Genomic DNA, 576,716 nt, shown 5'->3' with positions numbered 1-576,716 from the left:
AGACTCAGCCAGGCCAGAGAACAAGGGATCCACCACCCGTCGTTGAAGTTACTTCCCACTGTTTGTCAGTACCACCTCTAGGGAGCCATGAACTAATAGTGTATGAGCCCCATAATTATCTGATTTTAGTGCAAACATGTTGCTTTAAAAATACAGCATTATTGGGACTTCCCTGGTGGCTAAGAGTCTGCCTTGCAGTGCATTGGGTGCAGGTTTGATCCCTGCTCAGGGAACTATGGGCTTCCCTGGTGGCTCAGACAGTAAAGCATCTGCCTGCAATGCAGGAGACCTGGGTTCAGTCCCTGGGTTGGGAAGATCCCCTGGAAAAGGAAATGGCAACCCACTCCAGTATTCTTGTCTGGAAAATCCCATGGACGGAGGAGCCTAGCAGGCTACAGTCCATGGGCTCGCAAAGAGTCGGACACAACTGAGTGACTTCATTTTCTTTCTTTCTTTCAGGGAACTAAGATCCCACATACCACAGAGCAACTAAGCTTGTGCACTCCGGAGTCCACGTGCCACAGCTGGAGAGTCCGTGGGTCACACTGAAAGGTTTTGCAGCCAAACAAATGCTTAAAAAAAAAAAAAAAAAGCAGCACCATTTTTGTTATCTTTTCCTGATATAGCTGTATTTTTAAATCTAGTCACCAACTAAAAAATGGAGTGGCCTCTCTCTTGATCTTGAAAGGCCATGCTCCTTTTTCACTAGTCTGCAAGGGGCACGAAAGGGGGGAGCCTGCCTGGAGCAGCTCTGATGCTCAGCTCCCCAAGGCTTTGAAGTCAGTATGGCTACACCACTGGCTGAAGGAGATCCAAAACCTAGGGACTGAGAAGCTGCATGGAACAGAGCACATCTGTCTAGAGGTTTCCTGAACTTTGAAGGGTGTGTAAGGAGGTCTTCAGGTCCAGACTGATGGGGGGAATCATTGCCACATTAAGGTGCATGGTCTTTAATTCAGTGGTTCTTATCTGGGGCAGTTTTGATCCTCTTCCCAGGGGACATCTGGCAAGGTCTGGAAACTTTTTAAAAAATTTTATTTTATTGAGGGAATTCCCTGGCACTCCAGAGATTAGGATTCTGAACTCTCACACCCAGGTTTAATCCCTGCTGGGGAACTAAAAATCCCATAAGTTAATTAGCAAGGCCAAAAAACATTGTTTTAAAATTTTATTTTATTGAAGTATAGTTGATTTACAATGTGTTAATTTCTGCTGTATAGCAAAGTGATTCAGTTATACATTTATATACATACTTTTTCATATTCTTTTCTGTTGTGGTTTTCACAAAAAATTGAATATAGTTCCCTGTGCTATTCAGTAGGATCTTGTTATATATCCATTCTGTATATGCTGTTAATAAAGCTAGTGGATGCAATGGAATTCCAGTAGAGCTATTCAAAACCCTGAAGGATGATGCTATCAAAGTGTTGCACTCAGTAGGTCAGCAAATCTGGAAGACACCAGCAGCGGCCATAGGACTAGAAAAGGTCAATCCTCATCCCAATTCCCAAGAATGGTAGTACTAAAGAATGTTCTAACCATTAGGCAATTGCACTCATCTCCCATGCTAGTAAGAGCACGCTTAAAATCTTATATGATAGGTTTCAGCATTATACAAACCAAGAACATCCAGAAATCCAAGCTGGGTTTAGAAAGGGCAGAGGAACCAGAGATCAAATTGCCAACATTCGTTGGATTATAGAGAAGGCAAGGGAATTTCAGAAAAACATCTATCTCTGTTTCATCAGCTACGCTAAAGCCTTTGACTGTATGGATCATAACAAACTGTGGAAAGCTCTTAAAGAGATAGGAATACCAGACCATCTTACCTGTCCCCTGAGAAACCTGTAGGTGGGCCAACAAACAACAGTTAGAATAAGAACAGTTAGAACAGTATGGAACAACTGATTGATTCAGGACTGAGAAAGAGGATGACAGAGCTGTCTGCTGTCACCCTGTTTATTTAACCTATACGCTGAGCACATCATGAAAAACGCAGGACTGGATGAGCTACAAGCTGGAATTAAGATAGGCAGGAGAAACATCAACAATCTCAGATATGTGGATGTGAACTGAGGTGAAGTGAAAGTTGCTCAGTCATGCTTGTACTCTTTTCAACCCCATGAACTGTATATAGTCCATGGGATTCTCCAGGCCAGAATACTGGAGTGGGTAGCCTTTCCCTTCTCCAGGGGATCCCAGGGATCGAACCCAGGTTCCCTTTATTGCAGGCAGATTCTTTACCAGCTGAGCCACAAGGGAAGCCCCAGATATGCCAATGATACCACTCTAATGGCAGAAAGTGAAGAGGAACTAAAGTCTCTTGATGAGGGTGAAAGAGGAGAGTGAAGAGCCAGCTTAAAACTAAATATAAAAAAAACTAAGATCATGGCATCCAGTCCCATTACTTCATGATAAATAAAAGGAGAAAAGGTGGAAGTAGTGACAGATTTCCTCTTCTTGAGCTCTGAAATCACTGCAGACGGTGACTACAGTGAAATCAGAAGATGACTGCTTCTTGGCAGGAAATTTGTAGCAAACATAGACACTGTGTTGAAAAGCAAAGACATTACTCTGCCAACAAAGGTCCATATAGTCAAGGCTATGGTCTTCCCAGTGGTCACATACGGTTGTGAGACCTGGACCATAAAGAAGGCAGAGCACCAAAAAACTGATGCCTTCGAACTGTGCTGGAGAAGACTCCTGAGAGTCCCTTGGATAGCAAGGAGATCAAACAAGTCAATCGTAAGGGAAATCAACCCTGAATACTCATTGGAATGACTGATGCTGAAGCTCCAGTATTTTGGATACCTGATGCAAACAGCTGACTCATTGGAAAAGTCCCTGATGCTGGGAAAGATAGAGGGCAGAAGGAGAAGAGGGTGTCAAAGGATGAGATGGCTGGATGGAATCACCAATGCAGCGGACATGAACTTGGGCAAACTTCAGGAGATGGTGAGGGACAGGGAGGCCTAGCATGCTGCAGTCCATGGGGTAGCAAAGAGTCAGACATGACTGGACAACTGAACATATAATAGTTTACATCTGCTTAGCAAGATCTGCCAGCAAATTTGGAAAACTCAGCAGTAGCCACAGGACTGGAAAATGTCAGTTTTCATTCCAATCCCCAAAAAAGGCAATGCCAAAGAATGCTCAAACTACCGCACAATTGCACTCATCTCACATGCTAGTAAAGTAATGCTCAAAATTCTCCAAGCCAGCCTTCAGCAATATGTGAACTGTGAACTTCCAGATGTTCAAGCTGGTTCTAGAAAAGGCAGAGGAACCAGAGGTCAAATTGCCAACATCCACTGGATCATCGAAAAAGCAAGAGAGTTCCAAAAAAAACATCTAGTTTTGCCTTATTGACTTTGCCAAAGCCTTCGACTGTGTGGATCACAATAAACTGTGGAAAATTCTTCAAGAGATGGGAATACCAGACCACCTGACCTGCCTCTTGAGAAGCCTGTATGCAGGTCAGGAAGCAATAGTTAGAACTGGGCATGGAACAACAGACTGGTTCCAAATAGGAAAAGGAGTACACCAAGGTTGTATATTGTCACCCTGCTTATTTAACTTATGTGCAGAGTACATCGTGAGAAATGCTGGGCTGGAAGAAGCACAAGCTGGAATCAAGATTGTCAGGAGAAATATCAATAACCTCAGATATGCAGATGATACCACCCTTATGGCGGAAAGTGAAGAAGAACTAACGAGCCTTTTGATGAAAGTGAAAGAGGAGAGTGACAAAGTTGGCTTAAAGCTCAACATTCAGAAAACTAAGATCATGGCATCCGGTCCCATCACTGCATGGCAAATAGATGGGGAAACAGTGGAAACAATGGCTGACTTTATTTTTTGGGACTCCAAAATCCCTGCAGATAGTGATTGCAGCCATGAAATTAAAAGACACTTGCTCCTTGGAAGGAAAGTTATGACCAACCTAGATAGCATATTAAAAAGCAGAGACATTACTTTGCCAACAAAGGTCTGTCTAGTCAAGGCTATGGTTTTTCCAGTAGTCATTTATGGATCTGAGAGTTGGACTATAAAGAAGCTGAGTGCAGAAGAATTGATGCTTTTGAACTGTGGTGTTAGAGAAGACTCTTGAGAGTCCCTTGGACTGCAAGGAGATCCAACCAGTCCATCCTAAAGGAGATCAGTTCTGGGTGTTCTTTGGAGGGATTGATGTTGAAGCTGAAAATCAAATACTTTGGCCACCTGATGGGGGGAGCTGACTCATTTGAAAAGACCCTGATGCTGGGAAAGATTGGGGGCAGGAGGAGAAGGGGATGACAGAGGATGAGATTGCTGGATGGCATCACCGACTCAATGGACATGGGTTTGGGTGGACTCCGGGAGTTGATGATGGGCAGGGAGGCCTGGTGTGCTTTGGTTCATGGGGTCGCAGAGAGTCAGACATGACTGAGTAACTGAACTGAACTGAAGCAACATCTGGAAACATTTTCGGTTTTCATAACTGGGGAATTTTATTGGCATCTAATGCATAGGGATCAGAGATGCAGCTAAACAGCCTACAATAGCCCCCTACAGAAAAGATTAATCTGTCCAAATGTCAAAATATGAGAGTTAAGAAATTCGATTTAACCCTTTGGGGCCGACACATTCAGGGCGGCCACTGCCTCCTAAGAGACTTCCTACAAAGCCCAGATAAGAAGAGGGTTGGACTACAGGCCCTGCCCATGCCTTCAGGGGGAATTTCCCTACCATCACCTGGCCACCCACTCTGGCCCCTTTGTTGGAGTGCTCTGCCTTCAGGTAAATATTTTCCCTGCTTGTTTGGGAAACTTTGAGAAAAATCCCCTTTAGCCATCTTGTGAGCATTGAAGATGCACCATACTGTGCTTTGCGCTTCACCATTAAAAAAAAAAAAATTTTTTTTAATAAGGCAGCTAGGGGATTTTTATTATTTTTACTCAAATAGCTAACAAGCAGCCGTCAGCTCTTAAGATTTCAAAGGTGGTACATCCAGCAAGGTGCTCAGAGAGAGCTCGGAAAAAAAGAGTGGGTTTTTGGTGTCAGTGTGTTCATGGTCTAGATGGGAGGGGTGATAACCCAGGAATTCTGACCTGGGTCGGGGTGGCCTGCAAGGGTGGGCAGCAGCTGACGAGAAGGCCTCCCGCCTAACCGCCACCAGTGAGGAGCCCTTGGGGACCTGGGGGACATTTGCCTGCCCTCGCAGAAGAGTCTTCTCTCCTCTTCCTGGGTTTCGTCTTTACTAACCAGACAGGGGGCTATCAGGGAACGTGAGGCAGAGAGCTCTAGGAATGTGAAACTCCTCTCAGAGGAAAAGGCACAGGGGCCTGAAAGTGCAGCCAGTGGCCCCAGGTGCTCACTGATGCCTCTTGAGCACCTGGTTTCTCCTAACATTCCCTGACTTTCATCCCCCTCTAGGGCCAACAACGCCCGCCACCTCCCCCCCCCCCTCCCCCCCCCCCCCCCGCCCCGCACCAACCCTTCTGCCTAACCTGCTTCGGTGGACCGGACCCTGGGGCTCACACATACAGGCCCTGTGTCAGCTCAAATCAGGTGAGGAAAGTAGATTTGGAGCCGATTAACCCCAGGGCGTGGAGGCCTTTGTGTCCAGGGCAGGTGAGAGAGGATGAATAGAGATGAGAGAATTGGGCGGAGAAGCTTAACTGGACTCTGAGACCATGATGGAACCCCTCCTGGAGAAATGGGCTCCACAATTTCCCCTGCATCCAGTGGCTTCATGTTAGAACCACCTGGGGAGCTTTTTAAAAATTACCCAAGCTCAGACCAGTTATATCAGAATAACTGAGGGGGGTCCCAAGCAAGTATTTCCTTCCTTTTTTTCGACTTTGGGAGATTTTGTACCTCCTCCCAGGTAGGGAAGCTTGATTTCTGAAATGACTATCCTGAAGGAAAAGTACCTAGTTCTTTGTTCAGCCCCCGACTCCCACCCCCAACACCTGGGGGCACACCACCGACACTCAGGAAGTTTCTGCTTTGCTAGGTTCCGCAGTTTCAACCCATTTTCTCAACAATTTGGTCAGAGCATCTCAGCTTTCGTAAAACAGCAGTCTTGGAAATGAACTGATTCAGTAGGAGTTGAACTGAAGTCTATATTTGTGCTGGCACTGAAAACAGCAAAGGAATAGGAGAAGTAGATTGGTGTGAATATAGCAAGCTTATGGCACTTAAAAAATATCGATTTTCAATTACTGTAAGAAGCCCATTTGCTTACAACATATCCTGCTAATTTTAAACAAGGCTCATCCGATAGGCACATGCGTTATGATTCTAGTTATTTACGCACTGAAATAAATACATATTGGCAAATGGCTGCTGCCCTAAATTCTGAGTTACCTCTTTTCCTGCTTCTCCCATCCCCTCCCTCAGCACTACCCCCTCTCCCACCTCGGTGATCCCACTACTCAAAAGTTATTTGCTTTAAAAAAATTATGCTACTTTATATTATCCAGTACTCTTGCCTGGAAAATCCCATGGATGGAGGAGCCCGGTGGGCTGCAGTCCATGGGTTTGCTAGGAGTCGGATAGGACTGAGCGACCTCACTTTCACTTTTCACTTTCATGCATTGGAGAAGGAAACGACAACCCACTCCAGTATTCTTGCCTGGAGAATCCCAGGGACAGGGGAGCCTGGTGGACTGCCGTCTATGGGGTCGCACAGAGTCAGACACAACTGCTGGAGAAGTGGCCAATCAGCCTATCAACATAGGTTTAAAAAAGTAACAATGTCTCTCATACTGCATTATAAATATAACTGTAATACAGTATACCTTAAAAATTTTGTAATAATTCACTCACTCGTTAGAGTATAAGCTGCTGCTATAAGCTAGGCTACCATAAAACAGTCATATTGCTTGTTTGTTCATTATCTGTGCATGAATCATTATACCTGTAATAGATATGAATTTCTTTTTCACATGGTCTTTGCATTTTTGATGTCCAGTATTAGTTACATGTGTAACATCTTTGTATCACATAAAGCAATATTGAGGTAGGTACTGACAGACGATTCATCTTATAAACAGATGATGTAAACTTACAGTATTGATAAATGAAATACAGTCCTAGAAATGAATTTTCTCTTCCTTATGATTTTCTTAATAACATTTTCTTTCTTCTAGCTTACTTTATTATAAGAATACAGTATATAACACATATTACATACAAAATATGTGTTAATCATCTGTTTAGATTATCAGTAAGTTTTCCAGTCAACAGTAGGCTATTAAGTCAAAGATTTGGGAGAGCTGAAAGTTATATGTGGATTTTTGACTATGCAGGGGTCAGCACCCCTAACCCCTGAGTTGTTCAAAGGTCACCTCTACTTAGCTTCTGTGTCTGTTGTGAGGATTAAATGAGTCATTTTATGTGCCCAACACATAGGAACTGAGACATAGCAAGGGTATGGACTGTTTACTGCTCAAGAGCCCTGACGGTAAGTCAAACAGGGGTTCACCAGTCCACGCCTTTTGGCCTGGGATTGCCTACCAAGAGGTGGCACTGTTTTCTAATTTGTACCAGGACCATGAAAGAACCAGCAAATGTTCTGACTGACAGATGTTAGTTGTCAGCATAAGGGATTTAAGTGCCTTGCAAATGCTTTGTTGCTGTTCAGTCACTAAGTCATGTCCAACTCTTTTGTGACCCCATGGACTGTAGCCTGCCAGGCCTCTCTGTCCATAGGATTTCTCAGGCAAAATACTGGAGTGGGGTGCGATTTCCTTCTTCAGTGGGTCATCCCAACCCAGGGACTGAGCCTGCGTCTCCTGCATTGCAGGCAGATTCTTTACCACTGAGCCAGCAAGAAAGCTACCTTTTAGCATTATCCTTAGGCTCTGGGCTGATGTTGACTGAGCTGACCAGTCACTTGGTGGCTTTGTAGTGTTCTCCAGAATAACCTCAGTGGGAATGCCAATATTCCAAGTCTTGCTGTGACCATTCAGATACTGTGTAATAAAAACTAGAAATTAAATGTAAAAATACTGACAATGTAAGAAGTTAAAAATAATGCATGGCAGCACTATGTATTACTTAGGTATACATACAGATATGGTTCAAATAAAGAGAAACATGTAAGAATGATAAGAACAACATTCTGGATAACCGTTACCTGGGTGGAGAGGGAACAGGATTAGGGAAGGATTTATAGGGGCCTTCAGTTCTATTCATCTTATTTATTATTAAGCTTAATGGTGGATATCAAGTGTTTATTATTCCTTAATCTTAAATATTTAAAAATAATTAATAATCATTACTATTGAAGGAGATCATCTTTCTACATGAGAGCTAATTTTTCATTTCTGTCCTCATTAATCTCTGTTGAATATCAAAGCAGTATATTGATTTGGAACTGTAGAATAAAGCAGTCATTTATATAACAAGTGTTTACTGTTGAATGGTAGAAAGTTTAAAGGGTTAAGAACTTCACCTGAACATTATTACAGTTATTACATTATTATTACACTTCTGATAGCCTTTTTGGTTATTGGACTTCTTTCCCTTCTTACTGTGGGGCTGGGGGTCTCTGCCTTACTCAGACTTCCTATTTCTGCCATATAATAGGCACTGTGTGTGTGCGCTTAGTCACTCAGTCATGTCTGACTCTGCGACCCCATGGACTGTAGTCCACCAGGCTGCTCTATCAATGGGGATTCTCCATTCAAGAATACTGCAGTGGGTTGCTGTGCCTTCTTCCAGGGGATCTTCTAAACCCAGGGATAGAACCCCGGTCTCCTGCATCGCAGGCGGAGTCTTTACCATCTGAGTCACCAGGAAAGCCCCATAAGTGGCATTAATCAATGTTAAATTAAACTGAATGAAACACAAACATGACAGCTTTTATCCTTACAGAGCTTTCAGTACACTAACGGTGAGAAAAGATACAGGACAAGGTGGTCATGATAAGAGCCAGAAGTTATAGGCAAAGTTCTCTGGGAATTTATTCAGACATTAATTTCATTGACAGCTATTTCTTAGGCATCTACTATGCCCTGGGCATGGGCTTCCCAGTTAGCACAATGGTAAAGAATCCATTTGCCAATGCAGGAGACGTGGGTTCAATCCCTGAGTCGGGAAGATCCCCTGGAGAAGGAAATGGCAACCCACTGCTGTATTCTTGCTGGGAAATCCCAAGGACAGAGGAGCCTGGTGGGCTACAGTCCATGGGGTCATGAAAGAGTTGGACAAGACTGACCCAGTGGCATCCTGGGTATATAATTGTAAGTAAGAGAGACGCAGTCCTTGGTTATTACTTGGCCCACTTCTCACCACCTTCATCACTACTTCACTGGTCACTTCACCAATATTTCTTATTTGGATTCTTGCACTAATCCAATGCTGACATCCTACCTGGCCTCCCTACTTCCATTTGTTCCTCTACACTAAATCTCAACTGCTTCCAGAAAAATCCTGTTAAAACTCAAATTAGGGACTTCCCTGGTGGTTCAGTGGTTAAGAATCCATCTGCTAATGCAGGGGTCACGGGTTCAATCCCTGGTCTGGGAAGATCCCACACGCCTCGGGGCAACTAATCCCGTGTGTCACAACTACTGAGCCTGCACTCTACAGCCCATGAGCTACAACTAGAGGAAGCCTGTGCGTAGCAATGAAGACCCAATGCAGCCAGAACTAAATAAATAAATTAAAAAAAAAAACCCTAAAAACCCTAAATTAGAACTCCTCACTCCTGCTCTAAAACCTCATCTGTGGGAGACCACAGACATGGCCACAATTCTTTAAATTCTTCCCATCAAGAGATGAAGTCTCTTTCTCAACCCAGAGCATCTGACCTGGCCTTGTAACTGTCTTTGTCCAATAGAATGTGGCAGAAGGACCATGGTGGGAAATCTGGGCCCCGGGAGGCTTTGAATGCTTCTAGCCTTCCTCTTGGAATCTGAACGGCTGTGTTAACAAGCCTGGGATAGCCTGTTGAGGGATGAGAAGCCACGTGGAGCAGAACTGTCCTGGACAAGTTTGTCCTAGACCAGCCGATGATCAGCCAACCTACTGGGTATATGAGGGCACAGGATGTGGAACTGTCCTGGGCAAGATGGTCCTAGACCAGCCAATGATCAACCAACCTACAGGTATATGAGGACGCATGACAAGGTCCTGCTGAGACCCCCCAGCTCCCGGGGGGAATATTCCAGATGATCCTCTCACTCGAAAGCTGACTAAATGGATGTTGTTTTAAGCCACTGAGATTTCTTTCTTTCTTTTTTTTTTTTTTTTGTGGTTTATCATGCAGCAAAACAAACGGATTCATCACCTCATTCAGAGAAACAGTCAAAATACTGACTATATCCTTACTTAGAACTGGGGACAACGTAGGTGCTCAATAAATACTTGCTGAATAAAACTCACAAATAGCACTCACCTTCCAAAGAGGGAACACCCGGAGAAACAAAGTAAATAATTACTAAGTTAGATGAGTGCTGGGAACAGACAGTGGCTGAGGTAGAGAATCACAGCATCCAAGCGGGAGGGCAGGTCCTCTGGGAACTCCCCATCTCTTTCAGAACAAAAACCAAAATCCTTACAGTGGCCTCCGAGGCTGATGTAAACGCCTGGTACCTCGCTGACTTCACCTCCTGCCACTCACAGCTTTTCACTCCAGCTCCCCTGGCCTCCCTGCTGTTCCTCTCCCACCTCAGGTCCTTGCTGGAATGTTCTTCCCCTAGACACCCACACCATTCACTCCGTCCTTCCCTTCAGGGCTCTGCTTACTTGTCTCCCTTTCGGGAAGGCCTTTTCCAACCACCCTGCAAAAACAGCAACCCACTGACCCCCAGAATTCCCCACCCCTTGCCCGCTTTATTTTCTTCCATGCCCCTTGTCACCTTCTGCTGTGTTAAATATTAACTCTTGTTTACTGTCTGCTTCTCCCACTCAAATACAACTTCCACGGGGGAAGGGATTTTGTTTTGCTCAAATTACCTCTAGGACAGTATTGTCTTAGGGCAGAAATTCAGCCAGTGGACAAAACATCCCTCAGGGGCCATACTTCCTTTCAGTGAGGACTAAGCAAGGCAAATATTTAGCTTGGAGCCAAATGGGGAATAAGACAAGACATTTTTTGAAAGCCCAAATGCCTAGGTGTGTGGGGGAGTGCTTACCGAGAACTTATCAAACATGCATGTAACAGGACAAGTGGCACTACAGCCAACGATTGTCTTCATGGCATAGATTACAGTCTGCTGGGGCTTTGTAGTCCACTTTTATTTGCTTCTTGAAACAGCCCTGAGAGGTAGGCAGAGAAGATTTTATCACCCTTCATTTACAGATAAATGAGTGAGCTATCCAAGGCCGCAGACATACTAAGGGATAGAGGGAGATTTCAAATCCTGATTATTTCAACTCCAAGTACAGTGCTCATTTCTGTGTCTGTGTGTGTTCAACTGTTCCTACACTCTGGGCTCTGACCTTGGGAGCTTCATGAATCATTAAGATTCCAGGCTGACCCGGATCCCCTGAAAGATCTTCAACACAGGAAGCATCTTTCCTCTAGAGAGAGCACTTTCCAAGAGGCATAGGCTAGCCCCTGTGGCTTTCAGACCTACCACCACCCCTTCTGTCTGTCTGGAAAGGTCTGAGCCCTTGGGTCCCTTCACCCCAGCCCACCCCAAGGCAGGAGAGACAGAGAAGGCCCCCCCCACCCCACCCCCAGCAAGACAGGACAGTCAGCCACTTTGGTGAAAAACCAGAAAGAAATCCCAGCCCGTTGCTTTCATTTCGGTTTAAAAATCAAGTCGGGTGACAATGGAAACTCTTTCCTTGCTGTCCTCTTCTTTCTGCCCGTGTTGACAGAAGATGGACTTGCTAATTCTGGCTGGGGTTTTTCCCTCCCTGGGCTGTTTTTCTCTTTTTATCTTCATCAATTGAAGTGAGCTGTTCTGCCTTTCAAACTGTCGGAAGGCCTCTGGGGTTTTGTGTATCTTTTTTTTTTTTTTTTTCTTTTCTTTCTTTCACATAATTCGGTGAGTCTTTTCCCAGATATGTATTTTCTCTCAATTTAACTTCTAACTTAAATTTCCGCCCATGTGACTTCCAGCGCGACTTACCAGAAACCACAAGAGAGAGAGAGGGCGCGAGCCCCAAGGCAAGCGACATGTCCCTGTGGGGAGCAGAGCCTCTGCACCCCGGAGCGAGGAGGACGCAGGGGTCAGGGGCGGTGGCAAGGCGGGCAGAGGAGGGCCCTGCGGAGGGGGGTGGGCTGCTGGCCCGGGGGGAGCAGTCAGGAAGGGAGGCCGGCTGGTGACAGGGGAGCCCCGAGGCGCCTGGGGCTGCGTGGAGAGCCCGGAAGACGGTGGCCATGCCTCACAGCTCCGACAGCAGCGACTCCAGCTTCAGCCGCTCTCCACCCCCTGGCAAACAGGTAGGGTCCTGCCTTTCCCTCCTCTTCCCTCCTGATTCTCTGGGGCAGCAGGAAGAGGGCCAGGCTTCCTGGGCCTCTGCCCAGGGACGCTGAGGGGCCAGGAGATGGCCGGAGCATCCCGTGAGACTCAAGGGCTGCAGGGAAGCCGTGCATCTCGGGCGGAGACCCTCATCCTTCCGCCCCTCCTGCCAGAGGTTGCTCTCCGCGTCCCCTGATGGTACCCATCGCCTTCACCTCACCTGGGGTCCCATCCCAGGAAGCTTTCTAGGAAGCCGAGAGGGGAATGGGCACCAAATAACTCTGGTCTCTCAGAAGAGAGTCTACTTCTCTCCAAGGCGGTAGCAGAGTGAGTGGGGAGGAGCGTTGATGCGGGCTGAGGGCACGCACGCCCTGAAAGCTACATGGTTGCCCAGGAGACAGCCGGCAGAAGAGGAGAGGAAAGGGATGGGGTGGGGGGAGGCAAGTTAGAAGGAGGAGGACCCCAGGCCAGCTCAGAAGGATCTATCTTACCTCCTAGCACAGAACCTGTTGCTGGCACAGGAGGGGGCGAGGGGGGCTGGAGGAGGAAGGAAATGAATCAGGAGATGGTTCTGGGCACTTGAAATTATTCCCTTGTAGCTCAGCTCTGGGGAAACTAGAGAGGTGAGGGTGGAGATTCTGGGTGTCTAAGATTGTAACTTCCAACTCAAAAATTTTCAGCTTGAGGGTTGCTAAAAGAAAAAAAGAAAAAGCACCAGAGCATACTGACTGCTTCCCATCTCCCGGGGCTTTCTCCTTATCGCATTCCTTGATAGCCCTCTCCACAGGAAGCCCTCTCCCTGCTCCTCCAGTACCATGGTGGAGGACAAAGTCTTCTCCAACTCGGGGTTTAAAAACTGCCTTCTTTCCTTCGCACGGGTGTCCGAGAGGGCCTTGAAAACGCTGCCGCCCGAATAAAAGCATACAAACATATACTACAGCTTCTGTCATCAATGCCTGACAGCAGAGGGGCAGGTAGGAAGGGGTCCTAGTGGAGGCCTCTAGAGGACAGACACTGCAGCCCTGGCTCGACCGCCTGGACGTCTGCGCTCTTCTTAGGAAGGAAATTACTCACGGCTTTCGTGCTGACCCGGCTCCCCAGCCTCCTGAGAGGAAGAGCACTTCCTTCCTACCTAACCCACTGCCCTCTGACTGCAATGGCCTGGAAGTACTGGGCCCGTTGGTGAGACATATGCTTGGGAGGGCAGACTCTTGTCCTGGGAACTGTGTCCCTCCAGCCTGCAGGGATGCGAGATGGCACACAGCTGGGGGTGTAGGAGGGTTTTGGTCAAACTTCTACACTTACCCTGTAGCGTCTGGGCAAAGCCAGAGCTAACCTAGCACACGCCCATCTGTGGGAGGCACTCAGATGACACCAAAGGTCCCCGGGTCCTCCTAAGCACCCGTCTCCTACCTGCCAGGGCCAGGTCATCTCCGTCGTTAAAACTGTTCCTAGTCTCCACTTTGTACTAGGCCTTGTGCTCAGGGTGCCCTGGGGGATGTCAGGGTCACTGAGTGTAAGGAAGGGAATGCAGGGGGCAAAGAGGCAGATCTGGGATGGGGACCTCAGACTGGGGCGGGGCAGGGGTTTAGGCAACAGAAGCCCCAAGGGGTCACACCAGGGAAGAAGCAGTTGGTAGTGGATGAGGGAGTGGCTTGGAGAGGCATCAGACTCAGCACTGGAGGATGCATCTTGCCAGAGTACTGTGAGCCCCTGGGCAAGCTCTTTGAGCCTTTGTTCCCCCATGTAAGATGCAGATACTCACATCAACTTCATCAAACCAGGGGATTCAACAAGAGCACCTCAGGGAAAAACACTTGCACAGAAGCAAGCACATAGTGAGTGCTCAACAACATTTTAGAAAAAAACAAAACAAAACAAGAAGGTTCTAGGCCAGAAGTAACAGGGTAAGGGTGGAGCAGCCCTGAAGAGGAGAGGTGATGAAACATACTTCATCGCCTTAACCATCTTTTTCCAAATTCAGCCCTCCTGAGGCCTCAAGCTCTTTTGCAGTCTTCCTGTATCTTCTGGCCAAAGCTACAGAGACACAAGAGAGTTTCACAGAGTGTGGGGAAGGGTTCCCTTTTGGGTTCAGCCTTTTGGTCACCAGGGTGTGGACAGGCAAATAACGATGAAGAAATGGAAGAGTGGATGGCAGGATACCAAACACCATGAGAGGCGGCTTCAGCTAGAAGAGAGTAGACTCCCCTAATTCTCATCATCTCTGCTCCCCAGGACTCATCTGATGATGTGAGAAAGGTTCAGAGAAGGGAGAAAAATCGCATCGCTGCCCAGAAGAGCCGGCAGAGGCAGACACAGAAAGCCGACACCCTCCACCTGGTGAGTGTTCAGACCTCTCTTCATCTTCTTGGACTGTAGGCTTTACTCCCCACCAACCTGTGGACGCCGGGACGGAGCCTTGAGTCTGCCTGTGGGGAGATGTGTGTGTGTGTGTGGGGGGGGGTGTCAGTGGAGGGTGAGGGATGCAGGTGGAGTGGGTGCATGGAGAAGATTCTGTCGCAGGAAATGGGCCAGGAGGCTGAAAGAGAAATGAGCCCCAGGATGGCATGTGGAGGAAAGGAGCTGAGTGTGGGCAGCCCAGAGTCTGGTGGAAGGGACCCACCTGCTCAGGGATGGGACAACCTCAGCTCCATCCCGCGTGGACCCAGACAGCAGAAGTCACGACTGCCTTTGGGAGCAATTCAGAAGGTGTCATGTGCTTTGGGGGAGTCTGTCATCTCACAGTGCTAGGAGCACATATATATAGTCCCATCCCCTGGGAGGCCAGCAGGGCGGCCACTCCCAGCCCTGCATTTGGGACAATGAGGTCCACAGGCTGCTGCACCTCACAACTTCTTTTCTGAAGATTATTAAGGTTTGATTTCAAAATTTCTATTTTGATGATACCCCGAGATGGTCTGTGAATGATACAGTTGCGAGGGCACGTATCTGGCACAGTCATCATCCTGACTGAGTTGCCTCCAGTCTTGCACTTTCTAGGGAAGCCCTGACCCCTGGCTTGAGCAGGGCTCTTGGGCGATCAGAACTGCATTTCCTCCAGCGGCGCAAGATCCTGGTCAGTGTTCACAAATCGTGGCTGTGTGCTTGTTACAGAAAAGTCTTCTCCTCATCTCCCTCACCTTACCACCTTACTCTCTTCACCCTGCCCTTTAATTTGCTCCTTTTCAATCAACCCTTATTCCACTAGCTCCTTTCTCTTCTATCCCTTCAGCCCCTTCCTCTAGCAACACTGTCCTTTCTCATCCTTCCCCACACTGCCCCCCACCCCGAACCATTCCCAGACCCCTAGCACCCCAGGAATTCATTCCAATGATAAAAAGGGGAATTGGCATAAAAAATGAATATACTTACGTTTACTTGAAAGATTAGCCTGGTAACTGGTCAGTTAAAGAATAACTGTGTTAATCCCATCAAGGAAAAGTAAGATGCAGTTTTAGGTAAAAAGATACCATTTTTAACTTTGTAAGGAAGCAGAGAGCAGATAGTGTGAAGATCTCTGATTGGTTGCTCATGTTTTATTTGAAATGTATTCAACATGTCTTCCAATGCATACTAATGTAGTTTTATACTCATGAATATTTGTTGAAAGAAAGAATGGATGAACACTAAGTCTGTTCTCTTTGGTAATTGTGATCAGTAGTGTAAACGTTAAGCTGGTGGTGGCCCTGCTGCTGATAAGTTTTCCATGATTTCACCATGGCTTAGGGGCTCACGACACTCCAATTTACTCTTTTAGGCTTGAAAAATCTATGATTGCTCACTTTGCCTGCATCAGCATCTGATTCTTATTCAGTATTCTTTAGAACAAGCAAATAAATAAAATTAGTAAGGATAAAGTCTATCTTTTGGTATAAGTAGACAATGTTCTGAAACTGGAAATCTGCTATAGGCTTTATAAGTTTGAAATATTTTTAAAAGAGGAAATTATGTATTGCTCAGCAGTGCCACCATCATAAGGACATGGTGTGAGTCCCAGCTCTGCCATTCACTGTCTGTATGACCCACCTTAGACTGTGGAGATGTTCTTTACCCCCCTTAGTTGTAGTTCCCTTATCAGGAAAATGGGACAATGAGTACCTCATAGATAGAGTGCGTATGAACAGCTCAAGCTCAGTCCTCCTAGGCATAGCATAACTATTCAAAATTTTTAAGTATAATAAGAGTAATATTAAAGATAGTTATCATTATAAGAAATAAGATGACTATAACTAAGGTTTTATGCATCTGAATTTATATTTATATATAAATCACAGGATCTCAGGGCTGAAAGATTTCTTAAAGGCTGGAAAGTTCAGACACACTTTTGGTGCTCAAGAATCTCTACAACACTCTCTGGACATGATCCCCAAAGTATGCCTATCACGCCTAGTGATGGAGAGCCCCCTGCCTCCCAGTAGGAGCAGAGGAGTCTTCCCTAACTCGAGCTGTGCCTCTGTCTCCCTGGGAACTCAACCCCCTGGTCTTTCTTCAACTTGTGGGGACATATCAGTGAGGGTGACATGCATGCTTCCTTGCTAAGGCAAGGTTTTCAACACTGACTCTGCTGCCTCTCTTTGCAAAAAAAGAGTTTGAGCCAGAAGATGTAGCCCATCTGATTATACTAGTCAAGACTATACCAAGACACGCTCTGGGGTTTGGGAGGTCCATGGAGACCCAAGTCATGTAGTCACTATGTCCACACTCAAACCCCTGCCCTCAGTCTCTAGAATGTTCTCATCGTTGCCATACCTGGACAGACTCCTCCCCACTCCTTTCTTCTGAGCACCATAGCATTCACGTTCACTTTTTGACCAGTGAGTAGAACACCTCAGAGTTTATACAGCAAGCCTGTGTGTTGCAACCAATGTGGCTTATGTTTCTTGACTTTGGGTAGAAGCTTTTGGTAGCAACATATAAATCTGCCACCATTAAGCAGAGGGTTTGGCTGTGATCTGAAATTTGGCGGCAACATACAAATCTGCCACCATCAAACAGAGAGCTTGATTGTGATCTGAAACGTTCATTTCCTCTCAGACAATAATCACCTATCTTCTGTATCCATTATCCTCTTAATCATGTTTGTGATTCAGGTAGAAGGCCTTCTATTTACCACCAGCATTCTTAGGGTTGGGTGCCTGGTGCACCCTTGACTCCTTTCCATGCTTGTCTCCACATGTTGAGGCTCTGGAACCATTCTCTGGCCCAAAGACACAGCCATAGGGCTCACCTAACAAGATGTAAAAGACCAGGGTTTAGAAAGTACTGTGGTCCTAAATAAGGACCACCTTTGTATTAGTATGCTAGCCTCTTAGATGCTGGGGTAACAACTGATTTCTCGGTTTCAACTTTGTCACTATTATTTCTCTTAAAATAGCAAAAAAATTATTCTGTTTCTCCAGTGAGAGAGAGGAATACCTATTATTTAGCATTTTCAGTATCTATCCTATAAGTGATTTTCATCAACACACTGTATGTAGATTGCTTTTAAAAGAGCGGAGTAGGGAAGCTGGTGCTTTCAACAAGCGGTTTAACCTCATGCCAGTGTGATAACATCTCTGGCCTTGACTACCACTCACATTAACCAAATCAGGAGGAGCTCCTTTTCATAATCGTAATATCAACAGTGTCCACATTATGTCTGTTTTGCTGCACCTCATGGCATGTGGGATTCTAGTTCCCAGATCAGGGATCGAACCTGTGCCCCCTGCAGTGGAAACTCAGAGTTCTAACCCCTGGACCACCAAGGAATTTCCCCACATTCTGTTTTTTAATTCTCATTTGGTTGGTGTCTCACACAGCACTCAGCACACTCAGTTCATTTTCTCCCGCGGTCAAGTGTAGAGTCCGTTAGGTATAGTAAAGGTATTGATTAAAAAGGAGAAAGTCATATTTTGAGCCATTCACTTTCAAAAGGTATTAGTCACTAATAAGTGAATCCAAGATAATCAGCTAAAAACTATTAAAAATAATAAGAACCCAGTCAGCTTTCAAAGTTAACACAAAAAGTAATAACTTTTCTTATGCAAACTAGATTTAAAAATTTAATAGGAAGAAAGATTCTATTTACAATACCAAGAACAGCAAATGGAAAGAAGGAATAAATTTAACAAAAAAAATACAGGGTTTAATTGTTTTAAGCTTCAAAATTATTCTAGGTGATTTTTAAAATTTCAAATAATTGAAAAAATATGTCTTATATAAAGATAGCAATTTTCCTTAAATTAATTTAGAAATTTATCTAATTTAATGTGATCTCAATAAAAAAGGATTTTCTGGGTATTAGAGGAAATTAAATTAGATATTCTAAATACCTTGTGAAAAATAACCATGTGAGAATTTCTAGAAAAATTCTAAAAAAAGAGGGTAATTAGAGACAATTCGTTGAATAAGATATTAAAGTGAATTATAAATATAGAAATCAAAACAATGTAGAAAAGATAGAATATTGGACAGAATAGAACATAGAAGTAGACCTCCAAACAAACTCAAACAAATAGACTCAAAAACAAATAGACTCAAATTTGTGTTAGTTCCTAAGACACAAGTAAAAATGCAAAATGTCTAAGATAGCATTTGAAACGAGAAAAAAATGAAGTACTCAATAAATTGTGTTGGGAAAACTGGTTGGTCATCTAAAAAAAAAAAAACTAGAGTCTTCACTTCTTTTACAATGCATATAGATTACATACAGAAAAAATTGAAGACATTTGAAAAATAAGCATTAAAAACATTTATCTTGGAATGAAGTCTTCCAGATAAAATGAAAAACCCTGAAGCCATAAAGGGAAAGATTGATACACATTTATCAATAAAAACTGTATTTTATACATAAGTGAAAATGTCTATACAGTTCAAAGTACCTAATATGTAAAATCAAAAGCAAGTGAAGACTGGGAAAAATACCTGCAACATATATGACCAAAAAAGGACATATTAGCTTAATATATGAGAGCCCTTATGAATAAGAAAATGATCTACAAACAAAAGAAAAAATGAATAATAATAAGAATAGGCAATTTAAAGAAAGAGAAAAATAAATGGCAAATAAATACAGAAAAGCTGCTAGACCTCAGTTAGGAAAATGACAGTTAAAGCAACAGTTACATTCTCTGCCAGACTGACAAAGACAGAAAATGTTGCTAAAAGACCATGTTGCCAAGATGATGGTGAAGCAGGTACCACCACCTACCACTGGAAGTATAATTAGGTGCAACTCCATTAGGGAGCAGTTTGACCATGTCCAAAGTTACTAGTGCGCATACACGGTAACTTGGCAATTTTACATCTAAGAATCTGTTTACAAACATTCACTGATTACACAATTATGTATATGTAGATATAACCCTTGGTGCATTGCTTGTCATAGCAAAGACAGGAAACAAGCTCAATGGTCATCAGTAAGAGACTCATTCGATAAACTAGAGTTGGTTTATTCAGTGGAATACCACGAAGGTATTAAAATTACAAGTTAAATCTGAATGTGCTACTCTGAAAAGATTATCAAGCTTCTATACTCTTCAGTGAATAAGTATGAGTCTGGAGTATAGTTTTCTTCCATGCATATCTTTAACGTAAATAAAAACACATATGTGCATATGCATATAAGCTTAAAAAATTTCAAGTAGGTTTTCCCCCCAAATTGCTAATGATACATATTTCTGAAAGTAGGACAAAAGGTCTAACGCAGAAGAGAGATACTTTGCATTTTTGTACTTTTTAATATAGTTTGGATGCTTTTATTATGTGCTTTTATTTATATAATATAGATATTAAATTCCCAATATAGATCATTATTACATGTGCATTAGAATGACTTCTTTTCTAATTTGATCTCAAACATTGAATAGTCTTCCACTGTGATGTTTTATCCCTTGAACATCGTGCATAAATATCTCAGTCCTTTGGGACAACAGTCAGTTGGGATTTCTAATGAGTAATCTTAAGGTCTCCAGCACTAAACAAGCCACTGTAAGGGACAGCGAATCAGTTTCATTTGTGTGGTTATCTTGGTAATTGTAGGATACTCTGGTGCCTTGTAGCAGGAAGGATTTTGAGTCTGTGTCCCAGGTCAGTGGGAAAGAGAACTGAGATCAATTGAGAAGCTGTGTTCATGAAAAGGCTAAAAGTGGAGGAGGCGATGGAAAGGCAGTAATATTAGCCCAGAGCTATGATGTTGACAAGTCAGATCTGGCCTTGAGGATGGAACTGGAAGCAAAGCAGAGTTACAGGGTCAGATCTGGAAGCTGGAACTTCAGATACTTAGATTGGAGGAGGAATGGGTGTTTGCCTGGGGCTGCCTCTAGTGTGAAAGATCTCATACTAATTTAAAAAAAAAGAGAAAGATTTAAAGGTTCAGGGTAGATCTTTAATGTCATATATAGCAAATTTCAGGAGGGTAAATTATGTCTGGAATTAAGCTGATGCTGTGAGAAATGAAGTTTTTATAACTGGAGGAAAATTAAGTAATGGAAGAAGCAAAGCTCAGCAAAGATGCTCACTTCTCAGGCCTCCTTAGAAGAAGAGTGTTGTTCTTGGACTTCTGGTAAGGCCTGGGCAAGAAGACTGTTTACGGTTCTTTCTCATTCTATCAGGTTTTTTTTTTCCTCCCTCTCGGAGATTATACCTTAAGTTTTATTGGTATAGAGAAGTCATAGGTAAAAAAAAATAAAGCAAAATGAAAACCACAGAAAGAATGAATGTTCTTACTAGTTCCAGCCTAAAGAAGTTCAGTGTAAAATCAGTGAACTATCCATGGAAGGACATTTCTCTTGTGCCTCTGCTGCCCTGAACTTCTTTATATTAAAAACATTAATTGAACACACAACTATATACCAGGCACTGTGTGTGTGTGCTCTACCTGCCGTTATCTCGTTTAATCTGCACAAAAACCTTATTTTGTCATTCTTGTATTAGGTTAAGTAACTTGTCCAAGGTCACACAGTTTGTAACTGGGTCTGTCTGACTTCAGAACCCATCTTCCTAACCACTAGGCAACACAGCCTCATCCTTTGGACTCTCGTGAAGACTCATCTTCCTTGAACCCCTTCCTGAATTTTTTTCTTTTGTTCTTTAAGCAGCATCCTTCAGAGCTGACACTTTCTCTCCATTAGGCCCAGCTGAGAAAATTGAGACCATTTTCGAAGAAAGTTGTGTAGCAATAAATATTAACATCCTGCTCTTTGGTGGAGCAATTCCACCTACAGGAGTTTGAAGAAAAAATGATACACAAAGATGGCCAATTCATTATTTGTGAACAGTATCCACTGTATCTGGAGAAGGCAATGGTACCCCACTCCAGCACTCTTGCCTGGAAAATCCCATGGACGGAGGAGCCTGATGGGCCGCAGTCCGTGGGGTCGCTAAGAGTCAGACATGACTGAGCGACTTCACTTTCACTTTTCACTTTCATGCATTGGAGAAGGAAATGGCAACCCACTCCGGTGTTCTTGTCTGGAGAATCCCAGGGACGGGGAAGCCTGGTGGGCTGCCGTCTTGGGGTCGCACAGAGTCGGACACGACTGAAGCGACTCAGCAGTAGCAGCAGCATACACTTTATCACTACTCTAAAATTCGACATATGCCCAGCTATGGAGATAAGTATATTATGACACATTCATACACTAGAATTCTGTACTATCACTAAAAATGAGTAAGTGGATCCGTGTTTATCAACACAGAAAGATGCTAATGACATAGCATTGAGTGGCAAAGCAAGTGACAAAGAATATGCAGAGTATAATCCTCTTGATGTAAAATCTGTGGTTTGGGGCATGTTTGCATGCATAAGAGATGTCTGGAAGAACAGTCTTCAGAATGCTAACTGTGGCTACTTCTATGTGGTTGAGATTTGAATAAGTCACCTTACTCCTGGTACTTTTCTGTAATTCTTTTTATTATAATAAATGTGTACCGTTTTAAAAATCAGAATAAAAATTTGACGATTCTCATTTGGGAAGGAAAAACACACAGAGGAATTCACCCCCCACCAACTGCTTGTCCTACTAATGAGGGGTCAGCGTGGTTACGGTCAGCAGGCGTATTCGGCAGTATAAGGAATTTCTGTCTGAATGTGATTACATGTCCCGGTTAGAGATTGGTGGCACTCACTCAGCTGAAGTCTTCATGAAGCTGTTTTCAGTGGCTACCAGACTACTTTCTCTTGGAAAGCATGAGGGAGTCTCACCAAACCCCAAGCTGGTCTGGGGTAGACTCAGTTTCCTCTGTAGGACTCAGTCAGGCCCCCCGAGTCCTAGGGGGATTCCATAGATTGGTTCCACAGGACAAAGCCCCCTTCAGACTGCGGAGTACCTGTAGGGGACCCTGCCATGGGTCCATACGGGAGTTCGTAGAGGGACTAACCATAACTGTGGTCATGCCCCCTTCTTGATGGAATCGCAGAATTAAAAAGAAACTCAGAGATGCTCCAGGTCACCCTGCTGTATGTATTACTGGTGAGGACGCTGCTGTCTTCCTCAAGGACACCCAAGAAACGAAACCTCCTGCCTTCCCACCACTTGCTTTTGTTTTTGTGCCCCTTTGCTGAGCAGGACTTTGCTCTGCAGATGGTGTTCTCACACGTCCTTTTGCAAAGGGTGAGTTAAGAAGTAGGCCATTAACCAGGACATGTGAATAGTCCAGACACTGTTCAGCAACAGAGCACAAGCACATAGTAAGAGACCAGAAAGGCAGAGAGTCCCAGGTTGAAAGGAGCTAAATTTAAAAGTTCCTTTATTTACTTATTTGGCTGTGCTGGGTCTTAGGGATCTAGTTCCCTGACCAGGGACTGGACACCAGTCTCCTGCATTGGGAGCTCGGAGTCTTAGCCAGTCGACCACAAGGGAAGTCAAAGTTCCTTTATTTTAAAAAAGATCTTAAAGGTGTAATCCAAAATCAAAAGGACAATGACATACTAGGGGAATATTTCTGTCAAATTAAATAAACTCAGATTTAATACAGTATAGAAAGAACAGCCTTTTTAAGAAAAACCTCAAGATGCCAATAGGTAAGTGGGCAAAGGCTATGAACAGAAAGCTTACGTAACCTTTTTTTCCTACTGAAATGAATATAACCCAATTTTCTATTCTGATTGTGAAAACAATACACACCATGGGTTTCCCAGCCTCGGCAATATTGACATTTTGAGTTGGACAATTCTTTGTTGTGTGTGTGGGAGGGGGTTGGTCTCCAGCTTTGTAAAATCTAAAATCTACCCACTAGATGCCAGTAGCACCACCTCACCCCTCTGGTTTTGAAAATCAGAAATATTTCTAAATCTTCCCAAATGTTCCCTGGGGGGTCAAAATTGTCCTTGGTTGAGAATGCTATACTAGGGAATACATTTATAGAAATTTATTTCTTCTTAGTAATCAATAACTTGTAACATTAAAATGAAATTAAGAAACTTTCCAAAAGTTTGTTAGCCAAATAAATTATTTAAAATTACAACACTTGGGACTTTCTTGGTAGTCCAGTGGTTAAGACTCTGACCTTTCACTGCCCAGGGGGCATGGGTTTGATCCCTGATTGGGGAACTAAGATCCCCAGTGCCATACTGAAAGGCCAAAAAAAAAAAAAAAAAAAACCCACCTAAAATTATAACACCTAAATCCCAACAAGGTTGTTGTAATAATTAATTTATACATTCATGGCCGATGACACTGTATATCTTACACAACCCTTTATAAAAGTACTAACCAAGGACTGCAAGATGTTCACTATACCATTATTTATAACAGTAACCAAAATGTTCAGCATTAGAAAGCCACTTAAGGTAAACTGTGGATCATCCGTTTGTTGATGTAGCCATTAAAATAATAATTATATGGTGATTTTGTAAGTATACTCTAAGTATATATACAAATTTGTATTTTCTTTTCTGTCATCATTTTGTCACACTTACAGAAATCACCATAATTATTATTGTAATGGTTGTATCAACAAACAGATGACCAACTGTTTGCCTTACATGGCTTTCTAATGCTGGACATTTTGGTTGCTATTCTTTGTTAAAAAGGACAAGATGGCAACACGTACAAATGAAAAGGGTTGTGTTTAGAGGACTAGAATCATGGGTGGGTATATTTTTTAAAAATATATCTTTAATGTACTTATATTATATTTTTTTATTAAAAAAATTAGAAAATGGTCAAATAGACCCTGAGTGAATTCTGGTGGACACTGAGGATGAGAACAGCGAAGGCATCCCTGAGTCAGAATTTAGGAGAAAGGCTTTGGTAGGAGATCTCATAATTTATCTTCCAAACAGGGACATTTTTGAGAGTGAAAAGAGGCGCTAGTAAAAAATTACACGAGGACCATACTATGAACTGGGAGTGTCCCAGTAAACATCTGGTCACACTAGATTGAGGGGAACCAAGGAGGATGACCTAAGGCTCTTAGGAAACTCACGAGTAAAGATTAAGTTCAGAGCCAACTAGAGGGGGCTAGATTCCTGGTGCTAGAAGGCAATTTCCTGCACGGGATGACCCTGTCACTAAAATATTTTCCAGTTACTCAGCTGACACAGAAATATGCCATTGCTAAGAGGGTGCGGTAGTCCAGAAAATGACAAAAGCAAAGGCCATATTCCGAGTACCGGAGCTTATGTTGACAGAAATGATTCTTTCTGCTGTACGAGTGTACATGAAATGCCTCCTATGGGTATTTTTTTTTCCCTAGGTGCTGAGAGTTCAGCAGGGGCAAGACAGACTGAGTCCCTGATTTCAGGGACATTCAATCAGAAGTCACACTGGAAGATCAACCGACCAATTGTTATTTACTAAGGAAACGGCAACCCACTCCAGTGTTCTTGCCTGGAGAATCCAGGGACGGGGGAGCCTGGTGGGCTGCCGTCTATGGGGTCGCACAGAGTCGGACACGACTGAAGTGACTTAGCAGCAGCATTTCACTAATCACACAAAGTGAGGAGGGCTTTAAAGGAAACCAAATGGTGCAGTGTTAACAGTGACTTAAGGACAGGGCTGGGAATGGTGTCAAGGAAGGTCCTTCTGAGGGCCTGACATCTGAAATCGAAGAAGAGTCATGGGAAGGAGCCTGGGAAGATCCCGGGAGAGAGTGCTATCTGCAGAGCCTTCAGGCCAAACTCTGTGGGGCCTGTCAAGGGTCAGAAAAATGCCTTGTGGGGCCCAGGACTGTGAGCTCAAGAAGAGGAACTGGGGGTGGGTGGGGGAGTGGGGGGGGGGAGGCCATTGTGCCCCAGGGAGCAGGAACCAGATGGGGTGGGGGTGGGGGCCTCAGTAAAATGAATTCAAATCCAGTGGGGACAGGGAGAGGGCAGATATCTGAACCTAAATTCTGACCTACGAAATGTAAAGCAATTACACCTCACTGGGCTGTTTGCGAAATAATTCGAGAGCAAACGTCAAAAGAAAGCAACAAGGCATTTGTCAGTTTTGCATTGGAGAGAAGATTTTATTTGTTTAATGCAGAGAGGCCAGTATTTTCCTATAAATCAATCACATGAAGATATCAGAAGTACTATCATATATGAAAATGTATGCCCTTCTTTCCAGTTGCTTATACAAACTTTAAGAACACTGTTTGCCTGGCTGTGTTTTTCACTACAGTTGGGCAGGTCTCCTTTGCTTCATTTGGTTGGGACAGGTTAAGTTGAGGCCAGGGAAATTGCATGCAGGGTTCTGACAGTGCTGTAATTCAGCTGCCTCCACTCCACAGCTTCAGTCTGGGGAAGAAAAATGTTGCTAAGCAGGCCTTAAAAAAAAAAAAATCTCTCACACTCATTTGTGGGCTTCCCTGATGGTTCAGTTGATAAAGAATCCACCTGCAATGTAGGATACCAGAGTTCGATCCCTGGGTCGGGAAGATTCCCTGGAGAAGGAAATGGCAATCCACTCCAGCATTCTTGCTTGGGAAATCCAATGGACAGAGGAGCCTGGCGGGCTACAGTCCATGGGTCACAAGAGTCAGAAATAACTCGGCGACTAAACCACCACCAAACACTCATTTGTAACTAACTCTTCTAGAGTTAAAAGTAGAAGCAATAAATGTACTTAAATGCTTGGTTAAACACTCCCTGGGAAATTTCATGGATATCACAAATTTAGCAGACTCTTCCAATGCAGGTCTCAGATTTTGGTAAATTATTACAGACTCCAAGTTGGCAATCAAGAAACATGATTTTACTGATCTCTTCACTGTATGCCAGGCACAGTCCCAGGATAAAGCACTCTCTTTCACTCCAGACCGTGTTTTGTCCTTCACTGAGGATGAAACAGTGAAGACAAGGATGGCTCCTGTCCTCACCGAGCTTAACAATCCATAGGACAAATAATTTGATGAAGTTATCATTAATGAGATTCTGATAAGTCCTCTACCTCTTGCCTTTCTATAAGAGTGAACTATTCTGGGCCACTTGAAATTTTCACCAACTATAAGACTCTTTGCCTTAAATAGCCATTTACTTTTAGAAGAAATTTTGACTTAGAAATGTCCTCTTCCTTCTTTAAAGTTCTTTATATTTATTTTATTTATACTATGTTACACAATAAATACATTTAATAAAACAAAATATAAGTAAATATATAAATATGATATCATAAATTTAACAAAGTCAAACTGTACATATTTATATTGTTTTACTATTTTCAAGAAGAACCTACTATGAACATACTTCTCAAGCTGGTGTTCATTAAGCTCACCTGGCAAGTACTTTTTTAATCTTGATGCCTGAACCCAGTCTGGAACAATTAAATTGGAACATTTCAGTGGTAAAATCCAGGAATCAAGTTTGTTTTTTTTTTTTAAAAAAAAAGCTCTCCAGGAAACTGCAGTGTGCAGCTAGGGCTGAGAACTGGGGAGCTGTGACATTTAGAAGCCTGTCCGATGCATGTGGTACAATGTGTGGAGTGAATCTGGGGCAATTTTGTGAGTAGATACCCAGACACTCTGTTCCAGAGACCTGGAGCTTAAAACAAAACCAAAGAAAACAGTTCAGACCTTGATGTTGATGGAAATTATTAGTTTGTTTTTCAAAACTGGACGATATCCTTTCTAACCTGAGGTATCAGTCAGGAGTTATAGAAAAACTATCCAACAGAGGCATCAACAAGTCACCTTTTGTATTTTAGATTTTTCTCAAATAAGAAGTTCAGAAGTAGACAGACCAGGGATAGTACAAGAATGTCATCAAAGAACCAAGCTCCTTCTCTCTTTTGGGCAGTCATTCTCAGGATGGGGGGTTTCATCCTCAAGGCTGCAAGATGGCTCCTGAATCTCCAGGCATCAATCTGTGTCCAGAGAGGGTAGCCTTTGTCTGGTGAGGCTTTCCCTTTTATCCCTGGGGAAGCGAAACTTCATCCTCTCCCTCCCGGTATTTCTGCTTATGTCTCATTGGTCAGAATCTGTCACATGGTCCTATCTAGCTGCAGGGGAAGCTGGGTAATTGAGGAATTCTTTTCCTAGCCTCTCTAGAGGAAAACAGGGGTAAGGAGTTCGGGATAGACGTTGAGTGAGCTATCTTACAGTGTTTCTCATATATGAGGTCAATGCAGTCCTGGTCCTGAAAGCGAAGGAACAGAAGAGAGGACCCCAGGCAGGGCCCTAGGGGCGTGGCCGATGCAGTTAAGTGTCAGCAGATGGCCAGGTGCTGACAGTCCTGGAGCTTCAGCTTTAAGGCTCCGAAGTGTAGATTTCTCCAGAATTCAGTGCAAAGACCTGTGGTTTAGTGATTCTTCTCTTCTCCTCAGGTGAGGAACAGGAGTGGGGCTATTTCCCCAGGATTGGTGGGGGCATAGCATAGATCCCACTATGGCTTGGGACAGGCCCTACCTCTTGGTTCACGGACTTCTCCGGGAATGGTGGGCTGCAGCCTCGTTCCGCCTGGGAGGGCAGGGAGGTGGGGTGGTGGGTTGCAGACTGCTGGGAATTGAACCAAGAGCTGGGTGTGAGCTTCACACACCACTCTCGTATTGAAGTGTGGGTGGGAGCTGAAAGGTCACCCTACCAATAACTGCAGATTCTGTTGAGGAGAAAAACACAGGGACTATTTTCACCCTTCTGGAAAGTGTGATTAGAAAACTCAAAGAGAAGGTCAAGGCATGAAACCAGACCTGGCAGGAAGACGCTCCAAGCCCTGCGAAGGAGGCCTGGAGAGTCCCCACTAGAGCCTTGGGTTAGAGTTTGTCCTTAGCCTTGGTCCCAACTGGCTTCCCTCTGGGGAAGGGACCTGCCTGGGGATTCCCCGTCATTCAAGAGCTCTACAGTGACCCCCTGCTTGGCCCCTCCACTAGGGAATTTCCCAGAATGTTCCCACACCCCCAAGAAACCTCCTCCTTAGCCACCCCCAAACTGTTTGTGGTTCATGGTAAGGGCGGCACCAAGTAACCTCACAGGTGAGGGTGAATTGTGAATATTAGCATCTCAATTTGCATGAGGCGGGAAGAGAGGGAAGATGAAATAGGAAAGTCAACCAGGCTGAGGCCTCAGAGGAGATAATTACCAGATATCATAAGATTTAAGCAGACTTCAAAGGCAAGAGAAGATGGTGGGCACAGGCTCTGAAGGCAGACAGTCTCAGTTCAAGTACTGGTGCTACAACTGACAAGCTGTGTGACCTTGAACAAGTTACCTAACTTCTCTCTACCTTGGATTTTCCTCTTCTCTACAATGTGGCTAGTAATATTATCTGCCACATAGGGTTCTTGCAAAGATTAAATGTAATGGTAACTGTAATGTACTTGGCACATGGTATCGCCCAAGAAATGTTAGTCATTATTAATTCAAACTCGATTATTTGTTTAAATTTTTGGTTTCTGCTATCTATCTCATATACATTGAGTCTACATACCTCTGCTTCCAACACACAAATACCCTTTCCAAACAGAGGCTCTAGTTGGCTAATACATACAGGTAGTCCATTTAAAATCTGAAATATTTGAGAGTTAGAGAGGGCTTAGACTTCTAATCCTGTGGTTTTCAACATTCACTGCACATTAGACTTCCCTGGGGAGCCCTTAACAACTCAATGCCCAGGTGCACCCCAGCCTGATTAAATCAGAATCAGGCATCAGTAAAACTTTCCAGGGATCCCACTGATCCTAGTGTGTGCCAAGGTTGAGAATCAATGTGTTGGTCCAGTCTTCCTGGTTTAAAGTGAGGCAACTGCGGCTCAGAGAGGAAAAGGATGTCACCAAGGGTCACCCAGCCAGAGCCAGGACCAAGACCCCTGTCCACTGCTACCTGATGGAGCCCCCCCAGCTCCCCAGCCCTGTTGCCATGTATTCCAGACCATGCTGTGGTCTGGGGATGGTCTGGCCCCAAGTCAACCCTCTCACAGAGTAGCTGCACATTAGACTCCATCCCAGCTCAGGGCGGGAGGTGATGATTAGCTCTGTTGGAAGAGTATGACCAAGAGTAACTCATTGGAAGACTATGACCAACTCAGGGTTTTTGCGTTGTCTTGAAGGATCACCAAACCAAGACCCAGTTTTCTCTTAGAAGGCTAGTGATCTTAGTGACTCCAGAGACCCTGAGTCATCAAATCTCTCAAGAGAAGCAGTGGGTGGGCTAAAAGGAGCACAGGACTGAAGCTGGAGAAGCCGAGAGCCCAGCCCTGCTCTGTATCTACCTGGTTCTGGGCCTTTGGATCAGTCACCCACTCAAACTTTCTGGACCTCCGAGAAAATGCGTCTTTTTATTTGTTTTTGTTTTTTACTTTTTAGTTTGTATTGGACTAGAGCTGATAAATAATGCTTAGTTGACAGTTTCAGGTGGACAGCAAAGGGACTCAGCCATACATATACATGTATCCATTCAACTCTCCTCCCATCCAGGCTGCCTCATAACGCTTATCCGAGTTCCTTGTGCTATATGGTAGGGTCTTGTTGGTTATCCATTTTAAATATAGCAGTGTGTACACGTCGATGATACAAATGAACTTATGTACAAACAGAAACAGATTCACAGACTTTGAGAACGAATTTATGGGTGTGGGGGGTCAGGGGTGGGGTGGGGGAAGGGATAGTTAGAAAATAAGTGTCTCTAGGTGAATCTATAGCTCTTTGTTTCAGCAGCTGCTGCCACCAGCTTGTACTCCTTTAGGGATGGGAGTGGGGGGTTTGCACAGTAGGTTTCTCCCAGGGTCTCAGTTGGCCTCATCTGTAAAATGGAGATAATGATAAGGGCTGGCCGTACATAGCCACCTCAGAGGGTTATTGCAAGGAGCCTAAAGGATCTAAATGAATCCCCAAAAGTAAAAAGCAGGTTATGTGGAAGCCCAAGGGCAGCCCCGCCCCCCCCCACCCCCCACCTTAGGAGAAGACACATACATTAGAAGCTAAAATTTACTTTCTAAATGTTACTTTCCTTTTCCCTTGCTGAGTTCTCGGTTTCCAGGCCCTATAGGGAATTCAGGGGGAAGTTAGGGGGGCTGTGATCATGCTACTTCTGGGTAGAGAGCTGCTCCCAGGTGTCCCTAAGCCAGGTGTCCCTGTGTGAACCCTTTGCAGGGCATGCTGGGCCCCAGGGAGGGTCGGAGTGGACTTAGGCCGGGCAGGGGCAGGTTGGGATGAGAGCCCTAGATCAGCCGCTTGCTTCTGCGCGGGAAGTCAGGCTCTTCCTCTGCGAAGCGTCTGGCTGGCTGCAGGGCCCCTGGGCTGGCAGTGCAGGTTTCTCTGGGGCCCTGGCAGGAAGCAGTCTTGCTTCCCAAGGTAAAGACAAGTTTCTTGTCACAGCTGGTTGTTTTCTAGTTAGAGGCCATGGTGGTTTTGAACACTCCCCTAGAGCTCCGGGATCTCCCAGGGGCAGGGAGAAGGAGAGGACAAAGCTGGAGCTCAGCAGGGCTGGCTTAGGGAGGAAGAGCCCGCTGTCACTTCCCGAAAGCCGGCCGGCCTCTGGGTGGAGAGAAGGTCAGAGCGGTTGGTCCCTGTGGCCCGCCTACTCGCCCCTCCCTTCTGCCTCGGGGTTTGCCCAGGCTCTTCGGAGCACAGAACTTACAGTAAATGTTGTCACCAGTGGAAACTCTCAGAGGGGGCGAGGAAAAGGGCTAGAGGAAGGGGCCAGGACTCCCGGCCCCCAGTTCCCGTCTTGCCAACGCCCCCCAGTCTCATTTGTTGCTTTATCTTACCTTTTGGTAAAGAGAGGGGATGCCCTGTCTCTGGGATGTGCCCGGAAATAATCAAATGGTGAGATGAATGGGCTGGTCACACCTTGCAGAAGCAGCAGCCAGTGCCCCTGTCTCTACCATCCTGGCTCTTGGTATCCCAACTCCCCATCCTGCTTTAGAGATGGAGTTTTCCTTTGTATTGACCTGGACGCATTTTCTAGCCCCGGGCCACACACAGGAAATACCAGGCTGAGGTTGAGCATGCTAGCATCTGTCCTGTATAAACTGCCGGAAGCTGCCTTGATGGATAAGGCCACGTTCTCCTTACCACTTCAAAAGAACTCCCATTTGCAGGGGTTAGGGCAGTCAGCAGTGTAACTAACTCTCTCATTAACCTGAAGCTGGTTTTCTAAAGCAAATTTTAAATGTCAAGTTATCACACATATGCTCACTGCCTACTGTAATTCTGAGTCAACTTCTGATCCATCGGTTGATGCCATCAACAAGCACTTGAGTTCATACTCCATGCCAGGCACTTAATAAGTGCTTGGATAGTTAGAACACATTTATTATCACATTTAACATTACTAGCTATTGTTTTCAAACTTGTCTGGTGGTTAGAATAATCTGGGGCATTTGTTAAAAATTCAGATTCCCAGAATTCAAATCCCAAGTTCTGAACTCACTGAGTTCAAACCTCTAGATTTCAGGAAGTGTCTGGAACTATATTTTTATCAGGCCCTCAGATTAGTTCTAATGTCATGGCAAGCTTGGAAAACACTAACCTAAGTGAAACAGAACAAGAAAAATAAGACCCGGAATCCAAATAGCAGGTCACTTTTTGAACAGAAATGTAATTTATTTGCATCTCCAGTGCCATTTTTTCTTCCTCTGTGGGTACCAATGATTAGCAAAGATGGTCTATCTGAGTCAAGGAATGTGAACATTAAAATCACATTGGAAATGCAGTTCCCCTGGTTTTCTGAAGGTGGGATTATTTTCCAGTAAATGCTAATTACCAGGGTGTAATTGTTGACTAATTAATGATGTGATCGGTAGTCAGAGCTCTTTACCCTGAGCCTTTCTTTTTAAAATCTCTTTGGCTGTGCTGAGTCTTTGTTTTGGCACATGTGCGCTCCTCTCTAGGTGCAGCGCACAGGCTTCTCCGGTTGTGGCATGCAGACTTAGGGGTTCTGCAGCATCTTAGTTTTCCAACCAGGGACTGAATTCACATCCCCTGTATTGGAAGGCGGATTCTTAACCACTGGACCACCAGGGGTGTCCTGAGGTTTTCTGATTAGCATGTATCTGATAGTTCCCTGAAGCAAGGGGGTAAAGGTGTTTCTGGAAAAAAAGAAAGCACAGGTGCTGGGCCACACCCAGAGTTCTACAGGACAAGCTGCTGGGAGAGAGAACTCAGCTGGAGTTTGACCGTTTATCATTTAGAAGACCCCAAATGTTCTAGAATTTGGGTGACGTAGACAGTTAACCAAGGACTCCATTCATAAGACTAAATGCAAATGCTGGGAACGTTAGGCGAACACACCAGTGTAACAGAGCAGAAAAGAGTGAAATTAGTATAAGTCAGTCTCACAAACTCTATTCCATTTTTCCACCTCTGGCTGGTCATGCACTGGCCTGGACATGCACTTGCCACTCTCAACTCTCATATACACTTATGGAGACCTATGCATATACCTGCACGCAAAGGAGCACACTCATGCAGTTCACACATGCCTTCACACACACACACATATCTCTGTTAGTTGGGACCGAATGCAACTGCCATTTTCCGAGGTCAAAATAAATATCAGCAATTTCATATGGTTTGATCTAAACAGCTATGCACATACATGTACAAATATACATGTATTTATGCAAATGCACGGGCTTCCCTGGTGGCTCAGATGGTATAAAGAATCTGCCTGCAACGCGGGAGACCTGGGTTCGATCCCTGGGTTGGGAGATCCCCTGGAGCAGGGCATGGTAACCCACTCCAGTATTCTCGCCTGGAGAATCTCCATGGGCAGAGGAGCCTGACGGGCTGCAGTCCATGGGTCGCCAAGAGTCGGGCGCGACTGAGCACAGGACAGGACTAAGCACAGCACACAGCACCGCACCCATCCACATACATGACACGTACAAATACACACGCACGCGTGCACACGCTCGCATGTGCAGAAGAAGTCACCGATGCCCTTGCCTGGCCGTGCTAGTGGAAATCTAATGCGGAACTCCCACTGCCTCCTCCACGCCCCGCAATCTTCCCCTGAGCCCTGATAGTAACCTGCAGTGTCCATCCTTTCCGCTCACAGGAGAGTGAAGACTTGGAGAAGCAGAACGCGGCGCTGCGGAAGGAGATCAAGCAGCTCACGGAAGAGATGAAGTACTTCACGTCGGTGCTGAACAGCCACGAGCCCTTGTGCTCTGTGCTGGCCCCCGGCGCGCCCTCGCCCCCCGAAGTGGTGTACAGCGCCCATGCCTTCCACCAGACTCACGTCAGCTCCCCGCGCTTCCAGCCCTGAGCTCCCCCGAGGGAGGGCGAGCAGAGAGCAGAGCCTCTGTCTCCAGCTGCTCCCAGGGTCTTGGGAGGGGCGCACAGACTGTATGTAGCCCGGCAGCCCTCCTCCGTCAGCGCCCTCTCTCCACGCAGAGAGCCAGAGGCCGAGGCCGGACTCCAGGATCAAGAGCCCGGGGATGGGAACGCACGGCAACTGGAAATGTGTGCAGCTGCCCGCAGCGTGGCCACCCGCCGCCAGGGGCCTGGACCTTCAACTGGGTGGGAGGCCTGACCCAAAGCTAGGTCAAGCATGATGCCCAAGTCCGGTGACCCAGAGGGAGGAGGGTAGGGCAGGGTTATTTTTCTAAATAAATGAGTTAAAAGAAACCAATCTGGCAAGGGCTTGAAACCTAAAGTTCTGTGGGGTTTGGGTCATGTTTTTGGTCCTTGGGCTCAGGAGCCCTGAAAGGTCTGGCGACTCTGCTCATACGGTTCTTTCCCACAGCTTGTTCATCTACTTGGGAAGCTGGGTTTTCTCAAAGCGTCTTCAGTTCTTCCTCTAGGCATCTCCATCATTTCCCTCCCCACATTGCCTCTATGCGACCTCCCACTTTCCATGCCTCATTGCGTGATACTTTCTAGATTGTCAGCTTGAGACGGTTCTAGGGTCATTCTCCGCAGGAGAGAAGGGCTGGTGCAGTGGAGTGGGATGGTCATTCAGGCTGGTACTCACCTCTCACAGGACTGCGCTGACTCAGCCCAGTCCAGATGGCCAGCCCTGGGGGCTGCTGCATGCCTGGCCCCACGCCAGGAGCACTGCTAACTCAAGGAGCACCTCACATGAAGGCAAGGCTTTCCTCTCTGGTGGGGCAACCCGGCTTCAGAGACAGGCACCAGTGTCCTGCTGAGGACTCCACCTCCCCTGGGAAGCCGGGATAGCACACACACAGCTTCGCTGTCTCCTCAAGGCTCCACAGCTTGAGAGCAGCAGTGGCTCAGATCAGTTCAGTCACTCAGTCGTGTCCAACTCTTTGCGGCCCCATGGACTGCAGCACGCCAGGCTTCCCTGCCCATCACCAACTCCTGGAACTCACTCAAACTCACGTCCATCGAGTTGGTGATGCCATCCAACCATCTCATCCTCTATCATCCCCTTCTCCTCCCGCCTTCGATCTTTCCTAGCATCAGGATCTTTTCCAATGAGTCGGTTCTTTGTATCAGTTGGCCAAAGTATTGGAGCTTCCGCTTCAGCATCAGTCCTGTTATGTGGCTCAGATAACACAGGATTATCTTCAGGGCTTCGAACCCACAAATTTTGGCAGAGCTGAAACCAGTGTGCTCTGGTTTTCCTGCTTGGACATCCACCTGCTCCTCAGAAATCCCCAGACCAAGCGCCCTCTGGCCTCACCCACACCACTGCCCAAGAGCCATGGCAGGGCCTGTCCCCTCCCCCACCCCACCCCAGACATACACATGGCCCCTGATGAGCCAGCTGGGGCCCAAAATGACAGGGACTGGCATGGAAGGTGTCGGATGCAGCCCCTTAGCAGCCTCCACAGCCCACCCTGTGGCCCTTCAGAGCCGCTGCCTGTGGCCACCCTGCTGGTGGCCATCTTGGGCTGCAGCAAGCATGGGGGGAAGGGAGGAACAAGCTTGCTCCCCTTTGCCAGCATCTCCTGGGCCTGCCTGCTGCCAGCTCTGGTTGACTTGAGGCAAGGTTTCAGGGACCGCTTGCCCAAGTCTCTCCTACCCCCTGGGATTATGCCAGTGCTGGACTAGTGTGACTACTAAACTCTGCAGAGGCCTGGAAGTGTCACATGGCCACCTGACCTCCCTGCGGCCTAACTATGGGAGTTGTGCAGCCCAAGGGCCTCTGAAGGCGCATTGCCACCATAGAGCTCTCATCCCTGAAGTCGATTCCCTGTGGAGGCCCAGTGTTCGGAAGGGAGCTCGGAGCTTTTTGGAGACAGGCCGGAAGACCTCTTCCAAGGATCAGCATTGCTTGCAGAATCCTGCATTTTAACCTTTGGTGTCCCAACAAAACTTGGTAAATGAGACTCCCCTTCCAGTGCACGAACTTGCTGTAGCCTGGGATGAGGGGCTATGGCAAGAAGAAGCTGTCCTCCATTTCCTTCAGGGCCTGGTTTCTGGTAGCTGATGCTCTGGGTAGCTCCTTCCCACACCTGTGTTAACAGACAAAGCAAAGCCGCCATGGCCCCTTGAGATATGGCCTGCGTTGACTAGAATTTGATTTTTCTCTCTCAGTCTCAGGAAGCAGAACTTTCCAGCTTGCCCTTCCTGGACCAGACCTCTCTTGGGCCTCCCTCCAATCAGAGATGTTGTCCCCTCCCCTGCTCTAGCTCTGTGATTTCCCCCCAGAAACCCCCCGCAGAAGGCACATGACCAGTGCCGGGCACCTTCCGAATGACACCCGGAGCCATGACCAGAAATGTAGGGCTCACGTGTGCCGCTCCTGTCTCTCGGCAAGGACTTCTCTTCCCCTTTCATTCGCTACTTTCTAATGAGCCTGGGAAGTTCCACTTCTCCTTTCTGATCAGTCCGACAGAGACTGCAGAAGGCTAGGGTGAGTGTCAAAGCTGACTTCATTGCCACACAGGGAAACTGGAGGGGCAGCTACAGACAGGCCTCAACTTCCAGTGCGCTGACTTCGGATGTCCCACCATCCAGGCTCTGTCTCAGCCTCCTGCCCATGACAGAGGTAGTCCCTCAGGTGGGTGGACCAGTCACATATAAATCCCTCCAGGGCCCAGGGAGGCACTGTAAATACAAGAAACTCACTGGACGCCGGACAATTGGGAGTGGCTGGGAGTGTGGCAAACTGAACAATGAGCGCTTACCTGCTGAAAGCAAACAGCTGCCCCTCGGTCCCATTCCACGCTGCCCTGGAATTCAGGACCAGCGTGGCCAGAGCTTCCAATTTTCCAAGAAAAGCCCCCAATCAGAATTTCTACATGAATTCCTCCAGTTTTTAAAACCCTCTGCACACCAAACAAAATGCCTCTCATATTTGCAGGGCTTGTAGCAAGAGTCCAGAGGCCACGTACCCTATGGCTAAATATTTACTCATATCAAACTTATAAAATATGTTAACTGTGTTAGACAAAGTATGCTCTTTTCTCTTGCCTTGATAAATAGACTTTCCTCACAACCTGGAAGGTGGGGTTTGAATATAAAGTGCTGCGATGCTTTAGAACTTCGTATTAGCACAAGGCACCGCAGGGAGAAACAGCCGAGACTGCGGCCTGTCCTCTTCTCGTCTCTCCTCCCGCTCCTCCAGAGGCCTCACGCGGATGTCAGTGGACATAACCAGCCTACAAGACCAGTCCACCCACACCCCTCCTCCACATAAGCCATCCCTGGGCCACTCCCTCAGGTCTAGGGGCGCAACTACCAGGGTCTGACCTACTCTGGTGAAGAGTTATACGGGGAAAAAGTTTCCAGCTGCTGGAAGACAGCTAGGGACACTGACAGGGGATTCCAGCGTGCTGGGAATATGGAGCATGGTCTAAAGGGACAGAGGGCTCTGGGTAGGCACATCCCTTCAGTCCCCAGGACTCAGGGCCCCATCAGAAGGGGTACAGCAGGAGGAGGGGAGTTCCCATAATGGGGGGGAGTCCAGAGCAGGGACCTCTTTTGCCCGGGTGTGAGGGTGGCCCTGCAGAGGCCTGCCAACGTGTCATTCTGATCTGGGTTAGCCATGTCTCCGCGGAACGCCCCGGCGAGGTGAACGCCCTGTGCAGCAAGAAACGGGCGCATCGTTCATCTGTCGGTCTGACAGAGGCTCCTGTTGTCCTCAGTGTTCGCCTCTCGCTTGCAGCGTTCTTCCCTGAGATAGTGTCAAAACACATTACAGGAAAGCCAGAATTTTGGTCTTCGGGCTGAGAAGCGTGGGTGGGGAGAGAGAGGGAGGTAAAGTCAGCTCAGAGGTCACGGGGTTGCCATCTGCTGGACCCAAACTTCCCAGCAGTGTTTATTCATACCTCCAGTCAATGTCCCAGCTGCAGCTGCAGCCTCGCATGCAGCTTCCCCAGCCAGCTGGGGACCCCATTTCTTCCTGGGACAGACAGGCCGGCTCTCTGTGCTGCCCCGGCCTCCTTCCGCCTCACTGGAGTCGGTGCTCCCAAGTGGCCCAGAAATTCCAAGGGGGACAACGATGGCTACATGAACTAAGACCAACACTAAGGTGGGACAGACGAAATTATCTTTACCTCCGTCACAGAGGATTAGCATTTTAAGAGGTACCCAAGGTTCCTGGCCTGAGGGAATGATGCCCAATGGTGCATTTTACACTTGGTGGCCAGTGTGTATGTAATGGACTCCTCACCGTGTGGATGACTGTCTACTATTGTGTGTACCAGGGGACTTGGGAGCTCGAAAGGAATAGAGACATATTCCTCTTGAAAATCTTTTTTTTTTTTTTAATATGTTTTTGATGTGGACTGTTTTTAAAATCTTTATTGAATTTGTTTCTATATTGCTTCTGTTTTGTGTTTTGTTTTTTTTGGCTGCGAGGCTTGTGGGATCTTAGCCCCCTGACTAGGGATTGAACCCTCACTCTCTGCTTTGGAAGGCGAAGTCTTAACCAATGGACTGCCAGAGAAGTCCCTTCCTCCTGAAAATGTTGTTTCTCAACTGCTTGATATATGATTTGAGTTAACCTACTTCCAGGAAAATGGAATAAAAAGTTGATTCTGGTTTAAAGAATCTACCAGCAAGCAAAGCTAAAGAGCCCCCTCTTGAGAGGAGAAATTTACAGAGACAGATTTCACTGATGCTTAGGAGGTTTGTCTGGCTTCTTCTGGAGGATTCCTGATGAAAGACCAAGGTTAGGAACAGTGGCAGAGACTTATGATTGGCCTCTCAAGGCCATTCCCCTCTTTCGCCTAACTGCAGAACCCTCGTTCTGTCCAGGACGGCCTAACTAACCCGCCCTGGAACTCGTGTCCACCTCTCGTCTCTTGGAAGCAAATCCTGTGAACTGGCCAGGCTGTTCACAGTCCTTGTTCATGTCCTTGACCACATCTCGAACTTTCCTTTCATCAAGCCTTTGCTCATCTAGCTGTTATCTCTTCAGTAAGTCTGGAAGTGGGACCCAGGAATCCTCATTTTTAATAAGATTCCGTGTCATTTCTGATTTAAGTAGCACGAGGTGAATCTGATCTAAATGGCATAGATGCCTCACTTTATTACGCCACCTTAGCTGTTTAAAATTCTGTCCATTTTTCAAAGTTCCACTCAATTGCCACAGTGCCTGCCTAGAATGCAGGATGATTTTAGATGATACTCAAGTAGAACTTATTTAGTCAGTGTATATTTATTTCAATAAATTTAGTGGTTTTCCGTTTTTTGTGATGATCTACATCTTCCTTTACAAATTAATATACTTTCATAAAAAGTGAAATGATCTAAAGAAATACGCTAAAAACTACAGTCAATTAAGAATCACGACTCATTAATGTACATGTTGTGATTGTCGCTCAGTCTTGTCCGACTCTTTGTGACCCCATGGACTGTAGCCCACCAGGTTCCTCTGTCCATAGGATTTTCCAGGCAAGAGTACTGGAATGGGTTGCCATTTCCTTCTCCAGGGGATCTTCCCAACCCAGGGACTGAACCCAGGTCTCCTGCATTGCAGGCAGACCCTTTACCGTCTGATCCACCAGGAAGGTTGGGATGTATTGTTATGTATGTGTTATGTATTAATAAATATTTGCTCTGTTTTCTATGTTGTTGCTTTTTAATATGCATTGAACACAAGAATAAAGGGGTAAGAGAGAGACGAATAAAACTTCTATGCTGGCCAAAACTGAATATATATATTTATATAAAATCAATAGATTTAAATTTTCAAGACCAGCAAATATATAGTATAAATACTAAAGTTGAGAGGCCCAGTAGCATTTCTGAAATTTTCCCTTTCTACTTTCTCTAGAGATGCATCCAAGTCTGAAAAGTGAAAAGCGACATATCTCATTTCCCCATCTCGAGGTATATTAAGATACTGACGCCAAACTTTCCGAACCATCTTGCTACGTGCAGTCAGCAATCAGCTTTGGAGATCGGCTGTTCATAGCTGTGCTGTTGGAACAGTGAAATTAGGTTGTCTCATCAGCAGCAGGTCCTGCCCATCCCTATTGGTGCATCTTCTCTCAGTAAAGTCAGCATTATTCGCATAAATTGCTTATCAACTGCCCACTGGCACAGGGCAGGATTAGAGGGTAAAAGTTATTCCAGATAACTATTAAGGTGAAGACTCAAATCTTTGACGTGACCCTGGACGCCTTACATCCTCTACCCCTCACACAGTGCCTGCCTTTTAGGAGTGTATAATCCAAGACATTGAAGGCAGAAGGAGAAGGGGATGACAAAGGATGAGATGGTTGGATGGCATCACCGACTAGATGGACATGAGTTTGAGTAAGCTCCGGGAGTTGGTGATGGACAGGGAGTCCTGGGGTGCTGCAGTTCATGGGGTCACAAAGAGTTGGACACGAGTGAGTGACTAAACTGAACTGAGTCCAAGACAATTCTTATTCTGACAATAGAATGCAAGCAACAAAAGTCCATTCAAGCCACATATGGAGAGTGAGCACAAGTCAGGTCTTTAAAGAAAAGGAATCAAGAGAAGGGACTCATTCCTTTAGAATCGGTAGAAACTGGGGACAGGAGCCCCAGACGGGGCCACAGGAAGCATAGGTGAGCTGTGTCTCTTGAGGCACACCGCTGTCTAGCTCTCAGTCTTGTATTTAGATGTCATCCGTCAGACATAGCCAAGGACCAAGATCAAAGCAAAAGCAAGCTGGCCTCCTGAGCAGGACTCTCTAAAAGGACATTTGCCCCTGTCGACCCTCCTCAGTTTCTGTTTTGCTCCTCAAAGTCCATGATAATATACAGTGGAAGTCGGCCTGCCTCCCTGCTCAGCTGGCTTTCCATGCCCTCAACCCCCTACACAGGCATACACACACACACACACACACACACACACACACACACACACACACACACACACACACACACACCCTCTCTATAAACTAGTCCTCTGACAGAAAGAAAGAGGACACATCCCTAGGCAGCATCTTCCACTGGAGCCTCAAACATGATAGCCACGTCGGTGTCTCCCGAGAGAGAATGACAAAGACAAGCCCATATCATGGACAAGGCCACCAGTGGTGACTAATGGTGGACAGGCGAATGGCTGTCTACATAGGCCATTCAGAGCCCATAAGCAAAAGCAGAGACTGTCTGTCCTAGTTTCTTCCGTGTCCCTAGTACCCAGCACAGGAGACCCTTATTATTTGTTTGATAAATGAAGGAAGGGAAAAAGGAAAGAGGGAAGGAAGGATGGAGTTGGTAAAAATTCCTTATGGCCCCCTCAGATGCTGGCCTATTGTTTATCCCCAGGCGGGTAGGAAGAACAAGGCTGTAGGAACCCAGGTTAGATCTGCCTGGATCTAACCCCTGGGAGCTGAAGACAGGGTGTCGCTTGAACTGTGACATAGAATGGAGATGCAAGTGATTAGCAGGATCATTTTTCACCACCCAGAATCTCCATGCCTCCTTCCTTTGGTAAATTACCCTAATTTCCTTTTAAAGCATAGCTTCTTTCCCATGTGTAGAGCTATCAGTCAGGCGGCTTGCTTTATTTGGCCAAGGTGCAATGGTGTGACCCAGGTTGGACCAATCAGACTGTGTCCTGGGAATGACTTTTGAGTAGAGCAAAAGTGAAAGAAAGTGAAATCGTTCAGTCGTGTCCGACTCTTTGTGACCCCAAGGACTGTAGCCCACCAGGCTCCTCCCACCAGGCTCCTCCGTCCATGGGATTCTCCAGGCAAGAATACTGGAGTGGGTTGCCGTTTCCTTCTCCAGGGGATCTTCCCGACCCAGGGATCGAACCCAGGTCTCCTGCATTGCAGGCAGATGCTTTAACCTCTGAGCCACCAAGGAAGAAGACCCAAAAGATAGTGAGTGGTTAGCTCTCCACTTCCACTGTGAACCCTGACTAGAGAATTCTGTGTTGGAGAACTGACCTGAATCCTGCTTTATTCTGAGTCTTTTCTTCAGCCTTCCTTTGGATTTTATGAGCCACACAATCTCCTTTCAACAAATTCACTTTCCCCTAAAATTCAGCTAGTGCATGCATGCTAAGTCGCTTCAGTTGTGCCTCTTTTGTGACCCTATGGACTGTAGCCCACCAGGCTCCTCTGTCTATGGGATTCTCCAGGTAAGAATACAGGAGTGGGTAGCCATACCCTCCTCTAGGGAGTCTTTCCCACCCAGGAATCAAACCCAGGTCTCCTGAATTGCAGGTGAATTCTTTATCATCCAAGCTCCTAAATCAGCTAAAGTCAGCTTCTATTAAGGAACCCTAAACTCAGGAATGATGTCTCATACCTGGGTTTCCCAGGAAGGCAGCAGGTATTGGATCCTAATTCTCAGGGGCCAATAGGAATAGATTGTTTTCTGAGAGGGTTCTGGGATGCCCCGTGCTCCATGAGAACTGGGCGTTCAGCCAGCACTGCACCAGCCTCTGGTGTGCCTGACCTGAATTCAGACCCATCACTCCCTCTGGTGAGAACCCCAGGCTCTGATTTTGAAACTGTCACTGGGATGGGACTTGGCAGCTCAGCCTCCAGGCTGCATTCTCCATCCTCCGTAGTTCATTCTATGTGGAGTCCAACCAACCTGCTCAGGGGCAATATTCAAAATTCAGGCCAGGCACTGGCCAATCAGCGTGGACGTTGGTGCTGGAGCAGAGTGGAGCCTTCTCTGCACTGCAGCAAGGAACGTCACTAGGGCAGGGATTACTGACTTGCAACGATGTAAACATTTTAATACTTATTTCAGCTGCGCTGGGTGCCCACCACCTAGCGATTGGTTCAGTGCCTACAGGACTGGGAACGCTTCTGAAGGAGGACTGTCTTCAGTGTATATAATTCTGCTCCCATCCAGGACTGCCCTGGCGATCCAGTGGCTAGGACTCCATGCTTCCATGGCAGGGGGACATGGGTTTGATCCCCAGTCAGGCAACTAAGATCCTGCATGCTTTGAGAAGTAGTCAAAAAAAAAAAAAAAAAATTGTCCTCTCTGCTCCCTTTACACACCCCACCCCTACCTGTACCACCTAGCCCAGGGCTTTACAGTTGCCCAGAGCAAGTGGTTAACATACATTTGTAAGTAAACTATAAAAATCCCAAGGTAGAAGAAAGGTAATGAAGAGAAGGGGTAGAGGGAAGGAAGGGGAAAAGCTGAGTCTGTTCTAGGAAAGTCACAGTGGACCTTGCCCTGTCTTCCCCCAGCCCAATGTTTATCTACGTGTTCATTTGAAATAAGCAGCAGTGGTGCTCTTGAAAGAGGGAGAAAAAAAGCACAAAATAAGAGTGATAAAAGAATAAGGGAACTATGCTGTTTAACCTTCTCACCGAGGGCAGGGACATCAGTATCTGCCACTTATCAAACATTTACCTTATTGTAGGGGCTATTATTACAGATAAAGAAACAGACTCAAAAGAGGTTAAATTGTTTGCTCAAGGTCACACAGACAAGGGCAGATATGGGACTCAAACTTGCCCTCTGTTGCCTCCAAAGCTGGAGCAGTTTATCAAGCTTGAGTTTCTTAAGCTGGAATTTCTCAAGTCCCAGCTTTCGGAATGGGGGCAGCAGTCCTGTGTTGGTGCTGCCACCTAGTGACAAGACAGAGAACTGTGGCGACAACCACCCCCCCTCCCCCCGCCACCCTCCCCCCACTTCCTTCCCTTTCCTGGATCCATTCCCACTTCCCAGTTTAGGAGAGACCCAGACAATTTGCATTCTACCTCTGGCAGCCAACCATTTCTGTGTTCCCGGGATATGCAGAAGTGACTCCTAGATGCAAGCTGGTGCCTCACTGGGCTTCAGCATAGCTCTGTGGAAACATCTGTAGAATAAATGAATGGTTAGGGATGCAAATCTCTACAGATCAGGCAACCAACCTGGTTTCCATAAGACAAGCTATGAAGACACTCCTGTGAGGAACCAGGAGGATCATAGCCTGGTCTAGGGCCAAGAATTCTGCCTCAGTGAGGTCCTGCACAATCCATCTCACTGAGCACCTTCCACTTCCTGGGAAGTTCATTCACCGTGTCTTGTGTTATCTAATTGCATCCTACAGCCAAAGAGATCAACGTGGCTGGTCCACCCAAGTTCACAGGGCAGGGGCTGGAGCCCAGATCTTTGGACTCCAAGTGTTAGGGGAAGCACCCGGATTGAAACCACCCACCCTGGCCAGGCACCATAGTAACCTATTGCATGAGTTGTTTTATGACAGGAGATCCTGATAAGGAATACGGAACTAATAAGCCACCACCAACCGGAAGAGTTCGGGAAAGGTCTAAAGGAGACACCGTGTGTCCGTCCATTTCCCAGAATCCCTCTCGCTAGCATCGTCTTGGCTGAGCGATGCGTGCGCCACCAGGAAAGACTCTGAATTAGAATGATTGGCTAGAGACCACCCGGAAACTAATCCCATCACCATAAAGCCCGAGACTGCGAGCCACACGGCAGAGCAGTTCTCCCGGGTTCCCTTACCCTACTGCTCTCCACCCGGGTGCCGTTTCCTAATAAAATCTCTTGCTTTGTCAGCAGATGTGTCTCCTTGGACAACTCATTTCGGAGTGTTAGACAAGAGCCCAGTTTCGGGCCCTGGAAGGGGTCCGCCTTCCTGCAACACAAGGACAGTGCTTTCCTGCTCCGTCACGGCCCTATCACCCTGCTTCCCACCAATTCGACTCAGCCCCTGAAACCTTGTTTTTGTCAGCCTAGTCATCCAGACGTGATGACTCAAGAGCTGTGGGGTAGACTGCCAGGGGGAGGAGGCCTCTGTCAGCACCGCGGCTGTCCTGACCTTTAAGGTAGAGGGGAGTTACCTCAATTTGAAACGTGTGGCTGCTGAGCGATTTCGGTCTTAACCGTAGTAAGACATCTTAGCTGGGTAGGTAAGCAGGAGCAGTTCCCACTTCCTGCACTACCCATGGCTCTTTCTGGGTCTTCTCCCAAACCCAAAGTCACCTGCAACATGGAAGCCAGAATCCACATTCTCCTTTTAGACCTGGTTCTTGGAATCTTGGTGCAAAGTGGAGCAAGAATAAAAGGGTCACCTTCTAGAAGGCAGGAATGGCTTCACGAAACATGTGCTTCACCCTGCCCAGAATTAATCCAGCTTAGTCCTTCTCTGTTTAGTCCTCAAAGGTTACCTCCAAAGTGCATCATTTGTGTTAAGAAATTCACTTAATATTTGGGCTACATGATCCGGTTGCCCATAGCGACGAAAAAAATGTAACAGAAGGATGAGGCCTGAACACGGTGTATCTAGTGAGGGCAGATATTAGGTGGCATACTCAAAAGTTGACTGTTTTTGTTTTTTCACCTGAAATATCTGAGTACCCATCTAAACTGGTGATTTTGATTTCAGAGAGACAACGGTGAACGGTCCTAAAGAGAGATCTTAGTTCCCTGCCCAGGAATTGAATCTGGGTCAGTCAGTTAGTTCAGTCACTCAGTCGTGCCCGACTCTTTGCAACCCCATGGACTGCAGCACACCAGGCTTCCCTGTCCTTCACCAACTCCAGGAGCTTGCTCAAACTCATGTTCATCAAGTTGGTGATGTCATCCAACCATCTCATCCTGGATGATGGGAATGGCAAACCACTTCAGTATGCTTTGAGAACCCCATGAACAGTATGAATCTGGGTAGCTTGGATGAAAATCAGGAATCCTAGCTACTAGACCAGCAGGGGCTGGAGTCTAGAAGCAAATTTCCCATGACCCTTACCTCCATGGAAAGCAAGAATGTTTCAAGGAGGCAAACACTGTAAAAACAGATACAAAGTTTACTGTTAGAGATCCAGCATAACATGAGGGAGAGCACACAGAGAAGCAGTTTGTTTATTTAAGACAGAAGCAAAGCAGAAATACATACCCCGAGGGAAAGGGTCTGGGTGTCCCTCCCTAATAAGGAGGTGGGTAATAAGGAGGTGATTTAAACCACTTGTTTTGTAGGACAGCTCTTCTGGGGCTTCGTTTACCTTCGGCCAGTTATCTTATTTCTTTTTTCACTCTTGACTGTTCCTAGGACCCTCCCCAAGACGCGTATTCAACTTTTTGCTAAGATGGATCCCACTGTTGAGGCCTGTGAGGGTATGTCTGCACTTATTATGCCTTGGCACCCCTCCTTATCTGACCCCCAAGGAGCCTTCCTGCATGTGTGCAGACAGGGAAGTCTTCCTTGACCTCAGGAGTGGGCACCTTATCTCTTTACTTCAACAGAGCTCAGCTTCTGCCACTAGCTTTGTCCTTGGTGGAGTGTCTGGATGAGAACAAACTTCAGTTTTACTTCACTTGACAAACACCAGCTGTCCATCCCATGGGCCCATCTGTCTGCTAATTTCTCACATTTGGTGGCCATTGGATTGCTTTGCTTCCCTTTGTATTTATGTACTCACCAAATCTAGATTATATGATTTCACAGACTCTTGAAACCTATTTGTAGACCCTCTCCAAGGTAAAAACAACTCATCAGTTGACATAGCAAGTACCCAAGCCTCAAGAAACGGCTACTGGTAGACAGGTGGTCAAGGGCAGGGAGCATCCCATTGGCAGTCACAAGTTGTCATCAGTCATCACTATGTAGTGAGCCAGAACAGCCTCATACTTGCAAGTCAACCGACTTGAAGTAAAGCAGAATGTTTGACTCAAGGGCCATTTTGACCTGGCAAATCTGATACAATGGATCATAAATGGACTGAAGGAAAGAATGGGGGATGAGGATGGGAAGAGGTTCAAGGATGCAATGAAGATGCACATTAAGTTTTTAACGTGAGAATTTTAAAACAGATAGAAGCTTAATGGGTTTTAAAGTAATATATAAAAAATATCCTTTCGGAAAAAAAAATATCCCTTTGACAAAATGCTCTTGTGCTTAAACAGTCATGTCAAGTGTCTTCCAACTATGGTGAATGAAAGATTAGAACAACTTTTATGAGACAGGTGGCTGTTGATAGAATATAATCACAAAGGCAGACGAACACCAGACTTTGTTCCTGTGGCTTAAGGCATTTATTACATCCAAAGTGCAAATGTTCCCAGTATGAGCAACACTTTGTCTTATCAGTCATTTACACTGTAGACAGAATTTTTGCCTCTTCCTTCTCTGAAGGTCTTTTTTGATTGACAGGAGGGTAGGAAGGGATAAGAATACTAGAGATTGGAGGACGGGTTATGGCAGGCGCTAGAGGCATTGAAACCAAATTCAGCATGCCACGCTGCCTATCAGGATTGATTCTGGCTTCAACTGTTTCTCTGAAGATTGAGTTGATTGAATCATTTGCCTCAAGAACAAATTGTGGCCATCTAAATGCTAGTCTCTGTTTTTGCTTCAATTTGAGTAAATGTCCTAGATGGAGATTTTATATTATCAGTGTATCTTTAGGCTTCATAACGAGAGACTCTGCTGTTACTGCTGTGTGTATGTGTGAGTATATATGTGTGTGTGTGTGTATATGTTTATGTGTGTGCATATATCTGTGTGTGTATATGTGTGTGTGTTTGTGGCTTGAGACACCCAAATAGCTGAAGACATGACTCTTCTGTGCTGAGTTACATTTTCACAGAGGGAATCCCCCATTTTGACAGTTGGTGCCATGACCCACTCAGCCCGCCATCAATACCTCTTACCCCAAAGCACATATATCTACCTGCCTCCTTCATCCCTTGCCAGCATTCCCCACTGCTCCCTTGCTTCTTCTTTTGGTCCCCTGACTACTCAACACTGCAGCCAGAATGATCCTTTTACAGTGCAGATCAATCACATCACTCCTCCACTTAAAACCCTCTCTAGCTTCTTACCTCAACCAAAATCCTCACCAGAGCCCACAAGACCCCATGCAAGGCAGCCCCTGCCTGCATGAACATCTGTCCCCCACTCTCTCTTTTCTCTCTCTCTCTGCTTCAGCCACACGACCTCCTTGCTGGGCCTTGAATGGACCAACCCGGTTCCCAACACAGGACCTTTGCACCTGCCAACTCCTGGGTCTGAGTTTGCTCGAGACAGATGTCGAGCCTGTGGCTTGCTTCCTCACTTCTGCTGAAACATCACCTCCTCAGACAGGCCTTCCCTACCCACCACCTCACTCTGTCTTGCTGTCTTCTGTGGTGTTATACTCATTGTTTATCCACTGAGTGTCTTCCCCACAGGACTGTAAGCCTCAGCAGTTTGAAGAACTTGTCACTGTGTTCACCATCTCTTCCTCTGTGCTTGGACCAGTGCGTGGCATGTAGTCAGGGTTCTAAATGCACTTGTTGGAGGAAGACATTAACGAGTGGATATTACCAGCCCCAGATCACCCTCCATCCCTGCCTCCTCCCACCTCTCACTGACTTTCACGAAGGAGAGGAAAAGATCACTGGATCTCTAGACCCCACAGAGTCCTTGTGATGTCTCAGACTTTCCCAGGATCCTGGCTGGGTGCTGGGTTTTGATGACTGCGGAGATGCTGGGGACATGTCAGATTCCAAGGGAGTGAGTGTCTGGGAGACAGAGGGAAGCAAGCTCCATGACGGGGCTTGGGGCCAGGCTCTGAGGGGACGCTGAGTCCTGGCTCATGTACCATGAAGGCCGTGGGGGATGGAAGCAGGGTGCGTCAGTTGTTCAACGTGTGGTTACCTGATTCACAGAGGGGAGGTGTGCCAGCACGGAAACGACACGACGCGGCGCTGTCACTGTGTGCGTCCCCTGGATGCTTGCCATCTGAGTCTGTGCCCATTCCTCTCCCTTGCTATTCCCCACACTGCAGTCACCAAGGCACCGTGAGCAGCACCCCATTTCTGCAGGGACCTCACCCAGCTGTCGACTTGGGAGAACAGCAGGGAATCCATAAATCCTTGGGTTTCATCTTGGACTCGATTGTTTCTTTCTAATTATTCATTTACTCACAGAATTAAAGTGAACCTGAGCCAAGCGTCCCACCCTGAAGCCTTGAGGGCTTGTGACACTAAAGAGTGAAAAAGGAGAGGATTTACTTTCCATAAAATTTGATTATTGGCTTTTCATGGGAATTATACCCTGAACTTAGAGCAGCTGCAGAAAGGAGTGGGAGGCCCAGTAGGGAAGCAGGAGAAACAGGAGGCCGGGGTGTGTGTGGGAGGGGGCAGGCAGGGTATAATGCAGGCGCTTTTCCTGTACAACTTGTCTCTGCAAGATTTCCAGAAGGCGGCCGTTCCCCTGCCTCCAGGGGCATCATCCTGAGTCCTCCCCGTGCCTCTCCTTCCCCATCCAATCCCGTCCAGCCCTCGCTCTCACTGCGCACTGCTCCCCACCCTCCTGCCGTTGCCTGTGCTCAGTTCACAAACTCCATTCTCACCTGCGTGGACACAGCGGCCTCATGAGCCATCTCTCTGTCCCTTTGCTCACTCCCCCACACCCCAACTGGCTTCTCCAGGAAGCAGCCAGAGCAGCCTCTCCCAGTGACGAATCTGACCCTCCTCTGCTTGAATCCTCTCGGGGGCTCCCTTCTGCTCTCAGGATAAAATGAAAAGCCTGTGATGGATCCTGCAGCACTAACTGCTGCCTCTCTCTCCAGTCTTATCTTCACCCTCTCTCTGCTCCAGACACACAGACTTTGTGTAACTCCTTGAAAGGCCCTGCTCCTTCCTGCCTTAGGGCCTCTGCATGTACTGTTCCCTCTGCCTGGAATGCCTTTCCTCTCTCTTTCTCTTATTTAGCCCCCACTCTTTCTTAAGACCTGTTTTAAGATCTAGCTCATCCATTCTTTATAAATTCTTACAAATAACCCTCATAGTACTTATCCTGGTTTTACTTACAGGCGTGACTGTTTGACTGATGGCTGTCCTCCCGACTAGACCGTCAACTCTGTGCAGGGAGGGAGGGAACACATGTGTTTTGCTCATTACTGAACCCCAACTCTGCTACAGAGTCCGGCCAAGTCCTACCTGCCCCTCGAGATTCTGTTGGAACATCTCTCCGAGAAGCCCCCTTCTGGCTCCCTGCTTTGCCAGCTGTGACCCAGCATGGATCTCCACCACGTATTCACTGCATTGCTCTGCAATGATGGGTTCTCAGATTTGTCTCGTGAGTCTGTGGATTCCCTGAGGGTAACTACTACAGTCTTTTTGTTGTTGTTCATTTGTTTTGTTTTCTTTAAAGACTTTTTTTGGGTGAGAACCATTTTTAAAGTCCTGTCCGACTCTTCGCAACCCCATGGACTGGAGTTCTCCAGGCCAGAATACTGGAGTGGGTAGATTTCTCCCTTCTCCAGCAGACCTTCCCAACCCTGGAGAAGGGATAGGCTAACCGCTCCAGTATTCTTGGGCTTCCCTTGTGGCTCAGCTGGTAAAGAATCCATCTGCAATGCAGGAGACCTGGGTTTGATCCCTAGGTTGGGAAGATCCCCTGGAGAAGGGAAAGGCTATCCACTCTGGTATTCTGGCCTGGAGGGGCGCAAAGAGTCGGACACGACTGAGCGATGTAATCATCACTTTTAAAGTCTTTATTGAATTTATTACCATATTGCTTCTGCTTCAGGTTTTAGTTTCTTGGCTGTGAGGCATGTGGGATCTTCACTCCCTGACCAGGGATTGAACCCGCACCCCCTGCATTGGAAGGCGAAATCTTAACTACTGGGCCCCCTGGGAAGTCCCCTAGAACCATGGTCTTTGTTGTGCTGGTTTCCCTGACACCCAGCACAGCACTGGGTCTGTGGTGGTGACTGTGAAAACAAGCCAGAGAGGATCTCTACACAGCACGGGGCTGGACCAGATGATTCTATCTCTCGTCTGCACTGCGGTTCCAACATCACATAACCCTGCCGGGTCAGCGCCCCTCTGCTTTGTCCCCACGGGCTGGTAACGGTTGCCAGGCAGCAACAACTCTCACTGCTAATGCAGTTCCTCTATCTCATTATGCAAAGAAAGCTTCACACCTCTGGGCTTTCTATAGATTATGCAAAAAAAAGAAGAAGCCATGTTAATATCTCCTTCCTCTTTGACTCGTGTTTTTTTAGTTAGGGCTTTCCATGTTTGTGGAGTAACTTTTTTTTTGGTTTTCTAATTATTAAGAAGCACTCAAGACATAAAGAGGGATGAAGAACAACAGTGGATGCCCATGGACACAGTCCAGTTGGTACAGCTGAATATAAAGTGGGCACAAGGGCCTTCCCTTAAAGAAGGGCTGATACCATTTGCAGCCCCTCTGTTTGCAGGCTTGTGTTTCCAAGGAACTGAAAAACCGATTTCAAACCTTGCGCCCCGGGCAGAGCCTGCTAACTCCACATCCAGACACGAAGCTCTCATGCCCTCCTTGTCTAAGGAGAAGGCATCTCCCTCCTGCCTGGGGCCTCAGCAGGCTCTGCCTACACCCCCTTGGAGGATGGACTTGGAGACTCTCTGAAAGGAAGGAAGAGGGGAAGGAATTCAGATTCCCCTCGGCGTAGGCGTGCCCGCCCCCCACCCCCACCGCCAATCATCCTGACCATGGGCTCCATGAGATTTGGGTGCAGGATGGACAACACCCATAGGGGAGGTGCTTTAGGAAAGAAATGAGCAAATGAAGCGAACAGAGATGGGATGATTCAGAACCCCTGGACCTGCTTTCATTCATGCCAAGGCCTCTGGAGGGAGATTCATCAGGAACTGCCTCTCAGAAGTCACTTCAGTTATGCTGTCATGCCCCTTTTAGGTCAGGACAGCAAGCCAGAGGTTGCGGTTTGAACACGAATAGGCAAGATCTTATTGAGGGACTTGAGGGACTCACGTAAGTGGATGACTTACTGAAGAAAATAAACATTCATGCTACAGTAAGACAGGAGCTATCATAAAGGGGGAACATACAGGATGTAAGGGAAGCCTCTAAATCATACTTAGGCGCTGAGGAAGGCTTCCTGGAGGAGGTGACAATTGTCCTGCAGTGAGGCAAGTCACATGCTAGGCATGATGAGTTCATAATGCTCACTGGGAGCTACAAGTGGGCCCACCCTCCTGGAGCGAAAGGTAGGAGTGGGCGGTGGTGGGCGAGGTGGCCAGAGCGACATCACAAGACCTGTGTGCTAAGCCAAGGAGTGAGAACCTTCTGCAGGCTAGGGGCAGCCACTGGAGGACTCAAGGCAGACCCGAGGCAGGGCAGAGGCCTGGAGAGAAGTGGAGAGCCCTGTGGAACTGCGGGGTGGGGACTGAAGGCATAAGAACAATGAGGAGGGCATCACAGGACCAAGGTGAGAAGCCATGAGATCTTAACTAAGAAGGAGAGGAGGTCTGTACCCAGTGGCCAGAGTGATGGTGCCTCTCAGGGCTTGGGTCTGGCTGACTGCGAGCTGGCAGAGCTCCTCATTGACACAAGGATTCACGGAAGAAGCAGCCCTGGGTCTGCCTTTGGATGCTGGGGCAGCAGGTGAGTCACAAATATTATAGAAGGCATCAGACCCCCACAGAGGCTACAAGCCTGAGAGCCACTAGAAGCAGATGAAAAGGCAGAGAAGGGTGAAGACTTGAGTGCAGGTAACAGGGCCTCTGAACACACACCTACTTTTCTGAAGAGACACCCAGCATAGGCTTCCCTGAGTCTCCAGGGCTGCGGCCTACGTATTCATTTTAGCTCCAACATGATAAAGTCCAGGATGGAATTGACCTCACCCCTGGACACACCTGTGGGCCTCAGTGAAGCAGCTCAATCTCTATTTAATTTGGTTCTATTTTAAACTTCTGCATTTTTTTATATATATACATGGTTTAAAAATCAGTTATGTATCAAAAATACCACTGCTTACCCTGCTTTCCTGGTCCTCTGAGTCAACTATTTTCAGCCATTAGCAGATGATTTTTTTTGTTTGTTTGATATTTACCTTCCCAGCTCTAAACAACATGGGTGTATAGATACTTCCTGGTTTTGTCCACATTAGGCATCATCCATTGACTTTCCGATACGGTGCACAGGGATTCAGCTCTGCTCACCCCACCCTCGCCTCCACCACATATGTTTGCCCGCTTCCTGTTCCTCCATCCTCCCAATACAGTTGTCATATTTGGTTATATCAGTTTTCAGTCTTTACATTATTATGGTTGTGTTCATGCTGTTCACAACTGAGTCACTCCAAGTAACTATGATTTTATTCCCCTTTCCTCCATAGCTTTTTATGTTCCACCAGAGTTCAAAATTGTGGCACTTAACTTGTGCTCATCACTACTCAAATCCCCCAGTTCTCTCCCAATTATGTAAACCCTTCTCAGTGTTTTCAGACACAGTCCTATCAATGTCATCTTTAGGACCAATCTTTCCTGGAGTCTTTGATCAGCTTGCATCAGAACAGGCTGTTTCTCTGCCTGGCTCATAGCTGTCCACCCGGGATGTTCCTTCACCACAACGTTGGTGAATTCCATCACTTGCCGTCATGTCCCGGTTTCCTGGATCTTATGTCTTACTCTCTAGGTTTCCTGTCTTGTTTTGGTGGAGCACTTCCCTTAGCAGCTTCCTGAGGAAGAAGGCTGAGCGCCAAAGAGTTGATGCGTTTGAACTGTGGTGTTGGAGAAGACTCTTGAGAGTCCCTTGGACTGCAACGAGATCCAACCAGTCCATTCTAAAGGAGAACAGTCCTGGATGTTCTTTGGAAGGAACGATGCTAAAGCTGAAACTCCAGTACTTTGGCCACCTCATGCAAAGAGTTGACTCATCGGAAAAGACTCTCATGCTGGGAGGGATTGGGGGCAGGAGGAAAAGGGGATGACAGAAGATGAGATGGCTTGATGGGATCACCGACCTGATGGACGTGAGTCTAAGTGAACTCCAGGAGTTGGTGATGGACGGGGAGGCCTGGCGTGCTGCGATTCATGGGGTCGCAAAGAGTTGGACACGACTGAGTGACTGAACTGAACTGAGCTGAGAAAGAGGATATGCAACTACCTTTTAAAAAACTATTCATGTATGAAAATGTTTGATTTTTTTCCAATATTTCTTTTTTGATAGTTGTGAGTATAGGATTCGCGGCTGGAAATGACTCTCCAGAGGGCATTGTTCTACTGACCTCTAGTTTTCCAGGCTTGAGAATAACCTGATGACATTCTATACCTGTTTTCTTTAAAATGTTTTAAGTAATCTGTTCTTGCTCTGAAAACTCCTTGGATCTCCTCTTTGTCCCAGTTTTCTGAAATTCTGTGGTGATGTGGAATTCAACTCAACTCCACACATAGATATCAAGACAGTCCTGTGCGGTGGAACTTCCTTCACTCAGGGTTTCAGGCTGAACAGAGACGTGCCCAAGAGTATAGAGCTGGAATATACGGGAACTGAGAGAGGTGAGGCAGACAGGTGTGGGTGAGTGTGCTGTGTTACACTCATACGTTACTCATACAAGATATGTAAGGGCAACATTTTTAAAATTCCATGTGTCAGTACTTTTTAAGGGAGACTCATCCAGGGTCGACTTTGCCCTTGCGGCACAGTGGTAAAAAATCTGCCTGCATGCAGGAGGCCTGGGTTCGATTCCTGGGTCGGGAAGATCCCCTGGAGAAGGGCATGGCAACCCACTTCACTATTTTTGCCTGGAGAATCCCATGGACAGAGGATCCTGGTGGGCTACAGTCCATGGGGTTGCAAAGAGTTGGATACGACTGAAGTGACTTAGCGTGCACGCAGAGGGATCGGATATTGCTAGTTTTCTGTAGAGAGCCAGGAAGGCTTGAGTTCCGGGTCAGTGGGTTCCAAAGCTCCCAGGGGTGTCAGCTGAAATAGAACCAGGACCCAGGCCCCTTTTCAGGAAGCAATCCCTAAAATGTACTTCTCCTTCACCCTGAAGGTGTACCTATTGATACTGATAGGTAGATATACTGATAACTAGATAGAACGTATGGTAAGCTGCTCAGTAAATGTCTCCCCAATGGATACACACAGAATAGTTCAATGTAAAATCTACCTGTCCCCTCCCTGGTGGGAATCAGCCAAGAGACAGCACTACCCTGGAGGCTGCCAGAACATCATTATTGAAAACCATTGATATACTATCTTAATTAAATCTCATAACAACCCTATGAGGCAAGTAGTTTTAATCCTTATTTTACACATTCAGACACTTAAGGCTAAAGAAGTAAAATAACTTGCCCAGGATCCCAAAGCTCATTGTTGTTATTCAGTCACTCAGTCGTGTCCGATTCTTTGCGACCCCAATAGCTGTGGCACGCCAGGCTTCCCTGTCCTTCACCATCTCCCAGAGCTTGTTCAAACTCATGTCCATTGAGCTGGTGATGCCATCTAGCCATCTCGTCCTCTTGCTGTCCCCAGCTCCTCCTGCCTTCAGTCTTTCCCAACATCAGGATCTTTTCTAATGAGTAGGCTCTTTGCATGTTTCACTTCAGCATCAGTCCTTCCAATGAGTATTCAAGGTTGATTTCATTTCAGATTGACTGGTTTGATCTTCTTGCAGTCCAAGGGACTCTCAAGAGTAACTTGATAATAACAACTCTCAAGTTGTTACTCTCTAACACCACAGTTCAAAAGATTGATTCTTTGGCACTCAGACTTTCTTATGATCCAACATTCACATCCACGTGTGGCTATTGGAAATAACATAGCTTTGACTATACAGACCTTTATTGAAAAGTTATGTCTCTTCTTTTTAATATGTTGTCTAGGTTGGTCATAGCTTTTCTTCCAAGAAGCAAGCATCTTTTAAAGCTCATAATGCAGAATAAATATTGAGTACACTGAATCCAGAGCTCACAGTAGATCTGATTTCTTCCACACAAAAAGCAACCCCAATTATCACTTGAATCCCGGGTGAGAGCCCCTGGGAATTCTCAGCAAACTGAAGCATTGCCCCAGGGAGCATGTGGGAGAGACATGTGGAAATGAACACAGGAAACCTATCTCGTTATTACTGGTTCTGATGCTAAATCAGCTATGGGACTGTGACAAAACTTTCTGACTCTGGGCTTCAGTTTCCAGATCTGTTAAATGAAGTTAAGAATGTATCTGTGGAGTTTGGGGAGAGGACCATGATAACCTAGGGCAAGGAACAGAGATCTCAGAAGGGTTTCCAAGAAAACAGAAGTTCTGTGTTCCCTGGAGAAAGATGGGAAACACTATCGGAAAACTGAGAATAGTGAAAGTGAATTTAATGTAGTAATACAAATTCTTAAATGGGTATGAGTTCTCCTTTCAAATACTCCATTGTAATCCAAGACTCCATGATTTCTACCCCCAAAATTGGGTGCCTCCAATGAGAACCAGTGGTTCTAAAAAACCACAAGGGTGCTCAAACTTGGCTGTACATTGAGACCACCTGGGCATCTTCAATCATATGGATGCTTAGGTTCCCTCTCACAGATCCTATGGAGAAGGAAATGGCAACCCACTCCAGTATTTTTACCTGGAGAATCCCAGGGACAGGGGAGCCTGGTGGGCTGCCATCTATGGGGTCACACAGAGTCGGACACGCCTGAAGTAACTTAGCAGCAGCAGCAGCAACACAGATCCTAACCTGAGATGTGGTTCAGGCTTTGGGAATGTGGAGAGTTCCCCATGGGATTTTAATGTGCAGACCAAGCTGAGAATCTCAGCCCCAGAGCTTTGAATTCTTCATTTTGGGGTGAAGATTAAAAGAGAAAACGAGGAAGCACAGGCACCCAATGACTGTTTAATGTGCAAACAAGTCACCTAGATGTCTTTTAAAATGCAGCCTCTAGTTCAGTTGGTCCAGGGTGAGCCTGGGCTTTTAACAAGCTCCCAGGGCTTGCCCACGCACTGTCCCCAGACTCTGCCTGAGGAGCCAGGCTGCAGCTTGCATGAATATGAGATGAGAATTATGGCTCTTTAGGTCAGCTGAGTCTTTATTTCTATGAGGGTCAGTTTTCCGATCTATAAAACACGGACAAGCAGTAGCACTTACACCACAGAATTCTTGGATGCTTAAATGACAGAATGTGGTCCACTGGAGAAGGGAATGGCAAGCCACTTCAGTATTCTTGCCTTGAGAACCCCATGAACACTATGAAAAGGCAAAATGATAGGATACCGAAAGAGGAACTCCCCAGGTCATTAGGTGCCCAATATGCTACTGGAGATCAGTGGAGAAATAACTCCAGAAAGAATGAAGGGATGGAGCCAAAGCAAAAACAATACCCAGTTGTGGATGTGACTGGTGATAGAAGCAAGATCCGATGCTGTAAAGAGCAATATTGCACAGGAACCTGGAATGTCAGGTCCATGAATCAAGGCAAATTGGAAGTTGTCAAACAAGAGATGGCAAGGGTGAATGTCGACATTCTAGGAATCAGTGAACTAAAATGGACTGGAATGGGTGAATTTAACTCAGATGACCATTTTATCTACTACTGCGGGCAGGAATCCCTCAGAAGAAATGGAGTAGCCATCATGGTCAACAAAAGAGTCTGAAACGCAGTACTTGGATGCAATCTCAAAAACAACAGAATGATCTCTGTTCGTCTCCAAGGCAAACCATTCAATATCAGGTTATCCAAGTCTATGCCCCAACCAGTAACACTGAAGAAACTGAAGTTGAATGGTTTTATGAAGACCTACAAGACCTTTTAGAATTAATACCCCCAAAAGATGTCCTTTTCATTAGAGGGGACTGGAATGCAAAAGTAGGAAGTCAAGAAACACCTGGGGTAACAGGCAAATTTGGCCTTGGAATGTGGAATGAAGCAGGGCAAAGACTAATAGAGTTTTGCCAAGAAAATGCACTGGTCATAGCAAACACCCTCTTCCAACAACACAAGAGAAGAACAACACATGTCTACACATGGACATCACCAGATGGTCAACACTGAAATCAGATTGATTATATTCTTTGCAGCCAAAGATGGAGAAGCTCTATACAGTCAACAAAAACAAGACCAGGAGCTGACTGTGGCTCAGATCATGAACTCCTCATTACCAAATTCAGACTCAAACTGAAGAAAGTAGGGAAAACCGCTAGACCATTCAGGTATGACCTAAATCAAATCCCTTATGATTATACAGTGGAAGTGAGAAACAGATTTAAGGGCCTAGATCTGATAGATAGAGTGCCTGATGAACTATGGAATGAGGTTCGTGACATTGTACAGGAGACAGGGATCAAGACCATCCCTATGGAAAAGAAATGCAAAAAAGCAAAATGGCTGTCTGGCGAGGCCTTACAAATAGCTGTGAAAAGAAGAGAGGCGAAAAGCAAAGGAGAAAAGGAAAGATATAAGCATCTGAATGCAGAGTTCCAAAGAATAGCAAGAAGAGATTAGAAAGTGTTCTTCAGCGATCAATGCAAAGAAATAGAGGAAAACAACAGAGTGGGAAAGACTAGAGATCTCTTCAAGAAAATTAGAGATACCAAGGGGACATTTCATGCAAAGATGGGCTCGATAAAGGACAGAAGTGGTATGGACCTAACAGAAGCAGAAGATATTAAGAAGAGGTGGCAAGAATACACAAAAGAACTGTACAAAAAAGATCTTCACAACCCAGATAATCATGATGATGTGATCACTAATCTAGAGCCAGACATCCTGGAATGTGAAGTCAAGTGGGCCTTAGAAAGCATCACTATGAACAAAGCTAGTGGAGGTGATGGAATTCCAGTTGAGCTGTTTCAAATCCTGGAAGATGATACTGTGAAAGTGCTGCACTCAATATGCCAGCAAATTTGGAAAACTCAGCAGTGGCCACAGGACTGGAAAAGGTCCGTTTTCATTCCAATTCTTAAGAAAGGCAATGCCAAAGAATGCTCAAACTACCACACAATTGCACTCATCTCACACGCTAGTAAGGTAATGCTCAAAATTCTCCAAGCCGGGCTTCAGCAATATGTGAACCGTGAACTTCCTGATGTTCAAGCTGGTTTTAGAAAAGGCAGAGGAACCAGAGATCAAATTGCCAACATCTGCTGGATCATGGAAAAAGCAAGGGAGTTCCAGAAAAACATCTATTTCTGCTTTATTGACTATGCCAAAGCCTTTGACTGTGTGGATCACAATAAACTGTGGAAAATCCTTCAAGAGATGGGAATACCAGACCACCTGACCTGCCTCTTGAGAAATCTGTATGCAGGTCAGGAAGCAACAGTTAGAACTGGACATGGAACAACAGACTGTTTCCAAATAGGAAAAGGAGTACGTCAAGGCTGTATATTGTCACCCTGCTTATTTAACTTCTATGCAGAGTACATCATGAGAAACGCTGGACTGGAAGAAACACAAGCTGGAATCAAGATTGCTGGGAGAAATATCAACAACCTCAGATACGTAGATGACACCACCCTTATGGCAGAAAGTGAAGAGGAGCTAAAAAGCCTCTTGATGAAAGTGAAAGAGGAGAGCGAAAAAGTTTGCCTAAAGCTCAACATTCAGAAAATGAAAATCATGGCATCCGGTCCCATCACTTCATGGGAAATAGATGGGGAAACAGTGGAAACAGTGGCAGACTTTATTTGTTTGGGCTCCAAAATCACTGCAGATGGTGACTGCAGCCATGAAATTAAAAGACACTTACTCCTTGGAAGAAAAGTTATGACCAACCTAGATAGTATATTCAAAAGCAGAGACATTACTTTGCTGACTAAGGGCCATCTAGTCAAGGCTATGGTTGTTCCTGTGGTCATGTATGGATGTGAGAGTTGGACTGTGAAGTAGGCTGAGCGCTGAAGAATTGATGCTTTTGAACTGTGGTGTTGGAGAAGACTCTTGAGAGTCCCTTGGACTGCAAGGAGATCCAACCAGTCCATTCTGAAGGAGTGCAACCCTGTGATTTCTTTGGAAGGAATGATGCTAAAGCTGAAGCTCCAGTACTTTGGCCACCTCATGTGAAGAGTTGACTCATTGGAAAAGACTCTGATGCTGGGAGGGATTGGGGGCAGGAGGAGAAGGGGACGTCCGAGGATGAGATGGCTGGATGGCATCACGGACTCGATGGACGTGAGTCTGAGTGAACTCCGGGAGATGGTGATGGACAGGGAGGCCTGGCGTGCTGGGGTTCATGGGGTCGCAAAGAGTCGGACACGACTGAGCAACTGAACTGAACTGAACTAAATGAGGTAACTAAGTATACATTCGTAGCACAATAGAAATGTTCAATTTTTAATTGTTAGGATATCTGACACTCCGAGAAGGCTTATCATCTGCCAGGAATGTTTCAAGTGCTTTCAAGCCTTAACTCATCCAAGCCTCAAAACAACACTGTGAGGTAGGTACTATTATTTCATCATCCCTGTTTTACTGATTTTCCAAGCTACTGAGGCACAGAGAGGTGGGGTATCTTAATTTACTAAGCAGGCCTGGGAGCAGCTAAGTCGGTGTTTGAACCCAGGGAAGATCTGGGCCCTTGTTCCTCCCCAGGGCTGCAATCACCGCAGGCTTGACCTAGAGGCCCTGACTTGAGGGCTTCTCTGCAGAATGGGCTGTGCACCAGCAGGGGGCAGCATAGGGCTACATGCGTGCAGAAGCCACTTATCGTGCGTTGTGCTGGACACCTCACCACGAAACCCGCGCTGGGTCTTCAGCGTCTTAGAACTCCCCTCTCTTTTCCGCCCTCAACTTGTCGCCTAGGAGGCCGCCCAGGGATCCATGAAGAAAGAAGAGTCCTACAGAACAGGTTCAAATCTGAGTTCCTCAATGTAAGACCAAGTTCGCAGGGAAAGCAAAGAGGGGAAGTGAGTTTGCGCTTCTCGCCTTTACCCCAGGAGCGCAACCAGCCCGGAAAATCTACAAATCTGTCTTTATTCCGAAAGTCCAACAAGGGCTGAGGAGCTCAGCCAAGTGGGCAAAAGTCGAGAATCCCTCTTGGATACCACAGAGCCGTTTGGAGGCGCCGGGCATCCGTGTGGGCGCTCAGGGAATGCGGGCTGACAGGGAGGAGACTCTCTTTAGAGGATTACCTTCGCAAAGGCGGAGGGCATTTTCTTGCAGAGTGCCCCGGGAGGGGGCAAATGAATTTGAGAAAGCAGTGCCAGGGTAGGGGGATTAACCGGGCGGTTTCCATGGTGCCTGGGGCGTGGGGGGGAGGAATGCACCCGCAAGCGGTGGCGAAACAACTGTACTGTCCCGCCAGCTAGAGAAGGCTGGAGGCTGTGGGGCGGGGTGGGTGGGGTGGGGTGGGAGTGGGGGTGGGGGGTTCGTGGGGGGGTGGAAGCCGCGCACGGCGGGGGCGGGGCGGTCACGTGTGCGGAGGGGCGAGGCCGCAAGCTGCCCGAGGAGCAATCCGAGTCCCAGCCGAGTGGCTGCGCCGCCGGGAGAAAACTGACCAGGACCGAGGGGCTGAAGGTGGGCAGGACGCCTCCGAGGCACTCAAGGCTCCAGCGGCCGGGACCTGGCTCAGGCCTGCCTGCAGCCGGTCTGGGGGACAGCTGTCAGGGACGGAGGACGCCAAGGAAAAGTGAGAGCCGAAGCTTGGGGCTGAGCGGAAGAGCCCCACTCGCTGGCTTTTACGGAGGCTGGGGACTCAGTTTATTCCTCCGGGGCAGGTTGGGCAAGTGCCACGTCAGCTCTAGCTGACCAGCCGACACCACTGTCCTTTAAGCCGACTCGAGTTGTCAGCACCTGCTTAGGGCGCCAGGAGAGGCTGCGGTCATGGTGAGTGAAGACCCTAACCAACAGGACCACGATGGCACCCCTTCGCAAACTTCGGCGCTCCAGGAGCACCCCAATCTCTCAGTCCACCCCAGCGTCTCGATCCACCCCAGCGTCTCGATCCACCCCAGCGTCTCGGCCCACCCCAGCGTCTCGGCCCACCCCAGCGTCTCGATCCACCCCAGTGTCTCTGTATACCCTAGTAGTTCAGCCCACCCAAGTACCTTGGCTCAACCCAGTGGCTTGATCCAGCCCAGTAGCTCGGGCCCTGAAGATCTTAGCGTGATCAAGGTGAGCAGGCGCCGGTGGGCGGTGGTCCTGGTGTTCAGCTGCTACTCCATGTGCAACGCCTTCCAGTGGATCCAGTACGGCGCCATCAATAACATCTTCATGCACTTCTACGGGGTCAGTGCCTTCGCCATCGACTGGCTGTCCATGTGCTACATGGTGACCTACATCCCTCTGCTCCTGCCGGTGGCCTGGCTCTTGGAGAAATTTGGCCTGCGTACCATCGCCCTCACTGGCTCCGCTCTCAACTCGCTGGGGGCCTGGGTGAAGCTGGGCAGCCTGCAGCCACATCTCTTCCCAGTCACCATGCTGGGCCAGGTCATCTGCTCCGTGGCCCAGGTCTTCATCCTGGGTATGCCCTCCCGCATTGCTTCCGTCTGGTTCGGGGCTAATGAGGTGTCAACCGCCTGCTCCATAGCTGTCTTTGGCAATCAGGTGGGTAGAGGAGTGGGTGGCCTTCACTGTGGGACTGAGGGTGTTCGTTGTACCGAACTGCTTCACTTCGTGAAGCCTAGCTTTCTGACTTCAGCAGTGTTTGTGACTCTGGCTGACCGTGGCTGGGTGTGACTGAGTGAGTGGATGATTGTGACCGAGTGGGTGTGTAAGAGAAGTGGGGAAACGAAAGGAAGGGCCTTTGCCGTCACCCGCAGTTTCTCTTCCTCCAGCAGAAAGCGTGCTTCTGGAACACATGTTGTCTTTATGATCTCATTCCTGAACTTCCTTCACCAGCTTGAACAGGATAGCTCTTCTTTCTCAGGGAATAGCCCCTGGCCGTCAGACTATTCTGTGTCACTGGAGGTTAAGTTAGTTAAAGTGAAGTCACTCAGTGGTGTCCGACTCTTTGTGACCCCATGGACTGTAGCCTACCAGGCCCCTCCCTCCATGGGATTCTCCAGGCAAGAGTACTGGAGTGGGTTGCCATTTCCTTCTCCAGGGGATCTTCCCGACCCAGGGATCGAACCCGGGTCTCCTGCATTCCAGGCAGACTCTTTAACCTCTGAGCCACCAGGAAAGCCCCACTGGGGGTTGGCGGGTGTTCTTTGCCTGTCCAGCCAGCTTTCCCAGAGGGCAGCATCTCCTGCGCCACGTGGAAAGGCAGAGCAGTGCTGGAGCTGCGCTCACCTTCTTTATACCCAGCTGGAGCCAGGACAGTGGGAGCAGTGCTTGGTGGCAAATGCCTACCCTGAGAGTTATAGTCAAGTCCAGGAGGAGGGAATCAAGCTCTTGCTCTGAATTTCCAAGGCCTAGAAGCCATGGGAAGGCCTGGAAAGTTCATCTCTTAATCCTTTGTCTTTCCTCCTTAGGGGAAGGAGAATATCAAGTTCTTTGCATCTCGGTCTGGACATGGCCCAGAAAGGTGGGCTTGTGTGAGTCTGATCACTGTGTCCGAAAGGGTGAGGCAGCTGTTTACGGGGTCCTTCTTTATCTGGACCACTGCCTGGGGTGGGGGGTGGGTCTCACTTCTTCCAAAGCACATGCAGTTGTGGCTACACATCTAACAAATGACCAGGAGCCCTTGGTTCTTGAAGGCTTGTTTCCTCTTCCCTGTTTGTTACATTTAGAACAGGGGTCCCAAGTTTTGGGCCATGGACAGGTACCTCCTGTCAGATCAGCGGTGGCATTAGATGAGAAATAAAGTGCACAATAAATGTCATGTGCTTGAATCATCCCCAAACCATCCACCCCTTCCCAGTCTGTGCAAAAATTGTCTTTCACGAAACCTGTCGTTGGTGCCAAAAGGTTGGGAACCGCTGATTTAAAATGTTTAAGCTTTCATTTAGAAAGTTCTTATTCGGGTCAGAAATTTCCAAACTTCTCTAAAGGTAAATTGTCATTCTGCTCATCTTTACCACCAGAAAAGTAACTTGAGCTAAATTTTTTCAGGCCAGTAAGTCCTGCCACTTGGGTAATAGTGTAAGCAATCAGTGGAAACAACAGACGGGCCTTCTCAGCACAAGCAGGAACAGAAAAGCCTCTACCCAGTTTTCTTTAACCTGTGGGTTTGACCATTCAGAAGATTGAATGGATTTGAGGGTTGGGGAAGAAACCAGTTGGATCTTTTTGTTCAGGGCAATTAAAAAATAGGTACTGAGGGTGACATTCACAACACCCTGTACTCAAAGGTGGTGTGACCACAGGTTTGGACATCTCCATTGCAGCATTGTTGGTGGGGTTGGCGTTACTGGATGCTTTCTTTATCCGAGGGTGAAGCTGGGGAGTCGAGGGGCAGGATCTTTCGTGTCTCCAGAGGGTTAAAGCTGTCTATTTGCAGCCCCAATGGGATTCAGACAAGGTCACTGCAGTCCCAAACCCATTGTTTGGGGAGGCCAGGAGAGAGATGCACCCTCAGGTGGCCTGGGCGATCAGAGAACCAAACACTTTCTTTGTTAACCATGGAGCAAAAGCTAATTGCTTTTCAGTCTTCTCCACTCACACCTGTGCGGGAAAAGTTTCAGTGTTAGTCACTCAGTCATGTCTGACTCTTTGCAACCCCATGGACTGTAGCCCACCAGGCTCCTCTGTCCATGGGATTCTCTAGGCAAGAATACTGGAGTGGGTAGCCATTCCCTTCTCCAGAGGATCATGCAGACCCAGGGATCAAACCCAGGTCTCCTGCATTGCAGGCAGATTCTTTACCATCTGAGCCACGAGGGAAGCCCAAACTTAAAGCCAAATATATCTTTAAAATTTAGTAAGAATAGTTAGCCATTTCCTACCCCTACTCCCCACCAAGGTCAGAAAATGCTAAGAATTTCACATTGAAAGACACCCTAATAGCAGATATTCTTGTCATGGTGCCATCAATTTAGCCTTAACCGTTTAGCCTTAACTCACCGTGCTAAGTTAAAAAAAAAATTATGAAAAGCTGAATTGCTTATGCTTCCTCACGTAGAGGTGACTTTGTTTGGCTCTTGGCATGTGTTTTAACCTTTTTTGCTAAGTAAAGCGTGATGGAATGGTGGAGAAATATTAATAGAACACCTTGAGCTCTTTTTTTAGGGAAAAAGAAAAAAAGATTCCATGAAGCTGCCTAAACAGACTATAAGCGTCTTTTCAGAGAGTTACTCTGCGTGGCTGCAGACTTCACACTGATCAGCCAGACTCCTGTTCCCTGGAAATTCTGACCTCATTTGTTCCTTGACTCAACAGGCGTTTACCCAGAAGCTGCAGTGGCTCAGTGGTAGAGAATCTGCCTGTAATGCAGGAGACCCGCCTTTGGTCCCTGGGTGGGGAAGACCTCCTGGAAGAGGAAATGGTGACCCACTCTAGTATCATTGCCTAGGAAATCCCAAGGACAGAGGAGCCTGGCGGGCTACAGTCCCTGGGGTGGCAAGAGTTGGAATCGACTTAGCGACTAAACCGTTACCACCAGGTTTGGTGTATTAGCACAGAAATGGATGCCTTGGCAGGTGCTGTGCTGGGGCTACACAGAGACTCCCTTGCCTTCAGAGTTCTCCTCCTAGGCTTTTAAACTGTACCAGGCACCAACATCCAGATTTTTAAAAAAACATACAAGCAACCAGATGAGAGTATAGAGGATTTGTTTTCAGTTCTTTGCGAGGTTTTTACTATCTTCTTGTCATTGCTAAGGGAAGATTGAAGGAGAAAGAAGCTAATATCTATCAACACCTATGATAATACAAGGCACTTTTTCATCCGTATGCTTTTTTTGTTTTAGCCTCTGAGGTGGGTGGGATTGTCTCTGTTGTTACAGGTGAGAAACTTCAGATGCAGATAAATGGAGCAACCTTTTCCGGGGTCCTACAGGCCCTGAGTGATAAAAAGGAGGTTTGAAGCCAGTTCCTCTTCCACAGCCCCTGTCGGTGGGCCATTATTGGGTCTTCATGGGGACAAACCATAGATTTAGAAATTAAAAGGCAAGATTCCGAGTCTCAGGCTCTGGGCCTGCATCTCGAGGCGTGTTGGTGGTGGCACCGTGTCTAGCAGCTTGTCTGGAGTTTGTAAGCCAGCCCCTGCCTTCTATTCTGGATCTCCAGGCATTAGTATTGCCTCCTCACCTGACGGATTTCCCAGGCAGCTCAGTGTAAAAGAATCCGCTTGCCAAAGCAGGAGACACAGGAGATGTGGGTTCAGTCCCTGGGTCAGGAAGATCCCCGGAAGAGGAAATGGCAACCCACTCCAGTATTCTTGCTTGGGGGATTCCATGGACAGAGGAGCCCCGCGGGCTGCAGTCCGTGGGGCTGCAAAGAGCTGGGCGTGACTGAGCAGGCACACATCACCTGCTGCCTGTGGAGGGGCTGTTCCTACCTCCCTGAGCCTCAGGAAGTGGGGGCTCCAGGCTCCAGGGCGAGGAAACCTGTGGATCTGAGCTGGGGTGGCAGTGGACAGGGAGACGTGGCCCGCAGCTGAGGCACTTGCCTGTGACCCTCGCTCAGGTGGTAGCAGTCCCACAGGGTTCCCAACACTGGTTCCATTGTTTCCAGGGAGAACCGTCTGTGTGGGGTTTTGAGTGATGTGGACACATTGTTATTGAGCCAGGCAGGGAGGAAAGCCTTGTGTGAGATCTGGTGACCGCTTGGTGGCATGGGGGCGAGGGACATGTGGGAGCAGGATTAGATCTTCAAGGCGGCCCCGGCCCCAGTGAGGAGCCGCCAGCGCTGAGACCAGAAGGGATTTCCTCCAGGGCCCCAGGGCAGCTCCCAGCATAGCGCCACCCAGAAAAAGACTAGAGAGAATCAGTTTGCTTTTCAAAGTGAAGAAAATATAGTCACCTTAGAGTTCTACAGCAGCCTTGGCTGTGGGCTATGGAGAATAGCCCTGTCCAAAAGAAATACAATGAAAGCCACAAACACAAGCCACATACATGACCAAATTTTCTAGGAGCCACTTGAAAAAAGGTAAAATGTAAATTTGTTTACGAAAGTAAACAGAACAGTGAAATTAGGTTTAGAACGATACTTTATTTAACTCGGCATATCCAACATAGTATTTTGATATGTAATCAATGTAATAAAATTACTGAGAGGCTGTTTTACATTCTTTTTCTGTGGTGAGTCTTTAGAAGTTGGCATGTATTTTAGACCTACAGACTAGCAACATTTTCCACTATGTCTGGGATGATGATGCTAATTGTAGGGGAGGAAAAAGTTTTCCTTAACTGTCTTAGAGTCCCCAGCTAAAAATTAAATGGACAAAGTCAAGATTAATAAAAGCAAATTATGCATAATGATTTACTATAAATATTAGGTGACGCGGGAGTGTTTGTGAGGAAATGAAGCAATAGTTGGACCTATGCACTTCTTTTTTTTAAGAAAAATGATTTTCCTTATTTTTGGTTGTGCTGGGTCTTTGTTGTTGCATGGACTCTTCTCTAGTTGCCGCAAGCAGGGGCTGTTCTCTATTTGTGTGCGGGCTTCTCATTGCGGAGGTTTCCCTTATTGCAGAGCACGTGCTCTAGGGTGTGTGGGCTTCAGCAGTTGTGGCGCACGGGCTTACTTGCTCTGCCATATGTGGGATCTTCCTGGATCAGGGATTGTCTCCTGCCCTGGCAGGCTAATTCTTTACCACTGAGTCACAAGGGAAGTGCAGACTTGTGCACTTCTGTGCCAGGTTTGATAAGAGTGGACACTCAGAGGAGTGTGATAGGATAGGTCTGAGATCATTGTAGATCGGGAGCACTGTCAAGGCCTGTTTGTCAGGATTCTTTTCTGCAGTGTCCCTTTATCTTCAGAGACAAGGATGCTCCCTTCCTCTGGGCGCCAGGAGGGTACCTCCCACAGGAGGGTTTTAAGGCTTGTTTGGGGGAAGAATGGGGAGGAGAGGGGAGGAGGTCACAGTGACCTTCCTGCTTTGCAGTTCTCAAACTCCTTCAGCTTAAAATATTCGCTATGCCAGGGTCCCAAATTCGGGGGCATTGGGTCCTGAATCTCATCATATTTCAAGCATTTGGAAATCAGGCTCTCGTGGATAAATGCAGGCTCTAGGAAAGGCAGTCCCGTCTTGAGGGGGTGATGTTTGCTGGACTGGCTGGTCCTCTGTTGCCCAGGGAGACTGGGTGTTCCTGAGGCCGACTCAGGAGTCAAGGTCAGGAGAGGTGGCTGGCCGGCCTTGTCTTGTTCCAGACTTCCGAGCACGTGGGTGGGTGAAAGTTCAGGCTTATCAGTCTGGCTGTTGCCATGTCAGAGAAGCTCTCGAGGTCTGAGTGATGTCTGGGGGGAGGTGAAGGCCAGTGCTCATGTGCTTTTGCTTGTGGTCATTGTCAAGCCACGTGAAGCAGCTGCCCCCGTGGCTGGCTACTTGCTGACCTCCCCTTCTAGTTGGGAGAGAGGACCAGGCAGGGATTGGGAGAGCCAGGGCAAGGCTGGTGGAGACTGGCATGAGAAGGGGTGGGGCCGGCACCAACCCTCTAATGCTCATAGGGGCAGCCAGGTCGTGGAAGGAAAAGTGAAACAGGAGGGGGGTCATGGCATCGTGAGAGCACGCATCCCAGCTGAACTGACAGCTGCTTCAGCCTCTGCCACCCGCTCATATACACAGCATGACGATCTCATGTTATCAGACCATCTCATTTGTTGGTGCCTTTAAAGAAGCTAGAAACCAGATTTTTACTTAAAAATTTTTAAATTGTGCTAAAATTATAACTCATTCATAATTTTAACCATTCATAAGTATACAGTTCAATGGCATTAAGTAGTTTCACAATATTGTTTAAGAACTACTAGTATCTATACCCCAATTTTTTTTTTTATTATTCCCAACAACTCTGTACTCATTAAACAGCAACTCCTCTGTAATCTCTATTCTATCGCTACTCTATTCTACTTTCTGTCTCCATTAATTTGCCTATTCTAGGTCCTGCATATAACCAAAATCATGCAATATTTTGTCTTTGGAGTCTGGCTTATGAAATCTGTTTTTATTTTTTAATTCTGATAAAACTCAAAAATTATCCTGTCGTTGTTACCGTCCATGTTTTGAGATTGTGGGTCATATAAGACTTCTAGGGTGAGACTTCTAGGGAAGGTAAAGAGGAACTGAATGCCAGTTCTGGTTTCTCCTTCATGCAAAGCGCTCACCAAAGATACAGGCAGGTGGGTGAGCTCAGAGGCTGGCCACTCCAGGAAGGAAACTAGACCAGTGCTCCCTCAAATGGTGCCCATTTACCTCACCTGTGGGTCCAGGACAGACTACAGATGCCTGGGCCCTCACCTGGACTTCCGAATCAGATCCTCCAGGGAAGAGGCCAGGCGCCTGTGTTTCCACCTGGCTGCCCAGGCGAGGTTTGTGATCAGACGTGAACTCACCAGGAGAGAGGAGCCCGGTGCCCTGGGGAGGCGCCCTCCGGCCTGGAGCTGGCTTCCTGTCAGGGCTGCCCTGTCTTTGCTGCTGTAGACGGGTCCAGTTCCCAGGTGGAAGAGCTGGGATCTCAGTCACTCTCCAGAGTGAGATGGGAGGGTGGGCTTGGGTGGGGCTCATAATTCTGATTCACTTAAAGTTCTGAAAATAAACAAAGCCCTGGGAGTTTGGGGGGATGGGGAGGCCCTGCAGGCCTGTGAGGTGGAACCATAGCAGAAGCTCCTAATCCTGCTCCTTTGACCTTCAGCTCAGTGCACTGCAGGGGAGGAGGCTCTGGTGGCCTGGCCTGACTCCTGACTTGGCCGTGTTGTGTTGGCAGGCAGTCTTGAGGGTCTGATAATTCTGTGGGATCAGGTCTACATCTTCAGTTTAGCATCCAGGGCCCCTCCTTCCTTGGCTTTCCTGGCTAGCCTGTCTCTTGTTCCCTCCCAGTTTTTCCCCTGCTCTGACCAGTTTGGCTTCTTAGTTCTGTCCTTGAAGATACATTGCTTAGAGATTAAGCCTAAAGCCTTGGAGAGTGACATCAGTAGATGGAGGACCAGGAATCTCCACACATATACACTTCTCCCACAGAAACATTAAATAAATGAGACACTGGCTAAAATAACCTTCCCTATGGGATTTCTGTACATCAAAGATCTACAGCAACCAAGGAAACACCCAACTGAAGAAAAAGTCACATTCAAAATGGTAGAAAGTTTCATGGCCATTTTGCCCAAGTCTGCCTCTCCCCTCTCCCTTCTCCTGTCCCTCCCTGCAAACCTGAGAGCACAAAGCAGACCAAACATGCAACATTTTCCATCAGTTGTTTCTATACACTAACAATGAACAATCCCCAAAGGAAAGTGAAACAATTCCAATTACTGTAGCATTGAAGAAAACACTTGAGTCATTTAACCAACAAAATGAAAGACTTCTGCACTGAAAACTGTAAAATGTTACTGAAAAAAATTAAAGAAGTCAGAAATAAATGTAAAAACATCCTGTGTTCATGGATTGGAAGATCTTAATATTGTTAAGATGTCAATACGACACAAAGCATTAGTATAAATCTATAAATTCAGCACAATCACTATCAAAATCCTGATTTTGTAAGGAAAAAAAAAGATGAAGGAAAATAATCTTTTCCTTCTTCTTTTCCTTCATCTTTTCCCCAGATGAAGGGAAAAAAATGCATCCTAAAATTCATATGCAGAAGTTTAAGGGACACTGAGTCGTCAAAGCAATCTTGGAAAAGAATCAGTTGGAGATCTGACATTTCTTAATGTGTCTAATAAAACTAACACAACTAATAACAAAGCTGTAGTAATCATGACAGCGTAGGATCAGCATAAAGACAGACTTACAGACCAAAGGAGTACAGAGTCCAGAAATAAACCCCCACATCAGGTCAGTTCAGTTCAGTCACTCAGTCGTGTCCAACTCTCTGCAACCCCATGAATCGCAGCATGCCAGGCCTCCCTGACTCCATCGAGTCAGTGATGCCATCCAGCCATCTCATCCTCTGTTGTCCCTTCTCCTCCTGCCCCCAATCCCTCCCAGCATCGAGTCTTTTCCAACAAGTCAACTCTTCACATGAGGTGGCCAAAGTATTGGAGTTTCAGCTTTATCATCATTCCTTCCAATGAACACCCAGGACTGATCTCCTTTAGAATGGACTGGCTGGATCTCCTTGCAGTCCAAGGGACTCTCAAGAGTCTTCTCCAACACCACAGCTCAAAAGCATCAATTCTTCGGAGCTCAGCTTTTTTCACAGTCCAGCTCTCACATCCATGCATGACCACTTTATATGGTCAAATGATTTTCAACAAGAGTGTCGAGACCATTTAAGAGGAAAAGGACAGCCTTCTTTTTTTTAATAGACTTTGTTTTCTTGAGCAGTTCTAGGGTCACAGCAAAGTCAAGGGGAAGGTGGAGATTTCCCAAATATTCCCCACACGTGTTTCTTGTGTAGCCTCACACTGTCAACCACCCCCACCAGAGCGGTGCATGGGTTACAGCTGATGAACCTACAAGGACACATGAGCACCACCAGTCTTTCCAACAGATGGTAGTGTGCAAAGCTATAACACTCTTAGAAGAAAATGTAGGGGGAAATCTTCATGATCCTGGATTTGGTAATGACGGCAGTGATTTCTTGGATGTGAGACTAGAAGCATCTATAGCAACAATAGCATAAATTGGACCACATCAAAGTGGAGAACTTTCATGTAAAAAGGACTCTCTCAACAGAATGAAAAGGCAAACCGTGGAATGGAAGAAAATATCTGCAAATCATGTATCTGATATGCAGTTCATAGCCAGCATGCATAAAGAACTCCTGCAGTTGAACAACATCAAACACACAACCCAATTTAAAAATGAGCCAAAGACTTGAATAGAAATTTCTCTCCCCAAAAAGATGCATGGATGGTCAATAAGTATATGAAAAAAAGCTCAGCATTAGGGAAATACAAATCAAAACTGCAATGAGATGCCACTTCATTACCCCTTAAGATGATTGTCCAAAAGAAAAAAAGTAATAAACGTAGGCCAAAATGTGGAGAAATTGGAACCCTTGTGCATTGCTGATGGAAATGTAAAATGGTGCAGTCACGTGGAAGACAGTATGGCACTTCCTCAAAAAATTAAGAATAGAATTACCATAGGATTTGGCAATTCTACTTCCGGGTATATACCCAAAAGAATTCAAAGCAGGACCTTGAACAGATATTTGTACCCGTGTTTATGGCATCATTCTTCACAGTCGCTGAAAGGTGGAAGCAACCCAAGTGTTCATCTATGGCTGATTGTTAAAATATGAAAAATGCACATGGTGAAATATTATTCATTCTTAGAAAGAAAGGAAATTCTGACATGCTACATATGGATGGACCTTAAAGACGTTGTGGCTGAGTTAAATACGGTAGTCACAGAAATAGATATTCTGGAAATCTACTTATGTGAGGTATTGAGCTGTCTTTTCCTTCTGACACCAACCAATTCTGACTTTCTCCGATACCAACTGGATGTTCCACAATTCAGTTCAACTCGGACACTAACTACTTGGAGTTAGTGCAGACCCCAGAAGTTAAGGGCTTGGACCCACAAGACTGTCTCCATTTGCAAGTCCTAGGGACCTCCTGTATTTCTGACTGACTAGCTATAAGGTGGGGTTCCTGTGAGCCCTGCTCAGGATCTGTAATTTGCTAAAATGGCTCAGGGAACTCAGATAAACAGTTTCCTTAACTGTTTTTCCTGGTTTATTATAAAGGGTACAAGTCAGGAAAAGCCAAGTGGAGGAGATTCCAGAGCCTCTGTGGGGTGCCGCCCTCTTAGCACTTTGATGTCACATGTTTACCAGCCTCAGGGAAGTTTCCTTGTACAAGGGTTTTTCTAGAGCTCAATTCCCTGCTGCCCTCCTATTCTCGAGGAGGGGGAGGGGAGTTTGCTGCTGCTGCTGCGTCACATCAGTCCTGTCCGACTCTGTGCGACCCCATAGACGGCAGCCCACCAGGCTCCCCCGTCCCTGGGATTCTCCAGGCAAGAACACTGGAGTGGGTTGTCATTTTCTTCTCCAGCGCTCGAAAGTGAAAAGTGAAAGTGCACTCATTCAGTCGTGTCTGACTCTTCTTGACCCATGGACTGCAGCCTACCAGGCTCCTCCGTCCATGGGATTTCCCAGGCAAGAGTACTGGAGTGGGCTGCCATTGCCTTCTCCAGGGGTTTGCTGAAAGTTCCCAAACTCTAATCACTTGAGCTTCTGGAGACCAGCTCCATCCCAAGGCTCTAGAAAGGTCCCAGTCTGAGTCACCTCATAGCATAAGCTCTGGTGTGATGGAAACAGGATCCCTGTGAATCACAAAGGATACTCCTATCACTCATAAAAGCCCAGGATTTAGAGCTCTGTGCCAGGAACCAGAGAGAGAGAGACTAAATAAATTTATATTATACCACAGGCACTGTGAGTAATCAAATTCATAGAGGCAAAATGTAAAATGGTGGTTTAGGGGGGCTGGGGCAGGAGGGTGGCAGGAGCTCATGTTTAATGGATACAGAGATTCAGTTTGGAAAGCTGAAAAGTGGTGCTGGATGGAGGCGATGGTTGCACAGTAATAGAATGCACTTAATGCCGCTGAACTGCACAGTTAGAAACAATGAAAATAGTGAAGCTTAGGCCATACGTGTGCGTGCGTGTGTGTGTGTGTGTGTGTGTGTGTGCGCGCGCTCTACTACCAAAGAAACAGGACACACACTGCTTGGGAGGTGGCTCCTGTGGTTGGGGTCCCGATACCTGCTCCCCCCGCCGCCCCTCAGTCTCTGTGTCGGCAGAAGGTGATCCTTGCCCTTCTGTGTAACTGCTGAGTTTCCATGGATACTGGCCTTTGTTTTCCCCATGGTTTGAGTTTCCCTGCTTCCTTAACTTTTCTCCTGTCCTCTTCCCCTGTTCCTCCACCTCCTGTAAATGGGAAACTTGCCAAAGGACTGGAACCTTGACTAATACATGTCTCCCATGTCTCAGGGTTCTGGGCATAACAGGAGCCTGTGACCGGTCAGACTTATTAGTAAACAAGTATTCCTTTCCTGAGGGGAAGTAAGGTGACCACTCAGGTAGCTGAGAGCTCAGGTGGTTGTCGAAAGGAACTCTCATGCCTGGATTGTCCTCCTGACATGACTCAATCTTATTACTTCAGTGGAAAAATCTATTCAATCCTTACAGGGCACCTTGAACTCTGCTGGGCCCACGATGGTTAGAACACCATCTTTAGTCCTGCTGTGTACTCTTGGAGAAGACCTTAACTTTTCTAACTTTTGGCATTTTCTTTTGTAAGATGGAGATAATATTGAAAGAAAGCATTAGTTACTCAGTTGTATCCGACTCTTTGTTACTCCGTGGACTATAGCCCAACAAGCTCTGTCCATGGAATTCTCCAGGCAAGAATACTGGAGTGGGTTGCCATTCTCTTCTGTGAGGATCTCCCCGACCCAGGGGTCGAACCCAGGTCTCCTACATTGCAGGCAGATTCTTTACCATCTGAGCCATCTGGGAGCCCACAGGAGATAATATTAGCTAATGGACATAAACTTGGGAAAACTTGGGGAGATGATGAGGAATGGGGGAGGCCTGGAGTGCTGTAGTTTGTGGTGTCACAAAGAGTCAGACACGACTGGCAACTGAATGGCAGCTGCAAAAGGTGGATGAGAGGAGTAACGAGGGCCTTTAGTGAGCAGAGTTTATCAGCTAAATGAAGAACAGGTGCTGTCACTACTATATCCTCAGCACAGATAATTGGCTGCTGATCTGGAAAGAGAGACCAACACTTAAATGCTCATTATACCACTGTGTGGCAGGCTTAAGGGTCCATGTGTACAGGACATTCAGGGCTCACTCTGTGGGAGGACATGCTCCAGAGTGAATGTCCGGGGGACCCAGCCGGACAGCATCCCCAAGGAGGTGATGGTTATGAGCCGATTCTCCATGAATGAAGTGACCAGGAATTTGGGTCAACAGGGAAGAGTGGGCCTTTCTAGAAGTTTCCAGGCAGTCTCCTGATGGAGACTTGTTCCTCTTGAGAACTGCTCCGACTAAAAGCTGTCTGGCGCTGGGAGACGGTGTTACCTTCCCAGTGTGTGGTTGATGGAACCTGGCATCTGTGTTGAAGATTTCAGGGTCTTGGGGATGATACAGATACTGGGCCAGCTCCTACACATCAGACCTCAGGCTTACAAACCTAAGACCTTACTGAAGGAGGCATGGCGCCCAGGCTTATCAGATGGACACAGCCGTTTTCCACTGCCTGATTCTTGATGTTTATCCAGGAAAGCTGTTAACAGGATGTCCTTCCCTTACCTGCCCCCCTCACCCCCCACCCCCACATCAAAGGGCCCTGTGTTAATTGGTTGGATACCTATCAGAGATCCCTATCAGGGCTTTTCCCCCAGTGGCTCAGACAGTATCTGCCTGCAAAGCAGGAGACCTGGGTTTAATCTCTGGGTTGGGAAGACCCCCCTGGAGAAGGAAATGAAAACCCACTCCAGTATTCTTGCCTGGAGAATTCCACAGAGAGGAGCCTGGTAGGCTATACAGTCCAGGGGGTCACCAAGAGTTGGACACAACTCAGTGGCTAACACTATCAGAGATGATAAAGAGCTATAGGATTAAGGTGCAAGTGGGTGTTTGCTCTTCTTTCTTTCTTCTCTATCTCTTGACTTCTGTCTAGCACCATCCCAAACTTAACCCAGGGGAGCATCTCCCATCTCTTGGTTCTTCAGGATTAACGGCCTTTGTCTTTGCTGAGTTATTCAGGGGTGAGAGGTATCCTGCATGTCCTGGGGGCCCATCCGGACTCCTCTGCCTCTTCCCCCCTTGGCAAGCATCTCTCCTTTTCTCTGCTGGTGAAATCTGTAGCTTGACCTCTGAGCCCCACACGGTTGGAGATGAGGCCTTGCCCCAGCGTGAGGACAGAGAGTACCAGGGCACTGTGTGTTTGCAAGAGGGTAATGGGAGGTAGGGCTGGCTTTCCCTTGCTCATCAACTTCTCAGGATTAGACAGAGTGTCCCCAAACCACAAGTGGAGTGGTATTTGCTTTGGCTCCTTCTGACTCTTTCTTTAGAGAGGAGGAACCCATTTTGGAACCAGATCAGTCTTGATTGGACAACTCTGCTGACTCCAGGAAGGAAGGGGACAGGAGCTGGAGCAAGGCTGGGGGTTATTTTTCTTCCTCTTCCTCTCCCCTGGACATTCCTGATCTGTACCCCCACGTCGCTGTGTTGGCATGGCTGCGTCCGCCCAGCTGGCTCTGGACGCAGCTGTCTCTGCTCAGGGCCATTTGCTGTGCCCACCAACTCAGAAATGTAGGAAGTGGGGTGCCATGAGTCGTGGCCTTAAAGCGGGGAACATCACAAACAGCTGTTTGGGGTGGCGGCTCCCCCTTGAGCAGTCCTAGCCTCCTCAGACCTTTGACCTGGGCTTCCTGTTTGTGGAGCTACTCAATGAACTCAGAGGCCCGATTCTTCTCTGTCAAGGAGCTAGGCAGGAGCACACCGTGATCCCACTGTCCACCCCTGCCTGGGACTCCAAGGGAAGCAGCAGCTGAGAATTAGCTCTTGATTTCTGTCCTTGGGGGGTACTAAGTCACTTCAGTCACGTCCGACTCTGTGCAACATTATGGGCCGTAGCCCATCAAGCTTCTCTGTCCATGGGATTTCCCAGGCAAGAATACAGGAGCGGGTTGCCATGCCCTTCTCCAGGAGATCTTCCCGACCCAGGTATCGAACTCTCATCTCCTATGTCTCCTGTACTGGCAGGCAGGTTCTTTACCACTAGTGCCACCTGGGCAGTCCTCGGGGCAGTGAAGGGCCATTGTTTCTAAGTGAGCTCCAGGAATCTCCAGCATCAGCACCACTTGGGGGGGGTGGGGAGCGATGGGGAAGGGGGGAGTGTTGTTTGTGAGATATGCAGATTGCCAGGCCTAGGGGGCCAGATCCAAGGAATTACCCTCTCCGGGGTGGGACTTTAGAATCTGTGGTTTTGATTCTCCACCGGGAACTGTGATACTGAAATTTGAGAACTCCTGATACAGGAGCTGTGGGACCCTGACCCAGCTCTGCCAGCCCCGTCTTTGGAGCCTCCGGTTGGACACCTGCCCTCCTGGGGCATCAGCTTCCTTATCGGTACCGAGAAAGCCAGCCTCACAGATGGACACCCATGTTAAACGAGGTGTGAAAGCTCCTGAACCAGGAGGATCCTCCACAGACATTCATTGAGTGCACATCCATCTTCTCCCTCCCCACCAAACTCAGGTTCACAGCACTCTTTCAGATATCTCTGGATCTAGGCCTTTCTTTCATCTCAGCTGCTGTCCCAGGAATACCACTTACCCATCCTCCTCCCTGACGCCATAGGTCAGGAAGGAACTTAAGCAGACCTGCCTGTCCACTCCCTCCACCAATGCGCTAGGTTGGTGCTGGCATCACCACCTTTCTAGAAATCGGTCACCTCCCATAAGACCTTGTTTATAGAAAACAGGCCAGAAGAGGCCCTGGTGGGCACACAGTGGGGACTGAGAATGTGCAGATGAAAAGATGGATGACTGGTGTTCTGGTTTTACCCTTTATCTTTGGGGCATTGTCTTCTCATTGCTGAAGGGAGATTCCAGAGCATATATTTGCCATTGAATAACATGTCACCCAGGGCCTCGGGAGCATGGGAGTGGTGGGTGCAGGAAAAATGCAGCTTGGCCCAGCCCTCCTACTAGTCTTTTCCACTTTTTATGTGTCAGTGGGCCTCCTGAAAAAAATCCCCATCCACCTCCTTCCTAAGCAGCCTTGGAAGCTGGTCCTGGGAAGAGTGGCAGGTGGGGAAGCTCCTCCTTTGAGACTGGCTGACTTGGGGGGTGAGACCCTGGGAAGACCTGGCTGCCAAGAGACATTCTCAGCCTCTAGCCTTGGGACAGCCATCTCGATAATGCCTTGCTTTATTTGTGGAGTAGAGACAGCCCTAGGGCTTCCCTGGTGTCTCAGTGGTAAAGAATCTGCTTGCTGAGCAGGAGATGCGGGTTTGATCCCTGGGTCAGGAAGATCCCCTGGAGCAGGGAATGGCAACCCACTCCAGTATTCTTGCCCAGAGAATTCCAGGGACAGAGGGGCCTGGCGGGTTACAGTCTATGGGATTGCAAAAGAGGGAGCAACTATACAACGATAATGACAGTCCTCCTTGGCAATGGCTGGTTCTCTCAAGGCTACTGTGAGGGAAAGGAAGTTGTGTTTGCAGGGATCAGACCACCACTGTAATTTTGTTCACAGACACCACAGATATTGACATTTTCTCCAGTTACTGTACTGCCTCTGACTCACTGTCCAGAAAGAACTTTAAGAAGAAAGTTATTTATTTACTTGGCTGTTTCAGGTCTTAGTTGGGGCATGTAGCATCTAGTTCCCTGACCAGGGATCGAACCCAGGCCCCCCTACATTGGGAACATGGACTCTTAGCCACTGGATCACCAGGGACGCCCCTAGAAAGAATGTTGATAAGAGGTCCAGAGTAATTGTTAGCTATTCTATAACGACCCAAACACATTCCTTAGTTATGTAGCAAACCCATTGCAAAAGACCCCATTGGTCCCTGGCTCTTCTTGGGTCTCAGACCACGTGTTCCTGGGCTGTGTGGCTGCTTGAAGCCTGGCTCAGCAAGGCTCTGTGGGAAGACAGCAGGGCTGGGAGTGGACCAACAGAAGTCTGATGTTACCTCACTACTGATCAGCTCTGTGACTTCAGCGAGTTGAGCCAGCTCAGTTATGAAAGGGAGAGAAGGACGGGCCCCTCCCAGGGCTCCGTGTCTCATCTGTGCCATGGGCTTCCTGTGTTCACCTCACTGGATGGTTTTGATGCTGTTTGTATGCTGGATGTGCAGGTGCCTTGAAAACTGTGAAATTCTGTGCAAATGTGGGCGTTTGAAAGTGAAAATGAAAGTCGCTCATTCGTGCCTGACTCTTTTTGTGATCCTGTGGACTTAGACAGTCCATGGAATTCTCCAGGCCAGAATACTGGAGGGGGTAGCCTTTCCCTTCTTCAGGGAATCTTCCCAACCTAGGGATCAAACCCAGATCTCCCACATTGTAGGCGGATTCTTTACCAACTGAGCCACAAGGGAAGCCCCAGAATGCTGGAGTGGGTAGCCTATCCCTTCTCCAGGGCATGTTCCTGACCCAGGAATTGAACCGGCATCCCCTGCATTGTAGGTGGATTCTTTACCAACCGAGCTATCAGGGAAGCCCTTTAAGTGCCCTGAAAAAAATGTCTGTAGACTTGCCCAAGACACTCAGAAAGTAAAAGGCTTCCTGTATATAGATCAGGTCCTGGCCACCTGGTAAAGAGCCACCTTGGATTAGGGGCCACACCCTTGGTTTACAGGGCTCGCCATTCTTGATTTTAGAGTCAGCTCTTGATTTCAGAAAAAGTTCCAGTCATTCTGATTGTCGGGGCCTCTCCCAGAGCTCCTGGGTTCCAGAATATCCCTGATTTGGTCTTTTTGACTTGAGCCATGATGCAGCTCCTGAGGTCCTATGGACCTTTCTAACTCCTTTTTGATTCCAAGAAGGGCCTTTTGCCAGGGGTTGGCACAAAGCAGCTTTTCAATCTCTGTATGTCCTGGATGGCTCCTGTCTTCGACGTAGGCAGTAGCTTTGGTGGCAGGACACAGAACTGACTTAGTCCTCACTGTCAGGAGATGGGTCCTGGGAGTAAGAAGTCCTCTCCTCAGGGCCTAGTGGTCCTGGTGTTACCACATTTTTTCCCAGGCCCCTTACAGTTGAGCTTTCCTGGTGGCTCAGTTGGTAAAGAATCTGCCTGCAATGCAGAAGACCTGAGTTTGATCCCTGGGTCAGGAAGATCCCCTGGAAAAGGAAATGACAACCTGCTCTGGTATTCTTGCCCAGGAAATCCCATGGACAGAGCAGCCTGGTGGACTACAGTCCATGGGGTCGCAAAGAGTCGGACACGACTGAGCTACTAAACCACCACCAACAGCCACCTGAGGGTGATGCTGATCCACGGTAACAAGCAGGGACTGGTGGGGCTCAGCCCATCCATGTGGCTGTGATAACTGACTTTTCTCTCTCCAGAATTCTTCTGTCTCTCCTTGGGGAAGAGAGGACCCCATTATCTGTCCCTGGAGTGCTCGCTTTGTGTTCTCATGCTGCTCCACAAAAATCTACATCCTTCACCAGGGTGTCCCCACTGCGGCCGGATCTCTGTCCCTTGCAAGTACCCGACACGGCCCCTGGCCATCAGTCTTTGTTTCTCTTTGAATTCTATTGGTACTGGATTGCATGTATTCCGGCCAGCCTCTGGGTGTTTCCCCAGCTGACAGACCACACGTAATGTGACAAATGAGAGTCAGTGAATGAAGGCTCTAAACCCCTTGGCTGTCTATCTCATGTGGTACAACCTTGGGTTAAGGGTTTCGTTGGCTGGTTGGTTTGTCGTTAAGTTATGTCTGACTCTTTGTGACCCTATGGACTGTAGCATGTCAGTCACCTCCATCCATGGAATTTCCCAAGCAGGAATACTGGAACGGGTTGCCATTTCCTTTTCCGGGAGATCTTCCCAACCTAGGGATTGAATCCAGCTTGGCAGGTGGATTCTTTACCCCTGAGCCACCTGGGAAGCCAGTAAGGCCTATGTGTATGTGTGCTAAGTCTCTTTGGTGGTGTCTGACTCCTTGCAACCCTGTGGATCGTAGCCCACCAGGCTCCTCTGTCTATGGGATTCTCCAGGCAAGAATGCTGGAATGAATTGCCATGCCTTCCTCCAGGGAATCTTCCTGACCCAGGGATCAAACCCATATCTCTTACATCTCCTGCATTAGCAGGCCACCCAGGAAACCCATTAAGGGCTATACTCTCCATTTATAGGGCCAAGCACTCTGACCTTTATGTCAGTTCTTGGGAGCTATGGTTTCTTTGAGACAATGCACCACAGCCTTTATTTACTGACTGAACAAATATTTCTTGACTATCTACTCTGTGCCAACCCACATTCTGAGCTCTGAGAAAAGAGTTGTTCAGTCGCTCAGTCATGTCAGACTCTTTGAGACCCTATGGACTTGAGCGATAGAAAAGAAAAGTTCCTGAATTCAAATCTAAGAGAAGAGGAATTAGACTGTAAGGCTGATGGAGTGACTAATGGTGGAAGAGTCAAGTAGGAGGGGAGCGACCTCATGTGAGTAGGTCCTGAGTAACTCCCTAAATCCCAGGCCAGAGTTCATGGTATTACTTTCCGGGGATGGTGGTAGATATGGCTAATTTTAATAGTTTTTCTGGTGCAAGGTTTAGATTTCTTTTTCTTTCCAGATCTCTCTGGGACCAAGAGGCAGGGCTAGTTACCTTATGAAGTTGGCATCTTAGGAAAAAACTACCTAGGGCCCAGCCTGTCTCTTTTTGGAGGCTCACCCTGAAGTGGGAGGAACTGGGTCTGGCTCATGGCAGCCTGTTAAGAAACCAGTCTTCCAGGGCCTGCCTGTGAATAAGCCCTCTGATCTGAGTTTCACCTCTGAAAGTCAAAAGTGGGGGTCTTTCAACCAAGAAAGCCCAATCAGACTCAGATGAAAACTTGGGAGTATTAGAAACGTGTGTGGTCACATGAGGGGCTTCCTGGTAGCTCAGCTGGTAAAGAATCTGTCTGCAATGCAGAAAACCCGGGTTCGATCCCTGGGTTGGGAAGATCCCCTGGAGGAGGGCATGGCAACCCACTCCAGTATTCTTTCCAGGAGAACTCCATAGACAGAGGAGCCTGGCAGGCTAATGGGGTCACAGAGTCAGAGACGACTGAGCGACTAAGTGTGCACACGTGGTCACATGAACTGCTTCCAGGAATGACAGCATGTGACATGTCAGACAAAGGAGACAGTTCTTCTGCTTTGGGCTATTTCACCATCTGTCACCAGGCAGGGAGTGGTGAGGTTAAGCATGGGAACAGCACCCGAGATGAGTGAGTTCAGCTGTTGGCTGCCGTGGGCTGGCGTCTGGTTGGGAGTTGGTGGAAGTGCCAAAGCATCTCAATGGAGCTTTTTATTTTCTCCAAGAGTTGGAGAAAGTGAGGTCTGCATCTGTCCCTTTCCTGGCCTGGAGGTTAGAAAGATGTCCCTTTTCTTTCCTCTTCCCCGACTCAGTCACTGGGGAAGTTCTGGGAGCCTGTGGTCATTGGCTGTCCGCTCTGTCACGAGAGGAACCTTTGGGTGGAGAAGTCGGCCATGAGTCGGGCACTTGGGGAAAGGGGAGCGGAGGCTGGAAAGGGGGGCAAAGGCTGCTCTCACCTAGACCAGGACTGAGCCTTTGCTGATGCCACCACAAGCACAATTTCAGGAGCAACAGCCACCCTTAAAAGGAGGCATGTGTGCACCAGGAGCCTCCAAGGTGATGACTGAAAGCAGCACAAATATGAAGCTGAGCTAAAAAAAAAACAAAAACAAAAGCAAGCCCTTTGTGAAAAAAAGTAATCAAAATTTCCCTGTAGAACTCAGACCCCTCCCCTAAACTTAGCACCTTCTCTGCTTAGAGCCCAGGGTACTCTGCTGCCTGCACTCTCTCAATAGTGAGGAGGAAACCCATCCCCAAGGCTGTTCGTCAAGATCAAGGCATGCTGGCTGCTTGGAAGCTTGGCAATGCTCTTTGTCTTGCATTTATCTCCTCCCCTACCTTTTAGTGTGGTGCTTCATAACAGTGGGTGTTCAGTAAATCTTAAGTGTAGGTTTGAGGGTGGGTGGTTGATCAGCCTACATTCCAGTGACCCCCGTGTCTGATCTTGGGGAGCTCCAAATTGGGGGTCTTCTCTACGTCATTCCACCTTGCATCTGCTTTCTTTTGGTGGTCAACTCTTGCAGTTCAGCAAATTGCTACTCTTCTCAGCTGCTTTGCTGTAGCAGAGACTGGCAATACTTGATTTAGGTTTGAGCTGTGGAGTTCTGAAAGTCTTCTCTGTTCAGAAGGTATTTCCTGAGCCTCATCTCTGTTCTTGGCAGAGTGCTGGTGTGGCATGGGGAGGGGTCACACAAGGAAAGGTTTGTCAATGTCCCTGTCCTCATGGTGCTAAAATCTAGCTGGAAAGATGACAAATAGCCTACATGGAAGACAATCGGAAGTCAAGCATATAAGAACAGGAAACCCCATAGGGGCTGACTAAGTGGGAAACAGTCAGACTGTAGCTGTAACCACATCTGCTGATTGCTTCCTCCAGTAGCTAGACTCATGGGAGGTGCTTGAATGATAGCATCGTACCTGTAAGACTGGAGATGTTATCCGGTCTCTGAGGCAGTTACTTCCATGAAATTTGCCCAGTTTGTCAAGGGACTTGGAATCAGATTGCCATGGGCTCACATCTCAGTTCTGCCATTAGAAGCTGGGTGACCTTGGGCAAGTTATAGTTTTCTCTTCTGTAAAAACCAAACCAGAGATAATCTTGTCGACTTTAGGGAGTTGTTGTAAGGCATTAAAGGAAATAGCGTGAAAAATCATTTAGCAACTGCCTAGCACACAGTGGGTGCTCATTATGTATTCATTTCCTTCCTTCTGCTTTGAATAACAGCTAGGACTGGAATGTCTGGCCAAATGGTTAAGGCTATGAACTCTAGTACCCATGGCCTGAACTTGAAGCCTAGCATAGAACACTTGCTGTTCTTTGACCTTGGACAAACTACTTAAATGCTAGTTTTCTCAATTTTAAAATAGAGACTTGGGGACTTCCTTGGTGGTCGAGTGGTTAAGAATTCACCTTCCAGTGCAAGGAACATGTTCGACCCCTGGTCAGGGAACTAGGATCCCATATACCACGGGGCAACCAAGCCTACACGTCACAAGGAAAGCCCAGCACAGCCAAAACAGCATAAAAAGCAAAACAACAACAATAAATAGGGATTAAAAGAGGGTATGTGCGCACATAGGTACAGCATTTAGTAGCAGAGCCTGGTGGGCTGCCATCTCTGGGGTCGCACAGAGTCAGGCACGGCTGAAGCGACGTAGCAGCAGCAGCAGCAGCAGCAGGCCAGCAGCTGTGGCGTGGCGAGCGCAGTCAGCCAGCCTTGATGGAGTTTCTGGCCTTCCCTGGGAGGCACGTCTTCCAGGCCGGCCTGGTTTCCCTGGTGCTCCTGCTGCCTTCGCCTCACCTCTTCTCCTCAAGTGCCTGCTAAGTTGCTTCAGTCGTGTCCGACTCTTGGCCTGCTAGGCTCCTCTGTCCATGGGATTCTCCAGACAAGAATACTGGAGTAGGTTACCATGCCCTCCTCCAGGGGATCTTCCTGACCCAGATATCAAACCCATAGCTCTTATGTGTTGGCAGGCGGGTTCTTCATCACTAGCGCCACCTGAAGGACTGAGGAAATCCAAGAGCGTCGAGGTTATGTAAGCCACCAGCGCAATCACAGATTTGAGGACAAACCCTGTGATTAGGGGAGGGGATTCTAAGGGAGTCTAGAGTCTGACCAGCTGTGACACCGCTTCTCAAGTTCTTAGGGACCTAAGCTTAGCCTTTTAAATCCATAAACCTCTTTCATGGGCGATTTGTCCCCAAATCAATGAGATTGCTTTTGTTCCTGAAGGTCTGCTCCGTCCTTAATCCCGAGTTGGCTTTTTCAGAAGAAGCCAGGGGCTTGGATTTGGGAATTTAAAAAATACAGTCACGTGAGCAGGCTCTGCCTGCACATTTTTGCTGACTGTGATGTGTTCCTAGGAGCTGCCAGGTGGTCCTGGGTGGCCCGTCCTCATGAGTAAACCGTTGTTCGAGTTCAGTGTTGCTGTGCCCAGCAGCCGCCTCGCTCCTTTCCGGGGCATCCAAGACTCAGTCCCAGATTGCTCTCTGAGCCTGCTAGCTCTCAGAGGGGGCTTTCCTGCAGCGCGCCACCCTGCCCTGGGGGCCTGGAGCCTTTTCTGTGCATCATTTTGCCCAGATTGTTATGCCTTGATCGCTGAGGTGTAGTGTTTTCGCTAAGATATAAACAATGGTCTGAGTGCCCCTGGCCAAGCAGGGAGAACGGTATTAATAGTAGCGGAATTTTGTATTGAGTGTGCCGACTTGCCTCAGCAGCACCACTTTGTGGTGTTTAAATAAGCACAGCAGTGTGTAGGGACGGGCCTTGAGTGCTGAAGTCACTTCTGGGTTTTGTCCACAGGGTGTGCTGGCGGCCTCCCTGCGGGTGGCCCTGCTGTCCACGTCTGAGGTGCCAGAGTCCAGACATGCAGCCCAGGAGTGGGTGGGTTTGAGTGTATGGGATGGAAAGTTGACATACTGCTTTTTGTAGCACCTTTTGGTGCTTCCCTGGTGGCTCAGATGGTAAAGAATCTGCTTGCAGTGTGGGAGGCCCGGGTTCGATCCTTGGGTGAGGAAGATTCCCTGGAGAAGGAAATGGCAGCCCACTCCAGTATTCTTGCCTGGAAAATTCCATGGATAGAGGAACCTGATGGGCTACAGTCCGCAGGGTGGCAAAGAGCTAACACTTTCACTTTAGTGCCCGTAAACTCTGTATGGACTGAAATGGCCCTTTATGAAAGAACACTTTCATATGTTTGTCTATGTTTATTCTTCTCAACTGTTGTTCTCCGTGACCTCTAGTTTCTGATTAATCTGTAATGATTAATAGATCATGAAGATCATTGCTAATGTGTACAGATTTGTGTAGATACACACCTGTTTGTGGTCACCCATCGCATAAAAGCAGCCTTGTGGGGGTAGCATCGTGCTGTGCACTTTGATTGCTCATGGGGGTTGATCAGCTTTAAGCAAACCTGGTGTATGGCAGTCTAGATTGAACCCAGATTTATCTCTCATGTGGTGCTAATTTAAAAGGAACCTTCACTTATGTTATTTTAAAAATCACACTTTCTCTAAGAGCCTTGTCTAGTCAGTTTTAAGTTTCCAACCACATTATTCCCCAGGTCTGGGTTCACAGCTAGTCTGGAAGGGACATGATGTTTCTTGGCATGCCCGTAAACTGCAGCCCTTTCGTTTAATGCCCATTTATCGAATAACCCCCTGTCCTGTTTACCAGGCAGCAGACTAATGTCAGAAGAAGGGGTGAAATTTAAAGGATTTAAGGGGTTGGGTCAAGGAATCCAGGCCTCCCTGAAATAATCAAGGACTCAGAGAAGGAACTGAGGGTGAGCTGGGCTCTAAAAGGTTTGAGGAGGGAGACCTTTGCCAGCAAGGAATCTGCTGGGATAGAGATGCTGAAGCGTCGGGCTTGTGAATCATCCAATCCGGGGACATCCAGAGAAGCAGATGGAGGTGAGACTGGAGGTGAAGAAGGACAGGAATGTCAGGCTGAGGGGTGTGGACGTGGTCCTCCCTGGGAGAGGGCTGGCTCCTTGAGGGTCCTTGAGCTGGACCCCGTGGTCAGAACAGTGCTGAGGGAGGCGCTTCTGAACACACTGTGCAAGCTGCTGGGGGAGAGGTCACACCGCCTGAAAGGGACACAGAGGCAAAGTGGGCATCCCAGGAGGCCGGGGAGGGTCCAGACAGCGTGGATGTGAGAAGGCAGACGCCAGGGCCCCCAGGAGATGAGAGAGGCAGAGAGAAGGAGTAGAGAAGGATGAGGAGGAGAACCAGGGTAGGTGGCTGAGCGGCTGCGTCGGTCAACCGAGCATGTCTTGTTTGTCCAGGTGGCCTCTCCTCCCAGGCCTGTCGCTGTGGGAGAGCGTGGCGGGTGGGAAGGGAGTGAACCCTCCTGACATAGAGCATCCTGCTGGGAAGTCCATTCAGAGGGGCCCACTAGTCCTCAGAGCAGCCCCCTGAGCTAGGGGGTATGAACTAGGCAGTACAGTACCTTCCTGTGGGCTAGGAAACAGGTGAAATGAAGGGAAATAACCATGTCAACGCCAGCCTTCTAGTGACTGGCAGAGCTGGGCTGTGAGCTCAGACCTTTCTGACCCCGGAGCCTAAGCCCTTCACCGCTGCATAGAGTGGTGACAAGTCAGAGGGACATTGGGGTAGAAAGGAGGAAGGGGGAGAGGTTTGCTTTGAAATGAACAACGTTCCCTCTTAAAATGAACCTCATGGGTGTGAGCTCCTTGGGGAGCTAGGTGATTCCTGGTGAAGACGTAAGGAGACCAAGTTGGAAGGGAGCCGTCAAGCCCGGGGCTTCTGCTGCAGGGAAACTTCTGACCCAGTAAGGAGACATTTCTGATCCTTGGTCCCAGGGAGCTGGCTCTTGGGAGCCCTGAAATCCAAGAGATATGTTGTCCTGATCTGGTGACTGTGGCCAAAGGGGAGGAATGAGGCAGCGGGGGCCTAGCCGTGGGGCTGAGAGTGGGCCTGGCTTTCTCTGATCAGCCGGTCTGCCTGGGGGAGGAAAGGGCCGAGGAGGAATGAGGTTCGGTGGGTGAGAACCTGCTTGCTGGTTTGGTTGCCTCCTGCCAAGAGGAGCGGCACCCTCCTGACCGATACCTGGGTCTGGAGGATGAGGTGCCTGCGACCCTGGCAGAGGGTTCAGATGGGGACCAGTGGTCTGTCCCAGTTCCGGTAGCACTGAGCCCTCACCATGGTGTTGACACAGAGCTCCCTGCCTTTTGCGAAAGCCCCAGGGTCTTCCTTGGATGGTCTGGGCATGTCCATGACCAGGCGGCTCTGGGGGCAGCTTTGGGCCTGGGTTCTGACTCAGTCTGACTTGGGCTTTTCTGAGTGCCCCATGTGGATGGTGATGGGGACGGTGGTTCTGTGGGTCTCAGAGCAAACGTAACACATGCGCTGTGCTGTGTAGTGGCTTAAGTGTGGACGTCTTGCCCCAGATGCAGCCTCGTGGTTTCTGGATTAATTTTTGCTCTGCCAAGTGCGTGAGCCGGAATGACAAGTGATGCATGATGCAAGTATGGCTTCCTCCTGTCACCCAAAGCCCTCGGGCTGCACAGGCGTGTTTTTAACTAGGACATTTGCTCTGCAAGTGCTCAAGATCGCAGCTCTTGCCAACAGGGTTTAGATGTCACCCTTGCGTTTGCAGAAAGGGTGAAATCAAATCAAAGATAAAAATAGAGTATCTTCGCAGTCTGCATCTCCATCCTTCGTTTACCCCGTTTGGATTAAACGTCTTCCTCTGGGGCAAAGTGCACCATTGTAATTAGGCTCCTAGGCTCTGAAGGGTGGAGACTGTGACTGGGTTTGTCTGTGAGTTGTGTACTTTGCCCAGGACTATTAGAGGAGGATAAAACGAGAACAAATGCTGGGGCAAAGGGCAAGCCAGAACAAGTTAGCAGTGATTTTTTTTTTTTAAGCAGTGACTTTTAATCCTTTACACTCATGGTGTGGGGCTTTGCTTTTTTGGTGAGCATGGAAAAGATGAGGCTCCTACCCCTTGGGAGCAGCATTCTCTCAGTTCTTCACATTTTCTTGGCCTCACTAGGGCTGCAGGTCTCTGGTTTTTGCCCTGGTGGGTGTCCTGTCGAGTGGGTGACAGAACTCAAAGGAGTGAAGACACAGGCTTCTAGGCTGACTGATGCTGCAGCAGTGACAGTTCCTGGGAGGTGGGAGGTGAGCTGGGCCCAGAGTCGGACAGAGCTGGTTTGGGAGCCCGGCTCTTAACGCTACCAGTCGGTGTGATGCTGGCTGCGCACTAACCAGTGTTTCTCATTTTTGTCTTTGTTGTAAGACTTCATGGGCTAAGTGAAAAAGATAAGCTGTATTACGTGCCCAGGGCCTAGTAGATGCTCAAAAGCTAGTCAGGATCCTACCCTCTTCCCGCCCACACCCCCACACCCATTTTCTTCCGTTACCACTGGAAGTACAGCATGGTTTGTAGAAAGAACATGGTCATTAGTGGGCAGACCTGTGTGATTCTACCAGCTTTGTGTAGATAAGGCCTTCTACCAGTATCCATCTGTCCATCCACCCAGCCAGCCAACATGACTGACTTCCTGCCAAGGCACAGACTCTGGATCTAGGAGCTGGTGTAGGGCTCTGCACACTCACTCAGCACAGCTTTCAAGAAGCAGGAAAAAAAATGTTCTGAAAAGCAGAAGAGGCAGCAGCTTGCAGTGCAATCCCTGTGTCTGAATTTTCACACTGGGTATGAAAGTATCGCCAAAGCCGACATCCTCCTAGAGAAAGGTCCCTGTGGGACAGCCTTGCCACCTGGCCAGGTCTGCCTCGGGCCCTTAAGCTGACTGCCCCATCCTGAGGCTGGAAAAGCACTCATTCAGGCTTAGAGTGTCGACGGAGTGTGGACAGAGGATGGAGTAGGGCCTCTGAGGGCTCAAGTGTGCAGCGGGGACCCAGCTGGGAGGACCTCCCTCTCGAGGCAGATCACTGGGCATTAGGTCCCCCTCCATCAAGGTCCTTTTGAGAATGAGAGAATCCCAGAACCTTGAGTGATGTCCCATATCTTCCCTCATTCTTGGCAGAGGGACCCTCTGGCATCCTGTTTGACTGCTAGATCTGCAACTTCACAGTGCTTAGGAAACCAGAGAGGGCGTGCAGTGGCCCAGCTTCCCAGCTGTGAAGGGTACATGTGCTCCTCTATCCTTGGCTGTTTTTTACCCTCAACATCTTGGAGACCAGCAGTTAAGAAGCGGGACTCAACTCTGATAGATTAATGTAAGTGAGGATCAGATAAAGCTCTAAGGACATGAAATACCTTCTCTCATGGAGAAGCCTGCTCGCTTGGACTTTCCTCATGACTTTTAGCCCTGAAGGGCAATCTAGGCCCCATGAAGGAGGCACGTCTTTGGAAATCTGGTTTCTCAACTCTGTGTGACCCTGAACAAGTCACTAAACCTCTGTTTGGTCTGAAACTATTGTTCAATCACTTCAACCCACAAATATCTCCATTTGTGTTACCTTTTGTATCTTTCTTTTATTTCTCCCTGCCCCCACTGGATTATAAAGCTCCTTGAAGCAGTACTCTGCCATATACGTCTCTGTACTCTCTCGGAAATGTAGCAGAATACATTTCAAAAAGCAGGTGCTTAAAAGATCAGTTTGACTTGTTGATTGTGTACAGTACGCACTGGAAGAATGCTACTCTGAACCTGTTGATAATGACTTTTGAGACTATTTCAGAGCTAAGACTCATTAGTGACTACCTTGAGTGGTTATAATTGACAGGCTAGAAAACCAACTGGAATGATGAGTGCATTAGTGGTTAATGATGTTGTAATTGGCCTGAAAGCAAATTGCTTCTCTCCCTGCAGTTGCTTTCAAATTCACAAAGTTACTTTAACACAAAAGAGTTAGCTTCTCTCAATTCTAGAATTTGAATCTTGCATGAGTTTTCAGGCTATTTTCCAATTTCCACCTTGGTATTTCATGTGGCAGAAGGGTTTGGGGCATTGTATCACAGCTGGTCACTCCTGAATCACGGCGTTTCTGCTGTCAGAAATACTCAACTGTTAGGTCCCTGAAGTTAGAACTGCAGTGCTGATATGAGATGTTTCAGTTTGTTGGGGTATGTGAGTATGTGTGTGTGTGTGTGTGTTTATAGCCAGTTTTCATATGCCTATGTCCTGTGTATATAAGTTTATGCAGTTCTGTGAATTCACACCACAGGTGCTTTCTAAATGACAAGTTACAGAGTGAACTTAAACACTTACATTTGTCAGTGTGGTCACAATGTTTGGCTTCCATGTCTCACTGAATGCAAGTTCTTGGAGTTGTAGTGTATAGAATTTATCCCTTAGCTGGTCTCTCAGCTACAGGTTAACTATAGGTCAATGACCCTACAGGTCAATCAATGAAATCAAGAATTTAACTGGAACCAAAGGCAAAACTAGCATTGTTTTACTTTACCATAGAGAAGGGAGTATAAAAACTGTTCTTCATTAATTTGTTGTTAGAAAAAAGAGTTGCCTGCAATGAGAACCCCAACTACAATCTTTTTCAGTGGTTCCCTCGTAGCTCAGTCAGTAAAGAATCTGCCTGCAATGTAGGAGACCTGGGATCGATTCCTGGGTCGGGAAGATCCCTTGGAGAAGGAAAAGTCAACCTACTCCAGGATTCTTGCTTGGAGAATCCCATGGACAGAGGATCCTGGCAGGCTATAGTCCATGGGATCACACGAGTCGGACACAACTTAGCAACTAAACCACCATTGATAGTGGCAGTAGTCAAGGGTGTGTGTGCGTTGAGCTGTCAATCAAAAGAAAGACCTGTGGTGTCTTGAGTGGGAAACAACCCCTGTCTGGGTTTTAAGGACTGGAAGTTGAGGATTGTTTCTTATGGGGAGTCTCTTAAATGTGTGCCTCTTGGCTATTGATACTATAATTGATTGTCTCTGTCTTCTATAGCTAGGAATTGCCATTGGGTTCTTGGTCCCTCCCGTCTTGGTACCCAACATCAAAGACCAGGACAAGCTTGCCTACCACATCAGCATCATGTTCTACATAATCGCAGGTGTGGCCACTCTGCTTTTCATCCTTGTCATCATAGGTAAGGTCACTGATAGACCCATGGGGTGCGGGGAGGCAGGGAGGTCCTACTGACTTGGGTGAGGACCTTGTGAATATTCTAGGTATCGTGTATTTTATAAAACATGTCTGTAGAAACTGGAAGCCAAGCTTCCAGTGGTCTTCAAATGTTTTAGCCAGAGGAGTTGCTGCCCATACAATACTAACTGGTCCTGTGTGCTTTGTTAGATGCTCAGTCAAGATTAGTTCTAATTACCAGTTCCTTGGTATGACCTTATTAGAATTAATGGGCAGCCTTGATCCCCTTGATGCAACTCTGCTGAGCACTTATGATATCACCGGCCCTGTGCTGAGTGTACCTGTTCTCATTGACTCCTAGTGGGGGGTGGGGGGCGGTCCTAGTATCAGTATTTCTTAACCAAGAGAAAACAGTGACTTGAGATAAGGAAATTATTCAAGATTAGTTAGTAAGTGGCAGAGATTGAATTCTAGCCTAAGATGCTAACTCCATAATCTACATTTCTGAAATAAAACAAACAGGATTCACCCACAAACACTGAAACTCTCGTATGTTCACCTGAGAATGCCCGGGGCCCACATTTTTCAAATGTTTTGAAAAAATGTGTATAAGGATAATGCTCATTATGAAAAAATCTAGAAGATACAAAAAAGCATACACCAAAGGATGACCATTAACTTAGCCTAGAATTAGTTAATCCCAAGCACCAGCCCCAGAGAACTACTATTACTCCATGTATACATATGTAATCACTGAGATGTTTGGTTAGTATAATTTGTATCATCTTTTATTATCTGAGTAATATCAGATGAAGTTTTCAGTGAGTCGATTGTCTTTAAAGGTTAACCAGCTTTCATTTAATATTTGAAAACTCCACCATACACGTTAAAGGTCTCCTTCCTGCCTGCCGGCCTCACCTCCAGAGTCAAACACTATCATGATCATGGACCTCCCCCAACTGATCTCACTGTGTCATTTCCTCCCTGGGGTCCACACTGAGAGGAAGGGCTTTTCAGAGTTCACAGAATCTCCTGGACAGAGAACCTGGTGTTCCTGGAAAGGTGAGAAAGGTGTTCCTTTGAAGCTGTGGTTGAGAACAGGAAAGAACATCCTCAGACAGCCTTGAAGTTTCGAATTATAATGTGCTCAGCTCCAAATTCTTGTGTTTGTAGCAGGTGAGTGTAGCAGGTGAGGGCCTGGTCCTTGCAGAGATCCTGGAGTTAGGACCTTTCTTTGCTTTACATTATACTAGCAAGCACTGACCATTGCTCACTGAGTAAAGAACTGAAAAATCTTATCCAAATTGTGGTTTGTGGTTGCCCAATCCTTGAGCAAACAGCTATGGTTGCCAAGATTAAAAAAAAAAAATCTCTCGCCTTGATTTCTTTCCCCAGATAGAAGGGAAGGTGAACAGGTCAGACAATAATTGAGAGGTTCCCAGTGGGTGGGGGAAGTTGGCCAGGACTATTTCCGGAAAGGAAGAAGCAAGGCTCTGAAGTCTGGACTGGAGATTTATCTGGGTGGAGCGGGAAGACCTTTGATGTTTGAGAGAGTAAACCTCATTTCCAAAGCTGCTTCTAACTGGAAACCATCTCCTGACCTTTCAGGAGCATTCACATGGAGGCTGGGGGTGAAGATGGTGCTTCAGCTGGGGGACCAATTTAAGCAGACAGCTGGTTAAACTGATCTGGCCCCCAGAGAACTGAACAGCAGTCAGTGCAGTGAAATGGACTATACCAGCTGTACTGAAACTAGAACATAAGGAGAATGGTTTTCCCACTGTCCCTCCCCGGTCCTTCCTATCAGAGGCCCAGTCCTGCAGGAGTGTGTGTTAATCCTCTGGTTTCTCAGGAGGCAGATGTCTGATTCACACTCTGAAAACTAGGGAGGGACTCGAGGTCTCTGCAATAGGAGCAGCTCCTTCCCTTACTCAGGGAGTGTTTATTGGCAGCAGGTGCCAGGCTCTGTGCTCAGCATGGGCAGCCCAGCCCTTTCCCCGGGAGGCGCTCTGGGGCTGAGTCCTCATCTGGGCCCACTAATCCCAGAGCCTCAGCTCTCACTTCCTTTCTGTCCACTGGTTACTATGGGATTTTTCAGTGCTCTGCCCTTTGGTATTGCCATTTTTTACAGGACTCCTTTATCCTTGAGCACTGCCTGGAAAGTCCAATGATCGCAGCTGTCCAAAGGTCATTAAGAAAAAGTAATCAAAGGGCCAGCCCCTCAGCCACAGGCAGTGAGATGCAGCTTCAAGAGAGGAGACTCTAGAGAATTTAATCAAATAATTAATATCTCCATTTGGAGTCTGAGCCCCTTCTCAGATGAGGGAGTCAGCGCTTATCCATGTGGCAGCTCTGCAGGAGTAGGACCAGGGGACTTGCAATGATCTCTGTTTTTTTCCTTTCAGTGTTCAAAGAGAAGCCTAAACATCCCCCCAGCAGGGCCCAGTCCCTGAGTTATGCCTTGGCGTCTACTGATGCTTCATACTTAAGTTCCATCATCCGATTCTTCAAAAACCTCAACTTTGTGCTGCTAGTCATCACCTATGGTATGATGCACGTGTGTCTGGGGTGTACTGGAACTGGGCATTTGAGACAAGAGACCTGAGGTTTCTGTGTATCTTACTGTTTCCAGATTCCAAATGTATATGTAAAGTCATCGTTTAGGGTTAAGCAGAAGAGCCAGCTGTGCCTCAGAGGCTTCCCTGTTCCTTTAAGTTTACCTAGGAAACCATCCCTGTCAAGTCACCCAGAAACGTGCCTGCTGATCCTCCAAGTCTCATCCCAGTATGTCTGCTATAAAGCAGTATTAGAAAGAAAGTGAAGTCGCTCAGTTGTGTCCTACTAGGCTTAGCCTCAGTCATAGCCTACCAGGCTTCTCCGTCCATGGGATTTTCCAGGCAAGAGAGCTTGAATGGGTTGCCATTTCCTTTTCCAGGGGATCTTCCTGACCCAGGGATTGAACCCGGGTCTCCTGCATTGCAGGCAGACGCTTTACCCTCTGAGCCACCAGGGAAGACCTAAAGCAGTATCAGGTGACCGTTTATTGTGCTATTCTTAGTACATCTTTTAGTAAGTGTTAGTCGCTCAGTTGTGCCCAACTCTGCGACCCCATGGACTGCAGCTCACCAGGCTTCTCTGTCCATGAGATTTTCCAGGCAATGGTACTGGAGTGGGTTGCCATTTCCTTCTCCAGGGGATCTTCCCAATCCAGGGATCGAACCCAGGTCGCCTGCACTGCAGGCAGATGCTTTACCGACTGAGCTACAAGGGGTACCCTTGTGGCTCAGAGGGTAAAGCATATGCCTGCAACGCGGGAGACCCAGGTTCGATCTCTGAGTTGGGAAGATCTCCTGGAGAAGGAAATGGCAACCCACTCCAGTATTCTTGCCTGGAGAATCCCATGGATGGAGGAGCCTGGTAGGCTACAGTCCATGGGGTCGCAAAGAGTTGGACATGACTGAGCGACTTCACTTTCTTAGTACATCTTTGGAGAAGGAAATGGCAACCCACTCCAGTACTCTTGCCTGGAAAATCCCATGGTTGGAGGAGCCTGGTGGGCTACAGTCCATGGGGTCGCAAAGAGTCAGACAGGATAAGTCATTTCCAGATCTCTTTTCCCACAAAGTAGGAACTCCCTGAGAGTAGAGATTGATGTCTTTTTACCTGTATAATTCATCAGCAGTAGGAGGTATTGCAGCCTGGAGTAGGTACTCCAACAGTTGTTAGATGGGTGAGTGAATGAGCGTATGGACGGATGTTTACATGAGTCTTACTATGTGAATCACGCCCCAGCCAATCCTTCATCTTCTAACTTGGCTTCTTTTCTACCTGAATGGAAGACAACATCCACATTTCATGTAATTTTCTTGGCTTTGGTAAGATAAATGTCCATCTTTCTGCTGGCATATCGGCTCACCTTTCCAGCAAGGTGTTTGTAGCATCTTCTTTCTAATGATTAATGGTGATGTTGTCCTAGGCCTGGGCTAGGACACAACCTCAGGGCATTCCATTAAAGGTGTCTTTACAGATCCACACAACTCTACTGCTATCCACTCTGCCCATTTAACCCTCCCATTTGGTGGGATTAAAATAATGAAAGTATATCATGCTCAATAACCAGAAGAAAAAAGATGTGAGATTGGTTTGACATGACTTACTCTTAGTGAAATCCCAGCTGGCTATTGTTCAGTCGCTCAGTCGTGTCCAACCCCACGGACTGCAGCATGCTAGGCTTCTCTGTCCTTCACTGTCTCCTGGAGCCTGCTCAAACTCATGTCCATCGAGTCGGTGATGCCATCCAACCATTTCATCCTCTGTCATCCCCTTCGCCTCCTCCTTCCCAGCATCAGGGTCTTTTCCAATGACTTGGCTATACCGTTAGGTTTTCTCTAGGCTCCGAAACCATGTGTCTTTCAACAATATAACATTTACTATGTGCCAAGATTTTTTTGTTTAACTCCCACCACACCAGTGTGTGGTAAGTGGTATCATTTTTCCCATTTTAACAGATGAGGAAACAAACTCAGAGAGGTTAGGTAATACCTCAAGAACACACAGCTTTTAAAGAGCAGAGCCAGGAATCAAACACAGATTTGTCAGACTCCAAAGCCTGATTCATGATTGCCTGTACTCCGTCCTTGAATTTTGCCAGGGAATGGCAACCCACTCCAGTACTCTTGCCTGGAAAATCCCATGGACAGAGGAGCCAGGTCGGCTACAGTCTGTGGGGTCTCGAAGAGTTGGGCATGACTGAGCGACTTCACTTTCACTTTGCACTCTCATGCTTTGGAGAAGGAAATGGCAACCCACTCCAGGGTTCTTGCCTGGAGAATCCCAGGGACGGGGGAGCCTGGTAGGCTGCTGTCTGTGGGGTCCCACAGGGTCGGACACGACTGAAGCAACTTAACATTTTAAGCTTATCAACACCCTTTACCTGAATTAAAGTGTTTACCTGCTGAGGCATTAGCTAAAAGGTGGTATCATCAGTAGAGAGGCCCCCCTGGTTTCCAGGCATGTGAATCGGTTAGGTGAACAGCCCCAGGAATCCATGTCAGTCTTCAGGATCTGTGGTCTCCAGTCCTCCTCTCTCCACCTGCTCGATTCTGAGTGTGTCTCTGCATTCATTCACAAAACAAAGTTTCTAATTCTCAGGGTGGCCAACTAAAGATAAAAATGGTGATAAAGTGATTAAAATGGTGATAAAGTGGAGTTGCTCACCACTGAGAGATATTCAAGTGTAGGTGGAACCAACCACTTAGTGGGGATATTGTGGGGAATATCAGCCTATAGATGGGTGGTGAAACATGATAGTGAAACTTTGGCCACCTGATGTGAAGAACTGACTCATTAGAAGAGACTCTGATGCTGGGAGAGATTGAAGGTGGGAGAATAGGACAACAGAGGATGAGATGGTTGCATGGCATCACTAATTCAACGGACATGGGTTTGGGTGAACTCTGGGAGTTGGTGATGGACAGGGAGGCCTGGCGTGCTGCAGGCCATGGGGTCACAAAGAGTCGGACACGACTGAGCAATTGAAGTGAACTGAACTGAAATGTGATGATCTTTTGGTTCCCTTCCAGACTCAGGATTCCATGCTTCTAAGAAGTTTTCCCTTTTCCCTAGAATTAAACATCTTGAGTGCATCAGCCCTTGACCACTATAAACCTTACTGTGTCTGACAACAGGGCATTTGAGACCTACCGTGGAATTCTAGGGCAGATAACCACTTAATAAGTATCTTCTGTGAGTGAGGATGGTAATGGTGGTATTAACCAGGCAGTGGCCTCATTCCAGAGGTTTCAGTCTTCAGCGCTAGAGGCTGTTGGCAGGGCCAGGTCACTGACCCGTGAAAGTAAGAAATAACACAATGTACGAGGAGCAGCACTGTTTGATATGGGCTTGGCTCTGGGCCATGCTGCGGGGCAAAGCGACTTCTTTTCCTTCCATCTTGCACAGCTGGTTACATCTATGGTCTTCAGTCTGGCAGAATGGTGTTAATTCTGTGGTTCTGGATACTCTTCCTTATCTATCTGGTTAAATGATAACACAGAGAAAAAAATGGGTTAACACTTCTGGGATGGTGGAGTGAGGACTGTAGATCTTCTGATCCTCCATGAAAATGAAAACACTGGCAGAGATTATCAGCATCACTTATTTCAGGGTTCTTGACTAAAGGCTTAACCCAACGAGCAGCTGTTCAAGGCAAATGGCTAAATAATGGTAAAGTAGCAAGCTTTGTGTTTTAACTTGTCCTATTCCAATCCTCCCCTCCAGGCTTTGTGGTAGCCTTGAAAACCAGCTTCCCAGACATGATAGCTGTGAAAACTCGCAACCTCACAGCTGCTGGAGGGGGCCAGACAATTTTGGAGGTCCCCCCTCCCCAACAAAGTCCCATCCCTAGCTCACTGTTTATTTGACTTCTGTTTCACTGGAAAGGCTCCATTCAGAGGATTTGCCTATATTTGACTTGATTCTGAGTTTTCTCAGTGGGAAAGCGCTATGTCTAGGGTATTTATTAAAAGCAGTCACTATTTAACATCACATCTGTCTGAGGTTACAATACCGGTTGGGGTCATCAAGAGGCTGGCCAAAGATCTTGAAAGGAAAATCTGGAGAATGAGATAACCAGGGGGCTTTGGAAACCTCTGACATATTCTTAGCAGTCTAGAAATCTGCATGCCCAGAGTTGTGCACATGCCCAGAAAGACCCAGGGAAGTGCTAAAGTCTCGCCTCTGGCTGCACATGAAGCTCTGTGTAAGAGGAAAGTGAAGGCTAGGGCAGAGTTGGTACCACCTTGCTGAAGCATCACAGGCGAATCCCAATGAATACAAAGAGGTCCTCAGCAAAGTGGGGAGACTTATGGGCTTACGGTAAATCTCTGTCTAATGATTAGCCCTAAACTAAGTTAGTAGGGCAGAAACCAGTGGTTGCACATGACAAAGGACACAGATGTTATAAAATGAGTCCAAACAGCAACGGCAACATATTTGGGGGAAGGAGAAGAATCTCATTTGTAGGGATGACATTATATTAAAAATGTCCAGTTGAAAAAAAAAAAAGAATTTCTTAACATTTTTCTCAAAAGCCTGGGGCAATCCCAGTGAGAAGGAGTTGAACTAATCTGGTGGTTTGCACACATTTCGTTATAGTCAGAAAAGTGGGTGAAGTCATTCAGTCGTGTCCGACTCTTTGCGATCTCATGGACTGTATCCTACCAGGCTCCTCCGTCCATGGAATTTTCCAGGCAAGAGTACTGGGGTGGGTTGCCATTTCCTTCTCCAGGGGATCTTCCCGACCCAGGGATCGAACCCAGGTCTCCCACATTGCAGAAAAACACAAGCCTTATTTTCTTGATAGAGAGTTGGACTTGGTGACAGGGCTCTCTGCTAACTAGGAAATGATTCTTAGGCTTGATCACAGACTTGGGAAAAAATGTTATCGAGCCATTACTGTATGTCAGGCACCGTGTAAAGTGCTTTATATGCATTATCTCATTTAATCTTCAAAAGAAATCCATGACTTAGGTGTTTTACTGCTCCATTTTATACCTAAGGAAACTGAGGCTCTGATTTAATTCCTCGCCTGTGATTAAACAATAGTAAGCAAGAGAGCTTAGTATAAACTGTCTGTCTGAGACCAAAGCCTGTCTTCCTAACCACACCACTTTGTCTCCCCATGCAGAAGGAAGCATCTTGGAGACAGAACTGGGGGTCTGTTTTCAACCTCAGTTCCCTGAGTGGCCTCTGGATCTGTCTGACAGGGGTGGTGGTGATGGATTGTCCTTCCTCAGATTCAGTCCTCAGACCCTTTCCCTGGGGCTTGCTTTCCTTGAAGATGAGGATTTGGAGTTCTGGGGGTTAGAAGCAGGACCTGCCTCCACTGACCAGCCATCTTTGGGACATGGGGATGATGAGGTTTCAATCTTAATGTGTCTTTCTGAGGGTTACAGGTCATGTAAAGGCAGTGTTTGACACTCAGTCTGCCTGAGAATCCCTGCTTTCTTCTCCTATAATCTTTGCTCCAAATTGTAAAGGCACACACAACCAAAAAACAAAAAGACCCTCTACACATTCGATAAATGCTGTGAGACCGCCCAGAATCCCGCAGGTTAAGCTTTGAAAAGGGACATGGTTCATACTTCAATTATACGCATGTATAACCGTTTAGTGTAGGGCTTCCCAGGTAGCTCAGTGGTAAAGAATCTGCCTGCCAATACAGGAGATGCAGGAAACTCGGATTTGATCCCGGCGTCGGGAGGATCTCCTGGAGTACCCTGGGGTAAGAAATGGCAATGTACTCCAGTATTTTTGTCCAGAAAATTCCATGGACAGAGGAGCCTGGTGGGCTACAGTCCACGGGGTCATAAAGAGTCGGGCACAACTGAGCGACTGAGGACACACGTCACTGTATGATACACAATGTTTATATTTTCCTCTGAATTATAAACTCTTAGGACTGTGTCGCTGGGAATCAAGCAGTTGATAAGAGTTTCATGGACAAATGTGCTGGATCTGGGTGCACGTGTCTTGGAGTAATAGCCTTGAGTGATGGGCCAGTGAATTCAGAGCTGGTACATAAGGGATATAAGGTCTGAGTTTTTGGTGTCAGCTCTGCTAATGACTGAGTGTACCACCTTCACCCATCCTGGGCTTCTCCTTTGTCTCTCTAAGAACCGCCCCTCAGAAAAGAATAACCTTTGCTTCCCATTTGAGCTCCCTGAAACTCAAGCTATGCTTGTGAAGAATCTGCAGGGTTGGGCATCTGAACTCACAGCCTCAACCTGTGTCCGAGGACACCTGTCCTTGAGGCCCTCAAGGCCTTTACATCACCCTACACGGGCCTCGGAGGAGCTGTGTCCCCTCAAGATGCTGGCAAGATGCTGGGTGGTAGCAAATCCTTCTGGGAGTCCCTGGAGCTTTGCTAAGGTCAAGCTGGCCCTTTAAACCAAAGTTTACTCCAGGTTCAGGAGGACAAAAGGGAAATGAGCAGAGTTCCCAGAACCCAGAGATGAGATCTGGGATCAGAGTTTCCCACTCTTGCCTGATGGTAGAGTCCCCTGGGTTGTGGGTGGTGTGTGCCTGGATTCCCTGCCTCTCTTCTGGAAAGACAGATTCAGAGAGTCTGCGAGGGCCTGGGAATCTGCCTTTGCAAGCATTCCAGGAGATTCTAGCATGCAGCAGAGTTGAGAACCTCTAATGTGGGTGTGTAAGTGGTGATTCTTGGGGTTTTAAAGCCCCTTCCCCTCCCAGCTGCCTCCATGTGAACTCCAGCCTCTCAGAGCCTGGGCCTGCTCTGTGATCTTCTTGTGCCCAAGACCATTTAGTCACCTTTTCAGGGAGTTTAAGAGATGCCTGGGGGGTTTTCTTGTTGTTAAAATGCAGATTCCTAGCTTCAATCTAGAAGAATCAGATTAAGTAGGTCCTGGGTAGAGCTCAGAAATCTGCATTTTAAATATCTGAGGCCTTCTAATGCCAGTGATCTCTAGACTGCCATTTGAATAATTTAGTCCTGACACAAGACAGAAACTCAGAGTCCCTTCTGCTTTCCTACAGCCCAGCCCCTCAGGGACCCGTACTTCTCCCAGGTGGCTGATACAGGCATGACCTGGCCTTTCAGGGGCGATCACATTTCACTGACCTGGCAGGCTTACATTGTTAAGGGACAATCACACCCAAATATAACACAGTCACCCGCATTCCTGTGAGAGGTAGTCATGCACAGGACAGCATGAATTTCATTCTCGCCCTTCAGTGTGGATGCCGGACACCTTGGTTCGGTCAGTGGAATGGAAAGAAAGTGAAGTCACTCAGTTGTGACCCCGTGAATTGTAGCCTATCAGGCTTTTCCACCCATGGGATTTTCCAGGCAAGAGTACTGGAGCGGGTTGCCATTTCCTTCTCCAGGGGATCTTCCCCTCCCAGGGATTGCAGGCAGAAGCTTCTACCGTCTGAGCCAGCAGGGACATCAGTGGAGTAGACTCGTGCCATTTAACTGTATCTGGCAACCTTTGGCAATATGGGGAGCGCCATCGAGATTCAAAAGGGACTCGAAATTTCTAATGCCTTTAAGGTTGGAGTGTAGAAAGTGAAGTTGCTCAGTCGTGTCCGACTCTTTGCGACCCCATGGACTGCAGCCTATCAGGCTCCTCCGTCCATGGGATTTTCCAAGCAAGAATACTAGAGTGAGTGGGTTGCCGTTTCCTTCTCCAGGAGATCTTCCCAACCCAGGGATCGAACCCAGGTCTCCTGCATTGTAGGCAGACGCCTTACCATCTGAGCCACCAGGGAGGTCCAAATGGAGTGTAGAAAGAATTGGAAATAATGGCAGCCTTCCAGGGGGAACCCCTGCTCCCCTCCACACCCTCCCTGCCTTAGCCCTGACCCCTTCTCCTGTCTGGCTGGGAGCCGGGGATAGTTATTGGTAGATCACACTAGTCTAGCCAAGCCAGTGGGTCTTATACTGGAGCTTTATCGGGATTACCTGGAGGACTTGTTCAAAGACCGCCCAAAGCCCCACTCCCAGTTTCTACAGCAGGAGGTCTGGGTGGGGTCAATATTTGCATCTCTAACAAGCTCTGGGGGTTGTTGATCTGGAAGAGATTTTCCTAAACCTTTGAGCCTCACAAAGCTGCTTGCCCTCCTGGATCAGCCCCTCTGCACTGTGTCTGTATCTGTGTTTGGGTCACAAAAGTGCTGGTGTTTAGGGTTTTTTGCTCCCAGTCCTCTTGGATAACTTCTCAGTTGCCTGGGGATTCTGCCCTCCTTGTTCAGCCCAGGTGGGCCCAAGCTGAACTTGACCTGGCGTGTGCCCTGCCCCCTGGCCTTGTTAAACTGAGGGGCAGGAAGGGGGCTGGTTTCATCCTCCTTGCACAACCCCACCCCACCCACCCACCCCCCTCCCGCCATTTCAGGAATGTGTCTCCTTGTGGGTTCTCTTGACCTGGGAATGGAATTTCCAGGTGGCTGGGTGTGTGGTAAGAAGGTGAGGTGTAGGTGTGCTTGTTATTTAAGAAGTTGCTGAGAGCCTGAGTTTGGCATCTGTATTGATATTTGATGACATGTCTGGGCCGCTGACTGTGGCACTGAGCTCAGCCTTGTTGCATCCCTGATGTGACCTGCTCAGAGAGTCTGGGCATGAAACAACCAGTGAGCTGAGCTGGGGGAATCCTTGAGGATCAGTTCCGTAAGGATATAAAATCGAGTGTTTAAGATAGAAGACCTGGCACCCTGCAGTCTGGGTTCGAATGCAGCCCTGCCTTTTACTGTTGCAGGAAGGGGGACCCCTTCCAGGGTCCGAACTGGGCTCTTGTCTAACACTTGGAAATGAATTGTCTGAGGAGACGCATGTACTGACAAAGCAAGAGATTTTATTGGGAAAGGGCACCCGGGTGGAGAGCAGCAGGGTAAGGGAACCCAGAACTGCTCTGCCGCATGGCTCGCAGTCTCGGGTTTTATGGTGATAGCATTAGTTTCCAGGTGGTCTTTGGCCAATCATTCTAATTCAGAGTCTTTCCTGGTGGCACACGCATTGCTCAGCCAAGATGGATTCTGGGAAGTGGACGGACACACAGTATCTCCTTTCGACCTTTCCTGAACTCTTCTGGTTGGTGGCTTATTAGTTCCATATTCCTTACCAGGACCTCCTGTCATAAAACAACCCATGCAATTGGTTACTATGGTGCCTGGCCAGGGTGGGCAGTTTCAATCAGTGTGCTTCCCCTAACATTACCACCCATGTGATGGTGTGGAGGGCAAACCAAACCCCTCCATTTTGCAGGAGAATGTGACCTTTGCTTAACTTGGTATCTCATTCCTCTGGGAACGTGATCAAGAAAGGAAGCCAACTGCAGTTAGGTGGCTTTACTTCTGATGAAAATAACTGCAAGTGGGCTGGGCGATCTACTCACCCTTGTTGGGAGGCCCTTCGTTGTCCTTCTCTGAGCACAGTGACTCTCTCCACTGGCCTGTCCTTTATGGGGATCCTGGCAACTATGCCTGTGCATGAGTTACAAACAATAGCGGCTCCTGGGAGGGGTTGAGGCAGGGTGGGGGCCATGCCCACGTTTCCCTGCACTGAGCCATCAGTTTGGGAGCGAAAGAGAATGGCTTCTGAGTGGCTCTGTGGCCTGGGGTCCTGTGGACCCGCTCCAGTGAAGAGGGGCGCCCGAGGCTGCCATCCCTGGGTACTGTGTCCTGTCTTACGTCCTTCTAAATGGACCTAATGCCAGGTGTGCCTGTGGCAGTCATGTGAGCCTCAAACTTAGCTGAAGTTAAAAAGGTCCCTGGTGGGTCTTCCAGAATGACTTCTGTATTTCTTTTTTAAATGTGTGTGCATTTTCCTTATCTATAAAATGGGAATGAGGATATGTTAGCTACTTTCTGGGATTGTTATGAGGACGGTAAGTTGTTTGGAGAAGTGCCTAGCACAGAAGAGTGTGCTGTTGCCATCAGCACCAGCAGCATCACCAGCAGCCATCACCATCGATTCCTGAGGCTGCCCTGCCTGGGCACCGTGTCCCGTCTTCCGTCCTTTTTAGTAGACCCAGTGCCAGGTGTGCCAGTGGTGGTCATGTGAGCCTCACCAGCATCACCACCATTTCAATTTCACCATCGTCACCATGCCCATCACCATCACCACACTCCCGCCATCACCACCGTCGTCATCATAACATCACCACCATCGCCACCACCATCGTCACCGTCATTGTTATTATGAAAGGAGGGCAGGAGGTCCTTCTCCTTTGGATTCATTTTTAGTCTCATATTAGCTATGAAGTCACTGTACGGCTTTGAACAAAATGACTTCATCCTCTGAAGAAATTGATTCTTACAGAATGTTCTAAGTATTCCATTTATTTGTTGGATAAATTGATGAATTAGGAGAGTCATCTAAATGTTCTTTAGGGTCCTTTCTGGTTTCAAATATAAGACTTTGTGTGGTGTTGAATCTGCGAAGAGAAGTTGGAGAGATGTGAAAACAGGTGAGAATGGGAGTGTTGTCAGGGGACAGAGGTCTGGAGCATTCTGGAGGGGGCATAGGTCATCAGGAGGAGGTGGAAGGTGTCCAGTAGTTTCACTGAGCCCTTAGGCCAGGCCGGCGCTTAAGAGGGATGTAGATGGATCTGACCTAGGAGTAATGTATACTTCCTGGAGACTGTGTTTTTAGGACAGGATAAAGGGATGAGAGGGCAATGGTGTGTGGCTACAAAGAGGTTAAAATGGTTACCTTGGGTTGTTCTGGAGTATTTCTTCTTCTCTGAGGTCACCACCTTCAGCGGCAACAAGGATGAGAATGTCCTTCCTCTCTCACCACTGGAGGGAGAGCCAGCAATGGCCCCCCAGGACAGCGACCCTAATGCTCTGTTTCCCCTGCTTCCTTCAGGTCTGAACGCTGGTGCTTTTTATGCCTTGTCCACTCTGCTGACTCGCATGGTGATCTCCCACTACCCGGTAAGGGCATTCCCTAAGCTGATCAGTCCCAGAGAGGAGGAGGTTTCTAGTGTCTGGACAGGTGCTGGGGAGGTGGTGTGGTGTGAGCTCCAGGATTTGGACGGAGGCGGTCTTAGCCCCAGGTCTGGTGGTTCTCAGCGGTGTGAGAGCTGGTTAGCATTGCTGAGCTCTCATTCTCTTTTCTGCAAAAGAAGTCTAGTTATTTATTGAAAGATTAATTTAATTTTATATTTTTAAAAGACTGATTTTAGAATTAGTAGATCATAAGATTTATATGTGTAAATAGCATAATGCCTGGCAACTTAGTAGGTAAACGTATATACACATAGAATCACCTATGAAATCAATTAAGTTGTGAAATGTGGGCAAGATTTAATTTTAAAGTCTTAGTTGCTCAACGGAAAACAGGTTGCAAATGTCTCCAGAACTAGGGAGGATTAAATACTGGGAACTGGACACTGAGTATCCTGGAGTTGGGATGTCAGGCCCAATCCTCTTTCGGAAGGTCAAGGGTCTCAGCTTGGGAACGGTGGGCCACCATGGGTGAGTGAGTGTTCCAGTGTTGGAGGTTGACAGGTCTGAGTTTAAATCCTGCCTCTGCACTTAATAAAGGCCTCATGACCTTCAGCTGGTAGGCTAATTTCAGTGTGCCTTGATATCTTCATCTGTAAAATGGGGAGTATTGATTCTTAACCTCCTGGTGGGCAATCAGAAGAATTAAATGAAATGATGATATAAAATCCTCAGCATGGTGTCTGGCTCTTAATAAACACACAAACATATGTAATGTCATCTTACCTCTAAAACAGTGATAACTGGAAAAAAAAAAAGCTTAAGTATGAAATGTTTGGAAATACATATTTCAGTTTTTCCATCTGTGAAATGGGAATAATGATAAAGGGCTGCTATGAGGATTATGTTTTTGAAAAATCTACCTAAAAGTGGTTTCCAAGGATAGAATTTGTTTTCCCCCAGCATCCAGTATCATGCACCCACACCCAGGGTTATATTATATTATATTAGGAGGAGCAATTATTCTAGGATTTCCTCCCCTAGAATTACTGGCAGCGTTTTACAGCTTGTCTTGTTCTGCTGCTTTCTGAAAATTGGCTGTAGTGGCACCCCAGTTGCTTGCCTTTACCCCTTTGCCTCCTGGTGACTGCGCCCCATCAGATGTCTTGTTCCATCCTTGAGTGATCCTTGGGGCTATGGTTTCCCCAGGGGGAAGAAGTGAATGCTGGAAGAATCGGCCTGACCATCGTCCTTGCAGGAATGCTTGGGGCTGTGATCTCAGGCATCTGGCTGGATAGGACAAAAACCTACAAGTAAGTGACTCTTCCCCTTGGACTGAATTGGAGACCCATGTTTTGAAATGACATGTTCATTAGGAACGTGGCTGCAAGGATGTGATTGCAGTAGCTGGGGTCTGAGTGGTCAAGGAGACAGTTCAGATGTATCTTCTCTGGGGATGAGGAGGTGGTTCCATTGCCAAATTCCCATGGCTTGCTCATGGACCCCCTGGGGTTAACCAGGGTGCTCTGTGCTTCCAACAGTTTTCAGTGTATTAGTTTGCAATTGCTTCCATGTCATTGGTAAATATTGTGATATGGTTTAGTCCCGATTGCGCAGTGCATTTCTAAGAGCCACTAAGATTTTAGTGGATTGCAGGCTAATCCAGGATGCTTACTAAAAATACAGATCCCTGGGCCCCATTCCTCATGGATGTCAATTCAGTAGGGGAGTCTGCATTTAGAAATCAACCCAGATGCCTTGATTCAGTCGCCAACCTTGGAGAAAGTGCTCTGAAAACAGAGGCTCAACTTGTGTCTGTCCCGGGCTCCACATCCACTGGGTGCTCAGTTAATGCTGCTCTGTGAGGCAGCTGCCTGGGCTGTCCTGCGCTGGGCAGGGCAGTATTCTGGGCTGCTTTGTCAAGGCCTCCAAAGTTCCCAGTGTCTGGAGGCGACAGACAGCGGCAGACCTGTTCTCTGCACACAAACCCGCTTCTGTGAGGCTCTGGTCCGACCAGGGCTCCCTCTGGCTGCCCTCATCAAAGGCCAATTGAGGCCCTCCCTGGGGATGTGGCTGCCTGGCTGGACAAAAGGAGGAGCCCGGCTGGATCTAATTACCTCTGGTGGAGCTGGGCTACTGCCTCGTTTCTGCCATATGCCAATTGCTTGCTTCAAGTAGTAAGGACTGGACACTGCAGAGTCTAGCTGACACGGTTCCTAGTGTCATTTGATCAGCATCCTGCAATCAGCCGGGACATTCTTCTTTCTGCTCCACTACTTGGGCAGAGAAAGGGTGGGGGAGCTCTGTCTTCTGGGCATTTTGGTGCCTGTTCCTTCTCCCCGAGGATCCCAGATGTGTCCCCTTTGGTTTGGGGACAGGAAATTGGATGGTCAGGTCCATTTATGTCTGGCTGAGGCTACAGATAGTTTTGCAGACAGGCTAGTGGTTTAAGATGGAGAAGGCAATGGTGACCCACTCCAGTACTCTTGCCTGGAAAATCCCATGGGTGGAGGAGCCTGATAGGCTGCAGTCCATTCTGGTCGCTAAGAGTCGGACACGACTGAGCGACTTCCCTTTCACTCTTCACTTTCATGCATTGGAGAAGGACATGGCAACCCACTCCAGTGTTCTTGCCTGGAGAATCCCAGGGACTGAGGAGCCTGGTAGGCTGCCATCTCTGGGGTCGCACAGAGTCGGACACGACTGAAGCGACTTAGCAGCAGCAGCAGCAGCAGCAGTGGTTTAAGAAGAAGCTGTGTGTAAAGAAATATGGCAGAAGGTGAGCTTGTGTGGTCAGCAAGGGAGATGGGTGTCCATGGGGCTGGGTTCTGCAGCAGGAGGGCCTGGATGCAGGGAGCAGGGCGAGAAGAGATGAAGGCCCTCTGACCTCAGCAGCTGCTCTGAAGACCCAGGAGGGAGAGGTGTCCTTCAGAGGCTGTTGCTCATTTCCGAAGAGGTTTGGCCACCTCATGCGAAGAGTTGACTCATTGGAAAAGACTCTGATGCTGGGAGGGATTGGGGGCAGGAGGAGAAGGGGACGACCGAGGATGAGATGGCTGGATGGCATCATGGACTCGATGGACGTGAGTCTGAGTGAACTCCAGGAGATGGTGATGGACAGGGAGGCCTGGCGTGCTGCAATTCATGAGGTCACAAAGAGTCGGACACAACTGAGTGACTGAACTGAACTGAGCCCACATTGTGTGTTAGTATTCCTGTGTGTGGGAGCGGAGAGAGCAGGGTTTCTAATCTTGCATTTACCTAGTGGGTGACTTTGGACAAGTAACTTGACTGGTCTGAGCTCAGTTTCCACATTTGTCATATTGGAGATATTCATATGCTTCTTTTTTCCTACCAGCTTTATTGAGATATAATGGACTTAAACTGTATCTATGTACAGCATATGTTTTAATTTACATACATCATGAAATTGACATCACAAATAGTTTAGTGAACATCCATCATCATGTATGGATACAAAATTAAAGAAATAGAACAAATTTCATGATGAGGACCTTTCAGTTCAGTTCAGTTCAGTCTCTCAGTCGTGTCCGACTCTTTGCAACCCCATGAATTGCAGCACGCCAGGCCTCCCTGTCCATCACCAACTCCCGGTGTTCACTCAGACTCACATCCATCGAGTCCGTGATGCCATCCAGCCATCTCATCCTCGGTCGTCCCCTTCTCCTCCTGCCCCCAATCCCTCCCAGCATCAGAGTCTTTTCCAATGAGTCAACTCTTCACATGAGGTGGCCAAAGTACTGGAGTTTCAGCTTTAGCATCATTCCTTCCAAAGAACACCCAGGGTTGATCTCCTTCAGAATGGACTGGTTGGATCTCCTAGCAGTCCAAGGGACTCTCAAGAGTCTTCTCCAACACCACAGTTCAAAAGCATCAATTCTTCTGCACTCAGCTTTCTTCACAGTCCAACTCTCACATCCATACATGACCACAGGAAAAACCATAGCCTTGACTAGACGGACCTTAGTCAGCAAAGTAATGTCTTTGCTTTTGAATATGCTATCTAGGTTGGTCATAACTTTTCTTCCAAGGAGTAAGTGTCTTTTAATTTCATGGCTGTAGTCACCATCTGCAGTGATTTTGGAGCCCCCAAAATAAAGTCTGACACTATTTAAACTGTTTCCCCATCTATTTCCCATGAAGTGATGGGACCGGATGCCATGATCTTCATTTTCTGAATGTTGAGCTTTAGGCCAGCTTTTTCACTCTCCACTTTCACTTTCCTCAAGGGGCCTTTTAGTTCCTCTTCACTTTCTGCCTTAAGGGTGGTGTCATCTGCATATCTGAGGTGATTGATATTTCTCCCGGCAATCTTGATTCCAGCTTGTTTCTTCCAGCCCAGAGTTTCTCATGATGTACTCTGCATAGAAGTTAAATAAGCAGGATGACAATATACAGCCTTGACGTACTCCTTTTCCTATTTGGAACCAGTCTGTTGTTCCATGTCCAGTTCTAACTGTTGCTTCCTGACCTGCATACAGATTTCTCAAGAGGCAGGTCAGGTGGTCTGGTATTCCCATCTCTTGAAGAATTTTCCACAGTTTATTGTGATCCACACAGTCAAAGGCTTTGACATAGTCAATAAGGCAGAAATAGATGTTTTTATGGAACTCTGTTGCTTTTTCCATGATCCAGCGGATGTTGGCAATTTGATCTCTTGTTTCTCTGCCTTTTCTAAAACCAGCTTGAACATCTGGAAGTTTATGGTTCACGTATTGCTGAAGGCTGGCTTGGAGAATTTTGAGCATTACTTTACTAGCATGTGAGATGAGTGCAATTGTGCTGTAGTTTGAGCATTCTTTGGCATCGCCTTTCTTTGGAATTGGAATGAAAACTGACCTTTTCCAGTCCTGTGGCCACTACTGAGTTTTCCAAATTTGCTGGCATATTGAGTGCAGCACTTTCACAGCATCATCTTTCAGGATTTGAAACAGCTCAACTGGAATTCCATCACCTCCACTAGCTTTGTTCGTAGTGATGCTTTCTAAGGCCAACTTGACTTCACATTCCAGAATGTCTCGCTCTAGATGAGTGATCATACCATCATGATTATCTGGGTCATGAAGATCTTTTTTTGTACAATTATTCTGTGTATTCTTGCCACCTCTTCTTAATAGCTTCTGCTTCTGTTAGGTCCATACCATTTCTGTCCTTTATCGAGCCCATCTTTGCATGAACTGTTCCCTTGGTATCTCTAATTTTCTTGAAGAGATCTCTAGTCTTTCCCATTCTGTTCTTTTCTTCTATTTCTTTGCATTGATTGCTGAAGAAGGCTTTCTTATCTCTTCTTGCTATTCTCTGGAACTCTGCATTCAGATGCTTATATCTTTCCTTTTCTCCTTTGCTTTTCGCCTCTCTTCTTTTCACAGCTATTTGTAAGGCCTCCCCAGACAGCCATTTTGCTTTTTTGCATTTCTTTTCCATGGGGATGGTCTTGATCCCTGTCTCCTATATGATGTCATGAACCTCCATCCATAGTTCATCAGGCACTGTATCTATCAGATCTAGTCCCTTAAATCTATTTCTCACTTCCACTGTATAATCATAAGGGATTTGATTTAGGTCATACCTGAATGGTCTAGCGGTTTTCCATACTTTCTTCAATTTGAGTCTGAATTTGGTAATGACGAGTTCATGATCTGAGCCACAGTCAGCTCCTGGTCTTGTTTTTGTTGACTGTGTAGAGCTTCTTAATCTTTGGCTGCAAAGAATATAATCAATCTGATTTCGGTGTTGACCATCTGGTGATGTCCATGTGTAGAGTCTTCTCTTGTGTTGTTGGAAGAGGGTGTTTGCTATGACCAGTGCATTTTCTTGGCAAAACTCTATTAGTCTTTGCCCTGCTTCATTCCACATTCCAAGGCCAAATTTGCCTGTTACTCCAGGTGTTTCTTGACTTCCTACTTTTGCATTCCAGTCCCTTATAATGAAAAGAACATCTTTTGCGGTGTTAGTTCTAAAGGGTCTTGTAGGTCTTCATAGAACCGTTCAACTTCAGCTTCTTCAGCGTTACTGGTTGGGGCATAGACTTGGATAACCTGATATTGAATGGTTTGCCTTGGAGACGAACAGAGATCATTCTGTTGTTTTTGAGATTGCATCCAAGTACTGCATTTCAGACTCTTTTGTTGACCATGATGGCTACTCCATTTCTTCTGAGGGATTCCTGCCCGCAGTAGTAGATATAATGGTCATCTGAGTTAAATTCACCCATTCCAGTCCATTTTAGTTCACTGATTCCTAGAATGTTGATGTTCACCCTTGCCATCTCTTGTTTGACGACTTCCAATTTGCCTTGATTCATGGACCTGACATTCCAGGTTCCTATGCAATATTGCTCTTTACAGCATTGGACCTTGCTTCTATCACCAGTCACATCCACAGCTGGGTATTGTTTTTGCTTTGGCTTCATCCCTTCATTCTTTCTGGAGTTATTTCTCCACTGATCTCCAGTAGCATATTGGGCACCTACTGACCTGGGGAGTTCCTCTTTCAGTATCCTATCATTTTGCCTTTTCATAGTGTTCATGGAGTTCTCAAGGCAAGAATACTGAAGTGGTTTGCCATTCCCTTCTCCAGTGGACCACATTCTGTCAGACCTCTCCACCATGACCCGCCCATCTTGGGTTGCCCTGCGGGCATGGCTTGGTTTCATTGAGTTAGACAAGGCTGTGGTCCTAGTGTGATTAGATTGACTAGTTTCCCATGGAAAAGAAATGCAAAAAAGCAAAATGGCTGTCTGGGGAGGCCTTACAAATAAGGAGTTTGCATGCTTGTTTGGTTTTTGACATATTATTGACCTACTACACTAGTAGGTTAGTTCCTTAACACAACATAATGATTCAGTATTTTCTAGGAATTTCAAAATGACCCCTAAGTTAAGTCTGGTTATGGTCTGTTACCATACCAGGATTTTATTACTCATTGACTGTATTTCCCACCCTGTGCATTTCATCCCTTTGATTCATCTGTTTTCCAACTGTACGTTTGTACCTCTTAATCTCTTTCACCTGTTTCTCTCGTCTCCCCACCCTCTCCCTCTGGCAGCCATCTGTGTGCTCTCTGTATCTATGAGTCTGTTTCTGACTTAATGTCTGTTCATTTGTTTTGTTTTTTAGACTCTGCATAGCAAAGAAATCCTATAGTGTTTGTATTTCTCTAACTTATTTCACTTAGCCTAAGATCATTTGTGTCTGTGCATGTCACTGCAAACGGGAAGAGTTCATTCCTTTTTATGGCTGAAATACATCTGCGTGCATACCACATCTTTTTAATCCATTTATCTATTGATGGGCACTTAGATTGCCTCTGTATCTTGGCTTTTGTATATAATATTACGATGAACATAGGGGTACATATATTGTTTTGAATTAGTGTTTTCATTTTCTTGGGATAAATGCTCAGGAGTGGAATCGCTGGGTCATCCGAGTGTTCTGGTTTTTCATATATATGCATATAATTTCATTTACTTTTGGCTGAGCTGGATCTTTGTTGTTTTGCAGTCTGTTCTCCAGTTGTGGTGCATGGGCTTGTCACTGCAGTGGTTTCTCTTGTGGTGGAGCACAGTCTCTAGAGTGCCTGGGCTTCAGTAGTTTCCGTTCTAGAGTTCAGGCTCCATCAATGTGGTGCATAGGCCTACTTTCTCTGCCCCTCGTGGGATCTTCCCAGACCAGGGATCAAACTCATGTCTCCTGCATTCGCTCATAGATTCTTTACCACTGAGCCAGCAGGGAAGCCCCGGGGTGTTCTATTTTGAATCTTATTTTTAGAAATCTCCATACTGTTTTCATCGCAGAGAAGGCAATGGCATCCCACTCCAGTACTCTTGCCTGGCAAATCCCATGGGCGGAGGAGCCTGGTGGGCTGCAGTCTATGGGGTCACGAAGAGTCGGACACGACTGAGCGACTTCCCTTTCACTTTTCACTTTCATGCATTGGAGAAGGAAATGGCAACCCACTCCAGTGTTCTTGCCTGGAGAATCCCAGGGACAGGGGAGCCTGGTGGGCCGCCGTCTATGAGGTCCCACAGAGTCTGACACGACTGATGTGACTCAGCAGCAGCAGCAGCAGACTGTTTTCTGTAGTGGCTGCGCCAATTTGCAGTGCCCACCAGCAGTTCACATGCCTCTTTTCTGCGTGTTTCTCGGCCATCTGTGTGTCTTCTTTGGAAGAATGTCTGCACAGATCCTATGCCCACTTTTCAATTGTTTTTTTTTTTTTTTCCTTTTGATGTTGAGTTCTATTAAATCTTTGTATATCTTGGATATTAACTCCTTATAGATACATCTTCTCCCATGCAATAGATGGCCTTTTAATTTTGTTGGTAGTTTCCTTTCCTGTGCTAAAGCTTTCCAGTTTGATGTAGTCCTATTTGTTTTTGCTTTTGGTTCCCTTGCCTGAGGAGACATTTCCCGCCCCCCACCCCCACCCCCCAGAAATTACTAGGACTGATGTCAGTGTACTGCCTATAAATTTATTCTAGAATTTTTGTGGTTCCAATCTTAAATTTAAGTCTTTAATCCATTTTGAGTTTGTTTTTCTGCATAGCGTGAGATAGCAGCTGAGTTTGATTCTTTTGTATATATCCATCCAATTTTCCCAACACCACTTATTGAAGAGTCTATCTTTTCCCCATTGTATGTTCTTGCCTCTTTCATCATAGGGTAATTGTTCACAAAAATGTGGGTTCATTTTTGAGTCACTATTCAGATCCGTTGATCTATGTGTCTATTTTGTGCCAGTACCATACTGGTTTGATTACCATAGCTTTGGAGTACACTTTGAAATCTGGAAGAACTGATGCCTCTTGTTTTATACTTTCTCAAGATTGCTTTGGCTATATGGAGTCTTTTGTATTTCCATACAAATTTTAGGATTATTGGTTCTAATTCTGCAAAGTTGCCATTAGTGTTCTGACAGGAATTGCTTTGAATATGCTGACTGCCTTGGATTACACGGTTTAAAGATTTTTCTTGTGTCCTGAGATACGCTAGTGTCACTAAAAACTTGCCTCTTGGAACTGCTTTTCTTGTACCTGGTAAAGTTTGTATTGTGTTTTTTGTTAATTTGTTTCCAGGTGTTTTTTTTTTTTTTTTTTTTTTTTTTAAATTTCTACTTTGATTTCTTCAGTGACCTAGTGGGTGCTTGGTAAATAATTGTTTAGCCTCCATGTTTTTGTGTTTTTTTGTAGTTTTTTTTCTCATTGTTGATTTTTAAAATATTTTCAAATTCCTTTTTACATTAAAAACATTTGCTTATCTTTTAATTGAAGGATAATTGCTTTATAGAATTTTGTTGTTTTCTTTCAAACATCAAGATGAATCAGCCATTCTCATAGTTAATTTCTAACCTCAGTTTTGTGATTAGAAAAGATGCTTGATATGATTTCAGTTTTCTTAAATCAGTCATACTTTTCCTGAAGGGCTTTTGTAAGGGTTAAATGAAATACTAAATATATGTAAAGTGCCTAAGAGAATCTCTGGCATCCAATCACTGCAGTATCAGTTTGATGTAAGCACAGTATACACAGCCGGCCCCACCGTGTTTCTGGCTTCAGCAGAGATGAGGGAACGCTCTGAGCTTTCGTGGTCTGAGTCCTGATGCTCGTGGCCAGAGTACACAAGCAGGTGCCTTGTGGGTCCCTGACCTCAGTCAGGAGGACAGGGAGAGGGGTCGGTCCCAGTGCAGGAGTCAGGGCCACAGCAGTCCTGAGGGGCAACCTGGGGGAGAGGTGTGTGGAGGGGCACGAGCAGGGTGAGCCCGAAGCAGAAGCCAGCACTGATGGGCCTTCTGAGGGACCAGCAGAGGGACATGCACCCAGCAGGGGGCGCAGCTTTCTCCCTTGGGCTTTGGAGTCAAGGACTCGTTCAGGGCTGGGGAATGTTCTCTCAGCCGCACTGTCAGGAGTGGAGGAGTTCAGATTCAGCGGAAAAGCTGTGCTGCACGTGTGCAGGTGGCAAGAGGAAGGACTTGGAGACGACGGAGACTCTCACAGTCAGGGCCCTGCCTGGCACTGTCCTGGGGTCGGGGGGCGATGCAGACTAGCAGAATGGGCTTCTGGGGTTGTCTGTGTGCCACTGACACCTGACCACAGCTGATGTGTGCCCCCCCCCTTTTTTTTTCTTCTGGTGGAAGGAGAAAAGGAAAGGGTTGTGTCCCTGCTTGTGGGTAGGATGCGGCCAGTCCAGGTGCAGTGTTTACTCGCTGAGACGTTTCTGTAGGAGAACACACGTGCTACAAGATGGCTTCACACTGTCCTGGTCTGACCCTTTGTAACTCTGAGCACAGTGTGATCATTGGTCCGGTGTCCATCAACCTCATGGACAGAAAATTCTATGAGAGTAAATAGCACACAGACGTGGGCTTGCTCAGCACTCAGCAGTTGCCCAATAGATAGGAGTTGGGATGGAGGAAAAGAGGAAGGAAGGAAAGGAAAACATCCTGTTAAAGTCTGCAGTTTATGACTCAGCTTCATTGCCTCTGCTCGTAGGGAGACAACTTTGGTGGTCTATATCATGACTCTGGTGGGCATGGTGGTTTACACATCTACCTTGAACCTGGGACACCTGTGGGTAGTGTTCATCACGGCTGGCGCAATGGGGTAAGTTGTACTTCAAACCTACTCAACTGGAAAGCACCATTCATGCTTCCAAGACCTACTGACATCCTAGGATGCAATAGGGATCTGCCGCCTCTCATTGACTTCTGTAAACGTGGAAATGGCCAGAGGTCATGTTCACTCATAAGACCTCAAGAGGCTGCCTGGAACACCCAGGCCCATCCATGCTGTTGGGATGGATTACGTCCTTCATAAATCTCTGGGAGGCTAGGAAATGTTTAGCGTCTTTGTGAGCTCTGCCTGGGACAACATGGGGTCACAGTAAGTACACAGGCCTGGGGATCAGAAAGGGTGGGTCCTGAGCTCACTGTTGCTGTTTATTAGATTGTAGGCACCGGCCTACTCACTCTGAGGCTCAGTGTCTTCATCTGTAATTGCAGATGAGTGGCCTCCCTTGTGGAGTTTTTGAAAAGAAGGAGAGGATTAACAGATGTGAAAGCACCAGGAAGTGTGGTGCAGCTGTAAGAGATCAGAGCTGGAATTTTCTAGACCTGTTGTATGAGAAAGTATAGGAAATGGTGCCCCTTCCACAGGGATCTCTGCTCAGCTTCGCCTCTTGTTTATTTTCCTATGGATGGTATACGTGAGGGTGTGTGAGCGTGTGTGTATATAATGACCACCTAGGGGGTGGCCTGATTTTCAAGGGCCTGGCATGTCTTGATGGGAAGAAACAGAAAAAGGAGTTGTAGGGCAGGAGCTGGGCACCCTTTCTTCTTTGCTCCAGAATTTCTCCATCACCTTGTTTCTGTGATCTGGCCTTCAGATTCTTTATGACTGGCTACCTCCCACTGGGGTTTGAGTTTGCCGTGGAGCTGACATACCCGGAATCAGAAGGCATGTCGTCTGGCCTCCTCAACGTGTCTGCCCAGGTAGGCCTCTCGTTGGGTGGTGGCACCGGAGCCGTGGGTCTGTGTTCCCCGCCGGGCTCAGCAGGTGCAGGCGCTGCATTAGGGCATCTCAGCTCCCTGTGGGCTGCTTGGCTGGGCCCCTGTTTCCAGTCTTCCCCATGTCTTTGCAGGTATTCGGGATCATCTTCACCATCTCCCAGGGCCAGATTATTGACAACTATGGAACCACGCCTGGGAACATCTTCCTGTGTGTCTTCCTGACCCTTGGGGCTGTGCTCACTGGTGAGTCAGGGCTTCAGGACAATGTGATGCTCTGACTGTGCCTGAGTTTATGCTGTTGGCAGTTTGGCACCCAATGTCTTCACTGATCATATAGCTAAGGGGCTCATGTGCAGGAGGGCAGATGACAGGGCTCATGAGGAGGTATCTTTGGCAGGCAGCAGCATATTTTGTTGGAATGAGCTTCAGTTTTGGTCCCCAAAGACCCTTGTTGGAACCCTGCACTGTGACACTGACCTCCATAGCACTTTGACCTTGGGCAAGTGGACCAGCCCTCTGGAGCGCCACTTTCCTAATCTGTAGAATGGAGATGGCTGTGAGGCTTGGAGCACTGTGTGCAAACTCCCTGCAAATATCAGGGGTCTATGCATGGAGGCCACTGTCATCACTGGCTTCTTCCTGTCTGGCACAGCAGTGGTTCCCAGGCTCTGTCAAGCTGGCTGATGGAACCTCCGGATCCCTGGAAGGTCTGAAGGAGGTGGGATTCCCATGACCCTTAGGAGAGTAAGCGCTCCCTCTCGTGGATGAGCTTGACCATTGCTCTGCTCGATAACTTTCTGTTGCCTTTCTTCTGTGTCCTTGAACCTCAGCATTCATCAAGGCAGATCTCCGGAGGCAGGATGCAAACAAAGAAACTCCCGAGACTGTGAGTATGTGGGGGCTGCTGGGCCGAGATGTGGGCATAGACTTTGCTGAGGCTGTGGCACTGGGGGGACGCGGGGGAGCGCCCGGGGGCTGGGGGCTGTGAGAGCCGCTTAGCGTTACACACATGGAGACAAAGGGTTTCCTCCGTGAGGCTCAGCCCCACTTTTCTACTGCCCTCTCTGGGTTTTTCTGCCATTTCCTTCCCTGCTCCTGGCCTCCCTGCTCTGGTCCCCAGAGCTGGGCCCTGTGTCACAGTCTGCGGAGCAACACCCACCTCGAAGTCCTGAGACAAGTCCGAGGCCCTGGCTCCTCTCCTTTCAGCCTGGGGTTCATGAACAGAGACGAAACGTGGGGGGCTGGCTCCTTCATCCTGTCATAGCGGTGGTGGCCCCGGGGCAGTGGGTCTCCTGGCATGTGGCAGGCCCTCAGGAGGTGCCAGGGAGGGACCAGAGCCAATGGGTTGCCAGCAGGGCTCTAAAAGTACAAGTCAGAAAGCAGGAGTGGATCATGGTGGAAGGGGAGAGGACCAGGAATTAGATCGAGAACAGAAAAGCATTTCCCTTCTTTTCTAATTGGGAAAGACGGGAACTCTTTTAACCATCGTGCTGTGCTGTGCTTAGTCACAAAGTGTCCAACTTTGTGACTAAGCATTTTGTGACTAAGTCACTTCAAAGTGTCCGACTCTTTGTGACCCTATGGACTGTAGCCTGCCAGGCTCCTCTGTCCATTGGGAGTCTCCAGGCAAGGATTCTGGAGTGGGTTACCATGCCCTCCTCCAAGGGATCTTCCCAACGAAGGGATCGAACCCAGGTCTCCTGCATTGTGGGAGGATTCTTTGCTATCTGAGCCAACAGGGAAGCCCAAGAATACTGGAGTGGGTAGCCTATCCCTTCTCCAGGGGATCTCCTGCATTGCAGGTGGAGCTACCAGGAAATCCTTTAACCAATGTGTTAGATATCAAATCTGAATCAGGATGAAAGGAATTTCAGCTCTCAGGAGTCAGTGGGATATTGCTTAAAAAAACAAAACACCCAAAACCTGTTACAGAGGTAATACACATACTTTGTAGAAAAAATTTAAAATATAGCAAAGTGTACACATTTTTTTCTTTTTTGTTTGTTTTAAAGTGTACAAAATTTGAAAGTCATCCTGTAGTAGCATCACCTAGAGATGAGGTTCTGTATGTTTGCTTTTACTCCCACGTCTGTGTGCACATATAATGTATATGTGTAGATATATGTATGTATTTTTTAAACAAAAGTAGAATCTTGCACTTTTGTTGTTCGGCAGGCTTTCTTGTTCTGTGTGCTTCTGCACTTTCTGCGCTTTGTCAGGTCATTAGTCTGTTACAACGTACTTGACGTCACAGTGTCCTAATAATTGCACATGGACAGACATGATTTGATTGACAACTTTCCTGTCCAGGAACACCAAGAGTCTTTCTGATTGTTGTTTACTGTTCTGGAGCTGACTCTTTGGGCATATTCTTAAGCACTGTATGGTCCTGAGAAATGGATCAGTGGTTGTGCCTGTTGTTAAGACTTTGATATGTGTTCCCAGACTGTCGTGTAGAAAGAAGGCACTATCAATACTCCTAATGTGCATTGCTCTAGCAGTGTATGAGGCCAACCCTGAGAATTTCTCATTTTGAAAATCTTCGCCAGTTATCGAAGGCAAAAATGGTACCTGAAAGAGGTACGTGTAGTGCTTTATGGGTGTGTGCTGAGAGATGGCTGCTCATCTCTGCTTGCTTGTTTGTCCTCTGATCTCACACTCTGGAGTTGGCAGGTGGCAGCAGGTAGCAGGGGAAGGGGGAGATGCCTGGGACAGGACATACAGTGGGGACACAGGGAACACCTGAGACAGGAGCGGTCTCCTCAGGAGCCTGTGAGAAGCATGGCATCAGCCCTGGAGAGATGGGCTTGTCTCTGAGGCATAGACGAGGAAACGTGATTTGGGACACTTTGGTGACTATATTGTGAGCCTATAAAAAGGTGCCTATGATAACAGGATGGATTACTGGTGAAAAGCTTTCAATTTGAAATGTGATGCATTGCGTCAAGCGCTATGAGACTCTGCTGTGTTTACTCTGTAATCAGTGTTTCCCTGGGCAAAGCAAACAGAGGAAAGTAAAGGTTGCCTGTAGGCCTAGTGCCCAGAGATAACCTGGTAACACTTGAGTCATTTCCCAACGTTTTCTGTGAATGCAGAAATGTGCTTGTGCACGCTGGATTTTCTACCCTGCTTGTTTCCGTAGGAGAGTCTGACAGCCTTTCTACACCACTGCCCCCTGACCCCACGTCCCCATGTACACATCCGTTTCCTCCTGTTGGCTACTTAGGTCGTCCCACAGTTCCCTGTCTCGCAGGCATTTCCTTGCCCCCGTGGGCCAGGCTTGTTATCCAGCAGGCGGTGAGGGCTCAGTCCTGTGCGTGTGGACTGCAGGAAGCAGCGCGCGTCGGGCCAGGAGGCCAGTGGGTGCAGGCTCACGGTGCTGTCCTGGATGCACCTGGGGGGCTGGTGGGACGGGGGTCAGAGTCACGCGGGGCTGGGCCCAGGGGAGTCAGGGCTGTCAGAGGGTGTCGTGAAGGAGCCGTCATTTCCCCACCGAGGTGGCAGGTGTGAGTGGGACCTGCAGACCCTCCCCGGACTTCAGCCTCAGCGCCAGCGGACGACAGGGCAGGGAGCGCATCGGGCCAGAGCTGCGCTTTCTGATCAGTGAGGTGTGTCATTGGCAGAGAGAACCAGAACTTCTGGTTGGGGGCTCATGAGTCATCTTGAGGAAGACAGTGTGCATCTTCTTCCAGTTGGTGATTCTCCGCCATAAGAGACATAAGCCTTGTTTGGTTGTGACTTCAAGGTGGTCGTGCTGAAGGAGGCAGGTGTGTGTGCATGAGTGTGTCAGAGACAGGAGGTGACGTGAATGGTTGAAGGCGGCTGCTGGCTCCTGAGTGAGGGCTTCTCAGGGCTGAGGCCAAGCTGGTGCCGACAGTTAGCAAGATGGAGGACCGGACACTGGATCTCCCGCTTTGCCTCTGCCATGGGCTGCCCTGGGGGTCGTGGCGGGTGAAGTGCCGTTTGTCCAGCTGACGTGGCCTGCGTGTGCTCCGCCAGCCTCGATGGTCAGAGCTGTGCGGGGCTCGGCCCGTGCTCGAGGCCTTGTTGGGAGCGAGAAGAGCCCCTGAGGGAAGAAGCAAAGTGTTCCTAAAACAGCAGACAAACGCCCAAGTTGGCAGTTAGTACTTAGAGGCCTCAGAGTATAATCTTCAGGGCATATTAATCCCACCCAGCTAGCAAGTGTGACCCTGAATACCTTCTAATTCTGAGCCATCATCCCCAAGAACTCTGATGACAAAGAGCCGAAGCCTCCTCTTCTCTGGGGAGCTATATTAGTATATACATACTGTGAACCATACCGCATCCTGTCTTTGTAACACTTCCCTGTGCGTCTGTTCCACACACGTGGTTAACTGTATTCCTCCCCTGGGGGCTGCCCCTGACTGGGGGTAGTCAGCACTCCTGAGGAGGGGGCAGACCTGGGCCTTTGCACAGGCACGTGGAGGTCCATCCAGGTGGAGCGAGGTTGTCAGAAGGGGAGGAGGGTAACCGAAGCTCAGTGGCACTCACAGTGAGATGGTCCCTGGAGGCTGTGGTGTCCTGGAAGGCTGACCTTTTCGCTCCTCCTTTGCTCCTGTTGTGATGGTGTGTGTGTCTGGGGAGCACTGTGTGTGACCGGAGCCCCTGTCCTTGTTTTGTTCAGTCGGGGATGCTGAGTGCCTGGGACTCTGGTCTTCCCCCCAGATTCCAGACGCACGGGCAGGAAGATGCTCCAGCAAGGAGTCCCTGCCTCTTCACCCCAAGGGCTGTCCCCTTGTCTGTCTTGTAGAAACCCCAGGAGGGGGAAGAGGAGGAGGACAGAAAGAGCAACAAAGACCCCACCACTGTCCAGGAGGAGCATTTCTGAGAGAGAGCGGAGGAGCAACTCAGGGGACTCGGACCGCCCCCACCTCTCCAGCCAGCACAGCTCTGCCTGCCAGCCCCACGGCCTTCACCCGAGCAGCTTCTGGGGAAACTGGGAGGAACATCTGTGTCTTGTAGGACAGCGCTCTGCCTCCTGGAAGCCACTCCAGAGCTTGCCCTGTCTCTGTCTCCGTGGGGGAGATGCCCTTTCCACCACACAGGTTGGGGCCCTGCCCTCCCCCTGCAGGTTCTGGGAGCTGGAGGGGGGGCAGAGAGAATCCTGGAGTCAGTCCTGGCTGCTGCCTCACCTTGGTGCTCCAGCCCATCCCTCGGGATAAAGCCTGCACATTATCCCAAAAGAAATCTTATTCAGGAGATTAACTTTTTTAGTGTCTAAAGACCCTTAGGAGCCCAGTTCTCAGGAGCAGCAGCTGCTCTGGATGAGGGTCTTTCTTGGGCCCCCAGACTGACCACTGACATTCTGTGGGAGAGCAAACACCCTCAGGACAAACCCCTCAGGACTCCAGGACCAGGTTCTTCTGGCTCATGTTGCAAATGTCTGCAAACCCTCTGTCCTCAGAGCTGATCAAACCAAACATCAATAAACTTGATAAAAACATTGCTGTCACCTAGAAGACTAAGCCAGTTTCAGAGAGTTGACCTCCCTGGGATGTGATGGTGCTAAGAATCTGGGGAGTCTGGTAGCTTGATTCGGGAACAGAAAGGCTCTTTTCTGCAGAAGACGTCCCGGCCCCAGGGCCTTGTGTGCGTCACTGCCACCTCCGTGCCTTCTTCCAGACGTCACTCAGGAGCTTGTGTTCTCCTGCCTGTGACCCTCACTGCAAACTCACCTGTGTCCTTCCCCCTGAGAGCTCCAAAGGTCCCTGAGAGATGAGGGGAAGGGGCAGAAGGAGAGGTGGCCTGTGAATGGGACTCGGGTCTGCTGGGTTAGGTAAGTGCATCCACCTCTGGTGGGGACAGTGTTTGCAGCCCCAGCCCCTCTTGCCACCCCCTTCTATGATAGTAATAATTCTTTCTCAGATACTCTGAATTTAAAGGGACCCTCTTTCAACCAGGGGCCCTCAGGTATCGCCAGTTGTAAAGAATCTGCCTGCCAATGCAGGAGACTCGAGACACAGGTCCGATCCCTGGGTTGGGAAGATCTCCTGGAGCAGGAAATGGCACCTCACTCCAGTATTCTTGCCTGGGGAACCCCATGGACAGAGGCGCCTGGCAGGCTGTAGGCTATGAGAGTCAGACATGACTGAGCGCGCACACACGCACATGTCCTGTCAACCAGCCCAAGCTGCCCTCTCCTGCCTTACCTGCTGTCTGGCTCTACTCATGGGCTTGGGGAGAGTCTCCTCAAAATAAGGCATTTTGGTTGTTTCTCAAATGCTTTGAACTCCGTGATCACAAACCCTGTGCTCTTTTGTTGTGGCCACTGCCCCGGGCTCAGCATATGGGAGCTGCCTGCATGGAAGTGGTGCTGGGTGCTTGGGCCACTGCCTGAGGGCACCTGGTGTGTGTGTGTGTGTGTGTGTGTGTGTGTGTGTGTGTGTGTGTGTGTGTGTACAGTACTCTGTACATAAAAGAAGAAGTTCACACTTCTGGTGCAAAGACTGAGTTAGGGATGGAAAGGAGGTGGAAAATGAAGGTGCCTTACTTTTTCATAAAGAGAAAGTGTTTACTCTTGAGTCTCTTAATTTTATAAACAAAATGTTTACTGAAACCATCGTTTTATTTGAAATCATAATTAGTATTTTCTATTTGTAACACCAGATATATTAAAGCAATAAAATATCCTCCATGTGGTCTGCCTTGTCACTTGTTGGGGCAGAGATGGCTTTGGCATGGGAACAGGCTGGAGGGGTGGGGGCTTGGGGTAGAGGAGGCGCTCCTCCACACTGTGGAAGGTCGTCCTCTGTAGACATCGATATTACCACGCCAGTGGGTTACTTTTTAATGATGAGGCTGCAGACGTTACTGTCTGTCCATGTGGAGACTGCAACTGAAGACCGAATCCGTGGCTCCAGCAACTTTCTGTTCAGAGTGATCCTTTTACAGTGCATGTCAACCGCATCAGTCCTCCACTTTAAACCCTCTTCTAGCTTCTTACCTCAACCACAGCCCAGAGCTCACCAGAGCCCACAAGACCCCATGCACTGTGGCCCCCACCTTCCTATCTGACCGTCTGTCCTCCACTGTTCTGTTCAGTCTCTGCTCCAGCCACATGACCTCCCTGCCGTGCCTTGAATGTACCAAGCATGTTCCCACCACAGGGCCATTGCACCTGCCAGTCCCTGTGTCTGGGGTTCACTGGCTGAAGATGTCCATATGACTTGTTTCCCCACTTCAGCTCAAACATCCCCTCTCCAGAGAGGCCTCCCCTGCCTGCCACCTCCCTCCATCTTGCTGTCTTCCATGATGCTGTGACTGTTGTCTGCTGACTTTCTTCCCCACAGGACTGTAAACTTCACTTTGGGGACCTTGTCACTGTGTTCACTGTTCTTCCTCTGTGCTTGGACCAGAGCCAGGCATGTAGTCAGGGCTCCAGATGCACTGTTGAAGGAAGCCCTGAAAGAGTGGGTACCACCCCCTGAGATAGTCTCCAGCCCTGCCTCCCCCACCTCTCAGTGACCTTCGCAGAAGAGAGGAAGGGATTGTACATTATGAACCAGAGCAGCTTCTGTGGACTCTGGACCTTGCAGTGGCGAGGCAGCTGCAGGAAAGGGTGGGAGGCCCAGTAGGGAAGCAGGAGAGAGGACCAAGAGGCAGGGAGATAATTCAGGCACTTTTCCTTCACAACTTACCTCTGCAAGATTTCCAGGAGGAGGCTGAATTTAAAAAATAGATACACAAAAAGCAGCAAAGCTTTACTGTATAGCAGTGGGAACTATAGTCAATATCATGTAATAACCTATAATGGGAAATAATCTGAAAATAATATATGTACTATCTGTGTATGTATATATGTAACTGAATCATCCTGCTATGTGCCTGAAACATTGCAAGTCAACGATACGTCAATAAAATATATATATTAAGAAAAAAATTCCATAGACAGAGGAACCTGGTGGGTTAACGTCCATAGCATCACAAAGAATTGGACAAAACTGAGTGAGTGAACTTCATCATCAACCTACAACGGACCATCCAGTGACCTCTCAAAACTGCTTGATTCGTACTAAAAATAACCCAAAGACTGCTGTCAGGTCTCCTTGGACAGGGACCCAACACAGGCGCCTGCGCCACCGAGGAGTGGCAAATAGACTCGACTTCAATGCCTTGAGCCGCAGAGAATTTCAGATTCCTGCTAGTATTGGTGGTCTTTTTCAGGACTGGTGGAGGCACCAGGACTGAAAAAGCCTCCAAAGTGGTGAAAGCCATGCTTAAGGAAAATTTCCCCCAATTTGATAGTCTGCTGCTGCTGCTTCTAAGTCGCTTCAGTCACGTCTGACTCTGTGCGACCCCATAGATGGCAGCCCACCAGGCTCCGCTGTCCCTGGGATTCTCCAGGCAAGAACACTGGAGTGGGTTGCCATTGCCTTCTCCAATGCATGAAAGAGAAAAGTGAAAGTGAAGTTGGTCAGTCATGTCTGACTCTTGGAGACCCCATGGACTGCAGCCCACCAGGCTCCTCCATCCATGGGGTTTTCCAGGCGAGAGCACTGAAGTGGGTGCCATTGCCTTCTCCGTGGATAGTCTAGCACCCTTCAAAGTGATGACGGGCCTGCTTTTTTCTCTAGCATGACCTAATAGATGTCTAAACCACTGCAGATTAATGGAAAGCTATATTTATTCTGGAGTGCACATTCAATAGGAATAACAGAGAAAATGAATTCTACATTAAATAGCATTGCTAATATATGTTGAGTCTAATTTAACTTGGGGTTAGGGCTTGACAGTTGCCCTACTATCGATCAGAGTGGCTTCCAGAAGGAGGCTTAAAATTAGCCTCTTTGAAATATTGTATGGTAGGCCATTCCATGTGTCTGCCCAAGAGGGAGAATGTATAAATACTTTGAAAAATTTAGCGGTTGCCAATTATGTTCAAACTCTAGGCACAATACAAACCTCTGTTCATGAATTTGCTCTAGCAAGTCTTCCTTACATCCTTTCCAGCCTGGACATTGCATCCTCTTAAAACATGTGGAGAACAAGGGCCTGAGCACCAGCTGACTGCAAAGTGGACAGAACCACCTGTGGTATTACTTATCACACACTCATATCTGTCAGGTTAGCTGGAGTAACTGGAGTAAAGCCAAGGATACATCACAGTCAGGTCAAAGCAGCCTCACCGTCATCAGAAAATGACCCAACTCCTGAGAGTCCTAGAGAGCAATGTGTTTGTGAACCCTTAGAAGACTTAAGGTTGCTCTTCAGAAAGGATAAGTATTGAGAATAGAATTTCCTTGCAGAAGGAACTTCATCAGGTTCAAATAGTTGCAGAGAATTTTTTTACTTACTAAAATTATGAAGGAATATTCCTGACCCAAAGCTGATCAATTCCATTTCCTGATCACCCCCTCATTGCCTCTGTTCAGCAGGAAGTAGCCAGAACAATCATCACCCCTTATTCCCACAAGATTTTGGAATGGATATTGATAGATAGGAATTGCCATAGGGTCCGGGCAAGCACATGGCTGTCAGTGAGTGACTGTTAGAGGTCCCTCCCAGCCATTGGTTAGAGTTTCAAAGGAGCTGAATTCAGACTGAGGAAAGTTGGGTTTTGTTTTTTTTTAATGAAACAAAGATAACTTTTTAATGATAAAATGTACAATTCACTAAGAAGATAGACATCATAAACAAAGACACAAAAAGCAAAAATCAGAAGAAATAGAAGAGAAAAGAAAAAATATAGGGAGACATATAAACATTTCTCTGAGAATATTTTATCAAGTGCATAAAAAAGAATCAGAGCATCTTAAATGATGTCATTAATAATTTAAATAGAATAGATCTGTTTATATTCATTTATATTAACCTTATATACTATACAAATATATTTTAAAATTTTTTTAATTTTAATTTTTACTTTATTGTGCTTTACAATACCGTATTGGTATTGCCATACATTGACATGAATCAGACACGGGTGTACATGAGTTCCCAATCCTCAACCCCTCTCCCCCCCACACCCCATATCATCTCTCTGGATCATCCCCGTGCGCCAGCCCCAAGCCTCCTGTATCCTGTATTGAACATAGACTGGTGATTCGTTTCTTACATGATAGTATTCATGTTTCAATGCCATTCTCCCAAATCATCCCACCCTCTCCCTCTCCTACAGAGTCCAAAAGTCCGTTCTATACATCCGTGTCTCTTTTGCTGTCTCGCATACAGGGTTATCATTACCATCTTTCTAAATTCCATATATATGTATTGGTATACTGTATTGGTGTTTTTCTTTCTGGCTTACTTCACTCTGTATAATCGGCTCCAGTTTCATCCACCTCATTAGAACTGATTCAAATGTATTCTTTTTAATGGCTGAGTAATACTCCATTGTGTATATGTACCACAGCTTTCTTATCCATTCATCTGCTGATGGACATCTAGGTTGTTTCCATGTCCTGGCTATTATAAACAGTGCTGTGATGAACATTGGGGTACACGTGTCTCTTTCAATTCTGGTTTCCTTGGTGTGTATGCCCAGCAGTGGGATTGCTGGGTCATAAAGCAGTTCTATTTGCAATTTTTTAAGGAATCTCCACACTGTTCTCCATAGTGGCTGTACTAGTTTGCATTCCCACCAACAGTGTAAGAGGGTTCCCTTTTCTCCACACCCTCTCCAGCATTTATTGCTTGTAGACTTTTGGATCGCAGGCATTCTGACTGGTGTGAAGTGGTACCTCATTGTGGTTTTTATTTGCATTTCTCTGATAATGAGTGATGTTGAGCATCTTTTCATGTGTTTGTTAGCCATCTGTATGTCTTCTTTGGAGAAATGTCTATTTAGTTCTTTGGCCCAGTTTTTGATTGGGTCGTTTATTTTTTCTGGAATTGAGCTGCATAAGTTGCTTGTATATTTTTGAGATTAGTTGTTTGTTAGTTGCTTCATTTGCTATTATTTTCTCCCATTTAGAAGGCTGTCTTTTCACCTTGCTTATAGTTTCCTTTGTTGTGCAGAAGCTTTTAATTTTAATTAGATCCCATTTGTTTATTTTTGCTTTTATTTCCAGTATTCTGGGAGGTGGATCATAGAGGATCCTGCTGTGATGTATGTCAGAGAGTGTTTTGCCTATGTTCTCCTCTAGGAGTTTTATAGTTTCTGGTCTTATATTTAGATCTTTAATCCATTTTGAGTTTATTTTTGTGTATGGTGTTAGAAAGTGATCTAGTTTCATTCTTTTACAAGTGGTTGACCAGTTTTCCCAGCACCACTTGTTAAAGAGATGTCTTTTCTCCATTGTATATTCTTGCCTCCTTTGTCAAAGATAAGGTGTCCATAGGTGTGTGGATTTATCTATTGGCTTTCTATTTTGTTCCATTGATCTATATTTCTGTCTTTGTGCCAGTACCATACTGTCTTGATGACTGTGGCTTTGTAGTAGAGCCTGAAGTCAGGAAGGTTGATTCCTCCAGTTCCATTCTTCTTTCTCAAGATTGCTTTGGCTATTTGAGGTTTTTTTGTATTTCCATACAAATTGTGAAGTTATTTGTTCTAGCTCTGTGAAAAGTACCGTTGGTAGCTTGATAGGGATTGCATTGAATCTGTAGATTGCTTTGGGTAGTTTACTCATTTTCACTATATTGATTCTTCTAATCCATGAGCATGGTATATTTCTCCATCTATTCATGTCCTCTTTGATTTCTTTCATCAGTGTTTTATAGTTTTCTATATATAGGTCTATATTTTCTTTAGGTAGATGTATTCCTAATTATTTTATTCTTTTCATTGCAATGGTGAATGGAATTGTTTCCTTAACTTCTTTTTCTACTTTCTCATTATTAGTGTATAGGAATGCAGGGGATTTCTGTGTGTTGATTTTATATCCTGCAACTTTACTATATTCATTGATTAGCTCTAGTAATTTTCTGGTGGAGTCTTTAGGGTTTTCTATGTAGAGGATCATGTCATCTGCAGACAGTGAGAGTTTTACTTCTTTATTTCCAATTTGGATTCCTTTTATTTCTTTTTCTGCTCTGATTGCTATGGCCAAAACTTCCAGAACTATGTTGAATAGTAGCAGTGAAAGTGGGCACCCTTGTCTTGTTCCTGACTTTAGGGGAAATGCTTTCAATTTTTCACCATTGAGGATAATGTTTGCTGTGTGTTTGTCACATATAGCTTTTATTATGTTGAGATATGTTCCTTCTAATCCTGCTTTCTGGAGAGTTTTTATCATAAATGGATGTTGAATTTTGTCAAAGACCTTCTCTGCATCTATTGAGATAATCATATGGCTTTTATTTTTCAATTTGTTAATTGTGGTGAATTACATTAATTGATTTGCAGATATTGAAGAATGCTTGCATCCCTGGAATAAAGCCCGCTTGGTCATGGTGTATGATCTTTTTAATGTGTTGTTGGATTCTGATTGCTAGAATTTTGTTAAGGATTTTTGCATCTATGTTCATCAGTGATATTGGCCTGTAGTTTTCTTTTTTTGTGGCATCTTTGTCAGGTTTTGGTATTAGGGTGATGGTGGCCTCATATAATGAGTTTGGAAGTTTACCTTCCTCTGCAATTTTCTGGAAGTTTGAGTAGAATAGGTGTTAGCTCTTCTCTAAATTTATGGTAGAATTCAGCTGTGAAGCTGTCTGGACCTGGGCTTTTGTTTGCTGGAAGATTTCTGATTACAGTTTCAATATCCATGCTTGTGATGGGTCTGTTAAGATTTTCTATTTCTTGCTGGTTCAGTTTTGGAAAGTTGTACTTTTCTAAAAATTTGTCCATTTCTTCCACATTGTCCATTTTATTGGCATATAATTGCTGATAGTCATCTCTTATGATCCTTTGTATTTCTGTGTTGTCTGTTGTGATCTCTCCATTTTAGTTTCTAATTTTATTGATTTGATTTTTCTCCCTTTGTTTCTTGATGAGTCTGGTTAATGGTTTGTCAATTTTATTTATCCTTTCAAAGAACCAGCTTTTGGCTTTGTTGATTTTTGCTATGGTCTCTTTTGTTTCTTTTGCATTTATTTCTGCCCTAATTTTTAAGATTTCTTTCCTTCTACTAACCCTGGGGTTCTCCATTTCTTCCTTTTCTATTTGCTTTAGGTGTAGAGTTAGGTTATTTATTTGACGTTTTTCTTGTTTCTTGAGGTATGCCTGTATTGCTATGAACTTTCCTCTTAGCACTGCTTTTATAGTGTCCCACAGGTTTTGGGTTGTTGTGTTTTCATTTTCATTCATTTCTATGCATATTTTGATTTATTTTTTTATTTATTCTGTGATTTGTTGGTTATTCAGAAGCGTGTTGTTCAGCCTCCATATGTTGGAATTTTTAATAGTTTTTCTCCTATAATTGAGATCTAATCTTAATGCATTATGGTCAGAAAAGATTCTTGGAATGATTTCAATTTTTTTGAATTTATCAAGGTTAGATTTATGGCCCAGGATGTGATCTATCCTGGAGAAGGTTCCATGAGCACTTGAGAAAAAGGTGAAATTCATTGTTTTGGGGTGAAATGTCCTATAGATATCAATTAGGTCTAACTGGTCTATTGTATCGTTTAAAGTTTGCGTTTCTTTGTTAATTTTCTGTTTAGTTGATCTGTCCATAGGTGTGAATGGGGTATTAAAGTCTCCCACTATTATTGTGTTATTGTTAATTTCCCCTTCATACTTGTTAGCATTTGTCTTACATATTGCGGTGCTCCCATGTTGGGTGCATATATATTTATAATTGTTATATCTTCTTCTTGGATTGATCCTTTGATCATTATGTAGTGGCCTTCTTTGTCTCTTTCAACAGCCTTTGTTTTAAAGTCTATTTTATCAGATATGAGTATTGCTACTCCTGCTTTCTTTTGGTCTCTATTAGCGTGGAATATCTTTTTCCAGCCCTTCACTTTCAGTCTGTGTGTGTCCCTTGTTTTGAGGTGGGTCTCTTGTAGACAGCATATATAGGGATCTTGTTTTTGTATCCATTCAGCCAGTCTTTGCCTTTTGGTTGGGGCATTCAACCCATTTACGTTTAAGGTAATTATTGATAAGTATGATCCCGTTGCCATTTACTTTATTGGTTTGGGTTTGGATTTATACACCCTTTTTGTGTTTGCTGTCTAGAGAAGATCCTTTAGCATTTGTTGGAGAGCTGGTTTGGTGGTGCTGAATTCTCTCAGCTTTTGCTTGTCTGTAAAGCTTTTGATTTCTCCTTCATATTTGAATGAGATCCTTGCTGGGTACAATAATCTGGGCTGTAGGTTATTTTCTTTCATCACTTTAAGTTGTCTTGCCATTCCTTCCTGGCCCGAAGCGTTTCTATTGAAAGATCAGCTGTTATCCTTATGGGAATCCCCTTGTGTGTTATTTGTTGTTTTTCCCTTGCTGCTTTTAATATTTGTTCTTTGTGTTTGATCTTTGTTAATTTGATTAATATGTATCTTGGGGTGTTTCACCTTGGGTTTATCCTGTTTGGAACTCTCTGGGTTTCTTGGACTTGGGTGATTATTTCCTTCCCCATTTTAGGGAAGTTTTCAGCTATTATCTCCTCAAGTATTTTCTCATGGTCTTTCTTTTTGTCTTCTTCTTCTGGGATTCCTATAATTCGAATGTTGGAGCGTTTCATATTGTCCTGGAGGTCTCTGAGATTGTCCTCATTTCTTTTAATTCGTTTTTCTTTTTTCCTCTCTGATTCATTTATTTCTACCATTCTATCTTCTATTTCACGAATCCTATCTTCTGCCTCCATTATTCTACTATTTGTTCCCTCCAGAGTGTTTCTGACCTCATTTATTTCATTATTCATTATATATTGACTCTTTTTTATTTCTTCTAGGTCCTTGTTAAACCTTTCTTGCATCTTCTCAATCCTTGTCTCCAGGCTATTTATCTGTGATTCCATTTTGATTTCAAGATTTTGGATCATTTTCACTATCATTATTTGGAATTCTTTCTCAGGTAGATTCCTTATCTCTTCCTCTTTCATTTGGTTTGGTGGGCATTTCTCCTGTTCCTTTACCTGCTGGGTATTCCTCTGTCTCTTCATCTTGGTTATATTGCTGCGTTTAAAATTTTATATCTATAAGTTATTAGATGTCCACAGGACATTTAGAAAAACTGACAAAAGATAAACATTCCTAAATTTCAAAAAGTAGAATTCTTTTTATGGTGATTATTATACAAATAGATATATATTATTTCTGAAATTATTTTCCATCATACTTTATTACAAGATATTGATTATTGTTCCATATGCTATACAATAAACCTTTGTTGCTGTTGCATGTCTATTTTCTTAAATTAGAAATCTAACATTCTATTCATGCTAAATCAAACAAGTAGAATCAAAATGTCATAAAGTTTTTCAGTTAGGCAAAAATTCATAAGGTTTCTAATATATATATATTATACATATTATTTACATATGTATAGAAGAGCTTCTCTACTACATTTGATAAAGAAGATCAAAAAGAAAAAAAAAAAAAAGGACGAGATGGAGAAACACCAGAAAACATAAACTAAATGAAATGGGAGCACTGAGTATGAAATAGAAAAAGTGAAACAAACTAAATAAAAGTAAAAGATTATCACAGAGTCCAGTTATTTTTAAACAGGGCTGCTCATTAGAATCATATCTGGAGCTCTAGTGGAAAAAAGCAATAACTAGGCATTTGTATTTTTCAAAAAGCTCCAAGATAATTCTGATATACATCTGGATTTAAAAAGTGATTACAGGTTTGTCTATTAAATGATAATATAGAATTCTGTTATTTTTCTGAAAACCAATCCTCATAAAATGGTATTAAGTGAGTAATAGTTTTATAATTGAAATGTTGCAGCTCCAAGCCATGTGCTATGCTGGGATTCATGACCTCCAGCAGAGAGGATTTTGATCCAGGGACATTTTGTGTAGCAAAAGTTTTGTTGTAGGAAGGGGGGGGCCCTCCAGGGCCCCAAGAGAGGTCTCTTGTCTAACAGTCAGAAAAGAATCATCTGAGGAGACACGTGCTGATAAAGCAAGAGAATTTATTGGGAAAGGAGCACCCGGGTGGAGAGCATCAGGGTAAGGGAGCCCAGGAGAACTGCTCTGCCACGTGGCTCGCAGTCTCAGGTTTTGCAGTGATGGGATTAGTTTCCACGCTGTCTTTGGCCAATCTTTCTGACTCAGAGTCTTTCCTGGTGGCGCACGCACAGCTCAGCCAATATGGATGCCAGTGAGAGAGATTCTGGGAAGTGGACGGACATGCAGTGTCCCCTTTTGACCTTTCCCGAAGTCTTCTGGTTGGTGGTGCCTTATTAGTTCTCTATTCCTGACCAGGACCTCCTGGCCTAAAACAACTCATGTAAATGGTTACTAGAGAGCCTGGCCAGGATGGGTGGCTTCAGTCGGTGTGCTTCCCCTAACAGCTTTATTCAAGTGTGAAAGGGATAAAGAAAGCTTCTGACAAACGTCAGAAGGGGACAGAAAGAGTGCCCCCTTGCTAGTGTTTAGCAAGGAGTTATATATCTGTTAGCAAGTTGCTAATCAGATGAAAGAAACATGTCAAAACTGAGAGAGTTGCACCAGGACCCTCTCCTACCAGATGCATTTTTATAGCACTGGCACAAGGTGGGTCATCCAGGCCATAAAACAATTGACATGAATCTTGAAAAAAGGCACATTTCCAAGCAAATACATAGTTTCATTAGCATAGCTTAAGAAAACATTTCCATAGGAAAAACGCATTGGTTAGCTTAAGGTTTGAGAAAAGTTAAGTTCAGGCAGAACCAGGTGTTGTCATGACAACACAGGATTAGAAAAGGTAGCCTTCCTACCTGTTACCCTTTCATAATCACAATAGTGAAAGATGTTTATCAATTTTCACAATCAATAGCCAGACAAAAAATAAAAGATAATTACAATGGCAAGCCATAATGGGAACATGATAACCTAATTCAGAGCAACCTTGGGCTGGTTAACAGCCAGGTATGCTTTCATGTTGACACCTCTCGAGGGGGATACACCAGGAATTGCCTCTCAGAAGTCACTTCAGTCACACTTTCCTGTCCCTTCTGGGCCAGTCAGCAAGCTGAGAGGTCGGGGGTTTAATATGAAAGAAATGATTCATAACCTTGAAGAAAACCACGGTGAATGGAGGACTTAAAGAAGCAAATAAACACTCATGCTATAGTGAGAAAGGAGCTACCAGGCAGGTGGACACGCAGGATGTGAGGGGAGCCCCTGAGTCACACTTGGGCTCTAAGGAAGGCTGCCTGGAGGAGGTGATGCTTGTCCTGCAGGGAGACAGGACACGAGGCACGGTGAGCTTACAGTGCTGGTTGGAGCTGCAGGCGGTCCCAGTAGGTGGAGGGAAAGCTGGGAGTGGGCAGGGATGGGAGAGGCGGCCAGAGCAGCATCACGACCTCCTGTGTGCTAAGCCAGGGAGCGAGAACCTTCTGGAAGGTAGGGGCCACCACTGAAGGACTCCAGGCAGGACAGAGGCCTGGACAGAAGTGAAGAGCCCTGCGGAGAGTGTGATGGGGAATGAGAGGCATAAGCACAATTCAGGCAGCAGCGCGTGATCAAGGTAAGGAGCCATGAGAATCTGAACTGGAGTGGTGCCCAGGGGGAAGGTGGTGAGGAGGTCAGCACCCAGCGGACACAGTGATGGTGCCTCTCAAGGCTTGGGTCTGGCTGACTGTGAGCTGGCAGAGCTCCTCTTTGACACACAGGATTCAGGGGAGAAGCAGCCCTGGGCTTGGCCTTTGGATGCTGGGGCAGCAGGTGAGTCATAAATGTTATAGAAGTAATCAGACCCCTACAGAGGCTACAAGCCTGAAAGCTACTAGAAGCAGGTGGAAGGTCAGAACGGGTGCAGACAGTGGTAACAGAGCCTCTGGCCACACACCTGCTTTTCTGAGAAGACACCCAGCACGGTTTTGGAGGACAGCTCAACTGAATGGGCTTCCCTGCAGCTCCAGGGCTGGAGGTTTGTTGTTCACTTTAGCTCCAACATTATAATAAGTCCAGGATGGAACTGACCTCACCCCTGGACATCACCTGTGGGCCTCAGAGAAGCAGCACAATCTTCATTCAACTTGTTCCATTTTTTAATTTTACAGTTTTTTTTTTAAACCAAAGCTTTCTATAGTTTAAAAAAATCAAATAGTCTTGTATCAAAAATGTCATTGCTTACCCTGCTTTCCTGGTCCTCTGAGGTAACTACTTTCAGTTATTAATAGGTGATTTTTTGGGCATTTATCTCCAAAGCTCTAAATAACATGGGTATATAGATACTTCCAGGCTTCCCTTGTGGCTCAGGTGGTAAAGAATCCACCTGCAATGCAGGAGACCCTGGTTCAATTCCTGGGTTGGGAAGATCTGCTGGAGAAGGGATAGGCTACCCACTCCAGTATTCTGGCCTGGAGAATTCCATGGACAGTCCATGGGGTCGCAAAGTCATGGGGACATGACTGAGCAACTTTCACTTTCCCTATACTTTCTGATTTTGTCCACATTAGGCATTGTCTGTTGATTTTACAATATGGTAGACAAGGATTTAGCTCTGCTCACCCTACCCTCATCTCCACCTCATACATGTGCCCACTTCCCATTCCTCCATCCTCACAATATAGTTATGCCATATTGGATTATATCAACATTGTTTTCACAGTATTATGGTTGTGTTCACATTATTCACAACTGAAGTCACTTAAAGTCACCATGGCTTTGTTCTCCTTTCCTCCATAGCTTTTTATCTTCCACTGAAGTTTTAAATTGACTCCCTTCCCCATTGACTTGTTTGTGCTTTTTATCACAAGTCCAGGCTCTAATTCTCTCCAAGTTCTATTTACCCCACTCTATAATTTCAAATAGAACCCCCTCAGTGTCATCTTACTGATAGAATCTTTCCTGGAGTCTCTGATCAGTGTCCATTCAAACAGGCTGTTTTCCTGCCTGACTCATAGCTGTCCACCTGGGGATTTCCTTTTCCACAGTCTCAGTGATTCCCATCCCCTGCCCTCCTGACCCAGTTTCCTGAATCTCATCTCTCACTCTCTCTAGGTTGCCTCCCTTGTTTTGGTGGAGCACATCCTTTAGCAGCTTCTGACCATAGAGGGACAGTTCATTTTCAGAAGTTTGGAAGTGTGAAGATGTGTGACTCGCACTTTTCTTTGGTAGTTTGAGTGTAGGATTCTCGGCAGGAAAGGGTTCTCCTTCAGAAGGCGCTGTTGTACTCAGCTCCAGCTTCCCAGCTTGAAGACAGCCTGCTGACATTCTGCGCCCGTTTCCTTTAAAGTGTTTTATGAACCTGTTCTTATCTCGCTGAAAACTCATTGGATCTCCTCTTTGTCCCAGTTTCCTGAAATTTCGTGGTGATGTGGAATTCAACTCAACTCTGTGGACAGGTATCCAGATAGGCATGTGCAGTGACACTTCTCTTGTTCAGGATTCCAGGCTGTACGGAGATGTTCCCAAGAACTTGGAGCTAAAGTATTAGGGAAATGAGGGAGGTGAGGCAGTCAGGGCGTGGGCGAGTGTGCAGTATTACACATGTAAAGGACGAATACAAGATATCCAAGGGCACTGTGTTTACAAATTCCAAGTGTCAATACTTCCTAAGAGGGACTCATCCAGGGTCTCACCCTGATGTGTTAGCCATTTAGCCTTCCCATTCCCTCCTCAGGCTCCATACTTCCACATCTACAGCCCCAGTGGAGGTGATGGTAAACCAGTGCATACCACTTGGACTTCAAGCTTAATTCCTATAGCCTTGAGTAGTTGTTGACCTCTAGGGGGCAGACTGTGTTAGCTTTCTGTAGAAAACCGGGAGCTGGTTCTCTCCACAGAAATGCTCAAACCTGGCTGCAAGTTGACATCACCAGGGGAGTTTTAAACAGGCAGATTCTGAGGCTACTCCCAGAGATCTTGACCTGAGATGTGGTTCAGGTTTGGGGAATGTGAAGAGTTCCCCCATGGCATTTTAATGGGCAGCTCAAGTTTCGAACCCTAGCCCCAGAGCTTTGAATTCTTCATTTTGGGGGTGAAGATTAACAAAGAAAGCAAGCAAGGAAGCACAGGCACCCAATGACTGTTTAATGTGCAAACCAACCAATCACCTAGATGTCTTTTAAAATGCAGCCTCTAGTTCAGTAGGTCCAGGGTGAGCCTGGGCTTTTAACAAGCTCCCAGGGCTTGCCCACACACTGTCCCCAGACCCTGCCTGAGAAGCCAGGCTGCAGCCTGGATGACTATGAGATGAGACTGATGGCTCTTTAGGTCAGCTGAGACTTTATCTTAAAGTCGATCTTGTTCCCACTTGGAGGAACAGGCTTACATTTCTAAAGGTTTGGAAGTTCGCAGGTCTTAAATCATCTAGGATGTTGACTTGCTCCCAAGATGTCTCTCCATGGACATCTGCTAGATCTGCTCAGATCCCCAGGCTGTATTAAAGTATTCATGCTTTGTAAACCTGGACATTAGAGCTAGAAACTGTCCAGGCATCCTTGTTTTGCATGACATTCTTTGCAATAGTAAATGTAAAGGGGCTCTTTTTCTATATTTTCCTTGGGGATCCCAAATAGAAATTTATACATATAGACATGGAAATGTGCGCTTGGTGTATAGGTTCTTAAGTCCTTACAAAGTGTTTAATTCTCATTGTAAAAGCTGGCTTTATATCGATTAAAAAGATCATCAATAAATGATTATACAGCAACTGCTACAGTTCAGAGAAATACAACTCTGTGGGATGCAGGAGCTGGGGAAGGCTCCAGGGAGGTGGTGAGATGAGCTGGGCTGTAGAGAGTGGGATTAGGTGAACAGAGAAAGTGGGGAAGGCATTTCCAGCACAGACATTGGGATGAACGAGGCTTAGAGGCTTTGAGTTATGGAGGCTGAGTGAATGATATCTATTCCTCATGAAATAACTGTTTAAAAACCAAAATGTTCTTAGGCTTTCAATAAAGTAAGCTGTAAAACTAGTCTACTTTGGTTACTAATCTAACTTGTTATGCCCAAGTCTCGAAATCTCCCAATGACCACGAGGGAGCCGATGTCCAATGCAAAAGCAAGAGAGTTTTTATTACCAAGCTCGAGCTGGGGCTCCCACTGTTACCGATGTAGAGGCTAAGGAGAGGAGCCCCGAACTCTGGGTTACATTGCTAATATAGGGTATTCTCTTGCGAAAAATTTGAAAAACGTGAGTTTCCTGGTTGGGAGACGTCTAATTGGTTACCTTCTGTGGAAGGGTTAGGTGTTGGGTTCTGATTGGTTTTCATTTCCTGGCTGGCCACAGGTTCTGATTGGTTCCCATTTCATGGGCTTAATTTGAATTTCCCGGGCAGGTCATAAGTACTGAACGTAAAGTCAGGAGATCCTGATCTGGGATCTGATTGGCTTGCAGGTGGTGGGGTGAGGTCAGGGGAGTTCCAAAGACTCTTTCATCAGAACTCTAAAATGGAGTCTCTCTCTCTCTCTCTTTTTTTTTTTTTGGCAAAATGGAGTGGCTTAGGCTCTTCATTCCCCCCTTCTCAAGGACCCAGGACAGACTCAATCATGGGTCTGTAACCAGCTCTATATTTTCTTCCGCTAAGGGGGCCGCTGGCAGAGCTGTATATTGGGACCTGAGCACCATAAGCTGCACCGTGTTGATGCGGCTCTTGATGAACGTCATTAACTTGTTCAATAAACATGGCCCGAAGGTGAGTAGCAAAAGTAAGATAATCAGAGGCCCTGTATACCCCAGACGAGTCCTGATGTCCATCTTATGTCCCTCTGTCCTTCAGAAGTGAAGGAGACCTTGATGAGGTCGCAATCAGGCCAATTACCGGTAAATCGCTTGTTCCACATGTCTGAGGTGATAGGATTTACGAAAGTCGTCATGACCAGGTCCGACGGCCTGACCACACTCCATTTCCACCAGGTCCGACGGCCTGACCACACTCCATTTCCACCAGCCATCATTTGAAGTCACACATTCCCATGCCTTACAGTGACGACTCTGCATGCTGCCACAAGTCTTTATCCGGTCTCTTTTGTGCCCCGGACACGCACAGAAACCCACTTTCCACAGATAAGCGTGTGCCCAGGAAGTCTCCATCAATTCTTTTAGGTGGAAGTATAAGTTGGGCCACCATGTGTTTACAGGGTGCGTGGCAGTCGTCTGGTTCAGCACCTCGTATGTCTCTCCATTTCATAGTTTCCAGGTTACTTTAAAAGGTTGGTGTGGATTTTGGTCCTGGGCCATACCTAAAGCCTTCCAGCCCAGGAAGGAGAGCACCAGGAGTAGCCGAGTAGCCATTTTACCATTTTACCTACTTTTGTTGTCTTTGCAGTTTTAGCTTGAGAGGGTTAGTTTTGTCCAATTTGGCCTTCCACTGGGGGGAGGAACTCTTCTCATAAGGTGAACAGGTCTGCAGGCCATGTGTGGGTGTAGTGGACCCAAGCAGAGATGCTGTCAACTTTGAGAGAGCAGTTGGTGTCATCAAGACAAGGAAGGGTCCCTTCCACCTAGGCTCTAGGGTCTCTTGGTGATGACGGCACAAGTACACCCAGTCTCCTGGCTGGTAGCGGTGAGGTTCAGGTGGAGGGCCTGATTCATATAGCGCTTTGAGCCTCTTCCATGTGTCCCTGTGGGAGTATTGTAAGGACCGGAGACAAAAAAGCAACTTCTGATCATCTATTTCTTTTAACACTTCTGCCTTTAGGTTAGGGATTATTGGAGGAGGTATCCCATACATGATTTCAAAAGGGGTGAGTCCCAGTTGGTAGGGTGAGTTCCGCACCCGGTACAGGGCAAAGGGGAGGAGAGCCACCCAGTCCCTGCCAGTCTCAGCAACTAGTTTTGTTAATGTCTCTTTAAGCATCCTATTTATCCTTTCCACTTGCCCTGAGCTCTGGGGCCTATAGGCACAGTGCAGCTTCCATCTAGCCCCCAAAGCCCGGGCTACCCTCTGGCTTACCTGAGACACGAAGGCTGGCCCATTATCTGACCCCACCTGTGCTGGAAACCCGAACCGTGGCAAGATGTCTTCAATCAGCTTTTTGCCCACCACCTCTGTTGTTTCTCTCTTGGTGGGGAAAGCTTCTTTCTACCCACCCTGAGAAGGTATCTATGAACACCAATAGGTATTTGTATCCATATTTACCTGGTTTTACCTCAGTGAAGTCCACCTCCCAGCAAGCTCCTGGTCTTGTCCCCCATTCTCTAATTCCTTGGGTGGCCGGATGGGGGACAGCATTCGTGAGCTGGCATGCTTTGCAGTTTGATACGATGTCTCCTATTATCATCCTGACATCTTTCATGGTAATCTTGGCATGTCTAATCAGGTCTTACAATTTGCGGTTCCCAGGTGAGTGGCATGATGCATTTTTAGTAATACTTGTTTTCCTAGTTCTTCTGGGAGGATTAGAGAACTGTCTGCTGCTCTCCACCACCCGGCCAACTGTTGGGCCATAGGCAGGCTTTTTATCCAGTCTAAGTCTTTTGTTGAGTAATTGGGCAAAGCTGGCAGAATAGGGCTCCCAGGTTCAGGCAGCTGAAGAGTGGCCTCTATCACGATATTCTGGGCTGCATCCCTGGCTGCCCTGGCTGCCAAGTTGTTTCCCCTTGAGATCGGGGTGTCTGGCTTCTGGTGCCCTGGGCAGTGTATTATGGCTAGTTTTTTAGGAAGCCATAATGCTGAGAGGAGAGTTTTTATTTCTTCTTTGTTTTTAATCGTCTTACCCTCGGCCGTGAGGAGTCCCCTCTCTCTGTAGATGGCCCCGTGTATGTGGGCAGTAGTAGCAAAGGTGTATCAGGCTATCGGTAATGATGTTAAGCTTTTTGTCCTTTCCCAGCTGGAGGGCTTTTGTTAGGGCGATTAGTGCAGCCCTTTGAGCCGAAGTACGGAGGTAGTGCTTCTGCCCACACAATTTGGGTTTCCGTGGTTATGGCCGCCCCCACATACCTGAGTCCATCTCAAACGAAACTGCTCCCGTCTGTATACCAGGTGACCTCAGCATCCACCAGGAGGCGATCTTGCAAGTCCTCTCGCGTCCCATGCACCTGGGCTAGTATGTCGCTGCAGTCATGGATCGGGGCTTCCAAGTCCGGGTTAGGAAGCAACGTAGCCGGATTGAGAGCAGAAGGCGGTAGAAAGAAGATTATGGAGGGGTTTAGCAGTAGTCCCTGGTAGTGGGTCAGCCGAGCGTTGCTGATCCATCTATCTGGGGGTTGTTTCAGTATGCCCTCAATGGCATTGGGGGGCAGTAACATGTAACTCCTGCCCTAGTGTCAGTTTGTCTGCATCTTTGACCATTGGGGCCACTGCCGCAATCATGTGGAGGCATGGGGGCCAGCCTGATGCTACGGGGTCTAGGCGTTTAGACAAGTAGGCCACTGGCTGTTTCCAAGGTCCCAAATGTTGCCTCAGCCCCCCTTTTGCTACTCCTTGTTTTTCATCCACATACAGGAGAAAGGGTTTCGTGACATCAGGCAACCCTAGGGCGGGGGCTGACAGCAGAGCCGTTTTAATAGTTTTGAAGGCGGCCTCCATCTGTTCTGTCCAGCTGAAAGGGGTGGTGCTTTTGGTGCTTCATATAAGGGTTTAGCCAGTTCCGCATAGTTTGGAATCCAAAGACGGCAAAAGCCAGCAGACCCCAAGAATTTTCTCACCCTTCAAGGTGAGTCTGGGGTCGGTATTTTGAGTACCGTCTCCTTTCATGCCTCTGACAGTCACCTCTGCCCTTCTTTTAACACATACCCTAAGTAGGTGACCTCTGGTTGGCATATCTGAGCCTTTTTGGCTGAGGCTCAGTACCCTAATTTTCCAAGGGTCCACAATAGTTCTCGGGTGCCCATGAGGCAAGTCTGTTGGTCTTTTGGGGCAATTAAGAGGTCATCTACGTATTGCAACAAGGTTAGTTGGGAGTGCTGTTGTTTAAACTCACCCAGGTCTTCATGGAGGGCCTCATCGAAGATGGTGGGAGAATTTTTAAATCCCTGTGGCAGTCGCGTCCAGTTCAGCTGTCCATTGATCCCCTCTTCCAGGTCGGACCACTCAAAGGCAAAAAGCTCCTGGCTCTTGGGCGCCAGGGATAGACTAAAGAAAGCATCTTTTAGATCTAGGACCATATACCAGTGATGATCTGGTGGGAGCGAGCTCAAGAGGTTGTATGGGTTTGGCACCGTAGGATGAATATCTAGAACTCGGCGGTTAACTTCCCGCAGGTCCTGTACTGGCTGATAGTCATGAGAATTTGGTTTTTTAACAGGGAGCAGGGGAGTGTTCCACACCAACTGACAGGGTCTCAAGATTTTCTGGGCTAGGAGCCTGCGGATATGGGGGGTGATTCCCTGTCGGGCCTCTAAGGTCATAGGATATTATCTGACTCGGACAGGATCAGCCCCTGGCTTGAGATCTATATATATAGGAGGGCGGTGCCTTGCCAAGCCGGTTCCCCCTGTCTCTGCCCACGCTTCAGGGAATTCATCTAGCCACTCCTGGATGTCCGTTTGGGGAAGGGTCGGTTTTTGGTGCAGCCGATATTCATCCTCTAAGTGAATTGTCAGTACTTGAATCAGCCTGCCCGCCTGACCAAGTATTTTAGTTTCTCCTGGGAGGAAGTGAATTTGAGCTCCCATCTTGGTTAACAAGTCTCTTCCCCACAGTGGGAAGGGGCATTCTGGGATGACCATAAAGGAGTGGGATACCCGGCCCGTGCCCAAATCCACCGATCTTCGGGTAGTCCATTGATATTGTTTCATCCCAGTGGCCCCCTGCACCCATGAAGTCTTTCTGGCCAGTTTCCCTTGGGGCTCCAGCAAAACTGAATATTGAGCCCCTGTGTTGACAAGGAAGTCAACCCCTCCACTCTTAGGGTTACCCTGGGTTCGGGGAGGGGCACCAGACCCCATCTCCCCTAGTCGCTCAGTTCATCGACGGCCAGGATAGGGGTCTTTCGTGGTCCCTTCTTTTTCTTAGGGCATTCTTTGGACCAGTGTCCTTCCTCCTTACAATAGGCGCATTGGTTCTTTCCTAATGCTGGTCGCGTACGGGGGCGGCTCTTACCTTCAGCCGCTAGGCGGCACAGCTGGCGCTCCCTTTCTCCCGAATCAGGACCTGTTGCCGCTAGCAGGATGCGTGCCATATTGTGGGTCTGAAGGTCTGCTGCCTTAGCTTGTTTTTCCTCGGGGGCCTCTCGAGTATTGTCGACCCTTTCTGCCACTGTTACTAAATCCTGGATACTCTTTTCACCCAGGCGTTCTAGTTTTTGTAACTTTTTCCTGATGTCTGGAGCCGCCCAGTTGACAAAATGCATTATCAAAGCAGCCTGAGTGCCTTCTGCTTCTGGGTCCATGGGGATGTATTGTCTAAAGGCCTCCATCAGCCTTTCCAGATAAGTGGCTGGACTCTCAGCGGGGCCTCGTTGAACATCTCCTACTCTAGCTAGGTTAGTGGGTTTCCATGCAGCTGCCTTGAGCGCCCCCCCAACAGAGTCTGGCTGTAGACCCGGAGCCTCTCCTTACCTTGTGCCATATTGTAATTCCAGTCAGGTGGCGATAAAGGAAAAGAGGCGTTAATTTCATCTATATTAGTGGTGGGTTCTCCATTTGCCCCTGGGACCCTTTTACGGGCCTCATTCTGTATTCTCTCTCTTCCGTGAGGAAGAGAATCTGGAGCAGCTGTTGACAGTCGTCCCAGGTGGGCTTATGAGTAAAAAGCACAGTTTCTAGAAGGTTAGTTAGATCTCTAGGGTTATCTGAGAACTTAGCATTCTGTGACCTCCAGTTATATAGGTCACTGGTAGAGAAGGGCCAGTATTGATGAGGTTGGTTCCCTTCCTCATCAGGGGGACTGGCCACTTGTAAAGGGAGGGCAATAGTTGAGTCTACCGGCCCCGCCGGAGACATGGCTCACTTATGGCGAGTGTTTTGTGTGGGCCCCCCTTCTGATGCATCGGCCCTAGGTGGAAGGATAGCAGGGGCCCGCAGTGGCTCAAGGGGTTGGTAAGGGGGTGGGAAGAGAAGTTCTTCCTCTGTTCCCCCTTGTAAAATGGGGTACAGTGGCACCGTTGGTTCAGGTTCCTTGGGATCTTTCAGGTTCTTTCCTACACATGTCACCAGCACCTGCGTGGTGGAGAATCCCTGTTGAGGCAAGAAAGGTTTTACCCATGGAGGGGGGTGCAATATGAGATCTTCCCACACTATAACATAGGGAACTTGGTCAGGGTGTCCGCTCCGTGGTCAAAAGATGATGTCTCGGACTCGGTGCACGGTTTCCAAGTCAAAGGTGCCCTCTGGGGGCCATCCCACATAGAAGGTTGGCCATTCCGTGCTGCAAAAAGTGATTAATTTATCTTCCTTAATTTCCACACTGAGGTCATGTGCGCACATCTTGACCTCCTTAAAATGGTCAGTGAGCAGGGATAGAGGGTTAGATTGACTTTGCCCTGTCATTCCTAGATCAGTCAGATGTTGGTAAATTAACACAGACAGTACAGATAGCCACACAGACAGACAGAGAGACAGAAGATACAGACCTCCGAGAGTCTGGAAGCAAAACTGAAAGTAAGATGAAGGCCTCCGGCCGTTCAGCGGGAGCGACCCGCTATCGTCTACAGAGAACAGGGGCACTCCGTCCCCTCCGAAGGGGCCGAGGATATCTCCCAACAACCCGTACGGGTGACCCGCCGGCGCGTCCGCCTGAGTCATATACCGGCTTCAGAAAATAGGCCTTATCAGAAACAAAGAGACAGAGAAGAGCTTACTGGCTGCGGATAACTCTCGGGATCGGTTTCCCTGCGGGGCTGATGGGAGATCCTGGACGAGCCCCCAAATGTTATGCCCAAGTCGCGAAATCTCCCAATGACCACCAGGGAGCCGATAGCCAATGCAAAAGCAAGAGAGTTTTTATTACCAAGCTGGAGCTGGGGCTCCCACCGTTACCGATGCTGAGGCTAAGGAGAGGAGCCCCGAACTCTGGGTTACATTGCTTATATAGGGTATTCTCTCTTGAAAAATTCAAAAAACAGGAGTTTCCGGGTTGGGAGACGGCTAATTGGTTACCTTCTGTGGAAGGGTTAAGTATTGGGTTCTGATTGGTCTTCATTCCTGGGCTGGCCACAGGTTCTGATTGGTTCCCATTTCCTGGGCTTAATTTGAATTTCCCGGGCAGGTCATAAGTCCTGAATGTAAAGTCAGGAGATCCTGATCTGGGATCTGATTGACTCACAGGTGGTGGGGTGAAGTCAGGGGATTTCCAAAGACTCTTTCCTCAGAACTCTAAAATGGAGACTCTCTCTCTCTCTCTCTCTTTTTTTTTTTGGCAAAATGGACTGGCTTAGGCTCTTCAAACTTATTTGTTCTTTCATGGCTGTAAACGTGTACTTTCTAATATGTCCTGGTTTCTGGTGTAAATGAAAATTTAAAGTCCCAATTTTCAGTTTCCTAATCATTTTAATTAGCAGTGGCCACAAGACTGGAAAAGGTCAGTTTTCATTCCAATCCCAAAGAAAGGCAATGCCAAAGAATGCTCAAACTACCACACAATTGCACTCATCTCACACGCTAGTAAAGTAATGTTTAAAATTCTCCAAGCCAGGCTTCAGCAATACGTGAACTGTGAACTTCCAGATGTTCAAGCTGGTTTTAGAAAAGGCAGAGGAACAAATTGCCAAGATCCTCTGGATCATGGAAAAAGCAAGCAAATTCTAGAAAAACATCTATTTCTGTTTTACTGACTATGTCAAAGCCTTTGACTGTGTGGATCACAATAAACTGGAAAATTCTTCAAGAGATGGGAATACCAGACCACCTGACCTGCCTCTTGAGCTGTATGCGGGTCAGGAAACAACAGTTAGAACTGGGCATGGAACAACAAACTGTTTCCAATAGGAAAAGGAGTACATCAAGGCTGTATATTGTTACCTTGCTTCTTTAACTTCTATGCAGAGTTCAGTTCAGTTCAGTTCAGCCGCTCAGTCGTGTCCGACTCTTTGCAACCCCATGAATTGCAGCACGCCAGGCCTCCCTGTCTATCACAATCTCTCGGAGATCACTCAGACTCACGTCCATCGAGTCCGTGATGCCATCCATCCATCTCATCCTCTGTCGTCCCCTTCTCCTCCTGCCCCCAATCCCTCCCAGCATCAGAGTCTTTTCCAGTGAGTCAACTCTTCACATAAGGTGGCCAAAGTACTGGAGTTTCAGCTTTAGCATCATTCCCTCCAAAGAAATCCCAGGGTTGATCTCCTTCAGAATGGACTGGTTGGATCTCCTTGCAGTCCAAGGGACTCTCAAGAGTCTTCTCCAACACCACAGTTCAAAAGCATCAATTCTTCGGCTCTCAGCCTTCTTCACAGTCCAACTCTCACATCCATACATAACCACAGGAAAAACCATAGCCTTGACTAGACGGACCTTAGTCGGCAAAGTAATGTCTCTGCTTTTGAATATACTATCTAGGTTGGTCATAACTTTTCTTCCAAGGAGTAAGTGTCTTTTAATTTCATGGTTGCAGTCACCATCTGCAGTGATTTTGGAGCCCCCCAAAATAAAGTCTGACACTGTTTCTACTGTTTCCCTATCTATTTCCCATGAAGTGATGGGACCGGATGCCATGATTTTCGTTTTCTGAATGTTGAGCTTTAGGCCAAATTTTTCGCTCTCCTCTTTCACTTTCATCAAGAGGCTTTTTAGCTCCTTTTCACTTTCTGCCATAAGGGTGGTGTTATCTGCATATCTGAGGTTATTGATATTTCTCCCGGCAATCTTGATTCCAGCTTGTGTTTCTTCCAGTCCAGCGTTTCTCATGATGTACTCTGCATAGAAGTTAAATAAGCAAGGTGACAATATACAGCCTTGATGTACTCCTTTTCCTATTTGGAACCAGTCTGTTGTTCCATGTCCAGTTCTAACTGTTGCTTCCTGACCTGCATACAGATTTATATGCAGAGTACATCATGAGAAACGCTGGGCTAGAGGAAGCACAAGCTGGAATCAAGATTGCTGGGAGAAATATCAATAACCTCAGATATGCAGATGATGCCACCCTTATGGCAGAAAGTGAAGAAGAACTAAAGAGCCTCTTGATGAAACTTAAAGAGGAGAGTGAAAAAGTTTGCTTAAGGTTCAACATTCAGAAAACTAAGATCAAGGCATCTGGTCCCATCACTTCATGGCAAATAGAGGGGGAAACAGTGGGAACAGTGGCTAACTTTATTTTTCTGGGCTCCCAAATCACTGCAGATGTTGATTGCAGCCATGAAATTAAAAGACACTTACTCCTTGGAAATAAAGTTATGACCAACCTAGATAGCATATCAAAAAGCAGAGATGTTACTTTGCCAACAAGGGTCCATCTAGTCAAGGCTATGGTTTTTCCAGTGGTTATGTATGGATGTGAGAGTTGGACTACAAAGAAAGTTGAGCACCAAAGAATTGATGCTTTTGAACTGTGGTGTTGGAGAAGACTCTTGAGAGTCCCTTGGACTGCAAGGAGATCCAACCAATCCATCCTAAAGGAGATTAGTCCTGGGTGTTCATTGGTGGGACTGATGTTGAAGCTGAAACTCCAATACTTTGGCCAGCTGATACGGAGAGCTGACTCATTTGAAAAGACCCTGATGCTGGGAAAGTTTAAGGGCAGGGGGGAGAAGCTGATGACACAGGATGAGATGGATGGATGGTGTCACCGACTCAATGGAGATGAGTTTGAGTAACTCCGGGAGTTGGTGATGGACAGGGAGGCCTGGCATGCTGCAGTCCATAGGGTCGCAAAGAGTCAGACACAACTGAGCAACTGAACTGAAACTGAACTAAAATTTTGTCAGCTTTGAGAATCACTTTAAAGAGTTAACTTTTTATTTTGCTTATTTTTGCTAGTGTTTTTCTATTCTTGATGTTTGTTGTTTAGTCACTAAGTCATGTCCAATTCCTTTCTACTCCAGGGACTATAACATGCCAGGTTCCCCGTCCTTCACTGTCTCCTTGAGTTTGCTCAGATTCGTGTTTTTGAGTCATTGAGTTGATCATGCTATTCAACAGTCTTACCCTCTGCCACCCCCTTCTCTTTAGTGTTCAATCTTTCCCAACTTCAGGGTCTTTTTCTAACAATCAGCTCTTTCTATCAGGTGGCCAAAGTATTGGAGCCTCAGTGTCAGCATCATTCCTTCCAATTAATATTCAGGGTTGATTTCCCTTATGATTGACTGGTTTGAACTCCTTGTCATCTGAGGGACTCTCAAAAGAGTCTTCTGCAGCACCACAATTCTAAAGCATCAATTCTTTGACACTCAACCTTCTTTATGGTCCAAATCTCACATCCATACATGACTACTGGAAAAACTATAGCTTTGACTAGACGGACCTTTGTTTGTAAAGTAATGTCTCTGCTTTTTAATATGCTGTGTAGGTTGGTCATAGCTCTTCATCCAAAGAGCAAGCATCTTTTAATTTCATGGCTTCAGTCACCATCTACAGTGATTTTGACTACTGCTGCTGCTACGTCACTTCAGTCGTGTCTGACTCTGTGCAACCGAGAGACGGCAGCCTACCAGGCTCCTCTGTCCCTGGGATTCTCCAGGCAAGAACACTGGAGTGGGTTGCCATTTCTTTCTCCAATGCATCAGAGTGAAAAGTCAAAGTGAAGTCACTCAGTCGTGTCCGACTCTTTGCGATCCCATGGACTGTAGCCCACCAGGCTCCTCTGTCCATGGGATTTTCTAGGCAAGAGTACTGGAGTGGGTTGCCATTGCCTTCTCCAACAGTAATTTTGGAGCCCCCCAGAATCAAGTCTCTCACTGTTTCCATTGTTTCCCCATCTATTTGCCATTGTTAGGTAGGTAGAATAGGGAAAAGGAGTCCAAAATGGCGGTGGCTACAAGACAAGGAAGGGAAAAGCCCACGAAAATAAAACAAGAAAATGAAACAAAAGAAGGTCCGAGGACCGGAGTGAGGACCTTAATTAAAACAAACAACACTCCTGGCTGGCCCAATTTACATAGGACAGGTCCAGGGAGAGATAAACATATAAAAAGAGGAGCCAAAGCTAGCTCTCTCTCTCCCTCTCTCTCTCTCTCTCTCTCTCTCCTGTGCGCTGGGGCGCTCTTCTCCTCGTGTCTTTGGATCGACGTGTCCTCATGGCTTGAAGATGGATTTTCCTGCTATCTTCTAAATAAAATAGAGCTGTAACACTGAGCTGTAACACTGATTTGTCTAAGAGCTATAACATGGTCCATTCGAGACCTGAGAGCTATAACACGGTCTATCCAAGACCAAAGAGCTGTGATACGCAGAAGCGGCTCTAATGTCCATCACTCCAAATATTTGTTGTGACGAGACAAAGAACTGAGGAACATACACTCACATGACATCTATGGTGCTGTGACTTGGATTTAACCTGGCTGAAACAACCTCCGAGCGGTAGAGGCCAAGCACAGCAGGAGCCCAACTCAGTGAAGCTCCTGTGGTAGAGGCAGAACATGAAGAAAATCGAGCGCAGGGGAAGGCCCATCGGTCTGGAAACTGGGACAGCGAAAAACAAACTCAGCAGAAAGCTCACGCGGCCCAGTTTCAGATTCCAGAAGACCTCCGGTTAAGGTAAGAGGTCCTCACTCCTATAGCTGGAGGGTCATGCCTAATGAAATCTTAATTCCTTTACAATCTCTCATTTCTTGTTTCCTCGAACCTCCCTCAAACAGGCGGGTGGTAGGCGGCACAATTGAGGGACTCTGGAGAGGCTACTCCTCAGCATGTCCCAAAGGCACTATCTGCTGAGCCCCAGTAGCTGTTACACAAGCCAGTGGGGGTTCTTCTGTCCTTTCTGTTTTCTGTGCCAAGGATCAGACCAATGAAACTGCGAGCACCGGTCAGATATTTAGCAAATTTTCCGGCGGGCTATGAAGGAGATTCCTTGGCACGTTTTTCTCACTGCTTTTTCCTCCTGTCCTTCAGCTCTTTCTCAGGACTTGGGCTGGACCAAAACTCAGAATGGCTTCAGTTCAGTTCAGTCGCTCAGTCGTGTCCGACTCTTTGCAACCCCATGAATCGCAGCACACCAGGCCTCCCTGTCCATCACCAACTCCCAGAGTTCACTCAGACTCACGTCCATCGAGTCAGTGATGCCATCCAGCCATCTCATCCTCTGTCGTCCCCTTCTCCTCCTGCCCCCAATCCCTCCCAGCATCAGAGTCTTTTCCAGTGAGTCAACTCTTCTCATGAGGTGGCCAAGGTACTGGAGTTTCAGCTTTAGCATTATTCCTTCCAAAGAAATCCCAGGGCTTATCTCCTTCAGAATGGACTGGTTGGATCTCCTTGAAGTCTGAGGGACTCTCAAGAGTCTTCTCCAACACCACAGTTCAAAACCATCAATTCTTCGGTGCTCAGCCTTCTTCACAGTCCAACTCTCACATCCATACATGACCACAGGAAAAACCATAGCCTTGATTAGACGGATCTTAGTCAGCAAAGTAATGTCTCTGCTTTTGAATATACTATCTAGGTTGGTCATAACTTTATTTCCAAGGAGTAAGTGTCTTTTAATTTCATGGCTGCAGTCACCATCTGCAGTGATTTTGGAGCCCCCCAAAATAAAGTCTGACACTGTTTCCAGTTTCCCCATCTATTTCCCATGAAGTGATGGGATCAGAAGCCATGATTTTCATTTTCTGAATGTTGAGCTTTAAGCCAACTTTGTCACTCTCTACTTTCACTTTCATCAAGAGGCTTTTTAGCTCCTCTTCACTTTCTGCCATAAGGGTGGTGTCACCTACATATCTGAGGTTATTGATATTTCTCCCGGCAATCTTGATTCCAGCTTGTGTTTCTTCCAGTCCAGCGTTTCTCATGATGTACTCTGCATATAAGTTAAATAAGCAAGGTGACAATATACAGCCTTGACGTACTCCTTTTCCTATTTGGAACCAGTCTGTTGTTCCATGTCCAGTTCTAACTGTTGCTTCCTGACCTGCATACAGATTTCTCAAGAGGCTGGTCAGGTGGTCTGGTATTCCCATCTCATGAAGAATTTTCCACAGTTTATTGTGATCCACACAGTCAAAGGCTTTGGCATAGCCAATAAAGTAGAAATAGATGTTTTTCTGGAACTCTGTTGCTTTTTCCATGATCCAGCGGATGTTGGAAATTTAATCTCTGGTTCCTCTGCCTTTTCTAAAACCAGCTTGAACGTCAGGAAGTTCATGGTTCACAGTTCCCTTATGATTATACAGTGGAAGTGAGAAATAGATTTAAGGGCCTAGATCTGATAGATAGAGTGCCTGATGAACTATGGAATGAGGTTCATGACATTGTACAGGAGACAGGGATCAAGACCATCCCCATGGAAAAGAAATGCAAAAAAGCAAAATGGCTGTCTGGGGAGGCCATGCAAATAGCTGTGAAAAGAAGAGAAGTGAAAAGCAAAGGAGAAAAGGAGAGATATAAGCATCTGAATGCAGAGTTCCAAAGAATAGCAAGGAGAGATAAGAAAGCCTTCCTCAGTGATCAATGCAAATAAATAGAGGAAAACAACAGAATGGGAAAGACTAGAGATCTCTTCAAGAAAATTAGAGATACCAAGGGGACAGTTCATGCAAAGATGGGCTTGATAAAGGATAGAAATGGTAGGGACCTAACAGAAGCAGAAGATATTAAGAAGAGGTGGCAAGAATACACAAAAGAACTGTACAAAAAAGATCTTCACGACCCAGATAATCACGATGGTGTGATCACTAATCTAGAGCCAGACATCCTGGAATCTGAGGTCAAGTGGGCCTTAGAAAGCATCGCTACGAACAAAGCTAGTGGAGGTGATGGAATTCCAGTTGAGCTGTTTCAAATCCTGAAAGATGATACTGTGAAAGTGCTGCACTCAATATGCCAGCAAATTTGGAAAACTCAGTAGTGGCCACAGGACTGGAAAAGGTCAGTTTTCATTCCAATCCCAAAGAAAGGCAATGCCAAAGAATGCTCAAACTACCTCACAATTGCACTCATCTCACATGCTAGTAAAGTAATGCTCAAAATTCTCCAAGCCAGGCTTCAGCAATACATGAACGGTGAACTTCCTGATGTTCAAGCTGGTTTTTAGAATGGCTTCAGGTATGTAATAAAGCTCAGGCTCTGAGGTCTCATTGCAAAAATTCATTGAGAGTCTAAGCAATAGATAAGAGGTAGACTTGTTAAGACTCAGAGAGAAGAGCCCACTCTACAGGGTACTGGCCATGGAATGCGGCCTCGTTAGGTTTTGCGAGCAGGGTGAATTCATATGCTAATGATTGACAGGATCATCCCAGCCATTGGGGAACCACCCACTCCTCCATCTTTTGGCAGTGACTTGGAGCTGTCCTGCCACCTCTGGGTGTGTCTGTTGGCTTATAGATTGGAGATTAAGGTTTACTTGAATTTGACTTGTCATCTTGGACCCAACTGATTTTCATTGGTTTACATTATACCCATGTGCTATGCCATTCTTTCAAAGGTTGTGCTCTGCCCCCTTCCCTTCTGTTTCATGCTCTTTTCCTGAGCCCTATCCAGACCCACAAGGTTGCCTCTACAATCTTCTGGGGAGACAACCAGAAAATAGCTGGCCTTGGGAGGGAAATACTCTATAATATCCAACCCCCTAATCCTACCCAGTACTGGTCACACTGGAGATCTTGGGGACACCCAACTCCAGTCTGGGGGTCCCAGGAAGTCATCACGCCTTGACCTGTCTAGGGATCTTGTCCTCGAAAGTTTGTCACGTCTCAACCCGCTCAGGGATCCGCTAGTCCCAGGGGTCCCAGGAGGTCATCACGTCTCCACCTGCCCAGGGATTCGATCTCTAGGAGGCTGTCACGCCTCAGCCTGCCTGGGGATCTGCACCCTGACCCGGGGACGCCTGGCTCTCAGGTTGCAACAGTTCTGGGTAGGATAAGCTTCAAAAAGACTCACCCCAAAGGAAGTCCACCCATAAAACCGAAAGAGGTCTTTTTCTTTTCTCCCTGTCATGACTGTCTTTCAGATGGGAAATAACCAATCCACTTCCTGGCAGACGCCCTTTAGATGCATCCTTGATAACTGGAAGCTGTTAGACCCTCTAGCTCTAAGGAAAAGTCGCTTGAAATTCTTTTGTGCCACTGCGTGGCCACAGTATCCACTGGGGGACGAGGAACACTGGCCTGAGGGTGGGACTTTAAGTTACAATACCATCCTGCAAGTAGAATTATTCTGCAAAAGACAAGGGAAATGGACAGAGATCCCCTATGTCCAAATTTTCTTCCGACTAAGAGATATGAAGGAACTCTGTCTTAAGTATGGGATTGTTGTACGCCCTAAAAGTGAGCCCACTAGGTGCCAGGAGCCAGCGTGGAGAACCCCGCCCATGGCAAAGGTCATGAGGAAGAGACCTGACGGGCAAAGGCGAGATGAGGACTCAAGGGACCCCCTGGACCTGCTCAAGCATCTACCCTCAAACCAGAATCTGTTTGTCTTTCACCAACTCTTCCGACATTAACAGGGGCTATCTCCGACCACCTTTCTCTGGAAAGAGTTAACTTAGGGCTCTAGTTGATAAATCTCCTGGGCATGAAAGGAGTGTTTCAACCCCCCTGTTAGCATTCTAGCTTACTTGGCAGGTTTATCCAGACTCTTGCAACATTGTTGAGCCTATGCTTGCTGCCAAGTTCTCACATCCCTTATCCATTGTGTTCCTGGGAGTGCATATAGTCAGGATGTAGAAGAAACAAGTAATAGCCTTAGCATTAGCAGCATTAGACTTTGAGTTAATAAGTTCTTTCTTTGCTGTAACCCACTGAATCTTTGCTCCATAAAAATGTAACTCTGTACTTTAAGGGTGACGCAGGCTAGAAATTTAAGAAACACTTTAAGGGAAAATTATTGTTCTGGCTGATCAACCTTTATCAAAAAGAGGTCATAAAATATCAACAGGCCTCCGGGACATAAGATAATGTACAAAAAATAAGACTCTTGCAGGAAGGAACCTGATATCGATAAAAGTTAATACTGATGGAATGTTGAGTTGACTCTGCATATTTCACCTTGCTGTATGTACAACTCAGGATATAAGAGCCCTCTCTGAAAATAAAGTGAGGGGCCTCGCTCACTGAAGCTTGGTCACCCTGTGTCATTCTTTTCTTATCTCTTTACTCTATCTTTCTTCATTTGCTGATGTCATCCTTCCTGAGGATATCCCTGGACTCTGCTGAGGCTGGACCTCGGTAACTAGGCAAATGGTGTTAGTCACAGGCAACTAAGAAAAGGAACCCCCTCATGAAGGCTCACCTCCCACAGCTCCCGAGTTGCCTGGTGCTCCTTCCTTGTATCCAAACATGCCCCCATATCGGGAGCAGCCCCTCCACAAAAGCCAGCTCGAGTATGTCCCTTAGTTGAAACTGGAGAATTCAGACCATTCGGGGTCATAAGCCCTTCTCCCTCTTAGAACTAAGACAGATCAAACAAGACCTGAGAAGTTATACAGATGACCCAGGCAAATATATTCATACATTCCAACATATTACCTTGGCCTTTGACTTGACATGGAAAGACATCATGGTCATATTTAGTCCAACTTTATCTGACCCTGAACATACTAGGGTCTTAAAGGAAACCCGGAGGTATGCAACAGGGCTTCACATGTCCTGTGATAGATACCCAGTAGGGGAAACTGCAGTTCCCTCCTCCGATCCTAATTGGAATTATAATGACCCTGAACACATCTGGGAAAGAGATCATTTTCTAATCTGTGTGAAGGCAGGACTGAAAGCAGCCCAACAAAAAGTAATTAGCTATGCCCGGGTCTCAGCAATAACTCAGGAGGCCAATGAGAACCCCATTGCCTTTCTGGAAAGGCTAAAAGAGGCACTCCAAAAGTTTACCAATCTGGACTTAGACTCTTACGAGGGCCAGGTGATTTTAAAGGACAAATTCCTGTCCCAATGTGCATCAGATATCAGAATTAAGTCACAACAGCTACAATAGCAGGACCCTGCTGCCTCTTTAGATGAGATGGTCCAGACAGCCACCAATATCTTTTATAACAGAGAACAGGAAAAGGAGGCCAAGGCCCAGGAGAGGGAGAGAAAGAAAGAGACAAGGCATGCCCAGATGCTGGCCGCCCTCCAGAGAAGCCCTATGGCAAACCCCGAGTCCTTGAAGGACAAGGCACAAGACAAATGCCTGATCTGTAGACAGGTGGGGCATTGGGCCAAAGAGTGTCCAAACTGTGACAAGTCTCCTAGAATGGCTTGCCACAAATACCATCAATTGGGAGAATGGGTGGCACTCTGCCCTCAGGACCCAAGAGCCTCAAGGTCAAGCATCAAGCCTACCCTCACAATGGTTCAAGAGGACTGAAGCCACCCACTCCAGCCAGCCTGCCTGTTACAGATAACCATCACGGGGCTGGAGCCAAGGGTGCAACTGGATGTGGCAGGTAGGTCCAAGAATTTCTTGGTTGACAAAGGAGCTACCTACTCTGTCTTGATCTCCTACTCCGGAGACTTCTCCTCCCAAAACTGTACCATTTTGGGTGCTACAGGAAAAACAACTACTAAAAGATTCACCCGAGCTCTTCTTTGTTGCTGGGATGGACAAATATTTTCCCACCAGTTTCTGGTGGTCCCTGAGTGTCCTACTCCCTTATTGGGAAGAGATATACTCACTAAGCTGGGGACCACCCTCGTGATGGGAAGTTTTTCAGCCCCTAGAGCTCTACAGCTCCTGGTTACTACTGAAGAACCCATTACACCTTCAATAGAGAGGGACCAAAAACTATGGGAGGACTAAATTAACCCCCAGTTGTGGGACCAGGGGATTCCTGGATGAGCCCACCAAGCTGAACCAGTCATCATTCTCTTCCAAGATCCCACTCGGTTTCCTAACTGGAAAAAATACCCTCTCAAAAGAGAGGCTCAGGAGGGACTACAGCCTTTAATAAATAAATCCCTTGCTTGTGGGCTATTGGTCCCCACCAGTTCACCATGTAACACCTGGATCCTCTCAGTAAAGAAAAAATACAGAAGCTGGCGCATGGTTCAAGACCTCTGGATCATAAATGAAGCTGTAGTCCCCATCCAACCCACAGTACCCAATCCCTATGTAATCTTGGGAGAAATCCCACCCAGTGCCAAGTGGTTTACAGTCTTGGATCTCAAAGATGCATTTTTTTGCATACCACTGGCTAAAGAATCCCAATATCTTTTTGCCTTTGAGTGGGAGGCCCTAGGAGGAAAACACAAACAGATGACTTGGACAGTATTACCTCAGCGCTTCAGAGATAGCCCTCACCTGTTTGGACAGGCCCTTAGCTGGGATCTCCTAGATCTGGACCTGGGACCTAATGGGAAAATATTACAATACGTAGATGACCTACTAATCTGCTCTCCAGATTAAAAAAAAAAAGTGCCCAACAACATGCAATTCAGGTTCTAAACTTCTTGGCAGAAAGGGAATATAAAGTCTCCCGTGCTAAGGCACAGATGGTGGAGACAAAGGTCACTTACCTGGGAGTTCAGATTACACACAGGTCCAGGAGGCTGTCCTCTGATCAGGTACAAGGAATCCTCCAGTTGCCCTCCCCCACAACTCGAAAACAATTGCGAGCTTTCCTGGGGCTACCTGGATATTGTAAAATCTGGATACCCAACTATGGTCTAATTGCCCAACCCTTATATGAAAGCTTAAAGGAACAAGATGATTCAATCCCACTGATGTGGGGAACTCCTCAAAAGAAGGCAGAGGCTACACTAAAACAGGCCTTAACTCAGGCACCTGCCTTGAGGTTGCCAGACCCAGAAAAAGCATTCCAACTTTATGTCCATGAAAGAGAGGGAATAGCCTTGGGAGTGTTAACTCAAAGGTTGGAATCTGAGCCCCAGCCTGTAGTTTACTTATCCAAAAAGCTCGATCCAACTACCTGAGGCTGGCCCCCCACCTTCGAAATCTTGCAGCTATTGCAATCATGATAGAAGATGCTTTAAAACTCTCCTTTGGGGGCAAACTAACTATTTTTACCAGCCACCAAGTAAAACAACTCCTAAATGGGAGAGCCCATTTATGGATGTCTGATCAAAGAATCCTCAGATATCAAGTAATGCTGATGGAAAACCCAGGCCTCACTATATCCCCTTGTGAGGTTCTTAACCCAGCCACCCTCCTGCCTACCCTCAAAGGCTCTCTCCCCTTTCATTCTTGTCTAGAAACCTTGGACCACTGGACAAAAGCCCAAGAGGGATTGTCAGAAGATCCTCTGACCAATCCTGAGGAAATCTGGTATACTGATGGAAGCAGCTTTGTCTTGGATAGAAAAAGAAGAGCCGGGTATGCAGTAGTTTCCAATTTTGAGACCACAGAGGCTAAGCCTCTGCCACCAGGTACTTCAGCCCAATTAGCTGAGCTCATAGCCCTGACTCGAGCTTTAGAGCTGGGAAAAGGAAAAAGAATAGCCACTTACATGGATTCCAAGTATGCCTTTCTGATGCTACATGCACATGCTGCTATTTGGAAAGAAAGGGGCCACTTGACCACCCGAGGGTCCCCAATCAAATATGGTGATCAGATCCTTAGACTCTTGGAGGCAGACCATCTGCCCACTGAGGTTTCAGTCTCCCACTGTAAAGGACACCAAAAAGGAAGCACAGAAGTGGCACAAGGGAACCAAGCAGCTGATCAAGCAGCTGGGAGAGCAGCATTATAGAACTATGACCTAATAGGGGTTGGCACCTTAGTTCCACAGACTAATTTGCCAGAAACGCCTTCACAAACTGAAGGTGAGACTCTTACAGCTAAGAGCGAGGGCTTTCAAGAAGATCATATCAGGTGGTTCCAAAAGGAGGGACTCCTTTTTCTGCTGGGAACCTCCAATGGAAGTTGGTTAACTCCTTTCATGCCACTATTCATTTAGGAGAAAAGGCCCTCCAAAGATTACTAGAAAAGTCCTTCAGTGGAACAGGCTTCCAAACAACTATAAGACAGGTGGTCTCTTGTCCCACTTGCCAATTAAACAACCTTCAAGGAGCTCGAAGACCCCACCTGGCCCAGCCCGTCCAACGACGAGGGGTCTACCCAGGAGAGGACTGGCAGATGGACTTCACCCAGATGCCAGTTTCTCAAGGGTATAAATACCTATTAGTCATGATAGATACATTCACAGGATGGATTAAAGGCTTTCCCACTCGGACTGAGAAGGCTGAGGAGGTGGTAAAAAAAAAAACTGCTCCATGAAATCATTCCAAGATTTGGTCTGCCAAGGTCATTACAAAGTGACAATGGGACATCATTTACTTCTAAGGTCTCCCAAGGGGTCTCGAAAGCATTGGACATTACTTACTATCTCTATTGTGCCTGGAGGCCTCAATCTTCAGGAAAAATAGAAAGAGCCCAATTCTTAAAATCAGCGATAAAAAAGATAACCCAGGAGACCTCCCTGGGATGGAAGGAGGCTTTACCAATAGCTCTCCTCTGCACCCGCATTGCCCATAAGGAACAGCTTGGTCTTAGTCCTTATGAGATGCTATATGGGAGACCTTTTGTTTATGTCAATGACCTCTTCCTAGATCCAGAGGTTCAGGCCCTCCAGTCTTATACCATGGCCATTGGGCAATTCCAACAGGATATACGCTTGTGGGGTATGAACCAGGACCCAAAAGATTCTAAGGAGTCACCACTATATGCCCCAGGGACTCAAGTCCTAATTAAAGTCTGGAAAGATGGGTCCCCAAAGGCTCAACTCCAGCCCACATGGAAGGCCCCTAGCCTGTAATACTTTCTACCCCCTCAGCAGTCAAGGTACCAGGACATGACACCTGGATTCACTACTCACGAGTCAAGCTGTGGAAGAAAACAGAAGAGGACACTCAATATACCTGTGAGCCCCTGGGAGATCTCAGATACCTGTTCAGGACTACCAATGAGTGCCATTCTAATGAACACCCCCAAAATCTGGTTTCTGGACATAAGATTTCTCAGAATATCTCTAAATAGCCGACACAGCTTGATAGAGATAGTACTCCAAAATAGACAGGAGATAGATCTTCTGACCCTTGAACAAGGAGGGACTTGAGCCATCCTGGCGATGTGAATTTAAAATTGACTAATGACCCTATTAGTCCTTGTTATGCCATATTGATGCTGCTTATGATTGCTCCATGTATTAACAATTGTCTAACCTGTTTTGTCTCTGCCCAGGTCAACAAGCTACAACATGCAGTGCCAGTTCAACAAAGATGTAAAACTACAGCCAACCACGGAAAATATCACACACCCTTAGATGGACACTGCTATAGGGGAGGCCCAATACCCCTCGCCGTCCCAGTTCAGCAGGAAGTAGCCAGAAAGACCTCAATGCCCCTATTCCCAAAGAATGGGGCCTCCCATCTCTTGCGGGGGGAATGTTAGGTAGGTAGAATAGGGAAAAGGAGTCCAAAATGGCGGTGGCTACAAGACAAGGAAGGGAAAAGCCCGCGGAAATAGAACAAAAGAAGGTCCGAGGACCAGAGTGAGGACCTCAGGTGAAACAAACAACACTCCTGGCTGGCCCAATTTACATAGGACAGGCCCAGGGAGAGATAAACACACAAAAAGAGGAGCCAAAGCTAGCTTGCTCTCCCTCTCTCTCTCTCTCCCCCTATCTCCCTCTCTTTCTCCCCCCCACGCGCTGGGGCACTCTTCTCCTTGTGTCTTTGGATCGACATGCCCTCACGCCTTGAAGAAGTATCTTCCTGCTATCTTCTAAATAAAATAGAGCTGTAACACTGAGCTGTAACACTGATTTGTCTAAGAGCTATAACATGGTCCATTTGAGACCTGAGAGCTATAACACGGTCTATCCAAGACCTGAGGGCTGTGACACACCAAGGGGGCTATAATGTCTGTCACTCCAAATCTTTGTTGTGACGAGACAAAGAATCGAGGAACATACACTCGCGTGACACCATGAGGTGATGGACCAGATGCCATGGTCTTATTCTGCTGAATCAAGGTTATAAATGGCTGGGGGGAGGGGAACCTTCCCTCCAAATGCTCTCAAAAATTATTCTCCCTTGTTGAAAATCACAAACGAGGATCTGAATATCAAATTGACATTAAAATTAGCCTATTGCTAATTAAAATACTTTAATAAAGAAAAGGTACATTTCATTGTGTTTGAGGATGGACTAGAAATAAAAGATAAGAAAAAGTTTGAATAACCATAATCCTATTACTCAAAGATGAGCATTCGATCTTTCCAAACCTTATTTTTCTATGCATTAACATATGTGATAACTTAAATAGGGGGCGAGGAAAGCCAGTTCCGACAAGGATCCCTACACATGTTCAGCGAAATGGGCAGTATGGAACAATCTCAAGGTTTTCTTCCGAGTATCCCCAACAGGATTTCGCAGATAGAGAAATCCCTTAAATTAATAACAAACTAAACCTCCAAGCGATGAAGGGATGCCAACCTGTCCTAGGCTGCGAGCTGGGCAGGAAGAGACAGGGCGTTCGCAAGATTGAGGACACTCTCCCCAGGAGTGTCCTCACCCTAAAAGGATCAGGCTCTCAGACCCTCCCACGGCTCACCCCCATCCCAGGGAGGTCCTCGGATGCTCCCCACGGAAAGGACGCGGGGAGCCGCAGCCGCTGCGATTCAGCCCAGCGCGCCCGGAAGCCAACAGCTGTTCCCGGACAAGGAGAGGGAAGTGCAGCGGCCGGCGCCTGCCGGGACTCGGGGCGCCCCTCTCTCCGGGGAGGAGGGCGCGGGCGCAGGCCTTTACCCGCTTCATCTTCCCATCGCTCGGGGCGGGCAGGCGGGGACAGCGCTCGGCACCTCCCTCCCTCCTCCTTCACCGGCCGGTCTTCAGAGAAGTCTTGAATTCTTTTATCCGCTCTTTCCCCGCCGTCCAAAAAAGATTGACTCCGAACCCGGAGTTGTTCTGCTGCACTCAACAGGAGAGTTCACTGCAAGGGCCGAGTGCTGGGGTTGACGCTTGGGCAGCTGCAACCGCTGACTCGCAGTAAAGGGGTCCAAGACCCCTGACTTCCAGCAGAACGAAAACAGCCAATCAGAACGAAGGACAGACAGATTCAACCCAATCTAGGAGCCAGGCTGAGAGTGGGGGCGGGAACAAGGGCTGAGGTAGACTCAGGTCTGGAGCTGTGCTGGGGCAGTTTCTCTGCTGCTGCTGTTTCTGTGCTGAGAGTACTCTAGCCAGGTAGGGTGTATGTGCGGGGGAGAGGTAGGTATCTGTGTGGCTTCTAATGGAGAGGATCCGCACAGCCTGGAAAAATGGAGATGGGATAGAAGGAAGATACCCGGGAGGCAACCTTGTAGGGAGAAAAGAGATTTCAGAGACCAAGAGCAGCGGGAGCTGGGAAAACGAAGAAAGCTTGTAGGTACAGAGCGAGTGAGTCGATGAACGAATGAGTGGCCACTCTGAGCCTGGCGCAATGCGAGGAAGCTCTGCTTCCTAAGGTAATTCTTATAATAATCCTTGGAATAGGTAATTTTAATCTCCATTTTGCAGGTAAGGGAACTTAAGCTGTAAAGTGTGAATTACTTGCCCATGGTCACACAGCTACTGAACAGTGAGACCAGGAAAGGAACCACTGACTCCCGACTCTACTAAACACCACACCTTTCCTGGCCTGGGTCAGGGCAAAATCGGGGAATACAGGTTGGATTCTTTCAGAGGCCCTCAAAAGCATTGAGGAAGCCGTGCTGAGGGACTGGCAGAGCAATTTGGGAGAGTGCTCTGGCTCTGCCTTCACCAGCTATCTTCTGGAGTTTCGGAGAGCTTCTGTGAAATGGGCATAAGTTCTGTCAAAGAGGGAGGCCATCCATGCAGGTTTTCTGACCCTGAGAGCTTAAGTCTCCTACTGATGGAGGGAGAGAAAACAAGGAGGAGGGGAGGAGAGGGGAGTGTGTGTGTCTTGGCCCATGCTGGAACTGCAAAGTAGAGAAAACTTAAAGCGTGTAAATATTTCCCTCAAGCCATACATGCCACTCAGACGTGCAAGACTTCTCTGTGCTGGGAAGGATCGATCAGCAGTAGCCAGGCAGGTGTCTGTTACCTTTGAGGTACTTTCAGTACAAAAGAATGACGTGAAGCACCAGGTTAGAAGGAAAGATCCCAGGGGTCTGATTCAGCCAAGAGAAGAGAGTTCTGCTTTAGGCTAATATTTTGGAGAAATCCCTTAGCCGGAAATAAGCATGGTGCTACTTGTTGCACAGTATACTGTTGACTCGCCATTAGTATGATGAAATATTGAGACCAATTTCCAGAAATCGTTCATTAGAGTCCATTTTATTTCTTGGTAGTGATGTTTGGACACCTCCCTCTCCTCTGTTTCCTTTCTTTCCATTTTTTTCCACAGGGTCTGTCATTTCCACCCACTGCATTATTTAGCCTTTTTTTTTTTTCATTACTTTTGTCAGCACACTTTGAGTTAAGGTAGATATTCAAAGACAAAGTGCCAACCCTATGAAGGGGGCATGAAGGTAGACGAGCCTCCGGTATTTGGGAGAGGAGCTGATGAAATGGCTGATGAAGTAAGATTAGTACCGCCCTCATGAATGGGACACAGGTTAACTACAGAGCTTATGGCTGAAGCACATTAACCATCTGTGTCTCCTGCCCTTTGCTTTTGTTTCCAAGGCAAAAAGCCCTCTCAGGTTGGAGGGGAGCCATGAGCCGATTCCTGAACGTGTTACGAATCTGGCTGATGATGACATCCATCATAGCCGCGGGTTACTCGCTGCAGAGCTTCCGAGACCACACCTTTCTCTATGAAAACATCTACATCAGCAAGCCAGACCTGGGTAAGGAAGCAAAGACCTGCATCCTTTGTGGCAGTGGCCTAAATGGTGGTCCCCAAACCTGGCTGTGCATCACAATAACTGCAAAAAACTAAAACCAGACAAAGCACAGGGGGCCAATTCCCTGTCCAGACCTAATTACTGAATCTCTCACCCCCTGGATGTGTCACAGGAAGTTCCTTTTAGAAACTTCCCAGGTGATTCTGATTTTGCCTCAGCTAGTGATCCTAAGCCACTACGTGGTGGATAACAATTGGTCCATTTTGCCCGCAAGCTTCTCTGAATACCTTTCCCTTCATTTTACACTGCCCTTGGCAGCTGGTCTGTACAAATACCATTACAAGGACATGTGAGGAAACAGACTTCTGATGACTCTGATGCCTGATGAGGAAATCATGAAGAAGGTTTTCCTGTTGCTTCCTTCAAAAATCAGGTCATGTGGCGTATGGTTTATACCCTACATTGCATATGGAGAATTACTAATCCAAGGTCTTCTCAAACCATGACACAGATCCTGAAAAGATACCAAAATCTCTCCAGGTTGGTTTCCCACATGAACTTCCACAGGCCCACGATGGCTTTCCCCAGCGTCCTGAGCCTCTCTGCTGGAGAGTGGTTGCACATTTCAGCTTGCGCTTCCTTCCTTTGATACGTGGGATGGCTTGAGCCGCAGCACCATTTCATAGTAGCGACAATTCTGTCACATTTATAGGTAACCCAGATTCAGGCTCTGACCTAGTTCACATTTCTGCAGCATCTGGCTATAAAATGAAAGTAAGAAGGCTAAGGCTCACTTTGAACAAAGCTCAAGTATAATAGGCTTAGAGAACCTGGGAAAGTGGGTGGAACAATTCCACTTTTTGCCCTCCAGTGCTGTCCTCTGGTGGTCCAGGAACTCTGTATAGATTCACAGGGTTTTTGAGGTCATCTGTCCTAGCCCTTTGAATTTAAAATTGAGACAGAAAAGCCCAGAGGTTATGTGATTTGTCGAAGGGCATATAGGTGAGCAGAACTGTGTGTGTGCGCCTCTGCAGGCCTGCACTCACACACAGCTCGGAAATAGGTCCCTCGTGACCTCCTGGGACTTTATGGTGATAGCAGGAGCCTGGAGCATCCAGTAGAAGAATTGCACCTGATGCCTACTCTGGTTAGGATTACTGAGATACTCCATTTTCAGTTCTCACTCATAAAGAGATGTATAGAAATAGAAAAGAGAAATTTCTTGTCGTTTCATCAGAAGCGCTATCAAAATGCTTTATAAAGAATGTAAAAAAAAAAAAAAAAAAGAATCTAGCTCTCCAGGACTAACCGCTATATTTTAGTTTGGGATATTTTTCTCAAAATGACTACCATCTAAAGATCTTTGGGGTTGTGAATTTAGTGTTGCTGTCTGGTTTTCCAAAGGCTGGAAAATCTTAAAGGAAAATCCTGAAGGACATTTCGGTTGTGAGTCTTGTCCCTTAAAACTTCTCTTGCTCAGGAGACCAGGAAAGGAAGCATCCTTGCTTTTCACCATAGATCAATACCGGTACATTAAAATCAACAAGGCAAGGCTTTCAAAAATACCAGGGGTGTCCTGGGCCCACCTCCATAGTATATGATTTAACTGATCTGGTATCCAGGTCTTGGTAATTTTACAAAATTTCGTCAGTTGAATCTAATAAATGCCCAGGGCCAAGAAGCACTGTTATGATGGACTATGATTTAAACACTCTGGACAAGATTTTTAACACAGCAGTGCCAGAATGAAGCTAGCAAGAGCAGAGTAGCCCCTGCTAATACGGAGCTTTGTTCCCTTCCCACAAGCACAGGAAACCAGCCTCGTTAGGGCTTCATTCACATGATATAGATCTGAATTCAGGAGATCCGGGGAGCTGGGTCTCTTAAAGACCAGGTGTGGGTGTCTAGACAGGGCTCAGTATTTCTGTGTTCTGTCCTGTATCAGCCTCACTGAAAGTCTGACCTCCTAGGCATCTTGCATTGACAGACCGCTTGCCACTGTGTTCCCCCACACTTATCCTGATTCAGACCCACTTGCTTCACCAACACCAGAGCAGATTCCAGGCAGACCGGTAAACCACTAACCCAGGAATAACTGCCAAAGTGGGCTGTTTGTTAGGTTTCTACTCTTGGAATTCACCCATCCAACTGTAGGCATTTGAAAAGGAGGTGAACCAGTTTTCCTTCTGGAATTCTTTCAATTCCTTCTAGTTCCCATGTGCAGCATCAGAGCCTGTACTTTGCCCAGCCAAGGGGATTGCAGGCTCAGCTCTCTGACTCCTCCAGTGAAGCTGGAGGAGTTTGGAGGGAACCCTGACACACCCTTCTCAACACTCCTGCTTGTTTCTCTTGCACAGTGAATGGCCTCCAAGCTCGGACCTTTGGAGTCTGGGCACTGCTCTCATCAGTGGTTCGCTGCCTCTGCGTCATCAACATTCACAACAAAACGTATGTAAGGGAGGGAAGAGCATCTCCCTGTGGTGGCAATGGGTGCTGAGCAGAGCCATTGTGTTCCTCCCTCAATGACTTGTTTATCCTTAAAATCAACATGGCAAGGCTTTTGAAAATACCAGGGGTGTCCTGGGCCCACCTCCATAGTATATGATTTAACTGTTCTGATATCCAGGTCTTGGTAATTTGATAAAATTTCTTCAGTTGATTCTAATAAATGCCCAGATTCAAGAAGCACTATTATGATGGACTATGATTCCATCATATGGCCTATGATTTGATATAGTAACCTAGGATGTGAAGATAAAAGATTACTAGGTACCATTCCTTCCAGGGCTAGAAAACATCACAGGCCTGAAGGTTTTTAAGCTTAAAAATCTTTGAAATGGACACAGCAAACTGGTTATGTTGTGATCCAGTGGCCTGCATCACATCCCTCTACTTCTTTACTAACGTGTCAGCCTTTCTTCTCCTAAAGAGGTAGTGTGCTTGCTGTTTTTAGAGAGGCCATGACATGCCTTATTCTCACATTCTTTCCTGAGAGGCAGGGATGAACAGAAATCCCGATCCATGACATCATGAGCCCACTAGTAAGTGGTTGTGTGTTTACACAGAGTCATGAAGGGAGGGTCACAGAGAACCGAGGACTCTTCTGTATTCTGCCTCTTCAGAGCACTCACACAGACTGCATGCGTGCACACTCATGTGCGTGCACACTCATGTCCAACTCTTTGCAACCCCGTGGACTGTAGCCCACCAGGTTCCTCTGTCCATGGTATTTTCCAGGCAAGAATACTGGAGCGGGTTGCCATTTCCTACTCCAGGGAGTCTTCCTGACCCAGGGATGGATCAAACCTACATCTCTTGAGTTCCTGCATTGGCAGGCAGATTCTTTACCTCTTTGCCGTCTGGAAAGCCCTCATACAGACTAGTGTGGAACAATAGCTAGCAATCACAGCCTCTGGGCTAGATAGTGTTGTAATCTGAACTGGCCATTGGAGCGGGCTCAAGCTTTCTTTCCGACAGCAATCATCTCCCCAATCAAGGTGGAAACTGCTCAGGTCCCCAAGTGAAGCCACCAAAAGAGCTTCATACTAAAGTTTTTTTGTGTTAGCCAGACTCTCAGCACTGGGGCAAGAGAGGAGATGGTGCTATTTATTGAGGCTCTGTTATTGTACCAGATGCTTCCACATGACACTGATTAAGTCTCCTCCTAGTAGCCCTGGGAAGCAGTGATTTTTGTTGCTGATTCTGTAGATCTGCATATTAGAGACTCAATTCATTTAAACTGAGGAAGACCAGGACAAGTGGGATTTGAGGGCTATTAGTACTGTGATCGCTTCAACTTTATTTTTTCCTATTTTTGAACCTGAAACTATGGTTTACTTGTTCTAGATTGATATGTATTTTTGGAAGTAGCATGGTTTAGTGGAAACACTCTGAGGCCCAAGAAGGAAAACTGGAAAATAGGCTCTGGTCTCATTTCTATTGGTAACTAGGTTTGAAGCAGCAGGTTTATTATAGACCTTCTCTGCATCCCAGTCCCTTCATGTATAAAATGAGACTTGTGTATCCTCTCAGGGTGACTGGGAGGGAGTAAGGGGTGCATAATCATTTTAATGACCTTTACCATGATGAAGAATTACTGACAAGTAGAAGGGGTGTATATTTTCTTTGTTGTGCTTTGAGGATGAGCCGAGACAGCTGAGACTTATCTTTACCTCTCTTACCCATTCATTACCCCTTCACCCAATGCAGGACAGCTGGAAATGCTGATTTCTATTTCCCACTTTTTTTTAAGCCTGGGATTTTAGTCCATGTGCTTCTGATATGCTCTCTGATTCTATCCCCTCCCTAACCAGAAACTTGAAATCAATTCCCAGCTATTCTTACTTTCTGAGACAGTCTGTATTCTGCCCATTTAGTATTTTTCTAAAAAAACCTACTTTCACTTAAAAAAAAAATCAACCCTTACATACATGTTTACTAAGTGTGTAAAAATATGCACAGGAATGATAAAAATCAACTTTAAGATATTAGTTCCTTCTGGGAAGAAGGGAGGCAGGAGAATGGGATCAGGGTGGAAAAATGATCCAGAGGAAGCTTTAACTGAATTCTGTAATATTTTCTTAGGAAAAAAGTATCTGTAGCAAGCATGTCAAGATACTGAGTTTTGATAAGTAGGGATAAATTATATTATGCATAGGGATAAATTTCATTATGTATGATTTTTTGTATGTTTGAAGTACTTCATAATTTTCAAATTTATGATTAAATAAATTTGATTAATTAAATAAATTAATTATTAAATAGTTTTTAAAAAAGATACCAGCAATCTAAGTGGTCCATCATTCTATAACTTCTGTCTTCTCCACCTCCTTGTCAAAACTGAGGAACAAGTTCTCTTCCTGTGAGGATGTCACTGTGTTCTCCATCGGACCATTTTGCTAGGTTAAGATGCAAAATATCTTAAGATGCAGTCCATGTTGCAAAAGCACCTAAAAGCCCCAGAAATGCCCTTACCACCCATTCTTCGTTCATGCCCTTCATTCGGTGGCATCCATCAGATGAGGACTGACTAGCCCCTGGCCAGACACGTGCAAAGCGGGCTTGGACTAGAGTCAAGAGAACTTGAATAAATAGAGTACATAAGTGTGACTGATCCAAAATTGTCTACACTACGTAGGACTGCCATACTTGAAACTCTGCTTTGCTATCACTGGCTTCACCACCTTGCTAAGACCTGCAAAGCCACTCTGGATGGCTTGTTCATTCTCCTCTCGATTTAGCAGTTGAAGGCTTCAGTTTTGCCCTAGGCGTGAATAAAACTGATGTGATCCAGCAGCCAGGTCTTTCACAGGGCCAAGTCTCCTTTTTCTTTAGCCATAGTCATTTCCTGGGTTTCGATTTGTGTGTTTCAAGTCTGACCACTTCCTCTGCACTGAACAAGCTGAACCTTCTGTCCCGCTTCTGTCTGCTCCCCTGTAGGCTCTACTGCGTCACGCTCTGGACCTTCTTCATTGTCGTGGGGCACATACTGTTTGAGCTGTTTGTATTTGGAACCGTGGCTCCCACAATTAACGTCATGGCACTCTTCATGGTGGCAAGTAAGCATTGAATGACCCTGGAACTCCCACAGGAGCCGTCCCTGCCGTCAGGACCAGCCTTATTCAAGCATTATAAGAAAGCACGGTGCTTATGTCAGCCACTAATCATGTCTGTCTGTATTTAAGGTATCTCAATCCTGGGCATGCTAGTGGGACTCCAGCACCTAGAAGCAGAATCAGGATCCAGACAAAAGAAGAGAAACTGAGGCCAACATCCCCACGTCCAAGACGTCATCTCCCGCCTTTGCTCGCCTCTTCCCTCTCTATGCTCTTCAGTTTCATTTCTGCTCCATCATCCACTTATAGCCTTTCACATTTGGGTTTTTTTTCTTTAATTAAAAAACTTTTAAGATATTACATGCATACAGAAAGTCAGTGCCATTTAAATGTATGTAAAGAATCATTTTAGAATGAGTGCTCTGTACCTCCATCCAAGTCAAGAAACTGCCGGGATATCCGCAGTCCACTGTGTGCCCGTCTCCTACACAGAGCCTCTTCCAGGACCACTTTTCCAGCTTTCTGCTTTTTCCTTTTATTTTTAAGTGTCGAATTGACTTGTGTGGTGATAACACATAAACTGTGAAACCTGAAGCTGCTGCCTTTCCCAAAGCATGGCCACCAAGGGCTGCCTTGAGGGGTTGTCCACTCAGGTTGGGCTTCTCTCTGCTGCAGGACCCAAGACTCTAAACCATCCACGGAACAAGCAGTTCTTCCAAGAAGGGCTCCCCGGCCAGTGAGCATGGCCCCTGTCCTTGTGCCTACAGGTGGATCAGGGTTGGAAGTGTCTGGGCTATTTTTAGACTCTCCAGAAAGCTACATTTGTGTAACAAGATTTGTGATAAATACAGAAACCTTCTGCTCTGATCAGTCCTGGTACTTTGGCTGCCCCTAAGCCCAGAGTGCCCCTGCCCTCCTCTGAGGTCTAGCAGAGGAAGATCCCAGCTTTCTGCAGATCAAATTCACCATAATGAGTAGGATAGCGCAAGACCCAGGTAAACCTGGCTGCCTTTCGTCTCTTGTTCAGATCTCGTGAAGTCAATCTTCCTCCTGTCTGTCCCCACCTTCTGAATTCTGAGCACACAACTGAACATCCAGAACCCTCTCTTGTTTCCTTCACAAAGAAGAAACAGGTTCTTGAGAAAGCAGAACCGGACAACGTGGAAGAAACAGCTCTATGAGCATGGAAAGAGCACTGGAGCCCAAGGACAAGGCGCTGGAGCAGATGGCTGCCATCCAGACACAGCCCTGAGCCCCTCCACACTGGCAGAACCCTCACACACAGAGTATAGATGTGAGAACCCATTCGCAACTTCAGCAAGTGTTTACTGAACACTTACTCCATGCCAGACACTTGGGAAGGAAACATGAACGACCCAGGCAATGTCCCTGTAGTCAAGAAACAGACTGTCAACAAGCCCACACCTGAAAGAACGACCCCAGGCAGTGCTAAGACTCTAGAAAACCAGGTACCGTGATTCGGAAGAGGAGGGAGGTACAGAACCTAGATCCCTGGGAAAAGCCTCTCTGAGGAGGTGGGATCTGAGCTGAGTCACAGACATCATGTGTCTTCATATGTGAGGCAGTATCTAGGGCAGACCTAGCTGCACTTAGTCTTGTTCAAGGACTAAGGTCACTGAACTACAGAATGGTGACATTCCTCATGAAAGGCAGGAGTTGCAAAGGGAGCAGGGGGCTTGTGAAGGGCATTCCCAACTAGTTAAGGCTCTTCAGGTGAAAGGAACAAAGTCTTCCTTAAACTAGCTGAAGCGATGAAGATAACATTGGCTGACAAAACTGAACAGAGGATTGTAGGCTTCAGGAATGGTTTGATCAGGACTCAGTTCCATTTCTCTGGAGTTCTTTTGACTCTGCCCTCCTGCGTTGGCTTCATCCACAGGCTGGCTTCCTTTATGGTACCAAAAGTGGTTATAGCAATTCCAGGCTTCATGTCCCCTCCTTGAAAAAGAGCTCCGTGGTATGAACTATCTTTCCCTTATCAGCCATTGTAGGAGGCAGTAAGAAAAGCAGTGATCTTACAGAGAGTTAATGTTGGGGTGGCGGTCTGCAGGGAGCCCACCTCAGAAAAGAATGAATGAAAGCACAAGACATATGGATCTCCTGGGCGTGCCTCGAGGAAGTGTGATTCCTGATAAATAAAGGCAAGATCCCGGAGGAGCTACAGATGATACAGGGTATTTGGCAGATACTCTGGCTATTCGGTTTCTCAAACAGCCCAGGCTTGGCCCCTTCCCAGGTGATTTCAAGTGGAATCCTACTGTTGTTTGCCTGCCTAAGGATTGCTGACAGATAGGATCAGAGTGCCCCAGACGCAGTCAGCTCGCTAGAGAAGAAATGTCCAGGAAAGCGATGACTGCAGCCCATTCTCATAACGCACATAAGGTGAATGCCTTACGAAGGGGAGAGTGACAGGAAGGGGAGCAATCCAGAGCTGCAGAAAACAGCCCTGGGTTCCGGCCCAGACAGTCTGCTGCATGACTGCTGTGCTTGTAGAGCAGACACGCCAGCCACCCTGGGAGATAAGCCAGAAACCACAGTGGGCTCCTGGCAGCAGGCACCCTCGGGTGGCGCTGTCCTCGCTTGGCAGCAGGCACACTGTCTTCGAGTGGACGCTGTGTGGAAAGCAGTCCTAGTCCCGTGTTAGGCACTGAGTTGCAGTCCCCAGATAGGCCAGGTGTAACCTCTGCAGCCTCATTTTAAAAATAACCCAGTCGATGGCACCGTCTATGCAGCAGAGGACCACCTCTCATGGTATGGAGCCCCCACCCCTCCTTCCCATTCCCACCCCCAAAGCCGTCTCTGCCCCAACAAATGATAAGGCAGACCACATGGAGAATCTATCGCTGCCTTGATCACCTGATATTAACAAGTAGAAAATGACTAATTATGTTTTTAAAATGAAACAATGGTTTCAGCAAGCATTTTGTTTATGCATTTTAAGGGACTGAAGAGTAAACACTTTGGCCTCATCAAAAAGTGCAAAACCATCACTGTCCACTTCCCTCCCAGCCCTAACTCGGTCCTCCTACCAGAAGTTTGACTTTGCTTATGTACAGAAGATCTGTGCACACAGACACAGACACCGTGGGCACACCTCGGGTCCTGGCCCAAGCACCGCTGCCACGCAGGCAACTCCAAGGCACTGAGGCCGAGGCAGTGGGCACAACTAAACAGCACAGGCGTCTTGATTACAGAGCTCAGGGCGCAGGAGAACTGGCACAAACATCGTATTTTCAGGCGATTGTCCCCAAGCCGTTGAGTACAGCCAGATGCAGGCAAGGCATGAGTGGTCAGCTTGGGCTGGTTGAAAGGAGTCCCTTTAAATTCAGGGTGTCTGAGAAAGGATTGTTGCTGGAGAAGGGGTGAGGAGAGGGTTTGGGGCTGCAAACACTGTCCCCACCAGAGGTGGACAGGGTTATCTAACCCAGCAGACACAAGGCCCATTCAAGGTCCACCTCTTCTTTCCTTTCATCTCTCAGGAGACCCTTGGAGTTCTCAGGGCAATGATCCAGGTGAGTTTGCAATTTCCGCAATAAACACTTCTGTTTTGTGGGGGAAAGAGGATGCAGGTTTTCTTGTTTTTTTGCTTTTTAGCTCTAGGTAAAGTAGACTCTGTGCTCCAACTCCTTTACCAGGAGTAAAGAGGAGTAAGTGTCACATACAGGTGCATTGAAATAACCGTGTTCATCTGAGACACTTGGACTCCCAGTAACGCCTGGATTGCTGGCTGAGATTTCCATCTTGGATCTTTCCATCACGGGTAGCTCCAGGGATGAACAGAAAACTGACTGTCATTGAACAACTCAGATTCATGGTCAGTAGACCTCTAACAGCAGCTGTTGGAATCAGCCAACCAAAGCTGGCTAGCAGGAGAAAGTTCATCTCCAGAGAATCTGCCAGAGTCTGCTTCCCAGGGAATCCAAACTGTGACAGCTTATACCAGATATGTTTCATAACAGCAAACACTAAGAGATCTGGAAGGTGGCTCACCCATCACTTGGATGGCGATAAAGACCCCATCAGTGGTACCTGGGGTGCAGATATCTCCAGGCAAAAGACAATACATAAAGTCTAAATTTAGAACATGATGAAAGTGGTTTATGAACCGCAATGCAAAATAATGTAAAACAAGAGTTTATGAAAGACAGACAAGAAAATTGAAGATCCACCTATAGTTTTTAAAACGACCCCTCCAATGAAGCAAATATACTATCTTCATGAAAGGGAATGAAATAAGTTTACAGAAGAACCTAGAATATAGAGATTAGAATTATATTCTTCTAAACATAGAAACTGTGGTTATTTTGACTTGCTAATGCTAGAAGAAACTGCCACTCAGAAATACCAGCAATAGTAGAGAAGATGCTCATTTGGAGTTTATTTTGACCATAACTTAAAAGTGACAGGATCTTGTGAAAAAGTGTGCCATTCTGGAAAGTTTTATGGGAAATGAAAGGCATAGTACAAGGAATTGTAACTATACGTAATAGACTAAGAATTCAGAATCCCATGGTTCAGTGGAAACTGTTGGGGTACACTTCTCAGCCCTCTCCTGCAATCTCTCCATTCTTCCTTCCATAATGAAGTAGCTCTGTTTTAAATCATCATTTATCAGCCTTAACCTGAAGAGTCCTTAATATACAACTAAACCCCCAAACATTCATTTGAGATTCAGTCTCCCATCTTCAGCTGCTTTCTGTAGTAGTTTCAAGTGTTGACAAGTGTGTGGATGTTGGAATCTGAAATAACAAGATTCAAATCCCAGGTCTGCAATATGTCAACGGTGCCACCCTGGGCTAGTGAGTTACTTTCTCTCTAAATCTAGGTTTCTTATTCTGAAAATGGCAGTTATATATACATCAAAAGTTTTATATTATTATTGATGAAATTATACATGGAAAAGAACTGTGAGAGTATCTAGGACATGGTATCTACTCTTTAATTCATTAAATATGCTTCTATTGCCTGGATCATTCTCTTATTCTACTGTTTCCATAAATAATTTTGAGTATTAAATTGCTTGAAATATTGTGAAAATAGTTTGATTTAAGCTGGCTTAATTTTCTTAACTTGCTTCTATAATACTTTAGTTTCCTTGCCAATTAATCACAAAGGTTGCAGCAGTAATCAGAGGTTAAAGCGTCCGCCTCCAATGCGGAAGACCCGGGTCGATTCCTGGGTCGGGAAGATCCCCTGGAGAAGGAAATGGCAATGCACTCCAGTATTCTTGCCTGGAGAATCCCATGGATGGAGAAGCCTAGTAGGTTACAGTCCACGGGGTCGCAAAGAGTCAGACACGACTGAGCAACTTCACCTTAGAGGGGTGGAGAGAACTAGATGAGCACAAGTGTTTATCTAGGATAGACAAAAGAATTAGGTAAAAGATTAGATATTAGGGTGAGGGAAAGTGGAGTGAATAGGAAAGAATATAACCTAAGGAATTCCATTGTTTAAGTGAAGTAAAGTGAAGTCGCTCAGTCGTATCCAACTCTTTGCGACCCCATGCACTTTAGCCTACGAGGCTCCTCTATCCATGGACATCTCTAGGCAAGAATACTGCAGTGGGTTGCCATTTCCTCCTCCAGGGGATCTTCCTAACCCAGAGATCAAACCCAGGTCCCCCACATTGCAGGCAGACGCTTTAGCATCTGAGCCACCAGGGAAGCCCATTGTTTACGGTCTTAACGAAAACTATTTACTCTTTCACGTTAGGTCAGATAGAATTGGCTGGCCTAAGGTCATATCACAGTCAATGTATGAGTTAGGGATTTCTCCTAATCGTTTTCAAACCATAACTTGGCTAACTTACTTCTACTGGTGGTTCTTAAGAATCAACCAATTCAACTCTGACCCATATGCCTCCTTTTCCTATATATCCTTTTACTTCCCTGGCTTATTATTACCTCACACTTGGATAAAGAGTATAATTTTATATTTGGTCTTCTTACTTAGCAGCAGCAGCAGCAGCAGCTAGGTTAACGGAGAAGGCAATGGCACCCCACTCCAGTATTCTTGCCTGGAAACTCCCATGGATGGAGGAGCCTGATAGGCTGCAGTCCATGGGGTCCCTAAGAGTTGGACATGACTGAGCGACCTCACTTTCACTTTTCATTTTCATGCATTGGAGAAGGAAATGGCAACCCACTCCAGTGTTCTTGCCTGGAGAATCCCAGGGACGGGGGAGCCTGGTGGGCTGCCATCTATGGGGTTGTACAGAGTCGGCCATGACTGAAGCGACTTAGCAGTAGCAGCAGTAGCTAGACTAACTTGGAAGCAAACCTGAAAAAAATTATTTAATAAAGACCCTCCTACCTAATTTCATATAGATCTTATGGATGATGATTCTGTTGAAGCCCAGAAAAGTTAACTGAACTTTCTAAACATTATATAGCAGTGAGTGCTAAAATGAAAATTAGAACCAAGGAAATCTCTTTAACAATGCAACATTATTTCTATCACAGCCAATTATGAATTATTCTGCTCTCAGATTTATCTTCTTCAAACAATAATTTCAGCTCCTCAAAAGCTGCCAGTGCTCCTACTTTATCTTAAAATACAATCTGTGTTCACTCTCATCCAAGACTCTGAATTATCTGGCCTTAGCTTCAGTTCAGTTCAGTTCAGTCGCTCAGTCGTGTCGGACTCTTTGTGACCCCATGAATCGCAGCACTCCAGGCATCCCTGTCCATCACCATCTCCCAGAGTTCACTCAAATTCACGTCCATCGACTCGGTGATGCCATCCAGCCATCTCATCCTCTGTCGTCCCCTTTTCCTCCTGCCCCCAATCCCTCCCAGCATCAGTCTTGTCCAATGAGTCAACTCTTCACATGAGGTGGCCAAAGTACTGGAGTTTCAGCTTTAGCATCATTCCTTCCAAAGAATACCCAGGGCTGATCTCCTTTAGAATAGACTGGTTGGATCTCCTTGTAGTCCAAGGGACTCTCAAGAGACTTCTCCAACACCACAGTTCAAAAGCATCAATTGTTCGGGGCTCACCTTTCTTCACAGTCCAACTCTCGCGTCCATATATGACCACAGGAAAAACCATAGCCTTGACTAGACAGACCTTTGTTGGCAAAGTAATGTCTCTGCTTTTCAATATGCTGTCTAGGTGGTCATAACTTTCCTTTCAAGGAGTAAGCATCTTTTAATTTCATGGCTGCAGTCACCATCTGCCATGATTTTGAAGCCCTAAAAAATAAAGTCTGACACTGTTTCCACTGTTTCCCCATCTATTTCCCATGAAGTGATGGGACCGGATGCCATGATCTTTGTTTTCTGAATGTTGAGCTTTAAGCCAACTTTTTCACTCTCCTCTTTCACTCTCCTCAAGAGGCTTTTTAGTTCCTCTTCACTTTCTGCCATAAGGGTGGTGTCATCTGCATATCTAAGGTTATTGATATTTCTCCCAGCAATCTTGATTCCAGCTTGTGCTTCTTCCAGCCCAGCATTTCTCATGATGTACTCTGCATAGAAGTTAAACAAGCAGGGTGACAATATACAGCCTTGATGTACTCCTTTTCCTATTTGGAACCAGTCTGTTGTTCCATGTCCAGTTCTAACTGTTGCTTCCTGACCCACATATAGGTTTCTCAAGAGGCAGGACAGGTAATCTGGTATTCCCATCTCTTGAAGAATTTTCCACAGTTTATTGTGATCCACACAGTCAAAGGCTTTGACATAGTCAATAAAGCAGAAATAGATGTTTTTCTGGAACTCTCTTGCTTTTTCGATGATCCAGCCGATGTTGGCAATTTGATCTCTTGTTTCTCTGCCTTTTCTAAAACCAGCTTGAACATCTGGAAGTTCACAGTTCACATATTGCTGAAGCCTGGCTTGGAGAATTTTGAACATTACTTTACTAGTGTGTGAGATGAGTGCAATTGTGTGGTAGTTTGAGCATTCTTTGGCATTGCCTTTCTTTCGGATTGGAATGAAAACTGACCTTTTCTGGTCCTGTGGCCACTGCTAATAAAAATGATTAGGAAACTGAAAATTGGGACTTTAAATTTTAATTTACACCAGAAACCATATAATTCTAATCTCTATATTCTAGGCTCTTCTGTAAACTTATTTCATTCCCTTTCATGAAGATAGTATATTTGCTTCATTGGAGGGGTCGTTTTAAAAACTATAGGTGGATCTTCAATTTTCTTGTCTGTCTTTCATAAACTCTTGTTTTACATTATTTTGCATTGCGGTTCATAAACCACTTTCATCATGTTCTAAATTTAGACTTTATGTATTGTCTTTTGCCTGGAGATATCTGCACCCCAGGTACCACTGATGGGGTCTTTATCGCCATCCAAGTGATGGGTGAGCCACCTTCCAGATCTCTTAGTGTTTGCTGTTATGAAACATATCTGGTATAAGCTGTCACAGTTTGGATTCCCTGGGAAGCAGACTCTGGCAGATTCTCTGGAGATGAACTTTCTCCTGCTAGCCAGCTTTGGTTGGCTGATTCCAACAGCTGCTGTTAGAGGTCTACTGACCATGAATCTGAGTTGTTCAATGACAGTCAGTTTTCTGTTCATCCCTGGAGCTACCCGTGATGGAAAGATCCAAGATGGAAATCTCAGCCAGCAATCCAGGCATTACTGGGAGTCCAAGTGTCTCAGATGAACACGGTTATTTCAATGCACCTGTATGTGACATTTACTCCTTTTTACTCCTGGTGATCCACTGTTAGAACACCGAGTCTACTTTACCTAGAGCTAAAAAGCAAAAAAACAAGAAAACCTGCGTCCTCTTTCCCCTACAAATCAGAAGTGTTTATTGCAGAAATTTGGCTGAGATTAACTCGGGCTGATCATGCCCATTTTTCACACTTTCCTGTGTATTGCCACATTGTCCTGTCAAAAGGTCTGTCAGCACTACCAATGGACATTGCTTCAGCAATGTATGAGGCCAATGCTGAGAATATATAATTTTGAAAATCCTTGACAATTTCCCCAAGCAAAAATGGTGTCTAAAAGAGGTATATTAAGGACATGCGCTGGCTCGTGGATGCTAATCTTTAGTTCCTTGTCTGTCCTCTGATCTTATGCTCTGGAGTTGGCAGGGAGCAGGTGGGGCGAGGCGCCTGGGACAGGACGTTCAGTGGGGACACAGGGAAAGCCTGAGATAGGGGCGGTCTTCTCAGGAGTCTGTGAGAACCCTGCCATCACCCCTGTGGAGATGGGCTTGTCTCTGAGCCACTGACGAGGAAACATGTGATTTGGGAACTTTGGTGACTATATCCTGAACCTGGAGTAAAGGTACTTGCGAAAAAACAAGATAGATTTCTCTTGAAAATATTTCAATTTGCAACGTGATGCATTGTGTCAAGTGATAAGATTTTACTATGTTTAGTTTATAATCTGTGTTTTCCTGGGCAGATACAGGCAAAGAGACAAAAGTAAAGGTTGCCTATAGTCCTACTGCCCAGAGATAACCTAGTAACATTTTAGTCATTTCCCAGTGTTTTCTATGGATATGCTTATGCCATTGAGTTTTTTATCTTTTTGGCCATACCACCCAGCATGCAAACTTCCCTGATCAGGGATAGAACCATGCCGCCTGCAGCGGAAGCACAGAATCTTAACCCTGCCCGGGCAGCCCTCTCTTTGGGCTTTCTACCCTGCTTGTTTCTGCAGGAGAGTCTGACAGCCTTTCTACACCACTGCCCCCCAACCGCACGTCCCCATGTACACGTCTGTTTCCTCCTGTTGGCTACTTAGGTCGTCCCACAGTTCCCTGTCTCGCAGGCAGTTCCTTGCCCCCGTGGGCCAGGCTTGTTATCCAGCAGGCGGTGAGGGCTCAGTCCTGTGCGTGTGGACTGCGGGAAGCAGCGCGAGTCGGGCCAGGAGGCCAGTGGGTGCAGGCTCACGGTGCTGTCCTGGATACACCTGGGGGGCTGGTGGGACGGGGGTCAGAGTCACACGGGGCTGGGCCCAGGGGAGTCAGGGCTGTCAGAGGGCATCGTGAAGGAGCCGTCATTTCCCCACCGAGGTGGCGGGTGTGAGTGGGACCTGCAAACCGTCCCAGGACTTCAGCCTCAGCGCCAGTGGACAACAGGGCAGGGAGCGCATCGGGCCAGAGCTGCGCTTTCTGATCAGTGAGGTGGGTCATTTGCAGAAAGAACCAGAACTTCTAACTGGCGGCTCATGAGCCACCTTGAGGAAGACAGTCAGCATCTTCTGCCAGTTGGTAGTTTTCTGCCATAAAAGACATAAGCCTTGTTTGGTTGTGATTTCAAGGTGATGGCACTGGAGGAGGCAGGTATGTGTGCATGAGTGTGTCATAGAGAGGAGATGGACTGAACAGTGGAAATCGGCTGCTGGCTGCTGAACGAGGGCATCTCGGGGTTCGGGCTGAGATTCTCAGCCAAAACAGTAGCAAGATAGACAATTGGAAGCTGGATCTACTGCTGTAGCCTCTGACAGGCTGCCTTTAGAATGTTCTGAGAAAGAAAGTTTTTCCTCCAGCTGACGTGGCCTGCGTGTGCTCCGCCAGCCTCGATGGTCAGAGCTGTGCGGGGCTCGGCCCGTGCTCGAGGCCTTGTTGGGAGTGAGATGAGCCCCTGAGGGAAGAAGCAAAGTGTTCCTGAAACAGCAGACAAACGCCCAAGTTGGCAGTTAGTACTTAGAGGCCTCAGAGCATAATCTTCAGGGCATATTAATCCCACCCAGCTAACAAGTGTGACCCTGAATACCTTCTAATTCTGAGCCATCGTCCCCAAGAAATCTGATGACAAAGAGCCGAAGCCTCCTCTTCTCTGGGGAGCTATATTAGTATATACATACTGTGAGCCATACCGCATCCTGTCTTTGTAACAGTTCACTGTGCATCTGTTCCACACACGTGGTAACTGTATTCCTCCCCTGGGGGCTGCCCCTGACTGGGGGTAGTCAGCACTCCTGAGGGGGGTGCAGACCTGGCCCTTCCACAGGCACATGGGGGTCCATCCAGGTGGGGTGAGGCTGTCAGAAGGGGAGGAGGGTGACCGGAGCTCAGTGGCACTCACAGTGAGATGATCCCTGGAGGCTGTGGTGTCCTGGAAGGCTGACCTTTTCGCTCCTCCTTTGCTCCTGTCGTGATGGTGTGTGTGTCTGGGGAGCACTGTGTGTGACCGGAGCCCCTGTCCTCGTCCTTGTTCAGTCGGGGATGCTGAGTGCCTGGGACTCTGGTCTTCCCCCTGGATTCCAGACGCACGGGCAGGCAGATACTCAGCAGGGTGGAGTCCCTGCCTCCTCACCCCAAGGGCTGTCCCCTTGTCTGTCTTGTAGAAACCCCAGGAGGGGGACGAGGAGGAGGACAGCAAGAGCAACAAAGCCCCCACCACTGTCTAGGAGGAGCATTTCTGAGAGAGCGGAGGAGTGACTCGGGGGACTCGGACCGCCCCCACCTCTCCAGCCAGCACAGCTCTGCCTGCCAGCCCCACGGCCTTCACCCGAGCAGCTTCTGGGGGAACTAGGAGGAACATCTGTGTCTTGGAGGACAGTGCTCTGCTTCCTGGAAGTCACTCCAGAGCTTGCCCTGTCTCTGTGAGGGGGGTGCCCTTTCCACCACACAGGTTGGGGCTCCGCCCTCCCCCTGTAGGTTCTGGGAGCTGGGGTGGCAGAGAGAATCCTGGAGTCAGTCCTGACTGCTGCCTCACCTTCCTGCTCCAGCCCCTCTCTAGGGAGATGTCCGCCAGAGGAAGGGCAAGCCCAGCCCATGGTCGGTGTCCTTCACTGCAAACTCACCTAGATCATTGCCCCCGAGAACTCCAAGGGTCTCCCGAGAGGTGAAAGGAAAGAAGGAGTGGGGGGCCTTGATAGGACTTGGGTCTGCTGGATTAGGTGAGCACGTCCACCTCTGGTGGGGACAGTGTTGCAGCCCCAAACCCTCTCCTCACCCCTTCTCCAGCAACAATCCTTTCTCAGACACCCTGAATTTAAAGGGACTCCTTTCAACCAGCCCAAGCTGACCACTCATGCCTTGCCTGCATCTGGCTGTACTCAACGGCTTGGGGAGAATTGCCTCAAAATAAGACATTTGTGCCAGTTCTCCTGTGCCCTGAGCTCTGTAATCAAGACGCCTGTGCTGTTTAGTTGTGCCCACTGCCTCGGCCTCAGTGCCTTGGAGTTGCCTGCGTGGCAGCGGTGCTTGGGCCAGGACCCGAGGTGTGCCCACGGTGTCTGTGTCTGTGTGCACAGATCTTCTGTACATAAGCAAAGTCAAACTTCTGGTAGGAGGACCGAGTTAGGGCTGGGAGGGAAGTGGACAGTGATGGTTTTGCACTTTTTGATGAGGCCAAAGTGTTTACTCTTCAGTCCCTTAAAATGCATAAACAAAATGCTTGCTGAAACCATTGTTTCATTTTAAAAACATAATTAGTCATTTTCTACTTGTTAATATCAGGTGATCAAGGCAGCGATAGATTCTCCATGTGGTCTGCCTTATCATTTGTTGGGGCAGAGACGGCTTTGGGGGTGGGAATGGGAAGGAGGGGTGGGGGCTCTATACCATGAGAGGTGGTCCTCTGCTGCATAGACGGTGCCATCGACTGGGTTATTTTTAAAATGAGGCTGCAGAGGTTACACCTGGCCTATCTGGGGACTGCAACTCAGTGCCTAACATGGGACTAGGACTGCTTTCCACACAGCGTCCACTCGAAGACAGTGTGCCTGCTGCCAAGCGAGGACAGCGCCACCCGAGGGTGCCTGCTGCCAGGAGCCCACTGTGGTTTCTGGCTTATCTCCCAGGGTGGCTGGCGTGTCTGCTCTACAAGCACAGCAGTCATGCAGCAGACTGTCTGGGCCGGAACCCAGGGCTGTTTTCTGCAGCTCTGGATTGCTCCCCTTCCTGTCACTCTCCCCTTCGTAAGGCATTCACCTTATGTGCGTTATGAGAATGGGCTGCATGGACATTTCTTCTCTAGCGAGCTGACTGCGTCTGGGGCACTCTGATCCTATCTGTCAGCAATCCTTAGGCGGACGAACAACAGTAGGATTCCACTTGAAATCACCTGGGAAGGGGCCAAGCCTGGGCTGTTTGAGAAACCGAATAGCCAGAGTATCTGCCAAATACCCTGTATCATCTGTAGCTCCTCCGGGATCTTGCCTTTATTTATCAGGAATCACACTTCCTCGAGGCGCGCCCAGGAGATCCATATGTCTTGTGCTTTCATTCATTCTTTTCTGAGGTGGACTCCCTGCAGACCGCCACCCCAACATTAACTCTCTGTAAGATCACTGCTTTTCTTACTGCCTCCTACAATGGCTGATAAGGGAAAGATAGTTCATACCACGGAGCTCTTTTTCGAGGAGGGGACATGAAGCCTGGAATTGCTATAACCACTTTTGGTACCATAAAGGAAGCCAGCCTGTGGATGAAGCCAACGCAGGAGGGCAGAGTCAAAAGAACTCCAGAGAAATGGAACTGAGTCCTGATCAAACCATTCCTGAAGCCTACAATCCTCTGTTCAGTTTTGTCAGCCAATGTTATCTTCATCGCTTCAGCTAGTTTAAGGAAGACTTTGTTCCTTTCACCTGAAGAGCCTTAACTGGTTGGGAAGGCCCGTCGCAAGCCCCCTGCTCCCTTTGTAACTCCTACCTTCCACTGAGGAACATCACCATTCTGTAGTTCAGTGACCTTAGTCCTTGAACAAGATTAAGTGCAGCTAGGTCTGCCCTAGATACTGCCTCACATATGAAGACACATGATGTCTGTGACTCAGCTCAGATCCCACCTCCTCAGAGAGGCTTTTCCCAGGGATCTAGGTTCTGTACCTCCTCCTCTTCCGAATCACGGTACCTGGTTTTCTAGAGTCTTAGCACTGCCTGGGGTCGTTCTTTCAGGTGTGGGCTTGTTGACAGTCTGTTTCTTGACTACAGGGACATTGCCTGGGTCGTTCATGTTTCCTTCCCAAGTGTCTGGCATGGAGTATGTGTTCAGTAAACACTCGCTGAAGTAGCGAACGGGTTCTCGCATCTATACTCTGTGTGTGAGGGTTCCGCCAGTGTGGAGGGGCTCAGGGCTGTGTCTGGATGGCAGCCGTCTGCTCCAGCGCCTTGTCCTTGGGCTCCAGTGCTCTTTCCATGCTCATACAGCTGTTTCCTTTATGTTAAAATAGTCGACAGTTAAAAACAAAAGGAAAAAGCAGAAGGCTGGAAAAACGGTCCTGGAAGAGGCTGTGGGTTGCGGAAGTGTACACAGTGGGCTTCGGATATACTGGCAGTTCCTTGATTTGGATGGAGGTACAGAGGACTCCTTCTAAAATGATTCTTTACATAAATTTAAATGGTACTGACTTCCTATATGCATGTTATATCTTAAATTTTAAATTAAAGAAAAAAAACCCAAATGTGAAAGGCTAGAAGTGGATGATGGAGCAGAAATGAAATTGAAGAGCATAGGGACGGAAGATGCAAGCAAAGGCAGGAGATGAAGTCTTGGACATGGGGATGTTGGCCTCAGTTTCTCTTCTTCTGTCTGGATCCTGGTTCTGCTTCTAGCTGCCAGAGCCCCACTAGCATGCCCAGGATTGAGATACCTTAAATACAGACAGACAAGGTTAGTGGCTGACCTAAGCACCATGCTTTCTTAGATTAGTTGTATAAGGCTTGTCCTTAGAGCTGGGACGGCTCCTGTGGGAGTTCCAGGGTCACTCGATGCTTACTTGCCACCGTGAGGGTTGCCAGGATGAAAATCGTGGGAGCCATGGTCCCAAAAACAAACAACTCAGAGAGGAAGTGCCCCATGCCGATGAAGAAGGTCCAGAGCGTGATGTAGTAGAGCCTACAGGGAAACAGACAGAAATGGGACAGAAGGTACAACTTATTCAGTGCAGAGGAAGTGGTCAGACTTGAAACACACAAATCAAAACCCAGGAAATGACTATAGCTAAAGAAAAAGGAGACTTGGTCCTGCGAAAGACCTGGATGCTGGATCACATCAATTTTCCTCATGTCTAGGGCAAAACTGAAGCTTTGAGCTGCTAAATCAAGGAGAATGACCCAGCAGAGTGCCTTTGCAAGTCTTAGCAAGGTGGTGAAACCAGTGATAGCAAAGCAGAGTCTGGGGTATGGCATTCATAGGCAGTGTAGATGATTTTGGATCAATCACATTTCCATATTCTACTTGCTCAAATTGTCTTTAGTCCAAGCCCGCTTTGCACCTCTCTAGCCAGGGGCTGGTCAGTGCTCATCTGATGGATGCCACCGAATGAAGGGCATGAATGAGGAATGGGTAGCAAGGGACTTTCTGGGGCTTTTAGATGCTTTTGCAATGTGGGCTGCCTCTTAAGATACTTTGCATCTTAACCTAGCAAAATGGTCAGAGGGAGGACACAGTGATAACCTCACAGGAAAATTCGTTCCTCAGTTTTGACAAGAAGGTGGAGAAGACAGAAGTTATAGGAAGATGGACCACTTTGATAGCTGGTATATTTCTTCTTTCTGAAATTTACAAATTATTAAATATTTCAAAAATACAAAAAATCATACATAATAGAATTTACCCCAAGGCTATGGTTTTTCCAGTAGTCATGTATGGATGTGAGAGTTGGACTGTGAAGAAGGCTGAGTGCCGAAGAATTGATGCTTTTGAACTGTAGTGTTGGAGAAGACTCTTGAGAGTCCCTTGGACTGCAAGGATATCCAACCAGTCCATTCTGAAGGAGATCAACCCTGGGATTTCTTTGGAGGGAATGATGCTAAAGCTGAAACTCCAGTACTTTGGCCACCTTATGCGAAGAGTTGACTCATTGGAAAAGACTCTGATGCTGGGAGGGATTGGGGGCAGGAGGAGAAGGGGACGACAGAGCATGAGATGGCTGGATGGCATCACTGACGTGATGGACGTGAGTCTGAGTGAACTCCGGGAGATGGTGATGGACAGGGAAGCCTGGAGTGCTGCGATTCATGGGGTCGCAATGAGTCGGACACGACTGAGCGACTGAACTGAACTGAACCAATACCCTACTCCGTCAAATCTCATTATCTTGACATTTTTGCTTCAGATACTTTTCCAAAGAAATAAAATATTACAGATTTCAGTCAAACCTTCCTGTGGATCCTTTTCCACCCTGATCCCATTGTCCTGCCTCCTTTCTCCCCCGAAGGAACTAACATCTTGAGATTGATTTTTATCATTCCTATGCATATTTTTACATACTTAGTAAACATGTATGTATGGGGTTGATGTCTTTTTTTTTTTAAGTGAAAATAGGTTTCTTTAGAGAAATACACCTTAAATGGGCAGAATGCAGACTGTCTCAGAAAGTAAGAACAGCTGGGAATTGATTTCAAGTTTCTGGTTAGGGAGGGGATAGAATCAGAGAGCATATCAGAAGCACATGGACTAAAATCCCAGGGTTTAAAAAAAAGGTTGGAAATAGAAGTCAGCATTTCTGGCTGTCCTGTGTTGTGTGAAGGGGTAATGAATGGGTAAGAGAGGTAAAGATAAGTCTCAGCTGTCTCGGCTCATCCTCAAAGCACAACAAAGAAAATATACACCCCTTCTACTTGTCAGTAATTCTTCATCATGGTAAAGGTCGTTAAAATGATTATGCACCCCTTACTCCCTCCCAGTCACCCTGAGAGGATACACAAGTCTCATTTTATACATGAAGGGACTGAGATGCAGAGAAGGTCTATAATAAACCTGCTGCTTTAAACCTAGTTACCAACAGAAATGAGACCAGAGCCTATTTTCCAGTTTTCCTTCTTGGGCCTCAGGGTGTTTCCACTAAACCATGCTACTTCCCCGGAGAAGGCAATGGCATCCCACTCCAGTACTCTGGCCTGGAAAATCCCATGGATGGAGGAGCCTGGTAGGCTGCAGTCCATGGGCTCGCTGACTGAGCAACTTTACTTTCACTTTTCACTTTCATGCATTGGAGAAGGAAATGGCAACCCACTCCAGTGTTCTTGCCTGGAGAATCCCAGGGACGGGGGAGCCTGGTGGGCTGCCATCTATGGGGTCGCACAGAGTCGGACACGACTAAAGCGACTTAGCAGCAGCAGCGGCAGCAGCATGCTACTTCCAAAAATATACGTCAATGTAGAACAAGTAAACCATAGTTTCAGGTTCAAAAACACAAAAAAATAAAGATGAATAGATCACAGTGCTAACAGCCCTCAAATCCCACTTGTCCTGGTCTTCGTCAATTTAAATGAATCGAGTCTCTAATACGCAAATCTACAAAATCAACAACAAAAATCACTGCTTCCCAGGGCTACTAGGAGAAGACTTGATCAATGTCATGGGGAAGCATGTGGTATAATAAGAGGGGCTCAATAAATATCACCATCTCCTATCTTGCCCAGGTGCTGAGAGTCTGGCTAACACAAAAGTGTTTTAGTATGACACTCTTTTGGTGGCCTCACCTGGGGACCTGAGCAGTTTCCACCTTGATTGCGGGAAGAAAGCTCGAGCCCCCTCCAGTGGCCAGTTTAGATTACAACACTTTCTAGCCCAGGGGCTGCAACTGCCTGCAATTGTTCCACACTAGTCTGTATGAGAGACTTCACTTTCACTTTTCACTTTCATGCATTGGAGAAGGAAATGGCAACCCACTCCAGTGTTCTTGCCTGGAGCATCCCAGGGACGGGGGAGCCTGGTGGGCTGCCGTCTATGGGGTCACACAGAGTCGGACACGACTGAAGCGACTTAGCAGCAGCAGCAGTCTGTATGAGGGCTTCCCAGATGGCAAAGAGGTAAAGAATCTGCCTGCCAATGCAGGAACTCAAGAAATGCAGGTTTGATCCATCCCTGGGTCAGGAAGATCCCCTGGAGCAGGAAATGGCAACCTGCTCCAATAGTCTTGCCTGGAAAATACCATGGACAGAGGAGCCTGGTGGGCTACAGTCCATGGGGTCGAAGAGTTGGACATGAGTGTGCACGCACACATGCACACAGTCTGTGTGAATCCTCTGAAGAGGCAGAATACAGAGGAGTCCTCGGTTCTCTGTGACCCTCCCTTCATGACTCTGTGTAAACAAACAGCCACTTACTGATGAGCTCATGACATCATGGATCGTGATTTCTGTTCATCCCTGCCTCTCAAGGAGGAATGTGAGCATAGGCATGCCATGGCCTCTCTAAAAAGAGCAAGCACACTACCTCTTTAGTAGAAGAAAGGCTGACCCATTAGTAACGAAGTAGAGGGATATGATGCAGGCCACTGGATCACAACATTACCAGTTTGCTGTGTCCATTTCAAAGATTTTTAAGCTTAAAAACCTTCAGGCCTGTGATGTTTTCTAGCCCTGGAAGGAATGGTACCTAGTAATCTTTTATCTTCACATCCTAGGTTACTATATCAAATCATAGGCCATATGATGGAATCATAGTCCATCATAACAGTGCTTCTTGAATCTGGGCATTTATTAGGATCACTGAAGAAATTTTATCAAATTACCAAGACCTGGATATCAGAACAGTTAAATCATATACTATGGAGGTGGGCCCAGGACACCCCTGGTATTTTCAAAAGCCTTGCCTTATAGATTTTAAGGATAAACAAGTATCGAGGGAGGAACACAATGGCTCTGCTCAGCACCCATTGCCAACACAGGGAGGTGCTCTTCCCTCCCTTACATACGTTTTGTTGTGAATGTCGATGGCGCAGAGGCAGCGAACCACTGATGAGAGCAGTGTCCAGACTCCAAAGGTCCGAGCTTGGAGGCCATTCACTGTGCAAGAGAAACAAGCAGGAGTGTTGAGAAGGGTGTGTCAGGGTTCCCTCCAAACTCCTCCAGTGAAGCAGTCAGAGAGCTGAGCCTGCAATCCCCTTGGCTGGGCAAAGTACAGGCTCTGATGCTGCATGTGGGAACTAGAAGGAATGGAAAGAATTCCAAAAGGAAACTTGGTTCAGCCCCTTTTCAAATGCCTACAGTTGGGCGGGCGAATTCCAAGAATAAAAACCTAACAAACAGCCCAATTCGGAAGTAGCTCCTGGGTTAGTGGTTTACGGGTCTGCCTGGAAGCCGCTCTAGTGTTTGCGAAGCAAGTGAGTCTGAATCAGGATAAGTGTGGGGGAACACGGAGGCAAGTGGTCTGTCAATGCAAGATGCCTAGGCGGTTAGACTTTCAGTGAGGCTGATGCAGGACAGAACACAGAAATACTGAGCCCTGTCTAGGCACCCACACCTGGTCTTTAAGAGACCCAGGTCCCCGGATCTCCTGAAATTCAGATCTATATCATGTGAATGAAGCCCTAACGAGGCTGGTATACTGTGCGTGCAGGAAGGGAACAAAGCTCCGTGTTAGCCGGGGCCACTCTGCTCTTGCTAGCTTCATTTTGGCACTGCTGCGTTAAATGTCTTCTCCAGAATGTTTAAATCATAGTCCATCATAACAGTGCTTCTTGACCCTGGGCATTTATTAGATTCAACTGACGAAATTTTGTAAAATTACCAAGACCTGGATACCAGATCAGTTAAATCATGTACTATGGAGGTGGGCCCAGGACACCCCTGGTATTTTTGAAAGCCTTACCTTGTTGATTTTAATGTACCGGTATTGATCTATGGTGAAAAGCAAGGATACTTCCTTTCCTGGTCTCCTGAGCAAGAGAAGTTTTAAGGGACAAGACTCACAACCGAAATGTCCTTCAGGATTTTCCTTTAAGGATTTTCCAGCCTTTGGAAAACCAGACAGCAACACTAAATTCACAACCCCAAAGATCTTTAGATGGTAGTCATTTTGAGAAAAATATCCCAAACTAAAATATAGTGGTTAGTCCTGGAGAGCTAGATTCTTTTTTTTTTTCTTTTTACATTCTTTATAAAGCATTTTGATAGCACTTCTGATGAAATGACAGGAAATTTCTCTTTTCAATTTCTATACATCTCTTTATGAGTGAGAACTGAAAATGGAGTATCTCAGTAATCCTAACCAGAGTAGGCGTCAGGTGCAATTCTTGTACTACATGCTCCAGGCTCCTGCTATCACCATAAAGTCCCAGGAGGTCACGAGGGACCTATTTCCGAGCTGTGTGTGAGTGCAGGCCTGCAGAAGCGCACACACACACAGTTCTGCTCACCTATATGCCCTTCGACAAATCACATAACCTCTGGGCTTTTCTGTCTCAATTTTAAATTCAAAGGGCTAGGACAGATGACCTCAAAAACCCTGTGAATCTATACAGAGTTCCTGGACCACCAGAGGACAGCACTGGAGGGCGAAAAGTGGAATTATTCCACCCACTTTTCCAGGTTCTCTAAGCCTATTATACTTGAGCTTTGTTCAAAGTGAGCCTTAGCCTTCTCACTTTCATTTTATAGCCAGATGCTGCAGAAATGTGAACTAGGTGAGAACCGGAATCTGGGTTACCTATAAATGTGACAGAATTGTTGCTACTATGAAATGGTGCTGCAGCTCAAGCCACCCCACGTATCAAAGGAAGGAAGCGCAAGCTGAAATGTGCAACCACTTTCCAGCAGAGAGGCTCAGGATGCTGGGGAAAGCCATCGTGGGCCTGTGGAAATTCATGTGGGAAACCAACCTGGAGGGATTTGGGATATCTTTTCAGGATCTGTGTCATGGTTTGAGAAGACCTTGGATTAGTAATTCTCCATATGCAATGTAGGGTATAAATGATATGGGCCATGACCTGATTTTTGAAAGAAGCTAATAGGAAAACCTTCTTCATGGTTTCCTCATCAGGCATCAGAGTCATCAGAAGTCTGTTTCCTCACATGTCCTTGTAATGGTATTTGTACAGACCAGCTGCCAAGGGCAGTGTAAAATGAAGGGAAAGGTATTCAGGGAAGCTTGCGGGCAAAAAGGACCAATTGTTATCCACCACGTAGTGGCTTAGGATCACTAGCTGAGGCAAAATCAGAATCACCTGGGAAGTTTCTATAAAGAACTTCCTGTGACACATCCAGGGGGTGAGAGATTCAGTAATTAGGTCTGGACAGGGAATTGGCCCCCTGTGCTTTGTCTGGTTTTAGTTTTTTGCAGTTATTGTGATGCACAGCCAGGTTTGGGGACCACCATTTAGGCCACTCCCACAAAGGATGCAGGTCTTTGCTTTCTTACCCAGGTCTGGCTTGCTGATGTAGATGTTTTCATAGAGAAAGGTGTGGTCTCGGAAGCTCTGCAGCGAGTGACCCGCGGCTACGATGGATACCATCACCAGCCAGCTTCGTAACACGTTCAGGAATCGGCTCATGGCTCCCCTCCAACCTGAGAGGGCTTTTTGCCTTGGAAACAAAAGCAAAGGGCAGGAGACACAGATGGTTAATGTGCTTCAGCCATAAGCTCTGTAGTTAACCTGTGTCCCATTCATGAGGGCGGTACTAATCTTACTTCATCAGCCATTTCATAAACTCCTCTCCCAAATACCGGAGGCTCGTCTACCTTCATGCCCCCTTCATAGGGTTGGCACTTTGTCTTTGAATATCTACCTTAACTCAAAGTGTGCTGACAAAAATAATTTTTAAAAGGCTAAATAATGCAGTGGGTGGAAATGACAGACCCTGGGGAAAAAATGGAAAGAAAGGAAACAGAGGAGAGGGAGGTGTCCAAACATCACTACCAAGAAATAAAATGGACTCTAATGAACGATTTCTGGAAATTGGTCTCAATATTTCATCATACTAATGGCGAGTCAACAGTATACTGTGTAACAAGTAGCACCATGCTTATTTCTGGCTAAGGGATTTCTCCAAAATATTAGCCTAAAGCAGAACTCCTTTCTCTTGGCTGAATCAGACCCCTGGGATCTTTCCTTCTAACCTGGTGCTTCACGTCATTCTTTTGTTCTGCAAGTACCTCAAAGGTAATTATAAATCTACTAACAGACACCTGCCTGGCTACTGCTGATCGATCCTTCCCAGCACAGAGAAGTCTTGCACGTCTGAGTGGCATGTATGGCTTGAGGGAAATATTTACACGCTTTAAGTTTTCTCTACTTTGGTTCACAGGGATTCCATGTTCCATAAATTAGAAAAACAATATAAAAGTTAAAAATAAATAAATTGTGGTGACTTGAGAAATAGTGAGAAAATTAGATGGAGAAGGAACAGCTATGTCGGTGTTGGGTTGTGGAAGAAATTATAGTTATTGATTATTTGTATACACCATGTGCTGGGCCAAAAACCTATCTATTATCTCACTGAATCCTTAAACACAGTCGGGAGACACTATGAATATTTCCACTTAGCAGATGAGGGCAGGCACAGAGATGTTAAGTGACCTGCTTGAGGTTACACAGTCAATAGATGAAAGAGCTGAGATACAAAACATGGTCTATGGGTCTCTAAGATGGTCTCACTGAGCATATTCTGATGAAGTTTCCATTTTTGAGTGAGGCAAGCAAACCATAGCCACCTGTCTACACTGGTATAGAAAATACCATCGGGGTATGAAGTTTTCATTTAAATAAGAGAACAAAATGTTAGATCAACCCTTGCTGAGCACTGATTCAAATTATCATGCTTAAATAAAAACCATGTAGATAGAAATCTAATCATGGAATTGATTCTTCCCATCTTTGGTATGTGACCCATGGTTTATCTACTGTCTGGTTAATTTCTTTGGCCTGAAGTGGCGATAAATCATCAGGCTTCCTTTGTCACTTTGACAGTAGGCCTTTTGTTATAGTCCTACATTACTCAGCTGAAACAAATATTAACATCAGTAATGGCTCAAGATAGTGTGACGCATCAGAAAATAAAGAAAGTTCCAGAGGTAGAAGGGTCAGTGGACGGAAGTCTCAGTGCAAATGGGTCAGAAAAGTGGACTCTGTGAAAGTCCAGAGAGAATGAGCTCTAACAGAATCACGAGCAGTTTCAGCATGGGCCAAGATCACAAAAGTGGACTCTGTCAAAGTCCAGAGAGAATGAGCTCTAATGGAATCATGAGCAGTTCCAGCATGGGCCAAGACACACACAGTCCCCTCCCCTCCTCCTTGATTTCTCTCCCTCCCTCAGTAGGAGACTTAAGCTCTCAGGGTCAGAAAACCTGCATGGATGGCCTCCCTCTTTGACAGAACTTATGCCCATTTCACAGAAGCTCTCCGAAACTCCAGAAGATAGCTGGTGAAGGCAGAGCCAGAGCACTCTCCCAAATTGCTCTGCCAGTCCCTCAGCACGGCTTCCTCAACGCTTTTGAGGGCCTCTGAAAGAATCCAACCTGTATTCCCCGATTTTGCCCTGACCCAGGCCAGGAAAGGTGTGGTGTTTAGTAGAGTCGGGAGTCAGTGGTTCCTTTCCTGGTCTCACTATTCAGTAGCTGTGTGACCATGGGCAAGTAATTCACACTTTACAGCTTAAGTTCCCTTACCTGCAAAATGGAGATTAAAATTACCTATTCCAAGGATTATTATAAGAATTACCTTAGGAAGCAGAGCTTCCTCGCATTGCGCCAGGCTCAGAGTGGCCACTCATTCGTTCATCGACTCACTCGCTCTGTACACACAAGCTTTCTTCGTTTTCCCAGCTCCCGCTGCTCTTGGTCTCTGAAATCTCTTTTCTCCCTACAAGGTTGCCTCCCGGGTATCTTCCTTCTATCCCATCTCCATTTTTCCAGGCTGTGCGGATCCTCTCCATTAGAAGCCACACAGATACCTACCTCTCCCCCGCACATACACCCTACCTGGCTAGAGTACTCTCAGCACAGAAGCAGCAGCAGCAAAGAAACTGCCCCAGCACAGCTCCAGACCTGAGTCTACCTCAGCCCTTGTTCCCGCCCCCACTCTCAGCCTGGCTCCTAGATTGGGTTGAATCTGTCTGTCCTCGTTCTGATTGGCTGTTTTCGTTCTGCTGGAAGTCAGGGGTCTTGGACCCCTTTACTGCGAGTCAGCGGTTGCAGCTGCCCAAGCGTCAACCCCAGCACTCGGCCCTTGCAGTGAACTCTCCTGTTGAGTGCAGCAGAACAACTCCGGGTTCGGAGTCAATCTTTTTTGGACGGCGGGGAAAAGAGCGGATAAAAGAATTCAAGACTTCTCTGAAGACCGGCCGGTGAAGGAGGAGGGAGGGAGGTGCCGAGCGCTGTCCCCGCCTGCCCGCCCCGAGCGATGGGAAGATGAAGCGGGTAAAGGCCTGCGCCCGCGCCCTCCTCCCCGGAGAGAGGGGCGCCCCGAGTCCCGGCGGGCGCCGGCCGCTGCACTTCCCTCTCCTTGTCCGGGAACAGCTGTTGGCTTCCGGGCGCGCTGGGCTGAATCGCAGCGGCTGCGGCTCCCCGCGTCCTTTCCGTGGGGAGCATCCGAGGACCTCCCTGGGATGGGGGTGAGCCGTGGGTGGGACTGAGAGCCTGATCCTTTTAGGGTGAGGACACTCCTCGGGCGAGTGTCCTCAATCTTGCGAACGCCCTGTCTCTTCCTGCCCAGCTTGCAGCCTAGGACAGGTTGTCATCCCCTCATCGCTTGGAGGTTTAGTTTGTTTTTTTATTAATTTAAGGGACTTCCCAAAATTTGGGAAATTCTGAGAAATCCTGTTGGGGATACTCGGAAGAAAACCTTGAGATTGTTCCATACTGCCCATTTCGCTGAACATGTGTAGGGGATCCTTGTCGGAACTGGCTTTCCTCGCCCCCTATTTAAGTTATCACATATGTTAATGCATAGAAAAATAAGGTTTGGAAAGATCGAATGCTCATCTTTGAGTAATAGGATTATGGTCATTCAAACATTTTCTTATCTATTATTTCTAGTCCATCCTCAAACACAATGAAATGTACCTTTTCTTTATTAAAGTATTTTAATTAGCAATAGGCTAATTTTAATGTCAGTTTGATATTCGGATCCTCGTTTGTGATTTTCAACATGGGAGAATAATTTTTGAGAGCGTTTGGAGGTAAGGTTCCCCTCCTCCCAGCTATTTATAACCTTGATTCAGCAGAATAAGACTGTGGCATCTGGTCCATCACTTCATGGCAAATAGATGGGGAAACAATGGAAACAGTGAGAGACTTTATTTTGGGGGGCTCCAAAATCACTGTAGATGGTGACTGCAGCCATGACATTAAAAGATGCTTGCTCCTTGGATAAAAAGCTATTACCAACCTAGACAGCATATTAAAAAGCAGAGACATTACTTTACAAACAAAGGTCTGTCTAATCAAAGGTATAGTTTTTCCAGTAGTCATGTTTGGATGTGAGATTTGGACCACAAAGAAGATTGAGTGTCAAAGAATTGATGCTTTAGATTGTGGTGCTGCAGAAGACTCTTTTGAGAGTCCCTCAGGCTACAAGGAGTTCAAACCAGTCAAATGTAAAGGAAATCAACCCTGAATATTAATTGGAAGGACTGATGCTGACACTGAAGCCCAATACTTTGGCCACCTGATAGAAGGAGCCCATTGATAGAAAAAGACCCTGAAGTTGGGAAAGATTGAACACAAATAGAAGGGGGTGGCAGAGGGTAAGACGGTTGAATAGCATGATCAACTCAGTGACTCAAAAACACGAATCTGAGCAAACTCAAGGAGACAGTGAAGGATAGAGGAGCCTGGCGTGTTATAGTCCATGGGGTAGCAAGGAATTGGACATGACTTAGTCTCTTGATGAAAGTGAAAGTGGAGAGTGAAAAAGTTGGCCTAAAGCTCAACATTCAGAAAACGAAGATCATGGCATCCAGTCCTATCACTTCATGGGAAATAGATGGGGAAACAGTGGAAACAGTGTCAGACTTTATTTTGGGGGGCTTTAAAATCACTGCAGATAGTGATTGCAGCCATGAAATTAAAAGACACTTACTCCTTGGAAGAAAAGTTATGACCAACCTAGATAGTATATTCAAAAGCAGAGACATTACTTTGCCAACTAAGGTGCGTCTAGTCAAGGCTATGGTTTTTCCTGTGGTCATGTATGGATGTGAGAGTTGGACTGTGAAGAAGGCTGAGTGCCGAAGAATTGATGCTTTTGAACTGTGGTGTTGGAGAAGACTCTTGAGAGTCCCTTGGACTGCAAGGAGATCTAACCAGTCCATTCTGAAGGAGATCAGCCCTGGGATTTCTTTGGAGGGAATGATGCTAAAGCTGAAACTCCAGTACTTTGGCCACCTTATGCAAAGAGTTGACTCACTGGAAAAGACTCTGATGCTGGGAGGGACTGAGGGCAGGAGGAGAAGGGGACGACCGAGGATGAGATGGCTGGATGGCATCACTGACTCGATGGACGTGAGTCTGAGTGAACTCCGGGAGTAGGTGATGGACAGGGAGGCCTGGCGTGCTGCAATTCATGGGGTTGCAAAGAGTCAGACACGACTGAGTGACTGAACTGAACTAGTGACTAAACAACAAACATCAAGAATAGAAAAACACTAGCAAAAATAAAAAGTTAACTCTTTAAAATTATTCTCAAAGCTGACAAAATTTTAGTTCAGTTTCAGTTCAGTTGCTCAGTCGTGTTCAACTCTTTGCGACTCATGGACTGAAGCATGCCAGGCCTCCCTGTCCATCACCAACTCCTGGAGTTTACTCAAACTCATCTCCATTGAGTCGGTGACACCATCCAACCATCTCATCCTCTGTCGTCCCCTTCTCCTCCTGCCTTCCGTCTTTCCCAGCATCAGGGTCTTTTCAAATGAATCAATTCTTCACATCAGGTGGCCAAAATATTGCAGTTTCAGCTTCAGCATCAGTCCTTCCAATGAATATTCAGAACTGATTTCCTTTAGGATGAACACGTTGGATCTCCTTGCAGTACAAGGGACTCTCAAGAGTCTTCTCCTACACCACAGTTCAAAAGCTGATATCAATTCTTCATCTCTCAGCTTTCTTTATATTTCAAATCTCACATCCATACCTGACTACTGGAAAAACGATAGCTTTGACTAGATGGACCTTTATTGACAAAGTAATGTCTCTGCTTTTTAATATGCTATTTACGTTGGTCATAACTTTTCTTCCAAGGAGTAAGCATCTTTTAATTTCATGGCTGCAGTCACCATCTGCAGTGATTTTGGAGCCCAGAAAAATAAAGTCAGCCACTGTTTCCCCATCTATTTGCCATGAAGTGATGGGATCGGATGCCATGATCTTAGTTTTCTGAATATCGAGTTTTAAGCCAACTTTTTCACTCTCTTTCACTTTCATCAAGAGGATCCTTAGTTCTTTTTTACTTTCTGCCATAAGGGTGGTGTCATCTGCATATCTAAGGTTATTGATATTTCTCCTGGCAATCTTGATCCAGCTTGGGCTTCATCCAGCCCAGCATTTCTTATGATGTACTCTGCATATAAGTTAAATGAACAGGGTGACAATATACAGCCTTGACGTACTCCTTTTCCTATTTAGAACCAGTCTGTTGTTTCATGTCCAGATCTAACTGTTGCTTCCTAACTTGCATACAGATTTCTCAAGAGGCTGGTCTGGTGGTCTGGTATTCCCATCTCTTATAGAATTTTCCACAGTTTGTTGTGATCCACACAGTCAATGGCTTTTGCGTAGTCAATAAAACAGAATTAGATGTTTTTCTGGAACTCTCTTGCTTTTTCCATCATCCAGCAGATGTTGGCAATTTGATCTTCGGTTCCTCTACCTTTTCTAAATCCGGCTGAACATCTGGAAGGTCATGGTTCATGTACTGTTGAAGCCTGGCTTGGAGAATTTTGAGCATGACTTTACAAGCCTGTGAATCAGTGCAGTTGTGCAATAGTTTGAGCATTCTTTGGCTTTGCCTTTCTTTGGGACTGGAATGAAAACTGACCTTTTCCAGTCCTGTGGCCGCTGCTGTGTTTTCCAAATTTGCTCGCATATTGAGTGCAGCAGTTTTACAGCATCATCTTTCAGGATTTGAAATAGCTCAGCTGGAATTCTTGCCTTGAGAACCCCATAAATAGTATGAATAGTATGAAAAAGCACCACCTTAAACATCTGTAAAATGGGGCAAATTATTCCTATGATCCCTTTCAACTTTTTTTTTCCCACTATATTTCTAAGTCAGAAGATAGAGGGGGAAATAGGCAGGTTAAGCTATCAAGCTTTAGATAGAAACTTTGGAAACGAACTAAAATTCCTTGTCAATCTGCCTCTAGCTGCAAACTGGCACCAGTGTGCCTTAGCACCTACAAATGATGCATTATTGATAAAAGGTAAAAATGTTTGAAACGAGTCAGGAACACAATAAGCACACACAGCTGACAAGAGCCAAGGCCTGAATCATACTATCTGTAGAAAGCCACATCCCTGACAGAGAATCTTTTCACTTACAGTTTCTGAAAAGTGAAAACAGGTAGCCAATGAATCGTTAATTCAGTAAATGAAGTCGCTCTGTCGTGTCCGACTCTTTGCAACCCGTGGACTGTAGCCCACCAAGCTCCTCCGTCCATGGGATTCTCCAGGCAAGAATACTGGAGTGGGTTGCCATTGGAGCTAAAAACACTTAAGGCAGGCACTGCTTTGTCACTAAAGACATGTTCCCACCAGCTGGCGCTAAAGGAAAAGATTCAAAATGATATAGTTCGATTCAGTTCAGTCTCTCATTTGTGTTCCACCTTTGCAACCCCATGAACTGCAGCACGTCAGGCCTCCCTGTCCATCACCAACTCCTGGAGTCCACCCAAACCCATGTTCATTGAGTCAGTGATGCCATCCAGCCATCTCATCCTCTGTCATCACCTTCTCCTCCTGCCCTTAATCTTTCCTAGCATCAGGGTCTTTTCAAATAAGTCAGCTCTTCGCATCAGGTAGCCAAAGTATTGGAGTTACAGCTTCAACATCAGTCCTACCAATGAACATCCAGGACTGATCTCCTTTAGAATGGACTGGTTGGATCTCCTTGCAGTCCAAGGGACTCTCAAGAGTCTTCTCCAACATCACAGTTCCAAAGCATCAATGCCTTGGCACTCAGCTTTCTTTATAGTCCAACTCTCACATACATACATGACCACTGGAAAAACAATAGCCTTGACTAGATGGACCTTTGTTGACAAAGTGGTCTCTGCTTTTTAATATGCTGTCTACGTTGGTCATAACTTTTCTTCCAAGGAGCAAGCATCTTTTAATTTCATGGCGGCAATCACCATCTGCAGTGATTTTGGAGCCCCCAAAAATAAAGTCAGCCACTGTTTCCACTGTTTCCCCATCTATTTGCCATTAAGTGATGGGGCCAGATGCCATGATCTTCGTTTTCTGAATGTTGAGCTTTAAGTCAACTTTGTCACTCTCCTCTTTCACTCTCCTCAAGAGGCTTTTTAGTTCCTCTTCACTTTCTGCCATAAGGGTGGTGTTATCTGCATATCTGAGGTTATTGATATTTCTCCCGGCAATCTTGATTCCAGCTTGTGTTTCTTCCAGTCCAGTGTTTCTCATGATGTACTCTGCTAGAAGTTAAACAAGCAGGGTGACAATATACAGCCTTGACGTACTCCTTTTCCTATTTGGAACCAGTCTGCTGTTCCATGTCCAGTTCTAACTGTTTCTTCCTGACCCACATATAGGTTTCTCAAGAGGCAGGTCAGGTAGTCTGGTATTCCCATCTCTTCAAGAATTTTCCAGTTTATTGTGATCCACACAGTCAAAGGCTTTGGCATAATCAATAAAGCAGAAATAGATGTTTTTCTGGATCTCTCTTGCTTTTTCAATGATCCAGAAGATGTTGGCAATTTGATCTCTTGTTTCTCTGCCTTTTCTAAAACCAGCTTGAACATCAGGAAGTTCATGGTTCACGTATTGCTGCAGCCTGGCTTGGAGAATATTGAACATTACGTTACTAGTGTGTGAGATGAGTGCAATTGTGTGGTAGTATGAGCATTCTTTGGCATTGCCTTTCTTTCGGGTTGGAATGAAAACTGACCTTTTCCGGTCCTGTGGCCACTGCTAATCAAAATGATTAGGAAACTGAAAATTGGGACTTTAAATTTTCATTTACACCAGAAACCAGGACATATTAAGAAATTGCACTTTTACAGACATGAAAGAACAAAAAAATTAGATTAGTAACCAAAGTAGACTAGTTTTATGGCTTACTTTATTGAAAGCCTAAGAACATTTTGGTTTTTAAACAGTTATTTCATGAGGAATAGATATCATTCACTCAGCCTCCATAACTCAAAGCCTCTAAGCCTCATTCATCCCAATGTCTGTGCTGGAAATGCTTTCCCCACTTTCTCTGTTCACCTAATCTCACTCTCTATAGCCCAGCTCATCTCACCACCTCCCTGGAGCCTTCCCCAGCTCCTGCAGCCCACAAAGTTGTATTTCTCTGAACTGTAGCACTCTCTGTATAATCATTTGTTGATGATCTTTTTAACGGATATAAAGCCAGCTTTTACAATCAGAATTAAGTACTTTGTAAGGACTAAAGAACCTATATACCAAGCGAACATTTCCACGTCTATATGTATAAATTTCTAATTTGGGATCCCCAAGGAAAATATAGAAAAAGAGCTCCTTTACATTTACTATTACAAACAATGTCATGCAAAACAAGGATGCCTGGACAGTTTCTAGCTCTAATGTCCAGGATTGCAAAGCATGAATACTTTAATACAGCCCGGGGATCTGAGCAGATCTAGCAGACCTCCATGGAGAGACATCTTGGGAGCAAGTCAACATCCTAGATGATTTAAGACCTGCGAACTTCCAAACCTTAAAAAATGTAAGCCTGTTCCTCTAAGTGTGAACAAGATTGACTTTAAGATTCCTAAAGTATAAAACAAGTGTTTCATAGACATGAGCTGATGGAACATTAACAATCAAAACTCAACAGTAGGAGTTTAAAAGTAAGAGGAGCAAATGTCCATCAGTATGAACTGGGGTGGAGGTGGGGTGGGATTACACCTGTATTTTCACTAACTTCTACTAGAAATTTAGCACTTCTCAATTGCGAATACAGGCAACAAACCACAGTAGTATTAGCATTACCTGCACCTTCAACTCCACCTGAAATGACAGGTTTTTTGTACCATATGACAGTTGCAGACATCTCAAAATAACATTGATATTTATCACTACTTCTAAGTTACAGCAGTTACGAAAATTGCTACTAGATCACCTGTGCTTACAGTCTTCTCATCTGGTGTGATGAGGATGGACCACAATTTGGCAAGCCTCTACCCTCAAGCAATCATTCAGTTACCAATGGTGACTGCTCACAGTGGTGGTCCAGGTATCTATGATGTTCCTGGTATTCTCCACTTACAAGTGTTAATCAGAGACCGCCCAAGGATGGGGAGCTTATGCAAACTAAGAAAAGATAGTCTTCATGTTGCTGTCTTTAGAAAATAAAATTGAAGTTTTACCTTCTAAATGAATGATCTTGCTGTTTTATACATTAATAAATTCCAGATGTATTCATTCATTAAGTTAGTCATTCGGGTAGCAAGCATGTATAGAGCACTTACTAAAATAAAATTAGTTTGAATCATCTAAAATAAAATGAAATTATGTTGAGTCATCTAACATTCTCAATATTTTGACTGTCTTGACTTACCAAAATAGCAATTTCATATAGTTCAGTCTAATACTTGTGAGCCCAACCCCTAAGCCCACTAATAAAAGAGACAGTCATAAAGTAAAAGATCTTGAATCAGAAAGATGGATGCCTGCACAAGTTAAAAACGTGGTGAAATGGCTAAAAGGCAGCACACAGAAAAAGCCAGAAAAAGGCAAAGTGCCCAGAGGAAATTATCCATTTAATTATCCTGAATGAGAATGACCCAAAGACATTAATAACAAATCTGTATTATTTTCTATGACATAACGTGATGAAAAGCCTCTCCCCAAAGATTTACTAATGCTTCAATAATTTTTTTCTAATTAAGTAATATAATCTTCTACAGTATTATAAGAAATATACTTTAAAATCAATATTAAATCCGGCAAGAATAATGCCTTAACATTTGTATGGCACTTTGTCATTTAAAAGTAATTTTATACACATTATTCTGTTATATTCAGCCTGGGAGATACCATCCCCACTTTTCAGATGACATAGCACATGAATCCTAGTGGACTTACAGAAAACTTTAAAAACTAATCTTATCTTTAAGCCAGATTCTCTCTTTGCTCTCTGTGTCATGTAATAATATTAAAGGAGGTGAAACATCTAAGAGCTTCAAAATCCTGGAACCTAGGTCTGAATCTCAATCTATCACTTAATCTCCACGCGACTCTAAGGAAGTTCTTTGATATGTGTGGGACTGAGCTTAGTTAAGTGGGAATAATAACATCTTCAGATATTATTGTTAAATGGGATATGGCAGTTAAAGCCCTTACCATCACCTATAGCAGCTACACTTAGCACTATCTTCATTTATATTCTTGTGAGAATCCAGCAATGAAGAAACTTGACTCTTATCTAAAAGAACTTGAGAAAGCCATGTGTCTCAATAGACAGCAGAATTCTAAACAGGCCTCAGAATTCTAAAGGCCTGTCCCACACTTCCTCAAATAACTTATTATTATCATCACTCTATCATCATAAAGGCTTTGGAGAAAATAACCAATGTCACAGTGTTGGGAGACCTACTTTTTTTCCATATCTAAAAATTTCAAAATCTCCTATGTTAGGAGCTCTGATCAAGAGTTGACTAAGAGCTACTACCCGTACCATCTAGGGGCGATGTTCACTCATGAGGCCAGAAACAGAGCCTTCTTTCATTTCAGACAGCTGATGGTCACCCCAAAAAAGATCCCAAATTAGACCATGTATGGAGACTAAAACCAGAGTCAGATAACACCAAAGGAAGGATATTGGTAAAACAGGATAGGAGTAAAATAAAAGAGAACTGTTTTCCAACCTGAAGGCTAAGGGTCAAAAGCAGGCTTGCTATTACTTACTCCTAGCTCACCACCTCCTCATCCTCTGAGGATGATGCTGTTTCCTCGGGTCCTGAGCCATCATGACTGGCATTTTCTTTAGTTTGTCATGCAGTCAGCAGACGGGGGCCTCAGAGACCTTTCCTTGCACATTCACTGGATCAAACTATTTGGGTGGCACAGATTCCTGCAAGAGAGACAAATGATCTGAAATGCAATGCAGCTGTCTTTTTGTTCATCATTGCTGGTGATCTTCTATGTAATGAAAATGGATATTTACCTAAATACTGTCCAACCTCTAGAAGCTTAGCTTTTTGCACAGTGCCTCACATAAGACACAAAGATCAAAATTTTATTTTTCAAACGCATTGTCTGTCCTCTGTGTATTTGAAGAGAGAGGCTATTAAGTTTCCTGTGTTTCTTTTACATACTAAATCTAATGTGCACCAAAAGGATAGGCTTACTTAACCTTGAGAAAAATGTGAGATACACGGCTGATTGTGTTAAACATAGGTTCCTTTCTAGCAAAACCTGACATGAGTTAAAAAGAAAAACACAGGTTTTAAGATGCTAGCAAATATTTCTTTAGACTTTATGACAAGCACAGGTAAAATAAGATCATGATTCCACTGAAATAAATTCAAGCAAAAAATGAACATATTCTGCTGAATCAAGGCTATAAATAGCTGGGGATGGGGGGAGACTATCCATCGAAATGCTCTCAAAAATTATTCTCCCTTACTGAAAATCATAAATTATGATCCAAATATCAAACAGACATTAAAATTAGCCTATTGCTCTTTAAAATAATAAAGAAAAGGTACATTTCATTGTGTGTTTGAGGATGGAATAGAAATAACAGATAAAATGTTTGAATGACTATAAATCCTATTATTCAAAGATTACCATTCAATCTTTCCAAACCTTATTTTTCTATGCATTAATATATCTGATAATGTAAATAGGGGACAAGGAAAGCCAATTCCCACAAGGATCCCTACACAAGTTCAGCGAAATGGGCAGTATGGTACAATCTCAAGGTTTTCTTCCAAGTATCCCCAACAGGATTTTTCAGTATTTTCCCAAATGTTGGGAAATCCCTTATATTAATAAAAAACAAACTAAACCTCCAAGCGATGAAGGGATGCCAACCTGTCCTAGGCTGCGAGCTGGGCAGGAAGAAAGAAGGTGATGGGAAGATTGAGGGCACTCACCCGAGGAGCATCCTCGCCCTAAAGGGATCAGGCTCTCAGTCCCACCCATGCTCACCCCATCCCAGGGAGGTGCTCGGATGCTCCTCACGGAAAGGACACGGAGAGCTGCAGCCGCTGCGATTCAGCCCAGCGTGCCCAGAAACCAATAGCTGTTCCCGGACAAGGAGAGGGAAGTGCAGCTGCCGGCACCGCCTGGACTCAGGGACGCCCCTCTCTCCCAGGAGGAGGGCGTGGGCACAGGCTTTTACCTGGTTCATCTTCCCATCGCTTGGGATGGGCAGGTGGGGACAGTGCTCTGCGCCTACCTCCCTCTCCCATCCGGGCTCCACAGAAGTCTTGACTTCTTTTTCCCCTGCTCTTTCTCCCTCCATCCCAGAAAGATTGACTCTGAACCAGGAGTTGTTCTGCTGCGCTCAAAAAGAGGGGTCATTGCAAGGGCTCTGTCTCGTGGGGTGAGGCTTCAGTCAGTTCAGTCACTCAGTCATATCTGACTCTTTGTGACCCCATGGACTGCAGCACGCCAGGTGTCCCTGTTCATCACCAGCTCCCGGAGATTACTCAAACTCATGTCCATCCAGTCAGTGAAGTCATCCAACTGTCCAGGGAGTTTGTAACTTCCTCGGTTCTGTCCCATTGCAACAAAAATTTGAAGCGATGGGCAGACCAACGTTACAGCCCTTGGATGGACCAATGTTACAACTCAGTTCATTCAGAAAGTAAAGGAAAATACATTCTTGAGTTATGAGGGTAGGCCGACCCAAAAGACGCGAAGAGAAGAGAGGCCCCCCTGGCCCAATTTGGCTCCTTTTTTTACATGTTTTTTCTTCTCCCTCTGGGCCTGCCCTATAAGAGAGGAGGACACTCAGGAACCACCAGAAACTGGTGGGAAAATGTCTGTCTGTCCCAGCAACAGAGAAGTACTTGGGTGAATCTTTAAGTCATTGTTTTTCCTATATCACCAGAAATGGTACAGGTTTGCGAGGAGAAGGCTCTGGAGTAGGAGGTCAGGACAGAGTAGGTAGCCCCTGTGTCAACCAAGAAATTCTCGGACCTACCTGCCACATCCAGTTGCACCCTTGGCTCCAGCCCCATGATGGTTATCTGTGACAGGCTGGCTGGCTGGAGCGGGCCATTTCAGTCCTGTAGAACCATCGTGAGGGAAGGCTTGGTGCTTGACCTTGAGGCTCTTGGGTCCTGAGGGCAGAGTGCCACCCATTCTCCCAATTGATGGCATTTGTAGCAAGCCGTTTTAGGAGACTTGTCTCGGTTTAGACAGTCTTTGACCCAATGCCGCGCCTGTCTACAGATTAGGCATTTGCCTCGTGCCTTGTCCTTCATGGACTCGGGGTTTGCCATAGGGCTTCCCTGGAAGGCAGCCAGCATTGGGCATGCCTTGTCTCTTTCCTTTTCTCCCTTTCCTGAGCCTTGGCCTCCCTCTCCTGTTCTCTGTTATAAAAGGTATTGGTGGCTGTCTGGGCCATCTCATCTAAAGAGGGCGCAGGGTTCTGCTGCTATAGCTGTTGTAACTTTATCCTGATGTCTGATGCACACTGGGGCAGGAATTTGTCCTTTAAAATCACCTATCCCTTGTAAGAGTCTAAGTCCAGATTGGTAAACTTCTAGAGGGTCTCTTTAGCCTTTTTAGAAAGGCAGTGGGGTTCTTGTTGGGTTCCTGAGTTATTGCTGAGATTCAGGCATAGCTGCGTACTTTTTGCTGGGCTGCTTTCTGTCCTGCCTTCACACAGGTCAGAAAATGATCCCTTTCCCAGATGTGCTCAGGGTCATTATAATTCCAACTAGGATCTGAGAAGGGGACCGCAGTTTTCCCTACTGGGTATTTATTGCTTGACATGTGAAGCCCCATAGCATACCTTCAGGCTTCCTTTAAGACCCTAGTATGTTCAGGGTCAGATAAAGTTGGACTAAATATGACCATGATGTCCTTCCATGTCAAGTCAAAGACCAAGATAATGTGTTGGAATGTATCTGTATATTTGCCTGGGTCATCTGTATAGCTTCCCAGGTCCTGCTTGATCCGTCTTAGTTCTAAGAAGTTCTTAGTCTTATGGACCCAGGTTGGTATGAATTCTCTTCCAGTTCTGACTAAGGGACATACTTGAGCTGCCTTTTTTGGAGGGGGTGCTCCCGGATATGGGGGCATGTTTGGATACAAGGAAGGAGCACCAGGCAACTCAGGAACCATGGGAGGTGAGCCTTCACAGGGGGGGTTCCTTTTCTTGGTAGTCTGTGCCAAGCATATTTGCCTAGTAGTGAAGGAGGGAACAGACAGAACAGGCTCCATCTTGAAAGCAGGACTCCATCTTAGGCCAGATTATGAATGCTTTCTACATGCATGCTCACCCTCCCAATGGGCTCTGAACTTTGTGTCCAGTGTCTATGGAAACGGCATACAAATGGAACACCAGATCCCCTGGGATGAAAGAGCTGCAGGAGTTGTACCTGCCTAGACTCTCCATTGCCTAAAAGAATATGCTAATTATCGCTGTAACAGAACAGAGTCATAAATTCTATTATGCTTATTGGAGTATGACCACAGGCCTATTGATAAATGTCCACTGTTTAACTCCCTAGGCTTATGGCACATGAATCATGGGTTAATTTTGATCGTATCTCTCTTTTACTTTGTCCAGACTAGTTTCAAGGAATTTGGGGAGGTGGGTTTGAACATGTATACTTAGGGTATATAGTTCAGTTCAGTTCAGTTCAGGTCAGTCTCTCAGTCGTGTCCAACTCTTTGCGACCCCGTGAATCGCAGCACGCCAGGCCTCCCTGTCCATTACCAACTCCCGGAGTTCACTCAGACTCACGTCCATCGAGTCAGTGATGCCATCCAGCCATCTCATCCTCGGTCATCCCCTTCTCCTCCTGCCCCCAATCCCTCCCAGCATCAGAGTCTTTTCCAATGAGTCAACTCATCACATAAGGTGGCCCAAGTACTGGAGTTTCAGCTTTAGCACCATTCCTTCCAAAGAAATCCCAGGGCAGAGAAGCAGGAGAGAGAAACAGGAGGCAGGGGTATAGTGCAGGCACTTTTCCTGTACAACTTGTCTCTGCAAGATTTCCAGGAGGAGGCCGTTCCCCTGCCTCCAAGGGCATCATCCTGAGTCCTCCCCGTGCCTCTCCTTCCCCATCCAATCCCGTCCAGCCCTCGCTCTCACTGCGCACTGCTCCCCACCCTCCTGCCGTTGCCTGTGCTCAGTTCACAAACTCCATTCTCACCTGCGTGACAGCGGCGCCGTCTCTCTTTCCCCTCACTTGCCCGCCTCCCCAGCTGGCTTCTCCAGGAAGCAGACAGAACAGCCTCTCCCAGTGACAAATCTGATCCTCCTCTGCATCCTTCCTCTCGGTGGCTGCCCTCTGCTCTCGGATAAAGCAAAAAGTCCTTGATGGCTCCTGCAGCACTAACTGCTGCCTCTCTCTCCAGTCTTATCTTCACCCTCACTGTGCTCCAGTCACGTGAACTTTACTTACTTGCTGGGAGCCACCATGGGAGATCCCACGCATGACAAAAGTCATGTGGAAGAGAACTGTTAAGCAAGGCTTCAGAACTCAATGGGCTCCCTAGGCTTTCTCGAACATCTACCCCAAAGCCAGAATCTGTCTGTTTTACTATTTCATGACTTTCACCAACTCCTCTGACATTAACAGGGGGCTATTCCTGACCACCTTTCCCTGGAGAAAATCAACTTAGGGCTATAGCTAATAAGTCTCCTGGACATGAGAAGAATATTTCCAATCAAAACCCCTCTGTTAGCATTTTAGCTTGCTTGGCAGATATACCCAGACTCTTGCAGCTACGCATGTGATTATTTACAACATCCCAACTATGAGAGGCACAGAAAGCCTATAACATAAAGCCTTTCAAAGAGTTAAAAGTTATTAGAGTAGTGCTAATGTAGGATTTCATTATTGGGCCAATGCTTGTTGCTAAGTTCCCATATCTCTTATCCACTCTGCCCCTGGGAGTGCATTAGTTAACATAGTTGGAAAGTAAGAAAAACAAGTGTAGCCTTGAAATTAACCACATCAGACTTTTGAGCTAATTGGTTCTTTCTTGTAACTCACTGCACCTATGCTTTGTGAGAATGTAACTCTGTTTAATACTTTTTGAGGCTGACATAGATTAGAAATATAAGAAAAAAACATTTCAAGGGAAAATAAGGCTTCTGGTTGAGAAGCCTTTATCAAAAGAGGGTCATAAAATGTTCACAGGCCTCCAAGGCCAGAAGATAATGTACACAATATTGTTTATGGGAAAGGTTTGCAGAAAAAATCCTGGTTTCGATAAAGACAAACCAGATGTAATGTTTGGGCTGACTCTGTATGACTTTGCATCTTTCATTTCCCTCTGTGTACAAGTAAAGGTATAAAAGACCCTTTTGAAAATAAAAACAATGGGCCTCGCTTGAAGAAGCTTGGTCACCCCGTGTTTTTCTTTTTTCTCTTTTTTTTTTTTCCTCTCTTACTTTCTTTTTCAGGCTGATCTCTTGGAGCATAGAGGCTCCCTGCGTTCACTTATCTGCTTGGGTTTCTAAGACCTGAACGGGAAGACGTTCTGCGTTGGGAGACTGGGAAGGCACCTGTGGCCTCCGTGAACAGGGCAAACTTTTTGTCTCGAAGTTTTATTGGCTTTCTATGTAAACCAAGGAATATCAGCCTCTTTCTCTCCTCTGTTTTCTTATCTACAATATTCTTTCCTTATCTCTCTCTAAATCATCCGCCGACGCCGTTTTTCCTTCAGGTTCCCCTGGGTCCTGCGGGGGCTGGACCCCGGCACCTACTTGAAGGAGTAGCTCCCTCCTGCCTCAAGGCCTTGGCACGCACTGTTTCCTCTGCCTGGAATGCCCTCACCCTCCCTTTCACTTACTTAGTTCTCACTCTTTCTTATGATCTGCTTTGTGATCTAGTTCACCTGCTTTTCTTTATAAATTCTTACAAATACCCCTTATAGTACTTACCCCAATTTTATTTACAGGTGTGACTGTTTGATTGATGGCTATCCTCCCAAGAGTGTAAGCTCTTTGCATGGAGGAAGTACATCTGTTTTGCTCACAACTGGATCTCAGTTCCTACACATTGATGGGCTTTCTGTAGATTACACACACACACACACACACACACACACAAGCCTTTTTTATTTATTTATTTTTACTGAAGTATAGTTCCTTGTAAATGGTTGCTTGCTTGAGGAGGGGCCCACTCTAGTGCCAACCAATGGCTGAGCAGGGCTGCTATAGCTCGGACCTGCCCCAGTGCTATTACAGTATGGCCGTTTAACAGTATTAATTCTTCCATTCCGACAACATGGGGTATCTCCCCATTTCTTTGAAACATCTTCCTTTATTAATGTTTTATATTAAATAGTCCTCACCACAAAGTCTTTCACCTCCTTGGTCAGGTTTATTCCTAAAGGCTGGTCTTTTTTTTTTTTTTTTTGAGCAGTGTTAAAAGGTATTCCTTTTTTTTTGACATTGTTTTTATTGTTGTTCATTCACTAAGTCAAGTCCGACTCTTTGCGACCCTATGGACTGCAGCACACCAGACTTTCCTGCCCTTCACTATCTCCCAGAGTTTGCTCCAACTCATGTTCTTTGAGTTGGTAATGCCATCCAACCAGCTCATCCTGTGTTATTCCTTTTCTGATATTTCATTGTTGGTGTAAAGAAATGCAAATGATCTGTTAATTTCGTATCCTGCTACCTCACTGAATTCTTTTATCAGTTCTAGCCCTTTTTGTGTATAGTCTTTCAGGTTAAAAAAAAAAACCTTTTTAATATCAGCTTCCTCTCGTCTCATGTTTTATAGTTAGGTCTTGTGTTAATGGAGCAAATTTTAAATTTTTCTAATGATTAGGAAGTACTCAATGCATATCAAAATGCCTGAAAAACAACATAGTGGGCAGCCACAAACATACACAAGGAAGCAAAATGGAACCCAGATGGATAAATGGACAGTTTTCTTTGAGAGGGGCTGGTACCATCTGTGGCCTCTCTAGATACAGTCTTGATTTCCAGGGAAGTGAAAAATCGATTTTAAACTGAAATAGCCCTGGGGCAGGCAGGAGTTCTAGCAGTCCCATTCAGCCATTGGTTGGTACCCTGTTGGGCCCCTCCCCCATGCAAGCCCCCATTTTAGAGCAACTGTCAACCAGTGACTGTTAGTGGTCCTGCTTAGTGATTGGTCAGTGCCAGTGTGAGCCCCGCCCCTTCTCGGTGTTCTGTATAACAGCAGCCCGGAATTCCGTCTGAGGGGAGATGGTTTTCAGAAATGCTAGTTTTTCATCTTTTCGGTCTGCTAGCTTTCTGATTACAATCATTATTCCTTGTTCCCAGATCTCGTCTCCTGCTTTACTGACCTGTCGTGCAGCGAGCAGCCCTGGCTTGGGCTTGGGCTTGGTAACAAAACCATGTCCCCAGGGCAGAGCCTGGCATCTTCACATCCAGGCAGGAGGCTCTCATCCTACCTTCTCTTCTAAGAAGAAGAGGTCTCCCTTCTGCCTCCGGCCTCAGCAGGCCCTACCTACATTCCCCTCAAAGATGGGCTCGGAGACTCTGTATTGATGTTGCTGCTGCTGCTGCTGCTAAGTCGCTTCAGTCGTGTCCGACTCTGTGTGACCCCAAAAGACGGCAGCCCACTAGGCTCCTCTGTCTCTGGGATTCTCCAGGCAAGAATACTGGATTGGGTTGCCATTTCCTTCTCCAACGCATGAAAGTGAAAATCGATAGTGAAGTCGCTCAGTTGTGCCTGACCCGACTCTTAGCGACCCCATGGACTACAGCCTACCAGGCTCCTCCGTCCATGGGATTTTCCAGGCAAGAGTACTGGAGTGGGGTGCCATTGCCTTCTCCGTCTCTGTATTGAGAGGGCCCTAAAGAGAAGGGGAATCCAGAGTCACACTCAGCAAAGGAGTGCATCCCAACCATGGGCTCCATGAGATGGGGGCAGTGGGCAACTCCCATGGGAGAGGTGCCTCAGGAAAGAGAAAGACAAACAGAGATGGGAACAGGGGGAACAAGCTGTGTAATAGGAAAGTGGCAGGCATGCAGGTGTTAGTAAGCTACCATCAGCAGTCCCCCTCAGCCAATGGTCAGTGTTGCCGTGGGCTCCTCCCCGAAGCAAGCAACCATCAGTGAGCAACTGTTAAGGAGTGACCACTAACAGTCCCTCTCAGTCGTCAGTTGGCATTGCAGTGGGCCCCTGCCCTTTCTGTCAAAGGAGCCTGGATTGGGACTGAGGGGAGATGGTTTTTTGAGACTGCCATCTTCTTGGTCTGCTAGTTTTTTGATTAAAGTTGTTATTCCTTGCCTCAACAAATCATCTCCCAGTGTACTGGCCTGTCGTGTGGTGAGCAGAGCAAGTTTGGACTCAATAACAATTTCCGCAAAGCCAGACAAGAACCATGCTGCTTGCGGCCAGCCAGCCCTGTTGGAGAATTTTCAGGTAAGGCCCAAGCAGCTGCCGGAACCACTTGTCCTGATAATCTTCCCTTCAGTATTCCCTGAAGCAGCATGGGCTACTCCAGCACTTGGTGGTTGGAGCAAGAAATCAACATTTAGGAGTTCCAACAGTAGGGCAAGTTGCTCTGCTCTGTACAACCAAGAACATTCTCTCCTTTCAGTTTGGGTTTATCTTTTAAGGGAAAAGACAATTTGTTTCACAGCTGATTGTGATTCCCTTTTGGAGAGAATTGTCGGACTCTACAGGATTTGTGAACTGGTTGGTTTGCTTGTGTTTTGCGTTCATTCACAATGGAATCTCTTTAGACTTTTGGTGTTGAAATTTGCATGTGCTTTTTGTGTTTTGTTGCTCTTGAGCTTATAAATATGGCAACTACATTTGTCCCTAAAGAAAACCCTTTGGGGTGAACCTTAAATAAGTGGGCAAAATAAAGCTGCGGGCCTATGACTAAGAAAGATGATATTCTTTTGTTACAATATGTGGTCCCAATGGAGAGTGATGGCCCTTGACTGGCTCACTGAATGATCATACAACTTTTCAATTAGAATTGTTTTGTTAAAGAGAAGGTAAAAATGATGAGACTCCCTATGCAGATGCATTTATGCCATGGCATCAGGAGGAAAAGCAGTCAGACAACCGCCGCCTTATGGGACAGTGGTCTAAAATGAAGTCCAGGAGGATACCCGTTCTACAAGAGGGAGAAGGAGAAAACACGACTGAGGACATGCTATTTCAAAACTTAAGCCCCCTGGCTCCCCTACAGTCGAGCAGGCTTCACTGGCAGTTGTCCCAACCACTCCTTGTGTCACCAAGACCGTCACTGCCTCCTCCTTCCTCTGCTTACGGGGATCATTTAGAAGTTTCTATCTTAACCCCTGGGGCACAGGGGCCTGGCTTGGTGTCACCATCTAACCCCTGAAAAGGGTACCCAGTTTGGACCAGGAGCCACTTCTAGAGCAGGGCAATTGCCCTTGTGTTGATATCCCATAGGAAGCCTTAATGCAGATGGTCACCCAGCCTGGTTTCTACTGATGGACAATCTATTCTCAACTTCGGATATATTTAATTAGAAATACCATAACCCTGCATACCGAGAGGACCCCCTCCACACGACTGGACTTTTCATTCTGCCTTTGCCGCTCACCCTTGCTCTTGGGTAGACATTTGCAGTCTTATGAATAGATGCTTACTGGGGATGAAAGGAAGACAGTCATCAAGGCTAGAGAGGAAATACAGCAGCCTCTTCAAGCAGATCCCAACGGAACTCCAAAGCGAATCTGGCAGTTCTGACTGCTGAGCCTGCCTGGGCTCCTAATAATGGAGGTACGCTGCTCCTAGAGCATTACAGGAAGTGCATCTCAGCAGGCCCCCGAAAGGGAGTATCTAGGCAAAAGAGCTTAAGAAAAAGTCAAGAGCTACACCAAAACCCAATGAGGATCCATCAGAGTTTCTAGAAAGCAGTTATAAAGCTTATAGCTGCAATGCTAGTGCAGACCCTGAAGCCCCTGAAAATTTGAGAATGTTAACAATGACCTCCATTGAGCAAAGCGCCCTACATATTAGAATAAAATTATATAAAAGCTACATGGTGCATTTGGAATGACGCTTTCTCTACTGGTAGATGTTGCTTTTAAAGTGTTCAACAACAGGGAACAACAAGAGAAGCCAGAGGATACAGGACAGAACCTGACTTTTCTGGCAGCAGCTTTGGATTACCAGGTGGGTAGGAACCTGAAGAGAGGTAAGCCACTATTGGGAAGGGAACAACAAACCTACTGTAAGGGGGAAAGGCACCGGAAAACAGGATGCCCAGGGATAAGGAATGAGAAAGAAAACAACGACAGAAAGACCGGAGCCTCTCATATGGTAGAAAGAGAGGAGCACTCTAATGAATGAAGAGGCCCGAGATCTCCCTTGGACTTGAGGCATCCAGTTCCAGTTTCCCCACAGGAGCCCTGGGGGACTTCAACAGGGGGGAAAGTTGACTGACTTTCTGACAGATATGGGTGGAACACACTCTGTGGTAAACACCACAGTGGCACAGAAAGCATCTCAATCCATCTTGGTCACGACAGTTTCTGAACAAGTACACAATTGTTCTTTTGACAAACTTTAGAATGTCAATTAGGGGACCTTACGCTGAATCACAGTATCTTGCATAGGCCAGTGTGTCCAGTCTCTTTTGGGCCAAGATCTCCTTTGTAAATTAAATGCTCAAGTAACTTTCCTGTTAGAGGAATTTGACATCAGGGTCCCACCAGAGCATGCTGTATGCCTACATGGCACTCATGGACATCCCAGAAAAGGATACAGACTCTTGTCTCCCAGCACCTCTCCTCCGAGGCCTACAGAAAGGTAAGGCTGGAAGTGCAGGCTGATGGCACCCCAGGATAGGGCAAAAACACAAGGCTAATACAAACCCCATTCAAAAGGGATGCTGGGACACCTAATACCCCCTTAAGCAAGAAACCCACAAGGGAATTCAGCCAATTCTCTTAAGTTTTTGAAAACAGGACTGATTACACTTTGTCTGTCTCCATATAACACCTCTATCTTCCCAGTTAAAAATTCAAACTCAGCAGAGTGTTGCCTTGTCTAAGACTTGAGGGCTAGTAATGAAATAGTCTAAGATTTGTACCTTGTGGCAGCTACTTACAACTATCCACTCTGCTTTCAACTATTCTAGGAGAATTAAAGCTGGTTGTCAGTTTTGGACTTGAAAGATGCTTCTTCTCTGCATTCCTATCACAGAAGAATCATAGCAGCTGTTTGTTTTTGAACAATATCCCACAAGAACAGATAGTCCAACAGTATAGTCGGACAGTCCTGCCTCAAGGATTTAAGAATTCCCCTGCCTTGGAGACCTCCCTGATGGTCCGTGGTTAAGACTCCGTGCTCTACCGCACTGCAGGGGTCACAGGTTCTATCCCTGGTTGGGGAGCTAAGATCCCACATGCTGCACGTGGTACAGCGCAAAAGAATTCCCCTGACCTTTTTGGGAAACATTAGTGTTGGTTAGGGACCGTAGAAACTTCAAATTGGATGAAGGACTCTTCCTCCAATATGTGGACAATTTGATTATAGAAGCCCCACACGTAATAGTGAAAGTTTTAGTCTCTCAGTCGTGTTCCACTCTTTGCAGCCCCGTGGACTGCAGCCCACCAGGCTCCTCTGTGCATGGAATTGTCCAGGCAAGAATACTGGATTGGGTTGCCATTTCCTTCTCCAGGGATCGAACCCGGGTCTCCTGCTTGGCAGGCAGATTCTTTAGCTCTGAGCCACCAGGGAGCCCCTGGTTTTACTTACCATGCAGTCATCTGTGAAGTTAGCTGGAGTAAAGCCATGGATACATCACATTCAGGTCAAAGCAGCCCCACTGCCATCAGAAAATGACCCAACTCCTGAGAGGCCTAGAGTGCAATAGGTTTGTGAGCCCTTAAAAGCCTTAAGGTTGCTCTTCAAAAAAGACAAATACTGACATTAAAATTTCCTTGTAGAAGAAATTTCATCAGGTATCTGATGAAATAGCTGTATTTGAAGAAAGAGAATTGTATTATTTACTAAAATTTTTAAATATTCCTAGCCCAATGCTGATCAATTCCATTTCACAACCTTGCCCTCATCATCCCTGTTTAGCAGGAAGTGGCTGGAAAGATTATCACCCCTTATCCCCACTGGATTGTATCTAGATTGATACATGGGAATTATAATAGGGGTGGGGCAGACATGTTAGCCAGAAACTGTTGGAGGTCCCTCAGCCATTGGTTGCCGTCACAGTGGCCGCTCACTTCCTCTGTTGTGGATAGTTTTAAGTATAAAAGGAGACCATTTCAGACTGAGGGAAGATAGGTTTTTTGAGACAGTAGGCTGTCAAATTCTTGGTCTGCTAGCTTCCTGATTAAAGTCATTATTCGTTGCCCCCAGCAACTCATCTCCCATTTACTGCCCTATCGTGTGGCGAGCAGAGCAAGCTTGGGCTGGGTAAGAGCTGGATATGCTTTCATCCACGCTGAGGTCTCTGGAGGGGCACACTCAGGAATTGCCTCTCGGAAGTCACTTCAATTACACCTTCATGCCCTTCTGGGGCCAGTTAGCAAGCTAAGAGGTTCAGGATTGACTGTGAGAGGGATGACTCATAACCTCAAAGAACCCATGGAAAACAGAGGACTTAAAGAGGAAAACAAGCGTTCATGCTGCCACTAGAAAGGAGCTACCAGAAAGGTGAGCAGGTGACCTCTGACTCAGACCTGGGCGCTACAGAAGGCTTCCTGGAGGATGTGACGCTTGTCCTGCAGTGAAGCATGGCACACGCTGTGAGCATGCGTGGCGCAAGCGTGGCACAAGCATGATGTGCTCCTAGTGCTGCCTGGGAGTGGCAGGCGGGTGCAGCACGTGGAGGGAAAGGTGGGAGTGAGCAGGGGTGGGAGTGGAGGCCAGAGAGACATCACAACCTCCTGTGTGCTAAGTCAGGGACTGAGAACCTTCTGGAAGCGAGGGGTGGCTACTGGAGCGTTCAAGGCAGGGCAGAGGCTGGGACGGAAATGAAATGCCCTGTGGAACTGAGTGATGTGAATAAGACATGTAAGAACGATGAAGATGGCATCACAGGACCAAGGTGAGAAGCCATGAGATCTGAAGTAAGAAGGTGAGGAGATCAGCACCAAGGGGACACAGTAATGGTGCCTCTCAGGGCTTGGGTCTGGCTGACTGCGAGCTGGCAGAGCTCCTCATGACACATAGGATTCAGGGGAGAAGCAGCCCTGGGTCGGCCTTTGGATGCTGGGGCAGCAGGTGAGTCACAAATATTATAGAAGGCATCAGACCCCCACAGAGGCTGCAAGCCTGAGAGCCACTAGAAGCAGACGGAAGGCAGAGAAGGGTGAAGACTTGAGTGCAGGTAACAGGGCCTCTGAACACACACCTGCTTTTCTGAGGAGACACCCAGCACAGCTTTGGAGGACACAGCTCAACTGAAGAGGCTTCCCTGCAGCTCCAGGGTTGGAGACGCAGTGTTCATTTTGGCACCAACATTATAAAGTCCAGGATGGAATTGGCCTCACCCCTGGACATCACCTGTGGGCCTCAGAGAAGCAGCTCCATCTCTATTATTGATCTATTTTTACATTTTGAGGTTTTTTTAAACCAAAGTTTTGCATAGTTTAAAAAACTCAAATTATCATCTACCAAATATATCATTGCCGACCTTGCTTTCCTGGTCCCCTGAGGCAACTATTTCAGCCATTAGCAGATGATTCTTTGGTATTTACCTTTCTCACTCTAAATAACATGGGTATACAGATACCTCCTGATTTTATCCATGTTTGGCATTATCCGCTGACTTTCCAATATGGCAGTCAAGGATTCAGCTCTGCTCACCCCGCCCTCATCTCCGCCACATGCATGTACCCACTTCCTGTTCCCCCATCCTCCCGATACACTTGTCAAATTTGATTGTTTCAAGTTCAGTGTTCATATTATTATGATTGTGCTCGCGTTGCTCACAACTGAGTCTCTTAAGGTAATCATGACTTTGTTCCCTTTTCCTCCATAGCTTTTTATATTTCACTGGAATTTAAGATTGCCTCCCCTCCCCATTTATTTAGTTATATTTGTGGTACTGATCACGAGTCCCATTCCTAATTCTCTCCCAGTCTGTAACCTCTTTCAGTTTTCTAAAACACAGTCTTCTCAGGGTCATCTTGACCAATCTTTCCTGGAGTATTTGATCGGCTTCAGTCTGAACAGGCGGTTTCTCCACCTGGCCCATAGCTGTCCCCTTGGATGTTCCTTTGCTGTCGTCTTGCTGAGTCCCCTTTCCTTTCCTGGGATTGACGTCCTGGCTTCTTCGATCTTACATCTTACTCTCTCTCGGTTTCCTCCCTCATTTTGGTGAAGCACATCCTTTAGCAGCTTCTTGAGAGGAGAAGGAAGTGCCTTTAAAAAACTTTACACGTGTGAGAGTGTTTGATTCTTTTCTAGTACTTTTTTTCCCCTTTGGTGGTCTCCGTGTAGGATTCTAGGCAGGAAATGGTTCTCCTTCAGAAAACATTGTTCTACTGACCTCCAGGTTCCAGGCTTAACGACAGCCAGATGACACTCTGCACCTGTTTTCTTGAAAATGTTTTAAGAACCTGTTCTTCTCTCTGTGTAAACTGATCGGCTCTCCTCTTCATTCCAGTTTTCAAAATTCCGTAGTGACAAGAAATTCAGCCCACTCTATGCACAGATACTGAGACAGGCACGTGCAGTGGGGCTTCCCTCACCCAGGGTCCCCGGCTGAACAGAGACATGCAGCAGAGCTTCCAGCTGGAATACCCGGGAAGCGCGGAAGCTGAGGCAGACAGGGTGTCGCAAGTGCAGTATTGCACATGGAAATGACATGCAGGATGCGTAAGGGTGACATGTATACAAATTCCACGTGTCAGTATTTTTAAGGGGGATTCACCGAGGGCCTCAATCTGATTCGTTAGCTATTTAGCTGCCCATGCCCTTCACATCTTCCATGCTGTCACTCTACAGCCCCCGTGGAGGTGGTGGTAAGCAATCCAAAAGGGTGCCACACCCCCTGACCTTGGGACTGCTGGAAACCACTGCATGTACAGCCCAGGTTGCAGTGGGGAGCAGCCCTTGGGGTTGGAGGCCTTTGTTTGGTGCTGTGGGAGGTGGGAGAGAGAAAACTGAGGCACTGCCCACCCCTACATGTGTTTTTTGGGGTGGAGGGATTGAGGACGGCCTACCTCCCTCAATATCCCCAGCCAAATGGTGTCTTCCTGTCTCATCTCTATCTGTTTTGACCGTTAAGTCCAGCTCATCTTTGCCTTTGATATGTAACCAAAGGAAAACTAAGGGAAAAAAAAACAAAAACAAAAACCCACCACCTTTGGACTTCAGGATCAGCTCCTAACGCCGGTGGTAGTGTTGGCCTCCAAGGGGCAGACATTCTAACCTTTCTGTGCAGAACCAGGGAGACTTGAACTCAAAATCAGGGATTCTCTCTAGCTCCCTGCGGGAGTCAATTGGAATAGAACCAGGAACCAGAGAGTCAGAGGGTGACTTTAAGAAAGCAGACAGTAAAATGTACTTCTCCTTCAGCTTCAGCGTATACCAATTGATGTCTATAGACAGAATATACTGATGAATAGAACATGTAGTAAGCTGCTCAATGAATGTTTCTTCCCTGAATACAAAATATTTCTCTCAATGTAAAATCCACCCCACGTTTGTATACCTTTCCTCTCCCTGGTGGGAATCAGCCAAGAGACAGTACTACAGTACTTGGTGGCTGTCAGAATATTGTTTTTGAAAACAATTGACACATTATCTTAATTATTAACAATTCTCACAGCAACCCTATGACACATGTAGTTTAATCTTCATTTCACACATTCATAAACTGAAGACTAAAGAGGTAAAATAACCTGCCCAGGATCCCAAAGCCCCTAATGTAGAACAAACCCTGAGTACACTAAATCCAAGGCTCACAGTAGACTTGACTCCCTCCACACACAAGGCAACCCCAAATACCACTTGAATCCCAGGTTAGACACTTGGGAATTGTCACTAAACTCAAGCATTGCCCCAGAGAAGCACATGGGAGAGACTCGTGGAAAGGGACCCAGGAAAGTGGTCTGCTTGTTCTGATGCCAGTCAGCTGTGGGGCTCTGATAACACCCTCTGACTCTCTGGGTCTCAGTTTCCAGATCCATAAAATGAAGTTAAGAATGTATCTGCAGAGTTTTAGGAGAGAACCATGATAACCTAGGGAAAGAAACAGTGAAGCCTCTCAGAGAGCTTCCCGAGAGTGGAAGTTCCATGCTCCCTGGAGAAGATGGGGAAAACTTAGGAATTTTGAGACAGAAGATGGGAAATTAATGTAGAAGTCCTTAGATGGGTATGAGTTCCCTCTTCAGACACTCTACTATACTCCAAGACTTCATGATTTCTACCGAAAAATTGGATGCCTTCAAGCAGTGTTACCACTCCTGGAAACCAGTGGCTCTCAAACCACAAGGGTGCTCAAACCTGGCTGCAACTTTAAACATGCCAGCTGGATCCACTCTCAGAGACCTGCTCTGGAGTGTGGCAGAGGCTTTGGGAATGTGGAGTTCCCCATGTGATTTTAATGTGCAGAACAAGTCTAGAACCACATCCGCAGAGCCTTAAATTCTTCCTTTGCTGTGAAAGTTAAAGAACACAACAAGAAAGCCCAGCACCCAGCGGCACTTGAACTTTAATATGCAAGCAAACGAATCACCTAGAGGTCTTCTAAAATGCAGCGCTGATTCAGGAGGTTGGGGTGAAGCTGGGCTTCTGCCTTTGTAATAAACCCAAGGCGATGCCAACACGGCTCTCCCCAGACTGTGCCTGAATAGCTGGCATGTATCATGAACGGATACACACTTGCAGAAGAATTATGCCTCCTTGCATCAGCTGAGACCTCAAGTGAGAAGTGACTTCCCTTCTTCGTGTCTCAGGTTTCGAATCTAAAAAACGCACACTAGTGATAGCACTTCCATCACAGAATTCTTGTGATGCTTACATGAGCGAATATAGTACACAGATTTAGCACAATAGAAACATTTGTGTGTTTTTCATTGTTAGGATACCTGACACTCCTGGAATGCTTACTACCTGCCAGGAATTTTCCAAGTGCTTTCAAATCTTAACCCACTCAAGCCTCCAGACAATACTGTGAGGTAGGTACCATTATCTCATCATCCCTGCTTCACAGATTTTCCAAAAAACTGAGACACGGAGATGTGGAGAATCTTAATTTACAGAACACACCTAGGGGCAGCTGGGCTGGTGTTTGAAACCAGGAAGGATCTGGCCTCTAATCTCTCCTCAGGGCTGAAATAAATGAGTGTTCCAGGCTTTGGCTTGAGGGTTTACCTCCTGGGACGGGCTGCAGACCAGCAGGGGGCAGTCTAGGGCTACCTGGCTGCAGAGCCCACTTAACAGTGTGTGCAGGGCTAGGCAGTTCACTCAACTGACACTGGGTCTTCAGCATCTCAGAACTCCCCTCTCCCCTCCACTCAGGTCCCTGCGTGTAGAAGGCCACTGGGAATCCAAAGGAAAGAAGAACCCTGCCAATCAGCTGCAACTCTGAGTTCCCTAACCGAAGACCAGGTCTGGGGAGAAAGCAAATAGGAGACAAGTTTTCTATAACTCACTTTATCCCAAGAGCACAACCAGCCTGGGAAATCTATAAATTTCTCTTTATATTGAAAGTCTAGCAAAAAGGGTTGGGAATTAGGGTGGGGGAGTGAGGTGGAGCCAGGCCCCAATGCCTGCCCCAGAGCTATCAGAGTCCTACAAAATGCTTGTGCAAGCAGATAACTGTTTTTGATGGGCTGAACTGGCCAGAAAGCCTTGGAAGGTTGCCAGGACTGGCTCAAGGCATTTTCCACCAGCCAAGGGCATAGCAGTCAGGGACAGAGGGACATAAAGGCCGAGTGGGAGCAGTAACTGGGAGGGGAGCACAGGGAGCCCCACTCTAGGCTCTTCGGTCGGCTCAGGCCTCCCTTTATTCTGGGACTCTGGGACAGGTGGGTAAGTGGCCTGAGGGCTTCAGACAACCAGTCAAAGCACTGTCTCTTAAGACTGCTGGAGTCCCTAGCACACGCTCAGGGCTCCGGTAGAGGTTGGAGTCATGGAGGATGAAGATCCCAACCAACAGGAGCATGATGGCACCCCTTCTCAGATGTCCCCACTTGAGGCAGAAGCCCGTGGCTACACCCTGTTCAGAGTCTCGGACAGAGAGTTCATGATCAAGGTGAGCAGGCGCCGGTGGGCGGTGGTCCTGGTGTTCAGCTGCTACTCCATGTGCAACGCCTTCCAGTGGATCCAGTACGCCGCCATCAATAACATCTTCATGCACTTCTACGGGGTCAGTGCCTTCGCCATCGACTGGCTGTCCATGTGCTACATGGTGACCTACATCCCTCTGCTCCTGCCGGTGGCCTGGCTCTTGGAGAAATTTGGCCTGCGTACCATCGCCCTCACTGGCTCCGCTCTCAACTCGCTGGGGGCCTGGGTGAAGCTGGGCAGCCTGCAGCCACATCTCTTCCCAGTCACCATGCTGGGCCAGGTCATCTGCTCCGTGGCCCAGGTCTTCATCCTGGGTATGCCCTCCCGCATTGCTTCCGTCTGGTTCGGAGATGATGAGGTGTCAACAGCCTGCTCCATAGCTGTCCTCGGCAATCAGGTGGGTGGAGGAGTGGGTGTTCACTGGGGACTGAGTGTTCATTGTACCGAACAGCCTCACTGTGTGAAACCTGTGTTTGCTGACTGCAACAGTGTTTGCGACCCTAGGTGAAGTGTAGATGAGTCTGATTAAATGTGGCTGAGTGACTGTGTGAGAAAAGTGGGGAGACAGAAGGATGGGCCTTTCCTGTCACCCACTGTATCTCCTCTGCAGGCAGAAAGCCTGCTGTTGCCGTCTTTATGATCTCATTCCTCAGCTTACTTCACCAGCTTGAGCCTGTGAATTCTGTGCTGCTGTTCTTTATTGGGGAGCAGTCCCTGCATGTCAGACTATTCTGTGTCTTAGAATTTGGCAGATGTTTTTTGCCCATTGAACCAGCTTTCCTCAAGCGCAGTATCTCCCATTTCCCGTGGAAAGCAGTCGGGGCCCCGCTGGCCCCGGTGTTGCTCTCACCTTCCTTATACACAGCTGAGGCCAGGACAATGGGAGCAGAGCTTGGGGCCCACCTCCTTCCCTGGAGGTTAGAGTTGAGTGCAGGGGGATGAAGTAGGACTGTTGCTCTGATTTCCAAGGCCTACAAACCACGAAAGTCCTGGAAAGCCTTTGTTTTTCCTTCATTCTGAAAGGAGAATCTTAAATTCTTTGCATCTCTGTGAGTTTATGGGCCAGAAAGGTGGGCATGTTATGAACCTGATTTTTTAAATTGTGTTGAAATAGACATATTTATAATTTTACCCAGTCATACGTGTACACAATTCAATGGCATTAGTTTCACAAGGTTGTATAAGAATTACCAATATATGTACCCAAAACTGTTTTTCTTCATCCCCAACAACTCTGTACCGGTTAAATAACAACCTGTCCTTTCCCCCTCCTCCTGCCTCTAGTAAGCTCTTCTACTTTCTATGAATTTGTCTGTTCTAGATAATGCATGTAACTAAAATCAAGTAATATTTGTCTTTTGAGTGTAGCTTACAAACTCTTTTTTCATGTGCTGATAAAACTCAAAAACTTACTACAATTACTGTTATTTTAAATGTTTGAAATTGTGGGTTATATAAGACTTCTAGGGTGAGACTTCTAGGGAAGGTAAAGAGGAACTGAATGCCAGTTCTGGTTTCACCTTCATGCAAAGCGCTCACCAAAGATACAGGCAGGTGGGTGAGCTCAGAGGCTGGCCACTCCAGGAAGGAAACTAGACCAGTGCTCCCTCAAATGGTGCCCATTTACCTCACCTGTGGGTCCAGGACAGACTACAGATGCCTGGGCCCTCACCTGGACTTCCGAATCAGATCCTCTAGGGAATAGGCCAGGCGCCTGTGTTTCCACCTGGCTTCCCAGGCGAGGTTTGTGATCAGACGTGAACTCACCAGGAGAGAGGGGCCCGGTGCCCTGGGGAGGCGCCCTCCTGCCTGGAGCCGGCTTCCTGTAAGGGCTGGCCTGTCTTTGCTGCTGTAGGTGGGTCCAGTTCCCAGGTGGAGGAGCTGGGATCTCAGTCACTCTCCAGAGTGAGACGGGAGGGTGGGCTTGGGTGGGGCTCATAATTCTGATTCACTTGAGGTTCTGAAAATATCCTGGAACCCTGGGGAGTGTGGGGCAGGGTGGTAGAGGCCCTGCAGGCCTGTGAGGTGAAACCACAGCAGAAGCTTCTAATCCTGCTTCTTTGACCTGCAGCTCAGTGCACTGCAGGGAAGGAGGCTCTGGTAGCCTGGCCTGACTTCTGTCTTGGCCATCTTGCCTTGGCAGGCAGTCCTGAGGGCCTGACAATTCTATGGAATCAAGTCTACGTCTTCAGTTTCCTTGACCTTCCCACCCAGCCTGTCCCTTAGTAGATTGTGGACCAGGAAGCTCCACACCCTTGTCCCTCCCACAGATACAAGGAATAAACTAGAAAGTGGCTAAAATAGCTTTCTTATGGGAGTTTTTCAAAGTCAGCAACCCAACATATGCCCAACCAGGAAAAAGCCACATTCAAAATAATAGAAAACTTGATGGAGGTTTGCTCACCCTTGCCCTCCCCTCTCCCCCATCCTGTGTCTTCCAACACCCCATTCCTTTCTGCAAACCTGACACAGCAGAGCACACCAAATTTATGTTTTACCTAATGGTACTTAAAAATATTTTTTTTATAGGAGTATAGTTGATTTGCAATGTTGTGTTAGCCCCAGGCGTACAGCAAAGTGAATCCATTATCGATATACATATATCTACCCTTTAAAAATTATTTTCCAAAATAAGCCATTATAGAGTATTGAGTAAAGTTTTATACAGTGTTATGAGTTCAGTTCAGTTCAGTCGCTCAGTCGTATCCGACTCTTTGTGACCCCATGAACCGCAGCACGCCAGGCCTCCCTGTCCATCACCAACTCCCAGAGTTTACCCAAACTCAAGTCCATCGAGTCGGTGATGCCATCCAACCATCTCATCCTCTGTCGTCCCCTTCTCCTCCCACCCTCAATCTTTCCCAGCATCAGGGTCTTTTCAAATGAGTCAGCTCGTTGCATCAGGTGGCCAGAGTATTGGAGTTTCAGCTTCAACATCAGTCCTTCCAGTGGACACCCAGGAATGATCTCCTTTAAGATGGACTGATTGGATCTTCTTGCAGTCCTAGGGACTCTCAAGAGTCTTCTCCAATACCACAGTTCAAAAGCAACAATTCTTCTGTGCTCAGCTTGCTTTATAATCCAACTCTTACATCCATACATGACTACTGGAAAAACCATAGCCTTGACTAGACAGACCTTTGTTAACAAAGTAATGTCTCTGCTTTCTAATATGCTGTCTACATTGGTCATAACGTTCCTTCCAAGGAGTAAGCATCTTTCTTTTAATTTCATGGCTGCAATCGCCATCTGCAGTGATTTTGGAGCCCCCCAAAATAAAGTCAGCCACTGTTTCCCCATCTATTTGCTATGATGTGATGGGACCAGATGCCATGATCTTCATTTTCTGAATGTTGGTTGAGCTTTAAGCCAACTTTTTCACTCTCCTCTTTCACTCTCCTCAAGAGGCTTTTTAGTTCTTCTTCACTTTCTACCACAAGGGTGGTTTCATCTGCATATCTGAGGTTATTAATATTTCTCCCAGTAATCTTAATTCCAGCTTGTGCTTCCTCCAGCCCAGCGTTTCTCATGATGTACTCTGCATATTAGTTAAACAAGCAGGGTGACAATATACAGCCTTGACGTACTCCTTTTTCTATTTGGAACCAGTCTGTTCTATGTCCAGTTCTAACTGTTGCTTCCTGACCTGCATACAGGTTTCTCAAGAGGCAAGTCAGGTGGTCTAGTATTCCCATCTCTTAGTGTTATTGTAGGTCCTTATTAGCAATCTATTTTATATATAATGGTATATGTATGTTAATCACAATCTCTCAATTTATCCCTCCACACCCCTTCCTTATGTCCTGGTGATCATACATTTGTTTTCTACACCTGTAACTCTCTTTCTGTTTTGTAAATAAGTTCATTTTTTACCCTTTTTGTAGATTCCACATATTGTTGTTGTTTAGCCTCTAAGTCATGTCTGACTCTTTGTGACCTCATGGACTGCAGCATGCCAGCCTCCTCTGATCTCCATTATCTCCCAAAGTTTGCTCAAATTCATGTCCGTTGAGATGGTGATGCTATTGAACCATCTCATCCTCTGCCACTGTCTTCTACTTTTGCCTTCTATCTTTCCCAGCATCAGGATCTTTTTAATGAGTTGGTTCTTCCAGTCAGGTGGTCAAAGTATTGGATCTTTGGCTTCGGCATTGTCCTTTCAATGAATATTCAGGACTGATTTCCTCTAGGATTGACTGGTTTAATCTCCTTGCTGTCCAAGGGATTCTTAAGAGTTTTCTTCAACACCACAATTTGAAAACATCAATTCTTTGGTGCTCGGCCTTCTTTCTGGTCCAAATCTCACATCTGTACATGACTACCGTAAAAAACACAGTTTGAAAATATGGATCTTTGTTGGTAAAATGATGTCTCTGCTTTTTAATACACCATCTAGGTTTGTCAGAGCTTTTTTTTTTCAAGGAGCAAGCATCTTTTAATTTCATGGCTGCAATCAGAGTATGCAGTGGTTTTGGAGCCCAAGAAAAAGAAAATCTGTCACTGCTTCTACTTTTTCCCCTTCTGTTTGTCATGAATTGATGAGACCAGATGAAATGATCTTAGGGGTTTTTTAAAATTTATTTATTTTAATTGGAGGCTAATTACTTTACAATATTGTGTTGGTTCTGCCACACATCAACATGAATTCGCCACGGGCGTACACATGTTCCCCATCCTGAACCCCCCTCCCACTTCTCTCCCCATAACATCCCTCCGGGGCATCCAGCCCCAAGGATCCTGTATCGAACCTGGACTGGCAATTCGTTTTATATATGATATTATACATGTTTCCATGCCATTCCCCCAAATCATCCCACCCTCTCCCTCTCCCACAGAGTCCAAAAGACTGTTCTATACATCTGTGTCTCTTTTGCTGTTTCACATACAGGGTTATTGTTACCATCATTCTAAATTCCATATATACGCATTAGTATACTATATTGGTGTATTTCTTTCTAGCTTACTTCACTCTGTATAATTGGCTCCAGTTTCATCCACCTCATTAGAACTGATTCAAATGTATTCTTTTTAATGGCTGAGTAATACTCCATTGTGTATATATACCACAGCTTTCTTATCCATTCATCTGCTGATGGACATCTAGGTTGCTTCCATGTGCTGGCTATTATAAACAGTGCTGCGATGAACATTGGGGTACATGTGTCTCTTTCAATTTTCATTTCCTCAGTGTGTATGCCCAGCAGTGGGATTGCTGGGTCATAAGGCAGTTCTATTTCCAGTTTTTTAAGGAATCTCCACACTGTTCTCCATAGTGGCTGTACTAGTTTGCATTCCCACCAACAGTGTAAGAGGGTTCCCTTTTCTCCACACCCTCTCCAGCGTTTATTCCTTGTAGACTTTTGGATCACAGCCATTCTGACTGGTGTGAATTGGTACCTCGTTGTGGTTTTGATTTGTATTTCTCTAATAATGAGTGACGTTGAGCATCTTTTCATGTGTTTGTTAGCCATCCGTATGTCTTCTTTGGAGAAATGTCTATTTAGTTCTTTGGCCCATTTTTTGATTGAGTCATTTATTTTTCTGGAATTGAGCTGCAGGAGTTGCTTGTATATTTTTGAGATTAGTTGTTTGTCAGTTGCTTCATTTGCTATTATTTTCTCTCATTCTGAAGGCTATCTTTTCACCTTGCTTATAGTTTCCTTTGTTGTGCAGAAGCTTTTAATTTTAATTAGGTCCCATTTGTTTATTTTTGCTTTTATTTCCAGTATTCTGGGAGGTGGGTCATAGAGGATCCTGCTGTGATGTATGTCGGAGAGTGTTTTGCCTATGTTTTCCTCTAGGAGTTTTATAGTTTCTGGTCTTACATTTAGATCTTTAATCCATTTTGAGTTTTTTTTTGTGTGTGTATGGTGTTAGAAAGTGTTCTAGTTTTATTCTTTTACAAGTGGTTGACCAGTTTTCCCAGCACCACTTGTTAAAGAGATTGTCTTTTCTCCATTGTATATTCTTGCCTACTTTGTCAAAGACAGGGTGTCCATAGGTACATGGATTTATCTCTGAGCTTTCTATTTTGTTCCATTGATCTATATTTCTGTCTTTGTGCCAGTACCATACTGTCTTGATGACTTTGCTTTGTAGTAGAGCCTGAAGTCAGGCAGGTTGATTCCTCCAGTTCCATTCTTCTTTCTCAAGATTGCTTTGGCTATTCGAGGTTTTTTTGTATTTCCATACAAATTGTGAAATTATTTGTTTTAGCTCTGTGAAAAATACCATTGGTAGCTTGATAGGGATTGCATTGAATTTATAGATTGCTTTGGGTAGTATACTCATTTTCACTATACTGATTCTTCTGATCCATGAACATGGTATATTTCTCCATCTATTAGTGTCCTCTTTGATTTCTTTCACCGGCGTTTTATAGTCTTCTATATATAGGTCTTTAGTTTCTTTAGGTAGATATATTCCTAGTATTTTATTTCTTTTTGTTGCAATGGTGAATGGAATTATTTCCTTAATTTCTCTTTCTATTTTCTCATTATTGGTGCATAGGAATGCAAGGGATTTCTGTGTGTTGATTTTATATCCTGCAACTTTACTATATTCATTGATTAGCTCTAGTAATTTTCTGGTGGAGTCTTTAGGGTTTTTTATGTAGAGGATCATGTCATCTGCAAACAGTGAGAGTTTTACTTCTTCTTTTCCAATTTGGATTCCTTTTATTTCTTTTTCTGCTCTGATTGCTATGGCCAAAACTTCCAAAACTATGTTGAATAGTAGTGGTGAAAGTGGCATCTGTTCCTGACTTTAGGGAAATGTTTCACCATTGGGCAATGAATGCTCAAACTACTATTGTGCTAGTAAATTAATGCTCAAAATCTTTCAGCAATTGGAACTCCCTGACATTCAAGCTAACCAGAGATCAAATTGAGCTGGATCATGGAAAAAGCCAGCCAGAAAAACATCTATTTCTGCTTTATTGACTATGCCAAAGCCTTTGACTGTTTGGATCACAATAAACTGTGGAAAATTCTTAAAGTGATGGGAATACCATCACCTGACCTGCCTCTGAGAAATCTGTATGCAGGTCAGGAAGCAACAGTTAGAACTGGACATGGAACAACAGACTGGTTCCAAATAGGAAAAGGAGTATGTCAAGGCTGTATATTGTCACCCTGCTTATTTAACTTCTATGCAGAGTACGTCATGAGTGCTGGACTGGAAGAAACACAAGCTGGAATCAAGATTGCCAGGAGAAATATCAATAACCTCAGATATGCAGATGACACCACCCTTATGGCAGAAAGTGAAGAGGACTAAAAAGCCTCTTGATGAAAGTGAAAGAGGAGAGTGAAAAAGTTGGCTTAAAGCTCAACATTCAGAAAACGAAGATCATGCATCTGGTCCATCACTTCATGGGAAATAGATGGGGAAACAGTAGAAACAGTGTCAGACTTTATTTTTTTGGCCTCCAAAATCACTGCAGATGGTGATTGCAGCCATGAAATTAAAAGACACTTACTCCTTGGAAAAAAAGTTATGACCAACCTAGATAGTATATTCAAACCAGAGACATTACTTTGCCGACTAAGGTCCATCTAGTCAAGGCTATGGTTTTTCCAGTAGTCATGTATGGATGTGAGAGTTGGACTGTGAAGAAGGCTGAGCAAAGAATTGATATTTTGAACTGTGGTGTTGGAGAAGACTCTTAAGAGTCCCTTGGACTGCAAGGAGATCCATCCATTCTGAGGAGTCAGCCCTGGGATTTCTTTGGAAGGAATGATGCTAAGCTGAAACTCCAGTACTTTTTCATGTGAAGAGTTGCCTCATTGGAAAAGACTTTGATGCTGGGAGGAGGGCATAGGATGAGATGGTTGGATGGCATCACTGACTCGATGGACATGAGTCTGATGAACTCGGAGATGGTGATGGACAGGGAGGCCTGGCGTGCTGTGATTCATGGGTTGCAAAGAGTCAGACACGACTGAGCGACTGAACTGAACTATGTTGAGGTATGTTCCTCTATTCCTGCTTTCTGGAGAGTTTTTATCATAAATGGATGTTGAATTTTGTCAAAGGCTTTCTCTGCATCTATTGAGATAATCATATGGCTTTTATTTTTCAATTTGTTAATGTGGTGAATTACATTGATTGATTTGGGATATTGAAGAATCCTTGCATCCCTGGGATAAAGCCCACTTGGTCATGGTGTATGATCTTTTTAATGTGTTGTTGGATTCTGATTGCTAGAATTTGTTAAGGATTTTTGCATCTATGTTCATCAGTGATATTGGCCTGTAGTTTTCTTTTTTTTGTGTTTTTGGTATTAGGGTGATGGTGGCCTCATAGAATGAGTTTGGAAGTTTACCTTCCTCTGCAATTTTCTGGAAGAGTTTGAGTAGGATAGGTGTTAGCTCTTCTCTAAATTTTTGGTAGAATTCAGCTGTGAAGCCATCTGGACCTGGGCTTTTGTTTGCTGGAAGATTTCTGATTACAGTTTCAATTTCCGTGCTTGTGATGGGTCTGTTAAGATTTTCTATTTCTTCCTGGTTCAGTTTTGGAAAGTTTACTTTTTAAGAATTTGTCCATTTCTTCCATGTTGTCCATTTTATTGGCATATAATTGCTGATAGTAGTCTCTTATGATCCTTTGTATTTCTGTGTTGTCTGTTGTGATCTCTCCATTTTCATTTCTAATTTTATTGATTTGATTTTTCTCCCTTTGTTCTTGATGAGTCTGGCTAATGGTTTGTCAATTTTATTTATCCTTTCAAAGAACCAGCTTTTGGCTTTGTTGATTTTTGCTATGGTCTCTTTTGTTTCTTTTGCATTTATTTCTGCCCTAATTTTTAAGATTTCTTTCCTTCTACTAACCCTGGGTTTCCATTTCTTCCTTTTCTAGTTGCTTTAGGTGTAGAGTTAGGTTATTTATTTGACTTTTTTCTTGTTTCTTGAGGTATGCCTGTATTGCTATGAACTTTCCCCTTAGCACTGCTTTTACAGTGTCCCACAGGTTTTGGGTTGTTGTGTTTTCATTTTCATTCATTTCTATGCATAATTTGATTTCTTTTTTGATTTCTTCTGTGATTTGTTGGTTATTCAGCAGCGTGTTGTTCAGCCTCCATATGTTGGAATTTTTAATAGTTTTTCTCCTGTAATTGAGATCTAATCTTACTGCATTATGGTCAGAAAAGATGCTTGGAATGATTTCAATTTTTTTGAATTTACCAAGGCTAGATTTATGGCCCAGGATGTGATCTATCCTGGAGAAGGTTTCTGTGAGCACTTGAGAAAAAGGTGAAATTCATTGTTTTGGGGTAAAATGTCCTATAGATATCAATTAGGTCTAACTGGTCTATTGTATCATTTAAAGTTTGTGTTTCTTTGTTAATTTTCTGTTTAGTTGATCTATCCATAGGTGTGTGGGTATTAAAGTCTCCCACTATTATTGTGTTATTGTTAATTTCCCCTTTCATGCTTGTTAGCATTTGTCTTATATATTGCGGTGCTCCTATGTTGGGTGCATATATATTTATAATTGTTATATCTTCTTCTTGGATTGATCCTTTGATCATTATGTAGTGTCCTTTGTCTCTTTTCACAGCCTTTGTTTTAAAGTCTATTTTACTTGATATGAGTATTGCTACTCCTGCTTTCTTTTGGTCTCTATTTGTGTGGAATATCTTTTTCCAGCCCTTCACTTTCAGTCTGTATGTGTCCCTTGTTTTGAGGTGGGTCTCTTGTAGACAACATATATAGGGTCTTGTTTTTGTATCCATTCAGCCAGTCTTTGTCTTTTGGTTGGAGCATTTATCCCATTTACATTTAAGGTAATTATTGATAAGTATGATCCTGTTGCCATTTACTTTATTGTTTTGGGTTTGGGTTTATACACCTTTTGTGTTTCCTGTCTAGAGAATATCCTTTAGCATTTGTTGGAGAGCTGGTTTGGTGGTGCTGAATTCTCTCAGCTTTTGCTTGTCTGTAAAGCTTTTGATTTCTCCTTCATATTTGAATGAGATCCTTGCTGGGTACAGTAATCTGGGCTGTAGGTTATTTTCTTTCATCACTTTAAGTATGTCTTGCCATTCCCTCCTGGCCTGAAGAGTTTCTATTGAAAGATCAGCTGTTATCCTTATGGGAATCCCTTGTGTGTTATTTGTTGTTTTTCCCTTGCTGCTTTTAATATTTGTTCTTTGTGTTTGATCTTTGTTAATTTGATTAATATGTGTCTTGGGGTGTTTCACCTTGGTTTATCCTGTTTGGGACTCTCTGGGTTTCTTGGACTTGGGTGATTATTTCCTTCCCCATTTTAGGGAAGTTTTCAACTATTATCTCCTCAAGTATTTTCTCATGGTCTTTCTTTTGTCTTCTTCTTCTGGGACTCCTATAATTCGAATGTTGGAGGTTTCATATTGTCCTGGAGGTCTCTGAGATTGTCCTCATTTCTTTTAATTCATTTTTCTTTTTTCCTCTCTGATTCATTTATTTCTACCATTCTATCTTCTATTTCACTAATCCTATCTTCTGCCTCCGTTATTCTACTATTTGTTGCCTCCAGAGTTTTCTGATCTCATTTATTGCATTATTCATTATATATTGACTCTTTTTTATTTCTTCTAGGTCCTTGTTAAACCTTTCTTGCATCTTCTCAATCCTTGTCTCCAGGCTATTTATCTGTGATTCCATTTTGATTTCAAGATTTTGGATCATTTTCACTATCATTATTGGAATTCTTGTCTGGTAGATTCCCTATCTCTTCCTCTTTTGTTTGGTTTGGTGGGCATTTATCCTGTTCCTTTACCTGCTGGGTATTCCTCTGTCTCTTCATCCTGTTTATATTGCTGTTTTGGGTGGCCTTTCTGTATTCTGGCAGTTTGTGGAGTTCTCTTTATTGTGGAGTTTCCTCACTGTGGGTGGGTTGTATCAGTGGCTTGTCAAGGTTTCTTGGTTAGGGAAGCTTGTGTCAGTGTTCTGGTGGTGGAGCTGGATTTCTTCTCTCTGGAGTGCAATGAAGTGTCCAGTAATGAGTTATGAGATGTCAATGGTTTTGGAGTAACTTTGAGTTGCCTGTATATTGAAGCTCAGGGCTGTGTTCCTGTTGCTGGAGAATTTGCATGGTATGTCTTGCTCTGGAACTTGTTGGCCCTTGGGTGTGCTTGGTTTCAGTGTAGGTATGGAGGTGTTTGATGAGCTCCTATCGATTAATGTTCCCTGGAGTCAGGAGTTCTCTGTGTTCTCAGGATTTGGACTTAAGCCTCCTGCTTCTGGTTTTCAGTTTTATTTTTACAGTTGTCTCAAGACTTCCCCTTCTATACCACATTGATAAAACATCTAGGTTAAAGATGAAAAGTTTCTCCACATTGAGGGACACCCAGAGAGGTTCACAGAGTTACATGGAGAAGAGAAGAGGGAGGAGGGAGTTGGAGGTGACCTGAATGAGATGAGGTGGAATCAAAGAGGAGAGAGCAAGCTAGCCAGTAATCACTTCCTTATGAGTGCTCCACAGTCTGGACCACTCAGAGATGTTCACAGAATTATACAGAGAGGAGAGAGGGAGGAAGGAGACAAAGGTGGTCAGGAGTATAAAAGAGGGAATGAAAAGGAGAGAGACAGATCCAGCCAGTATCAGTTCCCTAAGAGTTCTCCACTGTCTGGAACACACAGAGATTCACAGAGTTTAGAGAAGAAAAGGGGGAGGAGGAGACAGGGCAATCTAGTGGAGAAAAAGGAGAGTCCAAAGGAGAGAGAGCAGTCAGCCAGTAATCTCACTCTCAAGTAAATGGGTACTGAAGATGGGTTTTTGAAGGTACAAAATTGATAACAAATACCAAAAAGCAAAGATTAAAAATCTAGAGAGATGTTATGTGGGAAGAATGCAAAACAAAAAGCTAGAGTAGAGGTTGGATTTTCAAAAATACAAAAAGTCAATACATATGAAGTTTGCTTTAAAAACACAATGGAGTATTACTCAGCCGTTAAAAAGAATTCATTTGAATCAGTTCTGATGAGATGGATGAAACTGGAGCCGACTATACAGAGTGAAGTAAGCCAGAAAGAAAACACCAATACAGTATGGAATTTAGAAGAAATGACGATCCTGTATGCAAGACAGGAAAAAGACACAGATGTGTATAACGGACTTTTGGACTCAATGGCATTCTAACATATATACTATCATGTAGAATTGAAAGTCTAATGCAGGATAACTGGTGCATGGGGATAGAGATGTTATGAGTTCATGTTTGGGAACGCATGTAAGAATTAAAGATTTTAAAATTAAAAAAAAATAAAATAAAAAAAAAATAGGGTCTTTTTTGGGGGGAAGTAATAGTAGGTTATAAAAAAATGAAAACTAAAGGAGAAATAGAGGACTTAAAAATTAAAAAGTGTTCAAAAAGAAGAAGGAAAGAAAAGAAGAGAAAATAAACATAAAAAAAAATGATCGTAAAAATGGTAAAGATATATCTAGGACTTTCTCTGTTGTTGTGGGCAGTGTGGGTCAGTTCATTTTCGGATAGTTCCTTGGTCCGGCTTATATTTGCTCAAGATCTATAGGCCCCTTCCTATGTAACGGGTACTAACGACAGGATTTTAATCTATTGCACCTGTCACTTCCAAGGCAGTTCCCTCTGTTTTAGCTTCTTCTATTTGCTGGTCTCTTCTGTGTCTGATTTCCACCCTGACACAAGGGGGCAGTGGAGGACAATTTTTTAGGCTCATTTGTTCAGTCGCGCTGTGGGGAGGGAGGGATGCTGCAAACAAATAACACTGGTGAGTGCTCGCAGTGTCCCAGACATGCTGGGCCTGGCCCCGCTCACTGCACACAACACTCAGGCTCTAGGTGCTCCGCTGGGAACCGTCTGAGGCAGGCCCTGAGCTACATGCACCTCCCAGGTCTAAGCCACTCAGGCACTCAGGTAGTCCCCAGAGGCGCAGACTGGTTGGGCCTGCGTTTTGGGCCCTTCCCAGGTCCGAGTAGCTCGGGTGTCTGGCGAGCGCGGTCGCTGCGACTTATCGCCTCTCCCGTCTCTGCTGTTCAGTTTCTGGGTGTACAGCTGGCGCCCCTTCTCAGGCGGATGATGACTGTCCAGAACCCCTGAAGTCTTAGTTAGCAAAGAAGCCTGTTTGCAGTTTCGTAGATAATGTCTCTCTGGGGCTGCGATTGCCCCTTCGGGCCCTTCCAGCTCTGGCTGCCTGTCACCAGAGGAGGATGGTCTGCAGCCGGCTAATTCTGTTCTGTCCTTTGTTCTGTGTGCAGTCCTGGTGGTGTCTTATGTTAGAGCTTTTCGCGTGGTAGCTATCCCACAGCCTGGTTTGCTAGCCCAAGTTAGCTCGCTCTGGTTACACTGGGCATTGGGGCATTCGGGCCTGTTCCTTGTAAAGCAATGCAGCCCGCGCCTCCCTGCCCAGCCCCCCTTGCTAGTGGGGATGCAGGCGTCTGTGCTGCTTCTCCGCTGGGGGAGTTACCACTGGGCTCGTAATCTGTGGGTTTTAATTATTTATTTATTTTTCCTCCCTGTTATGTTGCCCTCTGTGCTTCCAAGGCTCGCCACAGACTCGGCAGTGAGAGTGTTTCCTGGTGTTTGGAAACTTCTCTCTTTTTAAGACTCCCTTCCCGGGACTAAGCTCCCTCCTACCTCTTTTGTCTCTTTTTTTGTCTTTTATATTTTTTCCTACCTGTTTTCGAAGACAATGAGCTGCTTTTCTCGGTGCCTTGATGTCCTCTGCCAGCATTCAGAAGTTGTTTTGTGGAATTTACTCAGCGTTGAAATGTTCTTTTGATGAATTTGTGTGGGAGAAAGTGGTCTCCCCATCCTATTCCTCTGCCATCTTAGGACTGCCCCTAGCTAATTATTATTGATCCTGCAAATGTTGCCGGAAAACACAGACCAGGACTCCCAGGTGCATTTCTCAAGGACTTTCTCAATCTCCTCTTACTGCTGACATGATGGCAAAGATGATTTCAAATTTCTTAATGCTCTTCCTGTAGACAGAACTGCTCCAGGAAATGCTCATGTCCTGTCCAACATTAAACTGAACTCTGAAGTTAGTTATTTTTTTAAATATAAATTTATTTATTTAATTGGAGGCTAATTACTTTACAATATTGTATTGGTTTTGCCATACATCAACATGAATCTGCCACAGGTATACATGTGTTCCCCATCCTGAACCCCGCTCCCTCCCCGTACCATCCCTCTGGTCCTCTCAGTGCACCCCCCAAGCATCCAGTATCGTGCAGCGAACCTGGACTGGCGATTCGCTTCATATTGTTACTGCTCAAAGGAATCTTAAATAAAATGTATTCTTTTCTTTGGAAACTTTTTTTTTTTTTCTGCTTGAATTCCTTTTAGAATTCTCTCCTTATCCTTGGAATTCAGAAAATATTAAAGCCATTTTAGATACTGGCCTTTTATCATCACTATGAATGCTACAAAGGAAGCTGTTTTAATTTGCAAGTTCAGGTTTTTACTTCAGGAGTTTTTCCTATATTATATCTATAATTATGCCTATTATTCCTGCTTTCAAGTTTACCTTAGAAAGTCTTTTCCACCTTTTTCATCTCAAGATTACTAAGCTATTTTAAGTACAGTTAGATCTTTAATCTTATCTGGAATATTTTATTTATTGATGTGAAGTAAGTAGCTAATAATTATTTTACTTTCTTCCAGAATTTATATCCAGTTTTTCCAATATCAGTGATTTGAAGTGACATATTTTATGATTTTAAAATTCCCAGTTCTTTCAGAAGTGCCTGAGTCTGACTCATAAATTCATAGTGCGTGTGCGTGTGTGCTAAGTCAATTTCAGTTGTATCCGGCTCTTTGTGACCAAATGGACTGTAGCCCATCAGGCTCTTCTTTCCATGGGATACTCTAGGCAAGAATACTGGAGTGGTTGCCATGCCCTTCCCCAATAAATTCATAGATTAAACAGCAATCTGTGTGGTGGCATTAAAAAAATAAATTTGAAGCTTTTTTTTTTGTTGTTTTTTAATGTTTCAAGTAAGAAAATCTAAGTAAATGATCCCGGTAAGTCTTGCAATAATTGGCTGAGAGTTACCAGAAAGAATCAGATAGAGATAGGTCTTAACCTGGTGTCTCACAGGCCAAGTAATGGAGGATCAGAAACTATGAGTAAGCCAAGGGAACAAGTTGGTCATGAAGGACAGTCTGTGGAAGTGAGAGCAGACCACTAGATTCCAGCTTGAGAGCTATTTTATCATTAAGATAAAAAAGACAGAAGTAGTAGAGTTTGTTATATTGTGATATGAGAGAGTTGGTCATATTGTGACAATGACAATGAACTACTGAGAAAGTACTACTTAGGAGGGAGTTGGACACTTGAATATGAAGTTCAGGAAGCATTCTGAGCCTAAATAATGATGTGGGTTGGTCTAGTGGAAGACAGGCATTGAAATTAATGGCAAATATATTCAGCTAATCCTTGGGAAGAGAAGACTTTTTGGCAGAGTCAGAGCTGAAAATAAGATAGTAGAAGGAGTTTCAGAAATTCTTCACTAATCTAATGTCACAGAGACGTATGCTGCTAATGTTTCAAGTAATTTTGTTTTTTTGTTCCTTAAAAGTAAATGCTATCATTATAAGTGAAAAATTCCTGCACATGTGTTTGGCATTAAATTAGCTCCATGGAATAACTCCACTACACTGAAATATTTCGTGGTCACATACATTTGTGAAATGCTGTAATATGTATACCTAATTGGAGATTCATGTTGCCCATTACCCTTAGTTTCTGAGAATTCCTGCTACAAATAAGAAGCCAGTTTAACCTAGGATTGCTCAATTTTCCCTTACTAGGAAACTAATTTTGGTGTATGCAACATCTGTTAATACTCCTCTAGAATGATTGTTACCAAAAACATATCCTGGAAAACATGGGACTAACTCTTGTTTATCATTAGGCAGCTGAGTAAGGATTGAATGTTAAAATAATTGGTCTAAAACGAAGTCATTTCAGATAGCCTGTAGGTGTCCGTCCATTGGGCTTCCCTGCTGGCTCAGTAGTAAAGAATCCTCCTGCTAATGAAAGAGATGTGGGTTCAATCCCTAGCTCAGGAATATCCCTGGAGTAGGAAATGGAGTAGGAATGGAGTAGAAAATTTTCTTCATACTTCATCTTCCTCTTCATCTTCCATCTCCTTTACTGTTTTCCTCTCTTCCTCTTTTATCCCTCCTTTCTCTTTCTCCTCTCTATGTCCTATGCAGTAAAATTCTTGTTATAGTATTATAAAAATCTTCATGAAAATGTCAATGGTTGTATCACATTTCATCATGTAGCTTTATAATAACAGTTCTTTTGGATCTTGGCGTCAAAGGCATTCTTATCTATTATACTGTGATAGATATTTTACATTGAGCTATTCATATGTTTTGAGTTATTTCCTCAATAATTTTAAATGTTTTAGTTAACCTTTTCATAAGCCTTCTTGGGATAGCTTACCATTTTACCTTAAGATTTCAGTGATGCAAAGGAAGGCAATAAAAATCCATCAGTAATTTGAATGATTAAAATATTATATTTTCACACTCAGACCAGGACTTGGTAAATAAAACTGTGTTTGTCACTCTCCATCACTTCTCTTCTTTCTTTAAGTTCTCTGTTACTCCTTTCATTAGCTCCTAGTATTCTTGCTGGAGAACTCCATGGACAGAGGAGCCTGGCAGGCTGCAGACCATGAGGTCACAAAGAGTCGACATGACCGAGTGGTACACACATGCAACCTACAAATCATCTTCTTTACCCACTTAAATCTTCCTTTCTCTTTATTCTGCTAATCTATCTCACACCTATCAGCTCTCAGCAAACACCTCAAAAAATATTCCAGCCTCACTTTCTCATCTCCCAATCCTCTGTTAACCTCCTGCAAGCCGTCTGATGCCATAACTTAAAACACTCGATACCTAGCACCACCACTACCAACACCACCACCATCACCAGCACCACCACCACCACCACCACCACTATCACCACCATCACAATCAACACCACCATCACCACCATTACCACCACCCCAACCACCACCCCCACCACCATCACCACCACCCCCACCACCATCACCACCATCACCACAATCACCACCATCACCACCCCACACCCCCCACCATCACCACCCCCACCCCCACCCTCACCACGCAACCCCACCACCACCAGCACCACCCCCACCAGCACCACCAGCACCACCACCCCCACCACCCCCACCACCATCACCACCAAAACCAGCACCCTCACCAGCAGCCCCCACCCTCCCCACCACCACCTCCTCATCCCCACCACCACCCCCTCATCACCCCCACCACCCCCACCACCACCCCCCACCCCCCCACCACCCCCACCCCCCCCACCACCCCCCACCCCCCCACCTCCCCCACCACCATCACCACCATCACCACCATCACCACCAAAACCAGCACCCTCACCAGCACCCCCGCACCCTCCCCACCACCACCCCCCATCACCCCCACCACCCCCACCACCACCCCCACAACCCCCACCACCACCACCCCACCACCACCACCAGCCCCCCACCATCACCACCATCACGATCACCCCCACCCCCACCATCACCATCACCACCATCACCACCACCCCCACCATCACCACTACCACCATCACAACCATCACCCCCACAATCACCACCCCCAGTGCCATCACCACCACTACGAGCATTACCACCATCACCACCACCACCACCCCCACACCACCACTACCACCATCACCCCCAGCATCACCACCACCCCCAGCATCACTGCCACCCCCACCACCATCACCACCACCCCCACTATCACCATCACCACCACCATCATCACCATCACCCCATCACCACCTCCACCTTCTACATCACCACCACCCCCACCCCCAGCATCACCACCACCCCACCACCATCACCACCACCCCCACCATCACCATCACCACCACCACCATCACCCCCATATTCACCACCCCCAGTGCCATCACCACCACTATGACCATTACTGCCACCACCCCCACCCCCAGCATCACCACCACCCCCACCACCATCACCACCACTCCCACCATCATCATCACCACCACCACCATCACAACCATCACCCCCACAATCACCACCACTATCACCATCACCATCAGCCATCACCATCCATTCCTGAGGCTTCCCTGCCTGGGCACCGTGTCTTGTCTTACATCTTTCTAAGTGGACCCAATGCCAAGTGTGCCAGTGGTAGTCATGTGAGCCTCACCACCATCATAATCATTATTATGAAGGGATGGTAGGAGGCCCTTTTCCTTGGATCAGTCTTAGTCTCATCTTAGTTACAAAGTCACTATATGGTTTTAGACAAATGGCCTCATTCTCTAATGACACCAATTACTAAAATATATTCTGCTGCTAAGTCACTTCAGTCGTGTCTGACTCTGTGCGACCCCACAGATGGCAGCCCACTAGGCTCCCCTGTCCTTGAGATTCTCCAGGCAAGAACATTGGAGTGGGTTGCCATTTCCTTCTCCAATGCATGAAAGTGAAAAGAGAAAGTCAAGTCGCTCAGTCATGTCCGACTCTTAGTGACCCCATGGACTGCAGCCTACCAGGCTCCTCTGTCCATGGGATTTTCCAGGTAACAGTACTGGAGTGGGGTGTCATTGCCTTCTCCAAAAATATATTCTAGGTGCTCCATTTACTTGATGGGTGAATCAATGAATCAGGAGAGTCAACTAGATGTTCTTTAGGGTCCTTTCTGATTTCAAATATAGGATTTTGGATGATATGGAATCTGAGTAGAGAGTTGAAAGAGGGATATTGGAAAGAGGTGACAATCTACCTACAGAGGGAATATTGTCAGGGGTTAGAGGTCTGGAGCATTCTCGAGGGGGCCTAGGTCATCAGGAGGAGGTGGAAAAGTGCCCAGTAGTTTCACTGAATCCTTAGGTCAGGCCAACTCTCAAGAGGGATGTAAACAGTTCTGACTGGGAGTAATATGTACTTTCTGGAACCTGGGTTTCCAGGACAGAGCTAAAGGGATGAGACAACAATGCTGGGTGGTTAAGAAGAGATGAAAGTGTTTACTTTTGTTTGTTTTGGAGCATTTCTTCTTCTCTGAGGGCACCACTCTCACTGCTAGGAGGTGAGGATTTCTGACCTGGCAGCAGAAGTGAGCAATGGCGCCAGCAGGAGAACGCCCCTCATGCTGTTTCTCCCTGCCTCCTTCAGGTCTGAATGCTGGTGCCTTTTATGCCTTGTGTACCCTGCTGAATCGCATGGTGATCTTCCATTACACGGTAAGGGTGTTCCCCAAACCTGCTGGGTCCTGAGAGAAGGCAATCTCTAGAGTGGGCAGGAGCTGGGGAGGCAGCATGCTATGGTGTGAAATCCAAGATTTGGAGGGAGGCGGCTCTGGGTCTCAGCCCCACTGCCAATAGAACTCAGATGTATGATAAACTGGTTTACCGTCTCTTAGCTCTCATTTTCTTTTCTCAGAAGAAGCCTAATTACTTATTGAAAAATTAGTTGAGGCTTAGAAAGTAAATGCTAAGATATATATGTATAAAGTACATAACATGGTGCCAGACAACATAGTAGGCAAACATATATACACGCAGACTTGCAGCTGAAACATCTAAGTTGTGAAATGGGGACAAGGTTCAATTTTAAACGCTTAGTGGCTCAACAGAAAGCCTGTTGTAAATGTTTCCAGAACCAGGGAGGGCTGGGAATGGGACTCTGAGTATTTAGAATCAGGGATCCAAGGCCCAGGCCTCTTTTTATTTTTATTTTTTCCAGGCCTCTTTTTAAAACTCAAGGGTCTCATGCTTGTGGGAGCATGGGCCACTGTGCGTTGAGTGTTCCAGTGTTGGAGGTTGACAGCTCTGAGTTCAAATCCTACCTCTGCACTCAATAAAGGCCCCATGACCTTGGTCTAGTGGGCTAATCTCACTCTGCCTCAGTGTCTTCACCTGTAAAAGGGGGATATTGATTCCTAACCTTATGGTGCAGAATTAAGAGAATTAAATGAGATGATGATATAAAAATGCCCAGCATGCTGTCTGGCTTCTAAAAACACTTTAAATAGATATAATTATTATCTCTCTATCCTTTTAGCACTGATAGGTGGAAAAAAAATCTTAAGTATGGACTCTTTGGATATATATATCGTTTTTCCATCTTAGAGATGGGAATAATGACAAAGGTTTCCCATAAAGATTATATTTTTAAAAATCTGTCTAAAAGTGGTTCTAGGATAGAATTTATTTTCCCCCAAGATTCAGTATGATCCACACACATCCAGGGTTATATTATGTTGGGAGGAGCAATTATTCTAGGATTCTGTCCCCACTGGCAGCTTCTTACAGGTCATCTCATTCTAATACTTTCTGAGAACTGGCTGTAATGGCACGCCTTTACCCCTTTGCCTGCTGGTGACTGCGCCCCATCAGATGTTCTGTTCCATCCTTGAGTGATCCTTGGGGCTGTGGTTTTTCCAGGGGGAAGGTGTGATCGTTGGAAGAATCGGCCTGACCATCGCTGTTGCAGGAATGCTTGGGACTGTGATCTCAAGCATCTGGCTGGATAGGACCAAAACCTACAAGTAAGTGACTCTTCCTCTTGGACTGAATTGGAGACCGTTTTGAAATGACTTGTTCATTAGGAACCTGGCTCAGCAGCTGGGGTCTGAGTGGTCAAGGAGGCTGTTCAGATGTATCTTCTTGGAGGCTCAGTTTCCTCATTTATAAAATGAGGGAAGCAGTTCCTTCCCTGTGGGGACCATAGGAAGATTAGAGATAGAGGACATCAGGCCTTTCCGAGTTCCATCGAAGTAGATCATGGAAGGAGCAGAGGAAGGAGAAAAGAAACATGGGAAAGGATCAGCAGTTGGAAGTAAGTGGAAATGCCCAAGAGTGGGGATGAGAAGGTGATTGCATTGCCAGGTTCCCATGGCTCCTTCATGGACCCCCTGGGGTTAACCAGGGAGCTCTGTGCTTCCAAAAATTTTCAGTGAATTACCTTGCAATTGCTTCCACATCATTGGTAAATACTGTGATATGGTTTAGTCCTGATTACACTGTGTGTTTCTAAGAGCCACTAAAATTTTAGTGGATTGCAGGCTAATCGGAGAAGGCAATGGCAACCCACTCCAGTACTCTTTTGCCTGGAAAATCCCATGGACGGAGGAGCCTGGTAGGCTTCAGTCCATTGGGTCACTAAGAGTCGGACACGACTGAGAGACTTCACTTTCACTTTTCACTTTCATGCATTGGAGAAGGAAATGGCAACCCACTCCAGCGTTCTTGCCTGGAGAATCCCAGGGATGGGGGAGACTGGTGAGCTGCCATCTACAGGGTCACACAGAGTTGGGCATGACTGAAGTGACTTAGCAGCAGTAGCAGCCAGGACGCTTAGTAAAAACACAGATCCCTGGGTTCCACCCCTCATGGATGTCAATTCAGTTCCACCCCTTATGGATGTCAATTTTTAAATTGCATTTAAAAATCAACCTAGATACCTTAATTCAGTAGCCAGCCTTGGGAAAAGTGCTCTGAAAACAGAGGCTCAACTTGTGTCTGTCCCGGGCTCCACATCCACTGGGTGCTCAGTTAATGCTGCTCAGTGAGGCAGCTGCCTGGGCTGTCCTGCGCTGGGCAGGGCAGTATTCTGGGCTGCTTTGTCAAGGCCTCCAAAGTTCCCAGTGTCTGGAGGCGACAGACAGCGGCAGACCTGTTCTTTGCACACAAACCTGCTTCTGTGAGGCTCTGGTCAGACCAGGGCTCCCTCTGGCTGCCCTCATCAAAGGCCAGTTGAGGCACTCCCTGGGGATGTGGCTGCCTGGCTGGACACAAGGAGGAGCCTGGCTGGCCCTAATTACTGCTGGTGGAGCTGGGCTACTGCCTCATTTCTGCCATATGCTGGTTGCTGGTTTCAGGCAGTGAGGACTGACCACCCTTGAACCAGGGAATAACAGCATTTCTCTTCCAGGCTTGCTCTATGGCAACAGAAAGCAGGGATTGGAATGTTTGCTGGGCCAGGATGTGGGCAACCAGATGATCCAGATGAACCAGAAAAGACAGTGAAAAGACAGTGAAAGGCTGGGAGGACACTGCAGAGTCTAGCTGACACGGTTCCTAGTGGCATTTGATGTCTGCATCCTGCAATCAGCAGGGACATTCTTCTTTCCGCTCCACTACTTGGGCAGAGAAAGGGGTGGGGGAGCTCTGTCATCTGGGCATTTTGGTGCCTGTTCCTTCTCTCTGAGGCCCCCAGGTGTGTCCCCTTTGGTTTGGAGATGGAAATTGGATGGTCAGGTCCATTTATGTCTGGCTGAGGCTACAGATAGTTTTGCAGACAGGCTAGTGGTTTAAGAAGAAGCTGTGTGTAAAGAAATACGGCAAAAGGTAAGCTTGTGTGGTCAGCAAGGGAGATGGGTGTCCATGGGGCTGGGTTCTGCAGCGGGAGGGCCTGGATGCGGGGAGCAGGGCGAGAAGAGATGAAGGCCCTCTGACCTCAGCAGCTGCTCTGAAGACCCAGGAGGGAGAGGTGTCCTTCAAAGGCTGTTGCTCTTTTCCAGAAACTAACAGGGTGTTAGTCTTCCTGTGTAGGGGAGCAGAAAAGGACAGATTTCCAAGCCCAGCTCTGGGTTCAAACTTTAGCTGTGCGGTTACTGCGTGTGTGACTTTGGACACATAACCTAAGCCTCATGTTTCCTCTTTGGTCACATTCAGGATAGTTGTACAGACTTTTCTTGCACACCTTTGGTAAGAGTTGAATGAAATACTAACTGCATGTAAAGGGCTCAACAGAATTCCTGGCATCCAATCACTGCAGTGTCAGTCTGATGTAAGCACAGTATACACAGCCGGCCCCACCGTGTTTCTGGCTTCAGCAGAGATGAGGGAAGGCTCTGAGCTTTCGTGGTCTGAGTCCTGATGCTCGTGGCCAGAGTGCACAAGCAGGTGCCTTGTGGGTCCCTGGCCTCAGTCAGGAGGACAGGGAGAGGGGCCGGTCCCAGTGCAGGAGTCAGGGCCACAGCAGTCCTGAGGGGCAACCTGGGGGAGAGGTGCGTGGAGGGGCACGAGCAGGGTGAGCCTGAAGCAGAAGCCAGCACTGATGGGCCTTCTGAGGGACCAGCAGAGGGACATGCACCTGGCAGGGGCGCAGCTTTCTCCCTTGGGCTTTGGGGTCAAGGACTCGTTCAGGGCTGGGGAATGTTCTCTCAGCCGCACTGTCAGGAGTGGAGGAGTTCAGATTCAGCGGAAAAGCTGTGCTGCACGTGTGCAGGTGGCAAGAGGAAGGACTCAGAGATGACAGAGACTCTCACAGTCAGGGCCCTGCCTGGCACTGTCTTGGGGTCGGGGGGCGATGCAGACAAGCAGAATGGGCTTCTTGGTCCTGTGACCACTGCCACCTGACCACAGCTGATGTGTGTCCCCCCCCTTTTTTTTTGGTGAAGGAGAAGGAGATGAAAGAGCTGTGCCCTTCTTTTATGTAGGTAGGATGTGTCAAGTCCAGGTGCAGAGTGATCTGGTTGAGAGGGGTCTACAGCAGAACATACATGCCTCAAGATGCTTCATACTGTCCTGGTCTGACCCTTGATAGCTCTGAGCACAAGAACTATTTGTGTGATCATGGGTCTTCTGTCCACTAACCACATGGACACCATGTTCATGTGAGTAGATGTCCCAGCACACAGCAGAGGACTTGACATATGTTAGATGCCCCAAGGATGGAAGGGAGGGAGGGAGGGAGGGAGGAAGGAAATATCCTGGTGAAGTCTGCGGGCCGTCACTTAGAACCTTCGCCTCTCTCTGTAGGGAGACCACCCTCGTACTCTACATCATGACTGTAGTGGGCATGGCGGGATACACAGGGACCTTGAACCTGGGACACCTGTGGATAGTATACATCACTGCTGGCATAATTGGGTAAGTTTCACCTCTCACCTGCTTAACTGGAAAGCACCGCTGCACAGCTCCTAGAGCTCTGACCTCCTAGAAGCAATAGGAGTTCCTCTGCAGCCTCTCACTGACCTCCAGAAAAAATGGAAATAGTGGCCAGAGGTCATGTTCACCTGTCACATTTCAGAAGGCTCCCTGGGGGCTTCCAGGCCCATCCATGCTGATGAGATGGACCGTGTCCTTCACAAATCTCTAGGAGGCTAGGAAATGTCCTGTCTTTATGAATTCTGCCTGGGACAACAAGGGGGCCACAGAAGCACACGGGTCTGGGAATCAGAAAGGGTGGATCTTAATGTCACTTACGCCGGGGACTATCTAAAACCACAGGCATGTCACATAACTGCTCTGAGACCCAGAAGATAAGAGTGGCCTGCCATATGTATGCAGCTGTTAGAAGTAATGAGAGTGATTACAGATGTGAAGCAGCAGAAGGTGTGGTGCAGATGTCAGATCACAGGACTGGCATTTTCTAGACCAGTTATATGAGAAAGAACCTGTCCACAGGGATCTCTGCTCATTGCCACCTCCCAGTTGTTTTTCTGTGGGCTGTACGTGACTGTGTGTGTGTGTATGAGAGAGAGAAAGAGAGAGAGATTGAGTCCTGCTTTGCTGGCACCTCTCTGAAGGACACTCAAGACCCCAACCCCTCCCCTTGAGTCCCAGAGAGCTATGGAGAGGCTGGTCAATATCCAGGGACTTCCCTGCCAGCCCAGGGCCATGTACCCATCACACAGCAGTTCTCAGCTGAGGGCTGAACACTCCAGGCATCCCAACCCCTCTTGTAAATGCTGACCCTATCTAATTGATGGTCAAATGCGGAAGGAACAGGGATCCCCAAAGGGCCGCTGAGAAAATAGCCTCAGCTTCTTTCTGGCCTGCAAGGGTCCCTGTTTCCTTGGCCTGGCCTGATTTTCAAGGGCCTGGAATGTCTTGATGGGAAGAAAGACAACAGGCAAAGTCGTTATACGGAGGAGATGGGCTCCTGTCCTCCTTGTTCCGGAAGTCCTCCCTTACCTTGTTTCTGTGATCTGGTTGTCAGCTTCTCCATAACCGGCTATCTCACTCTGGGGTTTGAGTTTGCCGTGGAGCTGACATACCCGGAATCAGAAGTTGTGTCGTCTGGCCTCCTCAACATGTCTGCCCAGGTAGGCCTCTCGTTAGGTGGTGGCACTGGAGCCATGGGTCTGTGTTCCCTACTGGGCTCGGTGGGTGCAGGTGCTGCATTAGGGCAGCTCAGCTCCCCATGGGCTGCTTGGCTGGGCCCCTGTTTCCAGTCTTCTCCATGTCTTTGCAGGTATTCGGGATCGTCTTCACCATCTCCCAGGGCCAGATTATCGACAACTATGGAACCATGCCTGGGAACATCTTCCTGTGTGTCTTCCTGACCCTTGGGGCAGTGCTCACTGGTGAGTCAGGGCCCCAGGACAAAGTGATGCTCTGACTGCACCCAGGTTTATGCTGTTGGCAGATTCAGACCCCAGTGTCCTGACTGATCACACAGATCTGGGACACTGGAGCAGAGGTGCAAAGCGGAGGGCTCGTGAGGAAGTATCTTTGGGAGGCATGAGCATGGGCTTTGCCCCCACCCTACCCGCAAAAGACCCTTGTTGGAACCCTGCACTGTGACACTGACCTCCATAGCTCTTCGACCTTGGGCAAGCGGACCAGCCTCTGGAGCCCCACTTTCCTAATCTGTAGAATGGAGATGGCTGTGAAGCTTGGAGCACTGTGTGCAAACTCCCTGGAAATATCAGGGGTCTATGCATGGAGGCCACTGTCATCACTGGCTTCTTCCTGTCTGGCACAGCAGTGGTTCCCAGGCTCTGTCAAGCTGGCTGGTGGAACCTCCAGATCCCTGGAAGGTCCGGAGGAGATGGGATACCCGTGACCCTTAGGAGAGTAAGCGCTCCCTCTCGTGGATGAGCTTGACCATTGCTCTGCTTGGTAACTTGCCCTTCTTTGTCATCCCTTGATCTTAGCATTCATTAAGGCAGATCTCCGGAGGCAGAGGCTCCTGAGACTGTGAGTATGTGGGAGCTGGTGGGCCGAGATGTGGGCACAGACTTTGCTGAAGCTGTGGCACTGGTGGGAAGCGGGGGAAGCGCCCGGGGGACTGGTAGCTGTGAGAGCCGCTCAGCGTCACACACGTGGAGACAAAGGGTTTCCTCCGCGGGGCTCAGCCCTGCTTTTCTGCTGCCCTCTCCGGGTTTTCCCTCCCACTTCCTTCCCTGCTCCTGGCCTCCCTGCTCTGGTCCCCAGAGCTGGGCCCTGTGTCACGGTCTGTGGAGCAACACCCACCCCGGGGTCCTGAGACAAGTCCCGAGGCCCCAGCTCCTCTCCTCTCAGCCTCCATCGGTGACTGGGGAGGAAGGCTGGTGGCTGGCTCCATCACCCTGTCGTGGTGGTGGTAGTCTCCAGGCAGTGGCTCTCCTGGCATGTGACTGCCCCCCAGGCAGTGGGCAGTGCCAGGGGACGGAGAGACCACTGGGTTGCTAGCAGGGCTCTAAAAGGAGAAGTCAGGAAGTAGACATTGGTGGTGAAAGGGGAGAGGACCAGGAGTTTGATCTAGAACAGAAAAGTGCTTCCCAGTTGCTCTAATGGGCTATGGAGTATTTTAATCAAACTGTTAGGTTTCAAGTCTGAGCCAGGATGAAAGGAATTTTCAGCTCTAAGAAGGAGCATAGTAGGATATATTCCTTTTAAAATAGAAGAAAAGACCTAAAGCTTATTACAGAGGTAATACATGTTTCTTTGTAAAATAACTTTACAAAATATGGAAAAGTGTAAAAATTTAATGGTCACCTGTAATAGCGTCAGCTAGAGATGAGGTGCTGTTATTTTTGCATTTCTTATATGTGTCTGTATCCACATATAATAGTGTACATAGCTGTATTTTTAATAGAAATGGAATCTTGTTCTTCGTGCCTTTTTTTTTTTTTTTACTTGTTCAGTTCAGTTCAGTCACTCAGTCGTGTCCGACTCTTTGCGACCCCATGAATCGCAGCACGCCAGGCCTCCCTGTCCATCACCAACTCCCGGAGTTCACTCAGACTCACGTCCATCGAATCAGTGATGCCATCCAGCCATCTCATCCTCTGTCGTCCCCTTCTCCTCCTGCCCCCAATCCCTCCCAGCACCAGAGTTTTTCCAATGAGTCAGCTCTTCGCATGCCAGCACTTTATCAGTTCATTAGTTTCTTATGATACACTTTTCCTCCCACTTGCAGCATACCTTTAATGACTGCACAATAACCTAAGAACTGCACATGGATAAACACAATTTAATAGTTTTCTTGTCCAGGAACATTAAGGTTGTTTCTAAATTTTGTTTTTAAACAATATTGTGATCAGTATCCCAGAAGCTGGATCTTTGGGCATGCTCTTTAGCAAAGTATTTCCTTGAGTAACGGGTCAGTGGTCATGCCCATTTTTAAGACTTTGATATGTATTACTCAGCTGTCCTCTAGAAAGGTACTGTCAATACCACTTGTTTACATTGCTCTCAGAGTATGTAAGGTCCAAACTGACGTATTTACCAGTTTGAGAAGTCTTTGTCAATTTCCACAAGAAAAATTGAATCTGAAACAGGTATATTTAGTCCTTTTGATGATCGGATGCTAATCTTTAGGTCTTTGTCCTCTGATCTCACGCTCTGGAGTTGGCAGGTGGCAGCAAGTAGCAGGGGAAGGGGGAGATGGCCTGGGACAGGATGTTCAGTGGGAACACAGGGAACACCTAGGACAGGGGCGGTCTCCTCAGGAGCCTGTGAGAACCCTGCCACCAGCCTGTGGAGATGGTCTGGTCCCTGTGCCAGAGACAAGGAAACGTGATCTGGGACACTTCGGTGAATCCATTGGGAGCCTGGGTAAAAGATGCCTGTGATAACAGGATGGATTCTAGTAAAAACGTTTCAATTTGAAATGTGACCCATTGTGTGAAGTGATACAAATTTTGCTATGTTTACTTTATAATCTGTGTTTCCCTTTCAGATTTAGGGAAGTGGAAGTCGTAAGTGGCTGATATTTGTAGCAACCAGAGATAATTTAGTAAGTAACACTTTAGTCATTTCCCTGTGTGTTTCCTGCAGGTACACTGTGCACTGGGCTTTCTGCCCTGCTTGTTTCTGCAGGAAAGTCTGACAGCCTTTCTACACCACTGCCCCCTGACCCCACGTCCCCATGTACACGTCCGTTTCCTCCTGTTGGCTACTTAGGTCGTCCCACAGTTCCCTGTCTCGCAGGCAGTTCCTTGCCCCCATGGGCCAGGCTTGTTATCCAGCAGGCGGTGAGGGCTCAGTCCTGTGCGTGTGGACTGCGGGAAGCAGCGCGCGTCGGGCCAGGAGGCCAGTGGGTGCAGGCTCACGGTGCTGTCCTGGATGCACCTGGGGGCGCTGGTGGGACGGGGGTCAGAGTCACGCGGGGCTGGGCCCAGGGGAGTCAGGGCTGTCAGAGGGTGTCGTGAAGGAGCCATCATTTCCCCACCGAGGTGGCGGGTGTGAGTGGGACCTGCAAACCGTCCCAGGACTTCAGCCTCAGCGCCAGTGGACGACAGGGCAGGGAGCGCATCGGGCCAGAGCTGCGCTTTCTGATCAGTGAGGTGTGTCATTGGCAGAAAGAGCCAGGACTTCCAGTGGGTCAGGACTGACGCTGATGATGACAATCTGTGTTTGGGTTTCCATTTTTCTTCCAGTTGGTAGTTCTTGGCCACAGAGACATAAGCCTTGTTTGGTTGTGACTTCAAGGTGGTCGTGCTGAAGGAGGCAGATGTGTGTGCATGAGTGTGTCAGAGACAGGAGGTGACGTGAATGGTTGAAGGCGGCTGCTGGTTCCTGAGTGAGGGCTTCTCAGGGCTGAGGCCAAGCTGGTGCCGACAAGCTAGCAAGATGGAGAACTGGATGTTGGATCTCCCGCTTTGCCTCTGCCATGGGCTGCCCTGGGGGTCGTGGCGGGTGAAGTGCCGTTTGTCCAGCTGACGTGGCCTGCGTGTGCTCCGCCAGCCTTGATGGTCAGAGCTGTGTGGGGCTCGGCCCGTGCTCAAGGCCTTGTTGGGAGCGAGAAGAGGCCCTGAGGGAAGAAGCAAAGTGTTCCTAAAACAGCAGACAAACACCCAAGTTGGCAGTTAGTACTTAGAGGCCTCAGAGTATAATCTTCAGGGCATATTAATCCCACCCAGCTAGCAAGTGTGACCCTGAAGAACTAATTCTGAGCCATCGTCCTCAAGAAATCTGATGGCAAAGAGCCGAAGCCTCCTCTTCTCTGGGGAGCTATATTAGTATGTACATACTGTGAGCCATACCGCATCCTGTCTTTGTAAACAGTTCCACTGTGCGATCTGTTCCACACACGTGGTAACTGTATTCCTCCCCTGGGGGCTGCCCCTGACTGGGGGTAGTCAGCACTCCTGAGGAGGGGTCAGACCTGGGCCTTTGCACAGGCACGTGGGGGTCCATCCAGGTGGGGCGAGGCTGTCAGAAGGGGAGGAGGGTGACCGGAGCTCAGTGGCACTCACAGTGAGATGGTCCCTGGAGTCTGTGGTGTCCTGGAAGGCTGACCTTTTCGCTCCTCCTTTGCTCCTGTCGTGATGGTGTGTGTGTCTGGGGAGCACTGTGTGTGACCGGAGCCCCTGTCCTCGTCCTTGTTCAGTCGGGGATGCTGAGTGCCTGGGACTCTGGTCTTCCCCCTGGATTCCAGACGCACGGGCAGGCAGATACTCAGCAGGGTGGAGTCCCTGCCTCTTCACCCCAAGGGCTGTCCCCTTGTCTGTCTTGTAGAAACCCCAGGAGGGGGACGAGGAGGAGGACAGCAAGAGCAACAAAGCCCCCACCACTGTCCAGGAGGAGCATTTCTGACAGAGAGCGGAGGAGTGACTCGGGGGACTCGGACCGCCCCCACCTCTCCAGCCAGCACAGCTCTGCCTGCCAGCCCCACAGCCTTCACCCGAGCAGTTTCTGGGGGAACTGGGAGGAACATCTGTGTCTTGTAGGACAGCGCTCTGCCTCTTGGAAGCCACTCCAGAGCTTGCCCTGTCTCTGTAGGGGGGGTGCCCTTTCCACCACACAGGTTGGGGCCCCGCTCTCCCCCTGCAGGTTCTGGGAGCTGGGGGGCCAGAGAGAATCCTGGAGTCAGTCCTGGCTGCTGTCTCACCTTCCTGCTCCAGCCCCTCTAGGGAGATGTCCTCCAGAGGAAGGGCGAGCCCAGCCCATGGTCTGTGTCCTTCACTGCAGACTCACCTGGATCATTGCCCTGAGAACTCCAAGGGTCTCCCGAGAGGTGAAAGGAAAGAAGAAAAGGTGGCCCCTGAATGGGCCTTGGGTCTGCTGGGTTAGATAACCTCTTCCACCTCTGGTGGGGACTGCTTGCAGCCCCAAATCCTCTCCTCACCTCTTCTCCAGCAACAATCCTTTCTTAGACACCCTGAATTTGAAGGGACTCCTTTCAATCAGCCCAAGCTGACCGCTCCTGCCTTGCCTGCATCTGGCTGTACTCAACAGCTTGGGGACAATTGCCTGAAAATAAGACGTTTGTGCCAGTTCTCCTTTGCCCTGAGCTCTGTAATCAAGATGCCTGTCCTCTTTAGTTGTGCTCACTGCCTCGGCCTCAGCACCTTGGAGTTGCCTGCGTGGCAGCGGTGCTTGGGCCAGGACCCGAGGTGAGCCCGCGGTGTCCGTGTGCACAGATCCTCTGTACATAAGAAAAGTCAAACTTCTGGTAGGAGGACGAGTTAGGGCTGGGAGGGAAGTGGACAGTGATGGTTTTTCACTTTTTGATGAGGCCAAAGTGTTTACTCTTCAGTCCCTTAAAATGCATAAACTAAATGCTTGCTGAAACCATTGCTTTATTTTTAAAATATAAATAGTTATTATGGCTTGCCTTGTCATTTGTTGGGGCAGAGACAGGTTTGGGGGTGGGAATGGGAAGGAGGGGTTGGGGCTCCATTCCATGAGAGGTGGTCCTCTGCTGCATAGACGTTGCCATCTAGTGGGTTATTATTTAAAAAAATTTTTTTTTATTGAAGGATAATTGCTTTACAGAATTTTGTTTTCTTCTGTTAAGCTTCAACATGAATCAGCCATAGGTATACATACATCACATCCCTTTTGAAACTCCCCCGCATTTCCCGCCCCATCCCACCCCTCTACGTTCTGTACCTCCCTCCTCTCCCAAATCACAGTACCTGGTTTTCTAGAGTCTTAGCACTGCCTGGGGTTGTTCTTTCAGGTGTGGGCTTGTTGACAGTCTGATTCTTGACTACAGGGACATTGCGTGGGTCATTCATGTTTCCTTCCCAAGTGTCTGGCATGGAATAAGTGTTCAGTAAACACTCGCTGAAGTAGTGAATGGGTTCTTGCATCTATACTCTGTGCGTGAGGGTTCCACCAGTGTGGAGGGGCTCAGGGCTGTGTCTGGATGGCAGCCGTCTGCTCCAGTGCCTTGTCCTTGGGCTCCAGTGCTCTTTCCATGCTCATACAGCTGTTTCTTCCATGTTGTCCGGTTCTGCTTTCTCAAGAACCTGTTTCTTCTTTGTGAAGAAAACAAGAGAGGGTTCTGGATGTTCAGTTGTGTGCTCAGAATTTGGAAGGTGGGGACAGAGAGGAGGAAGTCATGACTTCATGAGAAATGAACAAGAGACGAAAGGCAGCCAGGTTTACCTGGGTCTTGCGCTGTCCTACTCATTATGGTGTATTTGATCTGCAGAAAGCTGGGATCTTCCTCTGCTAGGCTTCAGAGGAGGGCAGGAACACTCTGGGCTTAGAGGCAGCCAAAGTACCAGGACAGACCAGAGCAGAAAGTTTCTCTATTTATTACAAGTCTCATTACACAAATACAGCTGACTGGAAGGTCTAAAAGACCCTTCCAGCCCTGATCCACCTGTAGGCGCAAGGACAGGGGCCACACTCACTGGCCGGGGAGCCCTTCTTGGAAGAACTGCTTGTCTCTCAGATGGTTCAGAGTCTTGGGGTCCAGCAGCAGAGAGAAACCCAACCTGGATGGACAACCTCTCAAAGCAATCCTTGGTGGCAATGCTCTGGGCAAATTAGCAGCTTGAAGTTTCACAGCTTGCATCTTCCAACCATACAAGTCAAGTCAATAGTTAAAAATAAAATGAAAAAAGGAGAAGGCTGGAAAAGTAGTGCTGGAAGAGGCTGTGGGCGCGGGAAGGGCACACAGTGGGCTTCAGATATATTGGCAGTTCCTTGATTTGGACGGATGGACGTCATTCTAAAATGATTCTTTCAGTTTAGTTCAGTTCAGTCACTCAGTCGTGTCTGACTTTTTGTGACCCCATGAACCACAGCACACCAGGCCTCCCTGTCCATCATCAACTCCCGGAGTCCACCCAAACCCATGTCCATTGTGTCTGTGATGCCATCCAACCATTTCATCCTCTGTCGTCCCCTTCTCCTCCTGCCTTCAGTCTTTCCCAGCATCAGGTTCTTTTCAAATGAGTCTGCTCTTCTCATCAGGTGGCCGAAGTATTGGAGTTTCAGCTTTAGCATTGGTCCTTCCAATGAACACTCAGGAATGATCTCCTTTAGGATGGACTGGTTGGATCTCCTTGCAGTCCAAGGGACTCTCAAGAGTCTTCTCCAACACCACAGTTCAAAAGCATCAATTCTTCGGCACTCAGCTTTCTTCATAGTTCAACTGTCACATCCATACATGATCACTGGAAAAACCATAGACTTGACTAGACGGATTTCTCTGCTTTTGAATATGCTGTCTAGGTTGGTCATAACTTTCCTTCCAAAGAGTAAGCATCTTTTAATTTCATGGCTGTAGTCACCATCTGCAGTGATTTTGGAGCCCCCAAAAATAAAGTCTGACACTGTTTCCCCATCTATTTGCCATGATGTGACGGAACCAGATGCCATGATCTTCGTTTTCTGAATGCTGAGCTTTAAGCCAACTTCTTCACTCTCCTCTTTCACTTTCATCAAGAGGCTTTTTAGTTCCTCTTCACTTTCTGCCATAAGGGTGCTGTCATCTGCATATCTGCGGTTATTGATATTTCTCCCAGCAATCTCAGTTTGTGCTTCCTCCAGCCCAGCGTTTCTCATGATGTACTCTGCAAAGAAGTTAAATAAGCAGGGTGACAATATACAGCCTTGACGTACTCCTTTTCCTAGTTGGAACCAGTCTGTTGTTCCATGTCCAGTTCTAACTGTTGCTTCCTGACCTGCATATAGGTTTCTCAAGAGGCAGGTTAGGTCGTCTGGTATTCCCACCTCTTCCAGAATTTTCCACAGTTTACTGTGATCCACACAGTCAAAGGCTTTGGCATAGTCAATCAAGCAGAAATAGATGTTTTTCTGGAACTCTCTTGCTTTTTCCATGATCCAGTGGATGGTCAATTTGATCTCTGGTTCCTCTGCCTTTTCTAAAACCAGCTTGAACATCTGGAAGTTCACGGTTCACGTATTGCTGAAGCCTGGCTTGGAGAATTTTATTCTTTACATACATTTAAATGGCACTGACTTTCTGTATGCATGTAATATCTTAAAAGTTTTTTAATTAAAGAAAAAAAAAAAACCCAAATGTGAAAGGCTGTAAGTGGATGATGGAGCAGAAATGAAACTGAAGAGCATAGAGAAGGAAGAGGCGAGCAAAGGCGGGAGATGACGTCTTGGACGTGGGGATGTTGGCCTCAGTTTCTCTTCTTCTGTCTGGATCCTGGTTCTGCTTCTAGGTGCTGGAGCCCCACTAGCATGCCCAGGATTGAGATACCTTAAATACAGACAGACAAGATTAGTGGCTGACATAAGCACCGTGCTTTCTTATAATGCTCGTATAAGGCCTGTCTTTAGGGTTGGGACGGCTCCTGTGGGAGTTCCAGAGTCACTGGATGCTTACTTGCCACCGTGAGGGGTGCCATGACGCCAATTGTGGGAGCCGCGGTCCCAAATACAAATAGCTCAGAGAGAAAGTGTCCCAATGCGAGGAAGAAGGTCCAGAGCGTGATGTAGTAGAGCCTACAGGGGAGCAGACAGAAACGGGACGAAAGGTTCAGCTTGTTCAGTGTGGAGGAAGTGGTCAGACTTGAAACACACAAATCAAAACCCAGGAAATGACTATGGCTAAAGAAAAAGGAGACTTGGTCCCGCAAAAGACCTGGCTGCTGCTGCTGTTGCTGCTAAGTCACATCAGTCATGTCCAACTCTGTGCGACCCCACAGATGGCAGCTGCTAGATCACATCAATTTTATTCACCTCTAGGGCAAAACCGAAGCCTTCAACTGCTAAATCGAGAGGAGAATACCCAGCCATCCAGAGTGGCTTGGCAAGTCTTAGCAAGGTGGTGAAGCCAGTGATAGCAGAGTCTGGAGTATGGCAATCCTAGGTAGTGTAGACAATTTTGGATCAATCACACTTATGTATTCTACTTACTCAAACTGGCTTGACACTAGTCCAAGCCTGCTTTGCAAGTTTCTGGCCAGAGGCTGGTCAGTACTCATCTGATGGATGCCACCGAATGAAGGGCATGAATGCGGAATGGGTAGCAAGGGCCTTTCTGGGACTTTTAGATGATTTTACAACATTGGCTGCATCTAAGATACTTTGCATCTTAACCTAGTAAAATGATCACATGGAGGACACAATGACAACCTCATAGGAAGATAACTTGTTCCTCAGTTTTGACAAGGAGGTGGAGAAGACAGACGTTATACGAATATGGACCACTTTGAGAGCTGGTATCTTTCTTCAACTATGAAATTTAAAAATTATGAAGTATTTCAAACATACAAACAATCATTCATAATGGAATTTACACCTATACAACCAATACCCTACTCCATCAAATCTATCTTGACATTTTTGCTTCAGATACCATTTTCCTAAGAAATAAAATATCACAGATTTCAGTTAAATCTTCCTGGATGTCTTTTGCTTTCAAGTGAAAGCTGGCTTATTTAGAGAAATACCAACTAAATAGGAAGAATGCAGACTGTTTCAGAAAGTGACAACAGCTGGGAATTGATTTCAGGTTTCTGGTTAGGGAGGGAATATAATCAGAGAGCATATCAGAAGCACAGGGACAAAAAATCCAGGCTTTACAAAAAAGTTGGAAATAGAAGTCAGCATTTCCGGCTGTCCTGTGTTGGGTGAAGGGGAAATGAATGGGTAAGAGATGTAAAGATAAGTCTTAGCTGTCCCTGTTCATCCCCAAAGCACAACAAAGAAAAGATACACCCCCTTCTACTCGTCAGTAATTCTTCATCATGGTAAAGGTCATTAAAATGATTATGCAGTCCTTACTCCTTCCCAGTCACCCTGAGAGGAAAAACAGATACACAAGTCTCATTTTATACATGAAGGGACTGAGATGCAGAGAAGGTCTATAATGAACCTGCTGCTTCAAACCTAGTTACCAACAGAAATGAGACCAGAGCCTATTTTCCAGTTTTCCTTCTTGGGCCTCAGAGTGTTTCCATTAAACCTTGCTGCTTCCAAAAATACATATCAATCTAGAACAAGTAGTCCATAGTTTCAGGTTCAAAAATAAGAAAAAATAAAGCTGGAGAGATCACAGTGTTAATAGCCGTCAAATCCCACTTGTCCTAGTCTCCTCAGCTTCAATGAATTGAGTCTCTAATAAGCAAATCTACAGAATCAGGAACAAAAATCACTGATTCCCAGGGCTACTAGGAGGAGTCTTAATCAAAGTCATGTGGAAGCATCTGGTATAATAAGAGGGGCTCAATAAATATCACCATCTCCTCTCTTGCCCAGATGCTGAGAGTCTGGCTAACACAAAAGTATTTTGGTATGAAGTTCTTTTGGTGGCCTTACCTGGGGACCTGAGCAAACTTTCCACCTTGATTGCGGTGAGGATTGGTGTTGGGAAGAAAGCTTGAGCCCCCTCCAGTGGCCAGCTCAGATTACAACACCATCTACCCCAGGGGCTGCGACTGCCTGCACTTTTTCCACACTAGTTGTATGATGGAGAATGAAATGGCAGGCCACTCCAGCATTCTTGCATAGAGAATCCCATGGACAGAGGAGCCTGGTGGGCTGCTGTCCATAGGGTCCCACAGAGTCGGACACGACTGAAGCGACTTAACATGCATGCATGCATGCATTGGATAAGGAAATGGCAACCCACTCCAGTGTTCTTGCCTGAGAATCCCAGGGATGGGGGAGCCTGGCGGGCTGCCGTCTATGGGGTCCCACAGAGTTGGAAACGACTGAAGCGACGTGGCGGCAGCAGCAGCATCAGTCTGTATTAGGTCTTTCCAGGTGGCAAAGAGATAAAGAACCTGCCTGCCAATGTAGGAGCTCAAGAGATGCAGGTTTGATCCTACCCTGGGTCAGGAAGATCCCCTGGAGTAGGAAATGGCAACCCACTCCAGTATTCTTGCCTGGAAAATAGCATGGACAGAGGAGCCTGGTGGGTTACAGTCCATGGGGTCGAAGAGTTGGACATGAGTGTGTACGCACACATGCACGCAGTCTGTGTGAGTCCTCTGAAGAGGCAGAATACAGAGGTGTGCTCAGCTCTCTGTGACCCTCCCTTCATGACCCTGTGTAAACACACAACCACTTACTGATGAGCTCATGACATAATGGATCATGATTTCTGTTCATCCCTGCCTCTCAAGGAGGAATGTGAGCATAGGCATGCCATGACCTCTCTAAAAACAGCAAGCACACTACCTCTTTAGTAGAAGAAAGGCTGACCCATTAGTAACGAAGTAGAGGGATATGATGCAGGCCACTGGATCACAACATAACCAGTTTGCTGTGTCCATTTCAAAGAATTGTTAAGCTTTATAGACATTCAGGCCAGTGATGTCTTCTAGCCCTGGAAGGAATGGTACCTAGTAATCTTTTATCTTCACGTCCTAGGTTACTGTATCAAATCATAGGCCATATGATGGAATCATAGTCCATCATAACTGCCTTTTGGCCCTGGGCATTTATTAGAATCAACTGAAGAAATCTTATCAAATTACCCAGACCTGGATACCAGATCAGTTAAATCATACACTCTGGAGATGGGTCCAGGAACCCCTGGTATCTTCTAAAGCCTTGCCTTGTTGATTTTCATGTGCTGGCATTGATAAATAAGTCTCTGAGGGAGGAACACAATGGCTCTACTCAGCACCCATTTCAACACAGGGAGGTGCTCTTCCCTCCCTTACATACGTTTTGTTGTGAATGTCGATGGCGCAGAGGCAGCGAACCACTGATGAGAGCAGTGTCCAGATTCCGTAGGTCCGAGCTTGGAGGCCATTCACTGTGCAGCAGAAACAAGCAGGAGTGTTGAGAAGGGTGTGTCAGGGTTCCCTCCAAACTCCTCCAGCTTCACTGGAGGACTTAGAGAGCTGAGCCTGCGATCCCCTTGGCTGGGCAAAGTACAGGCTCTGATGCTGCACATGGGAACTAGAAGGAATGGAGAGAATTCCAGAAGGAGAACTGGTTCAGCTCCTCTTCCAATGCCTACAGTTGGGCGCGTGAGTTCCAAGAGTAAAAACCCAACAAACAGCCCACTTCGGCAATAGCTCCTGGGTTAGTGGTTTATGGCTCTGCCTGGAAGCTGCTCTAGTGTTGGCGAAGCAAGTGAGTCTGAATCAGGATGAGTGTGGGGGAACATGGTGGAGAGCGGTCTGTCAATGCAAGATACCTAGGAGGTCAGCAGACTTTCAGTGAGGCTGATGCAGGACAGAACGCAGAAATACTGAGCCCTGTCTAGATACCCACACCTGGTCTTTAAGAGACCCAAGTCCCTGGATCTCCTGAATTCAGATCTATGTCATGTGAATGAAGGCCTACCGAGGCTGGTTTCCTGTACGTGCTGGAAAGGAGGAAAGCTCCGTGTTAGCCGGGGCCACTCTGCTCTTGCTAGCTTCATTCTGGCACTGCTGTGCTAATATCTTCTCCAGAGAGTATGAATCATAGTCCATCATAACAGTGCTTCTTGAACCTGGGCATATATTGGAATCAACTGAAGAAATTTTATCAAATTACCAAGACCTGGATACCAGATCAGTTAAATCGTATACTCTGGAGGTAGGCTGAAACCCTCCTGGTATTTTCTAAAGCCTTGCCTTGTTGATTTTAACGTACCAGCATTGATCTATGGTGAAAAGCAAAGATACTTCCTTTGCTGGTCTCCTGAGCAAGAGAAATTTTAAGGGACAAGACTCACAACCAAAATGTCTTTCAGGATTTTCCTTTAAGGATTTTTGAGCCTTTGGCAAACCAGACAGCAACACTAAATTCACAACCCCAAAGATCTTTAGGTGGTTGTCATTTTGAGAAAAAAAATCCCATACCCCAAATTAATATTTAACGGTTAGTCTTGGAGTGAAGTCGCTATGTTGTGTCCGACACTTTGTGACCCCATGGACTGCAGCCTACTAGGCTCCTTGGTCCGCAGGATTTTCGAAGCAAGAATGCTGGAGTGGGTTGCCATTTCCTTCTCCAGGGGATCTTCCCGACCCAGGGATGGAACCCAGGTCTCCTGCATGGTAGGCAGACGCTTTACCATCTGAACCACCAGGGAAGTCAGTCCTGGAGGGCTATATATATTTTTTCTTTTTACACTCTTTATAAAGCATTTTGATAGCTCACCTGATGGAAAGATAGGAAATTTCTTTTTTCTACTTCTATATATCTCACTAAGGGTGAGATACACAAATGGAGAATCTCAGTAATCCTAACCAGAGTAGGCATCAAGTAAAATTCTTCTACTGGATGCTCCAGGGTCCTGGTATCACCAGCAAAGTACCAGGAGGTCTCGAGGGACCTATTTCCGGGCTGTGTATGCATGCATGCATGCACAAGCTAACAAACACACTTCTGCTCAGCTATATGCCCTTCGGCAAATCACATAACCCCTGGACTTTTCTGTCTCAACTTTAAATTCAAAGGGCTAGGTGAGAAGATCTCTAAAAACCTGTGAATCTATAAAGAGTCCCTGGACCACCAGAGGACAGCACTGGAGGGTGAAAAGTGGAATTGTTTCACCCACTTTTCCAGGTTGCCTAAGCCTACTGAACGTGAGCTTTGTTCAAAGTGAGGCTTAGCCTATTTACTTTCATTTTATACCCACATGTTGCAGAAAAAGGAGCTAGGTCAGAACCTGAATCTGGGTTACCTATAAATGTGACATACAATTGTCGCTACTATGAAATGGTGCTGCAGCTCAAGCCACCCCACGTATCAAAGGAAGGAAGCGCAAGCTGAAATGTGCAACCACTCTCCAGCAGAGAGGCTCGGGACGCTGGGGAAAGCCATCAGGGGCCTGTGGAAGTTCATGTGGGAAACCAACCTGGAGGGATTTTGGATATCTTTTCAGGGTCTGTGTCATGGTTTGGGAAGACCTTGGATTAGTAATTCTCCATATGCAATGTAGGATATAAATGATACGCACCATGACCTGATTTCTGAAAGAAGCTAATAGGAAAACCTTCTTCATGGTTTCCTCATCAGGCATCAGAGTCACCAAGAAACTCATTTCCTCACTCGTCCTTATAATGGTATTTGTACAGCCCCGCTGCTGAGGGCAGTGTAAAATGATGGGCAAGATATTCAGAGAAGCCTGGGGGGAGACACGTCTGTTATTTTAGTGACTTAGGCTTGCTAGCTTATGCAGCATCAGAATCACCTGGGAAGTTTCTAAAAGGAACTTCCTGTGACACATCCAGGGGGTGAGAGATTCAGTAATTAGGTCTGGACAGGGAATTGGCCCCTGTGCTTTGTTTGGTTCTAGTTTTTTGCAGGTATTGTGATGCACAGCCAGGTTTGGGGACCACCATTTAGGCCACTGCCACAAAGGATGCAGGTCTTTGCTTCCTTACCCAGGTCTGGCTTGCCGGTATAGAGCTTTTCATAGAGAAAGGTGTGGTCTCGGAAGCTCTGTAGTGAGTTCCCCGCGGCTACGATGGATACCATAACGAGCCAGCTTCGTAACACATTCAGAAATCGGCTCATGGCTCCCCTCCAATCTGAGAGGGCTTTTTGCCTTGGACACAAAAGCAAAGGGCAAGAGACAACAGATGGTTAATGTGCTTCAATCATAAGCTCTGTAGTTAACCTGTGTCCCATTCATGAGGGTAGTACTAATCTTACTTTGTCAGTCATTTCATAAACTCCTCTCCCAAGTGCCGGAGGCTCGTCTATCCCCATGCACTCCTCATAGGGTTGGCACAGTGCCTTTGAATACCTACCTTAAATCAAAGTGTGCTGACCAGAGTAAAAAGGCTAAATGATGCAGTGGGTGGAAATGACAAACCCTGTGGGAAAAATGGAAAGAAAGAAACAGAAGAGAGGGAGGTGCCCAAACATCAGTATAAAGAAATAAAAGGACTTTGGTGTAAGACTTACAGAAATTGGTCTCAATATTTCATCATACTAATAGTGGTGAGTCAACAGCATACTCTGAAATAAGTAGCACCACGCTTATGTTTGTCTAAGGAATTTCTCCAAAATTAGCCTAAATCAATATTCTCTTCTCTTGGCTAGAATTAGTCCCCTGGGATCTTTACTTGTAACTTGGTGTTTCACGTCAACCTTTTGTACTGCAAGTAGCTCAAAGGTGATTATAAATCTACTGATAGATACCTGTCTGGCTACTGGTGACCGATCCTTCCAGGGACAGACAAGCCTTCTATGTCTGAGTGGCATGTATGATTTGAGGGCATTATTAACATGCTTTAACTTTTTTATACTTTGGTTTTCAGGGACATCATGCTTCATAAATTAGGAGAAAACATAAAAGTTACAAATTAATAAATTGTTGTGAGTTGACAAATAGTAAGAAAATTAGATGGAGAAGGAAACAGCAATGTTGGTGTTGGGTTGTAGAAGAATCTACAGTTATTGAGGATTTGTATATGTCATGCACTATGCCAAGCACCTATCATATATTATCTCATTTAATCCTTAAACAAGGTTGGTAGACACTATTAATATTTCCACTTTATAGATGAAGGATGGCATAGAGATGTTAAGTGACTTGCTTAAGGTTACACAGTCTATAGATGAAAGAGCTCAGATAAAAACCATGTTCTATTGGTCTCTAAGATATCTCACTGAGCATATTTTGATGAAGTTTCCATTTCTGTGAGAGACAAGCGAGCCATAGCCACCTGTCTTCAAGTGGTATAGAAAATAAGATCAGGCTATGTACTTTTTATTTAAAAAAGAGAACAAAATGTTAGATCAACCATTGCTGAGCACAGATTTCAATCTTCTTGATTTAAATAAAAACCATGTAGATAAAAATCTAATCATGGAAGTGCTTCTTCTCATCTTTGGTATGTGACCCATGGTTTATCTATTGTCTGGTTAATTTCTTGAGCCTTAAGTGGCAAAATTATCAGGCTTCCTTTGTCACTTTGACAGTAGGCCTTTTGGCATGGTCCTACATTACTCAGCTGAAACAAATATGAAAGTCAGTAAAGGCAGACGTGTGATGCACCAAAAAAACACAGCAAGTTCCAGAGACAGAAGGGTCAGTGGATGAACCCCTCAGTGCAAATGGATCACAAAACTGGACTCTGTCAAAGTCCAGAGAGAATGAAGCTCTAATGGAATCACAGGCAGTTCCAGCATGGGCCAATACACACACACTCCCCTCCCCCGACCTTATTGTTTTCTCACCATGCCTCACTAGGAGGCTTAAGCTCTCAGCGTCAGAAAAGCTGCATGGATGACCTCCCTCTTTGACAGAACTTATGCCCATTTCACAGAAATTCTCAGAAACTCCAGAAGATAGATGATGAAGGCAGAGCCTGAGCACTCTTCCAAACTGAAGGCCTGTGAAAGTATCCAACATCTACTCTCAAAATTTACCCAGGCACAGACCAGCAAAGGTATAGTGCTTTACTAGAGTCGGGAGAGAGAGTTTCCTTTCCTGCTCTCATTTTTCAGTAGCTGTGTGACTGTGGGGAAGTAATTTACACTTTACAGCTTAGATTTCCTTACCTGCAAAATGGAGATTAAAATTACCTAGTCCAAGAGTTATTATAAGAATTACTTTAGAAAGCAAAGGTTCCTCGTATTGTGCCAGGCTCAGAGTGGGCACTCATTTATTCATCGATTCACTCGTTCTGTACCTACCAAGTTTTCATTTTCCCAGCTCCCTCTTCTCTTGGTCTCTGAAATCTCTTTTCCCCCTACAGGGTTGCCTCCCGGGTGTCTTCCTTCTGTCCCATCTCCATTGCTTCAGGCTGTGCGGATCCTCTCCATGAGAAGCCACACAGGCACCCACCTCTCCACCCCCCACCCCCCACCCCCCACCCCCGACATTCATCCTACCTGGCGACAGTACTCTCAGCACAGCAGCAGCAGCAGTAGTAGCAGCAGCAAAGGTACTGCCCCAGCCCAGCTCCAGACCTGAGTCTACCTGAGCCACTTGTCTCCGCCCCCACTCTCAACCCGGCTCCGGCATTGGTTTGTTGCCATCAGTCCTCTTTCTGATTGGCTGTTTAGGTTATGCTCAAGCAGGCGATGGGGCGTGAACCGCTTTACTGCCAATCAGAGGTTGCCGCTCCGCAAACCTCAGCCCCAACACGCCGCCCTTGCAGTGAACCTTCCTGTTGAGCGCAGCGAAACACTCCAGGTTCGGAGTCAATCTTTTTGGGGAGGAGAGAGAAAGAGCAGGAAAAGTAAGTCAAGACTTCTGCCGGCAGCAGAGCCCTGTGCCCGCTCGGCGCGGCGGTGACGACAATTGTACGCGCCTGAAGCTAAGCGTCCTCCGCGCCAGGGCGCGGGCGCCTGCGCAGTGGGTCCGAGCGGGCGGTTGCTGGTTGGTTGTTGTAGTAACGGGGGAAGCCGGCTTCGGCTGCGGCCTTGAGCCCGGCTGGGGAAGGAGGAGGGAGGTAGGCGCAGAGCGCTGTCCCCGCCTGCCCGCCCCGAGCGATGGGAAGATGAAACAGGTAAACGCCTGCGCCCGCACTCTCCTCCTCGAAGGGAAGGGCGTCCCGAGTCCGGGCGGGCGCCGGCCGCTGCACTTCCCTCTCCTTGTCCGGGAACAGCTGTTGGCTTCCGGGCGCCCTGGGCTGAATCGTAGCGGCTGCGGCTCTCCGCGCGCGTCCTTTCCGTGGGGAGCATCTGAGGACCTCCCTGGGATGGGCTGAGCCATGGGTGGATCTGAGAGCCTGATCCCTTTAGGGAGAGGACACTCCTCGGGAAAGTGCCCTCAATCTTCCGATCGCCCTGTCTGTTCCTGCCCAGCTCGCAGCCTAGGACAGGTTGGCATCCCTTCGTCGCTTGGAGGTTTAGTTTCTTTTGTATGAATTTAAGGGACTTCCCAACATTTTGGGAAATACTGAGAAATCTTGTTGGGGATACTCGGAAGAAAACCTTGAGATTGTTCCATACTGCCCATTTCGCTGAACATGTGTAGGGAATCCTTGTCGGAACTGGCTTTCCTCGCCCCCTATTTAGATTATCCCATATATTAATGCATAGAAAAATAAGGTTTGGAAAGATTGAATGGTAATATTTGAGTAATAGGATTATGGTCATTCAAACGTTTTCTTATCTATTATTTCTAGTCCGTCCTCAAACACGCAATAAAATGTACCTTTTCTCTATTAAAGTACTATAATTAGAAATAGGCTAATTTTAGTGTCTATTCGATATTCGGATAATAGTTTGTGATTTTCAGTAGGGGAGAATAGTTCTTGAGAGCGTTTGGAAGGACAGACCCCTCTCCACCCCCCCCTTCCTCCCCCTCCCCACCGCCCCCACCCCCCCCGCACCCCCCGCTATTTACAACCTTGATTCAGCAGAATATATTCATTTTTTGCTTGTATTTATTTTAGTGGAATCATGATCGTGTTTTACCTATACTCTAAAGAAATATTTGGAAGGATCTTAAAAGTTGTGTTTTTCATTTTGGCTCATGTCAGGTTTTGCTATCAAGGAACCTATGTTTTAGGCAATCAGCTGCACATCTCAGATTTTCCTAAAAGTTAAGTAACCCTGTCATTTTGGTGCACATTAGATTTACTATGTAAAAGAAACACAGGAAACTTAATAGCTTCTCTTCAAATACACAGAGGACAGACAATATGTTTGAAAAAAAAATCTTGATCATTGTGCCATATGTGAGGCACTGTGAAAAAAGGTAAGTTTCTAGAGGCTGGGCCCTGTTTACATAAATATCCGTTTTAGTTACATAAAACATCACCATCAGTGATGAACAAAGACAGCTGGGTTATGTTTCAGATCCTTTGTCCCTCTTGCAGGAATCTGTGCCACCCAAATTGTTTGATCCAGTGAATGTGCAAGGAAAGGTCTCTGAGGCCCCCGTCTGCTGACTGCATGACAAACTCTAAAGGAAATGCCAGTCGTGATGGCCCGGGACCTGGAGGAAACAGCATCATCCTCAGAGGATGAGGAGGTGGTAAGCCAGGAGTAAGTAATAGCAAGCCTGCTTTTGACCCTTTGCCTTCAGGTTGGAAGATAGTTCTCTTTTATTTTACTCCTAGCCTCTTTTACCCATATCCTTCCTTTGGTGTTATCTGACTCTGGTTTTAGTCTCCATACATGGTCTAATTTGGGATCTTTTTTGGGGTGACCATCAGCTGTCTGAAATGAAAGAAGGCTCTGTTTCTGGCCTCATGAGTGAACATCGCCCCTAGATGGTACAGGTAGTAGCTCTTAGTCAACTCTTGATCAGAGCTCCTAACATAGGAGATTTTGAAATTTTTAGAAGAAAAGTAGGTCTCCCAACACTGTGACATTGGTTATTTTCTCCAAAGCCTTTAGGATGATAGAGTGATGATAATAATAAGTTATTTGAGGAAGTGTGGGACAGGGCTTTAGAATTCTGAGGCCTGTGCTGTCTATTGAGACACATGGCTTTCTCAAGTTCTTTTAGATAAGAGTCAAGTTTCTTCATTGCTGGATTCTCACAAGAATATAAATGAAGATAGTGCTAAGTGTAGCTGCTATAGGTGATGGTAAGGGCTTTAACTGCTGTATCCCATTTAACAATAACATCTGAAGACGTTATTATTCCCACTTAATTAAGCTCAGCCCCGCACATATCAAAGAACTTCCTTGGGATGCATAGAGATTAAATGATAGGTTGAGATTTAGACCTAGATTTCCATGATTTTGCAACTCTTAGATATTTTGTCTCCTTTAATATTATTACATGACACAGACAACAAAGAGAGAATCTGGCTTAAAGATATGATTAGTTTTTAAGGTTCTGTGTAAGTCCACTAGGATTCATGTGCTATGTCATCTGAAAAGTAGGGATAGTATCTGCCAGGCTGAATCAAGTAGAATAGTTAGTTCAGTCACTCAGTCGTGTCCGACTCTTTGCAACCCCATGAGTTGCAGCACGCCAGGCTTCCCTGTCCATCACCAACTCGAATCACAGCACGCCAGGCTTCCCTGTCCATCACCAACTCCCGGAGGTCACCCAAACTCAAGTCCGTCGAGTCAGTGATGCCATCCAGCCATCTCATCCTCTGTCATCCCCTTCTCCTCCTGCCCCCAATCCCTCCCAGCATCAGAGTCTTTTCCAATGAGTCAACTCTTCGCATGAGGTGGCCAGAGTATTGGAGTTTCAGCTTCAGCATCATTCCTTCCAAAGAATATCCAGGGCTGATCGCCTTCAGAATAGACTGGTTGGATCTCCTTGCAGTCCAAGGGACTCTCAAGAGTCTTCTCCAACACCACAGTTCAAAAGCATCAATTCTTCAGCGCTCAGCCTTCTTCACAGTCCAACTCTCACATCCATACATGACCACTGGAAAAACCACAGTCTTGACTAGACGGACCTTTGTTGTAAAGTGCCATACAAGTGTTAAGGCATTATTCCTGCAGGATTTAATATTGATTTTAAAGTATATTTCTTATACTACAGCAGAAGCTTATATTATTTAATTAGAAAAAATTATTGAAGCATTAGTAAAGCTTTGGGGAAAGGCTTTTCATCACTGTTAGGTCATAAAAAATAATAAGAGATTTGTTATTATTAATGTATTTGGGTCATTCTCATTCAGGATAATTAAATGGATAATTTCCTCTGGGCACTTTGCCTTTTTGTGACTTTTTCTGTGTGCTTCCTCTTAGCCATTTCTCCACATTTTTAACTTCTGCAGGCATCCGTCTTTCTGATTCAAGATCTTCTTTTACTTCATGACTGTCCTTTTTATTAGTGGGCTTATAGGTTGGAACCAACAGGTATTAGATTGAATTGTATGAAATTGCTATTTAGGTAAGTCAAACACAGTCAAAATATTGAGAACTTTAGATGACTCAACATAATTTCATTTTATTTTAGATGACTCAAACTAATTTTATTTTAGTAGGTACTCAATAAATATTTGCTGCCTGAATGACTAACTTAATGAATGAATATATGGCATATTTGTTATTGTATTTAGCAAGATCATTCATTTACAAGGTAAAACCTAAATTTTATTTTCTAAAGACAGCGACATGAGGACTGTTTTTAGTTTGCATGAGCTCCCTGTCCTTGGGTTGTGTCTGATTAACACTTGTAAGTGGAGGATACAAAGGCACATCATAGATACCTAGACCACCACTGTGAGCCTTCACCATTTGGTAACTGAATGATTGCTTGAGGGGAGAAGCTTGCCAGATTGTGGTCCATCCTCATTATACCAGATGAGAAGACTGTAATCATAGGGGATCTAGTGGCAATTTTAGGAACTGCCATAACTTGGAAGTAGTGATAAATAACAATGTTATTTCCAGATGTCTGCAACAACTGTCATATGGTACAAAAAATCTGTCATTTCAGATGGAGTCGAAGGGGCAGGTAATGCTAGTAGTACTGTGGTTTGTTGCCTGTATTCGCAATTGAGAAGTGCTAAATTTCTAGTAGAAGTTAGTGAAAATACAGGTGTAATCCCACCCGACCTCACCCCAGTTCATACTGATGGACGTTTGCTCCTCTTACTTTTAAACACCTACTGTTGAGTTTTGATTGTTAATGTTCCATCAGCTCATGTCTATGAAACACTTGTTTGATACTTTAGGAATCTTAAAGTCAATCTTGTTCACACTTGGAGGAACAGGCTTAACATTTCTAAAGCTTTGGAAGTTCGAAGGTCTTAAATCATCTAGGATGTTGACTTGCTCCCAAGGTGTCTCTCCATGGAGGTCTGCTAGATCCGCTCAGATCCCCGGGCTGTATTAAAGTATTCATGCTTTGCAGTCCTGGACATTAGAGCTAGAAGCTGTCCAGGCATCCTTGTTTTGCATGACATTGTTTGCAATAGTAAATGTAAAGGGGCTCTTTCTCTATATTTTCCTTGGGGATCCCAAATTAGAAATTTATACATATAAATGTGGAAATGTTCATTTGATATATAGGTTCTTTAGTCCATAAAAAATATCTAATTCTGATTGTAAAAGCTGGCTTTACATCAGTTAAGAAGATCTTCAACAAATGATGGGCTTCCCTCATAGCTCAGCTGGTAAAGAATCTGCCTGCAATGCGGGAGACCTATATTTGATCCCTGGGTTGGGAAGATCCCCTGGAGAATGGAAAGGCTACACACTCCAATATTCTGGCCTGGAGAATTCCATGGACTGTATAGTCCTTGAGGTCACAAAGACTCGGACTTGACTGAGCAACTTTCATTTTCAACAAATGATTATACAGCGAGTGCTACAGTTCAGAGAAATACATCTCTGTGGGCTGCAGGAGCTGGGGAAGGCCCCAGGGAGGTGGTGAGATGAGCTGGGCTATAGAGAGTGAGATTAGGTGAACAGAGAAAGTGGGGAAAGCATTTCCAGCATAGACATTGGGATGAATGAGGCTTAGAGGCTTTGATTTATGTAGGCTGGATCCCAAGAGTGAATAATATCTATTCCTCATGAAATAACTGTTTAAAAACCAAAATGTTCTTAGGCTTTCAATAAAGTAAGTCATAAAACTAGTCTACTTTGGTTACTAATCCAAGTTTTTTGTTCTTTCATATCTGTAAAAGCCTAATTTCTTAATATGTCCTGGTTTCTGGTGTAAATGAATATTTAACGTCCCAGTTTTCAGTTTCCTAATCATTTTGAATCTTTTCCCTTTGTTGCCAACTGGTGGGAACATGCTTTTAGTGACAAAGCAGCGCCTGCCTTAAGTATTTTTAGGTCGGCCTTACTGAATTAGCAATTCATCTGCTACCTGTTTTCTCTTTTCAGAGGTTGTAAATGAAAAGATTCTCTGTCCGGGATGTGGCTTTCTACAGATAGTATGATTCAGGCCTTGGCTCTTGTCAGCTGTGTGTGCTTATTGTGTTCCTGACTCGTTTCAAACATTTTTACCTTTTATCAGTAATGCATCATTTGTAGGTGCTAAGGCACACTGGTGCCAGTTTGCAGCTAGAGGTGGATTGCCAGGGAACTTTAGTCAGTTTCCAAAGTTTCTATCTAAAGCTTGATAGCTTAACCTGCTTATTTTTCCCTCTATCCTCTGACTTAGATGTGTAGTGGGGGAAAAAAAAAACGTTGAAAGGGATCATAGGAATTATCTGGTCCCTTTTACAGGTGTTTAAGATAGTACTGTGCTTAGTCGCTCAGTTGTGTCTTGCTCTTCATGACCCCATGGACTGTAGTCCACCAGATTCCTCCGTTCATGGGATTCTTCAGACAAGAATACTGGAGTGGGTTGCCATTTCCTCCTCCAGGGGATCTTCGCAACCCAGGGATCAAACTCAGGTCTCCCACATTGCAGGCGGACTCTTCACCATCTGAGCCACCAGGGATGTCGATTAAGATGGAAAAGAAAGCAAATCGCACACACAGACACACACACAAACCCTTCTTGTACCCTGTAAACACCATTTCTCTCAAATGGGCACTGTCACCCAAGTCAAACTGTAGGAACATGAAACATCCACTTTCCATTTCTAGGAAACAGGGAATGAACTAGGTATAGTGGTCTCTGCTTTCTTCACTAAATCTCTTGGCAACTCATCCTAAGTGTAAAGCTGCCTCACTTCTGAGAATGGTAGCCTGGCAGCCTGTACGTTCAAAGCATAGATCTGTTTAAACCTGTGTTGGGAGAGTCTAACTTGGCCCTGAGGTTTGTGGTATGGCTTTTTTAAGGGGTGTGGTCATGTGAGTTTTTGAGAGCAGCCTGAATCTTTGGATTAATGATAATAAATAAATGGATCTTATTCCATATAAGATATTGATTAATTTTAATTCCTCAGGGGTTCAGTTTAAGATGTTTATGCAAAATATCACTGAAATGGGATTATGGAGATGGAGGAGTGGAAAGAACACAGACCCTTGGGTCAGATGCCTGTTCCCTCGCATAACCAGCTGTATGACTCTGAGGAAATTACATAACCTCTCGGAGATACCTTTTCTTTGATTCAGAGTACTGGCAAGAGGATTAAATGAGATAATTTGATAGCTGTTAGTGTAATTCTTGACACATAAGCGGGATCCAGGTCATTTCTTTCCTTTCCTACCTCCCTGCACTAAGGCAGTTGAAGATTTTTCTAATCTGTGAATACATTTGAGATTGATTTAACAGAGATTTCTGGAAGATAAGAGAAAGTTAGAGGTCCTCTTCTGGAAGAAAATACTGTTCCATTTAGTATAGGCTTGCTTTCAAACATATAGTCTTAATTGGAATACTTGTATTACTTTAGGTTTCCTAGCTCAGACTGTTAGGATGGGTCCTCAAATTGGCTTAAAAAGGGACTATAGGGTATAAAAGGGGTATGTCAGTTATTGTGATTATTTTGGTTTTTAGTTAAGATTCTTATCTATGCTGGGGACTAAGACATAAATTGCCCTAAATAATAAAGGGAGTGTGTTAGCTCATATTTAGGAAAGACCTGATTCTGTACCTGCACGTTTGCCACTCAGGGTCTCATTTCTCTCATTCTCTCAGTCAGGCTCCCCCTGACTTTCTCCTCTGCTCACAGCTCCAGGCTCTCCTTCCAAGGTTGAACAGTGACGATTGCACTTCAGACCTCATTCTCTTAAACCATCAGGGGAGGAGGCCATCTCTCTGCAGCTGCTTCAGAAGAGAAAGAAAGTGTCACTCTCCTGGAGGGTCATACATGTCTCCCAACACACTGTCTCCAGCTGCTCCATGCCCTCATCCCTAAGCCAGTAACTATAACCAGGGTGTGGAAAACCCTGATTGGCTGAAGTCAACCAAGGCCTGTCCCTGCCCCAGGGATGGAGTTCATCTGGAACAGACCGCGTGATTGAGAATGGGAGAGAAATGGTTTCCTGTAAGACTTTTGGAGTGCTTGTTCCAGAAGAAGGGGAAAGGTGCTAAGCAGCTGACCCCGGTGGTCTGCTTCAATTGTTAATTCAGATTTTGAGCTGTGAATTAATAAGCCTTCTCTTACGGTTGTAGAGATCATCCGTGCATCATGTGGACTGGAGGCTGCAGGAGAATTCCGGTTTTGGTATTCCATGCTGAGGCTATTCTGACAAAGGACAACAATATTCGAGTAATTGGAGGTAGGTATGATTTTCCCCAGAGAGGGCAGGGCTGGTCGTGGCCCTGATAACCGCACCTGGAGAAAGTGATAACCACATTTAGACAGGGAAAGGGCCTTGGTCAGGAGAAGATTCTCATGATGTTTTATGCTTGAAAGGATTATTTATGATTCCTTAAACTGTTTTCTGCATATTAAATTTTTTCCTTGTTTTTTTGTTTTTAGAGTTATGTGTACAAGTGTTTGTTTATGTTTTTTTTGTTTTTAGAGATCATTGACGTACAGCACTGTAGAAGGTTTAAGGTGTGTGGCATGGTGATTTAACTTAATGTATCGTGAAATGATTATCACAAAAAGTTTAGTGATAATTGTTTTCTTTAATTATGGTTAAAATACACATAACAAAATTATTATTTTCATCGTTTTAATGGACAACTCAGCGGCATTTGGTACATTCATAGTATTGTGCCGCCATCATCATTTTCTAATTCGAGAACATTTTCATCTAAAAGTAAACCCAGTATCCACTGATCAGTCATTCTACAACCCCCTCATGCCAGCTCCTAGAAAGCACTGGTTTTTCTGCCTCCATGCCGTTACCTAATCTGGATATTTCTTATAAATGGTCTCATACAACATGTAGCCCCTTGTGTATGGCGTCTTACACTTGGCATAATATTTTCAGGGTTTATCCATGTTGTAGTATATATCAGTACTTCATTCTTTTTGCGGCTGAATAATATTCCGTGGTGTACAGACATGCCACATTTTGTTTATCCATTCATCAGCTGATGGATAAATATGAAAGTAAGAGTCGCCCAGTTGTGTCCAACTCTTTGCGACCCTGTGGACTGTATGGTCCATGGAATTCTCCAGACCAGAATACTAGCGTGGGTAACCTTTCCCTTCTCCAGGGGATCTTCCCAACCCAGGGATCAAACCCAGGTCTCCTGCATTGCAAGTGGATTCTTTACCAGCTGAGCCACAAGGGAAGCCCAAATAATATTCCATTGTACAGATATACCACATTTTTTTTGTCTGTTCATCAGTTGACAGATAAATGTTTCCCTCTTTTAACTCTTGTAAATAGTGCTACTATGAACATTCATGTACAATCTTTTGTTTGCTTTCAGTTCTCTTGGGTATATACCTAGGAATGGAATTGCTACATTGTATGGTAATTCTGTGATTAACTTATTAAGGAACTGCCAAAGGATTTTTCAGAGTGACTGTACAATTCTACATTCCCACCAGCAACATATGAGAGTTGCAGTTTCTCCATATCCTTACTAACATTCATTTTGTTTTTTTAGAATATAGCTATACTAATTGGTGTGAAGTGGTATCTTATTGCGGTTATGATTTACGTTTCCCTATTACTGTCATTGAGCATCTTTTCATCCCCTGTGGCCATTTACATATGTTCTTTGGAGAATTGTCTATCAAGGTTTTTGCCTATTTTTTAATTGGCTTGCTTGTCTTTTTGTTGTTCAGTTGTAAGAGTTCTTTACACATTCTGGATACTAGAACCTTATCAGAAAAATGATTTCCAAATATTTTTTCCTGTTCTGTAGTTTGTCTTTTCATGTTCTTGATAGTTTTCTTTCGTGGCAGAAGTTTTTCATTTTGATGATGTTTAATATATCTACTTTTTCTTTTATTGCTTAGACTTTTGGTGTCATATCTAAGAAATCATCGCTTAACCCAAAGTCACGATCCCTATGCTTTCTTCTAAGAGGTTTGTAGTTTAAGCTCTTACATTTAGAGCTAAGCAGTCTTTGGATGTGTTTTGAGTTAACTTTTTTACATACTGTGAGATAAGGTCCAACCTTCATTCTTTTACATATGGATAATCCCCCGCATGGGTAGTTGAAGTGACTGTTCTGTCCTTGTTGAATAATCTTGGGACTATTATTGAAAATCAATTGACTATTGAACGTATGGGTTTATTTCTGGACTCTCAATATTCTGTCATTCTGTATGTTTATCCTTATACCAGTGCCATATTATTTTTTTGACTGTATCTTTGAGCTAAGTTTTGAAACTGGGAAGTGTGAGTCCTCTAAGTTTGTTCTTCTTTTTTAAGTTTTTTTTTTTTTTTTGCTATTCAGGGTCCACTGCAATTCCATATGAATTTGGGACCAGCTTTTTCATTTCTGCAAGAAAGGCTGTTTAGATTTTGGTAGGGAGTACGCTGAATCTGTAAATTGCTGTTGGAAGTGTTGCCATCTTACGTTTGAGTCTTCCAGTCCATGAGCATGGGGTGCCTTCCTATTTATTTAGGTCTTCTTTAGTTTCTTTAGCAATGTTTTGCAGTTTTCAGCATGCAAGTCTTATAGTTCCTTGGTTACCATTATTCCTCAGTATTTTATTCTTTCTGATGCTCTTATAAATGGAATTGTTTTCTTAATTTCATTTTTGAGTTGTTCATTGTCAGTGTGTAAAATGCTGCGGATTTTTGTGTACTGATCTTATGCTGAACTCATTTATTAGCTCTGATAGTGTGTGTGTGTTCTTTAGGATTATTTCTATGTAAGATCATGTGATCAGTAAATGGAGATTTATCAATCCCTCCCTCTCCCCCTCCTTCCCTCCCTTCCTTACCTGGCTAGAACTTCCAGTACAGTGTTGAATAGAAGTGATGAAAATGGGCATCTTTGTCTTAATCCTAATCTTAGGGGGAAAGGTTTCAGTCTTTTACCATTCAGTTTGATGTTAGCTCCAGGGTTTCATAAATGCCCTCTATCATGTTGAGGAAGTTCCCTTCTATTCCTTAGGTGAGTGTTTTCGTTATACAGCACTAATTGGATTTTGTCAAATGCCTTTTCTACATCAATCAAGATGATTCTATGTCTTTTTTCCTTTATTTTATGAATGTGGTATGTTATGTTGATTGACTTTTGTATACCAAACCAGCCTTGCATTCCTGAGCTAAATCTCACTTGGGCATGGTATATAGTCCTTTTAATATGCTGCTGGATTTGGTTTGCTAGTATTTTATTGAGGATGTTTGCATCTATATTCATAAGGAATATTGTTTTCTGGTTTTCTCTTAATGCCTTTGTCTAGCTTTGGTGTCAGGGTAATGCTGGGCTCATAGAATGGGCTCCTTCCTCCTCTTTGAAAGAGTTTGAAAAAGATTGGCTTTAAATGGGCTTCCCTTGTTGGTAAAGAGTTCTAGTTGGTAAAGAATCTACCTGCAATGAAGGAGACCTGGGTTCGATTCCTGTGTTGGGAAGATCCCCTGGAGAAGGAAATGGCAACCCACTCCATTATTCTTGCCTGGAGAATCCCATGGACACAGGAGCCTGGCAGTCTACAGTCCGTGGGGTTGCACGAGTTGGGTGCGACTGAGCAACTAAATCATCACCGCAGCTCTTTACACGTTTGATAGAGCTCACCAGCGAGGCATTTAGTCCTGGGCTTCTCTTTGTTGACAGGCTTTGGATCACTGGTTCAGCCTCTGCTTGTCTATTCCATTTCTTATTGGGTCTGTTTTGGTAATCTGTGTGTTTCTCTGGGCTTTTTGCACATTTTATTCAGTTTATATAATTTTGTTTGCATATAGTTGTTTCAGTGTTCTTTTATAATCCTTTTTATTTCTTTTATACAGTAGTAATATCCACACCTTCATTTCTGATTTTAGTGATTTGAATCTTTTTTTTACATCATTCTAACTAAAAGTTTGTCCACTTTGAGAATCATTTTAAAGAGTTAGCTTTTAATTTTGCTTATTTTTGCTGTTGTTTTTCTATGCTTGTTGTTTGTGGTTTAGTCACTAAGTCATGTCTAACTCTTTGCTACCCCATGGACTGTAACACGCCAGGCTCCCCATCCTTCACTGTCTCCTGAAGTTTGTTCAGAATCATGTTCAATTAATCATTGGGTCAGTGATGCTGTTTAACCATCTTATCCTCTCCCACCCCCTTCTCCTTTTGCATTCAATCTTTCCCAACTTCAGGGTCTTTTCCAATCAATCAGCTCTTTGTATCAGGCAGCCAAAGTATTGGAGCTTCAGCTTTAGCATCAGTCCTTCCAGTGAATATTCAGGGTTGATTTCTTTTATGATTGACTGGTTTGATCTCTGTAGTCCGAGGGACTCTCAAAAGAGTCTGCTCCAGCACCACAATTAGAAAGCATCAGTTCTTTGGCACTCAACCTTCTTTATGGCCAAACTCTCACATCCTTACATGACTGCAAGAAAAACCATAGTCTTCATTTCATTTACCTTCACTCATCTTTGATTTTAAGCAGTGCTCTGAATCCTGGCATTAGCCTGGAGCTGTCTGCAAAGGTCACACCCCATGCATCTGAACTTTTGTTGTGTGATATAGTGGAAAGCATCTTTACATGGGTTCTGAGTCAATGCTTCAGATCCCAGCTTTGGCATTTACTAGCTGTGAATCTTGTGCAATCACTTACATTCTCTCAGTCCATTTCATTATTAGTGAAATGGAGATGATGGCTACCTTGCAGGCATGGTGAGAGTGAGATCACGTTATGTTTAGCACACAGTAGGCACTCAAACTTTGTGCCACTTCCTCTACTTGTTGAACAAGCTCTACTCTACTCTGAGATGTCTTTAAGGTCTATCCCTGCCCCACAGTAAGCCAGAGTTCAGAGGAGGATTAGCACCTGCTTCTGGGATTTGAATTTTCCTCCCTCCCCAAGGGTCCTGGTGTTCTAATCCCTTTAGCGAGTTCCTAGGTTACCACTTAAAGGCATGTGATTCATTCATGTTCACAGAAGTTGAAGTCACTGAAGATTTACTAATACTTGCTGCGAATCTCCCTCTAAATATGGTTAGAGTCAAAGGTGGGTTAAAAACAGCAAAAGTAAATAATCCTTCCCTCAAACATGTTTCTTTTTGGTTTGCTTGTCACCGTATTCTGTGGCAATAGGCAGACCCTTCTTTTCTAGAATACCTAACATTTATTGGACATTAGCATCCATCAATGTAATCATGCTATTATTCAAGCAGTCACAATTTTCTGGAGCCTATAAGTTTTTAAATTTTTTTCCTGGTTTTAAAAAAAGTCACTAAACTTGTTTTGTCAAACATTGTTTTTGAATTTTCTATATATTCCCAATTCCTTGAAGTTTAATAATTTTCTTCACCATCCTTTATGAAAAGACCAATTTGAATGAGTTTTATTAGTTGCTTCCTGAGATTTCTGGGTTGTTAAACACTGTTGGTCTGCTGGTGTTTTTTTTTTCCCTCTGTCTTAAAATATAGCTGACATAGATCTGCTCAGATCATAATCCTGGGTTAAATCCCCTTGAGAAGTGTATCTAGGGCATTAGCTATCTTCTGTTGATCTTAGAGTGTGAGATACCAACCTTGTTTTTTCCGTTATTAAATGTTTCATTGAATTCACTGTTAATATTTTTCATACAATAAGATTTCATATGCTTTATTTGTGAAATATTCCAGGAATATGTTTTTACTCACCATATCCATGTTTTTTCAAAATTACATGCTTTGAATATTTAAGTGGAATTGCATTTTAGAGGTAATGGATATTTTCACTTTAAAGTAATCTTTTCCTGGAATGAAGCATTTTATGTTTTGCCCCTGAATGTGTCAGTTTCATCAGTTTGCATTTGTATAGACTAGTACTGTCCAACAGAAATATGGTGTAATTCTTCAGTAGCTTTATTAAAAAAAAAAAAAAGCAGAAATAGGTGGAATTAACTTTAATAATATATTTTATTTAATCCAAAATATCATTTTCACATTTGCTCAGTATAAAAAAATTGTGACGATATTTTACATCCAGTGTGTGTTTTGCACTTTTAGTCCATCTCCATGTGGTGCAGAATTTTCATTGGAAGCATTTGGTCTGTGTTTGGATTTCATAAATGTTATAGTTTGAAATTATAGTAAATTCCTATGCTCAAGTTGTTCCAAACAAGTTTTCCAACTTGTACTGAGGCCAAATTGAGTATGAGTTTCAAAATTAAAAATCAGTTAAAGTTAAATAAGATGAAGAATTCAGTTCCTTTGTCATACTAGTCACCCTTCAGGTGCTGAAGTTACACGTGGCTGGTGACTGCCATAGTCAGCTGTACAGGGCAGGACCGAGTTTTCTGACAGGGAGGCAAAAATACACTGTGTTGCCATTGAAAAGGTTATTCTTGAATTCTAAACTAATTTAAAAAAAGTTAGTTTTATCTTCCTTCTAGTCCCACAAAGTCCTTAGAGCACGTCACTACTCTCTAGGTGCTTCTGTGCTGGACGTTAGATGATAGGTTCCTTGTTTGCCTTTTCTGTGCTACAGTTAGTTCTGGAACTTCCCAGGGGTCCTAGTACTTCAGATTGTCTTTTGGGATGCATGTGAGTGGTTGACGAGACAGTTCTACAGTCTCATAGTGGAATTGATGCGATGTGTGTTAGAGTCTTAGGTGTTGGATATTTGGCAGTTTGCTCTCCCTGCGTCTTGTTTTTATATGGAAGAAAACATGGCTGAGGTCGTTCTGACTTGAGCAGTTGGTTAATTCAGTTTAGAGTTGCAGTTCTCCACTGGATTCTGTCTGGGGAGAGGGAGCCCAGGCGTACCAGGTATTGCTTGTTGATTTATTTATTTTCGGCTGCACTGGGTCTTCACTGCTGCTTGGGCTTTCTCTGGTTGCGGTGAGTGGGGGCTGCTCTCTAGTTGTGGTGTGCGGGCTTCTCTTTGCGGTGGCTTCTCTTGTTGCAGAACACGGGCTCTAGGGGATGGGCTTCATAGTTGTGATTCATGGGTTTAGTTGTTCTGTGGCTTGTGGGATCTTCCTGGACCAGGGATCGAACTGATGTTGCCTGCATTGCAAGGCAGACTCTTAACCATTGGGCCACCAAGGAAGCCCCAGATCATTTCAGAAGAAGCCCAAGTGTATAACTTACTATGTATCCTGTGTATCAGTATATATATTTGTAGCTATTTTGCACTGTGTGGTTTTTTTTTCCACTATACAATATTTTTTCCTATGTATCAGCAAACTTTTTTCTTTTTCTTTTTTTTGGCTGCACCTTGTGGTTTGTGGGATCTTAGTTTCCCAACCAGGGATTGAACACAGCAGTGAAAGCGTCAAGTTCTAGCCGCTGGACTGTCAGGAAATTGCCTTATCAGCAAGCTTTCTTATTCTAAAAGCTCAACATATATTAATTGATTCAATGCTTTTAGCTACCCTGTGAGATAAGTCCCTTTGTTATCAACCTCATTTTATAGGTGAGGAAATTGAGCATAGTGAAATTAAGTAACTTATTTAAGATGACAGGCAGGAAGTAGCAGAGCCAGAGGTTGAACCTTGGCAGTTTGACTCCAGAGATACAGTTTTCCATACACCTTATTGATCGTCTTCCCTGTGGCCTGGGGCAGGCACTGTAGAGCCGGCAGAAAATCGGGTGCGGTCCTGGTTCCCAGCAGTTGATGTGTGCTTAGTCACTTAGTCATGTCCAACTCTTGCGACCCAGTGGACTGTAGCCCACCAGGCTCCTCTGTCCATGGGGATTTTCCAGGCCAGAATACTGGAGTGGGTAGCATTTCCCTTCTCCAGGAGATCTTCCCATTTTCCCAACCCAGGGATCGAACCCAGGTCTCCCACATTGCAGGCGATTCTTTACCACCTGAACCACCGGGGAAGCCCAAGAATACTGGAGTGGGTAGCCTAACCCTTCTCCAGGGGGTCTTCCTGACCCAGGAATCGAACCAGGGTCTCCTGCATTGCAGGCAGATTCTGAGGCTTGGGCTTTTTACACGTAAAACTGAGGATGTCAGTGATCAGTTACTATAATGAAAAAGACCTGGTTTTATTTCATTTTTCTGAACATTTTATTTAAAAAAATAAAATCTCCCACATTATGAGAACAGTACAGTGAATTCATGTGTCCTGTTTCCCTAGCGTCACAGTTAACATTATTATTAACATTTTGTCATGTTTGCTTCTCCCTCTCTTTCTGTCTCTGAACCATTTGAGAATTAGTTCAAGTACATCACGCCTAAATACTTTATTCAACAAGTTTATCCTCAGAACAAGGGATCCTCTCTATAACCAGAGTACATTGATAACCCTCAGGAAATCTGCCATTGCTGAAACCCTCTTGTCTAATACATAGTCTCTGCCCAGATTTCCTTATTGTTCCAATTTTGTCCTTTATCTTGGTCCCCCCCCCCCAATTGAGTATCCAATCAGAGGTTGCATTTAGTTGCCATATTTCTTTAGTCTCCTTCATTACCTACATCCATTTAGTGGATTTTTCTTTTTTTTTTTTTTTTTGTCTTTCATAGCATGGACAGTTTTAAAGATTCCAGACTAGTTTCTTTGTGGATGTCCTTGAGTTTGGGCTTGTCAGATTGATTTCACATATTTAGATTCAGGTTAAAGAAAGTTGAAAAAATTTTCAGGACTATCACTTAACGAAGCCATGTGTCACTCAGTGCATCACATTGGGAAGCATATGGCATCATTTTATTGCATTATTAGTGATGACAAGTTAAATCGTTTGGTTAGATAGTGTTTACCAGATTGCTTCATTCTAAAGGTACTCTTGTCTCTTGTTATAAGCATTCTCTGTAGTGATGTTTTGAGATGTCTGAATAACCTGTTCTCCACTTAGCCTCTCACTCGTTGGTGTTCATTGATTTTTGTCTGAATCACTTACTATTACAGTTTTTGTAAAATAGTGATTTTATATTTCAGTTTGTCCTTCTACATTTATTAGCTGGCCTTTCTGTAAAGAAGAGCTTCCCGCTTCTATGTAGACAGAATAATAATCTTCCAAAGATGTCTACTTCCTAATCCCCAGAACCTGTGAAAATGTTACCTGACTTAGCAAAGGGGAATTGAGGTCATAGAAGGAATTAAAGTTGCTAATCAGCTAACCCTTAAGATAAGGAGATTCTTCAGGTGGGCCCAATGTAATTACAAGATAGGCATGGAATGCAGCTGAGAAGGACCAGGCCTGCCATTGCTGGCTCTGAAGACAGAAGAAAGGGACAACCAGCCAGAGAATGGGGGCAGTCTCAGAAGCTGGAAGAGGCAAGGAAATGGATCCCACCCAGAGCCAGCAGAAAGGAACGCAGCCCTGCCCATGCCTTGACGACACTTGTATTGGATTTCCACCCTAGAAAACTAGTATAGCTTTCTCACCTTCTTAGCAGTATGGATTCATGGGTGGTTTTCTCTTTTATAAGTGAGTTAAAAATCTATTTCTGTCAGCATTCATTCTTACATTCCAATTGCCTCAAATTTGGCTTTGGGGAGCCCCTTCAAGACCCTGTGGCGTGTTCTCAGTCCTGTGACTGTTCTCTTTCTTGGGATAGCAATATATTCCACGCTTACCTTGTGCTTTCCTTCCCCAACTTGAAACCAGGACTCAAACTCCAAAAAAACTGTTTAAATTTACTGTGATCATTGTATCTCCAGAAACTGAATATGTGCCCTGGATTAAGCTATGTCACAATCTTAACAAATATACAAAATTGAGCAAAACAGTATGAGTAAATTAAAATTTCAATAAGTAATAAACAAAGTAGAAAAAATAGAAATGCATTTCTTAATATATGAATTGTTCATTTACAAAATTAGTTGGATCGTTTATCCATAGTTGAATATTACTTATTGCTAGAGTGAAACAGTTCAGCTAATTCCTCTTCATATTGATCATTTTTATAGAGGTAAGCTCTAGGAAACCTTAGAACACACACACTAGAGCATTGCACTGTGCTGTTTCTTATACTTCCCACTGCTTTTCTCATAACAATATTGTAAAGACGGTTTAATAGTGATTGACCATTAGGAAAACTCCGTACCTGGGCTTGTACGTTTGGGCTTGTAAGTTTGCTGCGGGAATGAGAAGTATGGAGTGTCTGGCCTTATGGTTCCAGTCCTCCTGTGTCTGCTTGGCATGGTGTTCCTGCTAGGGCTGGGCAAGTGGCAGCAGGGATTTATGAATGTTTTCACATAAAGTTATAAAAAGAAATGCTTATCTTTGACTCTCGAGGCTGAATTTTGTTCCAGAGCCTGTTCATATGTTTCTGTATTATACTCACTCAGAAATTGTTCAGTGTGCAGTTCTTTTAAAAAAATCTTTCTGCCAAATGCTTAGCTAACAATTTATAGTGATGTGTAGAAAGAGATTGAATATAATGGGCCAGGGAAAATGTTAGTCTTTCGAGGTATATAGAAGCCTCACACGATTACAGACATTCCTCTTAGCCAGGAGCGCAGAGTGCTCTCTGGGGCCTGGCAGGAGATGAGTGAGGCAGGCCAAGTGGTAAAGGTGCTGATCCCGGACAGCGAGGGTCTGTACTGACAGGAGCATGTGCTCGTCTCTGCTTGACTGTTGCCTTGCCGAAGGGCGAGCCCAGGGTTGCCAGGGTTTTCAAGAGAAGTTCAGAAATCTATATTTTTATATGAATTCCTCCGATTGCAAAAGATTAGAAATTTAATTTTTTTTTTAATTTTTAAAAAATATTTTTAATTCATTTATTTGGCTGCGCGGGGTCTTAGTTGTGGCACACGGAATCTTCAATCTTTGTTGCGGCATGCGGGATCTATTATAGCTCCCTGACTAGAGATCAAACCCAGGCCTCCTGCATCGGTGGTGTGGAGTCTTAGCCACTGGATCACCGGGGAAGTCCCTCAATTTTATTCATTTATTTTAACAGATTAAATTTTTTTGTTTTTTGGCTGTGCTGGGTCTTCCTTGCTGCACAGGTTTTCCTCTAGCTGGGGTGAGTGGAGGCTACTCTCTAATAGCAGTGTGCAGGCTTCTCATTGGGGTGAATTCTCTTGTTGCCGAGCATGACTTCTGGGCTGTGAGGGTTTCAGTAGCTGCGGCACAAGAGGTTGAGTGTGAGGCTCCCAGGCTCTAGAGTACAGGCTTCATAGTTGTGGCACACGGGCTTAGTGGCTCTGCGGCGGCCTGTGGGACCTTCCCGGATCAGGGGTGGAACCTGGGTCTTTGCATTGACAGGCAGATCCTTTATCCCTGAGCCACCAGGGAAGCCACCCTCAATTTTTTTTTTTTTAAAGCACAATGAGGAACGAACAAGCCAGGTCTGCAGATTGGTTTCGGTCTGCGCATCACCAGTTTATCATATCTCTGGTCTAAGATATGCTGGTGATCAGAATTGTTGCACATGGGGCTATCTAGAACAGGACTTCCTAGCCTTTTTTGGTGTAGTGAGTGGTGTCGGCAGTATGGGGAAGCCTGTGGGTCTCTTCTCAGACTAATGTCTTTTAGGTGTATTTTAAAGATACACAAGACTACAAAGAAAATAAATTGTATTGAAATATAGTCTCAGAATATTTTTCAAACCCAAGTTTGTGATACGTATGCTTTTTATTAGTGTGCTAAATAACATGACTTAGTGGTAGGTCTGTTAACTCTATTAATTTTTAAATACTGTGAGAATAAGGGATTCTTTGAGGGGCTGTGCCTTGCTGCTTACAAGTATCTCAGTTCTCCAACCAAGGACTGAGCCCAGGCCACTGCAGTGAAAACCTACAGTCCTAACCACTGGGCCACCAAGGACCTCCTGAGAATAAGGGGTTTTCTAAGATAACTGAACAATTGTAAAAGAATCTTAGAATACTTGCTCTCTATGGGTGTCAGGGTCACAGGCACTGCTAGTACCATTCTGCTTTGTTGCTTACATTCCTGATTGAAGGTACTGTTAAATTGCAACTAGAAATTACTGAAAACAAGGATGTCATTTCTCCCCCCACCCCCACCCCATGTTTTGTGAAGCTCCATGAACCTCAGGTTCTCTGGTTAAGATCCGCTTGTTCCAAAATAATCCACTTATTAGTAGCATAAGGGTAGCAGTATAATGTTATTTTGTGTAATTACGGCAGCCACCATATTACTGTTTATCTCTTTTATTCCTTTCTCCACAGCTAACTTTCCTGTTATTGAACTTGATTCTGTTTTTCTTTAGAACGTTATCACTTGTCTTACAAGATTGTACGAACAGACAGTCGCCTGGTACGCAGCATTCTGACAGCCCATGGATTTCATGAAGTAAGCTCATTTTCATTACCTTACCTGATTTGCCCAAAAGCTGAAAATCCCAGCTACCTAACTGACTATGATCTAAGAAGGCTAGCTCTAGAAAGTACAGGGGACCCCTACTTAGAGATGATGCAGAATTTGCACTGACTTTCTGAGTGGCTTTACCGTGAAATACATGGAAAACATTTCCACAAGATTGTGTGGGTTTTTTTTTTTTTTTTTCCTTGCTTTGGTTTTAGGCATGGGCTAGAAGCAGAGATATCCGTAAGGAATTATTTAATACTCAGTTAAAGCTCTTTGATTACAAGCAACAGAAACAGACTCTGCCTAACTTAAACCAAAAAGGAAAGGATTTGTAATAAAGGTATGCACAGAGTGGCTAGCAGAATCAGAGGAACAGCTGAAAAAGCAGGCCTTTGAAAGGGAGACTGCGATAGCCCCAGGGATCCGGCAGCAGAAGTCTTCAGGACCAGCTTTGGTGCTGTGGAATGAATTGCCTCTATTCATTGTCCTTGTGCCTTTCTCCACTCAAGAACTGCACTCTGGAGATGCAATGATTGGACTAGCTTGAGTCAAGGGTCCACTCCTTGGGGGAAAGGAGGGGTGGGTGATTAAAACCTTAGGAGCATGTTATTCCCAAAGAAAACTGGGAAAATGGGGATGTTGGTATCAATAGGGACAGGTAAAAATGCTGGACAGACTTCTATTGTAGATATTTTGAGACAATTGATAAAAGTCTAGTTGCTCACTTCCTATCTTAGGTTGAGACGTGAAGTAGATATTTTGAGGAAGTTCTGATACCAGTTTATATCCTGTCTTTGTTGATCTTTTATCTCCAGGCCTTAAAGTGGTACCTGCTGAATCAGAGGCAGAGGGTACATAATTGTTGAATGAATGAACAAATGAATTCTAGTGAATGAATGAATTCTGAGTTGGTATAAGGTTTTAGATCTGATATCACTTTGTACTCAGCATCTGCAAGGACAGTCTGATAAGGGAGTCCTCATCTCTCACTTTGATATGTAAGAACATTAAGAGGTATCATGGACTTCTATAAAAGAGTTAATTCTACTCTTTGCAGGTAGTACTTGTCCAACTCTCACAGTTCTTTAAACTTGCTTATCCCCGTGTTCTTACACTCAGCTTTTTTGTCTTACTAGGATCAGATCCTAATGGGCCCACCCCCATGAGTGCTCTGTTGGTGAATAATCTCTATGGCTTTTTCTTCCATTTTTCTTCCAGGGGCTGTCTGGTGGTTCTTATCTTGTCTTTTTATCTGCCCTTAGGTTCATCCGAGCAGCACTGACTATAACCTAATGTGGACAGGATCCCACCTGAAGCCCTTCTTACTTCGTACCCTCTCTGAAGCACAAAAGGTTAATCACTTTCCCAGGTAATGCTCTTGCAGCTACTTTGCTCCATTTAAAGGTACCTGACATTGAGGCGTGTAGCCGGCAGAGATAATTAACATCTAAAAAAAAAAAAAAAAGGAAGTCTGTGATATAGGGCAGCCGTCTCTAAATCACACTGAGGTGTTCACCTTCCTGGATGTAGCTGAAGACTTTGCGAGGGCTCTGTAGGATGGATGGTTTAAAATACACTACTCTGGATTGCAAATCCCATAGATTCTCTTTCCTCAAATCGAGCTGCTTGTGAGCCCCTCAATGTGGCTAGATTCTTACCTCTCACCTTCTTTTTCAGTTACTGTTTTTCCCCTTTATAAAAGAATAGCCCACCTAGATTCTTAATATGTAAATTATGCACAGATGTAAAACTTTCCAGAGTTCCAAATATGGAATGAAAAAAATTGATGTTTACTCCAGGTAATAGTATAATGAATCTTTTAGCCTGTTAGTGATTTCTATTTCTTTGCTTTTTAACAGAGTTAAAGAAGGACATGATCAAGTTGTCAGCTGATAAATCATTACATATAAATTTTAATGATAGGTCATCTTATGGCTTTTGACTTATAATTAGTAAGTAGTTCAAAGAATTGAGGATCATTGCTGTATTAAACTTCTTCCAGTCTCATTGGTTAATGTCAGCCTCGAGAGGCAATACTGCTTAGTAGCTAGAAGCAGGAGCTCTGTAGCCAGGTTGCCTGGGCCCAGATCTGGGCTCTGCTGACTGATTTTGGGCAGGTGAGCTTTCTGCGCTTCAGCTTTCTCCTTTGTAAAAAGAAGATACTAATAACACACACTTTGTAGGACTATAGTGAGGATTTTATGTATCAAGATCTGAAGTGCTTAGAACATCACATGCCTGCCACATAGTAAACACTGTATATAAGTGTTAGCTATTATGTTTCTCAGTGTTTACATCTATGAAAAAGAAAACAGGAATAGAATTGATGCTGAATCCCCTGCTTTATTCTAGCAGTGAGTAATATTCAACGACAGAGAGATACATGGCCGAGATTCATGGCCTGTTGGGGAAGAGGGCAGGTAATCTCATCTATCTAATGAAGAGATGCAAATCTAATAAAAATTTTGTTAATTGCTCAGTGGTTATGTTATATTTTATTTCCAGGACTTATGCCCCAGTTACTTACTCAGGAAGTTTTCTTTTTAAGCACTTCATGTATTTTACTCCTCATTTTTATGAAATGAAGTTTTCTTCTTATTCAGTTCTACTGTCTCATATTCAGTTCATGTGTATAAATACCAAGCTTATGCTGTCTCTGACGTAAAATAATTTCTTCATCATCTTAGATAAGTGTGTATTTTAAATCTTTTCAACAGGTTCCAATTTTATTTTATATTTGAGCTTCATGGGCAGAAAATAGTTTAAACCTTAGTTTCTTCCTTAATGTCTGGAAGATGGGACTGGTTTTCTAAATGGGCGACTGGTTAGTTGAAGTAAATCAGATGCAGCTATTTGAAAGAAATATTTAAACAGTCTTAAAATAGCCCACAGTAGAGACTGCATTCCTAATGCCTGTTAGTAATATATTATTTATTTCAATAGCTTTTGAAATACGCTGTAGGTATATAGGAATTTCATCTCAATTTGAACTCAGTATTCATAAATTCTAACCTATGTTTTCTTGGCTCCTGTTTGAATTGGAGGAGCTCAGCTGACTCATGTACAAGAGGAATGCAAACACTTACAGTGTTTCCAATATTAGTGTGCGCTCTTTTAATGTAACTTTTTATTCTAAATAATTGTAGACTTTTAGAAAAGTTGCAGAAATAATAATACAGAGTTCCTTTGTTTTCTTTACCTGGTTTTCCTTCTGTTAACATCAGCTATAACCATAGTGTAATGATCAAAATGGAGAAATTAATTTTAGTATGATATACATTATAATCAAAGGTTACAGTGTTTATGGTGTTTTGATGAATTGTGTACTATGTTCCTGTAATGATAGGTCAATATATGTATAGCAGACACAGCCTTATGATCACAGGAAATTAAAAAGTATTAAATATAATTTGTATGCACATTTTTCTTATAGAAAAGGTATAATATAATGTAAAAGACACAAGCACTGAATCTGTTATGTTAGGCTAAGCTGTTTGTGGGGAACGTAATGGAAGAAGTAAACGCAAGGATGAAAGGAGGGAGTCATGTCTGGGTGGGAGTATGAGGGTGGCTTTTGGGGCGCTGGGAATGTTCTGTGCTCAGTGGTGGTCAGACAGGTAGACTGAAGTTTATCATGCTCTCATTTGTGACTTGTTTATTTTCCTGTTTATATGTTAATTTTAGTAAAAATATAATATTTTAAAAAGTGAAATATTTACTGATGAGGAGAGCCTTTTCTTTTATAATACTTTGAAAATGCGCAGTGGCTAATGAATCCTATTGTTATTGAGGTTCCCTTGAATATACTTAAAAGGATACTGTTATAGTTTTATTTTAAAACTATATTTGCCATTCATTAGATCCTTTGGAACAATTTAAGTTTATGATGAAAATCTTACATGTCAACTAAAAATATACGTGGTTTCCCAAAATTTGTATCAGGAGTACCAAGCAAAAATGTTTGGAGACCACTAATACTGGGTAGCTGTACGAGAATGTGTTGTTTTTCTTATCCTCTGGTTCAGTGTTTCTAATTGCTTAATGATAAGCGTCACTGGGGGTACATTACAGTCACAGGTTTTAACTGCAGATTCAAGGAATCAGCATTTCCAGAGAAGGTGTATATTTAAAAAGCACCTTCCAGGTGCTTAATCTTTCTTGGTAAATATATTCCTAGAAAGTTATATACTTTAAAAGCAATGAGTGATCCATATCTCAGTCAAGTTCAAAAATCACTGATTTAGACCAAATCAGTTTTCTGGACCATCTGTAGCAAAACCACCTGTGGTACATGTTTAAATGCAGAATCCTAGACTTCATCCCCCAATTTTGGGAGATGTGATCTTGGAACGTTCATTTTTAAGGAACTTTTATGAGTGATGCTTATGCACACTAAAATTTGAGGACCTCTGCTCTAGATCGAAGGAGGACAGTGGGTAAGGAAGAAGTGTTGGTGATACCTAGATCTGGCAAAGAAACCTTTGATTTTAAGAAATCAAAGTGAAAATTTTGAACTGAACAACAGATGGAATGTGTTTTTAATGGTTATAGCAAAGATTCTTGGATGGTCTTTAAACAGTGCAACAACCCAGAGACTCATGAATGCAGTCATGGCTAACTGAAGCCCGTCTTTGTAGTTTGCCAGCTTCTAATCCCTGATTGGTAGCAGTGATTGCCCTGGTTTTAAGGTGATCATTTCCTTGACAAAGTGATAGATTTGGGGTATAAGACTGTCCCCAGTAACTGCTCATGAACTAGGAACTCTTTAACGTAGGAAAACCTCTGAGTCATAGTTTACTGAAATGGAAATGCTTTTATGAAACTTAGGTCATATGAACTAACCCGGAAGGACCGACTGTACAAAAACATCATTCGAATGCAGCATACACATGGATTCAAGGCTTTTCACATCCTCCCCCAGACCTTCCTGCTGCCAGCTGAGTATGCGGAATTCTGCAGTAAGTGCTTGACTCCTGGTGCCCCATCCCCAGCCCCCAGCCCTCATCCCCAACCCCAGAAACTGAACTTGGGGCAGAGTTATTTACTCCCAAGGGCTTTTCAAATCCTTAAGAAGTTGTTCCTTTAGTGAAACAGCTGCAGGGATAACTTTAACACTGTTTTATTGTGAGTATGTCTGTGTGTGTGTATTCTTAGTAAGCTTGTCCGTGTCAGGTATGTAAGGACACATTGGGGTGTCATATAAATGAGCTCCTGTCTAATACGAAAAGTGCTTTTTCATTGATGAGTTAGTGCCCATGTAAGGATGGATATACTTCTGCATATGAACTACAGATGCACCCTTCTCGGTATCTCTCTTCCTCTTGTCATTTAAGGAATGTTTGTCACCTCAACTTTTGGACGTGTGTGACTTATGTTCTTCGGGGGTACAAGTATCACGCATCTTTTAGTGTTAGGGTTTAGAGGAGCCAGTTCGTCTCCCTGTTTCCTTGGAGTTTAGACTAATTGAAATATATTCATGGGAGTGCAATAGTAATGTGGATGTCCGCTGTCTTTTTGGTTAAGCTAGATAGGAATGTGTGGCCTGCATCCAGGTGTCATTGTTTCTTTTGTCTTAAAGTGAACTTAGGCCTCTTTATGTCCAGACAGAGGAGACAGGCTATTCCAGGTTTTGCTCCTTGGTGGGCAGAGCCTGTCTCAGTAGACTTAGTGCACAGAAGAGGCATAAGTACAGAGAAGAAGTGAGGCAGGTCTTTTGGGAGAGTCTAAATAGAAGCAAAGAACTGACTCATTTGAAAAGACCCTGTGCTGGGAAAGATTGAAGGCGGGAGGAGAAGGGGATGACAGAGGATGAGATGGTTGGATGGCATCACCGACTCGATGGACATGGGTTTGAGTAAGCTCCGGGAGTTGGTGATGGATAGGGAGGTCTGGCTTGCTGCAGTCTATGGGGTTGCAAAGAGTCGGACGCAACTGAGCTGAACTGAAATAGAAGCAGTAATGAAGCTGATGAACATTTTCTTTCTGTTAAGCCCTCTTCTAAGTGGTCTCTTACTCTGAAGTAGGAACTGTTACTACTCCCAGCTTTGTAGGTGAGAAGACTAAGGTACAGAGAGGTTAAATATCTTTCCATAGGTTATACAGGTGTTTGGTTCCAGAGCCAAACTCCTCACCTTTGTGCCTTGTGGCTAAAGACACTGGGGGTGTGCACACAATGACCATCTCTCAATACCTCCCTCAAGAGAAGCCACTTCTATGAGGGAGATCAGATTCGACACAGGATAGACAGACAGTTTTCTTCTCACTAAGTCCAAGAGAGAAACTCTTCCTCTATCACGAGGAAGCATGGAAAGAGGAAGAGAAAGTTTGCTCTAGACTTCCTGGCTTTGATTCTGCTAACCTGTTGGACTTTTCAGTCTGGTCCGGTCGTGCAGTGGGGTGTTCATCCTCTGGGACTCACGTCAGGGGTGGTCACAGGCCTACTTCACCTCGGAGAGGCCGTTCCTCTGAGAGCACTTGTTGCCCATGCTGGGACTAGTGGTTCAGTGTTGGTCCACAGCAAGCTCTGGAATGGGTCAGAACAGAGAATTCAGTACATGAATTAAGTTAACTTCAGAGCGACAGTGTACTCAGAGCTGAACATTTGTAGTTAGGGGGTTTTAGTCACGATACCAGAACCTCCTGTGTCTTACCTTTCTCCTCTGTTCACTGGGACTGTTACCTCTATAAATATTATAGTACTGGGATGTTTAAGTAGCTTAATACATGGAAAGCACTTAGAATGGGGCCTGGTAGGTACATAACACATGTTCAATAATATTTCCTATTTCAAGTTATGTTGAGATGCATCGTTAAATAAAAAAAGTAAAAAAATTATGTAGTAAGCCAACATGATAGCCTAAAAATGCCTCAGCTACCATGTCAGCAATGTAAAAGGGTTCCTGATAATGAACACCTCCTGCTGTTGAATCCCTAATGAGAAACCAAAGTCTAGAATAATTCTGTATTAAACACTAAAGGGATATTAAGTTGAAAATTCCTTTTTCCCTCTCCACTAGCTCCTATTCTGTGGTTCTTCCCCACCCTTTGGAGGCCGCTTTGAGGGCTGAACGCTCATTCAGAAGGTTGGATAGAGTTAGAGTGCCCCCATCTGTTCAAGCCTGACCTGTTTTTCAGTAGAATTGCTACTGCAGCATATTCTTCAAATTCTTATGGGTTCTGCATTCTAGAAGGGCAAGAGGAGTGTCACATTTTGGACCTGGTGTGGATTTGAGGTGCATACCGGCTTCCATGTGGTGATGTTTTGCAGGCAGTTGTAAAAGCAGTTTTGAATTTTGGCCAGGGATATAGATTCTTGAAGTTGTAGATGTGGAGGTGGATATGATTACCACGGACGAGAAAAAGAGAGGAAGAACCACAGAGAAATCAGAGTGGAGAGAGAGGTTGAAGATACGAGCAAAGGAATGAGATCCCAGACGAGGCAGGAGAGAGTTTGATCAAGAGCACGAGTAGAAGGGTGAGTCTCTCCCCTGAAAGGTGGAAGGAAGGAAGCTAAGTGGTCATTGAGATAGCACTTTTCGACGGGAGGGAAGCAGGTGAGTGGGTTTATGTTACAAATTACCAGCTTTCTTGGTGAGGAGGGTGATGAGGACACATACCAGGAATAAGGGGCCTAGGGTTGGGTTTGGGTGTTTGAGGAGCAGAAAGGCGTGTGAATAACCTGCAAAGGGCTTTTGGAAGAGAACTGGTAAGGAACATGAGGGCTGCCTGAAGATGATAGAGATAGCAGTCAAGGCAGGTCTCATGAATTTGTAGCTTTCTGTTCTTATAAGGGAAAGCCTGAAATGCATCTTTGCAGAGACCAAGCCCACAGACCAAACACTGTCTCAGGAGATGTGAAAGCATGGATATTGCCAAACTGTTTCCAGTAATTAGAATGTGAGGCTTGGAGTATACGGACCAGATCTTGCTGGATTCCCGGTGCCATTGCTGCTAGTGTGACGGTGTGTGGTACAGTTGGAGGTCCGTGACACCAAAGATGCTAAGCAAAAATCTTGCCAGCTGCAGCCACGTCCCCCCAGTGGACAACTTTCCTAAACAGGAAGAAGGAAGACAGGGTGGCACCAATATCAGAAAGGCAGAGACCTTACCCCACAGCCCAGCAGATTCCTGGTTACTCCTCATGGGCCAGAATTGTGTCCTCTGGGTATCTTTAGATGTAAGAGAGGCAGAAGTAATTCAAAGGAATGAGCAAAACTTTGATGTCAGCCAGTTAACTGCAGATGACTGGATTTCATAGCAATCAGTAAACTTATAGAATCCTAATAGTAGGATTATGAGAGATCTCATAATTTGAATCAGACTTAAAGCCTGCATTTTAAAGATTAGACTGGATAATTAGAACTCAGATCTTCCTACTCCTAGTTCAGTGCTTTTTCCTCTGGACCGAGCATGCTGCCACCCTAGGAGATAGGAGGTACTGGAAAGAATTGGGCCCCCGGTCTAGTATATTTTGTCCTGACAGACTGCCCAGCTCTTTGCCCTGCCTCTGCTTCGGATGCACCTTTTTGGAACCTGTGAAAGAAATCAATCCTTGTTCTGAAATACAACAAATCAAGGAGAAACGACTAGCATAAAGGACAAATTTTTGGTTTTTAAGATTTTGAGACTATGATAAAAGTGAAGCACCAATAGAAGCAACAATTTCTGATAAGGCCAGTCCACAAAGTAAGGTTTGTTAAAAGTGTTAGATGGCAGAAGTTGCATTTAGCTAGATTTTCCCTGTTCTGAAAACAAGTTTTTTCTTCATTCATTTGTTCCCAGAGGGTTCTGTCTCCAGTGAGGTCTGGTCATTTTCTGTGGCATTCCTTGGCTCCCTCCCTTCCTCTTTGTGAATGTCTGATTTCTTGCTTAGTGTCTGCCTTTCTGCTGGGCTAATCTCTATGAAGCTGAAGACTGTCTGCATTCCACACACTCGAGAACCGCTTGACACATGTTGGGTACTTAGGAGTACTGAATGAATGAAGTTTAAAAAATCTTTTTGTTTTCTTTTAATAGTTCCTTTTGTTTTCAATCTATTGTAATCTCAGAATTTGGGGATAATGGCAAAATGGAAAAAATAAAGTGTATACCTAGACATGTATTCAGTGGCTTCACTTTATAGAGATTAATAAAGGTTAATTTGTCTTATAACTGTAAATATGCCATCCATTATAAGACTCTAAAATTACATAAATTATATTTTTTGAAAGGTAATATAGTCAGGGCACAAGAGAAGTACAAAACAATAATCAGTGAAAAGCCTTTTCCTCCTCCCTTTCTCAGTCATCTAGTTCTCCCCAGAAGTGATCAGTATAGTATTTATATATATACTTCTAAAGATACTCTAAGCACTTACTAGCACATGACCTGAGTGTGTTTGTGAACACATGGGAGTGTATGATACCCAGTGCCTTGCACTTTACTTCTTTTCAGTCAACAGCCTGTCTTTGAGCTCATTCCCTCTCAATAACATTCTCATTCTGTGTGTCTGCTTAGTATTTCATTATGTAGAACAGGTGTCTGCAAACTACAGCTTTTGTGTCAAATCTGGTCCCATGAACTAAAAATGCTTTTTACAGTTTTAAATGGTTGGGGAAAAAAAAAAATCAAAGATGAATAAAATTTTGTGGCATGTGGAAATCATAGGAAATCTGGTGTCCATCCATAAAGTTTTGGAGGACCCAGCCATGCCTCTTTGTTTGCATATTCTTTCTGGTGGCTTTTGAGCTACAGTGACAGAATTGAGTAGTTGCAATAGAGATTGCATGGCCTGCAAGATTCTCGAAGGTGGTTTGTGACAGTAATAGACTGACATCTGAATATGTGCCTTATTTTGTCTTCATCCTCTCATTCAAGAAGGGAAGTGATGGAAGAAATATATTATGTAATTTTGCTGTCTCCTCTTCTCTCCTTATCTCCTTCCCTCCTCTCTCTCTTTTCTCATTTTTAAGGCTAGTCCAAAAATACAGGTCTTTTTAGCTGCTGCCCTTCGCTTGGAAATTTGGAAAATTCTTTGGGTACCTGAGTAGATAACCATGTTGAAATTTGAGATAATAAACTCATGTCCTTTCTTTCTCCCCCCTCTTTTTTTGTCTTCCAATATTTTGAGCAGATTCATATTCAAAGGACCGGGGACCTTGGATCGTAAAACCAGTGGCCTCTTCCAGGGGGCGAGGCGTCTACCTGATCAACAATGTAAGCATGTAATGGTGGCCTACTTGACCCCATGGTTGTTCCTCCCTTTGTGATAGCTAAGTGTGCATTCAGAAGTGTACTTTGAGGGAGGGCACGAGTCTACTGTTCATCTTACTGGCAGTAACCTCCTCCCATGCCAGCAGTTAAATGTCACTTGATTGAATTTGGGGGGAGGGCAGCCTTTGGTGTCAACAGAAAAGAAGTACTTTTTCTGCTTTCAGCATTCTGTCTTGCAAATTCCTCTGCACTAAGCATTAGCTGGTAGCACGTACATTTAATTCCTATTGTGGGGAGAACTGTGGGTTCCTGCCCTCAAGATCATCAAGCAAATTAACCGTAATTTAATTTGGCCTGGCATCCTTGCTGCTCCTGTCAGCCCCCCTTCTTTCTCCTCATCTGCTTCTTTTTTCAGAAGTCATCAGTATCTTGATTCTTTGCCAGATCCTCATTAAAAGTTGTTTTTCAGTTGGATAGATATACAGAGTAAATAAAGTCTTAACCCCAGTCTCACTCGTTAGACTTTTTTTTTTTCCACTCGTTAGACTTTTAACAGTAGTTAGTAACTTAATACAGTTGATTTGTGTTTTATCTTTTCTCAACTTTACATTATATTTCTTGATTCTCAGTTTGACATTCACTGTACGCATATCGCCTCCTATCCTCCCTTCCACGTTCCATCTCTAAATTCAATTACTTTTTTATTGTTTTTATATTTTAAAGGTTTATCATGTTTACATTCTCTTCAATAACTGTGATTCAGTTTCTCTGCTTTATAAGTTGAGCAAAAAATTTAAACTTACAGAAATTTTACAGATGGGAATTCTGAAATTTAATCCATATTTCAGTCTGGGTCTTTGTCCGTACTTCGTCCTGCACATTTGGTCAGCCCTTTCAGTTTCGAAACTAGTGTTTTTCCTTATTTCAGGGGAAATCATTCATTTTTGTCTTGTTCTGCTTCCGAAACTCCTTTTTGAAGCATTCTGGGTCTTCATATCAACTTTTTTCCCGTTTTGAACTCTCCGTCTTTTCCCATCGTTATCTTCTGGATCGCCAGTTTGAGTGCCATGAATTTTATCATTCGTTCCATCTACTGTATTTCTGTATTGGCTCTCATAATGCACACAAACTCCTATTTTCCGATTTTTTTTTTTTCTGGATAACATCTTGTTATTGCTTAACAGATGCAGTTTGCCAGCTGGTCTTTCTGACCATACGAATTGAAAGCTTTTTAAAGTTCTGTTTCGTTCCATGACTTTTCTTGGGCCCCTTTTTTTCTCTTGCTATTGGGTTTTCTCAATTTTAGTGACTTTCAGTGTTGAGTCATACTAATGAATGGAAGACTAGACTGATTGAAATTGACAGCCCCCTGGGTCTCCCCTGCCATTGTGTAGGACCGATTCCCTGGACAGGAGGGCGGACTGAGCCTTGTGGCAAGGGCAAGGCGTGTTGACTGTCAGTCCGCACCGTAGGTTGACGTGGATGAGGATCGTTGCCTCTTCCCTCTCCCTTGCCAAAACAGGCCTGGCATGATTGTGGATTTAAAGGAAGTGAAGGAGGAAACAGACAGAACAGGCTCCATCTTGAAAGCAGGACTCCATCTTGGGCCAGACTGTGGACTTTGAGCTCTATGCCCAGTATCTATGGAAATGACATACCAACTGGAAAACCAGACCCCCTGGATGGAAGAGCCCCAGGGCTCGTACCTAGACTCTCCATCGCCTAAACGAATACCCTAATTATCTGTGTAACCGAATAGAATCATAAATTCTATTATGCTTATCGGGGTATGACCACAGGCCTATTGATAATTGTCCACTGTTAACTACCTAGGCTTAAGGCATACAAATCTCGAGTTTAAGGCATATGAATCATGGGTTAACTTTGATTGTATCTTTCTTTTCCTTTGTTCATACTAATTTCAGAGAACTTGGGGAGGTAGGTTTGAGCAAGTACACTTAGGGTTTATAAGGTTTTCACAAAAACTGATCGGGGTCCTTGACTAAGAGGAGACTCTGCCTTGGGCCCGCCGGCGTAATAAACCTCACCCCACTATCTGCATTGTCCTTCTGGGTGAGTTTGTTTCCCGGGACGCGAGGCTTCAACAGAGGAGTTTGGCGATTTCCCTCTGGGGCGGTGCTGCCCTTCCGCTATTTTTTTCCCTTTTGTGTCTGCCAGGGGGTTGCAGAGTTCCCCTCCTCTGTCAGATCCCTGCGCCCACGCACACAGGTTTTGTTCTGAGGGCTGAGCTGTGGTTGTTGAAGGCCTCTTGGCCGCAGTGTTTTACACACCGTTTGTTAACTAATTATCCGATTCTTGTCCCTTGGCTCCCTCCTGCTCTCCATGTGTGTGTTCACTGCCAGCTTGGAACTTCTCAGATGCCTTCTTGGGAAGATCACTCTCCCCTCTGTGATGTGGGGCTGGTCTTCCTCTGCTGTTTTCTCAACCTGTTCCCATCTGCTTTCCATCTTTCAGGATTTCCTTAAACCTTTGGTCTCTTGTTGGTTCCTTTAACTGTTTCCTAGCTTTGTTATTTATCATTTCATCCCTTTAAAAATATCTTCTCTGTCCTTCTAGTGGGGCCCTGGAAGGGAGGAGAGCAGGAGATGGATGTGTGTGCAGTCGGTACACCATCTCAAGTTTCCCAATTCTCTTTCTCTGCACATGATCTGAGCTATTTTCTATGCGTGCAAAAACTGATTTTCTGAGGGGTCTTTCACGTGGGAAAGTCCTCAAATTCAGTCTGGACTAAAAACTGTGCAGTAAACACTGATAGCCAGACCTTTTAGGCTAGAGAAATACAGGATTGATTCTGATGCAGTAGCTGTGCAGCCCCAGGCCCAGCTACAAGGCTCCCTGCCCCTGGGTCACTCCGGAGGCCTTCTGCCCTGGGTCTCTTGTGGACAGAAGGCCCTGGTCATATGCCGCCGATTTCTCTTTTCTTGTTTCTGTTCTGACCTCGGTGTGAAGGCTCCTGTCCAATAGCTTTTCCTCCAGCTCCGCGCCAGGAGCTCCAGTGTTGTTTGAATCTCATAGACGGCCCTCGTTTGGGTTTGGGTTTGAGCTGCCAAATGGAATTGCTATGGAAAGTCAACTGTGGTACAAGTTTGCTTTTTATTTTCTTAGACATGAGTCAAAAAGAATAGGATCTATTCCCAGCTCATCTGGGACTTTTTTCTCTTGGAATGCTCTTTTGCCCTAGTGATTTGTTATTTTAAAATCAGCATCATAAAGAATAGAAAAGTTAAACTTTCCTTGGTGGGGCTGAGAACCCCGTGCCCTGACTCTTCCCTGTCTCATAAAGGGGGTGACAAGTCTTTAGAGAATGTGTGTTTGGCAGACTCTCCTCCTGCCTCCCACCTCTCCCTGGGCTAACTCCCTGGAGACCCCCTGCAGAGATCAAAGTACTTGGCGGGACCCTTTGCCTGCCCCCTCTCCCTCAGTGAAGCTTTGGAATGAGTCTGATTCTTTGAGGTCTTTGGTGGAGGTGCCAGACAGAAGCCTGGGGAGATGCCAGCAAGCACCAGGGGAGCTGGCAGCATGTGGACGTAATGGGAAAATATTCCCAATTTTTCTCCAGATCTGGAATTTTATCACATCTTACCCAGACCTACAAACCACACAGTTAATATGCTCCTCTCCCTCCCCCGCCGCCCTCCCCCCCACCACACGGCCTCACCATCTCCTCTGTTCCATACCTACACACACACACACACACACACACACACACACACACACACACAGCCTCACCATCTCCTCTTTTCCATACCTGCATTCTCTCCCTCCCTACACACACACACACACACACACACACACACACAGCCTCACCATCTCCTCTGTTCCATACCTGGATCCTTTCCCATGGAATATATGACCCATTAGCCAACTGGATGAAGTAACTCTTTCCAAGGCTGCTGCCTGCTTTCCTTTTAGACTCGAGGGGAATGGAGAGGGAGGGCTCTGCTGGAGGGTCTGTGAGCCCCACTAGTGTGAGTGGGTGAGGCGTGGTGGGGTGCGGTTAGGTGTGAGGGCCAAGTGAAAACACCTTCCCCTGTCTTCCCACTGGAGCAAGAAGGGCCTCTCATTAAAAGTTCCCTGTAATAGTCACAACCTTTTGGAAAATATCTGCAAATAGCCACTTTTGCCATTATGAGAATAGGATAAAGGATAGGAAAAGCATTCCTCGCATGTAACACTGAAGAGAGAGGTGTGAGCTCCTACAGGTGGGAGCGTCTTGGCGGGTCTCAGTGCTGGGCTCTTTAACTCTGGAAACACAGCATAAAGGAGCAGAGTCGAGTTTGCTCCAGCTCCTTCAGTAACCGTGACTAAATGCCATATTTTCCCAATTTAGTATATTCAAATCAAGGAGGGAAAAGATCTGGTGTTCTCCAATTAAGGTATGGATTTGATTATGGAAATCAAGCTTAGTCACCCTTGTCTCACACATTATCCTTGGTAAATACGATACGCATATCTTCTCTGAAATTTTGAAGTATCAGGAGAATTAGGGTTGGGAGAGCGTTTAGGTCACTGTTCACCCCTCTGTTTGTGAATATAATTCTCCACAGCTCTCTTGTTTATGTCTGCTCATACGCTCTCCATATGCTCACAGGTCTCACTGTTCAACAGGTATTTAGGACGTCCCTGCTGTGTGCCAGGTGCCAGCCTGCCTGCGGAGTAGGGCTCATCTCCTAATTCGTACGACTCTTTATTGTAGGAATAGGGATTGTCTCCTAAGTCTCTTCATTATAATTGAGTGCACTGAATCATATGAGTGGTATATGGCATGCTGTGAGGAATGCTGTTGAATTGTGGCACTTTGTAAATGGAACTACACAGATACTATTGAGTTTGCAGTAATAATAATAACTGATATTTCTTGAGCATTTACTATGTGCCTACCACTGTACCTCCCAAATACAATCTCACTTAGTCTTTTTTATGAGAATCCTAAAAGGTCATTACTGTTCCTTCCTTAGTAAGTGAAGATTTTAACAGGCCTGGCTGATTCCAGAGCATACCCTCTTGACCCCTGTACCCTTCTATCTTACAATAACTTAACAGATACCATGAGCTTTAAAGTCGTATTAGAAAAATGGATGTGTTTCCCGACAATTCAGATTCTTGCTTTAGCATACTTAGGAGGGCAATTTGAGCTTAGAATTTACATCATTTAAAATGAGTTAACTGGGGATGGATGAAAATATCAAGAAGATATTTGAATGAAAATATCAAAAAGGCTTGAAGATATCAGAGAGATTTCATTAGTTGCTTATCTGCATATTATAGTATAAAAAAAAAGAACTGTATTCAAAACCATTCTTCTGTGAACTTATAGTTTAATTCCTGATGCAGACAGAAATGAGAGGTATAGACCATTGAACAAGTTATCTGAACAGTGTAAGAGATTATGTTCTGCATAACTCAAAGGACAAATGGATATGATGAGGAAGGAAAGAGAGGAGATGAGCGTGAACATTAGACAGAGTGCCATGGAGTGAAGGCCATTAGCAGTGTTGTCTCTGGTTCCGAGGAAAGCTGGGTGGTCAGGTTGGGTGGTCGAGTATCTATTGTAGCCTGTAGGTGTTACTTAGTAAAAAAAGAGCTGCGATTGTTTGCTTTTAGGTTTGGAACACAGCCTGTAGCTTGCTGCTTTGTACTGTGATTGCATCAGTTCTTACTCCCGAAGCTGACTCAAAATAGAGATAGTCCTTGTGAGAATCTGATCAGGAAATGGTGTGGGTGACCAGAGCCACAGCATGAATCAGTAGCGATGTTGTAGTGGCCGTATGACGCGTAGAAATGGCTTGTGAAGTTGTGTTCTGAGTGAGATGGCAGGAGTGGGAAATGAGAGGGAAATCTTATCATCTTTATCCCGGGGTCACAAAATTATCCTTAAAAAAAAAAAAAAAACCAACCTGTAGTACTATGGATAACAAATACATTTTTATAAAGACAAACTTTTGAACTGGGGGGACAGTTATTTTAGGTCAGAACTTGGGGAGAAAAGGTGAAAATAGTGCTTAAGAACTAAGTTTCTGAGGCAGACTGTCTGGGTTCAAATGGTGCTCTATCACTTCTTAGCTATGTGACTTTGAGCAGTTTCCTAACCCTCTCTGACTCGCCCCTCGTCTATAATATTTGGATGGTGTTATACTTACCGCGTGGGTGTTGGATGATGATTAAATGAAATAATACTTGTGAAGGATAAGAGCAATGTGGGCACATTGCAGATGTTTGGTACGTTCATTAAATTTTTTTTTCCTGCTAATGTTAATAGTGTGTCTGTTGCTGCTCCTATAGCTATTACCTTCACAGTTATCATTAGAGACGCTTTCCTTTTGGAGTCCTTTTGTCCTGTACGGATTGTGGTGACTGACAGCTGATTTTTCTGTCTTCATCTCACTTGGAGTTGTTCTGTTCCAGATCTTTAATCAAGAATTTACAGTAATTTCCTGTTTCCCACTATGTTCAATCTAAATTCCTCTTACCAGGGGTTTAAATCCCTTTGCCAGTGGGGTCTTCCTTTCTAATTATCTAACCATATTTTTCATTATTTCCCAATTGAATCTTTTAGCCCCAGGTCGCTGAATCTGCCCACTCTCCTTTCTACCTGGGCTTTGTCTTTCCCCACCGGCCTCCTTCCCTTTCCACCGTGTGCTTGCTAGCTTTCAACACTCCCTTCTGAACCTACTCATCCTGCACCAGCCTTCCCTGGCTGGCCCTCCTGGCAGGTCTGCATTTCCGCTGGGCAACCTCACGTCTCACTTGTGGACATGCTGCCTTGTGTTCTTGTAAATTCTGTGTTTTGCTCTCCCTCCCCCCAAACATCAGACTCCTTGGGAGTAGGGCTTGGGCTCTGTGAGGGCAGGGATCACATCTGTTTCCTTCATCACTGTATCCCCAGTGCCTTATGCAGCTCCCATCAATACTCGTCATTATTTATTGTATAGGCAGTTCTTTTTCATTGAAAAAAGTCTTTAAGAGATCTAGTTCAATCTTTACCTACAGTGGCACAGTAAGCACTCTTAAGTGAATCAATGAAACAAACATCCATCCCATTTCACGGGGAAAATGCTAGACTCCTTTGTAGAAAGATCTGTAATTTCCCTAAGTAACTTGATGAAAGCCTTCCTGTAAGAATAATGGTGGTATTTTAAAATATCCAACGTGCTTTATTTACATCTGGGAGAATGCAAGTTTTTACTTTTTTAAGTAACTTTTATTTTCTTGGTATGTAAGTATTTACTATCATGTATAAAAATCTTTAAAGCTGTTTAGATTCTGTTTATTCTGTGAGAGGTGCTGTGTAAATCTGCCCCCCACCCCCCATAACTGGATTCACAATGTTTATGGAAGTGGTATATTATATGGCCAACTACTATATGGGTAGCTTAGAGGAAAACTTTTCTTAAAGTTTTAGTTTTCCATATTATCATTTCTCAAAGGTTAAAAGCTTTGCTTCTTTACAGTAAGTTAGGTTTCCTTTGCATTTCTACCTTTCATTTTTCTCTTTGCTCAACAGCCAAACCAGATTTCCCTGGAAGAGAACATCCTGGTCTCCCGTTATATTAACAACCCCCTGCTCATAGATGGTGAGTTGTGATTAAGCCTTTGACTGGATTGGGCTAGATCTCACTAACTTTTTCTTTTTTAAACATTTTTATAGTCTTCTCTAGTAAGTGTTTATTAAGCTAGTGTGAAATGCTTGGCAACTGTGACTCCAGAGATGAAGCTGGTTTCTTACCTACCTCATGGGATTATTTTGAAGATAATTTTGAGATAATAAAAAACAGTGTTTTCTATTGTTATAATAGTAACAAATACGTATGGAAACTATATATATGTTTATGTGGTATAATTATTATTTATCCTCAAAGGTAAGGTGTGTGGGCAGTGTATGTTTCATGGGGGAGAGGACTGTTCTTTCTTTCCTGTTTCTTTGCTACAGTTGTCCTGTTCAGTTCTGTAACAGAAAACCAAGAGCTTAGTTTTTCCCTTTGCACCCTGATTTTTTTTTTCTAGATTTCAAATTTGATGTGCGCCTCTATGTGCTGGTGACTTCCTATGACCCTCTTGTCATCTATCTCTATGAAGAAGGACTAGCTAGGTAAGAGACCCTTAGGTGTAGGGTGTTGTTAATATGAGTTGACCCATTGAAATGCGTATTAAGGTCAGGTCATTGTTCCTGTTGTATCCAACTCAGGAAAATAGGAGTGTCCGCAGATGAGCTTCAGATTACAGAAATCGGTCTTACTTTCCTTCACAGTCTCGCCTGCATATCCATGCACGCGAATAAGCCTGTATATGTACACACTTACCTTTCCCAGCTGGGATCCAGGATCACATTGTGCTTTCATGCAGTGGTAATAAGGTGGAAGATTCTCAGGCCACTGTGCTTCACAAATGGTCTAGAAAGGAAAAAAAAATATCCCACATGTATATAGCTGTTATATACCAGACATTTATTGTAATGCTCACAACCTTAAAGTCGAGGTAATTTTGTAGTTGAAGGAACTGAGGCTTAGAGAGTTAAGGAAACTTGAAGTCATTTACTTGACGTCTCCAACTGGTTGATACTGGAGAGGGAATTTAAACCCCTGGATCTGACTCCAGAGCTGAAGGCTTGAGCTGTTTTATGACCTCTTGTATTTAAGAAAGGGGCATTAGCCACTTTTTTTTTTTTAATTTACAAGTCTTTAATATATTTTTAGGGATTTTATGCACACACACACACACACACACACATACATATATTTCTGTTTTTCTTGAGGTACTTTGTAGGTTTTAAGGTAGTGTGACTTACAAAATAAAGTTCAACTTAATTTGAAGTTTCACTTCCCGTATACACAAAATTTTACAGGTGACAGTGCTATTTTAGACTCCTTAAATTGTTTAAAATAAGGATATAAATTTGATGTGTTTATGTTCTTTTCTCCTACAAAACTAATATGTACATATATATATATATATACTTTTTTTTTTCCAAGTAGCTTGCTCTGAGTTTCCTTATATAGCGCAGTACTTTAGGAGGTGGTTTGCATCTGTAAAAAGCATGGCCTATATATGTTTCTGTGTTTTAGAAAATGTACTTCAAAGATGAGAAATACCTTGAATAAAAGAATTGGTGAATAATTACCTTGAATAATTATTGGTGTTTTGACATATATTACTATGTTCTGAACTGTTCTTTTAGAATCATATTTTGAATATTTTTTAGACTCAGACATTTTTGATACATCCTGTGACTGGATTCAGAGGGTGAGCACAGTTAACTGGATTCTAGCTGCTTGAGCCATGTCTTCCCTTTACCTCTAGATGGCACTGACAGCATTTATAAGCCCGGCTATATTCTTTACTAAGAGTTTTGAGTTTAAATCCTGGGAACACTGATGGCCACTGAAGCACCCTAATTCTGATCTCTGGTTCCTTGAAAATTGAGGAGGAGAAAAACTAAAACATTTCTCAGTTTTTAGATAAAGGGCTGAACCAGGTATCTGGGCACAAACTACTAACTCTAATCAGATTTTCCTGGAAAAGTTTTCTGTAGTGTTTTGAGACACTTGTGCTCTCAGATTTTGATGTCTAAGGATAAAAGCTGAGTATATTACCTAGAATGAGAAGACAGTGAAATGGGCCCCTTAGTGTATAAAGTGCTGAGGGCCCCTTTTGTAGTTTGAGATGTCTGAGCTTCCCTCCTGTGTCATGAGCTTCTTCACCTCCACTCATCCTCATTCAACTTGGCTCCTGTACCCTTCTCAGGAACTGATTATGTTCTGCCATAAACTGGACTTCTTTTTTTTTTGAACTTTTTATTTTGTATTGGAGTATAGCTGTTTAACAATATTGTGATAATTGCAGGTGAACAGCAAAGGAACTCCTTCTCCCTAAAACCCGCCTCCCATCCAGGCTGTCACCTAATGTTGAGCAGAGTTTCATGTCCTATAGTAGGTCCCCATTGGTTATTCACTTTAAATATAGTAGCATGTATATGTCCATCCCAAACTCCCTAGCTGTCTCTTCCCCCCTGCAATTGTAAGTTCTAAACTGGACTTCTTTTATTTTTAAAATTTATTTACTTTTAATTGAAGGATAATTGCTTTATAGTCTTGTGTGGGTTTCTGCCAAACATCAGCATGAATCAGCCATAGGTATACATATGTCCCCTCCCTTTTGAGCCTCCCTCCCACTTCCCTCCCCATCTCACCCTCGTAGGTTGTTACAGAGCCCCAGCTTGAGTTCCCTGAGTCCTACTGCAAATTCCCATTGGCTATCTATTTGATATATGGTAATGTACTAAACTGGACCTCTTTTTGTTTTTTTTAAGAGGGTTCATGAGGGCCTATATTTGTACATTTTAAACCAGCTGTTAATGTCCATCATTATATTTATATTAAATGTCATTTATTGTGCTTATTGCAGAATTAGGATAAGATGACCTGGGTGGACACCCATAGCCACACAAAACAATCTTCATGTTCTGACATTCTTGTTCTTTGGTAGTTGGGGGAGGAGTCACATAGAACGTGAGGATCAGCACTGAATATCTAGTCTAGACTGGATTTCTTGAATGGGGAGAAGACTTCAGGTTATGCTCACTGTTTTCCAGGATCTCACTGCACTATGTTTTGCATATTATTCCAAAGGTATTTCACCCACAATATTAACACCCTCTCTATTGGTAAAATTTGGTGTCATTTTAAGTCTCAGTCATTCAGACATGAAATGAGAGCAGTAATGATGTTTATTATAGAGTTTACTACAGACCTGCAAGTGCTTTGACTGTTGGGTGTGTGTTGGAAGTCAGAAACCACTGAACTGAGTAACTCTTGTCTCTTGCCTCCAGCTGGAACTGAGTATATATATGTATATTTTAAAAATGGATGCTCTTCCTCGGAATAATTTGGAAAACAACTTTGTAAAAATTTGGATTAAATTGAACAAAAAAATATGAATTTTCAAGGCTTTGGCTTATTTTACCTGAAAGTATAGGCGAATGTAAAATCCTTACAATGGTTCACTATGATAGGCTGTTAGTCCTGGGAGGGTGCATATGCTCTGCACAATAGCTTCCATGTGCCTAAGTCCCTGTGTCTTAACCGCTGTGTATCTTGGCATTCATCTGCTGCTTTTTAATCCTCAGAAGCCGTTTGACTGTGTCATTACATTCAACAATAGTCTACAGCGTCTCCAGCTCTGCAGCCTCTAGTAATCTTGGGTCACGTGTGTTTTAAATAGACATTACTGAAGATAATCAGTTCGGGATGAGATCACTAGACCATTTTACTTGGAGGCTCAGCAAGGAAAACCATAATCTTTCCTAAAGAGACAGAACCAGTGGCAATGTAATTGGTTTCCTTCTTTAGAAAAGAATGATTTTATCCCTTATCACTTCCATTTGGGGCCTCAAAATTCATGTTTAAGTGACAGAAAGATTAAGTTCTTTTTACAAGACAGTTCTGTGAAAAAAGAATTTTGTGTAAATTCTTTACATTCTTAAATTTGCTAAAGAAAAAGACCCAAAGTAGGTTCTTTCTAGATAAATCATTTGATTTGTCCTTGCTTTGTTTACATAGGAAGTAGAAAAACTCTCATCGTTTTCTTATATGTGAGCCAATTATTGAGACTTAAAAAAAAACTGTGTTAGTGGTGTTTGAGTCCAGCATTTTGCCCCTTCCTTCTTGTGAGTTTCACGTGTGTGTTGCTGCTGTTTTGCACCAGCAGGGGACACTCAGGTTTCCAGAGAGGGGTGCTGTTCTGTACCAAAATGGTGTAGGTTCTTTTTCCTGTCAGAAGTGGAATCCAAAAAGACTTTGTCCTGGATTTTACAGTTTTAGGTGGATCCAGTATGTGGTCTAAATGATTTGACGAGGCCCTTTTGGAGGCAAAGCTAATAGCCAAATTTTCACTGAAACAAGAAAAATAAAAAGTTGAAAAAAAAAACAAACCTAAAACCAAATTGAGTTGAAAACCAAATGTGCTGTCTGGTGACCCAAAGATAGGTAGCGCTGGCCACTGGGGGGAAATGAAAGTGTCCATCCAGGGAACCAGGAGAGTTCCACCCACGCTCTGGCCTGGGAGGAGGGGACCCTGACAAGGCCCAAGTTGGGGACCGCCCCTCTTCTGCCTCAGCCATATTATTCAGTGGAAATTGAGAAAAGATCCCAAAGCATTTGAAATGTCTCTCCCTTCCTCCCCCACCCCCAGTTCCTTCTTCAGTAGCCTTCCTTGCTAATTAACACTGGCTCCGCAGGGATATTTACCTTTTCTCTGCTGGATTCCTGTGGTTTTGAAAGAATTCAGGTACTTGCCAGTTGCCAAGGAATTCAGATTACCTCACAGGCTGCACACTGTCCAGAATCTGCCACCACAGCGAGAAGGGGGGAAGAGACACCAACCAGGGGGAGAAAACCCTCTCCAGCGCTCATTGTCACCCTCCCTGGCAGGCCCCGGCTGTTTGTGAAGTTTGAGTCATTTCTGGCTCCAAAGAGCAGAGGATCAGGCTGGTAATCCCCTCCCAGACGGCTCCGCAGGGCGCTGCCTAGTCATTGCAGCACTTTGGCAGTCTCCGGCCGCAGCTGGTTGACAGCAGATCAGAGAGCTGGTGGGCCTCTCGTTCTCTTCCATAAGATTTTTCTGGGTCAGGCCGGGATGAAACCCAGTGGCTTCTGGCAAGACTGTCCAAGGTGCCGTCTCTTCATCCTCCAGGCCTTTCTGGCTCTGAACAGGTTCCACCTGCTGAAAGATAACATGTGTGCCACAGCCAGGGTCTCCTGAGAGCTGGCCTCCTCTTACTCTGTACAGTGGTGGTGAATGTTTGTTAGAATATGTAGCTATCAAAGCGGGCTCGGGGTGCGGTTTTAACTGTCCTCCATCTGGACTCCCTATGACTCTGACTGTGCTGTCATATTCATAGAAGAACAAAGTAGTTTTTGAATGAGGGAAGAGGGTTTGCAAAAGACCCCACTAACTCTGATTTCTTTTCCTGTTTGAGCCCCATGTTGGTCAAGTTCCTGAACGGGCAACTCCAAGTGTAGTTTTAGTTAGTGTCGGTCAGGTACCTCCTGTATGTCTAATGCCGAAACCCTTTCCTTCACATTCACACTCAGCAGTTTGAGACAAATTATTATCATTGTCTTGATTCTTACTGAGAAACATTAGAAAGCAAAAAGGAAGTGTTTTTCTATTTAAGAATGCATTGTCAGAATAAAGATGATATATGTTCTAGTGTCACAAAATAAAAAAGAGAGAAAAGGGCATATAGTTCTCTATTCATCAGTAGGCTGTGAAATAGTACCAGGGTTTCAGATTTGGCAAAGAAAGCAGACATCCCCCTACCCCACTGTCTCCCTTTTTGTTTTCTACTCTTTCTTTATTTTGGTTTAAAGGTCAAGGCTATGAAATTCTGTCTTGAGATGGTGGTTTAGTTGCTAAGTCATATCCGACTCTTGCAGCCCCATGGACTGTAGCCTGCCAGGCTTCTCTCTCTGTCCATGGGATTCCCCAGGCAAGAATACTGGAGTGGGGTTGCCATTTCCTTCTCCAGGTTCTGTCTTGAGAACTATTCCTACATTTTGATTTCATTAAGAGGAAGGTCCAAGACTTAATTCATGATGTAAATTTCAGTATGTATTAGGAGAGAAGTATTTATAAAGTTGTTGTTTATTTGCTAAGTCATGTCCAACTCTTTGCCAGGCTCCTCTGTCCATGGGATTTCCCAGGCAAGAATACTGCAGTGGGTTGCCATTTCCTTCTCCAGGGGATCTTCCGAAGTCAGGGATCAAACCTGCATCTCCTATGACTCCTGCATGGGCAGGAGGATTCTGAGCCCCCGGGGAAGCCCATCTAGGGTACCCATCTAGTAGGGTGGTTTAATTCTAGTAAAGAAACTTGTTGAAGCTTTCAGACCTAAATAGAGTGAAGTTTGATATGTAAAAATCTAAATCAGAAGTCACAGACCAGAATGCTTACAGGGACATTCACTGAATAAGTGGGCTGGTTGGAGACTGGAGAACAGTGGGTCGCACGTCCCACCTGAAGGGCCGTTACTGTTTGTTCATGGCAGTAAGTAGCTGATGTGTGGTGGTGCTGGCACTGTGGTCTGAATGTGGTCTCCCAAGTTCATATGTTGGAATCCTAACCCCTCCCCTCCAAGGTATTAGGAGGTGGGGGCTTTGGGGAGGGATTAGGTCATGAGGGTGAAGCCCTCACGAATATGATTAGTGCCCTTTTATAAAAAAGGTCCTGGAGAGATTCTTTACCCCTTCCACCTAGTGAGGATACAACAGGAAGGTGCTGTCTGTCTGCCTGCATCTGGACCCTGGACTTCCAGCCAATGGAAATAAATTTCTGTTGTTTATAAGCTTCACAGTTAATGCAGTTTATGGTATTTTGTTATGGCAGCCTGAATGGACTAGAACAGGTGGTATTGCCAAATCTTCTGGCTGTTTAGGGGGGGTTAAAAAATCTAGGTTTTATTATTATTATTAAAAATAAGAGAAACTTATTTTTGTTGATAAAATTAAAAGTTTTTAGGCTTTCAATTCTGAAGCCATTTTGATGTTATAGAAAAGCTGTAAAAATAGTATGAAGAACTGCCTTTTCCCTTTCGTCTGAGAACCCCATTCAAACTTGGCCAATTGTCCTGATAGTTACCTTTATAATACAAGGGTCCAAACTCAGGACCACGTATTATATTTAGCTGCTGCATCCCTTTAGTCTTTGATCTGGAGTGTGTACTCTGCCTTTCCTTGACTTTCATGACTAGCATTTTTGAAGATTTAGGCTGATCTTTTTGTAGAATGGCTTTCAATTTGGGTTTGTCTGTTATTTTTTCATAATTAGACTCAGCCTATATATTTTTTGCCAGAATGTCACAGAAGTGATGCCGTGTTCTCACTGCATTAAATCTGATCGTATATGACAATTATTTAGTGGTGTTTGACACTTAGGACAACATCTGGCAGATTTTTCCACTGTAAAATTACTTTGTTTTCCCCCATAATTGATATATATTAATATCTTATGAAGAGATACTTTGAGACCATGTAAAATGTCATTCCTCATCACATTTTCACCCAATTTTAATATTCATTGATGTTTCTTGCTTGAATGAATGATTACTGTGATGGTTGTCCAGTGATGAATTTCTAATCCCATCATACTTTTACTTGTATTATTTGGCATTTTAGCCCCAGGAAGAGTTTTCTCTCCATCCTATTCATTTATTCATTTGTTTATATACACCAGTGTGGACTTAATGGGTTATAATCCTTTACTCTCATGATTTATTTTGATGCTCAAATTGCTCCAGATTTGGCCAGTGGGAGCTCCTATAAGCTGACTTTGGTGTTCTTTTGACATGTCCCCTCATTCTTTAAGCACAAGATATTTCAGGCTCATCTTCTTTCTCTGCCCAGACCTGAATCAGCCATTATCTCCAAGGAGCAATGGTTGCTTTTAATGGAGGATTAGGTGTGTGCATGCTCAGTCATGTCTGACTCTTTGAGACCCCACGTACTGTAGCCCGCCCGGGGCCTCTATCCACGGGATTATCCTTGCACGAATATTGGAGTGGGTTGCCATTTTCCTCCTCCACAGGGTCTTCCCCACCCAGGGATCAAACTCATGTCTAACTGCGACTCCTGCATTAGCGAGCAGATTCTTTACCACTGAGCCATCTGAGAAGCCCCTTAATGGAAGATAGTATTTGGAAATCCAGATGTAGGTGCTAGATATGCTCACTGTTCTGAGCTATGTCTACTCTTAGGTTCATGCAATGGACAGACCTAGGAAATATGTGTATAGATACACCTACATGTACACATACATAGACATTTACATCTTTGTTTTTTTCCTATATCTCTGTATTGAAGAGCAAGAGGTCAGGTGAACACCTGTAGTTTTACCTCAAAACTACCAGATTTGTGCTCGTTTTCTCCCTTTCCATATTTTTTGCCTTTTTTTCCAACAGTGAGGAATCTGACTTCTGTTATCTTCCACACACATATTTACTCAGTTCCCTCATATGTAGCCAATCTCCAGCCTTCCTGTTACCACCCCATTCAGATGCCCTCCCTGAGTGAACTTTGACCCCTGTGGGGCCACCACCCTGCTTAGATAACCTCCTTGTATTGCCTCTGGGCTGCCTTCCCATCCTGTCCACCATCTTCCTCACGTGGGCCCTGCCTGCCACTGGGCTTGAGGAAGAAAGGTCTCAATTTTAAATGATGGCTGAGTTATTCAAGTTTTAAAACAAAAAACAATCTTTGTAGGTTAACCAGAACTTGGGTAGTAGGCCAGATCTGAAATTAGTGGGACCTTTGGTCTAGAAATAAGAGGAAAATGTGGGAAAATGGTTATCAGAGATGAACAGGGTCTGTTTCATCCTGTTTTAGTGAGGACCCTAAGAACCTCCTGGGGCAGGAGGACACAGGTCACGTGCGCCTGCCTTTCCTCTCCCTGGTCTTCTCCGTTCCTTGTTCAGCTGTCTGAGATAAAGAAAGTAGCACTTTTGCCCTTTTGGGTAACTTTTCCATTGGGCTCAGGTTTTTCATTTTTGTTTTCTCTTATTCTTACTTCTGCTTATGCTCCGTAGAACTGTAACATAAATAATCTTGTCCTTGCTGAGTTTTAGAAAATAAATGCTCCAGCAAAAAGGAAGACTAGGAAGAAGAAGAAAACTTTTTTTTTAGATATGTAGTCCTATGGAAAAAAGGAGTGTAGGGACGACAGATGTGTTGGGCACCAATTTACGGTTAACTGCCAGGCCTTTGCCAATCTTTTCACATTGTGGACCAAATTAGATCAGATACTTGAATTTAGAAGAGGTGAAAAACCTCTTTCTCTGAAGCAGAACCTTTTTTCCTCCTTCTAAATCATTATTTTGGGGGAGAGATGGCAGGAGGTATGTCTCTGTGAGGTAATGTCTGGTCGAGGCAGGCTGCCTCTGCAGGGCCTGCATGGGCCCCCCTCACATTGCACAAGAATTCAGAGAATGACTGGTTCCCTCTTCATTGAAGAATCTCTGAAGAAGGAAGGTGGGGATATATAGGTAAGGTTTACTCACCATAGAATGACATGGCTGAAGTTAAGTGATAACTGCCGGAAGTTTCTGGAAAATCTGAGGTCCTTCTCATGCAGTCAGACTCTTGTCCCTTAGCTGTGCATGCCTGGTCAACATTTTCTCTTTGTCCACATCCTTCTTCCTGGCCTCATGTTTGTTTATTTTAGTTTTGAGGGTTTGTCGTTTTTCCACTCTTCTCTTTTGGCTCTTGTATATTTCTAGTACGGGGAATTAAGGGACAGAGATAGTGGGTGAGTGAGAAGAAATAGAGGAAAAGAGAAATTTTAAATGCTGTCCTTTAATGTGGTAAAAATTCATATTGACTTCATAGTCTGAGTAAGCACATGTAAATAATTTGCAAATCATATGAAAATAAACTTGCGGCCTTCCAGGATTTTTTTTCACACGCTTGGATGTGCCTCTTGGGACAACTGCTTTAGTGAAGGAGGTGATACGGTTAGAGTGGTATGTAAACAGGGGATGATATTTACCATAACCATTCAACTCGAGTGTCCTTTTGTTGATGTTGAGCATCACTGGAAAGTTTTCTCTCTCCTTGGCTACTTCCTTCAGAGGCACATATATTTTATACTTTGGTCTTCTTTTGACAACAGTCCAGAATATCAGATTGCTGCTCTGTTTGCAGTGGACTCCATGTTTAATCCCTCTTTTTGCCTTCGTTCCAAATTCAGGAATTAATCCACTCTGCTTACATTTATGCCATTCTGTAGACCTAGCCTTTGTATGCTATTAATGCTGCCATTATTTTCTTAATTTTTTAGATCTTTTTTTTTTTCCCCTGTGGCTCTGAGTTCTAAGTCTATATATTATTATGCTGTCCTTTTTTTTTCTTTTGGCATAATATTTTCCATAGAATGCCTTAGTACCAGGTACTATTGTATAGACACTCAAGTGCTTTTTGACCAGCTAATGTGCCGTCATCTGTAGCATCCTATACACAGTTTCCCTGATTGTGAATAAGTTTATTTTCACTTTAATCCTTCCTATCAGACTGAGATTTTATATCAGAAAACATCCATGGTTAAGAACATGGATTTTGGAGTCAGTGTGATTTGGGGCAAGTTACTTAATCCTCCAAGTCATATTTTAATGTTCATATCAAAAAAGTTACACATTCTAGTCCCTACTTCAAAGAACTGCTTTAATGGTTGAATTAAATGTGATGTTGTACATGAAACACTTAGCATGGGAGTTGGCACTTAGTAAGCACTCAGTGTTTGAGCAGATGCCACCCTCTCTGTATTACTGTCTCATTGACCCTATGTTTTATTGAAGCCCTATTGCTGATATTTAACCTGTGTCTCCTTTATCAGGTTTGCAACCGTGCGATATGACCAAGGAGCCAAGAACATTCGGAACCAGTTCATGCACCTGACCAATTACAGTGTGAATAAGAAGAGTGGAGACTATGTCAGGTACTGACTGTGCCTGAGCTAGGAGCCAGGGAGGTCAGCCTCAGAGGCAGGTGCTGGAGAAGTGCAAAGTCGCCCTATTGCACTGGAGGAGAACTTCACCTTTATATCCGTGTAACTGAGAGTAGAGCTGTTAGAGTCGTTTCGTGCGGTTTTGAGGCTCACCTGCTATGGCTTCTCCATCGATTGCCCGGCCACAGTGTCCTCCCCTTTCTCCACCAAAATATGCCTACCTTCCCAAGTTTCATCTTCCTCATTGTTAAGTTCCGTCACTTGACTTAGAGGTGGGAATTTTCTAGGCATATGGAACTTTTTAGACGCCAAGAAGTTAGGTCATTTCAGCACTTGGCGAAATGTATCAAAAGCTTCAAAAATACTGTGCCCTTTGACCCAGCAATTCTATTTCTAGGAACTTAACCTTAAGAAATAACAAAGGGTATGCACACAGGCTGAGAGACAAGAATGTTCATCCCTGTTCATTGTCTGGGGGAAGAAGCAGGTTACTATACAGTGCGTGCAATTTCACTTCTTTTGTGAAAGGATAGGATCCCATCCTTCTTATACATAGGATAACTAAAGCTGATTCCCCTGCTCCCGCCTTGAGGGAGTGTGGGGGAGAGAAGAAAACTGGAAGGATAAATTTTAAAATGTGAATAGTCCTTAACTGTAATGGATGGGATTATGGGTGGAGGATATCTGTCGTCTTCTCTGTGCTTTTATGTATTTCCTAAGTTTTTCTAAAACATTTTTATGATCAGAGGAAAAATGTTAGGAATAAATTAAATAAGAAAAGAAATGAGGCCATCTCAGAAAAAGATTCAGTGGAACAGAGTACCAGCCCAGCTGTGTGGAAATATTCTTTCTGCTCTGTTTTCTTTCATCCTGATAATTTTGCCAGAAAATGGAAAAATAAAAAAGAAACCCAAACAGTTACTTTCTACTGAGACTAAAAATAGGTCCCTAGAAGGTCCAAGGAAAGAAAGGAAGGAATCTGGAAGTGATGGCATAGTTGCCAGAGCTGTATAGATTTCACTGGGTGTCCTGTGACCGGTGCTTGGAATCAGTGGAAGGTACAGTATCCTGGACTTCGGAAGATGGGCAAAGATGCAACCGGTAGGTTGAGGGCTGATGGTGGGGAATAAGGGGGCAGCTGTAAAATACAGGTTTCAGATTGCAAAACCCTTCCAGCATTCTGGGAATGTACCCTGTTTATGGCTGTAGCAGTGGTGTACTTCATTGCTTCAGTTGTCGCCCTGGAGAGTTCTTCCTTGGGTGATACCTCAAAAAGTCTCCAAAAAAGCCATGTCTACCACTTGACAGAAGGGAGCTTGCTTCAGATGCCAGCACAGTTCCGTTCGGGGTTAGCTCATTAAAATGCTACACAAGATTAGCTCACTAGCCCAAGAGACTCAGTTCTGGTCTGAAAATGGCATTAGAGCTTGTTTTGTGGGCACATGTGACATTTACCTCAAAGGCCAGGTTAGTATCCCAAACCATTTCAGTCTGTTTAATGCATTGAGACCATTCTTAAATTTGTTCACATTCACAAATTTGTTCTACTCATTCATGATGCATCATGTTTAGTTAAGGAGGATTTTGCCTTCTTTTTCCCCAACCTCCTTCATTAAGGTGAGCTGTTAATATATGCATTTTCATTTTGATGGAAGAAACTGCTACAAGGGCAGATATGACAAAAAAGGGCCAAGAAAAAGAAATGGGTGAATGGAAGTCAATAAAAGGAAGATTTTTCTAAAGACTTACAAGGAAAGAATGCTACTTGAAAACTCTTAATTCTAGAGGCAGGCCTAGTTGCCTGTGTGACCTTGATCCATGAATCTGTTTTAGTTGTGATGACCCGGAAGTGGAGGATTATGGGAACAAGTGGAGCATGAGTGCTATGCTCCGGTATCTGAAACAAGAAGGCAGAGACACAACTGGTGAGTGCCGGGCCTGTTCCTTCCTGACTTCTCTCCTTGCGTCGCTTTACTATTGTCTCTTACCAGGAGTCTTTCTCTCTACTTCTGAAAGTGTCGCTGAGATAGATGTCTAACGGGATCATGGTTCTTAGTGCTGATTTTTCCTGCCCTTTTCAAGACAGAGAACAACGGGCTTACTTATCGTGGCTCCCCAAATCCCTTTTCTTGTTTCTAGTTTGGAAGACAACTTTTTCCTAGGTCTTTAGTGAGATATTCCTTCTTGACTATCAAAGTGCTCTCACTAAACTACTGTCAGCTTTTTAGACTGATATAACAAATTGTCTTATCTCTGTATTGGCCCTGAGTTCAGATTTTCCTCAGGCAGTCTCTCTCATTCATGTTGTTGAATTAGAGAACGGACAGGGTCAAATTTGAGTACAAGGGCTCTGAATCAAAGTGGACACTATCGCTGAGCCTTGAGCAGAATGAGAAACTGTGCCTGCAGGCCTGATTCAGTCCACAAAGGGCAGGGTGAGAGGAGAATAAGAAGAGGGGAAGACTCCTTTTCCAGTCTGTCTCTTGTCGTTGGAGGCCACTTGAGTGCATCCCCCAGGACCTCCATTCTTGCCTGCGTCCCTCTGTTCACATGCATGCCTTGTCCTGGAGCACCATTCACATGGAGCACCATTCATACGCCACGTGGAGACTTCTTTGAATGAGCACGTGTGCTTTTATAATTACACTGTGTTCTGGAATCCAGTCCTAATCCGTGCATTATAGTGTTTTTTCTTTTTTTCCTTTGTAGCACTGATGGCCCATGTAGAGGACCTGATCATTAAGACTATAATCTCTGCTGAACTGGCTATTGCCACAGCCTGTAAAACCTTTGTTCCTCATCGGAGCAGTTGTTTTGGTAAGGAGACTCAAGAAGCTTAACGTATTTTGTGAAAAGGGGCTCGGGAAGTTGGGATGGGATCCCGGGGTAGAGCGGCTTAGTGATTCTACAGGAGTCAAAGGTGTGTGGTGGACTTTTCTTTCTTTTCTAAACTCACGTAGCATATGAAGAGGCCAGTGGTGAGCTTAGTTGGAGGTCCCCTGAGGACTAACCGGCTTTCTGTGTGGGGAGCAGGGATTGGAACTGAAAGTGTGGGTCTCTTTGTCAGAGTGCAATCAGAAAAAGTCTGCAACGGACTGTACAGGAATCCAGCTCTAACAAATATATTCCAGAGCTCTTTGGCAGCCAGACTGGGAACTGTTCCAAGAAGCTCTGGCTGGTACCAGTATGTACTTTCTCCCATTTTCCAATGACTCCTCCTCTTTGTTTTAGTCTTCTTTCTAGTGAGTTCCCCCCCACCCCACCCCACCCCTTCTTTCTTCCCTCTCTCCTCCTCCACCCCTCCCCTCCCAGTCTTAATTCCCTGATTGCACAGAGGAGGAGCAGGAAGCAGGTCACAGCTACCAGACGGGGAGCCTGTTGCCCACTGACCCTCCAGCTGTGACTGTGGCACTGTGGGTGCCTGTACCCACTTGCTGTCTGTGCAGCTGTGACTCCTTAGTGAAGGCTGGTACGAGTGTCTGTGCAGTCACACAGACTTTCAGCAGGTGGCAGGCTGCGTTAGTGCAACACAGTAGGCTCATTGATGGGGTAGATAATTAAAGGAATACAGTAGTAAGACTATGAGAGTCCCAGCTTGCTCCAGAGACAGGATACCAGAGTAAAGCACATGGGTGTTAGAGCCTGACACACTTAGTTTGAGACCCATCTACACCCCTTCTGATTTTCAGCAAGTTACTCTAATCCTGTTTCCTCAATTGTAAAACGCCAATAATGAGGGCAGCTACCTTCTGAGAGTACCCTGAGATCAAATAAGATGATGTGTGCAAAGCACTTGGCACTTGTCGGCCCTTAATTTGTACTCCATAAAAATGTTTCTTTGTTATTTTTATAATTAGGCATTATAATTCTTGATCTCTTTAATATTAGATTATCATAGCAGTCTGTCCTTGAGGGGCATTCAATAAAGGGAATACAAATTGAGACTCTGAATAGAAGATGGTAGATAAACTAGGACTTAAAATTATATAGGAAAAGAAGAGGTTACGATGTCTGTGTATCTCTTTTAAAATGCAAATATGTTCATGTCTCCTAAAATCCTTTAGCAGCTCCCTAGACCTAACTTACGAATAGAAACTTGGTAGGGCTTTGAAGTCTCTAAGGATCTGACTCCAGCCGACTTTTCTGGAGTATCATTTCCCTGCTTACACCTCAGAAGCCAGTGGGGCCCCCGAGGACTCCATTCCCTTGGGCCTCTGCGTAAGTGCCACTGTCCAGCTAGAAGACACCGCTCCTGTCGGCCCTGCAGCTCCTGTTTGTATCTTGAGACTCGACTTGACGTGCCCCCTCCAGGAATCCTGGCCCAGCCAAGTGCCCTGCCGCGCCTCCCCGCTCTTGCTGCTCTGTACGTGGTCCTCTGTGTTCTCTTCCGATCAGTAGCCGCCGAGCTTAGCTTCTTAGTAGTCACCGTGTCTCCCCTTCCCCTCCATCTCTGCTTCTGCTGAACCAAATCTTTTACCATCTCCCTGGCCTTTGTGGCTCCTCTCCTCACCCTCTGCCTTTGCACCTGCTTTTATCGTATGCCTGAAATATCTTTCTCCTGTTACTTTACCTGAAAGATGACTGACTTCTTTCAAGATGAAGTCAAGTACCACTTCTTTGGTGATGTTTTCCCCAAGGCTTCCCCCAAGGCTTCCCCCAATTAGCCTCCCTGACCCAAATCTCCTGTTCAGTCTTCAGCAGCCCCTTCACGTCCTCTAGTTCTCGTTTACATGTCTGTCTCCCTGAAGATGGCAACAGCAACGTCTGTTGCTCCTTCTGTGCACAGCAGCATTTTTTTGCTATTGGAGGATGTCTGGAAAATGTTTGTTGAATGAATGATTGGTTCTTGCTTTAATTGCCTTGTTGGTGGCCTGACAGTAGGCTTCCCAGTGGATCTGGTGTAGTCAGGACTTAGAGCTCTTAGAATTATTGCAGACTTTTTGAGGAGGGGGCATGGGAAATATAATTCCAACTACAAACACCTAATTAGATTAAAACAATAAGTATTTCTTTTCTATATCTACGTGGCTTTTCTATGAGAGTAAATTTCTAGTAGCTCTTAGTGTGAAAATCTTTGTTCTAGAAATCATCAAAAGCTCTTCTGAATGTTTTCTATTTTATTTCATTACCTGATTGCCTTTTGGAAGCTTAAGAATTTCTTGATTTTAATGGCATTAGAAGTTCTGATGAGCAATGAGCAGTGACTTTCTCTGACTGAGTGAAATACCCTGTAAGACTATTTCATCAGCCATGGGTCTCCTTCCTGGCTCCCTGCTTGTGTTCAGTTTTAATAAACTGAGTGCATCTGGAGTTTTTTAAACTGTTGACTATCTTCTTGGCTTTTGTGGTTCTAATTCCACTTCCTGTCAGCACTGGGATTTTGTGTATCTTATTAACCTCCCCCCATCAGAAATGATTTTGTATACGTGTGTGTATTTGTGTGAATCTCTCTGCCTCCCACTGGTTCCCAACCTCCCCTGGGGTTTAAGTTACAAGGAATAATCTGGTTTTTTTTTTTTTTTCCCTTCTCTTTTTCATTTGTTTTAGAGTAAACAGGAATTGAGAGCTTCCCAGAAGAATTTGGCTTGAACAGGGCATTGGTGTTTTAGAAGAAGCCAATAGTCGGGTGACGGGGTTCACTATATTCTTTTGGTGGTTGTTTCTGCCCTTCCACATTATGCGATTCCTTGCCAGGAGCGCTCCATTAGTATCCAGGTGTTTCTGGCCTTTGATTTTTTTCCCCACCCTACCACTTGTAGTGTCCAACAACATTTCTAGGTATCTTCAATATTCCCATTCCTTTGTTTACTTATGCAGTTAACTTTTCTCAATTCCTGCTATGTTCAAGGGGTAGATGATAAGGTGGTGGTTTAATCCAAATATTACACGGGACAATATACACAAATACCTGCATTGTGTTAATAGAATTTAAAAGTAGACTTAGGAACCTTCGTAAGCTACCAGAAGCTTAGCCACTTGGTGCCTTTTAATAAATTTGTACATCTGGAAAGGACCTCAGAGAATAATTAGTCTGAATAAAGAAATTGGGGCCCTGAGAAATTAAGTCCCTTCCCCCTAAAGCTAGTGAATTGGAGAACTCAAATGAAAGAAACTCAGCTTAAGAGAAAAGGGGTCAGAAGAGGAGTTTTGGCAATCAAGTCATCATGGTCAATAGGATTTTTGATGCCTCTCCCAATAAAACAGACTTTTGACAGTCTTAATATTTGCTGCATTTAAGATTTTGAAAATGTGGTACCATGTGAAATATATGCTTAAACAGCAACCCTTTAAATATGCTTCGGAAATTGGCAATGTGAGATAACTGGCTTTTTTTTCTTTTTTAATTTTTTTTTTGAGCAGTTGGAGAAAAGCAGCCAAAAACAACAGGATGCTAGCTATCCTTTAAAGACGCTGCTGCTGACAGTGGTTTCATCTGTGTGTATGAGGATGGCTGAAGTAACAAGCTATGACCCCGGTCCTCTAGCCCGAGAGCGTATGAACCAGCTGTCCTGCCACTTGTAGAGTTGATCAGACTGGCCTCATTTAGGTCAGAGACTGGTGATTTCGTTGTTCAGGACAAACTGTGCTCAATATAAGGACTTCCCTCTTAGCTCAGTCGCTAAAGAATCTGCCTGCAATGCAGGAGACCTGAGTTCAGTTCCTGAGTGGGGAAGATCCTCTGGAGAAGGAAATGGCAGCCCACTGCAGTATTCTTTCCTGGAGAATCCCATGGACAGAGGAACCTGGCAGGCTACAGTCCACGGTATCACAAGAGTCAGACACAACTTAGCAACTAAACCACCACCACCATGTTCAATATATCCTGTTTTGTGGAATGTATGCTGGTTTGGCCTTTTATTGATATTGTTTAAGACTATTTCACAGGGTAATTATGCTGACATTCTTTTTTTTCTTTTTCAAAATTTATTCATTTTTGGCTGCGCCGGGCCTTCACGGCTGCTCGGGCCGTCTCCAGTTACAGAGACTGGGGGCTACTCTCTAGTTGCAGCGCGTGGGTGTCTCTTGTTGCTGAACATGGGCTCTAGGTGGGCAGGCTCAGTAGTTGTGACTCACAGACTTAAGTGACTCTGTGGCATGTGGGATCTTCCTGGACCAGGGATCGAACTCATGTCCCCTGCATTGCAAGGCAGATTTTTTTAACCACTGGACCACCAGGGAAACCCCTAAACTGACATTCTTAAAGTAGGGCTGGTCATAAATATTTGCTGAAGGACTGACAGTGGGCAGCATACATTTTATAATGTAAACTACTTGACCAATAAAAAGAATAATGAAAGTCATCAAACAGTTCACTTTTTGAGATAATATTCTTTTCTGGCTAATCAAATGCTTCTGTTTAGATGGGAAGGGAAGTTTACTGTAGAAGGGACTTAGAAGAAAGTACCTACTGTTTGTCAGGCATACTTCATTGGCTATTTCCTTTAGTCCTCATAACAGTTTTGTTGGTATTTATTACTCATGTTTTATAGACAAGGAAAAAAGATTCAGAGAGGTTAAATAATTTGTCCCAGGTCATGCTGTTAATAAATGGCAAAGCCAAGTTTGAAAGCCAGGTCTCTCTGGCTCACTCTCCACCCACATAAATACAAGTTCTGGTGCGTCCAGCCATTTTTGGCATGCCTCATATCCTGGATTCTCCCTCTGCTCTCCTGTAACTAGATCTCAGGAAAAATGATATCATCCTTTTTAACAGATCAGGCCTAAAAAAGGCCTCTTTCTGTTCTAATCAACAGTACGTGTGTACGTGCGTGCATGCTTAGTTGCGTCCAGCTGTTTGTGACCCTGTGGACTGTCGCCCGCCAGGCTCCTTTGTCCATGGAATTTTCCAGCCCAGAATACTGGAATGGGCTGCCATTTCCTACTCCAGGGGATCTTCCCAACCCAGGGATCAAACCCGCATCCCTTGCATCTCCTGCATTGGCAGGCAGATTCTTTACCGTAATGCCGCCTTCTGGATGTTCCCTTCAAGGCCCCCTCTGCATATGGTAGCCAGATACCATGGTGATTTATTGGACTAGTTCACAAATTGGCTCTGGGCTTTTTCTTTTATTTAGTTCATTTTTCTGTGGGATTCTCTTATGTTTTTTTTCCCCCAAATTTTCCTGCTGGACCCCAGATAGTCTTCCTTCTTAGATTTTTTAATTCCAATCCAAAGCCAAGGTGAAAAGAATTTCCTTTATACAATAGCATTTGACTGACAGCGAGCACTGGCTAATGTCAGCACTTTCCAATTTCAAGGATTACAGCTTCAGCTAGGACTTTTTTTCTGGGGAGCATTAGTAGGTTGATTTCCAGAACTAACGGTATGACATGTTTAGAAATCTCTTAGGACTTGGATGCACTGTTATTTTGTCTGTTAAATCTTTTTTTTTTTTTTTCCCTCCTCCCATTCTAAGCTGCTTTTTATTAAATTTCTCCTTAATATATAAAATTTTTAATTAGAATGTCTCCTATTTCTTTGTAATTGGTGACTTTATTATGAGTATTAAGTCTTCTGGTTCGGGTTATTTTTAAGAAGCAGCTGCAAATTATTTTGTCTTTCTCAAAAATTGTAGTGTTTTACAGTAAAAAAATTTTTTTTCTTCTTTTTTTAAAATCAGTATTTCTTGATCGCTTCCTGTGTGCTTTGTATAGTACAGGCTGTCTGGTATAGAGCAGTGAATGAGACATGACCTCTGCCCTCGAGCGGTGGAGATAAGCAGACATGAAATGACCCATTTCAGGACAAGTAGTAGAGTGACTCCTTGGAATACACGAGGAGTCAGCAGCTCTGTGCCTTGGGGCGCCAGAGAGAGCCATTCCTAGTGGAGGGAATATGACATGCAGAATGCAGTGTCATGACAGGAAGTGGGATGTTTTGAAATGAAAAGTTCAGTGTGACTAGCTGTAGCCCGAGTTGGATTAGGTAGTGAGAGACAAGGTTATAGAAGTAGTTTAGGGCACTACACTCAGTCACTCAGTCCTGTCCGACTCTTTGCGACCCCAGGGACTGTAGCCTTCCAGGCTTCTCTGTCCATGGCATCATCCTGGCAAGAATGCTGGAGTGGGTTGCCATTTCCTGCTCATTATAAAGCACTGGCATGTATAAATTCATCCTGTAGACAGTAGCCAGCTATGGAGTTTTTTGAGCAGTGGAAAAACAGGATTACTGTTTTTCCTTTAACTTTTATCATGACTTGACCCAAAGCTTTGGATGACAGAATTATAACAGAGGGAATACTATATAACATCATTGTGGTGGTGTTCAGTCGCTTCAGTCGTGTTCAAGTCTTTGCAACCCTGTGGACTATAGCCCGCCAGGCTCCTCTGTCCTTGGGATGCTCCAGGCAAGAATACTCGAGTGGGTTGCTGTGCCCTCCTCCAGGGGATCTTCCCAACGCAGGGATTGAACCAGTGTCTCCTGGATCCTCCTGCACTGCAGATGGATTCTTTACTGCTGAGCCACCCAGAAAGCCCCATGAAGTGACTATAGTCCTCCAGGAACCAGCCTGGCATTAGAGTCTATTGCTGGGCTGATTCACTGCCTGTCTCTCCGTCTGACTGTTAGATTTGTGTCTTAGAACATAATTCTGGTGGCCACGTGGAGAATGGACTACAATAGGGAGAGACTAGTGCTAGGGAAATGATTTGGCAGTAGGAGGAACACAGTGACAGTATACACTTAGCCACATGGCCCAGCACTCCCATTCCTAGGTATCTACCCAAGAAAAATGAGACCGTATGTTCATGCAGATAGCTTTACACGAATGTGCATAGCAGTTTTATATATAGTCGCCAAAAATTGGAAGCAGCCCAGATGTCTATCAGCCATTGACTAGATAAACAAATTGTGGTCTATAAAATGGAATACTACTGAGCAGTAGAAGGAATGAATGACATTATTGACAAGTGATGACACAGATAAATCTCACACGCACAGTGCTAAGTGGAAGAAGCCACTCTCAGAAGGCTACGTACTTTGTGATTCCATTTATTTGACTTTTGGAAAAGGCAGAAATCAGATCATGATTGCCAGTGGCCCGGGAGAGAGGATTGACTGCAAAGGGACAAAGGGAACATTTGTGATAGAATTGTTCTACATATTGGTGATGGTGAGTAACCATACATTTGTCAAAATTCATCAAACTATAATTCAAAAGGGTGAACTTTATTGTGTGTAAATTACACCTCAGTAAACCTGTCTTCAAATAAGAAATAATGATAGACGGCTGAACCTCAAAAGGATACTAAATGAGAAAAGTCAGACTCAAAAGAGTGCATCCATTTATATGAAACTCTAGAATAGGCAAAACTGATCCCTGGTATAATAAATAAGAATAATAGTTTCTGGTGGTGTGGCAACAGGGAGCAGGATATTTACCAGGAAGGGGCACGAGGGATCTTTCTGGGGTGATGGAAGTGTTCTGTGTGTGTTGATACGAGTGTGAGTTTTATGGATGTAACAAGACTCATCAAATAGCACACTTAAGATCTGTCCATTTCATTAAATATGTAAATTTTACCTCAAAGGGGAATATAGAAAATAGACTAAAGAGAAACAGAGAAAGAGATATGATAATGTGTTGGCTTTGGCAGGTGGTGAAGAGTGTCGTTAGCATGGGCGACTAGTGCGTGGGGTTTTCCAAGATGAAGAACAGTGGGAAGCAAACAAAGTTTTGGGAGAAGATATCGAGCTATGTTTTGTTGAGCGTCGAGTACCTGTGGGATATCCTAGTGAAGCTGTCTGGACGGCGTTTGGATTTATGGATTTGCCGTCCGGGAGACCCTGTATTAAAGACAGAGATTTGAATGTCATCACCATAATATTAATTGCAGCTACGAGAATATATGAGAGCAGCCGAGAGCAGTAGAACTGAGAAGGGAAGAGAGCTGAGAGATGCCACCCTGAGCAAACCTACCAGTGACTAGCTGGGCAGAAGAGAAGGGACGGAGGACACAGAGAAAGGAGGAGGACAGTCAGATGAGAGCAGTGTCCTGGAACCAGGGAGAGGAAGGTTCCAGTAAGAAAGGGCTGGTCAGCAGTTTTCAGGTGCTTGGGCGTAAAGCAACAAGGTGGTCTTTGGGATCATAGTGAGAACAGTCAGTTATTACAGAATGGCAACAGCAGCAAATTGCTCTGGGCGGGAGAGTCAACAGGCATTAGGAAATGAATGCGGCTAAGTGCAGATTGCTTTCTCAGAAACTGCTTGAAAGAAATGGGGGGATAAGGGCGCTAATGTGAAATGCGAGCTGGAGTCAGGCTGCTTCTTACCATGCACCAGTCAGATTTGCAGGCTTGTTTTGTTTTGGCTGGGGTTGAAGGAACTGTACCTCTCCAAGGAAAATTTTCTTGGGGAAACGTTGTTGAGTAAGGTGCTAGCAACAGTCCTTTGAAGATACTTGTGTTTCGGTCACGATGGAGACAACACAGAGGAACCAAGAAAGTTAGCTCTCAGCACTGGAGAAGCCTAGCTTGCCTGCACCTTTTAATGACAGGAACACTGGTGTATGTCATCATGGATAACTGAGTTTTTTCAAATTGTAGGCACTGCTGCTAGAACATACATCAAAAGGTGAGGAAGTTTAATATTCTCAGTGCAACTTATTGATGCTTTTTACCTTTTAAAATCTGTAATGTCCAGAGAAAAGACTAAGCCTAAGTTAAAAGATTTGCTATAAGGACTCTCGTAGCCTGCCAAGGAAGCAAATGGTTTTGATTAAGTCGAATTGATCGCTGTAAGAGATAAGCCTGATACAAGTGCTCTCTTTGCCACCCCAGTCCTCTCCTCCAGCTCTAGCCTCTCAGGTGACCTGGGCTTTGCAGTGTGCTATGATGCTGTCACACATCTGTATATCTCTGTGTACAGATGTTGGTTAGGTTCAGAGTTGATTTTGAGATCATTTAGCACTGGTGGGTTTTATTCACCTGAGTTGGCGATGGACAAGGAAGCCTGGAGTGCTGCAGTCCATGGGGTTGCAGAGAGTCAGACAAACTGAGCAACTGAACTGAACTGATAAAGGGTGTTGTGTCTCTCTTTGGGTTGTTTTTTTTTTTTTTTTCTTTTCTTTTCTCTTACTTTCCACATTACTGGTTTCTCAGCCTTTTTACTGAGAGTCTTGGAATTTACCACTAAATCTGAGAAAGAGTTAAATAAATATGTTGACTGCTTATTGTGAGGTGTTTAAATAACGGGTCTTACTGCTTGTTTTTCTGATTTCAATTTGTGTTCATTTGTGGCTGATTCTGCAAATCTGATCAATATGTGCATCAGTCATTATTCTTGTCCTGTTCCTTAAGCTATTATTATTATTGTTAATTTTACCAGTTTATGAAATAGTTGAATCCTGTGCTTCAGCTTTCAAAAACTGAAGAGAATGTTTTTCTTGAATCAGATGCCTATTGTACTTTTCTCTGCTTGTGTAATGTTAACATGGATTTTTAGTTTTTGTAGTCAGTTTTTTCCTCTTAAATGCCTTTACTAGTGCTGTGTCACAGAAAGATTTTTCTCAAATTAAAGGGGGAATATTCTATGGAAATGATTGAAGATTGGATAAAGTAGTCAGAAGAATGTACTGGCCATAAAAGCTACAAGTATGCTACCAAAAAAAAAAAAAGATAGGTAAAGGAGCTTTCTTTTCTTTACACCTTTAAAGTTTTGATAATATATGATTTTAGTGTAGTTATATGAGGGTGAATCCTGTCTCAGACTCTCTTATAGTTTGTGATTATTTTTGTAAATTAAATGGAATCTTAAATAAGTACTATGGAAACCAACTCCTTCCTGAAAACTTTTCCTGAGAGAGAATTTAAAAATGCATATCTACCTGAATCTATGTTGCTTAAGTAGGAGTTCTGTTTATAGGTTAACTGAGCATACAGATATCAGCAAATGGTGGTTGATAGAGGATAAGGGAAGCCAGAGCATGCTAATAAATATGAGATTGATAGAGGATAAGGGAAGCTAGAGCATGCTAATAAATATGAGGGAGAGAGATGATCCTCTCAGGCTCCGCAGGGAGTGAAGGGCAGTGTGGTGAGGAGGGCCCAGGTCCCTCGATTCCCACGGCACCACACTTACATGTTCCAGAAGGGAGTCTTCAGCATCGTCGTTTTAGAAACTCCCATTTGTTCTTCTGTGTGTCTGAGAGGATTGAGAAATGGAGAAGTTCTTCTTGAAGTAAAGAAATTTACCTCAAAACGAATTTCTGGAAAATACTTGGTTGTATTCCATGGGTGTGAGCTGTGTGGCCTGTGACCTCTGGTTGAATTGTCAGGAAGCTAGTCTTTTCTCTTGCAAAGAAGGCGTGTGCAAACAGTTTATTTGAGGGACACAGAGTGGGATGTTTGAGAATGAGTGGGACTTTGGAAAGTCTGATGCATTTGATGTGTGTATACTGAGGACTGTGGAGAGGGCCTCGTTGATAATGATAATGAGAGTAAAGGTTGCCAGCTAAGGTTCCAAGTTAGCCTGTCATCCCTGCATTCCAGGAGAAGAAGAGCCAGCTCCTGGTTCTGGCTTTGTAACAGTTGGGGACTTAAGGGACAAGAATTAGCAAAGGAAATTTGATCCTTGGCTCCTTCCCTTCTTGTGAGTCGTCGTAGGTCTGCTTGGCTGCCATTAGCTCCCTCCTTGCTCTTCTGTTTTTCTATGTTGGGCTGGTATATTGTATTTTCTATCTTCAAAGGGGAATTGGAACCTTAGAGGGGAAAGAACAAATAGATTTAAACCTCTTTTTTTTAGTGCTTTTTTTTTTTTTTTTTGACCTAGGTTGCAAAAGCAAGGTCTTGGTTTAAAAAAGCGTGATGGGAAGATCCCAGAGAGATGCCTTCAGTAGATTTTCCTGTTTTCAGAGTGTGGTGGAGAAGAACAACCCAAAACAAGCCCAAGGCAGCATTGATATTAGATGCACTTGTTGCATTCCTTTTCCTAACATTTTTTTTAGCCTTCTGCACAGCACCAGAATCATGCTTGTTAACTTTTAGAGTCAGGTAACTTTCTGTATAGAACTCAGAAATGTCAGGAGTGGATGATGGAAACCATGGAGCATTATCTCTAGACACTTGATTAATTTCTCTTGGACTTGAAAGTTCTCTGCATCTACTGTCTCTGGATACTCAGCAAGTTTCTAGGCCATTGATGAAAGTTGACTGGATTGGCTTCCCGATCTTTGTTTGGTTGTGACATGGAAAATGATTTTGTGTATTGTGTTATGTTGTATTTCTAGAACTCTATGGCTTTGACGTGCTCATAGATTCTACCCTGAAGCCATGGTTGTTGGAAGTGAATCTCTCTCCTTCTTTGGCCTGGTAAGTGGTCTGTTCCATTAACTAGAAAAGGACAAACCTTCAATAAGCAACACTAAAACACTTTTTTTTTTTTTTTTTGGTCATTTCTTTTGGCACTAGGAGATTTCCCTCTCCTCCTTCTTTATTAGACTGAGATGATTAGAATTTCTAAATTTAGGGGATTTGTGGCATATTATCAGAGTCCGTATTGCAACCATAGACCTCTGTCTTACTAGTCAATTTGCAATCTCTGTTTACTGTCTTGTTGGGCTTCTAGGGATGCTTCTTTCATTTTCATCTCCACTGCATTCCCTCTCACACTTTTTTTAAGCTTTGTAGGTGTTTAGCTAAGGGTAAAGAAATACATGAGATATATTTCCTTTGTTACCCAAAGTTTAAACATGCTCTAACCCACACATATCATAAAGGTATAGAGCTGGGCCTAGGAGTGTGTAAATAATATCTGGTCCTTTTACCCAGTCCATGTCCTGGTGTTATCCATCCTAGATTAAAGTCTAAAATCTTGAGACATTTTAAAAAATTATTTTTAACCCATCGTTTAGAAGAAGGAAAGAAACTTATTTTCCAATACCAGAGAAGACTCTGCTTCTACCTGTGGCTACAGCCAGAGTTTCTGTTAGTTATATGCTTCTCTAAACAGCTAGAAAACCCTAGAGATTTATGCCAGAGACCACCCAGCTGCTGCATTTTTAACAATGAAAAATGTTGGCAAAATGCCAAGTAATCAAATAAAGACAGACCGACTATTTGGTTGGATGGGGGTTTGGCTTCACCCCAATTATAAGGTATAGAGCTGGATAATACAGACGCTTCAGATGTTGTGCTATACTTAGGTTAAGTCGGTGTTTTGTAAATTTCCTGGCAATGCACATCATACAGTGTCAGAGAGCCCCAGGGTAAGGGGTAAGAGGAATCTGGTTTCTGGGGGAACACCTCAACCCCAAAGCCAGCATCGCATCATCACCACAGGGAGGCCCCGCACTTTCCCAACAAAGCCAGGGAGGCTTTGTTGTTTCTGTTTCCATGTGGGTTCCTGCTGTATCCTCTGGTGATACTTTGCTACAGTTTGTATTATTATTATTATTTTTTGCTTTAATTTGCAAGCATACAATTTTAAGGAGATCAATTTAGAATGGAAAATGAAGTCTTAAAAAAGTGCAAAGATAGCCCAAGTTCCTTCTCTTGCATGTGAATGTGATTTGATGATCACAGCAGTAAAAAATAATTTGAATGATTATTTTTTCATGCTCATAAAAGAGCATATTAAAAATCTGAACCTCTAAAATCCACAGTGATAAAGCAGTGTTCATGACCCTGTGCAAACAAGACCTTCTGGAATAAAAAGGTTGGAGTGTCAGTGGGTCAGCGCCTTAGAACTAGGCCTGCCTGACAGAGGATGAGCTTGACACCAGGCTTTTATGTCTAGAATTTTTGCCCAGATTTTTTTCCCCCATGGATTTGATGTACTTTATGTGTTGTTCCTCACTGACATTTGGTAGCTCTCTTATATTGAGGGCTGTTAAGGGCAGCTATTCTCTTTACCTATAAAATTATCAATTGCTCTTTTCTTTCTTTATTCTGTTAGTGATGCACCTCTGGACCTAAAGATTAAAGCCAGTATGATCTCAGATATGTTCACTGTTGTAGGTGAGTAGTATTCTTTTCTGAAGACTCATAAATGTGAAGCAGAGCATCGATTCTGTCAGACTCTATATGTGTTGCCAACTGGCAGTTCTTCAGACATACTGAATGTTTTGTACTCAAAAATTATATTTTCAGGGAAGTGTTTATATGTTTCTACACCCCCTGGCTCCTTCCTGCCCTGAGGCTGAACCACAGCTAGGGCTGAGACCTAATTCCTGGGGTACAGGAATCATGAGCTGAGGAAGAGAATTAAGCAAAGATCTGGAGAAAATATATTTTGCCCTGAGCTGAGATAGTGAAACCCACTGAAGAGGCTTTGTTACCAAGGAGACTGGCTATGTTTCTGCTATGCAGTCTTTACTGGTGTCAACACAATCTCTTCTGTAGTAGTTACAACTGAAGCAAGCCAAGGAAAAAATCCCTTTGTGAGTAGATAAAACTTTGAGATGGAGATGGGCTGCCAAGTGGGTATGTTGTGGGTTTAGGGTTGTTGTTGTTGTTGTTTTAAGTAGCCCAAAAACACATAATAAAATGCACTTGAACTAGCCCTTGATGTACCAGCAAATGCTGTAAAACTTTGCTACCCCATTCTCCTTGGATGAGAGTCTGCTTCTTTTTAGGAAATAAGTGAAATTAGCCCAAGCCTAATTTCTTAAGCCATGGAGAATCTACAGTGCGTATTTTGGAACTTGCCAGTAGTAGACCACTTTTAGCCGTACGAGAAGTGGATCCTATAACAGGACAGGACCCCTCACTTGTTTCTGGATTCTCCTGGTAAAAACCAACACTGCTATTTTCCAGTCACCATCCAGGAAGCCACTTTAAAATAATTTGTCTTTATTAACAACTGTGTGTTTTTAAGTGAACTTTTATCTGAAGGTCATCGAAAGTCTCCATCTCTTTGTCCATCAGAATCACATTTCGGTTCCCCAACCAGGAAGGCTGATTGATCTGCATATTTTCCTTTCTTGTTCACTCCAGTCGTGATAGTTCAAAGTTCAAGAGGAGGATGTGTATGGGAGAGTCATGCCTAATCCTCTTCAAGATGGAGCTTTATCAGATTTATGGCAGTGAAACCGAGCTTGTTCATCGAAAGAAAGGTGCAGCTAAACCTTCTAATTTCTTAGCAAATGGCAGTTTTAATGTTTCCCATTCCCCATTCAGGGTTTGTGTGTCAAGATCCTGCCCAGCGGACATCAACCCGGCCAATTTACCCCACGTTTGAGTCTTCCAGGCGAAACCCTTTCCAGAAACCTCAGGTAAAAAGTTCCAGCAGCAGGAAGCCCCAAGGAAGCTTATTGTAAAGTGGCAGCTGTTGTCAATAAGTGAGCTGAAGCACTATGATTAGAAGGTCACTTACAGCAGGAGAATTGGGGCACCATTCTAGACAGGAGGCAGTTATATTCAGCCATGGCTAATAGCTTACGCTTTTAATGCTTTCAAACCATCTTACTTTCTGCTTTTTGTCTTTCTTTTCTTTTGGCTTCCTTTTCCATTATCTTTTCTTTGTTCTTTCTGTCTCTTTTCAAAAATTGCTCCCAGTCTTTTCACATTGATATGCTCATAAATGAGGCACAGGGAGGGATTCTGCAAATTTCTCGTCACCACTCTGCTGCATTCTTTATGATCTTCAGGCTAGCTTTGCAGAGAAGATGCTCAATTGAAATAATATCTCCTCTACATGCGATTCTCTTCACAAGGACCCTCAGTGATCATGAGGTGCTGATTGAATTTAAATGAGCTAAATGCCTGCAGAGAGCTTGGCGGGCGTGTCTGAAACTTCATTTGACCCAGTGTTGCTCCAGTCTTTGTGTACTCTGCATTTTTGTTCCAGGTAAATCAGTCAGCTGTCTGATGGTTTATCCATTCCATCATCTGATCAGTCCCTGCCCATCTAGACCCGGCTAGCTTCCACTTATGTCTCTTTGCCTTTAACCTTTCTTCTTATCCAAAAGGTCCCCTTTCCTCCTCTCTTCCTATCTGGACTGATTACCTTACCTGCTCAGAAGTTTGGAGACCATTTCTTATTAAATCCATTCCATTCTTTCATGGCCTCTTCTGTTCATTGCAACGTTATTTACTGGTTCTCAACTGCATTGTTTTGCCTTCATTGATTTGTTGCCTTTAAATTGTCCAGTACTCCTCTGCGAGACTGTAAGCTCTTTGAAGGCAGAAACAGCTGCTATTTCTCCCCATTCCTCCTCTTTCCCTTATTTTTTCCCTCCTACGTTCTCCCACCTCCACTTTAGCCCTCCGTCTCTCCCTTTTTTTCCTCCCACTCCTCTTCCTTTTGTTTGCTGGTCTCATTTAGAGTACTGCTACTTCTGTTTGCTAAGCTCACATACCATTATTTATTCAGATAGCTTTTCATTAGAACAGGGTTGGAAACCTCAAAATGCCTCTGCGGATTGCAGAGTAAATAGGGCCAGGTATGATACGCGAGTGCCGTGACTGCAGCAAAGTGGGTTAGTGCATGCTTCACATTAACTCTTTTACTTCTGTGCTTTAGCTGATCGCTGCTGTGAGTTGGCAGATATTCTTACTTTCTAGAGAAATCAGGAATCTTATTTTAAAATACTGACAACAAGTTCAATTTAAAAAATAATACTTCGCAGATGAAACATGGTATGTCGGTGAGCTGGATTTAGTTTGCAGGCTGCCTGTGACCTCTTGCTTTCAAATTATTCCCTATTAGTATCAGTGCTGTAGTATAGAACAAGGTGAACCATATTTTAAGGGGTATTAGATTAGAAGCGAAATCATGCAGCAGTGTTGTACTTGATCAGTTTTGTGTGTGTGTGTGTGTGTGTGTGTGTGTGCGCGCGCGCGCGCACGCGTGCGCTCAGTCACTTCAGTCGTGTCCGACTCTGTGACCCCATGGACTGTAGCCCGCCAGGCTCCTGTGTCCATGGGATTCTCCAGGCAAGCATACCTGAGTGGGTTGCCATGCCCTCCTCCAGGAGGTCCTCCTGACGCAGGGATGGAGCCCTCACCTCTGGTGTCTCCTGCACTGCAGGTGAATTCTTTACCGCTGAGCCACTGGGGAAGTCCTGATCAGTAGTGCATCACAGGTCAAAGGGTTTTTTTTTAACTTTTAACAAGAAAAGTAGAGGGTTAACCTAGGTGTATTAGGAAAACTGAATTGAGGCAGTCGCGCATGTTCCTTTAAATTGTTTTCTGCAGTATCTGTGAGTCAAAGGATTGTGTATAAAATATTACGAATGTTTCTGTGCAGCTTTAACAGAGTTTCTGCAAGTTCCACTCTAGGAATAGCTGTATGTCAATCTTGGATGAATTGATCCCTTTTCTTAGCTTGCCTGTCAGCTTTTATTGGTGACTGCAAATAGTGAAGAGCCTATTCGCTGTTTGCTCTGCTAACTGGTAGGTAACAGTGTGACTTTATCCATGAGCAGTCCACAGGATAATTACTTAAAGGCTTAAGAAGCTGTAGATTATTTCCATGTACTGTGTGAGACCATTTTACCAGGTGGGCTAATAACTTCAGGATCTTCAGTATGTGACAGTAGGATTGAGTTCTCAGTGGTGAGAAGGTGAAACTGGAATAGTTATACCACAGGAGAATGCAGTGTGAAAAATAATAAATGCTCTAATCTTTCAAGTGCAAAATATAGGGCTTTGGCTTTTGTTCTCTGCTTGGAGATTATTTTTTTCTTTTTTATATTAGATGTAGGAGTTGGAAAATATAGACATGTTAGGAGAAGATAAGGCTTTATTCCATTTTTCTGTCTTTTATAGCGTCCAGTATCTGCACAGTTTCAGTCATCAACCGTCAAGCAGGTAAGTTCTGGATCATTTGGAGAGTTCATTCAAACTTTTATCTTCATTCCCCAGATGGAAAGCCTTTTAGCTTCACCGTTTCACAGCATATATTTCATGTACCTGCTCTTTGAATAGTTTAACAATGTAAAATAGAATAAGTGAAAATGAATGCTGAGATCTTTTCAGATGTAGTGTATAAAAGTAGAGGTTGCAGGAATTCCTGAATCCTCTTTTTCTGGTAGTGATCATGCTGTGATGGAGGCAGCTGAATTCAGATGATGAACACAGTTTAGAGGCATATCTATGGCTTTGGCTAAAATATTCCAGAAAGGAAATACCATCGTTCACAAGCCACCTTTCATTTGTTCAAGTGTCTTGTGAAACATACCCTTGTCAGTAGCTTAATGTTGGAAGTGTTTTCACATTGGATATTGGGCTATAATTTTTTTTTTTTTTAACAGAAGCCTTTTCTTATGTGTAGTGATATGTAGTCATGAATCTTAGAAACGCTGCCATCATTACTATCTTAGATGCTACCTATAAAATAAAGACAAAATATTTGATCTCAGTCTCTAAATGATCAGCATTTGTCTTCTTTCTGTTCTTGTTAGTATGTGAGATAATACTGTCGCTGTCTTCTATGCAGATTTTTTTTTGCGTCTTTTTGAAGTGATAGGATAGTAGTGAGGGGACTGCTCCCGCTATTTGATGTGTTGATATGAAGGATGCAGATGTTCCCATTCATAAATGTGTCACTTGCAATTATTAGTCTTTTAGTAAAAGGCTCCGTATATATTTATTTTGGCGTTTGTACTCTCTGATACAGATTCTTTCAAGCTTGGAAGCTTGAATTGTAAGTTTCCTAGCTATTATTTTTGATAAAGTGATTTACATGGTATATATGAATTCAAGAAATGAAGCAAAAGAAAAGACTTGCTGTGTTGTCTAATATTTGGTAACTGATTAGCATAGTTTTGTAATACAAGTTTGGTCATTTAACTGATGGAATTCAAAACTCTATAATGGTGTTTTGTATTTAGCAGGTACCTAAGTGTGCAAGCTCCTCTCCATGGCAAACAAAAAAACAAAGATTTCAAAGACCTTAGACTCTACATATCTCTTGACCTAACCTCTTTAAGGAGAACATTAAAGTACCATTTCATAGCCTTCTGAACTTGACTCCAAAGAAGTGTCTTTGATATGGAATTCTAATCTTAATGTCCCATTACCCCTTTTAATTCTGTTCTGCCTCTGTTGCTTGAATTTTCATAAGTTGCAAACAACCTGTGGACGAGCAAGGCCTCACTAGTGGTTAGGCATTTCAGCACTGCTCACATGACACAATGGCTTTATGACTTTATTTGGGCAGTTTTAAACATATTGAATTCTTAACTCTTATTGTCCTTTGCAATGTTCCTGTCTTTTTGTTAATGAAACACTTTCAAGTCTACAATAGTTTCATCAGAGCTCAGTGAAAAAAGAAAAGAAAGTCTTAGCTCTGGCCATTTAGACTGTAAACGTTTCTTTTTTTGGTGCTGTCAGATTGTTGAAGATACAGTTTTTTACTTGTTGTCCATTACCTTTTTCTACATTTCTCCTTTCCCTTGAAGGCTTATGGTTTAATATTTTTCACTCAACAGGAATTATATTTTAGTGTTCCAAGGCAGGCAGTATTGTTTTGTGGAAGGAACAGGGACTTTGAAGTCAGATAGACCTGGGTTCGAATTTGAACTCTGCCAGTCACTAACTCTTAGACCTTCAGCAAGTTCGTTTATGTCTCAGGCTCACTTCCCTCATCCATCAAATGAGGGTTTGTGTTCAGTCGCTAAATTGTGTCTGACTCTTTGCAACCCCACGGGCTGCAGCACACCAGGCTTATGTGTCATTCACTATCTCCCAGAGTTTGCTGAGATTCATGTCCACTGAGTCAGTGATGCTATCAAACCATCTCGTCCTCTGCCACCCTTTTCTCCTTCAGTCTTTCCCAGCATCAGGGTCTTTTTCAATGAGTTAGCTCTTTGCATCAGATGGCCAAAGTATTGGAGCTTCTGCTTCAGCATCAGTCCTTCCAATGAATATTCAGGGTTGATTTCCTTAAGGATTGACTGGTTTAATGTTGCAGTCCAAGGGACTCTCAAGAGGCTCCTCCCATTCCTTTCTTAGCATAATTGCATTTGTGTATTACACAAATTACATTACAAATGAAGGTAGTAATACGCAAATGGAGTTATGCTGAGAAAGGAATGATCACACACAGGGAAAATACTTGGGATAGTTTTGGACACACAGATAACCCTCAGAAGACTTAGCCCCCTTCACACTTTTGAGTCCTATTTTGTTTTCCTTTTTCCATTGTCAGTATCTGGTGTTATTTTGATATTCATTTATTTATAGTCATGTCTTTTCACATTTACTATCATCAAGAAATGCAAATCAACCCAATTAATTTATTATTCATCCTACCAGACACCAATACATATTCTAAACAATGCTTAATCAGTACCCAGTCACCTTCTAATTTGATTCACTGCTACTTATCTTACCTTATAGTTGTCTTTTAACTGTGTTCAGCTTTTATTGGTATATTTTATTTATTATATCATGATACTGAGCCCTGATTGGAAATAAAACTAAAAGTAAAAATTCTATGACATTTTCACAGATGATTCTCTAACATCCAGAGACATTAAATATATTTGTGCTTTTCCTCCTTTTTGTTATTTTGTCCAAAAAATCAAAATTTTAAAGCATGTTTTAAAATAAAGCAGTCTCCATACTACAATTCTTTATGAACCCATCAAACTCTAAATGCTTATGGATTTTTTTCTTTTAGTATTTGTTCCATTATTTTACTAGCGATTCAGGTTAGACTTACCAGGCAGTAATCACCAGGAGCATACTTCTTTCATTTTTGAAGATTGGTACCTCATTTGTTTTTTTCTAATCCTTTAGTATCTCCTCAGTTCTCCATGATTTTTCAAATATAATTATAAGTTGTTTTGGTAACTTTTTTTGTTTTTAAAGCCAGTTCTGTTAATAACAAGATGCATGTCTGTCAGACCTGCTGACTTACGTTTATTACACATTTTCAGATGCTACATGTCTCTTTTTATACTGTAACACACACCTACTTGCTTTCTTTTTTCCCCCCTAATTTCTCAGTAGTGTACTTCTGGTTATCATTATATTTAAGCCTTCTCTGTTAGCCATTTTTGGTCTATTTCCACCCAGATTTGTTCACATGTGGTCTTTTTTTGTTCATTTTCTTTCATTTGATAGCAGTGATTCAGTTCACTTCTTAAACTCGTCCTTCTTCTTTTCTTGGTGGCAAGATGCATCACATAAAAATTTATTTATTTCTAATCTATGTGTTTTTAACACAGAATTCCAAACTTTGTAAAATTGCATTGGAAGATTTTTTTATTCTCTGCATGTGTTCTCTTTCAAACAGATTTTTTTTTAAACCCCTCAATTTTGATATCTTTGAGGATGCCTCACCATTTTTTTATTTTCTGCATTTGTCCAGTTCTCCTAACGGTACTTTTCAGTTCTTCCCTAGCAATGAAAGTTAGATGTGTACATGTTTCTTCTCTGGGTGTAGTTCTGTATCCTGAGTTGTACTAATGATATTTTAACAATTTAGATGCATGTTGCATGGCAGAATTCTTACTGTGACAGTTTAAAGTGTATCTGAGAACCCAGTAGTTTAAATCTTATGTCATCTAGCCAGAGGCAGTGGTTCTTTTTAAGTTCAGAGGAGCCTTATTTCCTTAGTGTAGTCAGTCAGTTCACTGGAGTATGTGGATTTATTCTATCTACTACGCGGAGAATGAAGCTGAGCTTTTGTGTCCAAAATCAAAACCACAGAATGGCTTGCATTTAAACTATTTTGCTCTTATTTTTGACAATCCTGATGGCCTTTCAAGTCAGCCTTATTTCTTTTTTCTTTGCTTTTAATTTCTAAGTATCTCCTTGATACTCATAAGCATTTTTCTTCTTTCTTTTTTTCTTTATTATCCTTTCTTCTCCCCTTTTTTTCTTACCTGTGTCTATAATTCATTTGTTAAGCCTTCATTTCATTAATAAGTATTTGTAGGTCTGGAACAGTAATGCTTTGTTGTTGTTGTATAAATACATTTCTCTATGAACCAACACAATAGATATTATGTAGATTAAAAAACTGCTCTCTAATTTCAAATTTATTGAAAAGCTGAAGTTGGCAAAATATTTTTGACTTTCTAATCTGATTATTTTCCATTGGCTTCTCCAAAGACATAGGACACCTGGGTGGATGTTAGAGAAGCATTTGACATACCTAGATTTCAAGAGCTACATCTCTTCATATTTCTCCCTCTCAGCCGCCTTCTTTTTTTTTTTTTTTTTTTTTTTAAATATTTATTTGGCTGTGCTGGGTCTTAATTGCGGCATGTGGGATATTCCCCAACCAGGGATTGAACCCAGGTCCCCTGCATTGGGAGCACAAAGTATTAGCCACTGGACCACCAGGGAAGCCCCCTCTCAGCCTTCTTAATAGTTGACACGGAGATAAATGGGTGAAGAGATTAAAGGAGTTTCCAGCCACATTTTTTTCTCTTGAAGTAGCATTGACCTTTTCTTTGCAGCCTTGTGGTATTTGTGGCGGTAAAAGAATAAAGACCTTGGTTCATGGAAGCTAACAGCTGGAGCATTCATCTAACAAGCACCATTACCCCCTCCTTTTCCTAACCTCCCGAGTACCCCGACCAGGAGCACCTGCTTGAATTCCTACACACCCTACTCAAATAACACTCACGCAGGCATGCAGGGGCTTGAGTTAGGATTGTGTACTGTGAGTATTGTTAATGTGGGTCGGTGACAACTCTGGAAATGACTGGGAAGGTTTTCGAGGTGCTCCTTCTTTGTTTGGGGGAGCAGGCTTAGATGAGTAGAGGAAGACTGCGACAGCACCATCATAATCTCAGTCTCTGGAAGCCAGCAATATCGCTCTATCATGAAGCAGTTCCACAAAGATGAAAATTAGGTCCTAGGAAAGCAAAACAAAAGTTTAAAAAGATAAAAAAAAAGAAAAATAAACAACAAACAAGCAAACAACCCCTAATAAAGACAAGAGATTGAACAACAAAAGCAAAAAAAGACAAAAAGATTTTTTTAATTGGTGGTGCTCATTAGATGAGTGACTGGATCAGTAGTGACTTGATCCATGTTCTTATAAATATGACCATTCCTTAAAACTATTCTGATAGGCAAATAACTGTTTCTTAAAATACTTTTATCAGTGACCTTGTAATACAGTTAATCAGCATTTTAAAGTAACATTCTTTCTATTCTAAAATGCTTAATCTTTATTTTTATTTATATCATTAAAATGAATGCTGACTTCACATTCCCTTCTTTCATAATTTCAGAGGACTTTAAGATATCTTTAACTAGTGTGAGGTGATAAGGCAACTTGACTTTGGAGGTTTTACTGCTAGTGGCTTTCTGATCAAAGTCATGTTGTGACATGTGAGGTAGATAAGTCTTTTTAGCAAATAGTAAATAATGTATGAAAATGACAGATGTCCTCAAGACACCCATTTAGTATTTTGGCTTTTCCAAATTATATGCTGAATAAGAACTCACACTTTAAAGATTTTTTTTTAATGATTATATTGATTCCCTTCCTAAATTTTTAAACTTTCTTCTTAATTTCCCTGTAATCCCAACATGTGCTGTGTAATGTATTTCTAGGGATTAGAACGGAGTTGAATATTTTTCCAAAATCCTCTGCAAATTTTAATTCTAACCGTGGTTGATCTGTGTGTTAGCACATTATTTGTTTGTTCAAAAAATATCTATTGATCTCCTACTCCATGCCAAGTAGTGTTCTAGATGCTAAAGATACCACAGGAAAAGCTAAAGAGAGAAAAGTTCCTGCCTTCACTCATTGCTTGTATATGCTGATTTCATGATTTTTCTTTGATGGATTTGCTTATCAGAAAATCTGTGTTTTATAACTCCATGCTGGTTTTGAAGATTAGTATATATTGGTCTTCCCTGCATCCAAAGATAAAGCCAGTCATGGTTATTTATATACAGGTAGACATTAGTCTGTGTGGGCAACCATAGTAAAATACCATAGACCAGGTGACTTAAATCACAGAAATCTATTTCTCACAGTTCTGAAGGCTGGGAAGTTCAAGGTAAATGTGCTGGCAAGGTAGGTTTTATTCTGAGGCCTCTTCTTTTGGCTTGTAGATGGTCATCATCTTGCACTGTGCTCTTTGTGCATATTCAGGCAGAGAGAGAGAGAGAACAAGCTTCCTGGTGACTCTTGTTTACAAGGTATTTATCTCATTAGACCAGTGCCTCATTCTCATGTCCTCATCTACTTACCTCCGAAAAGCCCTGTCTCCAAATACCATCACATTGTGTGGGTTAGAGCTTCAGCATGAATTTTGGGGCAACACAAACATTTAGATTAACAGTGAGTATTGTTGAGGAGCTTCTCTTGTAACTCGGTAAAGGATCTGCCTGCAATGCAGGAGACCTGGGCTCAATTCCTGGTTCAAGAAGATCCCCTGGAAAAGGAAATGGCAGCCCACTTTAGTATTCTTGGCTGGAGAATCCCATGGACAAAGGAGCCTGGCAGGATATAGTCCGTGGGGTTGTGAGTTGGATGCAACTTAGCAACTAAACCACTGCCATTGAGTGTAGCTAAAAATGTCAAAAGTGAGTTGTCAGAAAGCCTTTCCATACAGTGTGTACACAAAGAGGGAAATAAACAATAGTCCCTGACAGTAAGATTTCTTCTGTCTGGTCAGTTACTTCTTGGACTCTTAGAGAGACAAATTGCACCCCTCTTTCTTGGATTATTCATTCCTTATTCCCACTTGGCTAATTTTGTTATCAGTTATCTTTTTTTTTTTTAATAATAGTTTATTTTCACGTTTCATACATCTGACTTCCTTTGTTGGCTTTATATTTCTCTGCTCTCATAACATCAAAATCACTTAAAACTTTTGTTCTCCGACAACCTTCCTGATCATCATTCAGATGCTGAAGTCGCCTTGATCATCTCTGGGGATCCATAAGGAGCATGACCCACTGGAGTGCCTCCTTGGAGTACCCAAGGCAGTCATGCCAGATCCAAGTGCCTCCTTGGAGTACCCAAGGCAGTCATTCTAGATACAAGTCTCCTGAAGTCCAGCAGCCACAGTGTTTTTCAAGTCATAGCCTTGCTCACATTTCTTTTCTACATCACTGATAACTCTCATCTCAATATGTCCCCCTCAAGTTCTGAAACATCCCACGGTCCAACTTTGTCATCTGTGACATAGCAGATTGCTCATTGTTTTTCTGTCTTATGTCTCACTTTTCCTAGCTCTCCTTTCCCAGTGTTAAGAATATAGTGACTTCCTGAAATAAACACATATCTAATCTTCAGTTCAGTTCCGTCGCTCAGTCGTGTCCGACTCTTTGCAACCCCATGAATCGCAGCATGCCAGGCCTCCCTGTCCATCACCAGCTCCTGGAGTTTACTCAAACTCATGTCCATCGAGTCGGTGATGCCATCCAGCCATCTCATCCTCTGTCGTCCCCTTCTCCTCCTGCCCCCAATCCCTCCCAGCATCAGAGTCTTTTCCAATGAGTCAACTCTTTGCATAAGGTGGCCAAAGTTATTGGAGTTTCAGCTTCAGCATCAGTCCTTCCAGTGAACACCCAGGACTGATCTCCTTTAGGATAGGGACTCTCAAGAGTCTTCTCTAGCACCACAGTTCAAAAGCATCATTTCTTCGGCGCTCAGCTTTCTTCACAGTCCAACTCTCACATCCATACAGGACCACTGGAAAAACCATAGCCTTGACTAGACAGACCTTTGTTGGCAAAGTAATATCTCTGCTTTTTAATATTCTGTCTAGGTTGGTCATAACTTTCCTTCCAAGGAGTAAGCGTCTTTTAATTTCATAGCTGCAATCACTACTATCTGCAGTGATTTTGGAGGCCCCAAAAATAAAGTCTGACACTGTTTCCACTGTTTTCCCATCTATTTCCCATGAAGAATGTTGAGCTTAATGCCATGATCTTTTTCTGAAGTGACTTACCACTCTTTCACTCTCCTTAAGAGGCTTTTTAGTTCCTCTTCACTTTCTGCCATAAGGGTGATATCATCTGCATATCTGAGGTTATTGATATTTCTCCTGGCAATCTTGATTCCAGCTTGTGCTTCATCCAGCCCAGCGTTTCTCATGATGTTCTCTGCATAGAAGTTAAATAAGCAGGGTGACAATATACAGCCTTGATGTAGTCCTTTTCCTGTTTGGAACCAGTCTATTGTTTCATGTCCTGTTTGGAACCAGTCTATTGTTTCATGTCCAGTTCTAACTGTTGCTTGTCCTGCATATAGGTTTCTCAAGAGGCAGGTCAGGTGGTCTGGTATTCCCATCTCTTTCAGAATTTTCCACAGTTTATTGTGATCCACACAGTCAAAGGCTTTGGTATAGTCAATCAAGCAGAAATAGATGTTTTTCTGGAACTCTCTTGCTTTTTCGATGATCCACCAAATGTTGGCAGTTTGATCTCTGGTTCCTCTGCCTTTCCTAAAACCAGTTTGAACATCTGGAATTTCACGGTTCACGTATTGCTGAAGCCTGGCTTGGAGAATTTTGAGCATGACTTTGCTAGCATGTGAGATGAGTGCAATTGTGTGGTAGTTTGAGCATTCTTTGGCATTGCCATTCTAATCTTACATTGAAGTTATTTTCAGATTTTTTTCCCCCGTGTCTTTCAAACTGTTAGATTTATGTCAAAACCAAGATAAGGAGTAAGTACTAGCTTAGAAAGCCATGTGGACATCTTTTTTGTGTGTGTGTCTCTTTCAACCCATAGTGTTTTTGTTCTATCCTTTTTTCTCTTCTTTTCTTTGAATTTGCTAGCTCTTATCTGTTTGCCAGGATTTCAGGCTAAGAGATCTGTTACAGAAAATGGGCTTTGGATTTGAGCTTATACATATTATGAAACATAGTGGTGTTGAGGGACTGACTAGAGGGAAGTGAAGAAAGACGATGGCAATACATTTTTGTTTTTCTTTTTTCTTCTCCCTAGCGTTCCCGTCCACTCTCCGCCAGTGATGCGGAAATGAAAAACCTTGTGGGCTCAGCACGGGAGAAGGTGCCGGGGAAGTTAGGTGGTTCTGTGCTTGGTCTGTCAATGGAGGAGGTAAAGATGACTCCATTTCAGGCCTTTGTGGGTTAACATAGGGTTCAGTGAAAATTAGTGATTCATAAATATTCGTGACAGTCCTGTCTTACACTGAACATGGGAGATATAGCCACTTCATGCTTCTTGCATATTTTCGGGTCATAACTCTGTCCTGTAACCACAGACATTACATTTATCAAAATAGGTGTTCATTTTATTTTCTCTTCCTCCATGTAGATCAAAGTTTTACGGAGGGTGAAGGAAGAGAATGATCGGAGAGGTGGATTTATTCGCATATTCCCTACATCAGAGACATGGGAAATATATGGGTGAGGTGACTACCTTTTTTTTTTTTAATCTGTACTTCAGGTCCAGAGAATTGAATTAATTGTGACATAGTATCATCAGTGCTCTCCACTTGGTGCTTTTCTTATTTTAATTATTTGTAACAATATTAATATTACTCCACTGGAGAACTAAAGCTTTAATGATAATTTAATCTACTTGTGCATCATTCCTCCCTTTTTGCTAGTTCCCTGCTTCCTTCCTTACTAGCCCTCTAACCCAGAGTTAGATACTGTCCTAAATTTTGTGGTTATTATTACCTTGATTTGAAAAAAACTTTTTTTTACCTTCTGTATATGTACATAAACAATATACTGTTTATTTTTAATCATTGTTGAGATCAAGTTTTCATGCAATGAAATGCATCCATTTTATTTTAAGTTTGGTGATGAATTTTGACAAATGTAGCTATCAATTTAATCACCACAATCAAGATATAGAACATTACGCTACCTCCAGATGGCCTCTCAGGCTCCTTTACAGTCAGTGCCTCTCATTACCCTGAGCCTCAAATAGCTACTGATTTGCTTTTTATAGCACTATAGTTTTTCTAGAATTTTATACAAATAGAATCATACAGTATATACTTTTTGATGTCTGCATTCTTTTGTTTGGCGTAATTTTGAGAATTGTCCATGCTGTGTGAAACAGTGGCAGTTCATTCCTTATTATGGTTATATACCATTTCATTGTATGAATATAGCACAGTTTATCTCCTCACCTTTGTGGAACACTTGGATTGTGTCCAGTTTGGGGCTGTTGTGAAGAAAGCTGCTGTTACAAACAGTCACGCACAAGTCTGTGTGTGGATATATGATTTTGTGTTTCTTGAATAAATACCTAGGGGTGGAATAGGTGGGTCATATGATAAGGGATAAGAGAAAGAACCATTTAACATTTTATCAGTGATGTATGGGAGTTCCACTGGCTTCCTGTCCTTGCTAGCAATTGGTATTGTCAAGCTTTTTAAATTTTAGTCATTCTAGTGTGTGTGTGTGTGTGTGTGTGTGTGTGTGTAGTGTTTCTTTGTAGTTTTAATTTGTTTTTGTCTGATGAACAATGATATTGAGCATTCATGTGCTATTGGCCATTTTTGTATCTTTCTTTTTTCATTTTAAATTTTAAGATTTTTCTTTTTTTATTTCTATGTTATAAAGGGCTCTTGATATAAGTCCTTTCCCAGATATTTACATTGTGAATATTTCTCCAAGTCTGTAGCTAGCCTTTTTATTTTTATAACAGTGGCTTTCAAAATACAGAAGTTTTACATGTTAATGAAATCCAGTTGACTAATTCTTTTTTAAGATTTTTGCATTTTGTGTTTTCTAAGGCTTTACCAACCCCAAGTTCACAAAGCCTTTTCTCTTTTTTTTTTTTTTTCTACAAGTTTTATAATTTTGGCTTTTATATTTAGGTCTGTGATATGTATTGATTCAATTTTTAGTGTATGGTGTGAAGTAAGGGTTGAAGTTCCTTCCAAAAGGATGTCCATTTGTTCCAGCACCATTTTTTGAAATTACCTTATTGAATTTAACTTGGCATCTTTGTTGAAAATTAATTGAAATATATATTTATCTATTTCTAGACTTTATTCAGTTTCACTGACCTATGTGTTTGTCTTAATATCTGTAGCTTTATACTAAGTCTTGAAATTAGGTAGTGTAAGTCTTCCAACTTTGTTCTTTTTCAGAAGTATTTTGACCATTTTGTGTCCTTTGTATTTCCAAAGAAATTTTAGAATTTTTTTGTCTGTTTCTATGCTGACTTTTGGTTGGCATTACCTTGAACATATAGATTAATTTTGGGAAAGTGGATATTTTAACAGTTATTGACTTTTCCAAATCCATAAACATGACATATCTCATTTCCCTATTTGTTTAGGACTTCTTTGCTTTCTTTCTCTTAGCAGTGTTTTATGGTTTTCAGTGTAAATCTTGAACACATTAAACTTATTGCTTACTATTTCATGTACATGTTATTTTTAACAGCTTTGTTGAGTTATAATTGATATACAGTAAGATTCACATATTCAAAGTATACTATTTCATAAAATAGCATATGTATAAATCCCCGAAACTACCCACCGCAGTCAACACAGTGAACATATACATCACTCCCAACTGTTTCTTTGTCCTCCTTTGTAATTCCTCTCTCCTGTTCCTCCTTTCCCTGCCCTCCCTATTCCTGTCCCAGGTGGCTACTGATCTGCTTTCTGTCAATAAAGAGATACTTCCTTTTCCTAGGATTTCGTATATGGAATTCTATTGGTTGTCCTCTTACTTGCTGATCTTTCTTTTTATCTGGCAAGATTATTTTTTGATTCATACATGTTATAGCATGTATCGGTTTAATTTCCTTTTATTGTCAAATGGCATTTTGTTAATAGGCATATATCAGAATTTGTTTATCCTCTCCTCTGTTGATTAACGTTTAGTTTCCTCCCAGTTTTTTGGTTATTGTAAAGAAAGGCTGTATGAGCATCTGTATAGAAATTTTTGTATAAACATGTGTTTTCATTTCTCTTAGGTAAATGCCTACTTGTGGAATGACTGGGTCATATCATTGTACATGTTTAACTTTTTTAAGAAACTGCCATGTGGTTTTACCATTTTGCATTCCTATCATAAATGTATGAGAGCTTCAGTCTCTCCACATCCTCATCACCAGTTGGTATGGCCAGTTTAGTTTCAGCTCCTCTAAGAGAGGTGTAGTGATATCTCATGGTTTCACTTGCATTTTCCTAATGATTAGTGATGTTGAGCATGTCTTCCTGGACTTATTTGCCATTTGATGATTAGATATTTTGCCCATTTTTAAAATGAGTTTATTTTGTTATAATTGAGCTATGAGAGTTCTTTTTCTTTTTTGGATATAATTCCTTTATCAGATGTGTGCTTTGAGAAGATTTCCACTGCCCCTCCCCCCGCACCCCCCCCCTCCCGGCCAATATGTTGCTTGTCTTCTCATCCTTTAAATAGCAGCTTTTGAGGAGCAGTGATTTTTAAGTCCAATTTTTTTGTTTTAATTACTGTGCTTTGGCATCTAAGAAATTTTTGCCTATCTCAAGTTTTCTTCTAGATACAGTTTTAAGTTTTACATTTAAGTCTGATCCATTTTGAGTTAATTTTTGTATATGGTACAAGATATGGATCATAGTTCTTTTTGGATATCCAATAGTTTTTGCACCATTTTTTGAAAAGACTACCCTTTGTCCATTGAACTGTCTTTTCACTTTTGTGGAAAACCACTGTTTCTTTACTGTTTATTCTATTCCACTGATCTTTTTGTCTTTGTGCTAATACAGTACCACACTGTCTTGATTACTGTAGCTTTATAAAAAATCTTGTTCTAACTTTGCTCTTTTTCCAGGTTGTTTTGGCTATTCTAGGTCATTTGCATTTCCATTTGGATTTTAGAATTAGTTTGTCAGTTTCTACGAAAAAGCCTGCTTGGGATTTTGATTGGGATTGTATTGGCTCTCTAGATCAGTTTGAAGAGAATTGACATCTTAACAATATTGAGTCTTCCAGCCCATGAACAAGGTATATTTGTCCATTTATTTAGGTCATCTTTAATTTTTCTCAGCAGTGTTTTGTGGTGTTCAGTGTACAGATCTTTTACATTTTTTTTGTCAGATTTATTCCCTAAGTATTTAACATGTTTTGATTTGATTGTAACTGATTTTGTTTTTTTTAATTTCAGTGTCTGATTGTTTGTTGTTAGTATACAGGAATATAGTTGACTTTTCCGTATTGATTGGGGCTTCCCTGATAGCTCAGCTGGTAAAGAATCTGCCTGCAATGTGGGAGACCTGGGTCCAATCCCTAAGTTGGGAAGATCTCCTGGAGAAGGGAAAGGCTACCCACTCCAGTATTCCGGCCTGGAGAATTCCATGGACTCTGTAGTCCGTGGCGTCGCAAAGAGTTGGACACGACTGAGCGACTTCCACTTTCACGTGTGTCCTGTAACCTTGCGCTACCTGGGGCTTCCCGGTGGCGCTAGTGGTAAAGGACCTGCCTGTCAGTGTATGAGATGTGAGAGATGAGGGTTTGATCCCTGGTTCGGAATCCTCCCCTGGAGAAGGGCAGTGGCAACCCACTTCAGTATTCTTGCCTGGAGAATCCCCTGGACAGAGGAACCTGGCAGGCTACCGTCCATAGGTTTGCACAGAGTCGGACACAAGGGAAGCAACTTAGCACGCACGCACACAATCTTGCTAAACTCACTTGTCAGTTACTGAAGGTTTTTGGAGATTCCATAGGATCACCTGCCTAGTTGAAAATATTGTCTGTGAATAAAGACAGTTTTCCTTCTTTCTTTCCAATCTGGATATGTTTTATTGCTTTATTCTTGCTTGATGACATTGGCAAGAACCTCCAGCACAGTGTTGAGCAGGACCAGTGAGAGCAGACATCCCAGTCTGGTTTCTGTTCTTAGGGTAAGCATTCAGTCTTTCATTATTAAGTATGATATTGCTGCTGCTGCTAAGTTGCTTCAGTCGTGTCTGACTCTGTGCGACCCCATAGACGGCAGGCCACCAGGCTCCCCCGTCCCTGGGATTCTCCAGGCAAGAACATTGGAGTGGGTAAGTATGATGTTAGTGTTAGGTTTTTCATAGATTCGCTTCATTAGATTGAAGGAGTTCCCTTCTGTTTCTCTTTTGCTAAGAGTTTTTATCAGAAATGGATGTTAGATTTTGCCAATTAGTTTTTCTGCATCTCATGACATAATAATACGTTTTTCCTGTTTTGGTTTTTTAATATAGTGAATTTCATCCATTTTTTAATGTTAAACTCAACATTGCTTTCCTGAAATAAACTCCATTTGGTCTGACATGTATCCTTTTTATAGGCTGTTGAATTTGATTTACTAAAATGAGATTTTTACATCTTTGTTCATAAGAGATACTGATCTGTGGTTTTATTATAATATATTTGGTTTCCGTATGAGGATAATGCTGGCCTCATAGAATAAGTTGGAGAGTGTTCTCATCTCTTCAATTTTCTGGAAGAATTTATGGAGAATTGGTATTTTTTATTTCTTGAATGTTTGGTAGAATTCACTAGTGGAGCCATCTGGACCAGAAATTCAATTTCAGTTTCTTTAACACATGCAGGGCTATTCAGATTATCTCTTTCTAGTTGAATGACCTTTGGTAGTTGGTATCTTTTCAAGCATTTGTCCATTTCATATATGTTGTGTTTGTAAGCACAAAATTATTCCTAATATTCACCTATCCTTTTAATATTGGTAGAATCTGCAGTGATGTTACTTCTCTCATTTCTGATATTGGTAATTTAATTCTTCTCTCTTTTTATCATATTCAGTCTGGCTAGAGGTTTATAAATTTCATTGATCTTCTAAGAGACCCAGTTTTTAGTTTCATTGTTTTTTATTTCATATACATTGACTTCCTTTCTAATATTGTTCCCTTTCTGTAACTTACTAGGGGACTTCATTTGCTTTTTTCCCCCCCTAGTTTCTCTAGATAGAAGCTGATGTCATTGATTTGAGACCTTTCTTCTTTTCTGTATGTGTTTAAGCGCTATAAATTTCCTACCAAGTACTGTTTTTGCAGAGTCCCATAAATTTTGATTGTTGTATTTTTTGTTTTTATTCTGTCTTTGGCCTGTGGACTATTTAGAAATGCATTATTTAGTTTTCAGATATTTGGATTTTTTTCTAGAGATTTTTCTGTTAATGATTTCCAATGTACTTCTTTTGTACTCAGGAAATGTACTTTGTGTAAGCTGAATCTTTTAAAATGTATTGAGACTTGTTTTATGGTTCAGGATATGACTTGTCGTAGCAAATGTAACATGTACATTGAAAAGAATATACATCCTGCTATTGCTGGGTGGGGTGTTCTATAAATGTCTGTTAGGTCAAAGTATTTGACAGTTCAGATGTTCTCTATTTTTACTAATTTTATCAGTCATCAAGAGTGTATGTTGAAATCTCCCATTGTCATTGAGACCTTGTCAATTTCGCCTTTTGGTTCTGTCAGCTTTGCTTTTCATGGATTTTGGAACTCTGTCATTAGGTACCTCTGCAATAGATTGGTTATGTCTTCTTCATAAATTGACTTCTTTATTGCCATGCAGTGTCCCTGTTGATCTTTGATAATGCTGTTTGTCCCCAAGTCTGTTTGTCTGCTTAATATACTTGCTTTAGCTTTTTCTTTTTTTTTTTAAGTCGTGTAGTATAATGCTTTGACTTACGTCATGGAATGATTATCACAGTAAGTTTAGTGAACATCCGTCAGCTTATAGAGACACAAAGCTAAACAGAGAAGAACTAAAAGTAAAACTAAAGAACTCCTAGGATTTACTCTCTCGACAGTTTTTATCTATAGCATATAGAAGTATTAATTCTTTTTACCTGTTGTACAGTATAACCCTAGTACTTATTTATCTTTTTTTTGTTTGTTTTTGTTTTGTTTAAAACAGAAAGTTTATTTGCTCAGTACACCAAGTAGAACGCAAGCACTATCATGACAAATATACAGAAATATGCAGATCAACATAAAACAGTAATTTATTTTTAAAGAAGGGAAATCTCTTTAAATGTTATGACAACGTGCTCCCAAGAATCCTTTTTTCAGTTAATTATACATTTCAATAAAATAAATGGTAATGAATTAAGTGGGAGTTAGCTTGTGAATTTTTCTTAAAAATAAAAATCCAACCCTATTAATCCATGCCAGTTAAACACTCTCAACTAAAATTTCCCAGTAAGTGCAAGAGATGGAGTTAGTTACCTTTTTTGCTTGATCAGTCCCAAGGAAAATGGTTACTACAAATACAGCAGGCAAACTGTTAAGACCCACCGATCTAGAACATAGTGTTGAACTAATTTCAGTCTCAAATTGTGCTGAACGCTCATCATTAGTACAGCACATTTTGGTCCGTGATGTGGTTTAATGCCAAGACAGATCCCAATTTGTTACAGAAACACATAGATTACTGTTGCTTTTTTTGTTGGTTTATATATATATATAAAAAGCCAGATATACTTCCACATACAAAGGCGGGTTTTCCCAAGAGAGATTTACAGGAAGTAGTCTGGGGTGCGCCGGGTCACATGAGGCTCTTCACGATGAAGTGCTGGGTCAAATTGAAGGAAGGAATATTTCAAAGTGTCATCTAATTCCATGATAGCAGCCTGGTTTCCACAACGATAACAATAATTGGGTGCACTGAAAATGGTAACCACGTTCCGATCATGACACCAATTGTATCCCTCCATTACAAGTTGGTGAGCGCGAGAAACCAGTGTGAGACCATTAGCATGGTTAAACGTTTCAGAAATATCTTGTCCAAATGTGTAGCCAGCACCACGTGATGAAATACCCCACCCACCACAATCATCTGGATCTGACCATAAGAGATCACACACTGGGCCCTCATGTGGAACTTCTTGTAAACGATCCAGGGCTCCTATATGATCCAGTGTATCTATGGATGGAGAGAGGCCACCGTGGAGGCAGAATATCTGTCCATCTACTAGAGCTGTAAGTGGCAGGTAATCAAAGAGATCTGTAAAATATTTCCAAACATTGGCATTTCCATGCTTTCGCAGACATTCATCATAAAAGCCATATACTTGGGTAATTTGTCGGCTTTCGTGGTTTCCTCTCAGTATTGTAATGCGTTCTGGATAACGCACCTTTAATGCCACAAGAAGAGTTACCGTCTCCACAGAATAATAACCTCTGTCTACATAGTCACCCATGAACAGATACTTTGTATCTGGTGACTTCCCACCGATTCTGAAGAGCTCCATAAGATCATGGAATTGACCATGCACGTCTCCACAGACGGTGACAGGACAACGGACCCCTTGTACATTTGATTCTTTTGTTAAAATTTCCTTAGCCTTTTCACACAGCGTCCGGACTTGGTTCTCGTTAAGGTGTTTACACTCGTTCAGCTGCTGACCCACTGGTCCAGGTCCTTAGTGAAGGCCTTGTCGTCCATGGCGGCCCCCGCCCCCTCCCCGTGCGCCCCCCCCCCCCCCCCCCCCCCCCCCCCCCCCCCCCCCCCCCGCCCCTCCCCGTGCGCCCCCGCCCAGGGCCACTTACTTATCTTATAACTGGAAACTTATACCTTTTGACTGCCTTCACCAGTTTCTCCTCCCCTCCCCCTTACCCATTCCAGCTTTCTTAGGACTAGTGCTTGTGTGCCGTATCTTGTGTGTGTGTGTGTGTGTGTGTGTGTGTGTGTGTGTGTGTGTGTGTGTGTGTGTGTGACTGTTACTCTCTCTGCGTCTTTGTAGTTAAAGTAGATTACTGTCAAAAAAAGGAAGTCCTGCCATTGTGGCAACCTGGATGGACCTTAAGGGATAATGCTAGCTGAAATAAACCAGAACAGCAAATATTGTATAATCTTACTCATATGTGGAATCTTGATTGAAAAAAAAAAAAGTAGAACTGATAGAAACAAAGAGTAGAATGATAGTTGCCATGGGCTGGTATGGAGAAATGGGAGATGTTGATCAAAGGGTGCAAATCAGTTTTGAGATGAATAAACTCTGGGAATCTAATGTACAGTGTGGTGATGTGGTTGGATTTAGACGTGCCACATTATGTCTGTTTTCTTTCTGTCTAATGTGTTCTTTATTCCCATTTTTTTTCCTCCTGTCTTTTTTGGATTAATTCATTCCTCCTGCTGCTTTGTTGTGCTTTCTTAAAGTGTGGTTGCTCTAGGGTGACAATATACATCTTTTACTTACCACAGTGCACCTTGAAATAATGTTACACTGTTTCATGTATAATTTAGGAATTTTACAACCAGTATACCTCCATTCTTCCCTCCTGTCCTTCGGGCTCTTGTCATGCATTTTATTTCTATTTAAGTTTTAAATACCATAGTGCTTTGGTTATTTTTGCTTTGAACCATTTAAGGAAATGTAAATATGAGGAAAAGTCTCTTAATTATGGATTTACTATCATTTCCATTGCTCTTCTTTCTTTTATGTTGATCATGTTTTTATCTGACGTCATTTTCTTCCATCTGAAGAACTTTTAGGATTTACTTTCGTGCAATCAATTCTCTCCAGTGTTGTTTATCTGGAAGTCTATCTTATATTTTCAGTTTTGAAAGATTTTTTTCATTGGTTTTCGAGTTCTGGGCTGGCACTTTCCCCTGATACTTCAAAAGCACTGTTCTGGTGCCGTTTGGCTTGTAGTTTTCTGGTTGAAAGCATGCAGTAATTTTTCCCTTTGTTCTTTGGTGCGTCATGTGGCTCTTTTTCTCAGCCTGCTTATTAGATTATTTCTTGATAACTGATTTTCAACAGTGTGATTATGATATATGCTTTGGTGTCATTTTCTTCATGGTTCTTCTGCTTCAGATTCATTGAGTTTCTTGGTCTGTGGAGTTATATATAGCTTTCCTCAAATTTGGAAAACTTTTGGCCATTATTTCTTCAAATTTGTTTGTTTGTTTGTTTTTTCCATTTCCCTCCTCTCAGTACTGTGGTTACGTGGCTCTGTTCATTTTTTAATATTCTTTTTCTTTCTTCATTTTGGATGGTTTTCTTTCTCTGGTTCTCATTTCATTCATCTTTGAAGGAATTAAATCATCTGCAGTGTTAAATCTTCTATTAATTCTAACCAATGAAATGCTCATTTCACATATTTTATTTTTTACCTTTAGGACTACCATCTGTTTCTCTTTATATCTTCTTTTTCTCTTTTTAAAAATTATTTTCATGATTTCCTGTAGACTCATGTGCATATATTATGTTTATAATAGCTGTTTTAAAATCTTGTTCCATTATCTCTGTCATTTCTGAGTCTGTTTCTATTGACTGATTTTCCTTTTGTCAGTGAGTTGCATTTTTTCTGTTTCTGCATATGTACAGTGATTCTTTTAAAACTGAATGTTGTCGTCGCACATTGTAAATGTTGTATGGTTGTCTTTGGGTTTTATTGCTTCTTTAAAGCCTGTTGAAAGTTTTTTTTTAGGGCTAGACACTTAAGTCACTTGTAGATCAGCTTAATCTTTTTCGGGCTCATTTAAAAGTGTTTTTATGGTTTGTTTAGAATAGCTTTTTGTCTAGGTCTAAGATAATTTCACTACCGAAGGCACTTTAGGGGTGTCTGTTAAATGACCCCCATGTTCAGTGAGATCTCTCCATTCTGGCGGGTGGGAATTCAGATCAGTTGGCAGCCTTGTATGAACTCTGCAAAGTATTCAGCTTGCACTTTCTCCTAATTTCTTTACTCTGACAGTTGCTCCTTGCAAAGCCTGTGCACTTTTTCACCCTGTGCCTGAGTAGATCTGAATTCATCCAAAGATTCAAAGGGTCCTTTGTGATGATTTTTTTGTTTGTTTGTTTTGATTTCTTCTTATGCATAGCTTCTTCCTCTCCAGGACTTTGCTCTGAAAATTCTAGCACTTCTAGAACCTTGATCTCTGTCTTCTCGACACAGAGACTCTTGGATTTTCCTTGAATTCCTTCTCTTTCCGCATTGTCTGGAATTGCCTCTAGGGAGGAAGGTGGAACAATCAGGGGGCACCCTTCATTTATTTCCCCTTTCAGGTGTCGCAGTCCTACGCTGCCTATTGTTTCATCTGTGCAAACAGTTGTTTCGTATGTTTTATGCACTTTTCTAGCTGCTTATGGTGAAAGAGCAACTCGTACAGCAGTTATCATCTCATATGTAAAACAGAATTCTGTTGCTTAGTTTGCATTGCTTTTGAACTTTTCTTTTAAAAATGGCATGCTTTATGTATTCTTCCTTTTTTCATTCAATATTATATTATTAAGGTTTATTTTGTTACATGTAGCTTTTGAATTCATTCATTCTCTTTCAGTGCTTTGTTATATTCTTCTATGACTTTATATTGCCGTTAAATTTCCCATTCTCTTTTTGATGGTATTTGACAGCTTCCTGGTCTTTTTGCTGTTAAAGACAGCTGTGCTCTAAATATTATAATGTGTGTTTCCTGGGTATATATCTAGGAATGGAATGTATCTGGAGCAATAAGATAAGTGAATGTTCAACTTTAAAAGATAATGCTAAAAAAAGAAGGTAATGCTCAACTGTTTACTGAGAAAAGTGAAAGAGAGCACCACGAATTTTAAACTAATTGAGTTACCTTCATGTAGCATGGAAAAGATGCACTTATCTGCTAACAAATATTCCTTTTTTATTACTGTATGTTTATTGAATATCAACAAGTATCTAGCTTGGTGCTTTGAGTGTGAAACACGTGTTAGTTGGGATCTCTGTCCTTTGAGAGTTAGCAGTGTGATTAGAAAGAATTTATTTATACATGTAATAGAAATAGCTCATATTTGTATTGCTCCTTGTAATTATAATGTACTTTATACACATCTTCCTGGTGGCTCAGGTGGTAAAGAATCTGCCTGCAATGCAGGAGACCCAGGTTCAATCCCTGGGTCAGGAAGATCCCCTGGAGAAGGAAATGGCAACCCACTCCAGTACTCTTGCCTGGAGAACACTATGGACAGAAGAGCCTGGCGGGCTACAGTCCGTGAGGTCTTAAAGATTCAGACACGACTGAGTGACTAACACTCGCTCACTTATACACATCATTGTTATTCCCATTTTAATGATAAGGAAAATAAGGCTCAGTAAAGTAACGTGACTTGTCCACGATCACACAGTGGGACTTGATTCAGGTGTTTTGACTCCAGATCCTACTTTTCCCTGCTGCATCATGCTGCTTTCCAAAAAGAGAACGTTTATTCTGCGAGACAGCGTTTGACAGGTCCCTCTGGCGTGCAGTGAAGGCGAAGGAGGAAGGCCAGAACGAGGGAACCTCTGTGGACTTGCAGCAGTCCTCTCAGGGAAGGCTTCGTGCAGGACAGTGGACTTGAGCTGCTTCTTGAAGGGTGGATTATGGATAAGTAAAGAGGGTGTGAGGAGAAGGTGTCCAGATAGAGGCAAAAGTGTCAGTGGGAGGTGTGGTATGAGAGGACTGTAGGAGACTTGTCTGGACTTTAGGACCCCTGCTGGGGAACTGTGAGGAGAAAGGGTGAATTAACGGATGGTATAGATGACCCAGCTTTTGAAATCTTGAAAGAGAAAGTATATGCTTCTTGCAGATGGCATCACGGAGCCATTGAAGCCTCTGGAGGAATAAGATGATTGAAACAATCTATCTGTATTTTCATGCCCTTTATGCATCTTCTGTTCCCAGTTTCATTTGACCTCTTTTCTAGCTATCTGTGATTTTTGGTGGTGGTTTCATTTTTGTTTTCCAGTTTTATTTTCTGAATCTAGTATACAAGCTTATATTAATCCAAGAAATCCTGCCTTTTCTTCCTTTTTATTTTCTTATTATTAAGTCATCTATATTCTTTTCTTTTATTGTATTTTCTGCTATTCTAGTTTTTTTATCATTTTAATTTGAGCAAGTATCTCCTCCTTTGTCACGTTAGAGACTATATATATATATTTTTAGAAAACCTGTCACTTTTGTGCTTGATTTGTGTTTTATTTCTATATTTTTCCTCTTCAGCTAAGCTTTAAGAAATAACCAGTTCCCTTCTTTGTCTTTTAGGTCCTACCTTGAACACAAGACCTCCATGAACTATATGCTGGCAACACGTCTCTTTCAAGACAGGTGGAGATTTGCTGATCTTATAAATTTAGTAGGACCAGATCACAAAATTAACAGAAAGTAAATGCAAACGAAGCAAAGAGGTTTTATGAAAGTCTTCAGGAATATTTGATAGAAAGAGCTTGATGGAAAACACAACATAAAACCTCATTTTTTTTTTAGAACTCATTAACTCTCAGCACTTTGTAATATTTCTAGGCGCTCCAGATTAAACCGTAAAAACCTTAACACATATCCTAAAATTTTTCCTCCTTAAAGGAAGGCCCTTTCTCAGCGCCTTTTTGCTTTAGACACACTTATCACAGACATGATTATCTTTCTAGACTAGACGAGACTAAAAGGATCAGATTAGAAAAGCTACAGGAGAGGTAATTCACAAGATAAATACAGTGAGAGTTGTAAGAAATGACAACTGATAACCTCAATACAAGGGAAAATAGGGCAGAAATGATGGGAAACAGATGCCGAAATTCAAATAGCACAGCAGTCAGGGACTCCCTAGTCCCACATACTTCTGTTGCCCCTGAGACATAACTGCATTGCAGTACAGTTCAGTAATTGACCAACAAGGAACCTTAGGTATTTAAAGAAGTCTGTATTATTTTCAAGGTATGTGTGCTTTTTATGTGGGATTCTTAAAAAGAGATATCCTGATTTCAGCCACTTCTTGTGATTTCATTATCCATCATCAGAAACTTATAGGATTTCCAGTTTCTCTCTGTAAATTTGTGGTTATTACCATTGATTAAGTAATTACACTGTGTACTTCCAGTGAAAGAGATCTTGAGATTTACTTGGACTATGTAGAAACTCAGTTCTTTATATATAACCTGGTCTCAGTTCCCTACCTGCTACCTCCTCCCTGGAAATTTTTACAAGCCTTCTTTATTGTTCCGGTTCAGACACTATAGTAAGATTTGTTCTGGTGTGTTAACTGAAAAGTATTTTGCTTTTGCTGTGGATGAATCCTTTCAGCCTGAAGGTTTAAGTCTTTTAAACTGTGGGAAGTATTCCCCGTATTCTGTCTTTCCTGGGACCTTCTGTTAGATGAAATTTGGATCTTGTGCTATATCCTCCATATTTCTTTACTTTTTTCTCATACTTTTGATCTCATTGTCTCTTAGCTTTAAATTCTTGGAGATTTTTTTGAACTTTGTCTTCTAAAAATTCTAAATTGTTCTTTAGCCTTACCTATCTTGTTACTCAGTACCAGCACTGAAGAGGATTGTTTGATCTACTTCTTTTTATTTTGGCAGGTACAGTTTTAACGTCCAACAACTGTTTTTGCTTTCTGACTAGTTTTCCTAGTTTATGGATGTAATATTAAATTGGCTGTGGTATGAGTTCCAATGTGGAGGAGGTAGGGAGTTTCCCCTACAGCACCAAGCAATTGCAACCTGCTGTTGTCAATTCAGTTCAGTTCTGACGCTATCTACCTGGGGATCAGCGTCAGATTCCAGTTTAATGGTCCTGTCCTACAAGATTCTACACCCCCCCCCCACCCCTGCAATCCCCACACCTTACTTTAGATGCTAATCACAGCCCAGGTTGTTACCTTTATTTTTGACCTACTGGCTGCATATAAGAGATTTCCATGACTCCTTCTGTAGGGGGGATATTGAGAAGAATATTCAACTCATCGGATCACCAGTTTATTATAAAAGGGTATATATAACTCATGAACAGCCAGATGGGAAAGACACTTAGGGCCCTCTCCAGGTGCACCATTCTCCCCACTTCTCCACAAGCTCAGCAACTTGGAAGCTGTCTGAACCCCATACTGCAAGGTTTTTATGGGGGCCGCATGGCATAAGTGTGATTGGTTAAATCATCGACTGTTGGTAACTGAAATCTATCTCTAGCCCCTCTCCCCTCCCAGAAAGTCAGGGGGATGAGACTGAAAGCTTCAACCCTCTCATCACAGGGTTGATTCCTCTGGTGGCCAGCCCCCATCCTGAAGTGATCCAAGGACTTTCTAAAAGTCACCTCATTAGCATGACAAACGATGCCTTTACCACTCATCACTTAGACATTTTAAGGGTTTTAGGACCTCTGTGCCAGAAACAGGGATGAAAACCAAGTAAGTATATATATTTCTCACCATAAATCACAGTATTATAAGTATGTTTTTTTAATCTCTCTAGCATAATTATTGAAAGTTCTTCTGTTTTTTGCACTATTTTGAATTCTTCTGGATTATTTCTCCTTGTTTATCTCATTCTTTCTAGTTTATGCTCTTATATTTTCTGAAACATCTGGTGATTTCTAATTGTCCAGTCATATTTATAAGTAATGGACTGTTTGTTTAGGATTGGTAATCTGCCTGAGTTTCCTTAAAGGTTGTGTCAGTCTGTTTGTGAACTGACATGGAGTCTATGCTTGAGGCTTGATTGCTCTGTAATTGAGCTTCTTGTGAGGGTGAAGAAAGGTAGAATAGGCAGTCTGGAAGTCACTACCAAAATCAGGAAGATTCTTTCCGGGGAGAGCATAACAATGAAAACATTTGACATATAATAATATGTGTGCTTTTTTTGTTAACACATTCAGTAATGTGTTAATCGTAGTAGGCCTAACAGTGGGTCTAATAACCACCATAATTTAAAAAGCGTGGTAAGTGTCGGCAATATTTTGAGACCCCCTAGAGAAACATGAAAAAAGTGTATTATCTCTTTTGGTAACAGAATCGCACTTGCACTACTGCAGATGATCCCCTACATGTGTATGATGCTAAATTTCTGTTAGAGGATTAATTTTTTTTTTTTTCCCATCCAATTGATATCCTCCTTGACTTATTTCTTTAGGCTCTAGTAGCAACTCCTGCTTATAAAGCATTCTAAAAACTTTGATTCAGAAAACATGAATTTCTGTTTAGCAAAGAGAGGACCTTATGATTTGCTCTTCCTCCCTTTTTAGCCTAATCTCTGCTTTTCAGTACCAACCCATGGCCAATTAGACCATATCTACTGTTCTTTCATGCCTCCTTATCCTTACATTCCATTGGAATTCCCATACATTCCCATGGACTGGCTTTAGTTTACCCTGAATTCTTTTTCTAGCTATGTCATTCATCCTCTTACCCAGGCTAGAAGGAGGTTCTCCCAGCCTTTCTTATCCCTCCATCGGATTTAGATCGCCATGTTGTACATATTGTATTATGATTGTCAGTTAGTACTAACTACTCTTATCTACTTTCAAGTTGGCTTTTAAGAGTAGATACTTGGTTATATTCCTCTTTGACAGTATCAAAACCTATCACGAAGCAGGCACACACACAAACGTGCTTTAAAAAAATGAAAATGTTTGTTGCAAGCCTTACATTTTCCATTAAATCTGTTCTCTTCAATCTGAATTCATGTTTTCTCTCTTGCAAATCCTGTTATATTATTGTCAGAACTACTTTCAAACTAATTCCCTAATTATTTCATTTCATAATTGGTTCATTTTGTCTGCCTTCCCTGCCCTCCCGCTTCATGCTCCACTCACCCATCCTGTGCTGACAGTGTCTTACCTGCTGTCTCATGGCATGACAGTAGTTGTAACTTTGGCTGTATTTTAGTAACATCATATTTGTGCCACATGTGCGTGCCAGGCCATTTCAGTTCTGTCCGACTCTTTGCAACCCCCTGGACTGTAGCCCACCAGGCTCCTCTGTCCCTGGGATTCTCCAGGCAAGAATACTGGAATGGGTTGCCATGCCCTTCTCCAGGGGATCTCCGTGACCCAGGAATTGAACCTGTGTCTCCTGCAGCTCCGGCATTGCAGATGAATTCTTTACTTCTGAGCCACGGGGAAGCCCATTTGTGCCCTAGCCAATCCCAAACTGAAGTCTTGTATTTATTAAAAAGCAACCCCGGTGACTGTCATGTGAATTCATGATTGCAAATTACAGAGAAAAACCATTATCTGATTTTAAAAAGTTAAAATAATTTTGAGACTTTCTGATAATAAGTTGACAGTATTAGAACACGGGCACAGATAGAAGACATGGGGAGGAAAAGATAAAATGTTTTGGTGGAGACAGATTTTGAGTTGATTTTTTTCTATAGATAGAATATCTTGATATTGATTGCATCTGTCTCTTTTTTAAAAGATCAATACCATAGGTTACATGTTGTATGATTGCATTTATATAACCATTTTGAAATGATAAAATTTTAGAATGGAGAACAGATGAAGCCAGAAGTTAGGTAAAAAGTGTGTGCTTATAAAAGGGCAGCATACGGGATCCAGTGGTGATGGGGTTGTTTGGTATCTTGTCTGTGGATACATGAACCTACACAGTGATAAAATTGTACCAAACTAAATACACACATTCCCAAATGAGTAAAGTAAAGCTGGGGAAATTTTTTTTTAAGTGTGTCAAGTAAAAGGAAATTGAATGAAAAACAGAAGCCAGTGTAAATGTGAATGGTACTTCCTGTGGTTAGAGCCCAACTCTGGTTTAGAAACAATGAGGAATATCTCTTTTTTAAAGAGACTTTTTTTTAATTGTGGAAAATCTGTTTATCATGAGCATCTTTTCTGAACCCCCATGAGAACTGAGATGGACTTCTTTCCCTAATATAGTTCAGTGCAAGTAGAAAGAGTCTGAAGTCTGAGACCAAAGTTGTGGGTTCAGATTTAAACTGTTTAAAGCTCTGACATTGAGCTTGTCACCAAATGGTCTTATCCTGCTCATGTTTATAAACAGGGCTCATACTGTTATTGTGAACAGTAAGTGTGATTAGATTTGTGGCTATATGTACAAATGCAAGTAATTGTTAGAATTTTTCTCTAGAATTCATTTGTCCTCTATCTTTTGTTTTTTTTTTCATTGATCTTCCCTAAAGGTTATGGTACTCTGTTCTTTTCTGAGCATGCTCTCAATTCATCTCTCTGCTTCTACCCCAAGATGCCTTCCCTGGCATAATTCCATGTTGAAGCTCCGTAGTGTAAATCTCAGGAGTGTGTGTATGTGTGTGTGAATTCAGGAGAGAGTATCTGTGTAGTGCTCTAACCCACTTGTCCTTTCTACTCCTGTAGGGGAAACCCAAGAAGAAGCTTATTGACAGGAAGAACACGGTAACTGATTTTTAAAAGTTGAGAAATTCTTCCCCTGTGCATAATACGTGGCCATGCACAGACTAAGCATGATACTTTACATAACCATTTTCAGTATTGAAGTACTGTTCTGCAGCAAACTATTTACAAACTAAGTTTGGGATTTATATTTTTTAACTACAAATATGTCATTTCAATGATAGTAGGTATGTTTGGATATGTGAGAGAGCCCAAAGTCTGAGTGAGATTTCAAGATCAATCTCAGGCTAAATTCAAAGAAAAGGTTATGTTTTGGCCTTGACATACCTGGGGCATACAGGTATGGGACTTTGTACCATATAGGACTGAGCAGAACTACTTCCTGTTTGCCTTGGAAATAGAAGTGTGCAAAATATCTGTGGCTCTTAATTTTGGCAGAAGAGGGGAAGGTCTTAGAAGAATGACTGGGATGGCTTTGCCCAACTGAAAACTGCAGCCAGAATAAGAACTTTAACCCTAAATACATACCCTCCGGTTTGAGAGATTACAAACATCCCCTTTGTGCTGTTTCTTTTCAAAAAGCACAATGATAAGAAAGAAACTCCTATATTTAGCTTTTTCTTTTGCATTTAAGAATTTAAGATAAATTTGGTTTTCTCATCCAAATCTTTGGAAGCATAAATCTGATTTTTCTTTAAAGGAGGAAAATATGATTGCCATTTAATTTAGGGAAAACTGAGAAAAATAAACTTTTATAGTTTGTTTTTAAATGAAAGTCATGCTTAGCTTATACATTTTCTCCAGTTATTAGTCAAGGAATACATTTCATAGATATACTACTGTCAATTTGGAAATTAGGGGAAAAAACTTCAACAACAAGAATATTTATTTAAACGTTGGCAGGTTTTGTTCTTTCTTTAGGACATTTTATGTGCTATCAGTACTGGTTTTCTGGTAGTATATAAGCAAATAAAAGGTAGCAAATGAAAACCTTATGCTGAAGCGTGAAACAAATCTTAATTCATTAAAAAAAAGTAAAATTATTAAGAGTATGTTCTTTGACTGCAGTGAAATTAGAAATCAATAACAATAGAAAATATCCAAACATTTTGGAATTAAACACATTTCTAACTAATCCATGGGTCAAGGAAGAACTCATGAGGAAGATTTAAAACGATCATAAAAATAGAACATTAAAACGTGTGAGATGCAGCTAAAGTACTGTTTGCTTGTGTGTGTGTGTGAGGGGGGCATGTGATTTATAACTTTAATACTTGTACTAGGAAACAGAGGACTAGATCACTGATCTAATGGTCAATTTTATGAAACTAAGAAAACAAGAGTGATCAAAAGTAAGTTGAAGAAAGGAAATGATAAAGGGCAGATCAATTAAATACAAGACAAACAATAAAGAAAATTAATAAAAATCCAATAGCAGAATTGATAAACTCTTAAGTAGATTTACCTAGAAAAAAGAGAAAACGCTGACTACCAATGTCAGATAGTAAAGTGGGGCTATCACTGTAGATCCTACAGGCATAAAAAGGATATTATGGGAATATTGTTAGCAACCTTATTTCACTACTTTGACAGCCTGAATGAAATGTCTGAATTCCCTGGGGGGAGAGAACTCTCAGTAAAACTGACACAAGCTGAAATAGAAATTTTGAATAGCCCTATGGCTTAATCGGAATATTGAATTTATTAAAAAAAAAACTTTCCTATACAGCACACTGCAAGTCATTTCACTGGTGAATTGTATCAGTATTTGAGGAAGAACAGATACCAATCTTAAAGAAATTCTTTCCGAAAAAATAGGCAAGGATACTTCCCAATTCATTTTATGATACCAGAAGAGTAAGGCATGAAAACTTGACAAAAACATTTAAAAAAATTATAGGCTAATATCTACATGAACGTAGACACAAAATTTCTTAAAAGAATAATAGTAAATAGAGTTGATCAGTATATGAGAAGGATAATACAGTGACTAAAGTGAGATTTTCCCCAGTAAGGCACAGTTGGTTTAAAGTTTGAGAATTAGTCAATTTAATTTACTATATATTAAATAAAGGGGGAAAAACCCAATGATCATTTTATTAGCTGCAAAAAGACCCCAAACAACCCACATTATGTTGAATTGATAAAATTAAATACATGTTATGAGAAAAATTCTTAGTAAATCAGGCATAGAAGAGAACTTCAATCTGATAATGGCCTTCTATGAAAAACCTGTTTCTAATGTCAAACTGAAATAGTGATGGCTTTACCCTTATGATTAGTAATTAGGCAAGATGTCTGCTCTCACCACTTGTATTTTCTTTATGGTAGAGTTCCTAAACAGTACAGTAAAACGAGGGATAGAAAAAGAAATAAGAGTTATACAGGTTAGAAACGAGGTTAAAATCTTTCCTCTTAGATGACATGATCGGGTTAGTAGAAAATTCTAAGGCATATACAGAATGACTATAAGAACTTACAAGTTTGCTTAGCAAGGTCTTGGAATATAAGGTCAAAATCTTAGGGATAAATTTTACAACTATGCTTAATATCTATATATTAAAAGCTCCTGAATGTTACTTAAAGAGACTAAAGAAGATCTAAGTAAGTACAGTGATATGTCATGTTCTTGGTTTAGAAAATGTAATATTGTAAGTACTCGTTCTCCACAAAATGATCTAAAGAATATTGTAGTAATTTTTTTTGGTAGAAATTGACCAACTGTTTTTTTTTTTCAGTGTATATAAAAATGCAGAGGAGTTAGAATATCCAAAGTAATCTTGAAAAAAGACCTAAAGTACCTGACTTAAAGGAATATTATGCTGTAGTAATGAAAACTTACAAATTTATCAGTGAAACAGAATAAAAAGCCCAGAAATGGGCCCTTATGACTTTAAACAAGAGGCCTAAAGTAATCCAGTGGGGAAAGGAAACTTGGAAACTTTTTAACAGATGGGGCTGAAACTAAATATTGTATTTTAAAAACTGAACCTCAACCTCTATTTAGAGCCCACAAAAATTATAGGTGATTCATAGACATATACATAAAAAATATTGCTATAAAACTTTGTGAGTGAAAATATCTTTGTAACTTTGGGCTTGGCAGAAGTTTTTAGATATGACACAGAAAGCAGTAAGCAAAAAGGAAAAAAATGGTAAGTTAAATTTCCTCAATATTAAAAATTTTGTTTATTAAAAACACTTTTAAGAAAATTATTAGGCAAGCCATAGTTTTTATCCATATCAAAAATATGCTAATAAATGAGTTCATACTGTGTGATTCTATTTTTATGCAGTTCTAGGAGAGGTAAATCCAAAATGTGATGAAAAAATTCAGAACAGTTTCCTTGAGGAGTATGAGGGCGGGGTTTGCCTAGGAAGGAATGTGAGGACTTTCTGAGGGGGTAGAATGTTAGAATTTGGGTTGCATAGCTCTAGGTCTCATCAAATGGACATATGGACATTTAATATTTGGATATTTCACTGTATATTATTTTTAGGTTACAGAAAAGAGAAGGGAAAAACGTTCAAAGCCCTATAAAGCAAATATTGACCTCTAGATCCCAATAATTTCATCATTTAAGTGGTTAGGAATGAAGTGCACTGATGTCTTTGTGCAACTTTGAAATGCTTAAAAAATTAAGTGGATTGATATTTGGATAGAAAAAGAGAAGATTAAATATATATGTGATGAAATAAATATAGTAAAATATTCATTGTAGAAACTGCCCAGTGGGTATACGGATGTTCACTGTATAATTCTGTTTGAATATTTCATAAAATGTTAGAAAGATAAAAGGAAATAGATATGGATAAAAGCTATTACAATTTATTTATAAGGAGTTCAGTTGTTTATTAAATCAGAAGTATTTATAGTATATTGGGTGTATGCTGAGCAGTCTCAGAAGTGTCACTGACCAGTGAGAAAAGACAGGCATGGGCCTTGCCCTCAGAGAACTGTACATACAGTTCTGTTTCTTCCCCCTACCTCTCTACCGCCATGCCTTGTAATAGTGGTGATTTGTATGTCTGTTCAGGGTTCCTTAGAAGCTTATAGTTGTTATTTTAAACATCAGATTTGTTTTATTTTCTTTATTATTTAATTATCTAAAACCATTTTCACAACTGTGTGAAGGGGGGGTGGGCTAACATTCAGTTGTTGAGATTATGATAAACTGGGGTTGAACAATTTTTTAAAGTTTATTAATTTGCTTCCCCTGCCCCCAGTGTCAGGACATTACCAGTTCTTAGCTCAATTTCCTGCTCTAGAGAGGAGGCCTTCAAAATATTTATGTCCAGACCATCCAACCAGAAATCCCTAGAAGTCTTAAATAGACCAGAAGACACAGCCTTTCCATCATACTCAGGGACTGAAAACTCCTAGGGGAATGATGATGAATTATGACCTCAAAGTGGTCCTCAACCTTTTGGTACCAGGGACGGGTTTTGGGGAAGATGATTTTTCCGTAGGTGGGGTAGAGGGGATTGTTTGGGGATGATTCTGGTGCGTTGCATTTATTATGCACTTTCTATTGTTACTATGTCGGCCCCACCCCAGATCATCAGGCATTAGATCCCCGAGATTGGGGAGCCCTGTTCTAAAGAGGTCATGAGAGAGAGTTCAGAGTCAACCAGTTAGATCTTGAGTTCTGGGTGCCCAGCATTGGCTGCCTGCTTTCCAACACTAATGCGGGTACGTCTTTTCTGACTTGGTGACCCAAGAACCCTGTCTCTCTTTGGTGACTTGGATTTCTCTGCCTGTCCTATACTCTGCCCGGTCCTTGTCTGGAGGGCTGATGATGCCTGTCACTTCCCTAATTTTATGAGTGTAGCTGTGGCCGTTCCTCTCCCCATCCATGACCTGATTGAATTTGGCTTGTCCTCCATCTGCTGCCTTCCCTTGTCCGGGCCTCTCACCCTAACTCCTGACCTGTGCTCAACACCTGGGGAGTCCCTGCCACCTCTCCCCAGCTCCTCCCGTAACTCGGTGTGCTCCGAGGGAGACGTCCCTCCTGTTGGAGTGCTTGAGACTTGATGCGTCCCGAGGTCATAGTGACTTTTCTCAAGGACGCTCTCTGCCTGTGAGTCTCATTCAGGTCTGTGCTGTGCTCATCACAGATTATCACCTCTTCCTCTCCTCAGCAGCTCCTGAATCTGTATTCATTAAATACTGCCTACTTCAAAAGAATGTCTGTATCATTCTGAGTTATAATGAATAAATAATAAGTGCACCTCTGGCCGTCCCTCAGCTTAAGAACTGAAGTGTCGCCAGTATCTCGAGTCATTCTAGGCTTGGGTGTTGGTAGCACTTTATGGTCTCTGCACTGAATAGTCAGCCCGTTTTGTTGGATAGATTAAAAACGCTTAACCATTGTCTTCAGACGTATTTTTGTTCACAACATTTAACAAATTCAGATAGGCCATTAGTGAAATTTTAATGTAGATTCCAGTATTCCCATTTATCGGCCAGACACTTCAGAACTCACTAGAGTAACCATGCCTGGTCTGACATCATGACAGAGTTCTGTCAAGCTTAGTCTTGGAATAAAAGAACTTCCTGAAAGTTCTAGCTGCCATGTTTTTCCCTCACAGAATGGCGATTGATGGAGCCCCAGAACTGAAGGTAGAGAGCATGAATTCAAGGGCCAAGCTGCACGCTGCTCTCTATGAGAGGAAGCTCCTGTCTCTGGAGGTGCGAAAACGTAGACGACGGAGTGGCAGATTAAGGGCAATGAGGCCAAAATACCCAGGTACCTGCCGGGGAGCTTTCACCAAGCTCCAGTATCTGTGTCCTGTCAGACTGATGTAATCAGCTTCTTAACTAGTACTTAATGAATCAGGACTTTCCTGATCACATACGCTTACTTTTTTTTTTTTTTTTTTTGATATATATACTCTTTTCCTCTGAAACTCATTTCAAAAAAATCAGTGTTTTAAACCTTCCGTCCTATAATATTTGTATTGAAGACTATCTGAAGCACACACATGTTGACTTTTGCTCTTATTCCAGCATCATTTCGCTACTTGATACTTAGCTTAAGTTCAGTGGAACCCCTGAGCATTCTTATTTGGGGTTTTCATGATTAGGTATGAAGTCCAATTTATCCTTCGGCATTTGCTGAATGGTGTAAGTATTTGAAACACAAACAGAAAAGGGGGAATTTCTTTCTCTCCCAGAATCTCCCATGTTAGAGATCTATTTGTCACTGACAAATTGACTTCTCTTTCTCCCTCCTCCTTTTGTTTGTTGAGTGCCTGTGTCAGCCACATTAGTCACTGCAGTTTCACTGACAAATGAAAAAAGCTGTGGCCCTTGTCCTCAAAGACCTGCCAAAGCAGTGAAGGAGAAGGAGAATGGATAAACATAGGATGGAAAGATATTCCCCTGCTCTGTGTATCTCCATGAAGAGCATCTCTCTAAAAACTTTTAACACGCTGTAGAGATCACTATAAAGTTTTCTGCCTAGAGATGTGAGACAGCCATTGGTATTGTGATGAGAAACATCATCTCTAATGAAGATCGTTAGTAGGTTCTTAGAAGGTATAAGATTGGAGAGGGACATGTGTATGCTGTTAACTTTGTGCATCATTTGCCATCTGATTTAGAAATGGGTTTTTACTAAAAGGATAAAAGGAAGGTATTGGGAGAGAGGAAAATTTAATCCTTTTTTCAGCAACATTAGTGATTCTTCGCATTTAGTGATTACCCAACCAGCTGAAATGAATGTTAAAACTGAGACAGAGAGTGAAGAAGAGGAAGAAGTTGCATTAGACACTGAAGATGAAGAACAGGAAGCTTACCAGGAGGAGTCTGCAGGGTCCCTTGGAGAAAATCAAGCCAAATATACACCCTCACTGACTGTTATGATAGAAAATTCACCCAAAGAAAATGCCATGAAGGTTCCTGAGTTGAATAACAAAGGTGAACAATGCTGCAAAATGGAAACTCAGGAGCCAGAGCCTAAATTTAACCTGATGCAGATCCTGCAAGATAATGGCAATCTTAGGTATGTATCTTTCCTAATTATTCTAGTAAACCGAAAGCAGGTCGTTTATACTGTGCACCAGGATATTGTGCTGGTGGCTTTATAGCCATTTTTCATTTTTTATGCACAGGATTCCTGTGAATTAATGAATGTGATTTGATATTATTGTTATCAAGGAAACTGGGGCTTAGAGAAGTTGCTTGTCCAAGGTCTGGAGCTATGCATCAAACCCAGGTCTTACTGGCTTAGCAAATATTTTGGGGGTTTTAGTGTCAGTGACTTAGAAGTACAATGTGACCCAAGACAAGGGAGCTCAGATCAGCTTATGGCTTAGTGTGGAGACACTTAAAGAGAGGGGCTATGACCCCAGTATGGACAAAGGGCTCTTAGGACCCAGGAAAAGGAGTGACTGGTCTTGCCTGGGAGGGCTAGGGAGAGATTAGGGAGGAGACAAGATCTGAACCAGGACTTGATGGATGAGTAGGCTTTCAGGATTTGGGAGATGACAGCTAAGTGTGGGAGTGCTAGCAGAGGGAATAAATGCACAGAGGGGTGATAGTACAGTCATTTATTCAGTCCCTTGACAAATATTTATTGTGTACCTGCTCTATATCAGGAATTGTGCCAGACTGTGTAATGTTACAGTAGAGACCAAGACAGGCTCCTGAAACTCACAGTCTAGGGGGGAAGGCTGACAGTAAACAAACAAGGTAATTTCAGGCAATAAGAAGTGCTGTGTAGACAATAAAATAGGGTGTGGTATTAGACTGTAATAGGGCAGAAAGTTTCTTTAGGTTCTGGTGCTTCACACATGGAGAGGTAACCTTTAGGGTGAGTCCTGAATGATGGGGAGGAGTAAATCATGTGAATATCAGGTAGCAGAATATTCCAGGCAGAACAGCAAGTAGAAAACCCCTGTGATTGAAATGAGCGTGGCAAGTCTGAGGAATATAGGTTAGTGGTGTGGAGCTACGTGGAGAAAAGGGTGCGGTAAGAAGTGAGACTAAAAAATTGGATGTCATTTGATCATAAAGGGCCATAGAGGAGCCTGGACTTTTTTCTAGATGGATAATTTTTAAGCAGATGAATGATACGGTCAGATCTTGATTTAGGAAGTAAATTCTGGTCACATTTTGGGATAGTGATTGATAAGAGGAGAACTAAGGATAAAGATTGAAGGCAGGAGAAGAAGGGGATGACAGAGGATGAGATGGTTGGGTGGCATCACCGGCTCAATGGACATGAGTTTCAGCGAGCTCCTGGAGATGACGAAAGACAGGGAAGCCTGGTGTGCTGCAGTCCATGGGGTCGCAAAGAGCCGGGCATGACTGAACAATGACAGCGGGTAGAGCACTGAGTTAGGGGCTGTTCATGTAGCCCAGAGCCGGGAAGATGAAGGCCCTATCAGAGCAGTGGCTGTAGGAGTGAAGGGGATGGGATGGAGTTAATGAAATTTGCAAGTTAAAGTTGCTAGGGCTTGGTCTTTGTGGATGTAAGAACCCCACAGAGCCTACATTTTCGCAAGTTTGGTCATGTGATATTGCAGCCAGTCAATATAGGGAGCACAGGAGTTGGTTTCATGATAAAAATAATGTGTTTTGTTTGGGACACAGTGAGGTGGAAGAGCTCTAGAGTGAAGATGTTCAGTAGATAGGTGAAAATACAGCTTTGTAAGTCAGAGTTGAATAGGACTGTACAGCTTCAGAGTGGATGAACTTCTTCATTTCAGTTTAGTTCAGTAAACATGGACAATGAGAAAAGGAGGAGAATTGAGGCCTGGAGAAAACCAACATTGTATATAGTAAGAGATCAAGAAATAGCAGTTAAAGAGATAGCTATAAAACTGGGAGGAGACAGGGTGGTAAAAGCTACAAGAAGAGAGTTTCAAGCTAACGAGTGAGTGCCTCAGGCAGCCCAGTGTAGAATGAGGCCTCTGAACCGTCTCTTGCACTTACAACATGGTTGTGGACTTTCTGGATAGAAGAGAAACTGTGAGCTGAGTAAATAGGAAAGCAAGTGTGAACTGACTTTTTCAGAGGGTTTAACAATGAATGAAAGGAAGGTGAGAACTCATCAGTGAGCATGCTAAGAGAAAAAAGATTTCTTAAGATAGGGATTCTGATGTATAGATTGGGGGAGGATTTGATGGTAAAAGAATTAGAGATACATACAGAAATGGATATATTGTCGTATAGGAAGGTAGAAAGAGGCCAGTGGAGGGGTGCCTCCCTGTCTTAAGTCAGAAAGAAAGTACTACGCGTGCAACCATGCCCACTCGTGTCCAACTCTTTGTGACCCCATGGACTGCAGCCCACCAGGCTCCTTTGTCCATGGAACTGTACAGGCAAAAATACTGGAGTGGGTTGCCATTTCCTACCCCAGGGGATCTTCCTGGTCCAGGGATTGGACCCCCGTCTCTAATGTCTCTTGCACTGGCAGGCGGATTCTTTACCACTGAGCCACCTGGGAAGGCCCTAAAGCACTGTGGGTTGAATGCAGTGATTAGAAGTTAAAGAGTCAGGAAGTAAGTGTTCATGCATGATGGCCTTTATTTTCTAAGCTAGAGGTCAGTTCTTAAACCGCAAGGCTGGAGGGTGATGTTGTTGTTTAGGGGGTTGGAGGGTAGGGTTGAGGTTTGGAGTGGTGGGGAGAATGAGAGTGGCTGCGTTAGTGGAGGGCACACTGCGCTCTGTCAGAAGGCTTAGCTGTGACTTCTCATTGCTTACCAGCTGACTGTGATCACGGGCAAGTCAGTGTGTCTCAGTTTTCTTTTCCATTCGGCCAAGTTATCAGGTTAGACATAGACAGATTTTTCAGACTGTGCTCTCTAGAGGGGAAAGAAGAATCCGCTGAACTGAAATGGAACATTTCAAAACCACTGAATTATATCCTAAGGTCCTTTTCAGCAGTAACATTCTACTTAGATGTTGTAGAAATAAATTAGTTATTCCTAAATCTCACACATCTCACTTTCAATGAGTAAGCTGTTATAATTGCAGGGTGTGTTCATATTAATCAGTGGTTTTCAAATTCTGTTCCCCTGAGCTGCCGCTCATTCTGTGGGGTATCTCAGTGGCTACTAAGGGATCTAGGGGCTGGTCCATGGCAAGGCTTCAAAACTCCAAGCCCCAGCCCACTAGTTGTACATTTTGAATACTGAGGATCTACAAAGGCGTTTATGTTTTAAAAATAGATTTCTCCAGTGTAAATCATTCTAGCCTTTTGGCTTGTTTGTTGCAGATTTCTAGCTGACCAGTATCTCCAATACGTTAGGGGACAACCTCAGGATTAACATCTCACAGATCTCTGTAGTAAGGTTTGTTGTTGTTGTTTAGTTACAAAGTCATCACCGACTCTTTTGTGACCCCATAGAAGTTCTCTTAGTGAGGTTTATAGAAATGGAAAACTCAATACTTGTTCATTTGATTTACAACAATGATTTGCCACAAAATAATGATTGAAATTTCAACTTCCAAGCAATAATTCCCTTATCCAAAGACCTCTATATTTTAATATCAGAGAAAAAATCGATAAAATTGGATATTCTGCTATGTTTGGCAGGTGTCTGAAACATGACACTTGTAGCTCATTATATTGCAAGTGAATTTGTTGGCCAAAGTGGAGAGGTTTTTTGTTTTTGTTTTTTCCCTTCACTTTGACTTGAAAATAATCTGTTGTGGAGGGAAAGCTTATGGGAATGGTTGAGAGGAAAGTGATATATGGTCTCCAGAACAAGAATTTTAAGTGTGGCCTTGATGAGAAACATTTGAAAAGACACATTTCGAAATCATATTGTGCTCCCCTAAGCTGTTCTTACTCTTGACAAAGGTGCAGCTTTGCATTTCATGTTCTGAAGAGCTTGAAAGGCAAATCTGCCTCTGTCCCTTCCAACACACACACAGAAGCCAGACATAGACCCCCCTAGGATTTCCAGTTTACTCTGGACCAGTCCTTTGTCCTAACCTTGGAGAGCAGTGAGGAGAGAGTATTTAGTGACGGCATGTGTGAGAAGTGTAAACAGAACTTGTGTTGGGCCCTAATCCTCACTGTTGTAATTTTGGCTAGTATGTCAGAAGGCTGAGCAGCTGAAGTAACCAAAAGCTCTCCTGAAGGAGAACAGATCTGCCGCAGTTCACAGCTGAAGTGAAAGTCACCAGTGGTTGCTCTGATACTTCTGTCCGTAAAGGCTGGCTTGGTCAGATTCCCTTGTTGCCTGCCTCAGGCCCCAGCGGAAGTCAGCGGGGCTCTTCAGTATTGTCGCTGAGGTGCTCTGTACTGAATGAACACGTGTCTCTTTCCCACCGAACATCTGGGCTTGTCCGAGCCCGTCAGTGCCTCTGCGCCAGACTCTGTTGGATCTCACTCATTTGTTCTGGGCTCCAGCCACTCCCGTCTTGCAGTTGAGAAAAAAGCCTGACCTTAAAATTCGGTCTCAAAATTTCCATCGTAAGATTTATCTCTTTGCTGCTTTGGAGGCTTTTGCACACCCAGAATCAGTTGCCATAACAAAAGCTATCCTTTTGTAGTAACTGATAAGTATGTTTTTAAGGGCCCATGGCGCTAGTGGTAAAGAACCCGCCTGCCAGTGCGTGGTACATAAGAGACACAGGTTGGATCCCTGGGTCAGGAAGACCCCCTGGAGGAGGGCATGGGAACCCACTCCAGTATTCTTGTCTGGAGAATCCCATGAACAGAGGAGCCTGGCGGGCTACAGCCCATGGGGTCACATGGAGTCGGACATGACAAAAGTGACACGTAAGCACAAAGGCAGAAAACCCTTTCTGTATCAATACAAAGGTTCTTATGGAAATTCAGCACTTTCCTGTCCATTTCCTCAAGAAAGTTGTTTAAAAGTTCAAAGAGATCAGATTTAAGAGTAGAAAAGATGAATCTCTTTTCTTGTTTGATTTTTCCCCCCCCCATGTGGTCATAATGAGAAAATAAGTATAATTCTTCATCTCTCATTCTTTAAATAGAAAAAGCAGAAATCTCATGTGCTGGGTAGAAGGAATCTTTATTCAGTGACTGTATGATGGGCTCCATTTTTTGTAGCCATCCTAATAGAAGGATCCTCAAAGGCCACATTGAGAAAGGCAAGCACGCATTTGGTTGGTGCACCATTCTGTCCCATAACGGTGTGTTGTTTTGGATTTCTGTAGCAAAGTGCAGGCCCGAATAGCATTCTCTGCCTATCTCCAGCATGTTCAAATCCGCCTGATGAAAGACAGTGGAGGTCAAACGTTCAGTGCCAGCTGGGCTGCCAAAGAGGATGAACAGATGGTGAGGTTCTTCTTGTTGGAACCTTTTTACTTTCCCCTTTTCTCTTTCTCTCTATTCCTTCCCTCTCTTTCTCCCTTACCTCCCTCTTTCTTTCTTTATTCCTTTCTTTCTTTGTTCCCTATATTAAGGAACAGTATACTTCTGGAGAAGGAATCCTTCCACAGTGTAGCTTATAGATTTCTCTTACTTTACTGTGAATTAAATCTTGAATCTGGAGCAATATGTGTTGAGGTGTCAGTTTTCTTCATTCTGAAAATGGAAACTGACTCCTCATTAGACGTCAGGCCCGTGCAAAGCCCTAGAAGAGGATAACAGTTTTCAGGGTCCTTTCCCAAGCAGCTTCACATTGTATTAACTCTTTAAGATGGGCACTGTCATCCCCATTTTGCAGATGAGGAAACAAAGACCTCGAGAATGGGGGCCTGCCTGTTGTCCTGTAGCTCGTATGTGCTGAACCTGGGACTTACACTCAGCTCTTACAGTTGTGCATGGTTTCCTTTTGCGCTGTTCCCATGGATCGGAAGGCATTTGATTTCTACCCTAAGGGGTGGAGTTACCTCTTTCAAAGTCAACACTTTATCACGAGCCCTCTGAGAATGTACCATCCTCCAGTTTAACATTTTTTTTCGTTACTAGTTGTTACTTTATAAAATTCTTAGATTACTGAAAACAAACTTGTGTAATAATTTTTACTGTATATTACTCATTCGAACCTGCCTAAAATTTAATATTCTAGCAAGGTTTTCCTTTATGGATCAGAATGACAGGAAGCCTCAAGCTCTTTGGAAAGGTCAGTACTTATAGAAGAAGCCACAGCCATTCTTTACTTTTTTACCATAGAGACCTGTCACTGAAAGGAGAGGGACCTCTCAGTCTGAGAAAGCTGCCTCCTTTGGCCAGCTCATGGTGATCCTACTGTAATTTTCAGTTCTCCGCATATGAGAGGCATACAGTATGCCTGACTTATTATAAAAACATGATGGATATCCCAGAAAACAACTCGTGAATTTAAAGTAGCCAATGCAACCCAGAGATAAAACCTTGTGTGTTGTGAATAATTCTTCAACCATCAGTGGAAAATGTTAGCTCTACTCTTTCCAAGTGGAAAATTGAAACTGCCTTTTTGAGAGTCAGTTTGTCTGCTCCACTGTGAAAAAATAATGTTTTAATATTGCAGCTTAAACCACCCTATAGTAAAGACTGCAGAGTGGAGCTATGAAATCCAACCCTCTGGTAATGAGACTATTTCTTTATGTTGGAGTAAATTGGCACCAAAGAACAATGAACCAAAATCAAATTCAAGAAGAGAAGAAAAATAGCTCAGAAGAGAATAACCATTGGAGCTGCTGGCTTAGAATTCACACAGGATTTCAATGGGGCTTTTGATAGGAATATTTAGGATCATCACTGCAGAACTAGTAGCAATTCTGTGCATTCCCAAATGAAACTCTTTCTAGACAGCAAAACCTCACCCATTACCTGGTGATTGTGACAGTGGTCTTGTTTATGAGGAAGGTAGATGTAGAATTGCCTTCTCTGATCCAAGTCTAATGATCTGATTGATATTCAGATTTCAAAATCCTTTGCGCCATCTCTAATGAGATGTATCTCTTATACCCCTTAATGACTTTTCACTGTGCTCTCCTTGCCAACGCACAACTCTAAAAGCACCCTTATTCTTGGGGAAGAAAAAATAAATAAATAAAAAGCTATCGCCTTTCAGGCTTAGTAACAATTCTTTCTGTTTGTCACTACACGTTTTAAGTCAGGAGTTTCTCCTCTTCACGTTTATTCTTCATTATCCATTCATTTCTTCACCTCTTTGTTCCATTCCCTTTACGGTGCTGAAAGCAGCTGTGGTCCTTTCTCAGTTCAGCCTCTTGGAAGCTTGTGACATGGGTGCCTTCCTGTCTTGGCTTCCGTGACACTGTTTCTCCTGGATTTCTGCGTGCGTTTCTGATATTTCTGTCATGGTCTGTTGTTGTTGGTTGTTTGTTTTCTGATTCTTCCTCCTCTTTCCTACCTCGCAGTGTCAATATTTCCGTATTCTTTCTCTCCCTTCGCATCTTTGATGACTTCCTGTGCTTCCAAGGTTTTAGTTTCTGCTACCTCTGTCTTTTCCTAAGCACTTTCTCTGATCACCCTATTAGAAGTGATAACTGCAGTTTGGATTGTTGTAGTACTATGTATATATGAATTGTGGTACTTTTACAGCTATTACTTTATTACGTAGTTATTTGCATACAGACTTGATTTTTATTTTCTCATTGTCAGCTTATTAAGGGAAGATGCTACATTGATTTTGTTTTGTTTTGTTCTTGTCTGGCTGTATTCTTGTTATACCTAATATGTTTGCTCTGGGTCTTATTTGTTGAAGAGTACAGTATGCCTCCTCTTAGCTCTCTATTGTATAATCCCCTTGTAGCTTGTCTTTTGTTGCACAATCTCTTCTTTTTCTCCCCAATGACTCTCTGATTTATAGGAGCTAGTGGTTCGTTTCCTCAAGCGAGCATCAAGTAACCTCCAGCACTCACTGAGGATGGTATTACCCAGTCGGAGACTGGCACTTCTGGAACGCAGAAGAATCCTGGCCCACCAGCTGGGTGACTTTATCTCCGTGTACAACAAGGTAGGTGGTTCATCCGTTAGTCCTGTGCTTTGGATCACCACCACTGTCAGAAACAGGCTAGAAGCCTCTGTCCAGCTGGGTGAAGAGGATCTTTTTCCCTTCTAATGTCATCGTGTGCTGTGTATGACAATTACGGGGAGTTGGACCTCACTCCTTAACCCAGCTCATCTGAAAAGCTACTTATTACTTGTGAAGGCCCAGAGGCCGTGGTTCACTCTCATCCGGAAGCATATTCCTTTTGAGTGCTGTTGTATCTGAGATGAATCCTGGGCTGTGTGAATTTGCATTGTCATTACTGTGCCTGGAGACAGTGGTGAACTGACTATAAGAGAGCAATTTGAACTATGGATTTAATATAATGTTTCCTGAGAGAGTTATACTTTGTTCTCTAGAACATTTTAGATTGTGACTTCCTTTTACAACCAAGCCCAGAAAATTGACTATTTAGTGAGACTAGTTTGCAAAGCACCTTTTGTCCAAGGGTCTTAGAATACTTTGGAAATGTCATTTTGGAGTGGGAGGAGCTGGGAGTGTGCTCATTTTTCAGAGAAGAAATCTGAGTCCTGGACATTTAAATAGCTTTTGTAGAATGTGCGGAATGGTCAATGCAAGATCAACACAACAGATCCATAGCTGCATAGCTACTCTAGCTCTGTTGAGAATTCTGTCTTATATAAGTGAAGAATTTATACAATTTGGATGCTGCTATAGAAGTGTCTTGCAAGTCTGAGCTTTCCTTCTCCTAATTGTAACAAAATACAGTGTCTCTATTGTCATACTTCAAGTGTGACCACAGATATCACCAAGGTCTTTATTTTCACAGGGCTACCTGAGTATATAAGTAAAAACATGATAAAAATTTATGTTTATTCTGCAACTCTGAGTTGGAAACTTTACAATGTTTCATGAAATGATGGCAGAAAATAATATACCAAATTTATAGGTGGCCAAAGGACATTGAAGAAGTGGATGTCTTTTCTATAAAGACAAATTAACCCAATAATAATGAAACCAGATGATGAAGTATGCATTTATCAAGAGTCAGTTTTATCTTGTTTTTCTTTGGGATTGGGGACTGGATAGGAAACAGAACAAATGGCTGACAAGAAATCAAAGAAGAAACTTGAGGAAGAAGAGGAAGATGGGGTGAATTCGGAAAATTTTCAGGATTTCATCAGACAAGCAAGGTAGAAGACATTCTTCACTAATAAACTAGTACCTTATTCTTTCTTCCACACTGCCCCATTGAATTCCCAATATTCTCTTGTTTCTAACATAGATGTGAGTGCAATCACTTATAAGAAGAGAAAAAGGGTTTCATAGTCTTTGTGTCTCCATATCTCAGCCAATTATTGGCAGTTGTCATGGTTTCAGTTATCACAACACTGCTGCTGGGCATCTGGGCTATATCTCTAGACAGGCTTCAAAGTACATAGCACTTAGTGTGCTGAGGGAGCACTTTGGAAGTTTGAAGTTAGAGGCTTCTAGTGTTCACTGGATCTGAATTTATTCCTGGCCTACTGATGCAGTGGAGATGACCACATTTTGCCTACGTTGAGTGGGTTGAGGAGTTGGCAGTTTTTCAGTACTATGAGGGTTATGCCTAATTTATATAAAATAAAACAAGTCCTTCATGCTTAAGGTTAGCCTTTAGGGATTGAAAATATCAACATTCGGCTCTCTATCTTAATACAAATTAGCCAGGCCACTTTGTCCATTTTCAGTGTGTTCGCAAAGGAAGAAGTAATAAAGGCATTTAATTTTTAATTTTATAAGACTTGTCCTGGAGGGCTTTTTTCTTAAGTAGAGGACTGTACAAAACCACTAAAATAAACCATAAAACATTTGTAAATCTGCCTTAGTTAATCTTCAGTCATCAAAGTCCCAGTAGGGAGAAAAGCAGTAGAAAATCAACTCTTTGTTGATTTGTGACGTTAAGTCAGGTGGTGATTTATCAACCACCAACATAGTGTGATCTGTGTGTAAAACTCTGTACGCACCTAATTATAGCCCCAGGATCATGTGCTTAAACATACAACAAACAAATACATCATATTATAGGAGTTCATAATTGTGTAATGTTATTTTGTTGACATTCTTAGGCCTTGAGGAATATGGTTGATAAAGCAAGTATAGAAACAAAGCAAGAAATAGTTTCTTACCTCAACATTATGAAAATAGAAAAGAAAAAGAGGCTGGATTATATTCAGAAAATGGCTCTACTTTTAAAGTTAAAACATTAATTTCTAGTTCTTCCTAGAGATCTTCAAAATCTCTGAAATATAAAAAAAGAAACTAAAAAGCAACCTTTTAAGAGGTGAAGAGTGTTTCCCCTACCAGGCCTGTTTGTCTGCTAAAAATTAATTATATATGCTGTTAACCAATGATATAGACTTGGAGATAAGATATTTTAGAACATATTTACTACTGATTGTGGATTGTGGTGATTGTTGGAAATAGGCAGTAGCATCAGTTCTTTTATTACATTTGAGGTGGGACATGGATACCTGTGTGTGACAGCGTTAGCAAATTCAGTTTACCCGCAGGATGCCTTACATTATACAAGCATACATTATAAAGTGAGCAGAGGGTAAGACAGGAGGTGTAGAGCAGTTGATATTTTGGCCCACCTCAATCTTTCGCTTTTCTGGGAAGGGCCAAATAAAACACACTGATAGGCAGAGGCACTCATCTGTGTGCACCCTCAGCATGAGATCTTTATGGTTTCTCGAGTTGCTTTCTGGTGGCTCTTTGCTGCTTTGGAGACCTTGGAGTTTACCCTGAGATTCATAGAAGCAGTTTCTGGGATTGTCACTGCAGTGTATTCTGAAGCTGGGATATAGGTTCTTTGTAATGATGCAGGAGTATTTTGCTTATTTGAAGGTCACTTATCTGGAACATTGATAGGCTCTGTGAAAAAAATGCAAAAGGCCATTGAGAAGCTGCTACAGGTGTTAAAAAACCCAGACATCATATGTTTACTGCAAGAATTCTAGTAAACAGGCCCTCTTCTATTTCCTTATGCTTTTCATTTTGTGGGTGTTCATAAAAAATGCGTATAATTTCTATATTTGAAGTTACCTGGAGACTGTTTCAGTCTGCATTGTATAGATGGTAAGGGAAATCTTCCCTGGATACCCTAGTGAATCTCCTTATTTATGACAAAGTGACTCCTTTAGTGAATATACTCCAATTATCTAGAAGTGGTAGGTGGACAAACTGTCAAGGACCACATAATAAATATTTCAGACTTAGTGAACTCCATGTGGTCTTTATAGCATATTCTTCTTTAAAAATTTATAAACCATTCTTAGCTGGGAGCCGTGCAGGAACAGACTGCTGATCAGTTGTGGCCCACAGGCAGTTCCTGGTTGACCCCTGATTCAGAACATGGCTATCTGGTAGAACTTTCTGTATTGTAGCTACTGACTACTTGAAATGTGGCTATGTAACCAAGGAAATGGATCTTTCATTTTAATTCATTTAAATCTAAATAGTCACATATGACTAGTGGCTACCATATTGGACAGTGCAGATCTAGAAAATTCACTGTGGAATAAATAAAACCTTGCTGTGCTTTAAAATTTTCTGACTACTTCATTTATTTTCCTTTTTCACTATCTATTAATAGGGAGTTTTCAGCTCGTGCTTTTCATTTCCCCCTTCTTCAGCTTACTCCATTTCCATAATAAAGTCTGGCGGAAAGATTTTCCAGAACAGCTTCCTGTTCTGACCATCCTTTTTCTCCCCATTTCAGTGAGGCTGAACTGGAGGAGGTGTTGACTTTTTATACCCAAAAAAACAAGTCTGCGAGTGTCTTCCTGGGGACGCACTCAAAAAGTTCCAAAAACAGCAACAGTTTTTCTGATAGCGGGGCAAAGGGTGGTAAGTATGTTGGTTAATTAATATAAGAACAAGTGAAAAAGTGAGATGTGCGGAGGAGAACCAAAAATAATATGTTGCCTAAGCACTAATAGACTCCACGGTGGTGCAATTTTGTAGTTGTGGGGGTGGGAGAGTGAGGAAGCCTTGTATTTTTGTCCTAAAAATGGAAGAGGGCTATGTTGAAATTTTTCCCCCCATGAAAATTAACAGTAGAGAGTATTTTTCAAGACAAACTAATAACAGCTAACATTTTGTGAGAACTCATGTTACTGTCTATTGGAGATGATCTTATTTTTTTTACTTGCAAAAACCATATGGAGTAGGTGCTATTATAAAACTTCTCTACAGATGAGGAAACAGAGCTGAAAGAGGTGGAGTAACTTGCTCAGGGGTGCCCAGCACTGTCCAGCCGAGCAGGAATCTGAACTTTAGTCTTCCTGACTCAAAGTTTATGCTCTTAATCTCTGTTCTTCTGCTTCTTCTGATGATTACTTCTCACTCTCGTTAGGTTTTTTTTTGCTTCCTCCAGTTTATCACCATTTGCCTTTGAGGTATGAGAATTCTTTGTTGTGCGGGATTATTCCCACATACCTGGTGGGATGTCTCATATCCTTAGTAACAAGCCCTAAATGCTACTGTCTTCCTTCAGTCATTGTGATAACCCAGTGTTCCCACACGTTACAAAAATTTCTCACTTTTGGGGAACTCCAGGATTGGGGATTTTGAAACTGATGTGGACCAAACTATCCAGCCCATGTCATATGATCAAAAAAAAAAAAAAAAGCAGCAACACTCAGTTATAAACAAAGCTTGTGCTTTAAGCATAAGATTCATTTAAAATCTAGATGGGAGCATAAGACACAGATAACCAATATACTAATGTTGTAGTATGCTAACCGCTAGACTCAGAGATGTAGACTTCTTCGCTACTCTTAAGGTTATAGCCTAATGTGGAAAGAGCCCAAGACAATTGATCATCTAAAATGTAGGGTATGTTTTCCTGAGGAAGCAGTGTTAATGTTTTCAAAACTGATTAGCTGCAGAGGCTAGTCTACAAAAGCCTGTCTAGTTCACTGTATAATTGAAGTATTAGCAAAAATCCTTCTGTGTCCACCCTCTTTGAGCTTTCCTAAATCTAAGTTCTAAAGCTAATTTATTCATCTTTTCATCCATTCCTTTTACATATTTTTAAATCGACACCTGTTAAGTGTCAGACATTATGATAATAGTAGTTGCTAGAGAGAACAGGGACCAGGACTGTCACAGTTCTTGGCTTTATAATATTTATTGACTGCTTGATGAAGTTGTATGAGTAAATTCAGGAAGAAGGTTGATAGAATCCCTGAAAAGATCCTATAACTGTGTTGGGGAAGGGAGACAGAGGAGTTTTTGTAATGGAAGGGGAACTGTGTACTAACCCAGGGAGGTAAGGTCCCAGCTTGGCATTCAGAGAGTAACTTCTCCCCTGGCACTATTGGGGAAGCCCTGCCAACAGGTATAGCAGCACCTATTTGTACAGCTGGATCCTCAGAGATTCTGGGTTCATGTGTTAAGGATTACCTTTATATAGTAGAGTAAGTCCCCTACGTAACGAGTGAATTCCATTCTGAGAGTGTGTTCATAAGTCCAATTTTGTTTGTAAGTCCAACAAAGCTAGCCTAGGTTCCCAACTAAATACCATAATAGGTTTCTAATACTTTCCACACAAATAACACATAGAAAACAAACACAAAAAATAAAGCATTTTTAGTCTTCTAGTGCATACCTTGAGAAAGTTCAGCACTGTACAACGGGGCTTCCTTGGTGACTCAGAGGTGAAGTTCGATGTCTGGGTCGGGAAGATCCCCTGGAATAGCAGGTGGCAAACCACTCCAGTACTCTTGCCAGGAACTCTCATGGACAGAGGAGCCTGGCGGCCTACAGTCCATGGGGTCTCGAAAGAGTCGGCCACGACTTAGCAACGAAACAGCTGTACAGCAGCTGGCGTACAGGGGCATGTTCGCATCTTTGAAAGTTTGCAACTTGAAGGTTTGTCTGTAGGAGACTTACTGTAACATTCATACCTAGCAATTCCAGTCAAGATTAACTAACTGGACAGGCAGTAGGAAGGCCTCAATCAAGGGAACAACATTATGACATTTGGTAGTATTTGTTCTTGTTTCAAACATGAGCAAACAAGTGTGTGACAGTATTACCACTGCTGATAGTGGTGGAAAGAAAAGAATTCATATGTCCTTATTCCTTCATTCTGAAAGAGGATCTGTAAAATGGCCTTTCTTAAGGGTTTGTATGAACTTGGCCCTTGAGAAAAGATTTTGGGAATATTTCTCTAAGTATATGATTAGCTTGGCTGTTCTATTTCAAAATTCTGTAGTAGGAAAAGAAAACCTGATTTATTACAGTGGAAATTTATGTTACTAGAATGATTTTCTTATTGAATATGCTGATTAATAAGCAAATTCACTCAACTTATTCAAGGAAAACTGAGATTAAGATACAGAGCTGTTGTGGTATTCGGGTATCATCCCAACAAATACTGGGACTGTTATTTTCATCTCTTGGCAGTTCCCTGTCCATATGTATTGTGACTTCTTTACTCCAGTGGGTACCACCAACCAGTTTGGTCTGTTAGTTCCCCAAATTTGAATTCTTGACAGAGGCATCTTACTGCTCTCGCCTTTGTGCTAAGTCGTTTCAGTTGTGTCTGACTCTTTGCAACCCTGTGGACCGTAATCCGCCAGGCTCCTCTGTCCATGGGATTCTCCAGGCAAGAATACTGGAGTGGATTGCCATGCCCTCGTCCAGGAAATCTTCCAAACCCATGTCTCTTACATGGCCCGCATTAGCAGGCGGGTTCTTTGCCACTAGCGCCACCTGGGGGAAGGCCCTTTACCGCCCTCAATTACTGTCTTTCCCAGGCGGGTCCTAGCTTGTCGGCAGTCCATGGGTCACTGCCCTGGCTTTCCATATCTTTCCTGGGTTCGGTCAGCTGGAGCTGGGCTTTGGGCTAGCTGGGCTAGTTTGGAATCATTTGCTTGCTGTCCCACTCAACAGGGATGTGGACATGGCCATCCTTGGAAAAGTACAGTGAGAAATGCAATAGTCCTTGGCACCGATTACTAGTTGCCTTATATTCTGGAAACAAAATTATGTGTAGAGTGGTGCTCTAGTGTTTGATTAGTGACAGAACCTAAGCTCAGTACTTATTTATTCCAGATCACCCTGAAACGATGGAAGAAGTGAAGATAAAGCAGCCCAAACAGCAACAGACAACAGAAATTCACTCTGATAAATTATCTCGTGAGTGACTTCAAACCTGCATAGATTCGCTACTCTCAGATAAATCGCTTAATAAAAGAACCTCATCGGATATTAAATGATTTTAGGGCATGCAGCGTTACTCCAGAAAGCTCATTTTCTTTGTTTTTCCTTCTCTGTTAGAATTTCCTTTTATCTACTGATAACCTGTTAACATCTTTCCAAGGAATTTTTTACTTTCTTAATGTTTGAAATTCTGAGCACTTGTTTCTAGAAGGGTGAAAATCAGAGGGAGAGGAGTTAGCTCTCATTACCAGAAACTTTGTCCTGATGTCCTGACGTTTATAAAACATCCGTTCTGGTTGATGGAGGTAGTCGCAACACCAGCTTTTAACAAGGACTAGAAATGAACTATTTCTAATGCCAGATTGTCTCAGTGGGCAAAATTCATTTAGTTCATGATGAATGCTCATTAAAATTTGTATTTTTCGTAGTATCTGTTTCATGCTAAGGTTAGTTTGATGTTTAAAAATGTTCATGTTTACATATAGAGACTATGTGTTAGTTTTTCCTAACATGATGTGTTTTTGTTTGTTTGTTTTTATTTTAATAGGATTTACCACTTCAGCAGAAAAAGAGGCTAAATTAATCTATACCAATTCTTCTACTTCTTTCTCTGGTCCTGCTGCTACCCTTCTGCAGAAAATTCCCAACACCCACTTGTCATCTATTGTTACCACCCCTGACCTTTCACCAGGGCCGGGCCACCATTCTCTATCCCAGATCCCTCCAGCTATCCCCAGCATGCCTCACCAGCCAGCAGTTTTACTGAGCACAGTCCCTGACAGTGCTGCTCTCTCCATGCATCCTGGGACACAGAACGTACCAAGCCCCGCTGGCCTGCCACGCTGTCGATCAGGCAGTTACACCATTGGCCCCTTTTCCTCTTTCCAAAGTGCTGCACACATCTATAGCCAGAAACTGTCTCGTCCCTCTTCAGCAAAGGCAGGTGAGTGAGAAAATGAAAGGGAGTCCACAATGTCAGCTCCTCCCCAGCCCCAATGAAAAAAGAATGTCATCTCTTCCCTTTGCTTTTTCTTTTGAAAGATAAAGGGACGCAGGCTGTGACTAAGGAAAAGTCTTGCATTTGGTCCAGTGACATTCATTCACTGATAAGACAATGCAGTGCTTTCTTTTAGGTGCTGAAGATAAAGAGATGAATAAAATAGGGCTTCTATTTGCTGGGAGCTTACAGTGTGGTCAAGAGATAATTGTGATATCTGTCTTTTTGTTGTTGAGTTGTAAGTGTTCTTTATATATTTTGGGTACGAGTCCCTTGCCAGATATTTGATTTAGAAGTATTTTCTCATTCTGTTGTTTGTCATTTCATTTTCTTGATGCACAAAAGTTTTTAATCTTGATGAAATCTAATTTATTTTTTCTTTTGTTGCTTGTGCATTTGATATCATATCTGGGAAACTATTGCCTAACCCAAGGTCACAAAGATGTCTGTTTTTTCTAAGAATTTTATAGTTTAGGTCTTTTATCCATTTTGATAGATTTTTTTTATATGTTGTGGCATAAAGGTCTTAACATCATTCTTTTGCATGTGAATATTTAGTTGTCCCAGCACCATTGGTTGCAAGAGTATTATTTCCCTGTTGAATTGTCATGGCACTCTTGTGAAAAATGATTTAATCTCAAATGTAAGCGTTTACTTCTGGAATTTCAGTTCTGCTCCACTGATCTATGTATCTGTACTTATGCCAGTACCCCGTTGTCTTCATTACTGTGGCGTTAGAAATAGCCAATATATATTTCTATTTTCCTTTATTTAAATTAATTTTTATTGGAATATATTTGCTTTACAATATTGCATTAGTTTCTGCTGTGCAGCAAAGTGAATCAGTCATATATATACATATATCCACTCTTTTTTAGATTCCCTTCTACTGTAGGTCATCACAGAGCATTAGGTAGAGTTCCCTGTGCTGTACAATAGGTTCCAATTATTTATCTGTTTTATTCATAGAAGTGTATATATGTCAATCCCAATCTCCCAATTTATCCCATTCCCTCTTTGCCTCTTTGGTGTCCAAACATTTCTTCTCTACATCTGTTTCCCTGTTTCTGTTTTTCAAATAAGATCATCTATACTGTTTTTCTAGATTCCACATATATGTGTTAATATATGACATATATTTGTTTTTCTCTTTCTGACTTAACTTCACTCTGTATGACAATCTCTAGGTCCATCCACATCTCTACAAATGACCCAGTTTTGTTCTTCTTTATGCCTGAGTAATATTCCATTGTATATTTGTACCACATCGTCTTTATCCATTCCTCTGTTGGTAGAGATTTAAGTTGCTTCCATGTCCTGAATAAATAGCCAGCATATATTTCTTAGTTGGTATCTGATTTCAAATGAAATGGATATTATAATGTGAAATTTGAATCAGAGGTACTAAATGGTCTATTTTAATGTCACAAATATAAATATGTACAAATATGTGTATTTCTGCTAATTCTGAGTGATTATTCTTATGACTTAATCTTCTAAAATGAATATAATAATACTTAATTATGTTCTGATTTAAATTTTCTCTCCTGTGTGAAAAAAATTCAGTAAGGTCAGTGCCTCGAATACCTTGTGTTATCATCAGAACTTCTTTTTTAAACCTTTCTTTTTCATACATTTCCCAGAGAATGGTAAGGAACAAAAGAAGCTAGTCGGTTTGAAAATATTTCCTAATTTCCATTGTGATTTTTCTTGACCCATGGATTGTTTTTATTGTTTAATTTTCACATAGTTGGCATTTTCTGTTTTTTTGTAATTTCCTTTTAGCTTATTTCCACTATGGTCAGAAACCATACTCTGAATGGCTTAAACAGTAGTGGACAATAATATATAGCTAATAATATCTAGTTGACTACAATAATAACCTATACGTGATTGGAGTCAAATTTTTCTGTGCTGATTGAATACTTTGGGAATGAGGTTAAGATATTATTTGAACTTTTTCATGATATATATGCTGTATCATGTTTCAGGGGTCACCACTGAAAAAATTAAAATATGAACACTTAAACATTTGGGAAGAGAAATGAATTGGGCCTGGGGAAACACCTATAGACATAGAAGCACAGAAAACACAAAGCTTAGATAATGCAAGAAATGGAAGCTTAAAGATGGTAAACTGAGTCCTAATATATGAAGAATCACATGAATATAAACGGACTGAACTTGTTAGTGTCAGATTGATTATTTTTCAATCCAACTATATGTTGTTTAGCAAAAAAAGACACTTGTAAAAATAAGGACGTCGAATGGTTGAAAGTAAAAGAATGAAGAAAGAAATGCCAAAAAGTCTAAGTTTAAATAATATCTTAACCTCATTCCCAAACTGTATTGATCATTTCAGTAGATACATAAAAAGAATTTGATAAAATTCTGTACTCATTCATGATAATAATTCTCAGAATACCAACCAGAAAAAAGTGATATAGCTATATATTAATATATACTAAGTTTACTTAGCATGAAAGTGACAGTTGTTCACTCATGTCTGACTCTTTGCGACCCCATGAACTATACAGTCCATGGAATTCTCCAGACCAGAATACTGGAGTGGGTAGCCTTTCCCTTCTCCAGGGGATCTTCCCAACCCAGGGATCGAACCCAGGTCTCCTGCATTGCAGCTGGATTCTTTACCAGCTAAGCCACAAGGGAAGCCCTAACTTAGCATATATTAACTTATATTAGGCTTTAAGAGGTAAAATTTTCTTCCCAGATCCAGAGAGTAATTACATAAAATAGAAAGTTTGGTTCAACAGAAAGATAATAGTTCTAACTGCACCTAACAAAATAACCTCCAAAATAGTAAAACAAAAATTGATACACCTACATGAGGAATCTGTAAATCCACTATGTTAGTGGAAGATTTCCAATGATTTCTATTACTAATAGATAAAGACATTTTATAAATCAGCAAAGAGAGGGTTTGAAGATATCATAATAGAAATAAAAGTTTAGAGTTGAAAGATAATGAAAAAACTTCCATATTTAAATGTGTGGAGGGCAATGAAAAACAGTATTTGGAGGGACATTTACTGCCTTAAATACTTATATTTGAAAAGAAGGAAGGCTAAATGTCTGATCTCAGATGTTATAAAAACAGCAATATTATAAATCTAAATAAAGGAGAAAGAGAAAAGATATCTTAAAGAGCAAAGACGAAAGTAAAAATGACAGATTTCAAAAATAGAGAAAATATCAAAGCCAAAAGTTCTTTGAAAAGCCTAAGGTGGTGGAGCAACCTTTGGTGAGATTGATCAGGAAGAGAGAGAAGACATGGATAAATGATATGAAGAATGAAAAGCACACAGAAAATACAAATTAGCTTAGGTGAAAAAAATGATAGAATACTGTTAACCACTGTGTTCCAATAAAATTGAAAATCTACACAAAATAAGTAAAATTGGCTCAAGAAGACAAAGAAAGCCTGAATGATATTGTAACTATTAACATAACTTATACAATAAATTTCACAAAGAAAACTTGAGCCCCAGGTGATTTTATAGATGAATGTTGACAGCCTTTCAAGGAAGTGATAATTCTAATCTTAAACTTGTCATAGAGCATGGAAAAGAAATAATAATCCTTAAATCATTCTGTATGGCTAGTTTAATCTTGATAACAAAACCAGTTATGAACAGTATCAGGGAAATTACAGACTAGAATCATTTATGAACACAAATGCAAAAATTCTAATCAAAATATGAGCCAACCGTATCCAGCAACAAATGAAAAAGATAAGATCCCATGAACAAGTTTATCCAGGGAATACTAGAGGGTTTAAAACAGTAGAAAATCTATAAATATCATTTGTTATATCAACAGATTAAAGGAGAAAAACTGTATTCATCATTTTAGTAAATGCAGAAAAAGAATTTGGTAAAATTCTATACTCATTCATGATAATAACTCTCAGCATACTAGGAAGAGAAGGACATCCTCATTAAAAAGGGTATCCATCAAAATCTCACCATAGACGTTAATGTAAATGGGGAGATACTGAAAGCATTCCCTTTAAGAGAAAGAAGAGGATGCCTACTAGCTTTGCTTCTATTCAGTGTTTTACTGGAGGTCAGGATCCAGCATAACAACACAAGAAATTAAAAATATAAGCATCAAACAATAGGAATTAAAATTTACTTATTTATTTACAAATAATATGTTATCTACATAGAAAACTGAAAATAAGCTATAGATGCATTAGAAATAATTATTTTAGCAGTATATATGTCTATAAGATCAATATTAAAAATCTATTAGCAACAAAGAATTAGAAAACTTGCTTTATATTGTGGTAAGACATACATATTGTCATACATGTGGTCAAGAAGCAACAGTTAGAACTGGATCTGGAACAATGGACTGGTTCCAAATTGGGAAAGGACAGTATACTGTCACCTTGCTTATTTAATTATATGCAGAGTACATCATATAAAATGCTGGGCTGGATGAAGCACAAGCTGGAATCAGGATTGCTGGGAGAAATATCAATAACTTCAGATATGCAGATGATACCACACTAATGGCAAAAAGCAAAGAGGAACTAAATGCCTCTTAGTGAAGGTGAAAGAGGAGAGTGAAAAAGCTGGCTTAAAACTCAACATTCAAAAAACTAAGATCATGGCATCCAGTCCCATCACTTCATGCCAGATAGATGGGGAAACAGTGAAAACAATGAGAGACTTTATTTTCTTGGGTTCCACTGCAGCCATGAAATTAAAAGATGCTTTTTCCTTGGAAGAAAAACTTTGAGAAACCTAGACAGCATATTAAAAAGCAGAGACATTACTTTGTCCACAAAGGTCTGTCTAGTGAAGGCTATGGTTTTTCCAGTAGTCATGTATGGATGTGAGATGGACCATAAAGAGGGCTGAGCACCGAATAATTGATGCTTTTGAACTGTGGTGTTGGAGAAGACTCTTGAGCTTCCTTTGGATTGCAAGGAGATCCAACCAGTCAATTCTAAAGGAAATCAATCCTGATTCTTCATTGGAGGGACTGATGCTGAAGCTGAAGCTCCAATACTTTGGCCACCTGATGCAAAGAGCTGACTCTTTCGAAAAGACCCTGATGCTGAGAAAGACTGAAATCAGGAGGAGAAGGGGATGACAGAGGGCAGGATGTTTGGGTGGCATAACTGCCTCAATGGGCACGAGTTTGAGTGAGCTCCGGAGGATGGTGAAGGACAGGGTGCCTGGCGTGCTGCAGTCCATGGGGTCGCAAAGAGCTGGATGTGATGGAGCGACTGAACAACAGCAGAGACATGCATAATATGAAGTTTACCATTTTGTCTGTTTTTAAATGTACAGGGGCATTAAGTACATTCACACTGCTGTGCAACCATATCACCACGAAAATGATGTTTTTAAAAAAACATTCACATAAAGACTATAAGCCGTCTAGGCATAAATTTAGGAAAGACTTAAAAAGAAATTTTGTAAGACTTTGTTGAGAGAGAAAATATAAATAAATATATAAATAGACTGTGCATGGATGGAAAGACTTAATATCATAAATGTTTTCATCAGATTTATCTCTGAATTCAATACGATTCCAACCAAAATCTCAACAGTTGTGTTGTCCTTGACAAGGCTCATCTAAAATGATAATGGAAAGGCAAAAGACCAAGGGTAGTGAGAACCTACTGAAGAAGGAAAAATGGTGGACAAATATCTTAATAAGAATATGAAGATAAGATCATTAAGAAAGTGCAGTATTGGAAAAGGTGCAGAGTGACCGGTGAAACAGGATAGAAAGTTGGAAACAATCACAGAGAGATGAAACTTTGATATATGACAGATGGAGAAGGATGCATTTTTTCAATAAATGGTGCTGGGACAACTGGTTATCCATATAGGAACAAAAGTGAAATTAGATCCCTGCCTCATACTATCCGTATAATCAATCTCAGATGCAGACTTTAAACTCTAGAATAGATTAGACCATCTTTAATAACTTATAGTAGGAAACGAAAGTAAAAACATAAGCAAGCCTCCTTCAGAAAGAAAAACAGACAATAATGGTCTCAGAAAAGAGGTAACATGCTCAACATCATTATTAATCAGATGAATCTAAGTGAAAACTACAGTAAGATCTTCCACCCTCTTAAAAGACGGAAGAATGAAGATATTTGACAATACTAAGTGTTGGAGGGGATATTGATCAGCAGGAAGGCTTGAATTTTGTTTGTGGTAGTGGAAAACATACCGTTGTGTTGTTATCACATGAATTTGTAAATTCATATACTCTCTGACTCAACTTCTAGCCACATACTCAAGAGAAGTCCCTCTGTACATGCTCCAGAACATGTACGCAAGAGTGTTCACAACTGAACTGTTTACAATGGCAATAAGCTGGCAGGGACCAAAATAACCATCAATGAGGAAACAGAAAGATAAGTTGTAGTGTGTTTCCAAAATGGAATACCAAGTGTCATGTAAAGTTAATGAATTTCAGCTATACTGAGAAGGATAAATATTAGAAGTATGATATTAACAAAAACAAGTCCCAGGAAATTACTACAGTAAGCTACCATTTTTATAGAGCTCAAAACAAGCAAAATTAACTGTATTTTAGGTATGCCTACCCACATAGAAATGAAGAATAAAACTATATTTTAAAAAAAGAAGGGGATGAATGATAAGGGGAGATTAAGAATGAGAAGGAACCCATAGGTTGATGCATCTATTGTAGATAGTATTTTATATGTGTCAAATAATATAATAAAGCAGTGTCATCAAATTGTATATATAACAATGATCATGGTTATATAAGCATTAAAAAGACAGAAAGGAAACACATAGTGTTTCCACTTTTCTGACTTTAATTTTTTTCCCAATGGGTTGTGTGACGTATCATAGAACAAATATGAACCTTGATTATTTATTAAATAATTTCTTTTTGCCAAAATTTCAGAGCTCAAAAACAATAGATTTCCCTGATATTATAGTTGAAAGAAGAAATCTGAACGAGAAATCAATTGAAATTTGGTAATACAGGATTATTAGTGTTTTTCTAAATAAATTCAGTTTTGCTTTTATCCTTCTTTTCCTTTTTGAGCTTTGTAAGAAGGATTATGGGGCTTCCCAGGTGGTGCTGGTGGCAGAGAACCCGCCTACCAGTGTGAGATTCGCAGGTTCAGTCCCTGGGTTGGGAAGCTCCCCGGTGGAGGGCGTGGCGGCCCATTCCAGTATTCTCGCCTGGAGAGTCGCTTGGACAGAGGAGCCTGGCGGGCTGCAGTGTAGATGATTGGACAGTGGCCGCAGCAGACTACTGGCAAGTCCTGTCACAGAACAAGAACAGCAAGAATAGCAGCAATTTTCAAGGCTGCACTTTTTTTATTCATTAATTTTAGGATCAATTATTCCCCACTAAGTATGATGAAAATTCTTTTTCTGTGAAGGATTCATATTATGTAAAAGCATAGTTATGGATGCCTGTAACGATTTGGTGATAGGAAGAGATCCTCGGGTATAATAAGGGTATGCGTTTACTTCTGTGAGCATTTGAAGATAGGTCCTTGCTCCTCTTGTTGTCAAAGATCCCTGGGATTCAGTGGAATATCTATTGGTTGTCATCATCCTAAGTTTTTCTAATCTTTTTTTCCTAAGTGGATGAAAGCTTTTCTCTTTAGCAGGTTCATGCCATCCAAACAAGCAGCATTCAGGAGTGGCCAGAACCCAAAAGGAGGGAGAAGATGGCTCTTCATACAGCAAACGGTACAACCCAAGTATGGTTACGGCCGAACTTCAGCGGCTGGCCGAGAAGCAGGCGGCCAGGCAGTATTCTCCATCCACTCACATCAGCCTCCTCACCCAGCAGGTATGGGCACTTTGGGGTGTCATGGAGCTTTTAACCAGTGGATAGGATTAACTCTATGGTACTCTGTCCTTCCCTGTCTTTACTAATGCCCATATGCTGATGCTTATTGAATGAATGTTAGTTGGTTTTTTGAGGTAAAGAATGTTAGCTAAAAGTGTTCAGCTTTAAAGAAAGGATTTCTGTTACAGGTATTGCAAAGTTAAGTCTGCTGCTAGCTGTGATGTAGTTATTTCGTGGACAAATAAACTCATGTTCAGTTGTAAATATACTTTTAAACTATCTTTAAAAATAATTTATTTCATTGGTAAAATTTTCCAATGAGTTCTAGTCTTATAAATCTTTTTACCAGAATGCCATAACGCTACCTTTTACTTTTTAAACTATACTACCTTTCATCTCTTGATGTCGGGATGTTTTCTGGGCACTGATTAATGAGTTATTTCAATAAGCCCTCATCCAAACCATATCATTCTCCCCATTTTTCAGATGGGGGGAACTGAGGCTAAAAGAGTGATATAATCAAGGTCATCCAGCAAGCTTGATGAATACTGGGATTTTGACTTTTATGTTGTATATATGTTGACTAGCTTACAACACAGTAAAGTTAGATGAAACTTTTAAGAACTATAGGATTCTTTTAGCCCTTCTTGCTGATTATCTCTGCGGTATTTAACTGGAAGTAGAAGCCATATTTTTTCCTTTTTCTTAATGCGAAATGGCATCAAAATCCTCCAAAGGAATTATTATAATTCAAGTCCAAAGTTACAGTTTTCGGTATCTTCATAGTGTCATATTCTTTAATTGGTGACAAGTTCTCTGTGCTGACTTCAGTCATGTCTCACTCTTTGCAACCCCATGGACTATAGTTTGTCTGCCAGGCTCCTCTGTGCATGGGATTCCCCAGGCAAGAATCCTGGAGTCCGTTGCCGTGCTCTCCTCCAGGGGATCAAATCCACGTCTCCTATGTCTCTTGCGTTGGCAGGCAGGCTCTTTACCACTAGCATGACCTGGGAAGCCTCACAGTCCTCCACTGATAATCAAATCTAGGAAAAAAGTGAAGCCATAGACTACTTCAAGTGCATGCTAAAAGCAGGCAACACACTGCTCCCTGGTGGTGCCCTACTTTTCTCTGTAAAATTACGGGCCATAATTCAAGCTTTACTTCCGCCTCATCCCAGAGTGTGAGGTTGTAATGAATTTTCTTTTTCAAATCTTTAATAGTTTGAAGGGTGCAGCTAAAAAGCCTAATGTGAATTAGGAAGTAAAGAATCTTGTACAGGCAGCGTTGAGACTTGAAAGTAATTAATAGTGAGATTTTAGTGACAGAATGATGTGAAAAAAAAAAAAAAAGAATGAGAAGGAATCGTGAAATGTGCAGTGGCTATGCGGAGGGGAAAGGGCCGGTGATCCGCGACACTGTTTTCACTGGGTCACTGACTAGAGTATGTTTCTAGTTTTTAATGAGCAACGAGAAGCACTAGACCTCAGTTGTGACCTAAATCAAATCCCTTACGCTTATCCAGTGGAGGTGAGAAATAGATTGAAGGGACTAGATCTGATAGACAGAGTGCCTGATGAACTATGGACAGAGGTTTGTTACATTGTACAGGAGACAGGGAGCAAGACCACCCCCAAGAAAAAGAAATGCAAAAAAGCAAAATGGCTGTCTGAGGAGGCCTTAGGAATAGCTGTGAAAAAAAGAGAAGCGAAAGGCAAAGGAGAAAAGGAAAGATATACCCATTTGAATGCAGAATTCCAAAGAATAGCAAGGAGAGATAAGAAAGCCCTCCTCAGTGATTACTGCAAAGAAATAGAGGAAAACAATAGAATGGAAAAGACTAGAGATCTCTTCAAGAAAATTAAAGATACCAAGGGAACATTTCATGAAAGATGGGCTCAATAAAGGACAAAAACTGTATTTGGAAGGAATGATGGTAAAGCTGAAACTCCAGTACTTTGGCCATCTCATGCGAAGAGTTGACTCATTGGAAAAGACTTTGATGCTGGGAGGGATTGAGGGCAGGAGAAGAAGGGGACGACAGAGGATGAGATGGCTGAATGGCATCACTGACTCGATGGACGCGAGTCTGAGTGAACTCTGGGAGTTGGTGATGGACAGGGAGGCCTGGCGTGCTGCGATTCATGGGGTCACAAAGAGTCGGATATGACTGAGTGACTGAACTGAACTGAACTGAACAGAAGCAGAAGATATTAAGAAGAGGTGGCAAGAATACGTAGAAGAACTGTGCAAAAAAGATCCTCACTACCCAGATAATCATGATGGTGTGATCACTCACCTAGAGCCAGACATCCTGGAGTCCAAAGTCAGGTGGGCCTTAGGAAGCATCACTACGAACAAAGCTAGTGGAGGTGATAGAATTCCAGTTGAGCTGTTTCAAATCCTGAAAGATGATGCTGTGAAAGTGTTGCACTCAATATGCCAGCAAATTTGGAAAACTCAACAGTGGCCACAGGACTGGAAAAGGTCAGTTTTCATTCTAATCCCAAAGAAAAGCAATGCCAAAGAATGCTCAAACTACCGCACAATTGCATTCATCTCACACGTTAGTAAAGTAATGCTCAAAATTCTCCAAGCCAGTCTTCAGCAATACATGAACCAGATGTTCAAGCTGGTTTTAGAAAAAGCAGAGGAACCATAGATCAAACTGCCAACATCTACTGGATCATCAAAAAAGCATGAGAGTTCCAGAAAAACATCTATTTCTGTTTTATTGACTATGCCAAAGCCTTTGACTGTATGGATCACAATAAACTGTGGGAAATTCTTCAAGAGATGGGAATACCAGACCACCTGACCTGCCTCTTGAGAAATCTGTATTCAGGTCAAGAAGCAACAGTTAGAACTGGACATGGAACAACAGACTGGTTCCAAATAGGAAAAGGAGTACATCAAGGCTGTATATTGTCACCTTGCTTATTTAACTTCTATGCAGAGTACATCATGAGAAACGCTGGGCTGGAAGAAGCACAAGCTGGAATCAAGACTGCTGGGAGAAATATCAATCACCTCAGATATGCAGATGACACCACCTTTATGGCAGAAAGTGAAGAAGAAGTAAAGAGCCTCTTGATGAAAGTGAAAGAGGAGAGTGAAAAAGTTGCTTAAAGCTCAACGTTCAGAAAACTAAGATCATGGCATCTGGTCCCATCACTTCATGGGAAATAGATGGGGAAACAGTGGAAACAGTGTCAGACTTTATTTATTTGGGCTCCAAAATCACTGCAGATGGTGATTGCAGCCATGAAATTAAAAGACGCTTACTCCTTGGAAGGAAAGTTATGACCAACCTAGACAACATATTATAAAGCAGAGACATTACTTTGCCAGCAAAGGTCCATCTAGTCAAGGCTATGCTTTTTCCAGTGGTCATGTATGGATGTGAGAGTTGGACTTTAAAGAAAGCTGAATGCCAAAGAATTGATGCTTTTGAACTGTGGTGTTGGAGAATATTCTTGAGAGTCCCTTGGACTGCAAGGAGATCCAACAGGTCCATCCTAAAGGAAATCAGTCCTGAATATTCATTGGAAGGACTGATGTTGAAGCTGAAACTCCAATACTTTGGCCACCTGATGCAAAGAGCTGACTCATTTGAAAAGACACTGATGCTGGGAAAGATTGAAGACAGGAGGAGAAGGGGATGACAGAGGATGAGATAGTTGGATGGCCTTACCGACTCAGTGGAGATGAGTTTGAGTAAACTCCGGGAGTTGGTGATAGACAGGGAGGCCTGGCATGCTGCAGTCCATGAGGTCGTGGAGAGTTGGACACAACTGAGTGACTGAATCGAACTGAACTGAGAAGCACCGAGACATTAAGAAATTTTCTTTGCAATTGTAGTAGAAGTCATAGCTGATATCAGTGTTTACATATTTTCACCTGTCATTTGGCAGACGACAAAGCTTGCCAAAATGAAAGGATCCTGATCCTGTGGGAATCCAAGGTGACTGTATCCTTATCAGAAAATCCTTCCCATTCAATCTATTTTATCTAAGAAGAATTTAGTGGCAGTGAATTAAAATTCCATCAGACTTCCCTTTATAGGGATCTAAATTCACTTAGATGTTGGCCTTAACTTTTTGGTGAATAAACAGAGTGGTTAGTGCAGTACTGAAGGAGGGATTGTAGTGGGAAAGGACTGGATAACCATCTAAAGACCTGCCTTCTACTAGCTGTGTGATCTTGGACACGTCACTCAAATTCTGTACACCTCACGGTCTTTATTTGTTGATGAGGAAAATACAACAAGGTCATGAAGGCAGTATGCAAAAACCTTTCTGAAAAGTCTACATGCTGTATGCTTGGAAAAAATCACTCTTTCAACTATAGAAGGCTCTTAATAACTAAAGGTTTGTGATTTGATTTGAAGTCAGTTTTTGGATTAAACACTGTGTTACCAAAATGAATGTTGCTGTTGAAAAGTTCAAGTTATGTGTTATTTGTGTTATTTCTCCTCAGATAAAGTAATTCCTTAATTTGGAATTTGGGGAATTCTTCTATTGTTCTTTTTCTGGTAAATAATAACATGTTATAATGACTTAATATGGGCCCTGGGACGTCTGTTTACTAGCCATTTCCTTTTGCTCCTAGCTGTGTTTGAAACAAAGTGCCTTGGTTGCTTATTCACGGAGGCAAGTGATAAGGTGTCTGTGGTTCTGGTGAGAGGTGCACCTCCAGTCAGAACGTGCTGAAAGGTCCACTCTCCTCTCCGGACTTGGGGTGTGAACCTTTAGCTCAGCTCACCGGAAGCAACTCTGTGTACAGTAATTCCTTCAAATGTTTCTAATTTCCTCTTATCGGTCCTTAGTTCCTTATTTTCAATTCCTATTTTGCGTCTGTGCTTTTTTTTCATGAATCTTTTCTTCCCTCCTTCCCTGTTCAACAGGATATATTCTTTCTGTTATAGTTTTTTTTAATTGGTCATCTTCTTGTTTTATCTTTGCTAACTTCCTTCCTTCTGCATTCTACAGCTTTATTTTGGTATTTCCTCCCAATTTCTTGAATTGAGCACTTCCTTTATTTTCACTCGTTTCTTCTTTTTTTTTTTTTTAATTTAACGCTGTGGATTTTCCTGTGTGTCTTGCTTGAATTATATGCCATGTTGTTGTTCAGTTGCTAAGTTGTGTCCTACTCTTTGTGACCCCATGGACTGCAGCACACAGGCTCCCCTGTCCTTCACCATCTCCCAGAGTTTGCTCAAACTCTTGTCCATTGAGTCGATGATGCTATCTAGCCATCTCATCCGCTGTTGCCCTCTCCTCCTGTTGCCATCAATCTTTCCCAGCATCTGCCTTCAATCTTTTCCAGCATCAGGATCTTTTCCATTGAGTCAGCTCTTTGCATCAGGTAGCCAAAGTATTATATTCCATAAGCCCTGATATATATCTCTATATTACTTTTCTTGGCAAAGTGTTAAGAGATCTTCCACTAAATAAGGTATGCTGATTTAAAATTTTCATGCTATCTTGGAAGATGAGTATAAAAAAATTGAAATTTGGGGCTTGCCTGGCAGTCCAGCAGTTGAGACTCTGTACTTCCATCCCAGGGGGAGTGGATTCAGGGAACTAAGATCCTGCATGGAGTGTGGCATGGTCCCCCTCCCCCGAAAATTTGAAATTTGAGGGAATTTCTGAAAAAGAGTTGCTTTATATTGTCTATGATTTCAGCTACTTGACCATTAAAGCTTTTAGTCGCATTTTCCATAAAACTTTTTATTCAAATGCATTCTTTTAACTCATTCATTCAAAAACATTGTATTACACTCTTAGGAGTGTTCCAAACCTTAATGCTAAACCACAGGGATGATACAAGACAATAGATCTCAGTGTGAAGTAACTCACAGTGTGGTATGGGGAACAGCCACATAACACAGGATAGAAGGTGTTATTAGAATGTGTTATGGAATGTACTCGCATGGGATATGCACCAGTGTTTCTAGGGAATAACAAAACCACCAGAGGGTACCTAACCCAGCACGTGGGTGGGAGTGGGAGTGCCAAAGCCGCCTCCTTGGAAGAGATTACCCCTGCACTGAATCTTAAGGGTAGGCAGGTGGGTGGCAGAAGAAGGGTGGGGCAGGCTCCAAAAGAAAAGCTTTAAATGTGTGTACGTGGGGAACCAGAAAGCTGGTGGTAAGCGATGTTGGAGCATAGGGAGTCAGCAGAAAGCAGCTGAAATGGACGCCAGAGGAGAAGACAGGGCTGATTCAAGGAGCGCTTTGAATGACCTGTAAAGGAACTCGGCTCTTTATCTCAACAATGACCGGAGCCACAGAGACAAATGGGCCTTGCCTTTTAACTGTCTCACTTAGGCAGCTGGGAGGAGGATGGGTTGCAGGATGAAGCAATGGCATCTCCTTTTCCTCCCTGCTCGCTAGTGAAGATGCTGAGGAACAGTGAATTAGCCAAAAGAAAAGAAAGCAAAGTACTCGGACAACCTACAAATTTATACAACTTTAAGTTGCCCATCATTTCCGTTAGATGCTAGATTCTTACGAATTTATTTGGCTAAAAACAGGACTTCATTTATCTTGTAACTACTTTTACTATTTCTGTTATGATTTAAGCTTATTTATAGCCTAGAGCATACAAGAATATTGAACTTGCCCTGCCACCACGAAGTGGCCACTGTGGCCACTTTGGAAGTGTTTGCATATGCTTGGAAACTAGAGTTACATGTTCCCCATGTAGATTATTCAACCTAACAAATCTGAGCAGAGGGAAGGTCAGATTTAGTTCTTTCCCTTGGCATGTGAGAAGCTGGTTATCTTTGGGGGCTGGGATCCTTTGGAAATGAGTGTGTACGTCCCTGAGAGCAGGGTGCTCTAAAACCGTCTTTTGCTGGTTGGGGAGAGAGCCCTGTGATAGGTAGCTGACAGCGTGACGCTGGAGTAGCAGCTTGACTGTGAGATCTCACTGTCTTTTCCTCACCCCTGTGCCAGGAGAGGTGTGCTTTACAACTGCAGCCCTCTGCACACACAGAAGCAGCCCTCTGTGGTTACCACTGTCAGTGAACAAAAGAATGTGGCAAAGGAGCCCAGCTCTGCAGTGAGGAAAGGGAGGCAGGGAGACAGAGGGAGCACCAGCCTCTCTGTGCGGGCTAGTGTGAGATTGCAGGACCAGCTATCACTAAGAGCAGCTCCAGCTCTTCCAGCCTGGGAGTTTAATCAAAGGAATAACAGTCGACCACCCAGGCGAGGCTCTGGTGCTAGCAAATGTGCTGTGTCAGGCTCTGTTCCCGGCCAGCCAGTGCCCGGGATGTGGCCGGGCCTCCTGGAAATATGCTGACAGATACATGGGAGGGAGGAGATGCTTTTTGCTTCTCCCATTTTTCATTTAGATGGAGGGGAGAAAAGAAAAAGCATTCAATGTCTTTTTACTTTTACTCCTCACCCTGCCCCTTGCCCGCCTAGTCCTAGAGAAGGGCGTCCGCCCAGGTCGAGACCGTTGGCTCACACCCCTTACCCATCGTTTGCACTCAAGGAGTTCTTTGATCATTTCTTCTGCTTCAGCAGTTTCCATTGTGATCCTGCTCATTTCTTCAGGGTCCAGGGTGGACCTGGAGTAGATCTCAGTTTCAGAAATTTCTATTTGAAGGTGAAGCTGGCAGAGAGGAAGCACAATTTTTTGATGTGGTTACAGGTGTTTTCCAGGATTGACACCAGCGGCCCTCAGTTATCACACGCTTGGGCATTCAGTACCGGAAATGCTCTTCCTGCCTCCTGACCGTATCTGACACGTTTGAACTATTGTCCATTCTGATTTTGTTCTGATTTTGTAATTTTTTTCCCCCAAGTGTAGCTTCTTTGGTTCTGTATTTTTCTGGGTAGAAAAGTTGTGCTTCTTTGTGTCATATATTTTCCTTTTCTCCATTTCTAGAAACAGAAAAAGGTACATGGAAAAAACAGAAGCCCTTGGGTCAGTGAGACTTTGGACAAGTTATTTAAATTCCCTGTGCCTTAATTTTCTTCTGTGTCATGTGGAGTAATTACAGTGTCAAGACGAAGTCTCCTGGACCCTTGTGCCTCCCTGCTCTCGGTTATAGTAACAGTTGATCCTATCACTTCCCCAGCTCTTCTGTGTCTCTTCAGGCTTTAAACTCCCAATTTTCCTTAGGTCGTTGACCTACTGATGGTCCCTTGTTCTAAAATAACCTTTTTTTATTTCTTACCATTTTGACTCTTTCTCAGAGGTCTTCCCAGGTGGCTCAGTGGTAAAGAATCCTCCTGCCATTGCAAAAGACATGGGTTCAATCCCTGGGTTGGGAAGATTCCCTGGAAAAGGAAACAGCAACCCACTCCAGTATTCTTGCCTGGGAAATCCCAAGGACAGAGGAGCCTGGCAGGCTACAGTCCATGGGTGTCACAAAAGAGTCAGACATGACTGAGCGACTAAACAAAACAGTAACTCAAAGGTCACTGATGACCTTGGAATTGCCAGCTTCAATCCCCTATTATTAATCCTCCTTCTCTTTTAGTACACGGCACTATTATTGACTGCCTTCTTCCTGAAAACTCCCCTTAGCTTCTCCAGCCCTTCAGTAATTCTTTTGAGAGCTGATCCTATACTTCCCCCCAAAAAACTAGATTCCATGTTTTTAAAAAGCCACTGGTATTTAGACCTGAAATGTATAAACTGACAACAGCAGAGTCTTTCTGATTAAAGAAGGGGATTGCTGCCTGGGCATCTGTTTCCCCCTGTTCTCACAGGTATCCTTCAACATGCATCTGAATTCCAGAGCTCAGCTGAACTTTATGCCTCTCTGTAGTGCCTCCCCTTGGGTAGACTTCCTCTTCCCATAGCTTCATCTAGTACTGGTCTGCAGATTGCTCCCAAATATATGTCTTTAGTTTGAACCTGTCCAGATTTCCAGCTGCCTGCTAGACATCTCCATCCAACTGTATTGCAAGAACCCAGAATATTCAATGTACTTTTTAAGCATGTTTTGAAAATACTCGAAAAATGTTCACTATATCTAAAACTTACCTGTTCTTCTCCCCTTTCGCCACTCTGTATCAGTGACACTGCAGTTCTCCTGGGGGCTTAGGTCTAGAGCCTTTAGTTTATCAGCTTCTCTGTTTCCTCATTCTCTCTATGTCAGGGCAGTTGTTGCCAGTTCTTGTTGAGTCTGACTCTATAATTTCTCTGATATATATCTTCTCTGTTTCACATCTACTGTTCTGCTTAAGGACTTAATTATCTCTGGACTGGATCACTACAGTTACCTCCTAAATGGTCTCCCAGCCATTCTTCTCTAGTCACCCTAGTCTTTGTTCTAAAGGAATCTTTCTAAACCACCAGTCTGATAATGATACTCCTTTGCTCAAGAATCTTGAATGGAATCCTGTTATCTTCAAAGTGAAGCCCCAGCTATTGAATGTTATTCAAAGCCTTTATGTAGAATCTGGCTCCAGGTTACTTCTCCAGCCTGTCTCCTTCCCATGACAGAGGTTTTTGTGCAGCTCATCCAGAATTTTCTTAGCCTCTGTTCCTTAATTTATGCTCTCTTCTCTTGGGAAACGTTCCCCAGTCAACAGTACGTGAACCGAGAACTTTCAGATGTACAAGCTGGATTTAGAAAAGGCAGAGGAACCAGAGATCAAATTGCCAATGTCCGTTGGATCATAGAAAAAACAAGGGAATTTCAGAAAAGCATCTACTTCTGCTTCATTGACTATGCTAAAGCCTTTGACTGTGTGTATCACAACAAACCTAGGAAAATTCTTAAAGAGATGGAAATACCAGACCACCTTACCTGCCTCCTGAGAAACCTGTATGCAGCTCAAGAAGCAACAATTAGGATTGGACATGGAACAACGGACTGGTTCCAAATTGGGAACTGAGTATGTCAAGGCTCTATTTTGTCACCTGCTTTTTTAACTTATATGCAGAGTCATCATATGAAATGCTGCGCTGGCTGCAGCACAAGCTGGAATCAAGATTGCTGGGAGAAATATCAACTTCAGATATGCAGATCATACCACCCTTATGGCAGAAGGTGATGAGGAACTAAAGATCCTCTTGATGAAGGTGAAAGAGGAGAGGGAAAAACCTGGCTTAAAACTCAACATTCAAAAAACCAAGATGGCATCTGGTCCCATCACTTCATGGCAAATGGATGGGGAAAACATGGAAACAGTGGCAGATTTTCTTTTCTTGGGCTCCAAAATCACTGCAGATGGTGACTGCAGCCATGAAATTAAGAGACGCTTGCTCCTTAGAAGAAAAACTATGGCAAAGCTCGTCAGTGCATTAAAAAGCAGAGACATCACTTTGCTGGCAAAGATCCATCTAGTCAAAGCTATAGCTTTTCCAGTAGTCATGTATGGGTTTGGGAGTTGGACCTCTCACAGGCTGAGCACCAAAAAATTGATGCTTTTGAATTGTGAAGCTGAAGACTCTTGAGAGTCCCTTCAATAGCAAAGAGATCAAACCAGTCAATGAAGCTCCAATACTTTGGCCGCCTGATGCAAAGACGCAACTCATTGGAAAAATCCTGATGCTGGGAAAGATTGAAGAAGGGAGAAGGTGGCGACAGAGGATGAGATGGTTGGATGGCATCACTGACTCGATGGACGTGAATTTGAGCAAACTCTGGGAGATAGGGAAGCCTGGCCTGCTGCCATCCAGGGGATCACAAAGAGTTGGACACAACTTAGTGATTGAACAACAACACCACCGTATGTAACTATATTTATTTGTCCAGGCTCAGTGTAAGTGCCGCTTCTCTCATAGGCATGCCATGTCGTTCGCCATACAGTTATTTGTGTTTGTCCAGAGAGCTCTCTCCTTTAATGAACAGTGAGCTCTTTGGAGGCAGTATCCTTTGCTGCCTCAGAGCCTAATTCATGGGTAGTACTCAGTAAATGTGCTAATTCTACTGGACTATAATGTCCCTGACTAAGGTGGAAAGTGACCATGTCCATTTTTTCACCACTTTTCCCAACCTGGGTATACAGTATGGATTTGATACTTATTTTTAAAATAAATGAATGAATAATCCCCTGCCACCCCAGCCAGACGTCATCGTTCCATCGTCCATGTCCGTAGCCCTTCATTAGTCATTCCCTATGACAAAATATGTTATCGTTTCGCATCTCTTCTTTTCTGTTGAGTTATGAACTCTGTGATGGTGTTCTTTCTAACCCATCACCCAGCACTTGGTATGCACTTATTACATGCTTGCTAAATTGAAAAAAATTTCTCTTCTGTGTTATGTTGGTTTTTACATCTGTTTTAAAAACCTATTTCTCTTCCATTTTTTTTTTTCCCAATACACCTGCCCTTCATAATAAAGTAGGTGACATTAGTTGCATGTCTGCTTTGTACTGGACACTGTGGTAAGTACTTTATATGCATTATTATCTCCGTAACCTTATGAAGTAGAGACTTTTTTTTAACAGATGAAGAAAATAGCTGAAAGCATAGGTCACTCTGCTGAGGTCACACAAACGGCAAGTGACGGCACCAGGACTCAAACCAAACCTCTCTGACTTTATACTCTTTCCCTCGGTGTTTTTCTGCCTCTTCTCACTTCACCTCTCCTTAGACTATAGTGACTGAGCTTAAGGCCACTGTAGAGCTGTAGCCAAGCCGTCAGATTGTTTGGTAGTGAATTCGGGTTCATCGCTGAGCAGCCTTCTTAATCCCTGGAGATGCAGTGAGAGTAGACCTGTGTATCAGGGTGGAGGCGGCCCCCATCGACTCAAAGACTGAATAATGAATTAGAAGTACAAGAAACGGATTTGGCCACCTTGTAAGGTTTTCCAGGAGTGTCTTTGGCAAGTCTTGATCTGGAGCTCCTTGTAGATTTTGGAACACCAAGGGTCTGTGTGTGTATGCATGTCATGTAGTGACAGCGGTTAAGAGAGAAGACTGGCAGGAGGACTGAGTGCTAATGCAGCAGAGCTGCAGAGGCTCCTTGCCTTTCCTAGCCCCTTTGAAAATGAGATTAACACTGGGAGTCTTATCTCCTGCTGATTAGGATATAAGTTTCTTGAGATTCATTTTATCAGTATCCAGGAACAGGAGAGGAAGGTCATGCCTTATAACATGTTTGTGGTCATGGCTAATGATTTAATACCTGCTCAGGAAGTGCCCTTGGAAGAATGGTTTAAAAGTAGCTGTTTAAGGATGATTCTTTTCTTGTTTCTTAATTGAATATATTCTCTAGTATTTATCCAGTGATGCAAATCATGTAATTAAGTACAAATCTGGCACTTTGCCTTTTCATTTTATCTTGAGTGAAATAGATCTTGGTCCAGTGATTGTTTTTTTTTTTTTTAATTCAAGGATTGCCTTTTGTTCCAGCGACATATGGTAAAACAAGTCAGATAGGGCTCACCACTACATTTCTGTATTCCAAATCATTCAGGGCCCCATGGTCAGGGGAATGAAGGGTCCATGACAGACTCAGTTGATCCCATTGTATCCTGATGAGCCTTTGTATATGAATGACACAGAGAATGTTGTTCTCAAGATACTACTGGTATAGTTCAGAGTACAATGTGAATACAGCTTTAGAAAAATGGATCTTCATATCAGTGATATAAAGTGAGTCTTAACCTTTTTGGAGTGAGAGATTCCTTTGAGAATTGAATGCAAGTTACAGTTTTTCTCCTGAAAAAAATGTGCACTCAAACTTAGAAGTGTATGTTAATTTCTTCCCCCTCCAGCTTAACTCCTTCATGATGCCGGGTGGACCCATGGTCTCCAAGTTGAGAACTTCTGAAAACTTTTAGGTAGTATATGGTCATTAATATCAGTAATTTGGCCAAAAGTGATTGCTTTAAATTTGTGATTATCCTAGCTTCAGACATTCTTTGTATATTTCAGTGATACAGCAGCCCCCACCCCGCCCCCAGGCCATAATCTCCATGAAGGCAAGAATTTTTTTAATTAAAAAAAATAGAAGATTGTTCTATCCTCAGTGCTCAAAAGAATGCCACAGAGTATCTGATAATATTTGTTGGATTAACGAAATAATCTTGTGGAACCCCATCTCTAGACCTCATTGGATGACTTAGTTGAGATTTTATGGACCATGCTCTAATGAGGAGACTGAGCTATCCCAAGATTATAAGCGGCATTGGGAACGCTCTGCCACTGATTTGTTCTTATGTTAAGATGTTACTAAGTCTTTGATGTTGAATTTCCATCTCCATTTTGATAAATAAGAGACATGAACTTTGCAAACAGCCTTAGTGAACCTGAGGTTGCCTGAGTGAATCTCAAATGGAGTGTTAGCTGTTTGCTGTTTCAGTGTCATAAAAAGCGTATATAGTATATTCATTGACAAGGAATAAAATCTGTATGTCTAAGCTATTATTTGACCCATTTGAGAACTTTGCCCAAAACTTCAAGACTGGGCAGAAATCATCTCTAAAATTATGCAGGTTGATAATAGCAAGAGCAACACTTATCTCTCACTCCAGTCACTGATTATTTCATTTCCCTTTATTCCAAAGCAGTCCTTCCTTCCCTTATGGTATTTTTAAAAAGAGGTAATTTGGAACCTTTAATTTCCTTGCAAGCCTTCCAGTGACATGAATCACTTTTTAACTCACTGGTGAAACTAGCTGCTAGTTGGAGATTGAGGTGTGTTTGTGAGGGTTATTTGAGACTAGATGAGACCCACTTCATTTATATAAATACTTTTGTGCCTACTGGGTAAACTCCAGGGATACAAAAGGGAATAAGATGCAGTCCTTTTCCTAAGGGAGCATGTAATTTGTGGGGCAAGATAAGTGAATAAACCTATAATTAGAATACAATGCAAAACATGGCATGAAGCTCTTCAACTCTACCATTATGCTCTTGAAACAGTGTAATGGCAAGGATCCTTTATAGCTGAGGGAACTCTTCTGTGAAAAATAAATCTAACATTGGAAAGTAAAGCGCAAGGTACTAGCAACAAGATTTCAGGATCCAGCTCCACTGATGTGGTGTGAAGGACCTTCCTAGGGCTAATGGCGAAACCCAAAATAGCCTCTGGTTTTTCAGTTTCCAGGTTGGAGATAATTCCTGCCTCTCCTGGCATAGCTGTATCTGTATTTGCTGCTTGTCTTTTCCCAAGCAGCAATGAGACACCTTGGTACTGCGTTAAGGTGAAAGTCTTGTGAAAACCCATAAGCCACAGTTAGAGAAGGGTTTTTGCCACTACATTTGTAGACAAGCCATATCTGTAGAAATGTGGAGCCCTGGGGCCTGCTATAAGTAGAGAGTGTCTTGTTCTAGAGGGATTGATGGCGCATCCATGCACAGTGGTTCAGTTCGGTTCAGCTGTTCAGTCGTATCTGACTCTTTGGGACGCCATGGACTGCAGTACGCCAGGCCTCCCTGTCCATCACCAACTCCTGGAGCTTACTCAGATTCATGTCCATTGAGTTGGTGATGTCATCCAACCATCTCATCCTCTGTCATCCCCTTCTCCTCCCATCTTCAATCTTTCCCAGCATCAGGGTCTTTTCCAGTGAGTTGGTTCTTTGCATCAAGTGGCCGAAGTATTGGAGCTTCAGCATCAGTCCTTCCAATGAATATTCAGGACTGATTTCCTATAGGATGGACAGGTTGGATCTCCTTGCCGACCAAGGGACTCTCAAGAGTCTTCTCCAACACCACAGTTCAAAAGCATCAATTCTTCGGCACTCAGCTTTCTTTGTACTCCAACTCTCACATACATACATGACTACTGGAAAAACCATAGTTTTGACTAGACAAATCTTTGTTGGCAAAGTAATGTCTCTACTTTTTAAATATGCTGTCTAGCTTGGTCACAGCTTTTCTATTTCTAAAAGTCTGTTTCCCAGTCCTGTGGAAGTTCTGGCGGCTCTATGGTGGGGTTAATGGCGACCTCCTCCAAGAGGGCTTATGCCATACCCAGGTCTACTGCGCCCAGAGCCCCTGCCCCCGCAGCAGTCCACTGCTGACCCGTACCTCCGCAGGAGACACCCAGACACAGTTCTGTCTCAGTCTCTGTGGGGTCTCTGGGTCCTGGTGCTCACAAGGTTTGTTTGAGCCCTCTGAGCGTCTCTGGCAGCACATGCATGCACAGAAGTAGATGCTAGTTAATGCTGATATGCAGGGGATTCAGTATTGCAGTAGACACTGGCAACTTCTTTTTTTTTTTTTCATTAACCTGTTTTGTCTTTTCAAATATTTGCTAAAACCTCACTGTCCTTAAACATCAGTTAGTTTGTTTTTGCTGTTCCATGGTGGATCTAGAAGTTATTGGTCATTAAACACTGACTGCAAGAGAACTATGGCTGGGATCCAGATTCCATAGCAGCTAACTTGAGAGTCAAGAGAAGATTCCCAGAGATGATCTCCCAGGCCAAAGCATCTCTTAATCACTACAAGACTTTTGGCTCCAGTCTCCTGAGTAGGAATCCTAGCTTTGGTGACATGGGCCGAATGAGCCAATGTCTTCTTTTGCCTCCAGGTCTCAGGCCTAGACAGAAGCCATCTAGTCTGCCTCCTGGGCACCTCGTTCCTGGCCCACCTCCCTGTCTTGATCCTCAAACCATTTTCCTGTTGAGGGGAGGCATGGAGTGATAAATCTAAGGAAAGGCGCATTTTTCCATGAGGCCCTAGAACAAAGCTGGCCTAAGATGCCCACTCTTGGACCTTCCCTTCTTAAATGGTGGGCAGTGCCAACTTGCCTTGCCAGCTGTTTGGGAGGATGTAATCCAAAAGAGGGCTGATTCAAAAAAAGAAAACGTGAACACATGAACTTGAGAGCTTTTATCATCATACTACAGATGCCGTTCTCCAGTTCCAAGGCCCAGCACTCTTCTTCAGCTTTGTGGCAGGGTGGGAGGGGGGATGAGGAGAGACCAGCAGAGCGTGTCCTGCATCCCATCCTTCTTATGTCTCTCCTGACCGTGCTGACTCTCAGCCAGATGTCCGTGCTTCCCCACAGTCCTGGCATAGCCCTACTCTGTCAGAATCTGCAAGCCATCTTACTGCTGTCTACTAGATGAAGAGAGTGGAATTCAGGGACCTCCCCAAGGTGTTCTCCTATTGGTTTCCATCTTCCATTGCTCTAAGCTTTAGCCAAATTAGAGTGTCTTTCTGTTTCTCAGAGACTCTTTCTCCTTATCTGTCTCTGCACTTTTAATCCTGCCTATCTTTTCTCCTTGTAGCCACCACCATTCCACCAGCCCCAAACCAGTCCTCCTCCTGATCATTTTAGGACCAGTTCAACTGCCTTCTTTGAATTTCCGTAATGCCTTTATTATGGCAATTACCATATCCTGGAGGCCTTTAATATTGCTATTTGTCTGGATGTTTTTCCCACTCGATTACCAACTCCTTCATGGCTTAAGGGCAGAGGCCACATTTTAAGAGTATGGCCACCCATACTCTTAGGACATTACCCAAGGCTTTGCAGCAATAGAGAAAATATTTATGGACTTAAATCTTTGAGTTTTGGACTTCTTTTGAGCATTCAGGACTGTAGCATTTCTCCAGCACGCCTACAGAGCAACAGTGATCTAGTTAGGCCTGGCCTCGGATCCTTTTGGATACCAAAAGGTTATGTGTCTGAGTGGGTGGTAGGTATATTCTGGGAAGCCATCAGGGCAATGCCATCATATTTTAATTACAGCACTGGCAGCGGTGCTACTTTTAGCAAACAGCAGTAACAAGCAGTAACACTTGGGCGGGCCAGCCACCGGAAATTGGCCTCCCTCTCTGTTTCTGCTCCCCCTTTTCTCAATCCATCACCTGTATTTATTCCCGCAGTAATTTAAACACCTGTCTAGATGGAATGCGTGCAGTGTGTCCCTACCCCACACATTCAGATATTTGCTCACCTGCCTCATTCGGAAGGCTGGCTCTAAAATAAACAAGAGTTTTGGTACTGAAAGAAAAAACACCCTGAGGTCAGCATGGCAGTGGACATGAGGAAGGGAACGGGAGTGGACTTATGCAGAAGCTGCTCCGAGAGAGTGGGAGCAGAGGCAGAGGAGGGGGAGGAGGAGGGCAAGGGGTGAAACATCTGCCAGCGGACCCTAAGGCCCAGGTGGGCCTCGGCACACATGCACGCACGCACGCACACACGCACACACGCGCTCGACAGTGGATTCTCCTACAGGCCGTCCTTCACTTAGAGAAAGGCAGGGGTGGAAGAATGTTTAACAAGCTGATTGTTATGAGGCTTAAATATCTTGGTTTGTTTTTTATACATACTTGTACTTATTTATTTGTTTGGGCTTTTCTCTGGTCATGGCGACTGGGGCCACTCTGGAGTTGGGCCTGTGGGCTTCTCATTGCAGTGGCTTCTCTTTCTGTGGAGCACGGGCTTTAGGGCATGCAGGCTTCCGTAGTTGAGGCTCCTGGGCTCCAAAGCACAGGCTCAATAGGTGTGGCACGCGGCTCAATAAGTGTGGCACACGGGCTTAGTCGCTCTGAGGCATGTGGTATCTTCTCGGATCAGGGATCAAACCCGTGTCTCCTGCATTAGCAGGCGGATTCTTTATCATTGAGCCACCAGGGAAGTGCTTGTCTTGATTTATTTTTCATGACCACCATTTTTCATGGCGGCGTGATAAGCTAGATTTGAAGTTCCGTGAAGCTTGTTCCAAACTGTTTCATCCACTTTTTCATCCTTGGCATACGTGACATTATGCATGTTAATGTTTGAACATCCAAATGACAGTGAGACATAGTAAAGCCTCAAAGTTCTTGATAGAATTGTTTTCTCTACTCCTTCCCTTTGGTGGTTTTGTGTGTTGTTCCCCACTTCATTAGGGCATTTCTGCTGGTCTTTGGACGACCCCCTGAGCTTTATGGAGGACTAGACTTGAAAGGCTCCTCTTTCCTGTTCTTTCCTTTTCCACCATGCCCTGTAGGAAGTGCTTCTCAAGCTTAAAGATGCGCGTGAATTACCTGTGGCTCTTGTCAAATACAGATTTCTGTTCACTGGGGCTGAGATTGGGCTGAGTCTGCATTTTTAACAAACTCCTGGATAATGCAAATGCCAGTCCACAGATAGAATAGTAAGTTCAGGTTGAAAGTTATAAGGCAGTGGGAATAACTCAGTGGTTAAAACTAGAAAATCAGGAGATTTTGTATCAGGCAAAACAGGAATTGAAACTAGGGGCTTATAGATAACAATTATTTGTTCTTGAACAAATTATTTTACCTCTTAATCTCAGTTTCCCCATCTATAAATGAGGGCAATAATTGTACCTAACAGATGCATCTTGAAGATTGAGTTATTTGTCTTGAACAATGCCTGGCAAAAACAAAATAATGATTAAAGTTAGCCATCATTAGCGCTAATCCAACTTTTTTGCTATTACTATTATTGTAAAGGAACCTGAAAGATTTTGTATTTGCTTAAAAACTAACTATGGCAAAACATTTTAGAGATCCAAACATAGACTTGTAAAGTTCTTATAAGCAACATAAAGATGTTGATATCCTTCATCAATAAGACATGTTCTTTATCCTGTCTTTCAGACCCCTTTGTGACTAGTGGCGTAAATTCGTGAGTTGACCAGCCTAGATTTAGTTGCATAGTCTCTGATTATTAGCCCAGAGAAGCCAACTGGCCCAGTGGCGACTATGCTGTGCAAAGTCACTTCAGTTGTGTCCGACTCTGTGCGACCCTGCCAGGCTCCTCTGTCCATGGGATTCTCCAGGCCAGAATTCTGGAGTGGGTTGCCAGACCACTTCAACCTTAGTAGCCTGATCCTCCTCACTAAAATGATGAGCCTCTGTTTTGTGACTGGCGCTGTGTCTTTATGTGTTGTGAGCCTTGTCATTAAAAAAAAAATTCTTTAGTAGTGACATGTTACCCATTTGTTGCAAATCAGGTGTAATTAAATGCCATTTTCCACTTTCTCTTCATTTTATCAAAGCTGGTTTTGTTATGTTATCTGGAGAAATGTAGATGGACAGGGAAGCAAAGGGAGCCTATGACAGAAATAGTCATTGTCATTCTGTCCCTTTAAGGAAGAAACTGCCAGGTGTGAACTCTAATTGGCTTATAGAGTTTCTTAAGACGTGCCCTGCCCTTTGGTCAGCCCTATCCCTAGTCAAGACAAGGTGTAGCTAGGGCCACCAGAGTTGATGTGTGAGTCTGTTTTAGTTCAAGAAATTCTTCTGCCTATTCTAGAAAAAACTGAGAAGCTAAAAGAAAGAACTAAGACATTCAAAACTCATTTAATCTGGAGATAATTTGCTTGGACTGAACTTCAGTTTAGTTCAGTTCAGTCGCACAGTTGTGTCCAACTCTGCGACCCCATGAATCGCAGCACTCGAGGCCTCCCTGTCCATCACCAGCTCCCGGAGTTCACTCAGACTCACGTCCATGCAGTCCGTGATGCCATCCAGCCATCTCATCCTCTGTCGTCCCTTTCTCCTCCTGCCCCCAATCCCTCCCAGCATCAGAGTCTTTTCCAATGAGTCAACTCTTCACATGAGGTAGCCAAAGTACTGGAGTTTCAGCTTTAGCATCAGTCCTTCCAAAGAAATCCCAGGGCTGATCTTCAGAATGGACTGGTTGGATCTCCTTGCAGTCCAAGGGACTCTCAAGAGTCTTCTCCAACACCACAGTTTGAAAGCATCAATTCTTTGGCACTCTGCGTTCTTCACAGTCCAACCATCACATCCATACATGACCACAGGAAAAACCATAGCCTTGACTAGACGGACCTTAGTCGGCAAAGTAATGTCTCTGCTTTTGAATATACTATCTAGGTTGGTCATAACTTTTCTTCCAAGGAGTAAGCGTCTTTTAATTTCATGGCTGCAGTCACCATCTGCAGTGATTTTGGAGCACCCCAAAATAAAGTCTGACACTGTTTCCCCATCTATTTCCCATGGAATGATGGGACTGGATGCCATGATCTTCATTTTCTGAATGTTGAGCTTTAAGCCAACCTTTTCACTCTTCTCTTTCACTTTCATCAAGAGGCTTTTTAGTTCCTCTTCACTTTCTGCCATAAGGGTGGTGTCATCTGCATATCTGAGGTTATTGATATTTCTCCCGGCAATCTTGATTCCAGCTTGTGCTTCTTCCAGTCCAGCATTTCGCATGATGTACTCTGCATAGAAGTTAAATAAGCAGGGTGACAATATACAGTCTTGACATACTCCTTTTCCTATTTGGAACCAGTCTGTTGTTCCATGTCCAGTTCTAACTGTTGCTTCCTGACCTGTATACAGATTTCTCAAGAGGCAGGTCAGGTGGTCTGGTATTCCCATCTCTTTCAGAATTTTCCACAGTTTCTTGTGATCCACACAGTCAAAGGCTTTGGCATAGTCAATAAAGCAGAAAGAGATGCTTTTCTGGAACTCTCTTGCTTTTTCCATGATCCAGCAGATGTTACCAATTTGATCTCTGGTTCCGCCTTTTCTAAAACCAGCTTGAACATCAGGAAGTTCATGGTTCACATATTGCTGAAGCCTGGCTTGTAGAATTTTGAGCATTACTTTACTAGCGTATGAGATGAGTGCAATTGTGCGGTAGTTTGAGCATTCTTTGGCATTGCCTTTCTTTGGGATTGGAATGAAAATTGACCTTTTCCAGTCCTGTGGCCACTGCTGAGTTTTCCAAATTTGCTGGCATATTGAGTGCAGCACTTTCACAGCATCATCTTTCAGGATTTGAAACAGCTCAACTGGAATTCCATCACCTCCACTAGCTTTGTTCGTAATGATGCTTTCTAAGGCCCACTTGACTTCACATTCCAGGATGTCTGGCTCTAGATTAGTGATCACACCATCGTGATTATCTGGGTCGTGAAGATCTTTTTTGTACAGTTCTTCTGTGTATTCTTGCCACCTCTTCTTAATATCTTCTGCTTCTGTTAGGTCCATACCATTTCTGTCCTTTATCGAGCCCATCTTTGCATGAAATGTCCCCTTGGTATCTCTAATTTTCTTGAGGAGATCTCTAGTCTTTCCCATTCTGTTGTTTTCCTCTATTTCTTTGCACTGATCGCTGAAGAAGGCATTCTTATCTCTTCTTGCTATTCTTTGGAACTCTGCATTCAGATACTTATATCTTTCCTTTTCTCCTTTGCTTTTCGCCTCTCTTCTTTTCACAGCTATTTGTAAGGCCTCCCCAGACAGCCATTTTGCTTTTTTACATTTCTTTTCCATGGGGATGGTCTTGATCCCTGTCTCCTGTACAATGTCACGAACCTCATTTCATAGTTCATCAGGCACTCTATCTATCAGATCTAGACCCTTAAATCTGTTTCTCACTTCCACTGTATAATCATAAGGGATTTGATTGAGGTCATACCTGAATGGTCTAGCGGTTTTCCCTGTTTTCTTCAATTTCAGTCTGAATTTGGTAATAAGGAGTTTATGATCTGAGCCACAGTCAGCTCCTGTTCTTGTTTTTGTTGTGTATAGAGCTTCTCCATCTTTGGCTGCAAAGAATGTAATCAATCTGATTTTGGTGTTGACCATCTGGTGATGTCCATGTGTAGAGTCTTCTCTTGTGTTGTTGGAAGAGGGTGTTTGCTATGACCAGTGTATTTTCTTGGCAAAACTCTATTAGTCTTTGCCCTGCTTCATTCCACATTCCAAGGCCAAATTTGCCTGTTACTCCAGGTGTTTCTTGACTTCCTATTTTTGTATTCCAGTCCCCTATAATGAAAAGGACATCTTTTTTGGGTGTTAGTTCTAAAAGGTCTTGTAGGTCTTCATAAAACCGTTCAACTTCAGCTTCTTCAGCGTTACCGGTTGGGGCATAGACTTGGATAACTGTGATATTGAATGGTTTGCCTTGGAAATGAACAGAGATCATTCTATCGTTTTTGAGATTGCATCTGAGTACTGCATTTCGGATTCTTTTGTTGACCATGATGGCTGCTCCATTTCTTCTGAGGGATTCCTGCCCGCAGTAGTAGACATAATGGTCATCTGAGTTAAATTCACCCATTCCAGTCCATTTTAGTTCACTGATTCCTAGAATGTCAACGTTCACTCTTGACATCTCTTGTTTGACCACTTCCAATTTGCCTTGATTCATGGACCTGACATTCCAGGTTCCTATGCTTTACTCCTCTTTACAGCATCAGACCTTGCTTCTATCACCAGTCACATCTACAGCTGGGTATTGTTTTTGCTTTGGCTCCATCCCTTCATTCTTTCTGGAGTTATTTCTCCACTGATCTCCAGTAGCATATTGGGCACCTACTGACCTGGGGAGTTCCTCTTTCAGTATCCTATTATTTTGCCTTTTCATACTGTTCATGGGGTTCTCAAGGCAAGAATAGTGAAGTGGTTTGCCATTCCCTTCTCCAATGGACCACATTCTGTCAAAGGCAGGCATAAATCTGTACTCATAGGATTCAGCCCAATCTGATCAAGGCTCTAGAGCTGTGCTGTCCAATAAGATGGCCACAGCCTTCATGTGGCTTTTAAATTTTAAGTTAAATACAGTTTACAATCCAGTTCCTCAGTCACATTGGCCATATTTCAAGTGCACAATAGTTATCTGTGGCTGGTGACTACTGTATTAAACTGTGCAGTTTATAGAACATTTCCATCACAATATGTTCTATGGGATAGTACTGTTCTAGAACAAGGATTGAAAATAGTTGTCTCCCCTGTCAGTTCTGATTAATTGGAGGCAGCTGCCTGGAGGACTGTGTAAAGAAGACTCTGAAACCATAGCTAAGTGAGCCCCAAATTATTTTATTACTCATTAGCAATGTATGTCCTGGGGAGACAGAGCTGGGTGGTATGGAGGTAATTATGGCCTTGGATACTGAGTGTCTTCTAGACAAAAATCACAGAAGTAAGAGTTGAATATTTAGACGGGCAAGTTGTTGTTATTTAATAGAGACAGACTCCTTTTTTTGTTTTTCTTTAGTGGGAATCCTTTGCATAGAAAGATGAGAACCTTCAAAACTTTTCTTATTCCTTACATATTCTCATATTTAAGCAGTGGTCTTTTTTTGCTATCTTTCTCAAAATAAATTAAGGATGCTTTGCTTTTATGTAGAAGGAAATAACAATGGCTACCAAGTCTTGATTTATCCATGAAATGCAGAGTGGATGTTACATGAAAAAATAAAATTCACTGCAAGTCCAAAATTAATTTTATGTTCGTACCATCTCTTACTGTATCTGCCAAGAAACAAAACTGATTGAGGATAGTTTTGTTTGGAGTTTTTTGTTAGTCTGTTTCTCTAATATGCTGTGGTGAAGGTGACAAGTAGAAAATAAACTTTAAGGAAAAGGAGAAAAAGCTGGAATAGTTAGGTATAATCAATTCCTGTATAATTACTATTTTCAGAATTTGAGGTCTGTATCTGATCATATTTTCAAAACCTTCTAGTAATTAAGGACAACTAAGACTATTTCCCTATTTGTTTCAAAACTGGAAAATTCCTTTTAAAACAAGAGTACCAGTTCTGCAACTGTTATGTGACCTTGAACCAATGACTTACCATAACTTCTCTGACCCTTAGTTTCTCCGTATCTGAGAAGGGAGTACTCAGGGGATTTCCTAACAGTTCAGTGGTTAGGACACCCCTCTCCCACTACCAAGGGGCTGAGTTCAATGCCTGTTATAGGAACTGAAATCCCAGAAAACCATGTGGAGTGACCAAAAAAAAAGAGAAAAGAGTATCACAGTATCTACCTCTGTGAATCATGGAGGGAGATAAAAACCTCACTTAGAAGTACCTGGCACTTCTCCTGCAAGGACTCAGATGTTAAGCCATAGGATTAGGATAAAGTATACCACACGCATTTGGAAGAGGACTTTCTCTGTTTTCCTCTTGGCCCTGCCATCTAGTCGATGTGTTACCTTTATCTAATTATTTACCTCTTAAGACTTCAGTTGCCTCTTCTGTAAAATGAGAGTAACGATAGAAGTTTCTTGAAATGCTGGCTCAGGGTTAAGTGAAATTGTGCACATCAAGATGATGCAAGGGCATCTAAGCTGTGGGTCCCCAGCTCCCGGGCCACAGACCCGTTAGGACCGGGGCTGCCCAGCAGCAGGTGAGCAGAGGGTGAAGTTTCATCTGTGTGTACAGCTGCTTCCCATGACTTGCCTTACTGCCTGAGCTCAGCCTTCTTTCAGATCAGCAGCATCAGATTCACATAGGCATGAATCCTAACCCTAAAGTCAAGGCCGAATATTCTGAGATTGCCACAAAATAAAGTGCACAATAAATGTAATGCGTTTGAATCACCCCCAAAACCCATCCACCCCTCCCCCAGTCCAAGGAAAAATTATCTTCCACAAAACCGGTCCCTGGTGCCCATAAGGCTGAGGACTGCTGAGCTAAGCCCATGGCACTTGGTGAGCATTCAGTAAATGTTGGCGATTATGATGAAAATGATGCTTCAGTCCCTAAGTCGTGTCTGACTCTTTCGACCCGATGGACTGTAGCCCCCCCAGGCTCCTCTATCCATGAAATTTCCCAGGCAAGAATACTGGAAGGGGTTGCCATTTTCTTCTCCATGGATCTTCCTGATCCAGGCAGTCTGCTGCGTTACAGACAGATTCTTTACCGGCTAAGCTGCCAGGGAAGCCCACAATGAGGACAATGATGTTTCAATTAAAGGCGGTCTGGCCAAAAGAGAGAAAATATACCGAGTCTGATATCTCTTCTCCTTCCCATTCACTCATGTCCAAGCCAGAAAGTTTATACTAACATGGTAAAGTATGTACATTTTGTTTATTTTATTGCTGTCCCACTATAAATTATTAATAAGCCTTTTTTATTAGGTTTTTGGCACAACCGACTAAGACAGTAATTGGAGAAGCTGTAAGTTATCAGAAAGACCTTTCTACTTGGTAATGTCTTTAAAAGCTGTAAGCTCATGTCTAATTTGAAAAGCCTAATCTTTAGGGCCAGGGGTCTAATTTGAGAAGCCTAATCTTTAGGGCAGAGAAGGCAATGGCACCCCACTCCAGTACTCTTGCCTAGAAAATCCCATGGATGGAGGAGCCTGGTAGGCTGCAGTCCATGGGGTCGCTGAGGGTCGGACACGACTGAGCAACTTCACTTTCCCTTTTCACTTTCATGCATTGGAGAAGGAAATGGCAACCCACTCCAGTGTTCTTGCCTGGAGAATCCCAGGGATGGGGGAGCCTGGTGGGCTGCCGTCTATGGGATCGCACAGTCTGACACCACTGAAGTGACTTAGCAGAATCTTTAGGGCCAAGGGGGTTAGTGTTGGGGCAAGGGTGAGCTGAGTCCTGGGGGGAGTCTGACTGTCTGAGCACCTTTGTTGCTTCTAGGTAGGGTGCAGGAAGAGGGTCAGGCCCTTCAGAGGGGCCAGAGGGCACTGCCGCCGCCTTCTGCGCTGTCTTCCCCCTTTCGTCAACGTGGTCTTTCTTCTCTTCTGGTAGCGGCAGAGAGGGGTCAAAAATATTTGAGTCTTTGGTGTGAAGACACAGTCCTGGGCAGTTGTCACTTACTGAATTCTGTAACTAGGAATGAAGCACTAGACTGCTAAAAATGACTTAGTTTCTTTCAGATTTAAAAAAAATCCTATTTGTGTCAAAATTGCTAGCTTCCTGGAACACTTTTCTTGGAAGTTAAATCTCCTCACATCACTCTTCCCTGTATCTCCCACTCAGCATCCTGCCTTCAGCCTTGAGCCCCCCCACCCCTTTTCAGCATCCTCTGTGCATCTTATTTGAAATGCTTCTCGAAGCCTCCTTTTCTGATTCCACTCTTCCCATCCAAGTTTTAAGCTTATCAGCTCACACCTGTGTTTTTCATAATAATGTACTTTTTTTTCTTCTAGATTATAAAAGTAATATATCCCTTTTAGGAATGTGTATCTGCATATGTGTGCGTTTAAGGAAATTTGGATCTGCTTTCTGTAAAGTTTCATATTGTGATTTCTTTGTTTTAATTCGAGACATCAGCATGTTCCTAAATCATTAAGTATTATGCAAAAAATTCTGGTGGATACATAACATTCCCTTATATGTTTAGAGCAAAGTTTATTTAACATGTTTATTTAACATAATTTATTTAAATACTGTTAGCCATTTAAATCTTTCCTTTTTCAATATTAAAAAGGATGCTTGCTTTCAGTTTCTGTTCACAGTATAGTGTAGTGAGTAAGAACAGGGAATTTGGAGTTTCAGACTATGGTCAGATTGTAGTTCTGCCATTTATTCCTGTTTCCTTCTTTGTAAAGTGGGGATTACAATAGTACTTGCAAATAGCATTGTGAAAGAAATGTACGTAATATACTTGTTTACTCAGAGCTTGGCACATTTTAAGTTCTGCTAAATAGTAACTGCTGTTATAATACTCACCTCATGAATGATCTGCAGTTGTTTTTTTTGCATAGTTCCTATAAGTTAGACTGTAGCGTCAAAGTGTACAAAAATTTTGATACTTTTAATAATATGTTGGCAAATTTACTTGTAGAAAGAGCCTACCAATGAAAGATGTGTACTTACACTACACATCTAATATCACCCTTCGGCATTGTTAGGTCCTATATTTTTTATTAGTATATGTCAGTGTAGCACATAAAAGTGTTAACTTATAATTTACATTTCTTTGGCAATAGAACTGAGTAGTTTTAATTGTTTAATTGGCTAATTATATTCGATTTTTGTAAATCATTTATTGAATCAGTGCCCATTTTTCTATTGCCTGGGCAACTTTTTTCTAAATCAGTGACTTTATCTAATTATTATTTATAACCAAAATTTATTGGGCATTTAGAACTTTCATATGAGGACACAAGGGTCAGAAAGGCTAAGTAGTCTGCCTAATTCTTAGAGCCTTGCATGAGACAGAGTAAATACTTACCCTCTTTGTTACTAAGCTTTGTATTTTACTGTACCTAGCATAGTATGGTGCATTGCATGTAGGAGGAGCGGAATAAATACTTGTTAACTTGTACTGACACTCGGGACCCTCACCTCTGCTCTTGGACGTGCACCGAGGTCACACTTTAATGCGTGCCTCTGTCACAACCACTGTGTCAGCCCAGATGAGTCAGCATCGCCTGGACTCTACATGAATTCCCCAGTATGTTTTTAATGATGCTTTTCTAAAACTCTGTAAAGTCAGTTTATTTCCCTCACTTCATTTCTAGGTAACAAACCTGAATTTGGCAAGCAGCGTCATAAACAGAAGCAGTGCTTCAACTCCCCCCACACTTCGGCCTGTCATCAGTCCCAGTGGCCCAACATGGTCGATACAGTCAGACCCCCAAGCTCCTGAGAGCCACTGCACCCCTCCTGGAAGCAGGTATGTAAGGGGCATGCAGCCAGCATGTGGGTCACACAGAGGCAGCCTGTCCTACGCAAGTCATTCCCACTTTGAGTTGCCTGCACAGACACCAGGAAAACGGATGCCTCTCTCCATGTGTCCTAACCCTCTGATGCTTCAATGCAGGGCCTCCTTTTACTTGTAAGACAGTTTTTGGCCAAATCAAATGAAAAGGAAATTTCTGATACAGTTTAGCAAGTTTACTTCCAGGCTGCAAGAGCAAGACTTTTTTCTGTGTTTTTTTTTGTGTTTTTTTTTTAATTGGAGGGTAATTGCTTTACAATGTTATGTTCGTTTGTGCCTGTACAACCACACACATGAATCAGCCATAAGTATACATATGTCCCTTCCCTCTTGAATCTCCCTCCCACCTCCCACCCCTCTAGGTTGTCACAGAGCACTGGGTTGAGTTCCCTGTGTTATACAGCAACTTCTCACTAGCTGTGTGTATTACATATGGTAATGTATGTTTCAGTGTTACTCTCAATTCACGCCACCCTCCCTCCCCCCTGCTGTGTGTGCAAGTCTGTTGTCTATGTCTGCATGTTTATTCCTGAGCTGCAAATATGTTCATCTGTACCATTTTCTTAAATTTCAAATATTCATTAATATATGATATTTGTTTTTCTCTGACTTGCTTCACTCTCTATAACAGGCTCTAGGTTTGTCCACCTCACTAGAATTGACTCAGATTCATTCCTTTTTATGGTTGAGTGATATTCCACTCGTATATGTACCGCAACTTCTTTATCCATTTATCTGTCAATGGAGATCTTGGTTATGTCCATGTCCTAGCTATTGTAAATAGTGGTGCAAAGAACTTCGGGGGGCATATGTGTCTTTTTGAATTATGGTTTTCGCAGGCTATATGGGCTTCCTAGGTGGTGCTAGTGGTAAAGAATCTACCTGCCAGTGTAGGAGACACAGGAGACATGGGTTTGATCCCTGGGTTGAGAAGATCCCTGGAGCAGAAAGTGGCAACCCACTTCCGTATTCTTGCCTGGAACTTCCATGGACAGAGGAGCCTGGTGGGATACAGTCCATGGGGTCATGAAGAGGTGGATGTGACTGAGCACACACACTCAGGGTATATGCCCAGTAGTGGGATTGCTGGGTCATACAGCAGTTTTTTAAGAAGTCTCTGTACTGTCCTCCATAGTGGCTGTATCAATTTTCATTCCCACCAACTGTGCACGAGGGTTCTCTTTTCTCCACATCCTCTCCAGCATTTTTTGTTTGTAGATTTTTTTGATGATGGTGGCCATTCTGACCAGTGTGAGGTGATACCTTCTAGTAGTTTCGATTTGCATTTCTCTAATAATGAGCAGTGTTGAACATTTTTTCATGTGGGTATTAGCCATCTGTATGTCTTCTTTGGAGAAATATCTGTTTAGGTCTTCTGTCCATTTCTTTTGATTGGGTTGTTTTTCTGATATTGAGCTGCATGAGCTACTTGTTTTTTTTGAAGACTAATCCTTTGTCAGTTGCTTCATTTGCAGTTAGTTTCTCCCATTCTGAAGGTTGTCTTTTCACCTTGTATTTGGTTTCCTTTGCAAAAGCTTTTAAGTTCAACTAGGTCCCATTTGTTTTTATTTCCATTACTCTTAGAGGTGGGTCATAGAGGATCTTGCTGTAATGTACGTAAAAGAGTCTTCTGCCTATGTGTTCATCTAAGTTTTACAGTTTCTGGTCTTACATTTAGGTCTTTAATCCATTTTGAGTTTATTTTTGTGTGTAGTGGTGGGAAATGTTCTATATTCATTCTTTTATACATAACTGTCCAGTTTTCCCAGCACCACTTATTGAAGAGACTGTCCTCTTTCCATTGCATATTCTTGCCTCCTTTGTCAAAGACAGGGTGCCCATAGGTGTGTGGGTTTATCGCTGGGCTTTCTATCATGTTCCATTGATCTGTATATCTGTTTTTGTGCCAGTACCATACTGCCTTGATGACTGTAACTTTGTAGTATAGTCTGAAGTCAGGAAGGTTGATATCTCTAGCTCCATTTTTCTTAAGATTGCTTTGGCTATTCGGGTTCTTAGAAATTATGAAATATTTTGTTCTAGTTCTGTGAAAAATGCTATTGGCAATTTGATAGGGATTGCATTGAATCTGTAGATTGCTTGGGTAGTAGTCATTTTCATAATTTTGATTCTTTGAATCCAAGAACATGCTATATCTCTTCATCTGTTTGTGTCGTCTTTGATTTCTTTCATGAGTATCTTATAGTTTTCTGTATACAGGTCCTTTATCTCTTTAGGTAGGTTTATTCCTGGGTATTTTATTCTTTTGGTTGCAGTGGTGAGTGGGATTGAGTCCTTAATTTCTCTTTCTGATTTTTTGTTGTTAGTGTATAGGAATACAGAGGATTTCTGTGTGTTGATTTTGTATCATGTGACTTTACTAAATTCATTGATTAGCTCTAGTAATATTCTGATAGAATCTTTACTATCTTTCTATGTATAGTATCATATTATCTGCAGGCAATGAGTGTTTTACTTCTTTTTTTCCGATCTGGATTCATTTTATTTCTTTTTCTTCAGTGATTGCCATGGCTAGGACTTCCAAAACTGTTGACTAATAGTAGTGAGAGCGGGCACCCGTGTCTTGTTCCTGATCTTGGAGGCTGTGCTTTCAGGTTTTTACCATCGAGGATACTGTTTGCTGTGGATTTGTCATATATGGCCTTTATTATGTTGAGGTAGGTTCCTTCTATGCCAGTTTTCTGAAGAGTTTTTATCATAAAAGAGTGTTGTTTTTGTCCAGAGCTTTTTATGCATCTGTTGAGATTATCATATTATTTTTATCTTTCAATTGGTTAATATGGTGATCACATTGATTGATTTACATATATTGAAGAATCTCTGCATCTTTGGGATAAACCCCACTTGATCATGGTGTATAATCCTTCTAATGTGTTGTTGGATTCTCTTTGCTATAATTTTGTAGGACTTTTGCATCTATGTTCATCAGTGATACTGGCCTATAATTTTCTTCTTTTGTGATGTCCCCTTGTCAGATTTTGGTATCAGGGTGATGGTGGCCCCATAGAATGAGTGTTCCTCACTGTGCAGTTTTTTGGAAGAGTTTGAGAAGGTTAGACATTAGCTGTTCTCTAAACATTTGATTGGCTTCCCAAGTGGTGCTTGTGGTAAAGAACCTGCGTGCCAGTGCAGGAAACATAAGAGATGCCGGTTCAATGCCTGGGTTGGGAAGATCCCCTGGAGAAGGGCATGGCAACCCACTCCAGTATTCTTGCCTGGAGAATCACCATTGACAGAGGAGCCTGGTGGGCTACAGTCCATAGGGTCGCAAAAAGTCAGACACAACTAAAGCAACTGAGCATGCAATCATTTGATAGAATTCACCTGTGAAGCCATCTGGCCCTGGACTTTTGTTTTTTGGGAGATTTTTGATCACAATTTTGATTTCAGTGCTTCTGATTGATCTGTTCATAATTTCTATTTTTTCCTGGTTCAGCCTTGGAAGGTTGAACTTTTCCAAAAATTTGTCCATTTCTTTTAGGTTGTCTGTTTTATTGGCATATCAGTTCAGTTCAGTCACTCAGTTGTGTCCAACTCTTTGTGACCCCATGGACTGCAGCATGCCAGGCTCCCCTGTCCATCACCAACTCCCAGAGCCTACTCAAACTCGTGTCCATAGTGTTGGTAATTGCCATCCAAACATCTTATCCTCTTCCTCTGTCATGCCCTTCTCTTCCCCTGTCATGCCCTTCTCTTCCCATCTTCAATCTTTCCCAGCATCAGGGTCTTTTCAGATGAGTCATTTCTTCACATCAGGTGGCCAAAGTATTAGAGTTTCAGCTTCACGATCAGTCTTTCCAATGAATATTCAGGACTGATTTCCTTTAGGATTAACTGGTTTGATCTCCTTGCAGTCTAAGGGACTCTCAACAGTCTTCTCCAACACCACAGTTCAAAAGCATCAGTTCTTTGGCGCTCAAGTTTCTTTATAGTCCATCTCTCACATCTATATATGACCACAGAAAAAACCATAGCTTTGACTAGACGGACCTTTGTTGGCAATGTAATGTCTCTGCTTTTTAATATGCTGTCTAGCTTTTCTTCCAAGGGGCAAGTGTCTTTTAATTTCATGGCTGCAATCACCATCTGCAGTGATTTTGGAGCCCTCCAAAATAAAGTCTGTCACTGTTTCCATTGTTTCCCCAACTATTTGCCATGAAGTGATGGGACTAGCAGGTCAGGTGGTGTGGTATTGCCATCTCTTTCAGAATTTTCCACAGTTTATTGTGATCCACACACTCAAAGGCTTTGGCATAGTCTATAAAGCAAGGGAACATTTCATGCAAAGATGGTCTCGATAAAGGACAGAAATGGTATGGACCTAACAGAAGCAGAAGATATTAAAAAGAGGTGGCAAGAATACACAGAGGAACTGTACAAAAAAGATCTTCACAACCCAGATAATCACGATGGTATGATCACTCATCTAGAGCCAAACATCCTGGAATGTGAAGTCAAGTGGGCCTTAGAAAGCACCACTGTGAACAAAGCTAGTGGAAGTGATGGAATCCCAGTTGAGCTATTTCAAATCCTGAAAGATGATGCTGTGAAAGTGCTGCACTCAATATGCCAGCAAATTTGGAAAACTCAGCAGCGGCCACAGGACTGGAAAAGGTCAGTTTTCATTCCAATCCCAAAGAAAGGCAATGCCAAAGAATGCTCAAACTACCACACAATTGCACTCATCTCACACTCTAGTAAAGTAATGCTCAAAATTCTCCAAGCCAGGCTTCAGCAATATGTGAACCGTGAACTTCCTGATGTTCAAGCTGGTTTTAGAAAAGGCAGAGGAACCAGAGATCAACTTGCCAACATCTGCTGGATCGTGGAAAAAGCAAGAGAGTTCCAGAAAAACATCTACTTCTGCTTATTTAACTTATATGCAGAGTATATCATGAGAAACGCTGGGGTGGAAGAAGCGCAAGCTGGAATTAAGATTGCCGGGAGAAATATCAGTAACCTCAGATATGCAGATGACACCACCCTTATGGCAGAAAGTGAAGAGGAACTAAAAAGCCTCTTGATGAAAGTGAAAGAGGAGAGTGAAAAAGTTGGCTTAAAGCTTCACATTCAGAAAACTAAGATCATGGCATCTGGTCCCATCACTTCATGGGAAATAGATGGGGAAAGAGTGGAAACAGTATCAGACTTTATTTTTGGGGGCTCCAAAATCACTGCAGATGGTGATTGCAGCCATGAAATTAAAAGATGCTTACTCCTTGGAAGGAAAGTTATGACCCACCTAGATAGCATATTGAAAAGCAGAGACATTACTTTGCCAACAAAGATCTGTCTAGTCAAGGCTATTGTTTTTCCAGTAGTCACGTATGGATGTGAGAGTTGGACTGTGAAGAAAGCTGAGCACCGAAGAATTGATGCTTTTGAAGTGTGGTGTTGGAGAAGACTCTTGAGAGTCCCTTGGACTGCAAGGAGATCCAACCAGTCCATTCTAAAGGAGATCAGCCCTGGGTGTTCATTGGAAGGACTCATGCTAAAGCTGAAACTCCAATACTTTGGCCACCTCTTGCAAAGAGTTGACTCATTGGAAAAGACTCTGATGCTGGGAGGGATTGAGGGCAGGAGGAGAAGGGGATGACAGAGCATGAGATGGCTGGATGGCATCACCGACTCGATGGACATTAGTTTGAGTGAACTCCAGGAGTTGGTGATGGACAGGGAGGCATGGCGTGCTGCAATTCATGGGGTTGCAAAGAGTCGGACATGACTGAGCGACTGAACTGACTGAACTGAACTGATGGTACTGGATCCCAAGATCTTAGTTTTCTGAATGTTGAGTTTTAAGCCAGCTTTTTCACTCTTCTGTTTCACTTTCATCAAGAGGCTCTTTAGTTCTTCACTTTCTGCCATAAGGGTGGTGTCATCTGCCTATCTGAGGTTACTGGTATTTCTCCCGGTGATCTTGATCCCAGCTCTTTCTTCATCCAACCTGCTGCTTGTAGAATTCTCTTCTGATCCTTTGTCTTTCTACATTGCCTGTTGTCACTTCTTTTATCACTTCTAATTTTGTTGATTTGAATCTTCTCCCTTTTTTTCTTAATGAGTCTGGCTAATGTTTTGCCAATTTTGTTTATTTTCTCAAGGAACTGGCTTTTAGTTTTATTGATCTTTGCTGTTGTTTCCTTCATTCTTTTTCATTCATTTCTGCTCTGATGTTTATGATTTCTTTCCTTCTAGCAACTATGGGGTTTGTTTGTTTGGTTTGTTTTTTTTGGGGGGGGGTTGTCTTTTTCCAGTTGCTTTAGATGTGAGGTTAGGTTGTCTGTTAGATGTCTTTCTTGTTTCTTGAGGTAAGATTGTATTGCTATAAACTTCCCTCTTAGAACTGCTTTTGTTGCATCCCATAGGTTTTCAGTCATCATGTCTCCGTTGTCATGTGTTTCTAGGTCTTGTTTGATTTCTCTAATAACCAATTAGTTATTTAGAAGTGTTTCAACCTTCGTGTATTTGTGTTTTTCACAGTTTTTTTTTTCCTGTAATTTATGTCTAGTTTCAAGGTGTTGTGGTCAGAAAAGATGCTTGATACAATTTCCGTTTTCTTAAATTTACGGAGGCTTGATTTGTGACACAATATATCATCTATTCTGGAGAATGTTTGCTCCTTGTGCACGTGGGTGGAATGTCCTGAAGACGTCACTTAGGTACATTGGTCTAATGAGGAGCTCCTTTGTTGGGTGCATAAGTATTTACAGTTGTTATGTTTCCTTGATCCCTTGATCATTATGTAATGTCCTTCCTTATCTCTTGTAATATTCTTTATTTTGAAATCTGTTTTGTCTGATATGAGAATTGCTACTCTGGCTTTTTAAAATCTCCGTTTGCATGGAATATCTTTTTCTATCCTCTCATTTTCAGTCTGTATGAGTCCTAGGTCTGAGGTGGGTCTCTTGTAGACAGCATGTATATGGATCTTGTTTTTGTATCCATTCAGCTACTCCATGTCTTTTGGTTGGAGTGTTTGATTCATTTATATTTAAAGTAACTACTGATATATATGTTCCTATTGGTATTTCCTTAATTGTTTTGGGTTTGTTTTTGTAAGCCTTTTCCTTCTCTTGTGTTTCCTGCCTATAGAATTTCTATTAACATTTGTTGTAAAGCTTTTTTGGTGGTGCTAAATTCTCTTAACTTTTGCTTGTCTATAAATCTTATGATTTCTCCATCAATTTTGAATGAGATCCATGCTGAGTAATCTTAGTGTAGCTTTTTCAGTTTCATTACTTTGAATATATATTGTCATTCCTTTCTGGCCTACAGAGTTTCTACTGAAAGATCAGCTGTTCTTGATCAACTGATAAATCTTTTCTACTGAATGATCCCATAAGATCAACTTACGGGATTTCTCTTATATATTACTTGTTGGCTTTCCCTTGCTGCTTTTAATATTTTTTCTTTTTGTTTAATTTGTGTTAGTTTGATAAATATGTGTCTTGGCATGTTTCTTCTTGGGTTTATCCTGTATGGGACTCTCTGTATTTCTTGGACTTCATTATTTCCTTTCCCATGTTAGGGAAGTTTTCAGATATAATCTCTTCAAAAATGTTGTCAAACCCTTTCTTTTTCTGTTCTTCTCCCTATAATTCAAATGTTGGTGTGTTTAATATTGTCCCAGGAGTCTCTAAGACTATAAATTCTTTTCATTCTTTTTTTCTATATTCTCTTAAGCAATGATTCCTACCATTATACCTTCCAGCTCACTTATCTGTTCTCCCTCAACTATTCTGCTATCGATTCCTTCTAGAGTATTTTTAATTTTAGTAATTGTGTTATTACTGTTTACTTATTTTCTATGTCTTCTAGTTCCTTGTGAAATGTGTTAAATGATTCTTGCATTTTCTCTATTCTATTTTCAAGATTTTGGATCATCTTTGAAAAGTGAAAGTGAAAGCAGCTCAGTTGTGTCCACTCTTTGCGACCCCATAGACTGTACAGTCTTTCTTCAGACCAGAATACTGGAGTGGGAAGCCTTTTCCTTTTCCAGGGGATATTCCCAACCCAGGGATTGAACCCAGGTCTCCCACATTGCAGGCGGATTCTTTACCTGCTGAGCCACCAGGAAGCCCAAGGATACTGGAGTGGGTAGCCTATCTCTTCTCTAGCAGATTTTCCTCCCAGGAATCAAATCGAGGTCTCCTGATTTGCAGGCAGATTCTTTACCAACTGAGCTATCAGGAAAGCCCAGGATCATCTTTACTGTCATTATTCTGAATTCTTTTTCAAGTAGTTTGCCTATATCCTCTTTGTTTATTTGGTCTTGTTCCTTCATCTGCACAATATTTCTCTGTCTTTTCATTTTGTGCAAAATACTGTGTTTGAGGTCTGCCTTTCCCTAGGCTATGGGGTCATAGTTTCTCTTGCTTTTTGTGTCATGGATGAGGTTGGTCCAGTGCCCTGTGTAGGCTTCATGTTTGAAGGCACTTGGGCCTGCATTCTGGTGGGAGGAAGTGAGTTTTTTCCCTCTTGATGGGCAGGGCCATGTGAGGTGGTATATTTTGGGGTATCTGTGGGAGGCCTGTCTGCTGATGATTGGGTTGTATTTTTGTTTTGCTTGTTGTTGGGTAAGGTATCCTGTGCTAGGTGCTGCAGGCGATCAGGTGGTGCTGAATCTTGATACAGGTGGAGGCCTCCGTGGGAGTTCTCACTGATTAATACTCCCCGGGGTCAAGAGTTCTCTAGTGTCCTGTACTCAACACTCCCACTCCAGAGGCTCAGGCCTTACTTCCGGTCAGGCAACCGAGATCTCACAAGCTGTTTGTTATGGCAATGCTGCTGCTGCTGCTGCTAAGTCGCTTCAGTCGTGTCTGACTCTGTGTGACCCCATAGACGGCAGCCAGGCTCCTCTGTCCCTGGGATTCCCCAGGCAAGAATTCTGTAATAAAAGGGATTAAAACAAACAATAAACAAACAAAAACCCAAGAGACTAAAAATGAGCCCCAGACAAATGGTAAAAGCAAAATTAGACAAATAAAAACAAAAACAAGGGAACATTCACACACACAGCACATTCTGCACACTCGGAACCAAAGCACACCAAAGAAAACAAAGTTCAAGGGAGTGACCTGGCGAACAGAGGAAACCCAAAGTGATACCAACCAGTTAAAAACAAAACCAACTAAAACACAAAGCAGAAAACAAGACCGAAGCAGAGTGTCAACTGAGGAATAAAGCAAAGAAAACAAAAGAAACAAACATGGTGAAGAAAAAAAAAAATAGAAAAGCAAAGTGAAGTCAAATACGTAAAGATACATGCATATTAAAGTAAAACTTCAACAAGAAAAACAGCAGCAATAACAAAACACAAAAAGCTAAAATAGAAGTAGAAATATATAAAAGAAATTAAAAGTGTGTTCAAAAAGAGATAATAATAATAACCACAGCAACAGAAAAAAAAGAATATTCAGAACCAACTATAGAAGGAATACAAATGTGAGAATAATAATAAATGTTTTTCTCAGGTCTCAGCTATCAGCAGGGGTCTCACCCCTGAGCCCACCTCACCGCTGTGAGCCACACCCCACCTTCGCCTTCTTAGGAGGCCCTTCAGTACTCAGGCGGACTGGTCTCTGGACCTGCTGTGGGGACAGTTCAGATTCTAATCTGGCCCTGTTCCTACATGTGCTTGCCTCCAATGTCCAGAGCTGCCAGAGCTAGAGAATTTTCTTTTGTAGGAGTACTCATTATCCTTTTATATATTCCATAGGCAGAGAGTCTACCTAGTTGTTCTTGTGGGTTTAATTTACAGCTTATACAGCCTTTAGAAAGTTTTTTGATCCTCTTCCTTAGTCACTCCATCCGTGGAGCTTAATTGTGGTTTTATCCCCACCTCTGCATGTGGGTCATCCACAAGAGTTTGCTTCTGAGGCTTCCCTGGAGGCCTTGAGTCTGCCCCAGTGAGGACTAGGCCTGGAGGTGTAACAGCTGCTTGGATGGCATGGACCCCGGCAGGACCAGGTGCACAGGGAAGCCAGTGCCCATGGGTACAGGAGATACGGTGCTGTTGGGATTGTTGTCTAGCCTCTAGCAGCTCTGCCCTAGTGAGGGTCGAGCATGGAGGTAGTGCAGCTGCTTGGATTGCGGGGACCCCAGTGGCATATACTGTTTAATCCTTGCTCATAGTCAACGTGTTCATGTATTGACTTTTGATATTTCTCCTTGTCTCCTAATTCTTTTTTATACCTTGTATTATGCTGTGTTTCAGTAACTTTGGACTCTTTTTTTTCTTTTGAAGCATATATTTGTTTTATGTATTTTTATGTAGGTTGTCTAATTAAACTCATACTCTCTGGACAATGTTCATTTGGAAAGTGGGAAGGAAATTCCCTCTATGTAGTTGAGCAAAATGGGGGAGGATAAAATGCAAATAAATTCTGGCCATAAAGTCAGCAACTTCTACTTTAAAAAAGAAACCACTCTTTTGAAATCTAGTCTCTCTCTGTATTTTAAGTCTCCCTGTGTTAAAAAAAAAAAAAAAAGGAAGAAACAGATTCCCAGTACATCTTGGCTCTAATGGCTATTAAATCTGGGTTTAATTGTATCTGACCCTGAGTCAGATGAACTAGAGAGTAATGTGACTGTTACAATGAAGTATTCCAACCAGCTGAGGGATATTGTTCCCTCCAAGTAAAGAGGCTCTACCGAGCAAGTGTCCCACCAAGTCCCCACCCCCAGGCCTCTGTCAGCCAGCCACCTCTCTGGATGCTCCCCTGCCCTGAGGAAGGGTGACCGAAGGCTCAGGCATGGAGGAAATAGCTAATTGTTGTCCAGGTATCTGTTGCCATTAGAATGATGACTTAAGGAACTAATTTGGGAAGCAGAGCCTCTGCCCAGGAAGCAAGATAAACATGAGCACATTACATCATGCTCGGGTACAGTGTCTTTCATACCAGTGATCACTGTGGTCAAGGGTGAAAAGAACCATCTCGGTTCAGAATTAGGAAGTGTTGAAGACCACGAGGCAGGACTTTTGAAGATAGGCCATCCTCCCACATGCTTCTCTTCACAGGAGAAGTCTGTCCTTTGGTGATTTACAGTTACAGAGTAACCACATTCCTAAAACATAAGTCGTAAAAAAAGAAATTCTGTTTATGCCACAGAGCTTTATTTTCCATATAAAATATTTCCAAATATTCCATTTTCATTTTACAATCCGAACCTTGTTTCTACGGAAAACATTTTCTCCGCAGTCTTGGATATATTGTTTTTATCCAAGACTGCAGTTCTTTTCCATGTGATAAACAATGTCAAGACTGTACATTTTGGACAGACACAGCATGCGGGATCAGATCCTCAACCAGGGATTGGGAATTCCACGCCCCTTGCAGTGGGAGCAGGGATTCTTAACCACTGGACTGCCAACGGAAGTCCTGAGTTTCCGTACTTTTTATAGTTTGTATTTGGAGTGAAAATCATGGCTGGATTTAGAGCCTTCTCTTGGTGACACCTGTTAACGCTGAGACACAAAACAACGGAGGGATCTGTCCAGGTCAGAGGCAGGACCTGGGGCCAGTGCTGTGAATGGCCTGCTCCCAGCTAGGCTCTGCTCATGGGCTGTGGTAGGAATGGCACACGATACAATCACCATCCCAGCCACTGGCCCCAGAAAGTAACCCCTGCAAAGTTCCCTGGCCTTTCCCTTGAGGGTTAGTTGTACCATAACATCCCTCCCTTCACCTCTTCTTCAAGTTCAAGGTCAGTTTCTAGGCCCCATTCTAGTCCAGGGTAGCCCTAGAAAATCTTCCCCTACCCCCAGACAACCTCTGGTTGCCAGGATAGCCTGGAAGCTCAGCTTGTGAGATCTAATTCCATGGGGAATTCCCGGAGATTCCCCACCCACAGGCAGCCCTAAGTGAATTCTCAAGTGGTCCTTCCAGAACTGGCGATGACATGGGCCCCAGCCAGACCTCCCTCAAACATTCTGCTCTGTTCCAGGCCTCAGTTTCTTTATTTACCTGTAAGTCACTGTTTTGTGAGTATTTATTTAGTCTCTTGTTGTTCCTTCCTTAGTAGTAAGGGTGACTAAGTTTAATGAATAAGGGCTTAGTAGCTTAGAGTTGTGAGTTTTATTACTGGTTTTGACACTAAGTGACCCTAAACTATTCATTTAATCTTTTTACTGGATAAGCATACTTACGCATAAACTGGCCTGTTCTGAGAGCTTTTAGGTTGTCCTTAAAGCACTTTGATCTCTCTGGAAGTGGGTGCTAAGTAAATAAGAGGTACTCTTACGTGTTCATCCACAAAAGCATCGGTGGATTCCAGTGCTGATAAACTCTCATAATTCACTCGACCAGGGGCTGCCCTGTAAACAGTGAAAAGACGTAAAGAGAATCCACTGCTGGCTGTACTTTTCATCTGCATATTGGAGGATTCAGTGACTTGGTAGCCACAGGAATGAAAACTAGTGACTCACAAGAGCTCTGCAAATAGTGTTATTTTTCATTTCCCTGTGGTGTTGCTATTGTTCTCAATTTTATGGATCATACAAGTTTTCACCAGACAACCTTGTTCTTCCCCCGCTGTTTTGAAACCATCCCAAGTGTAGCCCAGGGCTGTCGTCTCCCATTGGGTCACTGTGAGCTCAGCCCAGCTCCTCAAATCCCTCGGTTCCTCTGGTCTGTCTGGAGTCCCTGTTGGAGCTTTGTTGTGGGAGAGGAAGGCAGAGAGCCCACGCCTTGCCCAGACAGTCTGAGGCCTGGCCGTGGAGCTTGCAGTTCCCTAGACACTCGGAGTTGGACTTGGCCAGCCATTCCTCTGTTGTTACTTTTCAGAGGTAATAAGTGAGATTAATTGCAGGCCAATCTCCAGAAGAGAAGGTAGTCAGGGCCAAATGCAGTCACATGTTTAGAAACCTGAGGTGTGCCTCTGAACAAGGCCGATTGAGAATGATACAATCCACAGTGCAGGTACCAAGTGTTTGCGACCTCTTTTTTTCTTAAAGGGGTTGTATTTGACTTTTATAATACCGATGATGTTGTTGTTATTTAGTAGCTCAGTCATGTCTGAATCTTTTATGACCTCATGGACTGCAGCCTACCAGGCTCTTCTGTCCGTGGGGTTCTCCAGGCAAGAATTACTGGAGTGGGTTGCCATTCCCTTCTCCAGAGGATCCTTCTGACCCAAGGATCGAACCTGCGTCTCCTGTTGCAGGCAGATTCCTTACCACTGAACCACCTGGGAAACCCATAGATGCTGATACTTGGCTATTAAGCTTTTCTTTAGCCAATGAAATGGCTAGGGTTTTTCAAGCTACCTTTAAATTATCCATTTTTCTGGGCACTCGGGGAGTTATTCAGAGCTGAGAACTGATGTTGAGAGGCACCTCCTCATTACTGCCAGCCTTGCACGGAACTAGACCACGTCAGGGAGGAGCACTTTCTAGGTGAGGAGTGCATCTTTCTTTGGGAGACCTGGAAGGGTTACTGTAAAGTTTTGGCTGCTGCTTGGAATGATTTGGGAAGAACAGGGCCTCAGACAGCTTGGCAGGAGCCTGAAGCTCTGTTTTTTTCCAGTCCAGCCCTTCCTTGTGGATCAAGCTGTCAGGGAATCCCACGAATGTCTGGCTTCTGCCCCTTTGTATGTTTTTCCAGCATTTGTCACTGAATTATTTTTATCCATCTCTGGCTTTTTCACACACACAACCTGGGGATTTGTCTGTTCCTCGATGTTAAAGGTGCGGGGGAGGTTGAAGGCACAGCCCTGAGTCTGTTCTTCCTTTTTGTGACATCTTGGACCTAGGCTCCTTCGCCGGGTGGCTTCCACTCTGGAAAACAACTTGTATTTTAGAACTTTAAATTCAGTCCTGGGGAATGGGGTACAATGAAGCCACAAATCTTGGAAATTTGGGTGCTATTTCATATTACCTTGTTCTTTTGCCCACTTACTTTTTAATAATAAATTATAGTCTGGTCCCTTTCTTTTACCTAATTTTTGGGGACCAATTTCCAGAGGTTTTGATACGAGTTCGGCTAATACTTTTCTCCCTTCTTTTAGATTATTTTTTTTATGAATGTTGGTAGAGACTCAGGACTCTGACTTCCCACCTTTTCATTTTTATTCAGTCTTCAGAAATACTGAGTTTATTTTCTTTAAAAATGAGCCCTCTATTCATTTTCTGTGTATTAGGCATTGTGTTAGGACACACAAACCTGGGGATTTGTCTGTTCCTCGATGTTAAAGGTATGGGGGAGGTTGAAGGCACAGCCCTGAGTCTGTTCCTCCTTTATGTGACATAATGGACCTAGGCTGCTTGGCCAGGTGGCTTCCACTCTGGAAAACAACTGTATTTTAGAACTTTACAATTTAGAGTTCTAAAACTGTATTTTAGATCTGTAAAGCTGCTGTGGAGTCCTGACAAGTAAGACCGAATTGTCCTGTCTCCTGGAGTTCACTGGCCAGGAGCTGTCTTCTGCTTTCAGCCCGGCACACACCACTTTGTTGTTGTTGTTATTGTTATTTAGTCTCCAAGTTGCTCTCGGTTCTTTTGTGAGCCCATGGACTGTAGCCTGCCAGGCTCCTCTTCCCAGGCAAGAATCCTGGAGTGGGTTGCCATTCCCTTTCCAGGGGATCTTCCTGACCCAGGGATTGAACCCGGATCTCCTGCATTGCAGCTGGATTTTTTACCACTGAGCCACCAGGGAAGCTCTGCAGGGCACTGGGTAGGGTCTAAAAGACTTCCAAGACCTGTTGTTGGATCACTGAATACCATCTGGCAGCAAGAGGGAACCACATACATGTGGAGCAGGAAGCAGCATCGGGCAGCATATAACAAAGATTTAAATTTGTGACACAAGCAAGTAGAAGAAAGGGAATGCCGAAGAGGATGTAAGGATTGACCCTGTCACACGCTAGAATGTGGCTGAACCTTGAGGACATTGTGCTGCATGAAATGAGCCGGTCACAAAAAGACAAACACTGGAGGATTCCACTCCGATGAAGTATCTAAAGTTGTCTAAACCGTAGAAACAGGAAGTAGAAAGGTGATTGCCAAGGGCTGGGGGAACAGAAGATGGGGAATTAGTGGTTAATGACTATGAAGTTTCAGTTTTGCAAGATGAAAACGTTAGATCTTTTGCATAGCAGTGTGACCATACTTAACACTACTGTACTCATAAAAATGGTTAAGACAGCAAATTTAAAGTCATACATTTCTTTAAACCATGATAAAGAGACTAGGAGGAGGAAGATATTAGGTTTTAAAACAGAGTTCCATAGTTAGGCAAAAAAATTTATCAGAATGGTAAGGCTTTGCCTCCATTCTCTCCCTTTAGGGAAAATTATTCTGGAACCAGTCCTTTAAATTATTCTATTGATATATTCTTTAAAAGCAGGTTAACTTTATAGGAAAGGGGGCCTTCAACCTCTGTTAGCAAGATGGCATGGTGTAGTGAAAAGAGGAGGGACTTTAGGATTTGCCTTACTGAGTATGTGACGCCGGGCAAGTTAACCTGGCTTCTCTGAGCCACAGTTTCCCCGTCTGCTTAAAAACACAGATGATAATACCTAGCTCATTAAGTTGTTTCAAGATTTAGTTGAGTTGTGCATGTCAAAGTAGCCAGTGTAGCGCTTGGTTTGGGTGGAGGTTCTTGATACCATTTAGTTCCCTTCCTGTGGGGGGAAAAAAAAAAAGGAGAAACTTAAAAATTGGACTTGCCTGGGATCTGGGATTCCTCCACTCCTTGTTTTAGTATCTAGTTTAAAGGAAACTGGCCGTGAGCCACAGGCAGTGCCCCGTGGAGCGGTGTTGCAGAGATGCGGCCGTTGCAGCTGAGGAGTGGAGGGTATCAGAGTGGGGCCAACAGGGGAGACTCTTTCTTTCCTTTGACCCCTCTGTTGAAGGGTGACTTCTTTCTACTCAACAGGCCCTTCCTCTCTGCTATCTTCTCCCCAATGTTGAAATTTCCATTGCGGCTCAGTGTTCCAGCCAGTAAACACTCATATTTTCCATCCATCCTGGGGGTCGAGCTTTGGGAGAGCTTTTCTCTGGAGGAGTTTGGAGCTTATAATTTTGTACTTTATCCTGTTATATAAACAACACTCTGTAGCCAAAGAGCACAATCACAAAAAGAAACCACTTTGGGGGTGGTGGTGGGGGGGGGCGGAGTGCGGCCTAAAAGCCAGAAGGAAACTCACTTGTTCGGAGTGCTGCCGAAGTGATCGTTCTCTCCTTGTCCTCCCTCCCTTCCCAGAAAATGAAGTTCACCTGACCACCTTCCTCCTGAGCTTTAGCTTTTGCCACTCCTCCGCCTCGAGTCTCGCACGCCTCTGGCACACACGTGATCAAGGCGCGGAGTCCTCTCTGCTGCTTTTCTCGCTCAGCCAGACACGCAGCCTCTCAGGCGTTAGCTCCGTGGTGGTTCGGGCCCCGGGACGGTCTCCAGTTTCCCCCGCACCCAGAGAGCCGAGCGCCATAGGCGTCCGTGCCAAGGCCAGCACGGCTGGACTTCTGCCTCTTTGAAGGAATGTTGGTAACAACTTTGAAAGTGTGTCAAAGCTCGCTGGCTGGACCTCATACCGGGGCCCAGGCAGAGGAAGTTTGGGAATGTTTGGGCCCAGACTCGGGCTTGAAAGACGGGGGATCTTTTCTTATCTACACATCAAAATAAAACGCAGCTCACTCTGTGATTTGCCAGGGTCGCATGCTTCCAATTTAGGTTGCTTCCCCCCACCCAGCATCTAAGGTAAACCACCTTACCCACAGTTCCTCAGGATTAGCACGCACACCTGCACACTCAGACACATACAGAGCCACTGTTAGAGGCAAGACCCTTTCCTTTCTAGCCACTCGCTTTGTAATTTGATATCCATCCACAATTGATGATTATTTTGGTTTTAAGGGGACAGAATGACAAAAGTCCATGCACAAGCAGAATGAGACTCCTTTTCTAGAATTCGAAAGTTTTATCAAAGCTACTTAATTCATGTTTCAGTTTAATTCTCACGCAGTATTTCTATCATCTTTCCCATGGAACTGGTTACCAGCCCTGACAGAGCTGAAAAGATGGACAGTGGTGAAGAAACACTGTCTCTTTCTTTCTGACTGCTGCAGAGAAACATTGATGATCCGTGTTACAGCTTACTTAAGGTTGACTCAACACATTTAGGACGACCAGCTGCCTTCCCTGGAACCTTTAGCTAATAAAGACCTCACCCTACCCTCCTGCCCGTCTTACTGCTAAAAAACTCTCAGCGTGTTACTGACCAAATACAAAGAAGATGTCAGTTCTTTAAGTTCTAGGGTTTGAAAGGCTAAAAGGAAAAAATCCTCGATTCTATATTTTAATAACACGATAGACTTGTAGTATCAAATTCCAGGAACGGGGGAGCCTGGTGGGCTGCCATCTATGGGGTCACACAGAGTCAGCCACGACTGAAGCGACTCAGCAGCAGCAGCCGCAGTAAAGAGTCTCTCATCCCTGCAGCCATTTTGCAGAGCAAAAGTTTGGTGTAAGTTCTGGTTTGGGTGTAAGTTCTTGGTACCGGTTCTTTCTCCAGAAAAGAGAGTAACACAAAATTAGACTCGCCTGAGGTACAGTGCTGCTGCGCCGCTGAGCTGACGTGCAGCTGGCCACCGCAGAGGTGGTGGTGTGTGTGTCACAGTGGGAAAGCAGTCACACCGAATCTCTGAGGCTTACCTCACTTGCTTTCATTGTGAAGTGAGGATCCATGTATTAAATTTTTGATTACACTTAAAATGCTTGTAAGGAAAAATAGAGAAGCTCCCCTTAAAAGGTAGCATTTTAATATGGAACCAAGTGTTCTTTGGGAGATGAGAGTAGGGCTGGAGGTGAGAGAGGCAGTATATGAGAGTTTAGGAGTTCAGAGTGTCACATGGCAGGCCCAGGTGTTCGTAATAAGTAACAGCGGAACTCTTATCCTAATTGGACCATTCTTATACTTTAGAGGCAATAAAGGGATGTTTTTTAGCCTTCATGAATTATCAGGCTAAGACTTGTATTAATTTGGCTTCAAAGCCAATAATTAATACCGTGTTTGCCTGGTTTTGTAAAAGAAGTTTTACTGTCTTTATGTGATGAAAGTGAAATATGGATGCATCTCAGTAATGTGACGATAATCTAGAAATCTTTCGATGAGAAAATCAGGCTTTCTGGTACCACAGGTAAGGAAACCGGAGTGGGGGGTAGTAATAAGTAGGTTGTACTTAAAGGCTACAGGAAATCAAATTGTGTTCTTGTGAAGGTGGGTTGCACTAAGGAAAATTGAGTAGATGAAAAAATCTGCCTATGTTATTAGTGTTCTCAAATATCTTGCTAGCTGCTTGAACCCAACACTGACATTTGAAATACAAGACCCTAAGAGAAGAGTTTTGTTACCTTCTTCACCAAATATTTAGTATATTGAAATACTTGAAAAGAAAGGTGAAACTGGTAATAAGTAATGTTCCAGTTGGGAAATGGCTTCATCTGGTAGTTGTTAAAACAATGTTATCCTTAAAAAGTTAACATGTTACCAAATATCTCCTAAATGCAAGGCAGGGGGCTGACACTGAAGGAAGTAATAGACAGGGTCTCTCTGTCCGCAAGGAGGAAATTTGATAGTCATTTAAGTTATTAACACAAGCAGTGTAAGGCAATGTGTACTTAATTGAGGACAATGAGGACCATGCTGTGAGTGGTACACCTTCAGAGGAGAAATAGGTCACTCTGACTGGAGAAAGTGGCAAAAGCTTCATGGTAAAGAAACATGTGTGAGGTGACTCTGGAAGGGCAGCTAAGGCTTGGGTAGGCAGAGAGGCTAAAGTTAATTCGTTGAGAGACAATTGCATGCTTACTTTGTGCTTGACTCTATGTGAGCATCTATGAGATCAAGAAATGTGTGGCATACTCATGTACATTTGAGCTGACACTCAGCAGGACGGTCTGGAGAATACTTCCCTGGGAGTTTAATTATTTTGGCACATGAAGCACAGAGCAAGTGATTAAAGTGGAGGGTATGTGGGGTCAGTGTGTGCATGCATGCTAAGTTGCTTCAGTCGTGTCCGACTCTTTGCGACCCTGTGGATTGTAGCCCACCAGGCTCCTCTGTCCATGGGATTCTTCAGGCAAGAATACTGGAGTGGGTTGCCATGCCTTCCTCCAGGGGATCTTCCTTGACCCAGGGGTAAAACTCACGTTTCTTACATCTCCTGCATTGGCAGGCAGGTTCTTTACCACTAGCGCCACCTGGGATGCCCTTATATGGGCTCAGAGGAGTTTGCAATTCAGGAAAGGCCTTAGAGATGGGTGGAAAGATCAGGCTCTGCAGAGGAAGGGTTTAAATACAGTCCTAGGTTATATATAGGCTACAGACTGGTGCAGGAAAGGGGAGGGAGAAAACGAGAGGTATGTATAAGGGGTTTCAGGTATTTTCAAGGGACTATCAGTAGGAACCAGTCTGGCTGATAAAATGTATTAGTTTAAAGTGATAGGAACGGAAATCAAGCTGGGTCCTAACTGTAAAAGAGAGTTTTCAGTTCATTCAACTATAAAAGTCTAGAAATTGATGTTGGGGCTTATGAAGCATCAGTCATACTTTCTGATTCCTCCAGGCCACAAGTAAGTAAAAAAATTATAGAAAACAAAATCAAAGATAGCAAAAATACTGATTTATTACTGATAAAGATAAGCTGGAGATTATGTCTTGAAAATATGGTACAAATGGGCTTCTACTTTTCAAGGCTAAATTTTTCTAACTTGTCCTATTTATTTTAAAGATTTTCTTTGTATTTTTTAAATTCTGATAATGATAACTAAAGTTTTAAGGAAGAAATAAAAGGACCTTCCAATGTACCACAAACACAAAAAGAAAAACGAAACAAAAAATAATTTTCAAAGTGAATACCTGTATCTGGCGCCAGTCTACCTTTCCAATTTTATTCTTCACATATTTAGTTCCAGCCAAATGCAATGGGTCAAAATGGTACATTTTCCTATCCTTATACCATTCTGTAGTGCTTATCCTATTAGTTTCCTGTGATTACTTCACGAAAGTGTAAGCTGTCTTATTCACTGTTGTATCCCAGTGCCTTGGCAAACAGTAGGCACTTAAACATAAAGAACAAATATTAAGTAAAAGAAAGCACAAATGAATGAACAGACTCCCTGCTCCTCACCTGTGTCTTTGCATGTCCAAACTCTTTCCTCCTACAGGGCTCAGCTCAGCTTAGGCTTTCTGCAACCTTCCCCGATGACGTCCCAAGAAAACATCGTTAGACTTTCTCTTCCTTCTATTCCTCATCCACCAAACGCATGTTCCTAAAAGATATAATTCAGAGGAAGCTCTGGCTTAGTGTCCAGTTTTAATTCCCAGAGAACTGATCTTTGTGGCTCTTCCTAGCCTGATGATCCGAGCACAAGGGAAGGAAGCCCTGTTTCTTCTCCATTGAGTTCAGAGCTCACACAACCACCTTCCCAAGTCACCAGGTCCTCTTCAGTTCTTTCTAGTTATCTAAGATCAAAAGTGCCCTACAAGCGAAAGGCCCTCTGCCTTGGGAGGGAGAGGGTGGGGAGAGGTGCTCTTGGAAGAGGCAGGCTGTGAAAGAAGAGGAAAAGGCAGAAACCCTTATTTTTACCAACATCCTCCCCACCCCACCAGACCCACGGAATCTCGAGAGCCACTCCTGGAAGATATTTAGGGGTGAAAGGGCATCCAGCATCTTTGACAGCCCAGTGTAGGATGGCTGTCTCTTTACTTTCAGCCTTTTCACATTGGTTGACTAATAAGTTGGGATGTTTACTGAATATGTGTATGTGTGTAATGTGTCACATTTTTGGTGTTCTTTGCAGTAGTTCCTCTCTCCTCTCTGTCCTCTATGTGATAGACTTATATTCGGCCCTTCGTATCCACAGGTCTGCATCCATGGATTAAAGTATTTAGGGGAAAAAAAAAATTCAGGAAGTTCCAAAAAGCAAAACTTGAATTCTCTATAGTCCAGTAACTGTTTACACAACATTCACATTTTATTAGGTATTAGAAGTGACCTGGACTTCCCAGGTGGCGCTAGTGGTAAGGAGCCTGCCTGCCAATGCAGGAGGCTTAAGAGACGTGAGTTCAGTCTCTGGGTCGGGAAGATCCCGGGGAGAAGGGCCTGGCGATACACTCCGGCGTTCTTGCCTAGAGAATCTGTCTATTTCCCTCTGCTGTCACACACACCATGCCTCCTTGTATTATAGTTATCTGTATACTTGTCTCACCTCCTGTATTGGAGTGTAAGCTTTTGAGGGGCAGAGGCTGAATCTTGCAAATCTTTATATCCTTACGCTGTGCTGTAAAAAGTGCTCAGTAAACGTTTGGTGAATAACTGGCTAGATCAGTGCTATCCAATATGGTAGCCGCAAGCCACATGTGGATTTTAAAATATTTAAATTAATTAAAACTAAGTAAAAAGAAAAATTCAGTTCCTCATCATACTAGCCACATTGCAAGTACTCAAAAGCCACAAGCAGCTCATCACTACCATACTGGGCAGCACAGGACAAGATGATTGACCCAGAACGTTCAAATATGTGATAAAGACCCAAACTTGTCAGCGGGGGAAAAAAAAAGTACAAAGAAAGGCATATTCTTGATTAGGCTCTTTTGTTTAGATCTAGAGATTTACCACAGATGCTGTTCTTGAACTAATTTGTGGTACTGGAAGGGGCATATTTTAATGCCTTGGGAATCTCAAAAGCTCAGAGCTTCTGAATTACTAGTGTTTAACCAATTACTAGTGTTTAACCAAGAGCTGGGCTGGCTGAGAGGAAGGGTCTTTTTAAGCCGATGCTAACATTATCATTTTATTTTCTGGGATACGCCCATGACGAGATGGTGGAGAGAGGTCTTGCCTCCCTCCACGTACCCAGCCCCCAGCCCCCCACCTGCTTGGCTGGCAGTTCTGACTTGGCTTATAGAGTTGCTATAGCCCTGGGGAACAGAGCCAAACATGCGGAAGTGGTTACGTGTACCAGCTCCCAGGGAAGCTGTGGCTAGCAGAGGGAGTGGGTGGGGTCCTGCCTGATGGCTTTTCAAAGAAGCCAAATCTTTGAAGTTTTGTTTTAGCAGCTGCCAGGTATGCTGTTTCAGCACTTCACAGATTCCCTCACTATGTTCCCATATCACATTTTTTTTCTTTACTATGTGTGCATAGAATACACAATGGAACTTGCGTGTTGGGAGGGTAAATATAAAATTGTGGAGTAAGGTGCTAAGCATACCCACCCCACTCCCCCCTTTTTCTCCCTTCTTCCTGTGACTGCTGTGAAATAGCCCTCTTCCATTTTCAGCTCTAATCTTTTCTGATCACTGCCAAAGGAGAGGCAAACAAGAGTCTTCTTCCATTTTGGAAAAATAGTAAGTTTTGAAAAATTGCTGTTCCTCCATTTCTCTGAGGATTTAGAGCATCGCTCTGACGGTAGAACATCTCCCTTTTCCAAAAGAACGCGTGACACCCCGCCCCACCCCCACCCCCCAGCATGCAATCCTCACAGCTTTTGGACTCAGAGTAAATTTCCTGAATGCAGATCTTGTTCACCAAGACGAAACAACACCTGGTTTTACAGGTATTAGTTTTCATTTTTGTTAAAGGGTTGCACTTGCCTCTGCTGTGCTGGTGGGGGGCAAGGACTGAGTAGGCAGAGCCGCCCTCTGACGCCCACGCTGAGGTTTTTCTGCCTCTTTGCCCCTTTGCTTAAGTCGTGCTTTCTCCTATCCAGTCTGCGGTGACCCCAGACCTTTTCCCGCTGGCCCCAAATTTGCTCCTTCCCCTGAGCTCCACTCTTGTGGCGCATAGTGTCTTCCCCCTTGTGTGAGTATCTTCTCTGCCTTTGTTCTTGCTCTCCTGAACTGTAAGCACTGTAGATAAACTGTACCTGTGAATGAAAGGCACAGGGTATGTTTTATTCCTACACAAAAGAATCCTGGACCAGTTTCAAGCCCACCTGGAACTTCCTGAGCTAGAGGTAAATCACTTGACCGAACTTCAGCCTCATGTTGCCAGGTGAGGAGCAAAGATGCTCAGATTGTCTTTGAGGGTTCAATGAGATCACCCTTGTGAACATGGCTTGGAAACTACGGAGCACGACACACGACTGGGTCTTTTCAGTATTAATAATACTTCTTATCGCTATAAAACCATCCTGTTTGCTTATGCTGCTGATGATGCAGGGTCTAGCCTCTCCCAGAGCTGAGGTACATCCCCAGTTGAAGCCCACATTACTCAGCTTGGCACAGGTTTAAAGCGTTAAATGGCCCCATCCCAGGCACACTCTTTCAGTCATCACCTCTCTTTCAGTCTGCAGGTTCTTCTTTTCAGACCTGTGGGGTCATTGTTTTTCTTACTTGTCTCTCCCTTTTGCTCCTCTCAGGCTCAGGCTGAGCTGTCTCTTTTAACCCCTCTCAGTTCTTTGAGAAACAGAGTCATCCCATCCCCTTTCCCTTCGGGCTGGAATTTCCATGCTGGTGGGTCCTCCTCTCAGTGTGGCGACCTGCCTCCCGCCACTCTGCCCATTGATAGCACTGGGCCCCGTCCTCATCCTCCCTCTGTCCAGCCCCTCATCTTCATCCTCAGCTTGGTTCAGGGTCCCTTCCTGTTTTCTTCTCTCTACCCCTTGCCTTTCTGCCAGGCTGTATCCCTTTAATCCTCCCTTTCCATTACATCTCAGCTTGCATTTTCTTTTCTCTAGGCTCAGACCTTTCATCCAGAAAGGATGGCCTCCCTTCAAGACTGTGGTGCATTTCCACATACCTGTCATCCTCTCCCTGTCACCATAAGGCGTCTCCTTTCCAGAAAAAAGTAAATTAAAAGAACACTGCCATTTATTACTACTGTCATATGGCTTCAGAAAGTCCAAACCCTTTTATTTTAGAATATCTGTGCTCTTCCATTTAAATGTTATGACCTAGTGTTTGAGAGCAGGTGTTCTACAGAGGCAGACCAATTTGGATCCCTCCCCTTTTCAGCCAGAAAATGTTACCAGCCATGTCGCTTCGGGCAGATTCTTTGAAACTATTGTACTTATCTCTAAATGAGGATAAAATGCTGAAAATGCCTAGGTATGTCCTAAGGATCAACAGAAAATTAAATGATGTGGGAAAGCATTTTTACAGGGCCTGCCAGAGAGTAAGTGCTTGGTAAATGAGAGTTAACTGTAAACATATCCACACAATCTATCCATACCCTGCTTTAAAGGTATTAAAAATTGAGGCCCAGAGAAGTTAAGTGGGTTGTGCAAATTCTCCTGCCTACCTGATGGTAGAGTCAGGACGAGAACCCACTTCTAATTCTCACCCAGAGAATTCTCCATTTGATTCCACTAAGTCCTCAAACGGTAATTCTAGTTTCCTTTCTTTGGGTGGAACGTGGGACTCGTCCAGAGAGAGGAATGTTCACAGTTGGTGCATTTGTTCACTCTGCAAACACTGCATGAGTGTGACACTGCCAGGCTCTGAGTGGACAAAGACCAGAATGATGACTGGCCTTAACTGATTGGTCCAGTGAGTAAGAAACAGTCGTTGTGAAGAACAGTCACAGTACCAAAGCCTGCCAATGAAAGGCATCCTGGCGTTTCAAGGAATAAGCTTTGTCAGACGAAGACCCCAGTCAGTTTTACAGAGAATGGATTATTGTTTTTCAAGTAAGTGAGACTCGAAGAGCCTGTGTGAAGGCAGGGAGGTACGGACGAGCAAGCCTGAGGGCAGTGTCGTGAGAGCGTGGTATGCACGTGCGGGGGTGTGGAGGGTGAGATGGAAGAGTTCAAGAACCTGATACACCATGCTAAGGGGATTTTATCCCGTTATCTGCCCTTTTAATTAATGTCAGCTGAAAAAGTCAATAGAATTTTGGAGGTTTGTTTTTCCTTTAATGTTTCTGGGGTTTTATATGTAATATTTCCTCTGTCTTTCCTTTCCCTCGTTCATATCTGGCAAATTCTTGCCATCATTCTGGGTAACCCTTATTCTCCACGCCTTCTACTGTCATCCCACACAGAGGCCACCTGCTTGCCTGGAGCTGTCATTTACATTGTGTTACAGATTTTCCAAAGAAGTCCAGACTTACTACTTCTTGCTCTTAATGTGGCATCTGACATGTGAGTGTGCTCAACTGCTCAGTCATGTCCGACTCTTTGCGACTGTAGCCCACCAGTCTTGTCTGTCCATGGAATTTTCCAGGCAAGAATACTGGAGTGGGTTGCCATTTCCTACCCCAGGGTTCTGACACATAGTATCCACTGGTTTAACATATGCCAAATGACTTTAAATATCTAGGTTCATAATCACAGACCAGACTTCCACCTAGACAGCTCTTTCCCTAATACTATCTTTGGTACCACAAAAATTTAGGTGACTTAGGTTAAGACGTTTCTCCTTTAACCAGCCACAGCTCAACATGCTTGCCATCTTTAGGATTTGAGCTTTGACTTTTTCTAGACAAGAACCTGCCCACTCCAGAATTCTTGCCTGGGAAATGCCACGGACAGAGGAGCCCAGAGGGCTATGGTCCACGGGGTCACAAAGAGTCAGATGCGACGGAGCACAGACAGACAGAGAGGAGAAACGCTAAGCTGACTAAAAGCCTGCTGTGAGAGTGGTTGTCACTTGCTTTGCATTTGCGGCACATTATCCATATGCTAGGATTTTCCTCAACACACTTGAAGGAGTTAAAAGACTCAAAAAACAATTCCAAACCGGGTGAATTCCACATGGTGGAATCCGTTTTAAAGTAGAGCAGTGTCTCACGGAGTCTGTGAAAGTGCTGCGGTTTCACTCCTCTCCTGGTCATTTCTCAGGGCTGTGTGGAGGGGTGAGTGGTATGATTTATTGACTACCCTGACTAGACTGGAATATACTCACGAGGAAAAATCACGGTAAAGAATCTGCCTGCAATGCAGGAGACCCGGGTTCAATCCCTGGGTTGGGAAGGTCCCCTGGAGGAGGGCATGGCAACCCACTCCCATATTCTTGCCTGGAGAATCCCATGGACAAAGGAGCCTGGCGGGTCACAGTCCGTGGGGTCATAAAGAGTCGGACAGGACTGAGCAACTAACACTACTACTACTACTGATAGATTTGAAAATACTTATGAGGAAAAGTCTCTCCATAGTCCAGCACACACACAGTATCTGTATTTGGCACCAGCTTGATGTTACATTTCTCCTCTTACTGCAAATATACCTTGCACTACACCATGCCACCAGCTGCAGCCAGCTTAGGACTCATCTGCCAAACCCAGCTGTTAACACCGTGCTAACATATGTCATTAAATATACTTTATATACTGCTGGTCACACGTTACATGCTTGTGAAGTTTTCCCAGTACCGAGTAGTTGAGCATCTCCCTCGTAAGGCGTTAATGAAGAGATGCACCCTAATACAGCAGCCCACCTTCGTGGTCATGCACCCTGACACACACTTTGCTAGGACAGCAGGCTACTCTGACAGGATAATGCATTCAAACTAATTTCTCTTTCCCTTTTCAAATGTATCTAAGTAGTTGCAGAAGTGATCTATTGCTGCCCAATAAATTACCTCAACCTTGTAGCAGCCAAACAGCAAACCTGTCTTTTCTCAGTTTCTGTGGGTCTGGAACTGAGGGGCAGCTTAACTGTGCAGTTCTGGCTCTGGCGCTTTTCACGAGGTGGCAGTTTAGATGTCAGCCAGGAGGGCTGCTGTCGGGGAAGGCTTGCCTAGGGCCAAGGATCCCCTTCGGTGATGCTGATCCTCGCGTGGATGATGAGTTCAGGCTGGCTGTTGGCAGGAGGCCCCAGTCCTGCAGCAGACGGACTTCTCCACAGGGCTGCCTGTGTGTCCTCATGACATGGCAGCTGGCTTCCCCTGGAATGAGTGACCTCAGAGAAAGACAAAAGCCACGTGTCTTTTATGACCCTACGCAGTCATTTTTAAAACATTTTTTCATCATGGACAAATATACATGAAATTTACCATTTTTAAGTGTGCAGTTCAGTGGCATTAACTCCATTGCATTATTGTGCAGCTATCCCCACCATCTACTTCAGGATCTCTTTTCATCTTGCAAAACTGAACCTCTGTGCCGATTTAAAAAATAACTCCCCATCCTCCTTCTGTCAGCCTGTAGCAAGCATCCTTCCACTTTCTGGCTCTATTAAGTTTTGACTGCTCTAGGTACCTCATGTGAGTGGAATTTATATAGTATGTGTCCTTTTGTGTCCGGCTTAATTCATTTAGCACAGTGTCCTCAAAGTTCCTCCACGTTGTGACATGTGTCAGAATTTCCTTCCTTTTAACGCTGAGTAATGTCCATCATACGTATATCCCACAGTTTGTTTATCCATTTATCCGTCGATGGACTCTTGGGTTGCTTCTGCCTTTTGGCTGCTGTGAATATTGCTATGATTGTCACGATGTATAGTTAGTTGCTCATGGCCCTGCTTCCATCTTCTGGGTATATATGCAGAGTAGAATTGCCGAGTCATATGATAATTCTTTTTTTTTTTTCCCAAGCGTAACTAATTCACTTTATCTTTCTTGTATAAAAACTCTACATGGTGACCATGGCTGGGCTTGGGTCTTTTTCAGAGAGACTCGGACACAGCTCTTAGGTCAGTGAGTTCCTGAGAGGGAGGCTTAGTGAACATGATCTCTTTCGAGAGGTCAAGAGGGTTAGCTGTAGCTGTTTGAGATGGCATCAAAGGTAGACGTGGTGAAGTTGCTCAGGTTGGCAGTGCAGCCCCCCAGACAAAGTATAGTAATGATTGACACTGAGCATCAGTTTCTTGGACACAAGAGCCTGGAGGCTGCCAGTGCCTTTGGGGTTGGGATGCGATACACCAGCACAGAGCCGCAATGGCTCATCACCTTGGCAAAGGACGGTGTGGGGCTTGCTGATCTTGCTCGCTGAGTAGCCTTCCCGCACAGCAACATTGGAGAGCTTGGGGAGGGCAGTGGCTCTGGGATGGCAGTGGCTGCCTCCTTGGATTGCTTACCCAGATTGACACAGTCAGTCCTCAGTGGCAACACATGCCTTGAACCTGGTCTGCTGGCCAGCATGGGTCTGCTTTTGTACAGGTGTCTGAAATCAGATTGATTATATTCTTTGCAGCCAAGGATGGAGAAGCTCTATACAGTCAACAAAAACAAGACCAGGAGCTGACTGTGGCTCAGATCATGAACTCCTTATTACCAAATTCAGACTCAAATTGAAGAAAGTAGGGAAAACCGCTAGACCATTCAGGTACGACCTAAATCAAATCCCTTATAATTATACAGTGGAAGTGAGAAATAGATTTAAGGGCCTAGATCTGATAGAGTGCCTGATGAACTATGGAATGAGGTTCGTGACATTGTACAGGAGACAGGGATCAAGACCATCCTCATGGAAAAGAAATGTAAAAAAGCAAAATGGCTGTCTGGGGAGGCCTTACAAATAGCTGTGAAAAGAAGAGAGGCGAAAAGCAAAGGAGAAAAGGAAAGATATAAGCATCTGAATGCAGAGTTCCAAAGAATAGCAAGAAGAGATAAGAAAGCCTTCCTCAGCGATCAGTGCAAAGAAATAGAGGAAAACAACAGAATGGGAAAGACTAGAAGTCTCCTCAAGAAAATTAGAGATACCAAGGGGACATTTCATGCAAAGATGGGCTCGATAAAGGACAGAAATGGTATGGACCTAAAAGAAGCAGAAGATATTAAAAAGAGGTGGCAGGAATACACAGAAGAACTGTACAAAAAAGATCTTCACGACCCAGATAATCACGATGGTGTGATCACTCACCTAGAGCCAGACATCCTGGAGTTCAAAGTCAGGTGGGCCTTAGAAAGCATCACTACGAACAAAGCTAGTGGAGGTGATGGAATTCCAGTTGAGCTGTTTCAAATCCTGAAAGATGATGCTGTGAAAGTGCTGCACTCAATATGCCAGCAAATTTGGAAAACTCAGCAGTGGCCACAGGACTGGAAAAGGTCAGTTTTCATTCCAATCCCAAAGAAAGGCAATGCCAAAGAATCTCAAACTACTGCACCATTGCACTCATCTCACACGCTAGTAAAGTCATGCTCAAAATTCTCCAAGCCAGGCTTCAGCAGTACGTGAATTGTGAACTTCCTGATGTTCAAGCTGTTTTAGAAAAGGCAGAGGAACCAGAGATCAAATTGCCAAGATCTGCTGGATCATGGAAAAAGCAAGAGAGTTCCAGAAAAACATCTATTTCTGCTTGATTGACTATGCCAAAGCCTTTGACTGTGTGGATCACAGTAAACTGTGGAAAATTCTTCAAGAGATGGGAATACCAGACCACCTGACCTGCCTCTTGAGAAATCTGTATACAGGTCAGGAAGCAACAGTTAGAACTGGACATGGAACAACAGAATGGTTCCAAAGAGGAAAAGGAGTCCGTCAAGGCTGTATATTGTCACCCTGCTTATTTAGCTTATATGCAGAGTACATCATGAGAAACGCTGGGCTGGAAGAAGCACAAGCTGGAATCAAGATTGCCAGGAGAAATATCAATAACCCAGTTGTGCGGATGATACCACCGTTATGGCAGAGAGTGAAGAGGAACTAAAAAGCCTCTTGATGAAAGTGAAAGAGGAGAGTGAAAAAGTTGGCTTAAAGCTTCACAGTCAGAAAACTAAGATCATGGCATCTGGTTCCATCACTTCATGGCAAATAGATGGGGAAACAGTGTCAGACTTTATTTGGGGGTGCTCCAAAATCACTGCATATGGTGATTGCAGCCATGAAATTAAAAGATGCTTACTCCTTGGAAGAAAAGCTATGACCAACCTAGATAGCATATTCAAAAGCAGAGACATTACTTTGCCAACAAAGGTCCGTCTAGTCAAAGGTATGGTTTTTCCAGTGGTCATGTATAGATGTGAGAGTTGGACTGTGAAAAAAGCTGAGCACTGAAGAATTGATGCTTTTGAACTGTGGTGTTGGAGAAGACTCTTGAGAGTCCCTTGGACTGCAAGGAAATCCAGCCAGTCCATCCTAAAGGAGATCAGCCCTGAGTGTTCTTTGGAAGGAATGATGCTGAAGCTGAAGCTCCAGTACTTTGGCCACCTCATGCGAAGAGTTGACTCATTGGAAAAGACCCTGATGCTGGGAGGGACTGAGGGCAGCAGGACAAGGAGACAACAGGATGAGATGGCTGGATGGCATCACCGACTCGATGGACATGAGTTTGGGTGAACTCCAGGAGTTGGTGATGGACAGGGAGGCCTGGCGTGCTGCAATTGGTGGGATCGCAAAGAGTGGGACACTACTGAGCAACTGAACTGAACTAAATCTTCAAGCTCACCCTTTAGGGTCAGTTTTTCTAGGAAAAAAATCCATGGTTTCAGACTCCTTGATGAACGAGGAGAAGGGATATATTTCCTGCAGGCATTTGGTCTTCATGTCTGTGACCCAGCAGCCTGGGCGGGTGACAAGGAGCCACTCCTTGTCCTCACCCTCCCCTTAGTGAGCTCTGTGGCCTTGGCTCCGATCTGAGCATAGCTGCCACCCGTACCACTGTGGAAGTTGCTGTGGTCACCTGCTGGCCTCCTAGAACACCAGCACCATCCACCATTTAGTGTTTCCTTGGAGTAGAAAAGCAATTCTATTTTTAACGTTTTTAAAAATTACTTATTTATTTGGCTGCATCAGGTCTTCGTTGTGGCACTCGGGATCTTTGTTGCATTGCAGAGCCTCTCTTGTTGTGCTGTGTGGGCTCAGCAGTTGGCAGTGCACCAGCTGACTTGCTCTACAACATATGGGATCTTAGTTCCCTAACAAGGGATTGAACTCTCATCCCCCGCATTGCAAGGTGGATTCTTAACCACTTGACAGCCAGGGAAGTCTCTATTTTTAACTTTTTGAGAAACTTCCAGACTTCCAGCGCAACTGCACCATTTCAAATTTCCACCCACAGTACACAGGCATTTCAGTTTCTCCACATCTTTGCCAACATCTGTTTTTTTTTTTAGTAGTGGCCATCCTGATGCCTGTGAGGTGGTATATCATTGTGACTTATGTTTCCTAATGGTTAGTGATGCTGAGCATCTCTGCATATACTTCTTGGTCATTTGTGTAGCTTTTCATAGAAAACATGTCTATTCAGGTCCTTTGCCCATTTTTAAATTGAGTTTGGCTCTTTTGTTGTTGAGTTTTAGGAGTTCTGTATATATTTTGGATATATTTGGATTATCAGATATATGATTTGAAAATTTAGAATATTCTCCCATTCTGTGGATTGCATTTTTACTCTGTTGATAGTATCTTTTGATACACAAAAGTTTTTAATTGTGATGAAGTATGTTGTTGGGTTTTTTTTTTTTAATTTTTTCTTCTTTGTCTGTGCCTTTGGCATGTATCCAAGAAATCATTGTCAAATCCAGTGTCCTGAAGCTTTTGACCTTTGTTTTCATTGCAGTGTTTTATAGTTTCAGCTCTTATGTTTAGATTTTTTCAAATACACTATTATTTTTGCAATATCCTACTGTTTACACAGGTCAGCTCCATTCATTGTGGGAGAGGATTACCCAGGATATGAATACCAGGATGTGGGGAGCATTGGGGGCCATCTTGGAACTGGTTCCTACAATAATTCAAGTATATAGTTTTAAAAGTTTAGCAGTTCTATAAAGTTTATAATGAAAATGGGAATCCACTACCCCTTCTTCTCCCGTTGCTACTCAACCTTAATTTCCACACTCCAGAGATAACTGCTTTCAACTTTTTTTTTTTTTAGCTATCTCTTCTGTTATTTACTTTAATATTTCTAAATCATGTTTATCTGCCGTCTGAGGGCTTTTAATTTTATATATTAGTTATTAAATTCCTATCAGAAGATGAATGTTTAACATTCTTGTTCTACTTTGTCCTGGTCCCACCCCAACCATACACACACACACACACAATTCCCTTCCATCCTTACAGTAAACGCATCATGCAGTTTGACCAGTGTTTGCTATTTGCGTTATCACAACTCTGCTCTTGGAAACTTCGGGACCTTTTAGAATCATCAAGTCTTTTTTCCTGTTGATCCGTTTCTCTGTCATTTTGTCTGTCTTGGTACATATTGTGAAGTGAAGAAATTTTCCGAGTTTCCGATTTCTTCCAGGTTAAGACTGTTTACATGAGGCTTTGTGGGGGTGGGGAGGACACACACACACACGTACACACACACGCGCGCACGTGCACACACACACACATATACACACATACACACCTGCATGTGTATATTATATATGTTCCTATTTTCTATTGACTGAAATATTTACATTCATACTTTATAAAAATTATGAATACACACATGTGGCCACATCATAAAATAATTTAACAGAAATATATATAGATTATGAGGCGATAAAGTCACCTCCTGAGAGGTAGTCACAGTTAAAAGGTTGATTTGTGTATTTTTCTATATATTGTTGTGACTTTTCTTCCTCCCTAATGTCGCCATGTTTCCCCAGTTTGTTTATATAAGCTTATCTTTTTATTTGGCCCTGTAGGGCAGCCTGGGGGATCTTAGTTCCCTACCCATGGATCAGACTGGCGGCCCCTGCAATGGAGGCAGAGAGTCTTAACCTCTGGATCGCCAGGGAAGTCCCTGTATACGCTTATCTGAATATTCTTAACCACTATATAGTCTTCCAAAGATGACTGCACCGTAATTTATTTTGCAGTTCTCCTGTTAAAGAACACTAAGTTGCATCCAATTTACGCATCTTCAGTGAATGCTTCATACATGTGTCTTTGTTCACACCTGCAAGTATTTCTATAGGATACATTCCAAGAAGTGGAATTTGTTGGATCAAATGATATGTACACTTTGAATGTGTATAGATACTATAAAATTGGCCTCAAGAAGGGCTCTCAAATGGCTGTGCCACTACCTTCTCCAACCCGCAGTGTGCTCCTTCTCCCCACACTTGCCAGCATCTGTTCCTTGGACTATCACTTCTTTCTTTCCTGTAAATTCTCTGCTCTTTTTCTGCTGATGAAATTAGGCAAAGACCTATCTTCAGATATATTGTCTTAGAGATGCTTTGTTTTCGGGCAAGAGTATAGCTGAGATGGGACTGAGAAGCAGGAGGCTGAGAGAGTTCCGTCCGTGGGCTCTTTGTCAGTGTCCGTAAAGACCAGGAAGGACCCCTGTGCGTTAGCTTGTTTCCCGACCCCTGCGCTGGTGAAGTACTTTTCCCTCCTGCTTTTGTCTTCGACTGATTCCGACCAAGGAGGCTTACCCTTTCCCCTTCCCTCAGTCCCGGGTAACCAGAAAAGTCACAGAAGCTGGCAGACTGAGTGAAGGCAAGCTTAAGGAAAATATGAAAAAGGAAGAAAAGTGTTTGATGTACTTTTCATATAAAATGTGGAAAAAGTAGAAGCGGAGGGGGGGTGGGGAGAGAGGGCGGAGAGAGATTATTCACGGTAATGGGAACCAAATGTTGGCCGGGAAAGCTGCAGCATTCTCACACTCTTCCTGTAAACCCACAGCGTTTCAACGTGATAATAACCGAGGGCCAAGAGCACAGGACACGCCTTAACCCTTCCATACCTGGACAGCCCCCTACTCAGCTGTGCAGAAGTCCTGGCACATGGCTGATGACCATGTTCCTCTTGCCATCAGGCAAAAAGAAGGAAGGTGGAGGCAAGTAATAAGACAGTGTGGGAGCACCCACTGGCTGAAGCTCCTCACAGTGGGCCCCAGCACTCTTTCTGCAGGTTAGGCTTTACTAAGCAAGCAGCAGCTTGCTTGACCAGTAGCTCGCCGGTTTTGGGTGATGATGTTTTCTCCCATTGCTGGCCAAAGCTAATGAGAACCCCCATGGAAGACAGGCAGTCTCCATCGGTAATGATCCCATGACATGAATGGCCTCCGTGGAGTCCAGAGTCCACCCAGTAGCCCGTGTGGAAGTCCGGGCGCTTGTCTGGAGGCCCCGACCTCTGTTTCTCTTGAAAGTCTGTGCCTGCCACTGTGCAATTGAGATATAAAGACTGTCTGCAGCCGAAGGGCACTCCCTGACCATGCGACCTGCAGATTGGCAAGGATAGGCACTTGCCCCTTGGCCTCGCCATTGGTCTAGGGAGGGTGAGTGAAAAGGGGTGACAGAAGGAATGCGTTCCCTGGTCCACCTGGCTGTTACTTCCATCTTGACTTGAACTATGTCCAGGTGCCTTTAAAAGTCTGATGTGTCCAAGAAATGTCTTTTTTTTTTTTTTTCTGTCAAATATTCACCATTTCAAAGGTGAGACAGTGGCAGCAGCAGGCAGTTGCCATCACAGGGCAGACAGGTGTTGGGCTCTGCTGGTACCTGGGCAGCTCCCGACCTCTCCAGCAGCAGTTGTCGCGGCCGCAGCACGAAGCGCAGTCAGTCTCTGCCTCCTGGCATGTGAAAGGTTTCAGTGAGGTGTAGGGCACGGAGAACATTTAGCACCATGCCTGGCACCTACTATTATCTGTCTTCATTGGTATCCTCATATTACCCACAGCTAAAACTGAAACATCTCTTTTTTTCCAAATGTTTTCCAGAATCATCCTTGGGATGATTTTGTAGTTTTACATTTTAAATTTAAGTAAATGTTTTGAATGATCCATTTTGAATTAATTTTTAAGTCTGAGGCTTAGGTTGAGGTTCCTTTTTTTTTTTTTTTTTTTTTTTGCCTGTGAATGTACAACTGCCCCAGCACCATTTGGTAACAGATGGCTTTAAACAGATTATCCTTCCTCCATTGTATTGACTTTTCTTATTTTGCCACATCAGTTGAGCATTTTATTGTGGGTCTTGGATGATTTTCGTATTCCTAAAACAAAGGTCAGATGGTAAAGAATCCGCCTGTGAGACCTGAGTTCGCTCCCTGGGTTGGGAAGATCCCCTGGTGGAGGGAACAGCTACCCACTCCAGTGTTCTTGCCTGGAGAATCCCATGGACAGAGGAGCCTGGCGGGCTACAGTTCATGGGGTCGCAAAGAGTTGGTCATGAGTGAGCATCTTTCACTTTCACTTTTCCAGTATTCTTGCCTGGGAAATCCTGTGGACAGAAGAGCCTGGCGGGCTGTAGTCCAAGGGGGTACAAGAGTCAGACATGACTTAGTGACTAAACAACAACAAAAATAAAACAAATAATAATAACAATAATAACAACAATAATAATCTGTTATGAAATCTTTAGCAAAGACTATTTTAGGTTCTGGGCTTCCCTGGTGGCTTCCCGGGTTCAATCCCTGAGTCGGGAAGATCTCCTGGAGAAGGAAATGGCACCCCACTCCAGTACTCTTGCCTGGAAAATCCCATGGACGGAGGAGCCTGGGAGGCTACAGTCTATGAGGTCGCGAAGAGTTGGGCACGACTGAGCCACTTCACTTTGACTTTGATTTTAGGTTCCGGTTTTCTGTTCTTCATTGTACTTTGTAATCGTACAGATTTAGGTTCAAAAATGGCTCTTTAACTTACTGTGAGAGAAGTTAAACCTGAGTCATTTAACCTAAACTTCAGTTTTCAAATCTCTAAAATGGAACAGTAATAATACCTTTCTCAATGGATTGCTCTGAAGACCAACTCAGATAAGGCATACAAAGGGCTTGGCTTGATATCAGGCATTTGGAAAGCCCTCACGCTGATGTTGGGCTTTGCAGATGGCACTAGGGGTGAGGAACCTGCCTGGCAATACAGGAGATGTAAGAGATACCGGTTCAATCCCTGGGTCGGGAAGACGCCCTGGAGGAAGGCGTAGCAGCCCACTCCAGTATTCTCGCCTGGAGAATCCCACGGACAGAGGAGCCTGGCGGGCTACAGTCCGTGGGGTCACAAAGAGTCAGGCACAAGTGACTTTGCATAAGCTGATGTTGGTAATAGTAATGAGACTTGGCTGTCCCCGTGTTTGGCCGTCCTCAGCCATACTCACTCATGCCCCTTGCCTTCCCCAAACCTTTACTTGTATCCTTTTCATTATATTGCTTATATTTCATTATAAATAGCTTCATCATGAACACGAGTGATTCCAGTTAAAGCTACTGTGCTGTGCTTTGCTTAGATGGCAGTTTTGACCAACTAGCGTTTATGTTTCTGAATAAACGAGACTTCGGTCTTACCAGCTTTGACTTCAGGGTCTCTTTGCTCTCCACCGTCCCCACCGTTGAGCCACACGAGTTTCCTATTGTTTGCTGCTCTCTCACATCCTCTTTTCTTCTGCCTGCAGCGTCTTCTAGTTGTCAACGTGCTGGCCATCTTCTGAGACCGTTTCTAGTTTGGCATCTTCCTTGATTTCCCCCTGTGGGAAGTGGCTCCCTCCTCTTATCTTCTAAAGCCAGGGTCCTATTCCCAGCACAGCGGCATACAGAGTATAGGGAAAGGTGGGAGTTTTTTCCCTAATTTAAAAATAAGAAAATCGCATGTTTTAAAAGTGCATAAGTAAGTATATCCAGCGTGTTGGCGTTAACATTAAATGATAAAAACGGGATAGCATAATCAGTGTGCTGGAAGAAGACTGGCATGAAACATGCCGGAGCACTCACCACGTGAAATGGGACTGTGGGTGACATTTTTCTCTCCTCCTTTACTCTTGTCAGTACGTATGTATTTTTATGGTCAGCATGTATTAATTTTTCCATTGATTTTAAAAAATGTTTGTTTATTTTATTTTTGTCTGTGCTGGTCTTCATTGCTACATGCGGGCTTTCTCTGGTTGGCGGCGAGCAGGGCCTGTTCTTGGTCGCGGTGTGCTAGCTTCTCATTGCTGTGGCTTCTCTTGCTACAGAGTACAGGCTTTAGGCGCGTGGACTCAGTAGTCATGGCTCTAGAGCAGCGGTCTCCAACCTTTCTGGCATCAGGGACAGGTTTCATGGAAGACAACTTTTCCGCGATGTCGGGAGGTGGGTCTTATTGGGGCGGTAATGTGAGGGGTGAGGAGTGACGGGGCGCTGCCTACCTCCTGCTCTGTGGCCTAGTTCCTAGCAGGCTGTAGACTGCTACTGGTCCAAGGCCTGGGGCTTGGGGACCCCTGCTCTAGAGCCTTCGGGCTTTAGTAGTTGTGGGACCCAGGGCTTAACTGCCCTGAAGCATGTAGGATCCTCCTGGTCCAAGGATCAAACCCATGTCCCTTGCATTAGCAGAACTCTTTACCACTGGCCACCAGGGAAGTCCTTAAATTGATTTTTATATTGCTTAAATCACCCTACAACGTGCTATCAATTCAGAAATTTTTCTCCCCTATTTTGAAACATTGAGATTCTGTTCTACCATTTGTTAAAGAGAAGAACAAAAGGAAGGGAAGGAGAAAGGGACTAATATCCCCTGAGTGCCCAGCTCAGGCTAGATCCTGTGCTTTGCATGATTTACCCTGTTTACTCCTGAAAACGTGGCTGTAAAATGGGTAATGACATAGCCTTAGAAATGTTAACATGTGCATTCAGCTCTTTCTCTCTTTTGAAAGCAGTTTTCTTTTTATATATTTATTTTTGGCCGTGCTGAGTCTTTGTTGCTTCACAGGCTTTTCTCTAGTTGTGGTGAGTGAGGGCTGCTCTCTGGTTATCGTGTGCGGGCTTCTCATTTCAGTGGCTTCTGTTGAGCACAGGCTCTGGGGAGCAGGCTTCGGTGGTTTCGACGCATGGGCTCAGGAGCTCTGACTCCCCGGCTCCAGCACACAGGCTTAGCTGCTCCTTGGCACGTGGGATTTTCCCAGGTCAGGGATGAGTGCATGTCTCCTGCATGGTCAGACGGATTCTTTACCACTGAGCCACGCGGGAAGCCTCAGTGCAGCTTTTTCTGATGTGAAAGTTTATGTTCTTTTCATCGCTTGACCTTCCCCACTTGTGGGAACAGGAGAATCAATACCAGTCTTTTCACAGTGGCATTCCAGGCTGATCTAGACCCATTTATTAGTGATGATAAGGTGCAAAGGAGAGGTGGAAATATTTCTGAAAATAAACTGTCACTGATGAAATGTAAGAAACAATATTCCTGTGGACAAACGTGAAGACAAATGTAGTAGCTGGAATGTTACAGTTCAGCATTACAGATATCTTTACCATTGTCTGTGAATCTGTACTATCTTTTACTTTTATCAGACACTAATGTCGTGCTTTGTATGTGGGCAGAAAGCATCAATAGACTAAAGAAGCTGACTCTAAGTGTATGGCATTTACAATTTGGATTAACTTTTTGTTTGCTTTGTATGCTTGTTCTTCTGGATATAACTTAATTTCTGTCACAGATTAGAACCGGTGGCTGGGACAGATTAAGATGGCTGGTTGTAATGGTGGGTAATTCATACAAGGGCAATGGCGTGACTCTAGGGGGCAGAAGTTGTAGATTTTTTTGGTCTTCTTGGTTTTTCACAATGGCCTGATCACACAGGTGCTGTTCGACTCATCTTATAAATATGATTTGCCATTTTAGCTATGGTTTAACCAACACATGTTTAACAGCTACGGTATTATGGAAGAGAACCATCACTTCTTGGACTTTTGGCTGAGATCAAATGCAGAGGGAAAAAACCATAGTATCATGAAGAGGATGTAGAGAAGAAGTAGAGATAAAGAAACGTGTCCTCCCTTTTAGCCTCCAGACCATTTATGGACTCAGTGTGTGGGGAATCTGGCCATAGACAGACACAGAAATGAATCATACATTTCTTCATCAGCAAATGTAATGTCTGGAATTTGAGTTCTAAAGAGTTTTGATTCACCCCTAAAATACGAATTCTGTATTCCTGGTTTTATCATTTTCATACTACAAGTGATTAGCTTCTCTATAACAAGAGGATGCAATTTACCATGTAGGAATATTGCCTGCCTGTTGTGAGAAGTCCAGGTTACATCCCAGTGAATGTCAACAATAAGATGATATACAAGAAATAAGAGTAGCTAATGGTAACTTGTATTGCTTATGAATTGCCAGGCCCTAAATGCTCTATGTACTTTAACTCATTTATCCTGTGCCAGCAGCTGTTCTCAGAGCATCACACATAGTAGCTGATTTAGTGCTCACATATCCTCTGAGATAAGTCGTTATCGTTTCCGTCTTACAGATGGAGACCAAGCACAGAACAATTAAGTGACTTGGCCTAAATGACACCTTAGTGACTGGCAGTCAGGATTCAAACCCCAACAAGTGGCAGCAGAGTCTGTGCTCTTAACCACTGGACCAGAATTCCTTGAATGGCTTGTTAAAACAGGGGTTGCTGGGCCCAGCCTCAGAGTTTCTGATTCCAGTCGGCCTGGGGTGAGGTGCTGCTGTTTTCGCTTTGAACAAGTTCCCAGATAATGCTGTGCTGTTGGTCCAGGGACCACACTTTGAGAACCACTATTGTATGCTATTGCTGCCTCCCATGGGGCTGGTAAGAAATTAGTATTCAGTGTAAGCAGCTGAGGACTAGGATAGTGAGTTTTAATGATTTGATCTTACCGGAGGTAGGTGCCTGCATTTCCTGGCAGCGGTAACCTTGAACGAAACCCCCCCAGTAAATCTTGAGGACAGCAAATTTCAGTAGACTTGTCGTGACACAACAGAAGCAGGTGCTGTTGTAGCCTTGCCATGGACTTGATGAATTCCTATTGCAATGAAGGGTTGTTTCCATAGTTTGGTGGGTAGCTTGAGAATTAGCTCTTAGATGCAGTGCACACACACACACACACACACACACACACTGCAGTAAGAAGTCTTGACTGTTACACACATTTTCTTTTCCCCTCTTTGGCCGTATGGCTTGAAAAGAAAATCTCCTTCCTTGTGATTTCCCCAGCATTCTCCCTATTTTATAAAAATACCATTATTTATAAAGAAAGGAAAAGAACAGGTAGAGAAGGTTAAAAAAAAAAAACACAGGATGATGAAAAAGAAGAGGAAAGGAAGGAAGGAAGGTGGAGTTCTGGAACCGTCTCCCGTTTCCCTTGGCCAATTGAGAAAGGGGGCAGAGACAGGTTACTGAAGCCAGAAAAACTGTGGACGTGACTGTTCCAAGCCGCCTGCTGTTTTGCTTCCCAGGGAAAAGAGGAGAAACGAAAGGAGCCCTAGCTGATGGGATGGGGCAGGAATTCTAAATGTGTGACACTTTGTAAGCAGTTTGTGTGCACTAGGTTTGAACCCAACTACAATTCAATGTAGAAATTCTTGGAAATTGGCGTGTCAGTTGCCCTAGACAATCTGCACATTAGCTTTCACTTTGAAGACTTTTCCTGGCTTGTCTCTGCAGGCTGTGAAAGCTAGGTGATGGTGGTCCAAGTTTACAAGGGCCAGCTGTGCTCGTGTGTACCTGTATTGTCACAAAGGCATCAGACTTTTCCCTTTATTTGATAAAAATCCTTCTGAGCTGGGTTCAGTCTTCCTTGTTGAATGAACTGGTGTCAGGGAGTTCTCTTTTGGCTTTCTTAAAGGTCATCCTTTGCTCACTTCTTTTTTAGTTCACAGCTCCGTTTTTCAGGCTTCATGTGGTATGCTGGCTATGCCAAAGTAAAGAGCTGGATCAAAGACATTTCTTGTTAATCAGGCTAAGGATCCATCTGTCTTTGCAGATCCAGACTGGTAACAGATACAGGACTAAGGAGTCATCATCTACATAACCGGCTGACTCCCAGAATTCTAAGTTGTCTTCTAGAACAGTGCTGTGAACTTAACCTTTTAAAAGGGTTGGTTTTATATCCAGTCTTGTGTTCCGTAAAACTTGCCCCCAGATTTTCTGCCAGATGTACTGAGAAATCCAACGTTGTCCTAATTTCCTCCTCCTGGGGATCATTCCATCAATCATGGAGTGGTACGAGTGTGGAGACAGCAAAAGTCTGGTTCACATTCTAAATCCATTGTCAAGTCCAGCTGGCTGGGATCTCACTGTACTTTATAAGGGCAGGAATATCAGCTCTTAGCTTTTTGACCGGATACTTCTTCCCACATGTATGTCATGGTCACACAGTATTAATAAAACCAGAGTTAAAGTTAGCCAGAATAACCCCCCTAGACATTTTTCAGACATCACTACTGTTTGCTTTTCCTTTTCTATATATCTGCTTATTGAATGAATGATCAGAAACCTCCCTGCTCAATTGCTTGTAATTCTGTATTTCAAAGCATGTATCTTACTTGGATCCTGCTCATGTTCTTAATCTCCTTGAGTCCTGCTATTTTTTCTTCTCTTCTGATTGATTTTGAGCCACCTTATGTTAATATGTTGTCCTGCTTCCACTTTGAGCATGTGTAGTGAACAGTGCAACTCTTTGCAACCCCTTGGACTACACAGTCAATAGAATTCTCTAGGCTAGAATCCTGGAGTGGGTAGCCTTTCCCTTCTCCAGTATATCCTCCTGACCCAGGAATTGAACCGGGGTCTCCTGCATTGCAGGCAGATTCTTTACCAATTGAGCTATCAGGGAAGCCCATTACTATGGTGATAGATATATTTTTAGGGTGTCAGTTGGTATTTAATTGATATGAGTAACCCTTATCTTCTTTTCAGGGCACATCTTATCCTATCCAAATCCTTTATTCCTCAAAGAAAATGAAACTCACAAGGGTCAAGCTATTGACCTGATCTTATTTTCTCTACTTAATAATTGAATTACTATGTCCAAAGAGGAGCAGTTCTTATGATTACTAATTTGTAATTTACAGTTCTAGTCCTGTGATTATGATTCAGCATATTATTTCATGTGCAATGAAAGAGCTCATACTCTGGGAACAGAAGGGAAGAGAGAGAAATAAATTAGATGCTGAATATATAAACTGGCAATTGAGATGTCAGTTTCAGGCCAGCCAGTGATTTGGCAGCCCTTAAAGAAGGAAAGAGGCTTCCCAGGTGGCTCAGCAGTAAAGAATCCACCTGCCAGTGCAGGAAATGCAGGAGGATCAGGTTCGATCCTTGGGTTGGGAAGATCCCCTGGAGGAGGAAGTGACAGCCCACTCCAGTATTCTTGCCTGGAAAATTTCATGGACAGAGAAGTGTGGCGGGCTACAGTCCAAGGGGTTGCAAAGAATCTGACAGAACTGAGCATACACGCATGAAAAGAAGGAAAAGGAAATCACTGAAGTCTAGCATTGATTCATGAAAAAAATAAGTCATGCTAGACTAACCTTATTTTCCTTCATGATGGAATTATTTTAGAAAGAGAAGATTAGGAGACAAAAAAAAAAAAAGAATTACCATAACTGGATTTCAACAAGGCATAATGAAATCTTGTGAGCACAAAAGAGAAATGTAAACATGATAATACTATCATTAGAAATCCGTGGTAACTAAATAAGCAGCTATACCCAAACAGCAAATTAGTTTGAGAACCAAGTCTCTGAAGACAGAGATCCAAGTCTCTGTGATTGGCTCACTAGGCCACCATTATTAATTAATGAATTAATTTGTCCATTCATATTTATTTAGGTGCCTACTAGGCATTTATATATCTAGAAGACATACTAAACTTACTTTCAGATGACATGAAGTACAGTGGGATACTGAATGCTTTGGATCAAGATCAGAATTCACAATGATTTAAACAGGTTAGAATGATGAGTTTAATTCATGGGAATTTAATAACAAAAAACATAAAGCTGTACATGGTTTCAGAAATTCAAGTGAAGAAGGCTTAAGGGTTTAAATTGACTTTAAGTATAATAGAAGTTAACCATTGAATAAGAACTGCCAAAGCCAGAACTATCATGTAGGAAGTTTTTCACAACCTATTGCCAGATTGAAAGAGCAGATTATGAAGCAGATACTACACTCATTCTGTGTGGGGAAATACAGAGAAATTATGTATATCAGGATGTTGACGAAATGTTTATAGTAGCCATCTTTGGTTGTTGGAGTGCAGATAGGTGACTTGTTTTTTGCTTTTTGTGTTTTTCAGGTTTATGACATTTGTGAGTATATTGCTTTTGCGCCTTAAAAAAAAAAAATGCTTTTGCAAAAGGCACTATATATAGCCAGTGCTGATAACTTAGGCTTTTATTAACAGAAGTGGGGAAGGGGAAGGAGAGTGGTGATAATCTCCATCATTCGTCAGTGCCTGAACAGCTGTCCTCCCGTAATGGCATTATTAGTAAGCACCCACTTCCCCGCAGGGGCGGCACCGTGCCTGTGGTCAGAGCATTCTCCCACTGGCTTGGTTTGGAGCAGCAAGGTCTCCATCATGAGGAAGCGACCTCAGGTGGGGGCTGCCATGCAGCGGCTGTCTGTAGCTGGGGAGGCCCAGCTCGCATGCACTGAGTGACTCCTGAGTCCTTCTTTTTTCAGATCCATAGGTTGACTCCCCCGTTTATCACCCAGGTTAAGCCACGTGGACACAGTACTCAGTAAGGAAATTACAAATACTTCTTTGCTCCTCTTCCTTCTGAGAAGTAGTAGAATCGCTCACACCTTAGCATCCTGATTGCTTGTTTTCGCAAAGGTTTGGGTTGATTTTCCACAGAAAGAATGTTAATAACAGCAGCTCACATTTATTGAGCATTTATTGTGTGTGCCAGACATTTGTGCAATGCTTTTAGACAGATTATTACATTTAATTCTTGAACCAGTCCTGTGAGAGGTGAAATTGAGTTTTACTCCCATTTCACAGCCAGGGAAACCAAGGCGGAGAGATGTTGAGCCTGTTGCTTTAAGTGGTAGTGCCAGGATATGAACCTAGCAGTCTTGTTCAGGAGCCCAACTCTTGCTCACCAAGCTGTGCTGCGCCTGTCCTGAGGGTCATCCACTTGAGGACCTAGGGGGCGGATCCAGGGGCACAAGGACTCTGCTCTCCCTCTAGAATTCTCTCACCACCCAGTTCTTGCATTGGTTTTTGATTCCTTTCCAGCATCCAAAGCCTTTTATTTCTTCTTGCCTTCTTTCTTGGATTATTTCTTTAATCCTTTCCCAAGAGCCTTTCATCCTCTCAAATAAACAAAATATTTAAAGGTTTTTAAGCTTTTCATCCTGTTCTCAAGCAGGAAGATCAGCCTGCATTTATAATTTCATATAGTTCTGTGCTTTTTGACCTAGCATATAGGTCATCAAAAGTTCACATAGTTCTTCCAGACAGTTTCTGAGCTTTTCTGTACCTCTCATACTGCCTTTATTGTACTTCAGCTCTTTCTACAAAAGAACCATCTCAATATAACTCCATAGATTCAAAACAGGAGGAAAAAAAAATGTTTAGTCTTATCTTAGGGAGCAAACTCAAAGGTAAAAAAATAAACTTTTAGCCTTCAGCACTTGCATTTTTAGAGATCTTTTAAAATAATTTTCCAAAACAAAAATTCTCCAAGTAAGGCACCTGTCACCGTGAATATACAATCTCTTAATTCATTCCACTTAAGTAATTTGAGGCACAAATTTCATGTGGCCAGCTGTTACTGTTCCTAGTCAGCAGTTACTAACAAGCCTTAAGACTTACTAGACAGTTTCTGTATTATTTATTAAATTGATATCTACACGCAATTTGACTTTTATTCTTTCATTAATGAAAATAGCTCTCAGTCATTCAATGGAAGCCTTTTGTAAGCAGACTTTTTCTTGGAGACTTACACTATGTCATTTTAGTGCTAAACTTAATTATCACTGACCTCTTGACTGTGTGTAACTTTTAATTTCATAGTATATCTTCCGGTGCAAGCTTCCAGAGCCAGTGACTTTTTCTGCCTTTCAGCTGTTCACCACCATTACTGTCGCTGTCCTTACGTATCTCTCACTTCTTTAGAACTTCTCACCAGTCTGTGTGGCCCTTCAGGGGCTGAAGCACCTGTTCTCACTCAGTGTCGTGTTGGCCGGCTCCCCTTGACTCGCCGTCCAGGGCTGCTCCTCCGATGCTTTGAGCCTCTCTGGAAGCGCCACGTATTCCACAATTCTGCCATTCCTGACTTCCCTCCACTTGCTTATCTTCCCTGGAAAGTGAGGAGAAAGTGTTAGTCACTCAGATGTGTCCGACTCTTTGCGACCCCCTGGACTGCAGCATGCCAGGCTTTGCTGTCCTTCACCATCCTCAAGAGCTTTCTTAAACTCACGTGCTTTGAGTTGGTGATGCCATCCAGCATCTCGTCCTCTGCTGTCCTCTTCTCCTGCTGCCTTCAATCTTTGCTAACATCAAAGTCTCTTCTGAGACAACTCTTCATATCAGGTGGCCAGAACATTGGAACTTTCAGCTTCAGAATCAGTCCTTCCAATGAATATTCAGGATTGATTTTCTTCAGGATTGACTGGTTGGATCTCCTTGCAGTCCAAGGGACTCTCAAGAGTCTTCTCCAACACCACAGTTCAAAAGCATCAGTTCTTCAATTCTCAGCTTTCTTTATAGTCCAACTCTCACATCCATACATGACTACTGGAAAAACCATACCTTTGACTACAGGGACCTTTGTCGGCAAAGTAATGTCTCTGCTTTTTAATATGCTGTCTAGGTTGGTCGTAGCTTTTCTTCCAAGGAGCAAGCATCTTTTGATTTCATGGCTGCAGTCACCATCTGCAGTGATTTGGGAGCACAAGAAAATAAAGTCTGTCCCTGTTTGCATTGTTTCCCCATCTCTTCACCTTGTAGTAATGGGACCAGATGCCATGGTCTTAGTTTCTTGAATGTTGAGGTTAGTCTAGCATGACTGATTTTTTCATGAATCAGTCCTGGTCTTAAGTGATTCCCTTTTCTTTCTTTGTATGCGTGCATTCTCAGTTGTGTCCAACTCTTTCCAACCCCAGTCCTTAGAAGCCTCCAATGACAGACTTAACAGACAAAGATTTTAAAATGGCCATTATAACTATGAACAAGGGTATAAAGAAAAGTAGGCTTTAATGAATAAAAGAAAATTTCAAGACAAATTTCTAGATGGAAATTGTGAACTGAGAAAAACTAATGTCTGTAATCCAGAATAAACATACTAGCAATGTTGAATCTTCCAATCAGTCAAGAATATGGGATATCTTTATATTTACTTAGGTTTTATGTAAGATTTCTCATTAATGTTCATAAAAATCAATGTATGTACCTTATATATTTTCCAGTATCTTTATTTTGAGATATTTGGTATATTTTTATGAATTTGTAAATTATATTGCTTTTTAAAGTTTCATTTTCAAGTAATAATTACACTGAAATTTCAATTGTGTATGACTAGCATATAAAAATCAGAGAAGGCGATGGCACCCACTCCAGTACTCTTGCCTGGAAAATCCTATGGATGGAGGAGGCTGGTGGGCTGCAGTCCATGGGGTCGCAAAGAGTCGGACACGACTGAGCGACTTCACTTTCACGCATTGGAGAAGGAAATGGCAACCCACTCCAGTGTTCTTGCCTGGAGAATCCAGGGACGGGGGAGCCTGGTGGGCTGCCGTCCATGGGGTCGCACAGAGTCGGACACGACTGAGTGACTTCACTTTCACTTTTCACTTTCATGCATTGGAGAAGGAAATGGCAACCCACTCCAGTGTTCTTGCCTGGAGAATCCAGGGACGGGGGAGCCTGGTGGGCTGCAGTCCATGGGGTCGCACAGAGTCGGACACGACTGAGTGACTTCACTTTCACTTTTCACTTTCATGCATTGGAGAAGGAAATGGCAACCCACTCCAGTGTTCTTGCCTGGAGAATCCAGGGACGGGGGAGCCTGGTGGGCTGCCGTCTATGGGGTCGCACAGAGTCAGACACGACTGAAGCGGCTAAGCAGCAGCACCACCATTTTGTATTTTGTTAATGGACCTTATATATATATAGTTAGACTATAAAGAAAGCTGAATGCCAAAGAATTGATGCTTTTGAACTGTGGTGATGGAGAAGACTTTGCGAGTCCCTTGGACTGCAAGGAGATCTAGCCAGTCCATCCTAAAGGAGATCAGTCTTGGGTGTTCATTGGAAGGACTGATTTTCAAGCTGAAACTCCAATACTTTGGCCACTTGATGCGAAGAGTTGACTCATTTGAAAAGACACTGATGCTGGGAAAGATTGAGGGCAGGAGGAGAAGGAGAAGACAGAGGATGAGATGGCTGGATGGCATCACCGACTCAATGGACATGGGTTTGGGTGGACTTCGGGAGTTGGTGATGGACAGGGAGGCCTGGTGTGCTGCGGTTCATGGGGTCACAAAACTGAGCGACTGAACTGAATGGACCTTAATTTCTGCTGCTTTGCTCCATTTATTATTTTTTCCAGTGCAGTGTTTTTATTAAAAGTTGTAGAGTTTTCAGTGTAAGGAAATATATCTATAAATAATGGCATTTTTATTTTTTCTTATGACACTGACTGGGTCTTATATTCTAATTTTGAGAACAAACGTTTTTCCTTTATTCCTGATCTTGGAGAAAAAATGTTCAGTGCTTCACCATCAAGTCTCATGTTAGCCATAGGTTTTTCATAAACATCCTTTATTAGATTGAGCAACTTTCTTTCTGTTCCTAGTTTATGGAACATTTCTGTCATGAATAGACGTAAATAAATTTTGTCCGGTGCATTTTGACATCTTCCCATATGATTTTTCTTCTTTGTTTTCTTAATGTGATAAATTATGATTGATTTTTTTAACCTTAAATCACTCTTGTGATAAATACTACTTGATCATAATATATATCCTATATATGAGACAGATAGATTGATTATAATTGCTAATAGTTTATTAAAATTTTGTGTGTGTGTGTTCAGGTGTATAGGTCTCTAATTTTCTTTTCATGTTTTTGTCAAGTTTTTTTTTTGTATCAGAGAGAGGTTAACATCATAAAATGTGTTGGAAAGGTTTCCCTTGTCTTCACTGAAAGATTTTGTGAAAGACTGAAATTATTTCTTCTTTAAATGTTTGATAGAATTCATTGAATCCATCTGGACTTGAAGTTTTCTTTGTTAAGGTTTTTGACTACAAGGCAAATTTATATATTTAGATTTTCTCTCATCATGTCCCTTTCAAAAAGGATTTCTTTCCAAGGATTTTTTCAGTTTATCTCAAGTTGTTGAATATTTGACAGAGTTGTTCATAATATCGTCTTATATTTTGATATCTATATTCTCTCTATGATGTTCCCCTTCTTCATTCCTGATATTAATAATGTATGTATTTTTCCCTTATGATTACTTTGCTTGAATATCAATTTTCAATTCTTTTCATATAGGCATCTTTTGATTTTGTTGGTATTTCCTATTTACCCATTTTCTATTTCATTGTATTAAAAGGTTAACTGAAGTACGTTATTAATAAATTTTCAAAGAGTTCATTTGAACAAACATAGAATTTAATTGGGTAGCACCAAACTAAGTGGACTTCCCTGGTGGCTCAGATGGTGAAGAATCTGCCTAGAATGCAGGAGACCTCGATTTGATCTCTGGGTTGGGAAGATGCCCTGGAGAAAGGCATGGCAGCCCACTCCAGTACTCTTGCCTGGAGAACCTCATGGACAGAGGAGCCTGGCGGGCTGCAGTCCATGGGGTCGCGAAGAGTCAGACACGACTGAGCTACTAACATACTTTCACTCAAATTGAAATTGGTTTGGAGTGCTCCACTGGCAGAGACTAATGGGAAAGCTTTTTTTTTTTTTTAACAGAGCAGACTCTTTAACAGAGTAAGCAAATTATTTGGCTATAGCTTAAGTGGTTGCCTTACTTGGAAAAGACTGCTTGGCTGTTTGTGATTGGTTGTTCTTAAATGCATTTTCTCAAATGTCAGTGCGTTGACTCCGGGGTGGGTTTTGGTTTGCTTACGTTGACTGCCAAGGCATTAATGCCACCTCAGTCTAATGGCTTCCTTGTTTAATTACTTTATTAGCTGCTTCTCTTATTATTTTATTTTTTATTCTTTTACTTTGTGTTTAACTTGCTTTATTTTTCTAGCTTCTTAAAGTGGCGGCTTAGGACATTGATTTTGCATTACACATCAATGTGTAAAATCAGTATAGTATTAATGCTATATGTTTCTATCTAAGGACTCTTCACTGCAATTCAAATTTTGTTTGGTTGTGTTTTCATTACTGTTCAGTTCGATACATTTTCTAGTTTCTCTTGTGATTTCTTCTTTGATCTATAGGTTATTTAAAGTATGCTATTTAATTTCCAAATATTTGGGAATTTTCTAGATATCTTTTTGCTAATTGATTCTTTTTTTTTTTTAATTTTTTTATTTTTTTTAAATTTTAAAATCTTTAATTCTGATTCTTAATTTAACACATTCTGGTTAGAGTATACTTTGTGTGATTTTGATTTTTATTCAGGTTTGTTTATGACCCAGCATTTAGACTGTCTTCTGTATGTTCCACATGTGCTTGAACACACATTCTAAAGTTATTGGGTATAGTTTTCCATAGTTATCAAGTAGATTGAATTGATTGAAGGTGTTATATAAATGTTTAAGTCTAGGTTGGCACTTTGTAGTTTTTGTTTCCCTTTCAGCACTTTAAAGATAACATTTCTGGCTGTCATTTTTTAATAAATCATCAACTCATTTGCATTGTTGTTCCCTTATATGTAAAAATACTACTACCACCAAGCACCTCGCCACCTTGGCTGCTTTTAAGATTTGTTTCAGCCATTTGACTATGATCTGCCTGGGTATGGGCTTCTTTGTACGTGTGCTGCTTGGGGGTTTTTTTAACTTCTTAGGTCTGTAGGTTAATGTCTACCATCAGTTTTGGAAATTCCCAGCCCTAATCTCTAAATATTTCTCCTGTCCCATCTTCCATCCTCAACTACTGGGATTTCAATTTTGTACACATTAGATATTCTACTGTGTCCAGTCTGCTGTTAAGCGTTCCAAATGCACTCCTCATCTCTGATTTCATATTTTTTTCATTTCTAGGATTCTTGTTCAGTTCTTTGTTTGATAGATTTCATCTCTCTATTGAAATCCTCCATCTGTTCATAGGTGTTGCCCATCTTTTGCCCAGTACTCTTGTGTGTTTATAACTGTTACTTTGGCGTCCACGTCTGCTACCTCCAGCATCTGTACCAGCTCTCTGCGTCCTTCTACTGACTTTCCTCTCACGGGTCATGTTTTCTTGCTTCTACATGCCTTTTATAATTGTTAGTTGTATGCTGGACATTTTAGGTAAAACCATAGGTGTAAGTAAATAATATTTACGCCTCACCCCCCCAAAAAAAATATGCTCATCTTTTTCTTAGGTTTCCAGTGTATGGAAAGGAGGCAGAGGAAGAAGGGGTTAGCTAATTTGATAATTAAGCTGGGTCTGGACTTTGTTGTAACTTTAGATTTGTTTCACCTCTGGCTGGTTTGGGGGGCAGAATGGGGATCACCAGTAAGATCTTTTTGTGCAAAGAATTCTGAAAAACTGATATTGACCACTATGAATATGACACTTTCCTAATACTTAAAAACTTTTTTGGTGAGATTGGAGTGATAGATACTAACAGATACAGTTTTTTAATATTGTGTAATGAAATATGTCTACATTTGGAAGGTCTGCATAGCTCAGTGAACCAGTATTTCTAAAGATTAATGCTGTATATTACAAAAATCTTGTATGGGTAAAAAATCCATTCAAAATGCTAGATAGATCAACAGAGTATGAAAAGCTCATTGATTTGGTCTCGGATTTTACATTACTAACTTTTAGACAATACTACTTTTTGAGTTTTGGTCAAGGTCAAAGTATAATATCCATCATTTCTCTGAAAGGGACTTTAATCAGTCCTTGCACACACCGCCACCCCTGCCAAGCCTTCTGTGTCCCCATGAAGTTGATGGAAGAGTTGATGGGTGGGTACAGACTCATTCTGTGGCTAGGGCTTCTAAAATAACATGCCACCTGCAGGCGTTACAAACTTGTCAGAAATAGAGCTGGTAGAGCCTTAGGCCCCATCTTTGACACTTTCCATTCCTCCTTGTCCCAGGGACCATCCTGGCTAAAATCAAAGAGCTTGTCACTTCCTGTGGTTATATTCATTTAGCATTTTGTTCCTCAACATTCTGTTGGTTTTGAAATAAGTATAATTTGGCAGTGTATTCAGCTTATTATTTTTGTTAAGGTATAAGTGACTTTCTATTTGCTCAGAAGCAGAAGTCCATCAGAAACTTTAAAATGTTTTCTGTTTTTTTTTTACCTTTTGTTTATTTTCAAGAGAGGTTATATCCAAGATATATCCTGAATGTAGGAGCTATAATAAAATAGAGAGCTATTTCATTATTTCTGAAAGTGGAGGGTAGGACTCCCCGTGGGGAGTTTTAAGGAGCCCTAGAGGCCTCTCCAGTTAACTCTTGCTCTCCCTTGACCACTGTCTAGAATAGAAAAAGGAAGCCATTATATTTATAGGGGTGGAAACGATGTTAGAAAACTGGGGAGAATGTTAGGTCAGAAACAGGCAGTATAAACAGAAAGTCCTCTGTTTGAGATCACCAGTGAAGAGTGGAGGAAGGTAGACTTATGGGTGCTTATAGATCACACGTCCAGTCTCTGAGATGTTTGGCTTTGATGTAGGATCGAAAAGTAGGTTTGAGCAAAAAACTGACTGCCTGACAGGGTAGATTATATAGGTGCTCCCTTCACTATTTTTTTTTTTAAGTATTTTTATTTCTTTATGGGCTGCACCGGGTTTTAGTTTTGTAGCATGTGGGATCCAGTTCCCTGACGAGGGATTGAACCCAGGCCCGCTGCATCAGGAGCATGCAGTCCTAGCCACTGGACCACCAGGCAAGTCTCCCACCTTCACTGTTTAGTGGATTGAAGAGGAGATGATGGATCCAGCCCTCCCCAAGTAACTTGTCTCAGTCCTCAACATAAGGAATTGCAATACAATTATAATAACCCTTTGGATTCACTGTACATCAAGGCTTTCCTTTTTAGTATTAATAACTTGGACTACTTTTGACCTCACAATGAATATTCATAACTAGATGGTGCTAACTTTGTAACACAGAATCCTCTGGTGGAAAATGATCAAATCTATGTTTCTATATACTATAATACTTCAAAGAACTATAGGGCAGCAGGGAAATGGAATTGTTTAGGAGGGAGAAGAATAATTATAATGGTAGTAGTTATGATGGTGATATATTTTTGTAACTCTTCCTATGTGCCTATACTTTCACTTGTGTTAGCTCTTTAATCTGCATGATAAGCCTATGAAATGTTGATAGGTACTATTATCATATCCCTATTTTACAGATGAAAGTTTAAGAATAATAAAGCATAGAGAAGCTGAATGTAATAAAAGCTGGAGTAGTGTGCCCTGTCTGTTCTCTTCTTATCCATTTGATCTTTGTGAATATGACCCAACCTCAGCCGCCCTGGGAAGGATCAGGAATGGAACACACAACATTCCATGCAGAATCACACCAATTTTGCCCTTGAAAATAACCCCCATGGCCAAGGGGGTTCCCCAGCACTATTTGTAATGCCTCTCTGATCATGTAGCATCCTTATCCTGTCCAGCACGGCTTTGTTTTCTAATTATTCATTTTAATATATTCACTTGTTTGGCAGCACCAGTCTTAGTTGCGACACATAGGATCTTTAGTTGGAGCATGTGAACTCTTAGTTGCAGCATGTGGGATCTATTTCCCCGATCAAGGATTGAACCTGGGCCCCCAGCATTGGGAGTGCAGAGTCTTAGTCACTGGACCACTAGGGAAGTCCCTGGCCCGCACTGCTTTGGACAGCTTTTGGGAGCTCTTCCCTCATTCGTAGGATTTTTGGCATTTGCAGCACCTTTCCAGCACTTATTGTGTGTCACGACTACTTTGTTTGAGATTAAAAATTTATAGGCAAAGAGAATGGAGCCTCTGCTGTTCTTGAATATCTGTACATTCCATAGGTAGACATTCCACTGTCGGTAGTGGGTATAGTGTCATGGAAGTGGGTAGATACTCTTTCTTGTGAAGAAATAGTAAGATTCTTTCCAAAAAGCACCTCCTTCAGTCTTTACATTGTTTCTCATTAGAAGCATCAGTGGCATAGTTTCCCAGCACAGGGCTGACTCTTCCTGATAGTTTTGGGCATTTAGCACCTCTACCTATTAAATGTCAGTAATCCCACACCCCCATTCTCAGGACAGATGAAAACACACTTGCCAACACCCTCAAGAGGGCAGAGGCGTCCTTGTACATGGTTGCTCAGGTTTTGCTTGGATGGGTTGGAAGGAACTGGGGAAATGGACTGCGGAATCACACTGTTTGTACAACTGTTGGGTTCCTCCAGTTCATCGCTACCCTATATACTCTTTTGAGACATCATATTATTCTTGGGAAATTGTGACACTGAAGGCATATCTTTATGAAGAGGGCAACAGCCTGCTCAGGAGATTTTGCTTTGCTAAAGACTTGTGTATTTTACCAGTTTCCTCCGAGTTCCTGACAACCAGCATCCATTTGATGAAACAGATATTAAACCAGTGGGAAAGATACAGCCCTTTTGGCCCGAAGTTGGAGGGGTGGGACACGGTGCAGGAAGGGCAGTGATGGTGAAAAACATTTAGTCCTGCCATGCTACAGTATATTAAAGAAAGGAAGAAAGACAACCTTCTAAATGACTAGGCTAGTAAAACAGAACAGTTTAGACAAACCTGCGGTATTGTTGGCTGTTAGCTACGTAGGAAGTCACAGCAAAATACAGCACAGTTCACTCTGAATCTCTGATTCGAATCGAATATTCAACAGAGCATTCTCACAGCTAACTCTTTTAACTCTGTTTATCCTACTCTATAAATAACATAAAAGTATAAGGAAGTTATTTATAGGGAATGTATATAATATTTTAGTATTGAGCAAAGAATAACATAAAAGCTGAACTTTATAGAGAATAACGGAATTTCAAAATTTTGATGGAAGTAGGAAATGTGTTTGAGCAACTCGTAGCTGCCATGGAAGGACTATGTAGATATATAATCTCACTTAGGGCAAATCCGAGTGACAGTGTAGCTGGCATCCTCCATGTCAGCGATGACAGAACATGCATATTGCAAACCCCGAAGTCTTGGGCTTTGACCGTGAGACACCGAGGTCTGAGTAACACCCACTGGAATTCAAAGCAAGCAGGTTTCTCATGGCCCTTACCACACTGCCTTACGCCGCTAAGCACTCGTGCACGGATCTACTGCTGCACTGTACAAATTCCTTCCTCTTTGCTAAAAACCTCTACTTCCTGAAGAAACTTCTCTTTGTGAGCTGGAGACTGTGCTTTTGTTATTGATAAGATTAAAAACAACCTTCACTTTAAAAGAAAGCAGGAATAGAAGGAACATACCTCAACATAATAAAAGCTATATATGACAAACCCACAGCAAACATTAACCTCAATGGTGAAAAATTGAAAGCATTTCCCCTAAAGTCAGGAACAAGACAAGGGTGCCCACTTTCACCGCTACTATTCAACATAGTTTTGGAAGTTTTGGCCACAGCAATCAGAGCAGAAAAAGAAATAAAAGGAATCCTAATTGGAAAAGAAGAAGTAAAACTTTCACTGTTTGCAGATGACATGATCCTCTACATAGAAAACCCTAAAGACTCCACCAGAAAATTACTAGAGCTAATCAATGAATATAGTAAAGTTGCGGGATATAAAATCAACACATAGAAATCCCTTGCATTCCTATACACTAATAATGAGAAAGTAGGAAAAGAAGTTAAGGAAACAATTCCATTCACCATTGCAACGAAAAGAATAAAATACTTAGGAATATATCTACCTAAAGAAACTAAAGACCTATACATAGAAAACTATAAAACACTGGTGAAAGAAATTAAAGAGGACACTAATAGATGAAGAAATATACCATGTTCATGGATCGGAAGAATCAATATAGTGAAAATGAGTATACTACCCAAAGCAATTTACAAATTCAACACAATCCCTATTAAGCTACCAGCCATATTTTTCACAGAACTAGAACAAATAATTTCAAGATTTGTATGGAAATACAAAAAACCTTGAATAGCCAAAGCAATCTTGAGAAAGAAGAATGGAACTGGAGGAATCAACTTGCCTGACTTCAGGCTCTACTACAAAGCCACAGTCATCAAGACAGTATGGTACTGGCACAAAGACAGAAATACAGATCAATGGAACAAAATAGAAAGCCCAGAGATAAATCCACACACATATGGACACCTTATCTTTGACAAAGGAGGCAAGAATATACAGTGGAGTAAAGACAATCTCTTTAACAAGTGGTGCTGGGAAAACTGGTCAACCACTTGTAAAAGAATGAAACTAGATCACTTTCTAACACCATACACCAAAATAAACTCAAAATGGATTAAAGATCTAAATGTAAGACCAGAAACTATAAAACTCCTAGAGGAGAATATAGGCAAAACACTCTCCGACATAAATCACAGCAGGATCCTCTATGATCCACCTCCCAGAATACTGGAAATAAAAGCAAAAATAAAGAAATGGGATCTAATTAAAATTAAAAGCTTCTGCACAACAAAGGAAAATATAAGCAAAGTGAAAAGACAGCCTTCTGAATGGGAGAAAATAATAGCAAATGAAGCAACTGACAAACAACTATAATCTCAAAAATATACAAGCAACTTATGCAGCTCAATTCCAGAAAAATAAACGACCCAATCAAAAAATGGGCCAAAGAACTAAATAGACATTTCTCCAAAGAAGACATACAGATGGCTAATAAACACATGAAAAGATGCTCAACATCACTCATTATTAGAGAAATGCAAATCAAAACCACAATGAGGTACCACTTCACACCAGTCAGAATGGCTGCGATCCAAAAATCTGCAAGCAATAAATGCTGGAGAGGGTGTGGAGAAAAGGGAACCCTCCTACACTGTTGGTGGGAATGCAAACTAGTACAGCCACTTTGGAGAACAGTGTGGAGATTCCTTAAAAAATTGCAAATAGAACTACCTTATGACCCAGCAATCCCACTGCTGGGCATACACACCGAGGAAACCAGAATTGAAAGAGACACATGTACCCCAATGTTCATCGCAGCACTGTTTATAATAGCCAGGACATGGAAACAACCTAGATGTCCATCAGCAGATGAATGGATAAGAAAGCTGTGGTACATATACACAATGGAGTATTACTCAGCCGTTAAAAAGAATACATTTGAATCAGTTCTGATGAGATGGATGAAACTGGAGCCGATTATACAGAGTGAAGTAAGCCAGAAAAAAAAACACCAATACAGCATACTAATGCATATATATTGAATTTAGAAAGATGGCAATGACGACCCTGTATGCAAGACAGCAAAAAAAACACAGATGTGTATAATGGACTTTTGGACTCAGAGAGAGAGGGAGAGGGTGGGATGATTTGGGAGAATGGCATTGTAACATGTATACTATCATGTAAGAATCGAATCGCCAGTCTATGTCAGACGCAGGATACAGCATGCTTGGGGCTGGTGCACGGTGATGACCCAGAGAGATGTTATGGGGAGGGAGGTGGGAGGGGGGTTCATGTTTGGGAACGCATGTACACCCATGGTGGATTCATGTCAATGTATGGCAAAACCAATACAGTATTGTAAAGTAAAATAAAGTAAAAAAAAAAAGAAAGAAAAAGAATAAAAAGGTGAATTAAATTCATCCTTTTCCATCCAAAAAAAAAAAAGTTAATCTTGTTGCAGCCTGTCCAATGTGTGTGCATTCGGATGGATAAGCCTTCTCTTATGCAAAGGCCCTCATGTGATCTTCTCTTACCTACTGTCCTGCCCCATATACAAGGACAGACCCTTGCTTCATGTCCATACACCTGAGACTCTGTCCCTGGTCATCTCCTAATAAGACTCTCTGGTTACAAGAAGACATTAAAGTCAGTGTCTGCTAGGAATATTTGTTATTAAAGCAGTTTTATAATAGTAACAGCACTGGTTCCAGGCATAACCAGCTGTTACTGATTTTTCTTAATATTTTATTATCTGTTTATTTATCTGGCTGCACCAGGTCTTAGTTTCGGCATGAAGGATCTTCGATCTTCATGTGATGTATAGAATCTTAATTGTGGCATGCCAACTCTTAGCTGTGGCATGTGGGATCTAGTTCCCTGACCAGAGATTGAACCCTGGGCCGCTACTTTGGGAGCACGGAGTCTTAGCCACTGGACCACCAGAGAAGACCGTAAAACATTTTTTAGAAAATAAAACCAATTTAGCTAGCCCATAAGCTGAATTCTGAAATACACACTGTATCGTTATATACCTTTAGTATTGAATCCCTGAGTCTGGACTGCTTCTTGTGGCTAGAACCTTCTGTAACCAGCAGACCAGGAATGGAAGCAGAATCACAGTTGATGAATTGTCTGACCTTTGGTCCAGTTATCTTAAGTGATAATCTCATTCTACATTCAAATTCCTGCCTTAATTGGCATGGAGATCTCAGAGTTGTTCAGCAGGCAGTTCCTGCAGTATCATGTCTCTTCCCCTGTGTTCATTGGATTGGCTTGCTCCTGTTTTTCATTGTACCTGGATGCCTTGCTCCATTGCCTGCCCTTCCACTCAGAGCTCCCTCAGTTCCCTTCGCTATTTGTTGTATCTTGGTTGGTAAGCTTTTCTCTTCTCTTACTATCGAGAAGAGAGATAGTCGTTTCCTCTGGCCCCTCCCTTCTGAACTCTGGAACTCCTGTTTGACTCCCACTCAACACTTTGCTTTGTGAATAACATTAACATTTTATCCATATACTGGAGTTTTTATTTACGCACCATCATTGGTCCCCACATTTCTCCACATCTCCAGAAGCTCCCTGGGAGAGATTGTATCTAGCAACTGGTACCTTGAGGTAATTGAGGAGGGATCAGGAAGATCAAATGTTAAAAAAAAAAAAAGAAAGCTAATAATAAGTAAGCTCTGAGCTTTCTGGTGCTGTTCTCCAGGAAGATTAGCTGAAAGTGTGTAATTGTGCAACTGCACTGTGGGAGCCAAACTGTGGGAGGAAGTGTGCAAGGGATGTGACCTATCAGAGGTGAGGTTACTCGAGTAGAAAACCTTCCATCTGTGGACTTCAGAGTGCACTACACGGACTTTCCCTTAACAAGCTGTCTGGAGTGTCTTTGAGAGGGGCAGGGAAACCAAAGTAGAGACCTGGAATGACCACGCTGTGAGAGAGGAGGTCCCCGGCAAGAGAGGAGTGTGGGCTTCTGGCCTCTGCAGACAACCCACTTTGCTCCCCACACCCCCCCCCCGGCTCTTTTGGGGTCACCAAGACCCAGACTATTAATACCCGGGCGGCCGGTAGGTCAGGACTCAGGAAGGTCTGCGTCAAGTCACCACAGTGATGTTGCATCTCTGCCACTGGAATGACCGTTAACACCAAAGGATATTTACAAAGGAAAGAATAACATGATGATCTAAATCACTATGAATAGGTTTCTTGAATTAGGCACTAGTTTATTTCTCTAAGCCCCATTCACCAAGGTTTTGGGATAAGGTAGTTCACCATGAGGCTCTTCATGTTTCTTCTGTGTACAATTTTCTGGTCACTATAATTCTAAAAGGAAAAGGAAAAAAAAATACTAGGTAGTTAAAGAAGGTTCAGAGTTGAATATCCAAAAGTGTTAAGGAGATGGAAGGATTTACAAATAAGATTGTCCTAAGAATAAATAGAGACCTTAAAAAAAACAAACAACTGTGATAAAATAATACATGTGATAAAATTTGCTACTTTTAAGTGTACAGTTCCTTTAGTACATTTGCAATATCGTGCTTCCCTGGTGGCTCAGGTAAAGAGTCCGCCTGCAGTGCAGGAGACCCAGTTTCGCTCCCTGGGTCGAGAAGATCCCCTGGAGAAGGAAATGGCAACCCACTCCAGTATCCTGGCCTGGAGAACGCCATGGACGGAGGAGACTGGCAGACTACAATCCATGGGGTAGCAGAGTCAGACACGACTGAGCGACTAACACTTTTACACTTTCACTTTTTCACAGCGTTGTGCAACCATCACTGCCATCCACCTCCAAAGCTTTGTCATCATCCCAAGCTAAAACAATGTGCATTAAACAATATCTTCCCCATCCCTGTCTCCCCACCCCCAGACAACCACTGTTCAACTTTGTGTCTGCATGAGTTTGACTGTTGTATGACAGATCATGCATATTTGTCCGTTTCTGGCCGGCTTATTTCAGCTAGCAATAATGTCTTAAATGTGCGCAAGCTAAATGTCAACATGGCCGGGAACCCAGAGGAGATGAATTCAGAATAAGAAAAAAATGTATCTTCTCACACCAGTTATGCTGTCCCATGATATGAGATATTAGCAGATACTTCACAATAGGTGGCTAAGGAAAACCAAGAATCTCGTATCATTCACCCGTATGCTTTTGAAGTCACTGTTAGTATGATTGTGCTTCTGTTGTCGCCTTAACTTGCCCTCCTGCATTTGAAGCTTTCAAGGCTCCGCTTGGGGGGTCCTTTTGGGCATTAGAAGTGAAGTCACTCAGTCGTGTCCGACTCTTTGCGACCCCACGGACTGTAGTCTACAAAGCTCCTCTGTCCATGGAATTTTCCAGGCAAGAGTACTGGAGTGGATTGCCATTTTAAAGAGGAGTGAAAATGGCTATTTAAATTATTTAACAGTCCATGCCAAGGCTTAGGACAAGCACTGCGAATAGTATGGAAAGCAGAGCCACCCACCTTTGTCTTCATGGGGCTGCGGTTTAGTAGGTAAATCAGATTTGTAATTCCAGACTATGTTCAGTTCTATCAAGGAAAAATAACAGAGATGTTTCTCTCCTTGCCTTCATTGTGCACATAACCGTTCTAAGAAATCTGCTTTCTTTTCTCTTCAGGAGCCTCCAGACAGGTGGCTTTGCCTGGGAGGGAGAGGTAGAGAACAACGCATATAGCAAGGCTACAGGGGTGGCCCCCCAGCACAAGTACCACCCCACCGCAGGCAGCTACCAACTCCATTTTGCCCTGCAACAACTAGAACAGCAAAAACTTCAGTCCCGGCAGCTTCTGGACCAGAGTCGAGCTCGGCATCAGGTAAGTAAAAATAAGGCTTTTCCATGTGCTAGTATCTTCCTTCTGTTGGTTTAAACAAAAAAAAATTTTTTTTCTTTCATGAGAAGTGTGGAAGTAGTCTCTCAAAAGTTTACCAGTGCCACCGTGGCTTGAATGGTTGGTTCATGGGGAAGTCTACAAACAGGGAAGTAATGTTCTGAAGCCATCCATTGGCTTTGTTGAAAGGTGATGCTGAACCAGTTTTAACATCCTTTCTTTCATTTCAGAGTTTCAGCACAAAAATCTCTTTTGTAATATTTACCCTTTCTGTTGCCTGATCTTATTCAGTGATTTCTCAAAGGTTCTAATTCCCAGATACCTAAAAGCCAGCGTTTTAAAATAATTTTTTTGGAAGTTGCTCAGTTGTGTCTGACTCTTTGAGACCCCATGGACTGTAGCCTACCAGGCTCCGCCATCCACAGGATTTTCCAGGCAAGAGTACTGGAGTGGGTTGCCATTTGCTTCTCCAAGGGATCTTCCCGACCCAGGGATTGAACCCAGGTCTCCTGCATTGCAGACAGATGCTTTACTGTCTGAGCCACAAGGGAAGTTCACAGAGAAAGGATGACTTCACAAAAATAAAAAATCAGGTCTTGAAGACTTAAATTTTTCTTGATGATTTGGGATTATCATTAGAATCAGTTACCATGTTTTTCCCTAGTATCATGGGCATCCCTTGTGGCTCAGCTGGTAAAGAGTGTGCCTACAATGCAGGAGACCCTGGTTCAATCTGTGGGTCGGGAAGATCTGCTGGGAAGATAAGAGAATAGCTACCCACTGTAGTATTCTGGCCTAAAGAATTCAAGAGTCGGATACGACTGAGTGACTTTCGCTTTTCTTCACCATGCTTTTCATGTTCTGCTTGGATGAATCCATACTGGTTCTGTGAGCTTCCCTCATATTTGTGTGAAGAAATATATTGGCTTAATCTCTTGTCATTTGCTCTTATAAAAATGTAGTATGTAGTGTGCACTGATTTGTGCAAAATTAGTATTCACTCAAAGGTAACATTCCCAAAGTTGTTTTTTTTTTTTTTCTTCTAATAAAGCAATTATCATTATGCTCTCTATTGTCTTTTCAACTACCATCCAGGTCCATAGGAATTTTTATTTTTTTCAGTATCATTCATCACTTGAAAATCTTTATCTGTGGTAATATAATCTGTATATTATATTGTGTTTAGTCACTCAGTCATGTCCAGCTCTTTGCTGTGTAGCCCACCAGGCTCCTCTGTCCGTGGGGATTCTCCGGGCAAGAATACTGGAGTGGGTTGCCATGCCCTCCTCCAGGGGATCTTTGCAACCCAGGAATCGAACCCAGGTCTCCCACATTGCAAGTGGATGCTTTGCTGTCTGAGCCACCAGGGAAGCCCATATATTATGTTGATTCTTTGTAATCAAGAAATCATAAGTTCGGGCATTTGTGAAGTCTTTTTTTACTGGAGAAAAATTCTGACTTCTTATCTGTAAAGCTGGAATACACCATCATCCCACTACCCTCTGTCACGAAGAAATTTCTTTATTTAAGCAGTCTTTGTGGAGGATTTCTGTGGTTGTCCAGTGGTGAAAAATCCACTTTCCATTGTCGGGGATGTGGATTTGATCCCTAGTCAGGGAACTAAGATCCTACCTCCTGTGGAGCAACTAAGCCTGAGCACCGCAACTGGAGAGCCTAGTCAGCGAAACAAAAGAAGCCTGTGTGATGCGACGAGGACCCACTACAGCCAAAATTAATAAATAAAAATAATATTTGGGATAGCAGAGACATGTAGGCCAGTTTTTGAACCTTTTTTTTTTTTTTTTTCATTTTGGCCGCACTGCCTGGCTTGTTGGGGATCTTAGTTCCCTGATCAGAGATGGCAGTGAAAGCAGGGAGTCTCAATCACTGGACTGCCCCCTGCCCACCCACCCACCCAGGGAATTCCCTAGAGCTTTATTCAGGGTCTTAAGAATTCCAGTTCAGGAGACAGATTTGGGTAATACCAAAAGATTATTCCCAGGAAGAGAAAGAGTCAGGGGCTCAAGGCCAAAGCCACAGGGTTAGAGTTGTTCTGTGCAACCCTGACACACGGAAGGAAATGTTTGTCCTTAAAGGATAGGTGGTTATGAGTCATTTTAGGGTAAAAGACCAATAAATAAATAGACTGTCACAAGTTATCTTAGAGGATAAGGGTCCCCTAAGCATCTTGAGTTTCTGGAACACTGGGCAGATGTTCTGGATGCCTGTGTTAAGACAAGGAGCAGTTGAGGTTCAAATTCCGTTCCTGCTGAGATGTGCAGAAGCCACACTTCCTCAGTGGCCTCCTGGCTTCATTTTAGAGAATGCTCTTAGCAACACCTCCATTTTTATTTTTTCCCACCGTATGTCTTAGCTGTGTTGTTTTTTTTTTTTTAATCTGTGTAAATTTCTTAAAACTTTTAAAACTTCTGAACCCCATGCAGTTTGGATTACTCTAGAATGCCAGCTTAATCAGATGCTGGATAGTGGAAATATACATAGCCGTATTTCCCTTGTTTGAGTAGAATCTAGACAGTTGGTCCCTTTTAATGCTCCCATACCCTGAAATGGTGGGTGATTTAAAAAAAAGGTGATTGCAGAGCACTGAGAGTTCTGAGGGAAAAGACAGTTTTGCTGATTTTCACTTTTAGAAACTGCTTCTTTGCTAAGTCCCTCTCATTCTTTTGATTAGCTTCCAGCAACTCACATTCCTTTGAAAACTCAGAGTACTGCTATTCTTGTGTGGATTTTCTTTTTTTTTCACTGAGGATTATACTGACCTAGTTTCACTGAACTATGAAGTATATGGAAAATATGTTTTTTAGAATCTGTCAGAATACCTGTTTTAGGGAGAAGTCAGAACTCCCAAGAAGGGAGTTAATCTCGTGTCTCCTGGAGAGGGAACAGAACCTCATTTATCATAATTTTATATATGTTTATAACATCATTTTATTTTTTCCCCCTGTTCTTCTAATCCACAGTTGATTTAGGTAAAAATGAGTAGGGGTGAAGTTTGGGACTGTGGGAGAGAGTGAAAGAAACTACATTCTATTAGCTTGAAGAGTTTATAACTACTAGAATAACAAATAAGTTATTAAGTTATTCTTCATGTTCTAACATGAAGAATATTTAGTAACTTAGAGCAATTTATTTCAGAGGATTTTAAGAAATACTCCACAGAAAGAGCAAAGCCCTGTTAGATTTTTAAGCCTCTACTTTTAGCTCAGCTTGTGATTATACTGGACCTGACCTTTATAAATTACAGCCAAATGATTGCCTGAAACATGGTTTGCCTTCTCTGTGTGTCCTATATGTCTGCCTTTGGGTTAACCCCCTTAGATAGAGATGATTTCTCTGATGAACTTATGCTTTGGATTCAAGTTGCTAAAGTGTAGACAGCCATTGATATAAGTAACAGTTTGGTTAATTGCCTGTTGGAGAGCTGCTGCTGCTGCTGCTGCTGCTGCTAAGTCACTTCAGTCGTGTCTGCCTCTGTGCGTGCGACCCGATAGACGGCAGCCCACCAGGTTCCTCCGTCCCTGGGATTCTTCAGGCAAGAACACTGGAGTGGGCTGCCATTTCCTGCTCCTGTTTGAGAGCAGTGGATAGAATGGAAATCTGACTTACCTAGTATTCATTCACAAGAGAAATATGTTTATGGAATAGGACATTAAACGGGACCTTATACTGTATTGTGGGGCTTCCTTGGTGGCTCAGACAGTAAAGAATCTGCCTCCAGTGCAGGTTCAATCCCTGGGTAAGGAAGATCCCCTGGAGAAGGGAATGGCAACCCACTCCAGTATTCTGGCCTGGAGAATTCCATGGACACAGCAGCCTGGCAGGCTACAGTCCATGGCGTCTCAAAGAGTTAGTCCTGACAGAGCGACTAATACACATGCAGACTATATTGTCTTCTAGTCTACTATTACACGTGGACGGTATCTTTCATAGTGATCTCCTGAAAATGCTGTTGGAAAAATCATGCAGCCTTTCTTGCATTGCATTCAAAGGAAGTTGTCTATCCTTTTTGCATGTAGCTTTTTGAAGCTCTCAGGAAGGAAAAGTGATTCAGGATATGAGTTTGGAAATGCACATCTCTAACCATTGATGCAGTGTAAGCCTTGATCCTCACCTCTGTCTAAAATTTCAATCATAAGTCTAGAAGTTGCTGTGTTACTGAATCACTCATACAAAAGACTGGTCCTAATATGGACCTGGGAGAGGAAAGTCACCTGGAGCCATTGGCAGAGGCTTCCAGGGCCAGAGGTACAAGGAAATAGGTATGATCCAGTCATTTGATAGAGAACATGATCAAAACAAGATAACATTGAAACTATGAGCAGTGTATAAAAACACGGTTCTAAATCAGAGCAGAGGTCAGCAAGCTTTTCCTGTAAATGGCCATAAAGTAAATATTTTAGGCCTTGCAAGCTGTACATAGGGTCTGTGGTAACTACTCAGCTCTACCAAGGAAAATAGCCATAGACCATGTAAATGAATGAGTATGGCTGTTTTCCAATAAAACTTTCTTTACAAAAACAGATGGCAGGGGATTTCCCTGGTAGCTCAGTGGTAAAGACTCCATCTGCCAGTGCAGGAGACACAGGTTCCACCTCTGACCCGGGAAGATGGCTCATGCTGCAAAACCAACTAAGCCCATGCACCACACTGTTGAACCTGTGTTCCGGAGCCCAGGAGTCACAACGACTGAGGTCACGTGCCACAACTGCTAAAGCCTGTGTGCTCTAGAGCCCTGCTCCACAGCAAGAGAAGCCACCACAGGAAGCCTGCACAGCACAACTGGGGGGTAGCTCGTGTGCAGCAGCAAAGACCTAGCACAGCCAAAAATAGAATAAATAAATAAATAAAATTATTTTAAAAATGAAAAACATGGCAGGCTGGGTTTGGCCTGCAAGCCCTGGTTTGCAAACCCTTGGTTTTGAGCACCAGAAGCCCTTGAAGGGTCTGTTAAAACATCAGTTGCTTCTCTGACACCATTTCTGATTCAGTAGGTTTGGGATCAGTTCAGTTCAGTCGCTCAGTCATGTCCAACTCTTTGTGACCCCATGGACTGCAGCACGCCAGGCCTCCCTGTCCATCACCAACTCCCGGAGTCCACCCAAACCATGTCCATTGAGTCGGTGATGCCATCCATCCAACCATCTCATCCTCTGTCATCCCCTTATCCTCCTGCCCTCAATCTTTCCCAGCATCAGGGTCTTCTCAAAGAAGTCAGCTCTTTACATCAGGTGGCCAAAGTATTGGAGTTTCAGCTTCAGCATCAGTCCCACCAGTGAACACCCAGGACTGATCTCCTTTAGGATGCGCTGGTTGGATCTCCTTGCAGCCCAACGGACTCTCAAGAGTCTTCTCCAACATCACAGTTCAAAAGCATCAATTCTTCAGTGTTCATTTTTCTTTATAGTCCAAGGTTTGGGATGGGTGTCAATAATTTCCATTTCTAAGTTCCCAGATGATGCTAAGACTTTTCTTCTGAGAACCACTGAGCTAGAAATTAGAAGTATCTCCTTTTCATTGTTTCTCCTGTGTCTTTTGGAAGGGAGGCTGGTTTTGTTAAACTTAGTGTTTAACAAAACTTATAAAACTTATAAAACTTCAGGCAGTTTTTTTTTTTTTTAAAGGAACTTTGTTTCCATCTTTTTCACTTCATCTACCACAGCTTCCTTACGAATAAGTTTTCCAAACTTGAAAACTTCCTGTTCATTCCTCTTATCAGGGTACATTTTGCCCAGCAACCACTGCTCCCAGGATTCCAGTTTTATGAGGGACGAGAGATAAGTAACGGCACAGATTCCTCCCTTTTTGTTTTAGTAAGAATGGCCAACACTTAATAAGCACATACGGTGGTCCAAGCACTGTTCACGTGCTTTAAGGTGTATTTATTCATTTAAAATGGGTTCCAGGATAGCTGAGGAAGTTGCGGGATCTTGGCCATCTAAGGGTGGTTCAATGAATCTGTGTGTTGATGTATCCCAGGGTATCTTCTCTCTGGTTTCCCTCATTGCTTCCCACTTCCTTCTCAGACTGGCTTCCTGCCCTTGAAGGAGAAGGATTAAAAAAAAAAAAAAAAAAACTTCTCTGTCAGCTGAGCAGGGGGACCTTCTTGGGCAGCGGTGACTGCTGCCGACATGAGCATGAGTAGCCCTCCCTGCTGGGGTCTGCAAGGAGGGCTGCACCAGCTGTGAGGCCCGACTGACCTGATTCTAATTGCCAACATCGAGCTGATGTTATTCTTGGCCCAGGGCAGAGCGATTACTCAGTAGTTTCTGTTAAAGTGATTCTTTGTTAAAGCTCTGCTCCCAACCCCCATCCTCTGGCCCTCCCACTCTCTCCTCTACCTATTCCAGTCTGGAAAAAAAAAAAAGAAGCCCCAAAAGCCGAAAAATTAAGGGTATTTTGATGGTCGAGACAGAACTGCTGAAATTTCTTTTAACAACAGAGGGGGAGAGAGAGGATTTTAACTACACCTTAATTTTTCCCTGGTTTCCAAAGCCCTTCAATTTTTAGTAGATGCAGTTTTTAACTTTGCAAAGTAACTCAGGGTAGGAGAAAACCTTGCATCCTCAGTTCCTTCTTGCACTCTGTCTGCCTTCCTTCCCCATCCTAAAATGCCCAATTTCACCTCAGCTCAGCCAATAGAAACTAACGTCCCGAGACAAGCAGGGCGGGGGGCGCAGCTCAGCATTCACTTGAAGGGGTCTTTCAGTACGATAGCAACATCTTGGGTGCCGTGTGTAATGAGACATCTTGAGTGCCATGTGTAATGAGCTTTTTGCTAACGGCATGTGTGTATATAAGCACAGCTTCACAGGTGTGGGAAGGGTTCCCATATAAACCCAGCCAAGTCTTGTTATTCTGCTCCTAAAAGTTCATTGCATGTGTCTAGAAAAATTGTGCATACACACCGCCCACCCTCCCCCTGTCCAACTTCAGCAATGAGTACTTCAGCCTTCGCTGCTGTGTGTTTGAGTTGTGGGGGAGGGGGAGGCAGGCACCCGGGCTTTTCCAGGCAGTCAGCAATAACATGCTAGCTCCTCAGGCTGACCCAGGGAGAACCAACAAGCAGACCAGCTCTGCAGGGGGAGTCTTTCTATGTCTTCCCAACAAGAGTATCTGGGAGGATGGTTGGGCATGGGAATTAGGGGTAGTCTGGGCACAACCTCAGGCCGGTGCTTAAGTTCCTAGAGCAGGCTGATTTGAACTTCCTAACCTCCTGCTGCTCCGTGTTGTTTTGTGTTGTTTTCATTTGGTTTGGGGATCTTTGGTTCAATTTTATATTTCCTTCTGACCTTTATTGGGAACTCATCTAGTTTGTTTATGATTATGATTGTCTTAGAGCCATTCGATTTAGCGGATTTTGCCCAAACTAACCTCTTCATCCATAATGACACTCCATTCAAAATACGTGATAATACACGTAAAACCGTATTCAGGTGTTCAGAAACAGGCACTGTGGACAGGCTGTGGAGTCAGATACTCCTGTTTCAATCTGAGCCCATAACCTGCGCCAAGCTGTTTAAACCTCCTTGAACCTCGGTTTCTTCATCTCTAACGTGGGGACGATGATGTGTATCTGTGGGTTTTCGTGAGGACCATATTCCTCAGGATGTTTCCATGTGCCCAAGCATTAAATGTGCAGTGGTATTTGTATAATCGCAGTGAATCTTCACAACTGCCCTCTTATAAAAACAGAGCATCACGTATGTGGCTTTCCCAGGCTCACAGAAGTGACAAATAAATGGAGGAGCTGGGGTTTTTGAATCCAGGCATGTCAGCCTCCAGCATCCCAGCTCTTGGCTATCATGCTGTATGTATTATCGCACTTCCCAGGTGGCACTAGTGGTAAAGAACTCGCCTGCCAGTGCAGGAGACATTAAGAGATGGGGGTTCGAGCCTTGGGTCAGGAAGATCCCCTGCAGGAAGGCATGGCATCCCACTGCAGGACTCTTGCTGGAGAATCCCATGGACAGAGAGCCTGGCGGGCTGCAGTTCATAGGGTCGCAAAGAGTCAGACACGACTGAAGCGACTTAGCACGCATGCATGCAGATGTATTATTACATTTTAAATTGCAGTTCATGTGTTCAACAGGTACTTATTGACACTCATAAAGCTATTTTGAAAACTTAATCTCAGGTAATTTAACTAGTCTCCTGCTAGGCAGATACACTGTTGCAAAAGAAAAGGTCTACTAAGTGTGTGTTACCCCAGTTACCTCGAATTCTTAATTAAAGAAATGTCTTAAAAAGGTGTTTCAGGGTTTAAAACTCTTAGAAATGGCCACAGTCTACCTTCCGTTGTACTTTTATTATTTAGGAACAATGTCAGGGACCACTGAGTTTTTTGGTTTTTTACTGCCGTGTAATTGCTTTACAGGGTTGTGTTGGGTTCTGCTGTACAACAGTGTGAATCAGCTATGTGTATACGTTTAGCGCCTCCCTCCCATCCCCCCCTCCCACTCCTCTGAGTCGTCACAAAGCCCCAGGCTGAGGTCCTGTACTGCGCAGCAGCTCCCCACTGGCTGGCTGCTTTGCATGTGGTGGTGGATATGTCAGTGCTCCTGCGTCAGTTTGCCGCACCCTGTCCTTCCTCCACTGTTTCACAAGCCCATTCTCAACATCTGGGTCTCTGTTCCTGCCGTGCATACAGGCTCATTGGCACCGTCTTTCTAGATTTCATATTTATATATTAATAGACTGTATTTGTTTTTCTATTTCTAACTTACTTCACTCTGTATGATAACGCTCTAGATTCATCCACATCACTACACATGACTCAATTTTGTTCCTTTTTATGGCTGAGTAGTATCCCATTGTATATATGTACCACATGTTTATCCATTCATATGTCAATGGACATCTAGGTTGCTTCCATGTCCTGCCTTTTGTAAATAGTGCTGCAGTGAACGTTGAGGCCTATGTGTGTCTTTTTGAGTTATGGTTTTCTCAGGGTATATGCCCAGTAGTGGGATTGTTCTTGCAGCATCCTGAAATATGTTCTATGAGTTTGAAGATTCAATGTGTGGGTTGTTATTAGTAACATAGGAATTATCTCTTCAGTGATCAATTTGTCCTTTTAACCCTGTTTTTGTTATTGGTTATATTTTTTAAATTTTATTTCTTTTTAATATAAATTTATTTATTTTAATTGGAGATTAATTACAATATTGTACTGGTTTTGTTATACATCAACATGAATCCGCCCCAGGTGTTCTATGATGGTATTTTTGAGAAGGCTATCAGGAAACACGGCAGGTGTCTGCAGATGTGAATACCACAGATGTTGCTTTTGTGATTAATCTAATCACTAATCACTTTTGTGGTTAGTATTATGCTTGCTTTCTCAATAGATTTCATAGAAATCTGATTCTTAATGCACTGTTACAGTATAGACATCGGTTCATTATGCTGATTCATTACTACTAGTAATAGAAACCCCTTGGTTATTACCAGAGTGTTTTCTAAGCTGTTGCTTGGAAGGAGGAAGGTGAGAGCAAGGAAACAGGTGTATAGTGAGTGCCTTTTGTATGCTAGGTGTAGTAGTATCTCCGTTCCACTAATGAGGAAACTGATGCTCAAAAACTTTAAGTAACTTACACAAGGTTGTACAGCTAGCTTTATTGCAGTTATAATAGACAAGCCAGGTCAGAGGGTTCTAAAGCCCTTTTCCAGTCTACCTCCCTCCCCGATGAGTAAGTGACACTTCATTTTCTCCTTGTTTTATACATTTATCATTTATACATTTATACATTTATTCGAGTTTTATTGTTGCTGCTGCTATACATCCATATGCACAAATAGAAAAGGTCAATACAATGAATCAAACTCAAAACCCCACTTGGCTGTAGTTATGTTAAGAGACAACTCTTCACCTACCAGCTGCTTGGGATTGACCTTGTTTGTCGTATACCCTTAAAATGTGGGCTCTGCTACAGTTGCCTGGTGGCCAGTTCCCTTCCCTCCCCTCACTCTCTGACCTCTGGCTTTTTTCTGTTTTTCTGTGGGCATATGAGGGACTCACAGCAGTAACTTTGTGTGAAATGATGAAAGACTTCATCTTTAAACACAAAGAACCCCATCCATCTGTGATGGATGCAACCACAGGAAAAAACTTAATAGCTCTATGACAGCAAAGTTTATATAAGATAAACAGTAGGTCAACGTGTGATATTCTGAGCCAAATAAAATAAACTATACATTTGAAGACAAAGGCAAGTTAGTTATTTAGAAACTGAATTTAAAGTTGTAAAGGAACATAGAGATTACCTTGTCTAATTATTTCATTTACTCATCAGAAGATATGAGGCAAACACATTATTAGGAGAACAAGGGCACTGATATAGAAATAATTCCCTAAAACTACTAGTAAATAAAATATAAAAGAGACAATTGAAAGTAAGGCTATGAATTATTTTTTTAACCAATTGAACTCTCAGTCTGGGGTCATTGGTGATCTTTTGAGGTTACCTTTATTTATTATACATGCGCACACACATATTCTTGCACACTTTAACTTTCCAAGTAAGTAACAAAGATTTGCTTCTGCACAAATTTTTTTCAACCGTTTTTTCTTGGAATAAATTAAGTGAAATCTCTGTCTTTTAAATGCATCTGGTGAAAGCTGGACACATTGCTAGGTTTGCTTTAATTTTGCTTTGGAAGGGAGATAGATTTAACTTCAGTGCAGCTGATGTGAAAAGGGAGTCAGCATGGCCTAAATGAGGAAGGCAGTGTAGTGTGGCGGGGCCACGGAATAAGACTCCTTCCGGGACTTGCCATCATGGACAGACCGTGGAAGCCTTTTGTGCTCTGACTTCTTCTGTAGATGGAAGTGATGATGGGACCCGCCGTAAATGGCTGGGAGCGTTCTGTGATACAACATGTAAAGCGCTTAGAGCAATGCTGACTGGGATAAAAGCTCAATAAAAAGGTGTTGCTCTTGTCGCTATATATTACTTTGTTTTCCATTGTGGTAAAAAACGCATAGCATAAATTTGCCCTCTCGGAGATCTTCGTTGATTGTGCAGTGCTTTCACCTGTGTGCATGTGGTTGTACAGTGGATTACTAAACGTTTTCATCTTGCATAACTGAAACCCTGCACACACTGAGCAGCTCCCCGTGTCCCCCTCCGCCCAGCCGCTGACGTTCACCACTCTGCTTTGTGTTCCTGTGAATGTGATTACTTTGGATTCCTCATATCACTTAAATCTTGTCGTATTATTTTGTAGCGACTGGTTTATTTCATTTACGGTAATATCCTGAAGGTTCACTTGTTGTAGTTTACGGCAGGATTTCTCTAGTTTTTAAGGCTTAATGATACTCTGTCACGTGTATACACATTTATCCATTCATCAGTCTGTAGGCATTTAGACTGCTTCCACATCTTAGCTACTGCAAATAAGACTTCAGTGAACCTGAAGATGCAGACGTATCTTCTATTGTATATTACTTTTAACCTTAAATGTACATATCTCTGGGGCTTCCCAGGTGGCTCAGTGGTAAAGAATTCACCTGCCAATGCAGAGACTCGAGAGATGCGGGTTCAATCCTTGGGTCGGGAATATTGCCTGGAGAAGGAAATGGCAACCCACTCCAGTATTCTTGCCCAGAAAATCCCATGGACGGAGGAGCCTGGTGGGCTACAGTCCATGGTGTTGCAAAGCTGGACATGATGAGCTTGCATGACTGAGCAAGCATGCATGCACATGTCCATAGCGTTATAATCTCAACTTGGGATTTTAGTCAAACCCCTCATGCCAGAAGGAGGAATTGGTTTGAATGATATTTAAGAAGGTGGCTTAGAAGTTCAAGACTCATAAAATACTAATTAGCTACGTTTTGAAAAACTAATATTTACTTATTTGGACAGCAGGAAATTATATGCAGATTATTGCTAGAGAGAGACATGAGGAGAAAGAGTAAAAAGAATGATTAATAGTACCATGGTAAAATGGTTAAAATAATAATATGTTTGTCCAAAAGCATAAATGTCTTATAATCATTAGAGAAAAAGAGAAACAGCATGAGCAACAAATTAGAAGCCAGCTTTCCATAGGACATGTTGTATTTACTTAAATAATCAAGGAAAGGTAAGGCAGTTATTCTTCCAAACATACTGGAAATATAATCAGTACAACCTTTACAGAGGGCAATTTGAGAATATGTATTTTAAAAGATGTAGAAGCAGCAGCAGCCTTCTGATCTAGCTATTCTGTTTTAAGGAAATTATTTTAAGGAAATGATGCAGCATATATCAAAAGGTAGAAATAACATGATGTTTATCACAACACTGTTCTTAAATAGAGAATTAACCTGGTGAAAGCTTCTGTATGTGTGTGTGATTTCAAAATGAAAGTATAAAATTTTAGGGGGCCTACTTTTTCCCACTTAAAAATGTATTGGAAACTTAGTTCCTTAATTGCATGTATGGATCTACTGTGTTAGTTCACAGTATTATACTGTTGGTGACTGGTTAAGTAAACTATGATAAACTGTAATACAAAATGTTATTCAGTTGCTAAGTCATATCTCACTTCTTTTGTGATCCCATGGACAGTAGCCTGACACGCTTCTCAGTCCATGCAATTTCCCAGGCAGGAATACTGAAGTGGGTTGCCATTTCCTTCTTCAGGGGATCTTCCCAACCCAGGGATTGAACACACGTCTCCTGCGTTGGCAAGTAGATTATTTACCACTGAGCCACCAGGGAAGCCCAGGAGAAAATAGATAGCCATTAAAAACAGTGATCTAGATCTACCCTATAGATATGGAACCAAATGCTCAGACATTTGAATGAAAAAAATTTTTCAAAAAAATCAGATATCATATATGAATTTTTGTAAGCCCACAGAAAAAATGTATCATATGCATAGAAAATAGGTGATTATACACAGAAAAGAGTCTAAATATTACTAGAGGTTATCAGAGAACAGAATTCAAAATGACTTTTAAAACAGTTTTCCTTTTTTTGTGTGAACATGTTTCAAAAAAAACCATTAGTCTGCCAAATATTTCTGAGCATTGAGGGAGGAAAACAGAAAGCAGTGCAGAACCTACAGTCATTGGTGTCTAAATTTGCCCTCAGAATATAAACCTCTCCCAATGTATGACTGTCATTTGGTTGGGTGGTGGGGCTGCTAGTGAGGGAATGTCGTCAATGTAATGTCTTAGGGCTAAGTAGCTTTGTGACCATGGGGTGCAGCCCTGGCGTTAGCCAGCTGCCTCATAGTAGGACTTTGTTTGTAACACCTAGCCCAAGATCTGTTCAAGTGTCTCAATACTACTGAGAAATCAACCGAGAGACACTGTTGGTATCTTTGTACGCTTAGTTGCAGGAAGTCTGAAGCCTGTAAGTATATTTGACTATCTCTTTTTAATGGCCTGCACTGTTGCTCAAATGTTTTTAGGTACAACTGATTTAGGGGCTGCCTGAAGCACAGTGTTTTCAGTTGGTTGGTGAATAATACTCTCTTCTCAATTGTTCTGTCTCAGTAAGCACCTGTATTCACATCCTTTAGAATAGGTCACTGGAACTTCTAAGAGCCTTCTTTCCTTGTTGCTAAAGGAGAAAAAAATTCTTAACTGGTTTTAGAAATGGGAGGGAATGCCAGAGGACTTCCAGATCTCTTTGGCATCTCAAAGTCCTGTCTCAGTGCCCAGGTCATCCGTCTCTCTCTGTATGAACCAGAGCATCTTCAGGGTTTCTGCCCCATCCCTGTTGAGGTCCTAGCATTACCCACTGCTGGTTGCAGTACTGGAAGTTGTACTCTTTATCTTGCTCAGCTTTCAGACTTGCCCCAGGTGACAAACACTGTGAAATGAAGACAGCCAAGAACTGCATATAGGATGGGATGAAGACCTTTTGGAAGCTTGATTTTGCCAAAATAGATACAGCTACCCTTACCCTCTCCCTGGCTTCCCTGGTGACTTAGATGGTAAAGAATCCACCTGCAGTCCGGGAGACCTGGGTTCGATCCCTGGGTTGGGAAGATCCCCTGGAGGAGGGCATGGCAACCCACTTCAGTATTTTTGCCTGGAGACTCTCCATGGACAGAGTCCATGGGGTCACAGAGTCAGACACAGCTGAGCAGCTAAGCATAGCACTGTCCCCCTGCCTTTTTTATAGCATTGTATGGTTGCACGTAATGTGTTCTTTGCGTTGAGCAACTCTCAGCCTGGTTGTAGTAAAGATGAGTGATTAGCATCTTACCTTCTCAGGGAGATAAACCATCCAGTACTTGAGTTGCCAGAACTAGAAGCTGTGTTATGGGAACTTTATCCAAGTTAGGATAAAATCTCACATGGGGAGAATGATGCATAAAATGTTTGCTGTTCTGATAACAGAGAAAAAGGGGTACAAAGTGACGTTAACCAACTCAAATAGAGATTTCATATTTGCCTGCTTCATCTACCTTAATTTTTGAAAAATGAATTTAGAGAGTTATTTCACTGCAGGGAGGCATCCAGTTATACTCCATCACCAAGAAGTCAAGACTGAAAGGGGTGTTTCTCTGGAAGGGATTAAAACACACACATACACCACACAACCTCCCAGAATTTAATCTCTGAACAGTATTATCTTTCAAGTAAGAGAACCCAGATCTTGCTTCCATGTGGCCTTCCAAGTTGCAGTCTGTGTTCTATCACAGATTCCTCCTTCCCACCCATGATTACCCTTCTGTTGTGGGAGAAGGAGGGCCTTTCCAGTCTTTTGTGTGGGGCCAAGCCAAGCTTCCAACTGTGGTTTCCTCTGAGTGTCCTTGCTGAAGCATTGCTGTTTCCCACACCCAATAAAGAGGCAAAGGCTTGCGTTTGTTGACCAGGTCTTGAGTGGAGGCTGGTGCTGATACAGCTTTCACATTCCCAGGACAGTGACTGGTGACAGTGCAGGCCCCACCCCTGGGTTAGCCCACAAGTGCAGAGTGCTAACACTCTGTCCAGACCTCACAGTTCTTAGAAATTATATGAAGAGAACTTTGTATAATGCTCTGTTTATTTATGAATGAATACCAGGACAAAACAGTTCACATAATCTGTCATAGAGGTAGACTTGTAGGATTAGGGTCAATACAGGCTGTGGTTGCTGGGGAGGCAGGTGGGGGTTGGGGAGGCTGATTTCTGCCAATATTCTACACACATCTATATGTCTTCTTTTATCTTTGCCTGAGTACTTTCTGGTTTTCTTCTCATCAGTTTTGATTACTTTAATCTCATTCCACTTTGCCTTGGCTTTGGTGCAGCATTTGGGAACTTGTCTGACACATTACTGACTTCGGGGAATTTTGGATGGCATAGAATTACAATAATTTCATTATCCATTCAGTTTATGAGCGTATGATCCCCAAATGACAAATGAGAACCTAGAAGCTTTTTACTGTATTTGGGAAGACTCTCTGCTATTTTTGAGATGCAGTTACATTTTTATTATATTGAAGCTGAAACAAGCTTGACTCTTTGGTCAATTGAGAATTGTCTCTCAGCTCAGTTAGGATTCCATTTGGCTGCATATAATAGAACACTTCCCACCCATGGCTGTTTAAACAAGTTAAAGATTTATTTTCTTTTCCCTGTGTAACCAGGTATCTAGAGATAGAGGTGCTCCTAAAGTCCATGGTGTGGTCAGGAACCCGTGCTCCTCCTGTCTTTATCCTCTGCGATCCTCAGCAAGGAACTTCCACCTTGCTGCTTCTGAGTAGATGGCCACGTTCTGGGTGAAGAACAGCAACAGTGCAGGGTGACAGCTGTGTGCCAGCCAGCCCAGTCTGCCCCCTTTGAAGAGCTTTCCCAGAACTGCACCGGGAAACGTCTCTATTTACCATTCAGAACCAGGTCACGGGGTTATCTCAAGGTACAGGAGGGACTGGGAAATAGAATGTTCTAGGTGGGCACGTTTTACCCAAACGAAATCAGGACAGTTTTGGGGGGAAGAAAAGAAGAATTATTAGTATCCAGGCAAGTGAGTCTCCTAAGCAATAAATTCTCCTAGTTTATTTTGTGGTTTTGAGGTAAAGACTCATCTTATTACTATGGAACAAGTGTCTGAGGTCCTGCCACAGTATGTGCATCTAGGAAGGTGAATTTATTTTCATCTGGAATCTGAAGAAGGGCTTAACTTACGTATTGTGGCTGAATGTAAGTTGAACACAAAACACATGAGGCCCTTTCACTATTCAAACTCCAGAGAACGGTCCTACTATGAGATAGGATCTCTATGTAAACACAAACTTGTCTATTTTCTTGTATAGGAATTTAGTAGTTGGTATAATATGAGGTGCTTTTTTCTTCACTTATGAAGTAAATGTTTATTAAGCACCATTTGTACACAAATTGTCTTCTTGGCACTGCTGCTGCTGCTGCTAAGTCGCTTCAGTCGTGTCTGACTCTGTGCGGCCCCATAGACGGCAGCCCACCAGGCTCCCCCGTCCCTGGGATTCTCCAGGCAAGAACACTGGAGTGGGTTGCCATTTCCTTCTCCAATGCATGAAAGTGAAAAGTGAAAGTGAAGTCGCTCAGTCGTGCCTGACTCTTAGTGACCCCATGGACTGCAGCCTACCAGGCTCCTCCGTCCGTGGGTTTTTCCAGGCAAGAGTACTGGAGTGGGGTGCCATTGCCTTCTCCCTTGGCACTGTTAGTGAAACAAAAATTAATCAGGTACAAAGGCAGGCATTTCCAGTATGTATTGTCCAGAGACAGAAAAAAGTATGTATATAGGTGGCTGTGATACAAGGTAATTGTGCTGAATGTGATAAGACAGATACGAATGCAGGTTTATACACGTTTAGAAGAGAAAAAGGCTGTTCTGCCAGAAAGAATTGCGTAAATATGATCTGGGGAACCTACACATGTGCTTTCATTTTATGAGTTTGCTTTTGCAGCTAGTGAGCATCATCATAAGACTGGAAAAATATGCTGGAAACACAGAACCAACCACCATTCACAAGTCATTGCAGATAAGCAGACTTGCATGTCAGCCACCCTTTGGTTCCTCAGTACGCTGAGGTGGTAGTTTGGGAAGGAAGGGGGCATTTCCGTTTCTGCTGTGTGCCTGGGGCTTTGATTTATTTCAGGAAACCTTTACTGAATGCCTGGGCTACATTTACTTATTGATCTTCATCTAATCCCCTACAGTCCAGCCAAGTGATTATAATTGCTGATGAGGAAGCTAAAGCTCAGAGAGGTTAAGTAACTTGAAAGGTCACCCAATTTATAAGTGACAGAGCCTACATTTGAGTCCAGGCACACCTGACTATGGGCTTCCGTGGTGGCTGAGATGGTAAAGACTCTGCCTGCAATGGTTGGGAAGATCCCGTGGGGAAGAGAATGGCTCCCCACTCCAGTGTTCTTGCCTGGAGAATTCTACAGACAGAGGAGCCTTGCAGGGTACATCCATGGGGTCGCAAAGTTAGACACGACTGAGCGTGTCCGATTTATCACCCCTTAACCACTTGTCTCACCTGACTGTAGACCCATGTTCCTTTCCACTTCCAGGAGCCTTTGCCTATCGCTGATGACCTAATCTGGTCTTGAAGCCATAGTAAGTGTTGAACAGTCAATTCTTTCTTCAACACAGTCTAATGGCAAGTCCTCAGACCAGCTGGGCTTCACTTGATATTTTGATTTATACTTAGAAAGTTAATCTGCTGCCTGCTCACATCTTATTAGAACTTGACTTACTTTTGACTTTTCAATAATTTATTTTTAGAATCAGTTCATAAATAACTACATTTAGATGGTATAAAATTCAAAAAAAGACACAAATAATATAAGTAAAAAATTGGTTTCCTTTTTCCCCTAACCCTTAGCTAACCAGTTCTGTTCCATGGAAGCTGCCAGTTTTTGTTTTTAATCCTTTCAGAATTGTTCTGTGCAGATACCAACATGGTAAACATCTTTGTGTGTGTATATTGGCATATAAAGATATGTTTATAAGTATCCTTTTTCACACAAATAGAAGCTTACTACACTCCCTGTTCTGATCGTGCTCTTTTTATTCATCTTTTTATTTGTATTTAGATGTCCCAGGAAGATTTTTTAAACAAATTTGAAATATGGTTAAGCTGTCACCACGGCAACGTGTGTTGAATAGATGTTCTTCCTGATGGCAGTTCAATAAAGAATGTTTTTATTTCCACGAGTTCTTCCCTAACAGTGGTTTTCCTCCTCTGCTTCTCATCCAGTGAATGTGTTTATAGAGGGCCAGTGTAGACCTCGTCAGCCCTCGTGGTCAGTTCTGGCTTCCTCCCCACCCTGAGCGAGGTATCTTGCGAGCACTTGTCAGTCTAAGCTCACTCATTGGGAGGTTGTGGGGTCACCCTTTCCTGCCACCCTCCTTCCTTCCAATTGAGTCTCTCCCATAGATTTTTAGGCCCTTAGATATGGTGCTTGAAAGGAGTGGATTTCTTTTTGAGCCAGTTCCACAAGCTGGCCTCTGCTGCACCCCTTGGTTACAGATGGCCCACGCCCTTGCTCCCACTGCCCGCCTCCCCGGGTGCAGCCCTGCACTCTAGGCTTTGTCCCTGGACTCGGGTCTTCCTTGGTGCCCCTCCTCCGGTCAGAGGTAGAGGCAGGTGAGCCCCTCTTCCATTCCCTCTCGGGTGGCTTCCAGAGATGAGGACCATTTCAGTCCAGTTGGTCTGTAAGAAAGTGCCGTGAGCGTCCACCTCTGAAATCGCTTTGCTCTTTATCGAGCCTCTCAACCACACACATTCCATCCGCACAAGAAGGCCGACTACCCCTGCTGCCCCGTATCTGCCCAACCAGGGACCTTTGGACACATTTTCCTGAAATGGGACATTTCAAGGCATTAGTGTAGAAGGACTGGTTAACACTTCTTTACTAAAGCTGCTCAGTTCATCTTTTATATCTCAAAAACTAAAATTCATAAGGGACAGAAATATTGCTGGTGTCGTTTACCTAGAAGGTGAATGTCTCCTGAGAGCATCTGATATTCCTTCAGGCCTTGCCATGAGAAAATGACATTTCTCCCATTGCCTCTTGAAATGTAGTGCCTGTAGGTGGAAATCAATTGCCAGAAATCCTTTAAATAAAAAGTCCTATGTCTTTTGTCACTTATATTTTCTTCCTAATATCCTTTTATATTTAAAGCTTTTATGAGGCATGCATACTGAAAGCAACATATTTCAAGAATCAGTAACAAAATTTGTAACATGCACAAAAAACTATTTCTAATGAGGTAAATAAGTTGCAAGACTTGTTTTAAGCCTCTCTCTGAGGAAGTATGCAATTAAGTGTGCATCCTTCCTGCAGGTATGTGTTGGTATTTGTGATGTCTAGATGGTGATTTTGCTATCTTCATTTAGTATCTGTAGGCTTACCTTCTAAGCGAAAATACCCTTCATGTCGTAATTTTACTTTAAAAGTGTTTCCAAGTGTAGGTCTTAACATTAATCTTTAGGTCATCAAGGTGTTACTACTCCACACTGGGTCCTTCTCTTTCCTCAAAGGTGCAAGCCTTCTAGAGGAGTTCAGAGTTCTGTGAGTGGGCTGGAATTGAGTCAGGTTCAAGTCACTTTTGTTCTCTGCCATGTTCTTAGTACTTAACACCTGACAAGAGGCATTCATTAAATTCTTGTTGAATTTAACAATGAAGGGAAGTACTAAGACCAAGAGAGACCAAATGCTTCTCTAATTCACATCTAGGGACAATACATAGTACCCAGCTGCCCTGCGTCCTAGCCCAGTGCACTTTCAACAAGACCATCTCCACTCTCTGCTAAAAGAGATTTCCCTTCTCTGAATCTAAACCTGCACTGGCGTTATTGGAGGAAATGTTTTTTCTTTAAAGTTGCTTCATTTGAATGGTTTCCCTTTTCCTTTTGTCCTCCCCTCAGGATTGCAAACCAGTTATTCACTTACAGCAAATGGACTGTGAAGAATATCTCCATCAATCTTCTGTTTTTCTTTTTCTCGTAGGCGATCTTTGGCAGCCAGACACTACCTAACTCCAATTTATGGACAATAAATAATGGTGCAGCTTGCAGAATTCCAAGCGCCACAGCCAGTGGCCAGAAGCCAACGACTCTGCCACAAAAAGTGGTGCCACCTCCAAGTTCTTCCTCCTCCCTGGTCCCCAAACCCCCATCCAATCACAAACAAGTCCTCAGAAAGGCAACATCCCAAAGGGCTTCCAAGTAAGTTTTCGGAATTCTTCTGTTCCGTTCCTTCTGAGTTGTATCAATTCTGTGCTAACAGTGCTCTTTATTTATGGAGGCTCAAGACAATGTGTACTGCAGTGCTAAAAAGAACACCTGATGGGGAGTAAAGGCCAACTGTTTTCCCAGCCCTGGCTGTGAGCTAGAATCACCAGGGGAGCTATTCCACCATGGCCAGCGGCAAGGCTGTCCCCTGTGAGAGGGGCAGAGACTGCTCCTTTAAGTGTGCCAAGGGTAATGGTGAGCATTGCAGCTGGCAGGTTCAGGGTCATGGCCAGATGACTCTTGTAGCCTCCAGCAGGAGCCTCAACCAGACACAACACCTGGTAACTGCTGAACTGTGGACTCGGAGGAGGGAACTTCCTCCTGGATGTGTTCTTCTTTCAGTCATTCTACAGAGTTAGATCTTTTCAATTTCATGTAAAATGCAACACTCTTCCCTCACCTCCACCCTTGTTTATTTGTTTTTAGGCATTTGAAAGGGAAGACATGAGATTGAGATTTCATAAGATGAATTAACTTCATTGACATTAGTCATCAGGCTCTGTGAGGCAACAATGTTTCTAATACCTTTTGTCATCTTCCTATCTTGCCTGAAAAAAAAGACGTCTCTGTACCTACATCACATACGTGTTTTAGGTCACATTCTTCACTCTACCTCTAGCCATTTTCCCTAGAAAACTAGAAATGGGCTGGTAAAAAAAAAATGTTTTGGTTTTAGCAACCCCTGACCATTTAAAACTGAGGGACTTACCAAAGCTGTCCGGAGGAGGAGGCAACCCCTGATGGATGAACACCTAGAAGAGATTTGTGTATTTCTCTTGCTCTCCTTGAGGTTCCGCATTCGTTTGTCCTTCACGAAATCAACTCAAATTGTAAAAAGGAATCCTAGGGCACAGAAAAAGCAGTTCGTGTTTTCCGCCCCTTGGATAATGAATCATATTCTGGATTTGGATTGAAAAACAATCCCTTGTGGTTGTTTTAATTATACTGCTGCCAGATTCGTTTACTCAGCAAATATTTATTCAGTGCCTACTAAGTGCCAAGCACTGTTCTAGGAATAACTGGCATCATGATAACTTTAGAGAACTCTCTGGAGCAGTAGGACAGTTCAGTTTGTTGTTGAGAGCTGATGGCACGACAGGAAGGATTTGTGGCCCCTCTGAGTTCCTTAAGGGCGCAGCCCCCAGGGCCTGACTGCCTGTGTCAGACCCCTCTTCACACTTGATTGTTGCGAGATCTTCAACAAGTTGCAATTTACTTAAACTCTTGGCTTCAATTTCCTTACTTGGGACTTCCCAGGTGGTCCAGTGATTAAGAATCCACCTGCCAACGCAGGGGACTCAGGTCCGATCCCAGGTCTGGGAACTAAGATCCCACTTGCTGTGGGACAGCTTAACCTGTAAGACACGACTGCTGAAGCCTGCATGCTCAGAGCCCTTGCTCAGTAACAAGAGAAGCCACCCCAGTGAGAAGTCCTCTTGCCGCAACTAGAGAGCCTAGACAGCAGTGAAGAGCAACACAGCCCCCTAGAATTATTTGTTCCCTTATTTGTGGAGATAATATCTGTTTCATAGGACAGTTGAGAAAGATGAGCAGACTTAATATATGTAAAGTACATTGAACAATACCTGGCACACTTCAGACCTCTGTAAGTCTTAGTAACCATCATAAGCATTCCAAAAGCACACACTCCTTCCCAGGTTTGAAAAGCCCACAGTTAGGCGGGGAAATGAACGTTGAATTTGCGAGTGTGCTGTTTGCCGTGGTCTTTCCACTTATTGCTGGGATGGTCTGTGGTGGCCGATGCGGTTCGTGTGCTGGTGGAGAGGGGGGCTCTGTTGGCAGGAGTGGGGCCAGACATTGGAGGACCCCGCTCACTGCCCTGAACTCACTACTGGCAGGAGAGCTCTTCAGACTTCTGAGATGGAATTGCAGCTCCATGGACAGGCTTTGCTCTGCTGCATTTTTGTGGTTTCTTGTCTCTGTCAGGCAGGAGTGTGGGAAAACCGGAAGCAGCTCAGCACCAAAAAAGCACAAAAGAGGGAGGAAAAACAAGATTTCTTCAGAATTTAAAAAATATAATCTAAGTATCAAAAGGCATGCTGTTGAGGCATTGTTCCAGGAAATAGTTTCCAATTTGCCTTTAAAATTCTAGCACAAGTCTGTGAAGCTAAGTAAGTTAGCACTAGTGGAGACCTGAACATCCTTTCCTTTACATGAAAAATGTAGGGCTTGAGGACCCCCCTGTTTTCAATATGCTCTCAGACTTTTAGGAAGAAGAATAGCACTGTTTTTCTCTGAACTGACTCAGTGAAAAGTTCTCCCTAGGAAGCATCCAGATAAAGTTTTTTGAAATAGTCTTTTCATGTAAGAATTATTTTCGATTTGTAAAGCTAGTACACATAAAGATACGTACACTCAGTTTTCCCCACGTTAACATCCTATATTGCCATGGTACATTTGAAGACACTGCAATACGAAGAAACTGTCACCCATACATTACAATAAACTAAACGCCATACTCTATTGGGATGCTGAAGTTATTTTTAATCTAGAGAAACCTTTCACGGCTTCTGAAATCAGGATCCTAAGTATCAGGTGACATATTATTATTATTGTTTTTCCAAAGTACTTGTTCCTAGCCAGCATAGCAAGTTACTTGACATCTGTGTGATTCAGTTTCCTGTTTAAAATAGAAATGATAATAGTACTAGAAGGCAATGGCACCCCACTCCAGCACTCTTGCCTGGAAAATCCCATGGACGGAGGAGCCTGGTAGGCTGCAGTCCATGGGGTCGCTAAGAGTCGGACACGACCGAGCGACTTCACTTTCACTTTTCACTTTCATGCATTGGAGAAGGAAATGGCAACCCACTCCAGTGTTCTTGCCTGGAGAATCCCAGGGACTGGGGAGCCTGGTGGGCTGCCATCTATGGGGTTGCACAGAGTTGAACACGACAGAAGCGACTTAGCAGCATGGGGTTATTAAGAGAAGTAAATGAATTGATGAATGTCAAGCACAAATACAGTGCCTGGTACATAGTAAATACTAGATAAGTTTTAGGTGTTATGGCTAATACTAAGACGATACTCCAGGAAATTTTCACGTAATTTTTTGCTTTCTTCCTACAAAATGTGTTGCTTCGTTTGATTGAGCTTATTGCCGCCCTGATGCGGGCTTGGTTCATATTAATCAGGAACCCTCAGTTATGACTGGCGATACTGAGTCACACTCAGGAATGCCATAGTTGTCCCAAGAGACACAACTAATGAGAAGTTGTAATGAGCTTTTGACCGTGCCAAGCCCTGTGTTTTTGGGTTGAACTTCAAACCTCTCCTAGCGCAGAAGTTGGCACTGGACGAATATAGAAGCAATTTCCAAGAGCATCAAAGTTTCCACATCCTAGAGGGTTGAATTTAGAAAACAATAGAACATAAAAGATGGAATGTCTTTTGAATTTTGGTGCAAAGGGAGTTGAGAATTAGAACAGTGGAGTCCTATTTCTTTATAATAATAGTCTAGTCACTTTCCCTCTAAAGGTTTCAATTTCCTAACTGTAAAACAAAACTCACTGTCCCCACTGAATAATTAACCAAAATAACTTGTTTTCAGTCTGTTCTGTTGAAAGCTTTTTTTATGAGCACGTTTGTTTTTTAATCCTGATGCTTTACAGCCATTTTCCCCATCCTTTCCTGGCCCAGCAGTTCTTGGTTATAGTTCTCAGATTCATAGACTTATATTTCCTTTAGCTAAATCTCACTTGTCAATTCTGTGAAGAGAATGATTTAGATTTTTTTTTTGTTTTGCCTTTTCCACAGTGCCAATACCACTTTTTGATCTCTCCTCTCTAATGTTTGTAACACTTCATAATTTAGTACCAACTTCAGATCCTCCTTTCAAAACTATTTGGGGTATTTCTTCCAAGCAGTCAGCTTAACTAGGAAGGATGAGAGCCGCTGAACATGCATATGAACTGTCTCTTCCTTGTAAAAGACTTTTTTCCCAGAGCCAGAATCATACTCTCCAGGAAATACACAGAAAGAAATCTGAGAAGATTAGTGTTTGCGAGGGATGTGGGCAAAACTCATAGACTAGAGATAAATTTGGAAAGGCAGGGTCAAAGCTGTTTACCTTGGGACTTCCCTGAGAAAAGAAAACTGCATGAGAAACACCAGACTCAACGAAAGGGCTTTTCTTTAAATAGCTGGAGTTACCTTTCCTTGCCGGGTTTTAGTATATTCTGCATCAGAGTGACCTCAGTAGACTTCGAAGCCAACTGCTATTCTGTGTCAGCACCCAGGACAGTGGTGTTTGCTAAAGGCTGCTAGGGATTAGGAGGCAGGAAAGCTGTCCCAAACCCAGGAGCATGTTAATCCAAACACCAATTAATGTGACCTCAACATTTGGTCAGCAGTGTGATGGAGATGCTCACATTAATGTCAAAAAAATATAAAAATAAGGATCAAGAAAAAAATATGTTGTATCTTTTTAACAAAAAAGTGATCAGGAGTTAAAATGGTCCCAAAGTAAGGTCTTGAGGTAAGCATTGAAGATGTCATGTTGTAGGTTATTAACCATCTTTATCAGCTTTTCAGTCTTATTATGTGTAGCTTTGAGAAATATGATTGAAGCTGTAGTGTATCCATCCTTAAATATGAGATTTCTAATTTGTGTACTTCCCAAATAATATAGCCATAGGCTCTTAGTGCTGAAAGAGAAAAACCTGGAGGAAGGCGCCGTGTAGGGCTTTGGATACAGCAAGGTACACAGATGAACAGTGGCAGAACCAAAGCCAGAACTCACATCCCCTACTATGCTAACCCCACACTCTTCCCAGTGCATATCCGCTGCTATGCTAACCCCACACTCTTCCCAGTACATATCCCCTACGATGCTAACCCCATACTCTTCCCAGTAGACCACTGATTTCAGAGACCCTCCCACCAATCTATTCACATCCATTCTATGCAGTAAGGGACAGATTAATCATCCTAAAATAGTGCCTTTGGGAAAATGCAGTGTCAGCACTTAGAAACTTCCTTCCCTTCCTTTCCACATTAGTTTTGCCACTTAAATGGCCAATGAAATGCTCAAAAGTAGGAATAGTTAGTGTCACTGTCATAGTGAGGTGTTGGAGAAATGTCCCTTAGATGCAGCACAAGAAGGATTGAAGAACAGCATTGAGAGCTTTATATACTGCCTGTCTGTGGGAGTGCAGTGTAGGAAAACACTGGGAGCCCTGAGATACACCAGACAGGGCGTTCACACTCTAAGGGGACAGGCGGAGACAGAAAGAGCCGGGGGCCAGATGAGGAGCCACCACTTAGGCTCTCTTTCCTTTACTAGCTCTCAGCATTTGGACCTCAGTGGATCTTAGGATTTGCTTTGGCCATGATGACAATGACATCAGTCTGCAAATAGGTACTCTAAATCACATGTAACCAATTGTTATCATTGGAATTATGTATGGTTCCGTGGGGAGAGAAATACATGAGACTCACAGAATGATGAATCTTCCTTTGGTGATTTTATACTTAGATAATTTAAATTAAAATCTTACTTTTCATTCATCCTTGCTGAGACATTAAAATGGTAATGTGACTGTTGGGTATTTCCCATCTCTCACTTCCCTTCTATCTTATCTGATTATGAAAAAAATCCCTTTTAAAAAGATTTGAATAGAAACTTCCCTGGTGGTCCAGTGGTTAAGAATCTGCCTTCCAGTCCCTGGTCGGAAAACTAAGATCCCATATGCGTGGGGCAACTAAACCCAGAGGCTGCAACTACTGAGCCTGCGTGCTCTGGAGCCCACACGCCACAACTAGAGAGAAGCCCGTCTTATAACAACTAAGACCTGATGCAGTCAAATAGATAAATTAAAAAAAATTTGTTTTTAAGATTTGGATAGAAACTTAAAATAGCCTTTGATAGAATTCGTATCAGTTCCTCTGTGATCGTCAGTCCTTATTGGCAAACTCAGACTTTCTTCTCTGAGGATGAGCAAATATTTTAAAATCTCCGGACCTGGAAATAGATCGTATAGCTTTAAAGAAAGATCCATGGAGAAGATTCAGAGGAGCTGTCCATCTCCAAAGTAAGTTTAATCAGGAAAGAAAACATTTTAGAAAAATCCCTAGTGTGCATTGGTGTGTAGAGCTCAAAAAAGCTATCTGAGAGCAAGTAGTCTGGGGTCAGGAAGGATTGAATGGAAATGAGAACACCTGAGTGAAAAATTGGATTAAACATTGTGAATAGAGATTGGGTGCTGCACAAAATGGAATTAGTGAAATTTAGGACAAACTGTTAAAATTCTGCCAAAATCCTGAGGAAAAAAGTGTACCAAGGTAAAAATGATGAGAGAAAAGATAGATTCAACCTAAAATAATGAATTCCAAAATGAAAACAGAATAGTCATTATTAAAGGCAAAATAGATCTAACCTGAGGACATAAAGGGTTTTGAACAGTATAATTAATGAGATTAAATTAATAACATGCAATTTTATGCCCTGCAGAGCTCCCATGGAATATTTTTCAAAACTAAATGATTTTAGTATAAATCTTCAAAAAACAGAAATTATGCAGTCTTCATTCTCTGACCACTTTATAATGAAATGAGATTTTAAAATCTGGGCAAATGCTCAAATAAATGTAGAATGTTAAAATACTCTTTTAAGTAGTTTAGATCAAAATTATTTTGGAAACTACATTAAAAATAAGAATTGTACATATCAAAACAAGATAGAAAAGCCCATTCTAGACACTTTCATTTAGCAATTAGACAAGAAAAAGAAATAAATGGCATCCAACTTGGAAAGTAAGAAATAAAACTGTCTCTGTTTGCAAATGGCATGATATTACATATAGAAAACCCTAAAGACCCCACCAAAAGACTGTTAGAATTGATAAATAAGCTCAGTAAAGTTTTAGGATATAAAATTTATGTATAGAAATCTGTTGAATTTGTATACACTAACAATAAACTGTAAGAAAGAGAAATTAAGAAAAGAGTACCTTTTAAAATTACGTCAGAAATAATAATGTGCATTGGTGTACAGAGTTAGAAAAATACCTAGGAATAAACCTAGTGAAGGAGGTGAGAAAATACGTGCACTGAGTACTGTAAGACACTGAGGAAAGAATTCGAAGACACAGTAAATGGAAAGATATTCTTTGCTTAAAGACTGAAACAATTAATATTGTTAAAGCAATCTACAGATTCAGTGCTATCCGTGTCACAATTCCAATGGCATTTTTCATAGAAATAAAACAAAAATCCTAAAAGTTGGCCTGAATAGCCAAAACAATCTTGAGAAAGAAAAAGAAAGCTGGAAGGATCATGTTCCCTGATTTGAAACATTACAAAGCTACAGTAATCAAAACAGTATTGGCGTACACACAGACACACAGATCAACAGAACAGAAAAGAGGTCCCAGAAATAAACCTAGGCATGTTTGATCAATTAATTTATGATAAAGGAGTCAAGACTATACAAGGGGGAAAAGGATAGTCTCTTCAATACATGCTGTTGGAAAAATTGGACAGCCACGTGCGAACGAATGAAACTGGATCGCTATTTTTAAACCATACACAAAAGTTAACTCAAAGTGGAATAAAGACTTGAATGCTAGAATGGAAACTATAAAACTCCTAAAAGAAAACATAGGCGGTAATCTCCTTGACTCAGTCTTGACAATGATATTTTGGATTTGACAGCAAAAGAAATAGACAAGTGGAACTGCATCAAACCTTAAAGTTTCTACACAGGAAAGGAGATCAACAAAATGAAAACGCAACATACCAAGTGGGAAAAAATATTTGTAAATCATATATCTGATAAAGTGTTAATATCCAAGTTATATAAAAAACTCATGCAGCTCAGTGGGAAAAAACAGTCCAATTAAAACATGGGCAGAGAACCTGAATAAACGTTTTTCCAAAAAAGATGTTCAAATGGCTAAGAGGTACAGGGAAAGGTGTTCAGCAATACTTATCATAAGAGAAGGGCAAATCAAAGCCACCAGAAGATGCCACCTCATACCTGTTAGAATGACTATCATCAAAAAGACAAGAAATAACAAGTGTGGGCAAGAATGTGGAGAAAAGGAAACCTTATGTACTGTTGGTGGAAATGTAAGGTGGCACTGCCACTCTGGGAAGCAGTACGGAGGTTCCTCAAAAAATTAAAAATAGAACCCCCTAACATTTCTGGACAAAGAAAATGAAAAAGGAATGTTGAAAAGATATTTGCACTCCCATGTTCATTGCAGCCTGATTCACAATAGCCAAGATATGGAAACAACCAAAATGTCCATCAATGAATGGATAAAGAAGATATAGTATATATGTATGTAATGGAATATTATTCAACCACGAGAAAGAAGTAAATCCTGCTATTTTTAACAACATAGATGGACCTCGAGGACACTATACCAAATGAAATAAGGTGGACCTTTAAGGCATGATGCTAGAGAAATAAGCCAGACAGAGAAAGACAATCATTGCACGGTTCCCTGGTGGCTCAGACAGTAAAGAATCTGCTTGCAATGCAGGAGACCTGGGTTCAATCCCTGGGTCAGGAAAATCCCCAGAGAAGGAAATGACTACCCATTCCAGTATTCTTGCCTGGAGAATTCCAAGGACAAAGGAGCCTGGCAGGCTAGAGTCCATGGGGTCGCAAAGAATCGGACATGAGGGAGTGACTGAAACACACACACACATATCACTTACATGTGCAATGAAAAAAAAACAAACTTATAGAAACAAAGAAAAGTTGTTGCCAGGACCTAGGGTAGGGGAAATAGGGAGAGGTTGGTAAAAGGGTACCAACTTTTGGCTATAAGTGAGTAAAAATAAAATCTGAGGATCTAATATAATATATGGTGACTGTAGTTGACAGCACTGTATTGTATAACTGAAGTTTTCCAAGAGAGTAGAACTTAAATGTTCTCACCAAAACGAAGGAGGAGAAAGAGAAAGAAAAAGGTAAATACGTGAGGTGACGTGTGTGTACTAAGTCACTTCAGTCATGTCCGAATCTTTGGAACCCTGTGGACTGTAGCCCGCCAGGCTCCTCGGGATTCTCCAGGCAAGAATACTGGAGCACGTTGTCATGCTTTCCTCTAAGGAATCTTCCCGACCCAGGGATCAAACCCACATCTCTTATGTCTCCTGCACTGGCAGATGGGTTCTTACCACTAGCACCACCTGGGAAGCCCTGCGTGAGGTGGTGCATGTGAATCACCTCAATGTACTTTGAATAACCTATAATTTTGTCAAGTCAATAAAGCTGAAATAACATTTAAAGATAAAAAATGAATTATATATATCAAACTTATGTTTGAAATGTAGGCAACAGTGTACTCAGAGCTAAACTCATAATTATTTTCAGTGTTAAATATGGAAAGATTGTAAAGGAATTAATCAGGATACAAATGTCAAATTAGCTTCAACCAATAAACTGGTTTCAAGTCATTACAGCAGTGTCATGTTAAAGAGAATTATGAGGACTTCTCTGAGCTCAGCAAGAAAGAGTGCTGTGATAGATTAGTAATGTCTGATGTTGAGAGTAGTGACTATGCAAGCCACATATTTGTCATACCTGAACTAAGCTTCCGTCTCTAAAAGCTAGAAAAGGGTCAATAAAACAAAGCTAAGAAAACAGATCAAAGGAAATCAAGAAGAAAGCAATAAAACTGAAAAACAAGCCACAAAATTAGCTAAACCCAAAACATTTTTTAGTTCAGGGTAGGGGGACAGGGAAGCAGAAAATAATTTTGACACAGTTCTGCCAGAAAGATAAGAGAATTAAAAATAAAAGTTTAAAAAAGTAGATACAGGGGAGATGGAAAAATCAGGAGAACACTGCACATAGTTATATGCTACTAAAATTTTAAAACTGGATGAAAGATAATATTTTGAAAAATGTGGGCTCTCCAAATTGGTTCTTGAATAAAAAGAAAACCCAAGTAGAACACGATAGAAGATTTTAAACTATCCAAATAGGTACTTCAGGAAATAGGGTACGCGCATAGGCCTAGGAAGCAATTTTAAAATACCGTCTCTAAAGTAGTTCTTTGAACCTTTCTTCTGAACTCTCTGGAGGCTTTCAGTTGCCTGCAAGATAAAGTTGAGAGTCCTTACTCTGGACATTGAAGCCCTCTTCAGTATATTCTCCATCCTGTCTCTAGTCTACTTGGCTCCATTAATTGTTCCTACCTGCCCATGTCATGCCCCCTGCACAGAATGCCCTTCTCCATCTTGAGTCGAAGTCCTGCCTTTTATTCAAGATCAGGTTCTAGTTTATCACCTTGATGTAGCTTGACCAACTGCCCTGTTGTCAACTCCTCAGCTGGCTCTACCATCTGCGTCCTTGTCTTATTTTTCCTTTTCCTATGTGTTCTGCTTCCTATTAGGGACAGATGTCTTGTCTTTGTCCTTTTATCATATAAATATTGAATGTCGATTGCTATGCATTGCTGTGGACGTTGGTGATAACACCGGTGGACAAGACAGACATGAGCCCTCTATTCGTGAAGATCGATTTTGAGAGAGGAGAGAGAAGTTCAGTCCCCAGCCCCTGATAGAACTTATATTCATGATAAGTTCTCAGGAAATGGTAGTGGAGGAGGCAGTGGTGAAGGTGGAGATAGTGGCGAATTAGTATTTTGCATCAGGGTGAATGCATCAGGGACCACTAAGTAACAAAGATCTCTTCATTAATTATTTAGACCATGTAGAGTATGGGAGGGTATGGAGTACAACTGCTAATAGCCCAAGATTTGAAATTAAATTTGAATCCTGGCTCCTTCACTTAATTGACTGTTATTTAGGGATATCTCTAAGCTTCTGTTTTGTTATCTGTAAGATATTATCTACATCATGGGGTTGTTCTTAGGATTAAAGAAGATCATGGTTCCCCTGACATATAGTAAGTGTCCGTTGCATGCTGGTTGGTGTGGTTTTTTATTTCTGCTGCTGTTACTATTCCCTGTTAAATCTCATTCTTGTTGTTACTAAACTGATGTTCGTAAGTGTGATATGGCTCTAGCTAACCAGGCTATGGAAATTCACACACATTCTGATTTCCTGGACCACTAATAACTCTGATGACTATTGAAGGTGAAGGCTTAGTTTCAAACAAAACAAAAGATTAAATTTTGACTTGCTGACTTCCGGTCAAGTTGGCTCCATAAGTTTATGCTTAGTATTCCCCCTCTGCTTCAAACACAGCAGTGATAGATAAACAGCTTAAAGAAGAAGAAATAAACGGGAAGCATCTCCATGGCCCCAAAGTGTACTTGCAACAAATAGCAATCAGTGAATGAGGCTGAAGCAGCAAGCTTTGCGAGCCCTGCTGTGGAAGCAGGCAGTGGCAGCCTGGACCGCAGCTCCCGTGGCATTTTGGGGCCAGAGAGTGCCCTACCCAAGAGGAGAGACTCATTCGTAGAAAGCAAAAGAGTGATTTTTTCAGTTGGAGATGATACTGCCCCCAGAGGGCATTTGGCAGTGTTGGAGTCATTGGTTGTGAGTTGGGGGAGGGGTGTTGCTACTGGTGTGGAATGAGTCGAGTCTAGCGGTGGTACTAAAAAAACTAAAAAAGGCATCCTGCGAAGCGTAGGACAGTTTCCCATAGTGAAGAATTATCCAGTCCAAAATGTCAGTATACCAAACTTGGAAAATCCTGAGCTAAAGAATACTGTGGACTCTCCTACAGGGAGACTGATAAAGCTGCCATGGACCCACCGGCTGAGGCTCCATCTTTCAACGAGGCCATGAGCCTACTGAGTTAGAAAGATAATGAAATACCTTCTGAATTTCTATTCATCTCTGTGGCAGAGGCACCAAAATACCACTGTAAAGTCTGGTTCTAGACTGGAGTCAGGGGGACTGGGTGGAGGCAACTGTGAAGTCTTCCAACAGGGAGGGAAGAACACAGGGGGAAAGTGATGCCTATTCAGAATGAGCCTGCAAACCAGAACTCTAGAGCATAGGAGTAAATCTAATATTAAGAAAGATTGCCTGCAGAATCAAAACTGAACCATGAACTCCTTACAGGTAAAATTAATATTTTGAATGGTGAGACATATTCGCTCATGTATCTAGCCGTATCTGGTGGAATATGACATGTGACTCTAATAGGAGTATCAGAAGAGAGAGCCGAAGGATAGGTGAACAAGCAATACTTTAAAAAATAGTAACAGAATTTTCAGCTAAAGATATAAGTCCTCAGCTAAAAAAATCATTTTTGCACCATTCTTTGCAACCATCATAGTGTGTCTGCATAGAAAGTGCAGACCATCAAGCATAAATGGGGAGTCTAAATGCATTACCTGAAAGAAACCTACTTTTAACTACAAAGAAAAAGAGAATAGCAGCAAGCTTCTCTTCAGAAGTAATAAGTGGCAGAAGGCAAGAGCTAATAGCTTTAAAGTGTTGAGGCAAAGTAACTTGCAGTCTAGAATTTTATATATAGCTAAATTATCATTAAAGAAAGAAGGCAAAAAATAATAATTTGAGATATTCGAAGTCTAAGAGTATATCCATGGGCCTCACTGAAAAAATTAGTGATGATAAATGTGAACACAGAATAGTGTTGCAATGAAGTGCAAAAACTGTATAAAATGTCTGTACACATTAACGACTATAAAAATAATTGTTGGTTTTCTTAAAAGGATTAAACACGTTTATGACAACAACAGGATTCAAGGACAGGAGTATTCTGTGGACAGTAAATGTGTGAAAACATCTGTGTCAAGCTCAAGGGCAAGATGGAAATACTGAATAGCTTTAGACTTTCTTAGAAAATAGTAGCTAAGTAATAGATATACAGTCTGCTGCTTTCAAACCAACAGAGCGGGAGAGAAGGGAATGTAAAAACTTTATGAATCCAGTGGGAGGCAGGAAATGGGAAAAAAGGCAAAGGAAAAAGATAGTAAGTGGAAAATTAAAACTAAGATAAAATAAAACACATGAGTAATCCCAATAAATGTTAGCAGATTATACTCTTCTATTAAAAGCTAGATTATCTAATTCTGTTTTTTAAAACATTCAGTTATAGGCTGCTTAAAAGATGTATCAAAAGGAAAATCTCAGAAAGGTAAAAGATTGGGGAAAAGATAAACCATGCAATACAAATTAGAAGCAGAACTAGTCTGTTGCGGTTCAGTTGCCAAGTCTGTCCAGCTTTGCGACCCCGTGGACTACAGCACGCCGGGCCTCCCTGTCCTCCACTATCTCCTGGAGTTTGCTCAAATTCACGTCCATTTACTCAGTGATGCTATCTAATCATCTCATCCTCTCCCGCTGCCTTCTCCTTTGGCACTCAATCTTTCCTAGCATCAGGATCTTTTCCAGTGAGTCAGCTCTTCAAATCAGATGTCCAAAGCACTAGAGCTTCTGCTTCAGCATCAGTCCTTCCGATGACTGTTCAGGGTTGATTTCCTTTAAGATGGACTGGTTTGATCTCTTGGTAGTCCAAGGGACTCTCAAGAGTCTTCTCCAGCACAATTCAAAAGCATCAATTCTTCGGCGCTCAGCCTTCTTGATGGTCTTTATGATCTCACATACATACATGACTACTGGAAAAACCATAGCTTTGACCATGTGGACCTTTGTCAGAAAAGTGATGTCTCTGCTTTTTAATATACTATCTAGGTTTGTCATGGCTTTCCTTCCAAAGAGCAAGCATTTTTTAATTTCATGGCTGTAGTCACCACTGTGATTTTGGAGCCTAAGAAAATAAAATCTGTCCCTGCTTCCACTTTTTCCCCTTCTATTTGCCATGAAGTGATGGGACCAGAGGCATGATCATAGTGTTTTGAATGTTGAGTTTTAAGCCAGCTTTTTCACTCTTCTCTTTCACCCTCATCAAGAGGCTCTTTAGTTCCTCTTCGCTTTCTGCCGTTAGACTGGTGTCATCTGCATATCTCAGGTTGTTGATATTTCTCCCGGCAATCTTGATTCCAGCTTGTGCTTCATTCAGCATGGCATTTCACATTATGTACTCTGCATTTAAGTTAAATAAACAGGGTGACAGTATACAGCCTTTCCCAATTTTGTACTTGTCAGTTGTTCCATGTAAGGTTCTGACTGTTGCTTCTTGACCCGCATACAAGTTTCTCAGGAGGCAGGTAAGGTGGTCTGGTATTCCCATCTCTTTAAAAATTTTCTACAGTTTGTTATGATCCACAGACAAAGGCTTTTGAGTAGTCAATCAAGCAGAAGTAGATGTTGTTTCTGAAATTCCTTGGATAGCCATAGGTAAAAGGAAATTAAACAAAAAGCACTGGTAGGGATAAAGAAAAGCACTTGTATGCACTTAACATAACTTCAAAGTGTATAAATCAAAAAATATAAATAAAAAGCAAATTATATAAGAGAAATTCACAAATTATCATAGTGAGTGATTTATTTAAATATACTTCTATTGGTAACTGATAAGTAACTCAAAAATTTCTGAGGATTTTGAATACTTGAAATGCAGAATTAACTGTTTGCTTTAATAAGAGGCTTTTAATCTTTTTGACAATCACTCATAATTTAAAAATACATTTTATATGCAACCCAGTAAAAATATCTCTATATGTATGAAGTTAAAGTTTCACATAATACTTTTAAAAATGCTGATTGTGTCCCCTAAGTTAATTTTACAAACACCCCCTGATGAGTCACTACTCATGGAAAAGCATGAATAGCTGTGCATCGTCTCTTGGGCCCAAAGGGGATAATATACGTTCTTTTAAAGAACATGTGGAGGACTTCCCTGGTGGTCCAGCGGCTAAGACTCTGTCCTCCCGACACAGGCAGCCCACGTTCAGTCCCTGGTCGGGGAACTAGACCCCACGAGCTGCACCGAGAGTCTGCGTGCTGCAACGAAGACCTGGTGCATCCAGATAAACAGTGAAGAATAAACAAAGTATGCGCAGAGTGTTTGTGAGATTTCAATGCATTCTGTGTCATAAGTGAAGGCTCTACCTGTTTCAAAATAGCAGTGTCACACTTTATAATCTCTCTGTCTCTCTCTCTCTGTTCAGTCGCTAAGTCATGTTCGACTCTTTTGCAACTCCCATGGACTATAGTCCACCAGGCTTCTCTGTCTGTGGGGTTCTCAGGCAAGAATACTGGAGTGGGTTGCCATTTCCTTCTCCAGGGGGTCTTCTCCAACCAGGTATCGAACCCGCGTCTTCTACACTGGCAGGCGGATTCTTTACCACTGAGCCACTTGAGAAGAATTACATATGTAATTTATAATTATAATTGTAATATACTTAATCTAGAAAGAATAGTTTTTTAAAGCCCCATGTGTTTAGAAGTTTTTTAAAATAGAGTATATAATACTCAGTTATTAAAGAGGTAATCATAACAAAAATAATAATCATTAGAACTGAATGGCCATGAAAGTATGACGTATCAGATTTGTGGGACAGTCAAAACTGCACTCTAAAGTAAGCTTATAGCCTTAAATACGTTTATCCCAAAGGTAGGAAAGCTTGAAAATCAATGAGTTAGTCATTTAACTTGAAATGCTATAAACAAAACAACAGTAAATTAACCAAAATCAAATAATAAAAATACAGAAATCACTTAGAACAACCTGGCACGTGGGAGAGCAGTGCCTCAATCAGTGTCTGGCACATATTAGGTGTTCATTAAAAACTTGGTGAAGCAATGAGTGAAACAGCCAACAAAAACTCTGCAATGATTAAGAATTTTTTTTAAGTAAAAAGACACACATAAATAATATTAGGAATGAAAAGAAATATGACAAGAAATAAAGTGGATTTGTAAAATGTGTTCTGTGCCCCAGTAGTACACAAATTGACTTTGCTAAATGTTTTTTGAATTGGTTTTGGAACCAGATTCACAATAATAATGTTCTAATTGTTATTTGCTAAGGATTGGAATGTTAGTATCTGTTTGTGAAATGTGTATATCATCCCTGGACAGGATTACACATACACCTATCTGCACATAGATATGTTGTATGGTAAATTAAAAGATAATTAATCAGTGAGAAATGTTTGCTAAGCAAAGTTGAAGTCTTTTGGCGGGGGTCGGGGGCGGGTGGAATTCAATTCTTTAACCTAATTTGCATTTCAAGATTTCTTCTGTCCTTTGAGAATTGAAAGTGGTGGTCACCAGTATTTTATAAAATTGATCAACTTTGAGGATGTTTCTTTTCAGGACCTTGATAAATGCCACCACAGCTGTTTGCCACAGCCCTGGCGAGATCAGCATTTCTAATTCTACTCTTTCTGTAAAATCTTGAGCATTTTCCTTTTGTGGGTCCTTCCTTCTATGGAAAGGTCATTCCTAATGTGGTGGCATGTATCCAAGATAGACTTTCACTAAACCATTGAAATAGAAAACTAGTACCTCTGTGTTAGAGATGTGGAAAGTCTTGAAATATAGCACCAGACCACCGTCAACCTTGTGAAGTAACGATCAAAACAGATCTTAAAGAAAGAATATCACTTTCAGGAAAAGTTTCCACCGATCAAAATAATGGTTGGAGGCAGGGAGAGGAAACCACAAATAAAGGAAATACAGAGTCATCCTTACCAGCAAAATGGATAATGGGGATTTTACCCATTATAACCCTCCTTGGTGATGGCATGTTGTGTAGGCCTGCTATATGGTGTAATCTTAATGGTGGTGGAACTCCTAGCCAGCCATTTAATCATCTTCTATTCCCTAAAGGGGCTTCCCTGGTGGCTCAGAGGGTAAAGAGTCTGCCTGCAATGCAGAGACCTGGGTTCGATCCCTGGGTCAGGAGGATCCCCTAGAGAAGGAAATGGCAATCCACTCCAATGTTCTTGCCTGGAAAATTCCATGGACTGAGGAGCCTGGTAGGCTACAGTCCTTGGAGTCGCAAAGAGTCGGAGACGACAGAACGACTTCACTATTCCCTAAGTAGAGACTTGCCCTAGAAGAAATCTCTCAAAATAATAAATGCAGACATATTTCCACTCACAGAGATACTGTTTGTTTGCAATGTATTATTGAGCAACATCTTTGAAAGGCCTGTTCCCCTCGGTGCCAGGATCTTTCTTAGACCTCAGGAAAAAGGAAGAGGCAAAAAGAGTAGAAAGAAATGGAGCAAGTGAACCGAATTCTGGGTTGAGAAGTATATATCTAATATTTGCGGAAAGTCTTTAGGTACTAACTTTGAACATGTCCCAAGGAAAGATCCTTTCTATATTGAGATATCCCCCATTAATAGAGTTCTTTTAATTCATCATTGCTGCTAACGTAGGCACCTATCTTATTTCACTTTTTAGGTGGCTCAGTTCATCAGGAATCCTGCCCTTCAGCGGTTTTTGATAATTATAGACAGTTCATCTGCAGAGAAGGGTCTGAACTAGGCCAGTTACCACAGCTGAGATTGTAGTAAGCCTACGTCTAACTCTTCTTCCATCTAACTTTCACCATTTCCAGGAATAACAGTTGAGGAACACTGCAGAATCGGTCATCCCTCACACTCTCCTTAGTTTCAACTCTAGCTTTTGTGATTCATCCAGCCCAGCATTTTGCATGATGTACTCTGCATATAAGTTAAATTAACAGGGTGACAATATACAGCCTTGTTGTACTCCTTTCTCAATTTTGAACCAGTCTGTTGTTTCATGTCCAGTTCTAACCATTGTTTCTTGACCTACATACAGGTTTCTCAGAAGATTGGGAAGTCCTATGTTAGATTTATTGAGACTGCTTGTCAGTCTCAAATGAAACCTGTCTTCCAAAGAGAGTTTGAAAGTAATTTTGACTGATTTTAATTTCTGCCTCATGAGTTACCTCATAATTACCTTTTGACTTTAATAGTGAATTGCTGTTAAGTTTCAGGTTCTGAATATCTCATGGTCATTCTTCTACAGTTTAGCGCTAATAATCCATACTGAATTAGAATCAGTGAGTCATCCAACTTAATATTTCTTCATGAAGGGGACTTCCCTGGTGATCCAATGGTTAAAAATCTGCCTTCAAATGAGGATGGGATCCCTGGTGGGAAACTAAGATCCACATGTTGTGGGGCAACTAAGCCCACACCCACAGCTACTGAGCCTGTAATCTAGGGTGCACGTGCTGCAACAAAGATTCCACATGCCATAACTGGGACATGACAGCCAAATAAAGCATATTTTTAAATGCTTCTTCATATAGATAGGCCCATAGTAAATGCAAAGACTGTTGATATTCCTGTGGTTGTTCAGTCCCTAAGTTGTGTTATGACCCCATGGACTGCAGCACACCAGGCTTCCCTGTCTTTTAATGTCTCCTGGAGTTTGCTCAAATTCATGTCCGTTGAGTTGGTGATGCTGTCTAACCACCTCATCCTCTGCTGCTCCCTTCTCCTTTTGCCTTCAGTCTTTCCCACCGTCAGACTCTTTTCCAATGAGTCATCTCTTCTAATCAGATGGCCAAAGTATTGGAGCTTCAGCTTCAGCACCAGTCCTTCCAATGAATACTCAGGGTTAATTTTCTTAAAGATTGACTGGTTTGATCTCCTTGTGGTCCAAGGGACTCTCAAGAGTCTTCTCCAACACCACAGTTTAAAAGCATCAATTCTTTAGCACTCTATCTTCTTTATGGTCCAACTCTCACATCCACATAGGACTACTAGAAAGACTGCAGCTTTGGCTATGCCGACCTCTGTCAGCAAAGTGATGCCTCTGGTTTTCAATATGCTCTTTATGTTTGTCATAGCTTTCCTTTCAAGGAGCACGTGTGTTTTAATTTCATGGCTGTAGCCACCATCTGCAGTGATTTTGGAACCCAAGAAAATAAAATCTGTCACTGCTTCCACTTTTTCCCCTTCTACTTGCTATGAAATTATGGGACTGGATGCCATGATCTTAGTTTTTGAATGCTGAGTTTTAAGCCAGCTTTTTCATTCTTCTCTTTCACCCTCATCAAGAGGCTCTTTAGTTTCTTTTCACCTTCTCCCATTAGACAGGTATCATCTGCATATCTCAGGTTCCTGATATTTCTCCCAGCAGTCTTGCTTCCAGCTTGTGATTCATCTAGCCCAGCATTTCGTATGATGTACTCTGCATAGAAGGTAAATAAGCAGGGTGAACAGCCTTGGCATACTCTTTCCCCAATTTAGAACCAGTCTGTTGTTCCATGTCCAGCTCTAACTGGACCTCCTGTACAGGTTTCTCAGGAGCCAAGTAAGGTGGTCTGGTATTCTCATCTCTTTAAGAATTTTCTACAGTTTGTTGTGGTCCACATAGTCAAAGGCTTTAGCGTAGTCAGTGAAACAGAAATAGATGTTTTTCTGGAATTCTCTTGCTTTCCATATGATCCAGCAAATGTTGGCAATTTGATCTCTGGTTCCTCTGCCTTTTCTAAACCCAGCTTGTCCATCTGGAACTTCTTGGTTCATGTACTGCTGAAGCCTAACTTGAAGGATTTGAGCATTACTTACCAGCATGTGAAATGAGCACAATTGTACAGTAGTTTGAAGATTCTTTGGCATTGCTCCTCTTTGGGATTGGAATGAAAACTGACCTTTCCAGTCCTGTGACCACTGCTGAGTTTTCTATATTTGCTGATATATTGAGTGCAGCACTTTAACAGCATCATCTTTTAGGATTTGAAATAATTCATCTGGAATTCCATTACATCCACTAGCTGCTTCCTAATGCCCATTGACTTCACATTCCAGGATATCTGACTTTAGGGGAGTGACCACACCATCATGGTAATCTGGGTCATTAAGACGTTTTTTTGTATTGTTCTTCTGCATATTCTTGCCATCTCTTTTTAATCTCTTCTGCTTCTGTTAGGTCCTTACCATTTCTGTCCTTTATCATGCCCATCCTTGCATGAAATGTCCCTTAATATATTCAGTTTTCTTGAAGAGATTTCTTTTCTTTCCCATTCTGTTGATTTCCTCTATTTCTTTGCATTGTTCACTTAAGAAGGTGTTCTTATCTCTCCTTGCTATTCTCTGGAACTCTGCATTCAGTTGGGTATATCTTTCCCTTTCTTCCTTGCCTTTCTCTTCTTTTCTCTTATCTATAAAGCCTGTTCAGACAACCACTTTACCTCCTTATATTCTTTTCTTTTTCTTCGAGATGATTTTGGTCATTGCCTCTTATACAGTGGTACAAACCTCCATCCATAGTTCTTCAGGCACTCTTGTCTGGCACATCTAATCCCTTTAATCTATTCATCATCAACACTGTATAATCATAAGGGATTTGGTTTAGGTCTTTTTTCCCCTACTTCGTTCAATTTAAGCCTGAATTTTGCAATAAGGAGCTCAAGATCTAAGTCTTCATAGAACTGGTCAACTTCAGCTTATTCAGCATTAGAGGCTGGGACATAGTGGATTACTGTGAGGCTGAAAGGTTTGTCTTAGAAATGAAGTGAGAACCTTCTGTTGTTTTTGAGATTGCATCCAAGTACTGCATTTCAGATGCTTTTGTTGATTGTGAGAGGTACTCCATTTCTCTAAGGAATTCTTGCCCACAGTAGTAGATATAATAGTCATTTGAATTAAATTCACTCATTCCTGTCCATTTTAGGTCACTGATTCCTAAAATGTCGATGTTCACTCTTGCCGTCTCCTGCTTGACCACTTGCAATTTACCTTGATTCATGAACCTAACATTCTGGGTTCCTATGCAATATTGTTCTTTAAAGCACTGTACTTTACTTTTACCACCAGACACATCCACAACTGAGCGTCATTTCTGCTTTGGCTCAGCCTCTTCGTTCTTCCTGGAGCTATTAGTAATTGCTATCCACTTTACCCCAGTAGCATATTGGATACCTTCCCACCTGGAGGGCTTATCCACCACTGTCATATTTTTTTGCCTTTTCATACTGTTCATTCCAAGGCCAAATTTGCCTGTAGGTGTTTCTTGAGTTCCTACTTTTGCATTCCAGTCCCCTATAATGAAAAGGACATCTTTTTGGGGTGTTAGTTCTAAAAGGTCTTGGAGGTCTTCATAGAACCGTTCAACTTCAGCTTCTTCAGCGTTACTGGTTGGGGCATAGACTTGGATTACCGTGATATTGAATGGTTTGCCTTGGAGACGAACAGAGATCATTCTGTCATTTTTGAGATTGCATCCAAGCACTGCATTTCGGACTCTTTTGTTGGCCATGATGGCTACTTCATTTCTTCTGAGGGATTCCTGCCTGCAGTAGTAGATATAATGGTCATCTGAGTTAAATTGACGCATTCCAGTCCATTTTAGTTTGCTAATTCCTAGAATGTCAATGTTCACTCTTGCCATCTCCTGTTTGACTACTTCCAATTTGCCTTGATTCATGGACCTGACCTTCCAGGTTCCTATGCAATATTGCTCTTTACAGCATCGGACCTTGCTTCTATCACCAGTCACATCCACAGCTGGGTATTGTTTTTGCTTTGGCTTCATCCCTTCATTCTTTCTGGAGTTATTTCTCCACTGATCTCCAGTAGCATATTGGGCACCTAATGACCTGGGGAGTTCCTCTTTCAGTATCCTATCATTTTGCCTTTTCCTACTGTTCATGGGGTTCTCAAGGCAAGAATACTGAAGTGGTTTGCCATTCCCTTCTCCAGTGGACCACATTCTGTCAGACCTCTCCACCATGACCAGCCCGTCTTGGGTTGCCCCACACAGCATGGCTTGGTTTCATTGAGTTAGACAAGGCTGTGGTCTGTGTGATTAGATTGACCAGTCTTCTGTGATTATGGTTTCAGTGTGTCTGCCCTCTGATGCCCTCTCGCAACACTTACTGTCTTACTTGGGTTTCTCTTACCTTGGATGTAGGGTATCTCTTCACGGCTGCTCCAGCAAAGCACAGCCGCTGCTCCTTACCTTGGACAAGGAGTATCTCCTCATGCCGCCCCTCCTGACCTTGAACATGGAGTAGCTCCTCTCGGCCCTCCTGCGCTCGCGCAGCCACCGCTCCTTGGACATGGAGTTAAACTTTTTGTTTCTCACTTGGACCTAGAAGAGCAAGTATCAGCCTTACAGGCGCTTTGGATGGCTTTGGGGAGTCCATGAGGAACTTAAATAAAATGCACCAGCATTCCAGATGCAGGTCTCCAAGGCTAAGGCTTGGGAAAAGGGAAAGCCCTCTGCTCCTTCCTCTCTTCCTTGCATCTATGGTTCCCCTGTCCTCAGAAGTGGAAGGTGTGGGCAGGGCCCAGGTCGCAGCTCACTACAGGGGAAGGGCTGCAAGACAGTGTGATCCTTGCATCACTCCTGGAGTGTGACTTCAAGCGCCCTGTCTCCACTGGGGGTGTCGGGACCACCTGGCACCTAAGCCTCTACCAGGCGCTCCCAGAGCTCCTTATACCACCTTGCTCTGTGCCCACCAGTCCGTGTTTCCCTGACTTCTCTGGTGGTACCAATCACCTAGGCCCTTGGGGGCTGTAAAAAAAAAAACCTAAGTTCTTAAGGCCTGTCCCAGACCACTGAATCAGGATCTCCAAGGGAACAGTCTGGAAAGCTGTGTGGTTAACAAGGGTCTTTTAATTTCATGGTTGTAATCACGATCTGCAGTGACTTTGGAGCCCCCTAAAATTAAGTCTGTCACTGTTTCCACTGTGTCCCCATCTATTTGCCATGAAGTGATGAGACTGGATGTCATGATCTTTGTTTTTTGAATGTTGAGTTTTAAGCCAGCATTTTTACTCTCCTCTTTTGTCTTCATCAGTCAGTTAGTTAGTTCAGTTCAGTCGCTCAGTCGTGTCCGACTTTCTGCAACCCCATGAATCGCAGCACGCCAGGCCTCCCTGTCCATCACCAACTCCCAGAGTTTACTCAGACTCACGTCCATCGAGTCCGTGATGCCATCCAGCCATCTCATTCTCTGTTGTCCCCTTCTCCTCCTGCCCCCAATCCCTCCCAGCATCAGACTATTTTCCAATGAGTCAACTCTTCGCATGAGGTGGCCAAAGTACTGGAGTTTCAGCTTTAGCATCATTCCTTCCAAAGAAATCCCAGGGTTGATCTCCTTCAGAATGGACTGGTTGGATCTCCTTGCAGTCCAAGGGACTCTCAAGAGTCTTCTCCAACACCACAGTTCAAAAGCATCAATTCTTTGGCACTCAGCCTTCTTCACAGTCCAACTCTCACATCCATACATGACCACAGGAAAAACCATAGCCTTGACTAGATGGACCTTAGTCAGCAAAGTAATGTCTCTGCTTTTGAATATACTATCTAGGTTGGTCGTAACTTTTCTTCCAAGGAGTAAGCGTCTTTTAATTTCATTTTCATCAAGAGGCTCTTTAATTCATATTTGCTTTCTGCCACAAGCGTGGTGTCTCTGCATATCTGAGGTTATTGATATTTCTCCCAGCAATCTTGATTCCAGCTTATGCTTCATCCAGCCCAGCATTTCACACAATGTACTCTGCATATAAGTTAAATAAGCAGGGTGACAGTATACAGCCTTGATGTACTCCTTTCCCAATTTGGAACCAGTTTGTTGTTTCATGTCCAGTTCTAACTGTTGCTTCTTGACCTGCATACAGATTTCTTGGGAGGCAGGTCAGGTGGTCTGGTATTCCCATCTCTTTCAGAATTTTCCACAGTTTGTTGTGATCCACACAGTCCAAGGCTTTAATTAACATAGTCAATGAGCAGATTTTTTTCTCAAATTCTCTTGCTTTCTGTATGATCCAACGGATGTTGGCAATTTGATCTCTGGTTCCTCTGCCTTTTCCAAACCCAGCTTGCACATCTGGAAGTTCTTGGTTCATGTACTGTTGAAGTCTGGCTTGGAGAATTTTGAGCATTACTCTGCTAGCATGTGAGATGAGTGTAATTGTGCGGTAGTTTGAGCATTCTTTGGCATTGCCTTTCTTTGGGATTGGAATGAAAACTGACCTTTTCCAGAGCTGTGGCCACTGCTGAGTTTTCCAAATTTGCTCACATATTGAGTGAAGCACTTTCACAGCATCATCTTTTAGGATTTGAAATAGCTCAATTGGAATTCCATCACCTCCACTAGCTTTGATGCTTCCTAAGACCCACTTGACTTTGCACTCCAGGATGTCTGGTTCTAGATGAGTGATCACACCATCAAGATTATCTGGGTGTGAAGATCTTTTTTGTGTAGTTCTTCTCTGTATTCTTGCCTCCTCTTCTTAATATCTTCTGCTTCTGTTAGATCCATGCCATTTCTGTCCTTTATTGTGCCCATCTTTGCATGAAATGTTCCCTTGGTATCTCTGATTTTCTTGAAGAGATCTCTAGTCTTTCCCATTCTATTGTTTCCCTCTATTTCTTTGCATTGATCACCCTTCTTATCTCTCCTTGCTGTTCTTTGAAACTCTGCATTCAAATGGATGTATCTTTCCTATTCTTTACCTTTCACTTCTCTTCTTTTCTCAGCTATTTGTAAGGCCTCCTCAGACAACCATTTTTCCTTTTTTGCATTTCTTTTTCTTAGGGATGGTCTTGATCACTGCCTCCTGTACAGTGTCACAAACCTCCATCCATAGTTCTTCAGGCATGCTGTCTATCAGATCTAATCCCTTGAACTTATTTCTCACTTCCACTGTATAATTGTAAGGGATTTGATTTAGGTCATACCTGAATGGTCTAGTGGTTTTCCCCACTCTTCAACTTAAGTCTGAATTTGGCAATACGGAGTTCGTGATCTGAGCCACAGTCAGCTCCCAGTCTTGTTTTTGCTGACTGTATAGAGCTTCTGTATCTTCGGCTGCAAATAATATAATCAATCTGATTTCGGTATTGACCATTTGGTGATGTCCATGTGTAGAGTCTTCTCTCATGTTGTTGGAAGAGGGTGTTTACTGACTCTCCCAGGTAAAATGTTTACATTTCAACTGAAATCAAGGTAGACAGGCCCAACAAATAAGTGTATTTATGGGGCAGTGGGTCAGATTACTTCTAGAAATTTTAAGTATATAATAGTGAGTAGGACTGAAGCAATCTCTATCTTCATGGAGCTCACATTCTAGCAAGGATGACAGATGTTAAGCTCACAGCTACCCCATAGTCCCATAGTCCCATAGGTTTTGGTAGTGGCTTTCCTGGTGGTCCAGCGGTTAAGGCTTCATGCTTCCACTGCAGGGCATGCAGGTTTGACCCCTCAGAAGTTCTGCATGCCATGAAATGCAGTCAAGGAAAAAAAATTTTTTAAGAAAAATATATATAATTTTGGTAAATGCAATGAAAGAATGACAAAGCTGTAAGAACCTGTAGCAGGAGGAGCTGGCATAGTCTGGAGGGCATCAGACCAGTGAAAGAGTTTCTAAAGCAAGCAGCTGGGGAGCCTGTGCTGGAAGAATCTAAAATACTCTGTCCTATCTCTTGTCAAAAGTTGGTGTGAGGGAAGGTACCTCTGTATGTGGTTTCTCAACCTTGGCACAGCTGACATCTTGGACTAGAATATTCTTTGGGGGCACTTTCCAGGGGCACTGTGGGAAAGGCTTAGCACCATTCCTGGCCTCTACCCACTAGATGCCAGCAGGCCCCACAGTTGTAACAACCACAAATATCTCAGCATCACCAAATGTCCCTTGCTGGGAGGGTGGGGATAGAGGGCTAAATCCACCCCTACTCTCTCCCCCAGTTGAGAACCACTGTTGCACATAAATTTTTTTTTATGTCTTTACTTATGATTTATCTAAGTCAATACCAGAAATTTAATTTACTCATTCAGTAAACAAGTAATTCTGTTGAGTCTTATTAGGTGCAGGCATTGTGATAGTTGGGGGCGGAAGGCGGGGGGGGCGGGGGGGGACACAGTCATGATCCAAGCCTGTGTTTTCTTGAAGCTATGTTCTAGTGGGGAGAAATGTACAATCAATTTTAAAACACATAACACTTCAGAAGAAGAAAGTTCTTTCTGATAAGATGCCATCTGTACTTGAAAGAAGTCTTAAAAGAAGCCAGGGTGGGGGCAACCCCAGAAGCAAGAGGCAGCGCCCCTGAAGGGCAGTAGTTGACCTCACCTTTCTGTCTTCAGGTCTAACCAAGCCGCTTGTGTTTCAGAGGGGCCTCCGCAGAAGGGCAGCTGAATGGACTCCAGAGCAGCCTCAACTCTGCAGCCTTTGTGCCCATCACCAGCTCCACAGGTTAGTCTGCGGGGGCGCAGTGGGAAGGGACCGGGCCCACCCTTCTCTCCTCTGCCTCTGAGGAGAGCTCCCGTTCAGAGAACGAAGCCTCTCAGGCTTCTGAAGTGTTGGCAAATGGGCATGTGGTCGCTCTCTTCTTTCAGATGATACATTTTAGGGTGAAGTGGTTTTCTGCGCTTAGTTTGGGGTAGATGAAATTTCCCAGTCTGGCAGAGTGTTACCAGATTTGCAGCATTTAGTAAAAATTGCCTGTATTTGAAAAAACTTGCCAGTGTTTCACCATTTATGTGATGTCTCCACACGTAGTATTAGCATCTTACATTAAATCCTCACCGCAGCCCTGTGAGGTATACTGTTGTCCCCTCCACGTGAGCAGAGGCTCAGAAAGTGGAGAGACCTGTGGGAGCTGATCCGTGGGTGCAGATCTGGAGCTGTGGTCCGGGCTGCGTCCTGCCTGCTAACATCACGGTCTTGCCAGGTAGCAGCTGAGGGCCTCAAGCCTCTCACTGTATAAGGCAGCACTGGCCCGGGGATAGCTTCCTGTGAGTAGCACTTCCTGCACTCATAAGTCGTCAGAAAACTGAAAGCAAATCCACTATTCGATTCAACAAGTATTTATTTTTGAAAACCTCCTGTGGGGAAAGTAGCATGCTGGGCAACTGAGACATATGAAGAGTGAACTAGGCCTTCCCTGCGGTCAGGAAACTTAGAGGCTCAGGGAGAGGGAGGTTGACGGGATGTGGCTGCAGGAGGGAGTGCCAGGCGCTGGGGACCCAGAGAATAATAGTAGACAGTGTTGCTGTGTGTCTGGCACACTTCTGAATGCTTCACATGTCATAACTCATCTGTTCACAAAGCACACGTGTAATATGGGAGCTGTAGTCCCTGTTTCACAGCTGAAGAAATAAAGGCACAGACAGATTATGAACCATAATCCAAATTCCCACAGTTGGTCAGTGGTGGAGCAGTATTTGAACCCAAGCAACTTGGCCCAGGCTCTTTAGGGATAGAAGAGGGCTTCCTAGAGGAAGACACGTCTAAACTGGGGTCTGACTGTGACAGGTCAGCCGGGAGAGGGGTGGCCTGGGGTGGAAGGAGGTCCAAGAAGAGAGACCAGTGTGGGCAAAGGCCAGTGAGGAAAGGGGGCTGGTGGTGAAATGGTGCTGTGTTCTGGGGGACCCCCTGTATCAGTGTAGCTAGGAACTAGGGCCTCTGAGCAGGGGGCTTAAGGGCAGGGTGCAAGGGTGTATGTGTGTGATACAATACACCTTAAAATGATGACAAGATTGTTAAGGAATCTGGTTCATTTGCCTATATCATGGGGATAATTATTAATACATATACCTCATAGGCTTACTATAGAGAGAGGAAGGCTCTATAACTGCACCCAAGTCAGATAATAATATGAAAAGGGTATAGATTTTGTTTTCCACTTAAACTCTTCAAACCTAAATTCAAGAAATAGTTGATGGGTATGTAACTCCCCCCACTTTCCCCCTAAAAAGAACTCCTAGAACATGGTAGTTATTTTTAAGGAGGTTAAATTTCCACCTGGAACTCTTACGGCCTGAGAAGTGGGAGGTTAAGAGAACCATGGCCTACCTGGAATGATTTCCATGAGATAGAGCTCTTAGAGCCTCGGCAGCTCTTCAGATTTGCCGAGGCTGGAGAAGTTTACAAAGCTTAGGAGATCCAGGAAACCTGCCTATTTCATCTGCGTGTTTTTGATACATTAAGTATGAAACTGAACTCTTTGCATGCACTCTGGCTGAGGAAGTTGGAAATTTGAGCGACCAGGCGGGTCACACTTCCAGCATCTTGATCACGAAGTAGTGTTGACTGACTGTTGACGGTTCTTAGAAGTTTCTGTAACAGTTGTACTGAATTTGGTATTGCTGTAAAACCCCAGGACAAGGGGAGGTTGTACTCCTGGTTCTCCTAAGCTTCAGTTATCTATGAATACGTCTCTCCATGCTTCTAACTGAAGATGAGTGTGTTGTCTTCCCGCCTTGTTTACATGGCCTTCTGCGGACTGCTTTTGTCTCCAAATGACTCTGGGCCTCTAAAGTCCTTTGAATTTGTTCTCTTCCATGACTGCCTTGGGGTTCTTGATCCTTAGAGAAATGCTGATGAACGTGTAGTAACTAAGGTTCAGGCATTTTCCAGACTTCCCAATAAATGTTTTACCTTAGCAATATAATAATAACTAAATAACTACCTGGCACTTCAGTGTTTCACCCACAAATTATCTGTTTTTCTCTGTTACACGTAGATTTAAAGGCATTATTCTGGGGGTTCAGAAGCACATCCTATAAAAAGGAGGAGGTTAGGCTGCTATTAAAAGCATTTTTCTTTAAACCCACAAGAAGGGAGAACAATCCCCATAATAAGTCAGAAGGTTTGCACATCTCTCCGAGAGTTGGGAAGTTTTCCTGTACAGGGCTCACTAAACTGCGTGTAAAAGGTGTTTTAGCTCCTGTCTGGTCCACTTAACTCAGTGATTGAGTCCATGAATGTAGCAGAAGTCTGCTTCCTGACCTCTTTTCCCTTCCCCAAGTCTAGCCAACCAGGCCTTTAAGCTGTGTGACCCTGTTCGTCAGGCCGTCTGGACAAGATAGCAGTTCATCCCAGGGTGCTGTTGAAAAACCACTCAAAAGTCCTTTCCCATTGACGGTGGCCTAGTGACATTCTTTTTGTTCTCAACGTTAAATGAGGTAGTGAACGTGAAAGCTCTTAGCAGAGTGCCTGGAATGCCCCGTGAATGTTACTTTTCCTGACTTCCCTACCTCCAGCTATATTCTGCGTGTGCTATAGAAGGGAAGGTGTAGAGTCAGCAGATTTGGAAATTTGAGAAGGAAGCTGGAATGAGGGCCTTTGGCTCAAAGCCAAAGCCACTGGCCCTCCTCCTTTATAAGCATGGTGTTCTTCTTGAGTTCCGAAGTGGTGATGGTGAACGAAAATAGCAGAGCGCAACAGATTAGATAACTGGCATTTCTCTCATGCTGATCTGATGGTGCAAACTACCATTGTTATAGGGCCTGAAGCCATACCAGCTGCCTTCATCCCTGTCCCTTCGCTTCCCCCCATGCTTTTCCTGTCCTGGAGCCCAGCCTCCATATACACTCCCCCAGGCTTTTTTTTTTTAAGCTCTTGTAGATCTCTAGTCAGAGAAAGGAACCTTACCTGGCCTTTCGAACACCAGTGCTGGATTTCATTTACAAGTAGTGAAGCAGTGTCCTCTGCTAAGCATTGGTCATGTGGGGCCCTGGTAAAATTCTGTGTTGCTTTATGCTTTTTGCATGGAGACAGGCAGCAGCGCCTCAGTGTGCCTCTGCCTGCCTGCTTTGTTGTCTCTGGGACAACAAGAGAAAGGAACTTATTTCAATATACAGTAAAGCCAGTGGAAGTCAAACCCTAAGGATCTAGAAATCACTTTGACTTTCAAATGAAATTACTTGCCTGGCCGCTCTCGGCAGGATGACCTATTTTTCACTCTCAGATTCTTATTCTTTTCACATGCATTGTACAGTTAGTGGAGATCCAGGGTGGCTTTGGAGTATAATAAATTAATAAAAATAAACAAACCCTTGAGATTCTTGCCATAGTGTCTTACACACTTCACTGCTCCTAAAACGTTGTTCTCGCCCCAGAGCCAGAGGGACAAGAATTTGGGTTTATTACCCACTCCTAACATGGTTAGAAAGCAAGAGAGAGAGGATAGATTCGATGTTTGGCAGGAAATGGGGCGCCAGCATCAGGGTGAACGATGGTCCCCTAAAGCCTAGTTTTAGATTTGACCTCTTGTCCTTTCAGCCAAGATTAAATAAAGTGTTAAGTGAGGGTTTTTCTTACATTTTTCAGGATCTTTGGAAGCTCCCCAGGTTATTTTCGCCAGATCCAAACCCTTGCCCACACAATCTGGAGCCCTTGCTACAGTTATAGGACACAGGAAACCCAAGTCGGTGAAGTCAGGGCCAATTTAAGGTAACAGTAAGAAATAAGAGCTTATTTTTTTCATTATAACTTGCTGACTTTATGCCACAGCAAGAGTATTAATAGCTATCAAGAGAAGTGATAGTTTCTCAAAATGACAAGGAAATTGGCGTTTTATAAAAACCGAAGCTCAGAAGGACTCTCCAAAATTGTGGGTCCAAGTTAAGCTACCGCTATCTTGCTTCTGTGTTGACCTACCAGTAGGTGGCGCTGTGGCAGTAAGAAATCTCCTTACCTCTTCTGGAGGCTTTTGATTAAAAGTATGGGGGCGTTGAGGCCAATCAGAGAAAGAAACTAAAACCGTAATTGAGCTATTCACAAATAAAATGTAACAGGATATGTTGAAAAGCATGATATTTGAAGATCAAATTGCAGTAGCATCTAAAGAAGATGAATATTTGTTATTAAAGAAAACTTTCAGGCTACAGTTGAGTAATTTGTGAATTGGACTTTGAGATAATAATAGGAGATAGGCAAAGAAAAAAATTTTTTTTAATTTTTTGGCAATATTGATTAATTATGCTTCTTTCTGAGTTAAGATAAACATATACTATAACTGGAAGAAAAACAAAACTGTCACTCCATCCTACCACTTGTCCGAGAAAAGCTCCTTCACTGAAGGAGTGCCCTGACTTAATCTCATGAGGTTATACCCACACTTCACCAGTGCTATCCCCCCCCCCCAGTATTTTGTTCCCCACTCTCACTTCCAGAAAATTCTATGAAACCACAAAATTTTGATGATTCCTTTCCTCTTTGCTCTACCCTACACACTAAAGCATTAATGGCACACCTGCTATGAGCTTAATACCCCTCTTACCTCTAGTGGAATATTTATAAACTTATTTGAGAAGCATTATTCATCAAACTACCCCAGGAGAGGCAAAGGAGGGAGGAAAATTATTTACCCACCACAGGATTCATTTACATTGGATCCGAAAGCTTCAAATATCTTTCCCCAGCCCATCTAAACTCTTTCCAAAAAGGAATGAGAAGAGAGGAGGGAAGACCAAATCCACGGCTTGGTCACCTACCAAAATGTGCCAGAGAAACTGCAAACAACCAGAGTGCCATTGGTAACACTTACCCAGTGGTCCTTCAGTCCTGATACTAAGCAGCCCATCCAGTGAGGAGCAGCTCATAAAATACAGAAACCTAGAGCAAGAAGGCCAGTGTTTCCTTCAGGAGACTGGCAGCCAGGAGAGCGAATATGACATCAAGCTCCAAACCAAACCAGCGGCCTGCCAAGAAGTACTAACGTCCCTCCATGTCCAGGACTGTGAGACTTGGACTTGCCTCAGTTGTAATATCACTTTCCTTGAACCTATTTCATTAGTAGCCCTTACAGTCCACCCAGAACATACACTGGCAACATAGGCTCATCAGCAAAGAAGCTCTGGGAAAGAGCTCGTCTCTCAACACTTAAATCTCCATTGCAAACACAGATCCCGCTGAGCCTGAGCGGTACATAAGCTAGGGGTGGGAGGTGGGGGTGCTGTGCTAAGGGAGTGAGACCACACGCCAAGTGTATATGGGCCCAGAAGACAGTGGGTGCAGTATAACTGTGGGGAGGCCCGGGGGCAGGCCCGCCAGCCCAGCAGATGGCAGTGGGCTGCCTCTCCTTGAGCAGGGGAGTTAGGTGGTTTACAAAGTGCGGAGGCAGAACCCCAGGAGTCCACAGCCCATCACCCAGACGCGTGCTTTATTCCCATATAAATGCAGTATGGACAGAATCACTGCTTGGGCAGAGGTCCCTTTAGCCACAGTCATGAAGGAAGGTCATCACCAGCTCTCCAAATATGGGTTTAGAGATGCAGTCAAGTTAAATTCAAGGATTTTGATATGTGTTTGCATAGCATGTTTTATAAGACTGAAAAAATACCAGTTGTTCTTATCAAAAAATGAGAAAGATGTGCTGAAGGATATTGGGGACTCAAGACTGTTTAAGATCCTCAATATGCAGCCCCAGGCAAGTGGCATATTTAAAATCATGCATTGTTCTGTGTCTTCTTAGATTCTTAATTGTCAATTTGGCATCCATTCATCTCAGAGTCAATTATGTCAACTCTATTTTCTTGATCCTTTGGCATTTGGGGACTTACAGACTGCCCCTGCCAGGCAAGCTAATTCCTAAAGATAATGACAACTTGCCCACATATGTGTCCTTCATATACAATCCAGTCAATCCCAAGTTTAAATCCCCGACTACCTCTTTATCTAATTCTTCCATGACAAGTCAAAATTTTCCTTGCCCTAAGTCACTCTTGGACCAGGGACCAAGCAAGTAGATACCACCCCTATAGCCCAAAGCCCGCCAGAATTATTTAAACTAGCCAGTCTTACGCTGTTTACCCTGTCCCGCCTCACCTTTCCCAAGGAAACTCCAAATAAGGCTCTGGCCTAGACTTTCCCCTCACCTCTGTCTTCTGAATACACTGACGTTTGCCCCTGGATGGCGGGCATGACCCCGTCTAGGACCTACGACCAAAATCAACTTCGTCCTGCCAGGCCTTGTTCATACCCCATCCTTAGCCGTGCTGACTTCAGCACACTATACCCAGCCTGTACTTTCTTAGAACAGACATCAATAGGAAGAATAGCTTTGATTTGTTGTACAAGGAACCAGGAAAAAATCTGAATCAATTAGGTTTGTATCACCCAGTTCTACGCAACTGGTCTTAGTACTTCATTATAGGCTGTGTTGCACAAGTGATGTTTGAACAGTAGGTGTTTTGCTAGTCTCAATCTGGCTGCAGCCACACAAGAAGGATGTGGATCCCTCTACATGGCAAAATCGCCTGGCTGCCAGCCATTGAAATTTCATGCTTTCCTGTCCTGAGGCCTCTTTCATTTCATGTAGTAACTCTTTCTACATTCAGCAACAAAACTCAGGCATAGCTGAACAACCTGGGTGGAAATGGGGGGTAGGAAACAGCCCGTCTTTCAGTTTGAGGGGAAATGGTGGGGGGGTGCTTCTAAGAACCCACCCAAAGGGGGTTCATTTGCCTTAAAGAAAATCAGGGAACTCTGTTTCTGAAAGGGATTAAGAAATGGACTACTGAGATAACATCTGAAAATGGATATTGTCTCTTGCTGAGCTGGCAAAGTCCCAAGAGAGGAGTGATGGTTCTTCAATTGTTAACAATTACTACCTTGTTATAAAGAGAGGACGGAAGTGCGGTGGCTCCTTTCTCAACTTACATTTGTATTAAGGAAGCACAATCACCTTCTGGAAAAAAGTTGCCTGGCACCCTGGATTGTTAGAGCTCTCCCTACCATTGCATCTTGTAGCAGGTCTGTGCTGTCCTGTGTGGTATCCATTCTCTTGGGGTGGAAAAAGATCCTGTTTATTCTTGCAGTCCTGAATTGGGCAGGCAACCAGCATAAAGTTACCTTACCCTGGGAGCCTTTATACTTCATCGCTACAAGTTATCAATCTATACTCCGTGGTTATTCATCCAGTGAACCCACACATCGTGCTTCTGGCTTCAGTGAGATGCTTGTTATAGGCACATACTTTTGCTCTGCCATCCTTTTATCCTTAGGACGTCATTGCTCCTAAACGTTCTAAAGAAAGAAAACGGCATGCTAAGCCATGCCTGTCTTTGGAAAAAGCAAGTTTTGCCCGTGGAAATATTTACAGCTCTGCTTGCCCTACCTGTAGAATTGGAACTGGGTCCCAAAGAGTGTGTAGGTAGGTAATGCAAGGTGTGGAGAATGGTGACTTGAAGTATATTGCCCTGTGGGCATGATTCACCTTTATATTTGTTCTCTATTTTTTCAAGTTAGGATTATAAGGCAAAAGACTCAGACTCTCTTAAGTTCCCAGAATGAAGATCATCGCTAGTAAAGCAACGGCCTCGTACAGTTCTTTGATCTCACCTGTTGGACGTGCAGGTGTGTCCGTTTAGGGCTTCTGTAAGCATCGGGGAGCCCTCTTCTCTTGAAACCTATGCCCAGGTTAACTGGTGATGCGATACCAAAGAGGAGCAGCTTGAATGTGTGGAATGTCCCTTCAGCTTCATCCATAAAACATAGCACGTATCGCCAGGATAAAATGGGGATGTATCTGAGAAATCCAACCTGGTTGTCAGGGTGTGAAGAAGAAAGTCAGCTGGTTAGAAGCTGCTGTTTTAGTGTTGCTTGTTTGTTGGTTGGCTTTTGTTGTTGGGTAGAAGAATCACTCTTTTTCTTTTTTTGTATCAGTGGGATTAAAAAGTGACTTTCCTCCCTGCCATTCACTTCTAGTTTGCTTCCCAGGGAAATTAAGATATGTGACAAGACATTTGATGAGTTATTTTTTAATTTTTTATGGCTGAGCTGCAAATCTTAGTAAATAATGAATCATTCATAGTTAATCTTCAGACATTGAAATATGCAATTTCTAGAAACGTGACTTCTCTCAGGCCTTGTATTTTCTATTTACTCATCCTTTCTACTGTTCTCCACTGTAAATCACCATTATTCATGGTACCTATCCTTACCCTCCTCTTTTCATGCCGAGGATTTCGGTTGTCTACAATAACCCTTTGATTATCGAGGTGAGAAAGGCCCTCAGTTTACCTCTGTTACAGAAGGTTATTCGGAGAAGGCAATGGCACGCCACTCCAGTACTCTTGCCCAGAAAATCCCATGGACAGAAGAGCCTGGTAGGCTGCAGCCCATGGGGTCAAGAAGAGTCGGACATGACTGAGCGACTTCACTTTCACTTTTCACTTTCATGCATTGGAGAAGGAAATGGCAACCCACTCCAGTGTTCTTGCCTGGAGAATCCCAGGGACGGGGGAGCCTGGTGGGCTGCCGTCTGTGGGGTTGCAGAGAGTCAGACCGACTGAAGTGACTTAGCAGCAGCAGAAAGTTATTGTACATAAGCTCAGGGGAGAGACAGTCTCAAAAGTCAGACCTCATGGAAACCTGCAGCCTTATCTAGGACAGTTGGCAGCTATGGTGGCTAAATGACGAGTCTGTTAGGCCATCTATGACCAGGTCATCTGTTGTCTCCTCAGCAACTAGCTTTCACTGTTCTCAGGTGAACAGCTCATGACTGTTACTCATGGCTCGACCTCTCTGTGTGATGCTTTCTCTCCCCACTTGCTGTGTTCAGCTTTAAAAGACAGAATCAAAATATTTTCCATTCACTCATCTAGCAAAGTGTCACTGGTGTGCAGAACTAAAGTTAGGTAGCTGCTGCCTTTCAGATGTCAGGCTGCTTCTAGTGTTAGCCTGATTATGTGATTAAAAAGTTTCCAGTCTATGCACGGCTGGCAATTTTCATCAGCTGAGATTGTAGCTAGGCAGATAGAGCATAGACGTCTCATCTCTAGCAGAGTCTTAAAAAATATAAAACCATGTGTAATAAAATAATATAAAGAGAAAATCAAGGCCAAGAAGTATGTATTTCAAATTTTTCAAATATCAGACCAAGTAAAATTACTATAACTGAGGTTGAATCTGGTTCTGAATCTCCTAACAACCAGGACAAAATGGAAAGTGTGATGAATAAAAGTATATAATTCTCATTATCAAAAAGGGAGAAATACCCTGGGGGAAAATTAAGCTTCTTCCTAGCTCCTACTCTAAAACCTGTATTTTCCTACTTTACGCAGAGGACACTGAATGACCCTGAATGAATAACAGTGCCCGCAACATCCTAACATAACAGAAGTAGGTCACGTTTCTTGGCGTGACCAACAATGAAGGCAAAATATTTCAGTGCATGTCAACAAAGACAGTTTTGTGAAGGACAAAACTAATATAATCTAAGTTTCTTTGTGGTCCAACATAATCCAAGTGTGAAGGACTGGGTATTTAGAGGACTGGATGGATAGCATATGCCACAGACAATCCGAAAATACAACTCGTTGCAATATTGATGGCTTAGTAAGAGCTAGTTGTGCTCTTAGGCTAAAGTCCAGACACCTGGTCTTCTACATTACTGGTTGAAGATGCCTCTGTATGCTTTGGGAAACAGGTGGCGCAGGTAACATTTTGTGAGCACTGTGGAGGCTAAGTGATATTCTCACCCCGTCATACAGCATATTTCTTCTCTGTGCCTTTATTTGTACGTAGTTTCCTCTGCTTGTGCACCATCCACCTCCTCTTGCCCTTTCGCCTGCCCAGTCTGATTTAGATGCTTTCTGACTGTGCTTGAGTGGAAGCCTGTGATTGCCTCTACTAGAATGTGACGCTTGCAACATTCTAATATCCTCAGGGATCACTTGACTCTTTCCCCCACTGGACTATGATTCCCTGGAAGGCAAGGATCAGCTGTGATTTGACGCTGAAACCCCAAGGCTTAGCACAATGCCCAGCCAGTAGTAGGGACTTAAAAAATTCAGGTTGAATAGATGAACGAGTGGAATTTCATGTTTCTGTCTGTGTGTATTCTTTTGCCAACATCTGGAGTACCTATTCACCTATACAAATGTCTCTTATCCTTTAAGGATCCAGTTAAGTTTTTTCCCCTCCAATAATCCTTACTCATGTAATTACATTTATCTTGCCATTTGTTTAAAATCCCTGGAGCACTTATTTTTATACCACGAAGTTCAATGCTTCAAGTATTTTGTCATCTTTTATCACTACTTACTTCTGGAGCAAATTGCCTCTTTCAGTAGGACCAGAAATCCTTGAGCGCAGGATTATGTTCTGTAAATTTCTTAAGTTTCTAGCAATATCCAAAATGCACTACCTTGTAGTATCAGCCCTTAAGAAAAAAAAAATACTTAACACACATAAAATTATTCTGGAAAATAGTTTATGCCCTTTATTCTCCTCACTTTAAAGTAAAATGCTTAATCTTAGAAGATTACAATGAAAATTTTATAAATAAAGCATTTTACTATTAAATTGTCTTCAAAACTAAAATCACCTACCTTATAAATTACGTAGTGTTTCTAACCTATTTCTCGCAATATTTTAAAACTACTTCCTACAAAATAATGACTGATGATTACTTTTCAGATAACAACCTCAAACACATTCATAACCTTGCTATATTCAGTTACAGTGCAGAATTCAGGATAAAGATGTTCTGTTTTAGACACATCAAGGATCTCTTTATAACAATTAAAATGAGGTATAGTTTCTGAAAAATATTATCCTTCAGCTTTTTTTCCTTCTGTGTAACTAATTGGAGCTCTTTAACGTTATCACATAGATCAGGTTTTGCTTCTCAGCACTGAAGTGTCTTTTTTATTCTCTTCTGAACTCCCCATGAATTCTTTTTTTTTTTTAATTTGGCTGCTCTGGGTCTTCTTTGACGCATGAGCTGGGTGCTCTCTAGTTGCAGGGTGCAGGCTTCTCATCGCAGCAGCTTCTGTTGCTGCTGAGCACATGCTCTGGAGCATGTGGACTCAGTAGTTGTGGTGCCTGAGCTTAGTTGCCCCACATCACATGGGATCTTCAGACCAGGGATCGAACCCATGTCTCTTGCATCGATCGGTAGGGGAATTCTTAACCGCTGGACCACCAGGGAAGTTCTCCATGAATTCTTTAGGCACCTCTTAAATTGTATAATACCTGACATTGGACACTATAATATTAGAGCTCTGCTTAGTATTGATTATATTTTAAAATTTGATTGTATTTTAAAATTTTAATAGTATTCTCAAAACCAAAACTTAAAGTTCTCTCAGCCCTTATTACCTCTTACCTTCCCTACTTCCTCTTCCTTCAAGTTCAGTGACATATGCCAGTATCACTGGCATCATCAACAACAATACCTAGCTTTTGTAAGAATTCCAGTGTAAACTGGAAACAGCATAACTCTGAAGTTAGAGTGACCTTTCTGGGCTCTACCACTTCCCACTTGGCAACCATGGGCTAAATCACATAACCTCTTTGAATCAATTTTTTCATCTGTACTTTAAGCAAAAAAGCATCAACCTTAGGAATTCCTTGGTGGTCCACTGGTGAAGACTCCATGCTTCCACTGCAGGAGGGACAGGTTAGATCCCTGGTTGGGGCACTAAGGACCCACATGCCCATGTGACCAAAAAAAAAAATCAATCTTGAAGGATTGATGGAAAGATTACAGATTGCCTCAACAACAAAAACTAATCAACATGATTTATAAAGAAGCAAAGGACTGGAAATAGGCATTTCTCCAAGGGAGATATGCAGAGGGCCAATAAGCACATGAAAATATGCTCAACATCACTAATCATAAAGGAAATACAAAGCACAATCATAATGAGATATTACTTTATACTCATTAGGATAGCAACTATTTACAAAAGTATATATATAGAGAAAATAACTAGTTTTGGCAAGGAAATAGAAGAAATGGAAATCTTGTGTGTACCATTGGTGAGAATGTAAAATGGTGCAGCCTTATATGGTGCTTCCTTAGGTAAGGTAAAGTCGCTCAGTCATGTCTGACTCTTTGCGACCCCATGGGCTGTAGCCTACCAGGCTCCTCTGTCCATGGGATTTTCCAGGCAATAGTACTGGAGTGGATTGCCATTTCTTTCTCCAGGGGATCTTCCCGACCCATGGATTGAACCCAGGTCTCCCACATTGTAGACAGATGCTTTACCGTCTAAGCCACCAAGGAAGTCCTTAAAAAGTTAAAAACAGAATGACTGTATAATTCAGCGTTTTTACTTCTGTGTATATACCCAAGAGAACTGAAGGCAGAGTCTTGAACATATGTTTGTATGCCCATATTCATAGCAACATTATTCCCAATAGCTACAGGGTAGAAACAACCCAGGTGTCCATCAATGGATCATAGATAAACAAATGTGGTTATAAGTATACAATGAAATGTTATTATAGCATATTCAAAAGCAGAGACATTAGTTTGCCAACTAAGGTCCGTCTAGTCAAGGCTGTGGTTTTTCCTGTGGTCATGTATGGATGTGAGAGTTGGACTGTGAAGAAGGCTGAGCGCTGAAGAATTGATGCTTTTGAACTGTGGTGTTGGAGAAGACTCTTGAGAGTCCCTTGGACTGCAAGGAGATCCAACTAGTCCATTCTGAAGGAGATCAGCCCTGGGATTTCTTTGGAAGGAATGATGCTAAAGCTGAAACTCCAGTACTTTGGCCACCTCATGCGAAGAGTTGACTCATTGGAAAAGACTCTGAGGCTGGGAGGGATTGGGGGCAGGAGGAGAAGGGGACGACCCAGGATGAGATGGCTGGATGGCATCATGGACTCGATGGACGTGAGTCTGAGTGAACTCCAGGAGATGGTGATGAACAGGGAGGCCTGGCGTGCTGCAATTCATGGGGTTGCAAAGAGTCAGACACAACTGAGCGACTGAACTGAACTGAAGGATAATATTATTATCTTTAAGAAGGAAAGAATTTCTGCACTGCAACATGAATGAACCTTGAGGACATTATGCTAGATTAATTAAGCCAGTCAGAAAATGACAAATACTGTGTCATTCCACTTATGTGTGGGACCTAGAGTCATCAAATTCACAGAGACAGAAAGTAGAATGATGGTTGCCAGCTTTTTTCTGGTGATTAGTAATGTTCCGCATCTTCTCAGATAGCTATTGTCCATTTGTATATATCTTTTGGAAAAAGTGTCTATTCAGAAAACCCTAAAGACTCCACCAGAAAATTACTAGATCTAATTAATGAATATAGTAAAGTTGCAGGATATAAAATCAACACACAGAAATCCCTTGCATTCCTATGAGAAAACAGAAAGAGAAATTAAGGAAACAATTCCATTCACCATTGCAATGAAAAGAATAAAATACTTAGGAATATATCTACCTAAAGAAACAAAAGACCTATATGTAGAAAACTATAAAACACTGATGAAAGAAATCAAAGAGGACACAAATAAATGGAGAAATATACCGTGTTCATGGATTGGAAGAATCAATATAGTGAAAATGAGTATACTACCCAAAGCAATCTATAGATTCAGTGCAATCCCTATCAAGCTACCAATGGTATTTTTCAGAGAACTAGAACAAATAATTTCACAATTTGTATGGAAATACAAAAAACCTCCAATAGCCAAAGCAAGAGAAAGAAGAATGGAACTGGAGGAATCAACCTGCCTGACTTCAGGCTGTACTATAGAGCCACAGTCATCAAGACAGTATGGTACTGGCACAAAGACAGAAATATAGATCAATGGAACAAAATAGAAAGCCCAGAGATAAATCCACACACCTGTGGTCACCTTATCTTTGGCAAAGGAGGCAAGAATATACAATGGAGAAAAGACAGTCTCTTTAACAAGTGGTGCTGGGAAAACTGGTCAATGACTTGTAAAAAAATGAAACTAGAACACTTTCTAACACCATACACAAAAATAAACTTAAAATGGATTAAAGATTTAAACATAACACCAGAAACTATAAAACTCCTAGAGGAAGACATAGGCAAAACACTCTCTGACATAAATCACAGCAGGATCCTCTATGACCCACCTCCCAGAATACTGGAAATAAAAGCAAAAATAAACAAATGGGACCTAATTAAAATTAAAAGCTTTTGCACAACAAAGGAAACTATAAGCAAGGTGAAAAGACAGCCTTCAGAATGGGAGAAAATAATAGCAAATGAAGAAACTGACAGAGAATTAATCTCAAAAATATACAAGCACCTCCTGTAGCTCAATTCCAAAAAAACAGACGACCCAATAAAAACCTGGGCCAAAGGCCTAAACAGACATTTCTCCAAAGAAGACATGCAGATGGCTAACAAACACATGAAAAGATGCTCAACATCACTTATTAGAGAAATGCAAATCAAAACCACAATGAGGTACCATTTCATGCCAGTCAGAATGGCTGCTATCCAAAAGTCTACAAGCAATAAATGCTGGAGAGGGTGTGGAGAAAAGAGAACCTACTTATACTGTTGGTGGAAATGCAAACTAGTACAGCCACTATGGAGAACAGTATGGAGATTCCTTAGAAAACTGGAAATAGAACTGCCTTATGACACAGCAATCCCACTGCTGGGCATACACACCGAGGAAACCAGAATTGAAAGAGACATGTGTACCCCATGTTCATCGCAGCACTGTTTATAATAGCCAGGACATGGAAGCAACCTAGATGTCCATCAGCAGATGAATGGATAAGAAAGCTGTGGTACATACACACAATGGAGTATTACTCAGCCATTAAAAAGAATACATTTGAATCTGTTCCAATGAGGCGGATGAAACTGGAGCCTATTATACAGAGTGAAGTAAGCCAGAAAGAAAAACACCAATACAGTATACTAATGCATATATATGGAATTTAGAAAGATGGTAAGGATAATCCTGTATGGGAGATAGCAAAAGAGACACAGATGTATAGAACAGTCTTTTGGACTCTGTGGGAGAGGGCAAGGGTGGGATGGTTTGGGAGGATGGCATTGAAACATATATATTATCATATGTGAAACGAATCACCAGTCCAGGGTCGATGCATGATGCAGGGTGCTCGGGGCTGGTGCACTGGGATGACCCAGAGGGAGAGGATGGGGAGGGACGTGGGAGGGGAGTTCAGGATGGGGAACACATGTACACTCATGGTGGATTCAAGTCAATGTATGGCAAAACCAATATAATATTGTAAAGTAATTAGCCTTCAAAAAATAAATAAATAAATTTTTAAGTGTCTATTCAGATTCTCTGCCCATTTTTAATTGGATTGTTTCATTTTACTGCTATTGAGTGATATAGGGTTGTATATATATATATATATGTATATGAAAGTTTTGGATATTAACTGCTTATCAGATATATGACTTACAAATATTTTCTCGCACTCCATAAGTTGCCTTCATTTTGTTGATTATTTCTTTTGCTGTGCAGAAGTTTTTTAGTCTAATGTAGTCTTACTTGTTTATTTTTGCTTTTGTTGCCTTTGGTGTCAAATCCAAAAAATCATCTCCAAGATTGATGTCACTTCATGGCAAATAGATGGGGGAAAGTGGAAACAGTGACAGATTTTATTTTCTTGGGCTCCAAAATTACTGTGTACGAAGACTGCAGCCATGAAATTAAAAGGTGCTTGTTCCTTGGAAGGAAAGCTATGACAAATATAGATAGTGCAATAAAAAGCAGAGACATCACTTTGCTGACAGAGGTCCGTATAATCAAAGCTATGGTTTTTCCAGTAGTCATGTATGGATGTGAGAGTTGGACCATAAAGGAGGCTGGGTGCCAAAGAATTGATGCTTTTGAACCGTGATGCTGCGGAAGACTCCTGAGAGTCCCTTTGACAGCAAGGGTATCAAACAACTCAATCCTTAAGGAAATCAACCCTGAATAGTCATTGAAAGGACTGATGTTGAAGCTGAAACTTCAATACTTTGGCCATCTGATGTGAAGAGCTGACTCACTGGAAAAGACTGTGATACTGGGAAATATAGAAGGCAGGAAGAGAAGGGAGAGACAGAGGAGAATAAGATGGTTGGATGGTATCACTGACTCAATGGACATGAGTTTGAGCTAACTCTGGGAGATAGTGAAGGACAGGGAAGTCTGGTGTGCTGCAGTCCATTGGGTCACAAAGAGTTGAACACAACTTAGCAACTAAACAACAACAACAAGATTGATGCCAACGACCTTACTTGCTATGTTTTCTTCTAGGAGTTTTACAGTTTCAAGTCTTATGTTCAAGTCTGCAGTCCATTTTTAATTAATTCTTGAGTATGGTATAAGACAGTGATCCAGTGTCTTTTTTGCATGTGGCTGTCTAGTTTTCATAACACTGTTTATTGAAGAGACCATCCTTTCCCAATTGTATATTCTTGGCTCCTTTGTCCTAAATTAATTGGTCGTATCTGCATGAATTCATTCCTGGGCTTTCTATTCTGTTTCATTGATCTATGTGTCTGTTTTTATGCCAGAAGCACACTGTTTTGATTACTGAAGCTGTGTAATATAGTTTCAAATCAGGAAACATGATGCCTCCAGCTTTGCCCTTTTTCAAGATTGCTTTAGCTATTCAGGGTCTTCTGTGGCTCCATACAGATTTTAGAATTGTTTGTTTTATTTATGTGGAAAAAAAATGCCATTCAAATTATCATAGAGATTGTAATGATTCTGTAGATTGCTTTGGGTAATATGAGCATTTTAACAGTATTAATTCTTCCAATCCATGCACAAAATATGTCTCCATTCATTTATGTCTTCTTCAGTTTCTTTCGTCAACATGTTATAGGTTTCATTGTACAGGTCTTTCATCTTCTTGGTTAAGTTTATTCCTAGGTAGTTTATTCTTTTTGATGCAGTTGTAAGTTGGATTGTTTCCTTAATTTCTCTTTCTGTTGGTTCATTGTTAGTGTATAGTAATTCAGCTGATTTTTGTATATTGATTTTGTATCCTTAAATTTTATGGAATTCATTTGTTCTAATAGTTTTTGGTGAAATCTTTGGGGTTCTCTATATACAATATGTCATCTGCAAACTGTGATGGTTTCATTCTTGCTTTTTTATTTGGATGGCTTTTATTTTTTTCTTGTCTAACTGCTCTGGCTAGGGATGGTATTGTATCACATAAAAGTAAACATCCTTGTCTTGTTCCTGATTTTAGAGGAAGAGCTGTCTTTATTTTTTTGCTTTTCACTATTGAGCATATTCAAAAGCAGAGACATTAGTTTGCCAACTAAGGTCTGTCAAGGCTATGGTTTTTCCAGTAGTCATGTATGGATGTGAGAGTTGGACTGTGAAGAAGGCTGAGTGCCAAAGAATTGATGCTTTTGAACTGTGGTGTTGGAGAAGACTCTTGAGAGTCCCCTGGACTGCAAGGAGATCCAACCAGTCCATTCTGAAGGAGATCAGCCCTGGGATTTCTTTGGAAGGAATGATGCTAAAGCTGAAACTCCAGTACTTTGGCCACCTCATGCGAAGAGTTGACTCATTGGAAAAGACTTTGATGCTGGGAGGGGTTGGAGGCAGGAGGAGAAGGGGACGACCCAGGTTGAGGTGGCTGGATGGCATCACTGACTCGATGGACGTGAGTCTGCGTGAACTCCGGGAGTTGGTGATGGACAGGGAGGCCTGGTGTGCTGCGATTCATGGGGTCGCAAAGAGTCAGACACAACTGAGCGACTGAACTGAACTGAACTGATTGAGTATGATGTTAACATGGGCTTGGCATAGTAGTGTTAGTTGCTCAGTCATGTCCAACTCTTTGCGATCCCATGGACTGTAGCCCACCAGGCTCCTTTGTCCATGGGGATTCTTCTGGCAAGAATACTAGAGTGGGTTGCCATTCCCTTCTCCAGAGTATATTCCTGACCCAGGGATCAAACCCAGGTTTCCTACATTGCAGGCAGATTCTTTATCATCTGAGCTACAGGGAAGCCCAAGAATACTGGATTGGGTAGCCTATCCCTTCTCCAGCAAATCTTCCCAACCCAGGAATCAAACTGGAGTCTCCTGCTATAGCCTTTATTATATTGAGGTATATTCCCTCTGTAGATATTTTATTGAGAGTTTTTAAGTTGGATGGATGCTAGTTTTGCTAAATGCTTTTTCTGCATCAGTTGCAATGGTTATATCATTTTTATCCTTCATTTTTAAAGTGTGATATAGACACTGATTTGTGAGTGTTAAACCATCCTTGCATGCCTGAAGTAAATTCCACTTGATCATGGTGTATGATCCTTTTTATATATTATTGGATTCTGTTTGCTAATATTTTGTTGAGGAGCATTTTTTCATCTGTTCATCAGGCCTATGATTTTTGTTTTCTGTAACATCCTTACATGGTTTTGGTGTTGAAGTATTGCTACTCTTGTAAAGTGAGTTTGGAAGTGTTCCTCTTCTGTTTTTTGGGAGAATTTTGAAGGATTGGTACTCTTGTTTCATAGACTCAGTGAAGCTACCTGGTCCTGGACTTTTATTTGTTGAGAGGTTTTTGATTATTGATCCAATCTCATTTTATATTATGAGTGTTTTACTCCACATTACAGAAAACTATAGATTCTGTATGCAGTGCACCTTGTAATGTGTGGTACATGATAGGCTCTTGATAAATGGTAGTTCTTACTGTGGTGTCACCATTCAAGGCACGTGGCTTCATTATGATCCTTGAAGTCATATTACTGTTAAATAATATTTTAAAAGTTAGATTCCTTAGAAAGCAAACTCTAAGATGTACATTAGTGTGCAGGAAGTTTTTTAAGGATTCCTCTTGCGATCAGCAGCTATAGAAGGGAAGGGAATGGAAAGAAGCAGGATTGGACAGTGGGAGAAAGTACACTGTGATGCAGTGACAAAGGAGGCCTCTGCTGGCCCCCAAGGATGCTATAGAGTCGAAATGACCTTTCAGATGTGTGAGTCATGGTGAGGGGGCTAGGGCACAGTTTACATACTTACTCTCTGCCTCTCTCTCTGATATGGGCTGCCTGGGACAAGAACGTAACCTTGAGTAATGGGGCCATCCCTAGAAAGGGCTGAGGGTAGCAGTGGAGATGGGGAATGTCTTCCATTCCTGCAGAGGAGGAGAGTGAACGTGCATTACTGTAGCAAAAGTTTAGAAGTAAAACTCAGGTTTTAGTGCCTCCGAGTCTAGTCAGGCATTCAGGCTCATTTCTAGTCCTCTGTATTCATGAGTGAAATTCCCATGTTATATCTTTCACATTGTTAAAGCAATAATTAGGGAACTTTCCATTGAGTATAGCATTTCTTTTCAAATCCTTGGTGGTTAAGAACTAGTTATTTTCCTTTTTAAGTCCTACATGGACTGTTACCTTAATAAAATACATACACAAAAAATTTACTGGATAAATAAGAAATCATATAACAGATATACTCAAATTTATTATCAACAGATTCATCAGATGTAAAATTGCTGTGACAATTTGCTATAAAGGTGTTAACTGCCCACTTTCAATTTCTAAGCTTGTCTCATTGTAACCTAGTAATAAAGAGTTCTCAAAACTGGTACCAATCTGGGACTCCACTCTAAATAATTCTGGGTTACAGAATTCTTACAAACTATTGTTGCCACTGCTGCTGTTTAACCACTGAGTTGTATCCAACTTTTTGCAGTTCCGTGGACTGCGGCCTATCTGGCTCTTCTGTTCATGGGATTTCCTAAGCAAGAATACTGGAGTGGATTGCCATTTCCTTCTCCAGGGGCTTTTCCTGACCCAGGAGTTGAACCCACATCTCCTGCTTGGCAGGCAGATTCTTTACCACTGAGGCATGCTGATGTCCTTCTAAATTGACATCGGCAATATATGGGTTAAGTGAGTGTTATTCTTCAATCTAGAGATCTGATCTTTTGCTATGCTTGGGGAATCCATAGTTCTCTTCAAGCCTGGCCTGAACCTAGGAACACCGTCAGCATCACAGGTTCCAGGTATAAGTAGTTCTAAGGGCATTACCTACCCAAGGATCTAGCGGATGAAAGAAACAAAGACTGTTTTCTCGTTTAACAAGATAAGAGTCATCAGGCATCTTCTATTCCTGGGACTAGGAAAACTGACTCGTCTCTGATAATCCTCTTGGGACATTTGATGTAAGGGTAGGGGGATAAGAGGACAGGGAAAGGAGGTCTGGCAAACAGGGCATGTCCTTCAGGAAAGAAGTAGTAGTAAACAAAGGGGTCATGGTACATTCAAAGGGTTCGTAAAGCTTTCTAGTCTAATTTGGGGCGTATGACCTAAGTACAAGCTGTGGTTATAGCTTCAGTTGATCTGTGAGTCCCCTGAAATTGTATACAGAATATTAGGTGTGCTGCATTTGTGTCTTTTGGATAGTATTCTCAGAATAACCCCAAAACTCATAATCATTGACTTAACTTCCTAGCTTGAAACATGGGTTATATTTCCCCACTTGCAAGGATTCAAAGTCAAGTCGCCAAACATTCTCACTTGGATCTGCTGTACTGCTTTTAGTCCATCAACCCTTGCCATCTCTCTTCTTCCTCCTTTCCATTCTCACATCATTGTGAGCATTCCAAGATGCAGACTGTTTCTGACATACACACACTACCTGAAGCCCTTCAAAAAAGCTTTCCACTGTTCTTGGGATCAAAACAAAACAGGATAAAAAGTCTAACATGACCTGCCTACCTTCTGTTCTTATCCCCTACACCATCTTTCCCACATGCTTTCTCCACACTAACCATCCTGGTCTTCTCTGAACTCCCCACACTTCCTCAGTCCACAGAGCCTTTGAGGATGCTGTTCCACCTGGAATGTTCTTCCCTTACCCTCAGGTGAATTTCTTTTCTCAGGTGAATTTCTTACCTATTAGGGCATGTCCCCCTTTTACAGCAACTGTATAGCTTCTCCTTTGTAGCATTTGTTACAGTTCCTTTGTGATTTCCTCTTAGTGTGTGTCTTTCTCACTAGACTCTGAGTTCCTTGGGGACAAGGACTGTCCGTGCTATTCACCCTTACATGCCCAGGGTTGAGCAGAGAAACTATAGAGAAAGCTTGCCATGGTGTTTATGAGTGGGTTAGCAATTTCTTCTTCACTTAACAGAGAAAATTAAGGTAAGTTCACCTAACTGACAGATGACAAATCTAGGCTTTGAACCTAGATTTGACTTCTAAGCCCTTGCTCTTAACCACTGTAATCACAGTACAGCTGCTTTAAAAACTGAGAGAGGTTATTAATGACCCCTGTCTCACTTAAAGAAAAGTTTATATGCTTTAGGAGGATATTATACTCATTAATATATATGTACCCAGTACAGGGGCACTTCAATATGTAAAGCAGATACTTAACAGACATAAAGAGAGAAATTGACAATAGTACAATATTAGGGGACTTTAATACCCCACTTTTATCGATGAACAGCTCATCCAGACTGAAAATCAGTAAGGTAATAGTGGTCTTAAATGACACAACAGACCAATTGGACTTAATAAATATCTACAGGACATTATATCAAAAACAGCAGAATATACATTCTTTTCAAGTGCACATGGAGCATTCTCCAGGATAGGTCACACGCTGGGCCACAAAACAAGTCTCAGCAAATTTAAGAACACAGAAATTATATCAAGTATTTTTTTCTGACCACAGTGTTATGAAACAAGAAATCAGTTGCAAAAAGAAAAATGGGAAAAGAACAAACATGGAGACTAAACAACATTCTACTAAAAAACCAGGGTCAATGAGGAAATCAAAGAAGAAATCAGAATTTACCTCAAGACAAATGAAACTGGAAACATAACACTCCAAAATCTATGGATACAGCAAAAGCAGTTCAAGAGGGAAGTTTATAGTGATACAGACTTTCCTCAAGAAACAAGAAAATCTCAAATAAACAATCTAACCCACCACCTAGAGGAATTAGAAAAAGAAGAACAAACAAGTCCCAAAGTCAGCAGAAGAAAGGAAATAATAAAGATCAGAAAGGAGATAAATAAAATAGAGACCCCCCCCAAAAAAAAAACAGAAGCAATGGAAAAGAACAATGAAATCATGAACTGATTTTTTAAAAAGATAAATGAAACTGATACTCCATTAGCCAGGTTCACTGGGAAGAAAAGAAGATCCAAATAAAATAAGAAATGAAAGAGGAGAAATAACTAATACCACAGAGATACAAACAATCATAAGAGAATACTATAAACAGTTATGTAGCAACAATTGGACAACCTAGAAGAAATGACAAGTGTCTGGAAACAAAGAACATGTCAAGACTGAATCAAGAAGAAATGGACAATTTGAATAGTTACTAGTAGTGGTATTGAATTTGTAATTGGAAAAAAACAAAAAAACAAAAAAACCTCCTGGCAAATAAAAGTCTAGAACTGGATGACTTCACAATAAAATTCTACCAAACACATAAAGAAGAGCTAATACCTATTCTTTTTAAACAGTTCCAAAAAATTGAAGAGGACAGACCATTCCCAAGTTCATTCTACTAAGCCACATTACCTTGATACCAAAACCAGACAGAGACATTTAAAAAAAAAAGAAAAGAAAATTACAGGTCAATATCTTTGATGAATATAGATAAAAAAATTTCAACAAAATATTACAAATCAAATCCAACAGTATATAAAAATGATCATACAACATGATCAAGCTAGATTTATTTCAGGCACACAAGGATGGTTCAACAGTTGCGAATCAATCAGTGTGATACAATTCTTGTCACTTCTATTTATCATAGTATTGGAAATCCTAGCCACAGCAGTCAGACAAGAGAAAGAAATAAAAGTCATCCAAATTTGACAGGGAAGAAGTAAAACTGTCACTATTTGCAGATGACATGCTTTTATATATAAACCCTAAAGTCTCTACCCAAAAAAACTATTAGAACTAATATATGAATTCAGTAAAAATTGCAGGATATAAGATAATATACATAACTCTGTTTTTTTCTAATATATTAATAACTATCAGAAGGAGAAAAGTTTTAAAAATCCCATTTAAAATTGCATCAAAAAGAATAGAAATAAACTTAACCAAGGAAGTGAAAGACCTACTCTTAACACTATAAAACATTGATGAAGGAAATTGAAGGTGATACAAAGAGATAGAAAGATATCCATTGCTCTTGGGTTGGAAGAATTAATATTGTTAAAATGCTGTACTACTCACAGAAATCTGCACACTTAATGAAATCCCTAGCAATTACCCATGACATTTTTCAAAGAACTAATAAACTAAATAATCCCTAAAGTTTATATGGAGCCATAGAAGAGCCTGAATTGCTGAAGCAATCTTGAGAGAAAAGAACGAAGTTGGAGGTATTGTCCTTCCAGATTTCAGACTATACTTGCAAAGCCACAGTAATCAAAACAGCATGGTACTGGCACAAAAACAGACACATAGATTGATGGAACAGAATAGAGCGCCCAAAGATAAACCCATGCACCTATGTATGGTCATTAATCTACAGCCAAGGAGACAAGAATATACAGTGAAGAAAAGACTGTCTCTTCAGTAAGTCCTGGGAAAACTGGACAAGTACATGTAAAACAGTGAGATTAGGGTATTTCCTCACTATTCTAAAGTCAACTCAAAATTAAAGACCTAAATGTAAGACTGGAAACCACAGGACTCCTAGAAGAATACATAGGGAGAATACTGTTTTACATAAATCATGTAGTATTTTTTGGTTCTGTCCCCTAAGGGTAAAGAAAGAAATGCACAAATAAACAAATGGAACCTAATTAAACTTAAAAGCTTTTGCATAGCAAGGGGAACCACTGACAAAATGAAAAGACAACCTACTGGATAGGAGAAGATACTTGCAAATGTTATGGCCAACAAGGGGTTAATGTCCAAACTATATAAGCAATTCATACAACTCAACGACAAAAAGACAAATAGCCCAATTAAAAGAAAAATGGGCAGAAGGTATGAATAAACATTTTTCCAAAGACATACAGATGGTCCATAAGCACATGTAAAGATCTAAACATTGCTAATTGTAAAGAGATACAAATAAAAATTAAAGAGATATCACAGCACACCTGTCAAAATGGCTGTCATCAAAGAGAACACTAATAATGTTGGTGAGGATGAGGAGAAAAGAGACCCCCTCATACATTTGTTGGTGGGAATATAATTTGCTGTAGCCACTATGAAAAACAGTATGGAGATGCCTCAAAATCTAAAAATAGAAATACCACATGATCCAGCAATTCTACTCCTGGGTATATATCCATAAAAACTGAAAACACTGATTTGAAAAGATATAAGCAGCCCACTTTCACAGCAGCACTATTTAAAGTAGCCAAGATATGGAACAATGCAATTTTTCATCAACAAATGAGTGGATAAAGAAACTGTAGTGTGTGTGTGTGTGTGTGTGTGTGTGTGTGTGTGTATTAGTCATATATGCCATAATATGTATATAAATATACTCATAATATATATTCTCATAATCATATGAGATTATGATTATGAGAATATAATCTCATGATCATATGAGATTTATCTCATAAATCATATGATTTGTGACTCATAATCATAAAGTCATATATATATATATATTGCTCAGTCATAAAAATAATGAAATTCTGTCATTTACAGCAATGTGGATGGACCTAGAGAATATTATGCTGAGTGGAATAAGTCAGAAAAAGAAATACCATATGATATCACTTATATGTGGAATCTAAAAATAAGCAAATGTATATAGCAAACCTAAACAGAATCACAGATACAGAAAACAAACTGGTGGTTCCAGTGGAGAAACAGAAGGGGGAGGGGCCAGATAGTAGTTTGGGATTAAGAGATACAAACTAGTATGTATAAACTAGATAAGTAACAAAGATATAGTTTTCAACACAGGAAATTAGAGCTATTATTTTGTAATGACTTTTAATAGAGTACAATCTATGGAAATAACAAATCGCTTTGCTGTACACTTGAAACTAACATAATATCATAAATCAACTATACTTCCATTTGAAGAAAAAGAATTGAATGAAGGTGAAAACATGTATATACTTTGAAAGGCACCATAAAGAAAGTGAAAAGAGTTCACAGAATGGAAGAAAGCATTTGTAAATCATATATCTGGCAAGTAAACTCTATTCAGATTACATATGGATCACTTAGAGCTCAACAACAAAAAGACAGATAACCTAATTTTTAAACTGAACAATGAATTTTAATTTTTACAAATGGCCAATAAGCACATGAAAAGATGCATGGTTAGTCATTAGAGAAACGCAAGTCAAAACTGCAAAAAGCGACCACTTCACACCCAATAAAAAGTCAGGTAATAAGTGTTGGTGAGAATACGGAGAAATTAGAACCCTAGAGTCTTGCTGGTGGGAATGTAAAACACAGCTGCTTTGGGAAGAGTTTGTTGATTTCTCAAACAGTTAAGCATAGTGTTACCATGTGACCCAGCAGTTCTCCTCCTAAGTATTAATATATATCCAGGAGAAATGAAAACACATGTTTAAATGAAATCTGTACAGGAGTGTTCATAGCAGCGTAACTCAGTAACCAACATGTAGGAACAAACTAAATTTCTATCAGATAATGAATGAATAAACAATGTAATGTGTGTATACAATGGAATATTACTCAGCTATAAAAAAGAACAAGGTACTGGGACATGCTTACCACATGGGTGAACCTGGGAAATGGAATGCTAGGTAAAGGACTACATATTGTAGATTCTGTGATGTGCAATGTTTAGAACAAGTCTGTAGGGACAGAAGGTAGGTCAGTAGGTCCCTGGACTAGAATAGGGGAAGGGGGCTGAGGAGTGACTGCCAATAGTCATAGGGTTTTGTTTTTTGGGGTGGTTGTTCTTGAATAATAAAAATGTTCTAAAAGTAGGTGGGGTGATGGGTACACTACACCCTGAGATACACTTTAAATGGGTGAATTTTATTAGTGTGTGGAATACTTCAGACCTTTACAAAGTTAGTAGTTGATACCTAAAAAGTAAAAAACAGAACAAAAAGCCTTCAGTGTAAGCAGTCAAATTGTATTGACTTCTTACTAAAGAATTTAACAAAATTCTTTAATAAAACCTTTAATAAACCTTTAATAAAACCTTTAATAAACCTTTAATAAAACCTACACAATATTTATTCATGTTCATTAATTCAGCAATTAATTGACTGCCTGCCTTATGCTAGGTGTGCTCTCAAGGTCCTAGGTAGAAAGATGCCCAGGCTTAGCTTTGTCTCCTGTTTTTCAGGCTTCCAAGGAAGGTGGTATGTCTGGGGGACAACAGCTGTCTCTGGGCCTGGCCTCACTTGCTCTTTCCCCGTTTGGAAAGGTGTCGGGTGTTTCTGTTGCCTTAGTCAGCACGGAGCAAGGAGGACCCTGATTATAGTTTCAGAGCCTTAAGCTTCACCTCATGCTCCAAATCCAAGACAGAGCAGCTGAGAATGGGGCTAGCCGTGCCACCAATTGCTTCTCCCCTGTTGTTAATCCCTTTAATTCTGCCGTCCGCAGGCACCCCTCCCTTCATACTGTCCTGTTGCCCACTTGTGATATGATTGAGCAAGTGGTTTTGGCTTTGAAAGGTGATTCTTAGAGACACCTCAAGTGACCCAGCCCTCTGGCTTGCGGGGATGCTCTTGATGTTCATTGCCGTGGGGCACCAGAGATCTTCTGTGGGCAGATACCACTTGCAGTCAAGCCTGGTCTGAAAGAAGGTAGCTGCCTCTGACTCCCCTGCAGTCCTGGCCTTAGTGCTGGGGTCACGAGAGGGAGCAGCCTATCAATGCGAAGTGTAAACAGTGAGAAGCCGCCAGTCTCTTGGTTCTTACAGAAGAGTTTATGATACTTGAGTTCCAAATCACTTTAAGCATGGAACAACTGGCTTTGTGATGATTATATACATACGTGTGTGTGTGTGTGTGTGTATTATCTGCTTTATTCCTGCTTTGCTGTGTCATTCCCTGGTCAAGACATTATAGTTTATTTTAAAGTTTGTCTATGTCTTTCACAAACCTTGAGTCCAGGAGTTGGTGATGGACAGGGAAGCCTGGCGTGCTGCAGTCCACGGGGTTGCAAAGAGTCAGACACGACTGAGCGACTGAACTGCGCTGAACTGAACTGAGTCTTTACGACCAAAAGGGGGGGAAAATGAGTCACTTTTCAGTCTATATGTCCTTTTTTCACAGAGCCCTAGAATTAAGCTAATTCTAATTTCTCCCTCTTCTCAAATTGGTGAGTTTATCAGCATCGTAAGATGTTTATTGCATTTGCAAAAGAATGCCTCCTGATGGCTTATGGAAAGAGAAATCCAGCCGGGTTTTGTGGGGGTAAGAGCTGGTGCTGGGCCTTACCCAGCCCTTGCTGTCGTGCGTGCCTCTCTAACCCCCACCCTCGTGCTCCTGGTGCCTGCAGAGCCTAAGGAAAGCCTCTCCACCCCTCCCGGGTTCTCCCCTCACTGCAGTCGGAAGGGGAGTAGCAGGAAATGGAATCTGCCCGGGTCGTGGGATTTTTTTTGAAAGAAACAAAGCACGATCTGATGAAGAGCAGGTTAATCCTGCTATTTCATTTCCCTTTCAGAAAGGGTGGGGGCAGGATTGTGATATGAAGTATTTGGTTTCACATCTGTTCCAGGAATTATCCCCGGCATAAATCCACTTTTCCTCTAAGCATCCTAAAGCATCCCAGGGAGCTCCTCCTCCCGGAGCACCCTCCCCACCTCTAGAGTTTATTTCATGGCCACAAAGCAGCTGACAGGCTCCCCAAGAAATCATCCTGTCATTGCTAGAGCAGGAGGGCATCTCTGAGGGCATTCTGAAGTCAGAATGTCTGTGGGTCAGCGGTATCAGTTCTGTGCTGTGCTCTCCAGGAAGAGTTTAGGAGAGAAAGTGCGGAGCACACCAGCAGTGTGGTGCAATATAGGAAGAGGACCCAATTTAAAACTCAAAGGAACTAGCTGTCATCTCACCTTGGCTACTATTTGTGTGATCTTGAGCAAGTCACGAAACCTCTTTAGGCTCAAAGCCCCTGTCTGTGGAATCAGGGCAGTGTCTCCCAGCGTGTGCTCTGCAAAATGCAGGTCGTCACGGTCAGACAAATTTGAGAAATGCCATTTATTCTATGCCATTTCTTAAAGAGACATAATATATATTAGTCTGTTTAAAGGCTGTGAAGAATCTTTCAGTAAAGAAACTTTTTTTTTCCTCCAGCATTTCTCAAATTTATCTGACCTGAAGTGTTTTTTTCCTATGATGCTGATTAATATTAATCTTGACACTGAGAAATGAAGTTCAACTCCAAAATGCTTCAAGTCTATATAATCTGTAACATGTTATGCTTAAAAACCTCAATAAAATAACTTTTCAACTTTCAAATCTTATTCATGGGAAAAGGAAAAACAATTCCACATGTAGCAAGGTGACTTCTAGTTTTAAAAACTGAACTTAAGGGCCAAAGCAATTACTCAAAGAAACACAGGCTTGTAAATAGAGTTTTGAAAACGTTTCCTGGAACTGCTGTTTTCTCTTTCTACCTTTGAGATGTTTAGCATTCTAATGTGGCCTTCGAGTGTGTGATGGGAACTTTCTATGAATAATTAAGTTCAACACACTAGTGAGTACATGTAAGGAATAACAAACTAAGTGAAACACAAGATTCCCAACCTTAATTCAGACTAAATATATACACAAGGAAAAACAACTTCAGACTGAAGCAAAATACAAATTCATATTTTGACAAATGTTAATATACACAGATGGTCCCCAACTTTAGATGACTGAACTCACAGTTTTTTCCTTTTACGATGGTCTGAAAGCAATACACATTTGATAGAAACCATACTTTAAATTTTGAATTTTGGCATTTCTAGGCTAGGTATTATCCTCTCTCGTGATGCTCGGCAGTGAACACAGCCCCCAGTCAATCAGGTGATCGTGAGGACTGACAGCTGGTACACTTCCAACCATTCTGAACCTAGACAAACAGTCTGTTGTACTGTACTTTAAGTACAGTTAGTCAACAAATTACATGAGATATTCAGTTGTTGTTTAGTTGCTAAGTCGTGTCCAACTCTTTTGTGACCCCATGAACTGTAGCCCACCAGGCTCCTCTGTCCATGGGATTTACCTCTCAAGAATGCTGGAGTGGGTTGTCATTTCCTTCTCCAGAGGATCTTCCTGACCCAGAGATCAAACCCACGTCTCCTGCATTGGCAGGTGGATTCTTTACCACTAAGCCACCAGGGAAGCCCTAAGATGTTGAATACTTTATTCCAAAACAGGCTTTGTTTTCACTGATTTTGCCTGGTTGCAGGCCAGTGTAAATGTTCTGAGCATGTTTAAGGTAGGCCGGGCCAAGCTATGATGTTCAGTACGTTAGGTGTATTAAGATGTATTAATGTAAATAAGACATGAAACCCAAAATTCAAGGAATAACTGGATCAAGGGTCAAATGGAAGATATATGAAGGAGAAATGTGAAAATAGGATCAAGCAAAGCAGTAGTTTTAGTAACTTAAGGAAATAGTGACTTCACCTGATCTAAAATTATTCACCTGGGACTGATATTAAGTTCTGACTAAGATCAACTACAGCCAGACAATACTAACATCATTTAAAAAAAAAAAAGCTAATAATAAACCTTGTAAGGAATAAATAAGAATGGTTTACTTAATCATTCAGTTTGAAGAAATAGCCACATCTTTAAAGTGGTCATCTTTAATGAGTTTTAGATAAGGTTGGCTTTCCTCTTTCTCATCTCTCTGAAAACTTCTTAGTCACTTTTATAAAGCTCTTCATCCTTTGCTTACTTGTGGATTTTCATTTTTTAGAGTCCTGCCTTTGAGGGAGGTTTATTACAGGGCCAAGCAAGGAGAATGGGTGGCTTATGCTCAAAACCCCTATGGTTTTGGGGGAAAAGTTTTTATTGGCAAAATTTGGGGTGAGAGCTGCAGGGTATATGACTTTCTTCTGATTGGTTGTTGGTGAGGTAACACAGTGATACTCTAGGAATCTTGTGCTCAACCTGAGCTTCCCACCCACCACCTGGATGTGGGCCTTAGTTCTTTCCCGTAATTTTGGCTGACCTCCATTTGACAGTTCCAAACCTTTACCTCCAGCCAGGGCCTTCATGTATGGCTTCACAGATGAATTGTGCAGTGCATAATTCTGGAAATACCATATACATAAAGCACGTATGTAGCAGCCCTCTCCAGCCCAAACTTCTCTCTGGATGTCTGTATCCCAGATACCTCTACATGTCTGTCCCGAATGTCTCACAGTCATCGCAGACCCACCACATCCAAAACTGTGCTCATCACCTTCTTGGCCACACTCCCCTTATGGTCCCTCCCTACTTACCTTCATTAAGTGAAGCCAGAAACCTAAGAACCATTCCAGCTACTCCCATCAACCCACACATCTCACTGGTTATCAATTATTATACTTTTCCCTTTAAATACCTCTCAGATCTTATGTCTAATCTCATTCATTTTCTCAGACTTAATGTATCACTTTTTGTTTGAATTACTATGGTGTTTTCCATACAGGTCTCTTTGCCCTCAACCTCATTCTGCTTTTATCCTCCGCACTGTTCTTAGTGGTCTTTTAAAAACAATTATGGTACTTCCTCACTAAAAGTTTTTCAAAGCTTTCCTACAGGTGCAGAATCCTTCAGTGGGTAACCAAAGCCCTTTGTGGTGTACTCTCTTCTCTATCCATATTTTCCACTACTCTCCCAACACGTACCTTTAAATTCCAGTCATTCTAAACTATTTGTTACACACTTCCGTGCCATTGCACAAGATGTTTCCTCTTTGCAGAAACCCAGTCTCACCTTGGCTAACTGCAGCCATGCTTCCACTCCCAGATCTTGTCATCTCTTCCAAAGTCCTTCACTGACCACAGTACCCACTTCCTGCTCTAACCGTCAACTCCTGTAATACCCTTTGCCTTCCTCTGTAATGGAATTTTCTAAAATATGTTATTTTATTTTATTCATTGGCTTCTATCACTAGATTGTAAACCTGAGAATTAGAGATTATATCATTCACCTCTATATCACCAATACTTTTCATAGTGCTGGGCACTTAGTAGGTATTCAGTAAGTGAATTTAGGACAAATGGTCAGTTTCTGTTACTATTATAAAATATAACATTCACCAAATAAGTCTCTGGACAATGTTAGATCAACTATACAGTGTTCACATTTTGTAAATTTGGAACATTGTAATAACTATTTCTATCCTTCTTTCTGTCCATTGGAATTATTGGAGAGGAAGAGAAAAGACTTCATGAAACTTCACCAGCCTCAACCAGCTTTCCTGGTGTTCAAGGGCTATGTTCTTTCCTTCACCCAGAAAACCATGTGGGGAATAGATCAGACATATAGTAGAGTACCTATCTTTAATAGGTTTAAGATGTTAAATCCACTACTTGTTAACTCTAAAAAGATGAGATTTAATTACAGTATGTAAAATAGATAGCCAATAGGAATTTGCTGTATGTCTCAGGAAACTCAAACAGGGGCTCTGTATCAACCTAGAGGGCTGGGATGGGGAGGGAGAGGGGAAGGAGATTTAAGAGGGAGGGGATATATGTATACCTATGGCTGATTCATATTGAAGTTTGACAGAAAGCAACAAAATTCTGTAAAGCAATTATCCTTCAATTAAAAAATTATTAATTTTAAAAAGATAAAGTGAAGTCGCTCAGTCATGTCCGACTCTTTGTGACCCCATGGACTGTAGCCTAGCAGGCTCCTCATCCATGGAATTTTCCAGGCAAGAATACTGGATTGGGTTGCCATTTCCTTCTCCAGGGGATCTTCCCCACCTAGGGATTGAACCCAAGTCTCCTGCATTGCAGGCAGACGTTTTACTATCTGAGCCACCAGGGAAGTCAGATTTAGATACAAATCTTCTAAGATTGACCCAGTAGCAAACTACAGGGGTGTATGTGCCCATACCTTATGCAGTGATCATTTTCAGAATGTAGCTACTTGCTTATACTTACACAGCCCCCAGAGAGGGGAAATGTAAAGTGTCAGTTAACTGAAATTCTTATTTTTTTTATTTTTTTACCCATAACTTCAAGGAGGAAAGATGCAGATAGCAAATATGTCAGGTGACTATTGTAAGAAATCCTGGACTTGGATTCTATTACCATACTTACCACTTAGTACCTGTGCAATCTTGAACAAGTTAGTTAACTCCTACAGGCTCAGTTTCATCATCTGTAAAATGGAAATACATTCATTTCGAAGTAGTTTTTGAAGGCCTACTATGTATCAGGTACTTTGCTTGGCACCTGAATTAAAACAGCTGCAGCATCGTCTTCATGGGCTCACTGTGAAAATTAGCTGAGATATTGCTTGTAAAAATATTGTTTTGTTTTGTTTTGTTTTTTATCAAGCAACTCATAGAACAGTTCCAGTCTTCAGTCTTCAGAGACTGGGGCAAAAAAGTACACTGATTCATTTGCAGCAAGGTTTGAAGCAAAGAAAAATTGGGCCTTAACCCCATTTAACAAAGACATTCAAGTAGCCTAAATATTCTTTGCCCAAGCAACCCAGCTAAGACTGGTTATTCTTTGTTGGTACGTGAGGTTGTTGTTATTTTTATCTATTGCCACATAACAGATTTTACCCCAGAATCATGGCTTAAAAGAACAGGCGTTTATTGTCCCAGTTTCTGTGAGTCAGGCTTCCTGGCTTAGCAGGGAACCTCTGGCCTAGGGTCTCTCATGAGGTTGCTTGTCAGATGGGAGCTGTGACCTCATCTGAAGGCTTAGGTGGGGGATCTGCTTCCAGGCACACTCACATGGTAATGGGCAAGCCTCTTTCCATTCAGTCCTCTCCGAAGGACCTCTGCATGAACTGAAATGTGACCCCATTACAGATTTGTATGTGAATTTTTAACCCCCCTAGAACCTCAGAATGTGACTATATTTGGAGATAGGGCCTCCACAGGGGTTGTTAAGTTAAAAGGAGACTCTTGAGGTGGGCCCTAATCCAGCCCAACTGGTGTCTTTGTAAGAAGAGGGAATTTGAACATGCAGAGAATCATCAGGGATGCACTCAGAGGAAGGACCCTTTGAGGACCCAGAAGAAGATGGCTATGTGCAAGTCTAGGGGAGAGGCCTTAGAAAGAACCAGACCACACTTTGGTCTTAAACTGCCAGCCTCCTGAACTGTGCGAAAATAAATCTCTGTTGTTCAAGCCAACCATTCTGTGGTTATCGCAGCCTGGGCAGACTAGCTCATGGCAACTGGCCTCCTGTGAGCAAGCAATATGGGGGAGAGTAAGAAAGCACCCAGGGCAGAAACCACTGTCTTTTCATAACTTACCTTGGAAGTGACATCCTACAGCTTTTGCTGAACTCCCTCTGTAAGAAATGGGTCAGTAAGTCTGGTCTGCACTCTGGAAAGGAAATTATGTAAGGGCATGAGTACCAGCAGGCAGGCATCACACGAGGCCGCTGCCTACCACACCAGTTTTGTTTTGTCTTTAGTAAAGGAAAAATAAAAAGTCAGGAGATGGACAAATTGGCGGTTTTTACATGGCAGATTCAACTTCATCAAATGCGTGAATACTCCCTTACTGATGCAGTCTTTAAGCCATACTACCGTTCTGTGAAGCTAAGATTGTTCTGACCTGGCCGATAGAAATTTTTGACACTTAGGGACAAGTTTTTCTGGGAGTGAAAAAGAGCACTTTATGGAGTTGATTGAAGAGAAATGGTACAGCGGAGCCTTAAGTCTATGTCTAATACGATGCTTCTCAACCAGCAGTGCATAGCAGTGGGGAAAGAGGAGGGTAGCGACCATAAGTTTAAAAAAGCATGTCAAGCTATAATATAATTTTATGTATGGAGAGTGATAGGAAATTTATGGCTTTCGTAAAACAAACTGCAGAAAGTAAAATCTTCTTGGCTGGCAGAGCATAGGTTATAAGAGGTCGAGAAACTGCTGTAATCACTCTTTTATTGTTAACAGACAAAAAGAGGGATACAAGATAGTGGCTTAGAAATGGGCGTGCAGTGAACCGTAAAACCCAGAGAGAGGGTACAGTTTAGAAAATGCAGTGAAAAGTAATAAAAATGATTAGGGGGAGGTACGGATTAGTTTGGAAGATAAATATAAAGTAACACATATTCAGGAGCCTTTGGAGAACGAATAGGAGGATCTTTACAAGAGAAGGATGGATGATAGTTAAAACTCAAGCTTTAGTTTAAAGGATGCAAGGGCCATCTGCTTTGTGGTGACAGTGAGTTGACATCTGAATCCTCAGAAAGTACGCTGAGTTTCCAGTAGCTTTAGCCTCTAAAATTAGTAGCATTGTCAGCTTGATTGTCTCATGTTTGTCTAACCATCAGCATCTAGGTGCCAAAGCTGTCATTATTCCCACGCAAGGGCAAACCTCTCTTCACCTGCAGCCCTCGTTTTGGTCTCTAAAATGATGCTGATGTGAGGCTAAACTCTCCGTTTACCTTCCAGAGGACTCTAAGAGCTATCACTTGTAATAACATCTCCAAATATTAAGCTCTGGTAATTTGGCTCCTGCTTTGCTGGAACTCCCCTGTGGGTGGCCCTTTGTTTTAAGAGAGGAAGAGGCCATTTCCTGTTATCTCCTGGTTGCACGATAACAAGATGACAGACTGGTTCTGGGTCCATTTCAGTTTTCCTTATAAAAAACTGTGGAAGCAGCGAGTGAGACAGTGGGAAGATCTCACAAGATGACCCATGCTGAAATGGTGTCTTGGAATTGGAATAATATTTCTATGGGTTACCTAAAGAGTTCTCCTAAAGTAGATGTTTATGATGGTATGGAACAATGGCAGAAATGTATTGTTAAGTGAAAAACTTTCTAAAATTCTACTGTAGGTTATGCTCCCATTTGTGTAAGAAGGGGAGAAGGAATATATGTTTGTCATGTATTTGTTTGTATGAAAGTGAAAGTCGCTCAGTCATGTCTGACTGTTTGTGACCCTATGGACTGTAGCCTGCCAGGCTCCTCTGTCCATGGAATTCTCCAGGCCAGGTTACTGGAGTGGGTAGCCATGCCCTTCTCCGGGGGAATCTTCCCAACCCAGGGATTGAACCCAGGTCTCCCACATTGCAGGCGGATTCTTTACCGTTTGAGCCACCCGGGAAGCCCCTCATTCGTTTGTGTGGGCATAGACTATTCTGAGAAGGATATAGACATATATAGCAATGACAGAGTCTAGGGTAGAAGAGACACTTTTAACTCTATAGCCTTTTGTACTGTTTGGTTGTTGTTTTTTTTAAACCTGTGCACAGATTGCTTTTTAAAAGCACAGATAAAAGCAGTGTTTTAAAGAGAAAGATCTTGGGGAATTCTCTGGTGGTTCAGTGGTTAGGACTCCATGCTTTCACTGCCGTGGGCTCAGGTTCAATCCCTGGTCAGGGAACTAAGATCTCACAGGCCACATGATGTACCCCTAAAGGGGGACAAAAAGACCTTGAAGAAATGAAATTTAAGTTATTATATAAAAGCCTTCAAATTCAGTCATGTCCAACTCTTTGCGACCCCATGGACTATACAGTCTCCAGGCCAGAATATTGGAGTGGGTAGCCTTTCCCTTCTCCAGGGGTTCTTCCCAACCCAGGGATCCAACCCAAGTCTCCCACATTACAGGTGGATTCTTTACCAGCTGAGTTACAAAGGAAGCCCAAGAATACTGGAATGGGTAGCCTATCCCTTCTCCAGGGGATCTTCCTGACCCAGGAATCAAACTGAGGTCTCCTGCATTGCAGGCAGATTCTTTACCAACTGAGATATCAGGGAAGCCCGGTGTAAGCCATTTTAAATTGAACCTTGATACCTGAGATAAGAATGAGAAAGAATGAGAGCACCCAGCATTGTGGATGAGTGGGACAGATAATCCTATTCATATTTTATTTTTATGAATTTCATATTTAGATTTTTTTCTCCCGATTTTATTGAGATATAGTTAACGTACAGCACTGGACAAATTTAAGGTATACGGCATAATGATTTTATGAAGCTCCAATACTCTGCCCACCTGATGCAAAGAACTGACTTATTGGAAAAGACTCTGATGCTGGGAAAGATTGAAGGCAGGAGGAGAAGGGGACGACAGAGGATGAGATGGTTGGACAGCATCACCGACTCAATGGACATGAGTTTGAGCAAGCTCCGGGAGTTGGTGACGGACAGGGAAGCCTGGCAAGCTGCAGTCCATGGGGTCTCAAAGAGTCGGACACAACTGAGCGGCTGAACTGAACTGATAATGATTTTACGTATACACATCATGAAATGATTATCATAATAAGTTTAGGGAATATTTATCACCTCATATAGAAATGAAAGAAATAGAGAAAAATTTTTTCTTGTGATGAGAACTCCTAGGATTCACTCTCTTAACAACTTTTATATGCAACATCCAGCAGTGTTGATTGTATTTAGAATGTTGTGTGTTACATCTCTAGTTCTTATCTTATAACTGGAAGGTTGTACCTTTTGACCACCCTCATCTAATTCCCCTTCCCTCCACCCCCTGCATCTGATTACCACAAATCTGATCTCTTTTTCTATGTGTGTTTGTTGTTTGAAGTCTATCTGACCTACAACACTGGGTTAGCTCCTGTTACACAAAATAGTGATTTTGGTATTTCTTTACATTTCAGAATGATCCCCATGATAAGTCTAGTTATGTCACCATACAAAGATATTACATAGTTATTTGCTTTATTCCCCACACAGTACATGTTTTGACTCCCCCACCCTCATGTTTACCAGTTTTATGCTGGGAAAGATTGAAGGCAGCAAAAGCAGAAGGGGGCGGCAGAGGATGAGGTGGTTAGCATCATGCGTGACTCAGTAGACATGAATATGAGCAAACTCCAGGAGACAGTGAAGGACAGGGGAGCTTGGCGTACTGCAGTCCAGGGGGTCGCAATAGTCAGACATGACGACTTAGCAACTGAACAACATGTCACATCTTTTTGCTCTGTGTATCCCTTAGCAACTTATTGTGGCTACAGATGATTTTACTACTTTTGCCTTTTAACCTTCCTACTACCTTTATGGGCTTCCCTAAGTGGCTCAGATGGTGAAGAATCCGCCTGTAATATGGGAGACCTGGGTTCAATCCCTGGGTTGGGAAAATCCCCTGGAGGAGGGCACAGCAACCCACTCCAGTATTCTTGCCTGGAGAATCCCCACAGACAGAGGACCTGGTGGGCTACAGTCCCTGGGTCGCAAAGAGTCGGACACGACTGAAGTGACTAAGCAAGCACAGCAATGGCTTTATACACAGCTGATTTGCTACCTTTCCTGTATATTTGCCTTTACCAATGAGATTTTTCCTTCCATAATTTTCGTGTTCCTGGATGTAGCCTTTTCTTTTTCACTAGAGAAGTCCCTTCAGTATTTCTTGTGAAGCTGGTTTGGTGGTACTGAACTTTTTGGTGGTGCTTATCTGTAACCCTTGGATCTCTCCCTCATATCTAAAGGAAAGTCTCGCCACATACTCTTGGTGGCAGGTTTTTCCCTTTCCTCTGCTTGAAAGTTTCTGCTGAAAAGTCAGCTGATAGTGTTATGGAGTTCCTCTGTATGTAACTTGTTGCCTTTCTCTTGCTGCTTTTAATATTCTCTATCTTTAATGTTTGCCATTTTAATTACAGTGTGTCTTGGTGTGACCTTCTTTGGATGGATTGTTTGGGAGAGTCTGTGCTTCCTGGATAGTGTTTTAGAAGTCAAATTCAGATGATGGCTGAACATTAAATTCAGAAAAGCCTTCTCAAAAGCCAGGGAGAAGTCAAAACTGGATGTAGAGTTTAGCAGTGGTCCTTAGAGCTACCGGTCAGTGGACAAATTCTCCTGAGGGAAAGGAGCAACAAAGTGCAAAGGAGAAAAGGAGCCCGTGGAGGAGTCCAAGGAACCAGCCTCGAGAGGAGGCCCCTGGATGTTTCATAATCTCAGAGAACCACGCAGGAGAGGTCAAGAAGGTGGGCATGACCGGTGAACTCAGATGCTAAGACAGGTGATATTCAATTCCCTGTGAATAAGATTGTGTTAAATGTGGTCATTTTCATGTGAATGCTGTCCTGTAGGTCCCTTTACAATTTTCAGAATGTCTTCATGTGAATTATCCTACAAGAATCCACTGAAGTACACAATTTCTATATAACAATAAAGAAAAGGAAACTCAGAGAGATGGTGATTTTCCTAAGGTTACTGCTAGTACCACTTACTTTCTCCACGTGATCAGTCCTGGGGAGGCTGAAGGCTGGTTCAGAGATGCCCAGGGTGAGAGGTGGTTCCCCTCCGGTGCCCAGGCGGCTTGTCATCCCAGCGCCTGTGCGCTCATTCAGTACCTCCTGGGAACAGTATTTGCTGGCCTCTCTCAGCTTCCTGTGAACTGCTAAGGAATTTGATTGTCTAGACTCTAGAGCAGTCGTTTTTAAACTGTGGGTCATGACCTACGAGTGGGTCATCAAATCAATTTAGTGGGTCACAGCCAGACTCACAAGAACCCGCGGTGCCTGCCTCTTCTTAGTCCTGCCTTCAGTGACTTCACGTTGCTTACTTGAACTCAGCTGTGGTGGAAAACAGCCAGCAACGCGAAGTCGGGGCTTTTGTTTGCTTATTTTACCGCAAAGAGCCAGTTGTTAAACATTTACTAGCATACCACTGGTTGTAATGGTCAATTCTTCCTGCCTCCCGCCCCCCTCAATGGAACAGAATGGAGTAGAAAGAAAAAACACCCAGTTCCATCTATGGTAAAAGTAAGAACTGTTCTGTGAGACTTTAAGTCATAAAGCTACTTAGGGTTGTGTTCACATGAGATATAGTTTTTATACTATGCGTTGCAATTTTTAAAAAGCTTGAAAGTCACTGGTTTAGGGTCCCTTCATTTACTTTCCTCAGGTAATTGAACATCTGCTCTTCTCCTGATCCTTGGTATCCAGTAGCTTTTTTGAAGTAATGCTGCATTTACTATAGGAGGAATGAGACTGGAGTTTTATCAGGCTAAAAATAATTGTTCTAGATAGGAAAGATCCCTCTATACATCAGTGCTTTTGAACTCAAAGCTATGTAAAAATTTGTTCTTAAACCTAAGTTTTTTACAGTGGTCATGAATTTATCCTATAGTCAAAAAACAATAATCGTTATTAAATTCCAAAGATTTAGGTTAGATTTCTGATTAGAAGAAATCAGATTAAATTTCTTCTGATTAGAAGAAATCAAATTAAAGTTCATAGCCTTGTGTTACAATGTCACTCTTCATTTCTAGAACTCTCTATAAAGAAATTAAATCCTTTTTTTTAACTTTTTATGGTTACTGTATTTTTTCTTAACTTTATTGAAGTATAGTGATTTACAGTGTTGTGTTAATTTCTGCTGTACAGCAGTGATTCCCTTACCCGCATACATACTTTTTTATATTCTTTTCCATTTTGGTTTGTTATACTATACTGAATATAGTTCCCTGTGCTGTACAGTAGGGCCTTTTTGTTTATCCATCTGATATATACTGGTTTGCGTCTACTAGTTCCCAACTCCCAGTCCTGGCCTTCTCCCCTTCCCTCTGCCCCTGGTCAACCACAGGCCTGTTCCCGTATGTCTGTGAGTCTGTTTCTGTTTTGTGTGTAAGATTCCACACACAAGTTACAGTCACACGGCGCTTGTCTTTTTCTGGCTTCACGTGGTGCGATCATCTCCAGGCCCAGCCATGTTGCTGCAGATGCCATTATTTCACGCTTTTGTATGGCTGATTGATGTTCCATTGCGTGTGTATATACAACATCTTCTTTAGGCACTCATCTGGCAGCGGACATTTAGGTTATTTCCATGTCTTGGCTATTGTAAATAGTACCACTGTGAACACGGAAGTGCATATATCTTTTCAGATTATACTTTTGTCTTGGTATACGCCCAGGAGTGGGATTGCTGGATCATATGTCAGTTTTGGGGGGGCTTTTCTGGTAACTCAGCTGGTAAAGAATCCACCTGCAGTGCAGGAGACCCTGGTTCGATTCCTGGGTCATGAAGATCTGTTGGAGAAAGAACAGGCTACCCACTCTAGTATTCTTGGGCTTCCCTGGTGGCTCAGATGGTAAAGAATCCGCCTCCTATGCAGGAGACCTAGGTTCAATCCCTAGGTTGGGATGATCCCCTGGAAAACAGAATGGCTACCCATTCCAGTACTCTTGCCTGGAGAATTCCATGGACAGAGGAGCCTTGTGGGCTACAGTCCATGGGGTTGCTAAGAATTGGACACGACTGAGCAAGAGTTGACTCATTGGAAAAGACTCTGATGCTGGGAGGGATTGGGGGCAGGAGGAGAAGGGGACAACAGAGGATGAGATGGCTGAATGGCATCACTGACTCGATGGACGTGAGTCTGAGTGAACTCTGGGAGTTGGTGATGGACAGGGAGGCCTGGTGTGCTGCGATTCATGGGGTCGCAAAGAGTTGGACACCACTGAGCAACTGAACTGAATGAACTGAGCCACTTTCACTTTTTGTGGCAACTCTAGTGTTTTAACGTACTTCCATACTGTTCTCCATAGTGGCTGTACCAGTTTACATCCCTACTAGCAGTGTAGGAGGGTTCCCTTTTCTCTGTACCCTCTCCAACTTTTATTATTAGTAGGCTTTCAAAACTACAATGAGGTAATACCACCTCACCCCAGGTCAGAATGAACATCATTAAAAAGTCTACTTAATTAATTAATTTCTTATGCAATTAATTACTCTCTTATGCAAATCAAAACCACAATGAGGTACCACCTCACACCAGTCAGAATGGCCATCATTAAATTTGCATAAGAAATCAATTCTTTTCAAGAAGGTAAAAACTTTCTTTGAAACAAATCATTTCCCTTTTAATGATTTAGTGGTCTATTTTATAAATCCAGATTTATTTACAGGTATATTATATATAAACATTTTACATATAGATATTATATATGTCCATCAGCAGATGAATGGATAAGAAAGCTGTGGTACATATACACAATGGTGTATTACTCAGCCATTAAAAAGAATACATTTGAATCACTTATAATGAGGTGGATGAAACTGGAGCCTATTACACAGAGTGAAGTAAGCCAGAAAGAAAAACACCAATACGGTATACTAACGCATATATATGTGAAAAAGGAAATTATTAAATGTTCATGCCAAAAAGGGGCTTCCCTGGTGGCTCAAGACAGTAAAGAAATCTGCCTGCGATGCGGGAGACCCTGGTTTGATCCCTGGGTCAGGAAGATCCCCTGGAGAAGGAAATGGCAATCCACTCCAGTATTCTTGCCTGGAGAATTCCATGGACAAGAGGAGCCTGGTGGGCTCCAGTCGATAAGAGTCGCAAAGAATCAGAACACGACTGAAGCCAAAGAGCAAGCAGTATAAGCATGCCAAAAAAACCTCTATGCAAGTGTGTTAAATAGTCTGCCCTGCGCATACTCGCTATCTGAGCTGGCAAAGAAGCTGCCCGCCATGCAGGAGACCTGGGTTTGATCCCTGGGTTGGGAAGATCCCCTGGAGAAGGGAAAGGCTACCCACTCTAGTATTCTGGCCTGGAGAATTCCATGGACTATATGCAAAGAATCTGACAGGCCTGAGCGACTTTGACTAGAAACAGTTGTGATCGAGTGGCATCTGAAAGTCATTCTCATGGATTTGTAGCTTTCTGTCCATGCTGTAGCTTTATCACACTCATCTTCGGGTTTATTGTAATAAGAAAATGAACCCAAATAAGGGTGATATGGTTTTTACAGGTCTGTAAGAATGAAATATACTTTCAGAGTTTCATTGGGTACAGTTCTGAGAAGAATTAGGCTTATTGTCTATGTGACTTTAGTTCTTTACAGGAGAATTCCTTTAAACAGCAGTTAAAACTATTCATTGCTCATTTGCAAGTAGGAAGTACATCTTCCCCCATGGATGGTGTCTTGAGCCCATGCTGGTGTTGGCATCAGAGAGTTACACCAAGTGCCTGTATTTTTTAGAAAGGCAGGAGCATTTCTGGGAGGGTGTGAGAGTCCGATGGTGCTGCTGTGGTCGGTCAGCTCCTTTCTCCCGTGTGACCGCTTTTCAGCGTCACTCGGGGGCTGCCTTTGCTCTGAACAAGCCCCTCGCAGCTGTGCCTGGTGCGCCTGTGTGTCACCCGGGCAGGGCTTCCTGAAATGGATCTTTTGCTTTTGTGCCTGTGTTGTTCATTCCTGCATACTCGAACTGTGCCCAGGAAGGTGGTGGGGGAGGCCAGCAGGTTGGCCCTCACTCCCCAGCTGTCTCCTTTCTCCTTGTGTCACTCAGGATAAAAATAAAGTGATTCATTCACTCTCTTTCTTAGCAAACCAGAATGCTGCCAGGGTACTACCAGGGCGACTCAGATCAGTTGGAAAGGCCTTAGGGACAAATCTAAAGCACAACTTTAACAACTTTTTGCATTTAGGTAATTTTTTAAATTAATTTTCTCTTACTCACTTCAGACCTTGGAGGGAGAAAGATCACTCTAGTTACATCATGTTGGTTGAGGTCTGGGCTGTCTTTATTGGAATAGAAGTCGTGATGATGTTCTGTCTTTTCTCAATTAGAAAAGCCGTGATCAGAGGATCTCCCTGGAAATCTGCACCCCTTTCCTTGAGACAGCTGATGAGTGGTGGAGCACTGGTCTGGAGCGTGATTGCTGCTTATCACACCAGGCCTTTTGCCGCTTGAAAAAGCACAGTCTTTATTGTTAGTTGGAAGCCTTTTACTTCCCACTGGGAACTGTGCTACTGATCATTTCTGCAGCAGTCAACAGAGTATTTACCATGCAGTCCCCTTGTAAATACTTGCACACCAAAATACTAGGAGTTCGGGTCACATAAAGATTCATAAGACATGGTCTCTGCCCTTAAAAGAGCATCGCAGGGGAAGTGAGGGACACATGCAAGACACAGTCCCCTCCCCCTACCCACCCCCCAGAAAAGGTTCAAGAAACTGTTTGGGGCAATTTAGGGAAGTCTGTCAACCATGCTGCTCCGGGAGCGCGTGCCTTAAAGTGAGCGTGGAGTGTGGGTCTGCTGGGCCGCCTCTGCCCTTAATGTGAGTGTGGAGTGTGGGTCTGCTGGGCCGCCTCTGCTCCCAGGTGCCTCTAGTGGCATGTTTCACCTTCGCAGATGTTGCCCCATGTTTAAAAATATTTTTATTCACTGTATTAAAGTAACAGAGGGCAGTTACTTTAATCTGGTACTAAGCTGGAAGAAGAATTGGGTTTGTTGGACTCTGATAGTTGCCAAACCAGTATAATGTAGTTTATAGGTGCTTTACGATTTTCAGAAGTAACTCTGATTTTATGCCTGTGCTGCTTCTTGACTTTAGAACTAACCTAATAAGATGTAACTTTATTTGATAAAACCCAAGTGTATAAATAGATAGTATGATCCATAGACATTTGACCAAAAAACAAGAAAGCATTTCCACACTAGGACATCAAAGCAAAAAAGAAGATAGGATAACTTCAATGGCCATTTTTTTTTTAAGTCCTACAAAAAAGCACTGGGCTGTGATCATGATCATGGCCTCAGAGGCAGGGAGGGGGAAAATGCAGTAACATTATCATTCTATACCCTTCCTGCCCCGATTATCCAGCACCGGGTCACCAGGCAGGAGAAGGGATGGAAGCAGCTCTCGACCAGAATTATGGCAGATGTAAGGGACAACAGGCCAATCTCAAGGTGAGAGTCTAACCGGAGACCTTTCACATAAAGATGGGACCCCACAAGGCTATATCCTCTTTGGAAAGTTTATCCAGTGATAAACGACCCACCCACCTGACCTCCTCTGCTCAGGCACTGAAAGAAATTGCCTGTCTTAAACCTTGGTGGTGAGTGAGATGGAGTAGGGGACTCTCCCCTGTTCATTTACAACCCTATTCCCTAGGTGCTTCAAAAAACTTCAACCTGAGAACTTCGTTTAAGTAGTCCTAAGCTAGTAGTGGCCCCGGGCACCCAGTAGAATTAAATACCTTTTTTTTTTTTTCCTGGAGAAATCCTCCTTCAACTCAAATCTCAAATAATTCCCAGAGGTAACATTTTAAGAACCATGGTATTACCATTTAGCAAAGAAGGAAAGATGGCACCATAAGTAAAAGTCAGCAAAAATAACAGCTAACAATATCAGACCTGTAAAAACTAAGATATTGAAATAACCAGACATACAATTAAAAAATATTTTCTCAAAGACAAATATTGTATATTAATGTATACTTATGAAATCTAGAAAAATGGTGCTGATGAACCTATTTGCAGGGCAGCAGTAGAGACGCAGACATAGAGAAGAGACTTATGGGCATAGGCAGGCAGGGGGTGGGGATGAATGGAGAGAGCAGCATGAAAACATAGACACTAACACATGTAAAGCAGCCAGTGGGGATCTGCTGTATGACTCAGGGAACTCAAACCAGGGATCTGTGACAACCTGGAGGGGTGGGATAGGGTGGGAGGTGGGAGGGAGGCTTAAGAGGAGAGGGACATACATATATACCTATGGCTGTTCCATGTTAATGGATGACAGAAACCACCACAATATTATAATTATCCTTCAGTTAAAAATACATAGATTTTTTTAAATAGCTAAAAACAAACAAAAAAACTTGCTCATATGTTTAGAGAAATTAAAAGAGGGAGTGAGACTATGAGTAAAACCAAGAGATTAAAATTATGACCAAACAGATTTGAAAAAAAGAACTAAGTAGCACTTTTAGAATAGAAAAAAAATACAGTAATTAAAGTTTAAAAATCAACAGATGAGCTTCAGTACAGATTAGATCCAGCTGAAGAGAGATTCGATGAGCTGAAGTTGCTTTTAAAGAAACTATCTGAAATGTAATACAGAAAAAAATAATAAAATGGTGGAAAACCAAGCGAGAAGCCCTAATAGCTATCTAATTGGAGTTCCGGAAAGAAAAATGGAACAGGGCAATATTTGAGGAGTTAATGGCTAAAAACTTTCCAAGGCTGATGAAAGATACACAAATTGCAGTGAATCGCAAGAAATCCACACCTAGACACACCATGCTTAAACTTTAGAATGCCAGAGACAGAGGAAAGAGCAAAGAAGCCTTACCAGAGGGTGCCAGCATACTCCTCAACAGAGGTGGTGGAAACCTTACCGTTGATGACAAGAAAGAATTACCAAACCTAAAGCATGTTTAAAGCATTTTATAGATGAGGATGAAAAAAAAGATACTTTTTAACATATAAAGCCCTGAAGAATTTGCCCCTAACAAACCGCCACAAAAGGAAAGAACCTAAAGAATGTATTTCAAATAGAGAAAGATGATGCCAGAAAAAGGTCTGAGATGCAAGGAGGAATTATGAGCAAAGACTGTATAAAAATGTGGACAAATGTAAACATAATAACCAGTGAAGTACTAATGATGTTCTTGTGAGGCTACAAGGGAGAGGAAGGGAATGAAAATATCCAACATCAGTATCATATAAATCAAAAGAGAAGGTATGATCAGAGTCAGAGGCATCTAACCCGACATGGTACAATGAAAAGGTGAGGATATTGATAACTTCAGCCATACATACTTTATACAAATGCAGAAGGGAGCAGAGTAATTACTAAAAGGTTACAAATGTGAAACTTTCAAAATAGTAGAGGGGAAGCGAGATGATAAAAAATGACAAATCCATAAGAAAACACAGAAAAGGTAGAACACATAGGAAGCGCGATTTAAGATCGTGGAAGTAAATTAAAATATTAGTAATTACAGAAATGTGAATGAACTAAATGTTCCAGTGAAAGAGACTGATTCATTGGACAGATGTTTACTGAGCATCTGCTATGTGAAAATCCCATGGACAAAGGAGCCTGGCTGACTACAGTTCATGGGGTGGCCAAAGGGTCGGACACAACTTAGCCCTAAACCACACTACGTGCTACACGCTGGTCAGCACTAGGCACACAGCTCAGGGCAGTGAACAAAATGACCAAAACTCCCCAGTGGGAGAGAGACAGGAAACCAAGTACGTAACACAAGTAGGGCATTAGATAGTGGTGAGTGTTCCAGAGAAACAGTGAGGCCGTGAAAGGAAACGGGGAGTGAGGAGAGGCACTGTGCTGAGCAGTAGTCAGGAAGGGTGGCGTTTGAGTGAAGACCTGAAGGGGGTGAGGGCCTGAACTGGTGGTGACGAGGGAAGGGAATTCCAAGCAGAGGGCACAGTGCGCGCGCCTGCCTTGAAAGGGATCGTGGCTGCCGTGTTTGGGAAGGACAAGCAGGCCAGTAGGGAGCAAGGAAGAGTGGGCACAGATGGGCCTCAGAGATGATGAGGGGTCAGATCCCAAAGACCCCACAAGCTAAGGAAAGGACCTGTACTTCCCTTTTGAGGGAAGTGCGAGCCGTCAGAGCATTCCGGGTAGAGGCGTGCAGGAGCTGACTTTGGATCTGGTATCATCTCTGTGGCTGCTGCGTCAGACGGGGCAAGATAGTAGCAGTGGAGGTGGGGAGAAGTGGTCAACCAGAAGAGGATATATTGTCAGCCTCGGTTTTAAGCAGCCACTTGTAGACTACTTAAAATTAGAGATACATCTCAATCATAAGTATATGAAAAAGCATGAAAGGAAAGGTTGGAAAAAGATATACTAGGAGGGTACACTTATAGTCACCAGACAAAATAGATTTTAAGGCAAAAAGTAGATTGAAAAATAAAAGGAATCACTACATTTTGGCAAAAAGTTCTAAAAATTCATCAGGAAAGTATTTAACCTTTCCTTGTGGACTTATTTTAACTAGCATATTGAGTGATTTTTAAAATTAAATAAAATGAATAGTTATTAAAATATATCTATATATATTGGGCAAAACTTAACCACAAAGAGAAACAGACAAATCCATCTTCGTTATGGAATGTTTTAATGTGACTCAGTAATTGCTAAATCAAGCAGTCTGAAAATCTTGAAAACATTTTAGGAAGTTTGAACTACGCAGTTAACAGACTTAATGTGTGTGGAACATCATGCTGTGTAAGCGCATAACAAACATTAGTATCTGCGGAAACTGTGTAGTAGGCTTTACATCACATTTCAAAGACCATCTTCCTGGATCACAGTCCAGTAACAGAAGAATAAGTGGAAGAGTCTCGTGTGTTTAGAAATTAAGAAAGAGTTAATTCATCAAAAAAATCGTAGTTTGGAAACACTGTTTATCAAAACCTGAGGAATATTAAAGGCAAATTTATGCTAGGGAAAGGGGAGAGGCTGAAAGTTAATGTGCTAAGTGTCTGACTTAAGAAGTTAAAAAAAGAACAACATAAATTCAAAGATAATAAAGATAAAAGAGGAAATTAACAAAATAGAAAATAAACATAGGGTTGTGAGGAACAAATAGAGACATTATACATGCTTCAGAGATAAAACAGATGGTAGGAAGATACTATGAATAACCTTGTTTTGATACATTTTTAAAACTTTGTTGAGATGGATGTGTGTGCTTAGTCACTCAGTGGCGTCCAGCTCTTTGTGACCCCATGGACTGTAGCCCACCAGGCTCCTCTGTCCATGGGGATTCTCTAGGCAAGAATACTGGAGTGGGTTGCCATGCCCTTCTCCAGGGTATCTTCGCAACCCAGGGATTGAACCCAAGTCTCCCACACTGCAGGCTGATTCTTTACCATCTGAGCCACCAGGGAAGCCCAAGAATACTGGAGTGGGTAGCCTATCCCTTCTCCAGAGGATCTTCCTGACCCAGGAATCGAACTGGCATCTCCTACATTGCAGGAAGAGTCTTTACCAGCTGAGCTACCAGGGATGGATACAATTTTAGTAGTTAGCTTACAAAAATTTACTAAAGAAGAAATATAAAGCCCAGATATTATTTTACTTATTAGGAAACTGAGTCAAGAACAAGTCTTCTCACAAGCTCAACCCTAGGCTTTTATAGTTTTACTGGACATCTAAGAACCACATCTACGAATCTTCTATAAACTGTTTCAGAGTCAAGGAAAAGGAGTAACACCCTAACTCTTATTATTGTCTTAATGGCAAGACCTAACAAAGACATTCTACCCTAAAAGTTCTGAAATTATAATTTCTTAATTGTGGATATAAATGTGAAAAAATCTGGCTACAGCATTAGCGAACTGAGCCCAATAATGTTAAAAAAAAAAAATCATGATCAAGTTAGGTCCACCCAGAGCTTCAAGGATTGTGTCATATTTAAAAAGGGACTCATAATTTTCTGCAGTAACAGATCAAAGGGGAAAAAAATGATATGCTCCTCTCAATGGATACAGAATGAGCATTTGATAAATTCAGTACTTTCATGACTTAAAAAAAATTCCTAGCTAACTCAGAAAAGAACCTAATAATAGAATATCTCTACCAAAAAGTCAACAGTAACTATCATACTATTAGTTGGGAAACCTTGAAAATATTTCCTTTAAGGTGCAGAGCAGGACAAGGGAACCCGTCACTTCTATTGAATGTTGTACTGAAAGTCCTGGTCAATAAAGTAGCACAAGGGAAAAATGAAGAAAGGACTGAAGAAAATCTGTCATTATTCTCACATAATGCATCTGTCTGATTGGAAACCCAAAACAAGTATTCAAGTAAATTATTAGCTTTACAAGCATTTTCCAAAATCAATTACAGATTATAGAAAAGATAACCCTTTGTGTCCGGCTTCCCAGGTGGTGGTGGTGGTGAAGAACACACCTGCCAGTGCAGGGGATACAAGAGACGCGGGTTCCATCCCTGGGTGGGGAAGACCCCCTGGAGGAGGGCTTGGCGATCCACTCCTGTATTCTTGTCTGGAAAATCCCAGGGACAGAGGAGCCTGGCGGGCTACAGTCCAAGGGGTCACAAAGAGTCAGACATGACCGAAGCTACTTAGCACAGACTCTTTGTATCAAAGTTATAATCATGAAAACATATACTATACCTAGGGAAGAATCTAACAAAAATAGTTAAAACCTAGTGTTTAAAAAATTATAAAACCCTATGTAGAGTCACTTAAGAAAACAAAAAAAACAGTGAAGAGAGAAACATGTTCATATATTAAAAATCAGTTTGGTAAGATGTCAGTTCACTCCAAAATTGATCTGTAGACTGGAGAAGAGGATATTAGTTGTTCATTTTTTTTAAAAGCTTAAGTTGATTCTGAAATTTACCTGGAAGAGAAAAAGGCCAAGTATAACCCTTATACTTTTGCAGAATAGTAATGAGAGATGGGGGCCATATGTGACTTGTCTTACCACATAACCAGAATTATTATCAAGGTAAAGAAATTAAAAAAATGTGGTGTTGGCACAGTAAACTGTGTTTCTTCTACATGGAAACAGTGTATGGTAGAGAAATACTGCAGTTAAAGGAGGAAAGGGTAGATTTTTCAATAAATAATGCTAGGAAATTTTGTTATTGTGTAAGAAAAAATGAAAGTAGATCCGTGCGTCATCCTGTACACAATTTTAGTTTGGATTGAAATACTTAAATACAGAAGCAAAAGTGTCCATATTTTATAAGACAGTATATGACAATATATAATGTAAGGAAAAGCTTTCTCAGATCCCCAAAGTGCAAACTAGAAAGGTGAAAACTGATCAATTTGACTTTGTTCAAATTAAGAACTTCTAAGACACCATAACTATGCTGGGGGGTGGGGGGTTGATTTGTTTTCCTTTTATCCTTGAGTCCTTACCTACATGAAATAGATGCTAAAGCATTTATGGATAACATGATGTGTTATCTTGGGTTTTCTATGAAGTATTCCAGAAGAAAAAGCATGCACAGGGAGAGAAATGAAAGAAGAATTGTAGGATGCTGATGCTGATCAAAGCTAGAGGATGGGAACAGGAAAGTGTCTGATACTCTTCTAGTTTGTGTGCATGTTTGAAATTTTTAATTTTAAGAAGTTTTTAAAAGAAATCATCTGTTTTTTTATGGTGACCGCCCTGGATATTCTGGAAGTCTTAACATTTAAAACAAAGTCATTTTCTGGAAAGGTCACTTGTTAAGTGTATATCTAAAAATGCAACCTAATTTTTATCTCGGAATAAGACTTTACTTATAAATTAATCATGAAACAACCTCTACAAAAAGAGATACTCTAAAGAGATTGAAGAAACAAGTCACAGCCTCAGTGAGGGTATTTTAACATACCTTCAAAAAATTAGTGTCCAGGTATTAAGCAAAGACTTTAAAAATCAGTAAGTAGTTCCTTAGATATGACATCAAAAGCATAAGCAATAAAAAGGAAAGAAATAGACAAACTGGACATCATCAACATTTTTACATTTTGTGCTTCAGAGGACACCATCAAAATGAAATGACAAACCACAGAATGGGAGAAAATGTTTGCAAATTATGTATGTAATAAAGGACTTACATCTAGAATATGTAGAGAAGTCTTACAACTCATTAATTGAAAAGACAACTCAGTTTTTTAAATGGGCAAAGGATCTGAACAAGACATTTCTCCACAGAAGATATGCATGGAAATTAGCATATGAAAATATTCTCAACAGCATTAGTTTCTAAGTAAATGCAAATCAGAACCACAACAGAATATCATTTCATACCCACCAGGATGGCGATATTCAAAAACAGACAATAAGTGTCGACGAGGATGTGAAGAAATTAGAAGCTTTATATCCTGCTTGTGGAAATCCAAAATGGTGCACCTACTTTGGAAAACAGTTTGGCAGGTCCTCAAACCGTTAAACATAGAATTACCATTATAACCCAGCAATTCTACTCTTACGTATATAACCCAAATGAAGACATATGTCCAAACAAAAACTTGCACTTGAGTGTTTATAGCAGATTATTAATAATATCCAAGAGGTGGAAACAGCCCAAACATCCAGCAACTAATGAGTGAGTGAATGTAGTATATATACACAAGGGAGCATTACTCAGCCATTCAAGGAATAGAATACTGATGCATTCTGTGAGATGAACCCCCCCTGAAAACATTATGGTAAGTGACAGAAGCCAGACACAAAGGACTGCATACTAAAGGATTCCACTTAATAGGCAGTGTCCAGAATGGGCTTCTCTGATGGCTCAGCAGTAAAGAATCTGCCTGCAAGGCAGGAGCTGCAGAAGATGCACTTTCAGCCCCTGGGTTGGGAAGATCCCCTGGAGCGGGGCATGGCAACCCATTCCAAGTGTTCTTGCCTGGAGAATCCCATGGGCAGAGAGGAGCCTGGCAGACTGCAGACCGTGGAGTCCTCGAGTCGGACACGACTGAAGCGACTGAGCATACAATAGGCAATGTTAGACAATAACAGACAGAGAGCCTGGAGTGCTGCCGTCCAAGGGGCTGCAAAGAGGCAGACACAGCTTAGAGACTGCACGACAACAACAGAATAGGCAAATCCACAGAGACAGAGAGAGAGTAATGGGTACCGAGGGGTGGGCGCATGTGATGTACGGGGGTGATGGCTAAGACGTGTGGGTTTTCATTTCATTTCAGTGAAAATCTTCTAGACCTGATTGTGGTGATGGATGTACAGTGAATATACTAAAAGCCACTGAATTTTACACCTTAAATGGATAAATTGAATGGTATGGAATTATATCCCAAAAGAGCTATTTAAAAACATTAAAAAGCAATGACTCAATTGGAAAATAAGCAAAAGGCATGTCCTGGAATTTTGTTGAAGAAAAAATATGTATGTGTAATACTAGATAAACTTGAAAAAATGTTCAACCTCATTCCTAATCAGGCAGATGCCACAGTAGGATACCATCGTATCTCAGTCGATTCACAAAAATTTTATACTCAGGCAATACCACTTTTCCACATATAGAGAAGGCCCGGGGTTGGGGCTCTTACTCTGTCAGAGGGGGTGTGAATTGGTACAACTGCTTTCAAAAATAATCTGGCATTATTTTTAGAGGGTTGAAGATGCAAGTATTTATGACCCAACAATTCCACTCCTAAGTATCTATCTAAAGAAATTCTTCCAGTTGTGTGCTGAGATCACATGTAAGAATAGTCACATAACGAAATAGCATTGTAAAATTCAAACTTACATAAAGCTGAAATATAATGTTTAGGATATGAGTATATATAGTAACCAAACCTGTTTTTTTTAAAAGCAAACAAGGGAAAGATAAACCCAAAATGCAGGATAGTGGGGATGGGAAAGAATTAAGAGAGTCTCACTGGAGAAGGAAATGGCAACCCCTTCCAAGTACTCTTGCCTACAGAGGAGCCTGGTGGGCTGCTGTCCATGGGGTTGCACAGAGTCGGACATGACTGAAGCGACTTAGCATGCATGCTTTGGAGAAGGGAATGGGACCCCAGTCCAATATTCTTGCCTGGAGAATCCCAGGGACAGAGGAGCCTGGTGGGCTGCCGTCTATGGGGTCGCACAGAGTTGGACACAACTGAAGCAACTTAGCAGCAGCAGCAGCGCGGGGGATTTGAGGTAGTGGTAATGTTCCTTTTCCTAAACTGGATGGAGGAGTGTAGGGATATATTTGGGGGCTAGCGCAGGGGATACAAGGTCAAGTGTTACCTGATAACCCTACATGGAAGGAAGATTTAGACAAACTGGAGCATACATAGAATAGTTTTCCCACACAGTTCAATATTGAATGCTAACAATGCTGACTCTGAGGTTCGAGAAAAGGGTAGCTTGTATTTAGCATCTTTTATTGAAGAAGCAAAAGGGGTAAGTGTTCTTGTAGGGGGCCGGGAGAAACTAAGAGGTCTACACAAAAAAGCAGCAGCGGCAAAATGAGAGTGTTTAGAACAGTTTCCAACAAAAGTAGTTAAGAAGAGCTCAACCCAGTGCTCGGTGACAACCTAGAAGGGTGGGAGGGAGGTTCAAGAGGGAGGGACACGTGTATACTTATGGCCGATTCATGGTGTTGTATGGCAGAAACCCACACAACATTGTAAAGCAGTTATCCTCCAATTAAAAAATAAACCTAAAAAATTATTAACTGAATAGTTTTCTACTTTCAAGTGACCTTCATTTATCTGGGCCACAGCTACTTTATTCTTCAGTAATGCTAACTTATCCAAACATTGCCGCAGATTAGTACAAGCCCACGTGCTCATGTCCGATACTCAGTGGTTGACTTCCTCTCTTCCAGATCCCATTCACACTAAAAGATGAAGCACAGACCCGCGGAGGAGGAACCTGCTCACTGCTCCACCACCCCTGGGTGCCTGACTCCAGTGAAGCACTCACCAGTGCTGCAAGGGGTCCAGAGTATTTTTTTTGCTGCTTCAGTCCCCAATGCCTTCCAGCAGAAGTGGCAGTAGACTGTTGCCCATCAGCCAGTCCAGGCTTGTCCTGAGACAACAGGGAAACATATCAGCTGGGTTTCGATGGAACTTGGCAGCAGGGACCTTCAGCGGATGCGATATATACCCCATCTGAGCGCACGTGTATCTTTTCCTCTTTTCCCTCTCCCTTCCCCCACCTGCTTAGGTCTTCTCTGCCCCTCTCCTGCTACCACACAGATGATATAAAAGAGGCTCTTTGGCTATTTGCATTTTGCTTCCTCTTCTTTTCCAGACTTTGCAGTATTAAGCTTTACCTCCTACAAACCTAGAATCCCAACGACGTTATCTACCAAAGCTGTTCTTCCCTTTCCGGAGGGTTTGGGAGAAAGGGGGGCTTGCATCACAAGTTTTCCCGGGGGCGTAAAAACAAAAGTCGGTGTGCCGCTGACCACATGGGCCACAGTGAATGCACCCTTTGGAATTAACTGATTTCTAAAATTAATAAAGTAAGTCTATTTTTATTTTTTTTTCCATTTACTAATTTCCCAACAATCAGTATTCACAAACAAGATTGAAATGGGATCAACTCATTTTATTTCATTGCTGGGCAATTTTTTAAACTTTGGTTAAGAAATGTGAGCTCTAAAAGAGATGTTTTGTTCTTACATTTGGTTTCAGCAGATGGTGGGTCCAGGCTCATCCCCAAGGGAAGTTCCAGCACCTGGGATGCTGGTGCGTGCACTCGTCTCCATTACCAGACCACAGCAGGCGGGTCCTCCCATGGCATGTGAATTTGTATCCAGTTGCACAGTGTTTACCTAAACAGTTCATCAGAATGATATAGCTCCGCCCCTGGCTGCTTCCTGCTTAGCCTCGGCTTTCATGCTTCCTCATCCATCCTAGGTGGACCCTAGCCAGGTCTTCTCTCTGGCTTCCAGAGAAGGTTAAAAGGTGGCTGCAGGGCCCACTAAAGGTTAACTTAGCTACCACAAGAAGTTACTGGAGGAGAATCCAGCATCTGGAGTTTCTACAACAAGGTGGTAGAGATTCAGCACTGAAATCCTAAAAAAAAGAGGACACCCAGAAAGGCGGAGAGAAGAGGGCCTCCGTTGCCTTCTTGGTGAATGAAAACAGGTTTGAGCACATGGAAGCCTTCTCTTTCTTCGTGAGGAATGAAGTCTGTCAGTTGCAGGAGAGAAGAGAGAATGCATTCAGATGTTCCTGAGACTTCTGAGTAGTTTGAGGACCATCTTAACTGTTCTGCTAATTTGGTTATGAATTGATTAGTAGACAAATTAGAATTCCCCCATAGACCCCTGCTCATGTGTAGAACTGGTAAATAAGGTATTTGGGGAGACATACCATACAGTTCTTTTTATAAAAGAGCATAGGAAGGTATGAGTCCAGTAAAAGAACTTCTTGACCAACTGGAGTGTTTAGAATTGCCCTAGATAACCATCAGAACTGACTCCTCAGGCTAATTGCTTATTACATTCACCACGTGCTGATCAAGTGTAAGACCAGAACTCCAGGTGTCTTCCTTCATTTACCCAAGTATTTTAATGTCCTTATTATTGGTACTGGACTTCTCTTGGTAACAAACTGAGCAAATCATATGATCCTCCTTCTTTACCCTTAAAGAGCCCCTCTTTACCCTTCCCCCAAAGGGGCACATATTTTAAAAGATGGACAGAAAAATGGTTTAGGTTTCTGTAGTGCCTATAAGTGACAGGTGGAACAGGGAGGCTGGGCTTCAGACCCCTGCCCATATTTGTATCAGCTAAGATAAGAATAGAGCCCTAACACAGAAGATTTGGAATCACAGTGGGGCTGTTTTTCTTTGGGATCCTTCAGGAAACACTGCTCATGGCCTTGGTTCCTTAGGGTGAACACACAGGCCGGTGTTCTAGTGATGTCTAATGAGGCTGGATAAAAAGGAGAGTCTGGAACTTCCCTGGTGGTCCAGTGATTAAGAGGTTAAGACTCCATGCTTCCACTGCAGGGGGATTGAGTTTGATCCCTGGTTGGGGAACTAAGATCCCACATGCCATGGTTCGGCCAATAAATATCCGGGGATGGGAAGGGGGCGGTATTCTAGGGCCTGTAAGATGATTTCCCTCTTCTCAGTTAAGCCTCAAGGACCAATAATATCAGCTATAAGGCACTACTTCTCAAAGTACAGTTTCTAGGTAGGCTGGACCTAACCCAGCCGTAACAACGTCTCTAAAGCTGCAGCCTGAAATTACATGTTTTAAATAAGCACTTGGGTGATTCTTTCACCCACTGACATTTGAGAAGAACTGCCATCAATGAACAGACTGAAAATCTGGCTATAGCCATGGCTGATGAGCTAAGCATGCTGTATCTCCTCTCCAGACCCACGGGCTCCCTTTGGTAAGACAGGACATAGTTCCTGAAATAAAAGTGGAAGTAAATGGGTGTCATGTGGGATGGAG

At 43.4% G+C, this 576,716-nt stretch overlaps 7 protein-coding genes, 2 long non-coding RNA genes and 1 pseudogene across 23 annotated transcripts; 5 read left to right on the top strand and 5 right to left on the bottom strand.

The window, feature by feature from the left end:
• Window positions 12,084-34,676, top strand: BATF (basic leucine zipper ATF-like transcription factor). Its single transcript, XM_005686099.3, has 3 exons — window positions 12,084-12,388; window positions 14,643-14,747; window positions 33,804-34,676. Exons 1-3 carry the CDS (start codon window positions 12,326-12,328, stop codon window positions 34,011-34,013), a joined length of 378 nt encoding a protein of 125 aa, XP_005686156.1. The 5' UTR covers window positions 12,084-12,325; the 3' UTR covers window positions 34,014-34,676.
• On the top strand, window positions 61,186-181,484 carry LOC102188506 (feline leukemia virus subgroup C receptor-related protein 2). Of its 2 annotated transcripts, none has more exons than XM_018053950.1 (10): window positions 61,186-62,323; window positions 90,944-91,085; window positions 93,487-93,627; window positions 104,466-104,533; window positions 105,755-105,858; window positions 115,056-115,166; window positions 115,948-116,053; window positions 116,203-116,314; window positions 116,902-116,957; window positions 120,843-121,557. In XM_018053950.1, the coding sequence occupies exons 1-10, from the start codon at window positions 61,601-61,603 to the stop codon at window positions 120,918-120,920; spliced, it is 1,641 nt and encodes a 546-aa protein (XP_017909439.1). In that variant the 5' UTR covers window positions 61,186-61,600; the 3' UTR covers window positions 120,921-121,557. The 2 variants fall into 2 exon arrangements, with proteins under 2 accessions (XP_017909439.1, XP_017909440.1); XM_018053951.1 differs by lacking the exon at window positions 120,843-121,557 and adding an exon at window positions 178,635-181,484 and having other exon boundaries at window positions 61,601-62,323.
• On the top strand, window positions 160,048-167,701 carry LOC102188051 (probable ergosterol biosynthetic protein 28). Of its 3 annotated transcripts, none has more exons than XM_018053953.1 (5): window positions 160,048-160,185; window positions 161,629-161,792; window positions 164,147-164,237; window positions 167,229-167,347; window positions 167,474-167,701. In XM_018053953.1, the coding sequence occupies exons 2-5, from the start codon at window positions 161,660-161,662 to the stop codon at window positions 167,551-167,553; spliced, it is 423 nt and encodes a 140-aa protein (XP_017909442.1). In that variant the 5' UTR covers window positions 160,048-160,185; window positions 161,629-161,659; the 3' UTR covers window positions 167,554-167,701. The 3 variants fall into 3 exon arrangements, with proteins under 3 accessions (XP_017909442.1, XP_017909443.1, XP_017909441.1); XM_018053954.1 differs by having other exon boundaries at window positions 160,048-160,445; XM_018053952.1 differs by lacking the exon at window positions 160,048-160,185 and having other exon boundaries at window positions 160,461-161,792.
• On the bottom strand, window positions 176,691-178,628 carry LOC108636925. The gene is made up of 2 exons (XR_001918642.1): window positions 178,373-178,628; window positions 176,691-177,951 (listed from the first exon to the last, which is right to left on the bottom strand). It is a non-coding gene; the product is annotated as an uncharacterized LOC108636925 (long non-coding RNA).
• On the bottom strand, window positions 181,329-191,258 carry LOC102187597 (probable ergosterol biosynthetic protein 28). 2 transcript variants are annotated; one of them, XM_018053955.1, is made up of 5 exons: window positions 190,682-191,258; window positions 188,383-188,546; window positions 185,939-186,029; window positions 182,012-182,130; window positions 181,329-181,885 (listed from the first exon to the last, which is right to left on the bottom strand). In XM_018053955.1, the coding sequence occupies exons 2-5, from the start codon at window positions 188,513-188,515 to the stop codon at window positions 181,806-181,808; spliced, it is 423 nt and encodes a 140-aa protein (XP_017909444.1). In that variant the 5' UTR covers window positions 188,516-188,546; window positions 190,682-191,258; the 3' UTR covers window positions 181,329-181,805. The 2 variants fall into 2 exon arrangements, with proteins under 2 accessions (XP_017909444.1, XP_017909445.1); XM_018053956.1 differs by having other exon boundaries at window positions 190,942-191,258.
• On the top strand, window positions 218,395-248,449 carry LOC102175964 (feline leukemia virus subgroup C receptor-related protein 2). Its single transcript, XM_018053757.1, has 10 exons — window positions 218,395-218,949; window positions 228,156-228,171; window positions 237,720-237,787; window positions 238,991-239,094; window positions 242,312-242,422; window positions 243,495-243,600; window positions 243,750-243,861; window positions 244,435-244,477; window positions 247,536-247,548; window positions 248,225-248,449. Exons 1-10 carry the CDS (start codon window positions 218,395-218,397, stop codon window positions 248,300-248,302), a joined length of 1,206 nt encoding a protein of 401 aa, XP_017909246.1. The 3' UTR covers window positions 248,303-248,449.
• On the bottom strand, window positions 251,808-261,116 carry C10H14orf1 (chromosome 10 C14orf1 homolog). 3 transcript variants are annotated; one of them, XM_018053948.1, is made up of 6 exons: window positions 260,717-260,847; window positions 258,625-258,690; window positions 258,256-258,419; window positions 255,599-255,689; window positions 252,306-252,424; window positions 251,808-252,179 (listed from the first exon to the last, which is right to left on the bottom strand). In XM_018053948.1, exons 3-6 carry the CDS (start codon window positions 258,386-258,388, stop codon window positions 252,100-252,102), a joined length of 423 nt encoding a protein of 140 aa, XP_017909437.1. In that variant the 5' UTR covers window positions 258,389-258,419; window positions 258,625-258,690; window positions 260,717-260,847; the 3' UTR covers window positions 251,808-252,099. The 3 variants fall into 3 exon arrangements, with proteins under 3 accessions (XP_017909437.1, XP_017909438.1, XP_013822787.1); XM_018053949.1 differs by lacking the exon at window positions 258,625-258,690 and having other exon boundaries at window positions 260,717-261,116; XM_013967333.2 differs by lacking the exons at window positions 258,256-258,419; window positions 258,625-258,690; window positions 260,717-260,847 and adding an exon at window positions 256,226-256,387.
• On the top strand, window positions 261,177-574,784 carry TTLL5 (tubulin tyrosine ligase like 5). 9 transcript variants are annotated; one of them, XM_018053940.1, is made up of 35 exons: window positions 261,178-261,336; window positions 262,654-262,822; window positions 268,773-268,879; window positions 280,785-280,867; window positions 282,145-282,251; window positions 285,710-285,840; window positions 290,994-291,076; window positions 298,599-298,668; window positions 299,099-299,183; window positions 309,473-309,574; window positions 311,417-311,508; window positions 312,293-312,400; window positions 323,810-323,891; window positions 325,477-325,538; window positions 326,700-326,794; window positions 329,292-329,333; window positions 338,400-338,513; window positions 338,733-338,824; window positions 351,380-351,442; window positions 356,462-356,500; window positions 362,051-362,208; window positions 363,159-363,465; window positions 368,604-368,724; window positions 371,207-371,353; window positions 372,437-372,540; window positions 375,111-375,238; window positions 378,455-378,538; window positions 379,110-379,505; window positions 387,211-387,395; window positions 414,468-414,622; window positions 474,265-474,460; window positions 494,427-494,644; window positions 520,648-520,730; window positions 524,592-524,714; window positions 574,125-574,781. In XM_018053940.1, the coding sequence occupies exons 2-34, from the start codon at window positions 262,749-262,751 to the stop codon at window positions 524,711-524,713; spliced, it is 4,035 nt and encodes a 1,344-aa protein (XP_017909429.1). In that variant the 5' UTR covers window positions 261,178-261,336; window positions 262,654-262,748; the 3' UTR covers window position 524,714; window positions 574,125-574,781. The 9 variants fall into 9 exon arrangements, with proteins under 9 accessions (XP_017909435.1, XP_017909429.1, XP_017909428.1 ...); XM_018053939.1 differs by having other exon boundaries at window positions 387,208-387,395; XM_018053943.1 differs by lacking the exon at window positions 329,292-329,333 and having other exon boundaries at window positions 387,208-387,395.
• Window positions 287,231-303,538, bottom strand: LOC106502577. Its single transcript, XR_001296221.2, has 3 exons — window positions 303,337-303,538; window positions 299,395-299,484; window positions 287,231-287,405 (listed from the first exon to the last, which is right to left on the bottom strand). It is a non-coding gene; the product is annotated as an uncharacterized LOC106502577 (long non-coding RNA).
• LOC102189044 lies at window positions 345,891-346,819 on the bottom strand (annotated as a pseudogene).

This window comes from Capra hircus, chromosome 10 (genome assembly GCF_001704415.2).
Source record: "Capra hircus breed San Clemente chromosome 10, ASM170441v1, whole genome shotgun sequence".
In the NCBI taxonomy this organism is placed as follows: domain Eukaryota; kingdom Metazoa; phylum Chordata; class Mammalia; order Artiodactyla; family Bovidae; genus Capra; species Capra hircus.
Note: the sequence above shows the minus strand (reverse complement) of the source record. Positions and strands in the feature narration are given on the sequence as shown.

Bases quoted from the DNA above. Each gene is read 5' to 3' on its own strand.
- BATF (XM_005686099.3), top strand. From the start codon at position 12,326: ATGCCTCACAGCTCCGACAGCAGCGACTCCAGCTTCAGCCGCTCTCCA. The intron at 12,389-14,642 runs GTAGGGTCCTGC...TCTGCTCCCCAG, and splicing joins CTCCACCCCCTGGCAAACAG to GACTCATCTGATGATGTGAG. The intron at 14,748-33,803 runs GTGAGTGTTCAG...TTCCGCTCACAG, and splicing joins AAGCCGACACCCTCCACCTG to GAGAGTGAAGACTTGGAGAA.
- LOC102188506 (XM_018053950.1), top strand. From the start codon at position 61,601: ATGGTGAGTGAAGACCCTAACCAACAGGACCACGATGGCACCCCTTCG. The intron at 116,054-116,202 runs GTAGGCCTCTCG...ATGTCTTTGCAG, and splicing joins TCCTCAACGTGTCTGCCCAG to GTATTCGGGATCATCTTCAC. The intron at 116,315-116,901 runs GTGAGTCAGGGC...CTTGAACCTCAG, and splicing joins CCTTGGGGCTGTGCTCACTG to CATTCATCAAGGCAGATCTC.
- LOC102188051 (XM_018053953.1), top strand. From the start codon at position 161,660: ATGAGCCGATTCCTGAACGTGTTACGAATCTGGCTGATGATGACATCC. The intron at 164,238-167,228 runs GTATGTAAGGGA...GCTCCCCTGTAG, and splicing joins ATCAACATTCACAACAAAAC to GCTCTACTGCGTCACGCTCT. The intron at 167,348-167,473 runs GTAAGCATTGAA...TCTGTATTTAAG, and splicing joins GGCACTCTTCATGGTGGCAA to GTATCTCAATCCTGGGCATG.
- LOC102187597 (XM_018053955.1), bottom strand. From the start codon at position 188,515: ATGAGCCGATTCCTGAACGTGTTACGAAGCTGGCTGGTGATGGTATCC. The intron at 186,030-188,382 runs GTAAGAAAGCAA...TCTCTTGCACAG, and splicing joins CATCAGCAAGCCAGACCTGG to TGAATGGCCTCCAAGCTCGG. The intron at 182,131-185,938 runs GTATGTAAGGGA...GTTTCCCTGTAG, and splicing joins ATCGACATTCACAACAAAAC to GCTCTACTACATCACGCTCT.
- LOC102175964 (XM_018053757.1), top strand. From the start codon at position 218,395: ATGGAGGATGAAGATCCCAACCAACAGGAGCATGATGGCACCCCTTCT. The intron at 237,788-238,990 runs GTAAGGGTGTTC...TGGTTTTTCCAG, and splicing joins TGGTGATCTTCCATTACACG to GGGGAAGGTGTGATCGTTGG. The intron at 243,601-243,749 runs GTAGGCCTCTCG...ATGTCTTTGCAG, and splicing joins TCCTCAACATGTCTGCCCAG to GTATTCGGGATCGTCTTCAC.
- C10H14orf1 (XM_018053949.1), bottom strand. From the start codon at position 258,388: ATGAGCCGATTTCTGAATGTGTTACGAAGCTGGCTCGTTATGGTATCC. The intron at 255,690-258,255 runs GTAAGGAAGCAA...TCTGCTGCACAG, and splicing joins TACCGGCAAGCCAGACCTGG to TGAATGGCCTCCAAGCTCGG. The intron at 252,425-255,598 runs GTATGTAAGGGA...GCTCCCCTGTAG, and splicing joins ATCGACATTCACAACAAAAC to GCTCTACTACATCACGCTCT.
- TTLL5 (XM_018053939.1), top strand. From the start codon at position 262,749: ATGCCAGTCGTGATGGCCCGGGACCTGGAGGAAACAGCATCATCCTCA. The intron at 268,880-280,784 runs GTAGGTATGATT...GTTTTTCTTTAG, and splicing joins CAATATTCGAGTAATTGGAG to AACGTTATCACTTGTCTTAC. The intron at 378,539-379,109 runs GTGAGTGACTTC...TTATTTTAATAG, and splicing joins TCACTCTGATAAATTATCTC to GATTTACCACTTCAGCAGAA.